The sequence below is a fragment of the Chroicocephalus ridibundus genome, chromosome 8 (genome assembly GCF_963924245.1).
Source record: "Chroicocephalus ridibundus chromosome 8, bChrRid1.1, whole genome shotgun sequence".
In the NCBI taxonomy this organism is placed as follows: Eukaryota; Metazoa; Chordata; class Aves; order Charadriiformes; family Laridae; genus Chroicocephalus; species Chroicocephalus ridibundus.
In genome coordinates this window covers 46325080-46783868 of record NC_086291.1, presented here as the reverse complement: position 1 = coordinate 46783868, position 458789 = coordinate 46325080, and the positions used below count along the sequence as shown (strand labels likewise).

Below are 458789 nucleotides of genomic sequence, written 5' to 3'. Positions count from 1 at the left end.
TTAGCTAGCTGCTTCTTGTCATTAAGTTTAAGCAGTGTACATTCAAATTTTCTGTCAATTGTATTCTGGTTTTCCTTTGTGTAAGAACATCTTGCTTCTCAGAAGTTTTTTTGGATGATGTTACTTAAATTGACGTATCTTTTAATTTTATTATCCATTCATTCTATTAAATTTTCACATCAGTAGATATTGAAATCTAATATTACCCTGCAGAAAAAACAAGCTGATGTAATAACAGATGTTTTCCCTCAGTGCTGCACTGAAGTTCTAGCAAACTGGAACTTGTGTTCTGCAAACCTGTGTCCATCATGTGTTGTTCAGGCGGGTAAGTGCCCAGCCATTTTCAGTGGCACTTTTGAGTGAGTAAGGGTTTGTGGCACACAGTGAGGAGCATCCGTGGGCAGCTGCCCGAGTAGGAGCCCCCAGTGTTGGATTCCTACCATTGCAATATGTAGCTTACAGGTTGCACTGAATAGCAAAACACGGCGAAGAGGAGTGGGATTCACTTTTCAGGTCAGAAATTTCAGTAGATTAAATATCACAAAGTAAAATCATGTCACAGAAATGAAACAATATTTTTCAGTCAGTCTCATTTATGAAGGAAACAGATAAATAGAAAATCCAAAAGGCCAGCCTGGGAGCTAGCTGATTTGTTTTTATTAAAAGATGAATTACTGTTCATGTTTTGTGTAAACTACAGCAGGACATTTATTTAAGAAGAAAGGAAAGTGAATAGCTTGTCAGTTAATGCTTCTCCAAACTCTTCAGTCTGATATGCTGCTGATTGATAGTTTATAGTTTGTTGGAAAAAAAAGTAGCTATAATGATGGTCCACTTTGAAACAATTCTAAATTCGTTTTTCAGTAGAACTACAATGCACATCTGTTAACACTGAATTGCAAGGAAATCTGAAAGAAAACACTATGTGGAAACCTTTGTGATGTAGCTGTTTGTTACATGAAGCTATATTCATTTTCAGGAAATAATTCACAAATTAAAGTACTCCTTCTTCAGAAAGTTGCAAATGGTAAGAAATCTCACTTAGTGCCAACTAAATTAAAAAAAATTTTTTTCAGTTGTTTAGAAGGAATTTTTTTGTATCCAAATTTGGCTCTAAAAATTATTTCATTCCTGATTATCTTGCATCTTGTAATTTTTAATGTATGTATGTAGATCACATAAAAATACTAAACGTCTTTACTCTGTACAAATCGTTCTTTGTTACCTTTAGCTGAATTGTGTATCAGCTTCTAAGATTACAGTCTCCAAACAACATTCACTTTGTGATACAAGATACCATAATGGGTGCATTACTAATCCGTTTAAAAGCTCATCTGTGGTTTCTCTAAAATCTCAGAAAATAATTAAATTAAAGCTTTTCTTCACAAGATAGCTTTTCCGCTTTATACACCTGGTTATTTGTAAGATCAGTGAGGTACTTGCATGACTGCAAGTAGATACCTAGTGATATGAATGCCCACATTTTTAGCACCTCAAGACATTCTAAAATGCCCTGACTTTAAGAGAATTGTACCTGTCACGAATCCCACTTCTTCTGTTTATTTACCCGAATCAGCAAAGACTGTTGAAGAAGGTTGATCGGCTTGTATTGAGAATCCCAAATAGTTATAGTATTCTTATAAAATACCTGTAAGTGTAACAATCATGCTATCAATTGAGTGATTTTATCAGTTTATCCGATGTCACCTAATTCCATGCATGTAGTTAGAATTTGTGTACTGGCTGGTACACCATGGGTTGATGGCTCAACCAGTTCTGGTTGGCTCCGTTGAACAGCACTGTCATCACAGAACCGAGGACGTGGGACAGGCTGGTCCCTGGAGCTGTTCCCGCAGGCCTCGGGGTTCCGGCCTGGTATGAGGCAGTGTGGAGGCATTTGTAATATCGATTCCATTTCATCCTGTTTTATCTTTAGACATATTAGGTCTCTAGGGCTGCTCATCTGGAACCTTTAGTGACTATTCAAAATAAATTGTAAAGATAACTGGCATTACTTTTATTTTAATGCTGTTCTCCAATCACATGCAAAATGAACAATTTCCTAAGGAAGACAGGGCAGGCAAGACTCTTCCATCTTTTGCAGATGTAATTGTCTATCAGTATTCATTACGTATTGACTGTGGTTTTTCAGAATCTCATTTATTTAGAGATTCTGTCATTCAATATAGAGAATGCATTGTATCGACTTGGCTTTTGCATTAAATCAAGTTTCTCAATAATAATAATAAATTTCCAAGATTTATATGAGGCAGGATATTGACATAGTTATAAAGGCTTAAATTGATATGTCCATTAAGTCACATACTCTTAGGGAGATTAATAATTTCAAAGCCAGTCTTTTTTATGGAATTGTTGATGTGATAGTTGTAATCAAATTATACTATCTTACAGAACCTACTGCAAGTCATAAACCATTGTGATTGGATTAATACAAGTCTTTAGAGAAAGGGCGTAATGGTATTAAAGATCACTGGCTCAAAATTGTGGCCTATTGCTAAGGTGCATTTCTTTGTTATAAAGTAATGTTTTATTGTATGGAACAATATCTGCATGGTAGCTGTCAAATTAATTAATAAGAACCTACTAACAAATGGGGTTGACTGACTCAGAGCAGCAAGCTAATAATAAATGAGACTCGGTGAGCCCCAAGTGAACTAATGATACTGTCTGTCAGGACATGTTAATTATTTAGGAACATGATATTTTGTTAACAGAATCCGTTACTAGTACTTTCAGATATGGATGTCATTCTTTTTGCTTCAAAGCACACAGGGATCTCAGTTCTGCTGTAAGTTTCATGCAATTTCAAAAGCTCAACACCCACCCACCCCCCAAACATTTTTCATCTAATATCTTGTAATTCTGAGGACAGATAATACATACCTGTGGACAGAAATACAGTTACCTACTTGAAATTACTATGAGAAACCTGTGGAACAGCTGTTTAAAAGAAAGAAAAAGACTTTTTTATCAAATTCTGCTCATATACGCCCTTGCGAATCTTAATAACAACACTGTGCTCTTCTAGCTGGAACTCTAGTATGTAAGAAAATAAATGTGTTTAACATAAGAACAGAATTTTCTCCTTGGAAACAATACTACTACTTCTGTATTAGAGCTTGACTCACTTCTGGAGATGTGGTTAAACAACTCAAGAAAGTAAAGAATTTATCTCCTTCAATTTCTGTAGGTTAGGATATTTCACTCAGCACCCTGCATCATATCATAGAATATTAATTTGATTATTTAGCCATTCCAGTAGTTTCTTAGCATTATGTATTGAAAGAATCACTTTAATATATGAAATTACATATATGAAATATAGAATACATTTTAAAATATCAGTTAACCTGCTTTGTATTTCACATACTAAATGGAAAATAAAATACTTGTTCTACACAGTGGTCCAACACTGTACATTTCATTTATTTCTTACTCTGCACTAACTGTGCTTTTATGGTCCAGCTATAGATAACTTAGATTATTTATAAAATTTAATTTTAAAAAATAATCAGAGCATACTTCTAGTTATAATAATGGCTCAGTTTTTTGTTAATAACGGCATGAATTTATACTAGAAAACAGCACTGAAATGTTTAGAGGGGAATTAATTTTCCAGATTACAAATTGCTGCAAATATCTGGACTTTAAAAAAAATATTTTTTGTTGCACCTAAAAAAATGTATTGCACTTCCATGTAGGGGGAATCAGTTTCTTTAACAAGATTTCAGAAATGATGTCCATGCCAAGACAGAAGTTAAACTGTGATAGTTGTCTTTTTGAGTGGAGTATTAATCATTTAAGATGCTAAAAATCACAGAAATGTAAATGTGGTTGAAAATCTAATTCTGATAGGCTGCGCGTTCTTTCTTACTTAACACTGAGATAAATAACTGTCTTGTATGTGGGACCAAACCTGTTGGTGGCTGAAGAAGCTGGATTTCCCTTTTGATTTGGGGGGGATTTTTTTGTTCTTGTTCCTGTTAAACTGTAGGGATAGTATTAATTCTGTGGCATATATATATGTACAGTATTCACATAAGTATTAATAAACTGTTTTTAATATTATTTTAACTTGTTATGCTAATGTTTACATTATAGAATTTTTAAGCAGATGTGTATATATATAATTTTCTAAATACGTTCTTGTATTTTTTTTTAAATATCCTGTGGTAATTTTGTTGTAATCTGGTTGAAATATACTACTTTACAAAGAAGAAAATAAAATAACATCTTTTCTTGTTTGAAATAGAGCATGCTTACACCTTATTTATTCTTTTCAGCTGTTTTGTAATTGCTTCCATGATTTATGTTATTTTTTTCAATGTGTTTCTAAAATGATGTACGTAGGTATCAGATTTTAACTTGTTAAAATCTTATTATTTCATCATATGAGAAGTAGTATTTATTGAAAGAAAACTTGAACATTTCAGTTTATAATCACATATTAGATAAATCACTGACACAAGAAGGAAAATGATGCAAGTTTTTGTCTTGCATATTGCTATTACAAAAAATCTGTACCAAAGTTACATGGGATCTACTGGGAATTAAGTGGAATACGTAGAATTTCACTGTCACTGGTGTTTCAGTACAGATCAGGAGAATAAGATCTGTAGTGGATTTTTACTCTGGAAATTTCACTCTCCCTCTGATTTTATTGCCTCTTTTAGAAAGTGAGAATTCCAAAGCTGTTTTAAAATCTGTCTGGAGGTCTGCGATACGCATACAAGCTGATAACCCCTTGAAGAGTGCTGACTTTCACTTGGAAAAAGTTCTGAGCATAACTTCTCCCTTAATTTCTACTCATTGCTGGAGCAGAGCAGGGGGTGCCTCTTCTCTGTGGTTTCTGCCCAGGTACAATGAGCCTCATTCCGCGCTGCAAGCCAGAATGTTATAGGAAAAGAAACTAAAACACCCCCTCAAATGCTGAGTTCTTTTGCAAGGATTGATTTAACATGGTTATACTGTTTTGTGGTGTCTGGCTTTCTTATATTCAGAGTCCACATATGTATGTCTGATTTCCGTTTATTGAGATATGACACAATTGGATATTCAGACTGACACTTTTATATCCAGTTCATAACTGGATGCTTCCATATCATGTGAAAACAAGCCGCCAGATTTGGATGCTTCATTGAAAAGGAAAGTTTTAAAACGGAAGATCAATTTCCACCACACAAAGCTGTAATTTAAAAAAACATAGTGTTTGTAGATTCCTCGTACGCATAGAATAGTCTACTGATTAATTAATTAAAAATTTTCAGGCCACTACCGTTATGCAGAGATCTAATTAGTTGAACTGCGTATGTTAAAAAAAAAATTCATCATGATGTTTAGGTATCTGCATCTTTTAAAACCTGTGGTAGGTTAGGTATCTTTATAGGAGTTAGATGACAGAACTTTTCTTTTAATTTGTCTTGGTAATCCATACAATTTTGATGTTTCTAAGCAAATGTGGATGCGACTTTCTGAACAATTCCAATGCTGATACTACCTACTGATAGTTACAGCAGATAAGCTTTTTGTATTTCAATTATTTAAGATCTTAAGCAAAATGATACTTACAAAGTTTTAATTAATAGTTTCAAGCCATAGTTCTTTTCCATTTCTGTCTGTCTGAGGTACTAGACCACAAATAACCCCAGGTTATTGGTGGGGGCTTGTTTTAGGACTGTATGAAGTAAAAGATCTCACTGTACCAGATGCACAGAATTTCAACACTGCGGAAAGAGTATCTGTTCTGAAGGGGTGTTTCTTGCCACTTGAGATTTATTTCCTGGTCCACCAGCATGTCTGAGCCTTTGAACTGCTGTGGGAAGAGTGAAATCTTATCATTAGGAGAAAGACAACTAGCGCGATGGTGTAGATTCAGAAATCTCAGGTGGGCCAGAGAAGGCCGGTAAGGAAAGGTTTTATGCAATAACCCTTATGTGCATGTGGCAAAACCACTGCCTGGCTGAATTTAAGTGTATCCCACTGCCTTGTCCAGATGCTGAGATGATGCTGCTTAATCGCTACTTTCAAAATCCCAGGAAGAACAAGATCATTTAAAGGGACTACTGATTTTTCTATGAATCCAGGCAAAGATTCAGGTTGCGCTTAGGCAGTTGTAGTGGCTTGGCATTTCTGTGTGGGCCTACAGAGTTTAAAGTTTTTGTCTTTTCAGGAAGAGACCTGTGCAGGATTTACTGCTTGTTTTTCCCAGAAATTTTAAGGACATAAGGAGAAAGCTTTGTACAAATGATCGGTCAGAAGAAAGGGCAAAGATATTTTTAAGATAATGTTTAAAATAAGATTTTTGCTACTGCACGTCAGGCTTTCCAGATGACCTTTTACGTATTGTAAGTGAACTTACGGTATTCCCAAAATTAAAATAATAGATAACTGGTATTTTGATACATTGTAAGCATGCTTGATTTTGTTCTAGAAAATCGTCGTGCAAACTACAGCATGTGTGTTCATCATGCTAACTTTCCTGAATTTTTCTTGCCCTTTTTTTTATCTGCATTGTAACAGCAGGCTTTTAGTATATGTGGTTTCTAAGTACCATGATGATAACTTTATTTTTACTGCCAATTAACAATATCTATGCCATTTTCAACATTGTTTAATTTCCCAGTATTTTAAATTTGCTCAGCAAGTGCTTATACCTTATGCAATACATTGTATTTGCCATTGCTAACTAAGTCTGTCTTTATTTTCAAAGTGATCTTGTATCCCTACTCACATCCAGTTTATAATTGTTTCATTCATTTAGGCCATTCATTAATTGGAGCATTAGATGTCCTTCCTATAGAGCTTTCTTGAGCAAACTGCTGTGTTCTGCCCTGGCTGTGTGCATGCATGCAGTGCCTCTTAAAAAATAGGGTAAGCCTCTGCACTTTTTGCTTTTTTTTCCAAATGCCAGGCATACGTAGTTTGTGCTTGTTCATTGTATGTGAAGCTTTATATACTTTCTTTTGTGCACTTGGACTTTTGCTCTTTACACCTCCTTGTGTTGAGCTTGTGATATTTTTGGAGTCTCTGTTGGATCACAAAGACCTGCCCTCCCACAGTTTTCTAGAATTCCTGTGCCTGGAAAATTCACCCTTAAATAGTGCTTCAGCTCCAACTTTAACTAGTTCATTTTCCTATTAAGAATATTTTCATAATTAATTTTATTCCTGGTGCTACACGTTGTCAGAAAGAGCTGAGGTACATCAAGGGTTTGTTTTACTCAGTGTCTAAGTCATCAACTTTGCATGGCATAAGCCTGTTTATAACAATTCCAACCACCGTCTGCCAGAGCTGTCAAATACAAGGCCTTTCTTTGTTATTGTTATTGTAAAATAGATTTCACATTCATATTGTATAGCTGCACTCTGTGAAAAGTATGTACAGGCTAAGCTAATATAGCAAGAAAAGAGTTAATCAGGTTAATACTGATTTTTAAATACCTAATTTTTATAATTTTTTTCCTTTTCCCTCACTTGGTTCCCTCTTTTTTTCAAGTGCTAATTCATCCGTGAATTAAGTCATTTGCACGTGTGTCAAGTTCAGTGACAGGTTCTACATCTCATTTTCTAGTAGGAAACTAAATTATGGTTATTAATGTTCTAAATTTTATATGTTATAAGAAAATTAATTTTCAGCAGTGGAGATCCCCAAGTGCCTTCCGAAATGGGAATGTAAGCTTATAGAGAAGTAGGAAATGAAATGTCATTTAATATAGTTAAGTAACTTTACAGGTACAAGTCAAAGCAGATAACACCTCAAAACATTGGTCATCAGAAATATGTATCTTGTCTCCATTGATGTGCACGTGCAAGTCTATTTCTTAACTGTAATAAAAAATCAGTATGTTCGTTATACTGCTTTTCAGTTCTGAGCATTAGATGCACATTAATACTTCGTAGCATACAGTTTAGCTATTCACTCAGATTTATCTTGAAGCAGCTCAAATTCTCAGTAGGCTTTTGTTTAATACAGCAATGGAACACACAGTTCTTTGTGCATCCAAAGTGAGACGTATAGCTTCAAGCACGTAATAAGATATGAGGCATTTTGCAGTGATACTTTAATTTCAAACAATATATTAGATATAATTGGCATTTTTGGAAACCATCTGGTTGATATTTTTTAACGGTGAAAAAAAAAATGTGTGAATTGGCAAACAAGATACATCAGTACCTCTGTGTAGTTCTACTGTATCGGAAAACAGAGGGATACTAGAAAAAAAAAGGAAAACGAAAGAAAGCACACATTCTGATGCATCAAGAAGCAACTGAAAAAGAAGTGAGGAATTCAATGTAGTAATACAGTAAAAAAAAAATTAAAATTGTACTACATCAAACTGCTACCATATGTTCCATGATGAGATACAACAAAGTAGATAATGTATCTGTTACCGATTTGTCAAGCCATAGAACCCTTTGGATATGTCAATAATTAACAAATAACAGCTGTTGTCAACTGCTGTACTGAATCAGCATGGGCAAGGTTCTCCTCTCTGCATGACAGAGGTAGACTATGATATTCTGCTTTCCCTTAGTGATTGAAAATTTCTTTGACCTCACTGCTTTATGCAGAACTCCTGCTGAGATGTAATTAATGGGAAATCTGGATGTGCAGAAACAGCAGAACACAGCTAGATTGGCAGTACAGTGCTGGCTGAGAGTTTTGACGTACCTTTGACTATTTTTCAATCAGATATGCTTTTCCTGACTGCCTTAATACCCTACTGTGTATACAGACTGCACTTTCAGAGTGGATGAGCAGCCTTTTCAGTTATGCAGAGAGACTAATGATATCCCACTACCTCATTTAAAGATGCAGAACAGTTATGTTCTTGTTTTGTAGACAACAGGAACACAAGAATGTATTAAGTCAGAACTTTTTAATTGCCTCCTTGGATACAGAGAAACTGTCAAATACAATGCACTTTAAGAACGAGCACAAATATAAGGTAAATTGAAAAAGCACAAGTTAAGATCCTGAAGAATTTCTTAACAGAATCGAGTCTCAAAGCTTCTCTCAGTAGTAGTAGTAGTAGTGGAACTCCGCAGGAACTGAGCTATTTATCCTCCCCATTTCTGAATTTATCCTGTCCCGACAACATCACAAGATTCCTCCAGACAAGGGGAATATTGGCTGCACTGAAGTAGCTCTATGCCCCTTAACTGCAGCTGGTACAGAGAAATGGGGATTTGTAAGTCAAAGATCTGACCTTTCATTCATATCTACATGTTCAAGAAAGGGTTTTAATAGGAATCTTGAAATCTTGTGCCAGAACAACAATTTGAAGTAATGAGATTTTCTTTTAATCTTCATTAGGATTCATTACACAAATAATGTATGATTCTTTACATAGATAATGCATAATCTAATTAGTTAATGCTCATAACTCTACGTGGAAGTGCTTAAGTTGATAAATAATTTTCGTAAATTTGCAGCAGGTGTAAATTTCGTTGCTGCAAGCAGGTGTCACTGTGTTGATGTGGTGTTGAGTTCTATGCTTTCCCTCTGCTCCTACCAGACTGGTCTTGGTTGCAGAGAATAATTGAGTCTCCAAGATTATCACTCATCTCTCTCCCACTAATTGTGATAACAAAATGCCAACTTTAAACAATAACTGTTTTAACTAAGACACTGTAATATCAAGTCTATGATATCAAGGAGCTAGACAGCGTGCACAATCCCCGTTTGAGCAGTTACCTTCGTCCCCGATTGCTCTGCTTGGCCAACACAGGGAATTACGCTGCTCCTCTCTCCCATTCAATTGGGTTAGGAAATGTGTAGTCATACACCTCTCTTTGTTATTGACGCATGATCGAGAGTTAAGTTGGGGCTGAGAATCCTCACTACAAGCTTGTCTTTGCACATAGACTGTCCCGATATCATTTAAAGAACAGAGACCCCTTCCTGAGTTTCATATAAATACATTGGAAGTGTCATTCTCTCTTGTTGCTTCTTAGCTCATGAAAGAGTCACATCTAGAGTTCTGCTGCCTTGGCTGCAAGAAGGGTAGTGAAGAGCTGAAATTGTCACTGAAGCCCACAGTGATGCATTTTTGGTTGCTAAAAAAGAAGGCACATAAAATATGGAAAATATTGTCTGACCCGACAATGTAATTCTATTTAAGAAACAGAAAATGTACTGGATAATATATGCAGACACCTCTGTCATGAAGCCTCATATGGTTTCACACCCAATTATGTGTGACCACCTTTGGTTACCATAGCAATTCTCTCTTAATTAGAAACTCACCCTCTGCTCGTGGCCTGTTTGTGCTAAAGCATGAAATTCTGCTACATGCTTAGGCACTTTATTTATTTGTTTATATATTGACCATGACTTACTGGGTCAAATGACTTCTTTATGCAGTAGTACTCTTTGATTCAAACATTGATTGGACTTGTAAAATTCTTCAGTGCATCCTTGACCCACTTTCAGTCTGTGTATGATGGGCAGGCAACACCAAGAGAGAAGGCAGTGGTGTTGGAGGTGTTAATATAAGTAATGATATGATCAGTACAGTGGAGGCAGCTCACAGGAGGAGGACTCTGTGAAACTTTCAGCCTGTGTTCAGGCGCAAGTTGTTTTTATAACAATTCCAAAAGAAAGGAGTCTCTGCCCATATAAAAGTATTTGAAAATGTATGCAGTTGGCTATATTTGTGTCCACCATAGGGTGTACAAAAAGCACCACAGAGTGTTTGGATGACAGACATAAGGGATTTATTCACGATCTTATAAAAATAAGAAGAGGGGGGTGAGAACAAGTTATCTGCTATGTTGAAGGCAATTCTAAAAGTTGGGCATCAGATCAGTGCTTGGGGCACAAGCTCAAAAGGAAAGGCTACAATCCTAAGCGTGCCCTCCGGTAATTCTGGGGAGAACAGAATTCAGTCCAAGACTGTGGAATCACAAATCTCTATGGTTTCTGATCTAAGTGAAGAACCTCAAAGTACAAACACCTCTTTCTAACACAAAACAAATCCCTCCCTAAACAAAGTGCTACAGCACAGATGATTTATTTTGGGGGAACAGGACAAGAATAAAACGCAATTCAGAAATGCACTCGGATAAAGCCAATATAAGAACTTGCTTAGCAGAACAAAACAGAAAAGTATAAAACAGAATTAATTCATGCATTACAAGGTCCAGAGAGATTGGTTTTGAACTTCTGGTCCACTTTTAGCATTTACTTACAGCATTCAAGGAATCCAATCCTTTAGTTTTTAATCTGAAGTTCTTGGGCCATAAGAGGTTCAAGATTGCACTTTGAAATTGTATTTGACATAAGATACAAGAGGACTGAGAGAGAGAACAAGAAACATTCATCTTAAAACAAAATATTACCCCATCTGCTGTCTTTGACAAAGATCTCTTTTGTATGTCATGACATACAATGAGAGAGGCTAGCTTTAGCCTTTATGTAAACTCATCAGCCAGGTTCAGGGCCAATGCAATGTGGAGGAATTTTCACTTACTGTATGATAGTAAATATATAAATGCTAGTATTGTATCTTACTGATATATATCATGCTGGATAGCAGTGGCAAGAGTAATTTTACTTTTTACCATATAGGATATTGCACTCTGCCTCCGGATTCTTGTTTAATATACATTTTTGGTTACTGCTCACAAATGCCACTGTTACACATGAGCAGGACCAGACAAACAACAGCAAAAGAAATCCAAACCAGCTTCAGCTTTCTGGTCACTTTATGGAGGTTAGGAGACATCAGCCAAGTGGTATCTAAGCTCTCTCAACTTTTATTTTTTTATTTAATGCTTCTCCTAGCAGAGGCTTAGATCTGATGCTGGATTCATAACAGAAATGCAATTGTTACTTTTTTTGAGCATGCCTGGCATAGACACAAATGGTGTTTTTAGTCTAAGCTGTCTGAAAGCATTCCTTAAACAAGTAATAAATAGTTCTTAAGAACCACAAGTAAATTGGGCAAGAGGCATGAATCTTTAATGACAATTTCAGCCTTAACAATTGTTCCTGAGTCAGTTGTACAGCATTGTTACTGTAAGAAAACCAGCCTATTTCAAAATCTAATGTCACAGTGCAATTGATTAAGGTAAAGAGAGATTATCCAGCAGTCAAAAGCTTAACTGTCTACTAAGGAGAGCAGTCAGCGTGTATACACGTAAGTTTGCCAACATTCCCAGTATAAAACAAATGACTCGTTATATGGTATCTCTGTTGTGCCTGGATTCTGATTTTCTGTGAGTCATCTCTTGATTTACTGAAATAGCATAAGATGAGTAAGAGAGTCAAATTATAGGGGAAAAAAGTCTGCGAGCTGCATAACGTCCAACACTATTACAGAGAAGAATGATTATACAACTTCTCTCTGCTCTTTGTTGGCTCTCAATTTCACATCAGGTCCCTCCTGCCATTGGATTTTTCCTACAGGGAGGAGTTTTAGAAGAACCTCATGAATAACCAAGATCAGTCTTCAGTACCACAGTCTTTCTCCTTTCTGATTACCCTTCTCTATTAAATTTGTATTCATCTGTAACTGCAAAAATTGCATCACATGTAACAAAGTAAAGGCATATAGCACATCTATATAATGAAGGGGATAAAAGCAGTTCTCTATTACAGCCACATTAAGTTGGGATTGGATTTTGCATCATGAATTATTACCTTATTGCACATATTGCTAAACAGCAATGTAATGTTCCATTTAGATGTATCTGAGCTGGAATGTGAGTGAATTTTAAGCAATTGAATAAGGGAAGAGAAGGGTGAAAGAGGAGGAGGGAGCATGTCTAATGTTTTTAGTTTTTTAGGTTGTCTTCAATGTATAGCATCCTACAATTGCCATACAGAAGTTTTTCACTCAGAGAGGTAAAAAACCACGCAGTACATTTGACTATAGCTGTCATCAGGGACAGTTTGAAAAATCCTTAATTGTGACATTCAGGAAAAGAAATAGGATCAGTGTCCCACAGAGAAATGTCAAACATGAGAATCCTCCGGCTGTGCAAGGGCCGACCACATACAGAAGCAGCATAAAGCCGTACTACAGAGATATATTCTTAAGGGTGAGTCTTTTCCTCAAGACTCATTCTTTTTAAATTATTTAGAGTATAACAATCATCAATAAAATATCAAATAAGTTAGCTGCTCAAGAAGAGAACTAAATGGTAAAGCTAAGGTTGTAGTTTTCTAGTATTTAGTTCAAGATAAGCTAATGTGAAAATTAATTTTTTTAAATAACAGTTAATAATTTACCTTTGCTTTGGTTTGTAAAATCTTTGTCTATTTGTGTTTCAACTGATCATTGTTACATAACTGTTCCCCATGGTCTATGAAAATCAGGTTCAGTCTGAGGTTAAACTGTACCTTGTCAAAGCAGGGATGTGACCCAGTATGAACGACTCAGATGACTCCATTTGTTTTCCTGCTTTGTAAATCTTTTGACTCTGTGTACATGCATGCGTAGGAAGAGGACAGCAGATGTGAGGAAAAGGTCAGGGATGCTGTGAATCCTGTGAGGCTTTCCTTTTACTTCCGTGAGATTTAGATGCCACCTCAGTGCAGATACATGAAAACATTCATCAGTGACCATTAATGTTGTTTATTTTAAGCAAAGTATAAACTAGAAAAGAAAGGAAAAGTACAAATCAGGTAACATGCACATACCAAATGACATCCAAATACAACATTCACCCATTGTCAGTATATTATTCAACTGCCAAGAAGGTTCCCGCACATATAGACCTATCTTTTATATCTGTATCAAAGAACTGAATATCTGAAACAACACTGAAACTGAAAAAGTGAAACAATTTGGGTGACTGCATGTGTATATGTGTGTGTATGCAAAATTGTATACATAAGAATAGAGAGTTTATAACGTTCTAGATGAAAGAAAATAAGTGTTATTGATCCTTTTTATATTTGGGGAGTTAGGGTATGAATTGTCACAGGTTACAAGGGGAGTCAGTGATATACTGGAGTGTCCCTACATGGCCCAATGCAATGCCAAGCAAGAGTTCTGAATTTGATCCCTAAAGCAGTACAGCTCAGGGACATCCTGTCACAGCTCTTTTGCTTCCAGTGATAGAACATTTTTCCTCTGAATCAAATCTGCCATCAGTTCCCTCATGTAGAAACAGAAGGCACAAATTCTATAGACTCCTTCATTCTTCTCTTCGTCCTGAAGAAGTGAGTTAGAAGTTCCTTGAGGGTCCGTGTTTGTATGTATAATATCTCTCATGTGCCTTACCTGCCTTTGCTAAAATAGTGGGGATGATAGAAATGTTTTACAGTTTCCTACAAATTCCTATGATGGAAATGGATGGTGGGAGGCAAGTCTGTCTTTTTAAAGGAATTTTTCTTTTCATACCCGCTTGTGTTTTTAAAAAAGCAAATCTCTCTCCTGTTTATATTAGATTATATTATGATTTGTTTTAAAAATTTAGGGCTTTTCAGTTTCTAGTGATTGTTTGAATTACTCCCTTTTTCTCTTCTTTGCCTCTGTCATTACATATTACTTACAAAGCATCATCTACATGAGAAGCATTTGCTTCGATACAAAGATTTTCCTTAGCCAAAGGATTTCACACTGTAGACAAGCATCTCTTCCAGCATGGTTCAATATGAGCATTAAGATCTTAGCTGGTAATAACATTATCTACTGAGAAATTTTGGCTTCTGTTACTCATTCATAATTGTACCTTTTGATTTACATTGGTAATAATAATGGTGCTTAGTATTTATGGAGTTCTTTGCATTGCACTGGAGGATGCAGTTTTAGTAAATCTAAACTACAAAGTTTTGCCTATGCACTAGAGAACAGAGGAAAAAATGCCTTTTTGTGGCTATACATCTTTTGTTAGATTTTAGTAAAGTAAATGGTGTTGAGTTAGACATTATAACAAATGGTAATCCTTTGAATAGTTCGAATTACTGTGTTCTTCTATTCGCTATAAACAAGGGATAAACAGTGATCATTTTCCCATTAAAGGTGGGTTAGCTGAGGCTGTAATGGAGTACACAGTATTTTAAGATCAATGCCACCATAGATTTACTGTACCATATATTGAGAGATAATTGAGAAGGATTCACAGTACTTGTTTCTCCAGATGTGCACATTCTAATGACAAGTACAGAGGAAATGCTATCCATGGACTAAGTCTCCCCATAGGCTAACTCATGGGGAAAAAAAAGCCAGAGTAGCTTTGTCTAAGGCATAGCCCAAGGTGACTGGCTGCTGTGACTCTTGCTCTCTGAGTTCTCTTTGTCTCCTATTTGTTATTGTCCTTGTGCCTCTAGGTTAGAGCTTTACAAGGACTTTCAATTAAAGAAAAAAAAAAAGGCAGAAAAAAAAAGCGCCATGCAATTGATTACCTTTATTCTGGTGTCAAAAGGTTTCCCAGAGTCAAAATTTATTTTCGTGTTTCCATGTGTGATTTAGACTTGTTTCTCTGTGTCCAGCAAACATAGGTGCCAATGGATCATTTTGGAACTGGATATTGTCTGATGCTTTTCTCTCTCTGGTGTCTGGTTTGTACTGACCTCACTCGTATTTTCCTCTACTTCAGACTTGCATAATACACAGCATGGAAAGCAATTTGTCTGGCCGGCTCACTGGCTGAGAAGCAGTGCATACTTGCTGTCTAGGAGCTAGCAAGTCACCTCAAGGATAGCTGTTCTGGAAGGCTGGTATCAAACAAATGTTTGCGTGCTGCTATCTTTTTGTGCTAGTGCAAGAAAGCAAAAATGTGCTTACACATGGGTGGTCAGTAGGAGAGTAGAGATGCTGCCATAGACTACAACTGGACACGGGCAGCTGGGGAGGCTTTGTTTCGGAGGGAAGAGGGAAAGGACATTGGATGGGTAACTCATGGGAAGAGATGACATAAAAGAAAATAAGGTCATTTAAACGCCACATCTTCAAGAGTATGTTCATTATGAACCTATATGTCAGTTTTCTTTCTCTTATTCTCAAGGAAACAGCAAATTTTCATAGATGGACAGAAGAGCCTAGTTTTGACCTAATGAAATTGGAAATACAATTAAGAGTAAACTTGAACATTCCAGGAACACTTAATTGGAAATGGCAAATGGGGAGCCTGTGGAGAGCCACAGTTGTTGCTCATGTGATGTTCCCTTGTTTGCAGATCAGAGATCTCATAATAGTGGATTAGTAGAAGGATGGAAATAAAAGTAAATATCTTTCACTATTCTTTTTTTGTAACAAAGTTGTGCCTGAAAAAGGAGGCACTGAAACTTTCACTGGTGAAATCTGTGCAAACATACTTCTCCTCCAGTAGGCAGTTGGCAGAAAGGATTTCCAAGGTATTTCCAAGGAGTTTTAGCAACCAACTCATGTTCCGAGGTTAAGCTCACCTCGCTTTGTTACATACATCCTGTACCACGTGGCAGCAGACATGAATGGCATGAAAAAAGTAATTAAGGGAGAAAAGTTGTTTATTCAGCAGCCATACAATTCAAGCACAGAGGCCACTGGCATAAATAAATGAAAGCAATTTACATATGTACATAAAGAACATTGTATGAGATTCCCATTTGTAAAGTGGGGTAATGTACTACAGAGGCTTTTTAGTGTGAAAGAAAAGCATCAGAAGCAATTCTGAACCATATAAAGCTGACTGACTGTGTATAATGCTCCCCCAAAAAGAGCCACATGAGAAAACAAGGCAACAGTAAAGGGTATTGTAAAAAATATTAAAGCAGCATACTAACAGAAAACCTGTTGTGTATTTAGTCCAATATTTACAAAAGGGCTTATGCTCCAGAATTACATTCAAGCAGTAAAAGTGGGGGACTTCACTGTCTCCCACTATTCTTAAAGAAGTAATCTTTCTAATTTAAGATACATTAAACGCCTCCCAAAAACTTATTCAGGTGGTGAATTCAGATATTTTTCAGATAGTGAGTTATACCCGAAAGCATTCATAAACTGCATGAAGAACAATGGACTTTCCTTCAGCATGAGAAATGGATGCTTTTCCCCAAGAAGAACTATATAAAAATAAAATAAGAAAGTTCCACGCACCTTTCATCCACTTTTTGTATTCCCCAGGTCACCTTATAAATACAATTAAACACAGTACTAGTTGTTGACAGAAATTTAAAAAAATAAGCTGTTATTTATTATGGTGTTAGTGAAAAGAACATATAATGGTTTCTGCTTGATATTCTTGAATTTCATGTTCATGAAACGGTATTCTTTGCTTCTCATATTAAGCAAAATGGCCTACTTAATTTTGAGGCACGTTTTCAGCAAGTAAAACAGATGCATTCAACAGCTGTGTAAATTCTGTAAGATTCAAACATCTCAAAAATAAAAGTCTATGTTGTAAAAAATACAAAATAGATATATGCTAGAAAAAAAAATGGCTTAAAGTGTTTAGTTTTTAATGTGTTATAAAATACAAATCAGATATATATTGTCCAATATGTAAGATTTTGTAATCATATTAAGAACTCTAGCTTCATGCCAATAAAGACTCAATCTACAATTAATTTTTAGTAAAGCAACATAATGTGTATATTAATATTTTAATATAGTAAGTGCTTGGAGAGACAAAGGAATGTAATTTTGGTAGGCAGAGATACTACACTTGCTGTCCAGATCTTAGCTCTCCTTGGGGTCCTGATTTTGTAGCCCATTAAGCACATTCTTAAGGTTTCTTCCTATGGAGGAAGGCACTTAAACTCAACCTGAACTTCAAGTTAACACTTTCGTGTTTTTTCCAAGATAGCTCCTCGTCTAAAATTTAGAGTCATTTCAGTATGGGATTATCTGGCTGGTGAAGTAACTGATCTACTTCCAGGTGGTAAGACAAGCCAGGTTCACCTAGACCCACATGTTAGCGCAGTTCCACCCCTTCTTCCCTTACCCCCAATTTGATTTTACTCTGAGTAGAGTGAAATTTGGCCACGGCTGAAATTTAATCATTTACCCAAAGACCAAGGCAAGACAAGATGGTAGATTTGATGGTCTTTGTACTGTCAGGAAAACTTCTGCAAGGGACTGGAAGTAGCAGTAGGAGCCACAGTGGAGGAGCCACATCCCTGACACTTATATGGGACTTACAACTTGAGTTACAAACTCAGAAAATTTCATAGTTGAGTGACTCAAAAGAGAGCTCTAGGAGTCCTCAGGACAAGAGGAGCATGTTCTAATTATGGCTGGTCTGCATAAAAAAAAATGAGAAAAACTGAACTGTAGAATTCAATCAGTCTGTTGTGTAAAACAAAAATTGCCTTGACCAAAAAAACTACAATAACTTCCACATTAGGGAGCTTAAGCTATAATTTAGCAAAGTTAAAATTCATGTAATCTTATCATCCTTTATCAAGTACTGGAATTAATATTGTTTGAGAAAATAAAAAGTTAATCAATATTGCACCTATGAAAATTAATAGTATTCCCACAAACAAGATCAACCAAAAGCCGCATGTACATCTTAATCAGGGAACACAAAAGCAAGAGCTCTGGGGGGAACCTGGAGTGGTTGTCTAGGAAACAACAACAAAAAAAGCAGTCTATGAATACTGCTGTTAACAAGCAGTCAAGGTTCATACAGACACTGCGACTTTGCAAGCATCAAATTCTGAGAATTAGGATCTCTTCAGAGAATTACCAACTAACAAAGTTTCTGAAATGTCGCATAATTTAGACAAAGAGGTGTGATTTGACAAGCAAAAAAAGCTGCAGCATTTTAGGTAGCCTGAGCCAGTCACCACACCTTGCATGCAAATTTTGCATTTTTATGAGTGGCTGATTTTTCTCAAACCATCTTCACATCCACAGGTAATAAACACCAATGAGAGTCTGACACTGACATATTTATTGTAGGTGTTAAATCTGTGCACAGTATTTGTAAGACAATATTGAGAGCCAGCACATAGTATTCTACTTTCTCAGTTGTAACAGGTTGGTGGGATGAGGTACTGGCAGAACATGATTAAAATGTATGTATTTCCTTGTTTTTTTAATTTCATGCACATCTTAGCTTTCCGCAGATCAATCTGGAATGTCAGACAACTGCAACACATCATATCCGTTTATATCAGATGCCCTTGGGTTTTGTTCCAATCAATTATTGGTTTTACTTGTGAAAGGCAAATTGAAAGTTCATGAACAAAAATTGAATCTGCAAATTATCTCACCGTCCTGGATATCTGCAGTGTCCAGGAGTCAGCATTAAAGGATGAACTTTGTAAATTGCCTGGTCAAACAAGAAAAAAGCATAGCGTAGTTCCCCCGCCCCCACCCCCCGTCTGATTTGCAACAGAACAGTATTATAGAAAGTTGAGAAACTGAAAGTGTTATTGATTGCAATGTTTTTTCCTATCATCTTCTTTGACAGGTATTTTAGATCAAGGATATCGCTACCTGAAAAGAGTCTTTTGACTGCAGTTAAGTAACAGTTACCTGTGTAATATTACAGTCACAGTGAGTAGCCTTCTGAACAGCAGGCGCGTCTGCTATCTCTGCGGCACAGGAGGAAAGGCCATTATGATAAGGGGTGATCAGTAATGCCAGTTTCCCTTATGCATTTTCTGTCATCCTCCAGAATTTCATCTCCTCTTGGATACTTGTTGACCACCCCAGCCTCACGGAGGTGGGTATTAAGCAGGGCTGAAATATGAATACGGCAACAGCAATGCAGATCTATCAGTCCTGTGGCTAGTTAGAAAACACAGGGATGGTAATTTCAGAGTCCTTGTTAGCAGTTATTTCGGATGAGCTCTGAGGCATTTCTGCCCGGCCGCAGGTGGCATTTCGGGAGTGCGCACAGATGGGCGAGCAAGCTCCAGGCCTGGTTTCCGCAGGCAGCCCGGCCCTCCCTCAGGTGTCTGCGGGAGGCTCATGTGCCCTTCACCCGCTCCTTTCCAGCCGAAATCAAAGTTTCAGGCTTTGTCAACAAGGTTTCCTCTCTCCACAAAGCATCTGCCACCTTCTTGGCAGCAGAGAGATTTCCTCCTCCGAAAGGTCACCTCAGCTCCCAGACACCACCGCTGGCTGCCGATCAGAGTTGCTGTGGAAACTTTTCCTTAGTCATCAATCTAAAATCTTCCCACAATTTCTTCCTGTGGGGTGCCCTTCTCTAGCAACCTTCTCCAAATCAAAACGTGAGTGATACCGTTCTCCCCCCCAGTACGGGTGAATACCCGCTCCACCCCACAGCGGCTAACGCTGACCCGCGGTGTCCCCCCGCCCACCCCCGGCCGCCGCGGACGCTTTCGCAGCAAATGTCGGCAGGGGCGGAGGTGCCGCCTGCTGGGGGGAGCAGGCGGCCCCCAAGGAGGCTGGAGACTGTGGCGTCTGCTGTGTAAGTACCTCCAGAAAACATGGCTTAAAGCAGATTCTGAGGCTCCCTCCTCACAGTGCCTCACAGACGTCGTAGAGGTGTAGGGGGGGTGCCCGCCATTTCCCTCCCAACCGGCCTGGTGTCACCCCGGGCCTGCCCGGGTTTCTCCCACGAGTGGCCGGGCGCAGCCCGGGGGGTGCCCTGTTTTCTCTCGCCAGTCGGTGTTTCCCGCTGTCGGCCGGGGGTGCCCGAACCCCCCGGGCCTGTCGGACGGCAGTTTCTAGAACCGTCTGCGGGCGGCGCTGAGGGCTCAGCCCGGCCCTGGGGCCACAGCGCCGCCGTCGCCCCTGCCTGCTGCCGGCCCTGCCTTCCTTCCCCTCACCGTTCTGCCCTGGAGGAAGTTAGTATGAATTTATTTTTTAAAACAGAGCTTTTAGACCTAACTCTTGTGTTGCCCTAGGGTGACCCCACCCTGGGATATACAGCTGTACATGGGAAAAGGCATTTTGGGGAGCAGTGAACTGATGCTGGTGAGTGCGTGGCATGTCCTGTCCCCAGCAGGCTGCCGTTGGCCAGGCCGGACAGCTGTTTGGCTTCGGAAAAAGGCACCAGATGTTTAATGCCTGTCTGTTCAATGGCAAATGCCATGAGGCTCTTTACTGCTAAGCCCTTTACAGCATTTCCCGTATGGCTGCCTTGCTTCTTTTGTTATTCCTTTGCAAACTAAACGAGGGAGGAACTCGTCAATTAATAGAGGAGGAGGTGTTAAAATTTAACTTTTTTTTTCTTTTTTTTTTCTAGTATTTACTCAGTTTGCAACACTTGTCACTGAGGGAAGTAGTATAGTTACTCATAAAAGAGAAATCCTGTGACTTTTAATGCGAGAATTAGTGAGGCAAAACGTTCTGGAGGAAACCTGCAGTTTTCACCACCACAGGAAGATCAACAAAGTTACTCGTTGTACTGAAGTTGGGGTGAGTTCTCTGCTTTCACTGTTAATGTCAGTAGCTCATTTGCAAAGGGTTCACTTCTTTATACAAAAGTCTGTAGCAGAATACTGGAATGAACTTCATAATTAGTTTTTGAAACTTATGGTCACTACTCATGTCTAAATACGTGTTTGTGCTATTGATGGAAACCCTGAAAAAGCTTGGAAACCATACAAACCTTTGGCTCTTTAAAATGAAGCTAGAAACCTTTGTCTTTTTTCTTTCTGTCCAGCCCATGTTATAGACTGGATGCCCCTTTAAATGAATTTGTTTCTCCCCTGGTACTTTACTTCAACAGCACTCACCTGCCAAATTAATCTGAAATGAAGTTTGCAACCATATATCTGAAGTTTCCAGGCCTCAGAAAGTACCTGATTTGTGGTATGGGACAGGATTCAGTTCAGTTATCATTTTTAATACAAGTTTAGGTAATGGCCCCTCATAATTCTTCAGCCAATTGCATCTACCTGCTTGCAAGCTACCGATCACATATGGTTTCGCTTAATTGTATAGCACCCCATCAAGCTGGTAAATACAATTGTCCTTAACTTTTCACAGAATAAAGACAAACAGATATGAATAACTTTCCTGGTATGACAGATGGGACTGCAGTAAGAGTATGGTCTCTGTGTTTCAGTTGCGTTAATGTGATATGGATCAGCATTACAAAAGAAGCCCACTATCACTGTGAATAAAAAGGCAGTTATTGGCAGGGCAAAGAACAGAATTTATGAATACCATTTCCTAACTCTTCACTCTAACCACTAAAACCTGTTGCCATTAAGATGTCAAAAATAGAGCATATTGTTATTCCTAAACTGTGATGGTTTATTTTTATTCAGGGTTTACATCAAGTATTGTAATGTATTATGGAAGATGTTGACAAAGCAGAATTTCTGAAAGGAATGACAACCTATCATGCGAAACCTGCATTATTTACAGTGTCTGTGACGCAGTGGACTGATGACACTGTCACTTGGAAGTTATAAGTGGAAAAGGCTACAAATAAGCCAAATCTCTAGCTTCTCAGTCATATGCAAGGGAACTACTACTGGTAATAAGAAATTATATGACTATGTAAGCACATCATTTTTTACCCAGCCCTGGAAGCCATTTTTCCCCCTGTTGTCATTTTTTGTATACCTGTTTCTTTATTAGGGCAAGTGAAATATACATCAGATGCAGGTAAATGTATGCTTGGTCTGTAAAATTCTATAGGAGAAATACTGGGAGAAGTCTGACCCTGACCTTCTTTCATTGTGAAGGGTTTTGGACAGCTTCTGCCTTTGAAAAAGGAATACAGAATTCCTCTGAATGTGAAGTGAATGAAAAATAATCTTTGTTCAGAGTATGAGGAGTTAATTAGTTCTCAAAACATGTCAGAGAACAAGACTCTCTAGTGTCTGCAGTAAAATGGCCTAGAACATCTTTCATAGCTTGTTATTTTCTGGTGATCTGCAGCATAATAGCTGTGGAGCAAGAAGATCACGTGTGGTTCAGGTTCCTGGTGTCTGGTAATAGTGGTGATTTAAAAAAAAACAAACCACACCAAAACAAACAAGAATCCTCCATTCCTGGGCTAATTAGTGAGTGGCATACTGCAAACCAGCAAGATAACTATGGCTGGTTTAGTTAAGAAAAAAGTGTGGTGAGCATGCATAAAAGTCAGATAAGGGAGATAGCTCTCACACAAAGCTAAATATTGCATTAAAAAAGATACAGTGTGCACAATATTAGTCTCTGTTGCTTTTAGATGTGGGAGGATAATTCATCCGTTATGATTCAGGGAGCAGAGGCAGTCACAGGCCATATTTTCTCATTGAGTATTGATGGGATGTATTTGTACACATTGGTTGTGAGTGTTTTGGATCATTATAGCTATGCCTCTTGTGAAGTGTAGGTGTTTGCATTCCTGACTTTCACAGAGCTGTGAGGGCTTGGAAAAAATAGTCTGTGAGCTAGCTTGTGTTGAATGTGTGTGTGTGATGGCTTTCTTTAGCAGAACCAGGAATCTTTGCCAAGCTCTTGGGTAATGAATGAGCTTGATGAAAGCAGAGGATGTAAAGGTTATACAGAAGAAGGAGGGTAGATCTGTGCGTGTTTCTTGAAGGTTAGGTATAGGGAAATTCAGGGATTCAAGCATTAATCATTGCGTTCTGCATACATTTATCATGGGCAATTATTGGGTACATCAACACTACCTTTAAAGTGCTGTGTCCTCTCTCCGCCATCACAGTAACCCAGGACTGTATGGGGTTTTTTCTTCCTTACTCTCCTGTGTGAAGATAAAGGTTGTGCCCTTCCTATGAAGATCATGAAAAGGGTAAATTTCCCCTCTGGTTTTATTTCTGTACCACTAAATTAGAGGCACTGGGATGACTCCTCTGCAGAAGGCACAGCTCCATCTCTTATTTCCACACTTTCTATACATAGAAAATCCACTTTTCTATTTCTCTGGGAGCTTGGCAAGGTTTCTTTAGTGTTTGAAAATGAAGCTTTATTTTCTTTTCCTCGTGAGAGGACCCAACTTGATCTTTTGGCTGCAATAGAAAGGAAGGAGACCAGAGCTGTAAAACATTTGGGACAGGCAGCATAGCCTCTTCATGGATGTTTCCCAAGTTGTTGAGTCGACAGCACTATTCAGGATCATTGCCCGGGTCCAAGATTTGTATTATTTCATACCTTCAGAGTGACTTTTCAGATTGATTCTAAAGTTACCTAGCATGAATTTTAAAAAGATAGGACATAAACAGAAGTAGACATGCTGTCCCTTGTCTGTTGCTATCAGAAAGAAAGGTATAAACAGACCATGGAGACGAGGAATTGTATAAATTTGGTATTTTTTCCAGGTTCTTTAGCTTTTGCAGTTACTGAGGTGATTCTTATTGAAGAAGTCTCTAGACTTTCATCCTCTTGTAGGGTGTATCTTCCATGTGTTTGTCCTCAGTGTGAGTGAGATTTCACAAGTATGTCTGTTGTTAGCCTTTGGACACCACATTTCTTAGACTTTTCCTTCTTGCTGTAGTAAGTTGTGGCAGAGATTTGATTCTCCTTCCTCTTCACTGTCTCTTCCATAGAGCTTTGATGTACCGTTTCTGCAGTGCTTTGTTGCTTTGGTCATTACACTAGGAATATTTTCCAAGCAGTTCTGGAATAGCTAATACTGATTTAATTCTGACACAGTTGGTAATGGACACCTTGTTTAGATAGATTATTTGATCATAAAGCTGCAGAACAGAAATATTCACATATTATTTCTTATAAAAGAAGTTCAGGTCTTTATAGGGTTTTTTGTTTTTTTAAACACGTGTACACACTTCCAAATATTAGATGTTCTAAACTATGAATTGTGAAAGGTAGCAGGCTTGCCACTACCTCTGTTTGCTTGTTTTTCAACAGTAAATAGCAAACTAAATATTAAACTGGAAATCGCAAACAAAATTGCAAAGGGAGAATATGTGATGCAAACTCTGGCTTCTGGGGAGGTGGAAGGAAAAAGGGAAGAAAAGAAAATACCCAGATTTCCCAAATGTACATCTAATCCCCTTCTTGTCTGTTTGAATGTATTGTAGAATGTAAATCTCTATTACCTCATATTCCTTTGCCTTTCCAGCTGCCTTGCTTTTTATGACACGTGCTGGATTCAAATTAAGAGTAAGCTTTGTGACTCCTCTAATCTTTTATTTCATATTTGCATATAAACAGTAAGTGTACAGCCCCAAAAGGAATGCAAATATTGCATCTATGTCATAATTAGTATTAAGACATTTAAGAAAAAAGGAAAATAGATTTACGGTTTGATATAAACATTTTATTGAAACAGCTATTTATTGTTATTAATTCAAAGTTGTAGTCAGCTGAGTGGTGTTTTTGGAGATTGCATACTAGGGATGAAAAGAAATAAGCCTCCTTTTTGTCATAAGCTTCCTTTATTGCCAAAAAGGCCAATGGAATCCTGGGCTGCGTAGGGAAGAGCGTGGCCAGTAGGTCGAAGGAGGTCATTCTCCCCCTCTACTCTGCACTGGTGAGGCCACAACTGGAATACTGCATCCAGTTTTGGGCTCCCCAGTTCAAGAGGGACAGGGAACTACTGGAGCGGGTCCAGCGTAGGGCAACTAAGATGATTGAGGGACTGGAGCATCTCCCTTACGAGGAAAGGCTGAGAAAGCTGGGACTCTTTAGCCTGGAGAAGAGAAGGCTGAGGGGAGACCTTATTATGGCATACAAGTATCTAAAGGGTGGGTTGAAGGAGGGCGGTGCCAGACTCTTTTCATTGGTTCCCAGTGACAGGACAAGGGGCAATGGGCACAAGTTAGAACATAGGAAGTTCCGTTCAAATACACGGAAAAACTTCTTTACGGTGAGGGTGACAGAGCACTGGAACAGGCTGCCCAGGGAGGTTGTGGAGTCCCCTTCTCTGGAGATTTTCAAGACTCGCCTGGATGCAGTCCTGAGGGATGTGCTCTAGGCAATCCTGCTTTAGCAGGGGAGTTGGACTAGATGATCTCTAGAGGTGCCTTCCAACTCTGAAGTTTCTGTGATTCTGTGATTTATGACAAAAATGGACTGTCTTGCTTTGTACTGTCGTCTACTAAGATATCAGATTGGATTTGCTTATTCATCTGTGTAGCAGTTATACTGCAAAATGTTTTCATCCATGTCACATACCCATTAGCAACAACAAACTGTTGATATGTTTAATACTACAAGACAACTGTCTCATAGTTCCTGCTGTTCTCAGAACAGTGTAGGGTCAAGGACACTCTTGACATGTTCTTAAAATTATTTCCGTATTCTTTAAATGCTTTGCAAGTTTATATAAGTCTTACTTGGGGTTTCCTGGTTTTAAAGAAAGAATCTCATCCTCAAGAAAATTCATGTTCTTTTACAAATTCGTTTTAAGATGAAGTAACAAAAATTAAGTGTCTCCCTCAAGGAATTTCCTTTCAGTTAAAAAAAAAAAATCTTACAAGAATTGCTTTTTGATAGGCTTTTCCCCAGGGTTTGTTAGCTGTACGGAAGTCTGAGTAGGTCTGGTTATCCTATGAGGATTGTGTTTCATGTCTTAAACTTTCCAAACTGCTTACTGCCTGTGATAGACCTTTCAGACTTTGCATCTTGTAACATTTTTGTGGTGATGTGTACTGGGAAAATATTCCTGCAAGATACATCTCTTTTATGCAACTCCAGTACATGCTTACTGGTGAGTATGCTAAATAAATTTGGTTGTGTAGATCCACCACCTGGGGATAATGAAACCTTGCAGTGAGGAAGAGAGACAATAACACTCTACTTTTTGTCATTTCTCTGTCCATTCCTTGGGAGTTCTGTTGTTGATAATAACACTAATGGTAGTGAAAACGCACAGAGGATCTTGTTGGGTGACTACGCGGTAGCATCCCTGTGGTCTTTGTTTTCCATTTGTGCCATTGAGATCTCGTTTCTTGTGGCAGTTGTATGGGATTTGAACGGGAGAATCTTCTGCTGCACTGTACTGCCCTTTTGTTTTTTTTAAGCATCTGCGTGCAGTCCCCCTCTGCTACATGAATTCTTACAGGGAAAATGGCTTCAATGTTCATTGAATCTCTTAACTTTTTATTTCTGTAAAGCATCTTTGACGTGTAGCAGGGTATGCCTATAACAACCAAGTGAGCTCTGCCTCGGTGTGAGGGTAGGGACAGAATCATTCTGTTCTGATCTTCCCATTACCTGCAGACTTCACATTGACATTTTTCTCCTTTGAGGTGGAAAGGGACCACCTGCATCTGTTAATTCGATGATAAGTTTTCACTGCTGCAGATGGAGTGAATGGGATTTGACCTAGGAGCATATGTGTGAAAGGTGGTGCAGTCTAGTGCCTATTCTTTGGGCAAACAGCTTTACCATATGATGAACATTCAGCCAGTCACTCTTGATAAGTGTTGTTGGAAGTGACATAGAACTTTTTTTGTTTCTGTTCCTTTTATAATCAGGCCAGCAGAAACATTTGCTTTGATCAGTCATCTTTCTATTTTCTTCTTCCTTTACCCCCAGGTACCAGCTTTTATCATTTCCCACAGCTCCGTGCATACAAACACTGTAAACAAGTAGTAAAGTGTCTGAGTCATCAGATATAGTTCCTCGGGGAGTCCTGCAGAAGAGAAGTAGATCCTGATTTTTGCTGCTGTTGCTGTGCTTATGTTAAGAATTCCATGACACTGATCTGGTGCTCATTTATAAGAAAAAAATTCATAACCAGATGAAGTTCAGGAAAATCAGAATATTTGTAATCTTCTGGTGGGTCTTATGTGCCTGCTAAACAACAGATACATATACAGCAGTAACTCTTACCCATTGGGTTTTAAAGCAAAAGTGGGAAATAACTGCTGTCATTAACAACTACTAAATTTGCATATTTATTATATTATGCCAATGAAGAGCAGGACTGTGAATAAACTAATGTTATAACTGACAAGGGATGTTTTCTGGCTGATGCCTTACGTAGAATCTTATTGCTGTGACAATTGCTGGTTTGATGCCTTCCCAAATGCTGCATTTTCAAATAGCTTATTCCAGGGAAGCATTCTCAAAGAATTCCCTCCAGATTTGATAGTTCCAGCCATAACACAAATTATGTTTTTTGACTCCATTTCTACTCGGTGTTTTTTGCATTAGAAAACAGTATCCAAAGCCATACACGGATGAAATACGGAAGCATTCAATGAATTCAATCCATAAAATGTGTGTAGACTATCCTTCTTCCAATCTATTATTTGCTAAGATAACCACACAAACTTTTGATGCGTATGTATTCCAGATGTTAATCGTTTCTATTGTTGAAATGGAATTATCTAGGAGTGTAAAATAAAGTCAGCATCAACCCAATATAATCTTAAAAAAAAGTACTTTCTATATCCAGAAAGTATGAAGACAGATGAAGCACACTGATAGCACTCTAGTGCAGCTGAAATGAGATTTAACATCAATATCATATGGTCATCAGAATCTGGTGTACTGTAAATTATTAAACCTGATTCTGACAGTTGTCCCCTGCAGGTGGTCTTAAGTAAGTGATAAGATTGTTTAAGAAGACAGAAGTCCTTGGCTTGCAATTATTTTGTAATGGCATTGGACTTGCATTGCCCATGGCAAGGGCATTGACTTAAAAAGAAATCTAGTGAAATACAGGACAGAGAGAAGAGGAAAAAGTAATAAATATGCCACAACTGAGATTTTTCTGATGTGAGTTGAAATTTGCATGTGGCAAATGGAGCAAGAACTGCAATGATAGGTTTGCTTCAGATTTCAAGAATTCCCAGTATGGATATTTATGTTGCTGGGAGAGGCCTACCAAAGGACATGGATGCTTTGGTCACCCATTTGTAGTGAAGTAATTTTCGAAGACCAGCACCAATATGACGTCTCCCTACCCACAGTACTACACACCACATTGTCATGTTATCCATGTGGTGTGGAAAAAGTAAAGGCAACTCTTTTCAAGCTTTTTGTTTTGAGAGAAACACTGCTCTATTATTATCGTAATATTCATATTGCAGTCTAACAGACACCTTTTTCAGAGCTTGCTTAACCTATAATGCCATCACTGTCTTACAGTGATCGTTATTGGTACTTAGTAGCAGTAGGAGCTCCAAAACATACATACATACCTCATGTGATCTTCATACTCATTTTCAGGACCATCATCCTAATCTGACGCTCTTGAAAACAATGCTGTTATTTACAAGAGCCTTCATGTGTCTGTATGTGCGTGTACTCTCCAGACAGATAAGTTTTTGGTTAGCACTGAATATCACTATGTAAATTCGCTAAAATAAGTTCTCACTTATAACTGAAAAGAAAAATCTAAAATAATGAAATCGTGAAATATGTTATGTTCTAATAAAATTCAGGACTTTTCCCTGTTGTTTACCAGAAATTTTTTAACTTGGAGTAATGTATTTATTCTACATAAAATTTAAAAATGCTTTTATTATGTGAAATATGCAGCATTCACTATGACTAATAAATGCCAGAAAACAAACACAGATCTGAACAGGTAGACATGGGCCTTTGCCAACGCAGAGTGAAATCTATGCAGTACTGTGCGAGTGTGTGCAAGCAGGCACTAGGAAGCATTGTTGAACTGTACTAATGCATATATGGACCACAGCTCTTTGTTTACAACCTGAGGCAAGAATTTAGCTGGGAAAGCATTAAGGAATATATTACCTTAGAAGTAGTTTATTGAGTGTTACAAGACTTTAATGAGGATAGCAGAAGGAAGACAAGAAGGATATATATTTGAGATTACTCTTAAGATTTCTAGTTTGCTCTGTTTGAATTCCTGGTAGTAAAATGCAGCATTGGCTTTAGGATCATTGTTAATGAAGCAGAATAAAATGGAAAAGATAGGAAAGAGTGAAATTCAGATCTAAAAGTAACAATCTCAAATTTTATATTGGGCCACATATTTTATCTTTAATGGGATGATAAAAAATTAAGGCTTTTGAAATGTAGTACTATGAACTAATATATTTGTGATCTAGCTCAGTAAAAAGTTTTTATATACGTTTTGGAATTTTATGTATGTTAGTACTTGTACATCAAGTCGGTACTGCTGTCAGTGCTATAGCTTTTTTATTTTTTAACTCTGTATGTTTGCACAGCATCTAATTTTTGTTGCTGTAGTAATCCTATATTAATTATACTTCATTTGAATAAATACCTCATGCTCCTTGACTTCTGAGTGCACAGCTTCTAAGAACAGACATAGCACAAGTACCACGTTAGAAATAAGCTGAGCTCGACATGGCAAAAGAAACTTTTTTGATGTATGTATAGACTGCATGATTAATGAGGAATGTATTCCTCTCAGTAAACATCTCAGGTTACTAAGTTTAATTAGGCAGAAGAAATCTTAACCAATATTCAGTTGATGCTTATTTTCCAAGGGAAACCTGTTAGTACCACAAGAGCATCTTGAAAGTATCTCTGGAGTTAAGACTTGAGTAAAACAGCTATGGAGTGTTTGTCCATCATGCCGGATTTCAGAAATAAGAAGTAGAAGGAAGTCCAAAAATACAATTAGTAGTATCTAAAGAGAGTAAGTATATGATATGCCTTGACAGCAGGTGAGAAATGTTTATTGAACTAGAAAATTATTGAGCATGAGAATATCCTTCCTGCTGCTATTAAATTTGACATGGTGTGCCTGAATGTTTGCAAGCAAATTACTTGTCATTGACAAACCCAAATGTGTAAAAATGACTCAGGTCCCCGAAATCATCATCAACTCAAAATTTTAAAGAATGTTCTTTGTGGTTTTTTTTCTTTATTTTCTGGGGATATGAACTAAATGTGCTGCAGACAGATGATCTTTTTAGGTTATTTTAGGTTATTTTCAGCCAATATCAGGATCAGAAACTTTAAAAAATAAAAGCTGAGAGTCTTACTGATTTATTACAAAGAAACATGTTAAGGAAACTCCCCGAAAAGAACAGGTCTTGACATGTGTATATTAGCAATGGCCGGCACTAAACCAATTGGTGTATTTCTTTGCTTTTTATAACCTACACCTTGGTAATGTACTTAGCCTAATGTTGTTTCTTTATCTAGATTACAGTATTCAAACGTTTTCCAAAAAGTCTTGTTTCTTCTGTTTTGCACCTGGGAAGTGTGTGTCAAGGAGCAAGTTCTTGGAATCTCAGTATAAATTGCGTTGATACTAGTGAGTTTTAGTAGTACTGTACATATGGGCAGACACACTGTAGAATAATGCCATTTTCCTGTGACTTACTTCTCCATGACTTAGTAGTTTATATACAAAGAAATATATAAGAAAATAAGAAAACCCCCCAAACCCAGGGGTCTTTCATTTCTCTTTTTGCGTGTATGTTTTTTTTTCTTACAAATTTATTAGAGAGGAAAGCAAGTCAGAATTTCTTAAGGTTTGCTTAAGGTATACACTCAACGGAATCTGGTTGTAGCTGTAGTGACTTAATGGATATAAATGGCTTTTTCCAAAACCCTCATCTTGACAAAAAGATTTGGCAGCCAACATTTTGTATATCTGCAATATTAGGCCTCTAGGAGATGAAATACAAAACCACATCTTTTTTTTTAATGTATGGATTCATGCATTCTAAAAGTTGAAAACCATGGATATACAAAAGCTATGATCAGTAGATCAAACTGACATCTCTTTGAACAAATAAGAAAGACAGGTTTTAATGATATGAATAAAAATAACTTGCTAACAAGTAGAGTCTTACAAAATAACCTTGCCTCCATTTGTTACAAAGGACTTAAAGCTCCATTTTCAAGTGGAATGTAATTTTCAGAGTAAAATTCCAGGTTGTTGTAGGTATTGGGACTTCTTTAATATCATTGTATTTTCTTTAACAAAAATAGAACAGTAAGTGGAACTGTGATCAGAGGGTGCCAAAATAAGATTTTATTTTTCGTAAAAATTTTATGCTGGGGAAGAAGAGGTTATGTGCTTATTTCAGCTTAATTACATGCTTTGAGCATGGTTGGGACAGATGACCTCTAGAGTTCCCTTTCAAAATAAATTTTTCTCTGTTTTGATGCTTCATGTATCAACAAAGCATGTCTGTGTGTATGAAACAAAGTGAAATCACATTTCTGTTATTTTTGCAGACAACAGCATGCACAAGTATAAAGAACCAGCATTTAGTTATATAGTAGTATAATACTAGGGAATGTTCTGTTGCCTCCAGAATACTTCTGTACTTGCACATTAATGTATCAGAACAGTTCATGGAGGTCCAAAAAAGGACAGACACAGGCCACACTCCTTGATACAGTTCCCAGTAGTTGTGGTAGGTTGTGCTGGCTTTCATGCATTTGATAATTTAACCTTTTCAGGGTCTTCCCAGTCGCGTATCCATTTAACAAAGCATATTATTGACATTCATCTGCTTCATTAGCGCTTACTCCTAGACCATGGAAAGACACGATCCTGGGCACTTCTGCTCAGCCTGCTGATGGGTTTTGATAAAACCTTTCCTTGGTAGTTTATGTGCCTTACAGCCCCTTGCTTAGTGAAGGACTTGTCACAGAGTCTGGAATCGAAGTTTTATCATTATTTATCTTGGACAGGAGTCCTCATCTTGGATCCTGAAATCTTACGATGGGGTTATTTTGTTTGTTTCTAATGAAATTCATCAAACTGAAGTGACGTAAACTTTTTACTTACTTGAGACTTGTGTGCATATGAATATTTTACTGAATACCAACGTGAAGGACAGTATAACCAGTCACCATGTGGTATAGTACTGTAGTTGGCATATGAATATGAAATTATGTCAATGAGCTAAGGTTACTTCTTTTTCTCCAACATATCAATAAATGTAAGTATTACATGTGCTTAGAGCGCTAATGTGATTATGTCTCCACAGGATACCAGGATTTAATGCGTTGCATAGAAAGTTTAACATATGGTGTTATGCTCTTACTTACTGTATTTGCAACCACCTGGAGGTATTTAAAAGATGTGTAGATGTAGTGCTAAGAGACCTGGTTTAGTGGTAACTTGGCAGTGCTAGGTTAACAGTTGATGATCTTAAAGGTCTCTTCCAACCTAAACTATTCTATATGACTCTAAAAATAACATACACTGGTTTTGTATTTTAGAAAAAAAAAGGTGTTCATTGATGGTCATGAAAGAGGTTTCACAGTTAATGAGGAACATTGTAGAAACATAATTAGTCAGATGATGATCTAGCATATGCAGGTAGAATCTGACAAATTTATTAGTGTGCCTGAAACAAGTCGATTTGGCCACCTTAATCTATGTTTCATATAATTGTTATGACAAATAATGCAATCCAGTTCAATTTTAGTGTCCAAGAAGCCCAGAGAAATTGTCATAATTTAAAACTGAGAATAGTTCAAATAGGTGAGATAATAGCAGAACAGGGCCTTGCAATATTATTCTAGCCTCATTTTTCCAGAATCCAAAGTAGTAAAAATTCACAGGAACTTTGTAATTTATTTCTGATCATAAGCAGTCTTTAAATTGGATTAGAAGTGAAGTTCCAGATTAATGTGTCCTATTGCATCCCTTAGGCTTCTCTTTTTTCCATATTCAGTTCTGATAGCGCTATATACTGGCAGTTCTTGTGTATACAAAGGAGAAAACTATTGGGAGGGCAGTGATTAGGTTCATCCTAATGGATGGTTGCCAAAATTACTGCAGGTCATTTTCTGTTCATTTCTGTCTGGAGATAGGCATTTGAAAGTAGAAATGTGTAAATATTTTTGAAATATGTAAGTCTCTATGCCAGCATTTGCTTTCAGAAGTGCCATTTTCATACACAGAAAGGCACATACCTTCCATTTTCTTCTCTCCCTCCTTGCAATGTAAAAATAACCAATCATAAAGAATTTCAGATACTATATTGTAGGATTTAAGCAAGCTGTAATCAGCAGATAAAGTAAGCTGCAGTTTATCACTTTCATTCCTGTTCCTTTGCTCTGTAGCACAACGTGGTTATTGTAGTTATTGACCATCTTAAAAGGCATTATTCTGACACTGCAGCTCTCCTGGTGTGTACAGTAGAGCACTGAGCCTGCAGCAGCTTTTAAAGTGTGGCCAAGGCTGGCAGCTATGTTAGGATGTGTAATTCAGTAGCACAGTTTTTCATGTTGCGTAACATCATCATTGGTTGCTGAGACTTTTTCCCAAGGAGTCCTGCATTGACTGAAGCACTTAAATGCGATGGAATCACAAAAACTGGTAGGAATAGCTGGTGCTGCGATGACTTTGAAAACCTGGTCAGTTATTTACTGGAACAGAATGAAACAAATCAAGTGTTTGTCATGGGAATTTTAAAAATCGTTGTAGAAATATTTGGCAAATCTCATTTTTCCTGAGATAGGAAACCATCTTCTTCCATAGGTACTCCCAAAATCTTCCCCTAAGCAACTGATATAGAGGACCAAAAGTGAGGGTGCTATGTTTGCATGTTTGATAAATACTCTGCAGACACAGAACTTGAAAAAATTTTGTGCAAACATTCTGGACCAGCCAAATTGTTCTGTTGTCCTTTCTGAAACCATATATACACACTATGCTCCAGAGGTGCTGCCTTATTTTCTCTCTTCAGCCTTCAGCTGGATGGAATTGCGGTGAGACTGAGAGTACATCGGCTATTGGCACAAAAATAAATGCGTCAGGCTACAAATTCTTACATCCACAATTGTGGTGCAAAATAGGTTTTCTTAAATAGGAACAAAGCTTGTACAGTTCCTCTGTGTGATTGTGATGTACTCTGCAACAGAGAAATGTTAGTGCTTCCTGTTGCTTTTAAAATCTGTGCCTCGTTTTGACTGTGGGTTTCAGTCTTTTGAACAAATGCTTTTGTTCCACAACTCACTCAATCATCCAGCTTTCTTTAGTTGTATTATACCACCTGGAATGGAAAGGACAAGAAATGTTTACTGAAAATTGCTATCTGCTGGAGATGAATTATCAGATCTACTTTTCTTGAGACAAATGTTGAAAATATCTTTGTAAAGATTTTTGCAATTTGTAGCTCATTGACAAGTTTAATCAATACTAGTGTGGAGGCTTTCAGCTGGGCCTTTTTGCAAAGATCATTTGAAGTGTGATAGCTGATAGAGATGTCTGTGGTATATGTTGTGCTAGATGGCAATGTTGGAGAGGCTCTCTGTGTCTTAAAGCAGACACTGGTATGTTTAAAAAAATGCATGCGTTGAACATAAGTATGAAAACTTTTTTTCCACGTGCATACATTTTCAAAAGAAATTTCCATTGCTGTTAGGATAGAGAACGCTTTGTGTTGTGTGACAGTAACCAAGAGGAACAGTGATCAGTCTCACATTTAACAATCCAACCAGATGATCAACGTGCTGTATCAACTCACTTCAGCTGTGGAGCACGCTGGAAGGTAGGGGCTTCTTTGTCTTTCAGAACAAGTATTGTAAGCCTGTGAACCAAACTCATCATCCACTCTAGCTTAAGCAGAAGAAGTATGGTTATCTGTAGTGTATCTGGTATCTCAAAGCAGTATTTTGCTTTCTTGCTCTCAATTTCCCTTAAACAGTATAATCCAGCAAAAGGTGGAAAACATGGCTGCTGAGAGTGAAGTCAAAAGCATGTGATGAGTGCAGCTCTGCAATCTGAAGCATATCTCACGGGGAGTTTCTTTGTTAACGCATACTGTAATTTATGTGTAAAGATGAGGGGGCGTTCTAATTATGCATTTACTGAATATGACATGTTATAAGATCATTGACAGCTAATTAGAAACTTCCAAACTTGTTCAGCTTTCAAAGACCTTTTGTAATCAAATATAAATTTCAAATATATGCCTTTGTATCTAACCTTATGTAGATTGTGTTTTCAGTGACCTTTATTAAAAAGCACACCAGAAATTTAGAGGATTCAAAATGTTGACTAGTTTCCTCTTGCACTAATTCCTTTAGAGTAATTACAAGAGCTTTTAGAAAAAGTTCAATAATTTAATTCACTAACGTGATATACATACATAAATACAGAAAAAGGATATTGATATCCTATATAAAGGATATATAGGAAGGATTGAAAAGATTTATAGAAAAGGATATAAAAGTATATATTATGTCCTTTATAAAGTTATCCTTTTATTGATGTCAAAAGAACAAGGGCTACAAAGCTGGTGAGGGGCCTGGAGGACAAACCTTATGAAGAACGACTGAGGGAGCTGGGGTTGTTTAGCCTGGAAAAGAGGAGGCTGAGGGGAGACCTTATCACCCTCTACAACTACCTGAAAGGAGGTTGTAGAGAGATGGGGGCTGACCTCTTCTCCCTGGCGACAAGTGATAGGACGAGGGGAAACGGGTTCAAGTTACGTCAGGGGAGGTTTAGATTAGATATTAGGAGACATTTTTTCACTGAAAGGGTTATTAAACATTGGAATAGGCTGCCCAGGGAGGTGGTGGATTCACCATCCCTGGAGGTGTTTAAAAAAAGGGTAGATGGGGCACTGAGGGACATGGTTTAGAATTGGCTCTTGTCAGGGTAGGCTAAAGGTTGGACTCGATGATCTTAAAGGTCCCTTCCAACCTCAACAATTCTATGATTCTATGATTCTAGGTTGAAGGCTGGTCAAGAAGTTTTGGTTGGGATGTGGCTGAGACGTCAGGGAGAGCACTTAACTTTGAATAGCATGCGAAACAAATCAGTGTGTCTTATGTATTCTTCTGACTTAGACATAAGATAACAAAATAACTTCTGGACCAAAGTTGAGCCAAGTGTATCCTAAATTACCCTTGGGTAATTATAGTGCTAAAATACACACCCCTTAATGAATAATGAGCGTGCTAATCAGGTAACCTCCCTAAATGTTTTAAACATGATCTTCGATGCATATGTGTAGTTAGGAGTGGTGAATGAATCATTATTAACCAATCATCAGCTGTATTTTATTGTTATAAATATTGGGTGGTTGGGAACGTGTGTGTGCTGGCCGGTGTTAAATGTGCGGCACCCAATTCTGCAGAATTGAAATAAAAACAAATACTCAACTCAGTGTGTTGATCAGCTCTTGCATGCTGGGTGAAGAACCTTTATTTAGGGACAACATTACCACTGTTCTGTAGCTCACGTAAGATAGCCTTGCTGTCTTACTCTAGTTCTTGGGTTTGAGTGGCCATTCCTTATTTTCCCAACTGTCACTGAATTGGACTGTAGGTGAAAACTTCAGAAGAAGTATACAAAGAGTGAGGAACCAGTTTCCCAGCTGTGGACAAGCTACTTTCAGCTTACAACTAGAACTTTTTTGCTGTTTGAGTGGCTCCTGCTGTTAAGAAGAGCTAGCACTGTAGCTGCTTGTTGGCCAAACAAAGTCATCTTGGAAGATTTTGGGGAACGGTGGTACCTAGTGACATAACTATGGGGTAAAAGAAGCAATCATGGGTTTTTACCAATTTTGGGTGAAAATGCTTGAATGAATTAGTTGACACTGCAAATTCACAATATGATTATTTGAAGTATGTGTTACCCTCATTCTGAAGTGATATAGTATTACTCTGTATGCAAGTAACTTATTCAGCAGTTTGTCCAAAGCATATTATGGAGTGTGTTCAATAAAATATCCATATAACATTTGATTGGCCTTAGTTCAGAGTAGTAATGTCCTAATTTACAAGTAGGGTAAGGAAATAAAATCACTTCCACATGTTTTGGTTGATGCTAAGTATTAGGTATTAAATTTTCCCAATACCTTTGCCACTTTTACACCGTATTTAGTGGAATTTAATGTCCAGGAGCAGAGATGATGACAGGCTGACATTTCTGAATAACAGCCCTTCCAAACAGTTTGATACCAGGTCAACTAATCAAAATAGGATATTTCAGAGGATTACTAAGATTTTAATTTCCTCCTCCTTTGAAGTCACTTAGAAAGTGGCTAACAATTCCAGCACATCAAAATGTTTTTGAATAATGTTTCTGAAGGCTTTTAGAGTCTTAATTTGAGTGAAACTTGGTTCTACTTTGCACAGGCTGTAAGACTATTCAAACTTGTAAGGCTTTTTTACTAAAAAGCTTTCTTTGATAAATGGTTATTTTTATCAAGACTTCTAAGTGCATTAAAATGCATTAGTCACGTGTCTTGTTCAGTACTCATCGCTGAAATATTAGTGGCTCGGGGCTGAGGTGATAAAAAGGTGCAATGCACTTGAATGCTCAGTAGTACATTACTTGCTGTCATGGTCCCAGTTTTCAGGGAGAGTTCAGTCTAGGAAAGTTCAGTCAGTGAAAAAAAAATCTACCAGTCTATTCTTTTTTCTTTATTAAGCCTCTGAATGTAGAGAGCTGGCTGGACAATTCCCCCAACTATTTCTGGGCATAGGTGTTAATTTAAAATAATTTTATTGAATCTACATAGACGCCATCAGTGTCTGAATTCGTGAGAGCCGCCTGGAAACTCAGCTTATCCTGTGCCCTCTGTAATGCTTCAGTGTCTCACACTCTAAGAAATCCTATGCACAGCTGGAGGCCCTGTAGAGTTTCTGCATGAAAACGCTGGACATAATTTAGTTTTCTGGTAGCATTAAAGTAATGAATCAAAGATGAGCATAAACGTTGAAGAAAAGGCTGTCTGAGTTCCCCCACTGAGAAATAAATGGTACTGATGGATGCGCTCTGTGTTTTTATTGTGTTAAAGAATGCAGATTTCAAATGTTTTTTTTTTTTTTCCTTTACCTTGACCGTTCTTGGTAACGGAGAGACTTCACAATGAAGCTCTTTTTCCCCTTACCTGGGAAAAGCTGGTGTGCATTTTTTTAAGACGAGTGGTTGTGATTTGTTTAGGCAAACTCTTTCCTATGGCCTTATAATGTGTTGGGCCACTGGAGTGTTTTCCTTCAGAGAAGGCAGCTCATGTTTAAAGCCACATATGGGCTGACTGGTCAGTGCAGAACAATAAAGATGTAATTGGCATTCATGAATGCAGTCAAAATAACAATTTAAAAAAGCCTTGAGTTTTAGATTTTTTTTTTTACTGATAGCATTTACAAATATTTTTCTTAAATGTTTAGAGTAATTTCTATAAATACAGTCGTTGCTGTACTAATACAGAAACTTCTTGCAATGGAATATTTCTACAGCTTGCCATTAGCATTGATACAGAGAGGAAAAAGAGAGAAACATTTGAGAAGAAAGCTATGAAACAGTGTCTTGAGACAGCCCAGAAACAGGTATGTGAGGGCTAAGTAAATTGCAGCAATTCATCTTCCGCTTGTTAAATGTATATAGAGAACTTTAAAAGAAAATTACAAACTTTTCTCTCAGCCCATAAGGCTGTAAGTTCAGAAGGTAAGAAAGAAACCTTGTCATTAATTATTACATTCAGGATTTGTGTACTCAAAGACACTTCCGGAACTGTGCTTTTGCTCACTGGGATACAGTCTGAGATATCTTCCGTAGGTTTCAGGGTCAGAAGAGATTTATTTCTCTTAAAATACATTAAATAAAAGATTGATTAAAATTAAAAATTGAGCATATTTGTCAAATCATTCCCTTTAAATATGTTTATTATTTTGTAATAAGCAGTAATATTCACCAGTTAGTCTGTGGTGTGTGCGTATCATGAATATGTACTAACACTACTGCTGCGAGTGAACTATGACATGTCATCTTTAATATTATGCTGAACAATTTTGAGTGCTGCCATCAAGCATCAGTTTGATCTCTGTCTCATTAACAGACCTTACTTAAGATGTCACTCATTCAGGTTTAATGGGAGGAATCATTAAATACCCTTTGTGTAGTGGTAGTTGAAATGGTAAGAAGCCACCAGTGAGCTGTGTGGGAAGATCAGTTAGAGTTTACACTGTACCTGATAGATGAAGGTTTGCACTGAATGTGTGCTTGAAGGTCTATTTTTGCTCCTCTTTGAGGCAGAAAGTGAAGACGGCCAGTGGAGAATGAGAGAAGTCATCAGTAGTAATGCAAAGGATTATCTCTCTAGGAGAAATCGGGATCTTTCCACTGTAAACAGACAATTTTATGGCAAAGAAATACTTGGCTTGAACAATCAATTGCTCCAGCTAAAGGAGCCAAATAATTCCAATATTGGCTAGTAACTGTACTTAAATAAATGAGGTCAACGTCTATCCTTCACACTGCAGCCATGGCTAACTGAGATTTGATTGTAGAGCTGGAGTCTGAACCTCTGTCAGATCTCTGAGTCTCTGGCCTATGTTGTCTGGTTTACAGCCAACTACAATTTTTCTGCTAAGGCTCTGTCAGGCTCTGTCCTAGTTTCAGAACAGTATCTTCACTATGTTTCAGTCCCCAAGGGCAGTATCTGCACCAGATTTAATTAAAACTGGGAATGCTAATCAGCAGGTCTTCCTGTAACTGTGAGATTTCTAAGACCTTGACTGCAGTCACTGTCCCAAAGTAGCTTTTGCCTTCTAACATTGTGGGAAACACTGAAACAGTGCTCCTGGATCACAAATCCGGGAGTCTGCAGTGCCAACGTTCCTTACAACTGAAACTTATGAATAGCGGCGAGTTCATTTGGGGATAGTATGTCTTCAAATACCTCAGTATAAGGGTTGCATAATTGAATTCTATAACAAATACCCTTCCTACATTTGCAAAACATAGAATAACAGCAAGACTTTATACTGATGAATATGCGTAAGAAAGATAAAAAGGACCTCAAATAATTTAATGCCTTTCTTTGCAATTAATTAGATCACATCTGTGTATTATGGCAGATACCTGTTTCAAGGTCTTGAGACCTTAATTAGGCAGATAGCCCTAACCAGGGCCTATCTGATGCCCTTATGGCTTGTGAAACTGGATTATCTTCTCAAAGTGTGTATTACAGGAGGAAGCAGAAGCATAGTCAAAAGCTAGGAATCAGGTAAATGTCCTGAAGCATAGCAGTTGCAACTAATAGTTGAAGTCAACAAGGGGAAGAATTATTTACTTTGCTGCTTTAAAGAAAGAGGAGAGGAGCGAGGAAGAGGGAATCAAGTGGAAATAGTAAGCAATAAATGTAAATGATTAAATTTGTATTGCTATAATGTTGTCTAAGAGTACGGAAATTTCATGGGTTATATTTTACTTCCACGGGAAGTTTTGTGTTTATATTTAATTTCTAGGAACCCAAGGGCAAAGCAAAGCAATTAAAATGTTGAAGACTTAAAAATAAAATTCATGAGCCTCAAGTAAAATACCTTTAGCTGATTAGTGGTACAATGCATCTTTAATGAGAAATAAATTAGGATTGCATTATTTCTTAGGAGGATAAGGAGAGGCATTAGATATCTGCGTTGATAATAGAGGGCTTAGAAATAATCTAACGCTATGAGCTCCTTTTCTAGAAGAAAAATAGGAAACTTCTATATGGCCTAATGCAGAGACAGGAAAAGCAGTAGATTTGTAAAAGTCCTTTCACTAAAAAGCTTATTATGAGGTGAATTTTAACATAGTTCCATCACTCTTTTGATCTGTTTAGACTCATCCCTTTGATATGTATCCATGATTCTCTTTTTTTGTCAAATCATTAGTTTGTCTTGAAGTCTGATTTTAATGCAAACTAATTTATATAAGAAGTGCAGACTGTAAAATTTAGAATTAATTTTGAATGACCCACATATAAAATACTACCTCCTGTATTTACCCACAGCAAACAAAATTCTATTAAAAACAGGGCTCAGAAATACACTTTACAAAATATTTCGTCTCAGTTATCCTATTGTGGCAGTGTCCCAAATGAAAGGAATAAGAAAAGTCCTTTGATTGCGAAGATTGGCAGCATTTATGTTTTTAAATCAATTGAATTTTAAATATGCATTTATTGTCTGTGTTAAATTGCTACACAGTGAGAAGGAATGCTGTTCTCTAAACAGTAATAGGTCTATTTCAGCTCTCAAATTGGGTCACAGTAACAGCATTCTCAGTTCTTTCTCTCTCTTTTTCCTTGCTTCCTTGAAAAAGTGATTGAAACTCTAATCATTACTGCGTTGAGGCAGTGTACTCATAAAAATAATATTTTTCATGAAGGATAGATCCTCCTCCTTACCCCTGTTTTTGGTGGTATCATATTGTAAAATACCTTGAAGAAGAATGTAGAAATCTGCAGTCTGAACAAAATGCGCTGAAATGCACTGAATGAGTACAGCAGTCCCAGTTATTGCTGGAATTTATTTTCGGTAATGAACGCTTCACCTTCTGTATGGGACTGTGGTAAAATGAAATAAATTAGAATGATTAACCTTACATTATTTATCATATTCCTAAACATGCTTTTTAGTCAAAAAAGACGGAGCCGGGGCGGGAAGGGAGGGGGCGTGACAATACTGGTCTACAAAGCTCATGTGCTACATTACCTCAGTTATATCTAAAGTTGCTCTGACAATTAAATGGATGGGGTAGCGTATTGTAGAAGGTCATAGCGGTTACCTCGTGAGTCAAAGCAGGGATGCTTTCGATTGGCCTGCTGTTTTACTGAAGCATGTGCACACTTTAAAGGGTATGATGGGATCCGTGGAGCTGTAAGGAGCTACTCTGCCCTGGTGTGAACAGTTAATTTACCAGTGTAAATTAACTGCTAGACCAATGGAAGGCAAAAGAGGTTGGGTAACCTGGATGAACTGTGCTTCAGTGGAATTAAAGAGTTGTGAGACTAGGAATCTTGGTAAGCCCAAATCAGAGAGTGCTCGTAAGTGAGGAATCTGAGGCATTACATCTTTAATTAGTGTCTGGATTAAAGTTCTGCTACCTGGAATGGGTTTAATGTATGATACTCTACATTTCTGTGCAAACATCCAGGCATGTACTACTGTTGCATGCTTCTTAAGAACAGAGCTGTTGCTGCAAAGTCTCTACACAGCTGATGATCTGGGAAAAGGTATATTTGTGTATGGGAGGAGGAAGTGCTTCTATCCCAAAGACATCCCAGATCAAGTAGTAGTGCTGGCATTGTTTAAAATCCAAAGCTATAAAAGATACCAGGCTCAATAATAAGTGGATGCTTACCATTTTGGTATAACCACGTCTGTGACTGCTTTTTGGCTTTAATTGTCCTCTGCACATAACAGTATTTTCTATCGTTACAGCGCAGGGCTGAACGGCTAAGATGACCTTCGGTTGCTGCATATTTAGGCTTTGTTTCAAAATGAGAAATGAAAATATTAAATGTTAAAAAAAATGAGTAAGAAAGTTAACCAATAATTTTGAAGTAAAACACATAGAATCATAGAAAGGCTAGAGCTGAATCACCTAGATTATCCCAGCAGTCAGCAGAGGCATCTTCAGGGGCGATTCAGTCCATCCAGCTTACACATCAGTTGCAGGATAGGATGAATTACCTGCTGGGGTTACGTACCTCCCTATATAGGAAGGAATCTCATTGACCAAACTGGAACACCAGCTTCTACACAGCTGAAGTAAAGTGAGGTGGCTCCATCTCCTCCTTATGGGTTATAACAGTCCAAGACATGGAATGAATAGAAGGGTAAAACTAAGTTCAGCTCAGGTTCTGTAAAAAAAAGACAGAAGATTCATTGTCTGTGAGCTCTGTGTCGTGTTAGCACCCTCTTGGCTTCAGTGCTTGGGTTGTGCTGGAATAACCATGTTCTGTGATAATATTACCTTTGTCTCACATGTACCCAAATACAAGCCTTGGTTCCCCAGCTGGTGTGCTGGTGACACATCACTCAGAAAATTTCTAGGCAGGCAGCTTGCCAGATGTAGGGCTGCTATCTCGGGTCATTAGAGCAGTATGAGATACCTTCCTGTATTTCTGTGCCTTTTTTATATGGAAATGGGTGAGAAGGATTTGAATATACATAGATAACACCATTACCAGTTCATTTAAAAGGCCATGTGGTAATTTTTAACAACACTATACCTTTCAAAACAATGTTCAAGAAAGGCAGGGATATATTTAGAAGATGGATGTTTCAATTGCTGGCTACCCAAAAGTGACATAACAACACTATAATTTTAAATAGGATGAGGCTTTAATGGGTGTCCTAGAGGAAAAAAAAAAAAAAAAAGCTGTTTATTAGTAGAACTGTACTAAACTACCTGCATTTGACAAAGTGTTAATGGAGGAAATTACTTCTAGAGAAACAAGTGAAAATGTCAATTAAAAAAAAGTAATGGCTGTCGGGAGTTGTGGGTTGTGTTGTTTTTGTTTTCTTCTTATGAGAAGTGCTAGGTATGTTTTTCGTATTGCTTGAAAAGCTTTTGGTTTGTCTCTTGTCCCTTAGTTCTGTGGGTTTTTCCCTCCCCCCTTCTGTATCTGCTGCATCAGAGTTGTATTTCATTTAGACTGGAGGCTAATTTAATAGTCTGGTCTAATGCTTTGTCTCTCTACATGTTTTATTTTTCCAATTCTTTTTTTTTTACAGAGCATCTTCCAATGAAAATGTGTCCAAAAGCTCATTGCCTGCATTCATTAGCTTTCAATTGCCTAATATTCAGACAACTGAGTAACAAACAATTAATAAAACCCTTTTATGTTGGGGAGAATGGGATTAGAATGGGTGCAAACTACTCATGAGACCTTGCTCCCTAATAAGAGGCAATAATTTTGATTGCTAAAACAGATAATCTAAAAAACTTTTCCCAACAAAGCCCTACAACTCTGTCATTGGGCAAGACTACCTTGGTGTAAGTCTGCTGTTAGTTGTGTGAAGCTGACAGCATCCATTGGCCTTTCAAGCTGCCTTTGGAATATACTTAAACATAGTGGATGTCGAAGCTGCCACGTGGCTGCTTGCCTTGGAGCTGCAGCAACAGAGTCCCAGCTTGGGCCTTATGTGCCTGGCCATAAAAGATTTCTTGTATTAGCTCTCTTTTTAGTAAATGTCTCATAGTTGCCTAAGAAATTTGCCCCCTGCTGGATGTTATTTTGGTAGTGGTTCATGGTAACTGGGCAGCCTAAACCACCTGGCTTTGCAGTGCCATACGGGCCAGTGATGGCACGTCTCATATGTCCGCACAGAGTAGGAAGAGAAATAAGTTCCTAGTAACTGGAGAAAAATTAGTGAAGTGGAAATGCCCTCTTCACAATTCCCTAATGCAAACCGGCATTTCTACATGGGGAGTGTTTATCATGAAATAATAGGCAATGGTAGGGTTTGTTTGGCAGGAACCTTTCTGATAACTAATGTATGTGTAAATGTTTCTCTTGCTTTAAAGGCTATTGCTGTGTTCAAATAGTAGTTGCAGAGCAGGCTTAATGAGAGCATTATGGAAAGCGGCTTATTCACAGCATTACCATTAGCTGAAACAATGACGTGTTAGCCTGCAGTCGCTTGTACAATGACATATGTAGACTGAGGAACGGTGTATTTTCAAGCAGTGAAATGTTTAGTTTTTAATGCTTCGTACATTTGCTTATTATAGATGTGTCTATAATTATTTGTTCTCATAACAGAATAAAATCAGCTGCTTGAGGATAATGTCTGGAAAACACAGACACTAGAAACCAAGCTGATGTGCTGAGGTAAGAAAGCAGTCATTCAACAGCGACCACAGGACATTCGGGCTGCAACTAGGGATGGCAGAAGAGACTTGACTTCTGCCACTGCCCATTCCCAATGTAAAATGTGATTAATCTTTAACAAGACATCAAGCGTTCATTTTCTGTCTGTAATCTCCAGAAGTTGAATACTGTAGGCCTATCAAAATATTGCCTCTATTACAACTTGCAAGATGAGATGCTGGAAGCAAATGAACTAAAGGCAAGTAGCATGCAAACAGTGGTCAAGGCTTAATGACCTTTTTGGAAAGATTTGGAAGAAATGTGTTCTTAAATTTGTTGCTTACACTGAAACTGGCAAACCGAGACTGAGCTCAAAGACAATTTTTAGTAAACTGCCTCCTGCTCATAGGTCTCCACCTCAGATTGTACTTAATTATATAGCATTTGGTTTCTTTCACAGGTTGCTCTGCTGTTCTAATATGAATTTTCCACATTTAATAAGAGCCATTAGGGATTATCTCAGCCTTTTAGCTGCCCGCAGGAAACCAAAATGAATTGTGGTCACTTGATTTTTTTTTTTCCCCTCTCTGCCCAACCCCTTGAGTCCACAGAAATGCATGAGCCCGCACTTGCTATTTCATCAGCAGTTTGAACTTGTGGTGACATCTTGCTTTAAAGTCAGTCATATCCTGACAGAGAGTTACAATTAGCAACCCTTCTGGAAATAAAAAAATAACATCCTCAACATCAAAAGATGTTTTCTTAAATGATAATTAGTGTCTCCATGGGTGGATTGTTTCATAATTTAACATAATATGAATTATTTTTCTTTACATAAACAAGATGAGGCACTGTGACCATGAGGACCTCTGCCATTTCAAATTAGTAAAGGCATCAGTGTTAATTCTATATTAGCTAATTATGCTAAGAAAAGTGATCAAACAAAATTTGTTATTTATGCTGGTAAGAAAGCACATTTGTATTTTATTTTTTTTAACTCTTTGCTTCATACAGTAAGGTCCAGCAACACTATGGTTAAAAATCCTTCCCATGATTGTGTTACATGACCGAGGCTGCATTTTCATCTGACTTATACACATTTGCATCCACTTCATATGAATGAGAAACTGCATGGAAGTTCTGAGTTGTCATTCAAAATAAGAAATGTTTTGAAACAACGTGTATTGCAAGGGAAATACATTTTATTTATTTTCCCACTATCGTGCATTTTAGGATGCAAAAAAGTTTAATATGTGTGCTAACTTACACTGCACTTGTCAAACTAAGGCAATGGCAAAATGAACAATTACTGAAATGCTGAATTCCCCTTCCTAGTTTGAGCTAGTGCAGGAATTCTGAATTCACTGAAATGAGGCACGGGCTCGAAAAGGTCAAAGCACTACAGAGGCCATTCCCTCATTTCAGCTAACGGTGTGTTCATCAGAATGTCATCCAGGCTACAGCGTAATGGTTACAGACACAACTTGCTCGTCTCTGACATTTTAGTTCTGATAAATCTTGCAAGGTGAGAACCAAAATACATGTTTTCAATGTTTCAAATACAAAGCTCTGAGATTTTTTCTTCTTCCTACGAAGTTAATCACAGTTGTCATCAAGTCCTTAACAATATACCTGGGTTTTTCTGCTTTCCCACCTAGTGCAGTAGACAATAACAGAAAGCACGTTACTTAGTGATTACCTGTCCTCACAACCGGTGGGACAGAAACCGAGGCCAAAGCGTACATAACATGTAGCTACACAACACTCTCTTATCTGCCAGAATCCTGTACAGGACAAGAAGCCATTTAATAAAAATCAGCAGCCCAACTTTACTATCTTAAAACACTCCAAATTGAAGTCAAATCTGGTGGTATTTTTTACATATGAACAATACAATATGAATTTTCTATTCTTAGAAAGAATATGTTTATTAAATAAAGGAAGAATTTGGGATATAAAAAAAACATTTATTTTTTTAATTGAACTGCAACTTTGTACTTGATATTTTCATGACAAAATGCCATAGAAATTCTTATGTTGAAATGACACTAGAAAAAAAATATTTAAAAATAAGAATTAAAATTATGTTTATATAAACATTTATTTTGTATATTAGTACACCAAAACTCTGAAAATAAAATTTTAGAACACTATATACCACAACTTTCATATTTGGCAATAGACTTTCTCCCAAAGTTATGCTTCAGTTTCCCAAGGTTCATATATTTAGTTAAAACTCTATCCTTTAATAAACAGGCATATTAAAAAAAAAAGTTTAAAGTTTTTCTCCATTCAGCTTTACAACGTTGTGCTGGAGCAGAGAAAATATTAGATTATCTCGGGTCCCTCTGCTGAACTTCTTCAGCCTTATGATTTAAACTAACTTAAAAGATGTAAGTCAGAGAGCGCCTGTTCTTCCCTCTGCAAAACATAAAGAAGCATCATCTCATTCTTGAAATTGTTAATTAGCTGTGATTACTAAATAGCTCCCGGCTACGTAAGACCAAGTTTTAAAAGTAGTCAGTAGCTTAAAAGAGATCAGAGTACACAGATTTTTTTAAAACCAGTATCTGAACTAATGGGTGCTTAACTTCCAGTGAAACTGCCATTTGGGTCCTGAGGTACTTACCTATTTCAAAGTAACCTAGCCTTAGATTTTAGTTCCCATTTCCCAGATGTGCCCTTGAAAACAAGACTGTGAAAACATTCAACTAAGCAAAACCAGGCAGAGAATAAAAGCAAAATAATTTTCTTTCTTTTCTTTCTTTCTGAATCGAACATTACCTATGCTTAGGTTACTGTCATGGGATGGTAGTGTACATTTGGTCCTGTCCAGCTGCAGGTGCAGCTGTTTCACTGGTGCATGGGAATGCTACAGAGGTGATTTTAGAATCTTGTGCGTCCCACTAATCAAGCTTGAAGGAGCGCCCTAGATAAACTGTTGTGACTAAAATGTAATGAAACTGACTCTTCAGCACAGCATTTCATGTCTCTCACCATATTTAAATATCTATAATATCCTCAAGGGAACAATGTTGTAAGTGCGTATACATAAAACCGGATGGAATGCATTAGTTTTTCAGCCAGTATTGCTTCTGTTCTTCACTTCAGGTGCTAAAGCTGCGCTATCTTTATTTCTAGATAACCTGTGGCATGGGTTATAATGTGTTCAAATAAATACTTAAAAAATAAAAAAAGGTATGTGTTAATTACATGAAGATTTTTTTGGTATTTAACAGTAAACAAATCAGATACACTTGCCAAAAAAACGCAGGTGGATTGCAGCACATTAAATTTATTTTTAAACATTTATTTTTAAAGATTTACTCCAGTGAAGAAAATACACTTTTTTAGGGTTTTCAACACTCAATATTGTATAATATTACAGTAAGGCACTCTTAAATTGCTTTTGAAAATCAAAGCTCTCCCCTTGTCTAGGAATCAACGAAGTGACTTCTGGTAACAGTATTCTGGACAGAATATTCTCCTAACACAATTATTCCAACTGCTGAAGTTATGAACAAGAATATATGCTAATTGAATGGTAGTTAAATTTCAAAAGGAAAATAATTGTCCATGTTTAATTTCTGTCAGTGGCATCTATATTAGCTTCATTTGTAGACTTTTCATTACATAAAACTATAGGATATAACAGAAACCCAAGCTGTGACTGCAAACCAGGATGTATTTCCAGTCTCCTTGCAACTCTCCTATTGTTGCTGGCTCTGAAGAGCTAAGAAAATAAAGTATGGGAAATGGGGGAAAATATGACCTCAGGTAACAAGACCTGGTCCACAGGTTGCTAAAAGTCAGCGGGAGTCTGTGGATTTTGGAGTTTTTGAGATTTGTTTTTATAGAGTTAAAAAAATGCCACATTTATATTGTCCAGAGCATAAAAGAAATGACTAAATTTATTGATTTTAAAATACCCTCTCAAATATAAAACTAAAACAGACTTGAGTTAAAGGGTTATCTAGAAGCTACAACGTACTCTCTGATGCAGTTTCTCTCTAATAAGAAAGTCTTACTTAGGAGCAAAGTAAAAATTCTCAGAACAGTTCTTCTCAATGATACATTACTGTATTAGTTCTGCTATTCTTCCATAGTCCTCATAGGTCTCATTTTCAAAAGGAGAAACGTGTCAACAACTTTCTTGTTATTTAGGAAGATAACAAATTGAGAGCTCTTCTGGGGCGCTGTGCACAATCAGAAATCCCTGTTTCAGCTCAGGGAAACTTTCTGAAACTGTTTCTATTTGTCTAATAGGGAAAAAAAAATCACATCATGTGACATAGCCTAATTTTGCTTAGCAAGCATATCTAGCAGCTCTTTCTCTATGCCTTGACTGCTCAGTTCATTTAAACTGTAATATCTGTGAACAATCTTTTCATCTGTGACAACAACCACTCGAAGCCCATGAGGATCTTCTCCCAGCTGACATCCTATTGCCGATGAAACCACCATTTCCAGTCCTTTGTAGAATCCTCCAGCATTCCTGTGGTAATGTCCAGAAAATACAGCTTTAATGCCTATTTAAAATAAAAAGAAAGAAAGAGAGTATGTATTTAGTCAGCAGTTGCAGTTTACGTATAAAATGTGTTTACAGTAGCAAGTACTGCTGTGGTTATATGCCGAGGCTTACACAGCTGCTGGGGTTGTAGAGAAAGTTCTCTAGCAAGTACAGCTACAGGTGTCATGTTTACCTTCATTCTTTAATGGTTCATAAAATTAAAAGTAAACCATTTACCTGACCTCGCATTTTAAACAAATAATTAGTAAATAGTATCAAAAAATTGTAGTAGTTATTCTGCTCCACTAGAGAAGAAGGAATACTTAGAGGAAGCTGATTAAAATTAGAAAAAAATTTCAGTAACAGATAACTGCCTAAAGAATGTCCAATGATGGGGAATCCACCACTTCCCTGGGGAGATTATTCCAGTGGCTGATTGTTCTCATTGTGAAAAAAAAAAAAATTAAAACATAAATGAGAAGATGATTTGTAATCTTTTCTCAAAGACATTGGGGGGGCGTTACCACAGATGGAATAGAGCCAGGTACGTCAAAGAAACCTAATAAGCAGGAGAGGTTGTGAGTTATCATAAGAGGTGAAGAAAGATGAGAGCAGCCAAAAAAAGGAAAGGCTGACAACCTGCAAGAGGAGTCAGGCTTGGTAATGACACGAATTAACATTTATTTAGTATAGGGTACAAACAAGGGCGGTTTATTCTGATTTCCTCTGTATTTTTAATGACTTAAGGCTGTTCTGTTTCTTTTTTAAAAATACACTATTTATATTTTGGACTGTATTGGGGTAAAAAAATCACTCCACTATAAACTTGAAAAGAAAGAAATACATTTGATCTGTTGCAGGAGACAACAATATGCTATATCGCAAATTTCTGGGTAGGTTGCATGCAAGTATGATCTAAACTTGGTCAGGAGTAGAAAAAAGCTAAATGACAAACAGCAGGTGAAGAGAACAAACATATGCAGATCTAAGGCTTTATAATGTACTTTGAAATCCTTGGCTGAATCATTATCTAACTGATTAGCCAAATGAATGTTTAAAGAAGTCCAGCCTTCTCTCAGAATACAATAATTTAACAAAAAATTAAGTTTGCAAATGCTGTCTGATTTTGACCACCTTCTAAAGATGATCCATATGCCAGTTCTGCTTTCCTGCTGTGCTCCTCAGTAGCTATGGGATTTCTGCCGAAATTTTGAACCAATTTCCTCCATACCAGCAATTTCTGTTTTTTTGTTTCTTCTGACTTGCAAAAATAAACAAATAAATTGGTAGAAGCTGTATTCACTACTCTGAATGGCCTTTCCAATTGTCTTTACAGGTCAAATTCATGCTACCAAACTGATTATTTTCCCCTCCCCATTTGAAGTTTTATTCATTTTAATCAATTGTTTTTATTATTGCAAAATAATTAAACCTTTTTAGTCTCATGAGTCTAAAAAGTAAAGAAAAAGTCATTTTGATGCTAAGTATTTATCTTTCATGTCAAAGTTTGTAAAGCCATTAAAAACAGAGTTGTAAGCCTAGCTTCTTCCTAAGACAGAACACACTATCACAGACAAGCATTTAATTTCCAGGTTATGCCAGTATCCTGCACCGTTTAGCCATTCTGTGCACTGGTGATAGACACAGCATTTGTAGTTTGGCAAAAAATTATTCATCAGCTTTCTTGCTAATTTAAGACTGTGCATATTTTATTTTGAATGAAAATATGGAGTTAGCATAAATAGCTAATTCTACAAACAGGTCTTGGGATTCATTTTTGGCATTCTCAGTCTAAGACCCTTGGATTTCAGACTATTAAGCTTCCTGAAGCTGCATCTAATACTATTTTATACCGTTGTGAAGCAGAGAAATTACTGGACCGGATGGTTGAAAATACTGGAATGTTGTTGTTTATCATCAAGTGCAAAACATGTAAATGAGTTTTATATTTTGTTACAGAAAGTGTTTAGATCTGGTGTTGATTTACAATACTATTAATGACAATTCAGAAATTTTCAAACACACCTAAAGGATCAAGGTGTAATTTCTCTATTGAAATACAACAGGTTGTGTGCTCCTTAACCATAATGAAACTGTGATGGTTCTACATAAAGCATCTGAAAATACATTAAGTTAATACCAAGTGTCTCAGAAAACACACTAATTTTTCCCTGACAACTATGACTAGATAGCCAGCAGGTTATCAAAATAACTGGCTACTGTATGAAACAGTCTTTGCTATTAGTTTGCTATGTTGGCTAAAAAACTGCTGTGCTATAATAGAAAAATATTTCACTGGCACTATTCTATAGATGCTGTACTCTGCTGAACATAATTTGTGTTTATATTGAAAAACAAACTGAAAAGCAACGGTCTAAATATGTGCCTGTTCCTGAGGAGGAGAGCAGGGAAGAGAAGCTTCGCACACACAGGGCCAAGTGCCAGCTGCTGTGGGCCGTGTGAGGTGCTCCCCGATGGCTCTCCTGTCCTCTGCACACAGCAGCGCCTTGCTCACCACCCCAGGCTAAAAGCTATCCTTAAATATGCAGCACTGGGAGTTACCTTTCCACCATTGTTTTCATCATTAGAGAATAATGAGCAAGCTTATAAGGACGCGCAGGGATGGACACTGATGACAACGCCAAACTTCATTTGTTATTTTTCATGTATTTCAGTAATCTGCCATTCCATGCTTAACACAAAAGGGAACACGTACTTAGTCCTGTTCAAGCAGTAGACCAGAGAATGGGTAATTTGTGAAATACTATAACCTTGAATGACATTAAAAAAAAAAAGCTGGCAACAAGTGATTTTTGCCTTCAGACAGCAGAAATTCTGGAAAAGAGTAGAGGCTATTTAAAGGCAGAGAGCTGTGATTAGGAATATGCTATAACTTCAGAAGGAAATCCTTATTTCTCTAGCCAGAAAAACCTTCCACCCTTTCTCCTGCAGTAGATTTCGACCTCTTTCACAGTGGTCAAATGAAAAGGGAAGTAGGTGAGCCTCTCTTAAGACAGTTGGCTACATCAATCCTTTGCTTTTCTGGAGTGAGTGATTTGAAGACTGATATAAATATATAAACTAGGCTCAAAGTGTAGTTAAAAATTAAGCAGCTCGGCAAGCAAAACATGAATTATTCTGCTATCTGCCTGGTGAAAGCTACATGGGCTTTCATATTTCAAAATACAGAGATTTCTCAAATAGCAAATGACTCTAGGTGGAAAACAGAGAATGCAGTTACCTTAACATCAAATATGAGTATATGGTCATTGTCAGCAAGAACTTGTCTGTCACCCTATTTTAGTTTATCAGTACTAATTCTCTTCGCTCCGTGTAACCTGCTCATCCGCCTGTTGTCTGAGTTACACTTCCAAGTAAGTCAGCATAATAACTTTGAGAGCTTGCTCTGACTCAGCTGCAGGAACCTAGCAAAACATTTTACTTCTTTTTTTTTTAATCTTGGGAGAAACTGAATCAGAATACGTCAGAAGGTGATGGTGGAATATAAAAGCTCTGTGACATAACGAGCTCTTTGCAGAGATTCTGTACTTCCTAGATGCTGTTTTGGGTCCCTAAAATCATAATACAAAGATGTTTTACAACTGATGCTACAGTCAGTTTGAGAGTGAACAGTCATTTCTCAACTCCTACCATGTTGCAGCTTGTTACAGTGACTGTCTAATGCAACATACTTAAGCGATTCAAGCAGCAGAACTAAGTGTTTCTTCCTCATCATACGCACACCGAGCCAAACCATGCGGCTGCACTTGCCTCCTCCACCCCCAACCCTCCTGCAGTGACAAACAGAACAGGCCCATCTAGAGCTGCTGATGGCGTGGCTGGGCATTCTCTGCTCTTGCTTCCTGATACAGAGAGCAAAACTGAACGTGGTGGGAACTTTACATATGACGTCCTACTCGTTAAAGTGGGACCCATCTTGCCTTCTGGCATTGTCCTTAAAAGAGCAAGCCCTGATGGGGTGGGAGAGGGATGCTGAGTAGAGCAGGCTGCTTACTGCAGCCTCTGAGTTAAGGCACTTGTGGGGAGGACGTAAGACACACTAAGCTTAATGTTACCAGTTAGCTTTCAGCTTAGAGCTGGCTGTAATGAATCCACGTATATAGGACTTTCCTGTCCTTCAGGCGCTTAACAAATAACCAGTGGTCTCCAGCAACATTCTAGATGCCACTCACAGGCACGCATGTAGCACGGACCTGACTGTATCTTGGTCTTTCCATGCAGAGTTAAGCAGCAGCTAAACGAAAGATCAAGGACTGCACATTTAGGAACCTGATGTTTGGCCTGCTTGATTACTGCACCAGCTAGATCTGTAAAGTACCACTACGAGCTTCCAGTCAGTGACTGCTACTTCAGTAACAAGTTATTTTCAATATTTTCCACTTTCTCTGCAGGTAAGCAAAACTACTTTAGTCTATAAAAAAGTTAGGAAAAAGTAACAATTACAAAACCATAACGAGGTGTAAACCCATGTGACACACTTTTAGTAAGGGACATAAGTGCTCTCCTTTTACTGGAAGCATCCATGTTTCTAAAGTAGCATCTTCTCACCATCCAGAGAAGTTAGTCTTCGGAATTAAAAGACGAACAGGAGCCAAGACTTTGTATTATCATAAACCAAACCCTGACATACAGTTTCAGTGTAATTAGAAGGACAGAGGATACAAAAGTAATAAAGCAACTTTAGTTAATGTTGTAAGAAAAACGAAAATCTACTCTTGTCTGAGAATTCAAGGTAAGATTCTGAGACACCTATCCTAGACAGCAGGTAAAAAGTTTGGCCCATAATTCATGCAGCTTTTTTTCTTCTTAGGCAAATACTGCAACTTCACCACGATTACCTTTAATGTCTGCTAACTGCCTACACTCAAGAAGGTATTTTGGTATGGAACGGAAGTAAGAGTGATTTGTAAGCAGTGCAAATATGATACCTGAGACCAGAGAGGATGTGATTTAAAATCTTTTTTATCTCCTGTTGGCTATGGGAGGCAGATTCTGCCTACACAAGCTGGTGTTTATGGGTATCGTTCATCCAAATTCCCCATTTTAGCATATGGATGTCATTCAGATCCTAATTGCACCAGACGGGTGTTCAGTGCTGAAACGCCCTTGTGGATCTAGCTGCTTAGCATCAGCCTCTGCTAGAATTTAGTATCTGCTTTAGAATCATAGAATGGTTTGGGTTGGAAGGGACCTCAAAGATCATCTAGTCCCAACCCCCCTGCCGTGGGCAGGGACACCTCCCACTAGACCCGGTTGCTCAAAGCCCCATCCGGCCTGGCCTTTAGATATCTCCCTGTGAAAATTCTGCCCAGACTTTTCAGGTACTCTTTCTTTAGAGTGCTAGTATTAATTCTTGTTATTGTTGTGTTACAATATGTTACATCTTGAACAAAGAAACAAACAGGTCACTGCTGTGTATTAGTAGAAGTCTAACTGGTGGTGTTTTTCTTCAATAGCACTTTTTTGTTCACTCAACTGTGTTCCACTCACTTTTGTTAGTTAGCATAAGAAGGAAATCTGAACCAGTCAATGCAATAATACTGAGATGACAAGCAGGCAATTTACTTTGCTCTTGCTTTTGATCTTAAATATAAAAAGAATCTGAGAGATGTGTGCACTCAAATTTAATTTATTCATTTTAGATGTTTTTCTGAAGTAATACTGTCAAATTGCTAGCAATCTCAACCCACCCCTCCTTTTATTTTTCTAAATTCTAGTGTCCCGGCAGGTCTCATTTTTATAGGCCGGTTTAAGGTATCCTCAGGTCAGTTAAAAGCATGCAGTTATACACAAAAAGGTACAGTCCTTTCTCACTAGAAAAAAAAAAAAAAAGGTGGAGCACTGATTCGGTTTTTAATCCCTGGTTTCTGAAATAGCATTTGGGAAAAGCTTTGATATAAAAGCTGTATGAAATACTAAAAAACTACTGTGTAAATAAATGTCCAAAGGATGGCACCTTCACAAGCATTCATTATTTCATTTTTTATGAAATACAGAGTAATTTGAATTTAAATGTGACTGGAGGTTTCACAGTATCCATTAACAAAAAAAAAGCAGGATCCATTACTGCAAGACTCTATTCATACCTAATGGATTATTCATTAAAAGAGAAAAAAAGGGATGAAAATAAGAATAAAGTAAAAAATCTGCACAGCTAGTTACTATTTAAAAAACAAACAAACAAAAAACAAACCACACACACTGTCTCTCTGATCATCATCATCTGATGTCAGGCTGCGTAACAATACAACAGTTACAGAGTATCTGCAAGGGAAAAAAGACCTGAGCTGCAAATGCATTTTTTGTCAGGAGAGGACTGGAACCCAGAGACTCGGGATGGGCACCATCCAGTGCTGCGCAGCAGGTCTTGCTCTGTCTGTTCTAAAACTATATGCGGATCATAAAAACACCCAAACCCAATGAGCTTCATGCCTGCTCCAACACCAAACGTGAGTTTTCAGAATCAATCAACCTGCAAAAAAGTTAGTGTCTTTGTAAAAAGGTTTAAATGCAGCAATTGATTCCGATTTTGTAAACCAAAGAAGTCCTCCTGCCCGCATGCAATTTACCATCATTCTGCGATCAAGCACAAAAAGTCCTTTTTAGTTCTGACAAAGCTGAATCTGAGAGACCAAAAGATTTACGGTTTCCAAAGATCTGATCATAACTCTTTTTTTCCCTGTAGAATAATGCATTCCTACTAAAGAATGAATATCTATCACAGTACAAATTCCGTGAGCGCAAAGTAGCCTATTTCACATAAATAATTCATGACATAACAACCAACCAAAATGTGGATTGTTCAGGAGTCGTCTGTAGAGATGTAATACTTCCATGCGTTGATAAGCCTTAGACTCTTCATTAGCTTGACTGTGAAATGAATTAATAAATACTTTGGTTTTATCCTAATTCACACACTGCATTATGTCACTTCATACTGTAAGGATACACAGTGGCTTTGGCAAGGCAAGAGGTAAGTGCTGAGGAGGGTAATTAGTAGCTCCCATAATTCAGCATGCTACCTTTGATGCTGTCTGTTCATTCATAAGCAGAATCTTTACAGTACAACTTGTTTTTCAAAAATTTTCAAGCAAAATTCATGCTTTAATTTGGATACCTTTTTCCAAGTCAAAACCATGATGTGAACGCTTTGCTCATGGTTTCTATCGCAGACATTTCTCAATAGAAAATTCAAAACCACCTCTGCAGACTTTTCCTCCCCGCCCCCCCCAGCCCCTTACTTCCAGGGTCTGCTTTCTAAAGCCATCTCAGCAAATAACTAGTCATCGCAAGAGCTTCAGCAAGCTCTTGTTAATTTGCACCTTTCTCAGTTTAACAGCTCTGCTAAGATGGACAATTTTTACCAGCATTTCCCTTTTTCTCTTGGTTCTCTCTTCAAGCGTGAACCAAAACATCACACTGTATTACAAAGGGCTTTTCTTCTAGAGATGGTGTAATGGGTACTGTTAAACTGACTCACTGGCCTAACAGGGAGAGAGATCTAAACAAGGATCTGAGATTTGCTTGGGATGCTTCATGGAAAAGATTGGTACAGAAAAGCATGACCAGGCCAACCAGGCTCAGGAGCAACTGCCTGTATACAACCATCACATCCTCACAGACGGCAGTAGCTCTGATTTAGAAGAGATTATTCTTTGTAATGATGACCATCTCACAGGACTTCCGAGTTCCCAAACAACACAAAGCAGAATAATGTTCTGAAAGAAAGAGAGCCCTATATGAAATATTCATTACCTCTTTCATGTCTGGTGATACTGAAAAAAATTTGAAAGAAAACTTTACCCCAGTGTTGTTAGCTTGCTGTTGATTTTATTTCTGACAGGAATCAGAGGAGAAAGTAGTTCATTATATGACAAGAAACTACATACTGAATGTCCCGCAGAAGGCAGTTTGTCTGTTAGCAGAAGCAGCTAATGTTATTTTATAGAATTTTAAAAGCGCAGCATCTTCTTCCCACAAATTATAGTTTATCACTCAGAGAAATCCTTCTAAACAACCGTTCTGCGGCACCAGGGAAAAGGGTCAGCATGATTTTGACATAATTGCACTGTAAAAGAACAAAGACGTTTAGCTGTGTCTCATGGATAATCCTCTGAGAGTGATTCCATCCCAGTCATAGCTTATTGTGCAGTTGCAGAACCGTAATTCCCAGACTCTTCTCCCTTACTTGATACTCTGCTTCTGTTGTATTCTGTACTGTAGAAAAATGCAAGGATGTGCAAGACTGGGCATGTTTTCAACTCCATTTGGGGCAGCAAAAAAAGGGGACTATGGTCTGCTTTCTCTAAGTGGACCAACAGACAAACACATCTTTTTCAATCTGTGGTTTTGACCAGCCTTTTCTGTTTAAGGAGTAGTTAAGTCATTATAAAATGTCACTATTTTAAAACTGAAATGCTAGCAAAGTCATCCTTTTGCTTTATTAATCTCTGTGTTCTTTTCTTTTACCACATAAACATTATTATTAGAAATACAATGGGTGGCCTTCTTTCCTTCTCCATTAAGACAATGTGTAGGGGTACTCAGGATAATCTGACACCTGAGCCCCGTGACAGTCAGCATGCATAGGATGCATGTGCTTTCAAAAATGCTGGTTTAAAAAATAAATAAAATCAAGTGTGCTCTTTGGAAGATCACTCAGAAAGCTTACGCTGTTAAGGTATTGTCATAAGCATCAAATGTCTTCCCACAGAGTGGTATTTCAATAACAATGCGAAGGAGAGACTTGCTTTTTACTGGCAAGATTTCCTCTACCAAATTGTGAATATTGTCCTAAATCTCCAACTCCTGGCAGTCTGAGCTCTTACAGAGGCAGAGTTCAGCAGCTGGTAAAAATAGAAGAACCGTAGTGGAACATTGTACATGACAACATTAATGAGATCTGAAGTGATAGTACACACTAGTTTTCCTATGTGGAAGACTAGGTGACAGCGAGGAAAGGAACCTCCAATGCAATAGTAAGATTTTGTGAAATACATCTGTTTTCCTAACTTCTTGAGAAATTTGATGTTTGCTAGTTTAATTCAAGAAATACAGACTGAGCCCCAGTCTCAAAGGAAATCTAGTTGCAATGATTACAGTATCCAAATAGGTTAAAACAGGATGGAAAATAATGCATTCGTATTTATCTTGAAATATTAAAAAATATTTCATAAAGAAACATGCACCTAGAAAACATTTTTTCTCACGCAATCAGATGATACTGAGCTGGAATTCAGAGTTGAACTAGTTTAAATTCCAGGGGTGTCTGACTCTAATTTCTATGATGACACTCGCTTCCATGGCTTGCTTCCAAAAACCCCTGAATTCAGAAGAAGCTGTTTTCCAACTCTAGTTCCTAATGTACAAAAAGCATTTTGAGGCAGGTTTGCTGTGTCCAAGATGCAACTGGCCAAGCTTCAGTTGGAAATCGAACTGCTTGACCCAGCACTACGGACAGTGTGAAAATATAGGAAGAAAATTACCAATGTAAAAATAAACCAAAGAAAAGCAAGCAGATTTTCCAAATTAGGAAGAGAATGCCTGGAATAATCAGCATAGGCAATCAGTAGCAAGCTTTATTTAGACTGAGCCTTCAATTAAATAAATGCTTTTCTCAGCAAAAGCAAATGTGACTGTAAGAGAATGAGAAGGCTAAATTAGTGCAATATGAATGACATAATAAATATGTAATGGGTACAGTACAGACCTTGCTTCTCCTCCCATGCACTCTATAAAGAATTTGGGGAAAAAAGGTGGTTCTGACTGACCAGTGAAATCTATCATATGGTCCAGATTATCACCCTTTAATTGCTGATTAATGAACTATTTTTTACAGTACCTGCAGACGTGCATCAGGTTTATGGCTCTCAATACAGACTACAGATGAAGTTCAAAGCAAACAAAAGGAGGCATTTCTTCACATAGCTGTGAAACACGAAACTCCCTCCCGCAGACCATTGTGAAAGCTGAGAGTTTTCAAAAATCAACTGAACAAATCCATGAAAGAATCACTAAACTGCACTATATTGATAACATTAATATGATACAGTAAGTCCCTGAAAGAAAAATTGTTGGACATAGGAAGAAGTATTTGGAAGAAATACCATTATGCACTTTGCTGTCTTGTGCTCTTCCCAAGGGTTTGACTAATAGGAGAAGCAGGAGACTGGGCTATAGGGATTGTCATTCTGGTCTAGTTACTCTGCTTTTATGTTAGCTGTTCAAGTTTAATGATAAAATTAGGTTTAAAATAGAATTATGCGTACCTAAAAATGCTTCACTGTCCAAACCTCTCACTCAATCAAGGACTAAAGAAAGAGGATATACCAGCAAAAACTGATCCTGTATATATTTGTTCCCAAAACTGCAGGAGCTAGAGAAGAGCAGCAGTAGAGCCAAAATAGAAGCAAATAGGTGGAGAAGCAGTTCTGTAAAGAAATGAAATCGTACTGAGTGAAAAACCTGAATGTTACCAACACTCTAGTACCCTTTCAGAGTTTTCATAGGAAGGAGAACAAAATAAGTAGTATCCAGGCACAGGGAGATGTGTGTCTGTGTACGCTCACGCACATGTATGTGTAGATACCTGCTTCTTAAAAGGCAATGTTTCTGGCAAATACAACCATTTAAGTCACAAGGATAAATTGATCTCGAGCACTTCCCCTGGAGCATCGGGCACAAACTGGCTTTTCTTTCTTCCTTTCACTGGCAGCATACAGCTGTTTTATAAAGTGCTGAACAACAAGGTTGGTTCACAGTAATATCTGTTCTTAGAACAATTTTGCACTCCAAAATGTTCTTTCACCTTCCCTACAAGAGCACACGTTAACCATAGGCATTTTTTGTCGTACCTTTTTTCTCCCCTGGGCAGATGGTGTACATCATTTTTTCAAGACTCCAGTGCTACAACGCAAATGATCATATTTAGTAGCCTTTGTAAACAAATTCTCTTGTGTGGAATTGAATTGGTTTTATTTCATTGCGGTTTGAGAGTGCTCACGTCACCCCATCTGCCAAGCAGGTGTTACAGCAGCAAAGATAGATGTGAAAGCATCAGTCACAGCGCTATTAACAACTGTTCAATGCTCAGGCAGTTTTCAGACCATGCTCTCCACAAAACCCCAATCATTTCCCACGAACAGAGTGCCAGTAGAAGGAAACAGTCCCACTGGGAAGTGTCAGGGATCATCACCCTCCATCTCATAACCTCTTCAGTCAACCTTAAATAACAACATTATAGAATTATTTTGCGTAGCCCTTTAGAAGCTCTGTGTTATCCTACTTTCTTCAGAGAAGTTGTGCCAACAAAACAGAACTGAATAATTAGAATTTACTGCACACAGCACCATAAGCATCTTAATAAAAATATCCCATGTACTGTTCGCAAACATGATCCTGCAAACTTGCATGAAAACTCTTCCTTAAATTTGCTTTGTAGACTAAAGAATGATGCAGCTGGTGGTCAGTGGGCCTGTGTAAATGGGAGTCAAAATACTAGTTTGCAAAGTGTATCTATGTAAAAAGTATTTTTATATAGGACAACACTGAAGACAGCTATATAGAGAAGTATCTTAGTTTCACTTTTTGTTCCTATATAATCAGAGAAACAACAGGCACAGCCAGAGGGTGATTCCAGATCACCTAATTAGAGTGCTGGTCTAAATAAGCCTTTAGAGGTGCTGCCTGTGGAAGGTCACTCTGTACTTCAGGTTAATTTTTGTGAATGCCTCATGTGACCTTTCAGTGGAATTTTGTTTCCTGGTTTTGCTACTTTTTCCATTTGAAAATTAAGGTTTCTCATAGATGTGACACAAACCCCAAACAGTCCTGGCTTGCCATGTGCTCTAAGGATCAGTTTTGATCAACCGAAGCTACAGCCCAGTGGAGAAAACAGATTTCAAAAATTTATCTTAGAACAAATATTACTTAATGTCATTACGGACTATACTAAATAAATGTCTTTTGACTTGCTGCTGAATTTCTGAAAAAAATGTCTATGTCTATGTTTATCTAATACTAGATTACGTTAGCATACCTGGGGAACAATCTTAAAAAACACTGTTCTTACACAGTGACATAGAAGATACCAAATTTGGTCACTCTACCTGTACCATGAGTGCATAATTTCAAAGTTGAAAGAGGCTGATCTACATCACTGAAGTTAAGAGTACTTAAATCTAAATTATCTTAAATACTGACAAAGCGACACAGAAGCAAGCACTGAGATTACTCACTCAGTGTATGGGCTTTGCCAAAATCAAGGTCTCAATGGCAGGAAGTAGAAAATATTACTCCCTTGTCAACTTTGATTACACAACAAAGAAAATAATGAAACATAGCATATGTTGTCTGGTAAATTTTAGAAACGACAGCTTTCAGCACTCCATGCTTTAATTTTGTGCTCAAATATATCTCAGCTGTGGATGTTCAGAAAGATGCTTCTTCCTTTAATACTACTCTCCTGTCATAACATTTCTAAGAAGAGAATGTAGGTATCACACCCTTTTAATGAGTAAAGGTGTTAGAAGTTACAGCACCTACAATCACAAATATAATGAAAAAAATATGCCGTTTAATAAAGTCAGGTTGTTATTTTTCTCCGTATGTACAAATTAAGTATTTTTAACCACATCTGAAAAACTGCTTTGAAGACTTTTTAATTAAAAGAAGCTGGAGACTGCAGGGAATTTTCTTCTATATTTTATGTCTATTATCTAGTGATTCTCTCTTGGATGCAAAATCTCTCACCTAGATAGGCCTATTCTTCTTAGTCTGAAGCAAAAATTCTTTTCTTGACTTTGTTGGTGAAAAACCAGCTATTAATTTAGGTTTTATTCAACAGAGCTTTTAAACAAGTTCAGACATTAGCTTAAATATTTTAGTTCATTAGGGCCATTAAGAAACATTTATTATTACATTGTGTTAAGTAATATAAGTAATTTCAGCGTGTCAGTGATGTTTTTCAGGACAAAATGTCTTTAAAAGACTGTCCATAGCTGAACAAAAAATACCCATACTTTTCAGGTCATAGAAAAAAAAGTCTTTTACGTCCAAAGAAAATTATACCGGAATGAGATATGTAAGAAAAATTATTTATTTTATTACATAAACTGCTTAATTTAACAACTAATTTTTTACCTATGTTTATCAAAGACATGCAGACCAGATTTTTGGCTAGACCACTATCTAGATTCTTTTATTTTCCCACAAAACTATGAGCAAACTTATTTATCTCAGCACTATAAAATTCTTAAAAGCTGAATATGCATTCCACGTAGCAGAGTGGAGTGACTCCAGCAGATCTCACAGATGAGAACGTCAGGTCAGCTCATTCACAGTTCTTGCACACAGGTTTTTTCTGTACTTAGCTTCTGCATGTAGAGGAGGCAGAGCTTTGACAACTGAGGCCAAACTTTCAGAAGTTATACAAATATGCTTTCAGAAATGTATTTTCACTTAAATTATAAACTGAGTTTATTTTCACCGTCACTGAAATCACTTTCTCAAGGACAATACTTGTTATAATGCATTTAAAGAAAAAATGGTCTAGGAGGATTTCTTAGATGTGCAGCTTACAAGTATGGTTTAACTCTGCATAGTAGTAATACATATTTACAAGTGCCAGATTTTCAATTTATAAATATTTATCATAAGGACATGATTTTATCTTTAATTAGCCCAACTGTTAAGGACACTTCTAATGTGAGAAATGTAATTCAGTATTTCGTACCAGATGTAGCCTCTACAGCTAGTCTTTTATCTCTGCTTGTAATGAGCGGATACTTAAACCAAAAACATTATGTAATATGTAAGTGATTAGAAGAGAATAACTACAGAAGATTTGGGCTCTGAATTTTAAATAATAATTTTCTGAAGTTGTATACCTCACTTTAAAGCACCTATGCAATATCGCCATTCTTTAAGTATCCGATTAATTCCTACATGTACCCATATGTATTCCTTTACTCGTGGAAGGACCTGAATTACTAGATTGTCCTTCCTTTCCTGTCTCTCTCTAACTGGGTGAGTTACGGCTCTATGTTTGACACTTCTCAAAAAAGTATAAACATGAAAACTGGGATAGTTCCAGGTCTGATCCTGGGTTAACAACTGAAATATGATGTCCATCTAAAAACATCGCATTGCCAGACATAGGAACTGCTAAATCATGCACGCTAGACTGAAATTTTTCATAATTACACAACAAACCTTTGGAGTGGTTGGAAACACTGAATCAGAGAGTGAGAGAGCAGAAGGAAGGAAGGACTGGCGACAGGTCGGGGGAAGAAGAGTTGCAGCCTGGTGGAGTCATTAAAAAGGCAGACTTACTTTCTTTTTTCAGAATAAATAGTTGTACCAAATTTCTAAATTAAGTGCTATAAGGGGTTAGCCTTCTTAAACTGCAAGTCACAATTTAAAAAAAACACACCACAAAGGCAAAGTAGATAGGAATTTCATTAGCAATATTCTGTGTTTTAATCTTCCAAGAATATATGAAATGAACTGGGGGAAAACCAATTTCATGTCTAATGATATGCTGAAATTGATTATTCTTTGGCAAAGTAGAGAGTCAGAAAATAAGTGGAGTCGTTGCGTATCTGTGCATCTATCCTGCCACGATAACTGCCTGTTTGCAATCCACTGATAACATTTTGTGATCTTACAAAGACTGTTCTTCAATTGAATAATAAAATGGAAACAGAACGCACCCGTTGCTAAGGAAACTCTGAGCCAACTTTTGATTCAGCTAATTCTTCTCAGCAGTCTGAGTTACACTGAACCGCTTGCTCTCTGTATTCATTTAATTAGCAATATGTTTGATTATTGGATTGCGAATATTAGCTATTGACTCATTTACTTATTGTATAAGACAGCAAGCAAAAGATAAATGTTTTAACATATTAATGAAGGAACCAAACAACACATAATTTTCGGAGCATTTTACGGATGGGAATGGGGGACACAATGAGAAATGATGGAGTTAAGGTAAAATTGGGATGTTGGCCCAGAAAGGAGTTTGGGAATTTCTTCTGCAGAGCCGTCCTCTATTGCTGGCTTCCCATTCTCTCTTCCTTTCCCCCATCATTTGAAGCCTACCCAACTTGTGGTTAAGCCTCTGGATACACATTAGGAGGATCAATCTGAAATATCCCTCTGAGAAACATGATAATGTAACAATGATAAATGTTACAATGATAACATTTTGCATAATCCCTTTTACCTCTTGATTAATTATATTCCCAGTACTGCATTAACACATGTTGGTAACCTGGATGACAAAAAGCTCTAGAACTTTGGTTTCCACATTAATGCCTGTTTACTGGGATACACCTGTGTGGCAACATCCTTCTGCTAACAAGCTTTCCACTGAACTAGGATGTAGTTTTAGCCAACAGTACATAAGCAGTCATTTAACAGCCTAACTTTCCAATAGCAATACCTTCCACTACATTAACACTAGCACAAAAATTAAAAAAGGTATTATGAGGTATTCTCAGCATGTCTCCTTATGGGAAAAAAAAAATCCCATTTGTAAATCTTCAATCTGCAAATATGTCAGTCCCCTGGCGAGCCCTCAGATAGCTGTGAATTTTGGAAACGGTAGGAGATTCAGAGCTTGGAAATTAGGCTGCTTTTGGATGAGTCCAGGCTTAACAATTATATGGCAAATTAGGAACAGTATCATAAACAATTTGCATTGTTCAGTAATCCAAATAAAGTGCTCTCTTAGAGATAGAGAAAATGACACTCCGATGCAGCGATGACAGGCTGGCAGGAAATTTTGAGGGACTAGCACACCCCAGGAACATGAAGGCAATTAGCAGGAAACAATGGGAACAGCACCGAGGAGTAGCTGCGTACTGTGTCTGTCTCCAAGGTGTTCAAGTGTCATCAAACAAAGCTAAAGGATTTGGTACAATATACTTGTTTAGCGCATGTTCCACCTGCCCTTATCCCAGAAATGGCCCCTTGATGGGCCATGGATATGCAACGGATTGATCTTAGCAGAGCAGGACTCTCTTTAACACTGAATAAATCTGGAGTGCATTACACTCTTGGTTTAAAATTGGCTCAGTGTGGGAGAAAACAACCTCCAAGGTAATTCTGAATTCTGTTTCCATGTTTTATGTAAAACATAAATTCTGTGTTTTTCTCCTATGGTTATACCTGATCTTCCACTCCTTAGGCAGGAAAAACTCAGGTTGTTTTTCATCCATCAATACTTGCAAAATGGAATCCTTTGTATTAGTTTTATAGCGTTTTTTACTTTTTGGTTTTTACGTTTCACTTAAACTTTTAAATTTTCTTTGGTACTTTTTCTAGCTGATTAGATTCAGTTGATAATTTTAACCTACAGGGAACAATGAGATTTATAAGCAGTATCTAAAATTCCTTGAAAACAGTACGATTTAAAATAAATGTATTTTGTCTGTCAGCATAGCCATTAACAACTTGAAAGAAAAATTCAAAAATAGGAAAATTTGAGAAAATACCTGCTTTATGGAACTTTTCCATTATCTCTTGACGAACTGATTTTTCCAAGTTGAAATAATCATGGTCTTCATCAGGTTTTCTCAGAAACAGAGGGATGTGCTGAAATACTATTATATGCTTGCATTTATGTTTTTCAGCGACAGCCAGTTGCTCATTGAGCCACACATCCTGGGCTTGCTTTAACTCGGGGCATTTGGAAGAATCAAAGTATAACTGAGAATTCAGCACCAGAAAGAAAACACCTCCAACCCAAAAGCTGAAGTAGTCATCTCCCCAGTTCTTACAATAATTATCTATTGTTTCTCTTGTTGGAGTATTGCCAATATCGTGATTTCCACTGACAAATACCAATGGGATGTCCTGGTCAGTGTTCTTCAGAACATTCTTTAAATCTTGCTCTTGGTCGTTTCTCCACTGAGTTCCTACAGAAAAAACAAACACGTTTTAGTGTTTATGCTATCTTTTGCTGCCCTCATTGTCCGCTTTTGTTTATGGAACTATGCATAGTACGAAAATATTTTATATTACATGTGATCATGATAATACGCAGGGATCTAGAAATACATCTTCACTTTAATATGTCCACTGAACCCTCTCCCTCCCGCTTCTTTCGCTCCCTTATCAAGCACTCTGCCATTTTCAGTAACTTCCCTTAAGGAAACCTGTGCATAGAGGAACCAACAAATAGCATAGCCGTAGGTGATATCAATGGTCAGTGTTTTGCACTAAAAGCTTTAGCAGGCTGATTCTTTTCATCTATAGACTGATAATGCGGCAAAAAATGCAGCAACCTTAGGTGGTGTAACAACTTTACACAAGGGTAAAAACCGGGTCAACCTCTGTTTTATATTTTACGGCTCTGCAAAGGAATTAAGGTTGGGGTTTTTTTTCATTACAAGAACTACTTTAACAGCAAAAATCTAATTAGTGTCTTGTGGCGACTTGTTTATATGATGAGTCTGTTTTAATAATGAGCATGGCATTAATTTCAAAGAAAGGTAATTGTGCACTTTGCTAGTTTTTCCTGCACCTCTGTTTTTATATTAATATGCATACCAGACAGTTACTCTTCTAGTTGTCAGAAATTTGTCCTTGTCTAGAAGATTAATTTACAATCAGTGAAAAATTTAGAAAGGATTTTCTTAAAAAAGCAGTTATTTTATTCTAATGATGACAGAGGTTTTTTAAGTTTTCTGAAGAGTAATCGTTAATCAGAGGCCATTGATGTGCTTCTTATTCATTAATTAAACTGAACATTTATAAATTGTATTTTGTTCTGCAATATATAACATATATCTAAAACAGGCCCATTTCACAAATAACAATTGCATTTGCCAAGAAGTAGTAACAGGATTTTCACAAGACCTCTAAAATCAGTATTATAACATACATTTCCATACAGGTCTATGTAAATCAATCATCATGTATTTTTAAACTGTGTTCTATTTTTGTAACAACACATATATATATAAAAAATACCTGGAAATGTATTAGAGAGGCTTCTGTAATGTAACTATGAAATGTTTCTTCAAAATATTTATGATCAATATGTTGACAAGCACTGACCCTTAGCAACCATTATTAGTGAAGGCTTCAGTTCCTTTTCCATGTTTCTTCAAAATATTTATTATCAATATGTTGACAAACACTGACCCTTAGCAACTATTATTAGCGAAGATTTCAGTTCCTTTTCCATAGCCTACAGATATAGACTTAAGTACCACCTTATTGCTGTTATTAGAATTCCACAGCTTTAGAAAAACATGGAAAAAAAACCATATTATGCCCAAATTATGTCTAAATGTAAAAACAGAGAGATTTGATATGTGTGCATTAAGTCAAAATCCACAAGTCTCTTGTGTTTAACGGTTGTTAAGCTGTACAGGGTAGAAAGCTGTAGCAAAATCTTTGAGTAACTTGAGAAATATTGGGCATACGATAACCAGTGTAGTCTAGAAAGTAGTGGACAGCATCAGTTTGTGGGGTACCAGGACTGTGGTCAGTTAGGTTGTCTTTCCAGTTATGGAAAATATCCTTATTAATACTAGAAAAAACAGGGCAAATGACATCTCATGTTACTTGAAGGAGATAGATTTTAAAAAATAAACCCAAAAATTTAAATAAACCTGGCACACTATTGTCCATGGGGCAGGGAATCTAGCTGAGAAAGCTGCTTTTCTGCCACTCCCCACCTTCCTATGCAAAGAGTTGGAAATTTCAAGCTATAAATATGAAAATGTACAGGGGAAGGGGGGAAAGGCGAGGGAGAAGGCTCTGTTAAGATACATGTAAACACATTACATCTCCATGCTATCACTTTGGGAAATTTAGCTAACAGTTTCAGAGTATAAAGACATTTATGCATAAGTTACAGAAATAATTTGTAGAATTATGTATACCTCTTCCCAGTGGTGAAATTCAAGCTCTAGAGACTAACACTTAGATTAGATTTGTCGACAGCAGGGCACTGGTTCCCTCATTTAATGCAATATTATTTCTATAGCAACGGAGAGACATATTCAGTGTTTTATTGCAGAAAACAGATCGCTCAAAATGGAAAACAAGGTCTCTGCCCAAAGAGTCTAGGAAATCATACTAAGTAAAAATTACTTTAGGACAATTACATCTTGGCTCGACCTCTTCTTGGTAGAAGGTCAAAGCAACTTCAAAAGAAGAGATAAAGCTGGGAAAAGGCAGGGTAATGTCTCTGCATGCTTTGGGTGTAGCGCTGGAGAGAAAGGGCTGGGACGTACACGCGAACCATGAGTTGTACTACAGTAGCACACACTACTTTTGCTACAATGAGCCACACCACTATGCAGTGCCCCCCTGAGGGCACCTCCCTCTTACTTTTACAACTGAGGTTAAGTAACAAACAAAGATGAAGAGGAGGAGATAAAGAAGTGATAAAGAAGGAAGCCATTAGAAAACTACAGTAGCCACTGTAAATATCCCCTTTAAATCTCTACTGGCATAGAGCTAGCTATAATATTTAATTACTCCAATTATGAAGAACGTTTTTATTTGATGACATGTATTTCTTTAGCTTAGATAGAGGTTTGTTGTAGGTGAACAGGAAAAGAATATAATGCCAAGAGGCAATGTAAAAAAAAATAGTTTGGGAAGTGTCAGGGTAGATGCAACTGAAATTAATTTCTGTTCTGTTTAGCCTGGCATCATGTGCAGTGACATTTTTAAATCCCAGGCCACGATAGTCTGTCTTTATGTTAGGTTCTGTAAATACAGTCTTGCCCTGAGATAAATGACTTCACAAATTAATAGCCCATAAAGGGCAGTTCAGCTTTTATGAAAAACACGGAAGTGAGAACTGTTGCTAGTGCAGTTGCCTACAATTTTCCACAGCTTCCCAGTCTATCATTTTTGAAAGCTGAATGATGTGAACAAGAGCATAAAGGTGCAATGTCAATGTCTCTGTTGCGGTATATCTTTCTGTTCTTTAGGCAAATAGCGATATAACATACACTTCCAATATTCTTTCCTGCATTGCTTAAAAGAGTCAAGACAACCTGCCTTCACACACTGAAAGAGCAGATTTCAAGAAAGAAAGCATTTTTAAAGCATATTTGCTGAAGCTGGCTTCAGTCAGCAGAAGCAGAATTCACAGGTTATTCAGCCAAAGAAATAATCCTTTAGCTACTAATCCACAGTTAGATTTTACTTTCGTATTCCACAGAATAGAGCACCTCTATAACAAAGTGTTGCGTTTGAGTTTTTTAATGCACTAGCTATAAAAACAACTTGAAGCACCATTTACTCCCAAACCATATTTCTGTAACTGATAGCTGAAATTGCTGATTGCAATTTCTGCATCTGAGGCAACTCTTCACTTACAGTAACCTCCACCAACACTGTAACTTTCTCCCCCAAAGCATTACAAATGAAAAATTAGCCATCAATTAACACCACCACCCATTTTTCTACTGATATGGATTAGGAGAGGGAAAGGGGGAGGTTATAATGGTATTATTAGGTGGTAACCCCAGGCGTTTCTGTGTTGGTGTACGGAGAAGAACTCCAAGTACTCCCCCCCTAAGCAGGAGAAGGCTCCAGCCCCTGTGAGGGGCCCCAGCTGTGGTGGGAACGGTGGGGATATTGGCCTGGATCTACAATTCACGTCATTGTCCAAGAGATGGAAGTTCTAGTGAGGTAATTCTACTTCTTTTAATGATCAAAGCTATTGGTCATAAATTCACAGAGAAGACGACCGTCAGAGGTCAACTACTCAATATTACGTGATGACACTGCATTTTAGAGAAGCCACTCTGAGGGATGTGGCTGGCACAAGCTGACTCGGCCGCAGGACAGAACTGCTGCAGCTTGACCTGTGGTACTGCTGCTGTTTCTGAACCTCCTTCTGGAGGTGGGTTTTCTCAGGAGCCCGAAGAGCACCTCATTTACCTGTTCTGCAAATCTTGACACAGACAGTACTGTGTCATGCTTTGCTACAGGAAAGGCCATAGACATAAAAAAATAAGTGGACCTAACATCTGACTTTAAAAGTTTGGCAAGGGGGGCAGAGAGGCAGAGTATGTATTTACATCCCCACTGATACTCTGCACTGTTACAGTGGTCTCTGTCTCTGCAACACCTTTGCTTGGCACAGGCACTTTTAGGATGAAGCTACCCAAGATGTCTTCAGCCAATTTAACAACACGTAGAAGTGTAGCACAATCATTTCCTGAATTTCTACCTTACTTGGTCTCAGTATTTCAATGTATCTTAAAAGTGTCCCAAACTTCAGAGGAGTTGCAAACACGTCCTTTTTAAAGAAAAGCACAAATTTTCAGTTGGAAAAAGTAGAAAGTTAAAAAGAACATTGTTTACTATGAGCTTTTATGTTATAAACACTCTTGAAAAGACCTGATACAACAACTGTAATCTGCCTAACATTTAACCCAAGAAACTAATTATCGAAGAACAGGTAAAAGCTAAATTGTAGATTAAAATACTATATAAAATACCAAATAGAAATAGTAACTAAATCTGATAAAAGCAGAATAAAAATGTCAAAACACCACTGATAAAAATGGAATGTATAAAAATATTGGGCCCATTCCGTCTGTAATTTATTATATCAGGAAAATTACTCTGACATCAAAAGACAAGTAATTCTTGTTGAAAGCAATCACATTGTTACAAACAAGCAAAAGACAGATTTTTGTGTTTTCCTGGGCCTTACAGTGCATCACAATGGCTTTAACCAAAGAATCTAATTATTTTGGGCACTGCCCTGTTCTTGAGATGTTTTTCCTTTTATTTATTTATTTTTTTGCTTTTCACGACTAGAGCAACAAGAGTAGTTGCTCTACTCCTTTTGTATGCCATTTAGAGGACTTTCCCTAGTAGTATTCCCTAACTTTCTAGAGGAGTCCAAGGCTATATTCACAGCATGCTCCTTTTGTAAGTATGTCCACTGAAATAAATTCAACTGCTACCTCTACTCTTCTGTGGGAAAGAAGTCTCCTCCTGTTCAAAATAGGATTGCCTTTCGTCTGTGCTGTCCTTTTGGATACCTGGCTGTTGGCTCCAGCTTAACAGGGCTATAACTAAGCTCCTACATCATCCCTTTCAGCATCGCAGCTGACCGCCTACCCAGTGACAGCCCTGTTGCTGCGCCTGTCACTTAGAAGACGGCACAGGCCCCAAACCAATGGTTTCATCAAGATCAGACTGTATCTTACAGGCTACTTCTGCAATTACAACTTTACCGCATCTAATTTTTACATGCCACCATAAATAAAAGTTTAACTGAGCTCTAATCTTGTCACATCTCAAATACTGATACACAGTTTTCTCTGATCTTTGCAAACGCAACCCAGCATCCCTTCAGCACACTGATGCAGATGCATCTTTCCCACCCCAAAGCTCTGACACTATTCTTGCCATGCTGCCTTCTTTCCTAACCTTCCTCATCTCACCAATATGGGCAACTCTACTGTCATGGCCAAACTCTTACATTCTTCTCATTTGTTTATGTGTTACCATCCCATAAAAGAAATTATTCTCTCATTGTCCGTAAACAGTTAGAAAAACCCATCTTGCTCTCCCCTTCACATGACCCCACCTGGAGTACTGCATCCAGTTCTGGAGTCCTCACCACAAGGACATGGACCTGTTGGAATGGATCCAGCGGAGGGCCACGAAGATGATCAGAGGGATGGAGCACCTCTGCTGTGAGGACAGGCTGAGAGAGTTGGGGCTGTTCAGCCTGGAGAAGAGAAGGCTCCACAGAGACCTTATAGCCCCTTCCAGTACCTAAAGGGAGCCTACAGGAAGGATGGGGAGGGACTCTTGATCAGGGAGTATAATGATAGGACACAGGGTAACGGGACACAGGGTAACGGCTTCAAACTGAAAGAGAGTAGATTTAGATTGGATATCAGGAAAAAATTCTTTACTGGGAGGGTGGTGAGGCACTGGAACAGGTTGCCCAGTGAAGTTGTCAACGCCCCATCCCTGGAAGTGTTCAAGGCCAGGCTGGATGAGACTTTGAGCAGCCTGGTTTAGTGAGAGGTGTCCCTGACCACGGCAGGGGGGTTGTAACTAGATGATCTTTCTAGTTCCTTCCAACTAGATCCCTTCCAACCCGAACAATTCTGTGATTCTGTGCGATTCATTTTTTCCTAGGATGCTACAAAAATGTGAAAATAGACAGCCACTAGCGCAGCAAGAAGAGATCTATCTGGCCACCCAGTTCAGCCTTACTGGTGCTCTTGGTAGTCCGTCCTCTTCATTGTTTCTTGTTTTGAACTTAAAGTTTCCCCTCTAGCATCTGACATTATGAAGTCATGAAATACACTGCATCATTCCAAATTATTACATGGAAAAATAAGCTGATCGATTTTAATAAACCCAGTACGGTTGTGTTCCGAAATAGGTTTTTCTGGCTTAGCCTGTGCTGTAATAGCTAAAATGACTCCTCTCTCTTCTTTAGACATATATATTTCTAATATTCAAATAGCCTGAAAACAATTTTATGATGTGCAAAAAAATTTATTACATGCTTAAAAATAATGTAAATATGACTATATTAACTACTGGACAAACTGACTTCTCAGTTTGAACCTCATCTCATTAGTTCCCCTGAAAAGCTGGAACTGAAATACTCATTTGTCTACAGCTGTAAGCGACCGATTTTTTAGTACATTAGAAACAAGTAATAATCTGTTCTGAGACACAAAAAGTGATCTCACTAAAGTATTTCCCTGCATGAAAACACAAATTAAATTTATTTTATAACTTTGGGCATTGAAACAAGAGGAAAATTTAACTCCAGTTTTAGCTAATATTTAACAATTATGACATTACAGCAGTGACAAAGCCGCAAAAGTGGACGAGGAAGCCTATTAGGGGATCAACTGCTCCTAGAGTTTCAGTGCATGACACTAAATATAATGACTGCAAATGCCAACATTTTTCTGAGTGCCAGCCACACAGGTGTCCACTTAACCTGATTTGTGGCACTTACTGTTCCACCTTCTGTTGTGAAAATAAGTATTATGCTTCACTTAAGCACAACTCTGCTCTTATCCTTACTCATCTCCTAGCTATGCAGAGCTGTCACATCAAGCATAGGCCATCACTGCCTCTGGGGCCATTCTTCTGATGAAATCATCCCAAGCAGGAAAAAATACCACAATGTTACTGGAGTTACAACAACAAACAGTAACAACAAGCTGATGGTACAAAAGTCTTTTTTCCAGTAACTTTGTTTTTTTTGTTTTTAAGAGACAGAGCAAGATTTTAATCTTTTACATTTTCTTCAAATGACTACCTGCGAGAATTTTACAGCTTTTTGAGGCCTTCATCATGTTTACAGTTTCATACTAAGTAGTTACGGGATGACTAATAACTCTTTGAACAGTAGTCCCTTAACACTGACGAAATTGTCCTCACTGTGAAACTGAGAAATGCTTGCAATAAGTGGATACAATTACTTAAAAAGACATATACTTTTCCTGATGTCTAAGGCAGGTACCCTTACAAGAGACATCTGTGCTATCAGAGCAAGTGCAGAATGACAAGGCAGTTAGTATCAGCCAAAGTCAATGGTTCAGACAAACCACTTCTTCCTTAGAATGTGTCCTCTCAGCCCAGTTTGTGTCTTTGTTTCACACTCATGTTGGCTGCGGGGTGTTCAGAGAAGAGCTAACAATGCAAACAGGCGATGTGCCGTGGTCAGAGCTGTAACACAGCCTGCTCAGAGCCACAGACAGGAACTGGATGCTCTAGCCCAGTTCCTACTCATTACAACCATCTCACCCTCCATTGGCTACATAAGAGTTGGCAGTTTGGAAAAGACTTGGTACAGCTTGATCAACTGAGTCAAAATCATGTGGGCTATACCTTCTGCCGCTTACTTCCAAGGGAGAAGAGGAAAATCCTTTACAATTCAGAGGGATGGAAAAGCCTGGAAACGTGCCTTTTAAAAAGCAAATACTTTTAAACTAGAAAGACAGTTCTAATCACCTCGTTTGACCATACCTGTGTAATCCAAAGCACTGACTTTGTGCAAGTTTCTCTTTACAAATAGCAAATCCAGTTCCAAGAAAACAAAGGAGGCAACAAAGATTCTAACACAAAGGTATATTCACTGTACAATGTGCCAAACTAATAACTCCCTGTGGATGTCTGCTCCATGTATACATTTTCAAATGTTTGCAGATAGGAGCTGAATTGCTAAAGCTGAGAATATGATAAGCTAAATTAAAACTTTCTGGGCTGAGAAAGAAGCAAGAAAAGAAATTATAACTGGACTTTGAGAGTAAGTTTTTACTAGAATATGGAGAATGATCTAACTGTGCTTCCATAAATATTTATATTTATTTTTATATATAAAAATCTAGTACTTTGTACTAAATTTTCAGTACTAGTACTGAATCTGCCACTTGTACGGATACTTGTATTGTAAGAATATATGATTTGAGACAATCATGTAATTAATTACATCTCAAAGATTTTCATATATAGAGAGTTACTGTCTTGGAGATTATGGTCTAAATTACAAATAAGTATATACTTGCTGAAGATTAAATATTTGCTTCTGGTTTCTTTGCAGTATGAGACCACTACATATTGAACACACATGGAGAATCTCTCATGCTTCCCTACTCTTGGGCTGGAGTAAATTAAATTTCACACTAAGCAATTTGAAGGCTCTGAATGCTCCATTAAGTTTTACTAGAATCAGATAATTACTATTAAATGTTTATCTATGCAACCATAGTGGCATTTCTTGAAATAGGTATTATTAGATGTTTGACAAATAATGTGCTACTTACCCAACTTCTTAGATGTTATTAATTAATATTAGGATAAGAGTTTGGAGAAGAAAACAGCCACGAATCCTTTTGGTTTGGCCTCCATCCTACTGAGCATATAAAAGTTTTTGATAGATGGCAACAGCAAAAAATAAGGATGCAGTGAATTTATTTAGATTAAGCTACCTTATTGTCAGGAAATTAGGTCAAACTTAAACACTGCTCATGTTATTTCAGGCAACAGTACAAAAAAAGCCCCACTGATCAGTCATTGACATATTTATAAAAAAATTACCTTGTATTCAACAAATGCAATTTTTACCTATACCTATATACCTATTCAGTATAAACATTTCAAAGCCGCTGCTCCTACCTTGCACTTAAAAAGTCAATCTGTGCCTTTTCCACTTTGTGCTCTATTACAAATCTCCGCTGACAAAGATTCAGAAATTGGGATTTAGCTGACAATTTTGCTGAAATCGCATATGACAGTAGAATACAGCTGCCTCCTCCCCAGCTGTGCCAGGCTGATGGGAGTTAAAAAAACTACACAAACTTGCTTTTGTTAGTAAAACAAGCAGCCACGTCAAATGGCAAAAAAGAGCAAATACAGCAAAGGTGACACACTTACAGTCATTTTTAGAGCTAGAACCGTATTTTAAAACACAATTTTTTAACCTGCTCATAGGCTTGTTCACAGTCAGATTTACAATGGTAAAATCACCTTTTGAGAAAGATATTAAACGTTATCAGGCAATTTTTTCCTTTATAGAATATCTTACTAATTTGCTGTATATAACATTAAGAATTTGTATGGGACCTGACATTTCTCTGTAATTTATTCAGTTCACAAATGTATAAATGGTAGCTTGTGCATTTGCATGCAGATTTCAGCATTACATTCATATCACATCTTGTGTGCAAAACCCACCAGCAGCAAATCTCCAAATCTCCCAACCACTCAGTTATTGAAATGTGAACAAGCTAGTTCATATCTGATGTAATAACGTACAAGTACAGCAGTCTGCCTCCTAGAAAGGACATCAGGCTGTATCGACTGCAAAACAATTGCAAATTTACAAGTTTGTACATTAAACGTCTGTGAAATATTTCCTAAGAAGGAAGAACATACACATGCAAATGACTGTGGACTTTATCAAATATAATAAGAGTTGTGAAACTCAGTATTATCTCAGCGTTCCTTTTTATTGGATCCAAAACCGAAAGACAGGCAGGACTTCATGGGAGGTACCAAGTTCAGCTCTTACTGAAATGAAGTATTCACTGACCTTTCCTGGTCAAGCCCAAGACTGTTTTTTAAGTAACAGAATTTAGGATATTCATGACAGATTTTAAACAATAATGCTTTGACTAAAAGCATTTGCTATAGTATGTGCTTTCCCTTTGATTTAGAAAACTCAGCAAGTTAAAAGAGTTTTCTTAGTTACCCTTTAAGGCAGGTGTTTGTTATTATATGCTGCAGCCTATGCTTTAAGATTTAGTATATATAAAAACTATACTTCTGGAGGAAGCACTAACGTACTCAATATTTAACAGAAACAAGAGACAGAAATATTCTGGATTGTGGCAGCTGCACATCAAATCTGGGCATGCGAAAGAGGCTCAGGATTATCCAGTTAGTAATTCTCTCAAGAGAGAGGATGCCTTCAAATGTCACAGTGATTATAAACAGAAATGAAGCCATACCGCGGTCTGGACACCAGAACCATCAGCTCTGAGGCTGTCTATTCTGAACGTAAATAACTCCACTCTCTACAGTGTACTTGTCAGAGCTTATAAGAGGTACTGATTGTATAAAAGCCAATATGCCCAGCTCGTCTTGTATCCTGATCATCAAATTGTCAAACAAAAGTCAAACAGAGAAGTGCTGATTTGAAAATCATGTCCCTGAATTGCTGCCTAAATATGAACTCAGAATCCCAATATTTGGTACCCACTTTTAAAAATCTGGGTGCATATCATTGCCTGTATTATTTTCTGAAAAAAACACCCTTTGCATGGAAGACAGGCTAGGGTACATAATTTTGAGGAGACACATAGCCAGCAGTTTTGCTTTTCATATGAAGAACAGAGTGGTGCCCAAAATTGTAATTAGTTGAATTGAGCTGATAAGCTTTATTGAGGCTTTATGGAAGGGTCAGAGTGTTAGTGAAACATGCAGAACTTGTGGGGGAAAAACATGCACCAGAGATGCATACACACCGAGAGGATTGCATGCAGTCATGGGGAGTTGGCTGGCAGGTGAGAATGTCCCGGAAGAGCTGGGGTCCCTGGAAGCGGCAGGCAGAGAGTGGGACAGCCACAAAAACCAGTCAGGTAGGCAGGGACCAGGATGCCTGAAGCAGAGGAGAGCAGGCAAAGGTAGAGAGAAATAGGGAGGGATGCTGAAGCAGGCAGTGCATTTGCGTCTCCAGCAATCTCACAGTTATTCTGTGACAGCGACATTTCCCTCCCAAATTCATTATCTTATTTTTTTACAGGATACCAGACTTTCCATGTAGTCCATACCTGTTTGCCACAACACATGGCATGGTGCTCAAGGGCACTGCTTTCCCCAGCTGCAGCAGGTGCTTTGCCCGCTACCTGGCAGCTTTTTTCCCCCATTACACTTAAAGCAGTCTTTTTCCAGCTCTCAAGGCTGCACTGCCTCAGCGATGAGTAACAGACCATCAATGAGCTGCTTATAGTTTGGGGAGCTCTGTTTTCAGCTTGTCTCTCAATTGTCAAGGCGTTTCCCATCACCTCATGTTTAAACTGTTCACAGTAACAACACATGCCTGGCCCCAAGCTCCAGTTCCCACAGCAAGTTCCCCCATAACAAGCTGACAGGCAGCCCAAAAAGCCAGGACTGGGGCACTGCAAAGTCAGCCCAAAGCACACTAGCCGGTGGCCAATAGGTAGCAATGGCAATACTCTTCTGACTGCGCTCCCAGGGAACAATGGCATTTGCACATCTATGTGACCATTCTGTAATTGCCCAGGATAATTAACATCCTCTTTAAAAATTTGGGAGGTCTTGAGCAAAAGGAAAGTATGAAATGGTATTCCCAAAGGATGAGGGGGTCGCCACACGTTTTAAATTGATACTGGCCAATTTATACCTGCAACTGGCTGTAATGCACCTATGGAACAGACTATGGGAAACTGTACCTATAAGTACCATCTCTCTGCAGAAGATTGATGCACGTCACAGTTCACTTTCTCCATCAAGATCAGCAGACAGTTGCTCCCTCCTGTTGAGTCTCTAAAGTTATATTACAAATACAAGACTATGTATCTTCTGTGTTGCCTCAGCCATATGGATCTCTGTTGGATTAAACAGCAGTTGTTGCTACACTACTATTCTTTTTAGCACATTTAAATTTTATAGACAGATATGGAAAAGAATTATGTAGGTGCCTCAACTGCAATTTAGACATCTAGACTCTAACAATCTCCCTTAGCTGCAGCCTAATCCTGTCCAGCTCCATAGGTGTGCTCCTGCTTTCTGTCTGGAAGTTCTTCTGGCACTTTTTGTTGTGCTCACTACCTAAAACATACATTAGAAGGCACAGTAAAAACATGAAAATATGTAACAGACACAATCCTGGAAGATCTTACAATCCAACTGTGGCTCAACAGAGAGAGCGAGAGACACAACAAGCACACCAGGAAGCGGTAAGAAAACATTATCAGATATGATTGCAGCTCTGTAAAGCTGATTGAAACAATCAGATGTTTTAACTCGTTCCTTTTGTAAAACATGGACCAAATCCATGTTGTTACCCTAAGATAGAGAACCATCCAGGCTTTGCCTGACATTGGTGGTTTAGACAAGAACTATCCAAAAAGTTGGACAAAATTAAGTTGAAAGCTGGGTCTACCCAGCAATACTCTCTAGACAAATAATTTTAAACATTGTACAACCTGTTTTGTTGAACAGCACAATTAAATTTTTGATACTGGACCAGTAAACAGGAAAACAGCTTCTTGCAGCTTCCCTCCCTCCCCACAGCCTCTGCCTTAGAGGAGGGGAATGCAGCACAAGTGATTGAAGAGAGCTAAGAAAGGTAAGTTTTTAAAAAAATTACTAGAAGCGTCTGAAATGAGTAAGGTCACTTAAGTATTTTTATCAGCTATAGAATGAATAAAATACAATGCAAAAAAAAGCTCCACACCACCGGACCTTGGGAAGGAATAAGAAAGCATGAATAGGCACACCTGCTTATCTTGTGATCAAACTAGATAGCAAGATGGACAATTGCTTCTGAAGCTAATGAGAGAAATGAAAGTATAGGCAGATTAATTAAAAAGGAAGAAGTACTATCATAATTAATTCACTAGGCATGTCAGATAACCAGAGAACAGAATTCTTGTATTTGAATTCAGTTTATCTCAAATACAGTGGCTTAGTCTCCTGTCATCACTTACAAGGTTGTCTAGATTGATTTGTTCTTTGCAAGTGGATAGAAAAAAAAAAAAAGGCGGATCCTTCAGAGAAAGGACCTTTGAAATAGCTGATGCAAGTGATGTGGGAATCCTCCTCCTCCCCACCTCTCAGCAAAACAAAGGAATTCTGAAGCAGAGCACGACACTCACGGCTCTGACCTCTCAGATGCTGTTTCCACTCACCTTGCCAGAGCTAAAGCTATCTTCACCAGAATTAAATGTTTCAGAAATGTGTTATAAATAACAGTTTGAAAGCATTTAGTTAAACAATAATATAAAACAAAGGTAAGAGAAAAAAAAAAAAGAAAAATGTCACTACTTAAACTTAATCGACTGAAAAGGCTGATGTCAGATTATATAGCACTGACCTGGACAGGAAATGTGTATATTAGATTATGCCTTCACTTCACTAAAGGAATTAGCCCAAGTATTCACAGTGTACTTCGAGTGCCATAATACTCAATTCTAGTGATTTTGATTCCTTCTAATTAACATATACATACAAATGAATCTAAAACTGCAAGCATAAACATTACTTGCTCACTGATCCATTATCACACTGCTAACAGATCAAGCTTAATCAAGTTCTATCAGTTTTTTTGATTATACACATTATTAGACAAGTCTTGTTAAATTTAGTCTCTAAACAGCTACATTTTATTACAGAGCTAAGTAAAGTTTGCAGGAGACTTGCTGCCTTTCTTGTTCTCTCACCCATGTAAGCAGAGCAATTAATGAAAAATAATTAAACACCTGGTCTAAAGCTACATCACATAAAGAATTTTTCGGGATAGAACTGATATCTATCAAGTTACAGACAGCAGTGGTATCATTAAAAAAATGCAGGTTTTTTGCATCCGAAGGAATTCAGCTACATAAAAATAGCTGCTAGATTCTCAACTTCACAAGTCAGTGTTTCTCCATGGCTTCAGCAGGGTGACCTTGACTGCAAACAGCTGAATTCTCTGCTGTTGTAGCAAAAGGTGTTGAAATGCAGAAGCTGTTTCCTGGACACCAATCTACACTTGAGGTATGGTATGAAAAAGGAAGCACAATGCCTCATGTTGTACTGAAACAGGAAAGACAGGGAAGAAAGAAGGCAGGAGAGTTTGCCCTCAATGTATGGAGGGAGCTATTCTGTGGAACAGACACCAGGCTCGCACCTTGTGACCCAGGACCAGAGGAGAGGTCAGACACCAAGAGTGGGGTTTTGCTACCGACCACCCAACAAGGGCAAAGTAGTAGATTAAGTCTTCTATAAACAACTTAAAAAGTCTTTAGATCACAGACCCTGGCTCTTGTGGGAGACTAACCTCCCTGACATCTGCTGACAGCAATCCAGGAGGGAGTCTGGGACAACCTCTTGACATAGATGGGCCAACTAGGGCCCACTCTGCTAGTCCTGCTACCCACAAACAGAAGTGCTAGGGGATGTGTTAATGCCTGTCAGCCTTGACTGTAGCAGGCACCAAAGTGGAGTTCAACATCCTGAGGGTAGTAAGGAAGCTGGACAGCAGGTCTGGGGGCTCGGGACAGCAGACTGGCTTGTTCAGGGAACTCGGTGGGGTGGAACAAGTAGACTATAAGGAGAATGACTTGGCTAAATGAAGAAAAAGGATGTAAAAGGGAGATCAAAGCAAAGATGGACTTGAAAGGAAGAATACTAAAAAAGGACCTGGTCATGCAGGGCTAGTGTCAGGAAAACCAAAGCTCACAGAGGGCTGAACCTAGGAAGGGGCACGATGGGCAGCAAAAGCTTCTACTACTACTTTAGCAATACAATAATAAACAAAGAAAATACAGGCCCACTGCTGAGTGACAAGTGACAGGTACTTAGTGCTTCTTTTGCCTGTCTTCACTGAAATGTTCTCCCAGAGTTAAAGGAGCAGAGGAAATATTGGTAGTGAAACAGAATTAAGCCAAGAATCTCCTGAGAAATTTCAATCCAAGCAAGTCCATGGGACCTGATGGGATCATCCAAGAGTCATGAGAGAGCTGTCTGATGTCACCATGAGGCATCTCTCTATAATCACCAAAAGGTTGTGGAGTTAGGATGTTACAGTCTAGATGAGTGGAGAACTAGATGGACAAAAAACTGGCTGGACTGTTAGGCTCAAAGGGTATTGGTTAATGGAACAATACGGGAAGTTGTCATACAACAAAACAAAAGGTTCCAACTTTATATGAGGAAAAAACACTTTTAGAAATAAATTTCCAGAGTTTTAGAAAAATGCAGTGAAAAAAACCACATTATCCAATCAACAATATTTTGCATTTTGCAGATTACAATTTTTGCCATACTAAGTTATGGTGCACTAACTTAATGCACGCAAATGTCTTCAGAAGTTAAGTCTTTCATTACCATGGTGTTTCTAGTAGTTGTAGAGTTTGTAGAAATTATTTTCAGCAACACAGTTCCACTATAAGGTATTGCTTAAAATTCTTGATTGTGTACCACAATATTAGCATTACCAGGAATAGATATCCTATTCTTGATTATGTAATCAAGAAAAACCTCTGAAAATAATATTCAGAGTACAAACTACTCTTAATCAGCAGCTAAATACCAAGATACTGGCACTGATTACTTCGTTGCTCTAATGACATCTGTAATGGATTCCAAGTGCCATGCCTGATTGCTTCCCAGCTGATCAGGATTCTGTTCATCACTTCTAGCTGATGGAATTCTGAGATTTCTTGGAGTTCCTTTGCAAAAGGCCTCAACATTGCTTCAGTTAAACAGCTACAGTGTACGCTTTAAAACAGTCATCATAAACTTTACACTTAGTACTCCATGATAAAATGTATTAAGAGAAGAGAGGAGGATCTGGGGGTTTTCCCCCTCTTTTTTTGACAGGCATTGATTATAAAGCAGTATAATCCAAAGAACTTGACAGACATTGGCCAACGGATAGTAAAATATAGCTGAACTTCAGTTGACCAGAGCTTTCTTCAATAACCATGCTGCAATAGTAACTGTGATACAATTTCATTAACACTGATGTTTTCAGTTTTAATATAGCTGATATACCCAAGTGATTTAAAAGGCAATTTGAAACATTAAGTAAGATGCATGTACAAGCCAAATTCTCAATTGTTAAACTTAATGTCTTGTCTCATGTCATTTCTGAGTTTTGCCTACTGAAAAAATGAATTTTTAATCCTTCATTTTATTGAATAACATAAGGGAATTGACACAGCAATTATTCTTGGAGACACTCCTTAGTGGAGAAGCACGAAATGATTACAGTACCACTTTCCTACAGAGATGCATTACGTAGGTCTAAACATCCTTGGCTAGAACAGTGAAAATACTTAAATTACTCCATGGAAAGAAATATTACTACTTGTCTTCAATTCTGGAAACATTTGTATGTTCAAATTATCTGAAAAGCTATTGGCTATAAAAATTCTTAGCTAGTCTGTTTGCTCTTTTTCATTAACTTACAAAAGAATTCTTACAATTTCAAATTTTTGTTGTAACAAATAATGAAAGTGCTGGCAAATTTCAATATTACTCTTATAATTTTGAAATGGAACTCTAAAATTTTTAAAAGAGTTTAATCAGTTGCTCACAGCTTTTTTATCTCATTGTGTCTTCACTTAAAGTTAGAATTGTTTAAATGGATTAAATCTCAAGCACAGAATTAGTACTGGAATTAATGGAGAGAGACTTGTGCCATATGACAGTGGAATATAATGGCTGCTGCTTTTTATCTGTGTCATAACTGATGCAGAAATACAGTAGCAGTTTAAACGCGTACCCATGTAAGAGAAGAAATCTAAGAAATTCATTTCTTCATGAGAAGGCAGTCACCTCAATCGCTAGAGTTTAGCATGCAACGTGGCAGAAAACTTTAGAACGCGACTTCAGTACTTCCAAGTTTTCCAAAACCTTTCACTGCAAGGAATGTGGAAAGTTTTCATTTCTAACATTAGAGGATGTCTATCTTGATAAAAGAATATGCAGCAGATAAGTTCTTATAGGGCCAACATCTCGGGTTCTTAATGCCAATATCTTGCAATGTCTTGTACAGTAACAGCTATTAACAAGCCAAACCAAAGAAATTTTAAGTATCTTGGTAAGACATTTTTAAAACAGCATGTGAGTTGCCTTGCTTTAAAATATATTTTCTGTAAGTTTCGTTAACTCTTTGTATTTTGAAGGAGTTTCTATTCCATAAGCTAAGTAAGCAAGAGGAAAACGTAGGAAAAAGTCCATTGAAAAACCTATTATTGCTAAGTGTTACTAGATGATCTTTAAGGTCCCTTCTAAATCTAACCAATCTATGATTCTACGATAAATTCTTTTAAACATACACACAGATTTACATTTATCTTCTATGAAGTATTTTTCTGACTCTGCATTTCTGTCTCCCCTGCTGTATCACACATCTCCCTGTCCCTCTACGCCACTAGTGAGAGCGCTAATCTACTACCTGCGCAGTAGAGCAATTTACTTTCATCTCTCTCATGAGTTTAGAAAGACAAACAGTTAACTGTAAAATTGTACTTACATGTACAATTTGTTAAATTGTACTTATATGTTTACAAACTCATGGGACAGCAAGCCACTGTATAAACACAAAGGCACTAATGAAATAAGTCATTGTTCCAGTTGAATATTTTAAAATTCCTTTTAGTAGTACATTTCCTTAACTATTTTATATAACTGCATGGTAATGCAGGCTTACAAAGTATTAGAGAACATAATTTCAATCAACAATAAATTATTAGATGAATTAAAATATGATGGCTCAAGTGAGGTAATCATAGAATCATTTAGGCTGGAAAAGACCCTTAGGATCATCAAGTAATGAAGTGCTCTTTCTTGCAGGTTCTTGGAAATTGCACTAGGCAGCTTCAAATATTTATACACACATGCATCACACAATATAAGTGATCTCAGTACAATCCATTCAGTTTCTTTTACATGTTTGTTAGCAAAATGAATACATGATAAAGTTTTGCAAAACCCTGACAGGTTTATATTTAAAATACTAGGAAAGTCTGAGACATACACTGCTAAAATGGACAATAATGGCTACAGAGATCCATTACTAGAAAAAAAACAAAACATAAAACCTGCCAAACGCAAGACTTATTTATTGTATCTAGCTATTCAGTGCCCAGTAGAAGTCAGAAAATTGCTGGCTCTGTATAGCTAGCACTGACCTTCTATCAACAGAAAAGCGTTAGCATAACGTTGTTTAAAGTCATTACAGACAAAAGTACTCAGAACTCTGCATTGTTTTATGAGCCTTTGAGAAATATCCAGGTAAAATAGTATTAACTTAGCTTCCTGGATTATTTAAATTTGTGAGTGAAAGATCCTCTTCGATAGGATGTAGAACACCTATTATTCATCCTGCATTTTCTTCCTCTTACAGGGGATACTGAAGAAAACATATTTGGAACACTTACACAGGTTAGAAGTCTTAATTGCAATACTTATTAAAAATCTGCTATAGGAAGGCCAGATGATTCTTAGGAAGAGATTATTTTATGATTCTGGATCAAACCTGTACTTCCAAAATTACTGGAAGAACATAAACCAATAAAACAACTATATAATGGCAGACTTTATATTATGATCAAGCTACTGAGGTTTTACACAGTAGATTCTACCAAGCTTAAATCTGTTGGTTTTTACACTTTCCCACTCTATTGCTAAAATCATGTTCTGGTCAAAAGAAACTCTGTAGCCTATAAATAATGTCAATCAATTTGACAGGTGAGGTTTTGAAATCCACTTTGTGGGACACTGAAGGAATTAGTGAAAGGTCTCTAACAGGCTCAAAGCCTTGCTGTGTGCAAACAAGAGCTGGGAAGCACCACCTCAGGTGCAAGTGGAGCGCAAAGCAAGAACGTAGGATAAAGCACACGACTGTATTTGCAAGCTCACTCGGTGGATTGTTGTGCTGTCAGCTATGTAGCTAAGGCTGTCTGCAGCTCTGCTTCTTATCAAGGTTAACAAATGTAAAATACTGTGCTTAGATCTGCTTTTGAGACCATTTGTCAACTGGTAACATCACTTTTTCATTCACTTCCAAGAAGAGAATTTATCTTCTTAAAATATAAAATATTACCAGCCTGTTTTAAAGTTTTAACTGTCAAACTTCGTAATCCACCTTTCTAGATGGTCTGTTGTTCTTCCTCTGACTGTACACGGAAACACACTGGTCTCTGTGTGTTTCTCTGCCCACAGCAACAGGGCAGAACGCTAAAACTTGAATTTGCTGACTTTTATTATTTTAAGAATTTAAATATTGAAGCAGTTGAATTTGTGAAGTATTAGAAAGCCTGAGAATTCTAAGCTTCACCCACCCTAGGTACTCAAAAAGCCACAGCTATTTTTTTGTTCTGTTCTTGGCATTGTTTTTCCCCAGTGGCTAGAGGCCCTGTGTGTCTTCTCAAAGCAATTTGTTTAGAAAAAAGAATTTTAATGTGTCTTAGGACTTTTATTTTAAAGAAAATTTCCTCAGGCCCACTGAAAAAAAAGCAACTAAAAAAAATACACCCCTAAAATGAATGATACAGGAAGTCAGATACAGAAGTCAGAATAACAGCTCCGGAATCATCTACAAAACATGCTTTTTTCCCCCCAAGCACCAAAACATTAGCGTACCAAATCCTATGAAAGAATATTATGAAGTCACGGAAATTAAGTTAGCCTTGTTGCCAATTTGAAATATAACAAAAGTGGAGTTATGATCCCCACTCTACACTTTTAATTGCCTTACCTGGCATTCCATGGATAAGGTCTCCACACAACACAAAAAACTTGGGTTTAGGGTTTAGTTTGTTAATGGCCTGCACTGCTTGCTCTGCTAATTTGATTTCTTCTCCCCATTCATCATCTCCATTGTTAGTGTCTCCAACTGCCCAAGCTTTCATCAGTCCAAACTGAGGATCTGCTCCTTGGATGAAGTAGAAGGGCCCCTTCCATTGGTACTCATCATCTAAGTAGAAAAGAGAGAAATTAAAAAAAAGAATATTAAGCACTAGAGAAAATTTAGGAAGAATGAAAGTTTCCATGCATCATTAAATTAATTGCTCTTCACCTAAATAAGTTAGTAAGCTGAGGCCATTTTAATGAAAGTACAAAGTTCTGTAGTCATTCATATAGAACAAATATAAAGGCAGAAGTACAGCATTTTCCTCTGATGGGTAGCTGCAATAAATGAAAGTATATTAATCTAATTATACCAGCAACATCAGAATTAGCAGCAACAAATAAAAACCTAAATCAAAACTGTCACAATAGCTCCCAAGACCTATGAGAAAAAGGTGAGAACTCAGAATCAAACTTCCATTAGTAGAGTCAGTGCAGATGGAGAGTACAACAGAATTTTTACTGCTACAATTTTCTTGTATCCTTGTTTCTCTGGTATGACTGCTATAATAACAAGTACCAGAAAAGAAGAGTGATACGTAAGACTTCAAGCACATTAAGGAAAAAAACCCCAAAATCTCAACACTGAGCAAATAAAGTAACAGTTGGCTATAAATTAAAACCCCAAATGGGTATCCTGTTTCCTAGACTTACATCTCAAGTTGGAATTAAAGTACAAACATGAGTACACTGTGGTTTCTCCAGCTGTCTAAATGCATTTGTTTGCAACCTGAATCTTTAGTTTTGACAGCTGTATTTGGCTTAATACATTTAGTGTTACTGGGGTTTTTTTTAAACAGCATTTAAACTGTTAAAAACTCAGACTACATCAATCTATAGTTGAATCTAAAAAAAAAATGGAGCAAATTATTTCAAATTAAAATATAATCCATAAATACACTCCCATATTATGTCAGTCTGATCTGAAATACAGTTTGACACAAAACTAATCTTCCAATAAGAGTACATAAGCAAGTAGCATGTCGATCACATGAATTTACTTTTGTTTTTCTTTCAAGTGATCTAGAACTGGAGCTTCTTACTTTGCAAGAAGCAGGGTCTGTTGCTTTCAAGGAAGGTTAGAAAGCAGAGGTCAGAATTCATCTCTTGCACCACAGACATGCTGGGGTGAGGGAGAAGGAACGTGGGCAACTTCCAAAATCTGCTTGCAATTGTCATCTGTTGCTATGGCATCAGATCATTTTGCCAAACACAAGCTTCTACGTTTCAGTTTAAGTAGCATTTAATTTCTAAACAAAATTATTTATAGTCTGTTAATTCATACCAGCATTGCCTAGTTCTAAATAACAACAACTTATTTTATAGATAGAAACTTTTAGCCATTTATTAGCTTTAAATTCTGAAATGAAATTAACTTTTCCAATTACATAACTTATTCAAAGTAGTAAAATGGATCCTTCTATCCATGGGTTTGCAATAGAAGCCTTATGGAACCAGCTGAATGACATAAAATAATTTAAGCTTTTATTTTATGTCTCGCATGGCAAAATACGACTGCCATAAAAAACAGCTCACATGCTGCATCAAATGCATTGTTTGTGCAGAGAAATCACCTTATAATTTTCATAAGTGAAAAGCTACAGAAAAAAGATACAATTAAGAAAGCTTGCATCAGAAATCCTTCATGACCTATACAAAATAAAACTGAAAAAAGGGAAAGTCTGAAACAGGAACTTGTTCTGGAGGAGTGGCACAATCCTCACACTCATTAAATGGGAAAAAAGCTCAAGTCTTTGAACAACATGGCAGGATTTTTATCACCTGCCCTTCTTCCAGCTACGCAGTAGACAGTATTGACAATCAATGCTAAGCAAAATCTACTTGTTTTGTATTGATTAATCTGAAGCCAGTAATTTTTACCATAGTAGTCTAAGTAAAATAGAGAGATTTATCTATTTATTTTTGCAGGAAATACTTAGAAAAGACAGCTAGGCTTTGTTTTAAAATTGTGTTTCCATTACGGACATATTGTGTTTCCCTCTCCAGAGCCCCAGGGATGGTGTCTGGGGGCCAAAGGCAGCTGGGGCACCTGCAGCAGGCCAGGTAGCTGTCAGGCAGGCAGGCTGGCTGGCACAGGCAGCAGGACTGGACCAGGTCCCAGGTAACAAGGAGCTTCACTTACTATGTTTCAACAGGGAGAAGTCTGGCAAGCAGACAGCGCGCTGTCAGGGAGCATGCAGAGCTGATGCAAAACAGGTTGCAAGGCCAGACCTGGGGCTATTTAATATATGCTTCATGAATTATTTTTTTTTCCTGCCTTATATTCATGCCAATACAGTAGCTCTCTAGGTTTAAGTACCTGAATGTTTCCAAGAGTGTGCACAGATGCTCTGGTTTGAGTGGGTGACTGATGGTCACGTGAGGCACAGAGAGAGACACTGATAAGATGAATTTGAAAAGAGAAGTTCAGTACACAGACAGAATCAAGAAGTGGCAGAAGAAAGGAGAAACAGAAGATGCAGGGGTGGAGGTGAAGAAGAGTGGGGAGAAAAGGAAAGACATAGGAGGTGAAAAGAGAAAGGAACTGAAAATCATGCAGAGGTATATGCTATATTCTCCTGGAGGAAAGAAAAAAGATAAAATGAAGAAAACAGAGACAACAGAAGAGATCCAGAAATCAGGGCTACATAAATAACATTTACTTAATATGTTAGTTTAATTAACTGGTCTTAGTCAAATATATTCTTGTGGTATTTGGTAATTTATCAAATAGTTACAAAAAAAAAACAGTAAGGTTGAATAAATATTTTCTACCTTGGTCTTGTTATTTGATCACTCCATCTAGAAACCCTATTTTAAAAAAATAAACCTAATACTTAAGCTAATGGAATTTGGTTTATTACTTATCTAGTGGTACTTATTGGTTTAGTTTAGTAGTTACTGATTTTGTTCCCCACGAAACAAAAGAATATATGGGGAAAAAAAATATATATGGACACTCGGTTTAAACTTACAACTTAAGGTTTTGTTTATCAGGAATGTGCTTCAATTACTATAAAGTACTATAAATAAAAGTGGAATATCATGGAGAAAGCTGTATTGATACAACACCACCGGTGCAAACTTGCACCTGCACCAACTCTTGAGCCTGTTCTGAATACAGCTCATCCAGAAAATAATTCGTAATTGCCCTCACTGGTCTGTCTGCAGAGGAGTTCACGCCAGTTTTTCCTTATGTGTGCAAGGCATTAACGACAGTCCAACTAAAGTTTAAAGTGCTGCAACTACTGCTATTTGGCTAATTTTGCTTAAAACTCCAGAAGCAGACCTGCATGAGTGCTCTTTCAACAGACCAATACGGCAAGAGGGTAGCAATGAGAAACAGAATGTAAAAGCATCTTCCACTACCACAGATGGATCCAGAAGTCTTTTGGCTAACAATTAAATGATTTATCAATGGACTGTGTTCAGATAATTATTAACAAAACTTCTGTACCCTGCTTCTCTCCCTTACCAGATGCTTGTTAGCACCCTCAAGCAGAACAGGTACTATAGGCCATGCAAATGAACTTTGTCTACTTAAGCAGTAAGTCAAGCATCACAAAATATTGTTTGAACCATTTTTTGGGACTTTGCACAGAATCACAAGAAGAGTGCTCAGACAAATCATTCTGTTGCTATCCTAGGGGGATGCCAAAGTCTGGCAGAGGGTTGGTAACAAACAGCATTGGGCACAAGTGGTGGGAAGGGGAACAGCTGTTTTTGCAGTAATCATCTAGTCGTGATCCAGGTCCTAGATGTTACTCCATAAGGTTTCAATTAAAGAGCACGTACAGTTGCTTTCTTCCCTTCAAACATAGCAGCAATGACTTTTATGGCAATGATCTCAAAGGCACCTTTCTTGCTAGGAGTTCCAATTTTCATGCCTTTAGATGAGCTATATAGTTGTATTAGACAAAGTGCATGCTAGGTAAAGAAACAGAAGATTAGGATTCAATTAATAAACAATTTTTTCTGCTTTCTCCCTTGCATTGCAAAATTCAGCAGAGCTGAGAATGCCTGCACATTGGCTCTTCATCCCTACGAGCACAGAGGCCGTTTGCAACTTTCTGAATTCACCACAGCAATAAGAAATTCAAACGCCAGACAAAAGTCAGCAGATTTCTCCGATAACTGATGTACATGCGATTTCCATTTCTGAAGGTCAAATAATGTCTGCAGAACTGCTCTTACACATTGAGCCACACAAAACTCCTATTCCAAATCTGTTTTGTTCCCAGGCCTCCTTAAGAGATGCACAGCTAATCGCCACAGAAGTCGTCCAACTTCAGAACATGTTGCTATGCCTCAGTTTCAATAGCTTCCCATTCTTTTTCTGCTCCCATGCATGCCAAAGTATGGCGAGAGGATCAATGCAATGTATTTTTAGTAGCATAGGCTGAAAAATGGTGCCAACGTCTTAATTTTGTCTAAGGATTAATTCTGTGAAGGGCCAAAGTAGTCAGCAGCAATTCACAAGAGAAAACCTCAGCCATGTATTGTGATCACACAAAAAGACACTTCAAGGACATAAGTAGGATTTAAGCCAAATCTCAGTATTTCTAAAGGACAATAGCTAATATCTTGCCTTGCCTTTATTTCTTCCCCTTTTGCTTTTCCTAATTTCTCCTCCCTATTCTTCTCCCCTCTACAAGGATCACGAACACACATAACACAGAGGTTGCTCGTACAAACCACTGCAAGCTGGCCTCTCACAGCCACATAGTACTGGTGGGATTTCCAATATTTGGTGGGATTTTTTTTAAAAGTAGATTGGTTGGTATCAGCAGTACATTAGTTTTCATCTTCCTCGACACTCTATGGCATTTCATGGAAACAAGTTAGTTAGGAAAAGTTCCTCCCAGCCATAGTTTCTCTATAGACACTATTGTATCAGAGGAGAATGGACGCGGACACACACCTAGTGCTTGCTCACTATACTGCGGGCAGTAATAAATACGAAAAACGCCCTCATTCTCACATTAGGTTTGCCAGGGGAATGTTTCACTTCTCTGAAAGATCACAAAATAGCAGAAATAGGTACGTTGTTCCCTGCCTTGAGCTGTCTCTGCTTAAAAAGTGTGCCTCTGACTCTTTTTCTAGGTAAAATTGGACAAGAAACACAACCTTGGTTTTCTAAAGCAGCTATAGGCAGGAAGGAAAATGGAATCTTTTAAGCAAAGGCAGAAATTATATCTCATAAACAATACAAAAGGCAAAAACTTTTTCCTTGCAATTGTTTTGCAGTTTATCTTTAAAGGAATTTGTTTTCATTTCAGGCCAGAAATAGCTGGAAAAACAATAAAGGACTTGCATTAACTCCCTAATAATTCCTTGTTTAACATTAAAACATTATCAGTAATTATGGCTTCAAAAACACCATCGTTATTGTCTGTATGTCCAAATAGAAAATATTTCAGTCTAATGAAATAGGCACTCTTTTCAGATACATTTTCCATGTGTACCTGAGAGACTACCAAAGATGATATTATTGAGGGTTCTGCTGAATGACCAATGCAACCTATTACGGAAGGTGCAATTTTATGAATCAGGGAAAAAAAACATTCAAAACAGGTATCAAGATACATTTTTCAGAAAAAATAAAACCCTTTAAAAGAGCAATTATTGGAGAAATGAAGTACAGTGAGCCTAAACTACAAAGATAATGTCAGTAGAAACACTGACAGAATATAGTTTTTCAAATAAATTAGGCAGCTCTACTATTCTTAAGAGATATACTTTTAAACTTCTTAGATAACTATCAAGGTAGGAAATGCCCCCCCAGATACAGTTTATTTGTACTGAGGGCTACAGAATGCTAAACTCTAGTCATGCCTTTATGCCCACCCCCAAATTTAACATGTAAACTCATTACAGAAACTTTACAGCCCATGACTGTAGGTGTGAAGGGGGGTGGCTTGCATAATGACAAGGTGAAGTCACAGAAAGTTGCTTGAAACCCACGTATAAATTTGCCTAATTCATATGAGAGCTGAAGACAGTACTGGGAATGGAATATGCTAGCTGGGAAACAGTTCTGATCAGCACTCAAAAAATATTACTGTTGAAGAGCTCTAGAACAGTAATCATAATGCGCTAAAATCAAACACTCATGCGAAAGCAAGAAAAAATAAGAAATCAACTGTGGTTGTATTTAATTTCAAAGGAAGACAAATTATATGTAATTATGATGCTTTTAAAAAGTGCAAAAATCCTTGAAGGCAGCATGGAAACTATTCAAAGACACTGTCCCAGAGGCTCAGACCATATGCACAGCATTTACTAAAAATGTCAGAAACACCAAAAACAATCCAGACTGACTAAAAAACATAAGCAGCAGCTATAAGGACACCAGTAAGAGCAGGACAGCATAATTCAAAAAGCTAAAGCATCCAAGTTAAGAACACAGGAAAGATTTTATGCACTGGAATGTTAGATACAAAAGTCCAAGAAGTCAAACTAAAAAAAGTGAAGAACAGTTGGAAACAGCATAAATCTGAAAAGTAGTAAAGCCTTTTTAGAGGCATTAGGAATAGGTAGCCTCCCAGACACTAACCAAGGCTAACAGATGTTCCAGACAAGCAAGATGCAACAAAAGATAAAGGCAGAGCATAAAAAAAATGTAAATTTTTGTATCCATGTTTATTTTGAAGGAACTTGTGAAGATCTAATGCCAGAATTCTTCCTTACAAACAGTGCATCTTATCTGTCTCAAATCAAAACATCAGTAGATGATTCAACAAATAGGCACGAACAATAACAAACCACTCAGATTAGGCGGCATCCACAGAAGAACTCAAAAGAAAAAACAGCTAACCCCTGGGGAGTTACCTCTTGCTTAAAACTGCCTTAGCACCAGAGGAGCGGGAAGATGGCCAGCATCACACCTACATTTAAATTACTTTCCTGAGCAAAACTACTGACTGCAAAACTGGCATCTGTACAGGCAAGTTAATGGAAACGGTAACAAAGACAGTAACTCCTGCACTTACTGATTCTTCAGAAAGAGTAATCAGCAATTTTTATATGGACAAGGGTAATCCACTTGATACCGTCTCCAAGAGGTATCTGACAGTTATTCCCCAAAGACTCTTAAGGAACCCAAGAGTCCTTGCATGAATAAAAAGAAGGTAAGAAAAAAAAGAAATGGACAAGACACACGGATTCCACCTGCATCTGTACTGGGGCCTATACTGTTCAACATATTAAAAACAATTGAATAGCGAGGAAGCAAAATTTGCTAAAACTAAGCCATTTGGCAGTATGAAAATTAGAATTGGGGAGAGACTTCACTGCACAGTGAGTGTTCAAGAAAGCGGATGCAGAGAAGTGCAGGACAGTGCACATGGGAAAAACACCACCAACTTCATAGAAACAACAATAGTTCTAGCAAGTGCTACAAAGAAAAGTCACTTCAACGTTCAGTAATGGCAAAAAAGCAGAGACAGGAAAGGAACAGAGCAAAATAAAAAAATATGAGAAGCAACTGAATAAACTTAAAGACTGGTGAGGGAGGTATGACAGAGGAACATAAAATCATTTGTGGAATGGAGAACGTGAGTATACAAACACTGGTTACCCGCCTGTTCCAGATAGAGGTTTTGGAACCATCAGTAAATCTAGCAAAAGACAGGTTTCAAAGCAGAGACACTTCTCAACCAGTTAAGCTGATCGTACTATCACTTGTTTAGTTGCTTGAAAAAAGCGTTCTACCTACTTTCACAGGAATTCCTTGCACAGCATGCTATTGGCATACTTGGGACAAAAAAACACAACCAAAACAAAAAAAACATGACTTTTTTGGAGAAGTAGTGAAGACAGAATTTATTCAAACATATGGTCCTGTTTCTTCACTAAAATACTAGAAGTAGTAGACATCCGAAGCATAATTTCACATGGGTAGAAAAGACAGAGAATTTATTTAAGAAGTAAATCCAAGGCATACACAGGTCCTTTGCCAATTAAGAAGGGTATTTATTCACTGTTTGCTTCTACGCTCCCTCAACTATGTGGCTAATTTAGATCCCTAACCTTGAGCTTCTGATTCACACATGTCACATATCAAGCGTAGATTAGAGCAGGTTACAGGTATAACCTCCATGTAATGTGAAAGCAGACTGAACAAATTACTATTAGGGGACACGCAGGCTGTGGAAGGGTAGTAAGTCACCATTGAGAGGCAACGGTGACTCTGAATTTTGAAAGGAAACAGTGTGCCAAGCCACAGCAGGGGTAGTAAGTGTTTTCTATAGGTAGCTGTTTAAAGAAGTAGTAAAATCTAAAGACTGAGGAAAACAACAAAACACAGATAACTGATTTTCACCCTAAACCACAAGAAACTTTGCTTCAGTTTTATCAGCCCTTTGTTCTGTTTTGTTGTTGTTTTTTTTTCCCCAATCGTTTAGTTATTACAAGGCTGTGTTGAACTTTAGCCTCTTAAGAAAGAGCTAAGTAAATTATTGACAAAGAAACATTGTACCCGAAGATGGCAGCTGGACTATGACAGCCTAAAAAGTCCTGAACAAGATTAAAAACAACCAGTCATTAAGAAAAGTGTTAGTTAATTAATATTTAAAGAATACAAGTACAGTTTGGCAGAATGAAACACACCTGGAAAACAAATATCCAAATCACTTTTTTTTCATGTTTAAGGCAATTTTCAAGAAGTACTTGAAGCTTTTGTTCAGAATTTTTTACACTGCCTTTGAACACTCATTTTGCTACAATTTCACTATACAGTTGATGTAACTAGATGGCTTGTCTGCCATCTGTCCCCTCAACAAATGCTAGGCATTCTGTTCCAAACCAACCACACCATCTGCAATTAATAGGTTGCCAGAATGACTGGATACGTATACTTCACATGCTGAGAGTTAGTGATTTTTCTTTATTTGGCAACAAGCAAAGCCAAATATTTCCAACAAAAGCCAAGAAAATACCACAAAATTGTTGGGATTGAATAGCCTTGCCCACCTGACCAAAGTAATATAACTTGTAATTTATAAACAAATACAAGGAAATAAAATACCTTCCGTGTGTGGCAATAGGAAAAGATTTCTTAACACAGAGCTTGTTATGCACCTGAAAAACCTGTGCATGCTGCAGAACCTCCACCCTTGGGAGAATTTTGCAAACAGGTGAGATACACATAGATGTTCAACATGCTCTTCTGTTGGTCCAGCCACAAGCTAAGAACCCATATCAGCAGGTGGCTGCCATCTTTGGCTTGGCAGCGGCCTCATTACCCAATTCACCTGAGAGGAGGTAAGTCTAGAAGGAAGTCTTCTACACAGCTGACCTACACTCGGGCACTACCAGCCCAGGGGGTAAGGGTGCTGGCTCTGCACAGCCTGGAAGCCCAGGGGAGGAACCAGCCACTGACCTGAGAGAGGCTGTAGCACCTCGAAGAAGTGGGATCTTATCTAGTTGCATCCGTTATAGCACACCTGCCTTTCGTTTAAGTGACCTAAACAATGAGCCACCTGTAATCTGTCAGGTCACCCCCGCAGGTACAAACACATAATAGCATAGTGCTGGCACTAACAGTTTCACAAGCCGGGTTTAGCAGCACTGACAAGCGTTTTAGAACGACTCTGGTGTTGGACCCTGCTGGCACCTTGCCCACGGGAGCCGGAGCCACCCGCGCTGGCAAACGCTTCCAGGCGCCTCTGCTCTCCGGCTGAGCTGGGCACGGACTTGGGAGGCTCCAGGCGCGCTCCGCACAGCGACCTGCCACAGCTCCGCCTTCGGCCGAGCTCCCGCCGCCTGGCAGCGACAGGCCGAATGCCGCCTGCTCGCCCGGGCAGGGGCTCCCTATCGCGGCCTTCCTGGCGCCACCAGTGGGCCCAGGGCCCTGTCCCCGTCCCTCCGAGCGCCTGCCCCGCGTCTCCCCTTCCCGGCGGGGAGCGCTCCTCCCGCTGCCGCCGGGGAGAGCCGCGGGCCTCCCCTCCGCACGCCCCTCCCGCCCGGCTGCGCGGCGGGCAAGAGAGCCCGCCGGAACCCGCAGCCCTATGCCGAGGTTCCGCCAGGCGCTCCCGCGGACCCCGCGGTGCCTACCTTGGCGGAAGGCGGTCAGAGTCCTGCCCCGGGCTCTCAGAATCGCGTCCCCCTCCGCCGCCATAGGTCCCGCCCGCCGTGCGGCCGCTGCCGCGAGCCGCCGCCTGGCCCCGGGCCGGCGAGGGGGCGGCACCTCCTCCGCCGGGGGCGGTGCCTGGGCGCGGGCGAGAGAAGCCCCGCCGGCGCAGGGGAAGTGGGTCCGAGAGAGGCGGCTTTCCGGAGCGCGGCCCAGCAGCTGGGGAGGGAGAGGCTGCCCAGGGAGAGGCGGGGGCGGGGGCGCGGCCCCGGAGCAGAAGGGGGGGCGCTGCGGGGTGGCTCCCCGGCGCCGCCATGTTGGTGTGGCGGCGGGGGCCGGTTTGAGCGGGGGGGCGGCGCGGCGACATGGCGGCCGCGGGCGGGCCGGGCTGCGGGTGAGAGCGCAGCCTCCGGGAGTGGAGCCTGCGCTGGGTTTTAAATGCATAATAATAATAAAAGTAATATATTTCGTTCGTTTTAAACGTTTTCCTAACCTGCGAACTGAAATAAACTGATGTCCTCTAAAAGCTTTGGCAGTCTTCCTTTGTACCTCGAAGGGGTGTTGTCCAGGTCAGATTTCACCTTAGCATCAATTGCGCTCACAAAATTAGACATCGCCACCAGCTGCTCTTCGAAAAAGAGAAAAAGTTACATGAAGAAAGTGAAGGCCCAGTGTGTCCCTGCCCCCACGGCCCACTCTCCGGCCTGGCCCTGCCTTGCCCATGGCTGCAGGTGGGCAGCTGCCATGGCCCACATGGCTTCCATTCGGCACCGGGCTACGTGGTCAGGTAATAACTGAAATACATAAATACTGAAAAACGTTCCAAGGAAATGTTTTCTTAATCTTTTCTGGCCTGGAGTCCTTTTTTGACTTAGCAATACAGGCAGGATAATACATTTGTGATTTTCCAGTCAGACAGCCCATTACGCCACACTGTGTGACATGCAGAGTTGTGAGCGCCTCTTTATTCATCTTGTGGAATCTACAGCGAAACACTAGATAAGGTTCCTGTCATCGACTAAAATGCATTCCTATGGCTGGGTTATTATTCCATCTGTAAATTGGGGATATTATCCACAAATGAAAACCGTTTCATTCCTGCTTGTAAACTGCTTGATGATCATTAGATGGAAAGCGCTAGATGAAGTCTTTTTTATTAAGTCGTTTTTGTCAATTCCTCTCTTTATGAGGCAGCATTTGGTACCTTAAGCAAGGAAATACTAAAATGCATTTTTGACTCTCAGGTGCAGCTTATCTAAATATCCTAACATCATCACAGGAAGAGGTGATCGTGGTCTAAAGCTGGAACCGCTCATGCTAATATAAGAGCAATTGGCTGAATGATCCAAAGAGATTTTTGACCTGTTTCTTTTCCATTTTCTTCTCACCTGCTTAATAGGGCTGAGCAGCCATATACCAGAATATACGACTGCTGCGTGACGTCAGCTAAACTTGGCATGTGTTTTGCAAGTGAAGAACCATCAAGATCAGGCCAAAAAGCGTAGAGAACATGACTGTTTTGGCACCACAGCATACTGTAGTTTTGTAGCAGAGGGACGTGAGCTTGTGATCAGCACACCTTTGTCGTAACCTGGATGTGTTGCTAAAGGCAACCAGTTTTCTTAAGGTATGCACATCTGAAAGACTGAATCAGAGCCGGCAGAGATGTGGATTCTTAGATCTTCTGGATTTATCTAAATCTCTGAAATTTCACAGTTCTTTTTTTCTAGGCATGCGTAGGGGGCTCTCTTCTACAAAATTCTGTTGTCAGTACTGTATCTGATCTCTTTGCAGGATGGGTCACGGATGAGCCTCAGGATGCTCAGCTTTTTCGAGGTGATGAGTACGGTGAGTATGCAGTGTGCCTACACTGTCTCCTCTTCAAATGGCATCCTCTGATACTACATCAGCTTGAATATTGTCTACTGTAATAGGGATGTCACAAGAAATTTCCATTTTGTAACTTAAACACATTTTCTTGTGCAATTTTGCAGCTTGAGTGCAGAAGTGTTTTCATCTGCAGAAATAAAAGAACATTTGCATATAAACGTGAGAACTGAGGATGGGGAGTGTGTGTGCAGGAGGGGGATTTCTGCTCTCTCCTGCTTCCTTTCCTCTGCCAAATTTGAAGTATGCATTTTTGAAGCCAAGATCAGGGACCAAATGCCATACAGCTAAACTCATTTTACTATGACTAAATTGTTTAAAGTTACTACTGATCTGTGTTAGCTTAATTATAGATTTTCATGGACTTATTCCAGATGAGGCCTAGATAAACCAGCAGAATTTTGTCACAGGACTTGATTTGTTATACAAAGTATCATAAATATGATGACACTGAATAAATAATTTACAGTACCACATGTCTGGTCTTACTTACAGAGTATAAATCGAGAATAATACAGAAGAGAATATATCATTCTGGAACAGCATGCAGTATATTGAAAATAAGATAGATAAGAAGTGAGAAATGGAGGTTTTGAAAAGAAAATGCTTATATAAGGTTTAGCTTAGTAATGACTCTGATTAGAATGGTGCAGATCTGAGGAGTCCAGATCTTCTAAGACTTATTCTAGTGTGCGTAAGATCACCCTGCCAGTCCTTACAGTTCTTAACAACTTGGAAGTTCTGAAAAATCCACTAGCAGACAGACACTCTATTTCCGACTGCGATTGAAAGTATGATTGTATGCACTTCAAGAGACCAAGATAAAGCTCTAATAAAACAAGTAATTCTAAAATGTACTATATCTCATGAGCAATACATATAAAGAGCAAAATAGTCAAAGCAGTGGTTGAAGGAAGGAGTCCTTTCTCTATTCTCAGCAAATGACAAGAAGACAACAAATTGCAAAAATGGAAGAATACAAAAGGTGAAAAGGACAGAACAGGGTTGTTCTAAACATTGGAATTAAAATTACAAAGCACAGACGGATATACAGAAACTAAACCATTTTAATCTTATACATAGAATAGAATGACTATCTGCCATCTGGAATTCAGAGAATCCAATGAAGGTTGGAGGTGTAAACAACACACACAGGATTATCAACATCTGTTTTCAGTGCATGCTGATATATATGAGTCCTTGAGGGATAAGTTAGAGAAAAAAATGGGAATTAATAAAACCTGATGATATAAAAAGGATCACATCATTGTATTTGTTTAGAAACAATATGGTCCTACACACGCTGAAAATAAATAATGCATACAATGTATCAAGTCTGTTTTCTATTAATCTCTTCTTCCAGCTCCCGTAAATCCTGTAACAGAACAGCATTCCTAGCAGATGTAACATTTTGAAAGGTTTGGCATATAAGCCTCCTATTCTTCTCCCCAGAAAAGCTAATGGATAAAAATTAGTAAGTTTTGAAAATTTACAGTAGTATCTCATACTAGCCCACTCCATCTCTGTCTCCCGTTCCATTGCTGAGAGTACAAGACTGCAGGATGACTATGCCAGTATAAATAAATTGAGCAGTCTGAGCCTAAACCATTACAGAATATGATAAAACTTAAGGTCTGATCCTTTGACATTCTATATGAACGTAAATGAATTACTACACAAAAGAGTGCTTATCAATGTTAAAAAAAACTCCTGTTAATATTTAATCTTGATACCAAATGGCTTTCCATTTTCAAAGGGCCCACAAAACAATATAAAAATATTAAAAATACTTTGCACAAACCAGCTTTAAAAGATTGGTTGACCAGGACCAATGTTTTGTTGCTAGGAAGGGAACAATGATGACATTGATTATTTCCACAGTTAAGAATCCACAATGTAATTGATTTTTATCTGACTCATTTAGTGTGGGCAGGCTCCATTTGTTCAAGAAACCTGTAATATATTCCTTGAATCACTGTAACTATGAGAGATATAAAAGTTGATGTAATGAGTTAAACACACTACTTAACTCAATTTGTTTTGCACACTGAATTCCCATTTCTGACACAGATACAGGTTCTATCTAGATCTACTGGTCGTTTTTGTAAGATGTCTCATTCATTTTGTGCGCTTCCAAATATTCAAAAGTTCTACTTTATTCAGGGTGCCTCTGATTTTGGATTTCCCTATCGTGAGCCTTCATTTTCAGGTACACTGAGTACTTGCACCTTTCATTGAGTAATTGAGACCAGGGCTGCCAGCAAATTCAAAAGTCATGACCAATAATGACTCAAGTGAATCAGAGCACTATACTAAAAGCAATTTTTTGATCTGGTGCTTATTTTTGACACATCAGGTGTCTACTCCTGAAGAGCCATGGATGTTTGGGTCCTGAGTTTGTATTTACACTGCTAGATACAGAAAAAAAGCACAGGAGTCCAGCAGGGCTAGAGCTAGGTGAAAAAAATCAAGGCTTTAATTGAAGTACCCGCTTCCAAAAATTATGCAGAAAATTTGTGATTGACTGTCACCTCATCCTGAACTATCTAAGAACTTTCTGACTAAAATGCTCTCCAGAATTATTCCAGTCAGAATTGGACAGCATTTACGTACTATCTAAAGTTTATGATTTCTGCTGCTCATCAAGACCTGTCCAGTCACAAATGGAAGGGAATTAGGCATATAAATAGATTTGAAGAAACTATTCAGTATATATATATACATACACATATGTATGTGTGTGTTTTTCTAGTACTACAGGCTTCAGGTATATATTATGGGACTTGGTGTAAGAAGAAAAATCTAGATTAAGACTTTTAATTCACAGCTAGATCTAAAATTTGGACTTGTTGGACTTCTCTTATTTTTAAACAAACAGATTTCCCATTAATGTACAAGCAAAAGCAGCAATCTGGCAGAAGAAGCAGAATTTAGTTTATGCATCTGTATGCATGACTCTCAGATTCCTTTCTCCTTCTTTGCTGATAAATGACATTTTATTAGAAAAAAAATAAAAACCCAGATGATCATTAACCACAGTTGCTATTTCTGCCAAAAAAAATCAAAGCAGCAGCAATCCTTCAAGTATTAAAATTCAATAAACAATCAGAGCACTTAGAGGTTTTTTCAACTAGGCATACAACAAGGACATTCTTGTTTTACTTTTACACTGGTTAACTCAAAATGCATTGCAAACGTACTGGGCAAATCCCTTTATTTCCTTGCTCAAAGCATAAAATTGTTTTTCAGACTAGAAAAACTCATTTTTACATTACAGGTGACATGCAAACAATTTGGGTTCTTTGAAAAAATGATACCTCCTTTTTCTTCCTTTCTTGTATAAAGAGAATTCATCCTCTTTCATAAAAGGGGAAATTCTTTTATGGAAAGCCAGAATTTTAGCAGGCAGGCTCTTTGCAGCTCACTTGTTTAACCAGATATATTTTTGAGAAGCACATGTACATCACCATTGTGACAGGATATAACAAACTGGACATAAAGAAATGACATCAGATTACTCTGAGAAAAAAAAAGTGATTACAAAAAAAAATGTGAAAGAGGAACCATTGGCATACCACTTTGTTGTAGAAGTTGTAGCTTTTGCTACAGAGTGAGGTTTGACACCACAGAATTGTCCTCTGTGTAAGTGGAAACTGTAAGTTATGCATCAATCAGACAAGTTAACTCTTTTGTTGATTGGCCTTCGTGGGTCCCAGACTACCACTACGCTTCCCTCAAAATACAGCCTTACCAATAGATTGCATCAGCAGTTGAGAGAATCTTGCTGCCTTAGAGAATGATTTATGTCCACTAAAACCTTCACAGAACTCTTCTACACATTAGTATTCACTCATGTTGCGTGCCAGGTTTTGCATGTGAAATAGATCTCAAAATTGACTTTACCATCTGTAATGTCACTAATATAGCAGTCACTGAACTTCCTGAAACAGGATGACTATGAAGGATGCATCTATTTTGCAACAGATTTCTATAAAACAAAATGTTTTTCAGTAATTAAAGCTGGAGATGAACAAAGAAGGTACTTCAGGAAAAACACAGATTAATTTAAGCATAAATGACCCATTTAAGTTTTTTTTTTTCACTCAAGTAATGACTGAAGAAAATTAGTTCAGAGACTGATGAAGGATGCAGAATAGGTAATTATTGCTATTACAAACCTCTTAGTTTAATTTGTAGCAAATATGATTTGAAAATTAAATAGTACTTGATTTTTTAATGTTCCAGCATGGACTCTTTCAGCTGTGTCTAGCACTTCTGTTTCTCAGAATTTCAAAGACCTTTCCTTTTCCATTAATGATAATATTAGATAACCAGAAGGATCCATTTTTCAACAGTATTATCTCAGCAATAAATTACATTTTCAACTTCTCTCAGGTTCCTAGTCTAAAGATCTGTAGGTGTTTTACAGGCCTTAGGTAAAAAGATATAAAGATCACACAGAGTCTGATTTATGACTGAAAACATACCATGCACCACAAAGCTTTTACTTTCAAAATTAATAATAGGTGAGGACAAGACTGCATGCCATACAAGGCAAAGGTAATCCACATGTTTTGCAGTGGCCCTTCACTTCAACTACTCTCCTCCTTCACTGTGTTGGTGATGATTTTTTTCAGATTTCTTCCAGTTGTACTTGTTCATAACAACTAAGTCAATGACACCAAACACTGTGTGTATTCGCATAGTGGTGTTCTTTTAATAGTTTAACCTTCCAATATTTTTCAGATCTGTTACAAATGTAACAGAGTCCAATGTCCAACTATAAAAAAGCAGACTTAAATCAATGATCAAAAAGTGGCTTTCCCACTCTTTGAATTTCTTCTATTTTTAAAACAATGGAAAACTAAAATTTTATTAGTGGAAATATTGCTTGGTCTTATCTTGGTACATTCCTACATTTGCTGAAGGATGATCACAATAAAGAGATATCCCCTATACAGCAGGCAAAATAAAGAAATTAACTAAAGTGCCTCTTCTTTAATGGAACCATTAAAGATCATCTTGATGTTTGCCTCTTGGTTGCAGGTGTGTGCAGTAGAGAATGTGTAGAAGCTATATGTTCTGTACTTATTCTTAGCCTTCTGTAGGCTAAGAACGAGAAGAGTGCTACATTCAATGCTTAGCAAATTTACTCTGTGGCAAATTTACCCAGTGACCTTGCAAAATGAACTGTTCCATCTATTTTTGCTGCAGACACCCTAGCTTTAAAATCAGGTAAAACTAAGACTCTACTACTATGAAGCCTGGTCAGGCTTGTTCAACAAGCACGGTGGAGTCATGGAATGCTGTCGTTCAAGAGTGGGTCTGAGAGTGAGAAAATTACATGATGCCAATCCAAAGACATAGAGAGACTGAAGGCCATTTGTCTATACGGATGCACTCAACAAGCAGAGGTGTAACAAACCACGTTTAACTGTGGCATGTTGATGACACCCATTTGACAACACAGTCTGGCTACAAACCTATGGTCATGAACCTATGCAATGGTCTTACTTTATAGACTAAGCTACTGGGATGAATGATAAAACAGGAACATCCTAAAAATAGTGAAGCACGATTAACATTTTTGTTGAACACAGTGGGATGGATTCATCAACCATAACAATTTTTTGAATAATTAACTGTGCTGAATTTTTCATAAAAAAAGCACAACATTCATACGGTGTAATTATTACAATGTGAAACACGTTTGAATTAGAACAAGAGAACTTTGTCATTGGGTAGGTAAATTCATAGTGTCAGGAAATGTTCTCCTCCCCAGGTTCTAGGAATTATGTGCCTAACATTCTTTTGCAGCACACAGTACAAGCTACTATTAATAATATATCTATAGCTGAACATAAGGTATGGAGGGAGTATTTAAAATGTTTAATTATTCAAATGAAGGAATTAATTGACTGTGCCTTTTTTGCAGTTCCACAATATTTCTAAACATTAGAAGAGCTCAGCATGCTAGGAAGAATATAATAAGTGCCTGGGAGGAAATAAAAACTAAAATAAGTGGAAACTGAAAACTTTCCTAATAACTGAAGCTATGGCATCCACACTGTATGTGCTGTCATTTGGAGTTACATGAATAAATCAAAACCATGATACATTCCTATGTATTTGGGCTCCTGAATGGAATGAACTCAGGTAAGAAAAATAGAGCTTATCATTCCTAGTAGAGTGTAGGCTGTTGGTGTTTGCATATTAACAACCTAGCCAAAGCTCTCGCAGAGATGGCAAGATTGCTGATTGGTGTTGGTATTTACCAATTAACTTTAATATCAAGAAAATATAAATTTACTTTTACTGTCTTTTAATTAAATCTGTAGCACATGCGAATTCACAGTAAGATGAGTCGTTATGCATGTGTCTCTTCCCTATAAATCTTTTCTATTTTAGTATCTTGGCATGAATGAAAGAAATCTTTCCAGAGAAAAGGTACATCACATTCAACTGCTTATAAACAAGGCTTTGATCTTTGGTGTTTAGGCTTAGACTTTCAAGGGGTGTCTCCTTACTCCCATGACTTCCATAACTCAAAATGTTTTCAGAAAATGCAGTGACCTTTTGAGTTGCAGATGCCATAGGAGTTATATTGTACTCCAGTGAAAACCTTGAAGAAAGGCCTTGAATGTGAACAAGTAATCACTGATTGGAGAGCCAGTGGAGTATATCTAGTGTTGGTGTTGTACTCGTCCTGCCACTTCAGTTTTGAAGAGCAGAGTGAAGTCCAAATGATTCACATTTAGGCTTTCCGTGACAACTGTAAGCAAGATGATATTCTGCTCACCAAAGAACCTCTTCTTTCTTTTTCTGTCCTTCCTCATATTAATCTGAAGTAGCTTCTTCATCTCTTATTAATTGTTCTGTTAAGTAAACAAAACAAAAACAACAGAAAGAACACAGGGACAAGTTCTTCTTAAGCTGAGAGATGAAAGTAGGATTTAGAATCCAGATTCTTGAATGGACTAGGAAGAGGCACCTGCTTGCTATCTTCTGCTAGCTATTTAACCTCTGCAGAAGAGCACTGGGTGAGACAGACCTCTGTGATCAGCACTTCATTGTTGGTTGTCATGCTTTCCACTCAGTATGCAGACTTTCAGGTTAATCCTTCTGAGGCATCTAATTCTCTATATATCATGTAGAGAAAGCTTATATATCTGAGTCTGCATTTGAAATTCTTCTCTGAAAGACAGGCATTATGGGAAAACAGTTTAAAGTCAAGCATTTGGAACAGAGCAACTGGCTTTAGGGGAAAAGCATATCTGTGTGTATACAATATATATATACGTACACAAAATATGTATATAATATATAAAATGTGTGATCTGATTCAGTGGGTGGAGATCTTGATGTACAATTCCTATTTGACATATAAAATGTGATGTAGTACTGTATCAACAAGCTGCACTTCACTACAATATTTACTTCTGTATATGACAAATTTCTGTAATTCCTGATTCCAAAATGATGGTGCCTTTTTACCTTCATCAGTTCAACAAATTCTAACCTAGTCTCATGTGCCACCATATTGTTTGATTATTTCTGTGAAAAGTATTAAAGAATTCTGAATTGGTGAGAATTTCCCAGTGCTGAACTTTTGGCAAAATAGCATTCATTATTATACTTCCAGGCTTACCTAGATGGAGATCATCACATTCCTTTCAGGAACAGGCTGATGGGAAAGCAATTACTCTGTTTGCCTCTCTAGAAATCTTAAGGCAAATTTGGCTCAAGAGAAGGTCAAACTTAACTGGAAACCAGGCAAGCTGTAGTAAAAATCTAAATATTGTTAAATATAAAATGTATAGCCATATGTCCTGGTTCGAGGTAAAACAGAACCAATTTTCTTTTCAAAATTTTACTTTTCAGTTAATCCTCTTCTAACTGTCTGAAATTAACAGCATCTTTTTCAGACAGTGTCCACTTTTAGCAGATAAGGTCTGATGTTTATAGTGAATACCAAAGAATGGTATGCAGATTACTGCTGTAACAGCCAAGGTCACGCACTTTATGTGCCATGTTGGAGGGTTGAAAGCAGAAAAGCATAAAGCACCTCCAGGGAGTAGTGGACAGGACAGAGGACCCAAAACTGACCAACAGAGTATTCTATCCCATCTGCACCATGCTCAGTATAAAAGCTGAGGGATCAAAGTGGTCAGTCTCTTTCTTCAATGTCTGGTGTCCGAGGAGGACTCTCTTTGTCTGCCTTGATCCAGATCCTTGTTCCTGAATCTAGTTCCTCAGTTCAGCTCCCATCTGTTGCTGAGTCCAATCTGTGACTTTCCCAGTGCCTGCCAGTGACGTGGTCATCATCCTGGGAGCTTGATACTGGTTTTGTATATATTGTATATATTTCATTATTTTCTTCTTATTATATTTTCTTTTTATTATTTTATTATCAATATTTCATTAAAGTAGTTTAGTTTCTTTTCAACTCATGAGTGTCTCTCTCATTTTCTGTCCTGTCCTCTGAAGGGGAGAGAGGACAAAGAGAGCATCTGTCATTCATTCAGTGGCTGGTCCAGCCCAAATCACGACACCATATAAACAAGTTATTTATGCAAGTCAGCATATTTCCAGTCATCTAGCAAGAAGGAGGAGGAATCCATGCAGATAATCAGCATAAAGACTGTGCATAGCTTCTGTCTGCCCTAAGCCTTCTTTTGAGAATTTATTTTGGACTGAACTGACTGTTTTTATACACGCAGGCTAAATTTCTTGCCCAGTGCAGGTTTTGTAAGCCAGTATTGCTAACTGTAGTAGGGTTTCTCCCACTGTGCATTTTAAGGCATTGAGAGATCTTTGCATGGTGTGTTCGTGCACTTGATATGCTACAATACTTGAAGTCCATCTACTGTAAATAAGGATGCGAAGCCCATCTAGGAACAGGCTGGGAAGCCCTGACCTGAAGAAGCATCTGTTAGCTTGCTGTCAGCCAGAAATAACAATATCATAAACAGACTGGTACTAGAATTTCCAGTCTTTCCTCTTGGCTTCCAAAGCCAGAAGAAATCTGTAGTTCTGGTGTTGCACTCTATTTTTTCCCTTCAGCTTCTCACTAGGCAAACAGGCACCCTTTGTCTTAATAAAAAGAGTGATCAAATTTTTACTAACAACCAGCAGAGAATACTTGCTTCTAAGGCTTCTGCCAGGTTTTCTTAATTGGACTCTTTGGATAAAAAAAGCTAGCATAAGGCTATGCTAGTAGTCTCAAAGCTCTGATTTTCACACTTAAGCACTAATTTCCTTCAGGATAAACTTTGGTTAATCATATTTCTGCAACTCAAGCAAATAAAGAGCAAAATTCACCATGGCTGAAAGGAGCCCTGGTCCCATTTAGAACCCTTAGAAATTAATCTACTCGTATTCTCCCAGTACTTACTACTTCATCCAGTTTTTCAAGTATAATTGTTTTGGAAGCATCTAGGTATGTACACAGATAAAGTCTTTCAGTAGCTAAAATCTGTTCAAAATTAATCTCTCAGTGAAAAATGTTTTGTCCTTAAATCCTAATATACTGAATAACAGATTTATAAATCTTGGAGACTGGCATCTGGTTTCCCCACAAAAACAGTTCTTCCACTTACTCCTGAGAATACCTTGTTCTACTTCTGCAGATGAAAGATTAGAACCCTGTCCATACCCCCCCACTTTGACTTATAATGATGCTGCCAGCAAGGACACAAAGCAGTGTAAAGTGCAATGACATTCTTGTACAATGCAGCTATTAAGAATTTGGAAATTGAAAATAGCAGTGCTTACTCTTTGAAACTTAGAGGTCAGTAAATATCTTGAAAAAGGATTTGTGAACTAATGAGATTGCTATTATTTTTCACACTTTTTCTTTCTTGAAGAAAAGAGAATTGCAATATTTCTGGGTTCTTACATAGCCTAGTCTAGCAAGTATTTATCTCACCTTGTAGATAAAAACAAAACAAAACAGAAAACCTCATCCTTGTGTAAATCCTGTGTAAAGAGAAAAAGTGCAAGGTAGAAGTTAACTTAGAGGACTTCATGTTTGAGCTTATGAGCAATAAATCTCACCTGAACAAACATAATAATACCATTCTGGGTAAAACTTGCCTAAGATGACTGAGCAGACAGATAGGTATATAAAATATTTTTTTGCCAAGGAGAACTCACATTTATTTATTTATCAGCTAGGGTTTCAGAGGGGTTTTTTTATCAAGAGAATAATATACCACATGTGTGTCATTTCTGAAAAAAATCATGCACCTCTCTTATACAGTCTAGACTAAATGAAAGTGAAGAGAGCATTTTGCAGTTTCTCCAAGTAAATTCGTAAAGACCAACAAGACTCAACAGATTTTTAGGACAAAATCATAAACTTGTTGTGGTGAGCACCATGATGTGTGGGGGAGGAGGGAGAAGTGCCAGCTGGATCCATGATCTATCTTGGCAATTATACTGTATTCATCACCATGGTATCAGAACACCTTTACAAGCTCTAAGAGTAATCACAGTAAAGGATCTCTAGTTTCTTCTCATGTCATAGGAGGGATGGCTTTGTTATTCTCATCATTATTATTAGTGTGGAACAGGTAGGTGAAAATAAGAGATTTTACACTTTATTCTTAAGGAGCTGAGATTTGTAATTGTTCATTAACTCCACAACTGTATGCCAGCTGCCAAGAAAATTTTATCTGTTCACAGTCTATAGATGACTTTTCTCTCATCCCAGAGGAATGCAACTGTAGTGAAAGGTCATGAAGTCAGGGAGAAGTAGACTTCATCCCCTTACACTGTCAGGGCACAGAAGAGTTGCTTAGGCTTGATGTAAGCAGGAAGGTAGAAACAAGGATTGTTGAATACACTGCTGATTTTTATTGGCTTCCCTAGTAGTGCGGGCAGCTTCCCTCAGCATATGTGCTAGAGAGCTGTCCTTATCGCTCTGCCAGCAGACCATGCCTCCCTTGGGCTTCAGTGTACTGATGGAGACCAGAGTTCTGTTTGAATGCATTTTGAGCAACATATAGCTATCTGCACTGGAGCTTAAAGGTGCACTGTATGCAAAAATATTATTTCCTTAAATATTTCTAAATTTCCTTATCTAATAGGTGTCAGCATATGGCCCTTATCTTTGTTATTTTTGTCTTTAACTTTTTGTTTATATTTTTTTCTGTATCCTTTAATGTTAGATTTTGCGTTTGCTTTCATTATGAATAATACTAGCATTATAAAATGACCCCATTGAACCAAATGGAATTTTGTGTCCTATAAAGAACATCTCAATGAGAATAAACTTATTAAATCTTGATTCCTTAGAGTGGAATCTTCACTGCATTGAATTTAATGGTAATATTCCTGTTAACACTAACGAGTCAAGACTTTGTCCTTTGCCTACAGCTGTCAATAAGTAATTAATGATAACCAACAGACCTAATACTAAAAAAATCCTTTGCAATGAGATGAAAAGACTGAAAACTGGGTTCAGGCTTTGCAGGAGGGATCTATTTCTGATCTTGCTGTGCAAGTGTTGTTTTTTAACTTGAGTTAAACAGTACGACAGAAACAAGTGAGTTAATTGGGTATTATGAGATATCTGCTCTTTTTCACTTATGGTCATTTTATGTGTTGAAATACTTGTGTTGCTTTCGTAGGAAAGCTATCCTATTGTTCAGCCATCTAAATTATCTGTTTCTTCATCATATGATCAAGGCTCACTTCAACCATTCTAGTTTGCATAGAAATTACATGCAATTTCCTTTTTATTTTTGTTATTTTTTCTTTTTAAAGAAGAACAATCACTATATTCACAGGGAGAATTTGTTAAGCTGGAAAATCATATTTAAGACTTCAAGGTGTATATAAATTGATTTTAAAGAGGCCAGATTTCTGTCAGGTGTGTGGGAGTGAATGACAGACTAATTCCTACACACAGCCAAGAAAATTGTGAGTTGTCCTTTTACCAAGTATTCAGTTACAACTGGCCCTATATATATGTATCATTTCCATATTATACAGAAGTCTTCCTTTTGCAGCTTCTTTACATTTTACTCCAATGTTACTTGCCTGTATAAATATACAGATCAAATAATCCATTCTGAAAACTCTACTCTCAGGTGCCAGTGTTTTGTATTAAAAATGTGTTTAACCTTATTGTACTCTGCAATAATCTCCTATATATATATTTGTTAGGGAGCAGATATCCTGAATATGTTATTAACAAGACATTATATTTAGCAGCTTAGAGATAATCTGCTGATTTAAGTAAACACTACAACAAACAGATATGACTAGAATATGCTGTCAGCATCTTTTTGCACCACTTCTGAAGACTCTCTAATGTGCATTTCACATTACAGTTAAAATCCTTTTATTTGTCCTATTATTTATCCAGCTGTGGGGTCACTCCACTTTCACAATAATTAAAAAAACCACAAACCTCTAGGCAAATTGTTACATGTTACAAAACCACAAGAAAAAAAAAATATTATCAAAAATAGATATTCCATATATGTAGGTATAACAGAGTTGCACTGTGCTGAGAAATATCAGTGATGAATCCTGTTAACATTATCAGAATGCTCTCTAGAAAGAAAACATAAGAAATGGCATTTACTTTTCCACCTTGAGATCTTCATAGTTTTTTGACCCATCTGTCAGTATACCTGCTTGATAGATTGTTTCTTCTCACTGGCTATCAAGCTAGAGGACAGAGAAGCAAATCCCTTTGGAGCCAGCTTTAGTACTGCTCTTTATATTGGCTGACAAGTGGAGTCAAGATGGGATAGTTGATACCATCTGCCTAAAAGCGTGGTCTGGAACTTGTATATGTATTTGTGCACATCAACAGTTTTCCAACATATGTGCCTAAATTTAGTCTCTGAATTCATTATTGGGCTTTCAAATATGTGACCCGGTTTTCAGAAGTACTGACCACTCAGACATCTGGTGATTTCAGAGTAAGCTGTGATTATTCAGCATCTCTTGAACAAAATCACCCAGTGCAGTTTCCATTTTAAATCAGTGGAAAGACAATTGTTGAATTTAGTAGATACTGAGTTGGCCCGTGGATATTTAACCTTTGGCAACCACATTTGACAGTCTTGGCCAGGCATGGTAATCACCTAAGTAGATCTGTTAGCCACATGAAAACTGCAGTGTCGTATAATCAGAAAAGTATCACAGAACTCAGACCACTATTACTTTCCCTGTATCTCTTATTTCGTCTGTCTTGTGACTTACCATTTTAAAATCCTAAGCATCTTTCAACAGTTAGCATCCTTTAAAAATGGAACTGTCAGAAAAATTTTCTTCTTCATAGATCTGAAAGTTCCTGCATCTATATATTATTACTATATGTAAGATACAAAATACATCAAGCCTTGGATGGGCATGTTGTGACAATGATACGGAGAGACATCATTAAAGCTTATTATCAGGGAAGCACACTGAAAAGGTCTAATGTTCAGTAAGAACTTTTGATTTTGGTTGCCTGACAGTACATTTTGGAAGACATGCAAAATATATGGTGGCTAAAATCTTTTGTTAGTTAAGCAACTTTACATTTCTGTGAAGAGCAAGTTCTTCAGTTCTGAGGTTTACAGCTCACTTCTATAGCCCTTGAGGGTTAATAGTGCTAAAACTGACAGACTACAACTGACACAATAATTTGACTTCTTCCTGTTCTGGCTTCCATCCGTGGATATTCCAGGCCCGGAGAATGCGCATTCTAGACTAAAGCTTGTCTACCTCTTAATCTCAGTTACCAAAGAGTTTTTAGAAGCGGTAGTGATTAGATCAGCTCCTCAGCTGTTCTAACATATGCCAGAGTCGGATGGCAGAGGATTAGAAAATCTTCTCTGCTATGTGTCCTCTTCTATGTCTAAGCACAGCTTCTCTATGCTTTGGCACAGTATACAGCCTATTATAATGACTTTAACCTTGAAATTTTTTAATGCTATTTTAGGTGTGTTTAGAAAGGCTTCCTCTCTGCCTTGAAAAGTTGAACTCATGGGAACAAAGGTGGTTGGGTTTTCAATTGGAAGGATACAAAAGCAGTTCTGATTTTTTGATCCTCTGTAGCCTTTCTTTTCTTTTTTGTTAACAAGACATAAAGATTTTATTGGCACAAGTTCGGAATGATCTACAAAGCCTTCTTTGTCAATTGCAGTAATCCTCAGACACCTGGCCAATCATTCCTGATCTAAATTCCATGGCAGTCTAATTTATAACAAGCAGAAACATACCTTGTTCACAGGTACTTGCAATGCTCTTACAATTCAAATGTAACATCAGTTTCACCAAAGAGAGTAACTGACTGGCAGTTTTTCCTTGTTCAGAATCAGAGGAATAGCTGTGCAAAAGGCAAACCTGAGGGCACAACTTGTTTTTCAGCTATACTGCTGATAGCTGCTTTAGACATTTTGGCACTTTTTTCCTGCTGCTGTATACTGAAGACATTTGCAGTATACACTTGTTGCCTCTTGTATATTTGCAAGTATTCCATTCACCTTCTAAATTTATCTGAATATTTCTGAATTTCCTTTGAATTAAACTGAAGCTACAAGAACTCTCAGGATTTCATGAAGTCCACTCCAAATGTGAATTCTATTACTGCCTGCCCCAGCCCCAACCCATGCAATTACTACAGTTGTGGTTTTACAAGAAGACTGAAAAATATTAGGTGATAAAGGTAATTTCTACATTGTAGAATTGCAAAAAATTATCTTCCTCCTCAGTGAGCCATGAAAACAAATCTCTTGTGCTTTTTCATTCATGAAGCACCTCCTAGCTCATTAAGATCTCTTAATGGTGATCCCATTTTCAGACTTGATGACAATAACTAAAAAATGCTTAATGTTTGTAAGATGTTCTAGTTAAAGTTGCTACGAACTCATGAAATTATTAGAACAAGCTCATTCTGTCCCAGTCTCTATGTGCGTATTTTTTAATGAAAAGACAAAGGTTATTTTAAAAGATGTGTGCTCAGTAATTATAAAAGGAGAACTGTATTTAGTGTCAACACACTGCAGGCTGGTATTTCACACATTGCTGCCCTGATATGATACTAATGATTGCAGTTATTGGTTAAAAGAACAAAGGCTTATGAAGCGTTAGCTGGGTAACTAAAAGAAGGGTCTAGAACCAATTGCATTTTAACCATCCAGCAAGCCTAATACCAATGGGAAAGCATACACCTCATAGAGGAATGACAAAACTTAGTAGAAGCAAATGGGGCACTCAGATGTTTTGCTGATTCAAGAACGTAGAGGTGTTCAAAACAAACTTCTGTGTTGTATCATTCAGGGCTTTTTTACAATATTTGTAAATCATAGGATTGTTTTCAGTCTCTATAAACCTCATGTCGCTTGTAGCCTCCGTGTTAAACACATTTTGCTGCTTTAACTCATGTCTGCTAAGGTGTTTCTTTCATGTCTCAAGCTACCTTATTGCTCTACAGAAGACATCTTCTAACATTTAACTGTACTTTCAAAGACTAGTGGTTGCAAACATGCTGCCAGTTGACCTGCTATACTAGAATCATCAGCTCTTTTGTTTTCCAGATGCAATACATTTTGTATCTATACATCCAAATATTCCATTCCAGTATGAAATAACTATCAAGGAAACAGACATTGACTGCTTCATTCCAGTTTCCACATGACATTTCTTAACACAAAATACCTTTCACATCAATACTGACTGAGATCAGACCTGTCTAGCTGCTTTTTTGACAGATTTTCACAGCTCTGGAATGTCTGTTAATAATGATTGAGCTATATGGCATTTCTCAGGAATTAATGACTGGCTAGAAAGTATCATTGACTCAGTGCTCAGCAAAGGACTGGTCTCTCTAGCAGGTAATCAGTCCCTGGGAAGTACTCAGAGGTTGCATCAACATTGGTGTTATTAACAAAAATTAAATATAGAATGTGGACCATGATAATTGCAATTGCCCTATATGGTCTAGTTGTTCTATATTCTTCAGATTTATCACCACCTCAAATTCAGGTTAACCCATTAACTTTCTCTCCCAATTTTACTCCTTTTCAAACTCTCTTGTTTACATAAAAACCCTGCAAGAATGCATTCTAAGAGTATACACAATTAAACACAGAATTGAACATGTATAGTGCACACATACATATATATAGTAGGACTGTGTATGCATTTATATAACTTCCACAGAGACAAGGCTATACATTTCTACAGGATTTACCAGAAAAAAGTGCCTATTTTCTAGCTTAAAGTTGAACAACAAGCATTGCCATTGATCCACATGTGAAAGTCTTGGTGAAAACAACTGAAAGACATTAGAGGAAAATATAATAGAAATACTTAATTTTGTATAAGGTCTGTGCCTAAAATTAAGTATTTCATTTAAGTAAATGGATACGTACTCGAGTAAAGACAACTGTGTAGGTTCTAGTTGAAACATTCACCTTCTCAATTGTTTCAGAGGCAAAATAGATTCCTTATGGGATAAAACTATAGAAAAATAGGTAATTATTACTTACCTTAAAGCAACGTCAAAAAGAGAAGTCTCGAAAGTGGAAGGTGATGGTGCTAAGCTGGGAAATCTTTCACGTTTCTCAACTTGATAAAGACAACTGAAATAAATTAGAAATTTATTGACTGACTTCATTGAGAAAAGGTTTATAAACATCACATAATGTCCCAAGATGTGCCTCAGTACTGTGTGTAATACCCATTTCTCTCAACTAGTTTTCTTGTTTCCATTATTATACTTAAGTTTTATATTTTGATCATGCAGGCGTTCTTACAACTACATGCTATGAAGCCATTAAAACACACTGCCGCAGATCTAGTAAAAACAGTTCCTGCCCTAGTCTAGAAAAACTCTAGTTCATTATTAGATCTCTAAGATATGGTACAGCTAAAAGAACTTCACTGCTAATACGACTAATAGGCACAGAGACCATAACTAGTAACTTATGACTAGTTAGGGTAACATGATTTATGAGTTCTGCATTCTATGGGTCTGATCCAAACTCTTATCGTGCCATAGGAAGCATTTTTTTTTTAAGGAGCTTTAATCACCCTCCTGTTTTCCCTAGTTCTGGGCTCTCATTCCAAGCACATGCCACTTCGGGTCAGATTCTGATTGTGTGGACCTGAATCGTGTAAATGTTAGATTCTAGCCTAATTCCTTTGAGTTTTTTTGCTATAGGGGAATTCTTAAGGAAACCCCAGGAACTCAGCGAAACAAGAAATTTGCACCATAGTCAGTCAGGATTAGTAGCCCATAAAATAAATTATTTTTCATGTTATTATTTCTGCACATGTATAGCACTAATCATGCAAAATATTTAAGCAGCTTTTTAGCAGTCAGATCAACAGAGAAAGTTGCATAATCTTAAGCACCTGACAGTACTGGACCTTAAACATCTCCAGATGCAATAATAAGTATGGAACAGATTCATTTTGTGCAGTATTTTCAGCACAAACTGCATCACAAAGTGTTAAATAATAAATAATAGCAGAGAGAAGTATACACAAGGGAGGAATGATATGATTTCAGAGGAGACTTGAAAGGGGATGTTGATGAGGTGGAGGTTTTAAGAATTAAATATTAAAAACCAAAAAGCTGGTTTTGGCTGTGACTGATTGTTTTTCTCTGCTGAGAAATAAAGGGGCTTTCTAACCTACCTCCTGGACAAGGTTGTAAGGCTTACTGTCAAACCGTTCAGTAGAATCATCACTGTACTTGAGAGTCTATTTTTAAGAGACGGCAAAGGATCGCAATTAGCTAACTACAGCCCTCTCCGATTCCAAACGTCTGCTTTGTCCTCTGCCTCACCTTTCTGTTTATTTACCACTTAACAACTCCACACGGAGTTGGATGAAGTTCCTCAAGTGTGGCTGCAACGAAGCCCCCTGGCAGGACCAGACTGGAGAGGAATGGTAGCGTGCCATCGCCGGGCCCCAGCACACCAGCCCCTCTCCCCAGGGACATCATCATCCCGTGAGGCCGGAGTGAGGGTATTGCGGGCATCCCCCCGAGGAAAAGGGAAGCTGCTTGAAGCACCAGCTCTCACTATTAAATCACGCCATAATGGGCTTATTTCCTACATTTGGTGGCAGCATAGTATTCAAGATAATATTATCTCTACTTACACAGGTTACTGCCAACCCAAAAGACGGAGATGAGAGAGTTAAATAAAAGGAATGGGGAGTGAATCACTAAAAAGTCTTTCCCAGAGTCAGTTCTCTGTTTGGGGGAAGTTATTTTAATTCTGTGTTTCGCAAACAACCCGCAGCCCCACCGTGTCCTCTGGAGCCAGCCTGACTGACATTATAACAAGATTTTTAAATAAATGATGTGCAGGGGCAGCTCACGTTCAGCAGACATAACGGTAACCCCGCTCTGAGCCATGCGGTACCGGTAGCGCCGTACCTGTGCACGGCGGGCCGGGCTGAGGGCAGCGCCCGCTCCCGCCTATGCCTTAGCGGCGGCCCCATGGACACCGCTCCGCCGGGAGGACCTGCCTTCGCCTCACAGGTAAGCGAATCTCCGGAGAGCCGCTAGCTCGCGGGGGGAGCGGTCGCCGGGAGAAGGGGCGCTGCACTTACCGGGCCCCGGCGCTCCGCCTTCCTCCCCCTCAGCGCACACCTCGCCCCGGGGCCCGCGTGGGGGGGGTGCTCTGCGGGCTTCAGGCCGCCCGGGCGGGCGCGCGCCGGCCGTTACCCCCCTCAGCGGTAGGCGGGGAGGCGCTCCCGCGCTTTTGGAGACGCACCTGTGGGGAGCGCCCGCCTGGGCGGGAAGTCTCTTATGTAAGGGACGGCGCGAGCGGGGCCAGCCCCGCTGCGGGGCTGAGGGGGGTGGGGGAGCACCCCTCAGAGGGGCTGGTCGGCATGGGGGGGGGTGGGGGCGCCAGCCCCTCTGAGGGGTGCCGCGGGGGTGGGCAGGCCGGCGGGCGGACCCGGGTCTCTGTCGCGCAGCCCCCCGCCGTTGCCTCGGAGGACGGTCTGGGCTGGCCGGGCTGCCGCGCCCTGGTTCTCAGTCTTCCGCCGAGGCGGATTCCCCTTTGGCGGCAGCCCTTCCCCGCCGGCTGGATGCCGCGGTGGGTCCGTCCCGCCTCCCGCGCTCTACCTCGGCAGCCGTCGCCTCTGGCGGGCTCGCCCGGCTCCAGGCAGGGCTGGGCGGGCGCCGTGGCCGGCTGAGGGAGTTGTGCGAGAGACCGTGCCGGGCTCCGCGGGGGAGTGGAAGGTGGGTGCCCCCGGCGGTGCGCGCCGGCACCAGGCGGCGCGGGGAGGCTCCTCGCTCGCCCCGCTCTCTTCCTTCCCGCCCCTGCAGCGCCCTCGCCTCAGCACTCCCGCCTCGTGGGCCCCCTCCACGCCCCTCTCGCCAGCCCCTTCTCCCCAGCGCGCTGCCCCGCGCTCCCGCCGCCACCTCCACCCCTCGGTACTACTCCTCCTCCTCCACCTCCTCCTCCCGCCCGCTCCCTCTCCCGCGCACTCCACAAGTGCCGGCGCGCTCGTTCCTCCGGAGGGGAGCGGCGAGGGGCGGCGGAGGCTGCCCGGGGGGGCGGCGGCCCCAGCCCGGCCCGCGCGGGGCTGTCCGTGGTGCTGAGGGCGAGCGCGGGCTGAGCGGGCGCCCGGTCCCTGACGGAGCCCCTTTATGTTCAGCTCCTGGCGCAGCGCAGCATCCAGCAGCTCGAGCGGCGGCGGCGGCAGCATCGCTGAGCCGGGGCCGGGAGGCAGAATGGAAGGCTTTATTCGTCTGTTCTTCGGCTACTTGGTGGCGGACCTTCTCACGCTGGTGTGTCGGGCTCAGGAGAAAACTGGCCAGCAGCTGGGGAGCTTCGTGGTGCTCTCAGGAGGAAACCACTCCAGCCTTGGGGAACAGCTAGACCCCTCCGAGCCACCTCCCACCCCGGACTTCTGCAGGGGCTACTTTGACGTGATGGGGCAGTGGGACCCCCCCTTTAACTGCAGCTCGGGGGAGTTCATCTTCTGCTGCGGCACTTGTGGCTTTAGGTTTTGCTGCAAGTTCAAGAAGACAAGGCTGGATCAAAGCACCTGCACAAACTATGAGACGCCATTGTGGATGAACACTGGGAAGCCTCCTTCCCGCATAGACGACCCTCTGCACGACCCTACCAGGGATAAAACCAACCTCATCGTCTACATCATCTGTGGGGTTGTGGCAGTCATGGTGCTGGTGGGGATCTTCACCAAACTAGGGCTGGAGAAGGCGCACAGACCCCAGCGGGAGCACATGTCCAGGTAAGGCTGAGTGCCAGGCAGCAGCATCCCCTTCCCCCCTACCTCCTGCCCAATTCCTAAAGAGGAGAGAGTACCCCATGTGTTCCTGCTAAATGAACAACTCCTGCCAGGCAGGCTGCATTGCCCTGCAAGGCAACCGAGAGAAGCCAACTTTGGAGAGCAGAGCTCCTGTGTTTCCCTGAGCCCAGGTTATCAAAGTACATGCATACTGAGGAAGACTAGAAATATTTGTGGAGTGTGCACAGACAGTAGTCCATTTTTATCTGCAGTATCTGACCCTCTCCCCAGCAAGATCCAGCAAGTGTTCCCGGATATTCTGTGCATGAATAGGAAAACAAAAAAATCCTGAGACCAGCAACACTGAATTAGAGAAAGCCTGATGGGTTCCCTCTTCCAACTGTTTCAAAGCTTGGAAAATGTTTTTACTTCTCAACAGAAGGATGTAAACAAATGTCATCTCACCCTCCCTCTCCAGCTGCAAAATGGTTTTGGCAGGACCTTCCCTACTCCCCCAGCCCTTGCAAGTGTGTGAGCTATTTGTAAAATTTCTAAGCTGTGAAAATGAGCCAGGGTGGAAGGGAAGAGGGAGACACAAAAAGGAAAAGCTACTGTAGAATTTCTTAACATTTTTGTCAGTTACTGTTGAGAGGTAAAAAATGGAATATGAAAGTCTTGTCTCACCCGTATATGTGTGTGTTATAGTCTGTATCCAGAGTGTAATGGCTGAGTTATATCAAAGAGAACCTCCCCCACCTAGAGTTAGGCATGCTGTGTACCATCTACTCCAGATGCTGGCTGCCTAGTGGTTGATAGGCAGGTGGGCAACTCAGGACAGAGCCCAATGGCTTTAACAACATATTCCGAACCCAGATTGTCACAGCAGTTCAAAATCAAGGCATAACACATTTGTCAAGTTTGCAGTCTGTCTGATTCTTTATGCTAATCCCAGGCACATGAAAGTAAAGCAGATGGGGGAAAGGCATTAAAAAAGGCAAATAGCTCCATTAAAGAATCTAAATAGGTTCCAGCATATTAGTCAACTTCAGTGATGAACTGCAATTAAAAGGATACCTTCTACTGGACATGCAGTGTGGCAGAAAGCTTCCTCTTGCCCTAACTGGTCATGGTGTAGTTTACAATCTTTGAAGCTTAGATGAAAAGTCATCCTTTGAAAGATAGTCCAAGAGATCAACTCAACACCTTATTTTTTACTGAAGTTTCTGCATGACTTTTCAATTAACTGCTTATCCTGAAATGAACAGAGAAAGCCACAAAAATACTCCAGCAAATGCATCACCAGTTCACTAGCAATTACTTGCTATTTATAAACTGGATTATATGGTTATGCTTTTACTACCGAGGAACAAAGCACATTGCAGAATTTTAGTCAACGTGGTGTGTCAGTGACACTTCTGCAAAGATGTTTTTTGTTGAGCAAGGTATAAATTCTTTAGACATTTTGAATATTCTCAACTACTGAACTGAGAAAAAGAATATATGGGTCCCAATTTCTTTTTAAAAATCTTACTCTTAAACTACAGACCTTGTTTGGAGAAAGCTCTCCCTTGCTTCAGCCCCTTTCTCTAGTGTCTTCATGCAGGCAAAAAGGCAGGGCTCATAACAGTTACAAAAAACCAGAACAGAGTGAAGTTGTAGCCTTCCCTGCTTATATATGGCTTAAATAGCAAATATTTCTACTAGTAGAAATAGGACCTATCTAAAGTACAGGTGTGAAGTATTCTGAAAGGATATTCTGTCTTAGTTTATGGAAACAGAATTATAGGGGATTGGAAAATCATTCTGAAATCCTTCAGTCATGTATGCATAAAGATTAGGTTTCTGAAGTGGTTCTTAGAAGAGGTCGTCTGTTACCCTGATTACTTAACAGTGTCTGAGATCTTGTACTTTTCTTGCCATGAAAATGTTCAAGTCAGGATTATATAGAAACTTGGAAAGTCATGATCACATGGAAAAACAGTCACCCACTCAGTACACATAATAGCTAGTCATGTTCTGAAAAAGCAGCACTATAGCTTTTTTTTTAAAAAAAAAAAGTTCTCACACTCCTATTACAGCTGTGGGGTGGGCTTACCGTTAATTTGAAAAGGAATTTGATGTGTGTAAATCCCTTCGGCAATCTAAAAATCTGTTCATTGAGTGAGGAATTGAAGTAACCTTTTTGTCCTCGAATGTGTGTTTAACTAAAATATTCCATCCTAGCTCATTTTACACTACTAATGTTCTGAAAAAAGGCTGCAATGCTTAAGAAATAAATAATTCATCTGTTTAAACCGTTAACAGTCCCAACAATTAAAATAATATGTAGCCTATATTCATCCTCTTTTGTAACACTCATCACTATAATGTCAAAAAATCAAAACAAGAAAGAACACTTCTTATGGTTATTTTTCCTGTACAGAACCTTATTAATAAGCAGAAATATAATGCATTGAGAGTGTTCGGTAGGCCAAACCAGAAGTGCTAAGTGTTACTCCATTTTGGCTGGCAGCAAGAAACACATGGAGGCTGATTTGTCATCTATTTCCTTAGCTAAGATTGTCTCCTTTCCCTTTCCTAGCCAACGGCTACATGAAACACTTGAATCCTCTTCATTCCTATGAACAAATTCACCTATGGAAGGGATGATGCTGCTTATCAAAACAGACAATGCATAATGTAAACTAATCTTTTTAATGAGGGCTGATTTTTTTATAAAAGTGAACAGAATACAACTGGTGTAAGTTATACCTTTCCATTTTTGATTTACTAATAGTATTTTAAAATATGAACAGAGGCCTGACACATGGGAATAAGAACATGACTTATAAATAGGAAGCAAAACTGTGTCACACTCACTAGTTTCTTGCACTATTTAATCTTGCAGCCAGTGGATCTGCTGCTGAAGTAAGACACTGGTGTGTGTAAAAGTGGTACAATGTTAATAAAGGAAACTTCTCGGTCTTGGTGAGTGTACTTTCTATGCTCTCACCTTTCCTTACATTTTGTTTACTGCTATACCAAAACAAACCAACAATGCTCCATTAATTTCACTGAATTTTCCTAAATATTTGACAATGAAAAAGCATTAAGGAAATGTATTTACTTAGTGAAAACAATCCATGAGAAAAAATCTCTATTGGACAAGTCCTTTTAAGAAAAAAGAGTCAAAATTTGTCCTTTTTTAGAGAGCTTGTTACTTCCTTTTGTTTTGAGAAAAAAGGCCAAGTGTGGCACTGTTGACATTTTCTTTCTTGTTAGATCAGTGCTTTTCAGTAAAACACTCTTACTGTTGGCATGGAACTGTAAATCTGGAAGATGGAAACGGAGAGCGGAGTACAGTATTAACTCTACATGGCATATTTTGCTTTAGACATCGTTAGGATAAAGTTTTGTTTATATCATTCTCCTCATTTTAAAATTTGATACTTGACATTAAAAGGAGATAAATATTTCCTTCAGCAACAGTGTCCAAGAACTAAGCAGTAATAGTAGTATCCAAACAGAGTAACTCTTCCTTTACCCTTCTGCTTTCTAAGAGAATAAGGGAATTAGATGGCGTATGTTATCAGATATGGCAAAAGGAATGCATGTGGCAGTATTGTGCCTAAAAGGAAACGGAATTGATCTGCCTCCTGAAGCAGATCTAGAAGTTCTGTTAGGCATATGAGGGCAGCATGGTCTTGCTGCTTAAGACTACATCAATGGGAATTCCAGGCTCCATCAGTTAAAGTGGAGAATCCTCTCTTGAAAATGAGTAGAAAAGTGAAAAGCTATACTTCTGTTTAATGGAGGAGATTTTTCTGTAAATAAAACTGCACCTTTTCCTTCTTCCCTGATCCTTGTGGAGAATGTGCGAACAAACCAAGAACTGAAAGGACAATATTTACAATCATGCTTGTACACTATAGCTCCTGTTCTTTTGAAGCAGTGCTTCTGACAGTATGTTAGCAGACTTCCACAATATTGTGAACTGTCTGAGCTCTTCTTTCTTCCTTCACAATGTGCTGAGCTCATGAGTTAAGTCTTTTGTTCATCATTCAAAAGGCATGTACCTGGGGCCAAAAATAGTCTGGCTTGCCAAAATCCTGAATTCTATGTATGAAATTATTTCCCTTATGGGTTTTGACCCAGTTTTGGAGGCAGAAAATGACAAGTGACCTTTCATGAAATAACCTATGTTTCAGCTTCTTCAAGCTTGTACCTATAAGCGAAATGCCTGGCTCCACATGCTTTATAACACCTGAAAATAGTATTACATATTCAAAGAGAAAAATCTTATGGCAAGAGAAAAGCTGAAGTTTTGTCATACTTGGGTAGTTCTGGGCCATGAACCCCTATGTAGGTAAGTTTTGTAACACTGCAGTCCGTATCAATACAGGGGACTTAATGATATCACTACCTGATTAGAATCTTATCTTGTTATCTTGTATTTTGCATTTCTTTAAAAAAATCATTCAATATAGCAAAGGTGTCGATAAAGACCCTCTACGTATATATAATTTTTCAATGGGACCCACTCTAACAATTTCTTCAGATAATGAACAAAATCTATATGATGATACTCAGGTGAGACAAATGCATCTCACTTATCAGTCTTTTGGCCTGTGTGAAATTTTTCAAAGCAAACGTGTTCAAGGATTTTGTCACGTTCTGGGGCACAAACCTCCCTTTATCCATTTCATTATATGGGCAAATACCTAACAGAACAAAATGCAGGTACAACATTTCTTTTGTACTTCAGTGATACAACTGCTACACATTTTTAACTCTCCCTGACATCAGTGGAAGATAAGGACAAGTTCTTTGTTATACGAGCTATTCTGCCCTGAGAACATTGTACAACTTTGGCTAACACAATATAAACATAGGTGCTGCTAAAAATAGAACTTGATGGTGAGTAGTTCCTTTTTTCTTAATATAGTGGGAGTTGGACAGTTAATCCCTTAAAACTGCTTTGAAAAAAGCCACCCTAAAATGGTAGAAAACTTAGTTGGCATTTTCACAGACAGGCAGTAGTTAATCTGCTGTCATATGGGGTGTTATTTAAAGTCTACAGTGGACAATATTTACCATCAGATTAAGGGCAATGAGGAAAGCATTTCTGAAAAACCATTCTTACAAAGTTGGGAAATACACTAATCTGTGTATTATGAGATCTCACAGTTTTAACTCCCACATTGAAGTTAGGAACTTTCATTTGCTTTTCTTCCCTTCCCAGAAATGTGTCCACCTGCCCCTGGAGTTAGGAATAATATTGATGTCAATAATTTCCTTTATATAGAGACATATTTGCATAAATTGACTAGATATTCAAGGTTTGGATGCCCACTTATTTTAAACTCTGTTTTGCAACATAATGCTTTACTTTTGCATCATTTTCTACATACCTTTGTGAGGTCTCTTCTATTGAATTTTTATTATTCTGCTATGTAGGCCAGCTCTGCTATTTCTGCTGTATAAGCATTGCTTCAAATGGGAGCATTGCTCTGACACCATTAATCATTTGGTTACTGTCTTCTGACCTTTTACAGTATCAACAGTATTCTGTAACATGTTGATCACAACTGTAACTAATATTTTAATAACATAATGCTAGCCATAAACACAATGAAACATCAGTATCATTCAGCTGTGTACCAAAGCAATGCTCCTGCAATGTGAAAGCAAGATCCAGCTCAGAATTCCTCTCTGTCTGTAACTTAAATGAAGCTTCATTTTAATATTTAAAAGTGCAGCGCTTCTTGATCAAGAAATCATCGTGTCACAGTGGAGGAGCTAGATGTCACTTGCCATAGGTTTCACCAGTGAATGTGCTTATTTTTCTTTATTTATTGGTTTATAAGCTAGTCTTTCTTGATGCAGTATCTGGGACACTGTATATAATTTTGTAGAAAATTAAACTCAACTGGGCACAGTGCCCAGAAAATGCATCCATTCCCTTAAAAAAAAAAAAAAAAAAAAAAGCTCAAGGGATCTAAAAGTTAAAACTAGTAAAAGAAAAAGGAGCCAAGTAACGGTCAGTGATGTGTTGAACCCTGAAGATACTAGTAACACATACCATAGCTTTCCTTTGCCTAAGGCAACAGCTTCTGCAGGTGGGCCAATTATTTTGTGTGGCACAGTAGTTCAGCAGGTAGCTAGCTATATGGCATATATACCGAAGGACTAATCCTGCTCCTACAGAAGTCAATGGTAAAACTCCATATCCCAGAATCACAGACAGAGTTAGATGTTGCCATGCTGAGAGTTTCAGAGCTTAAAACTTAGTCACTGACTCTGGATCCACTACCTCTGGATACAGGGGTGCGTGCTTATCTGTATGCCTGAGAATGGACTTATACTCAGCAGGACACTCGGCAGTGAAACTAGTCCTTAGAAAATACAGAGTGGGATGAATCTGTCTCTTTTTCAGGTACAGTTACTGCCTGCAGCTCTGCAGAAAAAGTCCATTACCAGCATCAGGTTGGGCCTGGCCTGGAGGAATCCTTTTGCTTACTCCCTCTTTGCTAGCATAAAGCTTTCATCCTGTGTCTGAACTGGCTTCAAAGCAGCAAGGAGTGTTCCTGTGGAAGCTTTGCTCCATCTTAATGACTAGGACACTCACAGAAGTTAGAAAAGACATTTTTGTTCTCCCCTTCTTGATGGGAAAAGCTTAAATCCCTGATCATGGAGAATGTTATGCCTTCTGGGTTTGCACATGAAAATCAGGTGACCTTTCAACTTTGGTGACATTTTTTAATGAAAATGGCCAAGACCACTGCACTGTGTTGTACTCTGTGCAAATGCACGTGTGAGAATTTATTTTGATAGGCCCTGCTGGTAATCTAGGTATGAAAATAACTAGACTGTGAAAGCTATAGAGAGGGGCTAGGTGCTGAGGTGCTCAGTTTAACCAAACTGGCAATGTTGCTGAGCACATGCAATGGCAGAACTCTACAAGCTCTCAACAAGCTTAAATTATGCTTCTACAGAGCCAAGACAGCTAAAGAACTTAATGTGTTTCTGTGTATTACTGCTAGCACACTGTCTAAGACAACATAAAGTGAGCCTTAGGTGCGAAGTCTCACAATGAATCTGATTCCCTGATTATGCTGTAAATGGAGCTGATTTCTCCAGCAGACATTATGATGGACTGCATCTCAAACTAAAAAAAAAATAATCTTGGCATATATTGGTAATGCCTTACAAATTTTACAAGTGGTTCATTCTGGTTCTGGTTTTGTTTGGTTTTCAGGGCTCTTGCTGATGTTATGCGACCTCAAGGTCCTTGTACAACAGATCATATGGAAAGAGATCTAAACATTGTAGTACATGTGCAACATTACGAAAACATGGAGACCAGACCTCCTCCAAACAATTTACGTAAGTTGCATTATAACTTTATCAATATCTGGAATGCTGGTACTAAAATGAGCATTATGAAACAAATATTGCTGGTTTTCAAATGAGGACTGACAGTACATGGGTTCTTGCAAATTAGAAATGTTCTTTATTTCAAAATCAGAAATCTTTAGGATTTCCTAGTGCAAACAGTGCAATACAAAGATAAAGCCATTTTGAATAGAAAAATTAGATGATATATTTATTTTTAATTAGTTGTCTTGGTTGACTAATACTGGTTTTGTATCTTTGTCTCATTCTATCTGGTATTTTTGCTCAGCTTATCAGGCTATGCCTTATTTTATGTTTTGTTATACCAAAATACAAATAGTTAAGCTTACAGCAAGATTTAACAAGATGTTTCATAGGTCTGTATCAACCAATAAGAAAGCAGTCTCATTAGGCTGTTATATCATCTCCACAAGCAAAATTGTTAAATACTTTCGTGAAGAGCATAAAGTTGTATGTGGTTTTCACTTTCTCATTTTTTTTCTCTCTAAGGGGAAGGTGAGAGGAAGATTATTATTTTAAGTTTTAAATAATATTTTTATTCTGTATCTGCTGTTACATGTTTATATTATTGAAGGCAAGTGCACTTTGGAGCTTCAGAGGAAATATGGTGACATTTCAAGTTGTTCTGAAGTCCTAGTCAACTTATTTCTCAGTCTTGTATTAGACCACAGTACTGATCTTTCTCATGCTCAAATACATTTTGCTTTTGTGATGAACAGTTCCACTGCAATTTGAATTTGGATATATATTTTTATTTTACATTCATCTATATCTTAAATATATATATGTATACAGGCATACAAATTATACATAATATTTTTATAAATTCAACTTCAATATATTTATAAAATAAAAGGATATCATTCGGGAAGGTTTAGACTGTTAGGCAGTGGATGGCTTTATTCTGTGCTGTAGATCAAGATAGATGTGCATTTTACTGCAAATATACTTTTACTACATTGGTATTTGTGTTTTGAAACAGTTGAAGTATATGCACTAGTCTTATCCTTATTTTCTGTAACTATAAAAAGCATAAAATTTGCTTATATTTAGAAAAGAATGAGTTTTATTTGGACTATACTGGGCAGTTACTGTGAGATTTTACTGCTTTCTTTTGGGGGAAGGGTGGAGAAAGAGCAGATTCATATGCTGCATTCACTACTGATACTTGTTTTGTGGTAGAAGCTGACTGTGATTTCTTATGCACATGGTTACAGAGTAATAGGAGAGAATTAAAGCTGTGACCTCTAATAAAGATACCACATATAGTGAAGTGTGACATCTAATCTGCCTGCGCTGCTCTCCAGCAAAGTACTTCCACATGGGCCTGTGCAGTTCTACACTGCAGAGGGGAAAATACATACATACTGCAGCATTACATCCCTAATTGTATAAAAAAACACCACTTCTGGAGGGGAACTTATGCTTCTCTCTCAATCAAAGGTGCCCTAGCCCCCTGGAGCTGAGGTGGTGAACTCCTGAAGGTGTGAGGAGGATGGGAATATGCACTATATCTCTCTTTGCTCTGTGTGTAAGCCCTTTGCTGATCTCTGTGACCATGTTTTCAAAAAGAAAGATGCCAAATGGTAATGAAGTTAGGGTGCAATCCTTATTTTCTCTTATATGTATAATGTTTACTCGAAATCCTAGTTAACAAAGGAGACAAAATAGATTATTACTGCACTGATTATATCTAGATTTTTGTAATCATCACACAGGTATTTTGCTTAAAACTCTTTGTATGCTACAATATATGCATAAATCAGCAGATCTTTAAACTCATTGTTTCTTGGATTTAAATTCAGATTTAAGCCTTGCTTCCATAAACTCTTGCATATAAATGCAACTCAGAGCCACATAGTTACTGCATCAAGGAAGAAAAAAAAAAGATACGTTTAATAATACCTTAGGATCTTGGCTTATGATGACCACAGACACCTGTACCACCTCTGTCTCAGAATTTGGCCCTCTGGTACAGATGGAAGAATTATATGTGGTGCTCTTGCACCACTGCAATTTACAACATAGAAGCACTACTGCTGCTTTGGAGCTATGTAAATCCATTGGGTAATGAATAGGGGCAGTCCCAAGGCTGCTTCACATGCAGCTCAGGCATTCCTGCCACAGGAAACCTCAGAAGCAAGCAGCTACAACGGTAACTGTTTCAGTCTTTAATCAGCCTTATGGATTAAGTCAATCATTTTAGTTTGTTCAGTACAGACCTTCAAGTGGTGAAATTACTCAAGGCATTCTGTAACTGGTATTACATACATTTACTTCATAGCAAGTAGATCATTATTCTATATTTGTTGCCATTATATTCCCTCATAAACTTATCTAAAACATCACTAAATGACCTACTAGAATTAGTCAAGAGCATCATAAATGATTAAAGTCTCTTGAGAGCATGTGCATTCATGGGGCAGAAAAAAACTTCATAACGAAAAATTAAAACAAATTTTCCAAGTCCAGTATCTTAGCAATTTGAAATTTTATAGTGAAGTTCTGAAACACTACTTGCACAAACTATGGCAGTGCAGCATTACCTACTACTGGTGCTGGAAAAGTGACAGGCTTTTTTGGATATTTTTACAAGCAAATAAACCAGAGTGAATTACGGCTTTCATAGAAATTCTATTCCAGAGCTTTACTTATACAGAGAAAATGAAATGGTGCAAAATTGTAGCATCAGACACTTTGATATGCATTTTTTAAGTTTTCTTTTCTAAGTTAACCACTGTCCATCTACTAGCCATCTCAAAATGAGACTTAAAAATTTGAGAGCCATGTACTTTTCACATTGGTCCATAAATATGAAGAGGCAAGGAGGAATTTCTTAGGCATTATGTACCCCTTCTGTATTGTGTCTTTCAGAATACTGAAGAAAAACTACTGAATGCCAAACATCATTAAAAATGTCCTAATTTGAATGTTTATTTACTCTTTCTGCCCTCTTGAAAAACATTGTGCTGATGCTGCCAACCCATTCTGAAAGTGTTTATGAAGGGAAGCTCTGTCAAAATGACAAACTTTGCATGATCTCTGACACTGAAAATGAGTGTGGTTTTGTTTCTGGACTGTTTGCTATCAGAGGACAAAGATTTTCTAAGTTGCCTGCAGCTAGCACAGCTATTTGCCAAAACTACCAGTACAATGGAAGGCCACAAGTAGAGATCTCTTTTCAGTGTCTTGCGGTTAACTCAGTTTCTTGTCCCTTCTTTTCTGATACTCAGAAAGGAACACACATATTGGAAGTTTGGAAAACGTTTTTCATTTCTTTGCCCATGTGAATCCAGACAGCCTAGATGCTTTTTAGTAAAAGCTATTTTGTCCTTAGCTGTTGTTAGTTGTCATAATTTTCTTCCAGTACTTTACTGGAAGCGCTTTACTTAGAACTACTTTTCTGTTATTTCCCTTCATTCATACACATTAGAATGTAGCGGTGCTTTGTAAACAAGCAGCAGATATCTACCAAGTTTTCTAACATGGAATGTTAAATAAAATAAAATTTAAAAAAAGAGAGGACATTTAAAAGTTATATTAAAAATATAAAACCAAATGCTAACCATCCTGCAGAATCTGGGTTGTTTTGTTCATCTCTGACTTTCATGAATCTTAAGAAAGCACCAGCATTCAAGATTTTCTTTTTTCTTCTTTTTGTTAGAAGTAAGCAATTTATTTAACTTGTTGGGATCATAACATTGGTGCAGTGGGAGGCTTTGTAACTACATCCTCATTTCTGAAACGTGATTACTGCTATTATTTCTAATTCATAATCTATGACAGCAGAATGAAAAAAGTACTTAAGTTAGTTCTATCTGCAGTCACTTTTCCTAATGATCAGTAAAAGCTCCATTACTCTCTCCTCAATAATAACTAGCCTTGCACTAGTATATTTAAAGCATTTATGCAGACTCCTAAGATAAAGGTGACTTTAAAGGGAAGCCAATTCTAGATTATAGAGGTTTTAAGATGAAAAATGCTAGCTTTTAGTTAGTTTGACATGTATGGATTATTTCTCCGTTTTGAATTTAACATTAAAAAAAAAGAAGTGAATTGTAAACACACCACTCTAAGAAGAAGGTGTTGCAGTGTATCAAATGGCCAATTTTAATACTGGCCAGGGATTTGCAGCACATGTGATTAAAATGACTTTTTCCTCTTCTTAAATATATGCAAGGGAATAATGTGTTTGCTGCTGCATTTGGTTGTCAGTTGTCCTGGATACTTACTGACTACAAATGCTAATGCTGAAAACAAAGCCAAGACATTTCTGTAACTGGTGCCTTATGATAAGTTAACTTTTGTTATTTCTTTGTTTCTGTGTTAAGACAGTAAGCATTTAAATAGGAGGGTATTATTTGGAGTTCTCACATATTAGAATAAGCGTTCTGTATTGCGTATTCCTGTGCTTTCCCCCATTTCTGTAAATAGAAGCGCAGCCTCTGATCTCCAGTGAGAGAAACTGTCACTAGTTTGACACTGTGGAAATACAGTTAGAATTTGCAAGATTTTTTTGCTGTCTCTTTCATCCCTAGTGAATATGCTTTTTGTTGTTGAATACAGTGGTTCTTGGCAAACTAATTGTTTTTATGTTTAACATACATAAACATATTTATATCAGATGATTCATTGTATTGCATTGCCTAAGCGTAATTCCTACTGTTGCTTATTGGAAATAAACATACGGGCATATCAAGAAACTTTAGTAAAGAGAAGTACTATTCTTTGAAATGCAAAGCTCTTGAAGTATATAAAACACGGTAACTAATTAAGTTAGACAGTACCTATTGGCCACTGAATTGCATAATATTGAAGAGGTGGTCATTGAGAATGTGCAGGTATTACTGTAACAATATGCTTCTGGTGATAGGGGCCTTGAAACATCACTAAAAACCTTGTTCAGACAGAGGGCTGCAAAATCCAAAGGACTGCACAAATAACTGTATGTTTGGCCTTGTTGGTATCTTGGTTGCTTGAATACAGTAAAATGCTTTTTTTTTTAGGCCTGGCTATATGCATGGGTCTGGCCCAGAGGAACTGGACTATATTCTTCATAAATTTCGTCTGTTCGCCTCCTCACTTGGAAGGACAAAGTACAGTCAGAAAAGCTGAGCTGTACAGACAGAGCCCCAGCCATGTTTTACGAGTGAAAAGATAGACAATACTAATAAGTTTTCAGCCAAGAAAAAGATAGTTTTAGCACAGTGACAGAAGGAGAAGTGAAGAAGTACTGCTGATGGAGTGCTCCAAGACAGTGAAGAATGAGGGAGAATAAAATGTCTAGCTTAATTGGAGGATGTTCTTAGTTCACAAGAAACTACAGTGCTATGACAGAGGGAAGGGACTGTAGTCAGTAAGTATTGGGAATTTGTTTCCATTTAAAGCCTTAGTCTTCACTGCCAATATGCAAAAACTCATTTTACTGGGGTTTCTATGAGCTATCCAGGAAGCACTTTAACACTATTCAAAAAAATCTGATAATTTAGATTAAATTCCTGAGCTAAAAGCTAGCAGACTTAAGTTAACCCTGGGAGAGGGCTACTTAACACACTTTGATTGTAATATACAACAAGGAAGACAAATTCAACATTTAAGTTATACACTTTACAAAAGTAATCATCCAAGTAAAAGCCCACACTACTATCATCAGCCCTGTCAAAAGAAATACTGTATTTTTAAAATATAATTTCTGTTTGAGGTTAAAAGCTACAAGCTGCTTTGTCAATAGCTATCTTGAGACCACTTTTTAAACTACTTTAAATTAATTTCTAGATACTGACTTCAACTGAAATTATGCTACCAGTAGAACTTCAAAGCATTAGCAAATTGGTGATAGAATTTTTGTTAATGTAATTACAGCTATAGCAATGCATTCCAGAGCTCCAAAGCTTCCACGCTGGAAACAAAATTTCCCATATAAACTTAGAGCATGAAGAGGCATTTCTCTTGTAACTCAGTCAGTCACTGTAAGACAATAATGTTTAATCAGTTCTGAATGTGTGTTTAGCCTCACAATCATTAATATAAAAAATGTTTCTAATTTACATTCAGTTTTTAATTCAGATGCATGATGCTGATTTATGAGAAGATGCTATGAAACTTCCTGAAACACCAATGAGTATTTTCAAGGAAGTTAATTACAACCTGAGAATGAGAGCTTCTGAGTTCATTTAGGAAAGACAAAAAGTAAAACAAATGAAATATCTAATTTTTCATTGTCTGATGTACATTTCATCAATTAACTTTTTTTTAAAAACAAGATGATTTTGAAAATGTTAATATATATCATACATGATAGCTTTTTATTAATAACTACACCAGTCTGCACCAAGTGTAATGTATCAGAACTCTAGCAATGCTTCTACCATACAATTAATTCTATACCTTTGGAATCACCCTGTTGGCTTAATCTGGCAAATGAGAAAAAAATCTAAAGCAAATAGTGAACACACAATTTTGCATGAACAAGGACTGAGGGATTGCATCCTGGATCTATAATCAAATAAACTGTGACCTTAACATCATTATGTATGTTCAGTGTGTCTCCTCTTTATTATAAAATATTTCTTGTCAGATACAATTTTATTGGAAGCTCTATGAGAATGTTATGCACCCTGCCTACAATTTTAGTCAGTGGAATATGTTTTGAACCATATTGGGTAGGTCTTCATAAGCTCTGCTTCATATAACCATTTCCATTAAGACTGAACAATGAACTTTTCACTCTATCTTTCTTCATTTATTGTACAATAAGAACAATTAGATTAGATTGCTACCTTGCATCCTATCATTTACTTCTAGTCAGCTTTTAATTAAGATAAATTTGACATATCTTAATAAAAATATTCATCAGTGTAAAATGTATTTGGGAGAAATACAGTTAATCACTGACATTATCCTTTAGCGGCAATAATTAACATTATGGCAATAAAAATTATTTAGAATATATTTTTACACTTTATAATGTAGTTTAAAAGGCTGAATGATTATTTAATAAGACAAAAATTATTGTCATAACAGAAGAGAGCATTGCTGTAATAGACTATTATATAGGCAGCTTTGAGTCACACAGTAGCAGATTTGAAAAGCACATATAAAGGATGAGACTCATTGTGCTGCCATTGGGGTGTAGGTTAAAGTACTTTGAAATGTTGCCCAATAGTACAGGGATGTATTTACCATCTACAAGATGAAAAGTTCGGTATCTAAATGTGGTTTGGCTTTGGAAAAGAGTTATGCATTTCCCTTACTTCCATACTACCAGCATAATTATGTAATTATGTAATAAGGGTTTAGTTCCACAGGTGTTTTTTATTAGGTATTGATTTGTCCTGTCATCAAATACTCACCTCAAAACAAAAGCAGTGCTTAGAAGAATAAGCACCCTCTACTCTTTTGGCACTTCACAATCTAAGTTTTACTTACTAGATTGTATTAATGAGGTGCTATTCCCATTATATACTATGCAATTTAATGTCTAAAAATGTATTTTGTCTTCAGACAGGCACATTGAATAATAGTATTCTCAATGTTCAATAATTTCCAGTGCAAAATATTCCCACTATTAACCACAACTGTCAGCAAGATCAATCATCAATGCTTCATGCCTGTTGCAATCTTTCATTTCAGTGGGATTCTTGATGTCAAAAACTGGTACAGGAGACAATGCCAAACTAATAGGAATCATATTTTGAAAAAACCCCAAGCCCAATAACACAGCCTTTTAATGATTGTATTCTGCCAGAGGACAGAGACTGAGATACTTTTTTATAATATGGCATGAGTCACCTCATTGAAAGGCAAAGAAAAAGCACCTTTTGCTTTCACTGTTGGTTTGCCAACACCATCACAAAGACAAACTGCATTTGCCTTTTCCATGCCAAAACAATATCATTTTTAACTGTTGACTTACAGTTTAATCATCTTTCTAAATCCATAAACTCCCACCCTCATATTTTGTCTCAAAACCCATAGATTTGTAACACAAATGATAAAAATATAAATTCATTAATACATCAGTTTTTGTCTATGCATTCAGGTGCAAGCACTAACTATTGCAAACATATATCCACAGCTAAACTTACACATTTTTTTATCACTCTGGCTGTGTGAAACTTTGATATTTTATTTTAGATGTTAAAATGCTCTTATAAGAAATGCAACGTTCTGTAAAATGTCTTCCCTCTTCATTTTTTAATCAGTCATACCAACTTTGCCAAGCAGAATCAGTACAGTGGTTACAAAATAAAGTAGAAGAGGTTGGCTGCATACATTAAAAAGCTTATGAATACACATCCCAGTATTACGAGGCAATTGTGATATGATATTCAGTGAGAGATATTTTCATAAATTTCAATCTACAGTTTCAATCATAAATGATTTTCAGTACCTTTGTTCTATGTTCTCTGCTTTAAATCATAACTTTCCTTGAAATGTACACATCAGCTTTGACTCCAGTTTTATTATCATAAGGTAAAGTCAAGAAGGGAAGGGAGTGTGTTTAATATTTATGAAATACCTTTGTTGATTTTTATAATAGAAAAAACAGTTGGAAAAAATCTCCGGAACTATGATACAAAAACATATTGATAATCATTCCCAGATGATTACAATGTGGATTTTAATGTTTTCTTAGGTATTTTCTTAGGTGGTTTTCTTAGTTACCACATTTAAATAGCTTTTAAGAACACTTCAGTAATGTATTTTTGTTTTTAACTCATACATTCAAGAATCGTGTCCATATACCCAAGCGGAACGCTATAGCTATACTTCTGAATCTGTAATGAATTTGTAACATAATCTAAAATTATCCAATTGTCTTTTACCATCCACTCCTTACCAATTCAAGGAAATCCACACTTGATAAATAGTTATTTATACCCACACACAAGCATACACAAAAGAAAGCGTGCATGACAGAATCTGGACACCACTGGAGTTAACAATTTGTTTAGCTAGAAGTGTCCGCAATAAATTGTCTGAAACACAGATCTGTTTTTTACCCTGAAAAGTTTGTTCTCACTGTGTTAGTTTGCCTTTTACACTCTACAGCACAACCCAGGCAAAGAACCCCAGCCTTTCCTATGTAGACAATTGCTCTTCCAGGGCTAAACTGATCATTCCTTATCACTTTTGAACTGCTTTATTGCTTTCTCTAAACATCTTCTCCATGCATACTAAACTGTGTGCTTCCCATTGTTGTCTCTTCTGCTGCCTGTAACAAGCTGGTCCTCCGTGACTACAAATACTGTTTGATAATGCTAGTTTTTGTTGTTTTAGAAAGTCTGTGGCCAGCTATTCTGGACAACATATGAAAGAATATTGCAACGTAGAAAACTATGGCAGATGTCTACTAGTGTTTCATCTTGTCAATGGGGCACTGAAGATTGACTACTTTTAGCCATAAATTACAAAATGGTAGTAGATGCAATTCAGAGGTGGGGGTAGATACAGCGAGTCTCGCAACAAAAGCAGGATTTTGACAGTGCTCACAGTAATGGCTAGTTTAAGCCAATTATATGAAATTCTGATTGGTCAAAAGTCATAATAAAGAATTCATCGTCTTTAATGGCTCAAGGATTTTACTCAGGGTCACTACAACTCACTTAGGACGTCATGTATTTCTTATTAAAGGGAAATGTGGTTTTATTATTAATCTTGAATAAGGAGAGAGATAAAGGGATATGCAGGAAGTTTATCTTACGGCTTCACGAAAAGACATTATACAGCTTAGAGAATTCAGTGTTGGAGAAGGAAAAATCCATGCTCGTTGCCAAGAGTAATAAAAGCTAGTCAGGGGAAATGCAGTGAAAACTACCAAATAATTTACCAAATTAAAGCCTCCTGAGAAGTGTTTTGAGAAGCCAGGAGGCTAGAAGTAGTTTCCATCTAGATTTTTGTTCTTATTTCAGGAAAGTTTGGGAGTCTGCAAATGAGGAAAATGTCCCAGCCCCTGTCACACAGGAGAAAGGGAACCTGTCGTGCTCTTCTTCCACGTTCCTCCCCTTTAGCAGCACAGCTGCTGTAGTTGAGCAACTGTTGTCACCCCCAGGATGCAGGACAAGCCTCTTGAAGGGCTTGTGCAGATACTGAAGTCTCAAACACTGAACCCTGGCACAAAACAGAATTGCAGGTGGCAGCTTTCACTTATGTAAACGGTCTATAATTTCTCTGGAACCTTATGTGAGTAGACAACTGAGCACACTGGAGATTTGTTTCACTGAGGCCCTTCCAAGTATGGAGAGATCCAAGTTAACACATTTGCAAGGGGTTAGTTGTCCAAGAGTGGACTAACTGGTCTGATAGTCTGGCCAGGTGGGTTTGGCCTACGTAAACCAATATGCTTGTATCATTGGGAAGCAGATTAATAGATGAGTTCTGGAGCATCCCTATGTTAAAAAGAATGAGGCCTACTGACGGTATTTTATAAACAGCTTCCGAAAAGGAAAACTAGTCCTTTCAGCATCATTCTCATCCAGCAGTTAAACTAAAGAAGCTGATGGTGATTTATATATTTTTGCTCTTTCTTTTATAGATCTGAGGGCCTGAAGAAGTTGCTGTGCAACATGCTCTCAGCAATTCCTACTGGGGACTGGGCTAAAATCAGGAATGTGATTTTTTCCTAAAATCTTTGCTTTACCTCATCAAATGACTAATTCTAGTTTAAAGAATATATTTTGCATTTATAATAATCGATGAAGCTATTTCTCATTTTTTCCGAAGCTGTAAGGTTGGAGAACTACATTTCTCCTATAGTAATCCAGATTCTTGTTAAAGTTTCAAGTTAATTTCTGAACAGCCAGCGGTGCTGTAAGAAAACATTCCTTATCCCTTGTCAAAACAAACCTGACCACCATTTCGATTAGAACAGTTTCAAGTTTCTAGTCATAGCTCTGTAGTTAAATTGACATGAAATACTTTACTTAGTTAACTGAACTCCTATAAGGAATTTTTAAGCAAAATGATTTACATTTATGATTGATTACTTCTTTCCCATCATTCTAACACTTTATTTTTCTTTGGTTCTTGCTTTTCCTGCTTGCTTAAGGACCTCCACTTAAGAAAAGAGGTCTGTGAAACAGAAGAGTTTCTCTTGGAAATAACTGTCCCCAGCAAAGATCTTCAAGAAACCACAGAAAATCAGAAACAAAGCGTTCACTCTGTGGGATAAGACATTTGCAGAACGTTTTTGCATAGACATTTAACTAGAATAAAGATCTCTTTAAGAGTTGTAATAAGCAACATTCATTTATAACAGCCATCTCTTTATTCTCTAGTGTGGGTCTGGGGTTTATCTTGTGTCTGAAAGCTCTTGCATCAAAAACTAAAATTTTACCTTGGGAACCCAGTATACTATCCCTTAACCATGCAAAAGTATGATTGTGGTGATAGAGAGGCCAAGGGCCAAGCCTGGATAAAACTGTTTGTAGAAAGGCAGTAACAATTACCAGAAACTTCTGAATTTTGAAGAATATTAAAAGTAAAATTATTTATGCTTCTTTAAAGATGTCCACATTTTAGCAGAAATATTATAGAGGATAAGTATATAAAATACAATTTATATTATTAGGTTAGCTCTTTCTCTGACTTGTTCATTGTATCAATAATTTAATGCACCCATCTAAGAATTACCTAACTCATGAATTCTTTTTCTGACTGTGATCCTACACCTCTTATAGAGAGGAACTATATGCAAATAGATTAGGCTTATTTCCTCTCAGAGTAAGCAAATTACAATAGAGAAAAGAACACCAGTGCTGCAGGATTCTTTTTAAGCGCATACAAATGACACACTTTAAAAGATGATGATCTTACATTGTTATAATCTAGCGTGTTACAGCCATTAACATTTACTTGTGAAAATCTGGTTTGAAATATTTATTTGCAAGCTACACCTTATTTCCTAGGTGACACCATTTCTACAAACATAGAGACATAGATGAAGATATCTCTGAAACCAGAGACACAGAGATACAGTTATGCTGGGAAGTGTGAATCACCTAGCACCCAAACATTTTTAGAAGGGAAGGCAAGTGGTCCATGAAAATCTGGTCTCTGAAACTTAGCTTTACTCTGCTGAAATTGTCCACTGGAATAACACTAGGGTTCCCCTTTCCTCTTTACCACCTTTCATGTCCGTTCATCACAAAGAGGAAAGATTGTGCCTCTCCACTCCAGTGCCTCTGTATCTCAATAACCCATACGCAATACCTCAGGTTCCTCTTGCATTTCTTGATTTTTGTCTGGACAAAGAATAATATTCTCTGGCTTTTTCAGAATTATCCATTCTGGTATACATACACTGACTGATTAGCAAACAGAACAAACCAAGCAAACAACTACAGAGTTTGTACTGCAGCCTTTTCTGTCCATTCAGCCGTTTGTTTTCCTAACAGCTGTAGAAATCTCATCCTTGTGATCTCAATAAACCAGAAGGGGCAAATGAGTTAAAAGTTACTAGAGGGAGTAACAGATAGCTAGACAAAAAAAAATGACATTAGCCTTGTTCTCTTTTAAGAACAATAAATCTAGAGTTATTTACTGAGTGCAATAATATGCTACAGGTCATTGTGAGCACGAAATATGGATCCAAAATGAAATAAGTATCAAGAGTCTGTAATCAGCAAATAGGGAGATCTAGTCATCAAAGGCTGTGAATGCCAGGAAAAAAAGAAAAGAAAGCTAGAATAATCTATGGCACATCCCCTTCCCTGCGGATCAAAGAAGTTATCTATCAGGATGATGGCTGGTTTGTAGTGTCTAAATTAATTGTATAGGAAAGTTTGAAGGGAGTTGGGATATGTCGGAAGATCAGATGATAGAGGAAAATACAAGTTCAAAACTTGGCAGATGATTTATTAATAGCTAATTATTCCTATTTCAATTCTACATGATATTAAGTGTATGCTAGAAGCTTCCAAGTGGAAAATCCACCCAATAGTTAAGGCAGTTCAAAAGCAACATTAATCCTCCTTTATGACTTGCAACACTCTTTGGAAAGAAGATATTGCACAGGTTCAAGCATGCAAAGTCACTGGTGTTAAGCAATCTGAGGCTAACTAGCAGATTACAAAGGGAGAAGCCCTAAATGCTTATTTCCCTGTGTGAAATCTACGTATGTAGAAGTGGATTTGCTTTCCACATATACTTGTAGCCTATATAGAGCTTGAGATCAGTGCACCCTGGAAGTTGGTGATTTTAGGGTGAGCTAGTAACTTTAAGGATACTCTTCTCATATCGTTACTGACAAGTCTTTTCAGCTTTGAAGGAATTAACAGAAGAGGAATAATTTTATCTTAACTATCATCCCAGTAAATGAAAACTAAAACATATGCATGTCATAGTTCAACATCACAGGCATGACTGAATCCTGACAGTCAGTATGTCACGATCAATACTCAATCATCTGAAGAATCCTTTTGAAATATTCTCATAGTAACTTGCCACAGATTTCACTAGATTTGACCTGTATGAAATAATTGCAAGTGGTATGCAGTCTGCTTGCTCTGTCTTGCGAATTTGATATCCATGACAGCTCCTAACTCTGTCATTCTCACCAGCTTTTCTCTGATTAAGATTTTCTGTGATTAAGATGTGTACTTTTTTACATCGTACACAGGACTAAAACAGGCACATGCTTCCTCTTGCGTTGAAACAATTCCTGATACCCCCTCCATATGAAAAATGGTGAGGCCTTAGTCTGGAGCTATGTCTGTATAAAGCAAATCTGAGCTTCTTTTCAGTCTGACTGCATGCAAGCTGACTGCCTCTGAGCATCAGATTATCTTTGTGCTTCATATTGTGGAAAGGTGTTGCAAAAGCCAGTGCAGAGCTGGCTGTGGTCCAGCAATACAACATTATCATATTTATGGTTAGATACCTACAACTGGATAGTGTAGATTGCTGCTGCCACAGCTGTCTGAAGTTGTATCTACTGCTATCACTACCCGTCAGAGCAAACTAGGTTTGGCAAACTACAGTATACAGTATCAGCAAGACTGGCAGATCCAATTCACAAATGAGGATCAGCATAGCCTAACATAAAGAAATGCCAGATGAAAAGGTAACTTGCTCAGAGCGGATGTGTTGAACGTATGGGATGAGAGAAGCTGTCAAAGGGAGATGACAATGAAGAGCCTCACTTCACAAGGAAGATGTCAGAAAGCACACAGAGGGAGTGGGTTCGATTTAAAATGCTCCAGAGATTCTTTTTTCAAAAAGGATTCAAAATTTCAGAACTAGGTAGTATGTAACGCCTGGACCTGCCTACATAGCTCACTCAACTTTCAAAGCAGATTGCTGTGCCTGCAGAACAGTCATTACCCCCATGGGTAAATTTAGCTGGACTGACCATTTGGCACTGTATAAACTAAACTTGTTTCGTAGATGTTTGGATGTTAACCATATTATATTTTTCTTTTTAAGCCACAGATAAATAATATCAGAAAGAGTAAGCAAAAATGAGCCTGAAAACCAAAGTAATTTTCCAACAATAGTAATAATAACTTAATGATTTACCCAGCTGCAACTCAAAAGCAGGCCAGGCAAAGTCTCATTCTCCGCACCCCGAGGAGTATTTAGTGGATGATACCATTGTTTCAGCTCAGTCTCTCTCTCATTTGATCTCTTTCTCGCCCATCAAAGCCTTTTTTTGCCTTCATGTTTGTGATTCTACTTTTCTGTGCCTGACAGTTGTAATGAAGATATGCCACAGTTAGCGACAAGGCAAGTATTCTAGAAAAATACTGCCAGAAGAGATGAAATGAAATACCTGACATCTGTTTCTGGAAGTGATCACCAATGTGTAAATTTATGTCATGGTCTGTAACTTACAGAAAAAACTGTATGTGTTTAAAGGTCATCATTAATTTAAAAAAATCAATGAAAACACTTATAAATGCATGGAAGAAAATAACTCACTGTTAAAGTGTCATTGCAGCATAAGGATCCATAAAGGTGATATGGAAAAGACAGCATATGTTTGTCTTAGTTTCAACACCAATTCTAGCTGAAAAAGTCTTACGGATTTTTAAAAGCTTGAAGTTGTGCTACTTGGCTTAGAATAACAAATGTGGGGTTTTGTTAAACAAATAGTTGCATTTTCTTACGCACTTTAACATTATCACTTCAAGATACTGCAGCTCTCTCTATATGTTCTACGATGGAATATTACATTTCTCTTCTCTATCGAATTTCTGAATTTAGGCCACTTATGTACAAAGTATATGTGTAAGCTACCGCAGTATACATAGTAACATACATAAATACATATACCCTCACATATGCTATATAATATGCAGTATGTATAGCACATTATGTTCTCAGTGCACCATTGACATTGGATCAAAAGGGTGAGTGGAGAGTAACATAATGCTTTTTTTCCTCAGCTGTGTAAGCAATCCTCATTTTGCTATTGCCTCACCTCTTAAGTATTAGCAGGGGAAGAACCTGTTTGTTATTAATACACCTTTATAGGAATATATAAACAAAAAGCATGTTCTGAGAGATGTCTTTTCTAATATTATCTGTAGTTACTATTACAAGATTCGCTGAACTAACTCATTGCACATTCTGAAGCAAACAAATGTATTTTAGCAGCGGCAGCATGATCTTTTCACCCATTATTTACAATGCTTTATAATTATGGTAACGATTAAATCTACAGGCACAGAAAAGTCAAGAAATGTGTATCTTCATACCTTAGGAATTAGTGCAAAATAACGTGAAAGTTACAATAGCATACTGATCCTGATACAAAACCGAGGAAAGTCAGGTATTGTCTTTCATTGTCTTTGACAGTCTTTGAATTCCATTCACTATGTTTTAAATAAATACGCTTGAGATGCGACAATATAATTTGTATCAGCATGACACTATAATAATTTCAGAAATATAATACAATAAACACTATCCCTGTTTACATAATCAAGATATTCCCATCTCATAATCCAAGGATGCTTGTAACAATCTGTTGTATCACTTACATTAACATTATTACCTACCCTGGGTACACTGAGATGTAATTTAAAACAGAAAGAACAGAGTATTGGGGATAAGGAAATGCTGATCAAAACCTTAAGGATTTCTAGAGGTCACAAACATCCTGGCAGTCTGCCAGGATCACAGTTGCTGACTAGAGAACACTTTCCAGTTCCCCTGCAACTCCAGCTTAACGCATTTATTAAAATAAACACTTTGAAAAAATTAAGAATTGGTACTAATCAGAAGCTCATTTTGGGGGGAGAATGGGAGAACCCTAAGTTTTCTAGTATCTATAGTGCTTCAAATAAGAGTCTTAAAATATTAAAAAAATGTAAAATGACTACCCAGACTAATTTATTAATTTTTATGCAATTCACTAAAGAAATGAGCTTAGTTAGCAATGGTGGTTCAAAAATCGGACATAAAATCTGAGCATACATAAAAACTCTTTCTCGTGAAGTGGATGTAGGCATTGACTAAAACATACTGTCGTGAAAAGAAAAAAGCCTTAAGGGACTGGATGGTGATTAAATAGAACTTTTTTCACATCTAGATCCCTAGTTTAAATACAGCCACAGTGAGTGTAACGGTGGCCAGTTTGTTAGTTTGCATCCTAAACTATCTGTCACTAGATTTCTAATCCTTGAGCATTAAATATTCTGGAGACAAATGAGTTTGCCAGTTTCTTAATAGTGTCAGTAACCTGTTCTCTTAAGCAGACAGACTTGCTAAAAACAGAGGTGAGAGTGTTTATTAGCAAATGTTTAATTTATGAACACATTTGGTCTTACCAAAGAAAAATAAAGGTCTTTTAACAGAAGCATGTTAGCTTTATTGATTGACTGAATTTCGGGTGAAATCGTTACTTGGGGGAGCTAATTCTGTGACAGACTGACAGAGTAACTGGGCTATCTGGTAAGGTGGAGGGCCTCTGCCTTCCTTTTCTGTCACTGTTGTCGCAACACGCTTGGGGCTAAAACAATGTCAGTGGTATCTAAGTTCCCTCACTGTGGGAGGAAAACAGAAAAGCAAAAGCAAATGGGCAAAACTGTGACCCACGGGCACATGCTCACATTGGCCAGCCTCCATCTCTGACCAACTCTTAGCTGCACAGAGCTTTTAAAGAACAAATGAGTTCTATTAGGTCTATGATCTATACAGACACCCCTGTATGATACAAGTCCTATAATTTTACTCAGCAGCTCCTGTAACCAGTGTGTGGGCTGTGAAGCCAAACTGCTGCTATCCTTCTGTACTGAAGGTTGTATTTTAGTCACGATTTTTTTTTTACTGATAAATGCTTGTTTAATTTTTTTTCTTTATTTCCTTTGGTATCATATATTAATACAAACCAGAAGTGTAAAATATGCTTATAATCCTGAGAGCTCTGTTAAACCCTAACTGATAGTAGGAAAAAGGAGAAGAATACTAATGGAAACAGTGTATACTGAAGATTTTGCTTTCATGCGAATGCAATTAGAGCTTTTCCCTTAAGCTAACAGGATAAGTAACTATATGAGGAAATCCACAGATACTGGAAATGTGCAGGAGGGGAAGAGTAGCACTTGCTTGGTGTTCAATGGTCCATGTGTAATAAGCTGGCAGTTCCATCTAGTTCCTACTGGACAAATGTCTACATCAGAAATTCCTGTTTCTCCCCTCCCCCAGCTGCAGGTTTGGAAGTTTCAGCAGCAAAGCCAAAGGCTGAATTAAGAGAGACAGGGCTACATTTTCAAAGCTATTTTATTTTTCATTCTATAGATAAAGATACGCACACAAATAAATTCCTATCGCTTATATGGCACTAAGATTCAGGACATCAGTTAATTTCCTGAATATCTGTGCATGACTGATCAACTCTCATGCCTTTTGCCAAATTATGCTATGAGATCTATTCTGATATTCTTAAACTTTGATCTTCTAACAGCATTTGCCAACCTGATATAAACAGATTAATACTCTGTCTCTTGAGAATAAAATAATTTTTTAGAGTTTTCAGTAGTTACTCTGATTCCTGGAGGACAGACTTTTAATAAATGACGTAGGGGATGGATCGCAGCTCTAATTCATTTTTTAAAAGATGTTGAAATGATTCCTTAATAGTGGTAGTTGTTCTATAGAAAATGTAGCGTATACATAGTATAACACAAACAAGTAGTGAATACATGGTAGTTTGGTATGGCACGATTATTGTTGGCATTAATTTGGTGTGTCTTATTTTTGTTTTTTGTCTGCACAAATAATGCACTTCAAAACCCTTATCAACACAACCTCTGCAGCAAGCCACAGTTCCATGTGGCTCCCAGAGTTCTATATACAACCATCAGGAGACCATCAGTCTTACTCTGATCCATAATATTTAGCTTGATCTTGGCCAGGACGTGGACTGGTTTTTGTAATGTACCACATACAAACTATGGAAAAATTTGCCAGGCCCAATCCTGCCCAACTGCATGGCTTGGGGTAAGAAGGGCCAGGAACTTGGTGCTGTTGGCAAGAAGTTCCCTTAAATACCTAGAGCTGCACTATCCTTTTTAGGAACTGTAGCGAGCAACAGGGCATCGCTGAAGTTGCCCTTGTAACAGCAACCTCAGGTAGTGCTTTAACTCGCTAGGGACCAGGATGGCTGGCATAGCTTTGAGGCTGCTGTAAAGCACATCGTGACTGAAGAAAATACAGAATTAGGATGTAAATCATGGAAACACAACAGACTCTTTTCAGCTTTTCCTTTCGTTATGGACAGTTCTTCGTGACAATGAAGTCTAAATACTATATATACAGTGCTATGGATTTATGACTCAACAAAAGCTAGCAGCAATCTTTCTTTTAAATCTTAACATATTGGAAAACAACACAATTTTTTAAAAGAATTCTTAATGGAAAGGCTCTTTTCACATAAAAAGATTTCAAGCACTATATATGTTCTTCTTTCTCATGAGACAATGGCTGCTGACTCTCCAATGTGTTCTGCCACAGCTAAAAATTCACAATTCTCTATTGAGTCTGTAAATCTTTTCATGCCTGTTAGATTTTTATTGGTTTTTTGTCCTCCAATGTTCTTTCCAGTGCTTACATGTGATCCTTGTGTGCAGCTGATGTTACTGATCTAACCCAGAATTTATGCTTTTTGCCCTCAATACCTGCAGGTTTGAAACCATGTTTAGCATGGTTGGAATGGGGGACATTAGAATCATCCATCCTTTTATTGCTATAAATGGTCCCTACTGTATGAAATGTGTTTTAATTTGTGGGCAATATCTTGCTAACCTAACCGACTCCCACTTTCCTATATAATTTCATAAACCTTAACCTCACTCTGTGCAATCTCTGTAATTGTTTAGATTCATAGTGTCTTGTCATTTGCATCCCATGAAGCTTTTATAACAATAGCAACTTCAATTAAACTATGCCACTTGGCTTCATCATACTTCCCCCAAAATATCTTTGCCATCAACATTTCTCAGAGTGGCAATTCTCCTGAGCTTTCCAGAATTTATAGGTCACAGGTAAAACAGCACATTCCCTGCAAATGTTAATGAGTTTACAAACTGCTGAGTATTATAATGATAAATTTGATCATATTTCTCTACTGACTTTACACAGTCTTGGCACTGCAATATTTTTAGCTTATATCTGCTCTCAAAGGGCCCAATCCAAAGCTCATTGAAGTCAAGGAAAAGAGGTGTATTAAGATTAGCAGCTTTTGATCAAGCCTGAGACAGTCAGTGCTGTAAAAACATTATCTGTGCACATCCCTTACACACAACTGACATCTCCTTGCACCACTGCGAGTTACTGAATCTCATTTTCTTTAGAGCTTTCCACCTGATCAGGGAATCTATTAAAGTCCAAGCAGTCAAGGCAGCTGTCTTGAGTCAGATAATTTCCAGCTTCCTAAATAAAGGGAACTAATATAATATCTACTTTATGCTCACATCACTGTCATAACTCACATAGTATTGTGGAAGGTTTTCAGAGGGGAGGAGAGCAGAATGCAAGCAGCGGTGATTTCTAAAGGCCTGTCCCCGGCCAGTCGTCTTCCGCAATAGGCTCCCTCTCCTGCTCTTACAGATATTTTCACCAACCTTCCTGGGCACAGTTCACTTTACAAAGTAATTGCTGTAGCTCTTAAAGGTATCCTTTCATACCTACAGGGCTATAGTGCATACTGTGAACAGGGGAGAAGGCTGCTTTGCTGTTTAGTGTCTCTGTTGATACCGGTAGGAACAGAGAACTATAGTCTGGTATCTTTCCTGGGCATTTTAATATATTTACAGATAGAAAGGTGACCTTTGTTTAGAAAGTCTTTATTTCAGGGAGGTGCAGTTTTTTGTTATGGTAAATGATGGCATTAATATATAGCATTTGAAGTGTTAGTTACCAGACCTACTTTTAGAGAGAAACAAAACAGTTTACACCTGCTTTGTTGAACAATCTTCTACAACAGGTTCACTTAAAAGTACAGATGACCAAACTAACATTTTTCAGATGTGAATCTCCATGAAATACAGACCAAATACTGAAAATGCATAGTGGTAACATATCAACTATCCTTGTCACTGAAAAATGTGTCTTAAACACCAAAGCCCTTAGGTTAGTCTTCTATCAGAAGGTCAATCACAAAATCATTAAAGCCATAAAGGCAATTGTTCACTGTTGCTTGAAGCTATTAGTATACATGTGTGAAAAAATAATATTATTCAATAGTTCAGTCAGATACTCTCAATTATGTCAAACTTTAAAATCCACGTGACCTTTTTTGGTATAGGAAATGATTTACAATCTACCTTGCCTCTGACATTTAAATATGGGGTACTCTACCAGTCATTTATTTACGAAGATAAATAGAGATTAATGAAAGATGAACAAAGTAAAGTGGACTCTTACAGAAACAAATTAAATTTTTAGAAAGGAATGAATAAATAGGGCTGCTTCTGGTTTGGGTTGCTTCCCCCCCACCCCCCAAGTCATTAATTTTACTTTTACATAACTAGATAAAAGTTACTCTAAGCACCTGTCACCTCTGCCAAATAAACTATTGTTTATTAATGAAATAAAATTTTATAAGGCTTTTGGTATCACACTGCTGAGTGTCACTTGTGGAAAAGGTTATTATCTAACATGCCTAAATGTTACCGCGTATACTAAGTCTTATGCAAGCATTAGCAACTTCCCTTCACATTACCAATGAACAAGATTTTTGTTGTTTGGTTTAAGACACTTGGTGGACTGCTTTGGAGGTCCACTGAACATTTAAATAATAGATTTTATTTTTAAGTTGAAACTGGTTTTGAAGTACTTTATTTTGCGGGCCCTGGCATGGTCAGGTGTTTCTGAAATTCACCTATATGACTATTTTACAGTTTCCTAAGAGCCTGTTCTCATAGTAAGAAAAAGACATAGAAGATGAATGTTTCTATTTTCTGTTTTACATTTTTTGCTAATACCCTGGGAAAACGAGTAGCACAAGCAGTAGTCCTTTCTATGCAAAAATAATCAAAAAGCCTCCTCAAAGGACAATGTTAATACTTCCCTTTTCCATTCCAAACAGCTACAATGATGAGCTAAAATACAAAATCACTTGTCCTCAGTATTAGACAAAACTAAAAATACATTTTCTGATGTCAGACTTATGTATTTTTCTTTTCTCCAAAGCATAAAAACACTGTGTACACTCCAAGTACTTTTTAAGGATCCACTGAAATGGCTTTTTCTTTTGACTTTTTCAGGGCATAGGATGAATGTGCAGTGAATTCACAGAAAAAGCTGTATGTGGAATTTCTGAGATGATATTGACAGGTGTAATTTATTTTTTATTTACAATTTCTCTGGGCCTTATTTTTCTTTTCTTTCCTGCTGTCTGAATTCAATATCAAATAACTTTGCAATCCCACAATGCTGCTTCAAGCTTTTAAAAAATGGACTACAGCCAATGCCAATTTTGGGCAACTATCCAAAAATTACACACCAGCTACATAGTGCAAAGTAACTTTTATTACCTTGGTATCACGTAGCCACAACTACTTCTTCTCCCCATTCCCTTGAGGAATGACTTCCTTGTCTGGGTTGCTCCCATCTAGGAAATGTGCTAATTGTTATTACTTTGCTTCTTAACATGAAATATGTTTAATCCTATGCCTGTTAAGTACCTGAACAGTAGTTTTGTTGTACATCATATACTGTTCAGAAACGTAAACCATAAGCACTGTTCAAGGTAGCATATGGTACGTGATCCTTTTAGCTCTTTGTTTTGAAGGTGAACTTCCAGAAAACGGCATTCATTATCTTCTATTTCTTAATGTATTAGAAATTTCTGTCCTAGTTTTGGAGAGATACTAGAGCCTACTGGCCACAATTCTGACATCTTTAAACACAACTTCATTAGGGAACTAGACAAGCCAGCAACATACGCAGCAACAGCTATACTGGCTGTTTCAGACACAATTAGAAAGTATGTTTCAGGTCTCAAAATCTCAACATTCACAATATACCAATCCTGATTTTTGGAAACACAAATAAATACCACAAATAACCTATTTCTCTAACATATACTTAAAATATAATGTATTGTGTATCATGAATTGTTTGAGTTAAAATAAGTGAATAATTGCATTTCATGAATGATCAGTGGATTTAAAAATAGTTCCAAACCAGTAATTTTTTTATACTAACTTTATATAGCAAGATAATTACATAAATGAGAACATTTAAAAAAAGTTTAAGGTCATATACCACGTACTTCTGAACAAGTTTATGGCTATAGTTTACTACATCAGTGACATTACTGTCAATTAATTGTTTCTATTTACAGTGGCCATGGCAATGCTTTCAATATGAAACATCAGAAAAATTATAAAAATGAAGAGGTACAAATATTTCTCAAATGATTAAGAGGCTTTTCACAAAATCTATAACAAGTCCCTATCTACAACATCAACAGTCAAATAAACCTCAGACATACAAGTCTAAGATTAGCTAACAGATCCTCTGCTTCACAGTAACCGATACTTCACATCTTAAGGAAAAGAAAAAAAGCTTCATGGATTACTAACATTTCAGCAGAACACTGTTGTAAGTTAACTTTATGAGGCAATGTAACCAAAAATATTTCGGCATGTCTGATTCCATATTATATATGGCAACGGTGAACATAATCCATAAGCTGAATGTCTCCACCCAAAGCTCTTATATTTTTCTCCAGTCCTTTTCAGTAAATAAGCACTTAGTCTGGCCATAGGCCATTAGTTCATAGGGGAACTGCTGCTGGTTCACATGGGAGTATGTAGGTACCCCGGTCAGCAGATACCTGCGATGCCCATACCAAAAAGCTATTCAGTAGGTCGTATTACGAGAGAAGTTGAGCTGGAAGTAGAAAACAAGACTTATGGAGTAAAAAGCATATGTTTACGTTGAGTTTAAGAACACCATCCTGCTCACATTGTGAAACACTAGTGCTTCTCCTCCAGCTCCTCGTGCAAAGCTAAGCAGAACTTTGCTTTTTGTGTAGATTTTGTTGAGGACTATGAGGGGGTAGTATGCCTTCCATTTATAGTACACCCACAGGTTTTGTTATTGCTCTTTTATTAAAGGCATGATAGACAGAATCATTAGCTGTGCAAATTATTTTCTTACATAAGAAGAGAGTGTCATGTTGTGATGGTTCAGGGGTGACTAGCAGCCCTGGTACCACCTGCTGCTGTGTGGGTACTCCCTTCAGCTGCCATGCCCTGCTTCTGCTTCTGGGTCAGTCCATCTTTTCTCTGGATCACAAGACTTTGCAGTCACCCTGTTCCCATCATCTTACCATGAGAATGCAGTGAGTGGTGCCATGGGTCTCTGGGGAATCCCTCAAAACTGCCCTCTTGTGCATCCTGCAGTCCTATTGGTTTTTGGACAGGCAAATCTCCAAGTTTTCTGACCTAGGTCCAGCTGTCTCATGACTACCATATTTGCCATACACCATTGTCTCCTCTACAACCCTATGATTACAATAATCTACAGTAGCTCCTTTGAAACAACACACCATCCCTTAACACAAAAAAACCAGAGACACCTAGCAAAAATATTGAAGTTATGCATGGTTTGCGTGCCTGGCTCATTTTTCTTGATACCTCGGTGACCCACATGCCCCAGGTATAGCCCAGGAAGCCTGTGGTTCAGGCAAGTTATATCCTTCTGTTCTTTGTGGCTGTGATGCCACCAGACAACATTTTCAGCAATAACACGGCTCAGAGCGTGCTCATTTCAACCCCTAGCCATTTTCCTGCCTCTTTATTGAGGAGTATCACCCTCCTCCTTCCCACCAATTACAACAGCATCACTGCTTCATGGCTGTCTTCTCAGTCAGACTGAAGGGCTGCTACGACTTTAAAATAACTTAGCAAAAAACCCCCGTATATGTAGTTAAAGCTAGAATGGTTCCCTCACCTAGTCCTCAGCATGGCTTCACAAAATGGGGCTGGAAGTACACCAGGGCAGCCGGCTACAGCTTGGGCGTATGAACAAGCTCTTTTGTTGGCATCCCTCCACTTTCAGCTGCAGGCAGCTCATATTTCTTCTGTAGACACAAGGCTTCTTGTCAACAATTTAGTGTCCTTCTGAGTTTGAAATATGAGAGAAATAAGCCTGCTAATCAGATTTGAGCCAGGAAGTGGGCACCCCTAAATTAATGGCTATTTTCTTAAGGACTCTTAGTTCTTTTAAGGACATCTGATTTCCTTTTTTGCTGATTTCTCAATAGCTCAGAGTTAAACAAAGCAAATCCATTCACATATTTCAATATACAAATAGAAGTTGCATAGTGATAAAGTAGTTGTACATTAATCCCATGTTCTTCACGTATGTATACAGACATAATAGACTAAGCAAGTAATTCTTACTAGAAGAGCTAATCAAAGGTTTTAATTTAATCAGTTCATTTTATGTTTATTTTCTTGTTTTGTCAGCCTAATATATGTAATAAAAATTTAATCTCTTCATTGTTCTAGTAATGTGAACCACTATTTTACAAAGAGTACTTGACTGACAGTCATAGCCAAATGAAACAACATATTTGCTTGCCCTCACAGGGATTTTAAATAACCGTTTTAATTCTATGCCATGAATAAAATAGTTTCTTTCCTCAACAACAAACAAGAGAAATGTAAGGCTTCTGTTCATATTTTTTGCCCCCTCAATTTTCTGATATTGGCTTAGAAATCTTTCAATATAAATAATTCCCAATATATGCATAAATTGTCTACTATGCCGTGGTTTTACTGAGTCTCCTAGGAGCTCTGTGAGGCAGGTAGTGGGAAAGGTAGTGCTATAAAACCCCCAAATAATCCTGTTTCTCTAACTGAAAACCATTAGCAATCATTAAAATAGTGGTCAATAGAAATGAGGTTTCAATCCAAAAGCCATAAAAAAATGAATGGGAAACAAAGCGATTTTTCTTTCATGGCCAATGACCTTTCATTTATGGCCAACAGAGCACCACTAACGGTAACGCAAGCCTGAGAAACTACTGTAGGGCTGTACGCTCCAGCGCGACAATGCTTTGCCCATCAGAAGCTTTCACAGAACACACTGAAAATAAGTAAATGATCCCCTTGCTGTGGAGCCCATGGATGAAAAGAACTGTTTGCCTTGGTTCCTTTTATCTCGGAAGATGTAAACACGGTCTTTTTGATTATTTTTGTCTTTCCTTTCAGCCTATGCAGGCAATCAGGCAACCCTGGAAGGAACTCAGCATCTCAATGACTGCACTGTGGAAAGCGGATATTCAGCCTTTCCATGAAAATGGAAACAACGATGTTTTCTAAATAAAAACAATAGGTTCCTTTCTCCTTTTTTTTTTTTTTCCTTGTCAGACAAGCCTTTCTAATGGCATTTTGATCAGTGTTAGTAACTTTTGAACTTACATTTACACCATCTTTCATAGCATTACCATGGAACATACTGGTGAGAGAGAATCTTCTTTCCATAAGGCTTTTCTAATAGCATATTTCATAAAGATATTGATTTTAATTAATTGAGCAGATTAATAGCAGAACATTAAATGCAATCGACTGATGGATTAGATGAAGCCAAATAAGCCATTCATAACTTACGCCAGGATTCAGACTAATTCAAGACCTGGAGAGCTGAAAGCCTCCTTTGTTCTGCATATAGCCAGGCTACAAGATGCAGCCCCTTTACAAAAACAAAATTACAAACCTGCTGCATTTGCTGTCAGAAAAGCTGCCTGCAATTAAGATCTTTGGCTACCAACAGTGACAGTAAGAGTGGAAGTAGGAATACATTCCATGACCTTGAAATGTAGTCAGGTATCATTATCCCTCACATTTTATTTAGTGGTATGAAAGAATTAAGCCTGCTTGTCTCAAAAGAAAGAGTTCTTGAATATATATATGTAGTTACTTGATACTATTTGCATTAGCTGTATAAAATATATTAAATCACTAAGTATTGTACTACAATGATGTGTGCACACACACATACATATTTATATATACATTTATATAACAATAATCCTATTTAGACTTCAAAAGATGAACTTAGCTATATTTCAGAGAAGTTACCAATCCATAGTCAAATCATGCTACTTTATAAAAGATTTTTCAAACTGCAGAGTGAAGCAAGAGAAGGGCACTTTGAAACGACATACGTATTTAAAAATAAGACACTTCACTTCCTGCTGCTAATAGGCTCTCTGTTATCTTTTAGTGTTGCTATATAAAATTGTCTCCCACATTTTTCAACCCTGATTGTAAAAATGCTATTTTTTGCTTTGGCTGGCGCAAGATTCTTTTGCTCCAGCCTTTATAGATAGAACAAAAAGAACCAGTCTGACATAGAAAAGCTCTTAAAGACTCAGACTTACCCATAAGAAAACTGTCCCAGTGTAGGACTGCAGAAAGCATGCTTTGCAGAGTGTGCTGAGACAGCCGCCCCATGCTAAGTACTACAGACTGTGGAAGAAAAATGGGCATTGCAGCCAGCTAGGCACTGCCACTACACCTCTGCATTCCTTTTCTGACAAGCTGGAAGTCTTAACACAACATGCCTGTCCTGTGAATACAAGATCATCTTTTGCAGTGTTCCTAAGGTTCTTGTTACTAAACCAAATCCATTTTAAGACAGCTTTCCAACTCTCCCTTTTCCACAGACTCTCCTTGTTACAGAAAATGCCTATAATACCAGTAAAAATATGCAATCCAGGCACATTAGCTAGCTGAGCAGATTGAGACCACTGATTGTTATTTAACAACTTTGTACAGGTGCTACATAAAATAAGTAAATGATTTAATAGCTTGTAGGAAAAAAGTTAGAAGGCTTGACTTCAGTTCCTAAAGTCTTTATAACTGACTTTATGCTTTCTAGTAATGCTGAGCTTGTAATACCATTAGTCAGCTCCTTTTTTCACGGTACACTAATTTGAACACATTTATTATTTTTCCTGGAATATGTGTATTCTGCAGGCACAGTTTCAGGTCCTTTCCCATTGTTTTGTGTCGCTGTACTCCTGCGGCTGGAGATGGCATTTCTAAGAAAGCAGGTGTGTGGCCAGAACGTCCCCATGACTCAGTAATCTCTGGCTGCCAGAACTATCCCATAGGACTTTTGGCTGCCAGTTGTAATTAACTTTAAATCCATTATTCTTTTGTGAGTGGAAAAAAAACCCCAACCTTCCCAGGCTGGACTGAAGATACACCTATATAAACAGATCATGTTTATATATCATATGGAAGGGAAGAATGGTTGTATTAGAAAGGTTTCTCGGTATCAATTTAGAATATTCACAAGCGAGTTTTAAAAACCACTGCAAATAGGGATCTAATATTACCAGAGAGGAAAGAATAGTAGTAGAAATTTTTTACAGGTCACTTGTTTCAAGACTAGCTTTATTTCTGTATCGTGGTGCATAATAACACATGGAGGGTCTTAGTACCAACCCTTGCTATGAAGTCAGTTATTTCAGGATTTCATTACTTATTATTTTAAAGGAAGATATCTACATTGCTATAGCTCCTAGTCTTTAAGATGAGGAGCCCATTTTTAAGGGCTGTGGCTTCTAGAGCCTTTTCTCATACTTCTCATACAGTTAAGGTTATGCTGCCTTTTTATCTCCTAGAAGTTGCACAAACACACCAATCAGTATTTTAGTGAGAAATTAGAGAATATAAAATATGTTTGTGTCAATACCCTGGAGCTGAAGTCAATGAAATAGTCCTTTTTCAGAGTGGGAAGAGTTTTCTAATTCACAGAAAAAAAAAAAATTAAAAAAAAAAATCACATTGCAGTAGCCATCCTATAGATCTTCACATAATAATTACCTAAATTAGTACAAATTTTAAAAATACTGCATCCTTCAAAGTCTTCATACATACAAGGTGCACTAGACAATAAGCAACATATAGTCATAGAATCAAAATTTAGGGTGGAAGGGACCTTCAGGAGATACCTAGTTCAACTGCATGCTCAAAACAGGTCTAAATAGATGAGGTTGCTCAGGGCCATGTCTGGCTATGTCCAGCTGAGTCTTGAACACCCCAAAGGACAGATTCTGTAATCTTGCTGGGAAACCTGTTGCAATTCTTAACCACTTTTCTGCAGAGCGGCATCCTTGCAGCTTGCACTGTTGCATGAGATTGCAAGACCTCATTCTTTCTCTTGTTGAATTTCTTGAAGTTCTGCTCAACCCAATGCTCCAGCCTGTCCAGGTCCCTCTGAAAAGCAGCCCTGCCCTGCAGTGTATTCACTGCTCCCCCCAGTTCAGCGTCATGCATGGACATGCTGAGAGTGTACTTCGTCCCATTCTCTAGGTTATTATTGAAGATGTTAATAACATTGGTCCCACTGCTAATCCGCGAGGGACCCCACTAGTTACTGGCTGCCAGCTGGATTTAGCACCACTGGTTACAAACACTTTGATCCTAACACTCCAGCTAGTTTTCCACCCACCCTGACTATTTATCCCATCCATATCTCATTAATTTGGTGATAAGTAGACTATGGCAGACTGGGACAAAGGTCTTGCTGAAATTAAGGTATACCACATCCACTGTCCCCCCCTTCTCTACAGGGCTGGTAGCCTCATCTGGGAGAGCACAATAAGGTTCATCAGGCTTGATTTTTCCCTTTCTAAATCGCGACTGCCTGCTCTCAATCACCTTCTTGTCTTTAATGTGTTTAGAAATTGAGCTAATCCTGGTAAAAGCCATAACTTTACCAAGGACCAAGGTGAGGCTGATTATCAAATTTATTACAATAAATTGAGTGGTTACTGTTTCACTTGCATTCAGTGAAAAAAAAGAAATCTACCATAGAATAAATTACTTAGTAAGTTTTATGTACTTTAATACTACAAGTCAGTGGCTTCAAGTATGGGAAAAAGCTACAAATCTGTTTGTAGCAAGAAACATCTCACTGACTGAAGCGGGATGGAAGCAGCATATTACCAAATATATGAGATAACCGCGAGTCAGTTAATTTCACAGACTGCTATAATGGAGGTATTTTGCTACTACTGTGCAAAAGTTATTGAGGTACTTTATTAAAAGGCAAGTAAATAATATCCCATTTCTTCTCTGAGGATGTGTAAATAAGAAACAGTTAAAAAAACCCGACCTAAATTACTGTTAGTCTTTGGGACTCATCCTGTAAAGTGCTGAGCAAACACTGAATAAAATTCTAATTAGAGTAATTGAGCTTTGATAACGGCTATGTCATTAAACATAAATTGGCTTTAAACTAATTGTATTTGCATTGTATTATGATTTCTATTAATGATTGCATTAATGTTTATACTCTGGAAACTCTTTTGAAGTAAAATATTAAAGCCTATACCACTTAATCTGAAGGGAAATGCCCTTTGAATACAAACCTGGCATGGCACTGGTGGAAAAGGTTCTGTAAACGAATATGGTCCAGATCTTTGCTGTTTATGATTAAGAGAAGAGGAAAGGTGCCTGTCACCTTTTTGGGCTTCCTCCATTGTAGACAAGGGGAGCTGTGCATTGGTCTCTGCAGTGTAAATCAGGGTACAGTGTGGGGTTCCTCTAATTTGGGCCAGCTGCCACCAATCCTGCAGAGTCTATGGTGCAGCCTCACTAAACTGCTTGCTCTAACTATACTTATTCTGATAGTAAGGTGTGCAGAGGGACCCAATAGTTTTAGATATAGTGAAAGACAGAAAAATCATACAGCCATTTTCCACTTAAAAAGCAGAACCGCCCACCAACCACAAACTCAATCCAAAATAAGGAAGTAAGACATGTAAAGTAGTACTGAATATATCATCACTGAACTACAAAATGCATTTCTTTTTGTGGCATTGAGAATAAATACCATGAGGTCAGTGCTAACACAGACCTCTCCTGTTGGGCAAGTCAGGAAATCCCTATTCCTTAGCGATGCCAGGTCCCATTGCCAAGCCTTATCAGCCTTGTCTAGAGGCGAGGGGAAGGCAAACAAAAAAACAACACACCAAACCCTAAAACCAGCTTTATGCAGTTTTAACCTGAAGGGGAGCCTGAGGCTGTGCATAGTGGTGTGTTCGGAATGGCTACCAGTAACTAAGCATTTGCTCTGACAATTCAACTTAACACATAAAGCCTCCTTTTGTACAGTTGGGCTTGCCTCATTTAATTTCAGTTGCTATCACCAGACGATAGTCAACAAACATAAGAATTATTTGCCTAGTTGGACTCAGAAACATGAAGCCTGTGTTACTGTTCTTGTACCTGTGGCATATAGCTTGCCACTGCTCTTTGACCAAATTATTACAATTTCTGATGTAAATTTACAGTACAATACAAAATGGAAGAAAAAGCAATGATCCTCTAAAAAACAATTCTTTTTATCAACAGTCCTAATGTTGACCTTATTCACTGGAATATTTGCAGAAGGCAAGAACTGGGAGAAAAGAACATGGACACAATCTTGTTTAAATAATCACATGAATATTCATATGAACAGGTGTGCATTATTTTCTAGTTATTGCTTCCATGAGGAAAATGATGCGAGTCATGAAAGTTCAAAAGCACACAGTAATAAAAGTATTAGGGAAAAATTTGGAGTTTAAAATCTGCTGCTTTTCTATTAAAAATGATTGCCTGAGGCCTACTTTTCAGGAGTTTACATTTCCAAATTCAAGTAGACTAAAATAAAATAATTGATTAATTATATGACAGCTGACCATTAATTTTGTTTCATAAACGAAATCATCCAATTTTCTGATTCAAATACGTTGACTATTCAGTGGCATCCCATAATTCTGGAATGTAATGCAAGGATACAAAGATCGCTTTTTGTCTAAATAATTCTAAACAGCTGGATATCTGAAACTCCATTTGTTAAACACTCTAGCACATTTCTGAGAGTTTATAATACCTTACATGCTACAGGACAGATCTCGCTGTTTCTGTCCTGAACAATTGCTGGTGTTCAGTATTTCTGGTAAGCCTTTCAAGATAATCCTAGTTTAACTCACTAACTGGTACCACACTAGTGCTGATATTTGGACTTCCAGAAATTTGGAGCCTGTTATCTTTTTGCCTAGGCACCTACTGCAAATATTTTAAACAATGAGCGTAGTTGCTCTGTAAACTCAGACCAAAGATAATCCTCTACGGAGGTGAGTTTTATCTTCAGGGTTTGGCCCAAAGCCGAAGGTGAACTTCTCTGGAACTTAGGCCTTGCAGGGAGGTTTTGATTTATACTCAGCTGGTATTCTCAGCCACGTGAAATGAGATGAGGATGTTATTACTGTCACAAATGATAAAGCCAAAGGCAAACGAGGGAATTTTTTGACAAAGCGGTGCCTTACATTTTGAACTTTAAAATGGAAAAAAACCCAGACAATGGATGTCTTATTTATTTGCTACACATATTTTACTTGCATAGCTTGATTTGCTCTCTCAATATTTTTGACTTTTGAGTTTTTGACAGTTTTATAGTGAAGTCTAACTCATTCAAGCCACTGCATAAAGTGGTGTACAAATGAGGGGCACCTATACCCCTGCTTCTGTGTAATGAATGATGCATTGCACTTGAGGCATGCAGGCAGCAGCTCTTGGAAATCTCGGGAGAAAAGTAGAGGTGGACATACTACTTAGCTAGTCTGATGCCTTTAAGATATGCTGAAGTCACAGTGCAATTTACTGCTCTTGTGCATGCACCTGTATTTCTTTTAGCATGAGTTAGACTTACTGTAGACTTGACTTCCAGAGATCTGAAATTCTAGGATGATATGATAAATCAGTCTTTTTCTTCTTAGATAATATTTGTTAACATCTCCAAGGAAACTCACTGGTAAAGAAGCTGTGAATCTCCAGATGGATATTAATATAGAGATGGAGTTGAAGTGGTGGAACCACCAAGTCTCCTAGCATTTTAAGAATGACAATTCAGATGTGCCCAGTGGTATAAGCATACCTTTGATACCTATTGAAAGGTCAGGCTGTCTTCATAACAAGACTTTCTTTTCTAGAATTATGCTGTATATTCCAATAGGAAGCTCTGCATAATTGCACATTATTGGTTATTATAAACAAATGTAACACAACATAACCAAATATAATACTGTAGTTTAAGTGTAATGACTTCATTTTACTCTTTCTACTTTGAACATCTGGCAATTTTTTCTGAAGTGCTATTGGTCTAAGAGAGCACTGAGAAGTTTTTTCAAATGAATACCTTGTATGTCAGAAATACGCAGTGTGGTTTACTTAGTTCATTACAGTGCTGTATGGAAGTCTAAGTGATCCTTCATGTATTCTTCAAATAGGCAAATAGCATAATCCTTGTTTTTAAAGAAATAGTTACACATACTAATTCAGGATAAAAATGTAATCTTGCTGCAGCCTGATGAAGAACATCAAACCTGCCTCCCTACACTATTCAGTTTTCACCAGAAGAGCTCTGTTGACTTTACTGAATTTAACCTGTGATTAAAGCAGTGTAGGAAAAAAACCTGTGACAAATACAGCTTATACACCACAGATATAATAATTTATAATTTTTTCATTCAGGAACGAGGATAAAACACCTTGTAACAGAGACAAAACTAGTTACTGCCGTTTACAAAAGGGACACATTAGGGCAAGGGATTCTTAAAGCTTACAAGACGACCAACAGAACAAAGGAATAGTGGGTGAAAAGTGTGCTATAAAAGGAACTCAGGAGAAGAGACAGTACAGAAGATAGAGTGCTGCTTTGGTGTCATGTCAGCCATCCCAGTCTACAGTCTACATTCTAGAATTCTGTATCCCCTATATGAAAACACACAAGAAGATCTGCTTTCTGGAGTGTATAGCTGTCAGTTAGATGAACAGAATTCTTCATAACAAATAAAAACCTACTATTTTGAACGGTGGTTTTAATAACAAAATGGGAAGTGTAAATGGTCTGTACAACGTTCTACAAAGATTAAAGGTGACAGAAATATATTCGAGTTCAACAGATTGTCTTATGGTGAAAAACAACTTTGTACAATAGCTTAAGTGCTGAATAAAATGTTTTGAGACAGAAATTTCCTACAAAGGAAAAATTGAAGGAGGCATGTTTCCAGCGTAGGGTGCATATATTTGACATACTGTAAAATTCACAAGTATTTAATTGTTGTATTTGTAAAATATATGCAGTGAGCTCTCTGCCGTTTTCAGCCAGTGTCCTGTCTGATTACACTATTTTGAGCTAAATGTTTAAAAAGTCACAAGCAGCCTTTGCTAAATGATTATCAATATCAGCCATACCTACCTGATTATTAGTGACTTCACCGGCTAAAGCACTATGTGCTTTTGGAATATTTACCCCTCAGGGCATTGCTCAGGCTGTAGATACCCCCACATGATTTTTTGCTCGTTTGCAAACGACTACACAACTGGTGTGAGCCTCAGCTCTTGCCTAACAGTTGACATTTGATTAGCATCACTACAAGGTTTGTCCTTTTCCACTCCAGTGTTTGCAATACCCTTATATCATCTATATTTAGGAACTATAACAACTTCCATATATGTATTGCTACTTTGCATTGAAAAGTCTGTCAAAATCTCATCCTCAATCTAATAGGTACAGCATTACGTTATCACCCAGCAGCATGGTGATAGAGAGGGAAAACTACAGCTTTTCAAACAAAGCTAAGTTGAGAATAATTTAGTTTGGATCACAAGCTGGATCTACTGGTAAAAACTAAGTTTCATCTAACTTCTGGGCATTGCATTTTGTGCTTGTCTTTAGGAGGGAACACGAACATAAGTTTTTATAAAGAAAATAATGTCCTGCTCATAGTTTTCTGTCTTTTGTTAAATGTGTCATGACTGGTGGATTCAGATATATCATTTTGTAAATGTAATTATTTTTTCATATCAGTATTAGGAAAGAAAAGTAAACAGGATTCAATCTAATTTATGAGACACTTTAGAAGATGATTTGAAGCAGACTGATTACAGTGTATCAATCTTAATTACAGTATATATAAACTAAATAATAGGAAATATTAATCTGCTGTTTTCAGACCAAAGAATCAATACACAAAATGGAAGTTCATTTTTTCCATGCACTTAAGTCAAGAAATGAAGACAGCTTTATGTAGTTTTAGGATAGTTCTGGAATTTGACAATTGAATTAAAACAAGCAAATCCCATTCCTCCAAAATAAAAGCAGAAATCTTCAGAACTAAGCGCTTGACTGCTTTTTTAATTGCATTTTTAAATCAAATCTATTTTTCACTTACTTCTTGCAATGCTAAATAAAAGCATAAATAATTTAACTGAAAAATTAAATTAAGGAGAATCAATTTGTGACAGATTTATGAAAGCATATAATGGTTCTTACACAATATTGAACAGCTATACTTCTTACCTAAAAAACAGATTTCCCACACATTCATAATGAATGATTCCAGAAATATTACGCATTCTGTTTTAGTTCTCTGGTTCTGGGATTCCCTCTTCTTATTGACACCCTAAAACCATATCTGTAAAGCTCAGCCCTGTGTTGTGCTCTGCAGAAGACTGATTCAAATGTAGAACAACTTGGTGCACAGGGAAGATATTCTCCATGATTTAGCCCTTAGACTTGTGGCCTATTTTTCCCCAAGTTTGGGATTGAAACTCTTTTCACTTGTGTTCCTCCTGGGCACTGAATACAAGTTTGAGTCCTTGGTCTCTAGGATTTTAAGACTTGAGGTCTTAAAATATATATACCACATATACTGTGCTGCTCTTTGTGCTCTCCTCCCCAGCACACCAGTGGAACAGTGAGCACCACCCTACCTGCAGTACAGAATGATTGGTCTCAACATGCAGCAGAATTTCTTAGAAAGAGAACTAAAACATTCAGGTTCTAGTTTCTAAAAAGTATTGTATAAACCAGCAACTAAAAACCAGGATTTCACAGTGGTTTGAAGTGGTAGAGAAAACGAGTCAGGTTTTTCTATAGTATATGAGTAAACAGAATGAACTGGAAATAATTTCCTGGCTTGAGGTCAAATGGTACAGTAGAGCACATGTCCACACAGCTAACTATTCTCAGATCTCAGACAGAGTGGCACCATCCAAACTGCTTGCTGGGAACAGTTTGTAGCCTGTGCTGTCACCCAACTCATGCGGGTCGGTGCTGCCGGCCCATGCCAAATCCACAGAGACTGTGCAAACCAGTGAACAGTACGGACAACTCTGTGCTAATGCCATGGCTGACACAGAGGCCCTGTTTAATTCACTGCTACAGTTTGATTACCTGAAGGATTCACACTTAAGCAAAAAGGAGGTCCAAACAGATTTCAACCAATGAAGTATAACTACAATAGCCTAAAATTATCACAAGTTAATTTTAATCTCTTAAGAATTTTGTGGCTTTCTGGTATGCAGCATCTCAAGATACGCATGCATGTTGGGCCAAATTAGTCAGACTCAGGGACAGCACATCTCCCTTTCTAGACCAGCTGGTGCTGCTAGATTACTCTATCAACACTAGATTATTGTGTGCCTTCCATTGCCCTCTGGGGCTGGCAATCATGACAAATCACAGAGACATGACCACAGTGCTGAGCCTGCCTCCTCCAACCTGCTCCAGTCCCGTCTCTCCTCACATCTATTTACTGCCCCATGGCTTCTCTGAAGGTCAGCCATCCAGTTTCCAAAGCACTAAGATTTTGTGACAAGCATTTGGCATTTAAATTGGATATTTATTTTATTTGCAAGGCAACACTTTTACTTTTTCTCTTTGAGAATTAGTTACTCAAAAATGTCAAAGAATTTCCAAGCAAAAAAATTATCTTTTTTCCTTTCTTCCTGTCTCTGTATCCACACACACAGAGCTATTTTTCTCTGTATTCTTCTCTTATACTGAGGATAAGCATACAGGTTGGGGTTATTGGTTCATTTGTTCAGCCAATTTTGCAGAACTGTCCTTGGCATTCAGGGACAAATAATTCTTTCCAATCAGCAAAAAGGAGACAATACAGATAATCCAATACTGCATTAGATTTGCAAGCAGTTCAAGGTCTTATCAGGCTTAAAGACATGTAGGGGTTTCTTAAAGAAATATATAGAACATTATAAACTTGAAGTAATAGTTCTAGCAGCAGAGACAGCAGAGCAGAGGCAGTATATGATTTCCTTTCAGATTCTGATGACCTTGACACTGTAATTATGAGCAAACAGTCCATTATTGTTATGTCTTTAAAAAGACAATAATTGCCTCTAAATTTCTTGATTGCCAAGAAAAGGGATTTTGATGCTCATTTATCAATTACTTGGAAACACCTAATACCAAGGTTAGTTCCAAATTCTGAGTTCAATTTGCTGAAAGAAAAGCTGCCAGTACATTTTCAATCTACCAGCTTTGGCCCAAGATAGATCTTATGATAGCACTTAAAAAAAAAAAGAAAAAAAAAAAGACATAGCTACCATTTCCTATCTACCAGCAGATGCAATTTTGTATTTTCTATGCATAATAAACAATTTCCCTGAACTAAGAGTGAAATACATCACTGAGTTAACATGTAAAGCACGAAGGAATTGCTTAGGAAAAGATACAAGGACTAGGCCTGAAAGTGCCAACCATCCTTTCTTCCTGTTGGTTTTAGTGTTCAGCATTTCACAAGGTTTGACCAGGGCCAAATTAATGAACTGCATTTAAATACTTGTATTATTTCACTCAGTTTATGGATGTCATGCTTTAGCATGAAGGGAAGCCTGAAGAGAATTGCATCATGAAGAGCAAGAGCGCAAAAAGTAACCCAAAACCCAATCAGATCCTGAAATTAAATGCTTTCTCTCTCTCCTGCCTGCTAATATCTGCAAAATTTTCTTTGAACTTCTAAACATAGATGAGATCAATTTAAAGGCAACATAAATAGAGGTGTCAGTCAGTGCCTGCTCTTGATCTGTTACAGTAGGTGTACCTCACTTGGACAAAATTCGTATTAATCTCAAATTCTCTGGGAAAAAGAAAAGTAGGTGTTGAGATTGCTTTCACCGCTGGCTTGTCCTGATGGCCAGCATAACGTCTGTGCATCAGTAATTTCTAAAGGCAGGTTTAGATGGAGCTGAACACCTTCCCTACTGGCAACATGAAGTGGCCAGACATGAATCAACTCCTGTCAAGAGCCTGGGTACTCCATGAGCCATTGTCTACTACAGCAAGTTCCCCCTGATGCACACACATGCTTCTTCCCTTTTTAATATTTTAAAAATAAAATGTTGAGCCTTTTTTAATTTTTTTTTAAGACAACACCCTTAAAATGAAACAAATGAAAATAAAGCATGAGGTGAGAGATTCTACCTCCCCTTGTATGGCTTCCTGTAGTTTCCACTCCCTTTATGAATGGATCTTGCTCTTTTTCCATATATTTATTGATATAGTATAAACCAACAATAACCCTGCTTAGCAAAGGTCTTAACCTGCATACTAAGCAGCTAGAGTTGTACCATGTAAAGCTAGATGCACCTGCTTCCAGGGAAAAGAGGTAAATCTGCTAAATGGGTTTATAAAGGTTCACTTGCTTTTGCTACACCTCTCAGTTTATAACTCTCAAAAGACATATATGGAGAAGCCTTCTTCAGGTCTGCATATTTGAAACACACTATGCATATTTCATATGTATATGAAATTTTCTGATTATTTGAATCATACATTTGAATGCTCTTACCAAAAACAGTGAAATATTAGAGTAAAATAACTCTTTAGACACAGATATTGTGAGGCAGACACACATTTGCGGCTTTTTAATGTTTTCATAGTTCCTTTGCTTCCAACAGCCTGACTCGAACACTTCACACACAAAACACACAAACATGTGTTTGAAGTACTTTTTAAAATATAGACTTCTAGAACGTAGATCTAAACAAGAATTCTTTGGCCAAGAAATAGTCATCCGGTCTTCCATTTATGAAATAAAAAATGATCTTACCTCAGCCCTTTCTCTTCTGAGGGACAGAAATTTCCTGTTTCTGCTTGTAAAGAGACTGGTGTCAGAGGAGTTTCCAAAGAAATGACAAGCTGTAAGAAAACATATTCCTTGTGAGGTGAAGTTCGTAGTCAAGAAAGAACAATAAATTTCCAGGTCTCCTGTATTAAGCTTTTCAGGTAAAAACAAATCTTCTTGTACCAAAAAATAAGATTCGGACACTCATCCTGCAAAAAAAATAAGAAAAGAAGGGTGGTTTCACATGTCATATTCAATTCTATAAAGTTGCTAGACTTTGCAAGCACTTGCAAGACATGAATAAGGTTTAAAAATCCCCATCCTTTTAAGGAGCAATTGCTTGTTTTAAATTTGCTCAATATTAGAAATAAGAAGGATTTTGCTTTATTTAAAGAGAAGGCTTAAATTGATTTAAAAGACATATGAATACTTTTATCTATGGATTCAAAAGCAAGTCCATCAAACTCAATGGAGCTGTGTCTTTTCTTCAGGCTTTGGATCAGGCTTGGTTGCCAGTTCGATCGCAAAGGCAGTGTTTGTACTGAGAGCACTCTAATGCTACCTTACTGCAAACAGCTACGGTTTTTAAAAGAAAGAATTACAACTCTCTGCAATGAGCAGAGAATCCTCAAAAGAGCGTAAGAAAGTTGTGATTCTGAGCAGATTTGTGTTGGCATGTATTCCTCTCATTTGGAGAGACTTTGATGTCAGGAATTGGGTGGGCTCAGAGCTACCATCCCTGCCTTATAAAATCCGGTTTTGATCCCAAGAAACTCAGAGGTTTATCAGAGTTACGTAATACTAAATTATATCTTTTAATAAGGAAATCTGAAGTTAAAATCCTCAAGTTTGCACCCACTAGTGGCTTTCAGCATTTCTTATGGCCCTCTTATGGCCATCCAGGATCACACCTAGGCTTTTAACGAGCTCTTTGTTTCTTCTGTTGATCCTGGAGTTGATGTTACCTTCAACAGCATTGTTTGTTTTCACCAAAAACTAAATTTGGCGGTTACATTCTACCACAAAATCCCATTCGGCTCTTCATAAAAGGGATAAGTAATACAACCTCTGTTGAAGACCCGATTCTTGTTCTTGGCTTTTTTGTCAGCTGGTTGTAACTGTAGGCAGCTCTGAGAAAAGCCATGTGCCTCAAGGGCTTCCAAAACTTTTGCCTCCCCTGGGCAAGGAGATACAGTTTGACTTAATGGTTCCAGATGGTTACTAGAGATTAGAATTGCTTAGCTATATTGCACTGATGATCATTCTCAGAGCAGGCAAGCAGTAATTAATTGATTCCATCTGTATCTACATTTGGGCAGAGTGTGATTTATAATGACCATTGCTACAAAGGAACGCAGGGCATACGATTAACAAGTCAGCCCTGATGGGTTATAGGGGTTTTGAGAGACTGACAGAACTGATAAGGCTTTCCATAAGAACATCAATATACAAGTTAAACTACTGCAATGATATTACTATAACTTGAAGTTTGAATACAGTGTATGTAACCTTGCTATGCTATTGAGCTGTAAGAATTATTTCATGATAAAATTTGTCCAAATACAGAGGCACTGAAAGTAGCATCTGAAACTATTGTGTAATTTCCAGCTAGAAGGTCACATCACCTCAGAGAAGTGAAGCAGTTTCTATTAAGGTTTACCATTTAAAATTGAACCAGAGATTCTCTGTCAGTGACCTATTTTAAGAAACACACAGTGCAAGACATTACAGTGCATATACTGAAGTTGTTTTTCATTATTATTTTTTGAGTACCTATTATTCTGATAGATTATTGTAATTACATATTCATGAAAGAAAAACAGAACTTTTCTGACTGCTACAGAGGTTCCAAGATTTACTGTAAGCAGGGATCTTCTAGAGATCAAAATTCAAAGACTGTTCAAAACTTAGTCTCATAACTGTCAATATACATGGTCAGAGTTATGAGCCATATCGTGTAACATTCTTATTCTGATTCATTCAGAAGATGTAGAGGACTTTATAGGATTTGCATAAGAGTTGTCCAAATTAGTATTTTTGGAAGCTGTCGTCTTGATCTTGAGAAGCCCCACCAGAGAACCAAATTCTTCCAATTCACCTGCTTAATCCATAAAACAAGATCTGTGGACAGTTCCTTATTTCTGTAAGGCAATTTCTACGGTATTGAATTACACAGTTTTGATGCATTTCATTGTTTGTTTCCATAGATGTGGCTCATTGTATCACAAAAAAAGCATTTGAAGGACAAATGCAGAAATGTTCTTGTTAGCGGTGGCAGTTTTTTCTCAAAGAAAAACTTGCCGAGATTAGTACTTGAGTACAGTCACTGGTCCTAGACTGATGGGTGAATTTCTCCTTGTGAAGGTTGGACTTTGGTTCATCATATTTTAAATGGGTCTTTCTAAATATTCTATACACTTTGAATAGAAGTGTAACAGATTCTGTAAGTGGATTTACTTGACCACAAACCTGCTAAAAAGAGCCAGCTGAAAATTTGATACTTGAAAATAAGCTAACTACGTGAAGGCCAGCAGTCTTAGTTTTACAGAGCCAAACATAGCTCATGCTATCATTTACCACTATTTTGCAGTCCCAGTACAAAACAGGTGACTACAGTATTTCAGTGTAGGCCTATCTATAATTAAAATAAACTTGCAAGTCATCTTTTCTGGCTATGCTGTAGTAACAGCTGTCAGATTGAGCAGCACTTTGTAAATCACCTTCTCTTTAACATGCAAGTGTTAGAGTTATTTATAACTATACCATATAAACGTCACAAAGGATGTTTGGTGATTCACAGATGATAACAAAGAACATACTGTGGGACAGACATAAGAGAGAAAGCAGCATGTTTTTTGAGACAGAGACATTTGGAGTTCTTCACACTATTCCTGAGCTGTCCCCAAGGGCATCAGCATCGCCACTGGATTGGACTTGTACTCACTCTGCCTGAAAACCCAGCTCTGCTGAAGGCAGCAAGATTTTTGCTCTTGTTTTTCTAAGAGCCAAACTTTCTCTGATGGCTTTATGTGACAATTAATACTATATTACCATAGAACAACCAAGTGAAAATTTGAGTGTGGCAGGTTTACGTCAAGTGCAATAATTCCCCAGATTCTATCTACTTCTGAACCATCAGGTACTGCTGATACATATGACTAAGTGACATATATACTATTTTGCTAACTATGCTGTAGATGACAGCAAAAAACTGGCCCAGGAGTTCCACCAACCTGAGGAAGACAGGCAGGTTTAAACCTGTTCTGGCAAACTCACCTAAAACCGTGCAAAGCAAACATGTTTCTAATTGCATGACTGTGATCTCTTTAACATCAGGATTTTCACAAAGTTAGCAAAATTTTAAATAAAAATTTTAAGTCTGTTAGAATATCCTAGGAAATGAAGGCCCATGCTGTTTAAAGCTTGATAAAACCCAGCTTTCAAACAGATTGTCTCCTCTCAGCTTTTTGACCAGAGAAAGCATCCGCCTTGAGGACCTCAACACCACTACATAGAGAGCTAGCTTTGGAGTTCACTGTTAAATGTATAAGATAATTCAGGACAAATCACAGTTGTTTCCTCAGACTTTCAAAATCTGCATGCCCCTGACTCCATGGTTATATGTTGTTGAAGCATCATTGCAGTCTCAAGGCTCCTAGTCATCCTTCAGTCTCATATAGCTTACATACTTCAGAATGTAAAGTAGGTCTACACAGAGAAATTAAGGTAGTATAGCGAATGAGAAAGCAACAAAAATGAGGTTTTTTTTAAGAAAATAAATATTTATCAGTTAAAAATTAATTCTTATTAGTTGTTTCCAGTTGTAACCAATAGCACATTAGTATTTGCACTACTTTGAAATTAGTAGGGATATAACATTCTGTCACTTACAAGCATTAGAAGCAATTGTTAGAAGCATTCCCTAGCCACTGGGTGAATTGAATTCTCTGTGGTTGACAGAAGTAGTTTTGACTGTAATTACTGGACATGGCATTGTGGATAGCCAAAATTTTCAGATGGAAAACAAACTTAGAAATAGTATCAGACCTACAATTCATTGATGGCCATTAAATTTTTCTTTATGATTATAATGTAATAGAAAAGCTACAGCTGCATCCAGATCTTTTTATTTCTTTTCAGCTTTAGATTTTTTTTTCCTTTTAGTCTTCTGTTTTACTTATGTTTTATAGCAACTCTCAGAGAAAACATATTACAATAAATTTGTCTTTTCAAAGCACCTCTAAAACCTCATACCATTACTTGGTAGCTAATGCAAACCTAATCAGCTCATCCAGCATAAGTTTTCATTGCTTGTTGAAATAATAACTCATAGTTGCTCTTGGACAACATAACTACTGTCTAAAAATTGCAAGCTCCAAACCCACCTATAAATGAAGTCAACAAACAAAAAAAACCCTACAGGCTTCATAAAGGCAGAAACAATCAATCAGATCCTGACAAAATAAACCATATAAATGTTATGTTTATTTAAATTCTTCACACTCTTTCTTTGAAATGAAAGGGCAGCGTCCACATATCCTTCACAGTTCATTAATCTTACCAGGATGCAATGGCATATTAATCAAAACTAGTGAAAGGAATGCTGTCCACAGCTGACTGTAATATACACAAGGTGTCTCATTGCATTTCTGTGGAAAAGTATGTTTGTACAGCAGAGTATCCTTAAGGATTTAATTCCAAACATAGGCATCCCCAGCATTTGCCTAAATAAGAATACAAAGGATCTTTTGCCAAGAATTCCTTTGTTTTACTTAAAGTAACTCGGTTGTTGAGGGAAAAAAAACACAAGACCAAAATCTGGAAAATTCTGTTACACCTCTTTAAATTTCACCCAGGAGTTAAATTATAACTTCATCAAGATGGGGAAAAAGAGATGGGATGGAGACATCTGCTGAATAAATGTCTCACAATTAAAGAAAAATCAAAATTAGTATTAGAAAACAGAGCTATTTGTACAGCTTGACAATTGAAAAATGTATACTAAAATACACAACTTTGGAGCGTAACCTGGAGTTAGCAGACTAACTACGATATAGGAGTTTGGGAATAACGATAACAGATTCCTTGGCTTGGCTTTCTTGACTTTGACTGATGGCTAGAAATCAATACCACAGCTGGCATAGAAAGTAGTGCCATTGACTGTGTGTTCATTGCTTTTTCTGTCTTCAGGAATTAGATTTTTGAAGTTGCATGCCATCAATCATTAGTTTAATCATTGTTTTGCTGTTTTATGTTTTATCAAGCAACAGGTATTGATCTCTGAAGTTTTGAATTTTTAATGCAGTTTTAATTCATAGTAGTTCTCTGCACTTCACCAATATATGTATTTTTCCCACACAATTATAGTTGCAAATAGAAGTCCATATAGCAAATCTAGAACCCGTCCATGAAGCAGCAACATATGAAGCTTTGAAACGCTTGCTTAGAACAAATACATTTTAAATATTAAGAGGCATTAAGTAACATCATAATAACAAAAACTTAGAACTAGACTTTAAAGAAACTATATGCATACTTTTAATTCTTGCAATACCATACTCCAGACTGTGTCTAATTTACTGTATTTGTTTGGTTTAAAAACTCCCCCTTTCTTGCCTCCTTCCCCCCTCATTTGGTTCATATTCACTTTGTCTAAGCATGTGTCTTTCCTAGGAGACCTAACTATTAGTCTTGAGCAAGTCCTGATAACAGGCACTCCTCAAACTGTGATTTTCTTTATGTAAATAGCACAGTTAATGTGCTTATGTTAATAAGACATTTTCAGTGCCTTAAAAAAACCCAAACAACCAGTGCAAGAAACCCTATAATTTTCTAGACTTTTCAGAATTAAATATAGGCATAAAATTCAGAATCCACTTCAATATAAGTATTGTGCTTTGGCACAGGTGTTGCAGTACTAAACTACTAAAGTAAAAACAAATATAAGATAATACCCTACCAGACATGAATTTTGATGATAGCTGCGTCTCTGATTCTGAGTTTCCATAAACAGCTACGGACTAAGGAAACCATTCCAGCCAGCCACGCAGACCCTGCAGAAGCACTCTCCCCACACTCCCATCACAATCCACCTGACAGACACCTGGGGCCTGTCTTTAAATAAGACTCAGCCAATCGTCCTTGAATGGGAGGCCTATGAAATCTGTAGGCATTAATTAAATCAAAATAGCATTAGGGTTCCTCTCATTTTTTTGGGATTTGGGAGATCTTGGGAGTGAGCAGATTGACAAAACCAAGGTGCAACAGTTGAAGAAATCAGTACAAGCTAAAATATATTTATAAAAGTTATATGAAAACAAATCTGCAGTGTAGAATTAAGGTAATACACCAGATGTTTGGGCTGTTTTAACTAGCCTTTAGAGTCTTTATTCAAGGAACAATCTGCTATTTGCAAGTGCATAGGAGTATGGAGCCCATACTCCCATTCTGGGTAATAGGAAGATTTGGAAACTAAGAACTTTTGCTTAAAATATACATATTTGACAAAACTAGAGCATATATAGGTGTAATTTTTTTATAATTTTCTCAAAAAATTAAAGAATCTGTTGATTGATATCTGTAGGAATATGTTGTATTTTAAATATTTTCTGTGTTTTTCCCTTTAAGAACAAAAATGGAAAAATATACTTAATTTTAGTTCTTGTGTTGCTGGGATTAAAGTTTAACCGATTCAAAGGATGTACATGCCAGAGAAGACTGTTTTATGGTAGGAGTAACTGGACATGTTTCCACGTTAATCTAATTGAAGAACAACTCTTTCTGATGGCAGCTTGCTCTTAAAAACTGTGTCTTAAATCCAGTTCCTCACAAAAGGAGAATTAGAGTGGGAGACTATGACTGTTCTGAAAGGCAGTTCACACACTGCATTACATTAGACTTGTTTTCAAAAAGACAAGAAACACAATCTCTTACACTTCTGCTACTATGCTGTTTTGCCTCTTCAGCATAATAGGTGCATATGTCTTATTCCTTGTAGATCTTTTTAAAGTACTAGGGAGTGCTATTAAGCAAATGCAGTAAAACAATGTAAAGCAGGAGTGCGAGGAATGTGGACAAGATCAACTCATGCTTTAGTCACATGAATCACTCTTATCACTGAATTGTTAATCTATAGTTTGGTAAAGAAACGTATTTGTTTTACATGTATGACATAAGAAGGCATGGGGTCAAGTAATCTGTTCCTTACCTAGCACGGATCTTTGGGAAAGAGCCAGGAGCACTTACTGCTCTGGGACAGCTCTGCCGCTTCTTACCCCTGTGCTCAGAACGTTATCCTCCCTCCACTAGTCTGTAAAAGCAGATAGGAGAGGTGTCTGGGCACTAAGGAAGAACATGCCGTACCCTTTCTAAGTGAATGCAGGAAAGTGTCCGTGTGTGAGTTTTGTCTCCTCAGCTGCAGTTGAAGCAACAGGGTTTCTGCATCCCCAGCTCAACTCTGCACTCGTGGGCCCTTGTCTGCAGCCTCTTACAGTCAATGGGAGTCATTGCAGTGACTACACTGGGCTTTGAATCCAGCCCGGGAGAGGAGTTAAGGCTTCACTAGTCAGCATAAAGAAAGGCTGAAAAACCTAGTGAGCAAAACAATTGCTTTGAAATATTTTTTCATTAAATTCTTATAGCAGGGACTCTGTTATCAAACACGTGTGGCATAAGGAAAGAACAAGACTGTATTTCCCAATTCATGAATTGTCTGATGAGTGTTAGCCTTTCAACTACTGGGAAATAATCAGCCGATTCCCCAGTCAACAAAAAAAGTTGCTAAATAGCAAATACTACATAAAAATCACATTACATTTAGGCATGTTGAATGAAGAAATCTATGTTTATTCGTTACTGTAAGAGTCTTTTTTTCCTGTGTTGTTATATTTCTTTACTGTATGTTTTTCTGTTTATGTGACAGTGCACTTGTAAAACAGAGCAGAGATCTTAGCCAACTATTACACATAGATTCACATTAATTCATGCTGAATATTTTTAAAAAAAATCTATATTTCAGCAAGATGAATTTTTAATATGGCTAGAACTAAATTCTCTCATATGACATTAGTTTTTTTCATTCATCACCTCTATAGTTTCCTGCCTTTCAACCCTGCAGTTTATTTGTAGTTACCAATTTTATCTGCTAGTAACACTCACCCTTAGGTCCTTTGTACAACTAATGTCTTGGGGTGCTAATAAAAAATGATTTGATTCCCTTATCAGAGATGTAAAATGTTGATGTTGCTCTACTGTTGCCCACAAAAAATGGGAAAAAAATGAAGGTCAGTCATTGAATGGAAACAAATATTCAAGAGAGAGAAGTGTTACATTATGTAAAGGATTTGGTTCTTGTCAAACTCCATTTGCTAAATGAAAAGACTTTTTGAAAAGTCTTGCTAAAAGAAAATGTTTTAAAGTGAAATGACTGTGGAAGTCTTCCTATCAAGTAAGATGTGAAGTATTATTGTTTCCCTTTCACAATCCAAGAAAATAGTTTCACTGATTTTAAGTTAGCCTCTTTGCTTTCAAGCACTGGACAAATCAAATGCAGCCACATAAAACCCCACACGCATTCTGAAACAAACATCATTACAGAGGCCTGGAGATAATAAATGCAAAACATGAATATTTAGGAATTAGGACTCCAGAAACTACTTGCCAGAGGTAAAATGGTTTGCCACAGACAAAGGAGATTTAAACATGAGTTTAAATTACTCACAGACGTATCCTCGGGCTCTGTGTCTGATTCTCCTTTGTGTTGTCCAAAGAGGAACACTGGAGCACAAATGCGAGCTGGTCTCAGCTCATCCTTATGCTACCAGATTTTTTTTATTGCATCCTTACTGGCATTCTGGCTTTTTTTCCATTTATCTAAGCAAAAAGTTTAGAAAAGTTAAGTAAGAAATCTCTTAATTTGTTAATTGGAACTATAAAAATACTCTTTCCATCCACAAAGAATCTACTAGATCTACTCCTCAGCACCTTTTGGCCAAGGTATCTTTTTAGCGAGTACAAAGAAAATCAACAGAAGAAGGAGCTGCTCTTCCCCACAAACAGGCTAACATGTTTCAGAAAGTGAAAGCTGTTAAGAAAGAGCACATAAGTCAAACATTTCAGATCTTAGACAGTATTGATTTTCTTGGACTTTTTTATTTGAGGTTAAAAATGTTTTAGAAAACAAAACAATGATTTAAAAAAATGCCTGGATATTTATTCAGGAAACTTTTCATCAGTGTTTGCTTTTAGGTGGTTCTTATATGGAACAGCCAAAGCAGGCAGTTGCCCAAGGCAGCAAACTGGGACAGTAAAACAGTCATTGCCCTCCTGCTTACTTTTCCTCTACCAGAGCTCTGAAAAAGAGACCAGGTCTGCTAGTAATGATATGCTAAAGATGTTACAAACTGATGAAGGAGGTCGTAACAGCCCACCTTACAGAATGCCTTTGTCTTCCGATGCGAAAGGATTAAGGCCATTTGAAGGAGGCAATGAGTCAGAGTTTGAAAAGAAATTTCATGCTGCAGATACTGGAGCTTCCATGGAGAAAGGCCATTGTGCAGCCCTCGCTGGGCTCAGTAGGAGCAGCAGACACCTCAGTTAACTCTGCACCCCGCGAAGGGGAATGTGCTAGTGAACAACGATGAGATGGTTCCAGCAGTGTAGTCCAAATGCGTGGAGGGAGACATGGGGATTCACGGGGGACAGGGCTTACACATGTGCCTCTCTCCAGAGACAGGACTTTGGGATCTGTTTCAGAGCAGAGGCCGAAAGAGGAGACATTTACAGAAGCCCAGTGCAGTTCCCAGAAGAGGGGAGTGCAGCAGTGGGTGGGAAGGGAGCCTTTAAGGGCATTTATTACCAGTTGGTGCTATTAAATCATTCTTCCAGCACAGCCTTTCTAGTTCCCTGTATGGTACTGACAGCACGGAGTAGCAGCATTTCCTCCTGATGTTCTTTCCAGCACTAATTTCATAGAGCTGGAGAGGGGGAATGTATCAGAGGATGGCTCCTCCTGTTCCCCACCACTCCAGTGCATGGTTTGGTATACCATCCTTCAGGGTCTTAGGAGGGAAAGAGGAGCATGCTGGAGATGGGGAACATTTACTTTTGGGTTTTTGTTTTCTTTTCCATGTCATGCCTCTCAATTTCCGATGGGAGATCCAAGTGGTCAGCCACAAACTCTGGTTGATGATCCCTTTAAAAGCAGTTTGCTGTGCTCCTGTAGGAAACCAGACTGTCCTTCAGGCAAAGCAGCACATACAAAATACGATACATTTGCTAAAAATGTGCCTTTCCCTCTTTGAAGCTGCCTGTAATTACATATCTAGGGAATAGTTTGATGTTTACATTTTCAAGTATATGGCTGGTTGTATTTAGCATAATATTTTTCATCTTTTCCCTTTCTTGTTGCACTCTTTGTGGTCATAAATGAAATTATATTATATTACAAAAAGAATGAGAATTGAGTGCAAGTAACAGCAGCCCTGAAACAAGAGGCCAACAACCAGCACGGCATTTTTAGGTGGTGGCCATCTCCCCTGAGCCTTCTGAAAAAGACGCCAGCTGTCTCTCTCTCACAGTTTCCATTCAGAAGAGAGTCTGGCTATTTCCCATGATGTCTGATGCCCAAAGGGATCTGCTGAGTAGCCTGACATCACTTCTTGGGGAGAAAAGCTGGGCAGCTGCCACAGCCTCTCCCCCCTGCAGCCAGACCAAATGTCTCTTGCTCAATAAAGCTGGCTTTGGGCCCTTGAGTTAAATTCTGCTCTTGGATTTAGGAGCATAAATTCTGAAAGCCTTAGTTGGTTTCAAAGGAGGTATTCCAGATTTACACCACTTTTCCTGTGATCAGAGGCCAAAGTGAGGTCTAGAGTACGTAAAATAAATCCAGGCTTTTGGTCTAAATTTATAAGGCTCCTTCATAAAGCCTTCAAAGAAGATTTATCCTCTGGTTAAAAATACTTTTCAGTTGACTTCGTCCTTGTCGGCCATTGAACAACATCCTAAAAACCTTCTTTTGCCACTAACACAGCATTTATTATTTATATATGTGTATACATGTGAACAGTACCATGGAAATAATTTCAACTATAAATTTACTGTCTTCACAAAATAATTGTGGCTTTATGATTTTTCTTGAATCCATTTATTGCTTTCACATACATTCTTTAAAAATTTTAATAGAGTAATTTATATTCTTTAGGTAGGTAGTTAATTTTCTTCACACAAATAGACTGTTAATGCAACTTTATGGTTGCAGACATGAGCTCCAAATAATGGCCTCTAGGAGCAATGTATTGACATCAGTGGGATTTGCGTGTGTTTCTGCAGGCCAAATGTCACTCTATGTTATTGATTTTGGGGCAATATTTGTTTGCACATTTTGGTTTTCAATATCTTGGGCATTAGAATTAGAGAAGCTTAATGATGCATATTATAGTTTAAGTCTCTGAATACTTAACATATTCATTAAGTATTTCCATATACTTCCTGGAAAAATTCCTGCTTTTTTGTCAGATCTTTTAATGAATGGTTAGTATACATGCTATTTCGTGCTATAACGGACATCAGCTGTTTGGGACAGCATTTAGATATCCTGGACATTTTTAAAGCATTATGCTATTGGCATGTTAGTAGGTCCGTCTCTTATTAAGGTTACTTAACACGGCTTTGTAAGAGCATATTTTCAGTTGCAAGCACTGAGAAACTTCAAACATGTGAGTTGTATTTTCTGTTCTGTCTGCTTCAGGCTACTTACCTTTAGCTACAGAAAGTTCCAGATGGAGCATTTCAGCCTTTAAAAAACATTTAAACTAGATAGGTGGGAGAAGGGCATAGGAAGTGGCAATGGGGATGGATAAAAGTGGGAACCCAAGGGAAGGCAACTAGTTTGGGAGACAGTTACTGGGAAGGGAAAAGACAGCTCAGAGGAGGATGGAGGAAAGCATTTTACCCACCAGTGAGGTCTGCATTAAAGTGAATGACAGAGATGAGTTTAAACTGGAGTCTTGAAAAGTGAGCTGACAGAGACAGAATAGAACTGGACAAGGAAGCAAAAACTGAGGAAGAAAGTTTTTGGAGAGACAGGACAAGTCTTGGAAGTGGTTTTCAGGAGGGCTTGCTCCGTTACCTTCCCACAGATCATGGTGAGGCTAACTAGCCTGTAGTTCCCTGGATCCTCCTTCTTGAAGAGAGCAGTGACATTTATTTTCTTCCAGCCTTTGAGAACCTCTCCTGATCACCATGATCTTTCAAAAATAACAGATAGTGGCCTCGCAATGACACGAGCCCCTGCCTCGGCACTCATGGGTACAACCTGTCAGGTCCCATGGACTTGTGCACATCCAATTTGTTCAAAAGCTCCCTAATCTGTTCCTCTTCCACTAAGGGTGAGTCTTCATTGCTTCAGACTTTCCCAGGGGTCTCACGGACCTGGGATTTCCTAAGGATGGTCTTACCAGTAAAGATGGAGGCAAAGAAGGTTATTCAGTACAGCAGGCTTTTCCATGTCCTTTGTCACCAGGGTCCTGGCCCTATTCAGCAGTGGGCCTGTGTTTTCTCTTGTTTTCCCTCCATGCTGATATACTTGAAGCCTTTCTGGTTGCCCTTCATGTCGCTCATCAGATTCAACTCTAGGTGGGCTTTGGCTTTCCTAACCCCATCCCTGCAAGCTTGAACAAGATCTCTGTTTTCCTCCTGGGTCACCTGTCTCTGCATCCATATTTTGCATGCATTTCCTTTATGGTTGAGTTTAGTAAGGAGCTCCTTGTTCATCCATGCAGGCCTCCTGCTGCCTTTGCTTGATTTCCTGCTCACAGAAATGGAATATTCTTGAACTTGGAGGCGGTGATCTTTGAAAATGAGGCAGGGGAGTTACTGGAAAAGAAAACACATTCCAAATGTTAAATGCTGCCTCAGAAAATCACATTATAGCTCTGCATCTGTCAAAGGTTTTCTGTCCTCCTCTCATTAAGCAAGGCACTTAAACCAAATTTTTCATAGCCATTCTTTTCTTATTTCCTAGGTGTCTATCCTGAACTTAAGTTCTGATTGACAGAAATGGTGAGCACTGTTTATTGCAACTGAGATGAATAACGATTTGTAATTTGAACATAAAGAGCTTTATTGTCCTAAACAGAGCATCTCAATAGCACACCTTCAAGTTAGGGGATACTTTTGACCTTCATCTCTCTGTGCCTCACTTAAATGCCAGCCCTTATCTCACAAGAGTTTGTGAAGTTAAATTAATTAGTCATTGTGAAGCCCTCAGGGAACAGCAGTGATAAATGAGACAGAAAAGTCTATGCAGGAACTATTTCTCTTCTGAGATGGTTTGAACAGTGAGAAACAAATAAGACTGGTGTCACACAGCATAAAAAGTGTATTGGAAGGTGCTGAACAGCTTTTTTTGAGAACTGTTCACCCTTGGCACTTAAAAAGGCAAGGGTCCTATGGAAAAAAGTTCTGAGAGATTATGAAATGTGTATGCATGAAGAATGCAAGTACAGCTACATAGACAATCTTAAATTTTGGCATTTTCCGATTTTAAAATGATGATTTTGCAAACTTTGAAGTGTTTCTACATGCAGTTGTGACAGTGTATTTGATACCTCAGCACAATAGGTGGTGACATCCAAAGGTTTTGTTGTTTGTCACAGCCCTTCAATTTTTCTTTACTTTGTGACTCATATTTTTATTAATACGCTTTCATTATTAACACTCAGAAGTTTTTTCACTAATGAAACTACAAGAGTATCTCTGGTAGCATGACGGTCTCATTAGAAATAACACGTTTCTTAGACAGAAACTGAATGTGGTATATAGTTAATTATCTTTCCGTGTTTTTCTCTGAAGCGAAATATATATCTTAAATGGTCTCTAATTACTCATTTCACTCAGAGCTTACACTGTGTGCATATCTTGATTACTGAGAAAATAAGGTAATGGAAAACATCTATATTGCAAGGAAAAATACATATTTCATTTTCATTAACATAATGCAACAGATTTTCTATAGAATTATGGTACTGTATGGTACTGCAGCTTTGTCACATATTTTGTTACATTCCTTTATTTTCACAAGTTTAAAGCTTGGCTATAAGCCTAAACTAGAAAATTAAAATATCAACACTCTCCCCTGTTATCTTTCCAAAAAATCAGATTCTCTAGTGACAAATTTTTAAGTTCCAACTACATGAAGTTTTCTTCTTTTCTTCTTTTTAAAAGATGGGACATGCACTTCTGATCCAATATTTGCCATTCAGACAGCAAGGTGAGAAACTTTTCTCCTATTCACTTCAAAGAGATTTAGAATTAATGAACTTCCCAACTGAGAATACAAGCCATTTGATAAAAATTTTGCTGTGGTTAAAACCCTGTTGAAACCATGGATTCAGCATGGTTTTACAGCAAGCTGAGACTGAAAGAAATGGGCTGAGTCAGTGCCCCCATGCTGCTGGACCTTCAGTGCTTCTTCAGTCCATCTAAACACGTGTCTGTCTCTGACACTACTGTAAGGCTGTTGCACAAACGAACTTCTCTGCTAGCTGGAAATCTGCTTCTAATTTATCTGTTGTCAGTTTACCAACAACTGGTTCTGTGCTGTCCCTTCTTCCTCTATGGTATTTACTTTGCAGATATATTTTCCAAGAGTTATCACATCTCCTGTCAGCCTTCTTTTACTGAGCTAAATGAGCTAAACTGTTAAACTGCCTGTCACAGAATAGACTTCTCGTGCCTGTGCTTTTTGGAATGCTCTCTTGCACTCCCCGTGTTTTGAATTCAACATTTTGATATGGCTGTCCAGAATAACAGCGTAGAGAAAGTCTTTCAAATACTTTCCATAGAAACACTGGTATTTCCCCTTTTCCAGCTGCAAAACACTTCATCTGTACTTGTAAACACTGTACTGCCTAGTAAAATGCATGTTTTACACAGCTGTTGCACGTGAAGGTTTACAGGTGTCCTAAATCTAACATGTCCACATCTTTTTCCTCATTTGCTATTCCAGCACAGAAGAGGAGACTGGGACAGTACCTTGAAGCAAAACTGTTGTGAACACAAGCAATATGCAGTGAAACCCTGAACCAGACCTAAATTCTTCTCACCCAGAGTCAAAGCAACTCATTCTTTATTGCAAAAAAAGAGCATAAAAGAGCACGTAAACACATAACATACAAGAAAATTATGTAATATTTAAGAATTCCTCTGAAAAATTATGATTACTGCCTAGAAATGCTAAGAGCAAAATTGTAGAAACGAACTTACAGAAAGCCAGTAACATTTCTGCTGAATGTATTGGAGGGGTAGGGAATGGTGGGGATGGGAGCAGGATTCGAGTTCCGTTGCTTCTTATTAATTGTGGGATATCAGGAACACATGTAGCACAGCTCCTGAGGCAGCCCCGCAGTACTGCGGTTCCCTGCTACGTCAGTCCCCCATGAAGATTGCCACCTGCCCCTCTGCCAGCAGCCCTGGGTGGAGACTTGTGTGAATTACTTGTGCCTGGAAGAGGCTGCATGACTATCTGCATCCTTTCTGTGTGACCTTGCAATCACCACCAGTGAAGAAAAGTTTATGCTATTCTTTTATGTCATTTATACGCTGAAAACTATTACTCTGAATTGTGACAACTGTCAATTTTCACATAATTAAAAAGGGCTTGATGTAGCAGAAAAAATGAACATGTTTGCACTTGTGCTCGCTCCCCTCCGCCCCCTCCTGAGAAACAAGTATTCCATTTGACCAGATTCTTTATGAGGGAAAAAGTGGTACTCAAAGATAGCTGGAATTTGAACCTTCCAGTTTTACCATGACAGTATAAAAAATAATTTCTCATTAAAGACAATAAGTATCTGGTTGATGTCTCAGGTACTTCACAGTCTGAGATCTGTTAAAAATGTAACCAGCCATGGAGGTTTCAAGAGGAATCTGTATATATGGCATGCTCCAGTTGATGACAGAAATAAATCTTTTACATACAATGTCAAAGGCAGAATTCTTCAGCCTACACAGACACAATGAAAAGCAGGATGATCCTAGGTGATATTTTTAAGTCTGTACCACTATTCAGGATTATGCAATAATTCATTTGATTTAAGAAAACGAGAGATAGAGATGAAAAGACCAAAGAAAGGGATGAGGTCTTCACAGCTGCCCAGTTTATTAAAGGTACCAAAATATTGTCTGAAAAGGCCATACAATTAAGAGAACTAAAGAACAGTGAATTTAGCGAACTGTGAAAAATATGACTGTTTCTTTCAAGTCCCGTAGGTCTCTTTTAACAGTTGTGTGAAACAATTTTCCTTTGTGGGGGATTTTTACATTTTTTAATGAATGGTTACAATTATTTTTATTCTTGATAAAAACTGCATATCCTGTGGGCATATTTCTGTCTTTGAGAAACAATTCTGAATGTTCACACATTTCTTTTATGCAAAAAAAAAATCACCTTTGCAAAAGCATTTTGCCACTGTCAACAGGTTTTAGTGAATTTTTTTTAAGTCAGTGATGATTTTGAACATTAAATCATAGAATCATAGAATGGTTAGAGTTGGAAGGGACCTTAAAGATCACCTAGTTCCAGCCCCCCTGCCATGGGCAGGGACACCTCCCACTGGACCTGGTTTCTCAAAGCCCCATCCAGCCTGGTCTTGAACACTTCCAGGGATGGGGCATCCACAGTTTCTCTGGGCAACCTCTGCCAGTGTCTCACCACCCTCAGTGTAAAGAATTTCTTCCTAATATCTAACCTAAATCTACGCTCTTCCAGTTTAAAACCATTACGCCTTGTCCTATCGCTACACTCCCTGATAAAGAGTCCCTCCCCAGCTTTCCTACAGGCCCCCTTTAGGTATTGGAAGGCTGCTATAAGGTCTCCATGGAGCCTTCTCTTCTCCAGGCTGAACAACCCCAACTCTCTCAGCCTGTCCTCACAGGAGAGGTGCTCCATCCCTCTGATCATCTTTGTGGCCCTCCTCTGGACTCGCTCCAACAGGTCCCTGTCCTTCTTCTGTTGGGGGACCCAGAGTTGGACACAGTACTCCAGGTGGGGTCTCACCAGAGCAGAGCAGAGGGGCAGAATCACGGTGATACCAGGATGGCCATTTGATCTGGGGGGTGGTCCCATGGCACCCTGCTTGCCTTGCTCCCACTGGTTGCAGAAACTGGTTATGCTTCTTGTGTGATATGGTCAGACCGGTGGGTTTGGTTTATTGTCTTGCTCCAGCTATGGCAGTCAAGTGCAGGGCTGCCCAACAGATAGCCTAGACTGCACTGATCCTATCGTTTGTGTACTTTACTATCCCTTTTTCTTTTTCTGCCTTTTACCAATTCCTCTGCCCTGGTCTCCTCCGCAATACCCACCTAATTAATTTTTTCCCCATCACTCCCAATTTTGCTACATCCATCCCAAATTTTCTGTTACCTAGCTAGGTAATCTTGGCCTTTTGTGGTCTTAGTGATGCCGTTACCTTGGTTCCTTGCAAGATGTTACTCCCACAAAGGTCTCCAGAACACCTCCCCAGTTATCTGTGAAGTTGGGCCTTTTGTTCCATTTGTCACAAAACTCCCTCTTAACCACCTGTGAAACCCAGCCATCCTGTACAACGCTATCTGTAACTTTAGTCATTTTCTCACACACTTATCAATCACGTTCAGCACTTTCTCATGTAATGTCCAGTAATTTTCCACATCCTGTTCCCTTACCTAACCTCAGGCCAGGGCTTAGTCAGTGGCCTAGTTTTTGCTCTAATGTTGATTCCCTAAAATAGGTTTTCCGTATTTCTTTTTCCCACCCTTTACTCAATCCAGATGGATCTTCTTCAGTTTCCTTAATTTTCAAATCCCACTGCATCATTTACCTATAAGCTTCTTCCTTACTTATCTTCCCCCCTTGCTCAGCTAATCCGCTTGTTCTGTGGATTAGGGATGTTACAGGATGAATTCTTTCGTTTCACCTCCTCCTATCAGCCTGTTAAAATCAGAAGACAGTTGCTGGCCTGAAAGAAATTTATTTAACCGCATACAGACTTAAGCAAAAAGAGGGAGTCTTACTGTCAGGCAGAAGCAAATGGAAGTGCTTATCTCAAAACCAGTGGTGTAGCACTAGTTCTTCTAGTACACATTCTTAACTAACTCCGTCTATTCTTGAGTACAGAAGTACAGACTGACGCAGGAGGATAACTCTATGCTTTTGCATGCATATTACAGGGAAGAGATGGTATTGGCTTAAGATTAAAAAAATTAGGTGTCCTTAACCTGAAGCACTTTGAAACACCTTTTTTTTCCCCACAAATTTCTACAATTCATGGTTCTTTGAAGGATTTCAAGTTAGGAACCCAAAAACTGACATATCCAAAATAACTAGAAACTCTAAAGATTTTGTTAATAACAGTGAAACATTATGGACTTGCTCTTTTGTATTCCCATCACAGGGCAGTACTGAGGCAGATACAGCACTCTGCATTACAGCTTTTTGTCACTTCATATTTACTGTCTACTCAAAGCTAGATCCAACCAGCACTCTAAGTCTCTGCCGTGCTGAGTTGAACACAGCATTCCAGCAGCAAGGAGAGGATCTGCAGAGTAGGAGGAGGCAACACAATGTGTTTGGAAGTAGATGTTGTACTGATGGGACTACTTGGGTAATTAAAGCAAGCAGGGAAACTGAAGTGATAATACAGGCATCAAGATGACTCCAGTGAATTTGAGATTGCTATATTGTGCTGGGATGAGGCTTGTCATTTTCCCCTTTTCAGTGCTCCCCCTCAAATTTATGCAGTATAACAAAGATTTGAGAAATTAATTATTCCAATTTCATTAATGTCTTCTGTCTATAAGCACACATTTTGTAAGAAAAAAAATGTAACTTTTGGATGGTCTGTAATGTCGTAGGTTTTGATGATTCAGAACTTTCAGTTGGTTTCATACAACTGAAATCTCAACTGTACCTTCAACATTCATATACAACCATATATTTCATTTCTCCACCCTACCTAAATCTTCTTTTCTTGTTTTTTAAAAAACAGTGCATTTTTTCCCATTAGGTATGGATTTACCAGTGCAGCATGTACTCCATTCTGTCATGTCAAAGTGGAGCAGCCATGAGATGGTTCTGCCTCTTATTCAGATGAGGCTGCATCCTACTCTGTCATTAATTATCCAGAGTTACAAGAACATCCCCTTTTTAACTGCAGTGTTAAATTTTGTGATATTCTGAACAAAACTGCATTAAAAGCCCCATACTAAATGCAAAGTAATGCTGTTCTCTCTTAAATGTGTCTGGAATTTCCAGTACCATGAACTTCTGTAAATTCAAATCTCTTATTACTATCCCTTATTTACATTGGGCTGGGGGATAAAAATGGAATTGAAAACAGAATAAAATACATTTTATCATCTCATCTTCATATTCAGCAGCCCAAATCTGCCTCTCAGTTCTCCCAGCCTTCACAAGAGAAGGCGGCTGGCATAGTAAGGCAAATCTCCTGAATAGGATGGCTTCAATGAGAACAAATCCAGAGGCACGTAAGGCTTTAAAACTTCATGACAGCACGGTGTTCTCAGATACCTTTCATGGCGGCAACCACGGCATGGTAATGGGATGGTTGTAGCTTTGCCTAAAGCGATCCTGTTTCTTCTCTGAAGTCAGCTAAAAGCTAGATCAGGAAACTCCAGAAAAATGGTTCATTGGTAGGCGGCAAACTGACATTAGCATTGAGTTAGGGGCCTTGGATGAAACAAACTGCCACCAGAGGTTATAAAGGACTGGAAGCTTTGATGTAGCTGGAGCAGGGCTCCTTTGTTTTCTGTTTGTAAAAAGCTCCCCTGTGGAGTTTTTGTTTGGGATGTTAAAATCTGTTTAACTCAAAGAGCTGACAATAAGCACTTGGGAGCAAAACTGTCTCTTTGAAAGTCTTTTTGCTGTTCAACTGCATTGGCCAGCCCTGCCAATTTATAGCTCTGTTAGCTCTCACTGCTCCAAAGGCTGCTTAAGCAAACAATTAAGCTTTGCTGATCACTCTGAGCATCAGAGTGGCACTTTCTCTATAGCCTAGAAGACACCCAGAACAAAAACATTTTTTTGCTCACTGTTCCCCATGCCACAGCATTAGGCAGCTTGAGGTGTCTTGTTTTAGTAGTCAAGGGCAACCTGTGCTTAGCAAGGACTTCAATTTCTGATTTATCAGAGCCCTGGACTAAGAGCAAAGTGAGCATTAAAGCAGGTGTCGTTTTACGCTCAATGTTCCTTGAGTAAGGCCAACTCTGTTGAATGCCTAACACAGTCAGTTTTGATCACTGATCAAGGTTGTTACATGATGTTACCCCCACACTAACTGATATGATAAGTATTACTCATTATTTCCAAAATAAACTAGTGTGGTCCCTGCCTCATGCTGACTGCGCTGGCTGCCTTTCTTTTGCAAGGACCTAAATGATGGGCACAAATGACTGGCTCACCGCTGGCTGCACCTTGTGCATTTACTCCTGAAGCAGGAGAAAGGTTTAAACGCAGCATAACAACCAGAGAATATTTATCTGCTAAAGTGGTCCTCACAGTTCAGGTGACCTGGGTGGTGGGATGCCTGTGTATCATGTCAGCTGTCAGACTGGGAACTTCCAGCATGTGATTCAGCCTACAAGTACATGCCTGTGCCATCCCATTCCTACCTAAGGCAGTCTCATAGAATAAGACTGGGGATGTCTGTACAAGCAGAAAAAATTTTGCTCCAAGGTGTATTCCACAGTGTGTATTACAAAAGTTACTAGATTTAAATGGTTGATAGATCAGGAATCTGTTGTGCTAGATTCAACATAACAATACAGAATTAAAAGATGGTCTGAAAAGTTTACTGTTTGTTCTTTTCTGAAAAGTCTTCCGGGGAACCAGAGAAATCTTTGCCTTTGTAAAACTGAAATGACTGAAGGATAAGCTCTATGGTTTTATATGGGAAAACATCTTTGAAAGAAAAGAAGCCAGACTTTGACAAGTTTTTGAACCAGTTCTAGACTTCATATTTAGTATATTCCATCTCTGCTAGATTTTAGACTGTCTTTTTCTTTCGGCCTGAGATATCTAGAATACTATCATTCCAGCCATTTCTTATGGTCTCTCCTCCACACTCTTCCCTACTCCAATTTATTCAGGTTACCATGGCTGGAAAGTTGATGGGCACAGTGTAAAGAATGAGCATCTCTCACTTGCTTTGGTACCAGTATCACTTTTCCCCTGCTAAAAACAGTAAGAGAAAGGAATGATTGAGAGTGGACTTTCTATGCTGCAATTCTCTGTGTAAATGAGCAAAAGGGCCCTTTGAGTTCGCCTCTCTGCTCAAGTTCCTGTACAGATTTGTAAGCATAGCTAACTAGTTTTACTCTCCTGACAGTTAAAGAACCTATTCCCACTGCAGAAGACACTGGACGGAAAGTCACTATGTAGCAGTTGTTTGAGAAAAACAAAGAAGGAATGTTGCTTAATACAATTATTTTATACTGCTTTTATCTAGCAAGAATGGCAGCACTTTTTAGAACATTTGGAGAAGGCAGGAGGTGTTTTGTGGGAAGTAGTAATGAAAAATTCATGAAGGATTAAAAATAGTTGGATTTTTTGGGTTTAATTCAGAATCGCTTTATATTTCCCTTCGTTTCCTTCCCTATTTATATTGAATATAAACAAAGAACTTGTTCTAAAAAAGTTAGATGAATGGGAATGAACTAGAGTGAAATAACAAATAAATCCAATAATTTTCGAAGTAGGCAGTTAAACTCTGGATCGTATATCCACCCCTAAGTGTCAAAGTGGTATGGTTTGTTTAGATATTCAGGCCATCCACAAATTTATTCACAGTTTCATGGAATTTGTAGGTGACCAGTTCCCTGAGAATCTGTCCATTTTAATTTTTTACCTGAGAAACGATGGCCTGAGACACTGTAGTCGCATTTAGCTTTGTCTAAGCCTTTTGCTGAGCCTGCACTCCTCTTTCACACTGCTTGAATAAGGTGTTCCTGTAACACAGGGCTGTGGAGACTATAGGGAGAGGGATAGAGAAAATGCAAGAACAGATAATTGATGTTATTCTGAATCACGTTATCTGGAAGATCTCTTCAGCTGTAGCCCGCTAGATGATACCAAGAGGAGCACTTAATGTGCAGTTCTCTAGTGCAGGCACCCTAACACACTCTTTTTACAATTATTCCTCCCAATTTACCCAGACATTTCCAAGCCTTCAAAAGACTGCAGAAAAGAGGCAGCAAGAGAATACAGAAGACACTGCCACTCTTTAAAGGCATGTAAAGCCCCTATGAGAAGACTGCCAATCCATTTTGAGCCAGGTTTACATGACGCCAGAGCACAGGGTGACAGGAAGACTTTTAAGGGGTAATTTCCAAACTGCTGGCTCTCTCTATGACTATACCTGGGCTTCTGCATCATGCCCAGTGGCACGGGGTTAGGTCTCAGAGCAGCTAAGCAAACATGCCATCTTTTTTCTAACTTTCTTCTATTAAAATCGAGTTGTATTTGGCCACAGTGACCCAAACAAAAACTAGGTATTTGGTAGTTTCATATAAAGCTGAAATCAAAAGAAGAAAACTTTCTATTCCTACCTTCAGTTACTATTTCTCTGGTAACATGTTCAAGCATCTTTACAGACAGCTATGAAAAAAGAACCCTGACTTAGGATACTCTTTCAACCTCTAAATTTCAGAAAGGTTTCAGGGTTAATATTATTTTTGCTTGTTTTCTTTTTCTCACTATAAATACGATGAGCAGAAAGATGTTGCCATGGTGAGATTTTATAATGTACTTAAAAGCACTTGTTACAGTTATGTACCACAGAGCCACCTTCACTTATGTGTGAATTGTAAAGATACGTGAAACATCACCCCAAAGAAGCAGATAGTCTACTGTCTCAGATATTTGTAATACTTATTTAAAGGACAGATATCACAAATATTTTCACAGCCACTATATTATTTGGAGACCTATACATTTACAGCCAGAAAGGAGGAAAATCACTGAACAAAATCAATACACCTTACACCTAAAGTATCATCATTATCTGAAGTCCATCTTTATGGTAAACTGAATTAGAGATTACAAATGAAAAATAACACAGAGCTCGTGCAATTCAAGTTATCCATTGCTACGCCACGTGCTTGAGGACATTTTTGTGTAGACCCATGTGAAATACAATGGGTTTGCTTTGAGCACTATTTTGCCACTGCAAAAGGCAGAGTTTTCACAAATTACTGAGGTATAGCATCACAGATCCTTCTCTCGGGAAAGCAATAGCCTGGGGGCCAGTGCTGCACTTAGCTAAGGCTGTGCTGCTCTGAAAACAGTACGCTCTGGAGCGGTTCCGGTGTTACCATGCTCTGCCTCCTGTCCGTTTGACTTTCTTACTGACATCTGGAAGCCTAGTGGCAGGCAGCGTGCCCAAGCACTGCTGGTGGCTTCCTTGTTCCCTTGGCATGCTCAAGCTCCTGAGTACCCAGCAAGTTCTAATTTTCCTTGAGTCTGAACTTGAAGGCTCACTGTCTGCATAGCTTTTAAGTCTGAGAAAATCCTGGGGCTCATCTTAAACCGATAACATGAGCTTGTGACCTGGAATTTCTCCAAGAATTTTAGAGCACTTAAATCTCTGGCACACCTGTAGCACGTCCATACTGCTGATTTCTCTGGGATAGAGCTGAACAGCTCCCACTAGAGAGGATAAACTTTAATTAACATCTTTTTTAAGTGAATATTTTAAGCAGATGCAGTAAGACTTTCTCACTAGCCTCAGAAGGAAATAAAACTCATCCTGAGCTTATCACTAGCTGAAATAAAATGTCGTATCACTCTGAGTCCAGTTGGGAAAGGGGTAACAAAGCTCAAAATAGTATTTTCAGAGCCGGATACAGTTAGTCTGAAGAGGGCTGTGCAATTGCTTTCTTGTTATTTGAATGCTAGTGTGTGCCAAGCAGTGCCACTGGAAAGAATTAACTCCCTGCATTTCCAAAGAAGTGCCTCGTCTGAGGTTATGGACTCAGTTGTGCATCCAGATGAGCTGGGGCAACAGCAGAAAGCAGCACTTCTTGCACAGGCTGCCGTCACCTTGGATAGTATTTTGCACAGCTAGAGAGAAAGGGGTCACATTGATTTCCTTCCCTTCACCAGCACTAACTCTTGGCTCCACATCATCACAGTGAGGCAGCCAGCTCAAAATGCCAAGGTACTGAAGGAAAAACCCTGCAAAACCCACAGCCTTTCACTGCCGGAATTGGGGACTTCACAAGCTCCGGCAGAATGACGGTGATTTATACAGAGTTTATGTGGATGATGTATCGTGGCCCCCTGCACCAAACTAAAATCCTGTGTATACACACACATATATATGCGCACGTAATATATTGTTGTATACTTTATGATATATAATACTGTACATATATTTCTGGAATGTGGTCAGATTTCAAAAGGTTATGTAGATTTTTGAAACTAGCATTTCTAAAAAGTAAACACTGCATTACTGCTTTTAAAAAGTGAAAAAGGTGCTAAACAGACTTTCGATACCAACCTAAAACAGTGGCACTTTCTGATAACATTTCTAAGGTTGCCTGGTCTGTATGCTGTATTTTAGACCTCTGAAATAGTTGAATTTAAAAAAAATATCAAATCACTGGTTACAATAATTTTCAATACTTATGAATCATTTAGTTCAAAAGCAGGTACTCAGTTAATGACTGTATGGGATATACCTCCTGTGAAGATAAAACCTAAACACTAATTATTGTTAATAAGTGGTGTTGTATAGTAAGGTTAAATATCCTCCAAAGGATTACAAACGGGCGTAAATACTCCTGAATGCCTGGGATCAAATGTGGTCCCAGTCTGAAACCAACAGGGATTGTACTGCTATTGCAGTCCAGTGACACAAGACAAAAATGTGCTCAAAAGTTAGGAGCTAAAAAGAACAAAACAATAATTTTAGGGGCAGGGATTGTTTTACTTGTATACGATGTCTCTGCGCAGATACAGTAAAGTCATCATACATGAGTGTAACCATCCCTACAAAGACAGCTACTACCATAGCTACATCCACAGGGGGATGTGGCTTTGCGGGTACAGTTCACTGGTAGTCCCATACAAGAAGAGTGCTTCTTTGTTTTGGTAAAGCTTCAGTTTCTACTTAATATTTAGCATTTGTCACCTGGATAATTACAAAATGTTTCTATAATCATGCACTATGGCCTTGCACCTTTCTTCTGCTAGAATCAGTAAGAAAACTTGTGTGGACCAGTCCTAAGAGGTCAAGGCATAGGGATGAAGTCCTAAGAGATCAGTTCAGATGCTGCTACCAGACAAATATCAAACATTGCATTTAATAACAGTCTTCATCTAACACAAATGAGAGCACCAAATGTGCCTAGAAAAACGAGCGTCACAAATTCTTTCAGTTTCCAGAATATATGCACATATCATAAAGAAACCCCAAATATATTTTGAAATATTGTCAGGACATCCCCAGTTTGAGACACAACTTTTATCTTCTGTCTTTTTACTGACAATAATGGAGTGGCAATCATTTTACATAGCATGGGAAAGACACTATCTATAGCAGATGTGTATAACAATTATTTGTTTAAAAACTTGCACATATCACAATAAACTGTTTTGAACATTTAGTAAAATGTAGTATTGGGAACTTTGAGAAACAAAGGAGGTTCATGTCAAACCAAGGTCAAGAGTGCTATCTCATAACATGCAGAGAGACCACAATAAGAAGAATAGCAATAGCCCTTTCCCTAAATTGTCCTAATTCACCCAAATCCACTATCAGTTTGATCCACCCACCCTCCCCCCCAAAAAAACCCAAAAAAACACTTTAGGAAATGTGGCTCATAGCTGTGCATTGTTGGGTAATATTTTCAGGTCCGAACACCCTTTAACCCTTCCCGATTATTTGCAGCCTTTGTTTGGTGTGAATAAATCCATTTATAGAGTGCTATAGCTAAAACAATAGGAAACTAGATCATGAAAGCAACAGGAAAATACTTTTAAAATTCCATCTGGACACACAAATACCAACTAGCAAGAAGAGGAAAATACAAATGAATAAACTGAAAAACAAGAAAGAGGAAAGATAAAGTGACAGCAATGGTTATGTAGAAGAAAACTATGCTCAGCAGGGTAGGAAGTTTTCAAAAGTTCAGAACTTTGTGTTTCTTTATGAAATATGTATAAGCAGTAACAGACCATTCCTCGCTACATGCAGCTGCATTTGAAGTATTAAACCAAGGACACTTTGGAGTTACGAGAGAATAGAAACAGTTAGAACAGATCTTCAAAAGTGTGAGTTGATATATTTTATTTATGGACATGAGTCTCAGAAATGGCTGCATTGATTTTTTTTTTTCCCAAATTTTAAAATAAGTCTCTTTTGAAAGGGAACCTTCCATACAGCCGCAGAGTTCAGCGGCTTCAGTAGGCTGAAAGAGGGTCAGTCGAATTGCCGTTACACCCCGAGCAGCACTGTGGTGGCTCAAACCATCGCAGCACCCGCCAGCTCTCACAGTCAGCCTGGAGATTTGCATGGTGTGTTACTGGATAGCAGCCTCTTACTCTCATTTACAAACTACCTTCAAATTATGCCCTCTGCGTTCTGACTGCCAAAACCACTGAGGTATAGTGAAATTCAATTACGGGTTAGGATTTAAATAGTATGTAATTCTAGTCTTACATTTCCAACTTCCTACATAATCAAACACATACTTGACAACGTACCTTTGTCAAACTGGCTGTGGGTCCAGCTCCTCAGGAGGAGAAAGCATGACACAACTGACAAAGGTGAAAGGACATCTCTCTGTTATACTCCATAGGCCCTATTTATCTCTCATGCCCTCTGTCCCTCTGGAGGAGAGACAAATGTGACAGTCCTTAGTTCATTCAAGATCCTTACTAATATGTGTCTGTGAAAGCCTTCTCCTCTGCTCTGTATGAGAGACTCTTTAATGTCTCTTCTTCCTCTGTTGTGGAAGAAAAGCACCTATACAAGAACACAAAGACAAGAAATAGCCATGTGGAAATTATAACAGCAAAATGGAATATAAATATGTTCCTGATTGCAAAATGCAAATCATATTTTAAGATTACTCTAATGCGGTTTTAAACCAATAACCCCTTTTAAACAGACTATTGAAATAACCGTACGTATACATGCATTCAAATACATGCAGAAATAGACAGGAAAGAGAAACGCATTATATATAAAGAAATAAACCACCCTATCTCAGGCACGCACTTTTTTCAATTGCTTAGATTAAATCCAAACCATGAGCCATAGCATATTATATACAAGTATTTATGGATACACTATCTATTCTCACTGTGACGTACACGCACATTTTTGTACTCGTAATTTCTACACATATGCATTAGATATGTGCCCTATTTTTATCCTGTCGTACAAGTAAAGGAAAAGATAATCACAAAGCCATTTCCCTGACAAATGAAACAGACAGGAACATTATCTCTGTGGCCATCCATCTTGCGCGTTATTTGGCAAAAATGGCAATGTTTTTCAATATTGCCTTCCCCCCCCCCCCGCCGTGTTTTAGCAATTTTAAAGTATTTTTACAAGTGGAAAAACTGCACGTTTTTTTGCCCGTGTTTCATCCAGCGCGTTGCAGTGGGTTTCCATGGCTACGGTATGTGTGGTTGCCGTGGGGACGGCGCAGCCGGGGCTGGCATTGGCTCCCGCTCCGCCCCATGGCTGCGACTGAGGGCAGAGTCGGAGCGAGAGCGATGTGCACGTTGTAACCGAACGCCTGGACGCAGAAGTGTTTTGTTTGTAATATGCGAGAAGTTTAATTGAAAATTAAGTGGGTTCTTCTTTTGAAATGAGTAACGTGCTAGTGGATGAATTTTGCAGGAGCAAAAGAGTTGTGACTGCAGGGAGACAGGAAGTATGAAGAGATGAACTGAATAAAAGTGTTGCGATGTTTTAGTATCGGCACAGATTTCTGTGTTGAAAGCTTTGCCCATTTCTATAGTATTGATTGAAATAAGGATTACGATGGGATGCTGCTACCAGAATTGGGCAAGTGAGCAAAACCATCTTGAAACGCGTATTGAAAAGCAATAGTACTAGAGCGTAGATTGCACTGCAGCAGCCCTTTGAAACAAAAGGGCTGTGGAATCTCGTCTGCCACTTTTTATGCAGGAACTCATCTTGGAATTAATCTGTAAGGCAGCATTGCTCTCTCTGAGGTTACCTCCAAGCAGTACACCAAGCAAGTTAGCATGTGATTTTGTAAAATGCACTAAATATTTGGTATCTTCAAGAAACTTCATCTTATCAAACTGCTGCATAGAGAATCACATGATTCTTTCTTTGCCCTAAGGTTTCTTTTTTTCTGTGAGCAGCTCCGTTTCTTCCACTAAGTTTTAGTGGATAGTAAACTGTAGCTGGATGGCAAACTCTTGGGGAAGACATTACAAAATCAAATGCAATGAGCCTTCAAAATGGCTTGGGACTCCTAATTGCTCTGACAATACTTCTGGTATTAGGATAAGTAATAACAACAGATTGGAAATGCTTTTGAGCAGAACAAGGAAAAATAACTGCTGCAAAGGAATTGGATAATGAATGCTGTACTAATAAAAGGTATCTCAGCTGCCTCTTATTGTGAAAAAAAAGTGTTATACAATTTCTCCTTCTTACCCAAATAGACTGATTCAAATAAGAATTTGCATTGGCTGACAATAATCAATATCTATGTTTCCAGCCTCCTTTACAGATAACCCAGAGTACAGTGGATAGATAATTTATCTCTTACTAAGAGCTACAAAGAAATTCCATTAAATCATTGCAAGTCATTATCAAATGAGGATTTTGCCAGCCTTCCAGCAACATTCACTAAATCCATCCTGAGTACTGGCACAGCCGCATGCTGTTGGAGAAGCATTAGAATATTTACTTATTTTTTAATCCTTGCAAGAACCTCCCAGCAGAATTTCTGGGATCTTCTCACTAATTTTATCATTTCCACTTTGAACGCAAACTGCTCACTAGATGGTTTCCAGAACACACAAAAACCATGTTCCTGTTTGAGAAGCTGCAACTAAAAGACAGATCATTTAATCCGTTTAGAGGAATCAACACTGGACAGTTTATACATAGTTTGAGTTTAATGTAATCCAACATGAAATAAGAGTCAAATTAATTCCTTATCATTAGAAAGCCCAGCACTACCATTGTTTCTATGTTTCTAAAGTTGGAGCTTTGTTCTTTTTATATCTCATATTTTGGCTTTGACGAGCCAGCGTAGCTCTTAGAGCAATATTGCAGATGTCCTTTGTGCAACATGACCCGATCTCAAGCTCTTGCATTGCCTTTGGCAATCAACAGTGAAATAAATATATACATATGACTCAGTATTGTAACTGTGACTAGTATGCTAACCTCAGTCATTCTTTCTGTCTGTCTATCGTAGTTATTTCTAGGGCACCACACTATCTGAATGCTAAAAATTGTCCTTGACAGGAGCCGAACCCACACATGCTCGGTTTCTGAAGCAGCAGTGTAATTTCTGGCACCAGAGTGCCAGTTCTAATTAGGGAAGAATGAATCTCTCTAAATAAAATAATTGACCAGCACTGTAGCCCTACACTTGAAGTGGGCTTAAACCAAAACTTGGTTACAGTCTTCAAATTCTGGTAGTTGATCCAAATTTTTCATTTTTCCTCCCACCACCACAACTCATTTTTCCATTTTAGGATCAGGGAGGGGACCAAAAATACCGTCAAATACATATTTCTGGTAGGTCTGAAACCAAGAAATACAGGAAAACTGAGGAGTAGTGGGCTGCAACCCATATCCTCTAAATTTTATATAACACTCCACGTAATTGGGTGCTTCTCTGGACATGTTTTAGATCCTCACATTAGTTATTTCTTAGCAAATTTAAATTTGGGAATATGCTCAAAATCCTAACTTGTTTTATCTTTGAAAATAGCAAACACAGGAAAATAAAACAAATACCATGTTTGGCAATAAAAATAATTGGTACTTTATATAGCATATTCCCCTAAGTTCAGATATGTTCATATTTTGATGATAATGGAAACATGAATGGGAAATAGGCAGAGGCTTGTGCTCTTATAATTTTAGTGTGCTTTAAAACCAGTTATGTGTGTGTCATTACAGAGGAAAATTACTTGGCTTCACAGACCTTGTCTTCACTCAAAAAATGATTTTTTTATTGCAGGGTTAACATATGAAAGATTTGATGTGTTATAACATTACTGGAGAAGGGACACTTGTAGCAGGGGAGGTTAACACAGCATCTCCTATTTGTTTTACAGCAGAAATGACATATGCTTTGGTCATTTTCATGATGGGTTCAATGTTTAATTATTCTGTAGAAAAGGCACACCTTTTCCAGTTTATGCATAAGTAAGTGCTGTCCTAATTTGTGCATCTAGCAATCATTAAGGAGGAAATTTTGTGCAAATAAATTGGCTTTTTATATACCCAATGTGGTAATTAATATCAGATCTATATATACATTATGATGATTTTAAAAATAAAGACACATATTCTAAGCCATATTGAAGGAAACCTAGTCATTTTGTTCACAGTTTAAAACCAGTGAGCAACATTAAATACCCAGCTTGGCTGTGGATATGTGCTTTTTCCCTAGACAACAGAGAGAGATGGAATCCTTAAAATTTTGATTGGGAACTGAAGGCGTTTTTGGAACATACATACTAGATGTCTAAAATGATTGCTTTGTTTTAAAATTTAAATTTTAACCTGTGTTGCATGCTTCTCTTGTTATTTTGTAACCCTCTGGTACTGTCACAATAAAATGGCAGTAACAAAATGACTTAAGAAACTATAGTTGTTATCTTCTGATAATATTTTTGAGACTGAGTAGGGAAATTTTTAGTTAATAATGCATACAAGTATAGCCTATGGAAAGAAAATCCAATTTTTGAGGTCAGGGCTAATAAACAGGCAGATGTGAACATAAGAGGAAAAAAGAAGCTTTTCTATATACATCACAATATATTGCCTGATAATGACCTGAATTTTGATAGAAATTGGCTTTCCTGGGTAATCAGGAATGCAATGTTTGCATGAAATCCACACAGTATTGTATTGCTATTGCACTGATAAAGTACCGATGTACTGCTTCATGCCCGAACAGTAAACTAGGCTGAAATAAGTCCTGCCTTCTTTACACACCTCCAGGAAAAGCTACCCATAGCCTTATCTATCCCGAGCCTCAGCTCATCAGTTTACAGATCGCTCTTTTCCAAATTTGCCATAAGATCAAAGTCCAGGGAAGCTGATGGGGTTACTTGTGCTGGTGCAAAGGGGCTCTTCTCTAGGTCCCAGGAGGAGGAAGAGAATTAGAAGAGACATAAATTACCTCCTCTTTTCACCTTCATAACTTCTTTACCTTTGTAAGTTACCTTCTTTTTTTCCAATAATATACAATAAACCCCCTGGAATTTAACAAAATATTTTCTAATACTGTTGAAAAAAAATTTAATGAGAAAGAATAACCAAAACAAAAAAACCAACCACTGCCAGTCCAAAGTGACTGAGGTAAGTCCTGGGGAAGTGCTCGGAAGCCCCGTGGGCCAGGTTTTGTGTCAGGACCCAGCCTAGAGGGAGTGCTCACCAGCTGGCAGAACAGAGGAAACGGGAAGGGATAATAGCAAATATTCACGGCACTAAATTTAAATGTCACTCATGCTGACATCTGAATACGTCAAACATTTTTATAAAGGTCTGAATGCTTAGTATCTTCTTATCAGGGAAATAAAAAAACCAAATGTCGTGATTTTATCAAATAATACATAGAACAAGTCCAAACCCACTGATCACAAGAATGGAATGAAAATCCCTTGTGTTTACAAAACATCATAAAATATTATGCTAAATTTTACATTGCTGCAAGCAGTAATGGAAAATATAAAGATCTAAAAAATATTTAACAATTCTGATACATGCATACACCAAGAGCACTGCTGTGGATAGCTCAGAGGTCTGGACATCACAGGAAGAGCAGCTAAGCTATATTAGCCAGGACTATCCCATCCAGATCTTTAGGCAAAGCTACTACCAATCTGATGCAGCTGCTTGTGCAAATATTCCATTTCTAAAGAGGCTGCATAGACAGTAAAATGCAAGTCAACATGAAACAATTACAGCATTAAAAAAATATACATTATTCACAGGTCCCATTCTCTTAACCATGGTTATAAGGCAATCTGTGAAATAATGAGTAGTAAAATAGCCAATAATTTTTTCAGCAGGGAAGCAATTGCTCCATGTGGCTCTGAGTGCCTTTCAGCACTTCTACTCCATATATTTAAAATTTCTTTTTTTAAAAACTATGCAGCTTCCTCTGTTCTTCAGATGCATGATGAGTAAAATCATTGCTGATGGAACAATCTTAGCTATTACTTTAGCTATTACTTCATAAATAGAAATTTGACAATATTATTCTCTACTTGCATGCCCATTACATGAATGTGAAGAAGAAAACCTTCTGGCTTTCTCTTTCTAAAATTTTATTTTCAATTTGCCTAAATTCAGTATAGATGTGGCAGATATTTTAATTACTGACAATCTTGAATTTGAAACAGCATAAGATGAGGATTCAAGGAAAGATATAGAAGGATGAGATGGTCAGAGAAAGGTAGAAATAAAGATAACTTTATGCGAACACTACTGAAAGGGAAAAAAAGAGATCAAACAAAATTACCAAGGAAGATGCTTCCAGATTTGAGTGATGTACAGGGAAGAACTAGCAGCAGTTCCCTTAATTTGTAACTAAATTACTTCAGATAATATTTTTATGCTAATTGCATCACTCTATAAGCAACAAATCTTTTTCAGAGGACCCACCATCTCCCATCAATATTTATTCCAGTTGACATTAGGCTGATCTACTAACAGTGAATGGCATAATAGATCAAAGGAAAAAATAAAAACACAACCCCCAAGAAATCCAAACTAAATCAACCTCCCACTGCCCAAAGAACAATTCTGGCGATGGAAAGTCCCTTGCACAGGGCTGTCAGAAACAGCTGCAGCCAAGCAGTCCTACTGCAAGAGCGCATCAGAGGCAGGACTTCCAAACACAGCTGAGGTTTGCAGCCCGTAGCACACGTGCAGGAGGCTGCCATAGCCTGGGGAAACCGTGAGCACTAAATTTGTATCACCTTCATGACTGACAGTCATTCAGGTTGCAATAGAGCACACTGTTTTTTCATCTTGCTCAGCAGCCTCCTGGACTGAAAGAGGGAGTGAGTCTTCTGGTTTCTCATCACTTGCCTATTGGAGAGGACTAACCCCTCCAGAGAATTCTGCCACTTAGCAACAGATAGATCTCAGTTTTTTCAGTGTTAAAATGAGAAGACATTGAAGTGAACATTGTTCTTCTAGTGAAATAGTAAGATTAATTTTCCAGTTCATACAGAAGGTTTTGAAACAATAGTAAGAAATGTATAAGAATGAGGGATTCGTTACCCGAAAGTGTTTGGAAGTTCTGACGTTATCAGATGTTTAACTGAGCAGTTCCTCAAACTCCGCAATGCCATCAGCCAGATGTGGCAGCCTAGCATTCCAGGGCAGCACCCTTTTAACTTTTGCACTTGAAAACTGAAATCATCAGTTAGGACAAAAAAATGAAGTTATTTGTTTTTCATGTATCAACATGCAGTGCCTGTGCCTTCCATAACCCTTCTATCTCATTCTCCCATGCAGAAGACAGAGCAGATGAGTAACTAAGGTCAGCAAAATCTTACCTCCCCTGTGAAGAATTACAATGAATTCTACAAACAAAAAACCCACTTAGGCATGGAAAAGGAAGACAAATGCATGTTTTTACAAGAGAAACACTCTTTTTTTTTTTTTCTGAAAGCATCAAAAATCTCTTAGAATTAGCCACACATTTGGTGCTGACACACCAGGTTAGAAAAGGCTGCTAAAAGGAGCTGGCTGGAGTTCCTATGAACGATAAACAGACCAAGCGTTGACAAAAAGAAAGGTGGTGGCTTCCTGAGCCACATCTCTTGAGATGCAACCACACCAGCAGTGGGCTGTAATGTGGCGAGAACCTGAGCAGCAGCCACAGCAGATGCAGAGTGGGCCCAGCCCCGGCAGCCTGGGGAGCGGGGAGGGAGCAGCAGCCGCTGCCTCTCAGGTTGCTTCTCTGCGGTGGGCTCCATGGGCAGCACCAGGCAAACGAGTGAATGTGAAAATGAGAAGACTGGGAGCTAAATCTTCGAGGCAATTAGCATAGTATAGTCTGGTTATCGCAAAGGGAAAATCTGTGTGGTGGAACGGAACGGAAAAAAATGTAAAGTAAGAAATGTCAAATGTCAGATTCCTCAGATTCAGTCTCAGTCAAAACGGCACTAGAGGATTTTCCTGCGGTAAGATGTTGGCCAGTCCTTCAATGAGCTTTGTGTGTGGCATTCCCACGCGTGCTGAATTTTCAAGATTGCTTTTCTCCCAATGGCAATGTCACAGGTCTTCTCTCAAATGTATTCTTTACAAAAATGAGCACGAACCCAATAGTTCACAATTGATTACGATTCCATTAGGAAACAGCAACATCTGCAAGTCTTACATAATCTAAAGACAAATCAATTCTAAGTATATTAGTACTTTTAACACTTCCAAATTCTGAGTTAAATGCTTTATAAATTACAAAATCCTCATTTAATTACTTTAATAAATCTTGTTTACAGATGACTGTGAAAATCAGTGAAAACTAATTCACTTTGACTGTTCTGTCTGCCATGCTGACAAAAATAGAACAAATTTCTTTTTACTATGGTCTGGAAAGGGGAGGAAAAAAGCTTTAATTGAATATAATCACAATATGCTAGCAGCACATGTTATTTTCCCACTATTATAACTTGATATTTTTGAGGAAGGAATTCCTTTTATGGGAAAGGACTTTTGTTTCATTTATTATGGAAAACAAATGTTGAATATAAACTTGGTAACATATTTTATTTAATCTTAAAATATTTGTGTTTTAAACACTGTTATCTTTCTTATACTATCAATGTCCAAGACATTTACTGCACGAGTTCATCTGTTGGAATCTTTTGTTAACGGTTAGTGATCAAAATACAGATGGATTTGTCCAGTATGATTACAAAACATTGGCAGCCCCCTGGGCCACACAAACCAGTTAAACATTTTGACCTTGGCTCTCTAGAACCAATTTAGCAGAAAGGGAAGGACGTCGCTGAAGTGTGGAAGAAACACAACACATGATCATGAGTTAATGACACTCAGAGATCAACAAGTTCCCTAATTCACCATTTTTGTATTGTCCATATTTTTAATTGTCAACATGCTAGTAAGAAAACGATTAATTTCTACACTTTCAGTAAATAACTGTGCAAAATAGGAGGCTTCTTCATGGTTTTTGTAACTGATTCTGAACCTCTGGGTGAGATTTTCTTCCCTTTTAGGGTCTGATCTAGAGCTCACCACGTTCCATTGAAGGGTTCTCATTGACATAGCTGGAACAAAGACCACCCTTTAATACTTAGAGGAATACAGCACAAAGTTAGATGTTGATTATAAATTATAAGGACTATTTTCCACTTGGGCTCATTGCTGTTTTTCATTCTGGAACTCAGTTAAGCTGAAACATGCTGTACATGACATAATACAAAGACAGTAAGAAGCAGGTTTGACTATACGTGCATTCATAAAATGTGAGGATTGAACCAAGAAAAAACAAATTCCATTAGCATTCTTTTCAACTTCCTTCCTGATACATTAATTAATAACTTACCTAGGAACCCAAAGGATACACAGATCCCCCCTAGATGGGTAGAAAACAGGCTTGTCCAGCTAAAATTAACAAGCACTACCTCTCCAGTAAATACCAGTATAAATCCTCTGGTGTGTGAGGTATGACTGAGGACAGGAATCTTAGTCATCTGTTTATACTGACATTCATCAAGAAAATACCTTTCAAATCTCTCTCTCTCTCTCTTTTGGAAGGTATAATTTCTGGTGTCATATCTTTCAGAAAGGAGGATCTCCACTGTAATAGCCTTTGTCATTTCACAGTCACGTAGACACTCTTACAGTACATAGATTAAGAAGACTGAATCTTTCAATTATTGTCTTCTGATTTAACCTATCCAATTATTTCAACTATTGACTTACAAATTCTTATTGACCTATTCCACCTGAAGCAGATCTGTTGGCAGCACTGTCTTTATCAGAAGTGCTCCTTTTGAGGGCTTAATAAGAATAGTTACGAATACAGTTGGTTTCTTTCAATGCATTTGGAGATTATTTCAGCATACAGAAGGTTTTTTTCACAAATTAAAACAGTATCCAATTAATACCTGACATATTATTGTATATAGTAGGGCACAGCATACACACACAATATGTTTCCTAATTACTGCACAATACTATTAACATCACATTGCATGTGCAGTGTTATGATTCAAAAACATTTTAAGCAGCCTAATTTTCTTCAGGCTTGGCACAGCTCTTTTCTTTTGATTCCTGAAATCTGAACCCTGATCTGAGGAAGTGAGGGCTGTGGACATTTCCATTGTTCAGCAGCAAGGAACAGGATTTGCATTCAAATGAACCAAAAAAAAGAAGAGAAATGGTCTATAATTAAGACAGTGCATACAGAGATTCGTTGATAAAAACTGTAAAAGCTGATGATATTTTAAAGGAATACGTAGCAAAAGAGAGTTCAGACATGCTAAAGCCTTTCCAGTTAAGCATTTGACAGGTTACTTACTTTAATTGACCCAGTTGGAACCACTATACCTAATCAGGCTAACTCATGTAGTATAGATTAGGCTAAGAGCTGGATTTAGCTGCCCATAGTGCTATTACTAAGCTGAAAAATCGGGCTCTGCAAACTAAACAAGATCCTAGTGTTTAAAACATGTGTCAACGATAGATACCTGTTTAGAGCAAGGGAAGTCAGCTTTCAGAAATAAAGAACAGTGTAAAAAAAGTTCTGAAACTTGATATAAAAGGTCATTCTCTTGAAAAAATGTTATGTTTGACAATAAACTCCATGAGGACTCTGGAGGTGGAAGGAACCATTATCACAAACTTGAGTGATCAAAGTTGTCCAGAAAACTGTATTTCTTGAATATGGTATGGAATAAAGCATAATTAAATGGGACCAAACAGTTTATTCCACCAGAACTCTTGCCACTCACACAAGCTAAGACCATTATTTTGAAAAGGAAATTTGTCCTGAGAAACTGTAAGTCTGCTTTGCATCTGCGAGGAGGAAGAGTCGTTATTGGTCTGCAATCACATACACCGTGATACATCAACAAATTACTTGGTGCTATGAAGAACATTGCTCCAAGCAAGACTATGACATTCAAGGAACTAATAAGAATTTGAAACAGTAACAAGAGTGTTGATATTTTATAATCTTTTTATTCCTTTTCTTTTTCCTAGGAAGACACTGCTTTCTGCAGCAGGCAGTATGTGTGTGTGTTTTTGGTGTTAGTCTGTGTGAGTGCTTTCTGTTGCATCAGTCAGAGGCTATTAAGTTGTCATAGTAGAAAATCAGAGCACTATCTTTTAAAGGAGCATTTCTTAACCATTACTCAGGTATTTTCCTTCTCCTTGCCATCACCAGAAAACCAGGATCCTGATATTTAAGCACTGATTTCTTGTAGAATGGACCTGAGTAATTAAAATGTCATGATTAATTTTAACGATAGGCTAGAAGATTTTTGCAATAATATTTTTCTCCTATTCATGCATTATATTGGCTTGTTTGACCTTCTTACAGAGACAGAGTTGAAAAGCTTTAGATATTATTAATAGCCATTAACTCTAATTTCAGTGTGTGCAATACACATAATACTGACTGAATTTCTTAATCATTGCTCAGTTTGTACCTTGGGCCAGTGGCCTCTGAGGTTATTTTGTCCATGTGTAGTGGACAAGAATTTGCTATTTTCTCCCCCAAATAAAATCCTTTAGACCTGCTTGATTTCCATATATTGTTAGTTGGAAGCCCACAGAGGACAACCCAGTTCCTGTAAGGCTTTGGAAATCCTAAAAAAAAAAAAAAAAGACAAGCAGAGCAGTTTGCCAACATGCGTGGGAGTGTAGGGATATTGGCAATCGTGATTTGCTCAGCTATACTATTTCATTTATGTGTAGGCAAGTCTGTGCCTCACTGACTGAAGCGAGTAGGACTGTAGCCCACAGACTGTAGTCCTGCCTTTACCTTCCTATACCTAGTAAATAAATACAGATATAGCTAATAAGTAAAAAATACTACTTTTAAGAAAAAATGTATGAAGGAACCTGTTAAACTTATTCTGTGACAGTTGTGAAACTTTTCAATCCTCAAGCAATCTCACTTGGAATAATGCTTGCAGAAACTCTCCAGTGTTCCACTTAGATCAGATTTTCCTATTCCCAGTCTGGCATTTCTCAAAAAAATACTGCACATTTGTACTTTTTTCCACTTTGAGATTCTGCATAAAAGTATTGCAGTTTTCATAAATCACGCATTTGCAGTTGAATAAAAGCATCATTTGCTCTGCAATCCAAGCATTACTCCATCCAAGCTAATCTCAATTATCAGTGGTTCCTGAAAAACAGTGTTGTGGAGCTCTCTATGAATTGTCTCTATGATTCTTCTATCAGTTTCAGTTACAAGCTGGTTTTCTATCTTTCTGTGCTTTAAATTCAGACTATGATATGGCTGTTAGGTTTTTTTTTCTTGATTCAAACTTTAAAAGCAAAAAGATGCTTTAAACATAACATAATGTTTCTACTGAAAATGCATTAGCCAAAATAGCATTCAGTTTTTTCTTATGTAGACATGTTATTCTGCTAGGACTAAAATGAATAAAATGTGGAAACAAATCTGTTTAAAAAAGTTCCCAGCTTTGCCTGGTTGTTCAGTTATCCTTGGTTGTACCCTAAATTCCCCTAGTTTCATTTTATATACAAACTGATATGCAGAAAATTTAGATTCAGGGAAACTTGTGAAAGTCGAGACATCAGAGTTCATACTTTCTCCAGGGTACACTGGAATCGGTCTCAGTCCTGTCCTGGTCAGCACCCACCAGGGAAAACAATGACCATTAGAATGCTTTTCTTGGAGTGGTATGTTTGCAGTGTGCAGGAGAGGAAAAGGACCTCTGTGGTAGATGCAATACTTCTTCTGTGAAGGGTTAATGCTCCCTGGTCAGAATCGAAGCAGCATCTGAAACAGTTCTAGAAGCTCTGTGTGGCACCTGAAATGGCTTAGGTCGCTCTCTTACGTGGACACCAGAGCTAAGCACCCTGACAACCAGACCGACATTTGGCATGTCCATCTACAGCAGATACATCTGTCATGCTTGAACATGTTGAATGTCTTAAACAAGCCTGTAATTTTTTCCATTTTCAAAAATAACACGTGTTTTCAAGCAAATGCTATTTGCATAGTACTTTGGGGAAATTTTTATATGGGAAAGTTAAGTGAATAGTCTGTTCACATTTGTTAAGTGTATAGGAAAGACAGCAGAGAAAATTGTCTGATGTTTTGATCACAGAACCATCCATCTGTTCTCATAGAAGACCATTATTTATTCATCTAGGTTTGGCTGTCGTTGTTAAGAAAGAGTAATTCACTCCTGAACTTTGAATGCTTCTTACTGAACTCGAAGATAACCCCCCATCAAAGAGCAGCGGAAAACACTGAGACAGTTTGTTCCTTTAAATCCTTTCCTAATGCATGCTTATATCTGAATTATCCTACTTTTCATTTCATTCAGCAGCTCTCACAGATACTACCTGTTGGTGGATTTATGGTAATCCCATACATTATTAACAACTCAAGTATTTTTCAGCAAATGAGATGTTAAGTATCATGATATTTGGAATAATGTAGTGCAGTATGTTTGAACATCCATGTTTTAGGACATCTTTCCATGAGACACTGTTTCTTCCACTGATATTGGAGAAATTGTATACAGACATTAGCTGCATTTAGTTTATATGAACACTGTATATCATAATAGCACGACAACAATCAATCTGCTTACATAAGGTACACATATGGGATTAGCAGCAGCCCTGTATATTTTGCTCTATGTTACTCAACTCGTCATAAGCAAGTGCACAAAAAGTGCACCCCACGGATGCCCTAAAACTTGAGCAGAACTCCACCTGTATCATCATTCCCTCTTGCTTGGTGCCCTATAGGTGATTTATATCAGTAAGTTTCTTTGTGCGTTTGTTCCTTCATTGTGGAGTATTTCCCAAATGGATATGAGATAGTGCTATTTTACTCACTAAAAACATGGAGCTGAAGGTAAGTTATCATCTCATGTAAATCAGTCAAGCTCCATTAACCTCAGAGGAACCACATCAAATTAGCCAAGCTGAGGACCAGACCCTTAATTATTCTCTCAGTAATAGAATTCTTTGAACTTCTACCTTAAGACTATGACCGCTAGACAGTTTTTAAACCTCAGCTTTTCATAAGCAACTGGGATTTCACTCAGAGGAACTCAGATATCAAATGCAAATTAAAATGTGTATTGGGGATTCTAACTGTACACTTTGAACATCTAATGCAACATTTAGACTTTTGATTCTTGCTCAGTTGAAAATAATTTCTTTCCTTACCTGCATAGTTTAATTGAGGTTGCTTCTTTATAGAATCATAGAATTGTTTGGGTTGGAAGGGACCTTAAAGATCACCAAGTTGCAACCCCCCTGCTGTGGTCTGGGACACCTCCCACTAGACCAGGTTGCTCAAAGCCCCATCCAGCCTGGTCTTGAACACTTCCAGGGATGGGGCATCCACAACTTCTCTGGGCAACCTCTGCCAGTGTCTCACCACCCTCAGAGTAAAGAATTTCTTCCTAATATCTAACCTAAATCTACCCTCTTCCAGTTCAAAACCATTACGCCTTGTCCTATCGCTACACTCCCTCCCCATCCTTCCTGTAGGCCCCCTTTAGGTACTGGAAGGCTGCTATAAGGTCTCTGTGGAGCCTTCTCTTCTCCGGGCTGAAGAAACCCAACTCTGTCAGCCTGTCTACATAGGAGAGGTGCTCCAGCCCTCCAATCATCTTTGTGGCCCTCCTCTGGACTCGCTCCAACAGGTCGCTGTCCGTCTTATGCTGGGGGCCCCAGAGCTGGACGCAGCACTCCAGGTGGGGTCTCACCAGAGCGGAGCAGAGGGGCAGAATCCCCTCCCTCAACCTGCTGGCCAGGCTTCTTTTGATGCAGCCCAGGATGTGGTTGGCTTTCTGGGCTGCGAGCGCACATTGCCAGTTCATGATGAGCTGCTTATCAACCAACACCCCGAAGTCCTTCTCCTCGGGGCTGGTCTCCAGCCATTCTCCAGCCAGCCTATGTTTGGGCTTGGGATTGTCCTGACCCAGGTGCAGGACCTTGCACTTGCCTTGTTGAACTTCATGAAGTTCACATGGGCCCACCTCTCAAGCCTGTCCAGGTCCCTCTGGATGGCATCCCTTCCCTCCAGCATGTTGACTGCACCACAGAGCTTGGTGTCATCAGCAAACTTGCTGAGATGTACTCAATTCTACTGTCCATGTCACTAACAAAGATGTTAAAATTTATTATTTCTAATTTCAAGTAGCAGTAACAGAATTTTGGTGTGCACAGATTCAAAACATTAATTTAGAATGAAAAAAATGCCTTTGCCCAAACTTTAAAATAAATTATCATGGTCCTGTTGGCTTTTAAGAAGTAAATGTCTCTTTTTATTCCTTAGAGGAAATAGCTAATACAAAAAACTTACTTGGCAATGGGCAAAAGAATAAGTAGTTCCTACGTAATGGCATCAGATAAACTTTCAAATTATGAAGCTGGTCATTGAATCACAGATTACAGAGTGCCAAGTGTTACAGGCATCATCTGACCTGGGACTGCACATGCCAGGGAGATCGGGCAAGCACAGTCCCTTCTGCGTTGCCAGTTTGCCTTGCTCCCTCTTTGAGCCAGGACTCAGATTCCCTGACTAGCTTCACCACACTCATGCTAATTCATTCCCAGGTTCCTTTCTGAAATGACCAACTGGTTTTCTCTGAGAGGACACCCTGGCACAGCTGCTATGGAATTTTGCTCTAAAATCCACTGAACAGGGAATGTGGATACTGATCCTGCCATGGTCTGTTTGCTCCTCCGAGGACAGTTTCTCAGTAATAGTCCTTGGGCCCTCACAGCATACTGAGGGATATATAATACACACCTGGCATCATATGATAAAAGCACAGTCTTAAGAGCGTTTCAGGCACTTTGAATGCAAAAGACATATTAAATAGTAGTTATGTCCCCCGGTCACAAGGGTACTGCATGGGAACCACTTGATCTGCTTTGCTAACGAAAGATGTGAGGACTGATCCCCAGTGCCAATGCCAAACGGCACTCAGCAGCTCACAGCTATGCTGCATAGAGCTAGTCAGCTCAAGAGCAGAGGAGTCAGAGAAAACTAGCTGCAATAGTCTCTGAATTAGGGAGCAAGCTGATTGCTAGGAAATGGAGCAATCAAGGGCTAGTGCCCTGACTATTTTCAAGTGCTATCCAGGATGGATAGATGGTTTAACCCAGTAGTTACTAGTGCTGAGCACGGGAACATAACTCAGCAGCAAGGGTCCAAAAGCACAATACCGAAGCAGCATGTAAAGAATCAGAGATGTGACACATCCACTAGAACCACTAACACTAATTTAGGGCGTATAAGCCATGAGTTCCTATTTTGTTCGTGAAAGTAGTTACCCACTCTTTCAAGAGCAGTGTACACTAAAAACTAATCAGTGGGATGATGCATTTTAATGCAAAGTCATCATTTATGTTATGGAGGAGCACAGGACAGCTGTTTCTTTTGCAAACTATCAAAGTTTGTCTCTTTTTCTCTTGGTAAGGCAAAGAATAAGATTATAAAAATGCTGCTTAAAACTAATGAAATACTTTCAAGATTTACATGCTAAATTTAACTAGTATCTTTCTGGGAAAGGATAATTCATGTTTTAGAGAAAAGAAACGACTTCAGCAAGGCAAAGTAAAGTTTCTGATATGTTGCCATATATACAGCTACTGTTTAAGATGGAGAAGACAGGACCTGTTAGAAATGTAGAGTGGATAAGAACTGCAGGTCATCCTGAAAGCAACTATCAGGCTGCAGGGCCTTTGCGTGTAGAATTCCTCAAGGACCAGTACAAGGGTTGAGCTTATTTGATCTTTTCATCAACAAAGATGTAACAAAAACTACGAGTATGCTAACTGAATCTGCAGATGACAAAAGGTGTGAAGCAGACGCCATATGGGAGATAGCAGATTCATGCAAGAAGAGGAGTGATCTCGAGGATTGAAATAACAAAAACCAGATGGATTCTGCCAGTAGAATGCTGATACCTGAGGACTAATATAGAGTTCTGCTAAATTCTAAGGGCTATTTGATGACATATGATGTATTCATGCCATGATCCAAGGCACCACATAGGCTTCCTGGTTACTACTTGATAAAACTCTGGTCATCTGGTCCTGCACAAGCAAGATATACTAATTCAAAGTGCAGAAGTGTAGAGAAGGACTACGAGAGAGGTCAAGGAGGAAAAAAAAAAAATCTGTTTTACAGAATAAGATTAAAAGGAGCTGGTGTGGCAATCCGAGCAAAATGACAACTGAACGAGAGGCAAAACTGCTTTTGGCATAAGTATATTGGAGGGAAACATCAAGTAGAAGAGCTGTTTGGGCTAATGAACAAAGTTGGTATGTGTACAAACTGGTGTAGACTGGCTTTGCATATACAGAGGTTGCAAATAATAGATTTCTAATCAAGGAGTGAGTTCCTGAACCAATATCTCTATTGGATTATGGAAAGCAATTGGCCTCAAAGCAAATGTGAGCCATTTATACCATAGTTGCCTGAAAAAGAAAACAACTGGATTTGATAATACACAAAGTCCTATCCAATCTTATTTTCATGTTCCTGCCATGGTAATGCAGTCATGAGAGAGATGGTTTCATTTAAATGCTGTAAAGTATTTGTGATATATGAACGTCCAAGTTCATGTCTAAAATCTTGGTCATAGCGAAGAAAATGTGAAACACCTATTTAGAAGCTGAAACTCTCTTATGTATACACTTGGATCGATACAAGGTTATTTCACTCCTAAACTAAACTGAAGAGCAGCAACTTCTTGTCAGGACAAATTAAGCAGGGGCAAAGATCTACTAGTTTGTGAATCAGCTCTATATGTGTCTCTTACTGATGCTGTACTTACTAAAAGCTAAAATAGCACAATATGAAACGGAAGCTGTCAGGTGGTTTATGCCCAAAATTCAAATCAAACTTGAAGGTTGTACAGAATGTCCTCCACATTTAAACTGTATGTATTTTAAATTCATAGCCTTCTTGTTGAGGGAGAAAATCAACTGGCAATAAACACTGCTTGTATTTTTTATTCTGCTACTGCAGTAACTACAGAAGGTACCTCGATTAACTAAAAAAAAACTACCCTGACATCATCAGTGTAAATGGAAAAATGAAGGGAAATTACTTGCATTTCTAAACAGCATCTGACACTGAGAATCCTCCGTACAGGAAGAAACCTCTAGGGATGTCTGTGACACAGAGCAAAGATCCTGAATCAGTACTGACGACACAAACCCTGGGACTAGAAGGAGTCGTAGCAGACTGACATTGTGAACCAATTAGTCCCAATGCGAAATAGAATTTATATACCTTTACGCAGTAACACACACAAATATACAGTCACACCGCTTTTAGAGTGTAAGCTTACTCAGAGGTACCTCCGAAGCTGTGGGGATTTTGAAATTGAGCTCCACTGCGTGAGGGAAACATGCCTAGTGAGTTCAAACAAAGGGAACTCTGCACTTGGATTTACCTTGAGTTCTTCATTTGAAATGTGTAGCTCAGGTTATTATCCACAGTTTGTCATGCACAGGATCTACTTGTCTGATCAGGAAAAAATGCTTTTTTGAAAAATTGCTAGATCTCTGTCCACAGGAGAGGAAGTGGAGCCATGAATCAGACTAGCCAGGCAAACCAGTCCTTTTTTTAATACTATGAAGATTTCTTAGGAAAGTTGCTGTTGTCAGACTTCCATTTTACTTTCTTCCTTTCTGCTGAAAAAGCAGTTTACTGTAACTCCTTTGGGATCCTGAAGATGTGTGAAGGTATGGCTTCAGTTAAGCTGCATTAGTGAGAAGCAGAGGCAAAGCCCTGCTGTCCCTACAGCAAGGAGTCCTAGGTCAGGGCAGAGGCGGACTGCAAAGGAACTTCCTAGCATAGTGTTTGTTATGTTGTATATAAAAAAGCAATATAATTTTCTGTCTTGCTCCAAACTTGCTGAGGAAACAGCAAGAATGAGAGAGAGAATGAGGGGAAAAAAAAAATCATTAAAAAGGTTTTAACAAGGGAAATCCACACTCAACAGATGAATTTAGGGACAAACTAAACAAAGAACAGAGGTACCTAGAGGGGAACTTAGGCAGAATTTCAGCAATTAAATCTAAGGGCGACAGCAGATAATAAAACCAGAAGAAACAAGCATTTTTCAAGTGGAATTTATCATCCCATGTTCTGAGACAACTTAACAGACACTTTCTTTCTACTTCACTGCAGAGCAAAGTCAATCAACTGTACCTAAACCACCTTCAGCAATCCAGACCGTACACAGAATCAGGATAGGCACTGTAAATAGGAAATACAGATTCAGAGGGAAGTCATGACAGTGATTAAATGTTAAAAGTTATAAATTTTGCAGTTGGGAGCTGTTGATGTAAATGGTATTGGGAGCAGCACTGGGTTTCCTATAAAATAGGCTCTTTGCAGATGTCCATACGTGAAGTTAAGCCACAACAGGTTCCGCACTGCCAGTTCATGGTGTAAGATGAGGTACATGAACTGGCCTGTGAACAAGCTAACTCTTTACATTGTTCTGAGGGATAAAGAAGCGCTAACATTCCTTCAGGATCTAATTTACAACTATTTTAAGGACATTTTATGCTAATAGAGCCATCCAAGGGGCCTTTAATGTAAATGAGGCCCTGTGTCTCAGACACTATTTCAGCTCATGCATCTGTACAATAATAAATACTTAATTACCTTAATTGTTTTGGGGCCTAATTAATAATGTGTGTAAAGTGCTCTGAGATCCCTTGGATGAAAGACAGCACAGAAGAACCAAGCACAACACGTATTTTGTGAAACACAATGTTTTATAAACCAAAATAAAGCAAAGAACAAGGATACCAAACTGACAGGCGTGACTTTCTAGTTTTCGTATCCCCTTGCCTTCTCTACTGTGTGCTCCTGTTTCTTAACTCAGACTTATGTGTTTGAACAACTACTCCTATTACAATTGGACTTTATCGTCTTAGAGGAGAGGACAGCACAGGTGCATTCAAGCCTGCAAGTGTTGCAAGTAGAAATAAGTATTTGGAAAGCCATGGGCACAGCACTGTAGAAGGCCAAGGCTTTTGCTTTGTTGCTCTGCATATTCTCTGTATACTCATGCGTGCAGTCTACAAGAGAAAAAGCCCGGTTCCCTGAATTGACGCCTGCCTTGGCATTCCCGCTGCACTGAGAGGAGGAGAGACGTGTCCTCTCTCCACTGAAATTCTGCTGGAGGGGAAGCGCCTTCTCTAACCTTTAGCAAGGTCAGCAAAAAGCTCCCTTTCACATCTAAGTATGGTTTGCTTCCCTGCCCTGCAGTTTATTTGGTCCTGTTCTCACAATTCGGACGAGTAAGATTTTTATGACCTCTTATCTCATAAAGGTAGCAACCTTAAGACATTTTCCAAACATTCTTAACATGTAAAGACGATTTAATTTTAAGAAACAAACTATATCACGGGAACATAGGAAGACAGACAGTTCCTGGGTCATCAAGGCCAGGATGTCTATCTATCTAGCGATTCATCCATCGAAAGAAATACAGCTCCATAAAAGCCTGAGTAATAAATAAATAATTTTAAAAAAACCTAACTAAAAGAAAACAACCTCCCCAAAAAAACCTAGAAAAAAAACCCCAGCCTGTTTTTTGAGTTTTAACAGATGTACCTATCTTATGGTCTTATGTGTATAAAAACAGTCCCAGTTATAAATGATCCATATCAGCTCCTGTTACAAAGTACATCATCGTGATTCAGCGGAGGTGAAAGGAACAGAGAGTACCAGGCAATAGAGTACACAGAGAGGCTTTACATCACACTGCCAAGGTCAGCCCCTTTGGGTTCTGTTCTATCAGCTGTGATGCCGTGTCAACATGGGGAAAGTTAAGCAGGAAAGCAAAGCAGAATTACTAAAATAAAGATGTAAATTTAAAGTATCTTCAGTACAGCCTTGAGTTCATGTGGATACTGTAATTTGGAAATAAAGCTTTACTTGACCAAAGTAAAATTAATTTGTTTCTGATGATAATATCACAGGAAAGGATACATAAAGTAAATGTATGAATACTGCATTAAATTAATTTAGTCTAATTTTGCTTAGGTGTCCCTGTCTAGACATGTTTTTAACTCGCACCACTGTTGTAAACTCATAGAACAAAAGCTCTTTTTAAATCTTTCTATAGATTTCTTAGCCTTTCAATAACATCAGGAGAAGACAGAAGTACAGTCATGTTCAATGACTATTGATATGAATTGTGTTTGGGGGAGGACTGATTTTTAAAAGAGCTGTAATTTTGTAGGTGAAACTCTTACCAATTGTATTGAACTAAATCAACATTTTGCCTCTTCAACTAAATGTAGATTTAACTAACAAGACAAAAACACAGCCCTCAGACAGTAAACCGAGAGTCACTGAAAAATACAGCTTGTGATTCTCCTCTATATATCAGAATAACTGCAGCAGTTCTGCTAAACAACACGCTCTTTTGTGAGAAGGGATAGAAATCACCAGCCATCGACATGATTTCATGAGATAGGGCTGTGTTAAACATTTCACACTGTATTCTGGACTACTGCTTAAATTATATGGGCTTAGTCACTTAATGGCTTTCTGACCCTTTTTATAAGGCAAGTCTGAGCTGCTTTCTGGCCAGCAAGTATTTATTTGACTTGGCAGAAAGTAAGGCAGTAACCCAGAAAGCCGAAGCGGTGAGAAGACAGAATGCAGAAGCAGGAACTTGCAGGCAGCAGAAAGGCCACCAGCGCCCACCCCTCCCCAGTGACTCCCAGGGGAGGCAGTGACCACTGCCGTGCTCATGGAGCAGTTAGGAGCAAGCTCACCCAGACACACTTTTGTGAAGCTGGCGCAATACAGAGAAACCTTTTGGAGCTATTCCATAGCTTTCCAGAACAGTTTCACAACACGGAGTACGTGCAGGATTCTTTAAGAGGCAGTGATGAAGCGTTGAGCTTTGCTAAACCTCAAAAGATAAAGCGTCCTATAAGGTTTTTGTATGGGCTGAGCAGGAAAGCTGTTCTCTTTCCAGCAGTCTGATCCCATGCTTAGTGAGGTTCACCGGGCAGTTTATATATTCACTCTGAAAGATCCTTTATAAAGAAAAACTCTGTGTTCTCATTTACATCGATTTGAATGAGAAATAATGATATAATGAGGTTAGTGCAGAACTCAGAACAAGTGTGTGGAATATCATTTTCTTTTATTATGACAAAAATGTTTAAGACACATCTGGTGATAGGGGACTGAATTTTAACATAATATGCTATATGTTGGCTAGACAAACCAAAGAGAAAAACAGAAGGAAAGGACTAAAGAGAATGATCCTTGTGGAAGCAAGGTCATTACGTAGGATCAATGCCCATTTGGACAACTCACAAATGCTCCGATGCTCATATGTAATTCATTTGAGTGGTTTAAAAGACACTCGAAAATCGATACACGAACATTCTGTTAAGTGCTTAAGTGGATATAAGGAGTATGCATGCTGTTCTCAAGCATTTGACATGGTAAACAGGCAAAAATTTGCTTCACTAATGTCACCTGTTAGTGGTGGAGAGTATTTATATATATGGTCTCTTTTGGTGGAAATGATTAAACCTGTAAAATCTGAGATAAGTAAAAGCACAAGACTACTTCACCTGCTATACAAGGTATTAAATTATTGAGTAATGGAGTTGTCGGAGTGGTTTTGTGTTAACTGCAAGGGAGCCATGCTATTGCTGTTTTGTGAAAACCCGGGAGAAGGAGTAAAATTGATCTGTGTATTTATTTACCTTAGGCTACTTCTGTCACTTACCACAACTGCAGTGACATGAATTTTCTTTTCATCAGAAAAAGAAAGAAAACTCACAACATGGCAATTTTTGGCAAGCTTAACCAAGTACAAGAAAAGCTTTTCTTGTCACATTTCCAGGTCTTTCCATAGTGTTATCTGTGTAGTAGATGATAACAGCATGTGCCGTATACAGCTGCATCGTACAAACAAAAATACATACAATAGCAATTCTATGCTGAAAATTTTCAGTGGAAAGCTTTTTCTATCCAATTAGGCTGTGACAAAGAAGCCGCTTGCATTTTCAACTTCACAGAGGTATAACTGCAATATTTGTAGAGATCTGGAACTTAATTTATAGTGTAGATCACTATATGTAACATACCTCTTAGGCACCACTGATTCTTGTTGCAGCAAGAATCTAATCTTTTAAATCTATTTGATACATTGTAGATGTTAAAAAAAAGAAATAGACTCATCAAAGATTTTTTTTAACAGAAAAATAAATATTTATGACACTCAGTGCCTAGACTCTGAGTTTAGCTTAGTTGTATTAATCCTTAAAGAAGCGTAAGTCAAATTACGAAGAATTTTCTCTTGCAGTTGCAATTCAGACACACAGCATATAATCCTTATAATTAAACTTGGAAAAAGAAAATAAAGAAACGTCAGTTTTGATTAAAATAAAGCCATCTGTATTTTTAACTTCCATGGGTAGTTTCATGTTTGATTACCTAACACATTAAAAGTACATTATATGCTATGTGTATTACTCTAAAGTGAAATGCTGTTTTAGGCAACTGGGGGGGGTGTGTGGGAATCACAGAAAGAAACCAAAAAGTTTTGCCTAATTCTGACTCTATGTACAAGTGTATATATGCAAACAGTACCCTTGAGATGAGAAATGTTATTCATGTGCTACAGTTACTTTTGTGTGCAAGTGTTTGCACCATTGAGGGCTTAGATGTCAATAGCTGCGAGGCTTTCATTGCGCGTCAAAAAGCCCTGCACATAAAACTTGTTGCTGATATTTCAGACGCTGCTTGCTAAAGGTGCCCCGAATGCGGGTTTTAGTAGGTACTGTGATCACTGCTGGCAAGATACAAATACTTGTCACTGATTTCTGGACCGAACTGTAAATATAGCTGTTTAAATATACCACTTGCTTAAAGGAAGCGCACCTCTCGTACGTCTTGATGGGCTGTATTTTAGGATCATGTCATTCATTTTTGAGAAGCACAGTTCCGTCATGGACAGACAATTCTAAACATTGTTTAGTTTACTATAGTAGCTGTTAAACACAGTGAGGTTGATTCACTGCTGCCATCACTTTGGCAGCCATTTACCTCTCAAAACGCGTGCAAATAATATTATTCTGATCTGGTAATCTTCTAATCCACTTTGTTAAATGCTAAGTATCCGATCAGAGAACTATACTCTTGTCTTGGGGATTCCTAGTTCCGATCAGTTGAAATAATCTTTTCTACCACAGCGTAATTTTTTTAATTTATGAAAAAATACTAATTTTATCCTAAAAACAGGGTCAGTAGAATTAATCTTCAAATCAAGAAGACTTTTTTAAATTTCAAAGTAATGTGATTATTTTAACCATGATCTTCCACCACACTATGTTTCATGCTTCGTAACTTGAAAATCAAATGCTACAGATTCTGTCCTAGATGAAAATTTTGATGTAGAAGCGGATATTCTTAAAAGTTAGTCTTAAAAATGTAATAAACCTTAACAAAAAGAATAACAACAAACAAAAAAAAAGAGAAAAACCTAAAAATGCCAAACTCTTTGCCCCCAGAAAAACCCACACCTGAAATATCATAAGCATTTTTAAAAAAAGAATTCAACATTTTCTTCAGATGACCATTTCATTGCACATAGACAAGAACATGAACAAAAATGAAAAAGTCGTATCTGTCATACAAACAAGACACCAAAAGGACCTGATCCCAGGCAAGGCTAACTGAGGAGGCATATCCAGTCTACTGGCATTATGAACACGAAAATTAATTTGTGCAAGCGTTTACAGTACAAAAACTAACTGCCAAACTAATGCAAATGATTAAACACTTCTGTTGCTAAAGATTCTCAAGGGCACAGAATGGCTGTCACCACTGCGGTATATATCATGAGCACTTCCATATTTCAGTATGAAGCTTCATCGTATTTCTCTCTTTCTTTTGTAGACTATTATTGATGTTCCCTAGAGGTGTCAAACACAGCTCCACTCCACCGCCAACTTTCATGTATATAGTATGGCACTTCTGCCAGATGATTAACGTTCAAATTCTTAAAAGTAAACGCATTTCTCTAGTTCAGATTCTGTACTAGGAGATCATATTTTAAAGAATGGCAGTTCTTGTTGTTTGCAGTTACTAAATGCATTCATCTTTATTTTTAAGGAAGGATTGAAATTTAATAATGGTGCATGGAGGGAAGTGAGAGATTTATTTACTTTGTTAGAAATGATTTATGGAAGTCTTGTTATGGAAGAGAAAATGACTGCAACTGAAGGTGAATTACTGTGCACAGTTTAACCACATAACATTTTAAGTACCTGTAAAAATACAAATGACAGCTTTAAGGTTCTGATGGAAAGAAACATAGTTGAGATTGCCAATCAGCTGGGAATGTACCAGGAATGTAAGTTCCTCATGAAGCTCAGACTAAAGCTAAACTTCTCCTTAGCTTCAAACTAATTCGATGGATATTCTTCCTTTTTCTCCATCTGCTATAACATGGAAAACTTCTCTTCCGAGTTTCTAACCAGAACTTTAGGAAAGATATTTTTTAGATAAAATATTTCAAAAGATATTTTTTAGACAAAATATTTCAAAAGATTCCTAGATCCCTGGTCACAGGAGCAAGCAGCAGTTGGTGAGTGCTAAAATTCAGACCTGTGAAGATTATTCCTGGGGCTACCTACTGTACACATGGAGGGTAAAAGACAGTTCTGTTGCCATTTCTTGTTAATGAAAGATTGAAAAAAGAGAAACTCATAAAACTGTAATGCAGCTACAGATCACTATGCAAAAGGCAACACGCAGCTAAGAACCATCCCAAGCACCAGCGCTTCCCAAGAGCGGCATTCGTACCGCTAGGGAGCAAGGAACAGGGCTGTCAGCGAGGTGAAGTGACAAAGAGAAATCCCCAACAGCCGGCGCAGCTCACAGCGGGACGGCGGTGGACGGTTATGCAACAGGAGGAGAAGAGCAGAGTGGTGCAATGCAGACACTGCCTCGACAAGGCATTAGTCCAGGGAGTTAAACAGTCAAAGGGGTTTCACATGTTTCTTAGCATTTGCTGATAGAACTTCATGTTGTTTCCTGATTAATTAAGGTCTTAAATAATTAATGAATTTCTCTTATTATTATAATGGTATCTCATCTGTGCTTTTGAGTGAGAACAGGTATGGCAGAAAGTCCAGGAATCGTCATTCTTCCCAATTTCAGCTTACAACAGTAATGCCCCTTCTCCTAACAAGCACACAGCAATCACAGATGTCAAGAACAGCTTGATGCAATATATTGGCACACTCCTAGGGAACGGTACCACCTGCCTTTTCATTCCTTCCAATGGGATTTTTATAACTTTGTTTTATTGTAACATTGTAGTTTCCTAGCAATATGCCAGGTAAAGAAAGATTCCACGCAGCATATGAGCCTTTGCTTCTGCTCTTTTACTTAAAGAGGATGTTTTTAACTGCTGAAAACCACCAGAAAGGCAGAAAGATGAGCAAAAGTGTTGTTGATGCCGTTATTGTTCAATGACTTGGAAAGGACAGCAGAGGGAGTTTTATCATCTTAAAGTGTATTCATGCTCTCTTTGTCCTTCTCCCTGATATGTACTTTAGATTAGCTTTTTGTAAGGGTGAAGAAATACTGAACAGAACAATTTTTTGAAGAATATAAATATTAAGAGATGTAGGTGCTGGAATATGGAAGAAAAAAAATACAACAATGAACAGACGAGCTTCTGTAATGTATGTGAAGTCTGCAAGTCAAGAGCACAGATTGCATTTTGAATAATGCATTTTGTATAGAAAGCGCTCTAAATAACTCAGCAGAGAACACAGTGTGTAAGTAAGACAATTAAGCAATTTTACTGATTAAGCTATGGTCTACCTCAAAATGAGAGTCATTATTTACAGCTGAGATTGAACACTGATAATATTTATGAAACAACACATATAAAGGGGACTGGAAGAAACCCATTTCCTTGTAATACATGTAAAGAGTACATCAGCCTTTGGTATGAAATAAACAATAGGCCAAACCAATCTAACCTAGATAAATAAAATGCATTCACATTCAAGGATCCTACCATGTAAGTGGCCTAATTACATTTTACGAATCCCAGGGAAATAAAACAGGAGCTGCACTCAGCATCTTTAAAAGTTGTATTGTTTTTATTTACGATGCCTAAAATGATATTTCTAAACTATGAAGGCAGCTTCAGAATTTGCATTTTGAGGGAGCGTGGCCAGTTCAATCAAACAACAACTGAGCTGGGGCAGTACTTTAGAAAGACAATATTTCTGGCCTCCCAGAAACACAAGCCTCTTGTGACTGCAAAGTTGTGATTTGGAGTCAAAGGTGTCTTCTGCTCTTTTTCCTAAATCTATTCCTAGCAGAAAAGAAAGCGCAGAGAGGTAAAGTCTCAGATATTTATTAATTTAAATGATAATCAGAAGGTGTAAATTGATGGTCTCTTCCAGAGTCTAGCCAAAGTAGGGAAATAGCAAGACAAAACAGCAAGGCAAACCCAATGAATTCTTAATGAGACGGAGACAACGGGTGTCTTCCTCTTATCTCTTTAGATGATGAAAGACAAGCTGAAGACAAGTTAGAAAAAAAGCTTAAGCTATTTTATCAGTCAGTACTAAGTATCTGCTGAGCTTAACGGTTTAAAAACCATGACATGATATTTAACTGTAGTATTATATGATTGCATGCCAACAGCCAGGCACATTAGTACACCACTTCTATTGACATATCTTTAAATAGAGAAGATGGAGCATTGAACAATTCATATACAACATGAAATTATGAAATAAAATAATGAATGTTTGCTTTTCAAATTATATTTTTCATAATTTGCTGGACTTCTTCCATTCCCTATTTTTTTTCTTGTCCAAGCTAACTCAGTTTTGGAGATCTTGTTATTTTGATTTAAAAATTCTTCTTTTTTTGACCGATAAATCTTTGAAACAAAAAAATTCCAATAGCTTCTCTAATCAGGATACCAGAAGGAAATATGAAATTCACAGAATACTGAGATTTACAGAGAGAGCAGTACATTTTCAGAAAATGTAAACTAGCAGATGCCAGACTAACATTTAACCTTTCCATGATTTCACACAGTGGCGAAGACTAGAAATAAACTAGTGAAAACAAACTATCTTGAAATGTGTTAGAACACCTGCCTTGGGACTCTTCCCAATCTACAATTGTGGTTCTGAGATTAATTAACTTGGAAGTACAGCCCCAGATATAGGAGTTCTTCTGGATACCTTTTGTCCTATTCTGCAAATCCAGAATAGCCAGTCTATATGGCCAAAAGAAGGAAGATCGTTTCTGCTGAGAAATTACTGCTTCTTTCCTCCTGTGGCTGGTGGAGGAGCATAGTGGAAGGATAAGATGCATAACCACAGTTTCCCTGTGGCCTACGGATTACAGCCTACCTCTAAAAGGTTGTTGACAGAAAACTTTAAGTTATAATTACAATCAGGTTGGCAAAACATTGATGGGCTTTGCTGGCAATAGCACTTCACCCAAAACATCTGTTTGCATTATCATAAATTTCACTGGAATTAAGAAAATAATATTCTCAGTATCAGAAGAAGGCTGAGTCCCTCTTCCTTTTTTTTTCCAGATTTTTATTTGGTGTCATATATTAGTAAATATTTAATACTCATGTGTTAATAGCTATTTTAAACATGTCTCTGCCAAGGAGCAGTACAGGAATTTTCAGTACAGCAAGCTGCTTCTTATACAATCACAGAATCATAGAATGGTTCGGGTTGGACGGGACCTTTAAGTGTCATGTAGTTCCAGGCCCCCTGCTGTGGGTAGGGACATCTTTCATTCTTGGTGGGGGGACACTCTTGAAATACAAAAAATGCATTCCAGTGGAAGTATTTACTTAAACGCTCCTTGAATAAAGAATGTAAATCCTTTTAGCTGGCTCACAATTTAGAAGACTTCAAAAGGTACCCTTTGAAGTTTAGAAAAGACCTTTGAAGTGGCTGAATATGCAAAAAAGAAATTAGAGTGTTTAGCACAAAATACTGAACTTCATTAAGTGTTTTTGTCAATTAGAAAATACAGCAGTTTTTGCATAGCAAAAGAAGAAAATTAGGGTATCCTGTTAAGGAAGACTTTAGATATCTCCTGACAGAGCCTCTAAAGTTACCTAAGGGCTACAAACTAACACACAGCCTCATTAGGAAGACACAGACTGGACACAACACTTCCCTTCGGAGATGCACCTGGCTATCAGATTAGGATAATAGTTCATGTCGTTACTAGCCAATTTGGTACGTGCTCCTGCCCACAGGACAGAGCTGCAGCTTTCTAGTGTCCTGTGGAGTTCCCTTACCTGCATGTGTTTAGATAGGGCAGCATCTGCATCTGACTCAAAGAGTTTGAGCTATGAACTGTACCTATGGTCATGCTCTGATAAATCTGAAAGCCCGTACTGATTTCACTTTCGTTAACTCCCTCTTTAGGCAGATGTACTTGGAGATGCATTTTTTGCATTTCATTAAACCTATCTTTTCTCTCTTTTGTAAATAAACACCAGTAGGCTTAAAGGTTCCTTATACTTCAGGTTTCAACTAATGGACTTAGTGAAGGAGCGCTGATAGCATCTAAGATGGAAACAGTGTACTGCCAGGGAACAGATACAAAGATAATAGGAGTAAACTTCTCAAAGAGTAAACATGGGGACGACTACTGGGATGAAGTCTGTGCACAAAGATGAACCATCTCCATGTGCATGGTTAGCAAACCCATTGTAAGCTCTCACCCTGCCTGATAGAGGCGAAGCTAAATGTTGAACAATTTCAAGCTCAAGCCCTAATAAATCAGCATGTAGTAAACAGTACATCTCTTGCAGGGGGCAGATACCAAGAAGGTCCTTTCTTTTCTTGCTTATTCAGTTGTGATAATGCACTATGGGGGAAGAGTCAGAACTCTCTTCCTACAAGAAACCTTTAAAACAGAATGCAATTTACATTTACAGTTTCTGTCTATAACTCATTGGTAGCTATGAATACAGGAGTAGCTGGTAAATATTGTTATTTTGAACTGGAAACTTTCCCAACCTGTGTTTCTGTCTGCTTTATCAAAGCACTGAAGTTATATGCTTGGGCTGATTTGGTCTGCTGATTTTACAGCTTCTAATTCTTTCTCCCTTAAGTAAGACAGGGTAACTAAATGAGATCCATTTTCTGATGAAACTGCTTCCATCAGAAAAAGAAGAGAGATAAGAATGCTGTTATTGTTGATCTCTACATTGTATTGCTGTAGCACCTACATAATGATGATCAGGAGCTGTCACATTGAATACCATCTAGGCATAAGAAAGAAGCAACAGATGGATTCAGGAAACAAATGGGGAGTCCAACATAACAGTAAGACAATATTTGGTGAAAAGAAAAAGAGAGGTCAAAGCATACCAGCTGCATAATCACTCAAAATTTTCTGTCATCATATGGGAAAAAAGGCTTTAGGAAGGGATATGAAGGCAGACAACAATTAGCTCTGCGAAAGCTGATAGGAAGCTCGTGCTAAGCGTTAAGATCTGTGTTTGAAAATATAACAGATGAGTTATCAAGCTGATGTTACTGGTACAGGAGAGGTTGGGGGCTGATGTATTAAGAACATCAGGGCTGACAGGTGAGACAAGGATATGGCATAAAAATTATGTGATACATGTTGGAACATTTTAAGGTTTTTCCCAGGTGGGATCCCTTGATATATAAAGAAAAAAGTATCAAACATCAGTTCTAAAAGGAGGAAAACAACAACACAGACATGAAGAATCACTTGGTCTAGCATTGCAATAGGTAAAGTGCCCCTGATAAAATGAATACTGATCCTTCAGATTAATTTCTTGCCCGTGTTAAGAATATCTTTTAGGGAGTAGCCAACATCTACGTAACACTTGTTATGTCTGTTGATCGTTATAATACTTCAGGCTACAGCTAAAAATAAAATTGGCAGAGCTGAAAGGCAACAATAAAAAAAGTGATGTGTTTTTATGGTATTTTAGTCCAGACAAGAGTAGAAAGCACTGAATATTCACACAATACAAAAAAAGACCACAACATTTTCAAACCAAGCTTAACGATAGCTCAGATTAGCCTATATAGATTTGAGTTCATGACAGAACCAAACCTTGGGAAGTTCAGATACAGAGGTCTAAAAATCTAAAGCTGGAAACGAAGATGTCAGAGGGTCCTTTCGTCATTGGCAAATCTTCATCCCCGCTAGTTAGAGATGAAACCCAAAACTCATTAAAGCATCAATCTATTAAGCTGTGCAACATACAATGTGCCTTTAGGCAATTGCCTACTATATAAGCCTTTACCAGCACCGACCCTTAGACATCGAGTCTTATAAAACTAACTAAAGATAAGATAAAAAAGATATTGGAAAGTAATTTTGGTAACACCAGAGGATTTTTTTAATGTTTCAACATTTTTACATATATTAAGAACACATATGTAACTTTGGAAAGTATACTTTCACAGATATTTTTGAGGAAAATAGTATGCTAGCCTACCAAATGAACAAGGGAGTTGGTTATGACTTACATATATTATATAAATTAAGAGTTATAGGGCCAGAATCTCAGTTAATGTAAACTGTTTCAACTCCAGTGACTTCATACGTTACACGCTAATGGAGCAAAGACAACTTACACTCGCTGAAGACCTCACCCGCACTGTTCAAACTTTTTGGAGGAGTCAGAAATGGAAACACTCAGCATCTGAATTTGCCCAGTGGCATTTAGATCTTTCCAGGCACTTGGATCACAGAGAATACTATTTGAAGGACATAGATGATACGTTTTCAGTAATTGCCATCTTAATTTCAATCTGCCTCTCTCCGTTTAGTTATTTTTTATTGCTGCTTCCTCCTCCTGTCATTCCCACCCTCAGCCTTGGGGACCTTTATTTTTCTCTTCTTGGCTGGACCCCTTTAATAAGGCCATGCCTTGTTATTTTATAACTTCTGAAGTGGTCCCCTGTGTTTGGGAACGTCTACTCTCCAAATCTGACTGCATCTTATGAAGGCAAAATATGAAAGTATTTTGACAGGATTTGTTATGAAGAAGGTGAAGACATGCAATTGAACTGGTGATCAATTTGATCGCCTGAAAAGTAGTCATTTCTTATGTCACCCGATTAACCAGAGTAGATTTTCTGTGGAAAAATTAGCCCTTTTACCCTTCCAATCCTGTTGATTTTTATAAGTTTTTGCTTGCAGATATCTTGATTCTTAAGAAATATCAGGTATAACTCTTCATATTATTCAACATTTGGAATATTATACGAAGTTAGAGTCATGTCCTATTTGCATTTAAGTTACTAGCAGTTATGTCATTGACTTTAATAAATGCACTATCAGGTCCTGGTATATTAGTTTTGGTCGACCTATATGTACTTTTGTGTAAATGTACACAATACATAACAGCTTCACTGAAATTGCTTTACTTTTCATACAGCCAAATTATATATCTCTGACTGCTCAGTCTCTCCAATTTTCAAGTCAGCTATATCTACTTTTTGACTTTCTAAGTTTGCTGAATCATTGCAATGTGTGAGTCATGCTCTGCATTATTGTATTATATTGTCAGATTTGAGAAAAGAAAAATAACACCATTTATCGTAAACAAAGATTTAAAAATTTATCGTATACAAGCAATGATTATGTATTCTCAATAATATTGCTTTATATCAGAAACTGTCACAAAAAGATTTGCCTGATTATAATAAAAAAGTTTAAACTCTAACCAAATAATTGATACATTTTTAGGCATTAATCCACCATTTATCTTTACCACATCTTAGACAGGAGCATTTGAGATCCCATGTACTTTACGAGGAAGTGAGGTTGAGACTTGGTATCCTAGGGCACATCTTTTCCACCTCTTATAGTGCTATATATGCTTAAGGTCAGCGACTGCCTGAATGTAGTAAGGGAAGCAAGCGTTACTTTGTCTACAAGCCCAAAAAGTTGAGAGTATTTTACACAATTGTTGTACCTAAAACATGCCATTTCCTTGAGACAGGACAGAAAAACCAATACTTAAGGGAGAAAAGGGGAACTTAAAAAACTTATTACACACTGGATGGTTCCCATGCCTCTAATTCTTTCCTTTTTGACTTTGGTTTCAATTGCCTATTACTTTTTGGAATTTTAACTATTCAGGCTGGTACATAAATCTGATATAAATCAAGCCAGTTCTCCAATTCATGTTAGAGCCATACCGACTTTTGTTCAATGTGAAAATTCCACTGAAGAAATATATTCATCCATTTCTAAGAAAGAGGTGTAGGAAAATCAGACTGCTTGTCTCCTTAAGAAGATCCAGTATCTTAAACAGAGATTTTTACATTTTAGGAGGAACACTAGCTTACGTCAGATCTATCAGCCCCACTCGCGTTACTCAGCAAAATTTTCCCAGACATCAGCACTATTAATCTGTACAATCTCTGCAAAACCCCTCCGCCAGGACCGTGCTGTGCCACCCGCGCAGGGGTGGTGGCTGAGCTCTCCCTTCCCAGCAGGTAAAGCACCAGCCATTCCACAGTACTCACCCTCCCTAAAGGCAGACGCGGACTTTTCCACCGTGATTTCACTTTCTAGTCTTTAATGGTCTGCTGCATTTCTCAAGTATTATGTATAACACAAGAGGGATGTAAAGGACCCTACTTAACGAGATCCTTCAGGAACAAGAGAAAAAGAGCATTTGCTTTCCTCCCAGCAGTCAGACAGGCCAAACTCAGACTTACTGGGACAACGCAGCACTGAACAGGTTAACAGGTTCCTTCCTCCTCTCCCAGATTCTCTGCTATTTAATTAGTAGATATATTTTACCCCACTTTCACCTGAAAAGCTGAATGAACTGCCAGCACTAGGAAGACATAGAAAATACAACATGTGATTGTGTGATTAAAGATTATCTTTTAACGTATTCATACTAACTGGATAAAAGGCACTTCTTAATTTCTGCATGCTTAGTTTTGCAACCTTAATAATCTTTTAACATCTTTGCCTGTAGCCTTTTCTGAAGCAAAAATGTCTCATTAAGTGATAATTATCGAAGCGAAGATAGTATTTTAAACATTTATAAGGTAAGCCATCCTATACTTGTTGGTCACAGTCAGTGCATCCTTATTATGCCTAAACCAGCTTGATATTTATGCTATTACTAAACTGTTCTTGCCTTTTCGCCAATAGACAACCAAGGTTATTATAAGCCAGAAGAATGTTTTCAGCCTTACACTTCTAAGAAGCATTTCCAAGAAAGACATTTAGTCATAGCCTTGTGTGCAGCCCAAAGTGACTGTTGTAACAGAAATACTAATATGAGCAAGCTTCTCAGACTTTGACTAATTGCTGGCTGCTGACTGCTCAGTTTGTGAAGTCTGAGCTGCGCTACAAACATACATACAGCTCTGCAGAAATATGAATCAGAGCAAGAGCAGTTAGTTAAAAAATAATCAGAAGCTGTTAAAAATAAACCACGTGATATTTTTTGAACTTAATTGTCCAAAATTATGCATCTTCAGTCTTTGCCCTGTATTTAGTCACTCTTAGAACCAAACATGCATCAATTTTCTTTGTGAAAACAGGCATTTGTGTCTAGAGTCTTGATTTGCACGTGTTGGTTAAGGTTTGTATGCGGAAAATAGTAAATGGCATGTGAACACTTCTGGGTATAGGCTGTGATTTTTAGCTACTATTGAGATTCATAAATGACTGAAGTTGGACATAAGACATGATAAACAGCCCAGAACTAAATACCAAGATATCCATGAAAAAATATGCTACTAGACTGGAAAAAAGAGAGGATAAGGAAACAAGGAATCCGTGTGACAAGAAAATGGAACACCTCACCAGCTAAAACAAAGTTAAAGACTTTAAATTGTTAAAGTTAAAATGGCACGGTTGCAGCTGAACCCTTTGCTACTAGACAGAAAAATAATATTAACAAGGGCCTTACCAGACATTTCTCATAAGTTTTCTCTGTAGTTTAGGGAAACTCTTTGAGGAGTACTGACTAACATAAGGTATAGTCGGGATGCTCGAGGGCAGGGCTGCCACTCAGACAGACTTAGGATTGGGCTGGAGGACTGGAGCAGAGAGAACCTCAGGAAATGCAGCAAGGACACATGTGAAGTCTTGCACCTTCAGACAAGCCTCCCACAAAGTTCTGCTGGAAAGGATCCAGGGGTGCTGGTGGACAGGAGGCTGAGTCTCCGTGTGTGCCCTTGCCACAGCAAAGGCCCACAGTACCCCCAGTCTGTATCAACAGGAGCATCACCAGTGGATGGAGGGGAATGTTTTGTCTCCTTTAGTCAGCACTTGTCAGACCACAGCTAGAACAGCGCCCACCTCACAGGCCAAACTCTCTGCATTATGGGAAACAAATCTGTTATTCCCAGAACAAAAAAATAAAACAAACCAGAAAGCTTGAAAGCTGCAAAATATGAAAGTGTTATTTGAGACGTGAACATTAATCCCTCAAGGTATTTTCCTACTTCATCCTCCTTTCCCCTACTTTTCCTCAGACTTTCAGATGTTTTATGAAAAGGATGAAAAAAAATCTTAAAAGTTCTATTTCAGACCGAAAACTCCTTTCTTTCTCATTGCCCCAGGATATATTTGATTCCAATAAGCTACATGAAAAATCTATTTGGGATTTTCTGATACTCTCTCTGTCCTGACCTATTATTGTACCCTCTTTCAACACTTTGTGAGAACAGCAATGTAATAAGTGGATATTCAGAGGCTCCCTGCATACATGGAGCTCAGACGCAGCTGCTAACCAGCAAAATTCAGGTTATTGCTCACATTGAGAGGTGTGGGGGTTTTTTTGGTTGTTTTTTTTTGTTTGTTTGTTTGGTTTTTTTGGTTTAGTTATATAAGGAGTATTCATAGGAGGATAAAAAATGCTCAACAAACATTAAGTAAACCTTCAAGACTTCAAGCTTCATAGATAGCTGTCTTGTCTGACAGGGAGGGATAGAACAGACTTGGTCAGAAATTCTCAACCTGTTAAATTGGAACTTGGCAAATCATCACAACTGTTTCAACTCATCTTCCAATTTAAATTGAAAGTTTAAATTTAAATTGCATTTCCCCGCATTAGGAAGAGCATGGCCCGGAGGTTGTTATTCTCCTCTACTTGGCACTGGTGAGGCCACATCTGGAGCGCTGTGTCCAGTTCTGGGCCCGCCAGCGCAGCAGACACGGACACCCTGGAGTGAGTCCAGCAAAGGGTCATGAAGATGATTAAGGGGCAATAAACAGGCAATAGCAGAGCTGGGAACTAAATGCTGGTCCGTCTACCAAGATACACGTTTCAGCATTCATACACTTTAAGACTGCAGTCTATGTTTGGATGTAAAGAACTTGTTTTTTTTTTTAATGCAGCCTCTTCCTAAACTGTACTAGCCGTAGCACTTCTGAGATTTGAAATTGCTGATAAGCAGGGAATATATCCATGACTAGCAGGTTTTCCAGCTACCTGCATTCTTGTCCCAAGGCTTGTGCTAGCTCTTGGAGGGGGATCTTGTCGTTAATTCTTTTGGCGTTTCTCCTCACAGTATTATTTCCACAGTGCTTCTTCCTAACTGAAGGTCAGGAGTTAGTTTCATTATCTTGCAAAAGTGTTTGTCCTCAAACAAATACTCCTTGCCACCATCTCTAGTTATCTTGAATAAAGATACATGAAGTTGGCATGAGAGTGTAAGGAAGGAGTAAAGTAATAAATAATAGAGCATAAAATAAATATATTTGCGCACTGCAGTATGCAATGGGTCTGGGAGAATTTATTGCATTTTCGCTCTCTCAAAAAAATGCAGTTTTCTGAAAATAGCTGGGTGGCTATAGTCATCTGATTTTTCTATGTGTTTCCAAATTAACAAATACAAGTTTTGTGTCACTTGATATAAAAAATTAAAAGCTCAGCTTAACAATGCCTATATGTATATTGAAAATGACTTTTCTAGTTCATTCTCTTTTTTAGAATCTTCAAAATTAAAAAAAAAAGTGAAAAAAATATTTACTGTCAAAAGATCAACATTTGGAATGAAATTGCTTTGTGTATGGATAAAACCCTTTCACTGCGTTCAGTTCTCCTAGCTAAGCACTAGTCTCTGTTGTTCCATGTTCTTTTTTTTTGTAATTTCATATTTTTTTCATGTTTATTTGAAGTCTTTGTAAGGCTAAATACTAGAGAAGTCTTCATTAACATCTTGCTTATTGTAGATCAGCTCATTCAGTTATTGTCATATACATAAAAATCTATTTACACGTATACGTATACACACACCCATTCACACAAAGCCTTTCTAGATATACTTTTGGGGAAATAATACATTCAATTAAGTTTTAACTCCTTTCAATATTCTTTGTATTTTCATAGGGATTTGAAATGTTTTGTTTTTAAAAAACCTCTTTGAACTCATGCAAGGGGATTAGCCTTTTAAATTGAAATCACACATTAGGTGCATGTGAATTAATTAGCTATGGAGAACCTTTCAAAGGGAATTAATTCCTTTGTGACAGAAATCAAACATCTCCTTTACAACAAGTTTTTTTTTTTTTACTTCTTCATATTGTTTTTCTCTTTTTGGCTCTTGCAACTACTCAAGTATGACTTTTCCTACTTAACCCGCCCCACTGGGGCAGAAAAGTAATTTGCAGAGAGACTTGACAATTTATTACACTGCACCAATACAAGCTCTTGCTTACAAAGATGCTACATGAAAAAATCCCACAATTTTGAACTTAAAAACCAGAGAGCCTAAATTGGATAGTCAGGACCAGCTTAGATCATGGTCATTGTGCAAAAATATGGCTATATATACGCAGATTTTAGGCTATATTTTGAAGGAAACACTGGGGCACTTTGGAACCCCCCTTACTCCTAGAATTTGAAATAAAGATGAATTTCTTATGAATTAAATTACAAAACAGTTATTTTATTATCACGAATTCAGTGCCCAGTATATTATCACTTGGAATGTGAAGTATTGCAGGTAAAGGCAGTCACAGAATGTGCAGGCACCAGCTCCTAAGAATTTAATTATTAACAAGCTTAATCTGTAACACACACCTCTCAAAAACCTTATTTCTTTTCTCTAAAAACACCAAGTTTTGCTTCCACTGAGAACAGTACCTTAGGTACATGTTCTACTTCGTTTCTTTCTTCCTCAACAGCCCAGAGAGGTTCACTGATCAGTGTGTAAGGCTTTTTGCCTTCCATGTGCTTTCTAATCCATTCCACAGTTCCAATTACGTTTTGGAGACCATCAAGAAAGCAGTCTATCTAGACTGTGACAAACAGGTCAGGATACGTAATACTAATTTACATTAAAATACACATATGTATTTGAAATTATTTTTGACTAATGTCTCATGTCCACAAATATTATTCTTATTTTTTATTATTCATTTAGATATAAAATATTAATGGACTTCTATTCACAAGCTAGCTTTACTCTGAGCATCTCTTCTCAGGTAAAGGATGACAGTGAGGAAAAAATGTCCATTCTAATTTATTAAGCCTGATGTGGTTTATAGTTTAAAACGAGAACTTTTAAACTCAATAGAGACTGAGGTTTCAGGATCCATGATCTCTGCTAAGCTATCAGCCCAGTAAAAGACTGACTTTACTTCCAGTATTTCCATGTTGCTGCTTCTTTAAATCCACTATCAGTCCCCTGATCTTTCCTGAGCAGGACATTGGTGACCTCACCCTAATATTAACAGAATACCGTTTGAGACAGTGAGCTATCTCACCAGAGTTGGATAAGCAGGAGCTAAATCTTCGCTGCAGAAGGCAAAGGTGTCCCCATGGGCACACTCTTCCAGCTGGGCTAATTTAGCTTTCTCAGCAGGGTGCAAAATGTGAGTGTAAGGCAGGTCTGTCATGACCAGTGCCCAAGCTCTTACACTGAGCGTAGGATCCTGACATGATAATGCACCGGGCAGGGTTGACAGAGTAGAGCAGGGCTTGAGAGCAGCCCTGAAGAAAAGGACTTGAGGGTGCTGGTGGATGAGAGGCTCAACATGAGCCGTCAGTGTGCACCAGCAGCCCAGAAAGCCAATCGTATCCTGGGCCACATCAGAAGAAGCGTGGCCAGCAGGTTGAGGGAGGTGATTCTCCCCCTCTACTCCACTCTTGTGAGACCCCACCTGGAGTACTGCATCCAGTTCTGGAGCCCCTACTACAAGAAAGATATGGACGTGCTGGAATGTATCCAGAGAAGGGCCATGAGGATGATCAGAGGGCTGGAGCACCTCTCCTATGAGGACAGACTGAGGGAGTTGGGGTTGTTCAGTCTGGAGAAGAGAAGGCTCCGAGAAGACCTTATAGTGGCCTACCAGTATCTCAAGGGGGCCTACAAGAAAGCTGGTGAGGGACTTTTTAGGATGTCAGGTAATGGTAGAACTAGAGGAAATGGATTAAAACTAGAGATGGGACGATTCAGACTGGACGTTAGGAAGAAGTTCTTCACCATGAGGGTGGTGAGACACTGGAACAGGTTGCCCAGAGAGGTGGTGGAAGCCCCATCCCTGGAAGTTTTTAAGGCCAGGCTGGATGGGGCTCTGAGCAACCTGATCTAGGGGGAGATGTCCCTGCCCATGGCAGGGGGGTTGGAAATCGATGATCTTTAAGGTTCCCTGCCAACTCTAACCATTCTATGATTCTATGTTAAAAACATGTGAATCCTTCCTACAAAATCCCACAGGAGGAATGAAAACTTGCATCAGGTCACAAAGCTCTTTGGAAAGACAAGTATGATAACATTTCAAAAAATCCTTCAAGTCAAATGCAAAATTTACATTCCAAGTATGGTAAAATAAAAGGGAATTGCTTGTTGAGTTTACCAGATAAAAAGAACTGTTAAAAAAGATGACACAGAATTATTACCGAAGTTATAATTCAATTTGGAGCATAAGTAAAAATAATCTGACCTGCTTTCTTTTAGCCCTGTTTTTGTAAGTCTGCTTATTCTAAGAGGTTCCTGGTTTGAAAGAAATCCCTATTTTGACACTTTATCCTAGACTAATGTTACTTTGCCAGTCAGTCGTATTGTTTCTATGACATGCTATGATAAAATGTGTTTGGAACACATGAATTTTTAAAATAGAGTAGACAAACATCTCCCAAAGCTAGACCCCTTCAAATTCTGAGGAATCTTGAATGCCACGCAACTTGACTTTTTCTGAGAGGTATGACTTATGCCGAGGTTGCTGACATGGGATTTAGAAGTCTTATGTTTGATTCATGGCATAGATACAGATCCCAGATATGGTTCAGTTAGAAGTTATTTAACATCCTCAGTCTCGGTGTCCTATCTGATGAAAGGGAACAATCACACAAGCAAGTTTAAAAACTCCACTGAATATAGTGCAGCACTGAGATAAGTGAGGACGCAAATCAGATAGCTCCCTAGATAGTTTTGTGTTGATTTGGTAGTATTCCTTTTAAGCTAAGTAGACAAATATTTCAAAATCTGATCTTGTACAGGAAAGGAAGCTCTAAACTGCCTTGGTAATGGTCTTTTGTACTGAAAGCATTTCTAACCTGTCTCATGGATAATTTGCCTTAGTGTAGTAGAAACATTTCAGACAGTGCTCCATATTATAATAGGGTAATAGAGACAAGTTTTTTTCTTAAGTGAAAGCAGCAGCCAGCCTCCAGGAAGTGGTGAAAGACCCATGACTGCACAATAAACTAGCTTTAAAATAGAGAGGGAACAGCTATGTAGCCTTGAACAGGCAAGAGTTGAGTGAAAATACAAGAATTTCTTATTAGCCAAATTAATATTGTGCAGAGCAAGGTGATTAAATTAATTTTAATTGTGTAAAGCAATGCTTTTCCACAGTGGAAGAATTCCATAGACAGCTGAAGCATCGCTTTAAGGACAGCTGATGACAAGAACACCACCACTCTCAGTGGATCCCTATTTATTAAAAAGTCAAATAAAAATGTGAAGCAGAAGAAGGAAGCATAGAAAAGTTATGGCATTTAGAAAAAAAGAAAATTGAGATATTCAGGAAAAGTTGGTGCGCTGCTTAATTCAGGGACAGTGAATTAACTCATGCTCATAACAAGAGAAGATGTTTAAAGAAGGAACGGATAAAATAGGACTATACGCATACAGGGATAAAAGTAAAAGGGAAATTAAGAAACAATGATGATGGACCCAGTGACCTTTGCTATTCCAGTAATTACAGTTATTACGTTCCTAAGTTATGCAATTCTCTCATGGTTGTGGCATGTATTCTATGAATAGGACCCTTAGTGTTAAAGTAAATCAGGACTTGCGCTATTTTTGGTTCTAAGCTAATAATTAAACAAACTAAAAAAAACACCCCAACACTCTACATTCAAATCCTTCCCCCATGCTTGAATAATAGAATGAAATACAAGCTGCCAAAAATGGAGATATTCAGACATGAAGCTGCTACTTTGTGCTAAAATCTTCCCTACTTCAGCAGGAGGGTAAGTGATTCAGGCTGGGTATTTAAGAACATAATGTTGCCAAAGCCACGGTTTCAAAAATGAGTTAGGCCTCAGAAAACCCACAGAACCCCACTAGATCAATTTAAAATACGGAATTTTTAAAAAGCATATATTTTGGCAGTTTTTTTTTTCTTTTTAGATTTTTAAACTTTAGGATATACTTCTGTAAAACTTTCAGTCTTTTCTGTATAAGTAGGGTCTGTGCATCCATGCTACTGATCCCTCCCGTCCCTTCCTCCTCTGTAAATGAGTTTCTTCCAGAAAAGAGCTAGGATTCTGACATAAGTACAATTTCAGAAATCGAAGCTTTAGACTTCAGATTTTTAAAGACATTTAGGCACCTAAGTATGAAGCCGAAATTCTAGTGTGATTTTCTGCCTCTTTAGGCACTTGGATATTTTTTAAAATCTGTCCCCGATGCCTATTTACTCATATCAGGGATGCTACAGCTACAGTGTAAAAGACAAGGGCATATTAGACCAAACAAAATAAATCTGGATACAAAAGTGTGAACAAAGCCAGGTGGTATCTGTATTCAGCAGAAGGTGAAAATACTAGGACAGTAATCTCTTTTCTTCTTAATTCCAGTCCAGTCAGTTGTTGGAAGCAATCCTTTTAGAAAGCCCACTGTGAAGAGGCTGCCAGCCTCTGTTGACAGAGTCAAGGTTTCTAACTCATGCTGAAGGGTTGCAGGGGGAGAGCAGAACCTATGGTACGCTCTGGGGAAGGACCAAGTCACCACGTAAAGGTCGTGAAGGGCTGGGAGGGGCATCACTCAGATGGGAGGAAGAAATTCAGATATTTTAGTTGAAGACAGGACAGATGAGCAGATGCGTCTTCTGCCCTGCTTGCTGCCTCTCTCTGCCCCACGCAGCAGAGAGCTGAAAACATTTTAGTACATCCATTTTACTCTTGACTGAACCACTTATTATTCTTTCTTGACATTGGTTAATGCATCAAAGTTAGGATCCTGGGATTATGTTAGATTACATAATAAAAAATTAATTTTAAATAACAATAAAGTTCATTAGTGATTTTAAGGTAGTAATTAATCTGTATCACAGTGCTGCAGCTCCTGCGGTGTTTCAGCCTTGAAGAAAGCCGTGGGTTTCCCATTGCGCCATTCCCACCTTAAACATATGGCAAGATGCCTGAGGCCAAGACTTTACTGGGAGCAGGAGTAACTGCCAAAGGAGCACTTTGTCTGAACAGTTACAAAAGCTGGGCTCTGCTGAGTCATGTGTAACACACAAACAACCTATTTTTCTCACTACAGAGTGTCTTTCTACTATTATTATATATTCTTCCTGCTACATGAAATGGTTTTGAAATCAATGGTGCAGAAGCTCCATTCATTTCAATAGGAATGGGTAAAAGATTGAAAGTAGTATGTAGAGCGATATCTGCTCAAAACCACTGAAGGAAGATTATCCCATGAGATGAATCAGTAACTCCATTATGTTTTCAGGCCAAGTTCTTATTATACAGTTTCCTGTTATAACTGTAACACAGATTCTCACAGAGTAGATCCAAAGACTTTACTTCAACACAACTAACTGTTATTTTATATTTACTTTTACCAGTTATTTGCAAATGGAGCTCTGATTGCTACAGAAGCTCCCAGACCTGATTCCCCACCAATATCTTTCTCCCTTCCTATCAGCAAATACAGCACTTACTAAAAGCACAGCAGATGCTTTTTCTGTAGAAATTGGATTAGTTAGAGGAATTGACAGTCTGGAGAATTTCCGTGTTGACAGAGCCTTTTAATTGCACATGAATGACAGGGTCTGTGGAACAGGGCCTGTGCATTTAGGTGGGTTGAGAGGTAGAGAGAAAACTGAACAAGCACTTCACATCTTCTGTTTCTATGCAGTTTAGAAGCACTTTGACTATTTCCAGACCCTGTATCACCCATACAGAGAACTTTTTTAGGCAGCAAGTTTAAAATGCAAACAATATGCCGTATTATTTTTATTACTATTACGCAAGATCCTACTGAAAGACAGCAAACTTTCCATTAATTTCAATTACACCTTTCCATTTACCATTTTGAAAGTCAGTATGCCATGGCTGACTGCACAGAAAGCAGAGTCTTGTACAGTCATAGAGGCTGGCAATTATATAATGTTACACATTAAACCAATTTCATCAAATACACAGAGTCTTTCAGGTGATAGAAAGATGCTAAGATAGTCCATGAGGTAGTCTGAAGCGTCAAAAAATGCAATTGTGAAAGCACATGCTCATCTGAAGTATCACATCTGATTTTGCAAAGTTCTACAGTAAATGTTATTGGAATATTGGTATGTGTTCCAAAACCCAGAAAGGTACAAATTCACCTCAGCTGGTAGTCATCTGACATAATATAATTCTTTATTGCTTTGGTTTATCTAGAAGGCGCAAAGCACTGCATTTCTGAGAATTCTGTTTTGAAATCAAGCAGTATATCAAAAATGACTGGAGAACGTTTAACATTTTTGGTAAAAGTTAAATGCAAATTGCACCACAATGACAATCTGCCTAGAAATTTCATGCCAACATGACATATACCAGCTATGATATTATTCTGCTTCCACTGTCACAAGAGATACCGTATAATATAATGCCATATTGACCGAGTCCTTAGTACAGCAGCATTTACAATGGGTGGCACTGTAAAATAAAAAGGCTGTAAACTTTATACCATGGCATTTTCAAATTGACAGAAGTGATGATTTAAAAGAACTGCTGCAAATATTACAGCTGCCCAAAGACATTCCAGGCAGTGAAACATTAACATTGGGAGATCGTTTATCTGGATAAAGCTTGACATTAACTTCTTTTGGCTGAAAAAATAAAAACTCTTGAGATGCTTTTCTGCAAAATGAGATCCAGATTTTCCAAACAGCTCAGCTTTTATCTAGACTTTCAAATAAATTAACCAGATACTAAGCACTCATTGAGAAAAATGTAGGCTGATAGCAAAACAAGACAAGATGCCTACCCTCAAACGATCTTTTAGTCTGCATTAGAAAAACTTAGAAAACAAGCACAGAAGTAGAGATGGTCAGACCTTTATGAAAAAATATTTATATTGACACTGAAATCTTTCCTAGTATTCCTTTTTTTCAACTCATATTGTTTCTCTGATTCATATTGGATTCAGATACAGTTTTTGATATGCCAGATGAACTGGACTATGCAGCTGCTAAATACTCTGGGATGAAGATTAGACTCTGATTTCTATTTTTGCAACAACCACCAAAGGAAAAAAAAAAAAAGCCATATAGGTTAACAAAAACTTACCATTTGTCATGAATGAGATTTTTCCATAATTTCTTATTTTAGCCAGCTTTGACTGCGGAACAGCAGGAGAGATGAAAGACAGGAGAGGAAAGGGTTAAAACAGAGGTAGCAGTTCTGCCAAGAACAGTGATCACACCCATGTTTGGGATAAGTAGGGTAATATTCCAATTATACCCATGCATTTTCCAACTGAACATTATATTGAGCGTGATGGGGTTTAGCTCATGTGCACACAACGGGTATAATCCCATTCCAAAACTCACCGGTTACAGGAAATACCCATGACCCATAACTTCACATTGCAATACATTCTTCCCCGTCTTTTCCTTACTTCTATAGGACATCTCTTGATTTCTTATCAAAGAAGCAGATAAAATAAACAGCTAAAGCCTTTTATCAATATATTCTGCTGTTCTGTAAGAGTGCATTGGTAATAGTAGGAAAACAGCTGGGAATGTTCAACTCCTGTGAATGTGGATTTCATCAAGATTTCAGAATTGTTTTCCAGAAGATTTCTTAGCATTGTGTACTGCTCTGTGTGAGAGACATTTCAGGATAGAGCAGAGGTTTGAGAAGATGCAGATGTACTGAAGGGGTTTAGAAGCAACAAATCAAAACATTACAATAACTGTAGCACAGTGGTTCCTGTGCAACAAACAAATAATTAAAATGTTTAAGCCAGCATTTTCCAAACCACAGGAGCTGATTAGCTCCTTTTCTCTCCCTAGAGCTGGAAGAGGTCCAAGAAGGAGCAAGTGTATCACTTTCATTCTCTACACAGTAGCATCCTAATTGATATTTGGAGAGTGACAAAGAGGAACGGATTTATTTCAGGAATAGGAGAAAAATACTTAGGGGAACTTCAATGCCTTTTCTTTGGGCATAGTGACCACATCACCATTCTTAGCTTAACGACGAACACGTCATGAAATCTGCTTCCTTGTTCTCTGCACCCCGTTCAAATAAGCAACCTCCTCTCTGCCGTAAAGCCTAGACAGAAGCTAACCCTGAGCTGCTGAGATGCATATAACTCGCAAGACTGGTTCAGCCAAAACACAAAATCCAGACCCAAAGTTCCAATCTCACAAGACTAAAAAAAGAGGAGGAAATAAGGTACATAAGTGTTGCTTGAAATGGCCAATTAATTTTAAAACGAAAATGCTTGAAATACCAATGCATTCACAGTTTGCTCTAGGAAATCAGTGATGTAATAGATTTTTTATTGTTACCTGATGATAATATTTTATTTTCATCACTTACTATATTTACTGTATAGGACCCCTACAGGATTTAATATTATAGTTTGTTCTGCTACAGCAAGTGTTATCAAAAGATTTATTTCAAAATACTCTTCTACCATTTAAAGAATTTTAATAGTGCAGTAATTTCTGCAACATGACCTGATTTGGCCATGCAACTGAAACTCGTAAGAGAAAAGCATAACCAGTTTGTTATATATAGCATGGTGACAGCTAAAATTTAACCAGAACTGACTTCGTTAGTTCTGGGTACATTTAAAAGAAGCTGGCCAACCAACAGGACATATATATTTATGCCCTTTTGAAGACTAGTTGGTGTTGTTATCTCGAATGTCTTCTACTCAAAAAAAGAAGCTTTTTCTGGGAGGAGATTAAAATGTTGCCACGCAATGATGAACAATTGAAATGATGGCATTTTTCCCAGAAAGTGGAATTATTTCAGGATTTGCCCAACCAAAGGACAAATAAATTATTTGCAAAATCTTTCTGAAAACTTCAATTTGATCAGAAATCTCAGGATTCTGTTTTTCCTTGGTAAATGACACATTTTAAAATGAGAAGCAAAGCTCTATTTGTCAAAATCTGAATGAGTGACTGCACTTAAAATGTTTAAAAAATGTGAAAATGTGGAGGCAATACAGCTAATGAACCATGCAAAAGCATTTGACAGATCTCAGTTACTTACTGCTGTTTCTTTTGAAGAAAAAACAGAGGTGTTGTCAGGACTCATATACTTGAATAATACTGGTATTTGTATAGATTCCCCTTTGCATTTCTCAAGCTGTGTTTTATTTTTAAATCTAATTTTATAGAAAAAAGGTTTTCATTATCAAATTTCTTGGGTTAATATTTAATTAGATACCGTGGAAGAAGTCACTGGATAGACATTACTTCATGTGACCAACTCATCCCATGCACTGTAGTATTATGCACTCATACTACCTTATGTAACTTGCATAATTACCTCCAGAATTGTGAGTTAAACATTAGAGCTTTTAAGAGATGTGTCAGTTTTCTTTAAAATTAAATTCTAGCAAAAGTACTTGATCAAAATGTTTCTGAGTAAGAATAATGAGGCAAAATTAAGATGGCACCCAAATAGGGTTAAAGAAATGGTATGAAAGAAGAAGCAGGAGTGTTCCTTGACAACATCCACTGAGGAAATGAGTCCCACCTTCATAAAATTAAATAATTTAGTTAAATTACTTATTTTAAATTTATTATTAAATAATATAGTTGATGTATAACACTTAGGATAGGAACAGTACAAGAACACTATTATGTACAAATGTTGCAGTTCAACAATTACACAGAACATTTTTGCTATTAGTTCTTTAGGATTTTTAACTGGAAGTGTTTTTGTTGAACTGCATCATGAACAAGACAGCACTAAACTGCATGAAATAAAAACATTCATTAAAACTTCATGGAAACCTTGCAAAAAGCATAGCAAACAGGCATGGAAATGTAACAGCTGTAGTAAAACTGTGAAGTCCACTAAATGCAAGTCCGGAGGCTTGTATTACTGATTCACCCAAAAACTTTGAGTACAAGCATCACACATGAGGATACTACATGATATAATTGCCCTCTGAGAGCCTCTGAAAGTATTACAATAGATTTACTGGACCAATACACACGTCATAGTTACACTTATTTAATTTCCCAAGTGAGCTCTAGCAAAGCGTACTTATTTGAATAACACTGACAACTTGGAGCTCTAAAAGCTTAAGAGTCATGCAGCAATTTACCCGGGGAAACTTAGTTAAAACGAGTGATTGGAATTTATAGTCAAAACAGTACTGCAGCCAGTTCTGATAGGTCGTGAAGGTGTATTGCATTCTGCTTTGGGCTCAGATTTGGTAAAATAAGGAAGCATGCGCATTGGCCTATTCTTATTCAGGTCAGTAGTTAGAATTACAGAATAAATCAGTCTGGAGTGACCTTCAGAGGTCTAACTCTGTGCTTAAAGCAGGGTGAACTTAACTTCCGTCGCTCAGGATCTTGTCCAGTCAAATTTTCAGTTACCTCCACAATGGAGATTCTGCAACTCCTCTGGGCATCCTCTTAAAGTACATCCCAAACAGTGACATTTTTTTCCTTACCAGAATATGTCATGTTCCAATTTCTGCTCGTTACCTCTTGCTCTGTCATTTTTCTCCCCTGAAGAGTCTGGCTCCACCTTCTCTCCACCCTCCCATCAGGGAGTTGAAGACCTCCTCGTAGTCTTTTCTTCCTAAGGCTGAACAAACCCATTCCCTCAGGCTCTCCTCACAGTACATGTGCTCTAGGCCTCTGATGGCTTTGGTGGCACTGCGCTGGACTCACTCCACTATGTCAACACCTTTTGTGTACTGGGGAGGCTCAAACTCTACATGGTCCAGCTGTACTTGCCAAAGTGTGAAACAGAGAGGAATAACCACTTTTAAAAACTGTTTTAAAACACTGCACCTGTCACAGATTTGCAGTGAAGGCTTTTGCCGCCAGGCCTATGGTGCCTACTGAACAAGTGAGTTGGTGAAGTGGCTGCAGTAGTTTTTGCCTTCCATCAGAGAGTGACAGAATGAGGAGGGGGGAAAAAACCCCATCAAACTAACAAAAAAACTCAAGGTCTGACTTCTGAAAGAGATTCCCTTACAGGAAAACTGGCCAGTCAGAGCTAAAACTACTTCTCAGCTCTGACACCTGGGGTGGAATTCATTTTCCTAAACACGGGCATCTCCTATCATTTTGGACACCTTCCTTGGCCTGGCAGATAGACACAAGGCTTATAAGACCTCTGCCTTTCCAGAGAGGCAGCTGGAGGTGAGGCAGGAAACCCTCAATGTCAGAAATGGTGTCTGCAATGGCCACCTGTGGTTACTGCAGGTCAGTGTGGACTCAGGGTGGCTGCACAGACCCACCCACTGAGGACCACTATGACTTGTACCGTGTTCAGCAGCTACAGCTGCTACAGGGCAGGTTTATCTTTAGCACATTCACAGTGCATGGACCTAGTGTTGAACGTGGACAGCTTATTACATTAAATCCAAGCAAAGGTACGTGAGAAACTCATCAGTTGTATAAATGGCATAAAAAGCACAAACCCACAATTCCCTAGTTACAGCAAACATCATAGCTACTCAGTCTCACAGAAGAGAGAGAAAGGAGGGGAATGCCTCAGTCCGGTTGTAGTTTCTTTCCTCTTGCCCTGAAAGGGCTGGTATAACAAGGAGACTTCCCAGCTCGGGAATTCAGTTATCTCAGCTGACTCCACTGCACCAAGCCAGATCTGTGCATCTTGCACATTTAGCCATTGTTTCAGAGTCACATCATGAAGACAGTAGCTCATAAGCACCTTTGACATTTGCCTTTCACAGTAATGTAAGTACTCTGACTATTTGAGTTGCTATTTTTTATGCTGCCTTAAATGACAGTAGTATCAGAACTGTGCTCTGAATACATCAATTTACAAAGAGAATCTTACTTCAGTAAAATTAAGACTTAAGAAGAGCTTACAGTAATCTAAAAATAGTTATTTATTCTATATATTTATTCTGTGTAACTTATTGTTTATGCTCAGTTTAATAAACAGTTTACAAAGGATGACTAATACCAAGTAGTTCAGACAGTAAGATGTCTCACAAACTACACATTCCTGAATAAAGCTCCTCCTGTTAAAAAGCTAAGCAATGAGTATAAACTCACAGACAAAAAATAAAAATCCACCCCCTTCCCTCCACCTCCGACCAAGTAGCTATATCTGAGCAACTAATCAATAACCTGAGAACGGAATACAAAAAAGGCACAAAGATGGTATACACAGATGAGAGAAGAAAAAGCATATTACATACTTATCTGATTACCACATGAATAACAGTTTCACGAGTACATCTCAAGGGAAGCATCTGCATTTTTAAAGTCTTAATCCCTTTTGTACAGTACCTACACTGATTTTTTTTTTTTTTTTGTTTCACAAAAAATTAGTAATTTGTGAGCATTTTAATTCCAGAGCTTCAGTCACTTTGAAAAAGACTTTCAATCAGCATACATCACTTCCTGTATACATATTTAGGATAGTAAAAACTAAGAGGAAGATGTATCACAATGCAGAAGGCAGGAATGTGTAACTATCCACAATTAACAATGCAGCCCATAATGGGTATTAAGCGACTACGGTGCACTGGTCACTCTTGGAGAGACACACAGGTGTTCTAAAGGTACTGAATCATAGAGGGTTCTATATAAATGTTGGAAATCTGGTAGACTTGATGTTTATTTCTTAATCCAGCAAGCATTCCTGCAGCAACGGTCTCACCGGTCCATACCTCTTGTCCAGAAGGGATTAATTAGTAAATAGTGATTCGCAGTAAGCTAGAAACACTTGTTAAATGTAACTATCTGTTTAGGTGAAGCTGCAGATATTTTAGTTTCCCTGTCAAGATCATATTCAGACTCAGCATCTTTTTAAAACCAAACATTCTTGAGGGCCACAAGACCACTAAAAAAAAGGCAAGGATCAGTGAAACTCCTGAGAGTTTCACTCACTTCCAAAGTTAATAGGTATATTAAAAACTCTTCCATCTGAACAGTTGTCTCTCTGAGGTTTCCAGAATTACTGAGTCACATCATATTAGAGTTTACAAAATGCTTAGGAAGGGATTTTAAAACTTCATTAATCTCCTGATCCCGTCTTTGCCATATTACAGAAACGTTTAGGGGCTGGCAGTCTCCAATAAAATAGCAAACTCTAAAACTGCAGCAAGTTACATGTGCTAAATCTATCTTGTCCTTTACATCTTGTAACATGCTGGAACACAATAATGAAAAAGCAGTTAGATAAATTGCATTTAATCTAATAAGTGTGCAGTCCGTTCTAATCTTTAAGGAAATTCAGCACGGTAGGCTGACAGAGCTGCCTTCCAGGACAACTGAACACCAGTTGGAGAGAAATATGTATTCTTGAGCTCAAACTCAGATCTGGGACCAAGCTGCTGTCAGAGCAGTGAAAAAAACAGGGGGCATTACTCCTGGCTTTTTTTCTTCCTGTCTCAACTATTCGTTCCTGTTATCAACAAAATGCCTCCAACATACTTAAGTGGTGCATATAGAGAAGCACGTGAATGCAAAATGTGCAAAGAATCCCTTCTTCCTCCCCCCGCCCATTACAGGAGAACTAAAACCAGCAATAAATCCAGTAAATCTTTGCTATATGTCTCCTGAACTACTGGGCGAGAATGCATCTTCTTTTTTCCTTTCCTTCCTTCCAACTCAAATCTGAGATTCAGACAAGATACAGCCTTATGTTTGCCAATATATACTGCGTAAAAGCTGAGCAGCAGAGTTAGCAACAAAATACATGAGCTATTCCTAGCCCAATGCCTTATTCCAAAACATAGCATTTTTCCTCTCTTGCCTCCACATAAAATGGACATAGTCAACTTTTAGCGATGAATGAGTTACAAACATTATCAAATGGACAGATTAGGCTGCCATTCTCTAAACAGATGCACTTACAAACTCTACTGACCTTTGACAGGGAAATTGATTTCGCTAAGCCACCATTTACTATGCTTCTTGTGCTTATCGACACAATAAAGCTGCAATTTGCCTCCTAGAGTTTTGTCAGCAGAATGTCAAGCTGCAGGTGAGCTCAAGCCCATCCTCCTCTTGCTTTGTTACAGTATCTGTAAATCTTGCTGTACAGAGCTTGAGGAAATGCATTTTGTTGAACCTAAATAGTGGGAAATTAGTCAAGCGCATAATGCTTCCCAAAGAGCAGTGATTTCAGGGAAGTAAAGTGAAACAAATATTTTGAAACTTTGCTCAAACCACTGAAAGTGCAGTAACTGCATCTGTATGGAAAATGTATACAGCTGTTGTTCTTTTTTCTGCTGAAAGAACCTTCCATTTTCTCTGCAAACGTAGAGTGGTTTTAGCTTTTCTGCTACGCAAACAGCCCTTTTTTGTATTTATGATCCTTATTCAGTCAAATACTGTCAAAAAGAGGAGTGAGGCAAGAGCAGATCAAATGTTAAATAGACTTGGTACAAGGCTGCTTGACCTCTCCTCCCTTATGGCTCTCTCTTTTTGCTTGATGCTATCCCATACCTCTCCTATAACAGCTTTTGTCTTCCAAGAATTTCCAGTGATCCCACAGATATTCCCACTAACACCTGACAATACTGACCTCGAACTCAGACCCCTTTCCAGTGGCTGTTCAGTTCCAGTTCAGCTGCCAACTTCTCTATTGCTTCCTTAGGCCTGTGCAACTATTTTTACCATTAAAGAAATAAATGAACATGGGCAGGAACATTGCAACTGTAGGTATGCTAGTACCAGATGACATCCTTTGTTAGTTACATTTGCTTTACTTTTTCCTGAAGTGTTCCTCATTTTATTCTTTAAACATTGTAACAGACGAATTAGATCTGCACAGTGAACTTCGGTCTCTCAGCTTCCTGCGCTCTTTTGTTCTCCAATTCATCTGCCTCAGAGTTCTCTACCAGCACCCGTCACCATAGAAACTGAGCACGTTTCAGTGATTATGTTTGGTGTATTATATAAAAGTTCAGATATAGTAAGAAAGCTTTACGAAAGATTTGTAGGTGGGCCTCAAAGATGATCAGCATCTGAAAACCCATTCTGCATACCATCACCTCGGGTTTGCCAGCTACCGGGACTTAGTTAAGCCCAACTGGCATGGTAAAGTGAGATCTGCTGCAGCAGTTTAGCCTGCTTGTCACTCAGAAGATTAAGATCAGGGACAAGAGAAGTGACTAGGAGCCAGGAGCTGGATCAGAACACAAAGTGGGATGTACATGGAAAACTATCTTAAGAAGACATCAGACCCCTACCTGCTCTTGAAAATACCGTAGCATCCGGATGAAGGGAGTTGCATTTGTCAAAATGAGTGGCGCAAGGACTGCCATCAGCATGCTGGCGATCCTGAAAAAAAGGTATTTTCTTTGTGGCCGCCAATTATTCCAATTGTTACTGCTGTCACCATTGCTCTCATTATGAAAATGGATCTTAGCCATTACAATGCAGCACTATCTCCTCTTAGTTATCTTACCTTAGTTAGCAGCTCATTTTTTGTTGCTAATACTGAAGCTCTTCAAAGGCCAGGCAGACTGTGCTGGCATTTAGACTCTTATCTACAGCCATGAGGCAATAGACATTTATGGTGGTCTCCATGTTACAGCTTCAGTTTAGCAAGGTGTTTAGGCACATGCTTGACTAAGCAGATGACTAATACCACCAACTTCAGGCTCTTCAGTGAAAAAAAGCCACAAGAGACTCAGCTCTGCTACTCTTACCAACCTGCCAGAAGTATTTGCTTGCTGAGAATCACAGTGTAACAATAAAATAAATACTAACGCAAATATTAACTGTGCAATCAGGCCCCAGGTATGCAAAAGAACTGCATGGATGGGCAATTACATCTGCTCTCACAGGACCCTGATGCTGCGCATAGGTGCTGCATTCCTGCAACTTGCCAAAAGCTGTAGGAGTAACACAGCTGCTCATATATTTCAGCTTAACAAAACAGATAATCTCAAGACTATTATTAAAATAATTTGAAGTGGATGTAAAAGCAATCCTTAATTAATGGGAATGATTCAGTGTGTACTTTTGTGGAATACCAGTCTATACTTATTTTTGAACCATAAGAGGAAAAATGTCAGAGTTGAGAAGTATGTTGCTTAATTCACCTTGTATGGAATATATTACTTAGAACAATAGGAAGATGGAGATTAAAAAATACATCTAAATAGAAATATATGTCAGTGTTTTCTGGTCAGGTACATGAAACTCCCCCAGTTTGGCACAATAGGTGTAGGAACACCAAGCTGATTTTTTATTAGAAGTAGATGATTCCACATGGGACATTTAACCTTTTCTGGAAGTATTTTGTATTGCACTAACAGCTTAGTTATTTTTTAATATCTTTTCTACACAGCCATTTTTCCTGAGGCCACTGTTGTGTGAGCCAAGAAAAAGCTTCACAAGCATTAAGTAAAACCAGAGGAAATTAAAAAAATACTATTTTTTGCTCATCTACTAATTCCCAATGAGTTAGACAAGAGTTCCATTTCACACGGGATGGTACTCATGTCGTCAGTAACTCATGACCCAGAATCTGCCCTCATCTGAGTTCCCTCTTTTCCACTGTGTAAATGAGAGCAGTCCAGCTTTGGCGGAATGAAAGTAGGAAATATTATTCTAAGCACTATATTGAAAGAGTTAAACAAAGGGGGAAAAGATAATATTTTAGTGCAGAATCCAAATTATATTAAGGTAAACAAGTCCTGTTTGTGACCATTAAACATGCATACGAAATTTAATAGGTAATTAGTCACAGTACACATATGCTAAATATTTTACAAAATAAAATATCTTAAGTAGACCGACATTTTGAACATTCATATTAGTGAAAGAAGTTAATGTTCTAAGCAGCTGATTTTAAATATGTCTCGAAGGAAGAAGGTACTTCAGATATACATTGAAAAATTATCCCGCCACACCATAAAACAACAAGCCCTGGGTGCAAAATACAGCTAGATCAGTATCTGACATCCATTTTCTACTGGCACAAAGACTTTACAGGATTTAGGGCAATCAAAAATGACAGCCAGCACGTGCACTTAACACACCCTGCTCAACAGAATACACCACGATATTTACCGCAACAAAAGCAGAATTGGAATGGCAAAGACTAAGGATGTCTTTTCTGGTAGCAGTAGGAAAAAGGGCTGAAGAGCTCCTACAAACATGCATGGGAGAGCCTTCCCATGGCTCGCTCAGGAGAAGAATTGAGCCCAATCTCAGAACAAAGCAGCCTTTGCTCAGTCATTCACAGAGGCAGCACAGGCTGGACTGGGAAAGGCAAGGCACAAGCAGCGGCAGGGTAATGGCACTCCCAGTGTAAGAGAGAAAGGACCACACTGACAAAAGCTAGTGAAGACTCAGCTGTAGCTATTGCTCTCCCATAAACTCCTGGAGTGCTGTGCACAGTCCCAGTTATCTTTCGTGCCTCTCCCAGTGCTGGGAACACAGGGTTGGTATCAACAGTCAGAGCTGTGCACACTAATCCCTTTGGCTGCTTTTGCAAATGAGAGGTGAGACAATAACGGGGGAACTGCCCACGCTTCCTTCCTTCTGGAGGTGGAGGAAGCAGAAGGTAGAGTCTCTCCTCTTCTTTTGCTTTCCCTGTGTCCCTCATTATCCGGTTGTGATATAGGATGAGGGGAAGGCAGTTTCAACTTAAACTGGACCTTACACTGAAGCTCACTGCAATTGTCAGTGAACACAAAACCAAATTCCTTCTAACAGAGTAAGCAGGCTTCAGATGCCTGTTTGAGTGCAACAAGCCCCGGGATCTGCCTGTAGGAGTTAGCACTGCAGAAGTTACAGTGATGTGGACGCCAGTCTACCACCACAAACTACTGCAACCTTTGAGGCAGATAAAACCAGTTTGTTTACGTATCATAGATATCTAGTGGATAAAAAATAATAATAATAAAATCTTTTGATTTATACTTCAAATTGGATACCATATATTTGGTGTAAAAATTGAGGCAAAAATATTGGATGTTGTAGCATCACCTTTCCAAATACAACCAACTGTAAAGTATTTTTAGCAATTTAGAACAACAGACATGGAGGTTTACAACAGATCTGTGTCCCTTAGTGGTATTACTATTGTAACCTTAAAAAACTTTCCTAAAACTACCTGTTTCATTCTACTCAGCGCCTAACAACCATTTATTTCCCCTCTTTTTTTCCTTTATTTGCACTTAGAAGTAAACTGTATTGGCAATATCATTACAGGTAATCAGCAGTTCTGATCTCTGCTTTAAAGATGCGAGATCTTTTGCAGAGAATTTAATCAGCATGAAGCAGGCACCAGAAACTATTTGGGCAATATGCAGAAGGTGGACAGCTGAGAGACTAACTTTTCTATGTTACAAATGGGTGATTACAGGGCCTGAAAAAGGAGCAAGAGAAAGTAAAAATATCAGAGCAGGACGAAGACTACATTGTAGAGAGCCTCAGTCTCTTTTTCTCTGTATAAGGGAAGATGGTGTGTAGGTCACTACACAAGACTCAGGTAGGAAATGAGCTCCCTAACTTCTGGCAAAAAGAGAGAAATGAAAAGTATGGAGTTGCAGGGCACTGCTGGCAATGCAAATCACCTACAAATTAAATGAGGCTGAATTTCCTGTAATGACATGGAGAACCTTTTGCATTACGCATTGGGAGACTGTCGTGGTTTAGCCTCAGATGGCAACAAAGAACCACGTGCCGCTCGCACGTGCCTTCCTAATAGAGGAAGGATCGTAAGAAAAGGCAAGACTCTTGGGTTGGGACAAAGGCAGTTTAACAGAACAGCAAAGGGAACAGGCAAACAACAACAACACCACGGACAGGGGAATATACAAACGCGATTACGGAACCGCCGCTCCCCACCGCTCGCCGACCGGCCGGCCCCGGGACGCCCCAGCCCGCTTTTAAGCAGCAACTTCCTGTCCCCTCCCCCGGCAGCTCAGGGTGGGCGTGGCTCACATGGCATGGAATACCAGGGAAAATTAACCCTATCCCCACCGGAACCAGGACATTATCCACCCCTTATTCCATACCATCTATACCATGCCCAGCAGGTTCCAATGAATTGCCACCACTTTCCCCTGTTATATATATATATACATACACACATATAATGCCCTTAGTTTATGGGTCATCCCTCCAAAGTGTCCGTTGAGTTCTTTTAATCCACGGCTTTGGGCTCCATCTGTTAGAACAGTCTCTCAGGGCAGGTGAGATGCTGGGTGGTGCTGGTCTGTTGCATGCTGTATTTTTCGGAGCTTGTGACTGGTGCACCTGGTGTGGCTCATGCACGCGGTCCGTGGGCTGAAGATGTAGATCTTGAGGAAACTGCTGGGCGCCAGCTGCTGAGATCAGTTCTTATCCCATCATCCCTGTGCCTTACTTGTAGTACAACTGATAGTAATTATAGCAATGAGGACATACAGTGACAGTGTTACTTAGCAATTAACAGCACACAATCTGATTCATTGGCTATTCTCGCCCAAAATCAGATCCCCATAAGGTACACATCGGACTTCCCCATCCTGCCGCATCACCCACCAAGTGCACCCAGGTCCTTGGGCAAAAGCAATCCCACGGATGGGTTTGCCTTTGCCTGAGGCAGGACTAACCCAGACTGTCTTCCCTAGCATATTCTTCATGTGCACTACGGGGACTTTATCCCCTTCTACGGTACGTGGAAGTTTTGATTGGGCAGGGCCAGCCCGATTGTTAGATCCCCTGGTGTTAACTAGCCAGGTAGCCTTTGCTAAATGTGTATCCCAGTGTTTGAAAGTCCCACCACCCATTGCTCTCAGTGTAGTTTTTAACAGTCCATTGTATCGTTCTATCTTCCCAGAGGCTGGTGCGTGATAGGGGATGTGATACACCCACTCGATACCGTGCTCTTTGGCCCAGGTGTCTATGAGGCTGTTTCGGAAATGAGTCCCGTTGTCCGACTCAATTCTCTCTGGGGTACCATGTCGCCACAGGACTTGCTTTTCAAGGCCCAGGATAGTGTTCCGGGCAGTGGCATGGGGCACAGGGTATGTTTCCAGCCATCCAGTGGTTGCCTCCACCATTGTGAGCACATAGCGCTTGCCTTGACGGGTTTGTGGCAGTGTGATATAATCAATCTGCCAGGCCTCCCCATATTTGTATTTCAGCCATCGCCCTCCATACCAAAGAGGCTTCAAACGCTTGGCTTGTTTGATCGCAGCGCATGTCTCACATTCATGGATGACCTGTGCAATAGCGTCCATGGTCAAGTCCACCCCTCGGTCACGAGCCCATCTATATGTCGCATCTCTCCCTTGATGGCCTGAGGAGTCATGGGCCCACTGAGCTATGAATAGTTCACCCTTACGTTGCCAGTCCAGATCCACCTGAGCCACTTCAATCCTGGCGGCCCGATCCACCTGCTGGTTGTTCTGATGTTCCTCCGTGGCCCGATTCTTCGGTACGTGGGCATCTACATGGCGTACTTTCACAACCAGATTCTCTATCCGGGCAGCAATATCTTGCCATAGGTCAGCAGCCCAGATGGGTTTGCCTCTGCGCTGCCAGTTGCCCTGCTTCCACTGCTGTAACCACCCCCACAGAGCATTTGCCACCATCCATGAGTCAGTGTAGAGATAAAGTACTGGCCATTTTTCTCGCTCAGCAATGTCCAAAGCCAGCTGAATAGCCTTCACCTCTGCAAACTGGCTCGATTCACCCTGTCCCTCACTGGCTTCTGCAACCCGTCGTGTAGGACTCCACACAGCAGCCTTCCACTTTCGATGCTTTCCCACAATACGGCAGGACCCATCAGTGAACAGGGCATATTTCTTCTCATTTTCTGGCAGTTTATTATATGGTGGGGCCTCTTCTGCACGCGTCACCTCCTCCTCTGGTGACATTCCGAAATCCTTGCCTTCTGGCCAGTCCATGATCACTTCCAGAATTCCTGGGCGACTGGGGTTTCCCATTCGAGTTCGCTGCGTGATCAGTGCAATCCACTTACTCCATGTAGCATCGGTTGCATGATGTGTGGTGGGGACCCTTTCTTTGAACATCCAACCCAGCACCGGCAGTCGAGGTGCTAAGAGGAGCTGTGCTTCTGTACCAACTACTTCCGAAGCAGCTCGAACCCCTTCATATGCTGCCAATATCTCTTTTTCTGTTGGAGTGTAGCGGGCTTCGGATCCTCTGTATCCACGACTCCAAAACCCTAGGGGTCGACCTCGAGTCTCCCCTGGTGCTTTCTGCCAGAGGCTCCAGGTAGGGCCGTTCTCCCCGGCTGCGGTATAGAGCACATTTTTAACATCTTGTCCTGCCCGGACTGGCCCCAGGGCCACTGCATGGACTATTTCCTGTTTGATTTGTTCAAAAGCTTGTCGTTGCTCAGGACCCCATTTAAAATCATTCTTCTTCCGGGTTACTTGATACAGAGGGCTTACAATTTGACTGTAATCTGGGATATGCATTCTCCAAAAACCCACAATACCTAAGAAAGCTTGTGTTTCCTTTTTACTAGTTGGTGGAGACATAGCTGCTATTTTGTTGATCACATCCATTGGAATCTGACGGCGTCCATCTTGCCATTTTATTCCTAAAAACTGGATCTCCTGCGCAGGTCCCTTGACCTTACTTCGCTTTATAGCAAAACCAGCGTTCAGAAGGATTTGGACTATTTTACTCCCTTTCTCAAAAACTTCTTCTGCTGTGTTTCCCCATACAATGATGTCATCAATGTACTGCAGATGTTCTGGAGCTTCACCCTGTTCCAGTGCAGTCTGGATCAGTCCATGGCAAATGGTGGGACTGTGTTTCCACCCCTGGGGCAGTCGATTCCAGGTGTATTGGACGCCCCTCCAAGTGAAAGCAAACTGTGGCCTGCACTCTACTGCCAAAGGGATTGAAAAGAATGCATTCGCTATATCAATCGTGGCATACCATTTGGCTGCCTTGGACTCCAGTTCGTACTGCAGTTCTAGCATGTCCGGCACGGCAGCACTCAGCGGTGGCGTGACTTCATTCAGACCACGATAGTCTACAGTTAGCCTCCACTCTCCATTAGATTTTCGCACCGGCCATATGGGACTGTTAAAGGGGGAGCGAGTCTTGCTGATCACTCCTTGAACCTCTAGTTGACGAATCAGCTCATGGATGGGAATCAGAGAGTCTCGGTTAGTGCGATACTGTCGCCGATGCACCGTTGTGGTAGCAATCGGCACCTGTTGTTCTTTGACCCTCAATAACCCCACAACAGAAGAATCCTCCGAAAGACCAGGCAAGGCAGACAACTGTATAACTTCCTCTGTCTCCAAAGCAGCTATGCCAAAGGCCCAGCGGTACCCTTTTGGGTCCTTAAAATACCCTCTCCTGAGGTAATCTATACCAAGGATGCATGGAGCCTCTGGGCCAGTCACAATGGGATGCTTTTGCCACTCATTCCCAGTTAGGCTCACTTCTGCCTCCAGTACAGTCAACTCTTGGGATCCCCCTGTCACCCCAGAAATACAAATGGGTTCTGCCCCTCTATAGCTTGATGGTATTAAAGTACACTGCGCACCCGTGTCCACTAGAGCCTTATACTCCTGTGGGTCTGATGTGCCAGGCCATCGAATCCACACCGTCCAATAAACCCGGTTGTCCCTTTCCTCCACCTGGCCGGAGGCAGGGCCCCCCTAATACTCATCATAGTATCCATTACTCACTTCTTGCATAAATGACTTGGAAGTTCCTTCAAGAGGATCAGAAGCAAGATCAGGCCTTCTGCTTTGTCTGGGGAACGGCCCACTGGAAACTGGGGCGGCACTTTTCCTGGAGGGATCCCCTTTTGTGGTTGTCCTTCCTTGCAACTCCTGTACCCGTGTCCGCAGGATCGAAGTAGGTCGTCCATCCCACTTCCTCATGTCCTCTCCGTGGTCCTGCAGGTAGAACCACAGGGTGCCTCGTGGTGTGTACCCTCTGTACTCTCTCTCTTGAGTGGGGAAATGCCTGCTTCTAATAGCTGAGATGCTGGCCCGTGCAGGTGGGGAGTAGAACATATTCTCTTCAAGTTGCTGGACCTTCCGTGACAATTTCTCCACAGCTGAGACAAGGGGGGAAGAGAGACTTTCTTCATATCGCCGGAGCCGGCCAGCTACCTCATCCACTGTTGGTCCCTCTTCACCTTTCCATTCCATTACTGCCAGGGAGTTGGCATATGACGATGGTGCGCTCCGTACAAACTTCCGCCACATGGGCCTTGTGCATCGCACCTCATCAGGGTCTGTGGGTAAGTCGGCATTGTCCAAGTCATAATAAATCATCTCCCGCACGGCTAATTCTCTCAGGTACTGGATACCTCTTTCCATGGTAGTCCACTTGCTTGGCTGACATACAACATCCTCACTGAAGGGGTACCTCTCCCTCACGCCTGACAGGAGTCGTTTCCAGAGGCTGAGGGCTTGGGTCTTTTTCCCAATCGCCTTGTCAATGCCGCCTTCCCTAGACAGGGATCCCAGCTGCCTGGCCTCCCTACCCTCTAATTCCAGGCTACTGGCCCCATTATCCCAGCACCGGAGCAGCCAGGTAACAATGTGCTCGCCTGAAAGTCGGCTGAAATCTTTTCGCATATCCCGCAGCTCACTCAAGGATAGGGATCGAGTAATTATCTCTGGTTCTGCCTCTTCCTCCTGCTCTCGTGATGGCCCTGGTTCATCATCATCTCTTACTAAGCGAACTGATTTCTTTGTGTACTTCTTCTTCTGTATGGGGGCAACTGATACCGGCACGGGTTGGTTTCCTGGTTCAGTGGCAGTGGCTACCACGGGGGTTGCAGTAGCCGCAGTGGCTGCCGCAGGGGTTGCAGTAGCCGCAGTGGCTGCCGCAGGGGTTGCAGTAGCCGCAGTGTCCGCCGCAGGGGTTGCAGTAGCCGCAGTGTCCGCCGCAGGGGTTGCAGTAGCCGCAGTGTCCGCCGCAGGGGTTGCAGTAGCCGCAGTGTCCGCCGCAGGGGCTGCAGTAGCCGCAGTGTCCGCCGCAGGGGCTGCAGTAGCCGCAGTGTCCGCCGCAGGGGCTGCAGTAGCCGCAGTGTCCGCCGCAGGGGCTGCAGTAGCCGCAGTGTCCGCCGCAGGGGCTGCAGTAGCCGCAGTGTCCGCCGCAGGGGCTGCAGTAGCCGCAGTGTCCGCCGCAGGGGCTGCAGTAGCCGCAGTGTCCGCCGCAGGGGCTGCAGTAGCCGCAGTGTCCGCCGCAGGGGCCGCCAGTCTGGTTTCCATCTCTTCCCCTTGAGGGTGCTGCATAATTCTGAGCAGTGCCTGGTAGATACTGGCCAGGGCCCAGCACAGCGCGGTGAGTTGTGCCTCTCTAGAATAGCCACAGCATTTTCCCTTCAAATATTCTACCACTTTATCAGGGTCCTGTAATTGTTCAGGGGTGAAGTCCCAGACCATTGGAGGTGAGTAGTTCTCTAGGTACCTGCCCATGCTCTCCCACATGCCATGCCACCCCTGACTATCCAGCCTCGGAGCAGATCTCCGGGTGGTAGTCTTAAATAGTTGCTTAACCCTAAACAAGACCTGGAACGTATTCAGGAGACATAACACTAGGAGCACGCTGGTTTGAGTATCCCAAGGATATTCAAGATTCTCAAAAGCTGTCATACCTGACCCGAAGGAGAAAAGGGAGGCAAAAGGGCTGGGGAAACTATTAACAAATTCTGAGAGACAGTGTCCAATGTACGGACAGGACAACAAAACCACATAAACACCCCAAAATAGCCGTCTGAACAGTGATGTTATCATATCATAAACAGATATCGCACAGGACAGCAGAATGATAATCCTCATCCCTCTTCCAGACATGGTAAACAGCATCGCAGGGAGTACATAAGCCATATAGGAATTTATGTAACACAGCCATGAGAACAGACCAAGCAACATGATGACCAGTGACTATTTACCTAATAAAATAAATGCATACAAGAAAAAAAAAAAAAACAAAACCGTTTTTTCCACGTTCTAGTTGGATTCTGTCGTTATCTCAACCCTTCGTGCCCCACATTGGGCGCCAAAAAGGACTGTCGTGGTTTAGCCTCAGATGGCAACAAAGAACCACGTGCCGCTCGCACGTGCCTTCCTAATAGAGGAAGGATCGTAAGAAAAGGCAAGACTCTTGGGTTGGGACAAAGGCAGTTTAACAGAACAGCAAAGGGAACAGGCAAACAACAACAACACCACGGACAGGGGAATATACAAACGCGATTACGGAACCGCCGCTCCCCACCGCTCGCCGACCGGCCGGCCCCGGGACGCCCCAGCCCGCTTTTAAGCAGCAACTTCCTGTCCCCTCCCCCGGCAGCTCAGGGTGGGCGTGGCTCACATGGCATGGAATACCAGGGAAAATTAACCCTATCCCCACCGGAACCAGGACAGAGACAAAGGGAAGCACGGGGCACAATTCAACTGTACAGTCCAAAGCAGAATAAAGCAGCTAGAATAAGTTTATTGATCTAAAGAGAAAGATAAAGCAATAGGTGCAGATAGGAACATTTCTCTTTGTTAGTGTCATGATTCCAACACATTTACTGACTGTCCAACTTAGAAATTGTCTTCATTATTGCCATAACACCATTCTACTTACACTCATTACTCACTTTGACACAGTGCACTCTAGATGCACAAAACACAAGGAAAAATAAAGATCACTTCCATGCAGTCTAACAGCCTTTTCATTTGTCTGCCTAATGTGAGGGACTGATTCTCCATTCTTGCTGATGAAGAGAAGGAACAGTAAGCCTGGATTGCTGAGCAGCAGTAAATTTGGCACTTGATGTTAGAAAGCATGATGTAACAGAGGTATTGATGGGTCCCTCTGGGTTTAGAAATCTTTTAGAACCCTCCTTTTTTTTGTGTAACAGCTTAAAACACAATCTAGTCACTCACCCAGGCATTTTATCAGCATTTACTGTGTTTAAGTGCAAGTCCACCTGCGACAGCATTTTGCTGCCAAGGATACCTGTGTCCTAAGATCCGCTAGACAGAAGACAAAAGAATAGTTATCAAAGGGCAATGCCAGTGTTTCCTGAGCAATAAAACTCAGTCTCATCAATAACCTGCACCCAGAGCCCCCCAAACTCTCCCAAGAAACAAATAAAAAATCACTGGCTGTTGAATCAAGGCTTGATAGGATTGCCAGAGAGAGCACTGCAAAGTAGAGAAGCTAAACAAAATCAGATGTTGTTCACAATTACGCAAGAATGAACAGAGCTCACTGGGGTTAGGCTGATTTCCTGCTATCTTCCTTATCATAGCAGGATTCTCATCACAAAAAATAACCTCATTAGATAGAGCTCTGCAAAAGAAAAAAAAATGATTCCACAAAGGAAAGCAAAATTCTATTTATTTTTTAGAAGGAAAAAGACCCAACAAAGCAAAATAAAACCATGATAGTATGATAGGCTCAGTCCTGCAGGTATTTTATATAAAAACTTCTGATGCTATGCAGTACTTAAAGCACCCATGGGAACACACAGCATGTACCAGAAAATGAAAAAGGAAATGACAAAATAGCGTAAGTGAAAGACAGGAAGCAGTGCTGGGAGTGCAGTTCTTGTGGACACCTTCTGATCGGACTGTTACTGAGCCCAAAACCAGGTCCAAAGTTAGCGTGTCATCTACAGTTTCATCTTTCCCTGTGCTGTACACTGCAGTGGTACATCACTGATCAAAGTGGAGGTTCAGTTTCTGCCACTAAAAGATAACTGATTAGCACAGAGACAAACCCAACAGGAGGCTGCCACTGCCCTAACCCATGAATCTTTAGAATGTAAATATGCACCAAATGGCAAGTGCTTGGTTGGGACCTATCATGAAAGGAATGGCTCTACCATCAATATATATGATTTTGTCTTGCCATTACTGTACTATGCTGTATTAGCTATTGTGGTATGTCTGAACTATGGAGCACAATAGATGAATTATAACTGATACAGATGTAATTCCATAAATAATTTTCACCTTGGAAGCAGAGTTGACCTGCCCTTGTCCTCATTGTTTTCCCCTCTTCCCTCTGTTGCTTTAAAAAAAAAACAAAGTAAACCCGACAATTTCATGACCCATTTTACTGTGTAGACCCACAAACAGTTGCATCTGTGCAACTGTGCGGATGGTAAACTGCATCAATGACAAATAAGAGTCTGAGGAAGAGCAGAAGCATCTGAAATAGGCTTGGTGGTAATATTGCTTGCAAGAAAACATACCAAAGATGTGAGCAGAATTTTACTTTATCTTTTTCCTGTCTACTGATATGAATTATAACAGAAGTAAAAAGATGAACAGGTGAGAACCTCCAACTATGCCAAAATCCAAGCATTTGAAAAATGAACCAGGGGAAACACTCCTTGTGCATTAACTGTGACAGCATGTTAATCTTAACATACAGCTCAGGGTGAACAAACAAGTGCCGAGAACCTAGATGTGAATATAGTTAAAGAAAGAAACACTTAAGAAAACTGCCACATATATCAATTAACTGTTTGCTCAGAACAGATTTATTTCCCACCAAGCCCTCAAAAAACTCAGTTTGGATCTCAAAACAGGTACAGGAGAGAACTTGCTTTCTCAGAAATTGATGGGAAACTGGAACATTTTGTTTCAGAAGTTCTGTGTAGGCTGAATAACTTCCCTGAGTGATACTGAGAGGACCAGTATTAGAATTACTACGAGTGCTGAAGTTTCTGGTTGCTAAGATGCACTGACCTCTCTCAGGGAGCACACTGATTACCTGATGTATCGTTCAGAAAAGCAAGAATGCAAAACAAAGCCATTTGAAAATTAATATACAGCCCTTTTAGTGGACGAGCTTCAGATGCAAGTGACTATAGCCCAGTAGGTAAATGTCATCCTCAAATAGGCATCAAACCCAAATCTGAGGAAATTCGTTATTTATTTCTGTCTCCTATAAAAATATAAGGTCTTGGTAATTCATGTTGGTTGTAAGTCTTCTCCCACCACTTATGATAACTATGCTTGGCAACTAATAGCATTTGGGGAGCAGTTTGTGCACATTCTGTATCAATGTTATGAAATTTGTAAAGCAGATGGAGTCTTTCTGCTACTGCAACTTAAACACCCCTGTGGCTCGTATTTGTCAAATACACACATTGCACAAACATCCTGATTGCCTCTGTCATCAAAGAAATCAATAATATCCTCAGGCCCCAGCAGGAGCCCTTCTCAGTCTTTCACAGCAGGTCATATTTCTGTGACTGAGGCATATGAATAGAAGGTGCTCCCAGAGTCTCTGGCCAGGCCATCCAGCATCCTATGGACGAACATTTTTGCTCGATAGAAGATTTGTCGAGGACCATTTTCAATAATAGTATCATATGAATAAACAGATGAAACACTGTGCTTTTACTGTAAATTTGGGTAGCCGAGCAAATGAGAGAAAGGTCCAGTGGGTGAGTGTATCGCCATTTTATATGCCACAGCTGTGTGGCTTCTTAATAGCTCTGCTCTCCACAGCAGAGCTTAAGATTTCCCAGTTGACTTTACTGCTATATTTAACTAACTAAATATAAAGAATACTTGACTCAGATTTGTAGAGTGCCAGTGCACTATTTCTCACAAGATATCCATGCTAGCAAATACAATTTATGCCCTGGAATAATGCCGTGTGATGTGTCTGGGTACATAACCCCAGAACTGCCCTTGGGGCTCTCCCCTTGCGGCCAGCAACATGCCGAGGGACGCTAAGGCAGGGACGGGGTGTTTTACTGCCCCTTCAGATACCCCCAGCCACCGTCACCAGGGAGACTCTTGTTCTATTAAGCGAAATTTCCCTAATCTAATTCTAGTAATAACATTTCCAACATTTCTAATTGTATAATTATCCACTAGACTAGTGGCAGGGGAGGCTTATTTTTAATTGGATGGTAGCTTTTGGTGGATTTTTAAAATTTTGATTAATATTTCTCACTATAGTAAATATAAGTTTACTGAAGTAGTTGGGTTTTCCTTCCTTGCAGAGCTGAGTGTTCTGCCTCCTTAACTCCACCTCCTAGAGATCGCTAGTAGATGTTTTGTGTTTGCCCTTTTCGGGGGGAAGACCAGGCAAACCGCTCTGCTTTATATGTCACCTTTGGGATGCAACAAGACAGACTGGCCAGGGAGGTAACTTCTGTTCCTTGCTAATCTTGAGAAAAGAGTTTGTTCCTTTGCTTTGCTTGGGTTGCAGTAGTGCACAGAAAGGAGCAGCAGATGGGCTCCTTCTATTTCTCATATATGTTATCACTGCTGTACGCTTTCTTTTACACAAGGAGATCAAAGTAAATCACTGGGACAAGTATCAGCACAACTTACCAATTGCATTGAACTTCACGTTTGATTTATTTTTTTTAATGTTTAATGCTTTAACATTTTATTTTAACTAACAAAAATTAATATTTTAGTATGGGCTTTAGGTCCAATTTGTGACATATTCTGGCTAAACATGGGTCCATAAGAAGAACTTCCATTCTGGAGAGTGGAAGGCAGACTGTACCTTTCATGGGATTCCATGTCATCCAAATATCACACAGCAGTGGCCATTGTGCATCTGTTTTAGAAAGCATTCGCTTGAGTTAAGCCTGGGACTTGACTCAGATAAAAATGTGGTATCAGAATATATGACAAAATGACAAAAAAATACAAGAAATACCCTTAATGTAATGTGTTTTTTATACTTTTCATAATTCAACTGATATAAAGAGAGGCAGTAATAAAAAAGCATACAGCCATTAATACAAGCATCTAAGCATAAAACATTCTACAAACAAATCTTTAGCTCTCACTATACTGTTCCTCCTGTCCATCCATTTGTCCAATAAAGGGAAACTGCTTTATAACTAGAAAAATAACTGTCATATTGTAGGCTGTTATATTGTTATTTCTTTGTAAAAGTCCAACTACGTGAGAGCATTTGTAGAGTTAAGTTATATACCAAAAGATAACCTAAACATAACTCAAGAAATAAGTTCTGCTAGAAATTGGAAAAAGCAATATCCACTTAGACAACAAAACACTACTACATGACTAAGGGCAGGACATTTAATCTTAGGAGCACAGAGCTTGAGGGTTTTCAGGACACTTGGAGGGAGTAGTGACAGAGCAGCGCTGAAGCTGAAGGAGAGATCAGGAATGCAAACACACTGCAGGTAAACCCCTCTCCCACAGAGTAATTGCCTTATCAAAACCGTGAATCAACCTCTGACTACTGGCACAGCCTAAGTATCTTTTTTTTTGTGTGTTCCTCGTTTCTTGGTATTCATCTTGGGAAAACTGATAACATTTCTCCCTACCTGTGAAACAAGGTAATTTTTCTGAAAATAATGTGAAATCCACCAAACTTTTTTCCTAACTCCACTCATATACCTCAGGGAACTACTACTCAAGATATGACTGTATGTACTCTGATACTAAGATACATCTCTCCAACATATAATATATATTTCTCAATAACAGACTTCAAAAGAGCAGCAGGGCTTTCCTCTCCTTCCAACCTGTACTACTACAGTAACTTTTAGGTAGTCGCTGAACAGTTGGGGATGGCTCATAGTTTCCTGATCTGGTCAAGTACGTCTTCAGTAAGCACTTATGAATTACTTAGCACTCATTTAAAAATTAAAACATCTTTGCTTTTTTAGAATAGCAGATATCTGACACTAGTGTGCCACTTACAAGTAGGAGTTGAAGCAGAGATGAAGTAGATGCACTTATGGAGGAGATCGCTACTTTCACTGCAGTGACTGCCAAGCAGGGGAAATGGCACTGGTAGATCATTCACTGCTGGGAGGACTGGGGTCATAACCCACTTGTTAGCCCATTAGCACTTCTTAGGCAACACTTTGTGTCTCGTGTTTTCATCTTCACAACTTCACCTACCCCTGTATAGAAGTCATCAATAAATGACTGGGAAGGCTACTAGGTTTGCAAAACTAATATGCTTTTCTCCTCTTCTGGTGGGAGAAGAAAAGATTCACCAGTAGCAAAGGTCAGTCATCTGAGGCACTTCTTGCTTTTAAGCAGCAAGTATTTTCACATCATTCCACACAAGTACATAAAGCAGCAGCCAGACTTAAGCAATTAAGCTTAATTTCAGAAGTAGTTAAGTGGTTCAGAAGGAAAAAGGTTTTCTGAAGGAGCGTACGTGGACCTGCTGGAGGAACATGCACGCAGACTATCATGCAAAGAAGAATGGTTACAATCCATCTATTTTTAACATGGGACCTTGCTTTGACATGTAGTAAAGAGAAATTAGATAAATAGATTTCAAAGAAAACAACTGTAAGAGAAATCAGTGGAAGAATAAAGAGGAGGGATACCCTAGCAAGTTTATAAACTGCCTGTTCCAAAATGGAATCAAACTGTTGTACTATCTTTAAATCTGGTTTGATTTAAGCATGTTGCCACCATCCTGCCCCTCTGCAGTCTGTGAATAAGACTAAAAATCTACACTTCCTCACTTTCTCTTTTTCTGACAGTCAAGAGGTTTTGTTTTTTACTTAAAAAAGGTAGCATATTGTCTAATGCTGAATCTTAATAAATACTTTGTTAGAAAAAAATGAACTGAGTTTGACACTGAAAAGATATTTTCCTTTTCAGGACTCTTATAAATTCCCTATCCTCTCATAGTCCATCCTATCCCTAAAGGATAATGTATCAGACAGAAGGATAAGGAAAACAAGAGAGAGTTATACTAATGGAGAGAGATGCTCAGTTAGCCAAATAGGGTGGCTGCCTGTCTCCAAGATGTTCACTTTAAGAAATTCTAAGAAATCTCTAATAAAGAGATTATGTAAATTTCAATACTTACTGTTGCCAAAAAACATCAAACACTAACATAAAAGAGCAGGTATAGGGCAAATTTCAGTGTTTCTGAAATGCATCTTTCACATACAATTGTTTTGTATCTATTTATACTTCGAGACGTCTGTCCCATTTACTTAGATACGTGCCAAACCCCATGAAATGCTTTTCTGCTGTGTCAAGTTAATATATATATGCGTCGATGTCAAGTTAATTCAGTTCTCCACGTCCCTTCATACATGCTGTCAATCATCTTTATGATGTTTTCCTCAGCTTGCTACATCATGCATACCTGTACCTATCAACTAATATCAAAGGAGTGTAAGGGCTGTGTATCCCTACTGGGGAAAAGGTGTACAGAAATAATCTTTCTTTTTCTAGAGAATACAGATTAATTATTTAAATATTCAAATGTATTTATAAATATAAACCACTTTTTTTTCAATATGTTATTATGTTTGGGCAGCAGCATTTCAAAACTGCAAGCAACAGTAGAAAACAGGGTTATCTCACTAAGAATTACGTTTTATTTTTTTTTTATCAGGGCATGATGCTGCATATAGATGCAGGGCTCTCTTATCTTTTGGGTTACAAGGATTTAGCATTCCACATAAAGCTTCTCCTTAGAGCTTTCTGCTTAGATGGACTATTCTGAGATTTTATTCTGCTATCATTATATTAATTATGAATAAAGTAAAATTCTAGAAAGAATGTATGTTTTACAAAACATATATTAATCAGGAGAGGGGGACTTTAGTCACACACCGACATATCAAGCTTCATAACCAAGATTACCACCAATCTTAGATGAAGGACCACTGTGCTGGAACACAACCGTGGAATTCCAAAGAATATATCTTTTCAGTTTGGTTAGGACCAAGTGATGTATACAAGCAAGCATAATAATATGAGCCTAAGCGCCTTTCCCAATGGAAAGACTCAGAAAACACCTCCCCCATATAGTCACTTAGCCCACTAAGAAAAATAAAAAAATCTTGTTTAGCATAGCTTTTTCGTCATTCTGTAATATTTCTGTATATAGTATCAAGAATCAAGGCTGCTACCGCTTTTTCCTTTACAATGACACCAGCTTAGAAACTCATCTCAGTTCAAGATAACACTCTAAAGCAATATGCGTAAGTGACTTCTCTCGGGTGACACAACAGATACAAGAATTGACAAAGGACCTGTTCAAGCTGTTCCATGGGAATTGATACCTAGCTATACCAAATGAGAGAAGCATGGTCCAGAATGAATGTGAGAACAGAATTTAAAATTCCTTGGGCTGCTGCCCACAAGGTGAGCCCACTCAGTGTGAGCACCAAGCAGATTGTGTCAGAAGAGTCCACGCTTCCGTGTTCAGCAGTCTCAGGTGGAAAATGGAAATTTCACACCATTTCATTAGTTACGAAGGCAGTAAACTGGATCTTGCCCTCTAGCATCCTGGTTAACATGGAGTAACCAGAGAAGTCAAGAGAACTGAACCTGGTACTGGAGATAGGAGTATTTGGCCCTGATAGCTTTAGAAGAACCTCAATGACCAGAAGGAGCTCAGACACAGAAAAACTCTGTTTTGGCGAGGGAGGGGGGACTCTAATCAGTGAGCCTTCTTAATTTAAGAATATGTCTTTCCTGGAATAATTTCTCAGGGGTTTTGTTTCTTTGTTTTTCACCTTATGCAGAAGCAAGCTCTCTATCTCCTCCAAGCCCCAACCCTTTCTTAATTTTCTGCAGTGGGCCAGGCGGTGCAATAAAAATGGACAAACTCTTTTTGCATTATTTTAGGTACAGTTGAGTATAGGGCAGAAGAGCTACACTTTTTCCTCAATATGCCTCCTTGCTGTAAGAGAAGGAATCCGTGCCATCTCCATGTCCAATAGGCCAGGGTAAGCAGCAGTGACAGGGGAGTCAGAGCATTTACCCAGAATTAAAGCTGATTCAGAACTTCCGGGCACATACATATGTTTTCACTGAAAATTAAGATGCACTCTAACATAGTTTGTCCTCTTTTAACTTCAGCAAATTATAGGTTTTATGGGGGAACATTTTCCAAGGAGCAAGTGAGTTGTGCCGATGAATCTCAATTATTTGCTAATGAGATGTGTAATTCCTAAGTACCACTTTGAAAACGTACCTCATACTGTTTGAATGTATCCTTGTGTTCTCTAAGGGTGAGGCAATCTCCCTGAACCTTGAAATGAGCTGGTAGAAGGAATCAGCACTTCATGCTTTCTGGGAAAAACCTAAATCACATGGAGCTGTATCAAACTAGCAACTGGTGTGGGCAGGGAATGATTATAATGGTGTGAGGCTGAAAACTTTATTTTAGATTCCTGCGTAATTGCAACAAGACAAGAATCTCACTGACATGAGGCTGAGAAGAGGCAAAAGTGAATGTGCTGCCATTTATTTATTTTTAAATGGAACGGACAGTTCAGAAATTGAATGTCTGTGCACAGCTGGCAAAGTATGGCTAGAAAAATAATTAAAGAAAAAAAGGGAAGGGAAGAGGAGAGGGGGAGCAAGGGACAGAGACAAAGAAAGAGAGAAAAAGAGGAAGGTTACAAGTAAAATCACCACAATGGAAATGCAGCCTCAAAATACAGGATTACTAATGTGGAAGATGCACGACTTCATAAAAGATAACTAAAAGAACTAGAAATAGAATCAAACAAAAATAAAGTCTTATTATTAAGCAATCTGACAGTAATTATTACTTTGCTCATTGGTTAAGTGGGTTTGCATAGTAAATATAGTTTTATACATAAAATAAATTGAAACATTTTGGCTTGGTAATATTAGAAAAAGACAGTAACATCTGAAAGCTGAATGTGGATGCTATGCACTTCATGCAAAGTGTCTTCTCTTCTGATGCGTCACTGCTGTTAAAACAGCATGCCCTGAAAAAGTAGCAATCACAGGAAAAGTGAGAGGTCTAATAATTAATAGCAGTGATGTAATTACACAAGTCTGTTTCTTTAGTAAGAACTAAAATGTCACTTGGAACAAAGGCTTTGCAATAGACTGTTTAAACAAGTTAAATCAGTTGAAATAAGAGCGCTTAGAATGAACATTCTGAAGATTAGTGTTAGTGGGTAACTCCATGTGGCTAGAACAATTTCTTCAGTATCTGCATTATCCCAAGCAATTTTGTTTGGAAGTTACCTTGGATCGATTTTGCAGAACCATCGAGAGAGCTTTTGGGAAGTGAAGATCAAGTATCAGCAGATCTGAAGTTATTTTGAGGACAAGGCCAAGATATCTGAAGGAATCTCTCTATAATCACAGCTTCCTTTTAGACTTTGATACCAGCATCATCATATGTCAGTCTCATGTGTAAGTCCCCACTAAAAATTGGTCTAGAGCACTTTAACTCTCTTAGAGAAACAGAATTGCTGTGAATCTTCTCTCCTTTAATTCACATTAGTCCAAGTCTGCCTACACAGTAAAATTAAGTAAAGACATGTTTTTAAAATGCATGAAAAGAAAAAAAAAATTAGTTGTACTTGGTCTGAATTTGAAGGTGATAAATGCAGTAGATTAAAGTGAAAATACATTTATCCTCTTCTGTTTTCCATTTGCTAGCTCTTCTCACACACGTAACTTACCCCGCAGAAATCTGCAAAAACAAATTCATGCATGTTTTCTCACATTACACTTTTAAAAACAAATAACTGTCTGTAGGGTTAGCTCTTTCCCTAGGGCTAATTAAGAGTTAAACTACTATGAGAAGTTATCTTTGTAAATTATAGCTATTGTATGCTATTAAATGTCAATTACTGGGATAAGCTGATTCCTACTGCATATTTATTAAGATTAATTTACAAGGTGTACTGAAGGAATTATTGAACATTTAAAAAATGTTAATAGATACAATTACTAATAAATCATCCTGACAACAAAAAAAATCACTCCTGTTCTTCAGTAACACCATGAAGCTCATTAAATCTTTCAAATGAAACTATGACTGTTCTGTCAGACACAGAATTAGTGTTTTTCAGCTATTGCACTGAAACCGAACGGTCTCAACTGCACAGGGATGCTGGATAGTGTCAGTGTGGTAATTTTCAATATATATAAAGTGTTGTCGAGTCTCTTGCCTCTGGCTGGCTGCCATTTCTGCCTGCACTTGGTGATATCTTGCTGCCTTCAAAATTCCCAATTCATGTTTCTGCAGCTGGGGAGACCGGCCTGAAGGGATGCAGAAGGAAGTGCCTCTAGAAGTTAGCTGACAAGTAATGGCTTAGGAAATTCCAATATCAAAGTTGAAAAAATAATTTTCCAAAGTCATTTGTCAGAGTAGATTTTCAGCATTTATTCAATTTACACATGATAACATGAGGACACAGATGACTGCCATTTTGTCATTTACAAGCAACCCCCCAACACCTACAGTAGCTGTTCACTAGAAAACACAATGTCAGGGAGCTAGTTTTTTCATTTGTTTGTTCATTTTATTCTTCTTTTATTGCTATGACCTTTAAAAATAATTATTTGTGTGGTTTTCATTTGATCCTTCGTGAGTTGCCCTCTCATCTGTTCTTCTTTCCTTCTATTTCCTTCTAAATCTGTACACAACATTATCAGTGGGCGCATTCCTCTGATTTTTCTGTTGGCCTTCCCTTGAAACATATTTTCCTAACATTTGGTTCTCTATTAGCCTATGTCCCTGAAAACACTAGCAACATGATTAATCAGCTACTGATCTTTTTCTCCTGCTCCCTTTATTAAAACATTTGGAAGACTATTCTCTGCTGCCCTGGTGACTCCTCTGCAGCTCGGAGCTGGCAGCTCTAGTTGTTTTTCCTAGGGTAATTCATCTTCTTGCTTTCTATGCACAGTTACTAACAAATCAATCAAACTCCTACATTTGAATTTAGTAGAGGCCTCGGATGGCAGGCTACACTATTTCAACTTGTATCAAAAAGGGACATGTAGAAAAGAGACAGAACTGTTCCCTCATTTTGTTTGAATGGAAACAGCAATTTATTTAAGCCTACAACTGCCTGTAAATCAGAGGCATACTTCATAGAAATAGCACAATCTCTTTGGTATAGTAATACTTAAATTTACCATTAGATTTTTTGGAGGGTCTGGATATAAAGATGAATCCCTGGAACGAAAGCATGACTATGATGATAAACTTGTTAAAGATTAATTGGTTATAAACACGGATACAATTAGGGAGTACGCAGACTAACAGCACATTATGTAAATATGGAAAACAATTCTATTTTAGGTGAGATGATTATTGTAGGTGACAGAATATGTTTCCTTTCTTTTCATCAGTCATGTCAAAGTAGCAGAGAATTTAACGTATTTCACTATAATATTAGGACACTAGCATTAAGAAACCATTAAATAAAAATATTTCTCTGAGGTATTAATTAGAGAGGCTTTGGTTTATGCTCATAAACCTTTTCACATTCTTTTTCTTAGAAAGGTCATTCATAAAGACCTGAATGTTTGCAATTCTGGGTGCAAAAAACTTTAGCTAACAGGAGAAAGAAACTAAATGAAAAAAAAAGAAATAAAATGGTACTTTTCATCAGCTCTTATATGATACTTCTTCAAATATACAGCATATGGGAGAAATAAATGCAATTCTCCCCTGCCTCCTATCAGTTATTTGTAAGGACAAAAAATATGATCTCTGACAAACATAGGAGCCTTTTGCTCTTTACAGGCATTCCCAATGTCCCCAGCAGGCGCGGAGAGCCTGCGTTTCCCTCCTTCCCTACAGCAGCCACTGGAGTGGGTCAGCCAGGCAGGGACAGAGGACTCAGCATACGTGCAATGAATCTGAAAAGGACTGGGCAGCCTCTCCTCTAGGGCCTTGCAAAAGACCTCCTGCGGTTCCTTTGCAGCAATGCCTTTTTGCCCAGAGTTGAGCTGCATGGCTTTCTTTCCTGCCATTCTTCTCTCGTTACTCCTTTTAAAAAGAAGTAGAGGAAGGAAATTGGATAAAATGTGGATTCACACCACTGCAACAGGCGCAATACTTGTTACTGTGACTCTGACCCCATCAAAATAGCTCTCACACTCATGTTCTTGTGTACACTAGTTGAAGAAAAAGCCCAGCTGGCTGCCTTCCCACTCAGCCACCCTGTCTTTGCATCACTGAAACAATTTGCTATAGCAGACTGAATCATGCTCCCAACACACTGGGTGTGCCACAAGCGCTTCCTCCTCTTCATAGCCTTGAACAGACCTTCTACCACTCCTGTCCTTGTGGTGGGACACAAGGACCCGAGCAGCTCTGCACTCATGTAAGCCCAGGGCTAGGAGACACCTGGTAATCCCCTATATTTCCTCTGGCTCTGGTGAGCAGGGTTCTGCCAAAATGAAACACACTCATCTGCTGGTCCATCCCAGCCCCCCTGGGCTTTCCCATGGGCTGTTCTGTGCCTCAAGGACTGAGGTCACATCCAACCGTCCATCTAACCACGGCTACACTGCTAACTGCACGTTAGCCAGTGCTGTGTCTGAAAATTAGTCCTGTAGGCCTCTGAAAGAAAAGCCATTCTGGTTTTGAAGACGCCAGTCAAAATATTCTGATAATGTTTGTATAGTGTATAAATAAAACCCACTTGCCATGGTTCACTTCATTCACAAAAGAGAATCTCACCCCTGGTGTATAATCTTTGGTGCATTTTCACACTAAGGTACAGGAGAGCAGAGACAACCTTTGACTGAGCTGCCTACAAAGTGCAGCATTCAGCGATTCAGTGGTGCTTCTCTCTGTCTTACAGTAAGTAATCTACAAGCGTGATAGTACGTTCCATAACAACTACCTGCACAACATGTAAGTCTAGCTGTACACAACCTCTGCTACCACTGCACTGTGTCCACAACAAAGGAGCGCTACATTGGCTCCAGAAAAGTAATGAAGTTTAATGATCCAATTATGCCTTTGTCTTTAACGAAATAACAGAAACAGTTTTTTATACAAGTATTTTCTCACATAAGCATTGATTGGAAAAGAGATGATAATAAGTAAACCAAGAAAACTATATTCAGAAAGTCAGTTTCTAGTTTAGAATATTCTCCATTCTTGCTGATTATTGTCATTATTTGTTTCTAATAACAATGGGGTCCTGACATGCCCTCTCACACCTTTTCAAGTAGTAAAATTTGATTTGATATATGCAGTTTCTTTCATGTTTGTCTTTTTCATTCTCTGCTTGGAGGAGGCCTGGCTGGTCTGAGGGCTTATGGTATCAGATACTGTCTATCACTCTTTGTGTTTCCTTCCTCTGTCAATTTAATATATTCCATTCTGCTAGCTACTATGAATCAGGAGCTCAATTTGGTTGGAAAGGAGTCCAAAGTGGTGAGCAAGTGGCATTACATAATGACCAGCTACAGCTGGAGTCTGGGTTACTGTTGTTATTGAGCTCTATAGGTAATAAATGTTTTCTTATTATGTGTAATACCCTTGTCTGTGTAGCAAGCAACAGTCTACACTGTTGCTGCTTATAAGCATATAGATCAAAGACATTCTTCTCACTCATGTATAAATGTATGTATGTGTGCCTATAAGCAGTAAGGCTGCATCCTTCCTGCTTCATCAACCAGCTTGGCACAGTGGGGTTCCTGGAACACAGACAGGGTCTGGTTTTGAACGTGTAAGCAACAATAATTGCCAAGATTACCTTTTTATTATCCTCATTATCTTAGTCACATGCATAGTTTTTTTCAAGCAGCCTTTTGTTTGTGAGGAAATAGAAGTAATTGGGCAGCTGAGAATTATGGGAGAAGGTATAAGAGAAAGCTTGGTGCTTATAAAAAATCAAAATGAAGCCTCTGCTTATGAAACAGATCAGCCACAAGTCTGGTGTCTGTTTGTGACAACTGAATTAGAAACATTTTTCAAACAGTTCATTCCTACATAAAGGCTAAACTTGTAAAGGTCAGCAGAATGCTGAATTATTTCCTATTAAGACTTCAGTTGCTGAAGGATGCTTTTCCAGTGCAACTAGATTTTCAAAAGATTATGCAAGTTTGCTTATATGATTTTTTTCCTGCTTATGCATTTGCCCAGATAATATGTTCTGCATTTTGGGGTTGTTTTAGAGATAGTAGCTGCAAGACAGAAAAATTCTGGATACATATTATTGTTCAGTAATGACTGAATATGCATCCCTTTGTTGTTGTTTGCTACCAGAAAAAAACCCACAACAGTTATAACTGAGATAACAAAGTAATGAGAGCAGATTATGCTTTGTGCTTGGAAGGGGCTTGAAATTTCACATTTTGGTTTACTTCTGGTTTGGATGAAAACTAAGTATTTTGGCACTGTCTGCAAAAAGCCAGTCCAGCACTGAAGCCCTGGCTGTCCTGCACCTCGCTGGACGGGACACAGCTGTGGAGCTGGGCAGCCAACTGCCAAGGAGCTGCAAACTGAGAAACCAAAATCCCAGCGCCACATTGGCACACCAGGAAAGCTGCCCAACAGCCAAGAGCTGGAGCCGTCTCCCTGGCAGCTCGTCAGATGTGCTGCAGAGGATGAGGGAGTTGGTGAGCAGCTCTGAGCTTTCGCTTCCTCAACTGGGCAGGCAGCAGAGGTGCTTGGCAGATAAGCTGACAGAGACTGATATAACTTTGAAAACCTGTCCATTTTTCATTAGCCTTTGGTTAAAACCAAATTGCCCCTGGGTAATGCTTTGATCTTCACAAAGCAGCATTCTCCAGTCAAAGCATTTCTGACCAGCTTTAGCTGAGGCTCCAAATCACAAATTCCACAAGAGCTGGATGCCTGTCTCCATCAAACTCCTTCACAAATCCACTCTTCTCAGAGCGTCACATTCTTGGGATGCAGGCCTGATGCCATGGGCTTTAATGTGTTCAGGATTAGAGCCCAATGGATTTCACACTTAGAACAACCAAGAGATAAACAACAGCATTCTTTAAGGCTCTTTTAAAAATAGTCTGTTTCTCAAGACTTGGGACATGAGAAAAACATTATATTTACATGAATTTACAATATTTACATTTTTAGTCCTCATTTTATCCTTCTTGAAGAACCAAAAAATTACTAATGATTTATGCTATTTAGAGTGTGGAAAAAAAAACATGAATAATAAATGTCATTAATGCCAGCAGCAATTATAATTGAATTGCCCACAGACATTTATTTCTGCTTATTTTTCCCCTCACTGATACTACTATGCGAAAACATAAATTCACAACTGAATTTTATATAATTTTACATAGCTAGAATTAAGACTCAATATTTCACTTACACAAGGGTCACAATACTTGTATTTAGTTGACATTCAATAGCTGTTCCAATTGTACGTTGTTTTGAAATCAGAACAATTCATTTGAGACTCATCAGTATCGAGCCAGGGGCTCGAAGTTTTACTATAGGCCTGCAGGTCTTTGCACAGACTCTTTCAGGTGTTTTGGAAAATAAAAGTGAATTTAGAATTTAACAAATCATAAATTATAGTCCCTTGTATTTGCTCAGAATTTTTCCTTTTATTAACACTTCTAGCTTTGGTGCTTTAAAAAAAAAAAAAAATCATACCCTGAATCCAGGATTCGACTGACTTGTTCTTGAGAGGGTAGCCAACCTTCCCAAGCAACCACTAATTTTACCTTAATCTTTCCAATCTTTCTTCCCTTAATTCTTTCTATGTGTGTTTTTAATTCTTTCTGTGACTATAACATTCGTAGAGTATTTACAGCTGTATTCCACCAACAGTATTTACAGCTGTATTCTGCCAAAGCTAAAATGTTCAAGATTTCCTATATATAAGCCTAGTGGCATAATACTCTAGCACAGTAAGTAAGCCACTGGGACAGGCAACTTGCATACATCTACTCTATTGATTAACCACGGGTCAAAGAAAGCTGGCCTTTCTTATATGGCCAAAACTCCTGTAAGTTTTACTTAGAAAACTTTACTCTTTTTCTAGAGTAAATATATCATGCTTTCTTCCTAAAACCAAAGTGGCCGTAGTTTATTTCAAATCATTTTATAAAAGTGTCATTCTCCTCATGTTGTAGTTACAGATAAGATACGTGGACTATCAACACTGTCTGTGTAGCAACCACAGTGGGCAAAGTAACAATGGACTTCAGCAACCAGAGCCTTCAATCCTTTCTTCTACTGACAGTATTGCTCTCATGTAAAATCCATTACACTGTCAAAACAGAGATTTTCTAATGAACCAGGCACATATGCAATCACTGGCTACAATATATCAACACATTTAAACATGTTTAGTGTTACACAGGTACGAACGTAGAAGTGGGTGGTTGCCTGGTTCACGTATAACTGCTGCTAATGTACAATAATTGCTGAAACTTTAGAAGTTTAAGCACATCTCTCTCAATTCTGTTTTTGGAAACAATCACAACAATAACATACAAAAGCAATATAATGATTTATATTATTAACAGGCACTTACAGCTATGTACAGCTGTATCATTTTGTGCTGCTGATATTGGCTCTGATATTGCTTAATTGAATTCTACCTAAAAATAGGTACGAACTAAAGGTATTCGGAGGAGGATATATGAAAATTTTATAACATGCTTTCTAGTGCCTCATGCAAATCTTGGCTATTTCCCTGCATAATCAGTTTGCGTGGTTGAAAGCTGAACTGCAAAGGGATGAATCCTGAAAACAGCAATTCCTGTAAGCAGTATTGCTGAAACCTGGGGTTTTCTCCAAACCCCACTGCAAACAATGAAAATGATCCACCACCAGGGATTACACTGAGGATATGTGGTCTTTATTCAGAAAAAGACGTAGGTGCCTGTACAGTGCCATTGTGTGGGATGGCTTTAGAAGTTTAATATGTTGTGCTCAGGCACTTTTTATCAAATGGGTCCCATATGGAAAATAAAATATTATGGGTGAAAGCCTGCTCTTGTCCCTTCCTGCCTCCAACAGGGCCAGGACTTCACATGAATAATGTGTCTGATGTGGTTAGGTGTAGTACCTGATCTAGCTGGGAACAGGCTGGCTTGGCTTTACGAGCACCAGTGCTGGGCTTGCCAGACACAGCTGTCCCTGCTGAGATACTGTATGCTGAGGCCCTTCTGACTCTAATGTACTCCTGCCCAGAGCTGAGAATTCACAGGGTCAGATTTAAAATGCAAAAATACTGCTTTTTTCCCCCTCTTTATACTGCTTGTGTTACCCTGTTATACACTAGATGACATCAGTGGCTGAGCAATGTGCCTCCCCGAGCAGACTGGTATAAAACAAACAAAAAGTCAGCAACCTTGCTGCTGGCAGAATAACTCACTCATTACAAACCACAACACCTTTTTTCACCTTCACTCCACAGAAAAACCTCTTATTTTAATATCCTGAAACATAGTATGTATACTTTACTTGCAAAAAAATACTTCTGGAATAGAGGTGTTTATTTCATTGCCTCTTTCTCAATTTCGGGCTTAAGTGGTACTGTCTTCAACTAAGCAAAATCTTGCAAGCCGTTGTTTTAAATGCACAGTAGGAAGTCCAAGTATCAGTATGAGCAAGCACCATTCTCTAAGGAAACCTTGCTAGGAAGTGACAATAGATAACATTCTAAAACAAACAGATACTTATATACATCTACAAGACAGAGTGCCTACAACATCAAAACTGTCCCCCACTTATATTCCCTTTATCATAATAAAGGTCAGGTTCTTTCACCAATCTCTAGTCAAGTGGACTGATGCATGTATAATAAATTACAGAAATGCCCTCTGTGCCTCTATTATTTTGTGAAAAGCAATAGCTAAGCAAAGGGCGCTCATCCACCCATGAGGAAAAAAGAATATAAAACATAACAGAAAAATCTTTATTCTCTTCTTATTGAATTTCAAAAAGAGACAGAAAAGTCCTATTACATTTTTGAGCCTCGGCAAAGCCAAACAGACTCATAATTGGCAGTTAAGCACATATTTATCTGCCTTCCGGGTCTGTCTCCAATAGGAAGAGTGAAAGATCTTGCAATTTATTTCAGTAAATGCAATAACTGTTGACACACAGAGGAGGCATTCTTATGGTATTTGTACATGGGACAAAAGTCTCAGAGTTGTACAGCTTTCTTCATGTTACCCTGCTTGCAGGCAAACCACAGAATTTTGCTGCCACTTGGGAACACAAACAAGTTTCTTCCATTGCAAACATGTAAATAAAACCCTAATAAAAATATGGAGAGAAGCTGGACACACTTCTAGCTTCCAGGTTCTGTGTGGCTATTGCAACATTAATATCCATAACATTCAATGAAATATGAACAGCATATAAGTGCGCAATCTTTTTTTTCTCTATAATTTTCTGCAAGATTTAGGATTAAGGAGCATTTAGTTCCGTTGCCCTATTCTATGTCTGTGTATATTATGTTCTCTACTTTTTATATTCAGTTGCTCACTCTAAATTGCAAGGACAACTGCTGTTTAACAAAAGGCAAACTCTCTTTCAAAGTTTTTTTTCATTTATTTGGGTTTTTTTGACATGAATTCACCTAAGCACTAGAGGATATAATGAATCATTAGCAGTTATCTGTGGATATAAGCGATTCACCCAGATATGGAATTTAACCAAAAAGATCTTGGGGCTGAAATCAAACAGGGAGGTTACTTGTCCGTATACTTTCTGTGCATTAAGAACACAAGTTCTAATATAGGCATCTGAGTTGCTAGCTACAAAATTATACTGTGTGTGGATTGTACTGGATGTGGAAGGGCTCAATACTAAACATGCTGTATTAGAATGGCAGAGCCTTCTGTCTTGCAGAAAATATTGCTGTTGGTTTGCTTATGAAGTTTTGTTTGATTTTTTGTTTCCACCTATTTGATAAAACAAGGCTGCTGCATGATATCATCATACATTTCAACCATTTCTTCCCATTGAAATCTGAAACATTCCTGCTAAACTGCCTCACGATAATATCTAATTTCCTAATCATACGTGAATCCGTTCTGCCAGGCCAGTGCAATGTGCAACGCTAGCTGCCCTGAAGTCTGTATAGACCAGTTAATCAAAATGAAAAAACGTTGCTGTATTGTAACAATTCTCCATCTGCAAATGCAAATAACATTAGCAGAAGTATATGAAGTGTTTCCAAAATATATACTACATTGCAAGTCTTTTGGTGATTTCACCATGAGTACACAAGGCTGTTGTCATGCAGTCATGAACTGAGGTACTGGACCCTGAGTCCGCTACTACTGTTTAACTAAGTGTCTACTTGTTTTGTCCTTGGAAGGAGAGCGAGAGGTAGGTTACTTTAACAATCAAGCAAAGGGATCACTACAACTATCAGCAAGAACCACCGTCAGGTGAAACACGATAGTTGTTTAATAGGTCATAGAAATATTACATAAAAGATTAGAACATGGTCCAAAAATCCATAATTAAGATACAGAACAGAAGGTGAAGTTATTGCTATGTCATTTATCTTTAATTATACCGGAAAGGAAGCATTAACACAGTATTTCTGGCTGTAAATACATAATTTCCTGAAGTAGCATTGATTAAAGTTGGAGGTGAAATATAATAAAGACAAAGGGAAACAAATTTACAGCATATTGAGTTTCTGTGGGAAGTTTGAGTAATGATCCATTATTGTAAACAGAGATTATTTACAGTAACACACTGTGAGAAGCAATAGTTCTGACAGAATTAATACAAGGATATAGCCTTTGGTCACAGAGGAAGTTCACAGGCATCCAAATATCAGAGCTTCCAGCAGGCTCCCCCGGGGGCAGGGACTGTGCCTTTTTCTGCCTGGCAAATTCTTAACCCATCAGGAATAAATAAATAATAATAAGATGCATGGGAAAGTTTTCACAATAATCTGTGTAACACCGAAAGAGTTCATTGCTTCAGTCAGCTGTGCAGGAAGCTTCTTGCTCAGGAGCAACACCTTCCAGGCAGGTAACAGTCCCAGGGATGAAAACCTGACGCTGTGCGTCTAGCTCCTGTTGATATTGCTGTGCCTAGAATGTCACTCAGTTCTTCCAGAGGCTATTCATTTAAGCTGTCACAGATGAAAGCCCACGGAAAACTGGGGCCCTCAGCACCTAACTGGATTTGACACTAAGGCAGAGAAGGTTGGGACTTTGGCTTCTACAAGTTTTAGAGCACGACACACCTGAAGGAAGTGTAGAAAGGCTGTTGCCAAAACAGTTTTGCTACAAACAAGAAAAGAAAAGGAAAGCATACAAATCATACATGTGTGCACCTGGCAGGAGTCCACAAAGCCTTGTTCTTGGAAGACGTTCTGAGAAAGCTAAAGAGGCATCCAGCAATTCATCAAAAATAATATATGGAGAGTAATAGGTTATAACTAGAAATGTCTGAGAACAGAAGCATCTATTTTACTTTTCCTTTTGGGCTTGTACTTTATTATTGAGATGAAGAACCTCACTGTAAAAGACTAGTGGGTGACAACAGTCCAGCTAATAAGGAGACAGAAATGATAACAAAGATCATATTATAAAGGGACATATATTGTCTCCCCTGTCCAGCCTGCCTTCTGACACATTTTACTTTAGGCAGGTAGCATCGGGCAGGCACTCAAAATCTGTCCTGGGTGTTATTCCCATGCCAAGAAGCTCTTGAGTTCAACAGCACTGTTAATTAGCATCATTGCTAAATAAAATGTCCCAGTCCCCCATTCATCATTTTGTATCAGCTAATCATGGTTCTTAAAGGAACTTACATTTGATGTAGCGGCACTGTAACAAATTATTGAAACCCAACACCCTGTATTTCTGTTTGAGTATCAATTTATCAAGAGGGAAAAGGTACAATTTTGAAAGGTTTCTCACATTCAGTAAACACATCCAAATTACCCTGCTGAAAGGTAGAGGACTGTGAGACAATAGCTTTTTATTTGGATTCTAATTAAATAAACGAAGTAAGATCCTTAAGTCAGAAATGTCAGTCATTACTACATTGCCTCATTTAGGACAGATAATACTGCGTGAATACAGATACCAGTGAGAGTGGTTATATACCAGTCTCAAAATAACATTCCTATTGTTTAATGAAAGACAGAACCAGAGCTCAGGGAACTGTCACAGGATAACAACTACCCACCTCTAGGGCACCAGTGCAAACATAACCCACATTCGTTTGCAAGGGACTGCAACTACTTTTTATTCAGTGGCTTTTGTAAAAACGGTTGTTGATCCCAGTCACTTTCCGGTGACCAAATTGTAAAACACAGCTCTGAAAGAGAAACTAATAAGTTGATCTCCTCAGGAAGGTGAAAAGAGATGAATGGAGTGAGACGTTATCAGTGAGGTATGGGGCTTCCGCGGGAGGTTAGGGCACGCTGGCAATGGGAAGCGCAAATAAACACACTGACATGTGCGCTGTCTTGAGGGTATAAAAGATACTATGAATCTAATTCATCAGCACATTTGTAAATTAAACAGTGATAGGGTATCACTACAGACGATACGCTGAATTACTGCAATTCAGTTTCTAAATATTGGCCTAACTCCATTAAAGTAGGCGTTCATAAAATACGTTCAGACAGAGCTTCGGAAATGTTCTAAATTTGACTGATTCCACTATTCTTGAAAAGTCTCAGTTTCACTGGGAACTAAGTAAAGGCTAGCCTGAGCACTGATTAAAACCTTGTCCTAAATAAGGCAGTTTTCAAAATATCAGATCTACATTTTCACACTTTTGCCTCAACTTACAAATTATACAATGTACCAATTTGTAATGAGTCAGAGAGAAGAATGAATAGAATGGTAAGCAGAGACTGTAAAAGAAATAGCCTAGCAGCTGAAAGACTTCTTAATTATTTATTTTTAAATTCCAAAGAAAAGAAAAGAAACGGTTCAACAAGTAGTTCATGGAGGCCATTTTCTTCACTGTAAACTCACACTGTGGGAATTTATATTATAATCATGAGAGCTAGACACCTTTTATTTTAAATTGACTTAGCAGTAATTAGAAGCGAATAATCATCTTCCTCTATTGTCTTGGTGTTATGCCACAGAAGGGTGGCATATGCCTGTAACTTCATCTTCTCAAACCAGAAAAGTGAAAGTGAGAATAGAGGAGAAAAGAAAGAGGATGGGAAATGTGTTTGGTGTGACCATTCTAGACACAATGACGTCAATGGAAGTACTCCCATTCCTACAGCTTCAGGCTAGCTTGTCATTGTCATTCTTCTTCAGAACCAAAAAGTACTGATACATATATTTTTTACCTTCTCAGAGAAGGGGAAGCAACCTGTGTGGTATGTAGAGACAACAGCATATCTTCCTCCTGCTGTAATAGTCTCCTTAAATGCAGCGATGAAATGGAACAAGATAAAATGTTTGTGATGGAACAAGGGACCCAGAAGGCCTTCTCTGGCCACCTTTCCAGCATGGGCGGTATTGGCAGCCAGGACATAAAGGCCCTTCTACATACACCTTCAGTGATGGAGAGTGCTGGAGAGTGCTGGATTGGAGTGAGATGGTGCTTGTAATCTGCACTGAGGTAAAGTGAGCAACAGCCCCCAGATAAACTGGCAGGAAGAGGACAGGACTGCTGACACTGTTCTCTCTCTGTCTTTTCTTTTTGGCTACAGCTATGGTTCTGAAGAGACTGTGCTGGCCCCGCACAAGCCTGGGAGTCAGTCCCAGTGGTGGTGCCAGAGGCTGTTCCGGAGCCAGTGTACCTCTGCCTGGGCCAGGGCGCCTGCGGTGCCTGGCAGAGACCTCACCTAGCACCAACAATGCGTCTGGTCACTGAGACAGAGCAGGGGATGAGGACGGCTCCAGAGCCAGTTATCTTGGCTCTCCAGACATAAAGTGGAGGCCAAAGAGTTAGGCTGGAGATATTTTCATGGATCCATATCCTATTCCTGCCTCTCTGAGATAGTACAGACAGCTGCAGTGCAGATGTTTTTCAGGGAAATGTAGCACAGACAGCTATAAACTTGAAGAGAACACATGGCTGAAAATGCCACGCAGCCAAGCTCTCATTCCCTGCACAGACTATAGGCAGGAGGAAGACACAGAAAAAGGTCTAATTTTGGATAATGTAGAACAAAAATAGGCAATAAAAAAAGAAAAGACTTTGTGAGAAACCTGGCAAACAGTACAATTCTCTGGCAGGAAGAACTGCAGGTCTCAGATATACCTCTGGCATGGCAGGATGGAAAAGGATGGTGCATAAGCCATGAGCACATGCTCTCGGGACACTGATCTGACACAACGGTCCCAGCTGTAGTACTTGCAGAACTGATAACAACAGTGTTAATGTACATACACACTAAAAAGGAAAAGCATAGGGCACCTACAGCTCATAGCACAACAGTTCACACAAGCTCACATGCTCAGCCTTACATGAGTAATCCGTTCTGATTTCCACCGCTGGAAAGGTGGAAGCTTCTTCCAGCTTTCCCTTCACATCAGCTGCATATCTTGAAGAGTATTGTTGACTAAGCAACTTGCCTATGATAATGTAACCCATTATGCCTTATTCTCAGAGGAACAGAGTGACCTGTGCCTAGCCTACTGGAGTTATTTTGATAACTGCTTTCAGTAAAGACTATTCAGAAGGAAATATTTGCATTCTGGCTAAAAGGTTGTAATAGGATGGATAATCTCAACTTCTGTTCAGGTGGCCGAAGTCTTTCAAAAGCCATTGAAATTTCCTTCTTCAAAGCAATAGGATTTCCTCATTTATTGAAACATATGTTCATTGTTGTCCCTTTAACAGTAGAGTTACCACTGTACAAAAGGACGTTAAAATGCAAAAATAGAACTAGGTCATCTTTACACTGCACGTCAGTCTATGTGCATGGATGTTATTGATCACAGAAATTACACATAAGAGGTTCTTAAAATAACATGGGGGTTGAGAACAGCAGCTATCCCAGTTGCCTTTTAAGTCTAAAGGTTGAAAATAAAATGGGAACGTTACTAAAATGGTAAAAAGGAAAATAATGTTCCTTTTGTTACAGGATTTTCTATGCTTTAATTATGGAAAGATTTTCTCTTTCCTCCCTTTCCTCCACTCTCATATCTACTTGGCACTTCCTTCAATAGGTCCGTATGTACATCATCAATAGAGAGGATCAAATAATGGGAGGATGGAGGAAGTCACCAAGTATGCTTTTGAATGATCCTTAAGATTACTTTAGAATGCTAACATTAAATGACATCTGGTAATACGATATTCATTTCCTTACAAAACTGCAATTTAAAATCAAATAAAAAACCTATGAATAAGACCCTTCCCCTCGTAAATACCTGGGTGATAATTCCAGAAAAAAAAAATGTACAGATATTCTTCTGTTTCTCAGCATAGGTTCTGACATTCACAATTTTAAGTGCAAAAAGGAAAGTATTTTTTTAAATCTATTTTTCCATTTTCTCCTTCTTCTTGTCTCTAGTGCCTAAGCATGAAACAAGCAGAGTTATTTCACCTCTTGCTGGAATGTCATCAGTAGCTACACTGGGAAACATTTGTGAGTAATGAGAAAGTTACAAACAAGTAACTGGTTTGTGGCCAGTGTCAAGTACAGGGCAAGAGTTACAACCTAAACATCTGCCACACACTGGTAACAATGCTGTGACTAAAAAGACCAGTGAACCCCGTAAGCTGACAATGTATGCCTCTTCTCAAATCATAGGGGGTTTTAAGTATGTTTTATTTCTGGTGAGAACGTCAAGCTCTGTAAACAGGATATATAACTTTTGGTCAGACCCCCTATCTGCAAGGTACCATGAAAACCTCTTTGCTAGGCTGTATGGTTAGAAGTTATTTACCTTAAAGAAAATGAGTTGGACACTTATCAGCTTTATATTTACTCTTATAAGATATACTTAGTCTACTTTGTTTGCATTATTATATTTCAAGTTTCACTTCAGAGGCCTAAAACAAATGAGATGGGCTAAATATATGAGAGAAGTTAAGAATATACCATTTCCCCCCCCAAAGATAGCATTTTTCCAAAAGAAGCTATTTGTCTCATCTTCTGTCCCACCTGATTTTTTCCCCTGAAACTCTTGTGCATGTATTTGGATAAAACAACATTATCTAAACAGAAAATAATTTGAATATTGAAATAACAATGTGAAGCACATCATAACTAAGCAGCTAAATGTTAAGCTATTATTCTACATAAAGGGTCAATCCAAATTACTGTGGCTCTTATAAATGCTTGCTTATATAAAGCTTGGTGTTGATTAAGAGAACCATATATAGGACTCCAAAATACTTATTTTTTGTTTAATTTTAGTTATTAAAAGCTAACACCTGAAGACTGAAATAATTAAATTGTTCCTTTTAGAAGACAGTGCCTCAGTATTCACTAAAAAAGGCAACAGTTTCAAGAAACTAACCAAAATTAGCATCAGAAAAGGGAGCAGTCACACCTGAAGACAGGAAGGGCAGGTTTCAAGAGCACTTGGAAAAATTATAACATGTTTCTACTTGGTGGTCCAGAAGGATTAATCCTGCACACTTGGAGAAATGACTCAAGTCCTCCAAGTGCCATTATCTTTAAGAACTCACCCAAGGGATGAAGTTCTGTAAAACTGTCAAAATCAAAGGTGTGCTGTTGAATCTTAAAAGAGGAGAAAGAACACGATTAAAATCAGTTAGTAATCATTTAATTCATTAATTAAGAGACAGGGGAAAGGAAGGGAGGAAGGAATGGAAATCAACAGTTAATTCATCAAACTTCTTGCAGCATCTAGTCAAAACATGGTCATGAATAACAACTAATAAAGATTTGTCAAGAACAAATGGAGATAAAACTAAGCCATTTCCTTCCGTGACAACGTCACAGGTCCTTTGGATGGAGGAAAGATGTAGATATAATAAATCTTGATTTTTAATAAGATTTAAGAGGCTGTTTCTAGAAGGTAGATATAAATATTGTAAATGGTGTAAAAACTGCATTCAGTCTGCCCCCAATTATTCATATTTTTTGAAATGGAAGGATATACTGAACATATTTCTGCAGGGATTTGTTTTGTCTCAAATACTGTGCAATATTTTCACTAATGAGGAGGACGATGTGAAAGAGTGTACATACACATATTAAATTTGTGGACAACACCAAGCTGGAAGGGGCTTCAAATGCCTTGAAGGACAGATTTAGAATTCAAAAGATCCTAAACAGCTGGAAAAAATGGTGCGAAAAAACCAAGGTGCATCCCTATTAAATGAGATGCAAGGTTCTATGCAAAAGATTAATCATCTAAACAAACACAGGATAGGAATGAGACAGTAAAAAGCAGTCTGACATAAAAGGATTTCTGTGCTTTAGGGGATAGAAGGCAGAAATGGATCAACAACACCATGCTGATGCCAGAGAAGAAATGGTCTGCTAGGGTGCATAAGTAGGTAGAGAACCTGCAAGATATGAGACATATGAGAAGATATGAAATGCCAAACCTCAAGAAATATGTGTTCAGAAAGGCTGGATTTCTGAGACTTTAATCATTCTGTATAAGACTGAAAGCATTCCTATTCTGTAGTGCAGAGACTTCAACATACATAAAATGCTGCAGCACAAGCGATAGTAATCATCTGCTCCCCATATCCTCGGAGCAGAAGAGAACTAATGGACTTAAACTGCCTTAAAGGAGATGTAAAACAGATAATAGGACAAGTTTTCTAATGGTGAGTATACAGGTAGGTGCGGGTAGGCTGTGGAGCACTTCACTGGAGGCTTTTTAAAAACATAACTAACATCTATCAAGAGTACAGGTAATCCTTCCTGAGAGGAGTATGGGATAAATGAGATAATCTTTTGAAAAGCCAATCATTTGTGTTTTCTGTGATTCTATGCAACATGCACGCTACTCCGTAATCAGTATATTTTGTTCTCCACCATTCTAAAAGATAACAAATTATGCCTATTTCTCTGAGAACACAATTCTAATTCTTCACCGATCTTCTGAGTTCTTTCTCTGAGTTTTTGTTTGCTTAACACAGACTAACAAAACAAAAATGGCGCTTGCATATGCAGATCAGGAAAGAAGGGATTCATAACTGGATATTAGAGCTTCATGGTAGCACACCGATATATTTTCACCTCTAGATAGATTCTAAAAGAATAAACTAAATTATGCCAGAAAGGAAAAAGCACACACTCTGCCATTGCTGGGTCAGGTATAGCATATCTGCCTTAAATCTTAAATCTTCAATAGCATTTGCCCATGAACAACGTGAGAATCCTGCAGGCAATTCGTTACCCACAAGCTACAGGCAGGAGACCACTAAGTTACTGCTTAGTCATAACAGTAAATAACAGAGACATGAAGTTGGTAACATGTTTGCTTTTATAATTTTTGTACTGTCTAGTCTTTTCCTTCTAAACATTTGGTATATTGGGACAGCTAATAGACAAACTAGTGGAATGCCTGAAGTAAGGGAATTTTTAATATATTCAAGGTGGATAAAAATTTACACTTATTGGTCATCAATAACCATTATGGGAAGAGAAAACAGTAAACAAGGCATATAAACATTTAGAAGTAACATTAAATATTATAATGAGAGGCATATTCCCATGAAGTAAAAGTATATTAACTGTTGGAAGAAAAGTGATTTCATTGAAAGACAAAACAGGCAAAACAAAGCATCTGACCTGGCTGGTACATCTCGGAAGACTCTTTTTATTTCTATGAAAAGGTACAGTAGTGTTTGATTTCTAAAACAACTGATACCTTATGGCAAAGTGTAAAGAACGTTCTTCTGGGAAAAAAAAATTTCTGTCGTGTAAGTCAAATTTGCTGAATTTATCTTTTCTTAATTTGCATAGCTAAGGATATTTGCAGTGCTCAAAGTGTGTATAAGTGGTGGGTTTAATTAATTTCTCAACTCTGCTACTTGAGGCAAAAGAAGATGAAGAAAAGCAGAATTGTGGGTGGGAGTGAGAACACAGCACCGCTGCCTGCCCTCCCACAACTCAAGCACTGGAAATTGATACGAAAGCAGGGTCTTGATATCTCAAGAGTTCATCTGCTTATTGCCTTCTTAAAGGTTATAATCCTCTGTTTGTGAAACCACAATGCGTTGCTCTAGAGAAGATTATAATGTCACAAATCCTATCAGAGGATTATAAATCTGTCAGGTTGTGAGTAATTATGAAGGAAAAGCAAACCTTCAGAGGACACAAAAATAACCTTCATGAAAGGAGATAGGGTGCCACATAATAAAAGTCTACATGGAAAACCAACCTCAGACTGTAGTGCTTTTGCAAAGCAAGAGCCCAGAAAATATTACAAGAATATGAGTGTGACGGTACAGCACGGAACCCAAGGGAAACGAAAGCAGGAGAGACAGGCTTCCAGCCAGTTTAGTCACAAGGCCAGTGATATCCCACTCCCACCCTCCTCGCATGGCAGTAAAACAGCCAACTGATTTCACAGAACTCTGCTCCTACACGCTCGGAGTCTAAGCAGAAATGAGGAGCCCAAACCTGAAACGTGATGAAGGCCCCATCTCATAAATCATTGCGACCACAGAGAATTCAGCACCTCACAGCATCAGAGACTTTGTCTAGAAGGCAGTGGGAAGCTGCAGTCACCAGCTCTTGAATTTAACTGATAAAAAAAGATGCAGTTGTCTCTTTCCCCATTTGCAACCTGTCACACAGGGTTCAGAAGAGCTCACAGGCATACGATTCTTACATATATATATAAATAATTCCCATAGATTTAAACATAAAGGCGCAGGAGCACATTCAGTGAGACACAGGCCCTTTTACAGGAACATTGTGTGAGCTTCCCTGGCTGGACTCAGATGGCAGTGGAGCCCCACACCTCTTTGGCCACATTACTACTAATTTTCCTTCTCTTATGTTTCAATCCCCCCTAAAATGGTTACTCATAGAAATATAATCTCTGACTTTCACATAGGTAAGTGCCTGAAGGATGCAGACAGAAAATTAAAGGGTTGAACGGGTGAGGATTTATATTGCAAAATTAGTGCTGTCCTCATCTGCACTTCAGTTAAAGTATTGAGAATGAAGAGTCCATCTGTTTTTGAGTGCGTGTAGATAGTATTGCCTTCATCTGACAGCAGCACAGAATTCCACTGCACTGGAAGGAAACTAGGAAATTTTGCCATTTGAAAACAGGTACGGGGCATTGTTCGAGCAACCACAGTACTCTGACTGCACCACTCACTGACACAGCTCTGCAGTTTACCTCTCCTGCCAGGAGAAAGTCAGTTTCTCCTAAGATATGCACCAAGGGCAGAACACTGGATTTTATGACCTGGCTCCTTGACCTTCTTTACCATGTCCAGATGAGTGACGTTGTCTCTGAACATCACCTCATGAATCTCCCTCATGAATCTCCCTCTCATAAAGACTGCATCCACAAGAACCTTGTTCATCGGCGTCTCAAATTAGATCAACAACGTGCTAAGAGTTATTATGCCATCCTATCTCTTGACAATTTTCAACTTGAACCAACAGGAATTTTGGTGTCAGTCAGCACTACAATCCCTGCTGATATCTTGACAATTTTCAACTTGAACCAACAGGAATTTTGGTGTCAGTCAGCACTACAAACCCTGCTGATACATAAATGTTTGCAGCAGGGGATACACTTCACTTGCCTGTGCTCCATGCTGTCAGCACAACCCACAACACCATTGTGTCAGAAGGAGTTTAATACCTTTTTGAATCTGACAGTGTAACTGAAAGTTGTTCCTGGGTCCAGCATTTTTCTATTTTGGGGGAAAAAAGCTTCTCCTCAGAAATCCACCGAGGATATCCATATGTGAAAGACCATGCAACCTCTACCATGGAGGACAGCAACAGACCAAGGGGTTAATCACGTAGGAAGTGAACAGAAAACATACAGCACTAGAAGTCAGTATGCTGAGAGACACTTGCGTTCAGAAGTACCATGGAGAATCAAGCGTATAGCATGTAGCATGGGACTAACTCCTACAATTGCTTGATAGGACAGGGGAAGGCACAAAACAGTATGTTTGATGACAGGCATTTACACTGTAGACTGTCACTTCCATTAAACAGAAACATTTTTTTTCTGGATGAAACGCCATCCCACTCATCTCAGATCCTTTTTGTGATGGTGATTAGACGGGTAGGTTGTCTGTGTTACAAGAATGTTTTTGTGATATGGTGCGGAGACAGAACAGATAACTGGCTAGCATAAATTGCCATGAAAAATATGTATTGTCTGAGAGCTATCACATTTAAGGAAAATACAACTACTCACATGACTTGTGCATCACTGATGAGAAAACAAAAAAGTCTGCATCTCATAAAGGACAGACCCTTGTAGGGATGACTTACGATACAATTATACACAAAATAACACAACTCCATGTGTTACTGTGGGTAGAACCTCATCTCAGAAGCTGCACTGCATGGCTACAAGTGTTGAGAAATGGCAGTAGTAATGATCAAAGCTTGGAAAGACTGTCAGATGAAGAAAGACTGAAAGCAGTGAAATTATTTACTTCAGAAAAAGAGACAAATATTTGAAAAGTGGAAAAAATATATAAAATAATGAATGGTACAGAGTTGGATTGTGAGCAACTGTTCTTGCTAAAATACAAAATCAGTTAAATTCCAAGGCAGAGAAATTAAGATTAGATAACCAGGAGTACTTTTTAATTTAGGACTTGTACTAGGTTGTGGAAAATTTCTCTGCAGAGCACCATTAATTTAACAAGAGCTGAAACACCATTTTATGACTACGTGGAGAACAAAACCATGCGGATTTATAACAGTTAATGCAAACCAAAGGCGGCACACACCTTTCAGAGACAATTTTGCATACAAATACCACTGGGGCTCTTGCACCTTCCTGTCACACATCTTGTACTGGACAGAGAGACGGACCACACATATTACATATCTATCTATATGTGCACAAACAGTGCATTATTTAATGGGTGCACAGCCTCATTTTGATGTACCAGCTATTGCCGACATACCCCTGTGTGCTCCTGCATGCAATGATGCTCTGGATGTGAATAAGAATGTCCTTTAAAAACACAACATTTAATGCAAATCTCAAGGAAGGGACAAAGAATCTAAATAAAAAGACAATGGCAATAGCAATACAATACCTACAAAGAGAGAAAAAACTCAAGTTGTACAGGTGTAGGAAAATGCACACACACAAAATCCCAGGGAGGGTCAGTTCAACTGTATTGGGAAAACCTACAGAGAGGCAAGAGCAAGTATATAGGCCAAGGATTTGAGTTTCACCTCAAACAGTCTGAAAGAAAATTAGTTTACAGGCATAGTCAAGTTGTTAAAATCCCACAGCTTTCATCATATCTGGGATTCTTCAGAAATAGCACCTGCAGTTTCTGTTGGTGAGACTTGTAGGAATGAGAGTATGGATTTGCAATGCTGGATGAGCTAGTCTTATAATTAAGTATAATACACTCAAGAACAAAGAGGCAAATATGCATGTTGGTGGCAGTTCAGTTATAGATGGGAGGAGAGCAATTTTATACTGGTATTCTCTGATCACTCAGATCTGTCCTGTTTTCATAGATGTTATTTTCAATTTTAGTTAATTCAGGGCACATCTTTTTCTCTTGAGTATCTGAAAATGCTCAGCTATTATTATATTTTGCTTTGAATTTTCCCTTTCTTCCCCCTTGACTTCCCAGTCTTCTTTCGTCTGTCTTGTTCTCATTTCTTTTGTATGTGTGTCTGCAGGTGGCTTTTATAGCAAAATCTCATTCTGCTTTCCTGCCCTTCCCCCATCCTCTCCTGTTTTGTTACTACATCGCCTGTCTCATTTGTTCTTTTCCTTATGCCTGTAACTGCTCATTTACTAATAGATTCCATTCTGTGCTTATGGAGTTTTTCCATTTTCCCTGTCTTCAAGCACTGAGTCATTGACTTCATTGCTACAGAAAGGAACGAATCCCCAGGCCACTCTACAGAACAGGTTTCACTCTCCCATGGCTGAAGAGGAGGATAGTGGCTGAGCTTAAGGGATGTTCATGGCAGGTTGTTGGCTCTCAAACAGTGAACATGGTGATTTTTGTTAGTGGCCTTCTAGCATCCCTTCCTCTAACCCTGAGTATTTCCCATGACCCTGGCAGCTTCTTGACAAGAATAATCAAACTAGGTGAACAGCACAATATATTCTATAAACAACACAGGAAACAAAACAAACAAACAAACAAAAAGTTGTGGGGCATTTGCCTTGTCTTACCACATTCGTACATGTGACCATGGTGTGTCAGGTGTTCCCACATTTGGTTCTTATTTGTATTTAATAATTGCTGAGATGCCCATTCCCTGATTTCTGAATGAAGTGCATAAATTAGATACGACGCCATCTTAATTGGACAGAGTTCAGCATAACTACAGCAACCAGTTACATTATTGTTGTCATCGTGATGCACACTAAGGCAACTCCAAAATTCACAATCAGGGAGGGGTGGAAATACTCCAAAAAAAGCATTTTCACTTGAAAAATGCAGTAAGCTGTTATCTGTGACATCTGGATACAAGTTTCAATTCCACAGTCTTCATCAACTACTGGGACTGTGACCAGAAGCTGATGCCTTAGCCATTTCCAAAGGCTCATTGTTGGTGGCTGGGATGTAAAACCCACTTTCTCTAGCTATAAACTGGTTTTGGTGCAGCTTCCTTCCAGTTCTTATTTTCTGCTCCATTTGCCTCCCGCAAGCTTTTCTATACCTAGACCTCCTAAGGGGATAACAATCAAAAGCACTCTTCAGCATCTGAAGACCTTTTTTGTTTTTCTTTTTTCCTGTATGTCTCATTTTCTGCCCAGCAGACATCTAGCATTTGTGTGGTGACCTCCAGCATGTGTTTTCAAACTCTTTCTTTTGGGCTGGTAGTAGGAAGACCTAACCACTAACACAATGTCCAGAATGACTCCTCAAAGTCTTGGGAGGTTATGAAGCAGCCTGGCATCATACTTCATTGCTCCAGCAGAAATAAGATAGGTTGTGAATATCGCAGGTTTTTTACTATATCACCATTGCTAATCAGGTCTGACTATTCATGCTAGAAGCTGCAGTATAAACATTTTTTTGACTCTTTGTGATGTTCCTATTCTCTGTCTTTTAAAAATAAATACATAAATTGGCAGTGGCACAGTGCAGCTGGTTATACGGAATATCATGCTGGACAATGTACCAGTGTCAGGTTGCCAAAAGTAATGTATCAGCACAGCCACAGCTTTCAGGTTAAAGTTGTCCCCATTCAGTGAAGCCAGCTATGTGCAAATACCAATCACAGAATATCTGGTTTATAAGTATAAAGGATTTAATTTGGCACTAGAGGTCAATGATAAAGCTGATAGGGGTTTTTCTGGTTAAACTTTCTTCCAATTGAAACCAACCCCTTGTATCCTAAAATATTTTGAATAATCCAATAGATTATTATTTGCTCTCCAAAATTTAACGCTTACTATTTTTTTCCAATTTCAGGAAAAAAAGTAAAAATCTCAAATGGAAAAATCTCAAATTTCACATTGAGATCCTGTGAAGTAGTTGTAGACAAATGTCTTTATTTCCTGAGACAAACCCTATTCAGCGTTGCTGAGACTGAAGCAGTATTTACAAGTATAAGACAATGCTGCTGAAGCCAATAGCTTTTTTAGTTATAAATTATGGATTGCCCCAGAATAGGCAAGGCAAGCCCTATTTAAAACCTCCTGGTTGCTCACGGCTAAGCCTGAGCTTGCCGCAGTGGTTAGACTTACACTGCCCATCACCGTACCTGCTGCAGAATTTGCATTACACCATTGTTACTTCAATTACAAACTGAAGTTTCTTCAGTAGCATCCAAATACAGGTGAATTTACCCATCATCATTACATAAACGATGTGCGGAGAAAACAACCTAAGTGTCCCATTTGCTCACTTATTTCTAGAAATCCAAAGATAAGGAATCAGATCACACACAGTTTAGCGAGCTTGCAAACAAATGCAACATCACCAGTTATGGCCAGTTAGACTAAAATTTAGTATGATTCAGATCTAGACAGACGTATATATCAAGCTGAGATTTTTCTTTTAGGCCCTAGGAGTGCATTCCAATGGGAGTCTCTTTATAAATAGGAATCTTTCTTCAATATAGTTCAATGCACTTTGCCAGTTTGGCCTTTTGCTTGATGTACTTTGTGCAAATGGCCAATTGAATGAGTAATTTGAACTGTGTCTTCTATGTGATGACTTAGTCTTGTGTAAGCATCTGGGTATGACCGAGGGGCACTGTGCAGTCAGTGCAACAGTGAAAGAATGACTGTCATTAATTTCTTGAAATTCATAATTCAGGAGAGTTCTGGGCTTTTAACAAGACAAAAGAGAAGTCAAAGATGAATTGGAAATGGAAAACATATTTCTTTACATCTTCATAAACACTCAAAGAACCAATCCCCAGCAACATTGGTAACCCAGCAACCTAGTAACAGCATAGTCTGCCACTGCACACCTGGATGAAAAACAAGTATACCTTGTTAATTTTCCCCAGTGCATTTCTGGGTTAACTTTCTTCACTATGTTTAAAGAGATGAATGAGTAAAAATGATAGGTCTAAGTAAGAGACAGAGGTAGAAAAACAGTCCTGGTTAACTACTCCTTATTTACATTGTCTTTGCAAGTCTCCACATCTGCAAGTCACTTTGGCAGTGACCACAGAAATACTCACAATACTTTCATCACAGTGAAATCATGATGTTTTGACAGACTGAATAATGAGAATTGCCACAAGGGAACTTCGTGGTAGTAGCATCTACAAAGTGCTGATTTACATCTACTCAGAAAAAAATTAGTGAATGTAGTGATAAAAGGTTCACACCTTCCCTATACCACCCATGCTGGTATCTCAGAACTGCCCTCTTACTGAAATACAGCGGTGCTAGCATCCCTCCTCAAAAGTGTACCTGTAAATGCAACCATAAGAGAGAGACGTTTGGAAGATAGGGATGGTTTGGAAATAGTGGTCAGTTATTTTATGGTTCAAGCCATTAGAGTAAGAGGCTTTCCTCAGATGTACTCTAGAGATAGAGTGGGAACAGAATAAGATTGCGCTAATTCTTGCTCTAAGACAAGATGAGCTACATCAGACATGCCAGTACTATAGCTGAACAGAAACTTAGAGAGAGCTTTTATTTATTAGAAAATAGCCATTCATTAAAATAACAACTCTTTTTGTGAAAGGGTAGACTAAACAAACTTACCCTTTCAAAGTAAACCCTTTTCAAAGATTCAAAAAGCGTTCCAATATTTTTTGGGGAATTCTGCAACAGAAAAGTTTCTGGTTTTCAATCCAAAATAACATTTATCTCTTTAAAAGTGAGACAACTTATTTTTTATATATATATATATTTTTTTTTTTTTTTCATCATAACAAAATGTTTCTCCTGATCTGACACGGCATTTGCAAAAAAGAAGTCCAACTTCAGATTTAATTTGTTTGGTAAAAGAAAAGAAACACTTACTGAAAAACTCTTCTGTTATGGGAAAATCATTTCTCATTCAGCGCTACCTACTATCCACAACCAGTTTGCACCCTATTAATAACCACTAACAGCAAGAAGATTCATACTGTTACTATTAGATGGTAGCACTTCTACCATTTTTCTTGAGTTGCCTCGAGGTGCCCTCCCAGCTTGTTGATGTGTGTATGTGATGTGGTTACACTGCGCCGCAGAGGCAGGGGCAGCCCCAGTGTGAGCAGCAGAGACTGCACCAGGCAGCAGCAACGGTGAAGAAGAACAAAGTTAAAAAACGCCTTTGGTTTCCTTTTCTCTCCCAGCAGTAAATCTGTTAACTGGCTTCAGAGCTCCTGCTCATGCACTTGGCTTCATTAACGAGCTGTGGAAAGCCAAGTGGCTCGATTCCCTTAAAATCCTGGCAAACTGCAGGAAAACTTGGCGCCTGCCCGATCCTGTGGGCAGTTGGGGGGTGGTCCACTCACTCCATCATAATAAGCCTTCTTTTCCCTAACTGCCCAGCTTTCTGCATGATCATAAGCCTGGGCTTGATGCTGTGGGAGTTACTGTAGTGTCACCAATTCAGCACCAGTTTCATTGCAGGAGAAAAACGCAGTCGTCTGTGATTTCAGAAGCCATGATAAGGTTCTAGGATTGACAATCAGCTCCAAATATCTCAAAATACACAGTCTGGTGAAAGACTCGGCAAAAAGGACATGCTGAGCATCTTGAACTCTGTTGAAATTTAGGTCTGCAAATAGAGTGCAGCATACGATTCTGACCAAACTTTTTAGAGTCTGGATTCAAATATTAAAAATAACTAATAAACTATGGTATATCCTAGAAAGAAAGTATCCAAGCTGTATTCTCTACTATAAAGCAAAAAATCAACTACAGAATGGATATGGGGTGAGTGCTGGTATAAAACTGTAGATAAGCAGTAATTAGCTCCTGATTTTAGGTATGTCTGCTACAGAAAAAGTTATCTTGGTATGATATTGTGATACCTACTGTCAGGGAAAATGAGAAAACATAAGGACAAAATGTAAGCTTCGAAGAAATTACCTAATGATAGTCATGAGCCAAAATTGCACATTCTGCACAGTGGGGCACGTCTAGAGAACACAACATAATGCTGTGCAAATAACCAAGCTGATTCTGGTATTAAAAGCAGTGTAACTGCATATATGCGCCAGCCTGCCTGAGCCTATTTAAATTAAGGTGGGTATTTAACTCCACAGACAGTGACACTACTGCCCTGTATTCAAGCTACCTTGGAATAAACTTTTGAGTTTTGGGTTGTATCCTAATGCTGCAGCAAATTCAGTCTTTGTGTTGGTCTCCTATTGTTTTGAAAACCTATTTTTTAGTTCAAAAATCTGTTTTATACAAAAGTTAGCACGTATTGCTACAATCATTCATCAGCCTTTAATCATGCCATTAATTGTCTGAAGTACAGGTTTGCTGTACTCAAACTCCCACTTTGTAATAAATAATGTTTTGTTGCATTAAATCTCATGACATATCCTGTCTAATCTGTACTGGGTAATCACGTTAAAACCTTAAGACTTTCTTTTTTCCTTAACGCTTGTTGATTTTCTTTAATACAGATCCACCACAGATGAATAATGTCATGCCAACATCTCCCCTCCTTCCTCAGATGGCACATCAACATTCATATCCCAGCCTGGGACAGATCACAAACCCATATGAGCAACAGCCCCCAGGCAAAGAGCTTAACAAGTACGCCTCTCTGAAGGCAGTCGGTAAGTAAGCAACACGATGCATGACTTCTTCTTTAGATCAGTATGTTGCATTTGCTGTCGTCAGCTGACATTCTGCTTCAAAGTTAAAAACAAAGTCTTGCTCATCTGGACTCCATGATGGAATTTCATCCAGAATATCATTTAGTTGGAAATGTATTAAAAATTAACAGGGGGACTACAATTAGTAATAAGAAAATTACATGTAAGAATTAGTAATCATATGGATGCGTGTCTATATATGCATACAAAACCACACCATATCAACTGTACACCATTTTTTCAGTGAGTTTCACCTATGTTGCATGCATAGTGTTCCGCCCTAGTTCTTTATGCCCTGAATATGCCTACCTATGCATTTTGGTATGTATTTTCTATACCTATCTGCACAAATGAGAGAGAAAAGCATCAGATATACTGCAAATTTAAAGGATATAATTTAGACACCTGCAAATACTTCCAAAAAGAGAAGATGCTTGTACACTTCCAACATAAGAGCTTTCACATTTTCTGCAGGATATGCATTAGTATGTCACTGGAGGAATATTCTGAAGCCTTGCGATTTCAAACAATTACTGCATCATAAAGCTCCTAATAAAGATCCAGGTGGCGGGTATTTTCTGTGACTGATTAATGTCATGCAGTATTCTTTTAAGCAAATGGGGGAACATCCTCAAAGAAACAGTTGTGGGGAAGGAAAAGGACAATAGCGGGTAAAGATTTCCACATAATTTTCATATTGGAAGCATAAGTTGATAATACTTTTCAGGGGCTATAAATACCTGCTGCACAGCATGTGAAGACAGAAAGCCTTTATCATCTTACACTTCAGGCCCCTTCTAGACAATAATAAATTAAGAACTGTGTGTGTGTGTGTCTAGTCATAAACAGCTTCTCACTAACCCTTGCTCAGCTTACACATATGGAGGTTAACATCATTTTGCCATGAATTTAGAGCAGTATCACACTCCAGACAGAGCTATTTGGCTCAGAAAAATGGCAGAACAGATGAGAAGATTCTGATTTAAGAATCTAGTATTCACCATGCAAGAAAAATTTTTCATCACAAACTGACATTCCTTCATCCAAACTTCAGGACCTCTAACAAAATGTACATCAAAGTTCCATCTCAGATCACTTGGCTTTGCTTTAGCTTGCCAGTTTTCTTTCTCACAAGTGGCATTTTTTAATCTGTTTATAAAAGACAAGGGTTAATAGCTTTCTGCTGAATTTTGAATACAGAGAATAGCTTTACAATTCCTTCTTCAAAAGGTGATACTGTGTAATAATGTGGTGATTATCACAGATTTATGCACTGATATCAGGCTTCTTTTTCAGATGTCAATTTAGGTCAAGCCAATCATCAAAGCTAAAAGGTACTTAAGCATAATAAAACGAGAGATGAAACACTCAAAAGAAACTTCTCTTATCTGCCCAAGAGACACTGAATGTACATTTTCTTTAAAAAAAATTATTAAATTAGAACTTAGACATTTCTTGGGTGTCTGAGTACAAGTTTTTAAAGCAGCTAGATTATAACCATACAGTTAAATCAACCCTGAAAGACTGTGCACTTCAGCTCCAGAAGTTGTATAATGCCTCTCAGAATCTTAAATTAAATTAAACATAACTTCCAGGGACATTTTCTTCCAGAAGGATTGCACCAACTTCCCGTGCTTTCCCCCTATCCTTTCTATTCCCCTCTCTACTTTTTCCCTGTAGATCTACTGGTCTTAGAGCACACTAGAGAATTTTTAGATTCAGGTGAATTTTCACAAGAAAACTATAAAAGTGCTGCATTGTTATCCAAGTTTTTTAGCAGAAAACAACAGAGATTTTGAAATTGTTATACATTCACACCTTCTGTCTGGACATACGGAGCAACAGCTAAATACGCTCTGTTTTTAACAACTTTCAGACTCTCAAGGCCATGATTCCTCCCAAGAGGCACCTCTTGAGTACATCCCAAGATCACAAAGCAGTTTTTCCATGATGCCAGCCAGGCCTGGGTTTATGACTACACCGACATCAAGCTAGCCAGATTGCACATTGCAGAGTTCATACTGACTTTATGAGAGCTCTGAGAGAAAACAGCAACTGGCCTACATCAGGCCCACCAATATAAATTTAACCTGACAACATCTTTTGAACAAATAGACATAGACTGAGTTCACCCTGACCTGGTATTCATGTCACAGAGCGATGGCATTTTTCATATCCTGAGATTCAGAGTTGCATTTTCTGATCTCCATAGCAGGTTAATGAGTGTGGGCAGTCCATTTCCCTTTGCATTCATTGATAGTGGCTTGAGGGTGGATTCATTTGCCACAACAGAAATTTAATAAGGGATGTGTTCTATATTTCTCCATGCATTTGAGGCAAAACATATTAAGTGCCTCTTACTCTTCATGCTCCCATTGTTTGGGTATAGTCCTCTGTGCTTAATTCTCTTCTTTAATAGGGGGTGGGGGCGGAGAAAGAAGCATCCCTATTGCTTTGTAGCAACTGTAACTATAGTACATTAATATCAGTCATCATAATGTGGCCAGAAGTGGTAAAAAGTTTAGATAACCGAAAAAGTGATGCTTTACCAGAGGCAATATTAAATTAATTTCCACATAGCTGCTTTCTTCTAAACTACAGATGTCCTAAAAATTTGTCTGTCTAATTATAGATGTGAGCTACTCATCCCTCAGTGACTGGCTGCTGTGAAAATTTAGTTCATGGAAAAGTGGCAAGTCACAGTAATCTCTGTTCTGGATCGTGTTTGGGACCTGCATTAAATTCAATACCTAAGACTCAAGCGCTTGTAAAAACAAGAGACAACAGTGCCACTGCTATTAATTTGCATTGTGTTACTGAACAAGAATGACCAATCCCTTGGTAGCCAGGCCAGGTTGATCCTTAGGAAGCTATTTTAAAGCTACACCCTAGACTCCAAATCATATAGCTTAGCAGAGTGCAATTTGAAGCTGGACTGTTCATGCATGTATGGAATGCAACGTGTGCATTGCGGAGCGTCTGATTCAGCACAACAGAGAAGAGAATTGAAAAGGCCAATGTGGATGTATTTTATTTAAAAAGCAAAATATTTTTATGTGAACCAATTCAAACTGCACAGCTAAACCCTTACACACTCAATGGAAGGGGCTGTTTTCCTCATTTCTTGTTAGGCATTTCTTTATTTGTTGCCACCTCCAGAATTCCAGAGGCTACTGACCAAACTCACCTTTTCCTCTTACTGTCTGCTGGCATTTACATCTCTGAATAACATGAGGACATTCTGTGCCTATTTTGTATTTTCAGATAAGTTCTTGGAGTACAACAAGGTAATAGTGAGTTGAGATTTACTTACTGTTTTCCTCACTGCACCAAAACTTTATTCTCCTTCTACCTTAACACATACACCACCGGGGAATAATCAGCAGAAGGTAGAGGACCCCTTGGAAACAAGACAGAGCAACACACACTTCCTGAAAGAACAGATAAGCAATCCATCTCTTAGCATCGCTAGCCTACCTGAATGACTTACAGGTGCACTCTGTTAATCCATTATTTGTCCATTTTTGAGCCAGAGAATCTTTTTTCAACAATGACAGATCTGTCCCACTGAGGAATGTCAGAGGCTGTATCTGAGGGAAAAGGGTTAACAAGATTTAAGACCAGTCCCACCAAAAGTGGTCACTGAATGTTGTGTGGCAATAAAGCACCCAGTGTTCAGATATTTAATTTTTTTGGTCACCTGAGATGACATGATCCTGGTTTCCTTCAATGCTTTTGCAGTATTTGATTATTTATGTGAAAAGTGCAGAAAGAGGTTTTTCTGCATAAATTATTCTTCTTTCCAGTTCATCAAACCTGTTTTTACTCCATGCTTAAATTGTTATTGCTCATTTAAGCAATCCTGACATGCCTAAAGCTACAAGTAGATGGAGATCTTATATCTAAACACCTTCATGAAATTCAAGTCCCACAACGTACAAAGGCAGCTCATCACAAATTTTTATACACATCATTTGGACACTCATTCAGAATGCATGAACAATCCAACTTCAAATTCCACTCTGCTAAGCTGTAAGAGTTGGAGTCCATCCTGTTGCTTAATAAGAGTTTCCTAGAGCTCAAATTGGCCTCACTATCCTGATGTATTAGTTATATTTATTCAGTCACTCAATGTTGTTCTGCAAGCCTGGCTCAGTAACAGTTTTCTTCCCTGAGTTTCAGGGAGTGCAAAATGACTATCTTTCTTTAGAATTCTGCAAAAATTAAAAAATACCTCAAACCCGACTTTCTAAAGCCCTGCAGGACTGGGAGAAAGATCACTCAGCTGCTGGAGAGGTGCACAGACATACACGTAAACCCAGAGAATACAAGTATTTCTACAGTTTAACATGATTTTCTATTTTTCATAAACTTTCTTCTTCCCCTCTCACACACAGACAAACCTTTGAGGAACTGACTGGGCATGACTTAAGATGAGATAAATCAGCCAGTTAAAATTTTTGACAACTCCGCCTCCCCCAAACAATGGACAGAATTCCCCCCTGAAACTCAGACCCAGAAAGCCTTCAGTGGTGCTGCGAGCTGAAGTCTCCTGTGAGATGAAATCAGATCTAATTGATTAGCTATAGTGGCGCTAGAAGGAGGGTACAATTGGCAGCAGACTCCTCATCGCATCTCTGAGTCTACAGCTCCCAGCGTTTCTTGAAGCTTCACAGTTCTTTGATCCTAAAGGAAACAACAGACAGTGCTCCAGCTCTGCTTGCAGCTGCAAAACTCCAAAGCGAGATTCTGAAAATATGACACTCAAAGAATAAACCTCTCCTATTTAGGTCACTCTTACTATGTAAAAAATATCGTGGCTGCAAGTGCACCAATGTACAAGGCAACATCTCCCTCAAAAAGGTGAAGCATGTGAGAAAACTGTCTGATTTGTTTGTCCTTTACATCTACACACACAGAAGGATCCAAAGGGAAAGATCGCCATCAGGTTAACTCTAAAGTGTTATCCCTGAACCATCCTCTTGTCTGATGTGAAATTTGGTGGCGCCTTCTCTTAAGCTTCAGATCTTCAATTTCCATAGAAATGATTGTGACTCTGCTGATACAAGATCTGTCTTATGAGAATAGAGGTGACTTCACAACTGCCCCCTAAGAATGTGATACCTATGATGAGAAGATGAGATTCTGTACCTTTCCCTATAGTTCACTGTGCTCTGCCTCAGGGGCCTCTGTACAAAGACAGGGAGGGCTGGAAAGAAATACTGTAATTGGAAAAATGGAAACACACAACAGGGAAAAAGGCCTGCTCATGCATTCACATGGGTTGATACAGTCAACTAGAAAAAGTAGAACTACAGAAATATTGGAGACAGTATGTTTGTGTTACTTTACTTTCCTATACCAACCACACCATTACACTGACAGGTAAATATTCATGTTTCTTTGGAAGGGTTAAAAAGGAATTGTGCTTTTATTTCAAAGAGTAAATAAATTTTGAGCTACTACTTCCATAAGTAGTTGCACAAAAATGGATTAAAAAAATCTGGGACATGGGAATACCTCCCTGGATTTAACACCATGAAAACAGACTGAGAAGTACAGATCAATGCATCATTTGTTATAACCAGAGAGTGAATCAGTTAACGACTTCATGTATCTAGAGGTATGTTCAGTGTTCAACACTGGAACTACAGACCTGTCTCGAGGAAGTAGGACATGAAAGCTTGGTATCTTTGTATTATTATTTACTTAGTCCAGTGTGGCTGGAGAATTTGAAGCTTTTCACTGTTCATTTGTTAAGGTAGTCTTTCATACTTTAATCCTGCTTCTCCTTCAGGCACAGGAGAAAAGCCAAGAAGTACTCAGTAGCAAGCCTCACTTTACCAACCCCCCTACTAGCACTCTTCCCTCAGCATTCCCATTTCCCAACTAGTTGAAGTGCCAGCGTCATTTGTTCCACCTACGTCTCCTGATGAGATCCCCCCAAACTTCACATCCTGCCCAGTGTGTGCAGACTTCCCAGACCTTTTCTTCCTTCTACTAAATCATTTCATCATTTTCTTTGTTATTTACCAAATTGGCTTCTGATACCCGCAGGCACTCTGTCATAGGTAAATAAAAAATGCTTGGGGACTCTTGATCCAAATATTTTCCTGTTTTATCATCCAGCACACTCATTTCTTCTTCCAGTGAGGTAGCCCTATTTTAATTATAAATATGTTGTTTGTGCAAAGCCTGAGTGTCTTGAGGAAGATCAGCTGCATCATTGACATTCTTTTACAGCTTTTTAAAGAAACAACATTTTACTTTAAAATCTACTGGGTGATACTCTTTCTGAATCTGGGGAATTCTGCTGTAAGCAATCAGACATCCAAGCAACCACTGACCATGCCATCCTTTAGTAAATAAAGAGAGCTGTGAAAAGGTAACTCTTCAGGGACATGTTGGTCTTAGCAGAAGCGACATCTAGGCTGCTGGGAGAAAAGTCCTTCTTTTACAAGACATAGTTTTAACACCAAAATAAGACGCTCTAAACATTTCCATCTATGTTGTCTCCTTTTTAAGACTTTAGCAACACATTGAACTTGTGAAAGAAAGGAAATCTGACCTTTAGGTCCATTTAGTTCAGATTTAGTTTAGGACATGGACCTGTTGGACTGAGTCCAGAGGAGGGCCATGAAGATGATCAGAGGGATGGAGCACCTCTCCCGTGAGGACAGGCTGAGAGAGTTGGGGTTATTCAGCCTGGAGACAAGAAGGCTCCATGGAGACCTTATAGCAGCTTTCCAATACCTAAAGGGGGCCTACAGGAAAGCTGGGGAGGGACTCTTTATCAGGGAGTGTAATGATAGGACGAGGGATAATGGTTTTAAACTGGAAGAGGGTAGATTTAGATTTAGCTATTAGGAAGAAGCCCTTTACTCTGAGGGTGGTGAGACACTGGCAGAGGTTGCCCAGAGAAACTGTGGATGCCCCATCCCTGGAAGTGTTCAAGGCCGGGTTGGGTGAGGCTGTGAGCAACCTGGTCTAGTGGGAGGTGTCCCTGCCCATGGCAGGGGGGTTGCAACTTGATGATCTTTAAGGTCCCTTCCAACGCTAACCATTCTATGATGATTCTACGAAAAAAAAGTATTATTTGTTTACTTAAGTAAACTTGACTTGCAACAAAGTAATCCTCAAAATTGCTTAAGATTACCAAGCCAAACCTGAATATTCATGTCACAAATATTGTGAACGCAACAGACTTGAACGAAATAGTTTCAAGCTCTGTTGTCTGTGGGTCCCTGTCCTTCTTATGTTGGGGGCTCCAGAACTGGATGCAGTACTCCAGGTGGGAGTAGAGGGGCAGAATCCCTTCCCTCAACCTGCTGGCCACACTTCTTTTGATGCAGCCGGCTTTCTGGGCTGCAAGCGCACATTGCCAGTTCATGATGAGCTGCTTATCGACCAGCACCCCCAGGTCCTTCTCCTCAGGGCTGCTCTCCAGCCATTCTCCAGCCAGCCTTTATTTGTGCTTAGGATTGTCCTGACCCAGGTGCAGGACCTTGCCACTTGGCCTTGCTGAACTTCATGAGGTTCACATGGGCCCACCACTCAAACCTGTCCAGGTCCCTCTGGATGGCATCCCTTCCCTCCAGCATGTCAACCACACCACCCAGCTTGGTGTCGTCAGCAAACGTGCTGAGGGTGCACTCAATCCCACTGTCCATGTCACCAACAAAGATGTTAAACAGCACCAGTCCCAGTACTGACCCCTGAGGAACACCACTTGTCACTGGTCGCCACTTGGACTTCGAGCCATTGACCACAACTCTTTGAATGTGGCCATCCAGCCAATTCTTTATCCACCAAGTGGTCCATCTGTTAAATCCATCTCTCTCCAATTTAGAGACAAGAATATTGTGAGAGGCAGTGTCAAATGCTTGCACAAGTCCAGGTAGATGATGTCAGTTCCTCTTCCCTTGTCCACTGACACTATAACGCTGTTGTACAAGCCCACCAAATCTGGCAGGCACGATTTACCCTTAGTGAAGCCACATTGGCCATCACCAGTCACCTCCTTTTTTGACATGTGCTTTAACATAGTTTCCAGGAGGATCTGCTCTATAATCTTGCTGTGCACAGAGGTGAGACTGATTGGCCTATAGTTCTCCAGGTCTTCCTTGTTGCCCTTTTTAAAAATGGGAGTTATGTTTCTCCTTTTCCAGTCTATGGGAACTGGAATTGGACTGCTACCAACTTCTCAAATATTACGGCGAGTGGCTTAGCAACTTCATCCACAGTTCCCTCAGGACCTGTGGATGAATCTCAACAGGTCCCATGGATTTGTGCACCTTCAGGTTCCTTAGATGGTCTTGAACCTGGTCTTGTCCTACAGTGGGTGGTTCTTCATTCTCCCAGTCTCTGCCTTTGCCTTCTGTGGATTTTGTTTTGTTCTAATTAAACCCCAAAACTCAAAAGCTTTAATACTCTTCAGCTTTGTACATGGATACGTATCAACAGCAGTAGTGTGATGTTCTTCAGAATTACCCATGAATACCAATGAAGACTAGTAAGACAACTGATAGGAATGAATCCCTTATTAACAATATAATATAAATAGCAGCAGTTATCTGTCTGCTATTTTGGTTCTGCAAAGGATGTTCTAAAGACAGTAAATGTGTTTAAGAGAGAAATTACACAGATAAAAGCCACAGAGATCATTGCTTTACTCCTACACATTCATACTATAATAACAAAGGGCTTGAGGCACAGAAGGAGTAAGAGCAATAACATGATTTGTAATGCACACATTTAATTTTTCCAAAAGTCCTTCCCCTGACAGCTTATTTGAAGAAGGATAAGAGGAAAAGAGAAGCTGAAAAAAATATGTGATATGTAGTAGCTATGATATTACAGCATCAAAAAATCACCATGAAACTATCAGTCTGTCCCATCGTAATGATAATATTAAGTACAACAAGTAGTTTTTATAGTGGGAAGTTTGCAAAGCTTCCTAGGCTACAGAAGGTGCTCCTGAGAAAAGTTCACCTTCCCTTGTAAGGGACCTGCCACAGCAGGGGAGGAAGATCTGCAACTCTGTGCTGTTGGTTCTCATTTTCATAAGTGATGGTTATGAATACAGTTCCTAGAAAAAAAGGTAGAGGTAGGAGCTGAACACTCCAATACGGCAGAAGTCGTACGTGTGTGCACACTATTAAATATTCATTGAGGTGAGCTTCATTACTGATTCTTCCTTGACTGCCTGTCAGTCACAAATGCTTTTGCTTTACGTGAAGGCTACTCAGAGGATTCTGTTTGGAGCAGGCTTTAGTTCTGCTTTGCCTTTGGGTTTGCCCAATCCACATGAAAACCTTATGAAACCAATTTTCTTCTGACAGTGCAAGTTTGGCAATTGCCAGGGAACACGGTTTCTTTTCAGTTTGACACACATCTCTGGTCTGGAAACCTCTGAAAATTATGCACAAGACTTTAATAATACAAATGGTACGCAGTCTTATAGGAGGGAGACAGGAAGAGAAAGAAAGGAGAAGAAAAAAACGGAACTGCATGTGTGCAAGTACAGCTATGGAATTACTTCTGATTTTTATTTCTCTTGCTTAATAACTTTCTCTTGAAAAGCGTTCCTTCTGGCAAAAAGAATAGAAAAAGATAACTTTCTAATAGAAACAACTTATGCCACAGCTAATTTTGGAAAAAAAAAATTTACTTCAATCCAGAACGATTGTTCAAAATTCTTTAAAATTTTAGGAGTTAAGAAACAGATCGAATAAAAATAACTCCTGCAAAAAATAGTTATTACATCATTGGGACTTTTTTTCATTTAAACAGTAAAATTCAAAAAGCCTTCAGGCCTCAACCCATATTCAGAAATAGTGGTGTAAATCTAGTATGACACCAGTTGAAAGACAGCACTAAAACCACGTCTTAATTATGTATTCAGAGACCTGAACTGGGTCTTCTGTGTCCTCATGCAGCTTTCTGCATCATCACAACTAAGAGTATTTGAAGCTGTTTAAGAGTTACAACCGGCAGTATACTAAAAGAAACAAAAACATCTAATAAAAAGTATTAAAACTGAAAATTAAATTCAGCACACAGAAGAATGCCAACAGCAATGCGTGAAAAAAATGAAATTAGGCTCATGCTAAGAACAGTTATTACAAATAAATGTGGTCAGGAATATAAGAGCTTTTTCAGTCAATGTTAAATAAGACAAATTGACACCTTAAGGAAAAACGCACACACATTTTCAGACACTGAGTCACATTGCAGAACGCTGTGAAATTTTTTCCAACGTGACCCACATACTACTCAGTGTGCAGCCTGCCAGGAGAGCCCACCTGGTTTGCAGTCCACTCCCAGGAGCAAGGCACACTACTGTGTGCAGACTGCCTGGATTTCTCTGACTGCAGTAGTAGGGCCTGTTATTGCACATGACTGCACACTTTTTCTGCAAACGTACAATGAAGTGGCACTCCTGGAATAGTTAGGCAGCCCTGCCTTTAAACAAACTGAAGGTCCTCACTAACCAAAAAGGTTACAAACAATTTCATATTACTGTTGATGTATGAAAGCACTGCTGCAAACTTTTGACACAACCAGATTTGTCCTAATTGATTTCCTTGAGAAGCATTAAAAACTACCCAGTGAAAAAGCAAGCAAGACTACCAAAGGAAGAACTGGAAGGAGCCTTTTAAGCAAATCTCCTAAGTGTTAACCTCTTTGGCTTCGGACAGCATTTTTAGAAAGCAAGCCAAACCCTCATTTTCTATAATCAGTTTATGCTGCAGTCATGCTTTATTCAGAAGTTAAGCATGACAGCATGACTCCTTAGTTCCTATTTCAAAAGGCAAGTTTTCTTACCATATATAAGGTTTCCCATAAAACTAAAACTGATAAATGTGCCTAAATGAGATAAAACTAAAAAAATATTTCACAGTAGAACTTTTCATATTTATTTGCCATTGTAGATGCCATGAAAGGACATGAGCTTAGAGGCCTCTAGGAAAAAAAATAATGAAAAAACAGATTTACAGTTACAGGACAGCCACTGGCTGCATTTTCAAAGAAAAGTCAGAGATTTGAATACATAATTCTCTTAGACTTCTTTTACAATTTCATCCATTGGTTCAAGAATAGAACTGGCAGTCTTATTTCCTTCTCAAGTCTATCATTCACTGCAGGATACTGAACCAGCAATTTAACATCTTGATGCCCGAATTTGAAATGTTAAATCACTCGGAGGATACAACAAAGTAGTGTGATCTTTGTCTATCTGCATGCAACAGATTTCATGTCTCCTGAAAACATGATGTGTCCACCATTTGTTTCCAGGTTGACAGAACCTATTGATTCTGGTAAATCAGAAAAGCTCTGTTTTTCTTACACTGGTTAGATACAAGTATTCTGCATGTCATTGGTCTCTATGTTAGGTACAATATGTGCATGTCTGGAGTATTTTGACCAAAACCAAATGACGATATCATTGCAGCACTTTGCAAAATTGAATCATAAATATTGCAATTTAATACTATGTAAATCAATGCAGTCAACTGTACAAAGCCCAACTGGAAAACCCGTTTTACGTGTCCAAATAGAAACCTGCCTAAATTCAAACAGTAACTAAATGTTTGTAAAAAGAAAAAGAAAAAATAGACTTTGCAGTGCTGTGCTTTTTTGGCACGTTGCCAGAAGAGGGGTGCTTCTGTTCACAGACATGTGGCTACTCTGATGTTCCAGGGAACTGCACCCCTGTACATGAGGTACCACACATGATGTCTGGTGCCTGAGGAGTTAATCAAATTCTGTCTCAGCATTCCCAGCCAAGCAGCAGCATTCACTGCCTGTAGTGGATAAAGAGAACGTTCCTGAGACTGGAGGCTCTACTTACCAAGTCTAATTACATTCCTATTCTAAACCATTCCTAATGCATTTCAAAACCCAGAAATATTCTGGCCTCTTCAGCCTTTCAGAAACTGTCATGAAAGTAATCGATAGCAGAGAAGAAATGTTTGGGCCTACATATTTATGTTTCATCATGTCTCATATCATGCAAGTAGAATTTTATTTCACTGGGAAAGCAAAATGCAGTTTTGTCTCTGGAGGTGGACAAGTTCCTTTCAAACAATGTCTGCAGAAGAAAAGGTTAATATGTCTTTTCATGCTTGGTTTCTCTCCAGATCACTATAAGAAATGAGTAAATAGATAAAGTAGTAAAGGGGGCTAGGAGAGGAATAACACTGACCCACAAAAAGTAGGTTCTACCAATATTATGAAAGTAATTTATGGGTCATTCCATGTATTATGTATTTTTCCTTTACTTCTATCAGTAATAGGGAATAAAACCATGAAAAATAATCCAGACATAAAATATTATCTTCCTTTTCAGAATGTCTTAAATAAAGGCAAACTGGTATTAAAAGTCTGTGGAAAAGAAAGGCAAATATTTAGGACAGAAATCAATGGATTGCAGACCACAGGATGAATTCTGCATTCTGAGAGCTCAATACAAGAACGGAGAAGGAGTTTTTAAATGGCCTTCGCCCTTTCTTAGAATTCAGTATGGTTTAAAATTGCCCCATCTTACACACAGCCACGCCAGTGGCCCATGAGATAAAAACAGCCAATGACCAACCATGAAGTAGCTACATTCCTTCCTCTTGGCCACACTCAGATCTATCATGTCATTCCACCCACTGCTAGCATTATATGAGCAGAATTGTGTCTACTGACGACATCTGGATGTATTCTGTTTTCCAATAGACTTCATGTTATGCAAAGCAAATTCTCTATGCTCCATGATGCCTGGTGAACCCCTTCATTCAAAAGACAGGTCACTAGTTATTTGTTTTACTGGATGGAACACACTTTTCAATGAATTTACTGGATCCAGTTCATACCTGGGGACAGCTAATCTGAACTCAGTCCATGTTAGTTTTTTCCCCTCACCCCCAAAAAAACTTGTGTTAGTGTAGAAATGATACTTCTTTGATTTTCAGATGAAGTCCTGCAAAAACACTCACATAGAGTTGGCTTATATCTTTGAAGGCTTTGAACATATTGTCTTAGATGCCGACTTAGAAAAGCAAATGAATAAGTAATCACACATTCAGACAGGATCAACAACAGCACCACCAAAGGCAGCATCCTAGTACTTCCCTGAGCAAAATTCTTGTGTTGTCTTTGAGCCAGGATTCATTACCCTTTTGTCTTTCCTTGAGTGTTCACTTTCATTACTTACAGAGAGAAATGTAAAGTTCCCATAGCTTCAGGTAACTACACTAACGTCTCAGCAAAGTCATGGCTGTAGAAGCAAAGCCTTGTTATAAACTATTAAATATTACATAGGCATAGCTTTACTGTTACACAGAAAACATCTACAAATAGGCAGTTAGTGTATTGTAGCTGTTATGTGGTGTGTCATTGCAGTCATTTCATTGCTATCCTTTCCCCCAGCATTTTCCATTGGCTTGCTTTCTCTATCTCTAGCCCTAAATTTGAAATACAATCTCTTTGTGGCTAGAATAAAGCTCTGCATTTCACAAAGTAGTTCTTAAAATATGTTCAGATAACAAACAATTCTGTGAAACATCTACTGAGAAACAAGGTTCCCTATATATTTTTGTATCTTCTGACTGTGACTGCAAGCTGTCACTGAAGCTTTTTTTTTTTTTAAATGTCTTTAGAGCTTTTATAAGGGCTCACTCCTTTGTGGATTGCTCTCTCTCACTTCAGAGGTCTCTTCCCACTCCTAGGTGCCTACTTTCACAAAAGCTGTAGGACGTAATCGTCTTTCGGGATTCTACACTTCTCCCATAGCTGTAAGAAGCGGTGCAAGAATTCAGAGCCATTTTATGGACCCACAAAGATAAGAGGATTGTCAATGAGGAAAAGAGTAAAAAAATACTGATTCAGCATTACCCGAAACCTCCTTATTTGGCTGTACTTACTACACAGAAATGCTTGTAACTGCAGTATTTTACAAGAAAAAGAAAGCATTACATGATGCTAATGTATGTTCACATGACTCTCTATGCCAAAAGTGGTTACACAGCCACCTTGAAGACTACTTAACTTAGGGAGCAGAACAATATTACACAGTTTTAGGGCCACCTCTCAGCACAGATAACATACACTCAAATAAGCACACTGAGAAATCCTGGCCCTATTACAGCCACAGGATTTTTGCCACCCATTTTCAAGAAAACATGTTTTCATCCATGGTACTTAGTCTATAAGCAACTCACTGGTTTATGTGCTTTTGTTATAGAATTGTGGATTATGAAGGAATATGTGAAACTTCCAAGTTTGGTCATGGCCAATCATCAATCAGCCAAAGAGCAAAGCTGCTCTCTGTCAATGACAGATTTAGGCAGAATGGTGAAACCTGAATAAAAACATAACCACCAAAAGCCCATTCCTTTCTGGCCACCTCATCTAAATGAGCATAAACTCACCAAAATTTTCTTAGGCATTTCCCAAACAGCTTGGTAGCCATCACCTTTCAAAATCAAAATTCAAGGAATAACACAAGGGTCCCAATATGAGACATTTGACACCGATACTGGCAAAGTCAAGATCAAAATAAAACAGACGGTTGTGGTCACTTTAAGGCATTGTTGGATTCAGATGAGAGTGAGGAGTGGAGTGATCCACCTTTTAGATGATAGGCTCATGGCTGCACAACTGCTCCAACAGAGTGGGATTTAAATTACGTTCCCTACCCAGCAAGGTGCATCCCAGCTTCTGCTAGGATGGTCCACACCCAGGTTCACATCCTGATGAACTTGTGCTGTGGATCAGAAGAAAATTTAAGATTTATAAGTCTAGAAAGACAAAGGAAGAGAACGCATCTCTTTATCTTAATAGTTAAGAAACTCAGCCAGGAGGGAGGGGTTCTGCTTTTGATCCTTACACTGTTTCTATATTTTTCAGATATTCATTTTATGCACAGCAGAAACAAAAGCCCAAGTTCTGCCCCCTTCCTGGCACATGCTTTAGGTTGGAAAAAATTCATATTTCAACATTTTTTCCAGATGAACAGCTACAACAGCAACTAAATTTGTGGGTGCATTACCTTAAAGGAGTAAAAACTTTACAAAAATATTGAAACTGAGAATATTTGTGTAATTAGCTGCCAAGACTGGAGGGAGGGAACACAAAGAATAACACTCAGAATTAAAGCCCTTCTTTTACTATTGCTCATTTGGCAATTTTGCAATTCTAATTCTTTACGCATTTTGCAAACACGACAGTGATATCTTTAAATCCTGTTTTACTGATTTATATACAGAAAACCAATGCAAAAGGCACTTCTATAGCACTTTTCATCTGAAAACTCAGTATACTCTAGAAATAGCAATTAATCTTTGTAACAGTTAACTACCTCCTCCAACGTGTTAACGGCTTCTTTTACAGCTGGTGAAACCAAAGCAGAGGAAAGCTGGGTCATGTACCCAAGGTCACATAAAGGCACTATGTAACTCCAAAATATCTCTTTGCATGTTTAAAGTCCTGAGATACACAGTTGATTTTTAAAGTAGCTGGCATCAGGATACTATAAGTATGCTTTTCTTGATAAAATATTTGTTACGAAACCATGCTTAATATTACTTTTCTGAATCTTTTTTACTTTGAAAACCAGAAGTTAAAAAACGTATTTCTGCACTATGCGAGTATCAGGTCACTCACACTAGGGCATAGCACACTGGTATTATAAAACCTATAATCTAGTCAATATGCAAGAATAATGACTGCTTTAAGGCTTGCCAAAAGCTCTTTTCAACAACTGAACAATTTGGTTTTATCAATGCTTTTTTTGCTACATATTTCCTACAATGGTATTTTCCCACACCCAATTCTGGCACATGTGCCTCTGTGTAAGTCTGCATGTGCATGCTGAAAGAAGACTGTTTGAACGAGGTTAAAACATTGGATAAAGAGCCTGACTTTCACTGTTAGCATTTAACTCCTAGGCATACATAAGAAATTCTCCAGCAAAACCCTGCAAACCATTATTTGATCAGGACAAATACAAACAGCAGCTCTCCCACACTGTCACTGCCACACAAAACACGTGCAAGTAGCCATTCGTCATGTTTGCCAGCTTTCTGCTTGACTTTGCCAACGAGGATCAAAGCCTGGTTTGTTCTCTTCAAGCCCAGATTCCAGACATCATCTGAAAAGTCCCTAGGAAGGGACTATGGACTAAACTAGTTAAAGAAAATTTAATGTAACCATATTTACAGAATTAATCATTTCACTTACTGTATTATCTTCCCTTACTGTATTATCTAAGAAACGAATAAAGAGCTGAAAATTTTATGTATAACACGGCATAAACAAGAGTAAAATCAGTCTCACAGATGTGTCATAGACACAGCCCTTCTGAGGCTGATTTCTTCCTTGCTTAATTTTTACATTGGGGGTGTTGCTCATATGCAGCAGTAATACAGTTTACTCTTCTTTAACTTCACTGTTACTTTTTTAAACAGAAGTAATTATTTACCTTGTAGCTGATCATCAAAGATCTTGGTTACATCATACAAACTGCTGCAGCTTAACAAAGATCAAATTAAAAGTACAAATTTACAATTTTACTCTATCCTTACATGAGATTAGCTTAGTTTTTAATTTTTCTACGCAAATTCAAGCAATTTAAATGTGGAATAGGCAGACAAATGATCTATATTAGGAGCTGGACGTAATTAACTACATTGAATTTAAATTACATAAGCTAGTGTGACTTTTCTTATATAGACAACATCTAAGTCATAAGATAGAGAAGCTTGCTCTCCTAACCATCTGACTTGCAGTGCCTTTGATGTAAACATATATACAAATATATACTTGTGTGGATATTCACAATGCCTTTTCTGCAACTGTTTTTCTCAGTTACTGGTAACAGACTACCGAGAAATTAGCAATACAGACTGCATTTCCCTCCTGTTTTTATTCCACTTGCATATAATACTGTTTTGTGGCATTCAGTGATTATTAACAAATTAAAAGAACAAGCCACATTTAGAACTGAAAAAAGCTCCTCCAAGGTGAAACAGGTGAAACTTTTTGATTATTCAGATAACAGATCTCTAAATGAAACAACTCATCCCAAAATCAAAGCAGGTTCTCTTCGTAACACATTACAGGTCTATCAGCAATTGCAACTGCACATCCTGTCCTGAAATTAGAATAGGCCATTATCTACATTCTATGATTTGTTTAAAACAGAAGACACCTGTATGCTACAGAAAAGCATTCACTCATTGATTAAAAAAACAGACAGATGGAGATGGGCAAAACATACAAAGCCTAATTTTACAGCACAGACAAGAGCAATTTCAGTTCATCAAAGAGGAAACATCTCGTTAATGACAAAACTAAGGACTGAAAATCAAAGTCCTGTCACACAGTCATTATACAAAACATGTCATGAGATGACAAGCAGCAACTGCTTTTAGTAATATTCCTCCCCGTTGAGGGGCCAGGACAAGGGGGATGCAGAACTGAAGCCTGATCTTGAAGACTAACGTGGTGCTCATGAGAATTTCACCACCTTGCATAAAGATCCACTTCAGAACTAGAGAGAAGGAGAAAATTCAGTGTTCAACAAAAGCCTCCTAGCAATACTGGGGAGAGAGAAAAAGAAGGAAAATAAACAAAAACAGTGCAGGGAATTAAAAACCTACTTACCATGAAGGCAAGAGGAGCTGAGCTGTATAGACAGCTACTTGTACAAGACTTCTGCAGAGAAGCCTTACATGGCATAGCTTCAAGGAAAATGGATGGATCTAGCCAGGACACAGCAAAAGTCAAATCCAGGCTGACACAATCATATATTCAAGGCACACCACTGCTGATTAACACACCACCGTGTTAGTTGATCTACATATTTGGCACTATCTTAAATCAAAATCTAGTTTTTTGAAGTGGGTAAAAAAACCCTCTTTACGTAAAAGGCAAGATCTTAAAAAATGAAATTCAGTTAAGCTCCCCTTAAACCCTCATACTCAGTCTCAAAATTTAAATGAGTTGCTGGACTGCTGCAGAATGTCTTTAGCTTCCTGAGCATCGTTCATACTTTTAAGCAAGGCCAAATAAATACCAGCAATAACAACAATCAAGCTTGAGCAAAAGCATGCACTGGAAGAGACATCCAGGAAATCACAGAGGGCAAAATCCTAATTTGAGAACTGCAATGCACTATTTGTTGGCATGGCTATTGCTGTATTTCTTTGTGGTACTGGCCCCAGAAAATAATGTCAAAATCTGGAATTCAGGATTTTCATTGTCTGTAAAATCACAGGGCAAATACCTAACCTTCAGCAACCCAAAGTATTTTCAGCCCCATAAAGCATTAGTGAATTTCCAACCATTTGGAGCAACAGATCGCATTCTTCATTTTGCCCGAAGGCATTATTCAACAGAAATGGATCCACCTCATACACCACTGCATCTTACAACTGGCTTGGTTAAACACCCACATGACATTTTGCATTTAAAGATATGTGCTCTCACACAACACGGCATCCCAAGATGCCCCAATATTTCCAAGAAAGTCTGTATACTTCTGAACACTTCCTCAACTTCCTATACTTTGTGAGATGAGCAGCAGCAAGATTCATACGACATGTCCCCATAATGTAAATATCAGCACAACCTGAGTGATTTGGGGCAGGGACAGTCTTTTGTTAAAGGGCATCAGGTTTTGTCTGCATATATGAAAAGCCTAGCATAATGGCATCCAAAAATATACTACAGAGAGAAAATAAGGGGTGGGAGGTGGCATGGGTTTCTCCTACTGATGTACCTGTAACTGTACCTGGTCCACAGATATAATTGTACATGACATACTGTAAACTGTGTAACATTTTTCTTGTGTCAAACTGATTTTTTTATCCCCTGTCCCTTTTAAATCCTAATAGCTGACAAAGTCAACGATGACTTCTACAGCAAACGCCGACATCTTGCAGAACTGGCTGCCAAGGGGAGCCTGCCACTCCATCCCGTGCGCCTAGATGAAGAGAGAGCTTACACGATCGACAGCGGCCTAACCAAACAGAACGGGCAGAAATCCAAAATTGCAAAGATCCACACACACCCATTAGGTTACAACTCCCACTACAAGACCTGGGATCCCAACGACCAGTCTCTTAGACGGCAAGCATACACAAACAAGGGGAAGCATGGTATGGGAGACCCAACGTTAAGCGACCCATTGACAACCCGGAGCCAGCATTACTTGGGCCCACAGCCATACTTCATAACTAACAGCAAGACAGAAGTAACTGTTTGAGTTTCTTTTCTTTTTTCTTTTTTTTTTTTAATGAAATCCTTTAAAAACCACACGCAAATACACACACAACTCAAACACTCAACTGAAAGGCAAAAAATAAATTCAAAAATATAAAATAAAACTAAAAAAAGCAAACAGAAGGAAGGAAGGAACTTCCACCTGGACACTCTTGGTATCCAGCCAACTGTAGGCCGAAGAGTGGGTTAATACCATTCAGCAATACACACTGAAGGTTGAATTATAAACTCCATTTGTATTTCACAATGGAACACAAACCCTTGTGACTAAATTTTTTTACTTGAAACTAAAATCCATGATGAGAAGTAGCACAATCTAGAGAAACCTTATGTCTGCTTAAACATTTACACTACGTTCCTGCCTTGAGACAGAGGAAGAAAGAGAGAACAATATACTGTAATATATTATTTCAGAGAGGAATTTTCTATAAAACCTATTAATAATCACTAGACCTGTGAAAAGCCAAGAGCAAACATCTCGGTACAACCCCTAACATCTATTATTGTACTTTCACACCATCCTTTAGAAAGCGCAAAAAATATATATACAATAAGGGACAAAGACTCTTTCACAAGGAATTTATGAAGACTGTTATGATTAAGAGCATATGGGACCTTTCTGGCTGGTAGAGAATTCTGCAGGATGATAACAAACAGCAGAAGATTTTATTTCAGTTTACTTTGATTTGAAATTTTTGGGAACCTCCAAAAAAAGAAGAGACGTACCATATGACACAGAAAGCTGCTGGGGGAATAAGGGCATCAGAATATTTCCTCTCAGTCCTCCTGTTTTCGGGCAGATGGTAACAATTCTCACTTTGCAGACTGTCAGGACTTTTTCTTCACCTAAATGTTTTGCCTATCTTCAACTGCTTCAGACTGAAATTAAGCGTGGGTGGTGCCTTTACTGTATTACTATTGTTCAATGACGGTCTTGTTTCTCAAAGTGACCCCTCTGTTCCTTTAAGCTATTTCCTCATGTTTTGCTAAGGATGACAAGGGTTCTGCCCTGCTCAGCCTCCTTTGTTTGTCCCAAAGGGAAACTAGACTACATCTCCATGCAGTGGTTGCACAGTCAAGACTATTTAGTTAGCCCCTCCATTTTCCCAATTTAAATTTTTTCCCTCTAGTCTCTCATTTTGTATTTGCTTTTAGCCATGGTAGTTCTTCGTAGTTCAACTAAATGTTATATGGTATATTGTCTCTATCGTTTGGCTTTCTATAGTGGCGTTCCCTCTCGGTGGACTATTTGGTGGAAGAGGCTAACAGACTAGCCTCAAATGTCAAAGAGATCTGGGTTTAAACTAAACAAACAATTGGACTCGTGGTCTTGACTGTGGTTCTGATGAGCAGGATGCCTTGTTCGTACGAGTAAAACCACTCTTGAATTGGGCACTGATAGTAGACTCACAGACCTGGGCCTATAAAGCTTCGGCACATCCACAAAGAGATAAGCAGAGTTGGGATAGGATGGTGGTGCTGCAACAGCCTGATGGCAGGCAACGCATTCAGTCTTTCACTTAAATTCCTGCCCTTCCCCCCAGAACAAGTCATTTGGCTAAATCCTAACTAGCTATCTTACTACAGTTGCGTTCTCACCACCTGTCAATTCTTCTGGAGATTAGTTTTGGAAGAGTATGCAGAGAGCAGTGAGAACTGTTATGTGGTAAGAAGAGTTGGAAGTGGCATTTCTTGCTGTACTCAACTGACTGGCAGTGCTGCTTCTTAGTCAAGGATGTAAGGGCTAAGAATTTGAAATGTGGTTAAACGGAGAGACCGATTTTTTAGCTATATCAAGATTGATTTGCATCCTGAGAGCACCAGCATCTCTCCATAAATGTGCTGGTAAATTGTATGATCATATGTTTTAAGACTATCAGACGTGGAAAAAGCCCACGGGACAAATACTTTGCACACAACCCAGATTCTCCACTATCTTACTTTTATTCCTTTAATCTTTATTGCCTTCACAACTGGCTGACTTAATTTGACCCTTTATGGAATGTTGCTGTTAATCCATATGCTTTAGATACACATTACAGCTGCACTCTAATTCACACAGGTTTCGTGTAACTTGAGCATATTTTATGTGGAAATATTTTAGTAACTGTATGTTCTGTAAGTAAACCCGTGTTAATACTTGTTAACTACAGAGTTTATGATACCAATAATACTTCCTACAATAAAATGTTTGTTTGTTTTTTAAGAATGTTTATTTGTAAACATATGTATTCACTATGTTAATATGAATTTCTTACCTGGCAATAAAACTGATTCTATGTGAATCCAACTTGCTGTCTCATTTCTAAACTTGTATCATTGAGCCAATTTTTGAGTATTAACAGAGCTTCTGGAGCCTCTCACTGCAGTCACTGGGGTTCATCTCAGCACAAATGATGATTTGACTCTGCCATTGGTAGTCTCGTGAACAAGAGGTTCTTTAGAAAGCAGCTGCATGTTGTTTGTGTTAGATATGTGCAACGCCTGTTACGTGCAATGTAACATAATACGCCAAGGCACACAAACCTTGCAAAGCTCTGTGTGCCCTGTAAGCCTCCAAGCATCACACACAGCTTGTGTCACTTATCAGTTAATTGCAGTTTTGAGGAGAGAAAGACAAGGTAAGCATGTACAGATCCTGGTCCTCATGAATGCACGGGAGTTTTGCAATAAGCTTCAGTCACATCCTGGGATTGTAACTACCCAGTAAAAACAGATGAAACACTGGCGTGTATCGCTTCAAAATTTTTATATGTTCATTATAGAAAAACCTGTACACAACATCTGTGTACCTAGTCTTCTGGAACAGAAAGTCCTTTACAGGCTCTTAGTACGGATAATGGCTCATAAACCTGACAATGAATAGAACCTCAGAAAAGGACAGTGTTTGGGTAGCTTCTTCTCTTTGCTTTACTGCACTAGTATCAGGTGAATTTCAGAAGAAGAAAGGTAGATTCAGCATATCTTGCTTCAAAATCAACTTAGTGCATGACTTGATGACAATTCTGTAGACAATTTATGATTTCTAGGAAGACACAACACACTATCAGAAGGAAAGTGTCAATCCAGAAGCGGTTGGAGTTAGCTATTTTAAACAGTATAAAAATCTCATTTTCATTATATGCCTTTATGGGTGCCATGAAATAGTCTGTAAAGCCTCACTTCTGGTTACAAGAGCATTTCCCTGCCTCAGGCACAACTGCAGAAACAACCCCATTCTGCCAGGGGAGCCCAGGAGAAACATATGGAGTGCGGCCACAGCACCAGAAAAATTCTGGGCAGCCCTGCAACCCATAGGGAATCCTGGGGAGTCCAGCGGAATACAAGCCTAACCTACAGTAGACACAACTTACTGTTACAGCTCCACCAACAACCAATCCACATGTTGTTTCTATCAGCAAATTCCTGACTAGAATCACGGATGGCTTTGCTAGTGTAAGTGCCTCTGCATAGGCTTTCTTCCTTCCAGATACATGAAAAAAAAATTACTCCAAAACTCCCCCTGCATCTGATTTTATGTCTCTGCATGTTTTTTTCTGTTACGTTAGCCTGAACCTTTTGTCACCGCGAGCAAGAACTGCACTGCGTTCACATAAGCATTTCTTCCATAAGGCCATTTGATATTAACACAGAGGCACTGCACAAACAAAAAAGCCTATTGCCAAGAAATAAAGATGTTCCGTATACAGAGCTGTGGAGTCTAAAAGTCTAAAGGTTATCTGTTTTAGACCCCTTTAGCCTGGAAACATCTCATGACTACATCTTTTGAGCATGATCCTGAGCTTACACAAACCGAAGACATGGTGACTTATAAAAATAGAGGATCAGGTCTCTTGACATTCCACACTACCTACAAAGCGACTCCAGGACTCAGGCTTTAGATTTGATAGGTCTGGGAAAAGATTCATGCTTTGCTCTATTCTTATAGAATAGTTATTGAATTTTGAGTACTAAATAAATAACCCTAGTCCACAAATCCCTTTTGCACACAATCCTGAGCACTTTATTTAATCCTGGTCTCTATACTTGAATACCTGAAGGACTTCCAATGATAAACACAGTCTTTACTGTAATTATATCATCTTGCTATTTGGCATGGATAATTTTATTTTGCTAAAAACAGTTATGACAGGAAGCATTATTGTATTAGATTTTATCATCTCATATATCACCTAGTGCTGACAATGTGAAAATAGGATGAGTACCACATTACTAAAAAGTGAGCATTGTTATTTTTATGAATGCAAAAGTAAAATTATTGCATCTATTGATTATATGTGACTTCAGATAACTTTTGTCATTTATTTCAGCATTAATATAATACTTATATAGTAGTACAGATGCCATGCTAGCTTGGGTACAAAAGCTGTTTTTAGCCACAAAGGATTGAATGAAAAGTCCTGTTCATTTCAAGTCACACAGCAACTTGCCGTATATATTGTTTCTAAAATACCATTACATGGTCAGTAAGAAACAGCTTCCAAAATACATTAAAATCCCAACTAAAAAAATAACTAAAAAAACCTATATTAGTTCAATAACAAAGTTCTAAAGGGATAAAACTATTATTAACACTGTTAACTGTATTAAATATCAGGAACTACTCAGAAAATTCCTGGTAACTAATTCTCCAGAAATGAGACTGGTTTGCGAGAACGAAATCTGAGGTTTTCTAATTGTAAATAAAATTATCCATTTACCATAGCTTGGCAGAAGATGTAGCACGTAATAGCATTATTCCAAAAGTCACCTGGCATCATGACACCATCCCATTTTACAAGATGCACATTGCATTTACATTACTTTCCTATCAAGTTCTAACCACTCTGTCCAGCTGTTGCCCATTTGAAGAGGAGAGATGTACAAGATGATCCTTCATGCCATATTCTGCAGCTCCCACTAGGTTGCCCATAGAAGAGCACAGAAGTCTAACCTGACAGCTTAGGATTCAAACTCAAGCTTATCTCTAGTGTTTGCCCAAGACATGAGCAGCGTTTTCTCAACAACAGGCTTAATGTCAAGGGGTGACATTAGAAGAGACGAAGAAAGAGACTGCGCAACGTGAATTTGTCATTGGCAGCTTGGGTTATTACTCACAGAGTGCACCTCTTGTAGCACTCATGCTCTGCTCTAGCAAACTGCACAATCAGCCCAGCTGGCTCTCCTGGTATACATTGTGTAGGACCATGTTTAGGAGGGCAACAGCAGATGAGTGTGACTAATGAGGGAAGATAAACTTCAATGTTTTATGCTAAACTACTAAATCAATTCATTTGAAAAATGTGACATAATAGCACATTAATCTCAGCCTACAGATGGGAAAAAAAGAGCCAGCAAATGCTATTACAGCTAAAACCCCAGAGGAAAACTTTCAATGTAAACACCAACATACAGCTCTAATTTGAAAAGTGACTGTAAAAACCCAATTCTTGGAATTCATGCTTCATGCTTTAGAGATTTCCAGACTCAAATTTGCTCAGCCTGCAAGTAAGATGTGTCCTCATACCTGCCAGCTCAATCTGGAACACGAGTTTTAAACCAGGCCTTTCCTCCCCACCCAGCTGCATTAATGAAAGTCAGGACCAAATCAGGATACTGGTTATATCCTGTATCTGAAGAAAAGCTGCTGTCAGACAAATGCAGCTGATTGGACCTAGCAAACACTTCTGCAGAAGATGCACCATGAAGAATTTGACACACCTCGTTCAGCTGTGCTGGCCTTACCAGGTTAGCAAAACATAAGACAGATGTATTTGTCACCGGTGACGACAAATCACTCTTTTCAACACCAAAAGAAAATCAATGCTGACCCTATGGGAGTTCTGGGGATTCTCCCTATGCCAGAACCTGCCAAATAAGCAATGCCTGAACAAGCCAGGTCTCCCTGGATAGGCCCTCCTCATCCCAGGTCGGCTCTTCTGGCAAGATAATGGTGTTGCTTCAAGAGCAAGGCGTTCTCTTCAGTTTCATCTCTTTTATTTTTCATCTTCAGAACTTAGGGTCCCTTTCTGGGAAGCAGAAGCTATGGATTCAGGCTTACCTGAAGCTGAATTAAGTCTTGAATCCCAATCTATCACTGCTGCTATGGTTTCACATAAGAGAATAGAATGAGATGCTACTTGTACCTAAGTGCATGAAACGATGTTATAACAGGTCTGGTCCTTCATGGATGCATGAAAAGGCTCTTTATACTCATCTTTCTCTGCAAGTAACTTGACGGTCATTTTGCATCCCAAAACAAAATCATTTTGCAAAATGCCTTTTTTTAGTAAAGATAAGATTCTTTTTTTTCTCTCTCCAGAGCCTTAACAATACATTCACATTGTTACACACGCAGTTGCACCTTGTCTGTTTAAGTCAACACTAGCTTCCTTTGCTTAGCAACTTCGCCTGCATTTAAATTGTAAGAAGCATCACTGCTTGTTAATAGGAGTTGATGTTGAACTAGCAGAGTTCATCTTCTGAACCTGCACACCAAGCGTTGTGTGCATCCCTCACAATCCATAAGGCTGGGAGTACAATAGGCTATCAACAGTGAGGGTTTCAAATCAAGAGAGAATGTCAGGCAGTGCCGCTGCTCAATCTGAGGTTCAGCTACGAACTAGAACTGAAAAATGGGAATAATAAGAAGCCTTTTCAGTGGTCATTGGCAGGGCTATTTTGTCAAGGAAGCAAGTCCTACCAAGCAGCAGGTATGTCACTGGGGCCACTAATACTCCCTGAGTAGAAGCACATTCTTTTTCCTGCATGCAGCTGTTGACCTCATTTTCACTCTCAGGTGTTTGGGTTTACACTAACATTTTGATCACAGTAGTTATTATTTGAGAGACTTTTGCCAATGTTAGTGCATATAATTCCTCTGAAGCAATTGGTCCCCAAGGGAAAGAGCACTTTACCTGCTCCTTACTATTTCTTTAAGCAACAGAAACACTGCAAAAACATCATAATTGTGCTCTTTTTAGCTGCAACAGGTGAAGAGAAACTAGCTTTTGCTTTGTCCTTACAGGGGTAAGGAGAGAGCTCAAGGATGCCTATGTTTCTGTCTCTTTTCAAGGCAGTGTTATGCTTCAGTAGGGATTTTTCATACATGCTCTGCAGGAGACAGCACTGACTATTGAGCACAGAGACATCCTGTTGACTCCCTCATACACTAGGAATGAAAGAAATCACGCAATTGGAAGACATAAAGACGGACTCGACTACTGTAGCATCAGTACTGTCTTTGCCATATGCCACGGTTCAGTGGCTACTTTCCACCACCCATTTGAAGATATCAGGAGAACTGCATGGTATTTTCAAAGCTGATGCTCTCCAGTGAACTCCTGCAGTCTTCCTGAGCATCCACTCACACCCAGCACCTCACCTGGGCTCTCAGCTTCCACACCAATGTAGTAGTCTCAGAAAAAAACCTCCTTTCTCTGTACACATGTGTATGCACACACATTTTACAAGATTTTCCACGAGTCACTTGACCTTTGGAGCCTGACTCCCTAAAACATTTGTGTTTGCAACACCATCAAAGTGTAACGCTGATTTGAAAAATCCACCATGCTTTGCTACATTTTAGGGGACTTATCTCACTTTTGAAGATGGGATCTATATCCCTAATTTAGTTTAGTGCTTTTGAAAATGAAATACTAGAGAATGTGACATTCTAAAGAAGTGACAGTCTAAACTTTAGGGATGAAAAGCATCCTTTAAGGCTGTAATGTATTTACCATTACTGCTTGAGGAATGATAATACTAAGAATGATAGAGAGCAACTTGACAGGATCCATTAAGGCAGAGACAGCTCGTGTACGCTATTATGCACAAGGCTCTGCACAAGTCTGCCTATGCAGAACAACGAGTTCTGGTTTTTACTAACAGTGATTTATGAGTTTGGGGTTTTTTTCCCTAAGAGATGCATCTGAAAAGCACAAGGCTAAGAGTGCCCATAACAAAGATGCCCTGTTGAACACAGCAAGAGACACAACGTTGTACAGCATGACTCTAATAGCAAAGGCCTTGATCCTGTACTGCTGAGTTAGTGGCAGGCTTGTCAGTGTGCAGAAGACCAAAACCCACAGACAACTCACATTCGGTCTTTGATATGTAAAATTTTTTAGGCTCCCTTACAAGTGATTTTTTTCAGTCAGATACCAACTAAATGTTATGGGAAAGGAAATGCAGCAGATAAATGACAGGCTTGCACAGATCTCTTGGACTCAGTCACTGTTGAGACTGCATTTTAACAAAATAATGGCTGCAACATTGCCTTGTAGCAAAATGCAATTATCCTGCCAGGATCTCATCTACCTGGTTGTCTTGTACCTTTGACACAGCTCATAAGTAGTAGGGAAGACTCCACTCTCAGGCTGTTGCTTGGCTTCAATGTGCACATTCAAAGTCCTTGTGAAAGACAGATGCTACAGCCATTAGGATACTGAAGTCTGCATAAAGTCAAAGTGCAGCAACTTTCTACAAACAGCATCAAAATATATTGAATTTTGAGGCCCAGTTCCAATTCTCTTGTGGATTGCTGCATAACTTCTTAGAAACTCCTCCCTTAGATACTCTTCAGCTTCTTTGAATTTTAGTTAATATTTGGCTACTTACCTATTAAGATATTTTTCATGTTTCTACATAAAATGAGTGCCACACTAAATACTGGTATTCCTCATGCTGTTACTTCACTGTGTGCAATTAATTTTATTATTAATTGATGATTTTATTAGGTGAGACATTATTCTCCAAAGACAGCAGTATCAGACGACTATTCAGCAGAAAGCGCTTCTTTTTTCACCCCCAAATCTACTGATAATCTGACAGTTATCTTTGGGGTTGCACTTCCTTGACAGGTTAGTAAAAATAGAAAAATTTACTTTTTGAAAAGCTCCTATATACACTATGAAAGCTATTCTGCCATTTTAAATACGTTTCTCTTCACAATAGGAAGAGAATACACATATATTTGCAAAGAGTGTGTCTGTGTGGAGTGTAAGTCAACAGGTGGAAGAGAGGGGACGCTACAATTAAGTAAAGAGATAATATCGAGTCTTTTACCAGTCTTTTACCCTTGCCCATATCTATAAGATTACAGCCACAACCACTGTACAATAATAACTTTCTCATATAAAAGTACTACAGAGGTTGAAGTGTAGCCAACGCATTTAATCAGCTTCAGGGAAAGACGAAGTTGACTTTCCAATAATGACTTTCCAATACGTTCTATTGTATTTGTTCACTCTTCAACAGTGACCTTTTAGGATGGGTCACAGTTTCAGAAAAAGATGAGATACAAAACCGCATGGCTATTCTTTGTAAAATATTACTGTAATCAGTAGCTTTGAAAACTCTTCTATTGTCTTATCTGAAAATGGGAGGAACATGTATTGTACCTTATATACATATGAGAAAAGAAGAAGCAAAAAAAGAGACAACCATAGGCAAGACAGCATGATGCGCAACACCTGTTAATGCTGTCAGCATTACAGAATGCCAAAGAGCACATTACCAACATTAACAGAAGCAAGTTCGGATTAATACGTTTAAGCAGAAGGCATTACTTTATAAAGAGGTGATGGTTTTTTCCTCTCCTCTGCACTGGCTTTGGGGTTTGGTTGGTTGTTTCTGTTTGGCTGGTAGATTTTTTGTTTGTTAATATCAGAATGGCCATATTTCCATCAACAAACAGAAAACTGAGGAAAAGACAGATTATCAAAAATGTCCATTAGATCAAGAGAAAAGTTACAAAACCTAAGTCACCTAAGAGATGACTAAGGCTGCAGTAAGAAAAAAAGATATAGAATTGGTAGTGCTGCCTGATAATAACTACAGAAGTTTTACACCATCTGCTAATTTCCCCTTCGTCAGCTGCACAACGGAACCACATGAGAGACACCGTAATAAACAGAGGTATTTTTTCCCTCCTGGAGATCATAAGTCTCCAGAACCTGTGGCATATATGTTCACTTACACTCAAGCTGTTAATATATACAAGTGAGAAGTGAACCAGTATTTTTATCAATGTGGAATAGCAGCTGAGACAGACAACACAACCTCCACACAGGGACATATCCATATGTTACTCAATAATGAATGCCAGAAAAATAATACAGTGTTGGTGCTTCTTTTGGAGAACTCTGCTCAAAGGCATTTTAACTAGAGGTCAAAAAAACATTGTCCGTAAAGACTCTGCAAAAACTGTCATAGCATGAGATCTTAGAAAAAAACATTTGTAAAGTACATGCTATACGTTAATCCCCAGACCTGCTTCTATTATCCAGTTAGGACATAGACTACCTCCTGCCAAAGCCCTGCTATGCATATACTATATTTCTTGATCTTTTCTGTTGCCTAGTAAAGGTTTTCGAATTTTCTGCCAATTCAACCCCTGAAGCACAGATGGGAATAAAAAGCACCTTATCTCCTAGCATACTATTCCATATCATGTTTTCTGCTATTTTCAAGCAGTACAATCTCCCAAGCTGTACGACATGCCTGTTTCCCTTGGGAGACTATTTCACATACACACAGAATCCTAATACCCCTCGTGAATATTCCTGTACGTAAGACTTGAAGCTGAGAGAGAGAAAGGAACCCTCTGCTCTCATCTGTTTTAATCTTATTCTTTCAGTAACAGGAGGGAATAACCAGAAAGCTGTTTTATAGGTTTCTCATCGAAAACTTCAGACTGACTGAGGTGTTAGCAGGGAAGGCACTTTTGGCACTCTGTCGGTGAGCACAGAATTATCTCCTGGAACATCCTGATGAGATGTGCAGATCCTGGATTCACCCAGTGATATCCTAAAAGTCAGCTGCTCATTTCTAGTGGTAACGTGTCCAGTCAAAAAGATGGCAAGTAGCAGTAGATACCATACACTTCATCGAGACTTCTGATTCTGTCTTGTGTCATAATTTTCATATGAAATTTGGGAAATGGGGGTTAAATTAGCTTACTGTAAAGTATGGTCATAATGGAATAACACAGTTATCAGTAAGCCTCTAAATAAACCACAAAAAGGAATCAAGCAACATTCTTCAAAAGTTTACTTTAAAATATCAAAATATATTTGTATTTCATTGCCTAAGTAAGTAAGGAAAAGTATTACATTTACAGGTAACTCCTGAGAGCTTAAAAAAGGAAAGCAAAATAAGAATAAAAAAGCATTCACCATATAGCATGGTAGTATGAAATAAACAGGATGCAGCACTGAGAACTAATGCACAGTATCACATACACACCGTTATTATATATTATAGGTAGGAATAATGGCATAGATATACAAGTTTCAGAATAACAGCTCAGGCAGGAGATGTCCAAAACACAGAGCTGGGAATTATAACACTATACAAACTGACTATGAGTCAAAAAAATCAGACAGGCCAAATAGGAAAATCACATAAAGTAATCTTCCCACTCTTCTCAGATGTAATAAAGCCCCAGCTAGAATACCATACCAAGCCTTGGCCATCATGCTTCCAGAGACATAAGGAGAGTACCATGGAAGAGAAAAATCAGCAAGGTTATTGTAATCAGTTATTACTTAAACAATTGGTATGAATAAGCAGAGGTGTAGAGAAAACAAACTGTGAGGAAAACAATGAAAAAACTACAGTTGTTTATGCTACAGTACAGACAACTGAGGAGAGATATTATGTAAAAATTATACAATTTGTAACAAAGAGTCACTGAAAAGAGGATAAAACAGTTCATGTTTAGTGGAGACAGAATATTGAAAGAGTTAGGTCTCTTCTCCCAGGAGAAGGGAAGGCTCTTGGGGGACCTCTTCGTCGTATTCTAGTACTTACAGGGTGGTTACAAAGAGGATGGAGGCTCTCTCTTTGCAAGGAGCCATAAGGAGAAGACAAGGGGCGGCAGGCTACAAGTTGCACCAGGAGAGGTTTCATCTCGATATAAGAAAGAAATTTTTCTACAATGAGAACAACCAATTACCAAACAGCCTCCACGGGGATGTGGTATAGTCCTCATCACTGGTTGTTTTCAAGATGTGAATGGACATGGTGCTCGATAATCTCATCCAGGCTCCCTTTTCCACGAGAGGTTGGACCAGATGGCTTTTCAAGGTCCCTTCAAACCTGGACTATTCTCCGAGTCTTCAGCTTCTCTGCTTATACCACTTGCAATGCAGGTAAGGAGTGACATATTTAAATATTGGTGTTGACACTGGTCCGTTGATATTTAACAAGCACAGAGGATTTTTCTTCTTTTTTTTTTTTTTTTTAAGAAGACACAATATAATCAGTAACTGACAATAAATCATGTTTTAGATGGCAGTATGGAGCTGCTTGCACTATGTATACTTTAGGTATACAGTCCCTACGCCAAAGATCTTATATTTGAAGTAGAATTACCTAGCAGACAGAAACTAACACTGAAGGAGTTTCAAGAATTTGTTTGATTTACACTACAGCAAAGTCAGTAATTGCAACCAGGATTCTAATTATATTCAGCCAGGCCTTGCCTCCCCAGGACACCACTGTGCTCCAAGGCTGAGGTCCTTCTGCCACTCCTTAGAGAATCTGGGTTTTATCATTTATCTCAATGGACTTTAGCATTATCCTAGTAGAAGGGAGAGACTCCAACAGCAATTGTAGAGTTCTGCTATTTGGATCACAGCATTTGTGAGAATAGTGCAAATGTGAAGTCAAGGGGGATCAAAGCATTGGTGAGGAAAGGGGCCTCAGATGTAAAGAGAGGGATCTGATTTTCATATTGTCTATAGCTCGTTTCACAGGGTAAATAAGCGATGCCAGGAAAGACAAAAAAATAAATCACAAACTCACTTCAGAAGTATGAGGGGAAAAGAGAAGGAAAGACTCTGAGTGGGAAGAGATGGAGACTTAATCATGTAACAGGGGAAGATTCTGCACTTTACTCTCCGGCAACTCTGTAGCCCTCCCCAAACTACTTTTTCCCTCACAACTTGTCTTGATGGAACTACTGTAAAATGGGTGCCAACTCCGATATACAAATAACTGCAATCAGAGGAATGGAAATGTTGCATTGAGTAATATTTTCCAGGGGTTCAGTACCAAAGAGTATTTTCAGTCATGACTTAGAGGACAGCCTACAGGGTATACATGCAGAAAGGAACTATTTTGGACTGCAAATGCTCATAAGAGGTGACTGGAATTCAAATGGTCTTGATGATCCAGGCTATTTCAGACCAGTTCAGATCAGCAACAGCATTCACAAAGTCCTACTAACATGAGGACACGAAAAACAAACAAGGTAGGAAATTATGGACTTTCTGCAAAAAGTATTTTTGAGTTCTAATGTCATATAATTCTTCTACTCACATGGGTAAGGCTGTAACTGAAATAGCATCCAGAAATTTATAAGTGAATTCCAGAAATGAGAAACAGGAGTGGCCAGATGATTAGAAAATGAAAGCATAAAGAAGAGGGCAAAAGCCAAGATAAAATAAAACTTTGTTATTTTAGAGAGCATTTCTTCCTTTTATTCTAGAGAAAAGACAGCTATGGAGACAGGATTATATCTGTGTAAAGAGGTGCTGAAAACAGAAAAATAATATACCCCACTGGAGACAGGAAAACAAATCTAGTTGGTGTAAGGACAATTTAGTCAAGTATTAGAAGAAAAACCTTTTGACTGGCGTGGAATGACAAGCAGTGAAATGGATTATATACAGAGGCTGTGGAGTTTCCATTGCTAAATGATTTTAAAGAAACATTGAACTGATTCTGTCAAGAATGATTTAGATATTGTTGAACCCTTCTTGAAGAAGAAAGATGGACTGGATGATCTTTGAAAGTCCATTACAACTCTTCTGCTATTTTTTCTTCAAGACCCACGGCAAAGACTGGACAGAAAGTCTATTCCCCTAGGAATCTGTTTTTTCTCATATTTCTTTTACCAGTTAGCAGCAGATGAAAGCTGTAATCAGTAGCATAAAGGTATCTGAAGTTTCCCAAAATTCAGTGTTGCTACACTGCAATTGCAAATGCATAATGTTCCCTAGACAGACTTATACAGTAGCTAAAAGCGCATATATTTGGACACAATACAGACTGTCTGGAAACAAAGAATGCTGAGGCACAAACTATTTTAACTCTGTTATTATGTATTACCAATATCAGCTTCATTCATGCATTTGACAGTAGCTTTTTCATTCCTTGTCCTTACCTGGCAGTCAGCCACAGTCTTTAAAAGGCCAAAATCCTGATCTCCAATATATCATCCCACACAGATGATGTGATTTCAGAGGTAAGGAAAGAACGTGCCTCTACAAGTCAGCTTACCGCTACAATCTGAATAAATCATGCCTCTCAATTCCAAGAAAGCATTTGGAAGGGTAGAAGAGTACAGAAGGGAGGTAGAAAGGTTTTGAACTGAGAAGTAAGTTTGGGCTTCCAAAAAACATAGGTTTCATTTCCTGGTGTGAAATGGACTTCCTACATCATTTAGGATGCATCATTCCTTTTCTGTTGTATTAGTTAATTTTAAAAGTGGGGATAAAAATAATCTATGTGTAATTTGACTGTCAGTTCCCTGGGACAAATAGCCTAGCCCATACTATTTAAGAGAGAAGGGAGAGGAATATATTCCCAATTGCTGCCACTACAGTTTGTATACAAAGTCAGTCCTGGGAAGCATGCATAGGGTTAAAGTTCCAAACAGATAAATTCAATGAGAATTTAGGCAATGATGTCACTGTGACCAAAAGTTGGCCTTAAGAGAAATAAATGGGCTTTCAGTATTCCCTGCAGTCATTTGCTGTCCCTTGGCACCAAGATGAAATCATAATGCTTTGTAATTACAGATAAAAGGGATTTGACATGAGAGCTCTCCAAACAAGCCAAACATCCTGGAAAGTAAAAAAAAAGACCCAACAACTTGCTTGCATGCTCATTCTCCAGACTCGAGAATAACCATCAAGACAATTTTCTTATTATTACCAGCTGTTCAGAAATCAGTACTAGATTCATTAGTTAAATCAGCGGGCTTTCCCAGACAAAAAGAAAATTATGGAAAGAGGAGGATTTGAGAATAAATTAGCCAGACGACTGTAACAATGTCACAAACACGAAATCCTACAGCTCTGGCATGTAGAAATTACACAAAAACAAATGCCACAAACAAAAGACACATTCCAAGCATAACTGAATAACTTAAAGTGTAACCTCCCATTCTTCTGACAGCACAGAGGATGGACTCATCTACTCAAGCAAAGACTCCTCTGAGAAAGATTACCGGGATGCAACAGAAAAAAATAAGGAAACCTTATGCACTGATATGTCTGTAATTTAAAAACAGCTCTAAATTATATATGAGGAAATGTTGCCATCACCTTACAAAGGACAGGATGAAAAAAGGTGGCCTAGGGTCTTTCTTTCCTTCCTGTTTTCCTAAACCAAGATGATAATACATATGTGAAAACTTTACTGATTACCACTGTAACCACTGTTACAACAGTACACGTCAATAACATATTTAAAACAATTAGTTTGGGGTTTGTTAGTTGTCCACATGTACCCTGCGGGTAATGCTCTGAGGGTTAATTCTGCACATATTTACCGTTTGGGGCTGGTTTTGAGTTCTGGGCTGCTGCCTACATCAGACCCTTGGCTGCGGCAGAGAGGTTTGTAAAATCTAGTGAGACTGACAGAAGAGATTTCTTTCCTCCTTTGGGAAACTCCAGTGACCCAGGCTATTCCTATTAACCCACTACAGAGGAAAAGCACTATAAAATAAATGTAAGTTGTATTTATATCAAAAGTACAGATGTGCATATAAAAAGCATAGCCCAAATTCATACTTATAAAGCATGCCTGTATACATTTTCTTGATGAAGTAGAAAAACTGTTTAAAAATCTAATTGCAAGTACCTCACATTTGCAACAGAAAAAAACCAAGCATGGTAATTCTTTTCACAGTGAGCTCACCATTAGGAAATGAGGACCACATTAGGAAACCCAAGTTAGCAGTAGCTGTGATTATTTTAATTTTATCCCTTAAAGCCTTTCCGAAAAACTAAAACAAAAATTACTGTTTTCTAGGATGAACTGTTTCCTTCCGGGTATTTTGTCTTTTAAATGTGAAATACTCTGGCTTTAATAATACAAACTACAGACAGGACTACAAACGTGCATCTGAAAAAGATGTAATCACTATCTAGTCTCAAACTGGCCACTAATTTTCTATCTGCGATGAATGCTTTCTTTGATGTTGTTTTGCCCTGCTGTTCCTCTTTGTATGAGAATAATTGTCTTCAGTTTTGTAAACCAATGTCACGTTCTCTACAAGTAGAGTGTTGTGAGGTGTGTTGAAAGAGGATCATCAAACAGAACTTTTATTCTCATTTGTACTGGTGAGAATCCATCTCAACAGACTGTGGAAGAAACTCCTATATATGCCAAAGAAATGCTATATTTCTTTTTATTTTGTATTATTATTACCATCTATAGGCAACCATACTCTATAAACACTCTAGACCTGGTTGAATACAATTACATACAAAACATAAAAAGCAGCCCTTACAAGATACTCTGCAACTTAGAGATAGCTTGTTAATGTCATTACACTACAGAATTGGTCACTTAATATTTATAAATGTAAATGTAAAACAATTATTCAACTATTTCACAGGGAAAGTGTTGATATTTGCTGAATAGTACTGGCAATCATAATTTAAAGGGTTTATATGCATGAGCTTGATTCTTGAAGAGAAACAGAGATTGCTAAAAGAAGTATAAATTGGATTAATATTTTTTAAATCATTGTAAATTCTAGACAAAACTAGTAAAAAGCTTCACAGCTGATACCAGCAGGATCACTTTGGAGGTATTTATTTCAAGAAGAGGCAGCATCATGCCCAAATGTAATCCTTATAGACACTTTCCTACTGACCTCTATAAGGATTAGCTCACACCCGATGACTCTTTCTCAGCAAGGTATTTAAGCACATGCCTTATATCTGACACTTATCTGATAGTTAAGGGCAGAGGCTCTGGACTTAAAGCTAAACGTGCTCTTAAGCATCCTACAGCACTGGGCTCTAGCTGAGAAAATATCTTTTTGAAACATGCGGAGTTATTTAAATCAAAAGGATAGCATCTGAATTTGCTGCATTACTTCACCTGATACAACAAACTGCTGTCTGCATGCTGAGCTGTTTCTGGTAGAGTTGTTTTGCCCAATATTGATTTCTGTAGGAAGTTGATTGTGTTGCAATAACTGTCCTAACCTCAACCAAAAGAAGAATTACCTAAACTCTTTTATTCTGTGGTCTATCATAATATCTGATGTTGCATTAATTTTATACATTATTTACATAAATTATTAAAATAATATATAGTAGAAAACCTAGCTTGCATATTAAATTATTTCCATTTCTATATGTATCATTTTCCATTTCCAGTGGGCACTATCTTCCCAGCAAATGAAACTGCAAAGTTGTAAGGCAATTGCAGGTAGACTTGTCAATATTACTAAATATTCTTTTTCTCTCTTTTTTTTTTCCTTTTTTAATAAAAAGCCATCCAATAACCATTCTGAAAAGGGAAAAAAGGAAATGGGAGAGCAAGCGTCTGACTGCAAAGAGGAAGAGTAAAGTGAAAAGCCTTTTTTCAAGCTAGATCAATAGCTTATTCTAGTTTTCTGAACAAATGTGGTCACTGGTAACAAGTGGTGAGTTCTGAAAGGCCTCAGCAACTTATGGTTATCTGGGATCACTTAGTGGATCTTCACAAATTTTCGTACTTTACTGACATATTCTTCCTGTTTCTGTATAATTTTAAATTTGAATTAATTTCTCTTTTTGGTGGTAGCTTCTTAATCTAAACAAACCTATTTTCAGATTCGAAGAACACATCTTTACTTCTTTACCGGGAAAAATTATCACTATAGCATTAATCAGAAGAAGGAACTGTACCATACATAAATACATTCAAAATGATCAATCTCTTCATTCTCTGTAAAACTGATGCATGGTAAGGGGTATATTGCTAAAAAAAAAAAAAAAAAAAAAGGTGTAAGGATGAGACTTTGATCTGAGCATGAGATTTTTCTTAAACTTTTTTTATGGCTACTGAACTGAAAGAAAAGTTGCATTCTGATCCAGGAGGGAGCTTCAACGGAAATTCATGAAATCCTGTTCAATCTGGCCACAAAAGTTAAGAAGTATTTTTTGTCCTCTGTAACTAATAATAAATAATAAATGTAAACAGGCTGTTGTAACAGTCCCCTAAGAATGACTTACAGCCACCTAACTAGCCTATGAGCTTTTATACATGAGGTTCCTCTTGATTTCAGTATTAGCTCTGTGTTTTTAAAGGGTGAAATGTTGTCTTTAATAAAATGTTTTCACTTCCACACATTTGATTTTCTCTCACCATACTTTATCTTTCTGTATCAGACTTCATGCAGCTTGCATGTGCTCTCTGGTTTTGTAAGCTCTAGCTGAATATACACCATTGGATAAAACATCATCTCTAGTTTTAATGGAAGATTGCAATGAAGACAGATATTTCATAAATGTCTATAAAGATTGATAGCAAGTCACAAAGAATTAAAAAAAAATAGACAGTATCAATCTACATAATATCATTCCCTGTCAAGAAATAGGCTATCTTAAGTGTTTGTAAACAGCAATATTATTCATGGTTACACCACAGTGTAATTGCTTGCTAGATTTGAATGAGGTTCCCCTGAATATAAATGAAGAGACAAAGTGAAGATAAAAGAAGCAGCTGAAGCTAGAAACCAGAAAACTTAAAATGAAAACGATGAAGTCAGATACACCTCCTTTTATTATACCTGTGAATAGGAATGATTACGGCCCTGCCCATTGCAGGGGGGGTTGGAACTAGATGATCTTTAAGGTCCCTTCCAACTCTAACCATGCTATGAATCTATGAATAGATTTATAACACTAGCCAGAGTGAAGTACAACGCAGAAAGAAAACTGCTTCCCAATTAAGTTCTGCCAAAGTGCCTCAGCCTTGACACCCAGTATTATTGGACAGTGAAACCCTAAGCCTCTTTTAAATAGTCTTAAAATTGCTTCAAACTGTATCAGGTGCACTGGTGATTTTTAGGAATACAGATGATTGCAGAACCCTCACAAATCTGTTTTCCCTTTGTGCTGAGGGAAATCTAATACCTAGGTCACTCGTGCTAAAAGGCATCAACTAGGCCTGCTACGTCTTCAGCATGTTGACTATTAACTGAAAATTGTAACAAAGAACAGAAGGGAATTTAATCTGCCATTGTCAGTGTGTTGCAGTGATTGGGAGCAAACCCAAGCGAGCAGCAATGTTCAACATGTAATTCCCTGGTTCTGAAACTAGAGCATTAGGATTATGCCTAAACCTTTTCAAAAATTAACTGCTGAAAATGCAAAAAGACCAATATGTGAGGAGGTACTCCTGAATGGCATTCCCATATTGTACTGGGACCTGATCCACTACACTCTGAAGACAGGCAGAAACCAGCACAGAAACTCATGTTTCTCTGAAACTCATGAAGTTATGGAACTCTGACAATAGAAAATCTGGCCTGAGGCAACTTAAAATGAGACGGCAACCTCCTCTGGTGGCCAATACAGAGATGATGGGAGACTCGACATGGCAAAAACAAAGGAGCAGCCCAGAATAGATGCAGCAAACTACTATTGATGAAAACAAACACGAAAAAAGATACTGTTTGTCTTCTTCCAAAATGAACATCTCTGTACGCAGAAGACAGTTGGAGTTTGGATTCCTCTAGACTAATCAAGGCTGTCTTTCTCCAATATGGACATTAGGACAACGTTAATAACAAAAGACAGCAGCAAAGACTAAGCTGAAGGAGCAACGAAAATTTTCCTCCATCCCAAGAAAACCATATTGGAGATTGCAGTGGCAAACACAGAACAGTGGATATATTGGCTAACTTGTCAGTCCACACCACAGCAAAATTTCTATAGAGATGAGCTGAGCCGGTCACAGTTTTTCCCACTACTCTCCCACCTCCTCCACCAAAGAAAGAGTTGAATTCAGATTAAAACAATGTAGACTCAGACATTTTCTTTATGAAACGTGATTACTTTTGATTCAGTACATTAGAAAACTTATTTAATACTTTTGAAATATTTCTACTGCAGGCACTTAAACTTTTAAAAGTATTTTTATTTTATTTTTCTAAATTTAAAAATGAAAAGTTACTATACAGAAAATGTGGATGTTAATTTAACTGTTTAACTGACACTGATAAATCTGAAATTTTCTAAAAACCTGAGTTGAAAAATGAATATTAAATGGCATTTCTCCATGAATGTTTGTTTTGACATCTAGGCAATATTTGGCTATAGATGTTTTTCTCTTGATACATGTACATTTGACTCCAGCTCCTGACATAACAGTACTAGTACCTGAAACTGCCTCCATGTACCCAAACAGGATATTCATTTCATAAAAGAGTACAGCAGCTCATATACATTTAGCCTTCTTTCAACCTTTTTGAAATACAAGCAAACTTTTGAAAAGAATCAAAAGATTCTAAAAGCTTTCATTTACAGTAGAATATACAGTGGACTCAAAATTTTATTTTTCTACTTTTTAAACTCCAGTTGTACTTGTTTCCTTGTTTCTTTGTATGGCAAACTGCGGATTCATTCACTGTACACTGTTAGCTGTCAACTGAAATTACATTTTGTATTGTTCAAACCTAGACATGGCCTCCTTCTGTAATGACAATAAACACTTATTTAGAAGTTTCTGAGATCCTGTTTCACAACTTGTTCAAATAGAACGTGGAAAAAGGAAGCCAAAGACATTTTTATATCAATACTTGCAGGAATTATTCAGTACTTCAGACTCTACATGTTACAATTTTGATCACAGCAGATGATTTGCATAGTGTCATCTTCCAAAAATATAAAAGCTACTTATAAATACAACTACAGTTGGAGCTGAAAAACATCTAAAGTTATTAAAACAGAAACAAGAAAAAGAATTGATGCCAATCGTACTGAGCAAAGTCGTAATTTTGGGATTGCAATGCCTTCAAAACTTGCTGCATTTAAAACAAGAAATTTTATGGCAGATGGGATTCCCAGACTTAGTTTTCAAATGGTGAGCTTCATTTTAATTTTATTCACTCAAATGTTAAATCTTGGACAAACATTGTTAAAAAGATTAAATCAAATCAGGCATAAAATTTTCAACAGAAACACCTGTGCCAGCTACAGAGTAGTAACGTTTGAATGATCTAGAATAATATCTATTATTAAAACATTATAGATAGCAAATGTTTAATCAAGGAGATAATCCTAAAGCAGTCCAACAGAAAGACGGGGTCAAGGGGAAAACGCATTTAAATAGTAAAATAAGAATAGTACAAGATCACCCTGAAGCTTATCTCTCAAAATGGGCACAGAAGCTCAGAAGTAGGAGCAGTTTTGAGAATTGCATAAGAACAGGTGAAACACACTTACCTTATACTCACCTAGCTTCCAGCAGTCTGCAGTTCAGGATCTCCTGAGCCAAGTATGTCATCTTTCTATTTAATAATTCTCAGTGAATTCTTTATCTTTCATTATGTTTCCCAGTTACTTTTTACACGTGTAAATTTTTAGGACTCTCAACAACCTGCAGAAAGGCGTTCAGTAACATTTTGTATTGTATGAAGAATACACCCTTTTTGCTTGTTTTGCATCTACCTCCTGCTAATTTCATTTGATGCCCTCCGAGCATTTTGAAAGATCAGTTGGATTTAGGCTGAGATGCAGTTGTGAACATAAGATTAACTATTCTTTATGGAACTTTACATCCATCCGTTTAATGTGTTATCCTTGTACTTGATGCTTAGTAAATGAAAATGTCTCTTTTAAAAGGTAATTTAATTAAAGCTTAAGGTTACAAACAGACAAAAACGGGGAGCAGTGCAGAAATGCTAGTACAGAAGTACTGAAGAAGGCTATACAGGAATGGAAACAGACAGGGACATACTATCTCCTAAACTAATCCTACTAGTCCCGTAGAATCCTAGACTAGAGCTTTTCCACTTGTGATCTGCAGGCATCTAAGGGCCTATGGGCTGCTTCTACAACCTCAAGAAGAGTTAATTAGGAGAAGCAAGTCTGTCTTCAATAGTTTCAAATGTATTATGGAGAGGTCCACTTCTCTTAGAAAAATCTAACCTCTGATTTGAATAAGAGTGAAAAACCCATTCTAGTCAGAGCAGAATGGCCAACTGTGTGGAGAAAATAGTCATTAAGCTTGCTGAGTTACAGGAAGGCTAATATGAACTGTTGCACAACATTGTTTTAATACAATATCTAATAGTTAAAGGATTTTTTTATTCAGAAGGGCACACAATCTTTCCCTTTCACAGATCAGGCTGTACAATGGATCTTCCCCAATGTCAGGAAGCTCACAGAGGTGTTAACACTTTCCTCTTGATTTCGCTTAAGTCCCCTTTTACTCTGACACATGGTCATCCCCTGGACGTCGAGTTGAGAACAGATGTGAATTAAAATTTTGAAGCAAGATGGCCAGAGCAAGAGAAAGAAGTTTAAGGCTGTCAATATTATCGGTTCCATTGGTTACCTTCCTTAGCTTCACCATTAAAAGCAGAGTCAAGTTGCTCCTAAAAGGGTTTCTTTTCCAATGAGACAACTGACATGAATGAAAGGAGAAACGACAATACCCAAGTCAATGCAACGTAAGTTAATTAGCTTCTAAAGAACTTCAGAATGTCAGACTTTAAACTATTACGATAAATTTTATCCCTTTTCATTAAAAAAAACAAACCCAAAACTTTAATGTCCTTGTTTCCAAGGATCTCTGATGGGAATGGGAGTTTGGCAGTAGTTCTATAGCTGTCAGCCAAGCCATCAGGCATAGAATGTTACTTTAATAATGGATAAATGGCAACAGATTTAAAGTCAGCAGGTATGTAACCTAGGGACATAGAAGCATTAATTAAATCAGTAAAGGCAGGCAGAAGCTCAATAGGAAAAACCTGAACAAGAATTTGGGAAGCACTGATAAGGCTTGATTTTCTCTCCGCATAGCTTGTGCCTCCAGCAATTCCACCCCTAAGATGCAAGAAAGCTGTGAAACGAGCTATCAGAACACTTGTCAATCACTGGACAAGCTGTATCATGGTCAAAAGGTACTTCTAGGGCCTGCAGGAAAATAAAGGAATGAATATATGATGTAGGATTATCAGTGGCTAAGCAACTGCAGTTTTGATTATTGCAGCAAAGAGGCTTAAACAGAAGGGGAAGAGTGATAATGGATAAGTTAAGGATTATAATTCTTACTCTCTTTTAATTTCAAAGACTTTTTTTGTTTCAATTGCATTTGCTAATTTCCACGTTAAGGGAGACTATCTGTACTACAGAGAAAAGGAAGACCATCCTGCAAATTGTTACTTGAAGCTAGATCAGGTGGTGCTCTTTTTATTTCCAAATCCAGGGTTTTGAAAGTTACATAGGCAAAGAGAGGTACACATTTATCACTGGAGATGTGTGTTCCTCTTTGAGGAAGATGCGATACAGAATAAAAGAAGAATAACCTAGACTCAGAAGAAATCTGATAGTTGTCTCATTTATTAAACTATCAGTCAAAACTAATCTGAAGAAAGCCTTAAGAGTACACAAATTGTGTGTATATATTTTGTGTACATTGTGTGGAAACTTCTTGTTCTACCTACGGAAATACAATTAAAAATCCAACAAACTGTCGATTGTCTAGATTCTTTGTTAATGGTCTAAACAAGAATGACTAGTAAATGAGAATTAACTCCCAACTTTGGTCTAAATAATCTGTACCTTATCAGTTCAATTTGCAAGCAAATTAAACACATCAGTACTTGTTCTCTGAATATAAATCTGTGACCTTACAATCATATGAAGAAGTGTTTTCCATCTGGTTAATCAATATGGAAGATTAATGCTGTCAGCTCCTTAGGTCAACTGAAATGAAATTAAGATGATGGTTCAATGGAAGATAGATGGTTGTTCACGTTCTAATGTGTTCTACAGAGACAAAAATACTAGCCTGGAGCAGGAGTTTGTGTTTCTACCCCTACATATTTTTATTATACAAATGTAACACTTTTGAAAGGATCTGGATTCATATCAACTTTCAGCAACACAAAGAAGATTGTTCCACTCTTTAGAAATGAGGTGGAACAAAGAGAATAGGGAACAGAGTACTCTAGTAGTCAGAGAAATATTTGTCTTAGAAAAAGAGAATGTTTTTGAGATTTCACATGCTCAGAACCTGACTGATCATTACAATTTCTTGAAAATCCTTGCACTTTACACATTATCTCTTCTGTTCTTAATTTACACATGCGTATAAACGAGATGGAAATGTAATATTACAGAAAAAGTAAATAGAGCATTATAACACAGCAGCTGAAAATGCAATTGGGTTTTCAAAGCATGATTACTTCAGATTTGTTTTATTACCAGTAACAGATAAAATATGTATCCAGTTTTCCAAAGAATGGGTCTGTCTTTACCAGTATGTGGACCATATCCTAATCTGCATTCTTAGTGAAACTGAAACTAATCTAGAGCCCTAATCTGAAAAAGGCATCTTGATTCCCAGGTTTTTGAAGAGGTGGAATAGGGCGTAATGGGCAGACCAGCGATGGAAAGAGCTACCTCAGAGTGACTAATGCAATCACCTCAATATACCTGAGACAGATGACAGATTTCCACAAGAAACCTTTTCTGAGATGCTTGCAGCAGTTCATATGACAGATAGTTCCCATTTTCTTCTCCATATCTTAACATGAGGCCAGAAGAGGATTTTTTTCAGTGTGTAACTTTCCTATAAAGCCCTCAAACTGAGGGAGAAGTTCTATGCTTCAGTGATTTAATTTATTCATTAAATATTTTGTATTTCATGCTACTTCCCCCTGCAATAACCCCAAGCAAAATTATCATTAAAAGTGGTGTTTGAGAACGGTATTTCAAATTATTTGCACTGCACTTAAAACCTAGCTGAATCATGAAATTCACTTAGTTTGGCTTTGATGCTGAGACTCTGAAAGAGAAGTTTTCTCACCAGTAGAAATCTTCTATCAGCGAAGAGTTTACCTAGAGAAAACTAGATCAAAACAATTCCAAGTGCTAATTATGTTCTGCATATGAAGTTGCTCCACCTTCATAAGCACAAATAATAAATGGGCAGAATTTGTAATAAACAACTTCCCCAACAGAAAATTAGAAATGTACTTCTCTGTTGAAGAGAAAATAACAGCAGAGCTCATTTTTAATTTACTGAAAACAATTCAGCAGTTTAGTCAGAATGGAAGAAGGACATTTCAGTTACAGGGGACTCGTGCATTAATAGCAAAACTAATCTGCATAGGCATGTTGTACAGATCTCTCGAGAGTCCAAGTTAGAGGAAACAAGATGTGACAAAATGGAAGAGCTGCAAGTAGAAAAACTGAAAACATTTGTGAAAAGGTTCAGTGGTCTTGCTGCAGACTAATCAATCACCTGGTAAGTATGTGATCAACACACATGGGAATTCCCAGAGTGTAATAACAGGTAGATAAATTGGGTGATACAATTTTGCTAGGTCTGCTGCTACAACTGGAAAGCAGCCATTTATTCTGGTGATGACAGTTATACCCTCTGGCCATCACCACTAATTAAATCGCTATCTTTCCTATTCCATTTTTTCCCCAGATATAGATGCGATCAAAGACAGAACAATATAAAGAAGGAACAGGAAACTAGATTTAGGTAATAATTTTAAAAGCAAAGTGAGATAGCTTGAGATATTAATGCAATCCCTTGAAAAACAAAGCATGCTTCTGCCAGGAAGACAGGTGCAACAGTGTGAGGTGATGTGTGTATGGCCATAATGATGTAATCAAAACCTCACACCTCTCATTTCTCCTAAAATTGCTAGGAAAATGCATCATGCACAGACAAACGGGAATAGTCTATGGATAGTATTTATCAGTAAAGAATTATCTACAGGTTATTACGAGTTACAATACAGCCTGTTTCAAAATTGAGATTAATTGATTTTGTTTCAAATACTCAGAGCAGTTCCTACTTTTTCTCAGAAAAGACAAGCACTCTTCGAAAAACAATTCATACTCACAACATCACTTTTCCAAAACCAAGGTCCAGCCTAACTCTGTGTGCATACTAGAAGTTGCATTCCAGTGCTCAAACACTCTCCTCCCCACCACCATGCGTTTCCAATAACACAAAACTTAAAAGAAAAAAACCACAAAAATACACCATGACTTTCTTTTCTTACACAAGGAATACAGAGCTATGTGCAAATGGGGGCCTTACAATAATATAACCTTGAAATTAAAGCTCTGACACAAAACCATCATGGCAATATTAATACGATTCTAGCAACTTCAGCAGTGAATTGCTCTCAGACACCGGTGTTTTACCTTTAACATGCAGTCCCGGTTTTAAAAATGCAACACAGTGAGAAGTCAAATGCCACTGCAAAGCGTTTCTGCATGTTATCCTTCTGCTGTCTGAAATACCCTCACATATGGAACATCACTGGAGGACAGAAATCAGACAGTATCCCCAAAACAGATTCATACCACACCAGCATTGGTACCTTTCATTTCCAGAATGATTAAAAAAATGTAAACAAATGTATAACAAATGTATTTTTTTAAAAAAGTGCAATAAAGAGCTTGAGGATTTTCTTTTCCTTCCTCAATGTAACAACAAGTCTTCTGTATGGTTTCTGACGACAGACTGCCTCCTAACCTCTCCTAGTTACAAGCTGCTATAATAGTAAGATCACTACAATATAGGTATGTTACAACAAGGAAACGCTGTAGAAAAAGGACAGACTTGAAGAAAGGTTATGAAAATTACTGACAAGACTGAGGGATAACAAGTAACTGCAACACCCTAGTATGGATTGGCATGTGGTTGTGCCAGTTTTCATACAAAAAACAAAGTAACCGCTCTTTTCCTAATCTTTGCTCCAACACCCTGTTTCAGAGATTCTTGCCTGTAGAGACAGTTTAAATGTTGCTTTGAACTCTCTCCAGCTACTGTCTGTCCCTTTCGAGCAGGAAGTATCCATGACAAATACTTGGTTGACCATCTTTAGCAAATCTGAAGTTCATCCAAAACTAGCATTTTACCAGGATAGGTCTTTGTCCAAGCTGAGACCAATGGAAAGCTAAATTACACAGTAATGAAAAAAACCCAATCCATTCATCTCATACAGGTTAGTTCCCATTTAATTTTCTGTTCATTTTTCTCAGAGGTACTTAATGAACTTTGCTAGACTGACGACTCAGCAGATCTTTGTGTCAGTGCCCAATGGGGAGTCTGTCCATCATAGAAGACAATGTCTGCTTCAGCCTTATGGGTCTGATCCAGTACAACCAGTGAGGCGTAAGGAGAAGGTGGAGTCTTTGAATCCTGAAGCATTTTATAATGGGTCATTATCTTTTATAGCCCGTAATACTAAGTCTTCACCAAGAACTATCTTACTGCCTACTCCTTTGTGGAAGAGAATGGTGGTTCCATCCACTCATATCCCATTTTTTATTTAAAAATAAATTGAAGAAAAACATGCAAAAGTCCCTCACTGCACAAGCATGCAAAAATGCAGAAAATGAATATGAGGAAGCAAAGCTTCAAATTAAAAGTGGGACTGTAGATCACTAATACAACTTAAAAAGTGAAATAAAACATCCAGTACTTAGGGAGTAATTGAATCCCACATTCGCAACCTAATGTCCTGGCACACTTTCCTGGGCTAGATCCTGGAGATGAGTTTTAGCACAACACGTTTCTGTGAGCCTAAGCAATGGGTAGAAGACACATAGAAATCACAAATGCCTGTTGCTGTGCTGGGCGTCTAAAAGGAGGGTCTGAAAAATATGAAAAGGTGTTCCTTGCACAACGGTGCCTCTACTGTGCAGCTCTTTGTTCACTCATACTTTTCCCAGGTAGTTCTCTAAGTACTTATATATCCTCAGAGGAATTTTGCAGCTTAAGACATTACTGCCCCAAGCTGTCAACCTCAACCTTTCCATAGAGGTCACTCACAACAGTAGCTTAACAGGAGATCTCAGCTCTCAGCTGAGAAAGGTGAGATGTGTGCACACATCCTGCTCTGTCAAATCTCGTATGCGCACGTTAACCTATGGCACAAAAGATGGTGATATAATGCCAGGAACTGCTGAAGCAATATTCATCAGAAGACGTCTGCATCCTAAACATGAGCCTTATCACAAAAGGTGTTTTAAAGCATTTTAGCTTCAGTATAGCAGGATATTAAACCTATGAGCACTCTGGCCGAAATTAGCATGAATATATATGTATGTAAGACAGTACTTGCTTAAGTACTTTGCTGAATTAGGTTTTAATACCTTACATATTGCTATTTCTAAAGCAAGTAATAAAAAAGGGCTAGAACATACCAGCACAGAATCCCCTGGGAGACCACATTAACTGAAACAATCACGTAGTTGACACATGACGTCTGTTTCTAATGAGGCATGCTAACTAAACAGAAAATAAAGGGACACAAGCCCTGATACTTCCAGATATAAAATAATTAGTCTCAGGACAGAAAGCACTATTACCCAGAGACCTCACTACACAATGGCTCACGGTAGGTTTCTTTGTGGCAACTATGGCCACAGCAGATACACAGACAACAGGTCTGACCTACTATGGAAGCTCCCCTGTTCTGTTTCTTTAAGGGACACATTTAATATATGTCCATACGTCTTCCCTTTTGGCTTCATAACTCCTATTAAAGTGATTAATGCTGGGGGGTGGTCAGATGGCTGGAAAACAGAAGGTTTGTCTACATGCAACTATTAATATCACCCTTTGTATATTTAGTACACTTCTCCCTGGCACACAAATGTATATAAAAACAAGGCTGAGGAGCTGTCTAAAGAAATTCCTGCAATATTGGCTAAAATCAAGCAGGTGGTTGTGGCACTGGCACAGGGAGCTATCCTATACTCAATTCCCTTCTGCAAGGGAATACATTCCAGTAGTTCCAGGAGTGGCTACACTACCAGTAGTTCCTAAGCCATCCGTTTAATATTTTTTATTATCCTGCAGCCACAGCAGCAACAATTAATTCTGAAAGAAATAGTGCCTGAGGAACTGTAAAACTACACTGAGTTCTCACTGATCCTCAGTATGCATGTTATTATACACATCTATATAGGTAGATATATGCATACTTTCAAAAATGTATCAATCTGCAATGCAAACTTCAGAAAACGCAGATCTGAAAGATAAATTAAAATTTACCTATATTTACTGCCATCCTGAAAGAAGCAAAACGTAAACATGTTATTAAAGGATGCACTAGCATGTCTAATTCCATGGAAATTAGCATACTGATAAAAAAGTAAAACTTTAATTCAAAGAATGAAGAGAGAACATTAATAGGATGAACGATAAACTCTAATGCAAAATGGTATGTAAAACTGCAGGCCTGTTTTCAAAATTACTAAATGAGGAAAAAAAATACAGTCTGTTCCTGGGAAAAGATTGGTAATAAGCAGTTCTAGTTATCACACAAAAACTGTTGATAGTTTCTAAAACTTGTTAGATATCTTTTATCATTTGCAGGTATGTAGATGAAGGTTTTTCCTCCCATCCTTTACAAAAAGAATAGAAGGAAGTACAATTTTTTGTTACAAATACTGCTGAATACATTGGCAATTTTGTTTCTCTTAGTTCTCTGGCTACAGATTAAAACTGCAGCTGTACATTACCCATTTTTCCCTTCTTAGTCAAAACATTTCAGAGAATTTCCATTTCTAACTATTAAAGAAAACAGTTTTCAGTTTCAAGTTAGAAATACAGACGTTCCCCTGTTTCTTCATACAGTATTTTTTTGGATGAATTTCAACTTCAGTTTACAGGATGTTAAAGTATTTTCATGTTATAGTTTGGTCACGAGCTGTCCAAATCAATCAAAGGTGAAATAAAACCCACCAATGATAAGGGGGGTTTTGTCCCTGATGCTGATGTAGAAGATGCACCTCCTGCAGAAGAATCATCAGCTATAGTCCTGAAATAATTAAATCTTTTTATTGTGAGAAGTGATATATAAGCTCATTACCATGGTAACTTTATTTTGCATTTCACAAAGTTCTAACCCCAGAATTTCTCTGTTGCACCCACTGTACGATGCTACCTTGCCTCTGAAGTCACTGTCTACACAATGAGTTGCAAGAGTATGAGTTTTATTTCTTGTATCTACAGGTGCAAGAGATACTAGAAGATTTATATCCTTTCTCCACTTTGCAATCCTCTGCTTACTTCAGGTTTTTTCCTCTGCTGATTGCTTTTAATCAAGATTTCAATTTTAACTAACACACAGACATGTAGTCAAGTGATTCCCACAGTAATTGACCTCTCTGCAGTACAACAAAATTCCTTCTTTGTTAGTTTTGTTGCTGCTGAGCAGAGAAAACAGATTCTGACCATTATCTACTTAACTCCATTTAACTCCACTTAAAAGAGCATATCACCATACAGAACGGCATGGTCACATCTATGTCTAGAATCTCAGTTTCACAATTCCTTTTGAGAATTATTAAAAAATATAAAAACATCAAAAGCGCGTGCATGAGCACATAAACCGCAGACAGGAGAGAGGGTGGGAAACAAGCTATGATTTCAACCACTGCAGCCAAATCATTTTTCACCTGCCATGGTCAGAAAGCAGCGCCCATTTTATGTTTCATAAACTATTTACTTTACAGACAAAAATGACTGCTTTGCTGCACAAAGTACAAATACAGTGTTTGGTTTCTTTGTAACCCACTGAAGGAGTAATTTCTGGTGAAGCTGATTTTTATCATTTACTAATATGTTCCTAATAGATTTTTCTAGCAATAAAAGTGTACATGGACAACTCACAAAGATATTTTAAAAATGAAATACAGGTAAGACCTCATAATTTGGAGTTCATAATTAGACCTCCTCAACTAGAATCAGGGTATGCGCACTGCTCTCCAAAGGGAGCTTATTTAAACAGCACTCTCGCAGGTACAACTTCTTCCAACAGACTGTGGACATCACTGGATTTCCAAGCCCAGAAACCAAGTAATTGTTCTTGGGCATAGGACAGTTTCGGTTCAGGTGTCCTAACAACACACTAACGGTAATTCCTCAAGAACTGGCTTAAGGTCAGATAGAAGCTCTAAGTGAAATGAGTGTGACGACTCACACAGTTTAATGTCTAAATTGCCGTAGGTGCAGAGAGGTGACTAGTTGCATTTGGTGAAGCTCTACAGATGGCTACCTCAGCAGAGAAGCTTGCAGGATCAAAGCTGTGCCTTCAGGCTAAGACCAATGAACCCATTTCATGGATGACTTGAATCAAACTTCGATGCAGAAGTGAATCATTAACTCTTTGTCTCCCTGTGGCACTAGTATTTGTAAGCCACCCCAGATAGACCATAGGATAATTCAGGCTGGAAGGGACCTCAAGAGGTTATCTAGCTCAGCTTCCTGCTAAAAACTTCCTTCTGCTCCTCTTTCTGAACCTTACACACACACACACATATATATATATATATAAAAAAATAACAAACTTACAAACGCATTTCATTACTGTATGCTGTAAGCAAATCCAGATCAAGAAGGAGACTACATTCAAGGATACTACTATGCTCTGAGTTAAGGAAAAAGTAGCCCTGCTGCTTTATGAAAAAAAAAAACCAAACCAACATCTCATACAACATCAAAATAATATGGAGCATAAAGTATTAGCTTTAAGGCCGTCCTGGGTTTTCTGTTAGTAGCAAAAGTGCACATAAGAGTTAACATTAAAAATTAAAATGAAATAAATATGCTCTCTAATGAACTAATATATGTGGGTAAGGTAACATCTGCTACTTTGTTTATAACAAATGTGTCAAACATTAGCTATGCCAGCATTCGTGCACATGTTCTGATGGAAGTTGGAGAATTTGCTTTATTTGCCCAGCAGAAAGTGGAAGATTTTATGTCATAGCCGAATAACATCAGACCTGAGAGCGCTAGGACGAAAAGGTAGAATTTTCTTCTTAAGCAAAGAGACAGCCCTTCTGATAACTGTTGTTAGTTAGTTACTACAGAAAAGGACTCTTAATTGAAGTAATTTGGGAACAAGGAAAGAACATATTTTTTAAGAAGTTCTGACCTACTTTCTGTCTCTAAACAAAATTCTAAGTAAGGAGTGATTAGTAAACTGCACGAGGTCAGGATTAACCCTGGGAGCTAATGTGTCTCTGCTGCTTCCTTTGTGTTTCTATTCCCTTGCCAGATAATCCTAAAAGGAAAATCCCAGCATTTCCCAAGCCAGCCCAGATCTGCTCTCCCAGAGAACACGGGGGATATCCCCTACTTCTTCACAAGTGTCATCTATTCCTTTATAGAAAGTCTTCTGAGTAATGAATTTCAACGGATTTGTTAGCATCCACCTTAGATGGTAAGCAAGAAGATTCTACGCCAAAGCCTATTTTTTACAGTGGTGAGAATGTAAAGCCTATAACATGAAAGGTGCCCTTGAAAGGAGTTGCAAATTGATCTAATGCCCAGTTTCTTCTGTAACTATGTAAACTGTTCACAGACATTTATTTGCTGTAATGGATAACAAATCTTGAAAGCTTATTACATCTAGATTAAACATTTAACAAGAAACTAGACCAATTCCTCCATTTTGTTTGTAAAGTTCAACAGTCCATATTAACCAAAAAGTACTTTTAATTTGCCTTCAGACAGCAAAGCAGAAAGCTGCTGAATAATAGAAACACAAAACCTTGAGAGCAAATAAAAGCCCAAGATTTCCATCCCACTTGTCTGGATTCTTTTAAGATAAATCATGTCTCACAAGACTGGTAATGTGGAATAATTTTTTTGTTTGTTAGTTTAAGCTGTTTTCATACTAAATATTTCAGCTGGTTTATCCTGTTAATACTTTTTTTTTTATTTTATTTTTTTTAACATATTTGTCTCACTTTGGATAGACAGGAAAACAACTGACTGGAATAATCTATCATAATATTACATTCACTTATTATTGAAGAACTTTTCTATGAGGATTAAAATTGCTATGCCTGTTACTGCCTTTAAATGAATACCTAAGATGAATCTGTGGCAATAACCTATGGTAATTAACCCATGATAAATAACTTGGGTAAACAACAAAAAAAACCAACAGTGAAAACTGCATTTAAATAAGCACTTCTATTGTGCATGAAAATAGGGAATTTTATAACACATGATTTTACTCAAGAATTGGAATAGCAGCTGTCAAAGTTTTTTGGGCAATAAAGTCCTGAGCATATTAAGGACAGATGGATGTGAAAAATGGGGTTTTAAAAAAATATAAACTTTCTTTGTAGTATCTCATAGGCAATCCCTAGGTCTTCTTGAAGCTCTTTCTGCAGTTGTATATAGGGACTGAAAATTAGGTGAGAATAGAAACTTCAGGCTTGCCTGCTGAACATAGTATTGGTGTAGGAAGGTCTTGGCAATACAAAATGATCTGTTGCACATTCATTTTGGGGTACAAAAGGAACATTTTTTCATTCCAGGGTACTGAATGGCTACTACAATTTCCAGTGAAAGGAAAGGGTGCTCCTAGTGTTACCCAGCTCAGGGACACTGGCATTCTCATTTTTCAAAAGTCATCCTGACAGTCACTCTTACAGCACAATAGTGTGCTGTGCTGCTGCCCTACTGGAGTGGTGAATGCACGTGCATTGAGAAGGGAGCCAGACTTTCAACTCTGCCCTGAATAGCCCATGGGCAGAATTCCACTTTCACAGGGAGATCTCTTGGCATCAATGTAAGTAGTTCTTGCTTGGGCTTCTAGGAAGAAGGTGGTACAGGAGTGATCCATGACCATCAAGACCACTATTATGAGTAATTAACAGCTCTTTGGTGGCAGGAGGACAAGGAGGTCACAGGCATTAAAAATTACTATTTAAGAAGTTTCTCACAGCATCTCTGAATATTATCTGGAATAGATGATTGTCACTCATCGACCATATTCTCATTTCTTGGCAACTTGACCCTCCCTGCTTTGCTGACAGTCTTTTCAAATTAATACTAACAAATTCCTACAAGCTCACAGTCACTGCTATTATGCTATACTTTAGCTCAGTTTCTTCAGGGAATTTTGTAATCAATGGCATTTTCAGAACACGGAATAGAAATTTTTTTGAGAAAATATACCTATGAAAAGACTACCCAAATTATTTCATGACATTACCAAAATATACATGCTTTCCTCTACATCTAGCCTGCACATATACCTTTTAGTAATTAAGTCCACCAACTTTTCTTCTCTTTTATTCCAAGCCATCTGACAGTCCAATAGTATGTAACAGAACACTATGTTCCTCCCACCTGTCCTGCTAATTTGACATGAAGTACCCTATGAGTTGTTTATAACCTTATGTACAAGTACATTCCTATTTTAAGAGTTTTTCATCATTTGCTGGTTCTGAATACTTTGGGATATGAAAAAATCTTTCATTTTAAATATCTGGACTTAGTAGGTCCAGTCATTTCTGCTGTTTTTCGTTTGTGTTCACTGAAACTTCACATAGCATCCTCAGGAATCATAACTGACTTTAAACTGTTTGAATTCAAGTAAGTTTTTATTAGACAAACAGAGCATGCTTTCGGAATGCTTTCACATATCTTAGCTATTTTCAAATATTTCACAAATCTAGCTATTCTCCCCTTCATGATAATTCAATTTATGTATAAGAATACAAGATAATTTTTTCTAGTTAAAATGTTTGTCTCTTACCTGTCATATATGAAGTCCTGGCGCCACTGATACAGTCAGTAAACCTCCCACTGATTTATTTTGTGTAGGCTTCTATAATCTACACATAATTCACCCAGTCTTAGTTATTAATATCCAAATCTCTTTAACGGTTCTGCAAATATTGCCATTCTTCTAATCTCCAAACATCTAATGGAAATGCAAACAGCATGAATTAAAAAAACCAAATAGTATGCTCACTATAAGAGAAAAGCTGCAGTAGTAATAATTTATCTCCAGGAATCTTATTAAGCTATTTATGCTGCTGCTCATAGAAATTTAACATCAAATTGTACCCAAATAAACTAGTCCAGAAACTTTGTTACAACATAAGGAATTGTAGGCAGTGCTTTCCTTGGATGAAAAACAAATTTAAATACAAGTGGTATTGGACTTGTATTTTTCATATTAAAATAATCCAGCCTAAGGGGAAGGAAAAGGCAACATAAGTAGAACTGTAGTCGCCCCTTTCCTTTCTGTGCTTCCAAAGGCAGAGACTCCAAAACCCTCATGTCTGTTGCTGAAGTAAATCAGAACTGCTTGGCACTATGACCATTACCTTCTAAGGACAGTGTACAGGATTTAAGGGAATGATGCTAAATTTCCCAAGTATCAGAGTAATTTGATGAGTCTTCTGAGATGCAGGTGGAATGGCTGTCCAGCTGTCACTTTCCCTCTACTTCTGCACAACAAAATGGAAATTCATTTCGAAAATCTTTTTCAGCGCTACAGATCATATACAGATGGAACTTGGTTCACAAACTCATTTCAAATGATAAACACAAAATGTGTCTCATGCATCCTACATGCAAACACTGCATTAACACTGAGGAAAGCTATCAGCAAGTTACTCAAAAGTTTAAATGAATTTTTTTTAAAATGAAATGTTTAAAAGTCAAAACGAAATTGTGCTGCTGTGGATCAACTATAAACTGTATTTTGAAAGAACTAGATCAGAATGAATTAAAAGATAATCTCATACAATAAAAATGAGACAAGAAACAGCTTTTTTATAGCTATATGTTATAGATTTAGAAACTATCTGCTAATTCTCCCCCTAAACCTGAAAAGCAGCATATATCAATGGGAAAATTGTAGGGGGAATAGACTGCGGCTTCAGAACAATTATCTAACTATAGGTGTCAGCAGAGACTCTCATGATTCTTATAAAACCATTCAAGAAGGGTCTGATTCAGGAAAATGCTCTGATATTCAGGATATCATTTCACAGGTACTGAATACTTAATGAGGATGCCTTCCTCAATCCTCTGTTGCATTTTCACTTAAAGATCTCAGTATAATAAGACTAACCAGAATAATACGACTAACCCATATTTCAGATGAATGTCTTCATCAATATCCAATAGACATGGGAGATCTGCAGCTGGTTAGCCAAACACACATTCTGATTGCCATGCGGCAGAAACAGAAATTTGCTGTCTTATGTCAGGGCTGCTGTGTTAAAATAATTTTTCACTGATCATTTGAAAGGATGAAAAACACCAAATCTCTGTAGTGAGTGTCCAAGTTCCTCTCTAGGAACTATTTCATAAAATCTGAAGAGGATAGAGGGGTGGAAGTGAGTCAGGCTGATGCTAGAATGAATGATCCCTGAAGAAGAGCTCTCAGGATACTTGCAAATATTCCAATACAGATTGGACTGTAGTGAGGAATCCATGTGTTTAAGTCCTGCCTCAAAGATCACACATGTAATCTGGCATTATAACAACAGATTCAACACAGACACTAAAGTTTACGTCATCAACACAACGCTTATGAAGTGTTAGGTAAAAACACAGGAAAAAAATATGCACAGAAGCACATCACAGACTCAACTGGCAGTCAAGTCTGGCAGAAGTCTATCACCTAGTGACAGCTTCCTTTTCTCTAGGTTGTTAGCATGATATAAAGAGAAATGAGTGAGACAAGTCCTGGGCTTCATTACTGTAGGAAGACAAAAAAGATCAGCAAGTTGAAGTATTTTGATATAATGATCAAAAATTCATAAATAATTTTAAATGTTTTCAGATTGTTCAAACCAACTATATTCATATTTGATGCATTAAAAACCAAACTTGCTGATATAGACAGAAAACAGTAATAGGGAAGGTGAATATTTACTGGAAGCATCAAGGAAAGAAACAAAATTCAACTCCTACCTCTAAGTCTCCCACTGCCAGGTTAGAGGGAGATTTGTCTGGTGTGTAAGAACCATAATTGCAACCTCCTCCTTTGAGTTTGATGTTTATCTCCCTAAAACACACTGTCATGTGCTTGGGACATCTTAGTCATTGTGTATTTGTGAACACTGCATATGTCTAAAGAAAATATCATTGGTAGGAATACCATAGCCAGCATATGAATGTCACTACTTTGAGGTAACATACGCAGTGGGAAATCTAAACTGAACTAGTGGGAATCAGAACTGTGTAAAAAAAGTAGAGGAATGAATCATTCTTTTCTATGATTTCTATTGTCTAGGAAAAAACCCTCATATCTTCCTCCTTTCTAGTTTAATTTCTCTTTTGTTTCCTTCCACTTACTTATGCAGCTGGAAAAGCTACATAAAACAGTAGCTTAACCCCTTCACTGTAAAGTGTTTGCAAAGGTCAGGAAACCATAAGCAAAAAAACTGTCTGAGCAGTTAGCAGGTAATACCTTATGATACGAGATCTAGTGGCTTTTATAAATCAGACATGCAGCTGCACAGTCTGGACCCCGTTAAGACTGTATTAGGTGTTTAGATGAGCTACAATATGGAGCTCTCAAGACAGTTTTGAATTTATTTCCAATATGAGAAGTGTGAAACAAGCCAACATGAGGAAGAGATTACATAGAACATAGTGGTTTTGCTGTTTATTTCATAAAGTAATTCCTTCTAAGGAAAAACATGTCTCCACCAAAGAATTCTCTGTTCTGTTCTTAGTCTTATAATGACTGTATCTACTGAACTCTAGTATATACACCTGTAAAATAGAAATGTAACCTTTCTGCAGGTGTAAAAACCTATAGAAGGTTTCTATGTGATGCTTACAGTTCAGATAACCTCTCAAAACAAACAATTTACATGAAGAGTTTTGGAAAATATGTTCTCAAAAGGACCTTCTCACTTGGGAAAAGGACAAATGTTTTTTGCAAACTAAAACTAAGTAGGATCATTGTGAGATAATAGATAAAGGGTCGTCAAAAACTCAGTTATTAATCACTGGCTTGAGAAAATCCTTGCTCAAAAACCAATGCCCACATACATTTCATTACTCACAGGAACATTGTGAGGACACTGAGGGTCTGTAAAATGTCCCAAGGTTTTTCCATGGAAGGTGTGGTATTCGAGTAGCATTCATACTGCCTTAACTTTTTGAAATTGAACAGTGTTTGCACGCAAGCCACAGGTATTTCCAACAGCAAAGTGACCAACTGAAAAAACTTAATTACAAAATGTTTCCTAAATGTTTACAATTATATCCACACAACCTTATAGAAGAAAGGGTAGGTTTAATTCCACTTCAATAAAAGTCAGGATATTTGCTGGAGTGAAGTGTATAGGCTAGACCAGCATCTTTCGGAGGGTGAAAATGAACCATCACCACCTGCTCTCACCAGCTCTGAGGACCCCGTGCATCACCCCGTAAGAAAAAGTGAGAATCTCTCCTTTTCTTCTTTCAAAAGAATCAAGAATGGCTAGCAAACAAGCTAGGCATTTCTAGCTCCTGTTGATACATATGGTTGAACCCAAGTCATAGCTGAAGAACAGCTTGTAAGAATGGACTGATGCTCAAAAACATGCATTTACAATTTATAATTCATTCTGAGTGAGAATTGAGTACACTGCAAATGTAACAGTAGTAGCTGTTAATATCCACAAGTGCCCTAGCTCTAATGCTCCAACATGGAAAAAGATGCCGTAGTTGAAGAATTAAGTAATAACTTCATTTTGAGTTCCTTAAAATAATACTAGTCAAAGCATTCAAGCTGGTTTTACGATAATTTACCATGTTTCTCACTTAAATCATCTTCTCTTGATGTTTTCTAATAAAGACAGACATTGCAGTGACATTGGCTAGACCTTAGCAAAGTTCCCTCAAGCAAGAAAAACACAAGAAGACAAATCAGTTTAGTGCATGGACAAATTCCTGAAGAGTCCCTGTGGAAGCTTGTATCATAGACCTAATTCCATTTTTTCCCTTCAACTTGTTAAATAACTGTACTACAAATGCTAGAATACATTTGGGGAAGAAGGGAGAAATAAATAAATAAATAATGACTGTGATGATAATGCAGAGACAATTAGTCTCTGACTAGAGGTAAATAGGTATAAAATATATATATAAAATAGGTAAGGGAAGGAGGCAAGGGTCAAACAGACATTATGGGAAGTAATTTAAAATTGACATTATATAAAATCAGAAAACCTGTCTGATCAAAACAAAGTCCTACATCAAAGAGAAATCTATATTATAGTATGAACTCAAAAAAAGAAATGTTTTATGATATTAATCCTCATACCTCTGAAAACAGAGTGTTCTCTGCTTTTCTTGAGGATATAATTAATTCACAGATCTTTCTTTTACATCTGAAACTGAAGTGAAAATTCAGTTCAGTTCCAATGAAGGAATCAAAACGTATTTAGTTTTTATATTTCATTATCTTGATCTCTTAGCTTTGCCCTGAAACATTGCCAAAAACTATTCAGCCTTGGTATCACAATTCCATTCACTCTCTAAAATATGATAAAATTCATTAGCAAGCTTTGCACTTGGCATGAACACAAAAAACATCTACTGGTCATTTTCTCTGGGTGCGTATGAACACTTTCTGTCAGCTCAGAGCAAAATCGTTCATGCTTTCTTCAATCTGACCTTTGTCGGTAAGGATAATATATGAACTATTTGAATTCAGGAGATGGGATTTTAGAAAGATATTGCCTTTGTACTCTCAAATATCGCACCCCACAAGAGTGTGCAGACTCAAATTGCCATCACAGCACTTAAGGATCTTAGAAAAGCTAACTACTTTAACGAAGTCCGTGAATTTGAAGGACATTGATTAAATCGCATAAAACTATGTAGGTGGTTTAATTCATAATTTAAATAGCTTATTTCATGTGTATTAATTCACCTTCACTGTAGTTTAGATCAAACCAAATTAAGACGAATTTAATTATGAGTAAGGTTGCCTATATAGAGATTAAACATTGTTTAATCTGCTATGAAGAATTCAGTCCCCGCATAGCCATTCTTGCAGGATGTGCTTACATATTATATTCTCCTCAGTGGCAAAACTACTGTAAGAAATGTTCACGTCCCTCTGAAATCTTTTGCCCAATCCAGCGGTACTTGTCCCTCTACACTGCAGTTTGTCAGAGACAGTTTTGAAATGATCCAAACTGAAAATAACTTTCTGAAGCAAAGCTGCTGCCAAGAGCAACATACAACACCACCTCAGATTTGGCAGCTACACAATACACAGCCAGAAAAGCTAGGCTGACCATTCATTGCATTTCTTTCTCTGTATTGACTGATTTTTGTTATATTTTATCCCCTTCCCCCCACTTTTGGACATGCTGACATTTTCTTTGCTTTAATTACTGCAGAACATTTTAAAAATACTTCTGCAACTTACATTATTTAAAACAGTAAAAAAAAAAAAGGGAAGTTTTAAAGAGCTTTCTCAGATTTGGGATTTGATCATAATAGCTCTTCTGATCACAGCTTTCTCATTTCACGCAATACACCTCTGTGATACATTTGAGAACATAGTAAATGCTATCCTATTGGGCTCATCTCTGGTTAACTACAACCATACCACAGTGCATGTGAGCACTGGGAAAAACATCCAGATTATGATGCTCTTGAAACATATTGAAGTCACTGAAAAAAATCACCTGTGGTTGCTGTTCGCATTACAATTCTTCGATGCTTCCAAATTCACACAGTTGAGGACCATTATACATATAAAGCAGTCACCACATTATAACATGTAACTGCCACGGATGCTTCAAAGGTCTGTTAGAGCCCATTTTTCTTTGAACTGCAGTGCCTGCTAAAGTACATGCAAATTTCATTGAAGTCATTTTTGATTTTAGCTCAAAGCTTCTCACAGAGAACAAAATATATAAAAGACATCATGCTTGCCAGATTAAGGGTTCCTGACTAGAGCTAAAAGAGCTGGCTCAAATACAGACGGAAAACACAGAAGTTAAGCTTTGATTTCTGTTGGGATAGATACACGAACTTATCTACATTCAGTTCTACCTCTTCAGTTTCATCTCACAATATATTCTAATATACAGGAGGATTCTCTAGTCTGCCTCACTGTGTCTTTGTATTTGAAATCTGATTTACAGCAGTGAGATTATGCAGATAACAGGCTGATACTTCTGGGCCATGTGGCATAAACTTCAGGCATTCATATATTTTATATATTGCTAGAGTTGCCTTCGCATTCAAGCTGAAAAGATGCATTTCATACAAAACTTGGAGGCAAAGGCAACTCTAGCAATATATAAAATACATGAATGCCTGAAGTTTATCCCACACATTTTTAGACAACCAGAGCAGACACAAAAGTACCTATCAGAATATACAGGTTTCCATCACAACTGAGTGTTTTCTTTAGGTTTAAATAAATACCAAGGCTGTTTCTCAAACTCTGACTGTGCTATGCAGAGGCACGTAAGTTGTTTATAGGCTGAATCTGAGCTATCTTGCTTTAAACAGGGAGTTGGAATGACCTCCATAGGTCCTTTGCAACCTATAGTGCCTTGCAATTCTACAAATAGCCATAACTGATGGCAGTATGTAATTATAAATCAGAAGTGACACCTCTCAAAGAGGAACTGCTCTGAGATCATGATTGTTCTATTAATGCTAGTTCAAAACTTCAAGTAAAATACCACCAACTGAATCTCTACCTGTAACTGTATGTGCCTTTTTTCCCCCTGATTGACTCTGCCACATTCAACTGTGACACAGGGGATGGTCCAGTGATCCAGGAGGCCTGCATGTTTGATTATGCAAAGGAAGCCTTGTGACTTGTCACAATTAAAACCGTCAGACAAATACAAACGTTGACAAATGGAAAGGAAAACCATCCAATGTTATTATGTTAGGTTTCTCCTTGTGCATGTTTAACATCAAAGGGTGAAACAGTGTGCACAGAGCTCCAACACAATCAAAAATCCTTTGTATTTTCCGTATCAAAGTCACCACAATGCTGCATCTGTATTCCTTTACTCGTAGCTTTTACAACAAAGTGGTTATTAAATTTGCTATCCTACTTGCTGCTCACAGAGAAGGAATTTTTAATCAAGCCCCTTAAGCAAGGGGATTTAGTCCTCAGCAAACATGTGAAGATATATATACAGAAGAGCAGTGCTCAGAGTGTAATGCAAAAAAACAGTAAGCTTGTCTAGTCTGAGTTCAGACACAGACACATTTCTCGAAGAAGGCTCACTGCATCTTTCTTTTGGGTTTTTTTTGGTTTGTTCAGTGGGGGGGGGGGATTGGGGGGTGTGGGTGTTTTATTTTCTTTTTCACTTTTGCAGGCATGGTCACGTATATGTCCAAAGCTATTATCTTTCAGATAATATACCAATGTTTCCCTTTTCGTTAAAACTTTTCTTTTGTGGGAAAATATACCTGAGGCAAAATGGACAATAAAAAGTTTGAGGCTTTGACATCTCTGTCATTACTGGTTCTTTTCAAAGTACAGTGCTCAGCAATGTTCAGGGAAGAAGTCTTGGCTATCACTGATTTTAAGTAAGCAAGGTTTTCCAGAGGCTTTTTACTATCTCTTATTCCTACCTTTGCCTAACTTTCTCCTGATTAAGATGAAGAGTGTACAAAATAGATTTGTTGTAAAGCAATAATATCTAATGGAGAAAAACCACCACCTGATGCCAGCAGAGCTTTTTCAGTAGTAAAAGTCTGATTTATGGTCTTAGTAGAGAGCAATTTCAGGTAGAGGATTCCCTTGCTGCTGGAGAACCTAAAGTCACAATTTCAAGCCTACTGTGGCACTTTCCTTTTCTCATGAAAACAGCTGTAAGGTTTACAGAGGTTTGGCTCAAAAGAATCCCTTGGTGAAATCATATTTTCAGCTAGTGGGTAACTAAAATCTCACATGGCATTAACAGAGTGTTCCTCAGTTGGAAAACACAAGACTAATTTTAACTCTCATTTGTTTTACAGCAAAATAAGTCAAAGACTTTAATACTATTATAAGCAAATTAGGTCAGATTCAAACAGCTTGCATTGCACAGGTTGCAATAATCAGAATTCTATGCCTTTAATAGATCATCGTTGTGACATTTTTACGAGAATCAATATCCTGGTTAATGTTCTCCTTGTATCATTAACTGCCCTTCTACAACAAGTCCCCCCCATACACCCTTTTTGTCATATATGGATCAGATCTTAATGTCTTTTACAGAGAAATAACTTAGTTAAAATGAATAATACTTGAAGCTACTGAAATAATTCTACGTTTACTCAGGCAAGGGCATTCAGTCTGGACCGTGAAGTTGAGTTAGTGGTTTACTTTCCCTATTGCTCCTCCTGAGGTAATCTTTGAGACTTCTGCATTCCAACAGTGGAAGCGTCAAAAATATTTTACAATAACATTACTTTACTAATTGAACATTTAATTATTATCCAACTAAATTCACTGACAGTGCTCTCTAAATACTTAATGTGAAATAAGCAGCATAGGAAACATTAGGTGGCTCAAGTTTTCTAGGGTTTCTCCAATTATTTTTGTTACATGCTTCAGTCAAGTCGTATTTGATGATCTGTTTCCTAATCAGAAATCCAGCCATCTTTATGATAAAATAATAAAAAGGAGAATATCATTGAATTTAACTGGAAGAGAAAGTCAGTTCAGTTGCATTTTAAAATCTATTTTATGTATTTTTCAAATGAGCTCATTTGCAAGCAATGATATGCCAGTTTCTCCTGCTTGTCCCTCATTTCTCTGTCACCCATCACACCAGAAATCATTACAAGATCAACATTTAATCACATGGAAATTAAGGTCACTAAGAGGCATACAAAAGAAGCCACTCCTTCATGTGAATAGGGAAGCTTTCTATTTGTTAGGTTATCACGCTGCTTGAAAAAGCTTATCATTTTCTCACAGAAAAAGTCATAATTTGCATTAAAGAAGAATCTCAGCATGCAGTGTTGATAGCAAGGTTCCACAGCTGATCTCTGCTGCAAAGCCTGCCACAGGAGACCAGGATAAAATTTTATTTCAGCTGAGAGCTGGCTAACTGCAGACCTGAACATCCTCTTATTTTATAAGTGCACACAATTCATTAACATCAAGGTTCAGCAAATAACAGGAGATTTTGCTGCCCTCCTTGTACTGTAACCCCTCAAGGGCAATGGGTTTTCATCAGGAGAAATGCTGCATTCCACAAGTGTGAGATTTCCTGTGGGGCTGCAATATGCTTCAGGTACCACTACTGTACATCTAGAATAATTTCACTGCAGTATAAAGGGAGTACCAAATACCAGAAAGGTACAATCCTTTGTGCTGTTGTCTATGGCTAAATAAGAGGCAGTAAAAAGAAAGGACTCATATTCAGCTCCCACTGTTCAATGTTAAGGTTAAAGTATTTATAGTCAATTAAATAAAAATACTTTCCAATCATCATACATAAAAAATGAAGCCTACTTGTTGGAAAGCAGAAATGGCAAATATACTGGTATCTTTCAGTAACTGGTTTCTGCTTCCATTGCAAATAATCAGATTTGGAGATTAAGGCAGCTAGAAAACGCAGCTTCGATACAGCGTCCAAACACCAAAACTGACATCCAAAAGAAACATCAAGAGACACTGCCCTCTCCACCTGCAGAAATGACTATAGCACAATTCTGTGTGTTTGCCAGTGTAGGCCCTCATGAAATTGGCAGAGAAGTGGCAGATCCTGACATTTTAAATGAGATGAAAACAGAGAATGAGACTAATGAAGAGGTGGAATGTGGGCAATAAAAATGTACCCACATCACATCTGCCAAGTAAACAAAAGAATGCCTGGTACCTCAAGCTTGGGTACTGAGAATAAGAAAAAACGCACCAAGTTAGCTCATGTGTGCACCACAATAGACAGCCTTAAACCAACAGCCAATTTCCTGGGACAAACAAACGTTACTGACTGCTAAACCTAATTTAAAACAAAACAAACCCAAACCTATCTGGAACAGAACTAGTTAAGCATGTGCATGAGGGAGGTAGCTGCAGAAGAAAAACCGCAATATACTTGATACTGTTCTGTGTCTTCATACTTTAAATCAGTACCTCGGTCACTGCGCAGAGTCTGAGCAAGTGAAACATCCCTAATGAAACTCAGAGCATTTATGACTCGCGAATTAGAGATTGGTTAAGCTCAGTCACCTCAAAAGAGAAAAAATGTAGTAGTAAGACATGAGAGCGAAAAAACAAACACACACACAACTACTCCCAGCACCACTGCCCCACCTTCCCCCAACTCCCCCACAACGCCCCCATCAAAGTTGTTACGCATAAGGTCAGTCTATGAATCCAGTAAAAAGTTACAGGAAAGTGCACTTGTATCACTACTTTGGGGAATGTAACATGCCTTACTCAATAACAGATGGCACATGCCCAGGGAATGAAGGACAGCAGGCACAAGCTCCCTTTCCCCACACTTCTCTCTACAAGACCACATGCTACGCCATCAGTTTCTTTCTTCATTTTCATGCCTTCCCATCTCAAGGAAGAGTTTACTTTTATTGCCTCTGAGGTAGTAAGTTTGTCTGATGTGGGGACTGCCCGTTTGTTATGCTGACAAACACCGCTGCTGTGTCTGATCAAGGCCTCCGGGTGCTACCTGCACTACAAATAACTTATAAAAATTCTTCCCTGATGACAGATTGTTATCAGTTTGTGTTGCCAGGATAGTTCACTGCTCTCCAATACCTCTTAGAAATAAAGGAACAAAGGTTTTAAGCACTTTTGCTTCTTTCTTTGTAAGGTAAAGATTGGGGGTGGGGGGAGGTGTAAAGATGGAAGAGCAACAAGAAATTAAAAGGGCTCTGGGAATCTCCTTTTTCACCCCACGCCTCAATCAACTCTGGGCCCTTCACACCCTGTTTACCTCCAAGAGAAGGTTCCCCCTTACTAAACTGATGGAGACTTTGGTCTTTAAGAGCCCATCCTTAGCCAGCGCTCCCCTTCCTCTAGAAGCGGAATATTTTCCCCCCGACCCTGACCAGTGGGTAAACTCAGATCATCTCAACAGGTCTGATTTTTGTCCAGATGCCAAAACTGTTGTCTTCCTCCAAGGCCAATAACAACAACAATTAATCAGAAGCCCTCCTTATATCACAGCCCTAGTTACAGAACTTAGATAAAACATTTTTAAAACAAAAAGACAAGTGGTTTTGGTTTTGAGGGTTTTTTTGGTTGGCTTAGGGTTTGGGGGTTGGTTTTTTTTGCAATTGCTTCACATTCATCTCCACGAACTTAATCTTCTTAACTTCAGAAGTGCACTGAAACTTCATAGCCTACAACATCTGGCAAAATAACATGCATTATCACCTTTTGGAAGCAGGAATTTTGAATTCACCTGTTGCAGGGTTTCTTGGGGTTGTTTTTGTTTGTTTGGGTTTTTTTTGTTTTTGTTTTTTTTTAAACTTGAATGCACATAAAAACTTCCAGGAAAGTCGCCCCATTGCTACTGAGGATTACTTTATTCTCTCTACCCTAAAAGGAATTGCTTTCACATAGGGAGTTCCTATAACGCAGGACAGTTTTTCTTTGTTGACCAGATTACATAAGTATTACCAAAAGGGTGGTTATGGCATAACATCATCAACGACATTAAGAGTTACATCCAAAGTTACAGAGTTCCTGTTGATGACTTTTAGCACTCATTATTAATTTCACCCATTTCTCTGCAGTGCATAAAATTCTTATGTATTAATTCATTCAGATAATCTAAAGTGTCTTCCATACAGAAGTCTTCATGGGAAAATTATTATTTATGAGGTGTCAAACGAACAGTATTACAGCTGTAAGAGACTATTTGGTAGAGACATAGGACACATTAAATTTTAAGAAACTGACACGCCTTGTTAATTAGAAATGCCAACATTTGACATTTTTATTCCCAAGAATATTGATTTATTATGGATCCATTTAATTTTGGGGAAAAAGCTGATGCTAGGAGTTCCAATTCACAGTCCACTAAGTTAGACTTCCAACCACAGTGCAGTACAGTTTCAGATCACCTTATGTAGAGCAAATAGATATCAATGAAATGCACAGAGCCCTGTATATCTAAAACTCTGAGTAAGCACTGCTGTGTAAAAGAACTGATTTCCATCCACTTTCTGATTCCACATTTCCCACCTGGGATTGCGCAAAGCACTTTTTAAGCAGTTCCTCTAGTAGCTAGAAGAAAACTAATGCTTTGCCACTCAGTAGACAGAGATATGCCAGTGACCAGCAGTTGCTTTTTTTTTTTTCGTTTTGGTTATTTTTGTCAAAATAAAAAAGATAAGAATACAAACAGAATATACACATTCCTGATTTTCAAAATTATTTTTATACCTGGCAGTTCTATCTAAGGAGGGCTGTAATGCACAGTGAACCGATTTCCTTCTACAGCTGTGTAATACCATCATAAAGCAGTAATCAGACAGACTTAGGTTGGGTTTTTTTCCAGAAATCTTAGTATTTCCCTAAACCAGGATACTTAAAATATTGGAGCAAAGATAAGAATCAGTGTAAAAAAAAAAAAAAAAGAGGAAAAGCCCATTGATTTCAACAATGCTCCAAATTTATATTCTTCCCTAACCCAAACATATAACAGTGTTATATGTGACCAACTTATAGCCTCCCAATAAATTAATCATAGTGGTCAATAAATTCACACAACCATAGTAACAGAGATAATAGCAATTCTCATGTCAACATGGAGTTAAAGTGAGGAGGAGAGGGTGAGGTACACATAACTTGCCACTGACCAAAGAACCTACACTAGGACTAAGAGAGTACTTCTTGACTATTGAGGGCAGTATTTGGAGGGTTTCGGGCCAAAGGCCATCAGCAGTGATCCTTTCAGTCTGAGTAAAACAAGAGCTGCCTTATTGATACAGCTGTGTCATAGTTTATATGAAACTTCATGTTATTTTTCAACGTGTAACAGCAAGTTTGTGTGTTTGACCTTCTTTGTCATTTATGTGGAACATGAATGCTTTTGCAAAACAAACACAGCAAAAGCTGCTCATAATGGGCACCAAAGGGACTTCTACTTTTCAGCTCCTTGTAGCACCTGGTTGAATAAAGCAGGGTAATGAGATTCCAGCACTCAGACAGCTGAGATTTACTGACTGTGAGAAGTAGTGCTGCCCCCAGTGAAGAAAGCAACTTAAACAGCTCTGGCTCCAGGGGTACCTTGGACATATTGACACTGTCTTCATGAGGTATCAGTAAGCCATGTTCCCCCTGTGCAGGATGAACAGGCAAATCTTCTGCTGGGGTGAGGTTAGTGTGGAAAGAGAGTAATGGAGAGACCATTTGACACATCTGGAGCATGTCTCGGCTTGAATATAACATACAGGAAGAGAAGGTTCAAGGCGAAGACGCAGTAAGAAAAGCAAAGGAAAAAAATAGGGCAAGAAAAAAAAAAAAAAAGAGAGACATAATAAGGAAATAAAACTAGAAGAATATTCCACAATTAGAAGCAAAGAACTAGTCTACAGACTCCTCTTACACCTTTGTAAAATCCAAATTATTGCAGGTTATTCTATAAAGAACTGTTGCACTATGGCTATGTCTGCACTGTACATTCACCTGTGTCCCTACAAGTGTTTTTGCCCAGATAACAATCCATGAATTTATTCTTCAAGTGCTTGCTGTCATTTGATTGAAGAAGTTGTTCAATGTCCTTCTGTATTTAGAAATAATCCTTAGACATTCGGCCCACAGAATGTTGCGATTTATCTGCAGAGACACAGGTGAGAATAGATCAAGTGACAGCTCACCAACACAGGAGGGAATCTGTTCAGACTCCACACCAATCATATGGCCTAATTGTGCAGCAGACTTACCTTTAGCTGCATCACCATGGTTATTTCCCAACAGTTCGTTTTGGAAGAGGTGCAGGAAAATTTTACAAAAACAACAAAAAAAAAAATCAAGCTTTGTGAGAATTTTCCTAGACGCCACTAGTAAATATCAAAAAACTGCTGAAGGTAAGTGGAAGATGAAGGCAACAGAAAGAACAAAAGGCATAGCTTGTCTTTTTTTTCCCACTGATGTTCTGAGATGCCATTTCAAAAGGGTTTATCTCGAAGCATACAGACACATGCTAGAGGCTGGGCATAATTATTTAGACTCACTGACTCAGATGTTACCTTTAACTGGTTTGTCAGTTGTCATGCACCATCTGACAATCATGCTGAAGAGATGAAGTACAAGCAAGACTGCACGTGTACTTTCTAACTATAGTGCTGTATATTGCACCAAAGCGACTGTCAAAGACAAAAATCTAATGCGCAGCTCTTCAGGTAGATTTTTCTACTAGTAAGACATGAAACGCTGGCCTTTTATGTATCTGGATTTAAGATCAGAGACCTGCAGAGCTACCATACTTATGCTAAGATGCCAAGGGTGTGAAGTATTCAGAAACTTTAACTACATTTTGCTGTCAGATTATGAGGTCATATCAAAGAAGCTTTTGCACAAGTCTTCCCTTAACAGTTAATCTCATCTTAACAGCCTACATATTTCAAGTCATGATGTGTTTATAAAGCTGTAGATGTCACTAATCTGAAATAGTTTGCAGACACTCTGGAGGGACAGAATCAAAATTGTTTTGAAATCTGTTCATTGAAGAACTGCATCCTTTCCATGTGCTCCGTGACAAAAACAATCAAGACTGACAGACTGGAAAAATCTCTTGCTTTGCTGCAAAGACAGTGATGCCCTAGTATCTGCTAAATTAAGCCCACCTCTGCACGTATTTGTTCTGCTCCACTAGCAGGAGGTAAAAAAAGGGAGTCAGAGTGATTTGTTCTAGGCAGCACTGAACTGTATCTCAGGATATCTGAATTCAGTAAGTACAGAGTAATTTACTAATTTTTTTTTTTTTACAGTTCCTGTAAATTTCTACAGTGACAAACATTAAGCCTTTTAGGAAGCAGAGCAATGAAGCATCACTGCCTGTGAACAACAAGACTTGAATACTGCAATATTCTTGGTTCCATGGAGTCACCTCAGCCATTATAAAATAGCACACTACGGACACTTATGTACCTATGTTTGATCATGTTTTCTAAGCCACTTCAAAGAGTTTCAGAACAAATACTTCGATAAAGTGACAAAGGAAAATCCTACATATACAAACTGCATTTACAATCAAGACCTATACTGCTGCTACCGTTGTTTAGACTTGAAATACAAGGAGTAGAATTTAAGTGAAGCTTTAAAGAACAAAGTCACATATAATCCTAATATAGTTTCGTGCTTTTCATATATTTCCTGAAAGAGGCTCTTGCAATACTCTTAACCATTTATTTAACACTGCAGCTATGCCTAGTCACTATGATTAAGGGAGATAAACATATTCAGAATAATTCATCTACACTAATTCCTACAAGGAAAAGAAAATGAAATTAAAATAACCCTTGCATTTTAGGCACATTGGCCCCTAACATACACTAAGAACTATAAAGTGATTACAGTTACTTAGAATATCTTAAAAAGATACTGGCAGAAATATTTCTAACTTCATTTAAGTCACCAAATCATTGAAACACAATTCTTTGCTCAGGAAATATGTTAAATGTCTCTCCATGAAAACAGGGCTTGAAGGGGACAAAAAGGCACCCTTTTAGCTGAACAATTATGCTCCTAAGTGTTTTTTGTTTAGGAAACAGAAGTCAAAGTTTCTGAAAGTAGAGGTAGACATACCAAATTATCACAGCTAATTCTTTTGATAGCTTTGAAATGCGCCAATTGAATCAAACTTGATTTCCTTTTTATTTGACTAGTTTATAACTTTTCTTCTGTCAAACTAGGGAACAATTCTAAAATCTGCACTTTTTCATAGAGTGATCCATAATGCTTGCAGTTTACATCTGCATGGAGGGCACATACAAGATAGTACCTCACAGAGATTTCCTGTTCTATGTTTTCTGTTCATGATGTTAAAAAAAAGCAAATAAAAACCAATAACACTACCAGACTTCACAGTAAAACCAGGAAAACTGAGCTTCAAAATTATGGTTTTAAAAGTAGATGTATCAAATGCACAAACAAAAATATGGGAAGCCTTAGCATACACACCAGACTACATCTATGAAATACTACAGACACTTCGGAATATGCAGACCACGTAGATCCTAACAGCAGTAACCAAGGCAGCACCTGAAGAGGTACAGCAGACAAAGAATGTGATATTGTAACATAAAACAACCGTTAAGAGCATGACTGAATCAGCTAGAATCCTCTGGTGAGAAGAGGAAAATTGTTCTTTCTGTTTAAGTTACCTCATTTTCAAGGAGGAAAGCTTCAGACTAGCATAAGGGCAGGCAGGCAAAGAGGTAGAGAGCAAGAAGAGCTCAGCAAGATCTGGGAATCTGCAGTTTATTCAAAGACCAGGAGACTACTGAGAAAAGTAGACAGAGTTATTAAGGGTAAGAGCAAAATACCAGCTCTGGGGTTGACCATCAGTGTTGGATACCAAGAGCTATGAAGGAAATCTGAAAATACTACCCTCTGTAATAAATTTGGCAAACAATACAATAGAGAATAAAACCGGAAAACGTCCAGATACATAACGGGACAGCAAAGTATCAAATTACCACTGAGAATGTGCTGGAAATGCATGCCTGTTTCCAAAGGTTCCCCTAGAACACTGTCAGGCTGTATTTTCAAATTAACTCTTAAACCACAATTTCTTCTCAGGACAATCTCAGATTAAAATAGGGTCCATTCTATTTCAGATTGCTTCCTATCCACACCTTTCTTCTCTCTAATATTTAATCAAGGTGTGAATGTTGCTGTATTTCTGATGTAGCACTGTCAAGAAAGGGAAACAGAATTTGTAACCTCGAATTTAAGTTTATTTTACTTTATGCTAAAATCTCCTAGTCACCAGTGATTTCACCTGCTTTGTCCCCAAAGGTGTTTAGTGAAAGGGAAAAATCCTTTGTGATGGCATCTGTGACAATAAAGTATTGGTATGCACCAGAGAAGCAGCATGCCAGCCAAAACATACGCGAGGCTGATTTCCCCCTCCCTCCCATTGGTATCTAGCTATTCCTGTTGCAAAGCTTAAGCCAGGCTACAACAGTGCCAAGCTTTAACTACAGATGAATTCTTTCCAATATATTTTTCAATGTCATTTCTAGACATATTTTTACATTTTTATTGCAAATTCAATTCCCAGAGGAGCTCAAGCATTTCGCAGACTTTGTGAAGGACTGCACCTCAACAGATTGTTAACTCTCAGAGTAAGAGGGCAAGTAAATACTTACCAGTGGGTGGCAACAGTTATGGGTAAAGGTAGTTTGGGACCAGTACATATCAGAAAGAGGTCTCCAATATATGTAACTTCATTAAAATGTAATTCAATTCTACCAGGATATGAGCCATGGATTTTATAGTGTCATACTACAGCACTTCTTGACAGACATTTTGTAACCACATTGGAGTTTCACAGTACGAGTTGTTAAGTTTAACATGTTAAACACATACAACACAAATACCTTACCTGAACTCAATTAGGGATAGCGTACATTGTCACACCTTTGCCATATAAACACGTCAAGTTTGCAAACATAGAATGATTTAAGAAGGGTCAAGCTTGTGATAAGACATTTACCATGTTTGAATATAATTATACATTTTTAAGAAATACTTAAAACACCTAGTCTCCTAACATGTTAGGACAGATCTTGCTCCATCTTTCAGTGGACACTAACTCCAAGTAAGAATATCAACTAACTAACTGAAACATGATTACTCTTTTAATACGAGTTTTGGCCTTTTTCTGCAGCAATATATTCAACATTCAATGCAACAAACCACACTGTCTCCAACTTACAGATATTAACAGTTGAATCATCACAAGGTATCTCTGGATGGGTATATAAAGACAGACTGCATAAAAATTTCACAAGCTGTTTTTCAAATTTAAGCAACAACAAAAGTCCTTGCAAAATAACAAGTTAAACAAGCAGATTCTTTAGTTACATGCTTTAAAAAAAATTCATCCCCTGAATCTCATCTCAGTTCAAGAGAAACTAAAAAACTCTTTTACCTGGGAATTCAGTTTGCGTTGTTCTGCCTTGCTTCCAATGCCACTGCCTCCTATGGGCTTCTTTTTGTAAGAACCTTCCAGTCATCGGAAGTACAAAGTCCTAGTGATAGCAAAAGTAAATAGATTGAACATTTTATTATTTAAGGTAATGAATTCATGTTATATTCTGACAATGTAACTTACAACAACCAAAAGAAAAGTATCCTGGAGGATATTCAAAATGTCATATCAAATTAAATCTACAGGCAAAACGTACCCTTCTGTTTTCTAAATGCAGAATGATTCCATACTGAAAGTGAACATCCCTTCAAAGGAAAAAAAGCTGACACAAGGGACCTAAGTTATCAACAGATAGAGGGAACAGTGAATTAAAGACTTGGAGATTAATCAAGATTGGGAAATGTAATTTGGATGATAGAATATCTTTGGGGTTTTCATGAAAAGGAACATGAGGAACATATGGACAATCAGTGTCAGATTAACATCTAAATATGATGAGATCACTGAATACTCATGCACCTTTCAATACAGTTTCATCACACTATGCCTAAGAGGTACCTTCCAAATAATTCCTATTAGAGGATGAACTAATTAACTGAGTAGAAAGACATTGAGAAACTCCTGTCAGTATAAGCCAATGATTAAATCTGGCACATGGCTTTTTATGTTTTTGAAAAATAGTTAGGTAAGGTTTTAAATTAGTGTAGATTAAGTAGAGATTTACAGATTTCAAAGGCTTTCTAACAGTTTAACCATTTAACAACTTTTTTGAATCTTCAATAAAATACTACTTGATAACAGATTTTAGTCTCCTCTGTTTCTAAATCCAAAGGCAAGGAATAATACCTCCCTGTTTACAATTTTGTCTTAAGAGAGAGGGGGAAAAAAAAAAAAGTACTTCAATAAAAAGCAATAAAGAAAAACAGTTTCCTATTCACAGGAGCTAATTATGTTTACAAAAAAAAAAAAGAAGAAAAATTCAGAAATTGCTTTCAGTAAAATGCAAATAGTAGCAGAGGGAGATAAATAAAAACCCAATAGAATTGCTTAGTGTGATTTTGCAATCACAGCTTTCAGAGGCAGAGAGCTGAAAAAGAATAAAAAGTTGCTTTCCAATAACACAGAAATAATAATGTTACAACTAGCCAGTAAACAGAGGCAGAAAATGGGTAACTAGAGGAGAGTGGCAGAACCAGCTTTTAGTGACATAGTGATAAAAAGGAGATAAAAAGCAGCAGAAAACACTGACGCAAACAAGTATTTGTAAACACCAGATGAAGAGCAGCTGAAAGCAATAACTCAGGCTATAACATGGCTGATAAAGCAGCCTTGCAACATTCTAATCACCTACACTCCCAGGACTCCTTTTTTTTGTGAGGAGCAAATAACTCATTGTTTTGATAGAGCAGTAAATTTCATGCATAATTTTGAAGTGCTGAAATAAGACGCATCCCTTAGGAAAGCAGACAGTTTCCAAGTAATTGAGAAATGGACATTGGAAATGGAATTACAATGCAGTTTGGATAGAACAATTCCCATATGGAGAGATTCCTGCAGAGCGGGACGTCCTTATTATTAGACTCCTCTTGGTGCCCAGAAGCAGCATCGCTTCTACTGTTTGACTCTGCACTGGTAACTTCTGATCATCCTACCTCATGTACACGGGAAGGAGGGATGTAACATTACAAAAGAACAATCAGGTACAGTTTATAAGAGAGGAGGTACAGGCTTTATAGAAGTCTCCCACAGCCATCTACAGGTGCACATAAACTTCGACAGAGGATTGCCAGAAGGTACTTGAGCATCTTAACTTGCTTCCTCCCTAAAAAGCAGGCAAGTCTCAAACAGGTTTTGCATATAACCATGCTACCACCCATACACTTTGCCAAATACACCCCTCAGAACCCACCTAAAGGGCACATAGGTCTAGCTAATAAGGGCAGGGCAAAGCCCAGAATGAAATGTCACTTCAATATGATTAAAAACTGTCTCTAAGCATTTGTCTTCATTGTGTTTAAGTGATCCTGAAGTACAGAGAAGTATGTGGATGGACCTTGGGCCAATAATAAATTCAACAGCAATAGAGCCTCAGAATGCAGATGCATGACATAAACGTGTTGGAAACAAATTAGATGCAATAAAATAATTGAACATTACTCTTCATACAATTAATTTGTTACTAACTGACATTAATTGTACCTTTCCTCTCAGATTTCTGTGAAGCTATTCTAAATCACATAGTTTCTAATTTGCCTGAAGCCTTGTGAGGAAGCAGCATGTGCAATAACACAGGGCGATGCTTCCCATCGCTCCATGCTGTTACATTCTAAATGACTCCTCTTTGCACAGCCTCATCCCTCTTTTCTATACATCTGTAATAGAAGTAGAGCCTTTACACTTGGTAAAGGCTTTTGTCATCTACATACTGTATACAACAGATTAAAGCTAGCATCAGCACAGAATCAGAATTCATAGCTTTGAGAAGGCATTCCAGTTTTTGCTAAAAATATCCCTGCACACTCGCATTAACAATAACAAAAAATATAAGTCTGCTCTATGAGCATTCAGCTCTAAAATTGCCCCAGATCCTGAGAAACAGCATGCAATTAAACTAACAAGATCAGAACGAGAACAGAACAGGAATCAGATTTCTAAACCTCTCTGGAGGGTGCCATATCTGCACACATGTTGATAGGACTATTCCCTTTACTTTGGTGATTATGCTGCAAACTGTTTATAACTCTTTCTTAGACTAATAAAAAATGCACTTGAATAGAGCTTCACCCAGTGAGAGCCTACAAGTTCTTCTTGCACAAACTTTCCCTGTCATAAAAGAGATTCCTAACTGTTTCCACTGACCTGTTTGGTGGTTTTGGATTTTTTTGATCATTTATATGACAGTAATATTTTTTGGTGTACAACTGACAAAAGCACATCAAACATTAAAGATGGCAAAAGATTAAGTTTTACCAGCTACCCCTATGTCACAAAAGCTATCCTTTGTCAGCCTCACCTCCATCCCTGGAAAGATGATGGGACAGCTCTTTCTGGGTGTCATCTCAAGGCATGCGGAGGAAAAGAAAGCTATCAGAAGTACTCAACATGGATTCACCAAGGGGAATTCATGTCTGACTAATCTGATAGCTTTCTATGATGGCATGACTGGATGGATAGATGAGGGGAGGGCGGTAGATGTGGTCTACCTTGACTTAAGCAAGGCATTCGACACGGTCTCCCACAGCATCCTCATGGGGAAGCTTAAGAAGAGCGGGCTTGATGAATGGACAGTAAGGTGGATAGATAACTGGTTGAAAGACAGAGCTCAGAGGGTAGTGATTAGGGGCACAGAGTCTAGTTGGAGGTCAGTGACGAGTGGTGTTCCCCAGGGGTCAGTACTGGGTCCAGTCCTCTTCAATATATTCATCAATGACCTGGACGAGGGGACAGAGTGCCCCCTCAGCAAGTTTGCCGATGACACAAAGCTTGGGCGGGGGGGTGTGGCTGACACACCGGAAGGCTGTGCCACCATCCAGAGAGACCTGGACAGGCTGGAGATCTGGGCAAAGAGGAACCTTATGAAATTCAATAAGGGCCAGTGTAGGGTGCTGCACCTGGGGAGGAATAACCCCATGCACCAGTACAGGTTGAGGGCTGACCTGCTGGAGAGCAGCTCAGCTGAAAGAGACCTGGCAGTCCTGGTGGACAACAGGATGCCCATGAGCCAGCAATGTGCCCTCGTGGCCAAGGCGGCCAAGGGCATCCTGGGGTGCATCAAGAAGAGTGTGGCCAGCAGGTCAAGGGAGATCATCCTCCCCCTCTCCTCTGCCCCGGTGAGGCCGCCCCTGGAGTGCTGCGTCCAGTTCTGGACTCCCTGGTTCAAGAAGGACAGGGAACTGCTGGAGAGGGTGCAGCAGAGAGCTACCAAGATGATTAGGGGACTCGAACACCTCTCTTATGAAGAAAGACTGAGGGATTTGGGTCTCCTCGGTCTGGAAAAAAGACGGCTGAGGGGGGATCTTATCAACGCTTATAAATACTGAAAGGGTGGGTGTCAGGAGGATGGGGCCAGGCTCTTTTCAGTGGTGCCCAGGGACAGGACAGGAGGGTAACAGGCACAAACTTGAGCATAGGAGGTTCCACCTAAACATGAGGAGGAACTTCTTTCCTTTGAGGGTGGCAGAGCCCTGGCACAGGCTGCCCAGAGAGGTGGTGGAGTCTCCAACTCTGGAGACATTCCAAACCCGCCTGGACGCATTCCTGTGCAGCCTGCTCTAGGTGACCCTGGTCTGGCAGGGGGTTGGACTAGATGATCTCCAGAGGTCCCTTCCAACCCTATGATTCTATGTGGTATTTTGGTCACCACAAAACTCTTTATAAATTGACTATCATCCTCACCCTTATGAATTCAGACTTGTGCTTCCTTAGCTGTAATTAGTTCTAAGAGAAGTCAAGCAAAACACAATTAGGTGACACTAAGTAAGTTTTAGGGACTCATTAACCTGTCATTCCATATGAATTTTGGTTGTTGACTGTACCTAGTGAAACTGGGGAAAAACCCCAACAACTCATAGGGGTGTGTATGCAAATTTTAAGCCTTATTAAGCACCAATCACATATTAGAAGCCCTGAAACACAGCAGCAGGATTTCCCTGTCTTGCATCATTTTGACTGATAGAAAGATTTGGACATGGTGCCTACTGTTGTTCTACAAGGAAGAAAGTATTGTTCCATAGCATGTTGTGTGTGATTAAGTGTTCTTTGTTATCCTGTGCATTTTTCTGCAAGATTCCTGCCAATTTACTGTAGCAGTAAGTCTTCTGCAGAAGCTGCAAATGGAAAAAGAGCTGTAACCTATGAAGCTTTTCCCTACTGGTACTTGTAAGGCTCTTAGTGAAGAAAAGTCAGTTGAGAGAACTCACAACTACTCTCAAATTCCAAAGCCAAAAATGAAAATTTGGCAGGTATCAAGTTATAACCTGCTGAGCTTCACTCTGCATTTTTTTTAAGGTACCAGTGCTCCCCTGTGCAGGGACAGAAGCCTGCCCCACTGGCACATCTTTTTGTAAACTGTCCAATTCAAATATTTTCATTGGGTACACGCCATTCAATTTGAGTAATTATTTTTCCCTCCCTTTAACTAACCACAATTTGCTGGTTCAGTTGAATTTACATTTTCCACATGCTCTTGAAAAGTGAAGATTTGAATATTGCTGTTGCCACAAATCAGTTGGCCTTGGTTATAGTTTAGTTGTGTCTTGCTTTATTTGTAAGGGATTTACTAAGATGAGAGGTACACAACAAATATTCCTATACCCGTTGGAGCTGCCTTCTGCCGCAATATTTAAATCTTTGGCACATATTTCAAGCATATATGCAAGTTTTATTAAATTTATGTACTTAGTCAAGCATTTAGAGGCCCAACTCAAGCTTAAAATTAACAAATATTAAGTGCTAGATAATTCTGTAATCTCCTATCTCTAAAACATGCAGTTTCCTTTTGATACCTAATCTTTGTGTCTTTAAAGAGACATGGAGCAAAACAAGTCACATATCATGTGTTTGATTAACAAGCTCCTTCATCATTGGCTGCATACATTCTTTCACCCTATTTTAGAACATGCAGGTAGACCATAGCAATGCTGTTTTCCTACTGGTTTCTTACTGGTCTAATCCACGTGGAATTATTTCCAAAGACAGTCTCTTAACTGAGTTCACGTCTTTTTGTACAGCAATGTTAATAAAGTATCTAAAGCAAAGCAGAAAAGGGACTTGAAGCAGTGGGTCAAAACCCCAGAGAAAGTTTTAAGAATAAGGTTGATAGAGGGACAAAATCTCTTTTTCTTCTGCCATCCACTATAGCTGGGGGAAAAATTCAAAACCAAGATATTGTATACAAGATTAAAGTCCTTCAAAAGTCCTTTTGAAGTCATAACACAGCTGCATACAAGACTCTATTCTCTGATTTCACCTGAGTGTTTGTGTGGGATTTCACCTCACTGTGGAGTGCAGGTCTACCCCACCCTTGTAATGTAAAGTTAATTTTTCAGATCTTTCACTCCTTCAGTTACTTGCAAAGGTTACAACTACACTAAAATTTCCCTTAGTATTAGGCCAGCAACACTATAAATATTAATTACTTATAAAAAAACAGTAACCTAAAAAATAAACCTCTGACATTCATTCTCATCACCTATGCTTCATAAGTGTTAAAAAAAAAAGAGAAAAACCAAAACAGAATCAAATTTTATCATAAGGATAGTGCTGAGAAGAAGGAACTATGATTGCCAAGTTGTAAAAATGCTTGAATGTTTTCAGAGGCATAGGCCTGAGTCACTTAAGCATTTAATTCCTATTGATCTTAATGGAACTCAAGCACTTCTATTCCTTCGTTCATCTGAGACTTGCGTTCTTAAGGCCTTTCAATCATGGTGAAGAAATGTACCCTATCACTTGCTAAATAAGTTCACTCTAGGTCGTATTTATGTCAGCTTTCATACAGGCAATGCTAGCAAAGAGAACAGCAATCATTTTCATGTAGCTTGGGGCTTGCAACAAGCTCTCACTTATACAGGAGTAAATTCAGGGTAATTCCATTTACTTCATTTGATTGGATCTAGCCTCTTGCCTCTGACACTGCCTGTGGTAAAAAAAAAAAACCTGTACTGTAACATTTTTTCCCCTCCAAAATAAGACTGCATTTTAAGGAGAATGCTTACTAAGAGGAATGTCAAGTTTTCGCACCGCTTACAGAGATTGCTAGCCTCTCAATATGGACATTTAAGCACAAGCAACCAAAATTATTGTTTTGCAAAACGAGAGGGGGAAGTCATGCACAGATATAACAGTTACTACAAAATACCTTCCCCTTACACACACAATTACTTTCCCTTCTTTGCCCCCCAAAAAAGAAAATGGAAGTCTAAACACACAAGTTGCCTGTAGGTATGTCACCACATAAACTATATTGACAAGGGCAGAAAGAACCATGCTAAGGATTAGTACTCCAGCAGTTAAGAAAAAAAAATAAGATAACTCAGATACCTAAACATCTTTCCTGGCATGGTAAATTATTTTTACTTTTTTGTTTGCTCTGACGTAACTATTCTCAGCAGTAGCCTGCCAGGCAGGAGCAGGTGTACAGCTGCTAATGTGCCAGGTAACACATTGCTGAAAAGGGGAGCCAATTTTAAGCACTTGCAGAACACCTTTTATCACCCCCTTAGCAGACTTCCAAGTTTGGCATATCTTTGCATCACTACTCTTTAAAATGTTGGCTTTTCTAATTAAATATACAAATATTCCATAATAACTTACTTACTGTTCCCTGTGATAATTATTCTTTCCACTGAAAATTATGGCAACTGGAATCCTCTGCACAGCAGCACATACTGTGTACGCCAAGAAAGAAATCAAAGTGTGTCATCACTGTTGATAGAAGGATAAATATAGTTGAAGTCAGATTAATATTTCCAAGATTACTCATTTCTACTTCAAAAGAGAAGCAAAGATCATGTGCAAAATGACAGCTACCCATCTGGGACTAGAAAAGTCACCATATGGATGTCTTTTTGCTAATTATAGATAAATTTTTGAACTAAGGGATTTAAAAGTAGGGATCTGTCAGTTCAAAAATATACTTCCTCTCCTCCCTCATTCAGGCAGCGCTTTGGTGCTGGCTAATCAATTAAGCAAAGCATCAGATCAGGTAGATTTGCTTCACCTTTAAGAAGGCAGTTTTCTCCTGCTTTGTGTAGTATACAGTCACATTTGTAACTCAATTAAAGGAAGTTTGTTACAGTGATTCCTTTTTTTTTTTTCCCCCAGATCAGAGGCACCTCTATAATCTGTTAGCACAATGGACCACATATAAGGCAGTCTCATGGCTCCTGATATTACTGCTTCATGTACGATATCTCTACCTGAACTACAGCATATACTCCTGAAAAGTCTCCCAAGTACATGAAAAGATGTTTCAATAACATAATTATCACCCAAAGTAAGTTATTCCAAGAACAATTACTTCACATAAATTATTAAGTACATATTCCTAATGTTGTGCAAATTGGCTCCTCTTCCATTATAAGATTATTTTTTTTGTTGTATTTTGTCTGCTGAATTGACTGATTTATTCTCTATCAAACTACTGAATTGTTGCATGTATTTGTAGACCGATCACATTGTTCTTCAATCTTTGCTTTAATACACTAATAGAGTGGGCTTCTTGACCTTGGGAGATGTTTTCTGTATTTTAAGTCAGGAAAAAAAAAAGCTCCTCTAAACCCTGCAGTTTTTGGCCTCCTTCTAGAGCTGCAAACACTAGATGATACTCCAATAGCAATTATATCAGTGCCAAATGCAGAGGCTGCACAGTCTTTTCATGCCTGCTTAGCATTTTATAGCATTTATACATGGATTGCATTAGCCTTTTTCTCACTACAGTAGAAATTAACTTCAGCCCATAAAGGTACCTGATGTGAAGAAAACTGCATCCCCAATGGATGGGGAGAAATAGGCTTTTCCAGAAGACCACTGAGAGCACTCATGCTATGCTCATGACCCCTGACAAAGCCTCTTTTTCCTTGCCTCTGTTGAGTCTAGTTAAGGTTAGGCAGGGCAAGCACATAGGATGTCACCCCTCTCTCCCAAATGGGCTAGGAGTGTGGGGAAGAGCTAAAAAGATACAATTAAGTTCTGACCAAAAGCTGTGCTCTTCACTCCTCTCCAGAGGAGTTTAAGATACAACATGCATCTTCATCTGTAGTTTACCCATACGAACCCAGTATGAGTTCTGGTTAACATAGAAGAGATATTTTTTTATGCTTTTCTTCTCCTGTACTGGTAGAGTCTCACATTCTGTCTGTCATTAAACCAAGCAGCTATCACTCTTACGCACAGAATTAGTCCTTGTACCTGCCCTAGACACACCCGAGCACCTACTTCCTGAAGATTGCCAACAGTCACCTTTGATACCTACACACCAGTGGGGCTGAGGATGAAAAGGCAGATAGAAATGGTAATTGCACCTCATCTATTCAGTTTACTGCTTAAAGACAGCAATTTCACCTTGCAGAGTCCCCAGCTGTCTCAGGAGCTAGAGCTTCCAGGGAAGCAGGCTGCCTGCAGGATCAGGGAAGGTGCTTTCAGCAGCTGGTGAGCAAGGGCCTATATTCCAGCTTCTCCCATTACCTTCCCTCATAGCCCAAGGGGAAAAAAAAAGTAATGAGATAACTGCAAGAAATCGATTACTTTACTTACATGACTTTTAATACAGGTGGCAATAATCTAGCACAATGGCCATCTACTGAGTAACATAATTCTCAATTTGAGCACTAGTTAAGTAATCCTTTATCCCAGGTATGATTCTTGTCCCATCAAGGAGCTAGCTTAACACAGCGTGATTTCCTTCAACTATAATGCTACGCCATTTAACTACAAGAGTAAGCTCTGTCCTCATCACTGAAGCCTTATTTCCAATCATTTTGTTATGAGCAACTTAGTAGCTTATACTTTATCCATGCCATGAAATCTGGAAGTTCAACCAGTCTTTTCACTGTTGCAGTCTCACTCCCAAACAAAGCTTCACAGACATTCCCTTACAGATCACAACCTGCAAAATCATCTTACAGCACTTCCGTCTCTATTAGCTTCAAGTTTTCCTCATCTTATTGTGTTTTCCAGCCTTGCTTTCAAGAAGTAAGATTACAGCACGCACATCATTTAGTCCTTCAGCTAAACCAAAGAACCTACGCTTTCCTAGAAAAAAATGCAGGAAGATAGTCAGCCTTCCAAAGGATCATCTACAATTCAGCTTTAAACTCAATCTGACATCCATCCTATGGACAAGAGTAGTAGTTTCTCTCAGCAAAACAAGGGTATGACAATGCACTAAAATTCTAGGCCTATGTTCTGAGCTATTTGCTTTTAAACACAAAACTACCTGCCTCTGCCCTACTCCCTCTCCTCACACCACCTCAGCAGCCATCTTAGTGTATAAGCAGCTACCACATTCACACTCCAGCTGACACCCGAGGAAGAGCTTTTCCCTTCCCTCATACCCTAAAAAAATACCAAGCAGTCCTTCCATTATCGCTCTCTATTTCTCCTAGTCTCAGCTGTGGCTCTCTAGTAACACCCCAGCCCTTTAATGTGCTTCAAAAATCACTTACAGAGAAAGCAGTTGCACTCCCACTCAGCGCGTGCACAGCACAGCCACCACAGCCCAGCAGCAGATGGACCCCCCCAAAGCCCGCCAAAAGTTAGACAGCAGGCCACAAACGCCTTCTTTTAAAAATTCTCCATGCCTACCAAGACAGGCTCCAACTTCTCCAGGCTGACCACTGCCATGCCCACAGACACAGCCTCCAGCCCAGCCACTTCACCCCAACTGCCCACAGCCGGCCCTACCGCCCCCTGACAGGAACCGGCTCCTCCCTCCCCCACCCGCAGAGCCGGCTCCTCATCCCCCTCAGCTGCGCCGGCTCCTCATCCCCCTCAGCTGCGCCGGCTCCTCATCCCCCTCAGCTGCGCCGGCTCCTCATCCCCCTCAGCTGCGCCGGCTCCTCATCCCCCTCAGCTGCGCCGGCTCCTCATCCCCCTCAGCTGCGCCGGCTCCTCATCCCCCTCAGCTGCGCCGGCTCCTCATCCCCCTCAGCTGCGCCGGCTCCTCATCCCCCTCAGCTGCGCCGGCTCCTCATCCCCCTCAGCTGCGCCTTCTAGAATGGTCTTTTGAAGACTCAATTTAAATCCAGGCCTCCATATTTGTACAAAAACCTCAACTTTAAAAAAAGAAAAGGGAGGGTGGTTGGATTTAGGACTTGTAGCACTGAGCTTTTAGATACATAGCTCTGAATTAGGTCTGGAAACCTTAGGTCTGTAGCACTGAACTTTTCAATACGTAGCTCTGAATTGGGTCTGGAAGCCTTAGTGAGAGGCACAGAAAGGCACAAGGAGTCACGAGGTCCTTCACTATTAGTATGACAATCAAAGAGATGCCTAAAGGCAGCATGAACAGAAACATTCGGGATAAGCTCCTGAAAAGCTTACCTTTCACAAGAATCAGTCATTTACGTGCTACTGAAAGGCAGCATCTGCTTCCACTTGAAGTTTGCAAGGCCAAATGTGAAAAAATTTAAAGGTTTGTTTTTGCTTTGAAAGATCTGTGGTTGCCATCTCTGCCCTGTTGTGTTCAACAGAGCACTAATCTGCAATAAGGCAGTCAAAGTCAAGCCTCTTTCTTATCTGAAGAATTAACAGTAAAAACTCCCTTTTCTCACCTTTCTGGAGACCAAACTATTTTCATGACTCACCTATGCCTTTCTTTACCCCTTCCATCAAAGCCATACCGCTCTACAGAAAGTAATGTCACATTTATGGGGCTGGAGAAAGGGAGCAGAACTCTGCCCTAACACGAGCGGGGCCTGCTCCGAGGTGAGAGGGGATGGGTAGGCAGAAACTGCTTTAAACACAGCATAAACTCCTGTAGCCACCATTCTGGTTTTTTGCCCTCCTAGGCTGGATTTTTAAACCAGATGACTGTACACTGGATCATACTTTAAAGCAACTACCCCCAAAACTTACGAGCATTTTAGTAAAATATCTAATTTTTTTGGCAGCTGATACATATAGCGAACTAACTTGTGGGATGGTAACATCCCATTTACGTATTTCCCAGAGATGTCAATGTGTTACAACAGAAATCAGGTTCTTTGCTGCTTTCACCTGTTTTACTTAGTTTGCTTAGGATGGCTTCTTTTGCATTCAGCCGGAAGACCATCAGGACTGAGGAAGAAATTTCACATGGAGTTCCTACTAAAGAACACCTTTCCCAATTCCCCAATGCTATCCTCTGTCTTAACGTGAAACTCAGGGGAAGAAAGGAGGAAATCCCTTAGAAGAACAAACGAAAAGAGAATTTCGCCTGTCTGCTGATAAAAGCATTGGTATTGACGGAGTTAAGGGATTGGCACAATCAAGTTGTTTATCTGCTGAAAATGTGATGCACAACGTGAATCATTACAATTCCAAAGAAAAGAAGATATATTTGAAAATGAACAACAGCATATGCTTATGCTTCCTTAAAATTAGCTGCAGGCCCCTTGTTTGTATCCCACGATAATACCAAGCATGAAACAAAAGAAGAAAGTTTCTATATTGTAAATTTCCTTTAGGAGTGAGTCCAAAAGTGCATGGGTATGCAATGAGCACTGAACACATCTGAGGTTCCATTCTACCAGAACTGCTAGTAATGCAGCCACTTACATACACTAACTAGAAAGTTTGGTGCTTTAAATGTAGATCTTCCTTAAGTATGGAACAAGTAATGTGAATTATGGTCCTTTTGATACAATGATAACTTTCTAAATACATCCAGACATATTTAGGAGAGCAGGATGTAAGGTAATCTGTCCATCCATCAAGACAGTTTAGCAAAAAAGGTACTTCGGAACAAATGACATGGGGTGCGTGGTGGGGGGGTGTTTGTATGCATTATAAGTGTACAAAATTTTAATCACAGACAAATCGTGCATTCTGGTGTACTGACCCAAATCAAAGCAATTAACAGGCATATACCCTATACAGCATGCTATTATACTACAGAGTTACTGCTATTATATATATATACACCTAAGGCAAAAAATGTTTGCAAGCAACTACAGAATGAAATCATCAAATCCTGAACAGAATGTTAGAATATCAGTCCAGATGAAAATCAATATACTTTATCTGAAAAGACTTTAATAAAGCCACTCATGAATTCATGGCACGTTTCTTTGCCTTAGCACAGACTAACAAATATCAAAGCCGCTAGAGTATGTAACTTGAACAACAAATAGATTTTCTTTCATAAAACTTTAATTTGTAAGGGTTCTCTACATTCAACCTACCACTCCAGTCTCCTGTGGATATCTTAAAAGGAACTTATTTCTTACACCATGCATTGTGCCATATACCATCTGTACTAAGTACCACCTCTAACCTATATTACAATAATGATTTTGCTAATAGGTTATTCTGATGACTTTTTTTTTTAACTTCATCATTAAAGAATATAAAGAAAACGGAAGAGCCTCGCCTGCGTGAAAGAAGGATTTGTTTCTCTGCTCACTATAAATAAGATTTTGTTAAGTTTCACAAGATGAAAGGTTTTCTCTTTTCCTTAGTAGGACATTTCTTCCCTAGGCAATATTCTCAAGTTTTATGTTTATACCAAGTAAAAGAATTCTTATGTGACATCATATATGTCCAATGTGCTTTGCAGACCTGTAGTCACAAAATGGAAAATAATGCACCTAACAGACTGACTGAACAACAGGAATTACCTTCAGGCATTCTGATTGTTTGCACAGCAAAGAAAAAATAAAAAAATCAGGGCAAGCTGGCAGCTCAGCAGGCTCATTTGCACTCTGTGGGGACTGGGCTGGCACTGATCAAGAAGGGGTGGCCTAAGACCTGTCCCTCGTGTAGAGCCAACACAAGCGGAGCTGCTGATGAGGTGATAAAGGTTCCAATGTGGCACTACCTTGGAAATGTGTTAACGCCAGCCACCGCGGCAAATATCAGATGTCAGCAAGCATAAGGTGCTTGTAGGAGGGCTGGCAAATGAAGGCCTCTCATTAATCTCTTACAGATGAATGATGCCTTTGCTACAATCTCACACAGGTGTTTAAGAAGCCAACTTGTCTTATGTTTATTATCCAGAATACAAGATCTTGCACTGAAATCAGAGAAGATGCCACTGGAGATGTGCTCCCACTCTTCTCAGTAGAATATGTCTTGATCTTCTCTAGCATAGCTAGAGGAGAGGAGGAAACTTCACAGAGGGAACCTATTTCTACTATGCAGTAATCTAGAATTTCATAGTTCAAATAAATATTAAGCCCAGCTTCTAAAAAAAGTATAAATGCTAGTCTCAGTAAGTACTGATTAAGCTTTTAAGAACTCCAAGAGCTTTAATTGTGTATTTTCTTTTTTCTTTTTTTTTGTAATGTGTGTGCAAATGCAATATTATGACAATTAACATCAGTTTCTAGCTTCAAGCCATTGCTGCATAGGGCAATTTCTCTGATGACTAGATTCCAATGAAACAGTCTACACACTGTCCATTGCACAGAAGGACGACTTCTAGAGCAAGGTACTGCCACGGCTCAGTCATGAGATCAAAACCCCTTCCTGCTCTTATACTGATAAAGTGCACTGCGACATGCTACACATTTACATCTAGGAGGATTGGAACATTTGATTGCTGCTGTTTTCTGATTAAGTCTTTGAACTGATGTGTGGTCATGTAATAGAAAGTTATCATAATGCATAATCTTGTGCAGCAGACTCCAGACTGTGGAACAAGTTTTAGATTGAGTTGACACTATTATGCTACAAGATGTTACTATACAATAACACAGTCTGACCTAGAAAAAAAAGTAAAGTTTGACCTGGCATTCATGTCACTGACAAGTATGGATTATGCCACTGAGAGCTGCTGGCCTTATCCCTTTGTTTACGAATATAGCCCAAGTGTGGATTTCTACAAGAAGCTCAGAGAAAGTTCAGCATAGTTTTGCAGATTACTGAAGCCAAAGCCATAGTTCAGAAGGCACGCTGTTTGACCATTTATTCAAAATGCACTTCCAAACCCTTAGTTTCATCAAGAGTAGTGAAAAGTTAAGGCTGCCATTCAAATAGCTATGCCTTGTAGAACAATCTGTATAAAATTATCCACGGTTGATAATGATACAGTGTTTAATGTCAGTGGGTTAAACCACAATTCCATTTTCGTATAATCACTTTAACAAAGCATTATTCTTCATTGGCATGTGACGTTGCTATGATGGTCTCAGAAAGGGAAGTCAAGGGCTGCTATCAAAAGCATGAAGCACAGTGACTGTGCTTTAATACACAATGTTTCAAGCTTCCCATGAAAATTTAATAATTTTTGGTGTTTCAAAGAAACATCTGACTTAACAAGTGCATGTGCCATTACTCACATGTATTTAAGTGTGTGACATTGTTGTCATTTCTTCTTCTATTTCCACCCTCTGAAGAACACAACAGAGAGAACAGAAAACTTCCCCCAAAATATCTTCTAGTCCCTACAGGCTGAAGACAAAACAAAGATAAACATACACTTCAAGGAATGAAGTCATTCAAGAAAATTGTAGTTTAAACTTTCTTCTATCTCTTGCTACTACAGCTGTTACACAACAGACCAAGATCAGAAGAACAGCAAAATGGAAGACAAACCCTGAGTCAGTACATATGTGTGGCTTAAAAAAGTGGGTCCGAGTTCAAAAATAGGTAAACTACTCAGATCTAAATAACGTATATAAAAAAAAAAATCTCGACACCCCAGAAAATTATCAGGAAACCAAGAAGCAGATAATAGGATTGTTCTGTACATTCTGTCAGTAGCCTTTTCTCACAGGATATAAGAAATTAGCTTTTCTAGCAGATGGAGAGAAAGGAGGGGCACAATACGTTCTCTTTTTGAGGAACCTTCTCCTAGAAAAGTAGTTTGACAGGTAGGTATAAGTTCATATAATTTACACATTACTATAGCTTGGGTAAGTGTAGCCTATTAGTGAAGGATGATGTAACCTATGTGACAAGAGGCTTGAAACTGAGGAAAGATGAAAGAAGATGCAAGATGAAAGAGCTACAGTATGTGATGTGCAACTTACACCATTATTCCTATCACCCATTTCCCCCAGCTCTCATAGATTAGGAGTGAAACACGATCTGCATATAAGTATGAATATATTGAAAGAGCCATAGGCAGCAACCAGGGGAGCAATGAAATTGGACAAGTATTTGAAGGACACTTCAAAGAGTTTTACCCTGGGGAAGAAAATTTGGTATTTTTTTAATCTGTTTTATTTCTTCTTATGGTGCATTTGCACTATAAGAAAAAACTATTTCACCTTCCTTCTGTGCACTGAGGAACAAAACCAGCAAATTTGGGAGATTACCTATTATATCTTGGGGTTTATTATTCAGTATAAGAAAAGTAAACTTCAATATTTCATTCCAATTTCCACCAGAAGTCATTACTACCTACTATTTTATTCTCCAACTCTCTTAGAATTACTAAATCATTCCATCACCCTGGTTGGCTTTTTTATTTACTACCTTTAATACAAGGCTAGTTGGAAGCCCTCCTTTCACAATCTATATTTAGAATGTATATTCACCAGATATAAAAAAAATCAGCAACATAACATTTTACTCGTTGTGTTTAAATGGCATTTATCATATGAAGCTCTGAAACCTTACAGTTTCATATGTTACAGAACTTCAATAAAAATTCTGAAAAAAACCTTTCCAGATGCCTATCTGTAACTTCCTGCCCAGTGTTTACATAAGCCTCCAGCAGGTGAATAAATGCCAGATGAAAATAACTTTTTCCTGGAAAAGTTCTGGAGCCTTCTACTGCAATATCCAGTACCCTGCACAAGAGCCTTTGCCATGGAATGAGCTAAAAAAAGCAGCAACTATTTTACGGCAGGATCGCTAAAACGTAACTGTTCACGTTATGCACTTACCTTGTTAATAGTATACACCGTGCTAAAGAAGCTGGGACATAGTAAGTGATTGAACTTCTGTCTTTGTGTCACTTATTAGCTTCCAGATATAGAACCTGTGAGAGCAGGAATAAGGTGGACAAAGAAGATTCAACATCATGTGCTAGTGCATTACATCTAGCTACATGACAGATGGTTATAAATCTTTAAACTTCTACAGCTGTTTGCAAATAGCTAACTCAAAAATAATAACGTAAAAACTGCTGTAATTACATTATTTCAATGTTCTTATGTACTTATACACTGGTGTGTGAGGAAACTAGGGCCCAACTCCATATAAACTCCAACTTATAAGTACTTTTTCCTCCAGCCTATGTGCCGTTCTCTGATACATGGTGCTTATCCTCCGCACTCCCCCCTCCTCGTGGTGCCTTAGATCTCCTGTGTCTGTGGGGAGCTCTTTCTTCCTCCTCAAACATAGCCCTAGCAGTGTGTGTAGCTGTATAATACCCATCTCGTTTCTAAATATTTTTGCAGATCTCCAGGATCTCGTCACTGAACAGCTTAGGTAGTGACAGAAACAGCTAGAGACAAAATTAGGGCCAACATCTCGTGATCATCCGTGCCTCTATAGGAATCACTAAGCTAAGACATTTGAAAATGTTAATTTGTTTTGAGGACCACACTTTTAATTTTTTTTTTGTTAGCTTGTTCTGATTTTTTCTCCTGCATACTGCAATATTTAAAGGACATTAAAGCTTTTATAACAGTTGGTGTCTCATATCAAGGCAAAAATAATATACTTTCAGCTGCTTTGTATGAAGCTTTTAAAGAGCTTTTATTATCTGCAAACAATAATTGACAACTCAAGACAGAATTACTACACGTGATTTTTTCCAAAGGGTAAACAGATTTCTTTCTTTTATTTTGTCATTCTTTTTTCTCTCAGTATACTTTGCCCTTCTCCCTTGGGTAGCCTCCAAACTCTGACTTTACATCCCCTATGTACATACTAAGAAATCCACAGTTTAAATCAATAAAATAATTCAGATTGGAAGGGATCTCTGGAAGTTATCCCATCCAGCCCCACCCACAGCAAGGTCAACTTCAAAGTTAGATCAAATTGTTCAGGGCCTTGTTTGATTATCTCCCCAGATGGAGAATCCACAATATCTCTGGGCAACCTGTGCCAGTGTCGCATTGCCCTCACCATGAAGCATCTTTTTCATTGTATCTAGTTGGAATTGTCATTGCTTCATCCTGTGTCTATTGGCTCAGTCCTTTTGCTGTGCACGTCTAGAAGACTCTGGCTCTGCCTTCTCTATAACCTCCCATTAGGTGATTGAATTCAGCAATTAGATTTCCCCCCACCTTGGCCTTCTGTTTCGAAGACTGAAGACACGTAGGTCTCAGTCTCCTGGTACGTCATCCTCCAGCTCCCTGATCATCTTCATGGTTTTCAGCCAGACTGGCTCCAGCATGTCTATGTCTTTCTTGTACTGGGGGTCAAAATGTGAGTGAAAGTTAAGTTTGCCTCAGCTTCCTAACATTCAGCTATATTTAGAGTAAGCAAGGTATTTAACTTCCAGTTTTCTCTCCGTATCTGCAAGCCACAAGGAATTCTTGCCAGTTCTGCGGCAAGGTAGTATTTTAGGGAAAGGCCTCAAACAAGAGAAGTTTCATATGCATTTAGAGCAATAGTAGCAGAGGTTTTCCACAACTACCTCAAAAATCAAATAACCACCTTTTCCCCTTTGGGATGCATACATATCCCATGCATCCTGGGATGCATGTAAAAATAATCCTAGTCCAAATCTAAGAAAAGTAATATATTTAAAGCAGTATATAATGTTTAAGAAAAACACAGTGAATTAATGAAGGAAAATAACTCTCTCTCTAAAGGTGAGGTATGTTAGCAATCTATCCTCTCCCTTTGTCTCTTTTTCTGCCATATGTTAAAGGGGCCTATCAGCAAAGTAGCTAATATATTTCCACAGCAGGCATTCTATAAAACTACTGCGTTACACATATGAAGGTGCTTGTGAGGCTCACCAAATAGAACTCTGGTCCAGAGCTGAGAGGACATCCCTAGTTTGTATTCAGTTTACAAACTGTTCTTTGAGTACAGATTGATTTTAAAGAAATGAGAAAAAGACCAAATGAAAAGTAGTAATGATTTCAAGTCTGATCAATCGAAAGTAAAGGTTGAAAATTCATTTACCAGTCTGTTCACATATTTGTTCTCTGAAACAGCTCTCAAAGGAAAGGGCCTAATAAATAACATTTAATCATAGATTCATGGTCCCTATACAAAAAAGCATAAGAACTAGAAACAGGGACAGAAATGTTGGTCACGGGGGGACAAATACATCCCCGTTCTAATTCTAGTGGAATCTATAATCTTGAATTGGATCCATAGAATACAAACTTGAACAGATATTTCAGTAATAATTCGGTAGAAGATTTTATGAAAGAATAGTTATCAATAAACATCGAGTGTGAGTGATAATAACAAAGTTCAAACTGCCTCAAAGGATCTTCTCTGAAATAAATAAAACTAAGTCCCTGTTCAGAAGTATACTCCCATAGCTTTGGGAAATGAAAATCTAACCTCTCTCATTAGCCTCCTAAGTAGCTTTTCACACTTGCAAATTCTCAGGAGCCTTTGTAACATGGAATCATCTGTACCTTTAGAAGCTAACGTGCAAAACAATTACATGAGCATAGCCCGGATCAGTTAATCTGGTGTTTTGTAATGCCTTCAGCTTCAAGCACTAATTGTTCAATGTTCTGTTCTCCAGCATATATTCACAAACAATTCCCATGAGCCTGAACGTCCTTGCTAATTACCCCAATGATATCCATTCCTGCTCTCCTATCATCTAGTTCTGTGATTCACCTCTGTTACTCCTACATGGCTGGTCTTTGCTGAAGTCTGACATCCTCTTGATCTAATCCAGACCCTCCCTTCTCCCCCCGCAAGAGACCGAGTCCAAATCACCATAATCTTCATTTCAGAAAACAATAAGTCTGATAGAGGAAAAAAAAGCAGTTCCCTGCGACAGAATTGCAGGCTGCCAAGTCCTCTTGACAGAACGTATATATTCTGTTCCACAAGACACAGGTATAAGGGCAAGGTGACCCGCTTACTCCAGGGCATACTTTACCCAGCTACTGGGGCTTTTGTAGGTGCAATCACAGCATCAACCATTTATATAAGCAAAACACAACCCATCAACCCAAATAACATGTTATCTTGTGGAACACTAACAGGAGAGTATCATCTGTCCTAAGGGTGAAATAAAGCAAGTGTAAAGTTCATATTACATACTCTGTCTGATTTGTACACCTGATCATCTGGACCATGATTCTTGATCCAGGTGAGTCTACAGCACTGAGAAAAGGTATTAATGATCACCTGATAAAGCCGTAGCTTAACGTTGAAGGAAGATGTATTGATAATTTTGTATGCCCTTGCAATAGGCAAGTATGACTGTGTAACTATCGCAAGCTCTTACGGCACAGTGCCTTCTAGAAAAGTACTGCTGATGTCTCGGCTGGTATATTTAAAAACAAGATTGACTGCAGGCTATTTATAAGTACTTATGCTTGTGCACACTAAAACTGGAAGAGTTTAAACTAAGAAAATGCACTGACTTCATGTCATTTGTTTCTCCTTCAACAGAAAATTGACCAATCCCCCCTCAAAATTCCCAACAGCTAGGCAGAGGGAAAAGAAAAGGAAAAAGAGTGATGTGAAAATGCAGCTAAAACAAAATAACATTTTTTCAAAATTGCTTTGTATGTTGGAGAGATTTTAAGATGAGCAAATTTGCTTTCTGATTGATTCCTTATATTACACCTAGATCACTCGCCTAGTCCTCAAGCAGAAAAAGTGAAACTCAAGAATACATGAAACCTTTTCATATATTAGATAGTTGAAAACGGTGTGGCAACACTTCCTTTTTATCTTGACTTGAAGCTTTATTTATCGCTGATGCACTACATTGACAATTGTCCTAAAAATCCCTACTTCATGGGAAGAAATAAAAGTACAAAACTTCATTTTCACAGAGTGAACAATGAAGTCATGTGCAAAAGAGCGATGGTAAATGCACAAGACTTTCAGACCAGAACATTAGAGAGATTTTTGAGAAACAAAAATATGTACGAAGAGTGATACTTAAAAGTTCTTCTGACAGCTGGAGCCTTCTTGAGTCAAGATTTGACTTTCTTGAGTTGCTGTTGTGATATTTAATCTCCCTGGGTATTCTGTAGCTCTTTTGCTCTCTTGGCGCTTACTTTGCTGGAAACCTAGATGGCCTGAGGTAGGCTACAAAATATACTGTTGTACGTAATAGTTTAATAATGTGATAAATATTTGCTTCAGTTATTGTGCCTGTGAAAAAAACCTTGGATGTTTATTAGAAGTTGTCACAAAACGTCAGCACCCAGATAATATAAATATTATTACTTTGATAAAATTACCTTAAATTCCTGATAAAGTATGAGGACACGAACACTCAAATTCATCTCTAGTTTGCCTTCTGGTGTAAGAGGCTGGGCAGCATGATTTGGATGCAGGCAGAAGGAGAGAGGTTAATGGAAACAACAGAATGTTTGGAAATCTCAGTGGAATTGGAGCAGTAACTACAGATCAGCCTCTCACTAAACTAACTGTTTTCACCTTGTACTGCACTTTTTGATTGTCATACTTTATTTTTTATATTGACAAAACAGTTTTTTGCATTAGACCATCAGTCTGACTGTGGTTGTTATAGGACAGTACTGCAGCCCAAGGTTGCTTACTAAATTGTTAACATCACTAATATAACTTTTAAGTCCTTACTGGATTTGGAACATTATTTTTATCATTTGCAGTATTCAAAAATGAAAACAGGAAGTGTGCTACAGACAGCTTGTCAGCACACGCAGAGAGATTCAAATAATGTGAAGTTCCCATCTTAAACTTGCTCCTAAACTATTGGATAAGGTCTTAATCCCAGTGTTACCAGGCAACATGTTTACAAAATCAAATGTAATTTTTATTCTCTGTGAATGTTTTGAATATTCTGATCTCCAGTTTTTGGTCTCTTCCATTATTTGCTCACTGTAATTACACTCTATATTTGTGCTCAGTACAGTCTAAAAAGCTTGATTTCTGTCAAGAGTTTTCTTTAGGACAAAGCTAAATCTATGATGAAAATTAAAGCTTTTGAATAAACAACCACCTGGAAAGACTGTGGATGATGAATTAATCCAAAAGATTTTCTAGGAAGGCATTTCATGATGTTGGAATAAGATTTCTGTTTCTCAAAGATTTTATCTTCACTGATCCCATTCACTCCCTAGACCAATAGCTTAAAAAGAATCCCAATCACATCGCAGTTTTACAAAGGTAGACCCACAGTCCCAACGAGGGCAAAGCCCACCTATGCTAGTTCAGGTACATATACTGCATAAGGAAGAGCTCTGCGCTCTTACACGAGGCTTTTTTTCCTTTTTTTTTTTTTTAAATTCCTGCTACATATGTGGGACAAGAACAAGAGGAGCTTACGCATGTTTTCTCCAGGTGGGACTGGTGAAAAAGCTAGAGACTGAATGTAGAAGATGCCCTCAATTTCAGAGCTGGGTGAATACTTCAGTTTGGATTTTACTTTTTTACTGAAAAGACCATGTGTAAGTCAGCCATTGCTTGGCTGACCCAAACTTGTTTCCATTTCTTTCAAAATATTTCTGAATTTTTGGAATTAAGAATTATTATTTTGCCCATATTATTCTCCACCCTACAAATAAACCGAAAAATCATTATGTATCAGGTTTTCCTCGGCTCCAGTCTATTGCATTAGTCACAAGACTGGTCTTGATGTCTTGTTCAATAAGCACTCGCATTTCTGATTTCACTTATGCCAAGTATACTAGCATGCCTGATTTGGCTTATTTTTAAGACAAATTTTCACATTAAATGTGATTTTAAAGCAAAATCAATCAACCCTGTGTGTTTGTAACGGTTCACAGCTTTTGTAGTTCTATTTGAAAATGTATCAGACTGAAATACTCCATGTAGTATTCACTCTTTGTTCACATTGTTCCTTTCAAACATGTCAGGCGAATGAGAATAGTTTGTTATTGATGTTGGCCCATTAAAAAATCTGTTTTATGCTTACAGTGGCTGTGGTATATTGAGGCCACGGAAAAAAATACAAGCGAGACCCACTTTCCTGTTTTTGAATCTGCAGACAATATCCATTTTCTAAGCATCAGATAACACCATTAGACCTCTGAGCTTTGCTTTTCATATCTCAAACCTCTAGTCAATGTATGAAGAAGAAAAAGTAATGCTTAGTTAATAATGAAGGCTTAAGCCACCATTCAAAAGAAGACTGAGTAACTTGCAAATGCACTATAATCGGTAATCAGGTGGGGAGGTTATCCAAAGTAACTGATTTGTGCATCTGCTCCTGCCCATAGAAACTTCACAGCATTCTTATGCCTGAATTTCGTTTATACTGCCAAATCCACCTCAGTGTAATTATTCTAATTTTTATTGAATATGATGGAAGTATAGCAGATGCAAGTTGACACATCATTTTATTTCCTTCTGTCTTAGTCATGGACACATATTTTAAACCTCTATGCAAAAATATGGGACCTCCATTTACCACAAAAGGGCATGAACCTCTGCCATTTCGAGAACTAAATTTTGAAATTCAAACAAAATGAAGTGGGATTCCACTCAGCTGCACTAAATCCAAACTTCTTTTTTTTTTTAATTTATTTTCACAAAACCACCTGACAGTCTTTCCTTCTTTTTTTTTCTGTCGCTACCAGTTTAATATCACCATACGACCTATTTGCTTAAAAAAACCAAAGAATAAACAAAACCCCTCTCAGTTCTTTTAAAAAAATCTAGCAGACTATTTTCAAAACATAGAAATCACAGAAAAAATTACAGATGTCTCACCTGGTCTATGCTTAACTGAAAATTAAAAATGTTGTTGCAATTATGATTTTATATTTTAACTCTGAAACAAAAATTACTAGGCTTTAAAAAATAAAATGGCTGAGTTATTAGAGTCTGTGAAATGCCTGCCGTGCCCAGGCAGTAATGTTTTCTAATGTGTATGTCTATATCAATATAATGACAGCACCATGCTTCAGATCAACTGGATACTAATTACAGATTTACCTGATAGACTGGAACGGCTCCCAAGGAGCTGTTGCACTCTATTTAGCAAGTAAGTGATTCTCCTAAAAGCTGCGTAAGGACTTGTAATGCTAAATAATCTCATCTGGATACCATTTTGTAATACATTTTTTTCAAAAATAGTTTTGATGAGCTTCAGCTAATACCTGCAAAGATGTGGTAGGCCACTGCAGATGCTTGGAGCTCCAGACACTGGGGTTTTCCTTGAACCCACAAAGTCCATTTGCACAGAACAGAGATTCAGCCCTTGAAGCAACTCCTCAGCTGTCAGATCTAATGTCTCCTTTAACACTGTGAAAAGCAAGAATTCTCCATTTCATGTGTTACGAGAACTAGGATACATGCATTGAAATTATGAAGCAGAATATTCAACCAAAAAATTAATTCATTCTTCAAACAACACACTATTAAATTTTGAATCTCATGACTGCAAGAAACTGTGGAAGCTAAAGGGAAAAGTAGGTTCAAAAAAGATGAGCACAGGGAATGCAACTAGCAGACTATTAACATGGTCTGGATACAACCTTAAGGTCAAGAGTGATCTAAAGCTCTAATATTTTGAAAATAAGGGGATGGGTTGATGGAATAATTGCTTTAAAGACCCTAAGTACCTGCTACTGATTTTTCACATCCCTGAAGCAGCTGAGGCTGGTGTAGAGCCCATAGAGTGTATGCTAACTCCCACTGTACAGCATAAACAATCCCACCGCATCTTGTGGGAAGGTGCTACTCAATGTGAGCAGAGTATCAGGTTGTGAGCTGTAATCATTGTTTACACAAACTTGGAAAGCCTTAGAGAAAGACTAAAAAAGACAATTTTTAATGAACACTCTTCGAAGAGGTGATTAATTTGTTCATGACCTGTTACTAAAAATGTAATCAGTGAAGTGTAAAAAGGGTTTTATACTCAATATAATTGCCTGCCTATAATGTAATGGTAATAATGAAAACACCTACAGTAAAGGCTTGTTAACTCAGTGTGGGATATACGATCCCTTTTGCAGTTTAAAGCAGAGAAATTATTCTGAGCCAGCATCAAGAAGAATTAGACACTTGCTTACGCTCATTACATCTTTTTGTTTCAAAAGCACAGTAGCGTAATCAATTGTTCCCATCTCGTTTGGAAAATCAACACTTACAGTTCCTATTATGAATCATCGTTCTCCTTTCTATCACTTAAAACAAATATGTTTTGCTGTTCTATGATTGTTCTTGTCTTTCAGGTTTTTACTTCTGGATAATAAAATGCAGATCACTAACTAGGCTAAGTAATTTGGTGATTTCTGAAATATGTGCCCTGGGCAAAGAAATGAAAATTACACATACACAAAAGAATTAAAACACAACACAAAATATTCCACAGTTTATAGACGTGGTATTAAGATTACATTGTGGACAAATTCTTGTCATTTACCTAGGCTGTTTAATATCTTGCTCTAAAGGAAAATTTGACATTTGTCTTTAACTTACATTGCATCCAACGTGGTAGCAAAAGCCATTGCACTCTTCTGGATCTGAATTCAATCACTGGATACTGGGAGGAAAAGAAAGAGAATAGCTGAAGAATTCTAAAATTGTGGCCGAATTTTCATAAGTATATGGCACTTCTTACTTTTTACACTGTAGGGTTTTTTCCTGACATTACTCAGGAAAAAAAATATCTACAAATGGTTAATCATCTATAGCTCATCATTACAGATCAGATTCTTACTTCAGAACACTAAGTAGTATCTTATCCCTTCACGTTGAGATTTATTCAACAGAACTAATCTGAAAATAACAGAGCATTCAACATCAGTAATTATAAGCCTGCTCGTTCATTTTCCGCAGATACTTCTGGGGTTTGTTGCAGTGATTTTTGGCTTTTGTTTTTAAAATGACTTGTAAAATGTACTGATAAACATATGGCAGTGAAGTAAGTCCAGGCAGCAGATCATAGGTGACAAATTCTTGGAAAAACAAGTGAAGGCCAGAAATAGCCGCTGCTGCTAGGAAGAATTCCCTGATCCCAGGGAGCAGAGAGTTTTATATAAATCTTGTTTTGTTTTGTTTTGTTTTTTACAGGGTGTAGGTCTGTATTTTGCTAAGCTTTAAAGGTTCAGATCTTCCTGATTTGCTCACAAATAATCACAGCAGAAATAGCTCAAGAAATTATTAATAGGAAGCTCCAGTTTCTTATTATTGCTGACTTTATCTAATTACTGCATGTTGCTTTACACTCAGATATACATACGTGCATATAAAAGCCTTATGCCTTCCCTTACAAAAAATAAAATTACAATAACTCCTGCAATCAGACTGGATGTAATAGGATTATCTGTTCAATCTATTCACTAAGTGCTTCCATGCATGCTTCTTCAAATCAATAGTTACACTTAATAAAGAACTGTAAAATGCATAGCTATTAAGAACAAGGAAAAAAATTAAAACACTATGTGCTTTTGAAGTTTATTTTCAGTAAACAAAGTCTTCCCTTCTTCTGAAAAAAGAAAGGAAGAACACATTATATTTTAATGCTACAAAAGCTTAAAAAATGGGATTTTCTAAGGAATCCGAGGAGATCAGGCACCTATTCCCTTAAGCTCCTTTGAAAGTTGTAGCATTTATCTTCAGAAGTGCTTACAGACAGCTGGAGAGAGGCTGGCTGAAAGGATCCCATCAGGATTTTGCAACCCTGAAGTCATGTAAATTGTACCACCCTCTTGATTTTCTGGAGCTTTTAAGAAACGTAGGCAACATTTCTGTTGCAAAAATCACAAGTGTACCCCAGCATGCCCTATAAGGCTGGGGGTGAGGAAAGCACATTCTAAGCTTAAAAAAGAGGAGGGAAACATAAGAGAGCAAGATTCCCTAGGGGAGGCAAGTTATCTGCGAGATGCATGGGAATTGGCCATCCTGGAGCTGAAAAGGCAAGGCAGGACTGAGGAGCAGGGGACAGCTTCGCTGGTCTCCTCTGCCGGGAGTCCCTATGCAGGGAAACAAACAAATGATGACAACTGAAAAGGGTTGTGCCGAGCTGAGAAGATTCACTATGAGGCTTAACTATGTACTTCTGTGACCTAGAGCCAGATCTCACCATGGATGGACGTGCCTCATAACCCACCCCAGCCTGGGCAACCCTGCCGGGAAGGGCACTCGGAGCCTCTGGGAATGGCGCGAGGGGCAGCCGCTGAAAGCTGACAGGACTGGGAGAAACTGCAACAGGGCTGAGGAAGCTGGAGACAAGACAGCCTTAATCTGTACCTTTCAATATTGATGTTGTGTTAATACAAAACAGAGCTGGATTTGGGACTTTCACAGTTGTTTTGTACTGCTGGGGAAAACGGTCCCAAGGATCAGTTGGTTCATATCCATTGAAAGAAGGGAAAGAGAAATGAAGGCAGCAGCCCAGACAGCTGCGAGGGAAAACAAGCAAGATGAAAATCATAAACCATGGTCTGCGAGGGACTCTTCTGTCTAAGTCTTATTCCTAGTGATAAGCTGATTGTAGTTCTTTCCCGTGAGCATTCCTACCGCACCAGAATTTGGAAACAAATGTTCTGTTTTTTTCCTTAGAAATTTGAACCAAATATATTAAACAGAACTTCTTGCTTAGACACAGTATCATGATTAGTGAATGGACACAAACTCAGGCTTTCAAAAACTGTAGTTTGGAAGAGGCACAGTATATGCTTCTAATACAGTTTTGTTAAACAAATGGAGACGTGTGAAACCTCTGACTAATTCAAATTGATTCTTGTGCTGACAATGCTATATGTTTATAAAGACTTATGAATTTGTTTTTATAGCTCAAAAGCCACCAACTGTTCCTCTCAAAGTCTGGCTATCTTTGTTCAGTGTCTGTATGGATGGAAAGATGAATTTTCCAATATATGATTTGCATTTTGGCGTTAAATAAAACAGCTAAACGGTATATAATACAGTACAGGAAATATATACACTTTCAAAATTGCAGAAGTGCATTGAGCATATGTCTCAAATGATAAGAAAAGTTAACTGATCATATATTAAAGGTCTGATCCTTCTGCAAGACATGCTGCATTTGATCCCCAAAGAAACAAGTTCAATAAAGAAATATACACCACCGCATGATAAAAACAGTGAAGTCAAACGCAGAGAGCTCCTTTCATGCATCATTTTTGATTGTCCTGCTTTGCTCTGTCAGGAACAGCAGCGACAGCTTAAGCTTTAAAGCTTTTTGACATTGCAACAAACCAAACAAAGCCTAGTTGCACATTTTGGAATTTATTTTATACCACCCACATCTAAAATATAAACAAAATAGGGAGTTTTCGGCATTCTCAAACAATAGCAGCCGCTGGGGACTGTTTCCTGAGATGATGTTTTCCTCATCTAAGGATTCTCGCTAGTTGAGTAGAAAAAACATACTTGATAGCCAGCTCCAGCAGCCAGGCTGGCCAACACAATCATTGCACATTCTGTCAGCACATTTCCTCCCTTCAGCTTTACTTCTCCAATCTTTTTCAATATTGTTAAAATGAGCAATCATTCGTGATTCACACTCCCAGAAAAGGCAGAAACCAACAATTCCCAATGGCTATAAATTATTAATGCAATTGTGCCAATCACACAGAGCTTAGTGCTTTTAAAAATGGAATAAGATTATCTGCACAGTTATTTTCAATCAGATTCATCTCTTATTAGGGGGCATTATGCATATGGCTTGCTTTCAGAAAGCTATCTTCTTTAAAAAAGATTATTGCACAGTCATTTCTTGTGAAATACTATGCTAGCTCTACACTTAGATACCAAATCAATTTTTTGTTTCAGGAAATAATTATATGTAATGGGTATTTTCTTTTGTAGATCGACTGATTCTTTCCAATGTAAAAGCCTGTTCTGTTCTCAGTTGTTATTCCCATTCAAACCATCCCTGCTTTGAGTTGGTCCTGATTTACCCCAGTCTAGCAAATATATAGGCAGATCTAGTGGCTGCAGTATAGCATTTTTTTGCCGCCATAGCTGTAACAGGCTGTAATAGAAAAGTTTGTAAGAGTAACTGTGCAATGTATCTGCTAAAACATAGTTGGAGTATATGGCTTTTTCAAAAATTACAAGTGAGAAAATCTTCCTTTCTGGTACACAAAAATTTTAAAAAATCACAGTCAAGAGCAGCAGAGATTCAAAGGACTTAATTATAAACGTCAATTCTGCGGAATCCAGAAGGTGGTCAAGGGAATTATTTTCTTTGTATGTTCTCTCTGAGAAACGCTGTTCAAATGTTTGATAGATTTTGGACTCTGTCCTGGCAGGCTCTGTACTGGAGGGAGTATGGAAGAGACTACACAAACTGGAGACAGAGGATGATTTTATATTTACTGTTGCATCTTGTAAGAGGTTTTTAAAGTTGTACTCCCAACTTGATAGGACGTACTCAGATTATCCCAACATCACACCATGGTGTCTGGGACCCATCAATACACCGAATGCAAAGAAACTGCAACCAAATTCAGAGATGCCTCAAGTTGCAGGAGTAGAAAGTTATTTTTCTATTCCCTTGAGTATGCCTGGCTAGCAAGGTGGAATCTGACCTGCATTATATTCAGATAGTTCGGGAGCTGAAATACTGAAATCACAAGGCTAAAGACACTGATTCAGAGAACATAAAAATGTTCCATGTAATGGAACTTAAATATATTCTGAGTCAACAAAAATGTCAGCAGAAGATTCTGGCACATGCTTAACTGCCTTACTTAATCCAGGCCAAAAAGCAGCTCTCACTTTCTAAGACCCTTGCTTTTTGCTCTAAGCATTAGATTATTTTATTTCTTGCATTGATGGAAAAAGTGGTCTTTAAAGCACTGAGCTGTCAAAATACTACATCAGGATTTTGCTCTATTATTTTACATATTTCAGCTCTGTATTTCAAGTACTGGCAATCATCATATTGAACACATCTTCTACAATATGGAGAACTGTCTGATTCTTGCGGTCTTATGCCATGGTGCCATTTAACAACATGTATTCCCATCTGCGAATTTGCTTTCTGGCATTTGGCTTGTACTTTATTTTTCCCATCTAAAAGTCTGGCAATAGTTTCTCACTATTATTCTGATAAGAGTGTGGGTCAAACTCATTCCACTGTGAATGTGCATTTGTACTTGCGGAGAGTGAGTGATTGATTGGTATCAGGCAGAAGTGACTTCTCCTGTTACATTTCTGGCATGTTATTCTGTGGTTAATCAGTTCTACTGAGTGTCAGTCAAACCTACCAGATGTGACTCTAATGGATGGCTGCTAGTTGCCTGATGTCTGTTTTGTCACTGATGTGGCTAGAGTGCTCCTGAAAGTAACGAGAAAAAAAAAAGGAGGGGAAGAAAGAGAAAGAAAAAAAAAAAGAAGAGCGTGTATCTTAGCGAGTATGAGGAAGCTGTATGTAGAAAGTAGCTGTATTTGTATATCTCTACTTTTAAATACTGAGTCAGCTGATTTTTTCAATAGAAATTAATCGCAGGACTACCTGCTCTTGTTTAATCAGCAAAGATTCATGCAAAACAGTACTTGGGATTTTTTGGTATGTCCTTTGGGGGGTAAAAGAGTGTTATTATTAACTTAGTTATTTAAACGCTTAGCAGTTCTGGAACACATGCATTATGAATAATCTTCACCAACACCACAGAAATTTACATCACGACTATGCCCTTTCGGCTGAAGCAGAGTCCCATTGAAGTAAACACTGTCATGAAGACAGAAAGGAAGATTGCTCTCTCCCAAAAGAAGCTTAAAATTCACTCATAGTGAAGGACTGAAATTCTTTTCATTTAATTAAAAATCATAAATCCATCCAGTTCTAGACACAATATGAGTCAAAGACTGCAACTTGAAATATCCCAAGATTCCTTTTCCATTCTGGTTTACATCTGAGGCTGGCCCTGGAATTACCAGATATTTGACAACCAGGAGACTGGAACTTACAGCTCATATTTATGACGGATGTGGTGAGATTAATCAAATTGCAGACATTTAAGTATAGGGATATTTATTCAAATATAACCTTTAGCAATTGCGCATCCCATTCCACTGGATCTAAACTTTATTTATTGATCTGAACAGACGTGATACAAATTTTTAACTAAAGGCCAATTATTTTATTGTTGTTTAAGATTGTATTATACTGATGTTTTACTTACCATATAAAGAAACTTCTATTGTGTATTTGCCAAGCTTTGCAGTAGCAGTTAAATCTGCTGTCTGCACAGTTCCCTTATTCTCTTCATTCATTAGCTTCAGTAATATTTATTTCAGCTGGATTTGGCTTCAGAAAGCCTGCCTGTCATTTGAAAATAAAAGTAAAACGTGTAACACTTGCAGCCAAACTCTGCTCGTCCTATTCAGTTTTACTAGAATCAACAAGATCCCCGAAGTAGGTGCAGCACTAGAACTGCTTGTTATGGAGTAGAGCTGAGTAGTGGAATGAAACAACTTCTTTCTAAGTCTTGAGGCCCATCAGAGAGCAAACTTCGAAACTACCTCCACACTTTACAGTTTTAAGGAATTAAAAACATCTTTGGAATAAATGAATCTCAAAGTTCCGGATGAACTTGGTAGGTGAGCTTGTTTCAGGAATTGCTGCATATAGCCATTTTTGTTTTCTGGCCTTTTTTTTTTTTTTAGATCTGATTTTTAATATGGTAGAATCGATTAATGCTAGTTTCTGAAACAGAAATTGAATCCAAAATTGAATTTTCTTGGAAATTCCAGAACATGTTCTTGTCCTAAAGCAAATCTATAGCTGCTGACAGCCGACAAGATTTATCTTCAAATCTACATCTAAGTTGGAGATTAAAATGATGCACATGATGTCTAATGGAGAATAACAAGAAGGCAGTTTTTCTGAAGTTACAACTTCAAAGATTCTTTTTATTTTGTTTTTAAGCAAACTATAACTTAAATCAAGCGTGAATAATAAACCTGGTAATGAGAATGGAGATGGTAATTGTGCTTCATTTTGATCACGCAGTGAACATGACCCTTTCTCTTCTGACACCTTAGAAAATATAGATATACATCCAATGGAAAACACAAATTGACCTTAATTCCCCGACCTAAAACATTTATATGCCTTTGTCACTTTTAATTTTCAGTGAAAATTACATAGTATCTTAAACACACCCCCAAACAGCATTGTGATGTTTTCCTATTTTATTAATAGGTCAAGAATAAGTCAAGATCATAGCCATTAATCCTAAAACAGTTGTTCTACAGAAGCACATTTCCTAAACTAGAGGTGAACTTGGGTTTTTGGCACTTTTCTGATTGGTGCAAGTGTTTTGCTTTTCACGTTGCTGAGATATCATTTAAAAATAATACGTTAAAGAAGGATTCTGCGGAAGAAAGTCTGCGCTTACCTTCATCATATCTTCCTTAAGCTAAATTAATGATACTGATAAATGAAGAGAAATTATTAATTATTGTAAGGACCCAGAATTCAGCAGATATTATTTTTACAGCTTCTTACACACTTAATATCTGTAAATGTATGTATGCGTCTGTATATACGCACACAACACACTCCACTTTTTTTTACTTGTGACTTCCTTGCACCGTAAACAGACAAAGTCACAATGAGCTGTAGCTTTAATAACTCCTTGTAAGCAAATATAGCACAGAAATTTGGCAAGCAGGATACAGGATATAGATAACGTTGATAATGCCAAGAAAAAGGATCTAGAAGTGATTTTAGAAAAAAGAGCAGTTTGGCAGTAGGGATATTTATAGTACTGGAAGCACAGAAGAAACACGAAGCTAAACTTAGAAAGTCAAAGGGACCAATTAAGGAGAGGTAAGGGAAATACTGTGGTTATAACTGAGCCTCTCACAAAGGCAATGATCACCTTTATAATGTGCACAGCAACGCTCTCTTATATGTGCAAGAAAAATGGAGCACTGAACAGGAGAATTTTACACTGCATAAACTTCTATAAAGGGGCTAAACAAAACATCACAGAGCTGACTTCATCCCGTTATGAATTTAGGGAAACCATGTGTCCACTCAATTTATCAATTTACCCATCCCTGCCTATGCTGTAACAGCAGTTCTACAGAACTTAATTAACTGGTACCTGTAAAGTACTGCAAAGTTAATATTAAAGCAGCTAAGCAAGTGCAAACTATTACTATTTTTAATATGGAGACCTACTCCTTGGAAAGAGATAAAAGTTTTACTGCACATTTAGGAATAGGTTAGGCCCTTAAAAAAATCAGTGACGAAAAAAGCAATCTCAAACCCCATCCCCGCAGTTTTAATTGGGGTCTCTCTTAATTTGAAATCTGCAAGGAAAAAAATAGCTGAAGAGATGAAGCATAAAAGAGAGCAGTAAGCATTTTGTACTGTATGTAATACTTCTTGAGTGCAACTAAAATACAAAGCAGGAAGAATAGCAAATTCTAGCTCGTCTATCAAACCAATTCCTGTCATATTAGTGTTAGGAAACCCTTTTTTGTGTTCTCAGATGTGGTCACTACCACTAAACAAGTTGTTACAAGTGACAGAAGCTTGCTGTGGGAACTGCACAGCGTCAGTCCCACTCCTCTGGGCAATGCTGGCACTGCATGAAGGCCAGGGTCAGATCCTTTACTGGAGTATCCCACTCACGTGGATCTGCTCTGCTCTTCAGCAGACTCTGGTTCTCACAGGGAAAGAGACCATTACAACAGAATATCTAGTAAACATGTAAGAGGATATTAACAACACATATCTATGGGAGAACACGAAAGATACTCTCTCAGTACTATTGTCTCAGCCAGTGACAAGTATATAGGTAGGCTCCCAGACAAATCTGCTGTTAGACAGCTACATTCTATAGTGCAGAATCACTGCGCTGGTTTAAGACTCAGTCCTTAATGGCTTTCTGACAAAACTTTGGTTGTAGCTTCAGCGGCAAGCAGACATGCCCTTTCAAATTGCCACTTTACTTTTAACATCTTCATTGCAGGCTACTACTAGTATGCTGTTCGTACTCCTTTTTTTCCTATGTACACATTCTCATCACAAAAACAACAACCTGCTCTAACAACTACCATTGAGCAGCTTCAAACCACTTGTCTTTTGCATTTTTTTACCTTCCTGGACAGTTGATCAAGTACAGGAACACAAGCTATTTTCGTTGGACCCACAATATTAATAATGAGATTTCAAAACATGTCTAAGGATGGTACTGAGGAAATGTATCACTGAGGCTGACTTATTTCATAAACTTGTCAAGTGATTTGGTCACTGCATTTAAATCAACATCTCCAGAAAGCTGGTGGACTCATGTCAGAGAAGATACAGGTGCTTTTACAGCTCCATAACTGTTTTGTTCCTTAGGATGCTCTAAGTTTATCACAAGGTTAGAAAGACGGGATAAAAACTTCCCACAATGAAAGCAAGCTGTTAGGTTGTGTGGTAATGCTGCCAATGCAGTGTCACTTTGGGACTGCCTTTTTAAGCTTTCTTTATGCTTGTTAGGTACTCTGTGTTTGCCAGGTTGCACTCTGGTCAATCCCACCTGCTATACCTGGTAATTCGCATTCTTATAATCTCTCAAATTACACGTAGAAGGGACTGGGTGCATGGGTTAAACTGCTCGTCTTGAATATTGCACGAAACAGCCTGCTGCATGAGTTGCAGATCACGAAGTATGAATGCTGAAAAGATGTATTGCCAGTATGAAAGTATAAGCAAGGAATTTCTTAATCTAACATTCAAAACTCTTCAGCCTCATCATGTTTATGGCTAAAACTTCTTTCAGGTCTACAAGTCTAACCATTGAATCAGATAGGTTTGCTGGTAAGTAATCCCAGGCACTGGTAGGAGCATCCCAGAAATCTGCCTCAAGGTGTGTCTTGTAATAAAATGCAAGTAAATTATGAGAAATATAGGGGTTTTTTTTGTTCTTACTACAGTTAAGGACACTGAATGATAGCACTTAAATTAGAGAGGATGTGTTTTTCATTCATTACCTTGTGGCAGAACTAAAGTGGTTTATAAGCCTCCTGGCCTGGCTGTTTAGCACTAGCTTTTATCACGTTTGCTTCTCTACAACACACTTCTAGCAAGCTGTGTGAGGTACAATTATAAATCTTGATGAACCTGCATACTAGCCCCTTCAAATCATTCAGATCATCCCCTCTACTCCTCCACATGCCATCCTCACCATACGTGAGCATGAGTAGCATTTCTGAATGTCATTTGGGTTACCATGAAGGCCTACTAGTAAGAAGATAATGCTTGCAGTTAAAAAAATTTAAAAAAATTAAAAAAAGAATAAATCACATACACTGGATAATGTTTTACCCACACCCAAAATTAATTATATGTTGCTATGAAATCCAAAACTCCAATAAAAAATTAAAAATGAAACATAACACTGCAAGAATTTTCATATTCACTAGCAAACAGCAAAAAGTATGATTCTGGAGATTCCCCCACTCCTAGGACCAGTATTTTTTAGATTTGTTGATTTTCAGATTACAGACACGAAAAATAATGCAGAGTGTCCAGGCACAGAAACAAGCATCCAGATGCTCTACTCACATCTTAATTAGTGATAATTAGTCAGTAACCTGGAATATTAAAGTATCACATATGACAAAAGATTATTTCCACTTTGTGACTGCTCTCTAACTGCTTACTTAGATTGATTAAAAAACAAAACCCAAAATCTTTCAGCTGCCTAGGTAACACATTTTCTGATGTTCATTGCTAAATTTTTAGATAGTATTTCTCAAGAGATCTTGTGTAATTAAAGAGGTTTTAATCACTAGGATCCTGTAGTGAAGAAAGGCTGTTAAGGATGTGGCAGAGCATGCTCAGTACTAGATAGAATGTAAAGGTATCTACAGATCTTCCTCGGGGGTGTTCCCTTCTGCACACACAGACTATCTAACCTAGCCATGCAGGCAGCTCTGGATAAACTGCAGAAATAATATCACAATCTACAAGTTCTCCTGTTTTAATAAATAAATGACCTACTGCTAGATTGCATCTCCTGCTGTCTGTTCAGCTGTATGTTAGTACCCTATGTCACTAAGCACCCGGCCACCATTGCCACAGCATCAAGCTACTTCACAGTCATTCATGGATTTCTTTCTCCTAATTTACACGTCATTTAGCAAGACATCATTCCTTATTTCCAGTTGGAGAATTGCAGTGACAAAAAGTCTGTGATTAAATTGGAGATTCAGCTCCTGCCTCCCAGGCTCAGTCTACAGTGCTGGTCCCTGGTCCATCCCTACCTGGTTTCCTCTTCTGCCTTAAGGAGAGGACAGCATGTACGAGTACTCCATTGCTGAGATAACTGGAGAGGGTTGCTCTCAAAACATCCTGCAGTAAAGTTTTTCCACAGTTCTGCCACCTCCTAAATCATGTTATTGCACAGAACATTTTGTGAATCTTCTGTACCAGCAAGAATTTGCAATCACCTGCAGTACATGAGCACACAAATAAAATTTATTTCAACTTTTAGGAATAGTGGTAATGCCTTAATCCCACAACTAAATACCACAAATCAAAGCAGCAATTAATCATGAGTGGAGACCACACAGCTGAAGCCCACCACACGCACCCACAACCACACACACAGAATCAGAAGGAGAGGAGACAAAGGAAAACAGAACATAACTACACCCCAGGTAAGACTTAGACAGAGATGAAGCATAGTATAACACCCCTACACTTTGGTTACAGACATGTCACACTGCAATCAAGGTTGCACTTTAAAATCAGCATGTAATATATAACCTACCTGGGAATGAATTGCCGGCATATTCGATGGAGTTTAGAGGAAAAATACCGTGGCTGCTGCTGAATTCCCAGGTCAGAGGCCTTGCCCTCTCCAAAGCTGGAAAGGATCCAGATGCGGTGCTAGAATGAGAACAGAGAGCAGTTTAACCAGGATCCAAAACTCTTTCCAGTGAGATTAATTGAAAAACTCCTGCCCGTTTAAGTGGACTTCAGCAAAAATGACTCCTGTTTTGTGGTTTTATCATAAGTTTTCTTAGTTTTCACATCTATTACTTATTTTCTAAATTGTTTTAGCACCCTTCGTTAGGCTGAAGGTACTGTGTGCATTTGTCATGTTTCCAAGAGGCAAACTAGCCTGTGTTAACACGTATATTACAAATTAGGTATTATTATTGGGTCAAGAGTTTCCATTAGCTTTTATGAGACAAAAAAACCCTGTGAGCTGTAAGACATGAAATAATTTCTTACCTCTTGCAGAAGAGAGGTAGTGGTATAGATAGCGACAGTGCTCTCTAGTTCTGTAAAGCATGGGTTTCACCACTATTTAAGTCCTTGGCCTTTGCACTTCAGATAGGTATGTTCTGCAAGCCACACAAATTTCTAACCAAAGCCTGAGTTCAGTATGTGTGTAATATTTCTGAGTCCCAAAAGATACTGCAACATTTGGTACAGCCAAACATCTTGCTTAATTCATTATTCACTATTTAAAATTTTGTCAGTATTCCAGGCATGAAGTGAAAGAATAAAAAAAGTAAGTCAAAGAAGTTAAGCAATCACACACCATCATCAACAACATAAATAAATCAGAAAGCCCATATGCTGAAATTCATGAATGCAAATTACATGACGAAAAATTTACACATAATAGAAATAGCACAAACCCCACGATAAAAGCACGAAAGGGGCACATTTCCAGTGAGTAATTGCCACAACTATTAACGCCGGTAAGTGCATGTATTTGTATGAACACGTAGCTTTATCAAGTGTGACAGTAAACATCCCTTCCTGATGCTTCCTGTAAACTTCTGCATCCCCCTGGAAACACAGTGGTGATCAGGGACACACAAAAAGCTTTTCTGTCAAAGCTCCCCACCAAACCCTACAATTTATGTAGCAAACTCTGTGCTCTTCCCCTCACAAGACCACTGAATCAAGAGAAAATTCAGACTTTTCCATAAGTCCTTGTACTCCAGGAGCTCCAGAACAGGACTGGCAGAGAGCTGAGTTTCAGTATTTTGACCTGGGGACAAGGGCTGCATTTGCCATTAGACAAAAGCTCTTTGACAAGCCTCTTGCAGCCTGCACAAAGAACTAAGCAGCTTTGTAGTTTTAGCAACCCAGCTTTAGCCTTTCTTTGTCTTACATCAGTGATACAGTGGAAAAGCACCACTCTTGCTTTTTCTCTTAACGGATTGGATTGACTTAAAGTTACAAACCTGATTTTAGCTCCATAAGGATACTTAGCAGGTACTACAGGAGTCTAAGAAGCAGCCTGAGCCTGCAGGTGGCAGACCAAAAATGTCTGCTTTGAGGCAATGGGAAGACATGGAAGCTTAAGGGGACAGGTCATCTATGTAGGAGTTACACCAGAAGGTGCCCCTGTATAAACGGGCGGTAGCCACCAAACAAAAAGGCATTGATGTCAGGTACACTCAGAAAATGAAACTACAAGGCTTCATCAGCAAAGATGCGTACCACTGATGTGAAAGTACAAAGGATTCACAACTATTCTCAAATTCAAAATACAGCTGATTGCAAATCATGAAAGTGCACTTTACTATATCAGTTTATACAAACCTTCAAATCTGCTCTGAAAGTATACAAAACTTGATAGGGAATTATCCTCCTCTGAAAGAATACAAAACCCATGATACTGGGTATTGATATACTTATTGAAATTTTTGCAAGGAAAACTCTAAATATTAATTGCTCTGTGCTGTCACTGAATAAGGTGTTAGCATACCAGTGCTTATAGGGAAATAGGATTTTAATAATAAATTCATTATACAATACAAAGGTTTTACATATTGAAAATATCATCTATCCCAAAAGTTAGGTTTCGTTGTTATCTGAAGAGACGGACTAAAATTAGTGGCAGTGTATTAATAGTGCCACAAAATTAGAAATTGTAGGTAGGAAAAAAAACAAGAGAAAATAGGATGTTATCAGAAACCTGCAGGCTAGAAATCTACCTTTGAATTCCTAAATGTGTGATAAAAAGAGTTATATAACATGGTTAAAGCTTGATAAACAAAGCCTGTCTGCTCAGGAAGCCGGAATTAGACCATTTGTTTCCTATAAGGAGGAATGTTTAAAGTTATTTCTCTGTCAACGGTAAAATTGTGAATAAACCTAATGAAAAATATAGACTCTGTGGGAGTAAAGAATATGCTTGGCTCTAACTTCACTTTTGTTTAACTACAGAAGTACTGCTAGTTAAATGTTCCTCTATCTTAAAATATCGCAACTGGTAAGATAGCTCTCTATTCTAATCACACACAGAGTAGGAAAAAAAGGAAGTGGGGCACTGAAAACAAATATCTTCTTGGTAGTCTAACCACCTTCATTTGATGAAAATCTCTTGAAAAGAAAATCAGCTTTAGCCAGTTTAACAGTATCCCAGTTAGCTGTTAATGACTTGTTGTAAAACTACCACTATTATGGGAAAAGTGTAAAGCTTTTAAAAAACTTATCAGAGGTCATAATATAGGTTTACGGCATTCTCTTTTTTTAAAGTGAGTGAAAATAAGGGTCATGGATAGCTCTCACAAGCAGGATTCAATCTTTTAAATACTTCCCTAACTGCAGAATATGGCCACTTCTGTTGTGCAAACACTGTTTGAGTGTTCAAACAGCATTGTGTGTATGGGATGAAAGGTATTATTTTATTTCTACCTCTTTCTTCTGCTATGCACATAATCTGAACAAGTCCAACAGCATATTTAGATTTCTCAGTCTGGAAATGAGTTTTGTAGAAGTCACAGCCATCCTGACAATGGACAGGCCCATTAGAAGAGGCATAAAAAGTCTGATCACTCCTAGGTTATTGTTTCTTACAAAGAAGGGAGCGAAGCTGCAGACCGGGGAAGAGGCGGTGAACAAAAGATGAACATGAATCAGCAGTGCACCCTTGGGGCAATGGATGCTAACTACACAGTTAGCAGGAGCATAGGCAGCAGGTCAAGGGAACTGAGTATTCCCTTTCATGTAGCACTTGAAGGAGCTCAGCTGGAGTACTGCCTCCAGTTGTGTGTCCCCCAGTACAAAAAAGACATTGACATACTGGAGCCAGTTAGTTAGGAGGCTGGAGCGCATAATGTACCTGGAGATGATGAAGTCAAAGCCAAGGTCTTCTCGGAGACCAGCAAAAGGTCAGTAGTGACACAGCAAAGACAAGTACAACCAGATACACCAAAAAAAGGATTTTCATAGTGAGGGCAGTCAAACATTGGCACAGACCTTGAAGGTATTTAAAACTTGTCAGAACTAGACCCAAAGCAACCTGATCAAGCTTTGAAGTTAGCCCTGCTTTAAGCAGATAACCTTCAAAGGTCCCTTCAGAGGCCCCTGTCAATTTAAATTATTCTATATTTTTAGTTTGGATATAAACACGGTGTTTCAACAACACACCATATATCAGAGTACATTCCCTCAACTACTTATAAAATAAAAGGAACTCGGTAGCAAGAATGTACTCTCATCATTGTCCAATTTTCATTCGTGACTTTCGTGTACAATGGTAAGATATATCTCCACTGTAACGTGTGGTAGTATTTCTATAAAGGCAAAAAACACTATATTCTAAAATCACCATTTTGCAGTGATCCCAAAAGAACTGTTTAAAGGAGCTACCTAAGAGTTTAGTAAGTATGCAAATAATAATTTCAGCCAAGCCACAGAGAACAGTCAAGTTCTGGTTTCCTCAACTCAACTGCTCCTTGACATCTTTTCTGTAGTACAGCTACTTTGAGAGCCAGCATGTCCTAAGATTATGGCAAAAAGAGGTGGGAAACAACATGATTCCTTTTCCAATAAAGAGGGAGGCGAGGAGGTCCATGGAGCCTGCAAACAGCAAGCCATGGAAAATCCAGCTCCCTGAGAAATCAATGGAAACTGTATGGGGATTCCAAAGCTCCATTTGGTAGATATATTTTTACTTTGTTTCTGTTTTGCTGTCATATTACACACTGTTGAGAATAGGTTTCAACACATCAGCCACTGTAAGTCTGAGTCATTACAATGGATGGAGTTACTTTCTTGAAGAAAATATAGTGAATGCAATTTAACTCTTAAAATATACTCACAGCTTGGAAATGCAGAGGTGTGCCAGTTTAACTGAATGTGTGAGCACGAAATCTTCATGTGTTCTTGTAGTGAAAACCCTGCTGAGAAAGCAGTATCACCCGGTGTGCCATAGCATTCTCGGAACAGGAACAATTACTTGTGTGAATATCACGACTCACTCTAAGAAAGCAAATAAGCACATGAAATAATTGAGTAAGGAAAGCAGTAGGAGGCTGATGTGTAAGTACATTCTTTGCTAAGCAAAAGCTGCACAGATTAAGTCCTTCTGAATGTCTGGAAGTCTATTTGAGCTGAGCAGTCCTGATCTGCATGACCTTGTACGACTACCTAGGAGTCAACAACGAGAATATTATGCATAGCTTGAGTATGCTTCAAAAATATAACACAATTTGTCTGAATCATGGATTTTTAGAAATCAAGAATACTCCTAACAACCTGAAATATTTTTTTTCTGAGAGGGGTTGTTTGTTTATTTATGAGTAAAATAATTTAAATAAAATCACACAGGCAGCTTCATAAATACTGTATACAATCAGAAGTAGGCAGACATGTACTTTGTTCTGATCACATTCCAAAAGGACTCCGTTTTGGAGCTACTTTGCAGGGAACAGCAAAATACTAATCAGATCTATATGTTTCATAGCTAAAATAATACAGAGATTGACATTATTTTTAATATTGTTTCCTTCCTACCACTTATATTACCAAATCTAAGTATCAGGGTTACCTCATTAGCCTAAACCAACACTCCTTTAGATCAACAGAAAGACATCCATAGCTTTCACTGGAGTTTGAGCAATTCTTTGTGAAAGCAAAGCCACTGCAGCGACATTTGTGACTCTGGCTGGTTGTGCCAGGGCACCCAGGATGTCCCCCTGCCCAGGGCCGGGCTGCTGGTGCCCATGGCTGCAGCAGAGACAGGGCAGCCACGGTGTCCCCGTCACGCTAGCCATGTGGGGCCAGCCAGGGCCACCCCTGCACGGACAGCTGTGTTGGCTGAGGGCCGGGGCTTGGCCCACACCGCTCCCCCCGCCAGTGGTCACCAGCGGAAGGAAGAAGCTGGTTTCTTCTCAGGCTCCAGCTCTCTATTCATCAGGGCAGCAGCTGGAGAAATAGAGAGAAGCTTGGCAAGTAAAGTATTTATGAGGTTATCGTCCTTCTATGACTTCCTTTCATCTGGTTTTAACATGGAATTGCAGCAGAGGGTGGGTCAGGCCTGCGCTGCAGATTGCAGCAGACCCAGGCTGATGATGGGATTACTCTTTCAGATGAACCGATAAACTGTGGTTTGGGAGCAGCCATTGAGCCTTAAGAAATAATTCCATTAAATTAAATCCAGCTTTGTGTAATAGATACATGCCACTTCAGTTCTAACTTACGCATAGTCTTTGAACAGAAAAAAAATAATCATTCAATGCTTAAAATTCATTACAGAATAATAATTTAATTGTAAGTCAAAAGCAGGATTTAAGTTTGTTTCCGATACAAAAAGGTATTTATAGAAATCCAACAGGGGTGTATGTGTGTCTATCATGAATGCAGTGAGAGACTGTTTTATCTACAATGATTTGTTTCAGAATTTCTTTAAATATTTTTCCACTACCCATACTCTGACAACTGGAAAATAAACACGATGATGATGCATTACCATCCTGTCAGTAAATTAGAGAGCACTATTGATACAAGTATTCATAAAGATCTGCTAAAAGTTGGTTTATGCCTGATGGCGACTTTTGTGTGTCTCAAGCATGATGATGATTGTATGGCTTGGGCTTTTAGAAATGTCTTAATGAAATTAAAAAAAAATATTTTGCCCAACTTTTTTTGTTCCATTGGGGACTACTTCTAACACTCATTTATTTACAGCAAGACACATTTACCTCCTAGAACTGATATGTTATTTAAGAAGTTTAAAATGGATCTCAGCAGAGTTCTTAACAGAATGTGAATATTACCATGTTACCTACCTGTGTTTTCTCACAACAGTCAAAATCCTGGGCAGAACTTGACGGTTAACAGGAAGTCAGCTGAAAATTTGTATTTGTCCTCAAATTATTTTTGAACCAATAATAAGCTGCAGAGCTTTATCTTGAAAATTATGTTGGGGAGAGAGATTCACACTTGTGACAGGAGCAATCATTTACCCAACAGCTCTGCAGGTGAGCTCAGATCTTTTTCTTCTGCCTGTGGGCCCTTAACCTACTTTTGTGCAGGGGGTTCCTCTCACCATGAACACACCAGTTATGCTGGAACGCAAGACGGAACTCTCAGTCCTTCTCCTCAACATTGCTCCCCTTTGAGTTAATGGCAAAACGTTCACTGAAACCAAAAATGGAACTCAGTTGCCATGTACCCGGGTGTCCAGATTGCATTTTCTTCTTCCTTTCTAAACACCCAGTAAGCCAGGGCAGAACCAGCTTTTCCAATGGCAGCTCCTCTCGCTATGCTGCACAAAGGTAATGACCCCATTCACAACTGCTGTTATTCATTCCTACCCTATTTGTGCAGACGCTGGTTTCACTTGAACAAAATGGCACAACCAACCACAGCCTGTCCAAGGGAAAGCCTCCTCCTGCCCTGAAGCCCTTCCTTTGTTCCGAGCCTCTTCTCCCTCCTCACCCCCTCATTTAATCTTACCTGTTCTTGGTCTCACACCAAGCTAAAACTGTGCAACATAACTAATATATAAATTAGCAACAAATATTCCACTGTGATACTAGATCAAAGTTAGAAGGACCTGCTTAATTTCAGGGCCCACTATACCCCTCAAGCAGTCAGGCAGGTGCTGCACCTTACCCTGCCTTTGCACATCTCCCCTCGCCACGCAGAGGTTTCCCAGGGATATTCGCTGCACAGACCTAAATACTGAGACTTCAGCACATCAGGAAATATTAGATCAAAAGAAGAGGGTAAGAAATAAACTGACATTTTCCACACAATAAATAGCTTATCATTAGCATTATATAAAGTGTTATGACAAACTCCATTTTGGAACTATTGACAGGAGCCTGGAAGTTAGTCTTTAATCATGAACTTTTTAGAACTGCCTTTGAAAAGGAAAGTCTCCATTCTTGCTTTGGCACATCTTTTTCAGTTTTGGATTTACTGGCACAGAAATTAACAAAATCACAAAGCTGATCTTCAGTCATCACCCTAGGCCTTTTTTCTATCTTTTTGGGCTGTTCAGACTTTAGAGTTACTTTGATGCAGACAATGGAAAACTGTTACTCAAATCCTTCCACTAACAGGCCCTAGTTCAGAAGACACTTTTCACTGGATCCCAAGTTAGTCAAGGCTATGAGATCAATCTGCCTTCTTTTAATTGAACTTCATTTGAAAGTAGTCTAGAATAGACTAGAATTTCTGAGGAGAGAAACTTTGAGTTCGTGGGCAAAATAGACTAAAATAAAAGGATTTGTTAACAGATCTACTCCCTTCCAGTGACATTCTCACTGGCTGAAACCTTTTCTTCAATCATCCTTTCTAGTCCAACATATTTCCATGGTTTCTTGGTTTCTGGTAAGCTCTGTAAGCTCCTTCTTATTACTGTGCATGGAAAGTGCTATCTGCCATCACCTCTAAGGCTTGCCTGTGACCTGTGTTTCTAAGAGGTGATCCTAATCATTGTCTACACTCCTCACCTCTTTCTAGCTCTCTCCCATGCTTTCTGCTCCAAGGTCTTGCAGAAAGCTCTCTGAGCTGAGAACACACAGCTACTCTGCAGGAGGGCCCACTCTGCTACTCCACTGGCCAGTAGGACCAATACATGCTAGCTGGAGGAGATGCTAGGAGCCAAAACCGCCAGGCTCTTCTACAGAGAACAATGACTGCTGCCACCATATTTAAGCCCTCACTTAATTATAATGATTTTAACATTTACTTTTATCTGAAGGTGTGATCAAGCATTTACCATAATGGCATCACTCTCCAGTCTAAGATTAAGTCTTCCTTTCTAACTAGGTTTATCTGCCTCCTGCCTTTAAAATAACCCCTAAGATCTGCAGGGCCATAGCAATGTGACTTAAAATGCCAAAATAGTACCCAAGTCCTCTGAGCCTAAGACATGCTCGATGAATGTCTAAAATCCAGCACAAAATACCCTTGATGGTCATGGCTTTTATATAGTAATTTAGCAATTCAAACACAGATCTTCTACCTGACACTTTCTTATTATTTCTTTTTTCTGCTTTGTTTTATACTCCTGCATAAGAACTAACTAATAATTCTCATAAATCTTTAGGGTAGGGAAAAATTGTCTATCTCATTATCCAACAGGAATGGAGTCCACGAAAAAGCTGACCTGATCAATGACAGAAAATGGTTGTCTGAGTCAGACTCAAAATCCTGTAAGAGCATTAAGCAAATTGGTTTGTTGGACAAGGCCTAATGCAAATTAGGAGGAAAGCTCGATTTGGAGCTTGCCAGTTCACCATTTAAGTTAAGCTCAAAACAAATCTAAACACTAGAAAAATACCCTCATAGACAACTAAGATGAACAAATGGTTTAACGATAATGCAGCAACCAAGAACCTGGGATTTGAGCACTTCTGAAATTAATTGATAAGATCAAACTAATATTTCTCAGATACTTCAGAAACCAACATACCAACATCCATATATAACACTCTTTAAAAGTCAGAAGAGGCACATCGTGAAAGGTTAGTATCTTGAACATACTCTTGTCTGGTTTTCAAAAATAGGCTGTAACTAACAAGCATTTACTCACAGAATATAAACCTCTTATCAGTTGCCTCTGAAACTAAGCTCAGTGAACCCACTTGATATAAACTTCAGTATTTACAAGGGCTTACAAGATCAAAATCAATTGTTCATACTCGTGTTCTGAACAGTGGAAAAAAAGAGCTTTTGAATTCTGAAATTTTCACACTTTTAGTCTAGTAATCAAGAACAGTAACTGCTGGTATTATGAAGATATCAGTATGCTCCTGATGGTATGTTATATTCTCCTCCCCTCCACAATTTTCTGGGGGGGAAATTTCAGTAAAGATAACCATAGTATCAAGCAACCTGACATTCGGGGAAAGAAACTAAACGTAATAGCATTTGTACTCTACTGTTTTGCTTAATCTACAGATTATACTTAGGTATTGTGAAGGTCTAGTTTCATTCCATTTACTTTGTGAAGTGAAAGAAATCCCTACATTATTCCTTCCCTGATCATCAAGTTCTCAAGGAACGAAAAGACACTCATAATTATTGCAAAATAATTCAGTACAAAGAAAATATAGTCATTAAGCAAATGTAGACGTGTTTTTGCTCTCCTCATACAGTTTATAACACTTTGTATTATGTGCTCGATCAAGAAAGAGCCACATGCCTGTTCTACAAGATTGTAAACAAGCAGAGCACCAGTCCTAGCTTCCCATGCTCTTCACATCTTCACATGTGCAATGGCCATCTGACAATTTGACCAGTAGCTGTCGATTCATCATCTCTTCATCTTTGCCAAAAGATTGCCAAGGTAGACATGTATTTGATTCTAGCCATAGTCTCATTTTTTTCTGTTCGTTAAAAGTCTGCCTGTCCAGAAGATACTGCTGATATGGCTGAATGAATTTAAGCTAGATAGCTTGTGAGAAGCTTAGCTGTGCTTCTTATGATACATGTAAAAAGCACAGCATTGGCAAAGGAACAGGAATAGCAAGCTGTATTTTGATTTCAGTGATCAATAGTAGAGAAAGAGAATGCCATTAATAAAAATTTTACAAATATAGTGACACACAACTAAATCTCAAGTGCCATTAATATCTATAACTATGTATTTAGAACAAAGTAATTTATTCTTATTCTTAAGGATAATGAGTCCGTAATCATTTATCTTTTCTATTCCTATGAAACACTAGAAATCCTCCATTCAGCAGAAAATTGCTTATAATCTGGCCAAATTACTGAATGTAAAGTGTTCTTGGACAGAAGTTGGCTTCTTCATCACCTCCCTCTTTCAAGAGGAAACAGAAAAGAGTTACTGAAAACATTTTCTAATAAATGGCACCACTTTAACATGTCAGTGTGGAGCTGATCAGCTTTATTAATACCACTACACTGTGGTTGGCCTCCTCCCTGCGTAACATTTCAATGCTGAATGCATTGCAACAAAGGCTAACTATTTATAGGAAAGAAAGTGTATCACTGACAAGCTTATCCCCTTGCTGACTTGCTTCAGTTTCCACTCCTTGGTGGTTTTTTTTCTTTGACTTGATGAAATCCCCTTCCAATGGTTCTAAGGTACATGAAGCAAATGATTTTGAAAGGCTTGTAACAGAACATAAACACAGTTTTCAAACCTCGAGACTCTTAATCTGAGCTTTCTAAAGCTTACAGGTCTTTCAAAACTCTATCAATGCTGCCTGAAAACGCACATAAATCCAGCCATGTAAGGAGAGGTTGCCATGACAGACACAGTGGTAAATCTGAAATTCTCCAAAATGTTACTGTGGCCTTCAACTGTGGCCTTCAACCAGGAAAGCATCTTTGGATGTGGGGAAGACAATACTGTAACACCAAATAAGTACGTGAGAGCCTCTTGTTCTGAATGCTAGATGTTCTTCTACTCTTAATCAAGTCACTTACCTTCCTATCAAGTTGACTTAAATGTTTTTTCACAGGGATGCTATTAGAGTCGCTTAAAGCAAAGGAACTATGATGAAGTATGATAAAAAGGACAGCAAAAGTGCTATTTAAATAAAACAGCTTTGTAAGAACTGCTTAATCATAAGGAATCAAATCAAAGAACAAATCAGCAAATCAGGCATCTTTGGCGCTTGCTAGATGAGAGTTTTATTATAAGCATCAGGTGAAACAGGCAGAGTTTAAGGGTCTTTTATTCTCTAGAAGAATAGAAATCTCTGCTCCTTAATTTCCAAGTTGCTAGAGTTCACTGGACAAGAAATATGTTTAGCAAAATATGTATGTTTTAATACTTTTCCTTCCACACCAAGGAAAAAAAAAAAAACCAAAACCTTCAACATTTTCAGGGAGAGCATAGCAGACTTTGCCTCCTCAAATATCACATCAAACCCTTCACCTCTTAATGTGTCTTGCTTGAGTTTTTACTTACTGCAAATATTTAATATTATTTATCCTAAAGCCATCCTTGTACATCGTGATGCAGTGTAAATAACCAAATATTCATTCCTTCTGCTGTAGGTGATTTGAAACTTTTTTTCTGGTTATATCTCACATTTCCCCCTCCTAGTTTAGAAGAAATTACATTTGTCAAGAATTGGAGAGACTGCTCCTTTCCATCAGCCCTTAAAATAATATCCAAAGCTTTGTGCAACAGCAATTAAAGAAAAGATGAGTTCTGACACTAGCCTTATTTTATATAATTGCAAGAGAAAATGTGAAACTCAGATGGGCCTTGTTAGTGCTAAATGCACTCCTACTGACTCCAATTTGTTTTGTTCTATTAATTTATCATCTTACATTTGGAACGATTTTATAGTCTGCTAGGAAAAGGTCTCAGAAGCATAAAGCAGCAAGATAATAGAATGAAGATGCAGCTAACTGTGATGTTTCAGAGCAACTTGAGTACTATTTGTGAATACACTATTATTCTAAACACAACCCTACAGCTTTTTATGCCTACAGCATATACAACATTGTTTTAGTATTAACAAATCTGCCAGTCTTGGTGGCAAAACTCACTGAACCCCATCCACATGAGCTTGCAACCCTTACTACAAGTTTGGCTGGAGAAGACCTTGCAATTTGTTCATCTGTAGCTGATGTGTCTTTGCTTTCTTAAGTCTATCCAAGTAAATCCTTGAACAGCACATGCAGCAAAACAAAAAAAATATCAGGACCGCACAAAATGGTGAAGGTCTTTTAGATTTAATCTATAACTTGCTTGCTAATTAGAATAAGAATATATATTATTGCAGTAAATTGGAATTGTGAATTAAGTTACATTGTGATGCTTTGTTACTTAGACTGAAAGCCACGCTCAATGTTGTGAGACCTTTGGTCTGCTTGACTGGTTTCGGGATTCTCACAATTCATGGCTTTCTTTTCATACCAAAAATGAATAATGTGTTGCTTCATGCTTTTATTATTTTATCTACTAAGAATCCCTGCCAGCTACCAGTAAACAAAGACCACGTGAAGGATATTGTGATATATGGATACTTCTGCTTTCCAAGATAACAAACAAGTGTTCAATAGCACTATGAAAAATGGGCATCTACCGGTAGTGAGCGAGAGGCACATGAGCTGAATGTTTAACATCCTCCATGAACTTCTGCAGCACCCACAAAAGCACCAAGAACTACCAACTCAGTTACACCTTACTGATCAGAGCTAGAAAAGACAGTAAAGAACCCATAAAGTGAGCTGAACTGGTTTTCCAGGTTTGGGTGGTTTTTTCCTTTTATTATCACCAGCGGTCAGCAAAGGCAACTCACTGGATGGCACAACTCCCTCTGAATAACTAACACCACATCTCCACAATATTTGCAGGCTCCACGATGCTAGAGATATTGTACCAATATCTCATACAACTATGGTTTTTAGTTAGATTCCAGGCACTATCAGAAAATCTGTGTTATTTATTAGTATCTTTTCTACCTTTCAACTGGAATTGTCATGCTCTTTTAATCCCCTATTTTATTTAACTACATTTTTTTTTTTCTTTCTTAGCACTGCTATTAACCCACTTAAGGAAACCTGACATTAAAAGAGGCTGTATATGTCTGTGCCTAGAGCTAGAGTAAAATGAGTCACATGTATTGTGAGTTACCTTCATTTTTGCAGAAAATACTGTCAGTTTGCAAATGCAAATATTTGCCTGTGCTATGATACACAGGGACTCATAAACTAGTTTATTTGATAACAATTTTATAGTGTTTTGAAAAATACTGGATATGCTTCTAAGACATCATAGGATTAGGGGAGTAAAAATCCAACATGCTACCCCAGAAACACAACTGGGAAGGAGCAGGAGGTGTGGTCATTCTGCATGTTCTTGACCTGCTTTCCAAAAAAAAAAAAAAAATCCCCATGAGCAGAAAATAATTTCTATTTTGCAATTATCATGATGAAAATCACTTACCCAAAGGTTATGCCTGACAGCGAAAAAAGACCTGGAAAACAGGAGAAATTTAAAATAATTTTTAGCATAAATAAAATATTTCAAATTTGTTTGAGGTGTTTAAAACCAAAAATCAATGCAGAAATTCATTCTTTGGAAGAATGCCAGTCAAAGTAATATACAGAGGAAGCCAAAGCATATTATTGATTAATACCAGCATCCAGCTTCAGTCCAAAAACACAAAAATGGCCATGAACACCTCAGTAGCGTGACAAGAGACCCAGCAATGCAGTGAGGTGGTCCCCAACATAGTGTAGCTGGCAGTGGGAAGGGCAGCACCCAGTCTTGCCCCTGTGGGCAGCAGGACTCTCATAAAGGCACTGTGCTGCATCTCAAGGGAAAGGGACCTGAGCAAAGTTTTGTATTCTCACATCACAGAGCTCTTTGCTGGAAACCCCATCTTTGATTTCAGTGGATGAGTTCCCATCAGGTTCTAGCTGACCGACACAAATGTACTTTGTAAGATGAAGCCCATCTTTGCCAAGACATTGCTGTGATCATAAATGGATTTGCCTGAGTCACTGTGCTTTACCTTGGTTGAAGTAAATACCTCTGGACTTGGTACGTTCCTGAGGATCTTTCCTGTAAGTCTCATGAAATCACCATGGTAATATTCTCCACTTGCAGTAATTTTGCTTATATGTCCTCTCTGAATAGCTAAGGTAGTTATAATCTGCAGAAATAAAAGTAATTATATACCAGTCAGTGTAATACAGCTGTGGACAGCTGTAAATAACGTGTTTACATGGAGATGGAGACATTGCAGAGCTTTAGGAAAGTGTTATGAAAGACAAGAAAATAAGCCTGTTCCAGTTTGTGAGACTAGGCAATTTAATCCATGTAGAAATCTTGTTCATCAGTAATTACAGAAGGAGATAAGAGTCTTCTCAATTAAGATCAGGCAGAAAATGCTTTCATTTAATGTGTCCTGAGAAGTATCACATCAAAAATAATTAGAGAGAGACATAAAAACTTTTGGATGTTTTAAATATATTACTTCCTTTGAAATTTAGAAAAGCTTCAAAGAAATGTCAGGTTCTGGCATGTTGTGGAAAGAGCACTTGTGTTTAAAAAACAACAAGGCCTTTCCCCTAGTTTTATATATATTTGATGGAGCCACTCAAAAAATAATAACTGAAAAACTAATTTAAATTCAGACATGATCCTTTGGATAACACTTTTAGCTCAATGGCTGGAATTATTAGGAATGAGCCTGTGACAAACGCTAGATTGGGAACACAACACAAAGGAGTTTCTGTCAAGCTTTTCCAATTCTTAGTCTTCTCTTCCTGGTTATTTATATTTCCTTTCAACTCACATGTATAAGTCATACAGCAGTAATACAGTAGCGTCATCTCTGAGGAACAGCCTAGCAACTTGTGCTAGTGAGCTTGTTTTCATTGTCACAGTTTCAAGATTTTCTCTGGGAGGCAAGAATGCATTTTTTAAATTTTGCATTATTGTTACATTTTTACAATCTCTAATTATTCCTCATGCCTTTGGTAACCAGTCTTCAGGGCCCACTCTTACTTATTAACTAATCAATTACACACTTGCTAATCTGTTTTATCCAAAGATAACAAAGTAGAAGGAACAGGCAGACGTGGATTTCTTTCTACAACTTAAAAAGGATTTCCTTAAAACTCTGGTTACACAAACCCATTCTGAGCCATAGCCCCCCAGCCTTCCATATGGATTTTCCAAGCACCCGTGTGAATTCATTTTGATTTGAGTCACTCATTGTACTCCCCCAGTGGGCTGTTTTGTATGATATGGATTGGCTAAGCAATGCTGTCAACTCACTTGAAATCAATTCATTTATTGTTCACACCCGGTACACCATTTTGGACAGAGATAGAGTACAATGAAATGAGAAGAAAGACCCACTGGAAGGCAAATAATAGCACAGAAAAAAAAGGAGAAATATAATAGTCATGGACTGGAGACAAAAGAAGAGAAAAGACAGAATCATGGAGATTAAAGACAAACATTGATCAAAGATAGAAAAGAAACTACAGACAAACGAGAACCTGTGATCAAAACCTGACGGAAAGGAGCATGGCGAGATGTGAAAAAAGGAGAGAAGAAAAAAATCCCAGGCTCACTGCTTCAGGATAGCCGACGTGCTTTTGATTCTCTACCAGTCTCTAAACCAGCCATGTTTAAGAAAGAAGTGTATAAATTTCTCTACATGCCCTAGGGATAAAAGATTTTTGCCTGGATATCTTATCATTAACTCTCCCTTGGCCACTTTGCTGTGATGTTCATCTAACACTATTTTCAACCTGCTTTGCTCATTGCAAGAAAGGATTTTCTCATACCTCTGTCACAAATTTCTCAACAAAGCACGCGTGTTAACTTTTACAAGCTAAACTCTGTCACCAGCCGAATTTCTGCAGAACTCCTGCTGCAAATACCTCTTAATCACTAATTGTGGTGCTACTGCCAGATGACAGCTATTTATGCCCTGACCAGCTGAGGCACGAGTACCTGCTCTCAAGGAAATAAGGCCTTAAAATTGCTGACACCAGTTTCACCAAAATTGATCAGGAATTGTGAGGGTTTTTTCCAAAGAAATTATCTGAAACCCCACAGAAGAGGGAAATGGACTTTCAACCCTTATATTTGACTCCATATGCTATCAGAGGTAAGCATAATTTGTGGTCCATTATTCCCGCTGAAGATTTTGGCCACAAACAGGTCGTATCACAGATTCACAGCCCTAGAGTGATGGGCATTCTCAGAATCCCTAGGCTAGTATAAATAATTACTTTTGATTTTCACTGGGTTTGTGAGAGCTGAACCCTGTGCAGGTTATTGCCGACAGTTCCCAGAACTGCACTTCTGTGTAATTCCCAGCCAGCACTCCCACGTTTGTATTTTGAAGGTGCTGCAGCAGACCGCTTCTGAGGCACCACAGGGATATCCAATTTTCTTACACTGTCTTAATATTGCTGGGCAACAGGAAATCTACAGTTAGATGCAATTGAGCAAGTCCATTTTGCTATATAAGATGAAATCGTCCACTTTGCTTCAAAAAATACTTCCCAAACAAAAATAAAATTAGCCTCTTTTATGGTTTTCAGACGATTTGCCAGCTAACCTTTACTGGTCAAATAATTCTAAGATTAGAGTATCTCTGGAGGTTGCCTGGTCCAACCCCCTGCTGAAGCAGGGCCACCTAAAGCCAGTTGCCCAGGACCATGTCCAGATGACTTTTGAATATCTCCAAGGAGGAAGACTCCCTGGGCAACCTGTGCCAGTGCTCAATCACCCCCACAGTGAAAAAGTGTTTCCTGATGTTCAGACAGAACCTCTTGTGTTTCAGTTGGCGCCCATGGCCTCTGGTCCTGTCACTGGGCACCACTAAGAAGAGTCTGGCTCTTTCATCTTTGCACCCTCCCTTCAGGTATTTATATACATTAATAAGATCCACTGAGCCTTCTCTTCTCCAAGCTGAACAGTCCCAGCTCTCTCAGCCTTTTCTCACAGGAGAGATGCTCCAACCCCTTCATCACCTTCAGGGCCCTTCACTTGACTCTCTTGTACTGGGAACCCTAGAACTAGGCACAGTGCTCCAGGTGTGGCCTCACCAGTGCTGAGCAGAGGGGAAGGATCACCTCCCTCAACCTGCTGGCAATGCTTTCTCTAATGCAGCCTGGGACAGCATTCGCCACCTTTGCTGCAAGGGCACGTTGCTAGCTCATGTAGGTGTCCAAAACCACTGGATGCCTAAAACAGGGAAGCACTGACTTGGTTTGCACAGGTTCAGACAGGAACAATTGCCTATATTTGAAGAGCTGGCAACAAATATTTTTCTTGTGAGGACATCTGGTGGCTAATATTCCACATTATTGGCAATAAGGCATGTCATAGGACTTGGCTGCAGAGAATTAACGGGAACATCAGGAGTCTCGAATCACCTCTTATGCCAAATGTATGTCCTTTTTTCACATCTAGTCCTGGTTCACAAAGATGGCATTAGAATCAGGAGCTGTATCTGTAAATTAAAACTATATTTAAATACCCAGAGGTATTTTTGTGAGATTATTTCTGCTATAGTAGCATTCAAAATATCTGTGTTTTGCTGGAGATATTTTAAGCCTTCATTATTGCAATTAATGGCTTGTGTGTTAAGTATGACATTAGCATCTACTGGATAAATAAAGATCTGTTAATACTGCACCACTGATGAGCCCTATAAATTGCTGAATGTTTGGGAGATGGGACTATAGCACCTGTTCTAGGGACACGTGCCTCTAGCAGGGAGACGGTGGGTATCTTTCCAAGATATCCCAATAGCCACCCTGTGAAGATGACAGTGGTTGTGTAACTTACCCAAAATACTGCTGCCATAAGATATTGCTAAGATAATAAAAGTTGTAAACACATCTTTGCTTTCTACTGGCTTTATAATACTTCACAAGGTAAGTTAGGTACTTTCCCTTAAAATATTACAATGCAAAGTTGCTGAGACAATTATTGAATTAGATGGACCTAGATGACAAAACATTTAAAACTACAGACTTCCAGCAACTGGGATAGAAGAACAAGAAAAAAAATCTACAGAGTCATTTCCAGTAAGACTGACTCTACGCTGCCACCATCTTGACAGCAGCTATGTGAAAGAAAGGGCGCTTCCCATTTTATTTCAGTAAATCTCCGGTCTCTACACTTGGCACCTCAAAGAAGGTCTCAGATTTTAATATGCTTGAAAAGAACTAAAAATTCATCCTCTCCTTTATCCCAGATACCCTTATGATGAGTTTTCTGGCACTGGCAGACGTGGGGAAGTGATTATCTTAGACAAATTTGTTTGTATCATTTCTTGATCACAAATGATACCAGAACAGAAAATATTTGCCTTCATAAATCAAAACTTTTATAGCTATCCTAGCAATGGGTTACAGTACATTAGGATCTCAATCTACAAGTCGCTAATGAAAGATGAACTATACAGTTAATGGTTTAATCAGTACACTGTGTTAATTACAAATGAAACAGAAATCAAGAGGAAAATGAAACATAGAAATAGCACATATAAGAGCAATCCTGCTTGCTTTATTCACTGTTAGGTTCCTGGTTAGATTCAATGGGACTAGCTGCATGAATGAGGCAAGCAGAATTTGATTCTACATATATTATCTCTAATAAAAATATATTTAGATACTTCTGCCTGTAGCATATTTTACAATATTCTCATTATAGAGAAGATTAACTCTATATCAAAGGAACAATGTTAGAAGTTTCTAATGGAATCCAGAATAGTTGCAAAAATCACTTTTTGGAAATGTTCTCATTTGAGCTGCCTCATTTATCCTTTTAACCATGGAACTCACATTTTAATTGCAGATAGTACCAGGCTCCCAAGTATCTGGAAGCACAACTGTTCCTCCACTACATGTAGTCTGCAAAGACCCAAATTCTGTGGTCTCAGCTGTGGAGAGAATGCCTTGGGGGAAGCTAATAGAAAGGAAGGACAGTCCCATGATGAAGGTGCTGGGCAAGCACCTGGCCAAATCAACTCCCTGGACGATGCTGCCATGGGCAAAGAATACAGGCTTTTCAGGCTTAAGTTCTCTAAAGTGCTATTAATAGTGCTTCCTCACACAGGACTGTATTAAAAGATCAGCCAAAACAAGGGAGTGAAATTCACATTCTTACCTATAACCACGACTGTCTTAATGATATCTCCATGCAACCTTTTTGTTCTTTATTAGCATTTAATTGTACCCCGGGGAACTTTTCCTGCCCATATGTGCAGCGCATGCAAGGAAGCATCTCTTGCTAGTGGTCCCATCAAAAGCCTCTTAAACCCATGACACCGGCTCATTTTCAAACAATAACAATAATTTAAAAACCCACATACAATAAATAGTAATTTTAAAAATTGTATTAAATAGATGAACAAGAACCCAAAAATCTTCACCTCAAACTCCAGCTATTATGTGACAACTCTCTTCAAGATTCAAATAAATAAATAATACCCTGCGCGCGCACACACTTTCCTTCTCTGTCTTCCTTAATTCTTGTCTTAAACTAGATCCAGAAATGGGTGAACACAGACTGTGAACCTGTATTCTAGACTCAAGTGTTTCTAAGACAATTTGGGTTTCTTTAATTTTGCAAAATCTAATCTGAACTGAACATTTTCCATCCCTAACGTAAGTGGCATATATTTATACATACGTATAAATTAGGTATATGTGTGTGTGTGTGTGTTGCTTGCCACAAGGATGTATTACAAGCAATTAAACCCTTGATAATAAATGGTTCATCAGTCCGCAGGTGAGGTACTATAAGTAATTGCTCCTGTAGGTAGTAATCATCTGGTGCAATTGCTAGAATTATAAATTCCCTCTAGGCTGATTGGATTTTATCAACAAGAAGCAGTGAAGTAAAAAAGGGTTTGGGGGTGAGATTTTTTTATAGTCTAAAACCTAATATTAGAAATTTGCCAATTGGAAATGAGTGCCTTTCCCTTGAAGACATACCCTCACGATGACTGAACAGCTGTCAGAAAAATGTAACCATTTTCAGGACAGCCTCTGGGACCAGAGTATTTTTTATGGCAAAGATGAAATTGAAAGGGTTTTTTCCCACCCCCGCAAAAATATATGCAACTCCCATGTGTACCGAAACTGTTTTCCCATAGGCAGAGCAACATTCCATAAATCCATATAGGGACTGAAATAACATGATCATATTTAAATTAAAGGACGAGAACTAGTTATTATTATCACTTGGACAATCTGTCAGCACAATTTATGTATTATACTTGAAATTATTATTTGTCAGACTATCAGTTCCCCTGATAGCAAACTGAGGAACTTCTATGTATATTGAATTTAGACCACTGATGAAAATAGAACAGTATGTTTAAGTTTTAATAAAAAACCTACCTGATAAGAACACCATCCATTTTTCTATTTTTTCTTTTATTTAGTCACAGAATTAGTTTTCTTTAATCACATATCAAAGCAGTAAATACAGCTGTGACAAATCATACCCATCAAAAATAAATCAAATCCACAAAATCAAAAAGCTCCCTACAAGCGTCTAACGCTTATATCCATGTCACATGGTTTCAAGTTTTTGAAAAAAAAAAAAAAATCTATTTCTTGCTGACCTCTGAATTTTTGTTACTAATATAATTACTTCCCAAAATATATTTAATGGAAAAAGGATACCCCAAAGAATATAAGCAATCAGAATTAATTTCAAATTGGTGTTTAATAGCAGTACTCAGATTCTTTTCTTACTTTTCTCATGAAAATTCTGTTGAGCACAAGATGTACATCGGCCATTTCAGCTTCACTTGGGCAACAGGAATACGTCCCAAATTCAATAAGTGAAGCCGAGGACTGATTGCTTATTTTGCTTTTTATGACGGTGCATCAAAATCCTAACACAGTAACCGAATGCCATTACTTTCAAAAGTTACACCAAGCCCAAATGCAGCCCAACTGCTTACAGCAACTATTCCAACTGGGAAAAACATTGGGACAGCATAGTATCCAGTCCACACAGGGGGGAGGTTTTTGGAAGGGAAGAGAAAGTAACAGTTTCAGAGTGAAAACTGTTTTATGAAGAAATAGAACAGTAATATGGTGAAGTACAGATACAGCTAAATAACTTTTAAATTATCCCAAATTAAGTAGTTTCAGTGTTGCTCTGATTCATTTGTAAAGAAATGAAGTACACTATGTTACACTAACAGAGTCAGGAAGGCAAAACACAGTAACCACAGCCATTACACAGGTTTCTTGTTCAACATAAACTGATTTTTTTCAAATAAAATCGTCTGTTTTTCCCCACAGAAGTCTTTTCCATATCTTCATCTCTTCGTCCATATCCTCAACCCTTCATCCTTATCTTCATCCTCTTATTGCCAGGAATCACCACTACCTATCATGCTAGCTAATAAAACTGGGAATGATTTTGCACTGGTTCTGCCTAGTGTCCCAGCTGAGACATACACAGGGCTCCAGATCCCCCCTATTCACAAAGTAGTTAAGCACATGCTTTATTGTTTAAAGCTTTCTGGTTTAAGGAGGAGGTGGAGGAGGATCTGTGTACTTGGCAAGCAGGTCACTGAATATTGCCATTCACCTCTGCTGCATGTCCAAGCATTGGCCTTTACTTCCAATTTGGACAACAAAGACTGTCTGTATGAGCTTTGCTCCCCTGCTGGATTTCCTTCTGTACGCTCTCTACTACCCGCGTGGCAAAAATGATGTCTAATTATACATCATAATTTCAGATGAGGCAATAATTATTTATACAAATTAAAAAACTGTTCCCCCTCCATCTATATGTGCCTTTATGTAATACTTTGCACTCATCTACTACAGCATTTCCTTCTTTTTCTTTTTTTTTTTGCTTTTGTTTTTCTTATAGCCTAAATGAAACTTTAAGATGGTTGGGATGCAGATTTTGTAAAGCATACTCAATACACATCTAGATGCTTTAGCATAACAAACAGTAACAACAGGAACTTGACATATATAAGACAAATTACAAAATGAGACCTTTGAAAACACAACAGAGGCATCAATGAATGGTTGAAGGGTCATCCCTGTTAATTTGGTTATTCTGACAGTGGAAATCTACTTGCAGTGCAAAGTAGCAATTACGGTGTACTTAAATTAGACAAGAGCAAATTTATAGCAATAACCCAATAATCTAAGAGCCAGCTTAACCGAAATTTCAGACCATTGACCTGCCTGCTTTGCGGAAGCATTGGGAAAGAGGGTGATGGCTGTTTTGACATAAGCAGAAAACTTACTGTAATAGACAACTACGCAGCTGTCTTAAAACCCTTTCATTTGCAGGTATGACATGCTTCTGCTTCCAGTGTAGAATTACAGGGATCCAGAAAAAAATACAGGATAGTTGCTATTATAGTGGCTATTACAAACAGAAAACCCAGTATTTTAGAAGGAACTTTTTTCAGCACCATTCATTCTCTTAAGGAAAGGCATTTATTAGCATTATAGCCAGGTACCACAAGCCAAATTAAGGAACTGGGGGAGAAAAAAAAAAAGTATCTTTAGGAAAGGGTTCGAAGGCCTGCATTGTTAAGAACCTGAAGTGTGTATCATGAGTGGTTCTCTAGGGTTTCTTTGGAAATAACCAGACATTGCACACAGTATTTTCAACACCACAGATTCTTTGGAAAAACAGTGTGTAGGTTCCATATCACCTGGATGCATTCGAAACGTCTCCAGGCATAAGAATAAATATTGAGGGGAAAAACAAGAAACAAATCAGAAAGCAGCCAGAGCCCGTCACTGTATTCCTTCCCTAAGCACAAATGGAAGATAAGTTACAGCTAGTTTTAGTGAATCTTTACTAGATTTCTAACTTTCCCCCCCTAACACTAGATATAATTTTAAGAATCCAGAAGATAAAACAGACAGGGATAAAAAAGAGGAAAAATAGAAGAAGGAATCCACATAGCCATTGCCTGTCTGACTCGGGACAGGGAGAAGGTACTTATAATTTTTTTCTTTCAGCTTTTAGCAAAAACATTGCTCCTGGAACAGATTTTGTCTTTTGGTATCTTGATATATGCTCCATAACTTGAAGCATGGATCTAAGGAGATTCAGGCAGGGTTTGTTTATTCTGAAGTTCTGGTGTAAATCCTCATCCACCTGGAAGACACTAGGACCTTTCAAAGCCATCAGGGTACCAGTGAGGCAAATGGTGCCTACAGCCCAATGCAAGAATAGCTGAGTGCAAGAATGCTGCAATTGCTCCCCAGATTACACCAGGTCCTGTTGGCTCAGTGATTTAGGCCTTTTTTTCCACTAAGTACAATTACTTCCCATGGAATTGTAAAATCATTCAGGCATTGGAAGGCTGCTACTAGGTCCCCCTAAGCCTTTTCTTTGCCCAGCTAAACAAGCCGAGTTCTCTTAGCATCGCCTCACAGGGAACTCCATCTCCCTTGGGCTCCATTGGGCTTGTTCATCTTTATTCACCTCTTCCTTGTACTGGGGACCCAAAACAAGATGGAGCTGGGAAGAGTCTGTTCATAAGTTATGTTACTACTAGCAACTCCAGAGGTCTTCAAACTCATTGGGCTTAAGTTTATGGAACAAGCTGCCACAGTGACCAACACCGAGTGGACCAGGTCACAGACATCATGTGTCAAAACCAGAAAATTCTGTAAGTTTAATTCATCACATGCAATCCTACTACCCAGGACGACAACCAGATTTGTAACACACAGCCATTTGCCCAGGAAGAGAGATAATTAGCAGTGGGTCATGACAGGATCTAGCAAAAATAAATAAAAATATATCTGCCACTTATTTTAATACGCCAATGTACAAATGATTAATCCAATTAATTAGCATGCACCAGTCTTTTTCACTGACAAGCTTCCTTGGTGATCATTTTACGTGCAACATTCCTATACCATCAGGGAGATGAGCTGGAAGCTTTTTTATTCTTTTGCTTTAATGGAAGCTAGGAGTGCAGCAAGCGTTTGATATCTTACATCAATCTTGCCTCAGCACACTATTCATAGCAGCGTTTCTATCTGAAATATCAATGTACTTTTCTAGGTTTGATTATTATTGGGTAATCTTAAGAGCGTTCCCCCAGATTTTATTTGGGAGTGACAATAAATAATACTTTATTTCTGTTCTTTTTTCTTTTCCTTGCTTTTTAATTGTCACAGACTGTGAAATAGTTCAGAGTGCTTTCAGGGCTCCAAAGGGCACCTGGATTTCTGGACCTAGCACTTACAAACTTCTGCATAATTGGTTTCAACTATAGCTGAAAAAAATGCCATTTTGATCCCAGGCTAACCTTCCCATTTGGAAATCAACTGTGGAAGAACCACCGACACTCAGTGATGGCATTGCCCATTTAAGGTCTCAAAGCCCATTGGCAAGAAAACATTTGTCATTCCTGTAATGGAAACTGCATAGCCCATTTCTGCCTACACATAGGAGCAGGCATGGCTGCACAGGAGAGAAGGAGAACTTCTTGTTATCTTTAGGCAGGCACCTCTCGACTCTGCTGACTTCTCTGATCATCTAAGATCATTCTTCTTCCCCATAAGTATGGTTAATGTAATGTTCACACCAAAGATGCATTGCTATGGATTCAATATTTCCAAAGTTTGGAGGCATTCAGATAAGGTTGATTTAGGTCATCTGTATTAAAAATACATCTATTTCTGCAGAATCTCCCTTTGAACAATGTGCTCAGTTGTGTCCTGTACCGTGGCAATGTACCGTGGCAAGGTACCAAGGTGCTAAATTATTTCCAGAGTATTTTGAATTCAGGATATTTACTTTCTTCAGTGATAAGCAGCATAAGCAGTATCCAGCAAAACCTGGAAACTGTTGTTTGAAGCAGTATCATTTTTAAAACCACTTCAGCAACATAGCAGAATGAGGACATTTTTAAGGGAGTGGGAGGAGGAGAGATCGTATATGAAAGAGAAAATATTCTCACTCTCTCCAAAACTCAAGCATGAGTGAAATGAAAAAAAGACAAATATTTAAATTAACTTTTTGAAATTTATAATGTATTTGGGAAGAGCAAACAAAAGCTAGCACTAACTGATGAAGGGGGTAAGCTGACATTACCTTTCTGGATTTATAGTAGCTTTTGAAAATTCAAGCTCGTAGGGATCAGAAAGGAAAAACAACAAAGTGCATCAAGATGATGGGTCAATTAAAAAAACACGAGAGCTTTATGGAATTAGTGAAAGCAGCCACACACTGTTCCCTTTTTGGAAGCACTCCAATTCTTTAAATCAGATTAGGGTCAGTCCTAATTGTTTCAAGCACAAAGATGCGTGGTATTTATTTGCTGGGTGCCTTCTTTTCTGACTGATTAGCTTTATGAAGATTAGCTGCCAGTAATTTCTGAAATGGCTAATGTAAGGTAATTAGCTCACAGCGTGCTGCAGTTTGCACTGCCCAGGAGAAGAGTTTACTTGTCTCAGCTGAGAGAGGGATTATAGAAGACATTACAGACAAAGCAGCAGAAAGTTAGCAGAGTTCCTCCAAAAAAGTTCCTGCAAAATTTGATTCAGTGTTTTTCAAAATATACTATTTATAAATAGAATATGAAAAATACTGGTATGTCCTGAACTATGCTAGAAAATACTTAAAAAGACAGTACAAAGCACTTCCAGAAGGGTTTCCTTAAAAATAGTGTGGCGTCTCTCATAATTTTCATTCTGTGCAGTATTATGTTTAATCTTTTTATGATGTTCATAGAGAAAGAACAGTGATGCATCCAATAAGAAAACCGCACTTTTAAGGAGATCTTACAGTATGATTTATAAAAGTTTCTTCTGAAAGCAGTCTCAAGAAAAAACAGCCTGGAGCCAGAAATATCCTAACTAGGGCATTTGACAGAGATTCTAATCATAAAGCCGTAATAAAGACAAGTGGGAGAAATTAAGACTTTCCTCAGAACTACATGATATCCTGGTTTCCAGTTCCAGAAGATAAGGCGGAAGTAAACAGGATCTGGGAGGAAGAAGCAGGACTTTTCATTTGAGGATAAAGAAAAGGCCAATTGCAAAGACCAGCTCCTTCAGATAGGTCCAACCACCACTTGTGATATAATAGGAGCAATGAAAATCCCCTATAAATTCTTCAAGGTATGTGACTCCTGGAAAAGTTAAAGAAGCTGAGTAGCTGTCATAAAAATCAGATAAGCATCCTCAAGCCAATAATGACATTTGTTATGTTAAATATGGTGTTAGTATGCTTTCAATCTTGTTCCTCTATGCGTGTTCCATTATTTAAACCAAAAGATCTCCAAGTGAAGCTGAGGGTTTGGCTACCCTTAGAACTGGGATTCTTATGGTGTTGTGCATAACAGGAAAACCGAAAGTGCGGTGCCCAAAAGCTTTTATGGTGCTTATTCACTGGGAATGGTTAATACAGGTATTTGCATCTAGGCATCGTTTTTCATTAACTAAATCCATCCTATCATTCAGCAAGACAATGACTGATATATGAAAAGAAGCAAGCGCGCAAGAGTCTCTGCCAAGAATTTTGTACCGATGTGCCTTCCAACAGTTAGTGATCTGCTGCAGAAAATCAGAATCTCTGACTTTAAAGGATTTATGAATTATTGAATTACAATAGTTAACCAACAACCTTCTTCACCCAATTCACATCCAATGAGCTACCTGTAGTCAGTGTTCAGCAAATATTTACAAGAATAGCTTACAGAAATTGTCCATTTAAATATAGGAAGTTAAATATATTCACCGTTGTTAAGAGGCATGAAGCTTTTAGCTATGGTTCTCTTGTTCCAGCACGTCCTGGTCATCATATTAAACTAGAGTGGAAGCCTTCTAAAGCATTTTTAGAGAAAACTTTTCCATAAATTTAATCTCAATCCCTATTTTATTATGCACAAAACTTTTGCTTCGTCTTACATAAAACCCATCACACAATACGTGTCAACATACAGTGACTCAGTTAATGGGTAGGTGGGAATATGTGACAGGTAAAATTTGTCAATGGAAAACTTAATGAGAATATCAAACAAAATACCTATTAGCATTAGGAAGGACTGAAATATTTTTTAAATGATTACTAAAAAACCAAGCAACATATTTAAAAGTGAGATGACGAGTGAAAAAGAGAGTATTAAAAGTTACTTCACCATAGAAACATACTATGTCATTGATACACAAGAATATTGTGGTTGCCTTAAGCTATACCCAGCAACAAGTCTTCAGGCTGCTATAAATAAGCTTTGTTAAAGTTCTTGGATTGGAAGATAAAATGAACAGAGTTTTTAATCTCAGGAGAAACCATGGCTAAACATTATAATTACTGAGACCAGCTATTTTAATATTGTGTTAATTTTAATGACCTTATTCATCAAAAGACTTATGAAAAGGATGACTAAATTCTAAATGGAGAGAGTAAAATGTATTCTGCTTAAACAACAAAGGATTTCAGGGATTCATGGCTCATATTTAAAACTCAACACACAAAGTAATCTGACTCATAACTCTTTTCTCTGTAACATTAGAAATCTAGGGAGATACTAAGAATTGTTAAGCAATGTTACAGAGAGCAAAGGATTTAATTAAACTAGAGTGTAATCCTTTTAAGGAATTTCAAAGCTAGATCAGTGGCACTATACAGAGTAATTTGATTGGTTTCCTTTACTACCTTCTCTTCCCTTTTTAGAGTTGTAATATCGCTACATTAAACATTAATCACATGCCAAATTCTTGTTGAGAATCTCATTATCTCATGTCTCAAATATTGCAATATCTTCTTCTCTGGCCTACTCATATCCGTTCAGATTACTGATGCAAAAACAGGTCGCTTACCAGTAACTAGACCACAAGAACCCATAATGGATAGGAACAGAAAAAAATATCATTTCTTCTTAGTGTGAATATATCCTCCCTCTTGGAAGACATAGCTGCCATTTGTAATCTACCTGCTTGACAAAGGTGAGCTAATGCTTTATCATCCTTTAGAATGCAAGGAGGCATTCTGTATGTATCTGACCACAGGCAGATATACAACAGGTTGGACACCAATTTCAGAGCTTCCTGACGAAGAAGATGATGGCAGGTACTATTATCATCAAGTGCCTGACAGCTGAATGTACAAAGATTTTTATGTCTGCAGAGGGAGGTGTGATTTTCCCAAGCAGAAAAGACAAGTGTGACTACTGGTCAGAGAGGTCAGCACATATTAGGGAAGGCATAACCTAAAATGTCTAGCTTTCACAGAGTTTGCTCTTCTGCAACTATGACTTTTAAGAGAAAGGAGAGAAAGTGAAAGAAAAAAATACTGAAGAGATGGACTAAGCACTTGAAGCATCAGTGCTGACCTATAATACAGTGGAAAGAAAAGAAATTAAAATTATGGACTGCAGAAAAAAAAAAACCACAAAACTTTCTCCATCTTTTCCATTAGTTTTCTTTTTTCTATTCTGCAGTTTTTAAGGTCATTCACAGCCTCTTATCAGTACCATTCTGTACTGACAGATCAAGCAACCATGATGCTCGCCTCCAAATCTCATTGATTATATTTTCAAACAAATGACTTCTCTTTCTCTCAAGTTGTCTTAACAGTTAGAAAAATCTCTTTATGAACACCTGCATTTGTGATACTCCAAACTTGTCAAAACTGCTCCTTCCCATGGTACTTAGAAATAACTTGGAAATAGTTACGCTTCTTACAGCTAGAAAAACTCATGCCCATAAAAATGAGTGTTACTGATGATGTCTCCATGGCATTTTGAAGGTAGAGGCTGCTCACCTCTACCTACACTGCACAATGGGTGACAAGTGTAAGCCAGCTCTAGTCATAAGGACAATGGCTACATTACCAAGGGGCTGAGCATCTCACAGGACTCTCTAGTTTGGGCTTACACCACCAAACACGGCCCCTGGTTTGGAGCTGGGAAGCAGACAGCAGGGTTCTGTCTGGAAAAGACCACAGGCACACCACTCTCTTTCTTTTCAAGTTTAGCCAGATCAAGCAGAAATAGTTACGTTAAAAATACACAGATAAGAACAAAAACTAAATTCTCCTTGGTTACATTTTTTGACTGAAATGGAAATATGCACAATCAATATTTTATAATATTGATATATAAAATACTAGCTCTTCGTTCAAATGCTGAGCAAAAATAGTCTGTTCTGATCTAATATTTTGGATTTCTTATTTACGATGCAGATGTTACAGGTCTGCACATCATCTACAAGGAATGTTCATGCTGGTATTAATTGTATTTATACTTGTGGTCAAGTGAAGGATATAATTTGAAGAAAAGATCTTTTTCCTTTTTATGCTGGAGATACTAAGAGCCACCATTAAATTAAGTACAAATAGCACTATAGCTGTTTAAAAAACATCAACAGAAATATTTCTTCACATTCTCATGGTGCATTAGGGTAGGTGAGTTTTCACTCGCTTTTCACGCTGATCTTCTCTTTGTTCTTTATAATTCAATTCCCCATTTCAGCTCTACAATCTACATCTATGCTACCACATGTAGATCCATTGCTCCACCAGCCAGATCCACAGGAGAGCTTCTTGGCACCTTTCTGTGATGAGTCTAACACAAACGTGTTTCAGTGAAATGTTTGGTAACTGTGTATAAACACACCTTTCAAGTCACGAGATAACAGAAAACAACAGTCCCTGCAGAGCACTGAGTGCAAAGGCAGCCTGACGAAGGGACTTTCTGCTCCCAGAATATGGGTGGACTTTTATGACAATTAGTGGAAATGTGGAATTACAAAGATGAAAACACAAAAGGAGAGCTCTCTCATTTCCTTTAATTGTTGCGCTGGATCATGAAATTAAAGTCATCAAGCAGGAAAGATCCTGTACGGATTTCCAGAGATACTGCCTGTTCTGGCTAATTGTGTCAGCCTGGAGTAGCTGATTAGCATAATTAATCTAAACTTCTGATTACCCAAAGGAAGGAGATGTTCCTGGATGCACAGGTGAGATATAATGATCGAGACGTCAAGAAGCTAATATACAGGAGCTAGTAAGAGTATTTCAGATTCCTGTTTGCTTGTCTCTCGCTTTCTTAAAAAAGGGCTGAGGGGCAGCAGGAGAGCAGACGGCCCTCAGCTCTTTGCTGAGGGCACAGCGTTTTAAGGTGTTAAAGTTTGACTCACTAACGACAAAAGATCTGTACGAGTAATCTGTACTTCAGTACTGTAGTATTATTACTAACTGTTTGTAGTACAACACTCAGTGGTCTCAAATCAAAGGTGGGTCCTTGTGATGCCCAGAAATCACAGAAAAGTGCTAGCAGAGGCTTAAAGATAAAAAAGCCAAGATACGAGCAGAGGTTAAAACACTGGGCTTTTACCATGATAGTAATCAGATAAAGAACTGCGACTAGGCTCCAAGTGTCTTATAGACTAGAAAAAGTGTTTTCATAGGTTCACATCATAAACTCCTGCATTACATTCTTAAAAGAAAATTTCCCTAATTTCACTTACTAGTTTATGTTGTTATTCCACATCTGGTCTCAGATCTAATCTAAGCCTATCCTAAGTAAAAGCAACTCAAGGCACAGATTATAAGTATCTGGAAAAAAAACCCTAACAGCTCCAAAAAAGGAAAATCCAGTAACTGTAATGATGTCCCGGTTGTGTTTTGTCAAGTCGTTTTAAAAGCTCCGTATAAGGAGCTAATGGACACATTTAACATTTTTTATTGATGATCTGAGTTATGTGTTTGGTTGTCCTCAACTATAAATCAGGAAAGCTTCAGCGAACAGCTGAGAATCCAACTTAATCCTTTTACTATTTTCTGCTACTTCAGGAAGAGAAGGACCATTACTTAAGTCATAATGACAATGTAAAATATTTTTTAATGATCACATATAAAATATTTCTAAAGAAAACATTATAATGAATTTTAATTGAGTGAAAGATGAGTTACTGGAAACCTTCTGTTTGTTCTCAGTATGGGCACTGATGACGTTGCCTGTTACCATCACGGCTCTTCATCTCTCATCTGCAGAGGATAATTATGGGATTTTCACTTAAAACTCTCTGCTAATTCAATCCTTTGTTCTCTGTTGACAGTGGCAGCAAGCAGGAAGCTCATCGACAACAAATTGGACGGAAGTTGCAATTGTGTTGCCATATAAGCCACCATGCAATCACGGCCAAGAAAGCCCAACTTGTACTCTGTGAGGAGTCCAGATCACGGAGGAAAAGCAAGATTTGAGTGATCTTCAAATATATCAGCTACCTTTACAAGGTCCTTATATTCTTAGTTCCCACAGTCCGCTTAAACAGAGACTTACCAGCCAAAGAGAGTTTTGCCTTTTTTGTCATCTTTAAAAGCCTTTTCAAATGCTTATAAGATTTTTGTCATTGGGCATGAACTTTCAGATAATGACAATGAGGTTTCATTCCACTGAAATGCAGAACAAAGGAAAAAGATAAATGAGGCTCCAGGACTGAATTTACTATTGAGCAACAAGTTCTCTTACCCCCAGTACAACTAGCTGGCATAACACATCCTGCCCTAACACGTAAAATAGGCTCACACAAATGTTTGCTGATGCCTTGTCCTGTTCCTGTATAGACCAGACCATCGTCCTGTCCTGGAGACAAGCTACAAGGATATTTGCCAAAAAACTCAAATACAAGTCTTTCATCAAGACATGCACAACAACTGCACAGCCTTTCAGGTGAAAAAAAATCCAGTGACTGCAGTGCTCCGCCACGGAGCAGATGAGTATGAGACACCTCCTCAAACTGAAGCCCAGCTGCTCTGAGTGGGGGGAAGGCACCGGCAGCACAAACATGAACACGACACTGTAATAAAAACCGCCAGCACATTTGGGAAGTTCATTAAAATGTGGAAATGTTTTCCTTAAACCAAGTTTCCCAAAACCTTTGCCTCTTCCTGAGTGAATGAAGAAACAGCTTGATTTAAATTTGGCAGAATCATAAAGAAACTTAAAAATATAGTATACTTCACAGTCTAATGTCCAGGGGCTCAACAGGCACAGCTGTTTCATTAATACTAGATTCACTGCCAGCCCTCACTGTAACTGCTGTTACTCAGGGTGCTACTGACTTGTCTCTAAACCTTAATTCTATGGATAAATAAATCATTGCCATATAATAGCACCTTGTGATACTCTTGACCAGAAAAGAGACTATCCTTTCAGGTGCAGAGCTAGCCTCCTGCTCCTGAGGAAGAAGCACATTTTGATCCCCAAGAGTTTCTTCGAGAAGTCCTGCAATTGCTGCTCACCACAAAAGCAGTTCTATGGCAACCTGATCAGAGTAAGGAATATAACTGGGAAATAAATTAAATCAAGTAGCATGCAATTTCCAAAAGGGCCTCCCCTTTGCCTTGGGGAGAACAAGGCATCCTGTTGCTCAGGACATGGCTTGGAAAAGTATTCTGAGACAGCTGTCTTGTCCTCAAGCTGGAAGGTTTGCGTGCTTTCAAACACCTGCTTAACTCCTTGCATACAGTTTATTTATTTATTTTGTGCTGAAAAGGATCTGCTTGACTTTCTGATTATGCTGAATGAAAGGGAGACGTCTGGGAAGAAGGAGAGTCTCGCGTTGTCATGTGTTGCCAGGGGCTGGTTTAGTTTTGAAAGGCTCATAACACTGTACCAATCCTTTTTTCATGTTAAACGGAGCTGCTTTATTTTAGACCCTCAGAAAAGCTTAAATCAGAAGACGACATTTCTCTAGGCTAATGTACTAACCTTCAAAGTATTAGCTTTCTGAAGTCAAGCACTAGCTACTTTCCTACGGCTGAGATGAGTATGCCTTTAGGTTCATCCAGAGCTAGATGTCCAACAAATTCACTGCTGTCAGTCAAGCATGAGCCACACGCAGCCCTTGGCTTGCAGGGGAAATAAAGTCTCCTACAGTTCCCAAGAAAACCCAAGAGGCCAGATACCGAGTCACAACCTATTAACTGCAAAGGGGGGTACCCTTTCCCGGCTTCCCATTCCACAAGCCAAGTGCTGCTTCTTGGCCTCAGCTGGTCCCACAATGAGTTTAGATGTAGGAGGGAGACAATCAGCACTATTTTCTAAATGTGTAATTACTGTTCTCAATGCTTATTTTAAATTAAGTCAACTATTCATGTCACGTACACACTGATGCTTTATCTGGTCCACAGAAAGATCTGGATGGAAAACGGGATCTGCTAAGATTAGGCAGCATGATAGTAATAGAAGAATTTTGCTGTTCATATGAATTTTACTTTAATTTTTCAGGCACCAGTTCACCTTTCTCTGCTGTGCTGATGAGGCACCAGAGTATTACAGGAAATACCATGTTCCACACCAGAAATGCAATTTCTAATTAGCCCAAGTGTTCTGGCTTTTGAGTGGCTCAGACACTTTGATCAGAGATAAATTAAATCTTTGTATGAGATCCTGCTCTTAGTTAAATTCTTTTACTAAATTCGCTCACTAATGCATTCTAATTTCACTTGGGAGGGGAAGGGGGGAAGATGAAAGGAAATTTTTTAATCAACTTGCTGTAAATTTAAGAACAGTTTGCTCAATGTTTGTTTGGCTTTATAAGAATATATTATGATTTTGTCTTATTAACATCTTGTTTTGTTTGTATCACAATTTATTAAACCATCGCATGATACATGGAGTAGGAGAACCACAATGCATTGGGTATTTTATGGCCCATTCCACATTTGTTATTATTTTCTGATTGCAGTGATGAGGGTAGGGACCATAGCTCTGTTCTGAGCGTGATAAATAGTACCAGTAATCACCTGTAGCAGTCGATACTCACACCCCAGCTTCATTTCACATATGAGTAATTCTATTAAGTTTAGTGGGACAATTTTGTACCTAAGGAAGCCTTCTAGCTGTGTAAGTCTTTAGGCATCTTTAGCATTCATATGCTCTGCATTTCAATGTTCTTGCTCATTTTCCCAAACCTTTTTCAGTATTTGTGCTGTCCAGTTATAATAGCCAGGGTTCAGAGGTAAAATGGTTTAGGAAAGGATGAGGAATTTCATGGCACGGAAAGAAGTAAATGAATTCAACCTTACTCCAAAACTACCACAGATCATATTTATATAGTGGCATCTTTTGTACTAATGAAAAAACAAGAAAATACATGCAATTGGTTATAAATTTAGCAAAAACTTAAAAACTGGAAGTTCGATGATCCCATCTGCATGTTTAACAAGTTGAGTCTATCAGAGCATCTTGGTTCACATTTCTGCCATTCCCTTGTTTACATCAATCAATTCTCACTGAATACCAAGGAAAACACTGTCTTAACTACAATGATATAGTAACACTGTTTTCAAAATTAGAACTTGAGGTCTACTTAAAGCCAAAAAGATTAATGCAAACCCCCAAAGCCTACAAGAATTCCCCAGGAGAGCTTCAGACAGCACACCTGCTCCTTGGAAATCCTAGATTTGGCACTTTTTCATTTACTCAATCCCTACTGGCAGAAGACAGAGCTCCAGTATTTCTAAACATTACGTTCCGTTTATAGTCAAGTGCCTTGTAACAGTCTGAATCCTTCAGTCATATAATGATAGTGGGACTGATGGGACACAAAGGTTAGTTACTGACAAAGGCAGACCCCTCCAAGAAATCTTGACTCTCTCAGAACAGATGTGACAATCCCATTAACGAACTACAGGCCTCTGAACAATCACAGCAAGAATAAAATTACATTCATTATAATTTAAATAATTTTTAAAATACACAAAAGCCATTTGCTCAGAAAAAGGAATTTTTCCATCAGGCATTTTAGGCTCTGATACCTGTTGGACATAATGATACCTGTTGGATAATGTTGGACATAATGATACCTGTTGGATAATGGCAGAAGTGGTTATACGCATCTGATGCTAATGTAATGGGTACCAGCACAATAAATACTTCGATACAGAAGACAACTGAGGTGTAAAGAAAAAAATATAGTTGAAACACATACGTTAAGACTTGCAATTTAATAGTCATAGCCAGCTCACAAGCAGCAATTATCTCAGGCAGTTGCAAATAGGCTGGAGAATAAGACAGGAAGGAGGACTAGCCGAGACCTGACTCCCACCTCTCAACAGATGGTTAAGATCTGGTAGTAATTTTGATCCGCTTTCATCACTGTGTCTAGCAGACTTCAGTTATTCACATGCTATAAAATCTGCAATGTGTTTTTCCTCACACTTCCTATTTCTTCACTTCCATGTCAGAGCCATGAAGTATCTTCGCTCCCTCCCCTGCGCCCCCCCCCCGCCCCTTTCCTTCTAGCACTGGGATTCCTGTATTTTCTTAACCTGGCATATTAACCTGGCAGTTAGCTTTTTCCATCAGAGACAAAGGCTTAATTTCACTATGACACATAATATATATTTCTGTACAGCTGAGCAGGGAGGCTACACAGCAGGGATGCAACAGTTCAGAAAACCTCACTGCATTATAAGTAAATCAGTGGCCAACACACCCAGCTATTATTGTCACCAGATTTAATAAAGCAGCTTGCTATAATTGTCATTGTCATGCCTTTAGCACAAGTAGTTTACCTTGTCTAAACTAGGCACAAATGTGTTTTCTGAGGTTAAGAAATATAGAATGACAGAACCACAGACTGGCTGAGGTTGGCAGGGACCTCTGTAAGCTCATCTGGGCTAACCCACCTAATTGAGCAGGGCCAGTTGCCCAGGACCGTGTACAGATGGCTTCTGAATAACTCCAAGGAGGAAGACTCTAAAACTTCCCTGGACAACTTGTGCCAGTTATTAGTCACCTTCACAGCAAAAAAGTGTTTCCTCGTGTTGATCTTTAAAAGGTCCCTTCCAACCGAAAGCATTCTATGATGTTAAGACAGAACCTCTTGTGTTTCAGTTGGTGCCCATCATCTGTGGTCCTGTCACTGGGCACCACTAAGAAGAGCCTGGCTCCATCCTCTTTGCACCCTCCCTTGAGGTATTTAGATACATTGATAAGATCCCCTGGAGCCTTCTCTTCTCCAGGGTGAACAGCCCCTGCTCTTTCAGCCTTTACTCACAGGAGAGATGCTCCAGTCCCTTCATCATCTTTGTAGCCCTTTGCTGGGCTCTTTCCAGCAGTTCCACGTCTCTCTTTTACTGGGGAGCCCAGAACTGGACACAGTGCTCCAGGTGTGACCTAGGTCATGTAGGCCATCTGGATGGTCATCTAGAGGCAAATGCAAGCTATTGCAAATGCAAATAATGTAAGAAAAACATGTGAATGTTAAGACTGACTAATCGTAGCTCACGGCAGGCATTCCTAAAGAAGTGTGGAAGTACTGCGCGTCTACTGGCTCTATCATAGTATATTTGGGTTCACATTTCAGCTTCCCAGACTCATAGTTGTCAAGTAGCAGCACTGGAATCTATTTCACGCTCTCAGACCTGCTTTCTTGCAACTTTCTGCATGATAACTTCTCACTAAGGACCACACTGTCTGTTAGCCTGAGTTCACAGATCTCGTGGACTTTGAGCAGCAGTGATTCAATTAAAATTCACAATGTTTGGTATGGCTCATAACACTAGAGATTTCATGTCCTGGGCACTTGCCGTTTAGCTGTAGTTAAACACACTTGACAGGCTGTAGCACAGCCACGGTTTCTGGCAGTGCCGAGAAATACAAGCAGCTGACGCAAAAGTCATTTTCTTCCATTCTGTCAGCCACACTAATCATCTCCTTCCAGTTGCTGCAACGCTACAGGCTGTTTTTCAAAGCCTACTCTGACACAACAGCAACAAGAGACCTCACACAGAGCTCCCCGGCGCCTGGCTGCTCCTCTTTCCTCTGATTGCAGAAAAGATGCAAGATGGACCAAGCAGGGCTCTCTGCATCAACTAAGGTGATGCAAACTCAGGTCATGTCCAGAACACAGGAATATTTGTACACCAAAATGGCTTTTTCTCCAGTTACAAGTAAAACATAAGCATGAAGTAGTACTAAATCCTTCAGGTGACCTACAAAGTTATTGTATGTATGTATAATATCCACATACTACAAATATAAAGGAAGGTGCATGTGCATATAAAGAGGTATTTCTACTTGATGAACAACGTTGCATTCAGCAAAGCATGTTATACATAGTGTCTGTCACTGGGATTTGTTTGTAATCTATGACAGGTTACAGTCTAAACTCAAAACCTGAATGAATGTTGTCAGTTGCATGGATCATGCATATGGGAGTACCTTATATTCTGTTCATGGCCCCGCTGGATTAACATTGTCATCATTTGAGAAAACTTTGAGGTATAAGAGAGAACACATCAAGCTTTAAGGACTATCATGAATAAAAATTTTGCCATGTTAGCAGATGTGCATCGCTATCATCCACATAACATTCAAACCCCCATCCTGAAAGAAAACTGAAATTTGTAAAAATAGAAATGCACATACTTGAAATAAGAAGAAAACCCCTTTTGACTGAGATTTCTGAAACATATTTGTTCTTCTCTATGCAGTCACTGATGCTGTACTAAATCAGATGAACCAATAAATTCTATATATGGTAACAAAACCTACAGGTAATATCTTAAAAAAACAAAGAACTCTTCAATGTAACACTGCACAAATCAACGTAACAATGCAATTATGTTACAATTGATAGCAAATGCTTTTTTTCATTTTTTTTTTCCTTACATAACAAGGTGTCCTTCAACTTGCCCATAGCAACAGTAAGCAAATACCCAGCAAGGTCATTCAGAAGAAGACTAAAAGAACAAAAAGTTATATTTTAGTGATAATTAACAAGTGTAATGTAACATTTTTTGTTCACAATACTCATTTACCAAGTGCAAACGTGTTCATTTCCTTCCTGCTCCACTTCTCAGACTTGTAATTTCAAAAAGAAGGAAAGCTGCAGAACCCACATTGAACTAAGGCACACCAATCACTTAGAACTAGGAGGAAGATACTCATCACACACACTTTTCCCTCCTAGTATAAAACAAATCACAAGAAAACCTAAGTTTGAGCTCTAGAGATCTGAAGTTAAAATGAGTGAATAAGTCAATGCTCAAGAACAACAAAAAAAAAAAAAAAGAAAAGAGATTTGTCTGCTTACACAGCCCATTTTTTTTTCCTTTCCCTGGAGATAACGTTGGAAAAGCCCTCCTTGCTTATTAAGCCCCTTTTTATTGCAGGCAACACCACCATATACTCTCCTTCATAAACTCATTGTGGGCAACCTTAAAATTCATTAGATTTTTGTCTCCACTATTCCTGTCGTCCTATTCCAGAACAACACAACCATCAGAGCAAGAAACCACCTCATAACTTCTACTTAAGATTTATTTATAATCAGTTTATTATCCATGTTTTCACTCACTGGTATTTAATTTCTTCATATATTTAGAGAGAGAAATGCATTACAAGCCATACTTTTATAGTTTCTTGTAAGACTGGCTTTTCATTCAGAGTTAACCTGGCAGTTTTGCCTTGCACTGCTGACCAGGACTGGTTTAGAGAATCCTAGATGCAGTTCACTAGTGTCTTTTACAAAGGCATTAACTTCTGCTGTAAACTCCCCCGTGCAACAACTCCTCAAATCGCCTGAACGTTTTTGCACTTTTATGTCACACAGCAGCTAATAGTTTCCTTCTGATCAGCAAGAAACCTTTGCGCAGTGGCGGGTTTTTGAATCCTGATTATAATTGCTAATTCTCCAACTACAGCAGATTTTCCCATTCTCATGCTGTATTCTTATTCTTTCATCCTATTTCTATCATTACAACCCTCAGTATCATCAATTCTTTCCTGTTTAATATTCTACTACTTCTCCAAATTGATGTCATCTTCAAGTCTGAGTTATAAGCAAATTAATTAGCACATTTGTACTTGTTATGCCACAACCACAAGAAAAGTTTCCTGGTAATTCTAAATTCATCAGTATGGCACTTTCTCCTTTACCACAAACCACCGTTATATATTGTTTACTAGCTGCCACTAACCTTTGAATTTTTGCATAAAGACGTGCACGGATCATTAGTTCTGTACCCAAACTAATTATTTTCTAGTTGGCATTATGTTTCTGAAATTCAGATTGATTAAATTCTTTCTCAGTTATGTTCTCAAAAACAATACCTTAAGATCACCTGATTTATCACTGGTAAAGGAACAGCATGTCATATTCCACTTCCCACTAACACCGTTAGTTATTTACTCTTATTGTTAAAAAACATTCTAAAGACTTACATTTTATTGAGAGTAGAGCCAAGAGCTCACAATGCCTGGCTCACTTCCCTCCTCTCCTGACTTATTCAGAGCTTCAGCTTTTGTTACACAAAATCTACTCTTTTTATGTTTCAGTTTAATATAAGCAGATTTTAACTAGTGATTTCCTGGTCTATTGTATCTTATACAATAAGCAATTCTATAATATCCTCATTAATAACCAAGAGCACAGCTAAAATAGAAACTTTCTCACAGACTCAGCAATTGCTTTGTGAAGAAATGTGTCACCTATCCCACTCCAGAATATCTAGACACTACTATTGATAACAAATTTTTTTCTTCAATCTACATTCTAGGAAATCAGAGTTTTCCATAAAGGACACAAATCGCAGTCGTATAAGTCAATTTATTATCTGTCACCCCATCACGTTATAATGTACTAAAAATACAAAAGGATTAATGCTATTAAAATATCATGTCTCTGCAAAGAAAATGTTCAGAAATACAGAAGGAAATGTCCCTGAATCCTTTTCTAGCAACAAGGATTCTTCAGTCGTGGCCCGTTCTCACCATGAGTGAGCAAAATACAATAGTCTGTTTTACTAGTTCTGTTACATTGCGTACTAGGATGAGAGTATGATATTAGCTCTATAAATCCTGCTATCATCAGCACAGATTCTGGTTAGGAACACAGGTGTTCTGGTTTTATTGCTAGCCTTCAGAGTGCATGTATTTGTCTCACCATGTCTAACTACCCAAGGATGGGAGACTGAAGAATTACACGATTTTTATCCTAGCCATGCAAATTGTAAAATATGCCAGACAACGAATATATTAGCATATTGGCTTTGTTTCACCCTGCTCTTGTGCATAATTTCCCTTCAATTTCTTGACTGGCACAGGGCAGTTCTGATGGTAGCACAGAAAACAGTATCATCCAGCTGCAGGAAGCTGAGGTAAGGCCTAGAGAACTTAGCTGAACTATTGCCATCACGAAATATGGGCTTGTCGCTTATATGATTGCAGGCAATAAATCTGATAAATGCATATGGCAATAAAGAATGAATGCTGTTTTCAAATTAAATTGCCCCTAAAATCCACTTCTGTTTTTTCTTGAAGAATTTAAATGGTTTTAGCTACATGAACAATAGAAGAATGTACAAATGACAACAGGAATAGGTAACGAGGTTGAACATCATGGGTCAGGAGTTGGGGGGGGGTCGTCCTATAAAACAGCTATGTAATTCATGCTATTTCATGCAACATCATTGATGGCATTCAGCTTTATTTTATTAGGTAGGTTCTAAGCTATTTAGAACAGTTTACTTATCTTTGGGATGGCGCCTTATTTCTGCTGAGGAAATAAAATTGTTCCAGGATTGAAATTACTACAGATACGGTGTAACTTCTATCAGAATACTGCTAACACACCCTTGTTTCAAAGATATTATACAAATTGATTTTAAATAACAGAGGAAGTGTACAAATTATGTGCTATCCTAACACCATCTGCCCAACTATTTTTTCCACATGATACAGGCTTGGACTAAGAAGGCTAGAAACAATTTAACTAACTCCACCTATACAATGAATTAGTACTCTCTGGCCATTTTTGCTCTTCCTTGCAACTATATTTCTTTGAAAGCTTGCTAAATTACATTTTGTTTCCAGGAATATCTGCAGAATGAAGCAGCTAATTCTGACATTTCCAAATGTTAAGATTTACAGAAAAAATAACACAAAATTTCCAAAGCAAACAAACGGCATGGAGATCAGTCCCTCAGATGTAACACTAACACAAAGGTGCTCAAATGCAGCGGCACAAGCAAACAGTTTGCAAACAAACTTCCTAATATGCATAAATAATGACAAAAAACCTCATTACATCATTATTTTTTTTATTAAGGGCAAAAATGTAATGACTAATGACTGAAGTCATATTTATACTTACCTTTGAACTATGGTTCTCTTGATGTGAGAAAACTAAGGTTTTTTTCAAGCATAGAAACTCTGTTTCAGAAACAAGAATTTTTAAGCAGCTAACTCTCACGAAGTGCTAGTCTAAGTACTCCTCTACAATCCAAAAGGAAAAGACAAATAGGGTTTCTAATTGAGACTTTTAAGTTAAACACCTATTCCCCATATCATGGGGGAATATAACGAAAAAGGGTAATCAGAAATTTTACTTTACAGAATTTTTTTTCTTCTAAAATTTTTTTAACTTTTTAGAAACTGTGAATTATTGAACATTTCTTTGCAACTACGATGAGATATCTTTCCAAGATGTTTTCATTCCTATTTATGTACTTACTTTTGCTGAACCGTCCTGAAACATTATTTCTTGACTCCATTCAGTGATAAACTGAAATTCATCAGTTGTGGCTCACTCGCATATGGGAATACTGATATGAAAATCTTACAATTTCAAATGTAAATATTGATGTCCCAAGGCAGCTGTCAAGATTTGCAAAAGTTGCACAGACGGATAATTTCTGTGATTCTTGAAAATGTATCACAGGTCTTTAAAATCCACACTTCTCCAGGCCTACTGGTAGGCATTTGGCTAAACAAATTCTAATTCCAAAAGGCTTTAACACAGCTTACCAGACTCTTCCCTTCAAGTTCTGCAAAAGAAACTACAGAAAGATTTATGGGGGAAAAGATTTATGGGAAAAGATTGGACAGAAAAGATTTATGGAGAAAAGGCTGGACAGGAATTAGGGCACTGTTTTAGAATAAGCTCGCCATGGGATCTCAGCAATGGCCCTTGAAGCATGATCAGTCTTCCTCAAGCTTTGCTGGAAGTACACAGCTGCTGGCTGCAGAAAGCCTGTAAATCCATCCATGATTGCTGTTATTTTTGAAAGCACTAAACACATCTTTTGAAAAAACAAGTCCTAAATACTTGAATTTAAGGATAGAAAATTATGATTAAAGTTAAGCTTTACCAATTCATTATATATTGTTCTTAAATGAACACACTGACCTGCTTCAGATTTGCGCATTTGGATTTTTGTGTGGTTTTTTCTTCCTCTTAGTTAATCTCAAGGCACAGCGAGAACTTCTGGCCACACACAAGAAAGTGCTGTAGTTTTTTTCTACTAAAGAGATTATGAATAATAATAAAATCATCATTGGACTTACAGAACGACTTGTCTCACTCTCCTACGTCCTTTGCACTCTATTCTATGTTAGAAAGGGCATAAGGAAAATGAGGTCCTGAACAGGACAAGAAAGTTACAGAAGACAGACAATGAATCAAAGCAATGAAAAGAATTAATGACATTAGAGCATGAGCACAAAAACCTTCTGGTTTTGAACCTGAGTTTCCTATACTGTAAAGCAACTGCATTCGCAGAAGTAGAGTGTTTTCCTTCAGAGAAATCTCTTCCTCTGCCCTTTCAAAACTTGAAGTTTTGATCAAAGTACAAAGTACGTGACCTATAACATTACATGAGAAAGCAAATTCATCTTGTCCCAGGGGAATTATGGAGAGCTGACTCCATCTTTAAATCCCAAACACAACTCCATGTACAATTCTCCCTCTGGAGAGATGTAAACATATATGACCAATGGTAATCGCTCTGTTCAATGTGCTACCAGAAGATGCTAAGATACTACAATAATGAAGATTTGAAAGACATGAATAGAACAGAATTTGTTCCTTCAAATTACTGACCTCCTATCAAATAGCACTTGAGAGTCTGGAAAAGAGGTAAAGCAACAAACTAAACAGGGCAGCAACACGTAGTTTTAAGGCTCAATCTCTAACGTTCCCACTAGGTTGTACTAGGAATCACACCAAGCCTTTAGAATAAAACAAAATCTTGTAAAAGAATAGGCAAACGGCACATGAATGTCACAATTTCTATCAATTTCCAGCATTTAAACTCATTTAACATCATTCACAGCTTTATATTTGCCTTTTGGGCAGGTGTTAACTCTGCTTTCAGCAACACAATCCAACACGCGCCCTTTCGGTTGCTATACCGCAAAAACGCAAAAATTAAAGCAACAGAAAGGTACATTGACAGAAAGATTGGAATGTTTAACTGCTCTAGGGCAGGTATATATCTTTTTTACACCACCACCACTAGATATAGTCTACTCTGCCTTCTGAACTGTAATGGAAAAAAGGCATTTGTCATTTCAGATACCCTTAAAAATACAGCGTTTAAAACATGTCTCCTGCAATAACACTGCCCAAATATACTGCAGAGCTTTCAAAAGTTTAACTTTTGGCATCAGAGAACTTCTTACACATGTCCTTTTGCATCAAGCACCAAGAACCCATTTATACTCCGCAACAAATCACCTTCAGGATTTGCTATATTATACTCTGAGCTGCTGTCATTAAAATCGACTTCTGCAATGAAAAACACAATTAGTGTCAAATGTCTGGGAATAAAAAAAAAAGAGCTATCTCCTATAATGAGAATGGGAGCAAAGTTTTATTTATATAGTAAGGATCTTAGACAGTGCACTTGAAGCAAGGAACTGTTTTACGTTTTTTTCTGCGTAAATGAAAGCATGTCACTGGACCAGGAATGTAGGAATTAATTAGAGAGATGCAGCTTTGCTTAAATCATCAGAAAGTCTAATTAACAACCACAGAATATGTACAGTACTTCAACCTTATGCTGGGGAAAGGGGACTGAAGAGGGGAAGGAGGGGCACAGAGCAGGGATATATCTTTATATTCTTTATAGTGAAGATGGGTTCTTTGGGAGAGAAGTGTAAGATCCCTTTCTGCCAAAATAATCTCGTCTCCAAAGCTTTGAAACCTTCCAAACTGAAACACAAAATTAATGCTGCTGTGGACTGCGTGTAGTCAACCCAACATATCTTCAAGTTTCCCAGCTTCCCTGGGAAACAGAGTGCGCAGGTGGGGACGGAGTCACTAGGTACTCCTTCGTATGCCGCGCTGAGCTCATCTGGGATGAGGAGTGAGTTGTATTTCACAATGCTGTCCGGATATGCCCCCTGGACCTAGGACTGTGCCCTTTGCCCTATGACATGTGATGTGTGACCTGCTGCTTAGGCTGAGTTATCTTTTCTGTACCCAGCTAAGGAACAAGAGAGCACCCATCAGGCAAGGTGGACTCACTCTCTAGCCTAAATTTGTTTCTCTGCAGTATTACGGCCAAGACAGAACCTTAGAGGCTGCCACACGTGAGGCAGAGCCTGCAAAGCTAGAGACCCTTACCAGTGCACTTCACTCCTGACACCTCACTCTATCTATCCTCTTGTGCATAAGGAGGAGATAAATTGTCTCCCACTCCAGGAGGAACATTCAGTATGGACATCGCTCAACTAACAACAGTACTGAGAAAATTTCTGAAAAACCCTTGGGTTTTGCATGGCATTTAGATCTCAAACCAGAGAACTCCACTAGACCAGCTCCTGCTGTGTTACTGTGACCAACTACTGGCAAGTGACTGTAATGCTTGTACCATTTATTTAATTTCATTATCAAGTATGCTGTCTTACAGAGATACCATTTATTCAATTTAGACTCAAAAGCTACCATTTTAAAAAGCTACAGTAATCTGTTTAGTAGCTATTTATTCTGGATGGAACTTCACCCAAGCAACAATATTCTTCATTTCAGACTAATCTAAAATAATAATGTATTTTTAAAATAATAGAATCATAGAATCATAGAATTGTTGAGGTTGGAAGGGACCTTTAAGATCATCGAGTCCAACCTTTAGCCTACCCTGACAAGAGCCACTTCTAAACCATGTCCCTCAGTGCCCCATCTACCCTTTTTTTAAACACCTCCAGGGATGGTGAATCCACCACCTCCCTGGGCAGCCTATTCCAATGTTTAATAACCCTTTCAGTGAAAAAATGTCTCCTAATATCTAATCTAAACCTCCCCTGACGTAACTTGAACCCGTTTCCCCTCGTCCTATCACTTGTCACCAGGGAGAAGAGGTCAGCCCCCATCTCTCTACAACCTCCTTTCAGGTGGTTGTAGAGGGTGATGAGGTCTCCCCGCAGCCTCCTCTTCTCCAGGCTAAACAACCCCAGCTCCCTCAGTCGTTCTTCATAAGGTTTGTCCTCCAGGCCCCTCACCAGCTTTGTAGCCCTTCTCTGGGCACGCTCCAACACCTCAATGTCCCTCTTGTAGCGAGGGGCCCAAAACTGAACGCAGTACTCGAGGTGGGGCCTCACCAGTGCCGAGTACAGGGGGATGATCACTCCCCTAGTCCGGCTCACCACACTATTCCTGATACAGGCTAGGATGCTGTTGGCCTTCTTGGCCACCTGGGCACACTGCTGGCTCATATTCAGCCGGCTGTCAACCAACACTCCCAAGTCCTTTTCTGTCAAGCTGCTTTCAAGCCACTCTGCCCCAATCCTGTAGCGATGCATGGGGTTGTTGTGTCCCAAGTGCAGGACCCGGCACTTGGCCTTGTTGAACCTCATACCATTGGTCTCAGCCCATCGGTCCAGCCTGTCCAGATCCCTCTGCAGAGCCAAGCTACCCTCAAGCAGATCAACACGCCCGCCCAGTTTAGTGTCATCTGCGAACTTACTGAGGGTGCATTCAATCCCTTCATCCAGATCATTGATAAAGATATTAAAGAGAACCGGCCCCAGCACCGAACCCTGGCAGACACCACTTGTGACCGGACACCAACTGGATTTAACTCCATTTACCACCACTCTCTGGGCACGGCCATCCAGCCAGTTTTTTACCCAGCGAAGAGTACACCTGTCCAGGCCATGAGCAGCCAGTTTCTCCAGGAGAATGCTGTGGGAAACAGTGTCAAAAGCTTTGCAAAAATCCAAGTAGATAACATCCACAGCTTTTCCCTCATCCATTAAGTGGGTCACCTTATCATAGAAGGATATTAGGTTTGATAGGCATGACCTGCCCTTCACAAACCCATGCTGACTGGGCCTGATCACCCTCTTCTCCTGCATGTGCCATGTAACGGCACTGAGGATGATCTGTTCCATGACCTTCCCAGGCACCGAGGTCAGACTGACTGGCCTGTAGTTCCCCGGATCCTCCTTCCGGCCCTTCTTGTGGATGGGTGTCACATTTGCTAACCTCCAGTCAGCTGGGACCTCCCCGGTTGTCCAGGACTGCTCATAAATGATACCAAGTGGCCTGGCGAGCACCTCCGCCAGCTCTTTCAATACCCTTGGGTGGATCCCATCCGGCCCCATAGATTTGTGCACCTCCAGGTGCTGAAGCAGGTCCCTCACCATTTCCCTTTGCATTAGAGGGGCTTCATTCTGCTCCCCATCCCTGTCTTCTGGTTCAGGGGTCTGGGTGCTCAGGGAACAACTGGTCCTACTGCTGAAGACTGAGGCAAAGACTTCATTAAGTACCTCAGCCTTTTCCTCATCCTTGGTCACTATGTTGCCGGCCCCATCTACTAGAGGACAGAGAAAATCCTTAGTCCTCTTCCTATTGCTAATATATTTATAGAAGCTTTTTTTGTTGTCCTTGACAACAGAAGCCAGGTTTAGCTCCAGCTGGGCTTTGGCCCTCCTGATTTTTTCCCTACATAGCTTCACTACCTCTTTGTAGTCGTCTTGAGTGGCCTGCCCTTCCTTCCAGAGGCCATAGATCCTCTTTTTTTCCCGAAGTTGCAACACTAGCTCCCTGTTTAGCCAGGCCAGCCTTTTTCCCCGACGGCTTGTCTTCTGGCACGTGGGGACAGCCTGCTCCTGCACCTTTAAGACTTCCTTCTTGAAAATCACCCAGGCTTCCTGGGCTCCTTTGCCCTGGAGGACTGCCTCCCAGGGGACTTTGTCAACCAGGCTCCTGAAAAGCCCAAAGTCCGCACTCCGGAAGTCCAAGGTAGCAGTTCTGCTGACCCCTCTCCTTGCTTCTCGCAGAATCGAAAACTCTATCATTTCATGGTCACTGTTCCCAAGACAGCCTCCAACCTTCACATCCCCCACAAGACCTTCCCTATTTACAAACAACAGATCCAGCAGGGCACCTTCCCTAGTTGGCTCTCTCACTAGCTGTGTCAGGAAGTTATCCCCAGCACATTCCAGGAACCTTCTAGACTGTTCCCTCCCTGCTGTATTGTATTCCCAGCAGATGTCCGGCAAATTGAAGTCCCCCACGAGGACAAGAGCTCGCGATCTTGAGACTTCTCCCAGCCGTTTATAGAATATTTCATCTGCCTCCTCATCCTGATTGGGCGGTCTATAACAGACTCCTACTACGATATCCGCCTTGTTAGCCCTGCCCCTGATTCTTACCCATAAACACTCAACCCCATTATCACCATCATTAAGTTCAAAGCATTCATAACACGCCTTAACATACAGGGCCACACCCCCGCCTCTCCTTGCTTGCCTATCCTTCCTGAAGAGCCTATAGGCATCCATGGCAGCACTATAGCTATGTGAGTCATCCCACCACGTTTCTGTGATGGCGACTACATCATAGTTTCCCTGCTGCACAATGGCCTCCAGCTCGTCCTGCTTATTCCCCATGCTGCGTGCATTAGTGTAGATGCACTTCAGTTGGGTTAATTGTCCTACCACTTTCTTGGGGGGACAGGCCCTGATTTGCACCTGGTCATTCTCGGACACTACTGTAGTTACCAAATTATCACTACTCCTTGTGTCTATGCTGCCACACAATTCACTATCCCCCACCATCGCTGAGGCAGGCTGCAAGACCTTGCTGTCACTTATACCCATGAGCACTGCTATGTTGCTCCCAGGCACCACTTTTGTGATCCTGGTTTCGTCCCCATCCCCCATCAAACCTAGTTTAAAGCCTTATGGATAAGCCCTGCTAATTCTTGTCCCAGTCTCTTTCTAACAGAAGTTACAAATAAATGTTTGCAAGCCTTTATTTGAACTAAATTTTAAAACTTTACTTCAGGGTTTTGCAATCCAGTTTATTTACTTGAAACAAAAACATTCATAAGTGACAATAACTAAATTTGAAGGGTGCATGGGGGCAGTAGAAAAACCACAATTTGCACTTGAAGTATTTGAGAGGCTATTTTAATATCTCTCAGGCTTACCAAGGTTTATGCATCAGAAAATACAATGATTTGGGTGATTAATCACACAACACTAATAGGGTGAAATTTCTCCCTACTGCCTATAACGATATGGAAATCATCAAAACAGAAAGTGGATTTATCTAGTGCAGAGGTTCTTGTGCTAACGTCTAGAACCAAGATGAATTTTTTTCACTCATAAATTAAAACAGTAGACATCAAGTGCAGTAGCAATGATCAATTCTTGGTCTAAAATAGATCTTAACAATTTCTCAAGCACTCTGGAGCAAAGAAATAAATTATTTAAATTTAAAAAAAAAAAGCAGCAGAAACTTCAAGTCCATTATAGTATAATTCACATGCAGGAGAAAAGGAAGATTCACATTGCCGACAGCAAGACTTGGAATTCTGCAGCCCTGTTCTAGTTCTGTTTGTGTAACTATGCTTTCCTCTGGCAGATCTGCTTTTCACATTTCACCTGGTCTGAGATCCAGCTACAAAATGAGGACATTAAAATCAAAGGGGAAAACTGGTGGAGAGGATGAGCTGCTCGGAGACAGGAGCAGGCCTTTGCACTATCCCATTCCAGGGATGTAAACTTGATTTGCCAAAGAGGAAGTGGTACGATACAGTGAATTCCATGGATGTGAACAGCAAGTTCCTGTAGAAGCAGCTACAGTTAATCAAGATCTGTTGTTCAAAATAGATTTAACGAAAATTGGCCATTTTCAAAACCAACTCTTAGTCAAAATAGAAATCTTCCAAACTTCAACACCCTATTTTTGATTTTTCATCTTTTTCCAGCTGTTTGGTTTTTGATTGTTTTAGGAAACAGTATAGAAAAACTGTCAAAGAACTGAAAAAAAGAACAGAGTAAATTCCATTATATTGCACTCACCTCAAAAATGGTATGAAACATAGAAGAGAAAAATGGAAAATGGAAAAGTTCTTTCAAAAACGTATATTCAAATATTCCTATATTTAAAAATTGATTTAAATATCAAAAATATTTCTTTTAAAATCCTATCAATATTGGGAACAAACAAACAAACGAAGAACAAACCAGAAAAACTTACAAAGTAGAAGACCTCTGAAAACACATAACCAGATCTAGAATGGCATTTCAGTGTCAGCATACCTTTTTCTAATGACCTTCTCAGCAAATCTACAATGTGATACTCCTAACTATTAAAATACTGAAGTTGTAATGCAGTAGATCGTGTATTTACAGTGATATGTATTGAGAGACCCTTTTATGTCACAGTCTCCAAGGTTCCATTTATGTTTTCATCATCTTATGATAAATACTGTTTAGTTCTGGAAAGCTCAGCTTCTGGTCCACAATACAGGAAGACGGTTTAGAACCACTAGATTCAGTGTAAGGATCCTCAGTGGTTTCTACAGTTCTCATTATAAATGTTGCAGACATTTTTGCTTTTAAATGTATAGTCTGCTTTTTCCATGAAAGCTCCTCAAATGACACTTGGCGTAGCTGCACAAAGTATCTGTAAAACATTGACTGACTCTGACAGCTTTTATACTGAATTCTCAGGTATGACAGAACTTGGAGAACATACTTGAGTTCTGTAACTGAGCAAATACTTAATAATTCATACATTCTCTTGAATTCTTCACGTTGAAGACTCTCCGGAATCGATCCCGTTTGAAAAGCTGCAGATTTTTTTGTTTTTCTTGAACTTAATTCATTTTTCTAACTCCTTTTTCTGTCTTTTTTTTTCCCCAGAAATAAAAAACATGACCATTCCCCCTTTCTTCTGTTTCCAGTGCGTTGGCAATGGCATTTTCCCCCAAACATATATAAAATCAGATTTGAAGAGGACAAACCTGCAAAAAGTGATCTTAAATTACATACAAAATGCCATGAAATGTGCAGATCTAACTTCTCTATGACTTTACATTTTTGCCTTCTCAGAAGGGGTTAAAACCCCTCCACTTTTCTTGTAACACAGAATGTACCATGTCGTTATTACTGGAAGTGTAATAGATGTGTTGTCAATTCCTCAACAAACATCTAACGACTAACTATAAACCTTATATCAAGCTGAAAGTATGTTACGTATCTGACCATTTAGCAGCAGTAACAATCCATCTGTTGTGCGTTATTACTTCTATGAATCATAAACTTAATTATAAATTAGGTGATTAAACAGTGGCATAATTCACTTAGATGTTAAAGGGATAATATTTTGTTTGTGATTCCAACTGTTCACCTGGAATTACATTAGTTGAAGCTTAGGGCATAACTGTGTGAAAGCTGGTTAATGACCACAAACGAACACCAGGTTTTGTATTTAGAAGTCAGAAGAGTAACAAAGTTTTGGAGATAATAATCTTCAGGAAACAAAAGCAAGTTGATATCATCACTCCACGTGATGTCTATGCGCACTTTTGAGTGATGAAGTCGAAAGAGGTAATGATTGTTTTTTCCATTGTCTTTCACCTAGCAAAGCACGCTGGTCTTTCCCCTATAACCTAATCCTGGGTACAGTATCAGAGGTCTGAGTGGTGGGATGGTAACACCACCTTACCAAAAATGCTGAAACTATTTCATTTCCAATGCATAGGGTTTTTCCAGATTCTATGAAATTCTCCCTTTCATCTTTTCTTACTTCACTGATTAAATCACAGGTAGACTTTTCTATTGACTTAACTCAAGCAGAGAAAAAACCCGCGTTTTTTCAAATAAAAATGGAAAACAATGCTTATGAAACACTCCCAGAGATTCAATCTTTTTCCAAATATTGAACTTCTGTATCTTTGGCATAGATATGTCATGAAATAGGCTGAACTACAAACACTCGTTACACCTCTTGCTTCCAAGTAGGCTGATACACTTCATATTTGTTCTGCCATGGGTCTGCTCTTACAGACTTGCGTTTATACGTGGAACCATTGTGTGTGGAGTGGACTCTCCCTGTTTAACTGCAGATCCTATCAGCCAGACTGATTTCTATTTGAGCCTGAAGCATTGCTGCTATCACTAACAAGCATACTGCCAGAACTGCAACAGGGCCCACGCTTACCTACCCATCTGAACATCCCATGAAGTACAGGGCTCATCGCAACATTCAGGCTTTGAATTGGTATCACCTGCAGAGTCACTGGATCTTGTGACAGCTCATCCACAGCACGTCAAAAGCTTTAGGGGCTGATGGAATTTCTGATGAGAGAGTCCTGTAGGATGCAATAGGAATGTAACCAAATATAGGTCATATGTTTTAAATGTCAATCAGCTTAATAATATAACAAGCCTTTTTAGTACTGCAAAACATGTTAGCAGTAGTTGTACGCGATTCCTTTGTATCAGGCTCTAAACCTACAAAAATCAATTTTTGCCCCAGGCAGCTACTACCTAACTTTATGGAGTCACTCTGCAGAAGCGGGAAGAAGCACAGAGAAGTGAAAGGACCTATGCTGAGTGCCCAGGAGATCAATAGAAGAGACAGAATATATAAGTGCTGAGCTCTCGTTACTTCTGGGTGCTGCAGTGGGAGGAGAATATTTAATTTAATTCATGTTCTAGCCTAAAGTATTAAATAATAAATAATAATTAAACCTCTCTAAAACTATCAGCAAGTGAAATCAATGTTTGTGTTACTTATCTTAGCTGATCTAGTACGTGATGCTTCTTCATAACTTCAAAAATATTATGTGCAGTCAAAGCCTAGTTCAAAAGCTAAGTAGTCAACAGGAATCTTTTCATTGACCTCAGCAGACTTCAGGATATTTAAGCTGCTTCTAGCTGCGCAAGAAGGGGGTATGAATTCACCAGTACTTTGCTCCAAAACATAACTTTAAAAAATGGGGACAAATAACATTTGCTTGCAGCGATTGTTTAATTGCAGACTGTAAATGGTATCTACTCACAGCGCAGAAAACCTGTGCTTTCAGAAATATGAGACTGGAAAAAAGCAGGCGCCTGTTCCTTAGCATTTGGTATGATTTTGTGCCTGTTAACATATTCTGCTGCTTAATAAATTTACCCTGACAAGGAAAGTATAATCTTTCCTGAGATAGCATAGTTATTATCTTCCCGAAATGATGAATCTGGTTTCTTCTTTGTGGGAGTGGCAAGAACAGAAAGAAAGCCTTAGCTAACCGGCGGCTGGTGCTAGAGGTTCAACCATTTTGAAGTAAGCAGTATTTTTTTTTTATTATAAGGAATTCTCAGTGTTGTCTTTGAGCTTTTCTTTATTGCTCCCTAGTTTTGCAAATTTTATTTGCTACTAGAAAACAATAATTCTCATTAAATTTGCTATAGGCAATGTCAGAACGTCCCCATCCAAATGGCTCATCAGCCCCATACATATCGCTGTCAGTCATGCCACGGGCAGATCGCTAAGGCAAGACACCCTGAAATGTTCTTAGAGCTACAAAACTGCCCCAATAATGACATGCAGCTGCCTGTAGTGGAGTGCCTGCAGCAGCTGATAAGTTCATAGTCTACTTGCTGTCCTGTAATAAAATGCTACTGGCAGGTGTAGATACAAGGGTGAACGAGGTTCTGCTTCAAGGTTCTGCCCCTTGGATTGTTTGTCTTTTAATAACTATATTGGGAATGCAGAAGTAACCAGTACAGTAGTGCTTTAATGAAATTTAGAGTGAAACGCTACTAATGTGCATAGATCCAGGCTCTGACACATCCTGTAGACTGAGCTATGCAGCCCAAGGAAATCACTGCACAATATATGTTTGGTAACTATGGATTACCACTGACCTGCCATCTGGCTTCTAAAGGAAACAGTGTCACACTTCCAGCACAGAGCAGGCACCAGGGAGCCTGTAATAACTTTGCCAGACAATACTTTGCTTCAATGACATATATTGTACAGCCTCATTAATTGCATATTTTAACTCTACGTGACTGTAATAGCTTGTCATAAAAATAAGGTTTATGAAGCTGAAGTCATACCAGCGCAACAGAAAAAGAGATAGGAAACCCAAAACTGAGGGACTCATTAATTCTTGAAATTTTTCCATCATGAACAGGTTGGAGATTGCCTGTCTTAAGCTCAGGCCAATAGACAATCATTTAGAGAGAAATGTACGTAGCACCCTGAACTTCAAAACAGAAAATTGTATATTAGATGGACAGCAGGAAGAGACAGCATGCCCTAATGCCAGAGAAATCTATTTTCAAGGACATGGCCTTAGCAATTGAATACAGAGAAATACCCCAAAAACTTACCAAAAGTGCAACACTTCTCTGTAGAAGCGATGCTATTATCTCATGAAATCTCAAAAGCACCTCAATTCTACAGAACTGAGTCAAGGCTGGGTATAGTTTTTATAATTTTGTCAAATTAGCTCGTCTATCACCTCATCTGAGCATTGCTACATTATGTTGCTCAAAAAAAAGGATTTACAGGATTCAGTTCTGAATTCTTTGTTGAGACAAATCTGCCTGGATGTTTCCTGACTGATATGGTGTCATTAGCAATTATCTCTAATGGCCAAAAAGATGTAGTAATCCATAAAGAGAATACCCATGCAAAAAATATTTTGGGTAAGTTGATAGGAAAAATGGTAAATAGGTATTTGAAGAATAATGTAAACACCCAGTCAGAAGACACAGTAGGGAACCTTCTCTGCTGCACGGGACTCCTCTAAAAAATCAAGAGCAATAAAGAGGAGACAAAAGATCAAATTTATCTTTGGATCTTGAGCTTTAGCTGAACCGTATAAATAAATAATACCAAATTACTTATTTGCTTACATTTTGAACAGCTGTATCTTCAACTCCTCAGATCCCATGTATATAATGCAGATTATTAGAACCAAATATGGCATGAATTGCTTCTTATCCAGAATGTCAGTTCAGTCATAAGCACTGATATTCTTAGCAACGCACACTGGTCCAGTCATTGGCACTGAAGCTGTGCAGAACTTTTAGTACCTGTTTTTGGCAGAAGTACAGCAATTTTAGCAAAGATTCCTGAGAACGTGCCTAGTTTTCCCCTACTATTCTAACAGGATGCTACCAGCTGCAGAGCCTTTTTTGGATTTCTGATACTGATAAGGTACAGATAAATTTCTGCCAAGACAGTAAACAGACAACCAGATTCTTCACTGAAAAAAAATTTCAATAAAATTATGCCACAGAGAATCTGTCTCGGTCTTGCCACAATCTGCCAAGTACATAATTCACGTATGTCCCTCATTTTTCCCCCCCCAAGTTAAAACTTTTGGCTCTAAATAGCTGTTTATTTCACTGTAGATTAAGAGAGAATAGCCACTTCCCCCTTTTTAAGCGAATGTCTTTCTCTTTAAAAAATTCAAACTTTATTTTTGAGACAGTACAGAAAACATCAAGGAAAAATTCCTACAAGCAAGTTTTCTACTTACTACTTATGTTATAAAAATAAGTAAAGAAAACATAGGCATATCTCTTTTCCATAGTTCTAGCCAAAATAACTATGCACACAAAGCTAAGAAAGAGAAAAATGCAGCTGGGAGGGTTATGCTCTTTGAGGGTAGCAAACCCTTAGTCTGAAGTTCTCACAGCTGCTTTACATTTGCTTTTCCTTTATAAACAATAATTTGGAGATGAACTGGCGAAAAGGTAATAGTCACCATAAATAACATCCTCTTAAAACACTCTCATAGACATGTAAGTAGTTATTTTTACTGAAAACCTTTTTAATATAACTCAAATTTTCAAGATAATAAAGAAAAACTTGGACAAACATGATAAAGCAGTACCTACAGCAGCATTAATCAATACAAGAAACATGCACGTTACCAGAAAGAAAAAAAGATGCTATTGCGTAAGTTGAATTTATGTAACTCAGCATCTATACACATTTATTAATTGTTGTAAACATGATATCATTTGCAGTCCATTTTTATGGAAAACTCCAAAGGAAAAAAAAAGCTTCTTGCTAATACTATCTGTATACAAATAGAATGGGAGAATTTACACTACACTTATGTGTATACTCCAGCACTGGATAATATAAAAATCAGACAAAGATATTGTGCAAAATTATTTTTGAAATACTATGTGTATTTGAAACACAATCCTATTTTTGAAACCATGGGTTTGATTTTCCTTCCATTCTGTCTCTTCCTTTGTAAACCCAGGCACAGTTAGAAGCTGTAGAAGCAGTAAAGCTGTCCTTGGTTTTGGCTGCTTTGTTTTATCACATTATTTCACACATTCCTCTATAACAAAAAGCCACTGAAACAGGACTATCTTTTGATAGAGTTGCCGCCTGGTAAGTTTGCTTGCTGCTTTGTTTTCCTACCTGTCCTGGAACCCAAATGACCGTTATCATTAGTGCAGCATAAGAGGCACAAATACGCACAGGTTATTTCACATACTCAGAACAGGTTATGAGAACACTCTCCAAGGAAGTGTTTTACCCTCACTCTTATCAACTAGGTCTGCTCCACGTAAACCTGTCAGGTTACCCAGGTTCAGGGAAATTTACTGCTCAGCACAAGGGTGGTAAAAATCAGGTCTTGAAAGAAATCCCCTGTGCTTGCTTTGCAGAGCAATTCATTGAAGAGCTGCAAAGATTCTTCATTTCTCATACCGACAGAAACCGGTCTCATCCCTCTGCCACCGCTTGTTTCACATGGGGAAGCAGATAGTGCTGGATGGTGGCACAGAGAAGGCAAGAAGCCAGCATAAGACAGCAGAGTACTTTAAAATGACAAATGGCATTAATTGATGGATGCCTGTAGCAACCCCTTCACCTGCTAATGCAGGCGACACCGAGTCTCCAAATGTGGGAAACAAAGAACTAATATATCTTAGAGGTGCTGTCGCTATATAGTTATATCAGTAGTTATATTAGAGTATCTTCCTCTGTAGATATTTACCGGAATTACTTTGTCTGTATATTTAAACTACTGTTTCAAATAATATAAATGAGTACAACATAAAATGTACACTTCTCTCTTGTCCAAAGGTCCAGCGAGCTGTCTCAAAGGCCAGCACAGCCTAGGCTAACCGGTACCAAAGGGATCACAGGAATTAGATCCCATTAATCATGCTGAACGGGGAGCAAATGTTAATTTGCTCATACTAACACACAGGTCTGACTTTGAACATAACATGAATTATGAACCTTCCAGACTCTGCTGTTAATATTGATGAGTGTTAAATAATGAACCACCCAGGACTTGCAGCCCCTTTTAGGAACAGTCTCTTCTTCTTCATGCAGTTTTGAGACACTCGTGTCTCTTCAACAGCACTGTGTGCTTAGAAACCACATCAGCACACACCTTCGATAGCACTGCTCAGCTTTATAAAACTGGGCAGCAGCACCAACAGCGGTTCCACCGAATGAGGGTGTTCCTGGCCACTGGTGAGTTTCATTCATATACTCCATATACTGTACCGTTAGATCACGGGAAGTGCTACTTTATCTACCGTGATTCCAAAATCATGGTCTCACCCTCTTCGTATTAAAATTATCTCATCTCTGTACTTGGCCTTTCGTCTCACTTTTCAACTCAACATTAGTTTTGGTCAAATTAATGAATACCTGGAAAGGAATCTCAGCAGGAGACTGGGGTTCTCTGGAGTTTTTTACATTTCTAGAGAGATCCAGAATGTATTTAGAGACCTGATTTACACCTGAGTAGGTATGAGTTGAAAATACACTGTGCTCAAATCATCATCCATGCCTAAATCGCATCTGTAATAAAAAAAATTAACTAGAAATATATGAAAAACCTGAAGAAAAGCAATAAACCAGATTTCACTAAAGAAAGCACAAATGGTTTGCTTCTTTACACAGCTGTCACCTGGGAGAGCCTATTTGAAAGGACTTATTTTAAAAAATATACAAAACTCAGGCCTAAGGCACTGGATGGACAAGCATTGTTAATTCCTAATGCTTCCAAAGCTGAGCAAAGGTGGGTACCACAGCAATGATATTAGCTGGTCTCGTGCTTCTTCACCACCAAATGCTTGCCAACCGTTGCTGTCCTGAGCCTTTTGACTTTGCGTACGTCAGTACACCTACTACAGCCACATGCTACCGATTATACTCTGAGCTCTGAAAATAACACACTACTAACTGCCTGTTTCTCAGCCCTCGCAGATCAATTAAATTCTTTTCCTGAGGAGACAGAACTACTTCATTTTGGGCATGAAATAGTAAACAGCTTTCAGCCTTTTCCAAAGTCATCTACATAATACACTAATAAGCAAATATATTTATTCCAATTTCCTGAATCAATGATAATGATAAAAGCTATTACTTCTAAAAAGAGTTATGGTTCTTTCATAATGGGTGTTGTTACCAAATAATTTGTTTGGCAAACCATCCAATACAATTTAAAGAAGAATAAATTTAGTTCTCACAATAAATACAGACTATTTCCCATTATTATGTTAAGCTTGTTCATTTTGGCTTTCCTCTTATAATGCATACTCCTCCTAAAACAATTCACTTTTCTGTCAAATACTGTCCTCTCTTCTTCCTTCCTCTGTTCCATGGGCTCTACCTTGCGTCTTCTCATCATAATCTCATTCAATAAACTTTTGATGCACTGTAACTGAAATTTTAAGTTCACGAGAAATAGGCATTCACCATTAGAAATAATCATCTTCCTGGAGAAAAACCTTGCACACCGATGCTTCAGAACACATGTCTAAGTGGGTTTAAGTTCAACTAGATCATTCGCTTTTATCGACAAATGTTACCTCCAGTACCAAATTACCTAAGCAAAACAGCAACAATGCCACTTGGTGTCTGTGGGTTACTGCTGGAGCATCTGAAACTCCACCCCTAGGGTTTGACAGTGGTAATCCATCATACCCTGGTACCCTTTGACACT

At 38.5% G+C, this 458789-nt stretch overlaps 2 protein-coding genes and 2 long non-coding RNA genes across 10 annotated transcripts; 2 read left to right on the top strand and 2 right to left on the bottom strand.

The window, feature by feature from the left end:
- Positions 1–20237: 20237 nt before the first annotated feature.
- On the top strand, positions 20238–75486 carry LOC134519425 (uncharacterized). Of its 2 annotated transcripts, none has more exons than XR_010072214.1 (4): positions 20238–20339; positions 21120–21292; positions 54023–54192; positions 75378–75486. It is a non-coding gene; the product is annotated as an uncharacterized LOC134519425 (long non-coding RNA). The 2 variants fall into 2 exon arrangements; XR_010072213.1 differs by lacking the exon at positions 75378–75486 and adding an exon at positions 54612–56682.
- On the bottom strand, positions 47390–97286 carry CPPED1 (calcineurin like phosphoesterase domain containing 1). 3 transcript variants are annotated; one of them, XM_063343598.1, is made up of 5 exons: positions 96980–97286; positions 86772–86990; positions 66298–66720; positions 64013–64102; positions 49664–49799 (listed from the first exon to the last, which is right to left on the bottom strand). In XM_063343598.1, the coding sequence occupies exons 1-4, from the start codon at positions 97041–97043 to the stop codon at positions 64038–64040; spliced, it is 771 nt and encodes a 256-aa protein (XP_063199668.1). In that variant the 5' UTR covers positions 97044–97286; the 3' UTR covers positions 49664–49799; positions 64013–64037. The 3 variants fall into 3 exon arrangements, with proteins under 3 accessions (XP_063199667.1, XP_063199668.1, XP_063199669.1); XM_063343597.1 differs by lacking the exon at positions 64013–64102 and having other exon boundaries at positions 47390–49799; positions 96980–97172; XM_063343599.1 differs by lacking the exons at positions 49664–49799; positions 64013–64102 and adding an exon at positions 57716–57869.
- Positions 97287–98730: 1444 nt separating this feature from the next.
- Positions 98731–153420, bottom strand: LOC134520021 (uncharacterized). Its single transcript, XR_010072348.1, has 3 exons — positions 153352–153420; positions 115379–115471; positions 98731–99012 (listed from the first exon to the last, which is right to left on the bottom strand). It is a non-coding gene; the product is annotated as an uncharacterized LOC134520021 (long non-coding RNA).
- SHISA9 (shisa family member 9) lies at positions 117035–313586 on the top strand. 4 transcript variants are annotated; one of them, XM_063344910.1, is made up of 5 exons: positions 117035–117384; positions 118512–119111; positions 126346–126473; positions 291860–292015; positions 310942–313586. In XM_063344910.1, exons 2-5 carry the CDS (start codon positions 118588–118590, stop codon positions 311310–311312), a joined length of 1179 nt encoding a protein of 392 aa, XP_063200980.1. In that variant the 5' UTR covers positions 117035–117384; positions 118512–118587; the 3' UTR covers positions 311313–313586. The 4 variants fall into 4 exon arrangements, with proteins under 4 accessions (XP_063200980.1, XP_063200982.1, XP_063200981.1 ...); XM_063344912.1 differs by lacking the exon at positions 117035–117384 and adding an exon at positions 117518–117656; XM_063344911.1 differs by lacking the exon at positions 117035–117384 and adding an exon at positions 117939–118092.
- Positions 313587–458789: the final 145203 nt, after the last annotated feature.

What these genes read in the sequence shown, in the direction of transcription:
- SHISA9 (XM_063344909.1), top strand. Translation starts at nt 118,504, where the DNA reads ATGTTCAGCTCCTGGCGCAGCGCAGCATCCAGCAGCTCGAGCGGCGGC. An exon ending in ACCTCCTCCAAACAATTTAC is followed by an intron (nt 126,474 to 291,859) that starts GTAAGTTGCATT and finishes TCTTTAATACAG; the next exon opens with ATCCACCACAGATGAATAAT. An exon ending in CGCCTCTCTGAAGGCAGTCG is followed by an intron (nt 292,016 to 310,941) that starts GTAAGTAAGCAA and finishes AAATCCTAATAG; the next exon opens with CTGACAAAGTCAACGATGAC.
- CPPED1 (XM_063343597.1), bottom strand. Translation starts at nt 97,043, where the DNA reads ATGGCGGCGGAGGGGGACGCGATTCTGAGAGCCCGGGGCAGGACTCTG. An exon ending in TCTGACCGCCTTCCGCCAAG is followed by an intron (nt 86,991 to 96,979) that starts GTAGGCACCGCG and finishes TTTTCTACTTAG; the next exon opens with ATGATGAGTACCAATGGAAG. An exon ending in CCTTATCCATGGAATGCCAG is followed by an intron (nt 66,721 to 86,771) that starts GTAAGGCAATTA and finishes TTTTTTCTGTAG; the next exon opens with GAACTCAGTGGAGAAACGAC.